Source organism: Ahaetulla prasina, chromosome 3 (assembly GCF_028640845.1).
Source record: "Ahaetulla prasina isolate Xishuangbanna chromosome 3, ASM2864084v1, whole genome shotgun sequence".
Lineage (NCBI taxonomy): Eukaryota > Metazoa > Chordata > Lepidosauria > Squamata > Colubridae > Ahaetulla > Ahaetulla prasina.
The window spans coordinates 188,632,135-189,186,579 of NC_080541.1; the positions used below are offsets into that span (position 1 = coordinate 188,632,135).

Here is a 554,445-nt window from a genome sequence, read left to right on the forward strand (position 1 = left end):
TAACCATGATTACGTATCCCTGAGGAAAACATGGTAATGAATATTTTTTTGCCAAATCAATGGGGCCCAATCATCTTGTTTAAGCCCAGCCACCAGAGAAACTCTTCGATATGACCATGGATAGTAAGTTGTTATCTGGAGCAGGGGTCTCCAACCTTGGCAACTTTAAGACTTGTGGACTTCAACTCCCAGAATTCCTCAGCTAGCTTTGCTGGCTGAGGAACTCTGGGAGTTGAAGTCCACAAGTCTTAAAGTTGCCAAGGTTGGAGACCCCTGATCTGGTGTATACTGGTCAGAGTGCCTGCTAAAGTCTAAGGAAAAGGGAAAAGGTTCAGTAATGCTTGATCCCTGGAATAAAAGAGGGGATGAATTACAGTTGAATTCAATAAGATTTAAATGTTGGTGGGGAGGCACTATTAAATGCCTTAGCTTTGTTGTAGGAAAATGAGAAAAGGCAACAACTGCACACACACAGCATTCCAAATAAAATCAATTCAGTCATTCTAGGTAATTATTAGCACCGTAAATAAGGTTTTGTGTTTCAGGTGTGTACATTGCAAGAAGAGATTGACAAGACATTATGTCTTGTGCTTGAATATCTATAAGCAGACCGTTCTTAATCCTTGTTCTTCCTGCCTTGTTGCTTTCTGTTGCTTATCTCCAACTTTATAGAATGTAGATTGGACTACTTTTACTGGCTTTGTCCAATCAAGGATAATATAGCATCTATGATGTCCTGAGCCCAGCCAGCAAATTGAACATTATCTAGAGACTAAGTCTATCTTCCAAAAAATGCTGATAGAATTAAATGATCACATGGAATGATCTCTGTCTCTCTCTTTCTCCCTTCTTTCTTCTCTCTCTCTGTTCGTGTGTGTGTTTATTATGCCATTTCCAGGTCTGTATTGTGGGAATCAAAGCACTTTGAGACCAGTACAATCTTTTGCCTCCTGAAAGAAATCATGCAAGGGACCAAAAAAAAAAATCCATCGATTGCTCTATACACTACACAGCAAGAAGGAACAGAATTTGAAAAATTCATGTCTGTCTATTCTATTCACAGCACTTTTGTCCAGCCTGTTGCATTTCAAATCTGTCACATAAAAACTCAGATCAGGCAATAGCAACATTAGTTGGAATGACAAGAACTATAATTTAATGCAGAAAATTGGTTCATCCGCAAGCTGTGAGAAATTCCAGTGATTCAACTGGAAAACCACACTTACATTATTTCTGGTTGCACAACAGCTGTGCTGAAAACACACTGGTTCAGCTGCCAAATACAACAATATTAGGGGATCACAATGCAAAATTCAAATTTTTCTTGGTGTGGTTCTTTAAGAAGCAAGCAATTTAAACAAAATAGGAAAATGTTTAGCATACAATTCAGTTTTAAAATATGGAGCATATTGACTGGATACAGAACATAGATGACATTTCTTGAAGCAAAATGACAAAAGGAGAAATGAAAATGCCATATTGATGTAAATAGTTTCTTAAGACATCTAGAAAGTCTTAAAGTTGCCAAGGTTGGAGACCCCTGATCTGGTGTATACTGGTCAGAGTGCCTGCTAAAGTCTAAGGAAAAGGGAAAAGGTTCAGTAATGCTTGATCCCTGGAATAAAAGAGGGGATGAATTACAGTTGAATTCAATAAGATTTAAATGTTGATGGGGAGGCACTATTAAATGCCTTATTGCGACAGAGTGAGAGCTCATTGTCTCTACCATATCTCGATCTTTCCTCAGCCCAATTAGATAGGCATCTCAATTGCGTTTCGATCGTTTAGCTATACTATCATATGTAAAGCTGAGAGAGAAACCCATATAATACCAAGCAAAGGAGGCTGATATTTTTTTATGTGTGGATTTATAGCTCACCTTTTCACCATCAGTTCCATATTTGCTTCTCCAATGTTATCCACAAAGTAAGTATCTGGGTTGTTAAAATGGTGGCCTGTGGGCTGGACGCGCAGGCCACACCCTCCCCCAGCTTTGCAAATGGGAAAAACATCATGAAACATCACATGACAGTAACATGACACCACGAGTTTGACACCCGTGACTTAGGCTGTCAGATAGCGATTGAACCTATCCAGGGACAGAATTCAGTTCTCATGGCAGCATCAGGATATAAACCAGAGTCATTCTCAATCTTAATCAAATTGTAATTGCTACATTACTTTGAAAGGAAAGTAATGTAAGAAAAACTGAAGGTCCAACATTGTGAAAAAGTGACAGGGTAGAATGCTGTACACAAAGTAAATATTCTTAGAACATGTGGCTTAAGGACAAGTTTTCTAAAGATTCTTTGATTCACTCAGCCAACAGTCCAGTGGTGGGTTTCAAAATTTTTTTACTACCGGTTCTGTGGGTGTGGCTTGGTGGGCGTGGCATGGCTTGGTGGGTGTGGCTTGGTGGGCATGGCAGGGGAAAGATACTGTAAAATCTCCATTCCCACCCCAATCCAGGGGAAGGTTACTGCAAAATCACCATTTCCTCCCCATCAGCTGGGACCTGGAAGGCAGAGAATAGATGGGGGCAGGGGCAGTCAGAATTTTTACTACTGGTTCTACGAACTACTTAAAAGTTCTGCTACCGGTTCTCCAGAACTGGTCAGAACCTGCTGAAACCCACCTCTGCAACAGTCCTGGCAGGTCTGCTTGATTTCCTGAAATGTTCCCACACAGACATGAGTGTCTCTTTTATTTTGTCCTTGTTTCAAAGCATCTTTCTAGGATCTCCATAAAAACCTATAAATTGACTTTAGAAGTTACCATGTGGATTTCCTTAGAGTTTGGCCACAAGGAAATATTTCAGTGAGAGGCTGCTGATTCTTTCTGATATACACCCTCTTTACTGCAAAAGCAAATATGCAAAACAAAAACCAAATAGAATTGTCTGCACAAAGGTCTATATGGCTAAAGCAGGTGGTTTCTTTCCACGGTTCTTTCCCTGGCTCAAGGCCTGTGAGGCTTTTGATCCTTTCACAGGAGCTGGTAGGCATTGTAGCTTGGCCACCAGGGGGCCTGTGGTCCAACAAAAGGGGATTGAAATGAATTACTGATTTTTTTTCCCCTTTTTTAATTCTGCCCAGAGATCTGAGGGAATAAACAGCAGCAGTGAGCTGGCAAAGCAGACCAAAGTGTCTCTCTGTCGTCGCTCAAGCTGGACTGAAACTCCAATCTCCTCGTTTACTCTCATTCATGCCCCCAGCCCTATTTTAAGACCACAAGTCAAAGTGAAGAAACTTTTTCCTTTTTGTACCGAGGGCAGTGACATCTCTGTTCATTCGGTGAATTGCTTTCTCTGCATCTCTTCTCTTTACCTCTGTTTTGCAGAAGGAAGGATGTCTTTCCCTTGGACAGGTATGCTTTTGCTTGGTTTTCTGCAGCCACTGGAAACCCTGATGAAAGAAGGAGCTGTCTCGTATATTGAAGAAAACTATGCACCCTTCAGAATGGAGGCAAAGGCTGGAGAGGATCATTTAAAAAGAAACATCAACTCCCAAGGCGTCCTGATGGAGTTACTTGGAGAACTGGGCAGGATGAGAGACTCAGGACTAACTGGCAACCATGAAGAGCAACAGTTCTCAGAAGAACAGCTGAGGTGGAGGAGAAGAACGCGTAGAGGAACAAAAGACGATGGGCAGTCAGTTCAGCAATATGTTCCAGGAGTCAAAGTAGAATTTCCTCGGCCTGCGAACCCAGCCACTTTACAGCCAACGAAGCCTCCAGCACCATCCAGCACAGATCCTTTGGAACCCCACCAACAGAGCCCGGCAGTCTACGGTGATAGAGAGGCCCAGGTTAATAGAACTGCGGCACTAGGAAAGCGTTTTCAGATACAGAACCCTCTCTATCCAGTGACAGAAAGCTCCTATAGCGCTTATGCTGTCATGTTCCTGTCCCTCATTGTCTTTGCTGTGGGCATCGTTGGGAACCTCTCGGTCATGTGCATTGTCTGGCATAACTACTATATGAAAAGTGCCTGGAATTCCATTTTGGCCAGTCTTGCTTTCTGGGATTTCCTTATCCTCTTCTTCTGCCTACCTGTGGTCATCTTCAATGAAATTACCAAGACGAGGCTGCTGGGAAACTTTTCCTGTCGCCTTGTGCCCTTCATGGAGGTAAGAGTTTCCTCTGCTAACCTCTAGTATGTATCATCAACAACTTTGTGTCTTCAGTTGGGGAAGAGAGGGATAATGTTAGTTGTCCTTCGCCAGCTTTATGTTTTGAATTTGACTTAATCTCATGTTATTTGGCCTTACTAATAAACAATAAGATGAGGTCTCCTAACATCAAGTTTAAGGATTGATTGATTGATTGATTGATTGATTGATTGATTGATTGAAGAGCTATAGAAAATACCATCTCTGTTTCAAAGAGGATGACAAAAATGCCTTTGGGAAAAATGGAACCAAGCACAGTTATGCTTACTTCAATGCCAATTATTTGATGAAAAGAATGTTTCTGTGTCAACCCCAGAGATACAAAGTGGAAGCTATGCCTTATATTTCCAGGAGATAATCATGTGCAATTTTTTATGCAATCATCAATAATTAATATTAATGATTCAACCATTAATATTAATGTTCTAACTATTAATAAACTGTCCAGAAGCTTGATATTGTTCATGTAGATAGGACTAACATATAGAGAACAACAGGTTAGGGAATGCTTTATTAAGAAATGAAAACTAGATACGTCTCACATCAAGATTATAAAAGTGGGGCTTTAAAATTACCTCAAGAAAGAAAACCTTAATCAAGAAGAGTAAGTGCATCTAATGCTTGTACTGAATCTATAATTAGCAGATATAGGCCTCCTGTAGCCTGACATTTCAAGACCTAGACTCAAGTCATCAGTCTTTAGACATCATGTACATTTAATTAGACTGGGTAAAAATTCTTCTTTAATTCAAGCCTGAGAATTCTGAAGGGAAACCAGACTAAGAGAAATTCTTGCCCAATGGATACAATGCATTTCAGATTATACCTGCTCACCACAGGCACAGGCAGGAGGTGGACAGGAACCCAGGATGAAGAAGGAAACAAGTCAAGCTTTTTTCCTAGAAGTCAAAGATTATCACTTGTAATTGGTTGAAGAAGGCAATTTAACTGTGAAAGGATGGTCTTCCTTAAATTATTCTCCCTGAGAATTTTACTTTTAATAGGACAAAATGATAGCAAGTAAAGGCTTTGCTATCATTGAATCATTGCCTGAAAATGCTGAATTTCTTCTGAGGACACAACAATAGTTATTATTCTATTTTTTTTAAATCTCAAGGGCTGTTTAAATTAATAAAGAGTTACCAACTACCTTAATCAAGGTAAATGACAAATATTTGGAAGACATATAACCAGGGTGAAGAATTTATGGGTCTCTGAATATTGCTGAGCTACAGCTATCAGCATCTCTGGTTATATCCAGCAATACCCAATGAGAGAGAGTTTGGGGTATATATCATAGTCTTGAACTTAGTCTCATAAAGACAGGCTGAGAGAAGGAGATGTTGAACAGAGTGACCTTTACAACTGATCATAAATCTGTTGTAAAACCTGCTGTAGTGTAAAACTTCAGCTTTGCGACTCATGAAGGTTACATGTCTTCCGTCATGAATTCCCTAGGAGTAGGGCTTCGCCTAAGATGAAAAGGAGACGAAAGGAGGAGTTGTGTTTTGAATGATGTGAAGTTTCCATGGAAAATCTATTTGGCTGAAATGTATTACCATGCAGTCTTCATTAATAAGGGCAGGATAAAAGCCATTTTAATTTTCTTTCAATGGTGCCATAGGATTGTTGGATAATATTTTCCGAAATACTCTCAGAACAGCTTCAGTGTTCTTAAACAAAGGAGCATCTTATGGCAAGGTTAGATTATTCTGCAACCAAGATGCTAACTTTAAAATCAGTGTATTTTATTTTATTTAAAAGGTATCAGGCACACTGCTTCTTCTCTTGGTTCTTCCTCACTTCTCTGAACTAGGGATTTGCAAAAACACAATTAACTAGATATGATTGCAACAGCCTTACTTCCATAAATCCAAATCTCACCATATCATTTAGGAAAGGATTGCAAGGATGGAGACATTGAATTCAGCCTTCCACAATCTTGTCATTAGATGCTATTTGTATTTTATCTGTTTTTTATTTATTTATTGCTTATTCATTTATTTCTTATATAAATTCATTAGTCATTCTTCCAATAGACTTACATTTCTATGGTATCACCTGGCTGCCAAACCAAAAGTGAGGATCACTGGAGTAAAACCTAGGCAGAGATCAGCACCAATAAAAACCTGCTGAAGTGGTTCGGCCTGCAACTAATTTACAGACTCTGTGCTACCATCAGACTTATCCTCAAGCCTTTGATCAGGTTGTAACCTTTACTTGGAAATATCTATTTAGTTTAGGCCAGGGGCTTGCAAACGTGGCTCTTTTAAGACTTGTGGACTTAAACTCTGGGAGTTGAAGTCCACAAGTCTTAAAAGAGCCAAGTTTGCAAACCCCTGGTTTAGGCTATATTGGATAATGTCTTGGGCCTGTCATACACAATTAAAAAATTGGAAGGGATCTCAGAAATCATCTAGCTCAGTATCATAGATCCAGTAGACTAGAGCATCACTGAGAGATCACCACTATCCATACTCTGTCTGGACATCAAACAAAGGAGAATACACCAGTGACAGTTCTATTCCACTGGTTTACTGCATATCATACAGAGTCAGAAAATTCCAGCCTGATACCTAGCCTAAATCTACATCCTTACAGCTTTAACTAATTGATTATGGTCCCATCCTCTAGGGAAATAGAGAATAGGTTCAATACTCTATTAGACAGGAAAGAAAATATTGTGTAGTGGATGTGGGACAACAGAAGATAGAAGTGGTCTGCTTATATAGTAGTATCTAACCATTCCATCTAACTGATTGTCATGGAGAAAAATCTATCCATGGTTGTTTACTCAATAAAGTTGACTGTGGGTTGGCATTTTCTGTGAACACAGCAACACAAGGTCCTATGCCATACTGTAATTAGAGTACAATTGTGTTCAAGGACATGCATTGGATTTACATGTTGTTTTTAACCTGATTATTGATTTAATAAATTTTCTGAGTTTTACATTGAATTATCAGCTAGCCAATAGTTTAAAACCCCCAAACCAAAATTAACTAACCAAAACCAAGTTTAGAATGCTTTAACTAATCTGGCTAAGTGTGCTATATGAAAATAAATATTGCTAATTTTAATGACTATTTTAAAAGTTTTTTTTAATATTTAATATTATATAAGCCATCTTGGGAAAATCAAAAAGCAGCATACATATTTAATAAAATAAAATAGAAACAATTATCTACTCCTTTCATTATCATTTATATCTTTGATTCATTCCACTCATTTTCTGTTGAATCTTCTCAATGAATTTTGAACTGTGAGTTTTTTAAAAGATACTATAAGATAGTGCCATCCTATTAATGTGCAAACCTGGAACATTTACAAAGCAAGAAACAATGTGGTGTGCATTTGTATTTCTATCATACCTAAGATATAATTTCAAAAGACCAGGTTCCTTCTCAGGGGTGGGTTCTACTTACTTCTGCTACCATTTTGCAACGGGAGCACGCCTACGTGCTTCTGCACATGTGCAGATTGGCTATGAGGACGTCCGGCTGGGTAGGCAGAACCTCCTGCCACCATTACTACTGGTTCGCAAGAACTGGACTGAACCGGGAGCAACCCACCACTGTTCCTTCTGTCTTCAAGAAAACAGTTGGAAGAAAGAAGCTGGAATGAGGTAGGATTAGACATGCTGAAAATAAAGTTTGTTTAGACTGAAAATGGACTGTAATGGTATATATCTGATATGAACATACAGATGTGATCCTTTGCACACAAGTTATTTTCTATCAAACATAATGAATAGATTGTCCATGCTTAGAAACTGCAATATTTCAACATAATTTCTATAGCTTCCCTGCTCAGTGCAGGAGGATATGAGAGCAAAGCAGGTGATGGACATCTGTGAATGATTCAGAGCTTTACTAAGGGGACAGCAGAGTACATGAAGGAGGCAGGGAAGACAATGAGTCTTTGATGTAATATGACAAGGGCACTAACAGTTGGACACATCAAAAGCCCATTGCAAAATAAGAATACACAATCATAGGTTAAGTACTTATTCTTGCAATCAACACATCCTATCACTGCCAAAAACCATGTTAACTGTGAAAAATCTAGGCAGATTTAGGTTTTCTATGCAGTTTTCTGTCATTCTATCAGGTTGAAAGTTAAATTGGAGTTACAAGATCTAGACTGCAAAAAAGTAGATGACAGTAGATGGTGGCAAAGAGAAGTGAATAACCTAATGCTTTGCTGCCATCTAGTGACCTTAAGGGTTTTGCAGTCTAGACATATTAACATTAAGCACTGACCATCTTCACATTTATTCATTCAGATGGTTTTCCTGTTAGGGCATTAGGATATTTGATTTTGTTTCTATGAAAGGTTGAAGAGCATTATTTTATTTAAACTACCATATTCTGATATTCACTGGTGTATTGGTTATTTATTTATTTTGGAAAGTTTTTATCTTCTAGGGGGAAAGGTCATCTGCAATTCTGCATGAACCAATAACTGCAATTCTATATGAACCAATAGCTTCTCTTTTGCAAAAACTGTTCTGTATCATTGTGTTTGGTTTTGCATTTAAGAGACATGCAGCTATCCATATCGTAAAATAGCAAAGGTGTCTTGAAAGGGATAATTTGCAGTGGAAAAAATGGCAAAACCAGAGATGTACTGTACTCCCTTCAAACTATGAGCTGCTTGAGAATTCATAGTTTCATAGAATTCACAGAAAATTGCCTTAGCAATATCAATAGCACTTAGACTTATATACCGCTTCATAGTGCTTTACAGCCCTCTCTAAGCAGTTTACAGAATCAGCCTATTGCCTCCAACAATCTGGGTCCTCATAACCTCGGAAGGATAGAAGGCTGAGTCAACCTTAAGTCAGTGAGAATCGACTGAAAATTCTTGGCAATGGAGTGCAGAGTTAGCTTGCAATACTGCATTCTAATCACTGCGCCACCACGGCTCTTAAGTAAACATTACTGACTTCCCCTTATCTCACTGAATATTTGTCTTTATTTATGCACCTGTTTTATTTATCTCAGAATAACTAGATTCATATTAGTTATATTCAAAGTTCATAGCTTCATAACAAAATATTGTCTAAAATTAACACTAGATAATTCTATCCATATCAGTGGAGTCACAGTAAACATTTAGGTCATATAGGAATAACTGTTCACTGACTTTTGTCCTTGGTTAATTAAATATACAAATTTGCAGACCTGCATAGAAATATCACCCAAATTCTCCTGATGACATCAAACCAGATGTCTATATTTGCACTACAATATTGATAGTTGAATTGTTAATTCAAGAACTGCAATAAAGGCTCTAATATTTTCCTGATATGCCAATAACTTTATGGCTGTGATTCTAAGCGCAGTTATATAAAAAGCTTCCTACCAAAGCAGCAATTACCACATGCTGCATTTCCTTTTTCCTCAGGGACTTGTTCAGGTTGTAGATGAAAGATTGTAGGTCTGGATTATTCTTCATAAAAGAAACCCCATAGGAATATTTTGTAAAATGTGATAAAATGTAGAGCTCTACTTTAAGAGATTTGGATAGCATCTATTTATGGACAGTTATTTTAAATGGAACTAGAATTTGTTGCAGCTGCTTTGCTAATGCCAGCCCTTTCTGCTCTCTGCCACATCAATAACCCTGCTGCAAATTTGCAATTCCATTATCGATCAATTCTCTGAATCTTACACAGCTTTGTATTTTTTCCACAAAGATTTTCACACCCTAATTTTACTGCAGATGCCTCTTAATTTCAACCAAGCATGAACTTGTCCTGCTTTTTCTTTTTCTTTATGGTGCCTAAGCAAGCAATGGCAAACCACTTCTGGAAAACCTTGTCAAGAAAACTGTAAGGACTAGTCCAGGTATTCATCAGAAGTCAACTCTTCCTCAAAGGCAGCTACACACACACACACACACACACACACACACACACACACACAGTGTTATAGTAGATCATAGTATTATACTAAAGCAGCAGAACTCAAGTTTCAAATGACAATTCACATCTTAATGAATGTATTCATTTTGAAAACATCCTTAAATTAAATTATTAAATTTAAATTATTAAATTATTATCCTTCTGTTTTGGCTGCATTATGCTAACCTGGGTATTCATTTTGAAATCTTTCCCAAAGGTGCTTTTTCAAGAGGCAACTGGACTTTCTGGTTTTTCTTTGAAGACGTTCTGCTTCTCATCCAAGAAGCTTCTTCGGCTCTGACTGGATGGTGGGGAATCTTGAAAAAGCACCTTTGGGACAACCATGACCTGGATGACAGAGAATCTCCATAGACATCTTGAAATCTCTTAACTTATATTTTAGAAAGTTGATGGTACAACTTAACTGGATATTCATCCTGCCAAGCAACCTCCGAAGTAATCAACAAAGTCCTTCAAATCATATAAGTGTAACTGCTTGGAACATCACATTCTTTATTTGGGTTGGCTTTTCAAACAAGCTCTCCATAAACCCCATCTTTCTTTAGCATTCATCAGTATGATGGCCACAAATATGAACATGGCCTTGCCTCAAGTCTTTTAAGCATCCATTGAAAGCTCATAGTTTAATAAACACCATGAGGGATTGTACCCTGGAATTGCTCTGTTTTGTGCTGGTTTGGCTGCAGTTCAAAGGACATGGGACAGGGAAAGAGGGGGAAGGGGAGGAAGAATAAAGAAAGCAAGCCTCTTTGCTTAATTTCCAAAGCTTCCGGTGTTAAATGAATGTCCCTTTTTCCTCTGAGAAATGAGCGGGTGCCTGCAATTAGGGCCCAGAGCTCTTCAGCAGTCTATGAACAACTGTCCAAATGAGGCGTAGTATTTCCTGAACCGAAGGAAAGCACAGCATTTGTAATGGAGAGTGTTGTGCAAGGAGGCAAGCCCTTCCTCCACCCCCTGGCTGATATTTATTCATGTTCTACATTGTCTGTCCAACCCACCCAGTGTTTGGCATTTTCTCCTCCACGCTTTGCCATCTTCCCTTTTGGCAGACAAGGATGTTTTCCTGGGATTCTGAATGCAGCGGAAATTAACAAAAGCTACTTTGGGACATCAGCAAACTTACTTAACTCATTTGATGCTCAGAAAGTAGATGCATTTTGACTCAGTGAATTTTCTGGAAAGGACCAAAGGTTGCTTAAGGAGTACTAAGTAATGACCTAAGAATCTCTCTTGACCTTCTAAGGTGTTTCTCCCATTGGTTATCATCTATTGTAATGTCCTTCCTGTTAAAGACTACTTCAGCTTTAATTGCAATAATACAAGAGCAACCAATAGATTTAAACTTAATGTCAACCGCTTTAATCTAGATTGCAGAAAATATGACTTCTGTAACAGAATCATCAGTGCTTGGAATACTTTACCTGACTCTGTGGTCTCTTCCCATAATCCTAAAAGCTTTATCCTAAAACTTTCTACTATTGACCTCACCCCATTCCTAAGAGGACCATAAGGGGCGTGCATAAGCGCACAAACGTGCCTACCGTTCCTGTCCTATTGTTTTTCTTTTCTTCTTCATATATATATATATATATATATATATATATATATATATATATATATATATATATATATATATATATATATATGTTTTCTGAGGTTTTCGGGTGTTTGTATGTAGGTCTTTGGTTATTGGGTTTTCTCAGCGTAAAATTGGAAGTGTCTTGGCGACGTTTGTGAAGTCTCATTCGTCATCTTCAGGCTTCAGCTTTGCAGCTCTCCATAAACCATAAATTGTTGATTTGCTCCCCATAATCCTAAAAGCTTTATCCTAAAACTTTCTACTATTGACCTCACCCCATTCCTAAGAGGACCATAAGGCGTGCATAAGCGCACAAACGTGCCTACCGTTCCTGTCCTATTGTTTTCTTTTCTTCTTCATATATATATATATATATATATATATATATATATATATATATATATATATATATATATATATATATATATATATATATATATATATATATATATATATATATATGCTTATACCTCCTAATATTTACTCATATATATGTTTATATACTATATAACCTTTCTGTATGATACTTACATATATTGTTGTGACAAAATAAAATAAATATTAATTGCCCTGTGTAAAAAGAAGCATGTAGATCAGGGAAGCATGATATACAAGGAACAGAATAAAGGGATGGAGATAAAAGGCTTTTAGAAAACACATCCACTTGGGTAGAATGATTATTTTTTTAGTGGTAGAGAATAACATGCAAACTATAAGGGAAAAATTCTAATCTATTCTTTCACTTCCATATACATTTTCTGCAATATTTACACAGATGGCCAAAAGTTTTTTAAGCAAGGGTGCATTTTCAATTTGACTTTGTCCTTCTACAGTGTATTCAACTATACATATAATTCTTGGGAAGAGAGAGAGAGAGGGAGGGAGGGAGAAAGAGAATATTACTCCTTTTTAATTACATTTGTTAGTAAAGGTGTCCCAATCCTCTTGATTTTTGTGTCACTCAACAGTAACATAGTATTTATCCTGTAATTATTTAGGGATAGTGTCTTTGAGTCAGTTCAACTCCCAACAACCACGTGGATATATCTAGGAAGTTTTCTTGACAGTAATATGGAACTGTTTGCCATAGCTTTCCTCCTGGGATTTTTAAAAACTTTCTATTGACAAGTGGTTTCCCATCCAAGAACGAACCAGGCTTGACACTGCTTAGCTTCTGAGCCATGTGCTGGCACCTGCTGAGACGGGATACTGAAGAAAGTGAAAGAGTGATGTCATAGTCAGCAGAAATTAACTCCATATTCACATTCTAGTTTTTAAAATTGAATGTTTGCAAAGAGGTGCATCCCTTCTGCATTTGTTGATTAAAATTAAAATAGAAGTGCTAACAGTGCTGACAGTGCCAAAACTGTTTTTAAGTCTGCAAGATCTATTTTCATGTGAACCAAATGAAGGCAGCTGCAAAACAGGAGTTATGGGGTGTAGAAACAGAAATGAGTATAAAGCAATCTGAAAATGTACCAGCTCCCAAAATGGTTTCTGTTTTCACAGTGAAATTCTCACACGCTTCTCTTTCCTAACAAGCCCACCCTTGATTTTAGGACTCTAATTGAGGTGGAGAATGGGCTTTCTGCTGTTAGCATTGCTTTATCGTTAGGAGTTAGTAACTTTCATGATCTACTGCCAATTATTCAAAGGTCCACCAAGGAGCTAAGTCTCCTGCTCAGTTTGAATGTAAGGAATAAAAATAGGATGAAAATATAAAAGAGGGGAAACCAATTGGAATAAATGGAGCAGGGAAGCAAGATTGTGTCTTAGATATTTAATAATTTAATATCAAATAAAGAATTAGAAAATCAACCACATATCTATGTCCATACATTTGGTTTTGTTTAATGATGTAGGATACAAAATGTCCTCATATATTGCAAAGAACTAGGAAGTAACTAAGGAAAGATAGTAAACAGAGAGTTAGAAACTTCCCCCCCCCCATATCCTCATGGTTAAGGAAAGTCAATATGCTTGTTTTAAAATGGTACAAAACAATCTTTACTAAGCTGCAGCTCCCAAACTGATGTTTGTAGTTACTAAAAAAATGTAGGGAAACATTTTGAGAAACATGGCGTATGATACAACTTCAGCATCAACTCCACATGGAAATACTCAAGGATAAAAGCTGATATATCAGAAAGTCACACTCATTCCTTAGTAGAGCTGATCCCCCAAATGTGATTTATTCTGTTCATGGTTACAGAATTAAATGGAATCATTAGTCTCATAACAGACACTAATATTTAAATATGCATCTTTTCATTTGGGAGTATTTGCCATCTCCCATATTGCTATCTCAATTCTAGAGAATTATTGCACAAACGTTTAAAAGCTTGAAGCATTTTAAAAGTGCTGGGGACTGGAAAGATTTTTCCTGTTTTGTACATCCCATTTTATTTTGGCATAATTTGGGATCTGCATTATTCTGCGTGGTAAATGAATTTTCTATGCTAAAGACAGGGTTTATTTTTTCTTTGAAATCCTTTTGCACAAAATTGAAAAACGTCTGAATTTCCTTACTAACTTAAAAGTTAAGGAGAGGCAAATGTTTTATTTCTCTCTTTGGCCATCTCAGTTCAACCACTTCTCTTTGTTATGCTCCTAGGTGACTTCTCTGGGAATCACCACCTTCAGCCTCTGTGCCTTGGGCATTGACAGATTCCATGCGGCTACCAGCCCTCAAGCCAAGCTCCGCCCGATTGAACATTGCCACTCCATCATTGCCAAGCTGGCTGTCATTTGGGTGGGTTCCATGACCCTTTCAATCCCAGAGCTCCTTCTTTGGCAGCTGGCGCAGGATACCTCACCAGTCTCTGGTGTAGTGACTGACTACTGCACAATGAAACCTTTTCAGGAGCTGCCCGAGTCCATTTACTCTCTGGTTCTCACTTATCAGAATGCTAGGATGTGGTGGTATTTTGGATGCTACTTCTGCCTGCCGATCCTCTTTACCGTCAGCTGCCAGCTGGTCACCAGAAGGATCAGCAGCACAGAGAAGACTGAATGCCGTGGCAATAAGCATGGGCAGTGTGAGAGCCAACTCAACTGCACAGTGATTGGCCTGACAGTAATCTATGGTCTCTGCACCATTCCTGAAAATGTCAGTAATATTGTTGTGGCCTATCTGTCTCCTGACATGACAAAACAGACCCTGGACCTATTAAGCTTGGTCAACCAGTTCTTCCTGTTCTTCAAATGCTCAGTTACTCCCGTGCTTCTACTATGCCTTTGCAAACCCCTGGGGCAGGCCTTCATGGACTGCTGCTGCTGCTGCTGTGATGAATGTGGGCAAGAAACTGCTTCCAGTGATGGTGGTTCTGAAAGCAAAATCAAAACCGAGATGTCCTCAAATATTTTCTTTGACAAGACCCGAGAGTCACCTCCCCCGGTAGGGGCCATTGGCACTCCATGCTAAGTTCAATCATCCTAGTGGTAGACCAACAGCAGTTCTTCCGCTACCTTTTCCCAAGACCAAAAGTTGTGATTTTCTTTTAGTATTAATTGGTGAAATAGCTGGACACTGTAGGTGGGAGCTGGTGTCTATTATCTGCTTGTTCCAGCGCTGTCTTGTAAGAACAACTTATGAACAAGGCATCATCAATAGCTATCTCTTCTCTGCTGAACAGTTATCAAGGGTGCCCTTGACTCCCCTGATCTACCACGATAAGAAAGGCTGCTGTTCTGAATGCGAAAGATGCTGTGGAAACGCCCACTTGCAACCCTTTCAAGAACGGAGAAATCACCTGTTTTAAAAGAGTTCATAGTACACACTAACCTATTCTGCACTGATGCAGGACCTTACTGTCCTCTTCTTCATGTCTGCTCCAGAGACAGCCTTGTATACAAAGTCAGCACTATCCCTAGCCTCAATAAACCAGTAGACTAAGTAGAAAAAGGTTCCAGTCACTTTATTCAAAATGTGGTAGGACAATTGATCATTCTGTCAGTATTTCTCAAAAAAATGAATCTGTCCACATTGTACGAACTAGAATTCTTGTCTAACCAGGGAATCAGGATTTTCCACCAGGTTTCACTGTACCTTGTATTGTATTTGTTGTGGGGGGGGGGAGTAGAGGGATTTTTTAAAAACTTCACACTAGAGGCCCCAGATTGGGGTATTTTGATCTATCGATACTTTCAGGTGACTATCAACACATGCTGTACTTTAGTGTAGATCAATTAAGTCGTTGTGGCATCAATGGCAGCTTTCTTGGCAATTTTCTCTGTTCTGTCAGGCATCCAGCTTTTTTTCTTCCATTTCTTAACCTTTGACAGTCTTTTCACGTTCATTTTTACCAAGTTTTTTATTTCATTCTACAATTCCTCTGGTTCCTATTAATGAGGCTCAGAATTTTGAAGTGAAGGCTGATGTTTTCCTTCAAAATGATTGGGTCAAGTTTGTACCGCTAGGAACTGTGTGGCTTTGTTCTTCTGCTTTAGTTCTTTCATTTGGCACATGCACATGATCTGTTCCACAGTTATCTCCTGGCTCTTTCCTGTTGTAATTGAGATTTTCCAGCTCCTTTTGACAATACTGTAAAGGTAGTCCTGACTTATAACCAAAATTGGGATTGGAATGTCTGTCACTAAGCAATGTGATTTTTGTTAAGTAAGTTACGCCAAATTCTGTGACATTTTTCTGCCATACTAGTTAAGAAAATCAACACAACTGTTAAGTAAATCCAGTTTCCCCCACTGACTTTGATTTTTGGAAACCCTCTTCCCCCGAGAAGGGTGATTATGTGATTCTGGGATCCTACAACTGTCATAAATACATGTTGGTTTAATCATGTGACCATGAAGATGCTGCAACGGTCATAAGTGCAATAAGTGTAAGTCAATTTTCTCAGTGCTATCATAACTTCAAATGGTTGTAAATCAAGTCAATTTGATTTCTGTAACTCTATCTGGTGATGTCTACATAGATGCATGTTGTTCTGGTTGCTGCAAAACTGTTAGCGGTGAAGAAATAGCAATGAAGAAATCATTAGATTGGGAGAAACAGGTATAGGCAGTCCTAATTTTACTACAATAATTGGAATCGGAAACTATTAAGTAATGCAATTGTAAGTTGAAAAACCGTATGATTGTGCCATTCATTAATCAATGACTTCACATCACCATGACTTCCTACTTCCTGCCAGCTTCTCCACTGACTGTTGTGGGAATCTGACAGGAAGGTCATATGACTCCAGGATGCAGGGATGGTCAAAAGTATGAGATTCATTCATACAGTAACTACCGCTTGTTCAGTGTCATTGTAAGTTTGAATGGTTGCTGAAAGAATGATCACTAAAAGAGGACCTATATGTCATTCTGCTTCATTTGTTTCCTAGGCTATGTAGCCCAGTTATGTTTCTCCACCTCATTCCAACTATTACAAGTGACTTGTCAATATTGAGCCAATTTCAACAGCATTGCAAAGATCTTCTTCCAGTTTAAAGTTTCACTTTAAGCTAGCAGTAAGTCAAGAGATCCTTAAGAGGCCCAAGACACATATTCAAAATTATGATATGTGGGGCATTTTGTATCTAAAAGTCTTTTACACTCCCTGCCCCCAACCTCTTTATGTAGTTCTCAGGGATTTATTTTTATTTTTTTCTTAGATTTTAATTATCTTCTTTTAGAGCATTGAGTAACTTTATGAATAAATCAGACCAACAGCCCTGATGTCCAAAGTAGATGATTTTTGATTAATAGTAGTGGATATATGGTTTCCAGTTCTCATGTACACTGGGATATTCAGGTGGGATTAAAAATGTAGAATTTATCCTATTGGAAAGCCTTGTTGGCATTCAGTTGCAGGTCTGATACGTAGTATTTCTTGTAGCACATGAAATGTTTACAGAATGATGAATTTTTGTCACTATATGGTACTGCACAGCTTTTTGTGGGTGACTGACAGTCAGTCAGAGACTTTGAGTTCAATAGTGACAACTCTCTATGCCAGTGGTTCCCAACCTTTTCTTGTTTGAGGCACAACCTTTTCTTGTTTGAGGCACCCTTGGAAAGCCTTTCAAAAGTTCCCGGCACCCTTATAAGGAAATAGATATTTAAAATCTCCATAGCTCAAAAGTTCCCGGCACCCTCAAAAGATCTCACGGCACCCCTTAGTGCCGCGGCACACTGGTTGGGAACCACTGCTCTATGCCTTTCCCCTCCTTGCACCAGCACCACATGAAAAGGATTTGGACACTGAGAATCTCGCTGAAATTTTTTGTACTTTCAGGAAACAGCTGGGGAATATTATGTGTGTGTAAACCAAGCATTTTCTAATACAAAAGATGGAAAGCAGCAATTTATTTATCAGAGGGGAAGCATAAGTAACGTCAAAAGGCAGCAAGCTTGAATTAAGCAACGTGAGATGCCGCTGTCAAGCAATTTTCTAGTCTTCTCTATTAATCTAGCCTCTCCAAATACAGTCCCCTGCAAGCATATTGGACTACAATATGTGGCCCAAGTGCTCTGCCAGGAAAAAAGGAGCTTTTGCTGGCAGAGGCACCACAGACAGGTCCTTCCCTGTTTCCAAGGCAGGCCCGCAGGCTAGATCTAAGCACCCTACGGGCCAGATCCGACTCGTGGGCCTTCAGTTTGACACCTCTGACCGAAACCATCATTCCCCTGCAAGAATGCAATAAATGCAGCCCCACAAATAAATAAGGAACACCTAATGGAGTAGCATCTGCTGCTGTGCAGCCTCTTACTATTTTGCCTTTCTCTTGATCAGCCCTTCAGCAGAGTATACAATACTTAACACATTAAAGGAAAAAGCCATTTCTGTGTTTTAAACTACAGGGGCAGTAAACAACATAGGGCCTTCCAGTGTTCCGAGCTCTACTTCCTTTTAGACTAGCCAGCACCATTTTGGACTGTGAACACTGGAATTCAACTATATACAGAGACCCATGTATTATTCTTTACCTAATAAGCAAGTGGGCTGTTTATTACATTTGATTCAAGGGGGAGCAATTTTTTCTTCCCACTGAGGGCATCAGTTTCAGATCACTTCGTGAACAGGTCTGAAGGAAACAGTGAGATATCAATTCTGGTATATATATATAACAATTAGACCAAAGATTGATCATCCCTGCATTAGTGACCCCTCCCACTAGATAGCAGTGCATCAACCTCCTGTTCCTTCTAAGAACACAGATTTCCCATATTTTAGGCTGCTGTTTAAAATTTATTTCATTGATTTCCTGAGATTTAATATTGTTAACTCAGACTAGTAACACTGGTATCCAAAAGAAAAGAAGTCTAACTCCAGGCATACAATCAAATAATGTTATACAATTGAGCAATTCAATCTAAACTAAATTTTAGCTCTGGACTATCTTGTGACTTTAACATTTAGAGAAATAGTAGGTGAAATTGTTCTTGCCATGGAGATGAAGAAATGGGAAATACTCAACGTCCTTGAATGTTATGCAGCTCTTAAAGGTAGAGAACTTTTCAGATAGTACTAAACCACAATACCCAATCAATCCAATCATTATTATGGGGCTGATGGAAATTAAGTGTCTAATATTTGAAAAACGAATGTATTTCACCCTGTCTTAAAGGTACAGTCATATGTCCAGGAGGAAACACTATTGGTTTCTTCCAATCCAGTATCTGAAAGCAAAGCTTTCACATCAGAATTCCTGATAGTTGCTATAATTTTTATGCTATAAAGTCCGCATTTTGCACACATATGAATTGGAAGAGCTATGCAGGGATATAGTGTAATATTTAATGCTCTGTCAGAAGCAGGAAGTGATTATCCAGACTTTAAGAACTTACGTGCTCGAGGATCCATTTTAGTGATGTTCTTACTATCAGCAGCTGTCTTTGCAAGACAAGCTTTTTAATGGTTACTTAACCAGTCAACAACATTGTGACTCTACAATACTGAAGCATAAACTAATCACATAGCTTGGGTTGCTTTCAACTCACTGAAATAAAGCATGGCTAGTTTGGGTACGCTCCAGTATTACTGGATTTGTAATTATTCCAAAGTTGATTGGAATCACTGTCTACCATCATGTGTATTTGTGTAATATTTAAACAGATCATAATATGATTTTTCCCAAACTGCATTTTTATCCAGGCAAAAACTATACTTGTTGAAACTGACATAGTGGACTAGTCTTGAGGAAACTTGTGTTCAAGGTTCATTCAACCATGTGGTAAAGTGGGCTCCATTAGTATATCTCAAAGTAGCCTAGTTCACAGAGTTGTGAGGATAAAAGGGAGGAATAGGCACACCATCATGAGTTTTTAAGAGGAATAAAGGCAGATAAATCTAAGCCATAATATTAATGTGACAGTATTACAACTATAGCTTACACATGAACAGAATATCTCTCTTAGAAGGATAAAATTTACTTCATTTTTAGACATAAGTAGTGAGTATAAATAATAGCAATTAGTTATGATGAGTGAGTTAGTTCAGAATGTTTTGTTATGGGTTTTGTTTGTATGTAGTTCTTACTCATAGATGTCAACTACTTAGTGATGGGAAATACCTCTGTCAACAACATGAGGAATGTGGGAAGGGAAAACAAATCTAATATTCACTGTGCATTTCTGAATTTAAGCGGTTCCTTCCATTGTGCTAAAGGACTCATTTGAAAAGCTGTTCAAGTAGTCATGGTCTAGTGGCTTGATTTTTTGATAGGGTACTTACTTTACATTTTATCAGATTTTGCTTAACATAGTTAATAAAACCACTAAGCTTTAAAACAGGGTAGATTTACAAAGCAAAACAGCTACCAAATATCTACCTACACCACCAGCACACTATGATGTTCTGATGTGTGAATGAGACCAACATTAAAGGGATCATTATCCAAATTCCATCCCAAGAAAAGGAGCTGCCATCCCTGTGCTGGTTTGTTGCAGAATAGCTAAACTCCTTCAAACAAGCAAGCAGGGAGAGGTTCAGATTTTCATAAAGCTTCAATATTCCTGCTTGGTCCAGATGTTTCTCTCTGTTCAGGGATTGTTGCAGAATAAAGCAAGCATCTTCTCAGGAGCGTTCGCTTGGCCTGCAGCTCTTTTTGCTTTTTGGGGGGGGGGGCGGTGCTCCTCCCCTAATTTCCCTGTGAAGAGAGACTCCCAGCTCAGTTTGCTGAGGGTTGAAACTCCCTGTATTCTGCTTTCTTTGGATTGCACCCTCAGAAGGAAGAAACGCCCAGAGAGAGGGAGGCAGTTACTAAGGGATGGGCTGCAACTGCCACAAGGGGATCAGTAAGGGCTTTGTATAGGGAATGACACCCACAGCCCTTTCATGAGCCTGCTGCCATGGAGACAAAGCCTCTGTCTATGTACAAAGAAAGTGATGTTTGGACTGCTGCCCCCATTAGCAAACAGGAGAATGCTTTCTGTCTCTTGAGGAATCATCTCTTCTTGGCCAACCAGATTTTTCTCCCTTTCTAGCTCCCGATTCCCCTCTCCTGAAAAACAGGGAAAAACCCCTTTGCTCGTCTAGACCAGGGGTCTCCAATCTGGGCAACTTTAAGCCTGGCAGACTTCAACTCCCAGAATTCCTCAGCTACCTGGGGAATTCTGGGAGTTGAAGTCTGCCAGGCTTAAAGTTGCCCAGGTTGGAGACCCCTGGTCTAGACCATGAATTTTTTTTTGGATGAGCCATAGTAAACATCTGTTTCAAGAAAGCCTGGAAATTTCCAAAATTGTGAGAATACAATGACAAGATGCCACACATGAACAAAAAAAAAAAAAAAACACCTGCCCCTTGCATGTCTCTCAACTTGGCTAACTACAATCTCAGCTTGATTTTCCCAATATTTCTCTTGTGAGCCTCCTGCATCCTCCTAAAGCTGCTAGAACCTTGTCCCACAATGTATTAATTTATTGCACTATCCTCTTTGGCTTATGCTCAAAAGCCAAGGAATGGGAGGGAAGGAAGAAATTGTTCACATAAATGGGCTGTTTATTTAATTTATTTATGTACATCAAACTCCACCCACTTTGACAAAGTCTACGGGGCTAGAGTTGATGAAGCAGCACCAGCAGCTGTACATAAATCACAGAAGACAGTGAAACAGCAATGGTTTGATAATTCTGCACTTCTCCAAATTTTGGTCATAACATCAATACAACCATAGACACATCCTTTCTGATCTCCACATAGCCTTCACATAAAAGTATGTCAGGAAAAAAATATGACTCAATCATTTTTATTTGCATCACTTTGTAGTTCAGTGGTAGAGATGATGCTGGGATGATAGGAATGACAGCCCCTCCAGTTTTAAGAACAAACTCAGGAAACTACATACATGTAAGCTAACATATAATTGTTACCAACATAGAAGCTGATAATGTGTTGGAATCTCAAGTGACTGAAGCCAGACCGAACAATTATGACACAGTTACAGACTGAGAGGAGGCTGCTGTCTTGATTCATGACTCTTGATCCAAGCCCTACCAGGATGGTTGAAGGGTGTGCAGCCAAAGCACTAGTGTGACCTGAATATCTAGCAGTATAACAGGGGAATGGATGGGAGCTGCTATTCATACTATGCTCTCCCTGCTGGCTTCTTCTGAGCCAGGGCCAAGCAAGAACAATGCTAGGCTTGTTGTCACAGCTCCTGGTTGGTCAGAACACTGGGGGTGGGGAATGGAGGGTGGAAAAAAAAAGAGACCAATCAAGCCTTCCTGGAATATTGCAGAACTGGGGGAGAGCAAGAAAAGAAAGGAAAGGTTGAGAATTTCAAAGAAGTTGAAATCAGGAAGGGTAAACTTCATTCAATTCAACTGCCCCCTGCCCCCACCCCCAAAGCATGCAAGTACATAGGGCAACTATTTCCAAGACAATTGGTCAGACTTGTTACTTTGTAAAAAGAATCTCTAATGTTCCTAGTATACAAGGATGAAATGGCAGAAAACGTTTCATGATTTGCATAGTTGCTGATGTAAGGTTTTAAAAAAGCAGACATATTCCTATAGTTCGCAAGATCTGGGAAAGTATCTGAGGTACTGTCATTTTGCCCCAGCCTGTACAATGTGTAAGGGTAAGAATACAGCAGTAGAGCAGTTTTAACTATGGACCTGTATGGAAGACATGAGCAGTTGCTAGCCGAAGATTGTAACAAGACCAAGTATAGAAGAGGGTTCCATAATCAAGGTATCATCACGGAAAGAGAAATTGTTTCTACTGGCAGTCCTACAACTCAACTGATAGATGGCTTCAAAACTTTATTTTGCAATGCACGGTTCGGCAAAAATGGCACTGCAGGAGAGGACATGAGCTAGAATATACTTAGGCAATATTATGAGAAGGCAGTGAATTCTGACAACTATGCAGACAGAATTTAGAGTCAAATATTTCCCATTATCCACCACAGAAAGCAGGGTTTCCATGGCAAGTTGTAGGAGTTTCCTCAACAAGCCAATTTGGAGATTTCTTGGAGGTTTAACTTAAAAATGCAAACAGATCATGCACTGGGATTTTCAGTAGCTATTAGCATACTAGACTGGGGGATTAATCCAAATTCAAAGCAGCTAATCATGCTCAACTCAAATCAAAATTTACTTACGGCCCAAGAGGAAACATGCCAATCATGCTGACAGAAGATTTACAGAAATCCAAAACAATTGGAAAGCATTATGTTTGGGGGTGGGGGGAACAGACCTAGGATATGGAGAATCTGGAGCCCTCCAGATTCTTGTTTTACACAAAAATTCTCATAATGACTTGGCCAGACTTAGTTGAGCTGATGGTTTTGGCACTTGCTCAGACCATTCCTGTTTTTATTCCAGAGACACCCAATCAGTTATACAATATAGCTTCTTGGATTGATCCTTAACCAGATTCTAAAATAATGCTGAAGTTACCATGGATCAGAAATTGGGGGGAAAAACATTTAAATTAAAGTCAAAATGTTGAGTTTTATTAGTGTGTTCCAGTCAGTTTGGTATAAGAGAAAAATTATGTTACATTCTAGAAATGGAGCTACATTACTGTGTTGTCTAAATTTCTGGCAAAATGGCTAAAACACCCTAGACAATAGCAATGCCTCATCGTCAATCTGTCTCTGCTAAACATCTGTTTCTTAACACCAGATTTATTCCCTTTATTGAACTACTATTTCCATGACCAGTGAGAATGTTAGCTGAGAATATTGGGAATTGTAGTCTGAGCAACCTGAAGAATATGCTGCTGCAGAAATCTCACTGAAGCTATCCCACAAAGAGCCTCACATCTTTACCAGAAGAATAATACTGGGAGAGATTTAGCTTGGTTCCTTCCTAGCCTTTCTAGAATGACATTTGTAATATCTCAAGAACAAACTCCTTTATTTATAATTGTGGTCTCTGTTTCCAAGGCAATGGAGAGGTTTTTGCTCTTCCACAATAGGAAAAAAACCCTCGGAAGAATCAAATCTTCGGATACAGCATGGAAAAGAATGTATGAACAAACCACCTGAAGAAAAAAGGTAACAGTGCAACCACCACCAACATAAAATTGTTAATTTATTGTTATTTTGAGCCAAAAAAAGTACTGTTACAAGATTTGTTTTCCAGAGAAGGTCAAAGTATGAGCCAAAAATGTATTTTTTAAAAAAGGAATAAATGACACTATACAATTGATTAAATTAAAAAAGTAAAATGCTTCCTTGTGCAGTTCTGTGAAAATGAGGAGAAAAGAAAAAAATGGAATTAGAAAGCACCCTCCCCCTCTTGAGGGAAGCAGCTCATGGCAGGATGGGCCCTGCGACTGTACACCTGTCAATAGCTTACATGGGACAGAAAGAGATATAGCTACCCAGCAGCATCAACTATCTTTACAAGAAACAGTATTAGCTTATCGCATCTTTAAATATTTTTCATAGCTTCACTTCCTGAGCATCTTCTGCAGCTGCTTTAAGTTCCAGAGTGAGTCAAAAGGAGACATAGAAGCAGTAGCCTAGACTGACTTCCCTTAGCCAGGAATATCATGGCCTTTGCCAGAAACTCAAGCACGCTATAATCTAAGGGGTTTCTTATACAAACCCACAGAATGAAATTTCCTCTTCAACTCGATTATCCTAAAACTTCACCCTTGAGTTTGAGAAGCAAAGTTTCCATAGCTCTCCATACATTGGTGGAAGGAGGAGGAGGGATTTAAGTTTAAAGGACACTGAGAACAGAATCCTGGGTCTTACAGCTTCATCCTGAACTCTGGGCAAAGACAGCCTCTCCTGCATTCCTTCCCTGCTCTAGAATTCAAACAAGGTCTGTGCTTTGAGTGAACCATTCTATGAACTCTAAGTCTTGCTCAAAAGGCTTTTGAATGGAACCTTTGCATAAGTCATTCTGTTCCTCAACAATCCACAAATGTCTGAGGGAGGAGACAGGCTAAAACATGGACTCAGTGAACGCTGGCGATCCAAACCTAGTCACTTTGGCAGTGCACCAAAATTCTAAGTCATCTGCACTACCTGCTTCCATTCAGGGAAATATCGTGATCCTTGCAAAGAAAGCTGCCTTACAGGTTTTCAAAGAGAAGGAGCGCATCCAGCATATATCAGGTATGGTTCTGAAACACAGCAGCAGCAAGAGATGTTGTTCTGTATCTTCAAGTGCAAAGTGAATGAGATTTAAAGCTCAGATCGAAGGGCTTCACTCCTGCCTGCTGGAAAACAACCAAACTGACCATTGTTTCTAAGGATTTCATGGCAAAGAAAAAAAAACCTGCATTGGCTCTTCCCTAAAGTCTTGCACAGGCGATTAAATGCAAATACTGCTCTAGGAGGCTCTCCTGGGGATGCCTTCCCCCGCCCCCAATAATCATGCCATATACAGAAGGAGAAAAGAGGTGCTAAAGATGGAAGGAGAGAGTTATCTTGCAGGCAGAGTATCACCCAAAGTTATGCTCTGTACCCAGCAAGATCCCACTTGTTCTGTGGCTGCTTGTGACATCCCCAATACTGCATTTGTTACTTTCCCACCCCATCCATTAGCTGCTGCCCCCTTGACAGCTGACAGGCCCCATTTAGTAACAGTATAATTGCTTAAATTAAAAAATTAAAATATATATACATATATTTATATATATATATATACTGTACACACACTGACAACAACAGAACAGTGCCAAAATCAGAGTAAGGAGCAAAAGAGAGGAGGGAGCAGACAATTTCTTTATAATAAAAACAGGAGTTCAATCTCAGCTGAAGAGGGTTCTTGTGTCCCCTAAAAATACCCATCTAGGGAAAAAGAGGTGGGCAAGAGGGATGGAAAGAGCAGGAGATGGGGAAAGAGAAAGGAGGAGGTGCGCCTGGCTTTTACAATCGCATCTTCCCGATCCAAAACTTGGACAAAGAGCTCTCAGCTTCGCCGGGACTTTGAATGCTGAATAAGCCACTGTAGGGTGATATCTGTCAAAGAGAAGGTAACAATTTATGACCATCGAGAAGAAAAAGAAGATTTGCTAAACTTTCTTCTGCTTACCTGGAGATGAAATAAAATGTGCAGAGGTCTGCCCAGCTAAAAGCCAGATCTTTTCTCAAATGCTGGCTGATTCAGTCTTGCAACCCACCAGAATTGATAGAGGGCAAAGGGTGATGTGACCAAAATGTTCCCTCTTCCAACTATGAAATGAATGGAAACCCCAAAGACATACAGAACCAGGGCTGTCTTAACACATGGGCCTGATGGGCATTTGCCTGTGGACCCCACGAGCATAGGGGCCCCATACTAATCTGTGTATGTTAACCCTTCAATGCACCTTGTATCGTATGTGTGTGTATATATATATATATATATATATATATATATATACAGCAACATATTTATTACATTTTACTGCATTTTTTATTAATATTAACATGCATTAATAGAAATTAACACTGCTTTTTTTCTGTAGATGATGAGACAAACCTGTGCGTTTTTAATGTTTCAACACCGATTTTGTGGAAAGTTCCAATAAAATAAATATATGTTTAATTTTATTGACTATTTACATTTTTATTCCTGTGAGTAGTTGTCATAGGGGCCCCAGTACACTGCTTTGCTCGGGGCCCATCATGCTGTTAAGACAGCCCTGTACAGAACCTCATAATAAAGTTGACTATAGAGCTCAGCTGACTTGGCTGAACCTATCCACATTATGGGCAAATCCAGCAACTGGATGTCTCATCAAAGGAACTCTAAGATTTTGCTGCAGATTCAACCCCCATCAGGACCTTTTGAGTTGTTACATACTCTAACCTTTTAATCTTTCCCAGCCTTTTCTCTTCCAGCTTACCAATGTTGTCTTTTTCTTTGCAAGAGATTGAATAGCAACAGATCTCTCGGTCCTGGATGGCAGACAAGTTCCTGAAAAAGAAATAACAGCATGAAAGATCAGAGGTCTTAGAAAAGAAAAGGACAATTCACATAAAATGATCATTGCCAGCCAAAAAGAGTGATAAAACGTGTCCCAGCAACCTGCATCTTCAAAAATAATGACAAGAGGATGAGTTCAGAACATCTCCTTTTGAATGATGATCTCACTACTCATGAGAGCCTGCTGTCCTCATTTATCGTCTCTATTCACTCTGGGTCTCCTATAAGTTTGGGAATATTATCCCACAGCCAACTGATTTAAGTATTATTCACATAGGCTTCACGCAAGCATTTACAAGAACCCGCCACCTTTAAGAATAAAAGCCATTTTAACTTGATTTCCAGGATAAAGTATGATAAAAATAAATAATAAAAATAAATATAATTTTCCATTACTAAAGTGCAATAAATGGATAACAATGTATAACAATAATAGGAAAGCTCTTAAATGTTGAAGATTGACAAATTCAAACTGGCAATGTGTTCCAGAGGCAGACAAGTGAGAAAGTTTTCATATCTGCACACTGTTGGTATGGTTAAAAAATCTTTATTTTTAATCTCATTACTGTATGCATATGGAACAGATTCCTAAATTAGTTATGACAGCCATATCTGATTAAAAAAATTTTTATTTATTTTTTATTTATTTTATTTATTTATTTATTAAATTTTTATACCGCCCTTCTCCCGAAGGACTCAGGGCGGTGTACAGCCAGCGATAAAACAAAATATATACAATTAAAACAACATTTAAAACAAAGCAAATTATAAAGGCCAATAAATTAAAATTTAGATTTTAAAATTTTAAAATATTAATAAACCCCAAATTTAAAATTCTACATTATTATGCCAGTCCCGCTTGAATAAATAGGTGTGTTTTAAGCTCACGACGGAAGGTCCGAAGATCAGGCACTTGACGTAGGCCAGGGGGAAGTTCATTCCAGAGCGTCGCTGCCCCCACAGAGAAGGCCCTACTCCTGGGGGCCGCCAGCCGACACTGTTTGGCGGATGGCACCCTGAGAAGACCCTCTCTGTGAGAGCGTACGGGTCGGTGGGAGGCAAAGGGTAACAGCAGGTGGTCCCGTAAGTACCCGGGTCCTAAGCCATGGAGCGCTTTAAAGGTGGTAACCAAAATCTTGAAGCGCACCCGAAAAACCACAGGAAGCCAGTGCAGACTACGGAGTAGTGATGTCACGTGGGAGCCACGAGCGGCTCCCGTTACTACTCGCGCAGCCGCATTCTGGACTAACTGTAGCCTCCGGGTGCACCTCAAGGGCAGCCCCATGTAGAGAGCGTTGCAGTAATCCAACCTAGATGTAACCAGAGCGTGAGTGACCGTGCATAAGGCATCCCGGTCAAGGAAGGGACGCAACTGGCGGACCAAGCGAACTTGGTAAAAGGCCCTCCTGGAGACGGCCGCCAGATGTTCATCAAAGGACAGCCATCCATCCAGGAGGACGCCCAAGTTGCGAACCACCTCCTTTGGGGCCACTAACTCGCCCCCAACAGTCAGCTGCGGATGCAGCTGACTGTACCGGGGTGCCGGCATCCACAGCCACTCCGTCTTGGAGGGATTGAGCTTGAGTCTGTTTCTCCCCATCCAGACCCGTACAGCCTCCAAACACCGGGACAGCACTTCGACCGCTTCGTTGGGGTGGTCCGGGGTGGAAAAGTACAGTTGAGTGTCATCAGCGTACAGATGATAACTCACCCCGAAACCACTGATGACCTCGCCCAGCGGCTTCATATAGATGTTGAACAGGGTAGGCGAGAGAATCGACCCCTGGGGCACCCCACAAGTGAGGCGCCTCGAGGACGACCTCTGCCCCCCTGTCAACACCGTCTGCGACCGGTCAGATAGGAGGAGAACCACCGATAAACAGTGCCCCCCACTCCCAATCCCTCCAACCGGCGCAGCAGGATACCATGGTCGATGGTATCAAAAGCCGCTGAAAGATCTAATAGGACCAAGGCAGAGGAACAGCCCCTGTCCCTGGCCCTCCAGAGGTCATCCACCAACGCGACCAAAGCCGTCTCCGTGCTATAACCGGGTCAGAAGCCGGACTGGAACGGGTCTAGATAGACAGCTTCCTCCAGGTGCCGGGGGAGCTGCCATGCAACCACACTCTCTACAACCTTCGCCACAAAGCGAAGGTTGGAGACAGGACGATAGTTTCCCAAAATAGCTGGGTCCAGGGAAGGCTTCTTGAGGAGAGGTCTCACCACCGCCTCTTTCAAGGCGGCGGGGAAAACCCCCTCCACCAAAGAAGCATTTATAATCCCCTGTAGCCAGCCTCGTGTCACTTCCTGAGCAGCCAGCACTAACCAGGAAGGACACGGGTCCAGTAAACATGTAGTTGCATGTAACCTCCCCAGCAACCTGTCCACGTCCTCGAGAGCCACAGAATCAAACTCATCCCAAATAACCTCAACAAGACGCGACTCTGTCATCTCGGTCGGATCATCGCAATCTTGGTCCAAACTATCCCGAAGTTGAACGATTTTATCGTATAGATAACCGTTAAACTCCTCAGCTCGTCCCTGTAAGGGGTCATCCCGTCCCCCTTGATGAAGAAGGGAGCGGGTCACCCGAAACAAGGCGGCCGGGCGGTTATCTGCCGATGCAATGAGGGTGGAAACGTAGGAACGTTTCGCCTCCCTCATTGCCACTAGGTAGGTCTTAGTAAAAGACCTCACTAGTGTCCGATCAGCCTTGGAACGGCTAGACCTCCAAATACTCTCTAGGCGTCTTCTCCGGCGTTTCATCTCTCTCAGCTCCTCGGAAAACCAGGAAGCCAATTGAGATCTACGCCGGGTCAGAGGCCGCAAAGGTCCAAAGCCCCAGCCACGGCCCGTTCCCAGGCTGCAACCAGTTCTTCAGTCGTGCCGTGGGTAAGATCCTCAGGAAACGGCCCAAGCTCCGTCAGGAACCTCTCCGGGTCCATCAGGTGCCTGGGACGGAACCAACGCATTGGTTCCGTCTCCCTGCGGTGGTGAGCAGCGGTCTGAAAGTCTAGGCGAAGAAGAAAATGATCTGACCATGACACCGGTATCTTCACTATATCTCCTAAAACCAGATCATTAACCCACTGACCAGAGATAAAAATCAGGTCTAGCGCGCCTCCCCCAATGTGTGTAGGGCCATCAGTTACTTGAATCAGGTCCAAGGCCGTCATGGAGGCCTGGAACTCCTGAACCACCATTGATGACAAGCCAGCCGATGGCAAGTTGAAATCCCCCAAGACCAAAAGTCTGGGAATCTCAACCGCCATGCCAGCAAGTACCTCTAGTAGCTCAGGTAGGGCTGTAGTCACGCAGCAAGGAGCCAGGTACGTGATCAACAGCCCCATCTGATTCCGGTGGCCCCACTTCACAAGGAGGGATTCACAGCCAGCTATCTGAGGAACAGTGGACTCCCTCGGCTCCAGACTTTCGTTAATCACAACCGCCACCCCCCCCACCCCTACCTTGGGCCCTCGGCTGATGGAATGCCCGGAAACCCGGAGGGCACAGTTCAACCAGGGGTACACCCCCTTCTGTGCCCAGCCAGGTCTCCGTAATGCCCATAAAGTCCGCGGACTCCCTCTGAATAAGGTCACAAATCAGGGGAGCCTTGTTGACCACGGACTGGGCATTGCAAAGCATCAGCCGAAGACCCAAACTCTGAGGGTCTTGACCATCCAGGGAACGAGTAAGGACTGGGGGGCCGGAGCACATGATCGCCCTTAAACATCGAACACATGCTCCCGAAGAGCGATACGGCCCCCTGCCTCCGCCATATCTGCCTCTCCCACTTACCGTACAGATGGAAAGACATTCTCTGCTCTGCACAATCCCCTCCCCCCTTGTCTTCGGACCAACTAAAAAACTGTCGTAAGCGCGCGCTGGGACTGGACATACCCTCCCCCCCAACCCTTAAAATCCCCACTAAAACTCCCCTTAAAAAAATCTATTAAAACAACTAATTAAAAAACCCCTAAGCCTCCTATTTTTCGCATGCCACCTCTCGGGGCTCCAAAGCCCGTCCTCAAGGTGGGCCCTTGATAATCTGGAGGGCCAAACCCGCGAGAGAGGGGCATCTCGCAGGGCAAGTAGGTCAGCCGCGGTAAATGTTCGCATCACAGAGAAAGTCTGGCAAAAGGCCCATCCTGGGCTGGTCAAGATGGTAGCAGATGATAAAGCAGATGATAAAGTGACCACGACCAGTCTATCCTGATGGGAAACAGTTAGTGGTAATCCTTATGCAGTAGATGACCAAACCGCTAACTCAGTCAATTCACCACCCCATACAAACAACCAGGGGTGGACTATGGAAGAAGGGGGGAGGAACGATGATAAAGATGTTATTTAACGATGTTAAATAATGGAAGGGGCATCCGCTGGGCCCGTGGGCCTTCCTCAAGGCACCACCAGGTACCCACGCCACCCGCTAGGACAAGGCCCCAACCACGTTGGGCCTATCGGGCCATCCGCCGCCTCAAAGCACCGGGGCAGGCCGCCGCCGCCTGCCACTTCCGCCTGGCCATCGCCGCCGGAAAAGCCCCATCGCCACCGCATGAAGGCCACCGAAATCCCCACCATCCAGGAAGGGACACCAGTCGCCAAATCCTGCCAGCAGTCCCGGGGTTCCACCGGCGCCAACGCCCAACGAAGGAAAACCAGGCCGCCGCCACCAGGAAGTCAAAAAGGCCGACGGAAGCCCAGGAGGCCCTCCAGATCTCCACTGGAGCGCAGCCCCTCCGGGGCTCCTCCCATCACCCCCGAAGACGCCCAGCTCCAAGTCACCCATCTTCCAGGTGACTGAGTCTTCCACCATCAAGGCAGGAGTCCAGGGGGGTCCACGGTGTCAAAAGCCCCCCACCGCCACCGCCACTGCCGCCAAAACGCCAAAAAGGCTGGCGGCGGCTCGGCAGGCCGCCAGGATCACCACCAAACCGCCGCAACTCCGGGGCTCCTCCCACGCCCCCCGAAGTCGCACAACGCCAAATCACCCTTTTTCTGGGTGACTAGATCTTCTTCCATCAGGGCGGGGGCCTAGGATGTTATCAAGGCCCCCCCCAGACCCGGACAGAGCCCGAAAAGGCCCGTTGCCGCTCCCCGATCAGCAGTGCGACGCCATCTTGGACATGCATACATACAGCTAGTAGAATATGCTGTAGAAAAGTCCACCCATCAATTAGATAGGACTAACATGAACTCTGCTATTCCAGAAAAGTCTATGAGCTTGAGTGTGTAAGCAACATGACAGTTTCTTCTTATAAATAAGCATCCATAGATTTTGAATAGCAGAACAAGTATGAGAACTGCCTTCTAGTGAGAGGTCAACCCTCTCTTAACTTTGAAGCTGCAAAGTTGGGTGAAAGCTGGCAGTTAACAAGTGCAGCCTATGTTCAAAGCTTGAGAAAGGCTGGGATCTGTTGGCATCTGTAAGATCAAGATGCCCCCAGAATCCAGGCTATTCAAACCCAGATGGGTAACTTTGCTGGATGAGCAGACTTGGACATCATTCACAGAAAGCACACCAAATACCCTGAAATAGCAAAATAAAATGTGTTATACATGTTAGCCTCTCTCAACTCAGCATCTTCTGAAGAGCTGAAAGGAAAATGGTTGCTACTAATGGCACTGGCACACGATAATGCTCATCATTCACTGCCCAAACTCACTTGCCAAGAGAGGGAAACAAAACAACTAGGGAAGATTTGGTAACTCCAGTGTCTCACTTGCCTAAGAAGGTCTGCATAAGATTATCGCAGGGGTGAAATCTAAAAATTTTCCCTACCGGTTCTGTGGGCGTGGCTTAATTGGTGGGCGTGGCTTGGTGGTCAGTTGACTGGGTGGGCATGGCCAATAACAATAAATAATAAAAATAATAAACAAAGTATAAAAAACAATAAGAGGTATCTAAAACCAACTTTCACACTTTACACACACACAACACAACTGACTCACACACAATGTAAAAGCAGCTGCACTTCACACTTCACACAGCCACAAAAAGTTCAAAAACCAACTTTCACACTTTACACACACACAACTCACACACACACACACACACACAAAATGTCACATATAGCTTTCTGAGATTTTGTGTTTGTATAGTTAGAGTGAAACACTACAGAAACACACCAAATCTCAGAAAACTGCACAAATATTTTATCATTTTATTTTATTTTATTTTATTAATTATATTATATTATATTATATTATATTATATTAATTATATTATATTATATTATATTATATTATATTATATTATATTATATTTTTTATTTTATTTTATTTTATTTTATTTTATTATTTTATTATTTTATTTTATTTTATTATTTTATTTTGGACTTCAAATCCCAGAGTTCCTCAGCCAGCAAAGCAGGAAATCAAAGCAAGCTTTTTTTTTTCTTCAGTAGCTGAAGAAAGCATGCAGTTGCCAGCCCAAAAGAGCAGTAATTATAGGTAAATGAGGAGGAGGAATTGGCTGGGCATGGGTGGGGGCTCTTGTAAGTGGGGGCTGTTAAAAAGTGAGTTTAAAAGCCTGTGAGGATCAGGAAACTCCTCTGGAATCGCCAGAGGAGGCTTTTAAAACCTCGTTTTTTTCTTGGTTTTTTTTCCCTTTGGCTGAAGAGGGTTTTTTTAAAAAAACTTTTAAAGGGTTTTGATGATCTCTGCTCAGCCCCACGATCATCAGATGGTGTTTTTTTACTTTTAAAGGCATGTTTCAGCTGAAGAAAAACTTTTAAAAGTAAAAAAAAAACCTCTGCTGATGGTGCGGCTCAGCAGAGGCAGGGGGGGCGGGGCCAGGGATTTTTGCTACCGGTCCTACGAACCAGCAGCTGCCATCGCTACCTAATCGGGAGAGCCGGTGCGAACCGGGAGCATTTCACCCCTGGATTATCAGCTCCTGTATCGGATACAATCATTTTAGCTTAGACCACCTTTACAGAAAAATATTAGTTTCTTATTGCAGAGTGTTAAAAGTGCCAAGAAACAAGTTTTAAAATCTTAATCTTACAAAGAAAGTGGAATCTAATAAGGATTGCAGAATCCCTCATAGGCTCTTTCATAAGCAGAACTTGGCCAAGGATATTTCTTTTCCTCTCCCAATTCTCTTCTATTATTTAAGCTGCCTACTTTGAATGAGTCCTTGCTTTCTTGAGTCTTCTCCTTATTTTAGCAGAAAGTATTACTATAAAAACAATTCCTCAAATATGTGAACCCTGCCAACAATTAATTGTTCAGCCTAACTGGGGAAAAAGGATAAAAGAGAAATACTTGCCTGCCTATGGTGCCACCATGTGGCAAAGGAAGCGAAAAACTCAAAAGAGTATGTTGTTTTCTTTCAGCAAATATCTGTGACCCAATATGGGTTCACAGTGCTTTTATTTCCAGGACTATCCCTGGACTGTAATTTTCTCAGTAAGTGGTATCTCTGTTTTGTTCTATCACAATAGAACATACAATCTAAGGAAGGAGCTTCATGGCCAGAAACCCTACTATCAGTGTTCAAACAATGGGATATCCAGTTGCATTTTGATTTTGAAGATGGATTTTAGTCCCGTAGGGGTTGTGAAACCATCTGTTGAAAATAAAAATTGTGGACGGCTCTAGCCCTATAATTTGTCTTAAAATATGCTAAGGACTAAAGAGAAATTTTCTGAGAGTAAAAAAAAAATTAAGCAATAGAACAGCTTGTTTCCTGGAGTTGTGAGTGCTCCATTGCTGGTGGTTTTCAACAGAAGATTGAACATCCATTGGGCCGAGTTGGTACAAGGTCTCCTGCCATAGGCAGGGGGTTGGGCTAGAAAACCTCCAAGGACCCTTTCAGCCCTATGATTCTATGTACTCTATGCTTTCTAAATGCTTAAAACCATGTAGTGTGCAATCTGTTTTGTCATTGTGCCTTTTCCAATTATTTCAATTCTGAAGCAAATAGCTGATACAGAGCAAAGCCTGGGCTTCTCCCCAAAGCCTTTTGCTCTTCCTGAGTTTCATTACCACCACCACCATCATCATATGCATTCATGGGATAGTATCTCCGAAGACTGCTACCTGCTTTCCTGGCTTGAAAAAACCTATAATGTATTATCAACAAACTATACCATATTTGAACATAGTATTCTTCAAGGCCTCTGATGATTTGCAAACTCATATAACTTCACTAAAACAGAATTATTACACAATTTACTCATTACTACTACCAAATGCAAATGACAATATTATATCAAATACAATTGGCAAATGCCACCAAATTCTATGCTGCCTTTTCTACAGCAAATTAAAATGATTCCTCTTTGGACTTCTATTATGAGATGTAATATGTAATGAATTAAGTTTTATTTTATAACCAAGATTCTCAACAATGAGGGACATTAATTCACAGCAGCTCTGGAAAGGCAAATAAATCTAAAAAGCAAATGTACATCTGAAAAAAATACAGTCCATAAATCAAGTTAGTTAGACTTGTACAAGTTCAGGAATGAATGCCTTGGCAAGCTTCAGTATCATACTTCAGAGGTTCAACTAGGTAGAAGTCTACAGAAATACTGCCTGGATATTAGGCCTGAATATCCTTAGAAGCAGATTTCCTTCTTTCAGAAATCTCAGGAGTCATTGTTCAGGAAGTTTCTGGCAGTGAAAATAATTCCTTTCCAGGTGGGGGAACATTGATGGTAAAGAGAAAACTAGGAGTAGAAGAAAAAGAAGATACTGCAATTGTGTGGGAAAAGAAGCATGCGCACTGATTAATCTGAAACTCAAAGCAAATGCTGCTTAATAAATTCCTCTGGTGTGAGAAAAGGAAGAAACATGCAGCAATAAAATGCACAAGACTGCAGCAATAAAATACACAGGCAATTTATGGTATGCTCCACATTTCTTCAAAAATCCCACCAGTAAAAGTGAAGCTTGAAGAGATTTGGGGCTTTGTTTTTTTATTAAGGAGATTTATATGTCTACCCAACACACAGTGACTCCGGGTGGCCTACTTTAGTTGTCCTGATTTAAGGCTGATACTCAAACTGTTGTTAAAATGATTGGTGAACATAAAAAAATTAAAGAAACTGATATATTGAAAACTTGGAATTTATTAGCTTATGAAGAACTTTGGATTTATCAAGCTTAAAGTAGAGTCATAAACATGATTTTGCTCTGTTGGAAAGAAACTGCTACTAGAGACTTAAAATCTGGACTGAAGACATGGCTCACTTTCGGTCTTTGAACTGGTTTGTTATTTACCCAATGGAGATACTGATTGATCAAAATGATTCTGTAAAGACAAGATTTGATTTGTTGTTTAAAATCTATTACATGTGCATGTGTGGACGCATGCAATTTATTTATTTATTTGTTTGTTTGTTTGTTTATATTTCTATACCGCCCTTCTCCCGAAGGACTCAGGGCGGTTTACAGCCATATTAAAACAATTTTTAAAAACACTAAAATAATTTAAAATGAAATATTTAAATTTAGGCTGATTCCTTAAAACCCATTTAAAATTCCCAATTAAAACTATCAGGCCAGTCCTGCACGATGAAACAGACATGTTTTCAGCTCGCGTCGGAAAGTCCGGAGATCAGGGAGTTAGCAAATACCGGTGGTAATTCGTTCCAGAGGGTTGGGGCCCCCACAGAGAAGGCCCTCCCCCTGGGGGTCGCCAGCTGACATTGTCTAGCCGACGGCACCCCGAGGAGGCCCACTCTGTGGGAGCGCACTGGTCACTGGGAGGCCGTCGGTCGCAGTAGGCGGTCCCGTAAATAGCCGGGTCCCATGCCATGAAGCGCTTTAAAGGTGGTAACTAGTACCTTGAATTGCACCCGGAAGATCACCGGAAGCCAGTGCAGCCTACGCAGGAGTGGTGTTATATGGGAGCCTCGATTTGCTCCCTCTATCACCCGCGCGGCTGCATTCTGGACCAGCTGAAGCCTCTGGGTGCTCTTCAAGGGGAGCCCCATGTAGAGAGTGTTACAGTAGTCCAGACAGGAGGTGACAAGGGCATGGGTGACCGTGCATAGGGCATCCCGGTCTAAGAAGGGACGCAACTGGCGAATCAGGCGGACCTGATAGAAAGCTCCTCTGGCGACGGCTGTCATTTGTTCTTCCAACGACAGCCGTGCATCCAGAAGAACGCCCAGATTGCGGACCTTCGTTGTGGGGGCCAATGACTCGCCTCCCACAGTCAGCGATGGAGTCAGCTGATTATACCAGGATGCCGGCATCCATAGCCACTCGGTCTTGGAAGGGTTGAGCCGGAGCCTGTTTCTCCCCATCCAGACCCGCACGGCCTCCAGACACCGGGACATCACTCCGACGGCTTCGTTGGGGTGGTTTGGGGTGGAAATGTACAGCTGCGTATCATCAGCGTACAGATGACACTGCACCCCAAAACCACGAATGATCTCGCCCAGCGGCTTCATATAGATGTTGAACAAGAGGGGCGAGAGGACCGACCCCTGTGGCACCCCACATAGGAGGTGCCTTGTGGTCGACCTCTGCCCCCCCGCCAACACCATCTGCGATCGTCCCAAGAGAAAGGAGGAGAACCACCGAAAAACGGTGCCTCACACCCCTAACCCCTCTAGCCGCAGCAGCAGGATACCATGGTCGATGGTATCAAAAGCCGCCGAGAGATCCAATAGGACCAGGGCAGAGGAACAACCTCTGTCCCGGGCCCTCCAGAGATCATCCACCAACACAACCAAAGCCACCTCTGTGCTGTACCCAGGTCAGAAACCGGACTGGAACGGGTCCAGATAGACGGTTTCATCCAGGTACTGAGGGAGCTGGTATGCAACCACACTCTCAACAACCTTTGCCAAAAAGCGAAGGTTGGAGACCGGACGGTAGTTCGCTAAAACAGCCAGGTCCAGGGAAGGCTTCTTGAGGAGGGGTCTCACCACCGCCTCTTTCAAGGCAGTCGGAAAGACACCCTCTCTCAAAGAAGCGTTAATAATTCCCTGAAGCCAGCCTCGTGTAACCTCCTGTGTGGCCAGTACCAGCCAGGAGGGACACGGGTCCAGTAAACATGTGGTTGCTCTCAACCTCCTCAGTATCCTGTCCATGTCCTCGGAAGCCACAGGATCAAACTCCTCCCAGCTGACAACCTCAAGACCTGCCCCCGTCCTCCCGCCTGAATCTACCCAGTCTGTGTCCAGCCCCTCCCGAATCTGAGCAATTTTATCGTGCAGATACTGTCCAAAATCCTCAGCACGACCTTGCAAGGGGTCCTCCCTAGACTACTGAGAGAGAAGGGAGCGGGTCACCCTAAACTAGGCGGCTGGGCGATTATCTGCCGATGCGATGAGAGCGGCAAAATATTCCCGTTTTGCCGCCCTTATCGCCACTAGATAGGTCTGAATATGAGACCTTACTAGTGTTCGATCCGAGTCGGAACAGCTGGCTCTCCAGCCACTCTCCAGGCGTCTTTTCCGGCGCTTCATCTCTCTCAGCTCCTCAGAAAACCAAGGAGCCGGTCGAGAACAGCGCCGGGTCAGAGGCCGCAAAGGCCCCCGGTCCAAGGCCCCCGCCGCCGCCCTTTCCCAGGCGGCAATGAGTTTCTCAGCCGAGTCGTGGGCCAGGGCCTCAGGAATAGGCCCAAGGTCCGTCAGGAACCTCTCCGGGTCCATCAGGCGCCTGGGACGGAACCAACGTATTGGTTCCGACTCCCTGCGATGGGGATAGGCGGTTCGAAGGTCCAGTCGAAGAAGAGAGTGATCTGACCATGACAAGGGTTGAACGACTAATTCCCTTACATCTAAATCACTCAGCCACTGTCCAGAGACAAAAATTAAGTCCAGCGTGTTTCCTCCAATGTGAGTGGGACCCTCAACTAATTGGATCAGGTCCAAGGCCATCGTGGAGGCTCTCAACTCCTGAGCTGCTGCTGATGCCTCGCCGAGCAATGGCAGGTTGAAATCCCCCATAACAATAAGTCTGGGGGTATCAACCGCCAGCCCGGCTATCACCTCCAGCAGTTCAGGCAGGGCCGCTGTCACGCCGCAAGGAGCCAGATACGTGATCAGCAGGCCCACCTGTATCCCTCGACCCCACTTCACAAAGAGGGATTCACAGTCGGCTATCTGTGGTACAGTGGCCTCCCTTGGCCGCAGACCCTCGTTAATAACAACCGGCACCCCCCCACCCCTACCCTGGGTCCTCGGCTGATGGAACGCACAGAAAGCCGATGGGCACATTTCTATAAGGGGTACCCCCCCTTCCGTGCCCAACCAGGTCTCTGAAATGCCAATAAGGTCCGTACCCCCCTCCTGTATGAGATCGTGAATGAGGAGGGCTTTATTTACAATGGACCTGGCATTGCATAGCATCAGCCGGAGATCCAGGCTCTGAGGCTCCTGGCCACCTGGGATACGGGAAAAGTCAGATAACGATCCCACACTCCCCAAACATGATACAGTCCCCTGCTTCCGCCATATCTGCCCCTCCCAGTTACAGTGCTGATGGAAAGGCCCTCTGGTGTACGAGCACCCTCCTCTATTGTGTGTATGTATAATTTTTGCCTGAGAATATGTTTCTCTCATATCTGAAAGAGGCAGTAATCAGACTCGTCAGAAATCTTTACTCAATCCAATGTTGGATAGTTATAAACCTGTTTCCTCTCTTCCCCCCAAATATTGTAGAAAAAATAGTGATCCTACAGCTGCAAAGGATCCTAGAGTCAATAGATATGGACTCTTTATTTGTCAAGCCAGAATACAGCATGGAAACTTTGGGCTTGTGGATGACTTTTGGATAGACCAGGATCTGGACTTTATAATCCTCCTTGAATTCTCAGCACCTTTTGATACCACTGACAATGATAGCCTTCTGAATCATCTCTGTTCTGCAGTGCTTCCTCCTCCTGAAGGACTGGTTCCATTTGGTAGCAGGGGAGATATCTACCTATAGAACTCTTTGTGGAGTGTCTCAAGGATGTCTCCTCTATCCACTCCTTTTTTACATCTCTATGAAATTGCTAAAGGAAGTCATCTCCTGTCATGGGGTTTGGAATCAATATTATGCTGAAGATATCAAGTTCTATATTTTGTCCCTAGGCCAAACGATGGAAATTGCCTATACAACCAGATAAAATCGGGTCTTTCCTTCAAATCCTGTCTACAGGGGATTGTCACATAATGGAGACTCTCAGTAGTTAGCTCCACACTTTGCAACTCCCTCTTGATGGGAATTTCATCAGCCTCATCCATCCTAGACTTCAGGAAAACTTTAAAGATCTACTTATTCATTCTTGCAGAAGAGGAGGGTGCTCTCTGACCAGAACATGGGATTGTTGGCATCTATCTGTCGTTATTTTTAATTTTATGCTATTTACTTACTTAAATTGATTTAAAGAACACCTGACTCCAGACATGTAACAAAAAATATAAAGTCCAAAGCCTGGTCTATCCAAAAGAACAATGAAAAGAAATAAGATTCAGTACCCTGTCCCAATATGTACAAAAAGTCAAGTTTTCATTGATGTCATGGAATATCATCGAAGCAGGAGCCGTACAGATTTCTGGGAAATACTATTCCAGAGCACAGGCACAACAATGCAGAAGGCAGGCTTCCCAACAGATGTTATCCCAACAGATAACATTGTTTAATCAAGGGAACTCGAAGCATACCCATTCTACTGGAGCTTAATGGATGGGCAGAAACAATTGAAGATAGGTAGCCCTTCATGTAATCTGGCATGGTTCCATGAAGGGCTTTGCTAGGGTAACCTGAATAGCAATAGCACTTAGACTTATATCCCGCTTCACAGTGCTTTACAGCCCTCTCTAAGCGGTTTACAGAGTCAGCATATTGTCCCAAACAATTTGGGTCCCCATTTTACCCACCTCGGAAGGATGGAAGGCTGAGTCAACCTTGAGCTTGTGAGATTTGAACTGCCAAATTGCAGGCAAGCCGGCAGGCAGCAGAAATAGCCTGCAGTACTGCACTCTAACCACTGCGCCACGTGGCTCAATCTTGGATGTATTAAATATTTTTATTATTATTAAAGTTTTAATTTCTGCCTTTATTATTTTTATAAATACCTCAAGGTGGCAAATGTATCTAGTACTATATGGATATTCTCAGTCATCCAAGCCATGGTTGTGCCAAAGGTACTTTTTCAAAAGGCAACTGGACTTTCTTGTTTTCCTTCTTCAGTCAGAACTGAAGCTTCTTGGATGAGAAGCGAAATGTCTTCAAGGAAAACAAGAAAGTCCATTTGCCTTTTGAAAAAGCACTTTTGGGATATCTAATACTCCTCCCTTCTTCCTATTTTTACTCACAACAGCAGTTCTTTGAGGTGAGTTGGGCTGAGAGAGAGTGCCTGGCCCAAAGTCATAAATTATGTTTATATTGTTTATATCTTTTAGACTGGTGAGACTGTGTGGCATATAAGCAGTGCAATTTTATAATACCATAATAACTAGCATTTATTATTATTATATTTTTATTCTGCCCTTTAGTATATTGCATAATCATGCTGAATATATCCAGATGTGATTTCCAAGAAACTAAACTCAAGTTATTGATGCAACTTTAGCTAAACTGGAGATACTGAAGACAGCAATAAACACTTACATTTTTTCAATGAGCTCTTTCTCATCCAAGGCACCAGCCAGATCTCGCTTGTTCCCAAGAACTAAGACCTGCAAAAGAGAATACGGCAGTGCTCTTAGTCTGATACGTGCAAGCTACAAAGAGCTATGGAACAGTCTGAAGTGACTCCATTGTTCAAACAAGATATATCTTGTGCACCAGTGTTTTCAATAAACTTTCTGAATTCAAGAATTTCCTTTATAATCCAGGGAAAGTCTGCCAAGCATAAAGTTGGAAAAAACACAACTTGGCTTGAAAGAGAAACAGATAATAGGAAAGCTGTCTCAAGAAATATTTAAAATACCAATTTGTACAATGCTACTTTATAAAGCCATATATAAAAGAAGCAAAACATTGCATTACTTTAAGGCTAAATGTAGATATGAATAACAATATTAGCCATGCAAAATAATTTAAGTGGTTCACTTGGAAAGACATTCATGGGAAAAATCAAATGCACATGGAGGGCATTTGATTAACCTTTAAATGTATTCTCTGGGGGCAGCCAATACATCTTTTGTAACCAATAAACAGAAAGTTGTCTAGTGTCCAGATATGCTATTAAAACCTAGCTACCCAAAAGAGTATCTGCTTCTTTTCTCTGCAATTACTTCACCCTTGGCAATGCTCCTTATGGGCCAGTTCAAATGGCAGCATCCTGATTGATAGCTGTTTTTTCTTTTAAAATATTATCTGTACCATACACAATTCTTGACTTCCTAATTTTCAGCAGCTAGTCTCATTAAGATTTAGACTATGAAACTCTCCTAAAGACATTTACTTCCCATTTATTTTGCTAAAGACCATATTTCCACTGGTGTAAAAGTTGAAGGATCTGGCAAGAAATGGAAATTACAGATCTTTAAAAAGGCAACATAGTGCATTTCTGTGTAGCAGCTGGTTTAAAGAAGATATATTTAGTATAATTGCAAATATGTGTTACATATTTACATTTTTTGCCTCAAATAAGCTATTTCATTGTCTAACTAAAAAAAATGAAAACCCTGAGGAAAGGAGGGTTCATAGACGGTAGAAACACTCAGAGTTGCACTTAGATTTACATATATCTTTACAGTGTGTGCAATAATACAGTGTGTTATTTCTATCTTCTATTTTCTATCTGAACAGTAGCCAGTGGGAGCACCTACGGAACTCTGGCTCTGTGTCAGGTTCTGTTAGTACTTGGATGGGAGACCATCAGAACATTCCAGAGCTATAGACTAAAGTGGAAAAAATAAAAACAGTCTGGAAGAAGAGGATAGCAAGTTCCTTCCTTACTATTGCCAAGAAAACTACACAATTTTATATCTATGCAGTCATCAGAAGCTGAGAAAATATTTAACTATGGATGCCCTAAAAAACTACGTATTATTTACATTAGTAAACTTCAGCCTTACTTTCTTGAAGTTACCAATAATTGTGTGATATTTTTCTTTTTTGCATTCCAAACAAGAGGGCCACAATATCTCCTGCAATGTTGTAAAAGTAGATTCTGCCCTTTACTTACTTTTCCAATACAATCCTTCCATAAAAGTTACACATCCTAGAAAGAAATATCTCAGCACCATGTGGAATAGTCATGAAAATGAGTAGTAGTTGATTACAAAATCTAGACTGTAGTTTTTGAAAATAAATTACATTGAGATGAATTTTTTTTTACTCAATCCATCATATAGATTAATTTGTACATATTTTAGCCTTTCCAGAACTGGATCAACTTACAGGAATGCCTTGGAGTTGTGGTTTATCAAGCAGGTTGTGTAGTTCATTCTTTGAAGCTTCGATCTTCTCCTGATCTGCAGCATCTACCATGTATCTAGAATGAAACAACACATTACTACTGAGCTGGAAATGTGATAGAAGCAGTTGCAGGTGGCAGCCTAAGATACTATATAGGAGCTTAATACAACTGCAGCTAACCAGTCTCCACCAAACAAGATGGATTATTCTGAAATTTTATTAGAGTCTCATTAACGGACTGGTACTTAATCTCCTAATGACACTGGGATTCTAGTGCTACAAATATGTGTGTAGAAGTGCTTAGGCAGGGCTGAACATATTTTGAAAATAATGTATTAGACATGCTTGAGACCTCACACAACACCTCTCTGCTATTTATCAAAGCAGGCAGTCTCCATCACAGCTTTAAGAAGCCCATTCTTAAAAGCAGCACCACAGGAAAAAAAATAGAACTTGCTGAATGAATAATAGAGAAGTGTTGTACTCGCTCAAGATCAGAAAACACTTCCTTCTCAATCTTTTCTAAAGTATGCACAATTCTACTTGTACAAACTACATTCATATTCATTTGAAGATTACTTTCATTAAAAAGTACAAATGACACAGAAGAGCTGTATAGGGTAGACAAGATGTTTGTCATATATTCTGAAACACATCTTAGTAAGAAGTTACTAAAGATGTTAAAGTTCTTAAGGGTTAGGAAAAAAGATAACAGCAAAGAATGAAGGCAGTATTTTAAACTATTGATTCTGTTTACAGACACATTCAATATAGATGATATTTTGGATTCTAAGAATCATTTATTATCAGCTTCTTAAACTTCTAAGAAAACAGAACCTTTGCCATTATTTAGGCTTTTACTCTTACTTCATCTTAACAGTTTCCTGAATTTGTCCATCTTTCTACCTTCATTGGACCATCCTGATTCACAACCCTTTTCACAGCTGCAACCACCAACAACCACCCCAAAGGAAACTGATAAGGTATTGGGTAATTCAACAGTCAGTTAATCTAACTGTTGGTTGCACACAGCAATTTGATTCACCACAGGCGAACTTACATCTACCGGTATGTTCAATTATTCACTAGACAAAATGTGCTAGGCTGGTTCTATTTAAAAAAAAAAACAGCAGGAAGCAAATATAGGACAATGTTTGCACATTTTCTAGATTCACTTTTTATGTTATAGAAAAACATGAAAACATTACTTTATAGAGTGTTCAAGGAGAATTCAATAAATAAAAATCCAACTGGAATACAGTATACAGCACAACATTTTCAACAAAGCTGAATTCAACTGGGTTTGATCTTCACAAATCCAGTTGAGAAGTAGCCCAAAATCTGGACTACAGGAAATAGAAACCAAGACATTTTCAGAAATAAAGAAATACAAACGATCAGTCTATTAATATCAAAGAATATGCTAGATGCCAGATATATCTCCAGACTTAGCCTTATAATTTTTATGCTATTTTATACAGTGCCACATACTGTATACTAATATCCATTGCATCAGGGACCAAAACAATTTGGCCCAGAATCCAGATTCAGCTCATTTACTTGACAGCAAGACAGGGGTGAAATGTAAAATTTGTTACTACCGGTTCTGTGGGCATGGCTTGGGGGGTAATGTGACTAGGTGGGCATGGCAAACTTTTTTTTTTTACCTTTAAAAGCATTTTTTCTACAACTTCTTCGGCCGAAGAGGTTGTAAAAAAATGCTTTTAAAAGGCTCCTTTGACGATCCCAGCTGAGTTGCCTGATCATCAGAGGCTTTTCTTTTCTTTTAAAAGCATTTTTTTTGCCGAAGAAAAATGCTTTTAAAAGTTTAAAAAAAAAACCAACCTCTTATGATTGTGCAGCTCAGCTGGGCATGGAGGGTGGGGGGCAGGGATTTTTGCTACCGGTTCTCCGAACCACCTGTTGCCATCGCTACTGGATCAGGCGATCCAGTCCCAGGAGTTATCCCAAGAATTAGGAAACAAGCATCTAAATTATATGTCTTTGGAGCTGAGGTTGCTGAGTATAAGGATAATTTTTCAAAAATGCAAACTCTAATAGCATCTACCTCTCAAGCACATATTCTGTCTTTTTAAATCTACTTATATTATTGAACTGGGGATACATCTGTGCGAACAATTCCCCTTTTCTAATAATGTGATGTAGAAACTAGAGCAAAGTATACCTTCTGAAAATATAATCTGGAGAAGAATCACAACTCCATGACACAGTGTTTCTAGTTAAAGGCATTGGGTAACAGGTCACAGGTCAGATCTATTTATTCTGTCCTACAGTTTTTGATTATTACAATACAGTGCTGGTGTTGATGGAAATTCTAGCTTCGTTAAAAAAAAGTAGGCTGGAAAGACTTCCAGAAATGCTTGAGTGGTCTGAAGTGGAGAATTTGAGAAGCTTTGATTGTTCTGAATCTCAGAAAGGAGAACATTAGCTACTTACTCCAAAAAAGCAGAATAGATTAAAGTGATTCTGCCCACATACCATAAGAATCAATGAGGTTTTACAAAAAGTAGCATTAAAAGGAACAAAACGAAAGAACTTTTCTGAAATGGTAAAATCTGCAGTGGCCTGTAAGAACTTGGCCCTATAACCTACTATCAGATCTTGAATTAAATGGGAGCCTGAAGAATTTTCTCTTCTGCAGCATTGAGTATATAGGCAACTCTTTGTGTCAAAGTAGTCCAATACAAAAGTGGTTTCTTTATGCATGACACATGAGAACAGTAAAGATGAGAAATATATCCAATGGTTACAAGAATATTTTGAATTATGGGTACTTAAGAGTTCAATATTACGATTCCATAAAAAATATTGTCCTATAAAGAACACAAATCATCCCTTTGTATTGGTGTGTCAGAGTATCCATGAAGTAGAGGAAGTCATGTCAAAAATATTACTGGGAAATGATGCACATTATTCACTATATGTGATATATGTCACCATAACATGAACAATGTTATAATGTTACGTCTTTATTCTACTTCTTCTTGATACCTCTGTGGTGTGTCAATAGATATCACTATGAATATAAATGAGAAAAATTCAGCAAATAGTTTTATCAGAATGAGACTTGAAAGATTTAAGGACAGACTCTTATATTATTCCAAAGTCTATTATTACTAAGCATGCAACTAGTGCAAAGAACAGAGGGACATTTTCAACATTAGTATCATCTAATTCACTCAAAATATCTCAACATTAACAAACAGAATTTACTTGCAGAAAAGACATTTAAAAATAGTTGATATGGGAGGTGGAATGTAAGGAGTTCTCACTTAATGATCACTCATTCAGCAACCATTTGAAGTTATGATGGTGCTTGACAAATAGTAGTTATATCTTGTCCTGTACAGTTTGACGGGAGGGGGAGTTCCCTCATCACATGACCAAACTTCAGGCATTTGGCAGTCCATCCACATTCAGAACCACTGTGTGTGCTTCAACTCCCCCTCTTGCCTACCTTCTCCCATCTCTGGCCTTCTGGTTACCCTCCACTCAGCCACCCACCCACTCCTGGCAGTGTCCCTGAAGAGTCATGATGCCTCCACAGAACAGTCCTCTAGAAATGCTGGGCCAAAAGTGAGCAAAGGGCTTTTCAGTGCTGGGTTTGCTCTATCCAGGGCCGCGGTGTGGCTCAGGCTGTAAAACAGCCTGTTATTAAACACAGCTGCCTGCAATTACTGCAGGCTCGAGTCCCACCAGGCCCAAGGTTGACTCAGCCTTCCATCCTTTATAAGGTAGGTAAAATGAGGACCCAGATTGTTGGGGGGCAATAAGTTTAGGGGCCGGTTTAGCTCAGGCTGGTAAGGCCTGTTATTAAGAACACAAAGCCTGCAATTACTGCAGGTTCGAGCCCGGCCCAAGGTTGACTCAGCCTTCCATCCTTTATAAGGTAGGTAAAATGAGGACCCAGATTGTTGGGGGGGCAATAAGTTGACTTTGTAAAAAATATACAAATAGAATGAGACTATTGCCTTATACACTGTAAGCCGCCCTGAGTCTTCGGAGAAGGGCGGGGTATAAATGTAAACAAAAAAAAACAAAAAAAGTTGACTTTGTATATAAATATGCAAATAGGATGAGACTATTGCCTTACACAATGTAAGCCGCCCTGAGTCTTCGGAGAAGGGCGGGATATAAATGTAAATAAATTTTAAAAAATCCCTCACTGAAACCTGTAAGCTGGTCCTCTAGAAGCTCTTACAAAAAAAAAAAAACTGCAGAGGGCACACTGTGACTCCTGGAAGTCATCATCCCTTCACTACCACAACTCCAAATAGAATCTCCTGCCCAGCCATCACCTTCAGCTGGGGGGCCACTGCCACTTTTCCTGCCTCAGCCATTTTGACAGATAGTGCCACACTTTTATGTCCCCATACTTTGATCACAGGATCGCAGGAGTGCTGCAATGACAAGAACTATTGAGGGTCAGTTAAAACTAGTATTCATTAAGCACCATTGTAAGTTTGAATGGTAGCTGAATGAATGGTTTCACCTGAGAACTACCTGTATATGTGAAGTCTGAATCAAGTTTTTGTATTCTTCAGAAAAATAATCATCTGAATTTCTGGATGAATGGACAGGACAGCCAATGTAACTTAGTTTCACAAATATATGCAACACAATAAGTAATGTTTAAAATAATTAAAGACAAAGATTAAATTATTTTGGATGACTATTGCGGGTCAATCAAGCACTTGTAGCATTAGAAAACACCTTGCATCAAGAAATGAGCCCTGGTTATTGATCTCATGCTATAACTGTGAAACACAGCAGAAGATAAATGACAAGCTGACAAATTTTGCTTCTGAACAGGGTTTCTGATTTATGTATTCATTTATTAATCAGATTTCTAGGTTACTTAACTCATAGCAACTCTATACAACATATTACAAAAAAGCAATTAATACAATACAAACAGAATATGACAATCCATGGATTAACTTAACAATACATTAAATTCCCACAATAGATATCTTTCCTGAACTAGTACTTAGAAGAAAGGCCAGATCTCCAAGGGCTGTTTAAACAATTGCATGGTTGAGGTGATTTAAACCTGAATGGAGGTAACTCTTCCACAGGCAGGTGCCACAACAGAGAAGGCGTGATGCCTAAGTCCATTTAAGACATTATTTTAACTACGGGACTTGCAGCATGCCTATTTTGTCAGATCTTCCTGAACAGGCTGAAGCAATCTGTCATTCATGCCCTTTATAGGTACCCTGAATTGTATCCAGAAGCTTCCTGGTAACCAGTGAAGTCTGTGCAGCAAAGGTATTACACAGATATAGAAAAATGCCTCCATAACTATCTGCACCACCATATTCGGCAGCTGCAGTTTCCAAGCTGTCTTCCAGGGTGGTCCCATATTGAGTGCATTGCAATTGTTTACATGTGAGGTGACTCTAGAACCTGAGAGACTGTCTATGGCGATTCTCAGTCATCCAGGTCATGGCTGTTCCAAAGGTGCTTTTCAAGATGTAACTAGACTTTTTGGTTTTTCTTTCAAGACATTTCGCTTCTCATCCAAGAAGCGTCTTCAGCTCACTTCTTGGATGAAGAAGCAAAACATCTTCAAAAAAACCCCAGAAAGTCCAGTTGTCTCTTGAAAAAGCATCTTTGGGACAATCTGAGTGGCTATGAGAAGAGATGCATGGTCCAGGAAAGGGCACAACTAGCATATTGAACAAATCAGGAAAAAGTCCCTATCCACAGCTGTGAAAAGGGGTAGGAAAAAGTCTGCTATGATGTCTAACTTGCACTTAGCCATACTATAGTTAAATTGCAGGTTTCCATCCTTCTTTGTATATTATTCCTGCCCCTCAGTAGGGAAGCATCAAGGACATCTTACTTACCATACTCTTAGTATGCAGACAAGAATTACTTACACTATTGCACTGACCCCACGGCAATACCTCTCCCACATGCTACGAAAACGGGGTTGACCTCCAATGTCCCAGAGCTATATACGGAGAGAGAAGTGAAAAAGAGGAGAAAAGAGGAGGATATGAGGCCTTACAAATAGATTTATCCATAACTTGCATATGCCATACTCTACATACATGTTCTATTCTCCTAAGTGCATTTATATGATACAATTCTCCCCACTTACTTCATGGATCGTATTCATTTATAGCTAAGTAAAATAAAGCTGGAGGATTATCATGATAGCCCAAAAAACAGATTCTTCAGCTGCAATTCTAGATCCTACCAAGAAACATTCTCACATTCATAAAACATGTGAAACTCTTCATACTTCAAACTATTAATATGCATTAAATATATTTCCAAAAAGATTGAAATGACGGGAGATATGTGCACTAAATTATCACACTCATATTTTTCCCCTCATCATTGTAATACATCTATACCAACTATTGATATGTTGCTGGCATCCTTTTCAAATTCCCATTGAAGTTCCCTTTTTTCCTAAAAAGCTGGATAATTAATCATTTACATAATCTACAGAAAAATTTGCCTTAATTAATAAATGTCAATCAATCTGCCCTTATTGTTTTAGCTGAGTTATACCTCCCTGTACTCTAGAGTTGGCAACCCATGACTCAGAAACAGGATACAGCACTCATGTTGCAGTCTCTGAGATTAATATGGACCATAAATAATCTGTAGCAAGTACTAAAACCATCGTGTTCTGAAAACCCACTTCCTCCAACTGAAAGTAGCTCAACATTTTACTAACATGCCCTCCTATGGTCCTGTCCTGCTTTAAGAAGTCACCCTGCCTTCATCTACAGAAAGGTTCCTGTTTTATAGTCCTCTAAAAAGTGTGGCTTAGTCTTCATAATACTCCTCCCAATCTCCTCCGAATCAATTTTCATCAACATATATCACAGCAGTCTAAGGCAAGAGGGTCATCTTAGTTTAGTGTGATTTTACATGTGAAAGCAGCAGATAAATTTAATTCCTGTTAATTCAATTTAATTTCTTAATCTAGAGCAGGGCTGTCAAACTCCCGGCCCACGGGCCAGATGCATAACACACTAGCCATGCCCATGCGCGGTTTAGCGAAGGAGAAAACAGTCCCGATACGTCACGTGATAACGCCATGATGATGTAAATTTGACATCCCTGATCTAGATCCCAACCACTATATCTGAAATTTAGTCAAGATATTTTGTATCTTACCTTTATAGTTACATTTCCCTTGGTGATTTTTCTCATGTTGAAGCCCACTGTTGGGATCATATCTTCATTGAACTGTCCAGACTAAATAAAATAAAATAAATAAAAAGATCAGTCATTCGTTAGAAATGTCTTTCTGTTTACCTACAGCAGCCTCATCCTTATAATGGGGGAGATATAATAGAAATCAGAGCACTGAAGGGATCTTAATTCCTAGATAGCGTAAGAATGACTGCTACATTTTTTTTCAGATAATCAACCATCTTGAACAACATATCAAACAACAATCCCATCCAGGAAATAAAGTAATGGGGAGGAGAAAGAGGAGAAGAAGCAGTCTCAAAGACCTGAAGTAAAAGCTACACCACCTATCTATAAGCATAATAATAATAATAATAATAATATTTTAATTTGTATACCGCCCTTCTCCCGAAGGACTCAGGGCGGTGAACAGGCAGATAAAATATAGATACACACAGTAATTTAAAAACAACCCTTAAAAAACTAATTTAAATGCCCAAAACGTTAAAAAACATACTCCCCTGTAAAATAACACAATTTTAAAAACCCATCCAATAAAAATAAAAATCAGGCTAGTCCAGCCATATGAAATAAATAAGTTTTAAGTTCGCGGCGAAAGGTCCTAAGGTCAGGTAATTGTCGAAGTCCGAGGGGAAGTTCGTTCCACAGGGTCGGAGCTCCCACAGAGAAGGCCCTTCCCCTGGGGGCCGCCAGGCGACATTGTTTGGCTGACGGCACCCTGAGGAGTCCCTCTCTGTGGGAGCGTACCGGACGATGGGAGATAGAAACCGGCAGTAGGCGGTCCCGTAGATAGCCCGGTGCTAAGCCATGGAGCGCTTTAAAGGTGGTAACCAATACCTTGAAGCGCACCCGGAAAACAACAGCATAGACCATAGATGATTCTCAAGTATATTGAGTGAATCCCATTGGCACCCAAGGTGTTCGCTGTACTATCTAGTATGCAGCACTGTTATGTTATTGCTGCTATACAGTCTAGTTAGCATACAACTATAATTAAAATTGCAACTAATACTCATAAGATATATAGGAATGTAAACTTATCTTTCATTTCCATGTTGGATAATAGAAAGTGTAAAAAATACAATCAGTATCAGACTGCAGCCTGTTTGAAAATGACAACTGGAAGTATTTTATGGATCTCAATTGTTTATCCGATAGAAATCAGCTGAACAAATCCACAGATAAAATATAGCATACAACATAGTACCTTAGTAAGAGTAAATTGTCATTTGTTAAGTAGAATAGAATTTATTACAATCTGCTTATTATTTATCTGCTTATTTATTATTGTGATTTTATCTTCACAAAAGGGAAAAAAGTGTATAAACATGTATTATGTACACTGGAATCCCCAAAGTATAAAACTGAACAATTTCAGATGAAAGATAAGGGTTTTTCGCTTATTGTATATGATTCAGTTCTCCTGGATTTGTTGTGTTCCATATACCTTGCAACATTTGTCTCAGAACAATCTTAGAAATTAATTTTCTCTATCCACGGCTCTTTTTTTCAATAATTTACCATTTTAAAATGACCAGAATTTAAACATTTATCATTTTATATTTGGCAGCAGAGATGTAAGAATCTTGTGAGTATATCAAAGTGTCAGCAATGAATTTATCTAATTCTGATTTTTAAAATGGAGAGCTTTTAGCCTCTGGCTTTTAAAGATTTGGCACATTAGCAAATCTTCCATGATTCTCAATCTCTGTGTTTTCTCCCTCAGCATTTCATTTTAAAAGGCATATCCTGATCTTGCCAGAGAGATAATAATAGACTGCTCAAAAACTACATGCTTCAATAGGCCAACCAGCTCACACTGCACTGGGATTTAATGCAACATGCTACTCTAGACCTTGTTTTTCCAACAACGGTAAGATCTTACTTAAGCAATAGACCCACATATCCTCGGTTTCTGTCCAATGGTTTTTTCTAAAATAGAACACTGCACACTAGAGAATTTTTATTATGATGTTATTCCTAACAGAGGAGATAAGCAAGTGTTCAAAAGATATTTGAAAGACACTAAGTGAAAATTTAAGGCTATCTTCCCCAAACCAGTGTGCTACAATGGTTAAAATGCTAAATTAGGAAGATGGAAGACCCAAATTTCAGACAATTTAGCTAGAGAAGGTTACTGGATGACTTTGAACCAGTCACTGTCTCTCAACCCACACTATCTCCTCATAGGTTTACTGCTTTGTGGTAAAACTGGAAGAAGCTCAGCAGTATATTGCCTTGAGCCCCTGAATGAAAACAGGGATAGCAATCTAATAAATAAACCTGGCTGTAGAGCTGGGAGCAAATCTTAGGATGTTTAAAGTAGAGCAGGGCTCTTAAACTGTTTTTAAGAGAAGCTACTAGGTCTTTACAACACTATTAACCCTATTTCTTGGAGGAACAATAGATGTGATAAGCAAGAATGGCTCTTTAAAATCTAAGACTTAATAATAAAAAGATCCATAGTCTCATCAGAGACTTGAATGTTGCCTCAACATAATCTGATTTCCTTCAGCATCAGCAACATGTACACAATTAGACTAGGTACAGTAGCCGACTACTGAAGTCTTTAACACAAGACTATTACCACTTGTATTCCTATCTTTTGGTGTATCCAAAAAGTTGCCTTTCAGTACATTGTTCCAGTATAGAATATGATGGACAAGTTCTCACATTCACTAAGTCATAAAGTAGTGTGCATTTTTTTTGGGTTAGCATAATATGTGAATTCAGACTCTCTAGTTTATAAGCTATAATTCATTGTTTAGTATTATATATGAATTATATAATTATGATTGAAAATAGTTATTTAACCCAGTCAGTTAAGAGTTCAGTGACTGAATTTACTGTAACACATAGGACACCTTCACAGCTCCGAGTTCAAAAAGTGATTGTACCAATCAAGCAATAGTGACAAAGTCACCACTGAAATCCACACATCCTTGACATGTATTTATGATAGTTGGTTTCCCAACTATCATAATGCAAAAGGCCTTGAGCCAGAATTCATGGGGCTTCCATAAATCAGAAGAACAAAAAAAAAATGACACTAACATTTGTTTTGCAATAGCTCAGAAACACTTCACTGTATTGGAAAAAGTACCTGACAATTTTTCTTATCATTAAATAATTATGTAAGTACTGAGAATTTACCTGACAACAAAAAGGAAATTAGAGATTAAGAATATGATTAGATGACAGATAACCACTGGGATCTGAACTTACAGAAATGTGCATCTCCATTATTTAAATGTACTATTGTTCAAAACTTCAGCCAACCTCAAAGAAGAGCCCCAACAGAGGAAAGATAAGAGATGGAGAAATGTTTAAGGAAAAAATTAGACACTATTCCTCTTGAGATCTTGAGTTCTTAGTATGTGTGGGGGGTGTATGAAAACACACAAACAGAGAGAGAGAGATACAATTAGCACTGGAGGACTACGGTGGAATACCCATCCTGAACCAAGACATTTTATATATTTTAGATCATGTATTATTTCAATGTGTGAGTATATTCCATGTAACATTGTCTATCATACATTTGGGAGTAGAGATTTAAGAACCTTAGCATCCTATTGTAAAGAGGAACAATTGGCCATTAATTACAATAAATTCAAACTTCTAGTTTTTTTCCCAATAAAAGACAAAAATACAAGTGCATAATTGACTCCCATGAACTAGAAAAAATTAAATGTTTTAAATATTTTGGCATAGTTTCAGGCTTTTAGAAAATTAATAGTCCAGGTTAATTCAGTGACTTCTGTTGCCCAAAGGCAACAGCATTATGCATTAGCTATAACAAAATTTTATACCAGCAAGGGGCAAATTACATTCCAGTAGCAATTCAACTGTTTATGACTGTTCATGATTAAAATAGCTGCCTAACTATTGTATCATATACAGTTTAGCCCATTTAGAAACCTATTCATTTGAACCATTTATTTGTAATTCTAGCCAAAGACCATTTTAAAGAAACTTTAAAATGTATGATGAATATATGTTGTTTAATTTTTATAGCCCAATACAATGGTTCAAAGCACACAGAAAATAAAAGGAAGAAATATAAAACCAAATGTCAAAATGCCACAGCAGTTAAATCAGGGCACAAGAGAAAATGAAAACATTATATTGTATACTGTCTTTCAGCACTAGAAAGAGTCAAGACACCTGTGCCCTGTCTTTTGGATTACAATTTTCACAGTCCTTTTTCATTCATCAAGACTGCTAGGGTTATGGGAATTGGAAGCCAAAGGACTAGTCTGCCTTCCTTGCATGAGTTACCTCGCCCAAGGATGAGGTCCAAAGCAGGATATCATTTTGCCCAATCATTGGGAAAAGAGCACCAGTGGTGCCCTTCTGAGTCATTTGACCTGCCTTACTGTGGTACAAATGCTGGATAAACTTTCTCAGGAGAGGAAGACCTGACAGGTCTGAGTGTTGATACTTGCTCCCAGATGGACCAGGTAGGTGGAGGGTGCCATGTGGCTCTTCTCCCAGTTCACGGAAAACCCATGGTCCTGGAGGGTTTGGTCCATGTCCTGGAGATCTAGTCTCACTTGCTGAGGAGAGGACAACTGGACCAATATATCGTCCAGGTAGCATTGTAGTCGGATAGATCTCACCCTTAGGTGAGCCACCACTACTTCCAGCAGTTTTGTGAATGTTCTGGGGGCAAAAGAGAACCTGAAGGGCAGAGATCTGTATTGGAAGTGGGCCCCCGCATAGCAGAACCTGAGGAACCTCCTGTGAGACGGCCTGATAGGGACGTGGAGTTAGGCTTCTCAGAGATCTATTGATGCTAATAGATCTCCCTGTCTGATGCAACCCAAGATAAGCAGGGATTGTATTTTGAAGCACCTGTATTTTATATGCACATTGTCATCTCTGCCTATTTCTCTCTGTTTAGCAGCTAAGATTTTCAAGCCCTTGATATCGCCTAGGACTCATATCTCTCCTTTAATAATATTTACCTCTTAAAGTGATATCTTTTACAGTGTTGTTTTCATACATAGTTTTATCCATTTGTTATGTACTGGCCAGGAAAATTTGTCCCATTTTTTACATGTCCCCAAAATGATAGGAATTTATAAACACTGTTAGCTGGAAAATTCAGGCACTTAGATTATATCAGGCACTAGTTGGTAGTATTGTAATCTTATCTTTAGTAATCTTAAAGATACAAAGTATCTGTTTAACATATTAGCAATATACACTTAGGATATCTATGGTACTAGTTTAAATTACAGGGAGCCAATATTATTTATCTGTGCAATTAAAAACAGAATGGCACTGAAATGTCACTGAACAATAAATGTCTAATTAATGCTTAATTAATAGCACAGCCATGATAATTCTACTGTTTTGATCCTACACAGCAGTCGGCTGAGGACAAGCATGTGAGAGAGGAACATATACCGAAAAGGCTGCTCTGTTAGTCTCTCAGACTACTGCAGGCAGGGGAAAGACTGCAGGAAATTAATTGTTTTTCATATCAACTCAAACTGCAAAACAGCTTCAGATATAATTCTGCAATTAATCAAATTTATGGAAATAGAAGCAAGGCACTATTCCAACTGATCTTTAAAGGAAGAGATGGACTTATTATAAAACTATATGCCACACTTGACCTGCAATTTAACATCATACAGAACACTCTAGAACATGGAAACTTTGTATTGATTTGCAGTCTGCAGAAAAACAGTCGATCTGCTGTGTAGCCTTCCTACATGGAAGCCGCATGGTGCCATCTCAGATGTGGGCACCAGTTTGGAAGCGGGTACAATCCTTGGAGAGTGTTGTGGGGAACCCAACAGAGTGGAATGGAGAGAAGATGGGGTACAGTATTCCTTTGGTTGTTTATAAAGGCGGGTGGATTACAAGTGCCCAAATTTTGTTCACGATTGTGGTGGTGCTATAGCGGCCATAACTTCAGTTACACATTGTAAGTCCCTTCATTCAATGCTGTTGTAATTTCAATCAGTCTCTGAACGAACAATCTTAAATTGAGAACTACCTGTATTTCTTGTTAATTTTTCTTTCCAATTTGTTAGTTAATAAAAATACATTTAAAAAACAATTATTTAATTTCTGCCATATTAAAACTTCCTGGTCATATCAAAGAAGAAAAGCTTAACTATTCTTGGTCCACTATTCAAAATGATATTCTGTCATTTGTACCACGATAGTTGCAAACCATAATCCAAATCATGAATTAACTCTGACAAAGCAAGATTTCTGCTATGTAAGTTGATGTCTAAATCTGTCTAAATGTCTAATCTGTGTATCCAGTGCTAAAAGTTAGGATACAAGCAACAACAACCACCTAGCAATAAATATCATTTGGCAGTGTCAGGATTAATTTATTAAATATTTCCTTGTGTTTTCAGTGTGCATTCCATATATTTTTCCAAAGTACTGTATATGGAATTTCACTCCAATTTTTGGGTTGCCAAAATTTATATAGAAAAATTAAAGTTGGGAACAAAAAGCAGCTATAGGGCACACCCACACTTTATTTACAGATAGTCATTGACTAAGACCATTTGTTCAGCAAAAAACTTACAACAGCAGTGAGCAAAGGGACTTATGACCTGTACCCGAAGTTACAGACACTGCAATACCCCTGCAGTCATGTGATCACAATTAGGGTGCTTTGCAATCCCCCCACCCTTACAACTAGCTGCAAGGATGCCCCATCTGCCAATCTTCCACCTCCATCACACCACACTGGATCCTTTGGCCTCCTTTCCATCTTTCAGGGTTAGGGTTAGGGTTTCAGCCACTCCCAAAATGGCACCTACTCCCAGGATGGGACAAATCAGCTTCTGTAAAAGGCCATATAATGCATTAGCTAATTTTCTCTCAGAAAGGTTATCTTTGGAAAGTGCCTTTCTGAAAAAGAATCTGTTGATGTAGTGAGCAGCCTTACTATACAAAAACTACTTCTTGCCATCCTAGAAGCAGGATCTATTGCAGCCATTCCCAAAATGGAGTAGATAGAATGAGGTGACTGCATGGTGTATCAGTTGATTTTCTTTCGGACAGGTAATTTCCGAAGATCACTATTCTGAAAGAGAATCAACAAAAGAATCAATACAGCCTTTTAGAGAGGCCACCTTGCAACTGCCATTCTCATGATTTCTCAGAATCGCTCTTGCAAGAGATCACACCAATGGTGCCAGCCTCCTAAATGGTGCAAAGTTACCTCTCCAGGCAAGTCACGCATTGCATTGGCCATGCACTCTTTAGAAAGATGACCTTCAGAAGAGAAGTGGAATGAGGCACAATGGGGATGATGTAGTAAGTCAAGGACTACCTCCATTTATTTAGTTAATGAATTTATAAGCTCAGCTATAAATTTCCATCTCAGCTACAAGACTCTCAGCTCACAATTAAAACAGAATATAAACTATAAAAACAAGAAGTTATAAACAACAAAAATGATATAAAAGCAGCAGCCAAGTAGACTTGCAACCACCCTAACAAACCATGACACGAGTGTTCTGATGCTATCAGAGCCCTAGGCTCAAGGACAAAGCCTTTGAATGCCTTGTGAAAGGCCAGCAATGTCAGGGCAAGTTCAAATTCTGAAGGGATGATGTTCCAGAAAGTGGCAGAAAAAGCTCTCTTCCTGGGTCCTGACAAATGACATTCCTTTACAGACAGAGCACCTGGATCATGCCCTTCCTGCCAGATCTGAGACAGTACCAGAAGTAACTCATAATTTTCCTGTCAATGTAGAGTTAAAATGCCTTGCTAACCATTTGTTAAGAACTTGCCCTTCATGATGCAGCCTTCTTCTCATTCCCCACCAATAGCTGTGACTGTCTATATGTTAAAACAATATTTTCTATATCCTTAGTAACATACTAGTTGGTCCTGCCTGCTAAAATTACAGTTTCAAAAGCAACCTTTTAAGTTTCGCAGGCAAGGCCAACAAATGATTGCAGTTATTTTATTTGGCTAAAGAACACTCCTTTGTATTTTCTAAGAATTACTGAAAGCAACTATCTTGGTTATTTACTATCTTACCTTACTCCATTTTATTGAGGGGTGTTTGTGTGAGAGTTTACAAACGTTGTGTGGAATAATTTAGAATTTTTGTCCACTTTAATTTCCTCACTGAAAAAGAAATCCTCTTTCCTTTGGTAGCTATAGCACTGTTGGGGAAGAGGTCTTTACATAAATAATAGCTTCATGAATAAATTACTTGGGAGATCATATATGTGCAGAGTTCAATTGAAATTACTGTAAAGATATGGCAGATTTTCAAGCTGCTGCTTCTGTAGTCCTGTGTGCAGTTTCCTGTTGATCATTAAAACAGCTTTGTCAGTATCTAGGTTGACTGAGCATAACCACTCTTTTCCTACCCCTACACCTCTTCCCCTGTCTGCTTACATTTGCTATCTTCATCTTTGGTTTTTGATTTTTCCTTCTGTAAAAAGATTGATGGCTTTAGACTGAGTCAGCATAGAAAATGCTCTGAGACATGTTCCTGCATGCAGGTTTTCCTAGGCTGAAATACCTCTTATCCACAGCTATCCTAGAAGAACTTGGGATGGTCCCACATGGCCTTGCCTCTATGTAAAAAAAAATGGTTTTATAAGATAAAATGCTACATTTCCTTATCTTAAAGGGCCAGAGGTGTAATTATTCTGCCAATACTGCTCTACGCTTGAGGTAAAAGAGAGTGGCAAGGTTGATTGTCTTGTTTAGCAACTATGTATAGTGATGACAGTGATGAAGTAACTTTATGACCAATCCCCTCATTTACAAACTCTGCAGGTTTCTAAAACAAAGGAAAGCTGAAGTAAGATCATAAGCACAGTTGTAGTTTTACTTTGCAACTGCTTTACTTAATGACCACATTGTGGATTCCAACAGTGGTTGCTAAATGAGGACTATCTGTAATGCAAGAGAGAGGAGTCAAGTTTGTGATCATCCATCTCAATATGTACAACTTATTCAAATGACCAGGCAAGCAAGAGACTCCTCTACAAGAAAATGAAAGCGTGACCATAAATTAGAATTTTAAAAACATGGAAACTTTTTATTTATCCCTGATGCTATATTATATATATATTTGTTATTTAAAATGTGATCATTTTGGATGAAGCTAAATTGTATTTGCTTCCATTCCAAAGAATCAATTTAAATACTGGAAAATATTGAAAAAAGCAGCAAGAATCTGTTGCCTGTCAGTTAAAGCAAATAAACTGTGACATCTTGCATAATGATGTTGAAATCATTTCATAATGCGGAACATCCTGACACAAACTCCTGCTTGAATTGTTGTAGTGATAATACAAGGACCTGAAAATTCTTTAAAATAATGAAAACTTGAAAGAAAACATGAAAAACAACTATTACTGTACTATATCAAAGCAACACTTACATATATTTTTTCTCTTCACATCATTCTTTTCTTTAAGGCCCCTCTGCCTGAACTACATAGACAGAATTTCATATTTATCTTGAAATGTAATTCTAAAAGTTCCATTTAATTTTTAAAAAGTAATCCACGTAGTCCTCAATATTTAAAAAATATGCATACAAGAGTGACTGCTGCTGATTTTTTTTTGTCATGCATAGACTTGGATTTCATGCTGAGCTCCCATTACTATATTTTTCATATGCTAACTGGTCATTTATATGTAAAATAGAATAATTTTCCATTCCATTCAAGCATATTTATTTAAAATCTAGATCAGGCGTTCTTCCATGAGCACATTAGCAATACTAATTTTGCTCCTTTTTCAGACACTTACATTAATCAAAAGGCAACATTATATGCCAGTATGACACCAATGTCACTGAGAAAAGTGCATGTTTTTGCTATTTACATCCATCCCAAGTTACATATTACAATTACAGAACATGATCTAAAACAGAGATAGATTAAATTAAAACTATTTAATACCAATTTTTTTCTCCTTTCAGCAACTGATCACAATTACCAGAGATAAAAGAGCCAGTTTTCTCAAATGCTTTAGGAGTAAAACATCCTAAAGCTTAACATTCTTTGTTTGAGCCTGTATCTTTTTTTTATTATTTGCGTTTATATCCCCCACTTCTCCGAAGACTCAGGGCGGCTTACACTATGTCAAGCAATAGTCTTCATCCATTTGTATATTATATACAAAGTCAACTTATTGCCCCCAACAATCTGGGTCCTCATTTTACCTACCTTATAAAGGATGGAAGGCTGAGTCAACCTTGGGCCTGGTGGGACTTGAACCTGCAGTAATTGCAAGCAGCTGCTGTTAATAACAGACTGTCTTACCAGTCTGAGCCACCAGAGGCCCTTCTTCTACAACAAGTTCTGATCTTGGGATTTAGATTTTACAAATCTTATTTTGTCCAATGCTATCCTATTGGCATCCTTCAGTCTCAAAAGACTAGGGTATCTTGCTCTGGAAACAGCATCTAGTGTGCTAAAAAGGCCAATTCAAGAGTGGCAATCCCTTCCATGCTGAGGGCAGATACATTCTGTCCCCAGCCCAGCCCCCAGATTTCGCTGGTTCTGGGACTGCCTCTTTGCCGCAGCCTGCCGAACAAATGTCTCTTCAAATTGGAGAAGGCCATGCTGCGTCTTTAGCCTCCAAGCTGAATGATTGGAGATCAAGGTTTCCCAGTTGTTAATGTCCATTTCCAGGGCCTTTAGGTCCCTTTTGCAGATATCCTTATATCGCAGCTGTGGTCTCCCTCAGAGGCGCTTTCCCTGCACTAATTCTCCATACAATGCAAGTCACCTAAAATGTTACTATACGTCAGGTGTCTATGGCTGTTTCTTCAACAAGGTTATAGAGTTGTACTAGGTTTGTTGTGTGCAGATTAGCAGATATCCCCACTACAGCAAATCTGTTTTTAGAGACATAATGGTGATTTCAACATCATTATGCAATACTGTATCATTTGCATCCCAACAATTTGTCCAGTGAACCTTAGCAACATAAAGGGGATGGAACATTTCCACTTTAACTTCATGCCAATCTCTGTTGAAGACCCTATGATTTCAAGTCCATGTAGGAATTTAAACCATCTTTCAATTTCCTTCAAATTTCATTCCAATTCACAAGACACAACATCCGTAGTAGATCATGCACTGACTTAAATTGTATCATGGCTGTGCTGACACCATGGTACAGAGGAGAAATTACATGATACAAAACAGTGTTTTTCAGTCAAACTGGGATTCACTTTCCCCTTATCCCTGCTTTATTTTGATTTCTTATCCCAGCTTTATCATATTTATAAGTAACTCATGGTGGTAAATATATCCAGCAATATTCACTCATCTTTGTCTCTTATCTCCCTTCTTCTCTCCATACCCTGACAATTAGTCCCATTTTCTCAAAACTGAATCTTTCCCCTATTTCATACTTTCATCATTTCCAAATTGCCTTTTTCTATATGAGAAAAATCCTGGGAGCCGGGGCAAAGAGGTGCTGTCTAGGGAAGAGTCAGGTAAGAGACAGCACAGCCCACAGCTGGATAGTGGGCAGGGCAAAAGGCTCAGAAGGGATCCTCCTTAGTTTCTGAGGCTATAAAGGAGATTGACAGAACTGTACTTTTCGGATTTGCAAGATTCTGTTGATGTAACTTTACAATAAAGTAGAATTAGGCTATCTGGTCATGTTTCCTGTCCAGCCTACTTGATAAGACTGATACTGTGCAAAGCTCATTTTCAGTCTTCCATACCTACACAGGCCTTTCATGAGGTAAAATCTACACAGCTCCTCCTACCTCAAATAAAGCTCTAATTCAAAGAAAAACAAATTTGTGAGCTTCTATCCATTCTTGGATGGTACTTCTATCTCTTCCTCTTTACATCAGAGAGGAAATAAAATAAAAAAGCAAAATGGGTGTAGCCAATGATTTTTTACCTGACACTGAAATAGCAACAATGACCAAAAGAGATTTCCCTTATTCCTTATTCCTTTTTACCCCCAATCTGCAGCTGAGTCTTCAGAAATGGAGGAGCACAAAAGCTGAAATAAATAAGCAGATTGCTCCCACTGGTTGAAGGGTCTTCCAGGTTTCAGCGAAACTATAAGACAAAGTAATCATTCATGAGCGGGGAAAAAAACCTGTTCACATGAAATTAAACTTCACTTGAGGGATGCCTCTGACAAAAGGCATCTTAAAATTTTAGGAACTTAAAGTTACTCCTTGGTTCTCAGGCAATTCTGAAAAATTACAGCCAATGTACAGTATAACAAGCCAGGCCAATCAATTCAATTTAATTTACCTCCAAGGATTATGAGGATAAAGCATTTATTTATAAAATTTGCATAACATTCTATCTCAAGATTCTCAATGGCACAGATGCTTTAGTTACTTTTTAAGGTAACATAGGATACAAATGTGATAAATAAAATATTTATTTTATTTGTATCCTGACATTATTTTTACAAATAACTCAAGGTGGTGAACATATCCAATACAACTTCCTTCTCCTATTTTTACCATAACAACAACCCTGTGAGGCAGCTGGGACTGAGAGAGAGTGACTGGCCGAAAGTCACCTTTCATGGCTAAGGCGTTACTGGAACTCTTCTGTTTTACCCTAACTAAAATTGACTCTCCAGTTTGTTACACCTATTCCCCAAAAATAGCCATGAAGAAAGGGGTTATAATTATGAAAAGCTCCACCATCTACTTCCCACCACAAGCTTTTAGCCCCTATATGGTATTATGGATGTTGACTACTCTAAGGCCTATTTGATATTGCCTTAGCTCAGCGGTTCTCAACCTGTGGGTCGGGACCCCGTTGGGGGTCGAATGATGATTTGCCAGGGGTCGCCTAAGACCATCAGAAATATGGGAAGTATACTTGCAAGTCGAAGAATCGCGCTCCAATGGTTGACTCCACAAGCCACCTACAGGCTCTTCAAATCGCTAGCCGAATTCGGCTTCAGGCGCGATGAATTCAAAAAGAGAAATCTTTGCTCTGATGTCTCCCTCTCAAGCCAGCTGCAATCACTCCCAATCGCTAACCTAATCTGGCTTCAGGCGCGATAAATTTAATAGGGGAAGAGTCTCTGCTTTAATGCCTCCGTCCTCAAGGCAATCGCAAGCAGTTCAGATTGCTAGCAAATACGGCTTCAGGCGCGATAAATTCAAAACAAAAATAATTTTATGGTTGGGGTCGCCACATCGTGGGGAATTGTATTAAAGGGGTCGCAGCACTATAAAGGTTGAGAACCACTGCCTTAGCTGAACATTTGTCAGGCTCCTACTCTGTCCTAGGTCCAGGATGCATTGCTTCAAAAAAAAAGGGGGGGGATTTCTTTACACTGGTGCTTCCAGATGTGACTATTTCTAAGATTAGCCTAAAAATTAGCCTATAATTTTTCCCCTCTACTAATGAGCATCCTGCTCATTCGATATTCAAGACATGTTCAGTCTGTTTTCCTGGAAAACTTTGAACATACAGAGAGCAAACATAATGACATCAGATGTTCAAAGAACAAAACCTGACTTGCTGAAAATGAAGGTTTTTTTATTTGTAAAAATAATTTATTTGCTACTTTTTAAAAGATAGAACAAGTTTGCTTAAAATACACTTATAAATGCCTTACTAATATCATAATTAACATTTTAAAATTCTATTCAAAATTCTCATGTCCTACTTGTAGCATTTTTTAAAAAATCTACAATACACAGCCTAAAGACTGTTTTCTAGCCACAAAAATATGTTCACAAATAACATGCTTTCAGTTACATTTCCATGGAATATAAAACACTCTCAGAAACAACTTCCTTTTTCCCCAAACAAACCTCTAACCCTAACTGCCCCCCTTATACAAGTATATAGAGAGCAATTGTATACATTGAAAGGAAAATTCTGTATAACATCACTTAAGAGTCTGCAGCTCTCAAGTGTCTGTTACTATTGCGATAAAGACTTTGAGAGATCATGGGTCCAAGGATAGTCAGCCTGATTTGCAAAATGGCTATTGTATTGGTGTTGATGTTTAGAAAAATCAGGCTACTCTAAGATGCAAATGTGCTCTAGCTTGCCTGATAAGATGATGATGATAGTAGTAGTAGTAGTAGTAGTAGTAGTAGTAATTCTAACCAAAATTAACACCACTATACCTATGACATACAATGCAACAGTCTGTTATTTTTCTTACCTGCTTGCAAGGAAGAAAATTATTGGACAACAAATATTTTAAGCATTTAGTATACATTCTCTTTATAATCTGTACAATAAATCTGTAAGGTGGATCAGTATCATAACATTGGTACAATATGGGTGGAGACATAGTCAGACTAATGTGTCTAAGGCCACATTATGCAATACATTAATGGAGGAGTGCCTTGAATCAAGGATTTCTCAATCCACACTTTCACATATGGAATGAACAAGTTCCCTCTTACAAAGACATGAAATTTCACGTTACACCACATCAGATTTGGATATGCATTCCAATCAAATTATTACTAGTTACGTATTAAACAAAAGTTAAAATACCAGAGGTTCTAGTGTATATATTAGAGATCTTGTCTGATAAGTCACTCTCTTAGCCCAAGCTATCTCACAGAATTATCATATGGGGAAATAGAAGGCAGGAGTATTAAATATGTTCACTGCCTTAAATTGTATATTAAAAAGGGGGTAATAAAATAGGTTGGAATTGAAAAATAATCAAATGATTCAAGGTGCAGATTATGCAAAGAAGCAGAAGAAACAATAGATCATAAACTCAGTTCATGCAAGACGATTATACAAATTGAGTGTAATGAACAAAATAAAACAGTCAAAATGATTCACTGGAATATATGTAAAACATATGTAAAGTATCATGTGCTAGTAATGAGAAATTGGTGGGAACACAGAATTGAAAAACTGGTTAAAAATGAGAAAGTTAAAAAAATGTAGGATTTCAGAATACAAACTGATAAAGTCTTGGTTGATAATAACCAGATTTAACTGTGGTTGAAAAGAAGAAAGTGTTTTGGGGAAATATTAAGAATTGACTTTGATATAACTGGGCAAAATATTAAAAATTGACAAGTTGCAGGAACTGGTTAGAAAGGATTTATCTTGACAGCAAAAAACTTTGCTCAAACCTATCTCAAACAAGGCCTGGAAATATGCTTCACTAAATCAAACTACTAATGGGCAGAGAAATTCACTTGGTTGCACCAAGAATAATCACTAAGATTATTCTAAGATCCACTAAAATGCTCAACTAACAACCACAATCGGGACTGGAAAGTTGTTTTGCAGTCCTAAATTGAGACAATCATATTGGGCAATTGTTAAACAAATAACAACAGTTGTTAACATGGTCATTAAGTGAACAGTGTGATTGTTAAGCAAATCCATTGTCTTGAATGGGTGGGGTTGGTTTTTTTTGGCCAGAAATTGCCAAAAATCGCAGTCAGATGTAAAGATGAGCCAAGTGCCAAGTGCCAAAAATCTGGTCATATGATTGTGCATGTAGGTATGTGACATTTTATGAAGGACAGAAGTGCTTTACAAGCCGTAAAGTACCTATTCCAGGGCCTTCATAACTCTGAATAGTCATAAAACAATGTGTCATAAGTCAAGGACTACTTGTCTCTTTCTCTTCATTATCTTAGAGATAAAAGGAAATGAGTATTTTACTTATCCTTATCCTAAGGTGTCAGCTATATAGTATTACTTATCCAACTTGATATCCAAAATACTTGGATGGTACATTATCAGAAAATCCCAGAGCTGCAGGATAGATTGGATAATGAAGAAACTTCCTCAATAAAGTATTGTAATGGCAAGCCATCTCTATATGATTAACAAGAAAACTACATGGACATATTCATGAAGTCACCAAGAATCAAAACTTCAGGTTCAAAGAAAATAAGACTTTTAATGCCTGGGACAGTGTAGGAAAGAAAATAAATATCAAGCACATTAGAAAATACAGGTACAAGTTTTTATCTTCAAAACAAGCAACGGCAGGGACCTGCACTAATTATTTGCAATATCCATGGTTTGTCCAGTAGCCAGTGCTGAATCAATGAGCTGTAACAAAGCACATCATGTTTTGCAGAATTTCCTATTTAGCATATTATCAATTTATTCACTCAGGTCTCCAGTATTCAGAAAACAACATCACACATCTTGGGAAATTATGTATCAATAACTACAAATTCTTCCACAACAAACAAAATAGTAACAAAAGAGAGAAATCCCAGTTAGCATAAACTCTAGAGCACAGATTTTATTCAAAATAAAGTATCTGAAAATATGACTTTTAATTTAGAAACATGTTAAATCTGAGTTTCCAGTATTAGCTACAATAAATTATTTACAACTTAAAATATTCTGCCCCAAAACACAAAAATGCCAGTCATGTTTTTTTTTTAAATAAAGAAAGCGTGATGAGCTTATCTCTACTACTGCATCTTAAAATGGCTCCATTAAAATTACAGTAATTTATTTATTCGTACTTTCGTACTTATTCGCACTTATTTATTCGTACGTATTTTATACGTACTTTTCGTAATGGGAAAATATAGTAGGAACATATACTAGTGCAATATTCATGTCTACTGTCTTCTACCAACTAAAATGCTGTTTTCAGAGAAGCTGCCACGTGAATCTGATCTGATCCATGCTTTAGTTTTCTTCCCAGGAAGAGGATAAGATCAAAGAAGTTTAGTTTTACAATTGACAAACAACAGTATAAATGTGCAAAAATAAATATGCAGGGCCAACTAAGTGTGAGGCCCTGAGGACGGAAAGCTTTGGATTGCTATCAGTATTCCCAATGGTCAATGTTCTCCATTCCATATGCTCTCTAATGTCTTCCTTGGCCCTTTCCATAAATGCATACTCTGAAGCCATTACTGCAGATGCATAGAAGGGAAGCAGGAGGGAAAAAAACTGCAAGGCAGACTAAGTCAAAATATCCAGAGTAAGGATATTTTCTGCAGCTGTACAGTTATCATTCCTCAAAGCAGCTTCTTAAAATGTATTCCTCCAAGATGTTTCAACAGCGAATCCTACTGTAATGTTAAATTCACTTAAAATAAAACATCACTCACGCACAGATGCATGCACATACATAGTGTTAACTGACATATTGATTTGGAAAGATGGAGATAAAATTACCCGTTCACCCCAGAAGATGAAACAGCATCCTTCTGCCGCTGCCACCACCACCCCTCCGGGACCTACTCAAACATACATTTCAGGCACCACAAAAGCAGAAGACTATAGAACAGATCAAATGCAGAGAGAACATTCAGAACTGAGGTATTAGGATACAAGGATCATTTAAAAACAAAGCACAATTTTTTTTTCTTTTTGTGATCTCTTTCCCATTTCAGGACCACCACCTATGTGAACGGCGGGTGGGGTGGTGGATAATGGGACCTGAAAGGCTTTGCTCATGTTGAATACGTTATTTCCATTGATATCGTTGGAAGGACAGAATAGCAAAAGGAGAGCAACTACCCATTTTTCGCAGGAAGAGAAAAAGGGAGGATTTCATCATTGGGAAGAGGAAAGGAAAGCAGTCATGTCCCCTTATTAGAGAAGTGGGTAGATCGCTTTCCTTGAAAGAATACGATGGAAGGGGGAGGGTTTTTTTCTCTTTCCCTGGGCGGAGGAAGGCCGCCCAGGGAAACTAAGACTGAGACATGGCCAAGCATGAGAAGGTGGCAGCGCCTTCATCGGGGCTGACGTTCCCCAACGTGGTGCCCACCCGATACTCCACCAGTCCTGTTAGCCAAGGCATCCGAAGGCCTAACTGGCAATCTTGGGAGTTGTAGTCCCTTTACACCTATGCACATCTGGATGGCACCGGCCCGGGGAAGAATGCTCGGTGCTACCCCCACCCCGCCCCACCCCGGGCCCCGCCGTGATGCTCGTCACCCGGCATCTTACCGCGATCACGTTGACGAAGGTGGTCTTGCCCGAGTACTGCAGCCCCACCAGGGTCAGCTCCATCTCCTCCTTCCAGAAGAGCGCCCGGAACCAGTCCAGCAGCTTCGTGAAGAGCGCCAGCATCCTGCCTTCGACTCCCGGCCCCGATCGTTCAGCGCAGCCAGGCCCAGCGCCTTTATTCTTCCCCCGGGAACGATCCGGCCTTGCCGCTACAGCCGCCGGGGTCTAGCTCGCCTCGCTCCAGTCGCTCAGCAGCGCTGATGGGTGGGGTCAGTCAGCAGCTCTCCTGCCGGGGTGGAGCCGCTGATCTCGACGGTCTCGGGCGCCCAACCCAGCAGTGGCCTCTAGAGAAGCGGAGGACTCCGCGCCGAGGCGAGGACCTCGATTCCTTCTGCCGAGGCCTAGGACGCAGTCGGACGTCAGATCTACTTTGCTTTGCAGTAGAAGCTCAAGATCCGCCCGAGCCAATGGCTGAGGCAGGCTGGCGTTCGTCTGACACACGCCAGCGAGTCACGTTTCAGAGGGTTGTGTGAAGCCGACCGTGTGATTAATTTATGGTTTACCCGGCGTAGGGGGACCCTTCGGAAATTAGGTTAATTGAATAAATCACGGTTAAATTAATCAAGGTAAATAAATCTGTTGTGCAAAAACACAGCCATTCGGCCAGCACTCGCTAAGGCTCGAAATTGTTGCACAAAAATCCATTTCTGATTCAGAGAAATGTTCCTGTTGTAACCATGAGAGTAAAAAGAAAAAAAAATTGCAGATGCCACTTGGAGCTTCGTTTGTGTCCCACTTGGTAAGTACAGGCTACTGATGAGGCAAAGAACTAGGGCGTTGAAACAGTCATTGCAGGACAGAAATCCCAGCTGTCTTGGAGAAGGTACCGGTTCAGCCCTTACTTCTCAAGGACTCAACAGTTTGGGATTCTTGTTGCCCTATCATCAACCTTCTTTTTTGCAGGAAGATAGTAGAGAAGCTAGTGGGATGGTAATTATAAAGAACCTTGGGAAAAGCAGATTGTCTGGATACACATACAGATACAACATGCAGATTGTCTGGATACGGGACCGCCTGCTGTTACCTTATGCCTCCCACCGACCCGTACGCTCACACAGAGAGGGCCTTCTCCGGGTGCCGTCCGCCAAGCAATGTCGGTTGGCGGCCCCCAGGGGAAGATCCTTCTCTGTGGGGGCTCCTACGCTTTGGAATGAACTTCCCCCTGGCGTACGTCAAGTGCCTGATCTTCGGACCTTTTGCCGTGAGCTGAAAACGCACCTATTTATTCAAGCGGGACTGGACTGAAATTTTACTGGGGTTATTTATATTTTAAGATTTAAATTTGTTTTAAAATTTGGGCCACATTATAATATGCTTTTTAACTTTCTCTTAATGTTTATATATTGAATTTTACTTGGCTGTACACCGCCCTGAGTCCTTCGGGAGAAGGGCGGTATAAAAATCGAAATAAATAAATAAATAAATAAATAAATAAATAAATAAATAAATAAATAAATAAATAAATAAATAAATAAATAAATAAATAAATAAATAAATAAATAAATAAATACACATCCAGATCCGGATCTAGATACAGCACTAATACTGCGTTCATTGCTCTCCTGAATGATACGTGGTGGGATTTAAATATGGGAAATGTGACCATCCCTGTCCTCTAGATCTCTCAAAAGTCTTTACTGCTATACTCTCAAGGGCGAAGTGGCTTATTAGTTAGAATGCTAGACTTAACTGTAATGTATCTTTAAAAGTTTTGGCGGGAAAAAAGCACGTTGCTGATTGGTTGAAGCCTCCGGCTAAACTGTATATAAGGAGAGGTTTTCCCTAGCACTGGCTGCTGGGTTCACCATATAGTAAAGAGCTGTTGTCACTATCCTGGTCTCCTGCCTCGTTATTGCCCGAATCTAACACTGGCGACGAAGGTGGGATCTCGAGGCTAAGAGCGCCAGGAAAAGAGCTGAATTCACCAGGAAGACGCGAACCCAGCAAACAAGGGGCGGAAAGCAGCGATGTCCAGCTACACACCGCCAGCGCCATTCGACCCAGCTAAGGAGAAATGGGGGTCATACATGGCTCGCTTCGAGTGTTTCCTCGAGGCGAACGAACTTCAAGGAGTCTCAGACAACAGGAAGCGAGCGTATTTCCTGAGCCACTGCGGTCCAAAGGTTTTCGACACCGCAGAGTCGTTGGCGGAGCCAACGCCGTACAGTCGGTACCGTGGCAAACTCTGCAGACTTTATTGAAAGCCCATTTTGCACCAACGCCATCCAAGTATGTGCAACGGTTCGAATTCGGGAGCGCAGACAGCAAGAGGCGAGTCCATCAGCGCATACATGGCGCCCTGAGGAAAGCCTCAAAACATTGCGAGTACCGAGACTTGGATGAGGCATTGCTGGAGCAACTCATCCGTGGGGTCAGGGACATCCGTTATGGAGGCGGCTGCTGTCTAAAAGCAACCTAACGCTGGCAAACGCCTGGACGAAGCCAGGGCTCACGAGATGTCTACCCAAGCGGCGGAAACCCTACAAAAGCAGGTCACACCAACGGCTGGTGCGAAATCAACCCCGTCCACAATGAAGAGGTCCAGGCCGAATCGGACGGTGAGGAGGAGGAAGGAGTCTTCCACACCGGGAGGCCGGAGAAAGAAGACCGGGTGACTGCGCGAGTTGCGGAGGGCAACACCAACGACAACAATGCAGATTTAAGGATGCAACTTGTCGGCGGTGCGAAAGGAAGGGCACCTAGCACAGGTCTGTCGAGCTCCCCAACCTTCCCGCCAAAATTCAAACCGACCAATCAGAGCGCTGGAACGCGAAGCGGCCCGTGAGTGGTCAGTTTAAAAAGGCGCGGTTGAATCAGACTGTCGTGAGAGTGGGTCACGATCAACACGCCTAGAGAAAAAATCTTTACAAAGGCAAAGATTGAGGGGTGCCGTGCCGATTGGAGGTGGACACCGGCTCATCGATCACGATCATGTCCTGGGACACTCGTGAGAGCCTTACCCGCCATCGCAAAGCGCAAGCTGCAACCACAGAAATTAAAGGTACAAGACTACCAAGGGAATCGCATCCCTGTTCGAGGGTAACGTCCGTCCACGCCGAGTATGGACAGTACAAGAAAACTCTGCCCATCACCATCGTCGATGGGACCCTGCCAAGCTTGTTGGGACTGGACTGGTTCCGAGCATTGGGCATGGGAGTGACTGGAATCTTCAGAAACGAAGTCAACCTCAAAGACGCACTCGTGAAAGAATTTGGGGACGTTTTCAGAGACTGCCTGGGCAAGTACACGGGGACCCCTATCTCTTTTACATTAGACCCCCAAGGTGCCCCTATCCGGCTAAAGGCTAGAGGGTCCCGTCACCTAAAGCCCAGGATTGACCGAACTGGACAAGCTAGTAAACCAGGGAATTCTAGTGCCAGTTGACCATGCTAAGTGGGAGACCCCTATAGTCACCCCAGTCAAACCGGACGGGTCGGTCCGGATTTGCGCTGACTACAAGGCAACGCTTAACAAAGCGTTGCAAAAGAGTGCTTACCTGCCCGTGGTACAGCACTTACTGCACTCAATGGGGCAAGGGCAAGTTTTTGCCAAGCTAGACTTGGCCCAAGCCTATCAACAGCTGCCCGTAGATAGCAGCACAGCCGAAGCGCAGACAATTGTGACTCACAGAGGGGCTTTTAAGTGTACCCTGTTACAGTTTGGGGTTAGTGTGGCTCCAGGGTTATTTCAGAACCTAATGGAGCGGCTATTGCAGGGCCTACCAGGGGTGGTACCATACTTTGACGATGTACTGGTATCCGCTGAGAATCTAGAGGAATTAGGGGTAAGGCTGCGAAAAGTTTTGGGCATTTTCCGGTCTGCCGGTCTCACGGTTAAACTGAACAAATGCCAGATCGGGGTTGAGTCTGTGGAATTCCTGGGCTACCGGATAGACAGGGAAGGGATTCACCCCACTGAGAGCAAGGTACGGGCCATCAGGAAGGCCCCGGTTCCAAAGAACAAAACGGAGTTACAGGCATTCTTAGGTCTGGTCAACTTCTACACGGTATTCTTAAGGAATAAGGCAACAGTAGCCGAGCCGCTGCATAAATTACTAGCAAAGACGGCTGCATGGTCTTGGGGAAAGGCGGAAGCTAGGGCATTCGAAGGGGTAAAGAATCTCCTATCGAGTGATAGCCTCCTTATCCAATACAATGGCACGCTGCCATTAGTGTTAAGCTGCGATGCATCTCCCTATGGGGTGGGGGCTGTGCTCAGCCACAGGTTACCAAATGGCACAGAAGCCCCTATTGCATATTACTCCCGAACCATGTCATCAACTGAAAGGAATTATAGCCAGCTTGATAAGGAAGCCTTGGCTATAGTCTCAGGAGTAAAGAAATTCCATGAATATGTATTTGGTCGTGATTTTGAAATCATCACGGACCATAGACCTTGCTAGGTCTGCTGGCAGGCGATCGCCCAACGCCCGTGGCACTTTCGCCAAGACTGACCCGATGGACTATCTTCCTGGCAGCGTATTCTTAAGGAATAAGGCAACAGTAGCCGAGCCGCTGCATAAATTACTAGCAAAGACGGCTGCATGGTCTTGGGGAAAGGCGGAAGCTAGGGCATTCGAAGGGGTAAAGAATCTCCTATCGAGTGATAGCCTCCTTATCCAATACAATGGCACGCTGCCATTAGTGTTAAGCTGCGATGCATCTCCCTATGGGGTGGGGGCTGTGCTCAGCCACAGGTTACCAAATGGCACAGAAGCCCCTATTGCATATTACTCCCGAACCATGTCATCAACTGAAAGGAATTATAGCCAGCTTGATAAGGAAGCCTTGGCTATAGTCTCAGGAGTAAAGAAATTCCATGAATATGTATTTGGTCGTGATTTTGAAATCATCACGGACCATAGACCTTGCTAGGTCTGCTGGCAGGCGATCGCCCAACGCCCGTGGCACTTTCGCCAAGACTGACCCGATGGACTATCTTCCTGGCAGCGATTCTTACAAATTACTACACCGGCCAGGAAAGGAATTAGGCATGCAGACGCCCTGAGCAGATGCCCGCTACCAGAGACTATCAAGACCCCACTCCGGGGATACCAGTTCTGCTAATTGACTCTTTGGACTCTGGCCCAGTCACATCCAAAGAGGTGGCTCGGCTTCAGATAAGGACATTACAATAAGAACTGTAATTGGTTGGGTACAAAGAGGTTGGCCCGCGCCGGGCGAGCGCTTTAAAGAGTTTGTAAAAACGTGGGAACTCTCGGCTCAAGGGGTGCCTGCTATGGGGGATCAGTGGTGATCCCGGAGAAATTGAGGAAAAGGTATTGGATCTCCTTCACGAAGGTCACCCAGGGATCGTGAGAATGAAGGGTCTAGCGAGAAGCTATGTGTGGTGGCCCTTAATGGACTCGGAAATTGCTGAAAGGGTAGGGAAATGCCAGGCCTGCCAGGAGTCCAGACCGCTACCCCAACGGCCCCGATTCGGGAATGGGAGAGACCCCAGGGCCCTGGTCTAGGATCCATATCGATTTTGCCGGCCCCTTCCACGGCCAAACCTTTCTGGTAGTAGTCGATGCCTACTCCAAATGGCTGGAAATCATTCTCATGAGATCCATGACAGCCGAGGCCGTGATTTCAGTCCTACGGCACCTATTTGTAACCCACGGGTTGCCCGACACTTTAGTCTCCGATAACGGCCCGCAATTCACGGCAACCCAGTTTGAGGGGTACTTGGCAGAGGAGGGCATCCGACATGTCCTCTCGGCGCCTTTCCACCCTGCGACGAACGGCCTTGCAGAACGCTTCGTTCGGAGCGCAAAGGAAGCATTGTCCAGAATCAGGCCAGGCGATTGGCAAACAAAAATCGATACATTCCTAGCAGTCCAACACAGAACCCCCTGTGTAACAACTGGCCGCAGCCCGGCAGAACTATTAATGGGTCGAAAGCTTAGGTGCCCACTAGACCGTTTAAACCCAAACTACACACCAGACGGGTACAAGGGGGCACACGGAAAAACAAGAGGGATGGCAGTAGGCGACCTAGTGTGGGCACACAACTACAGCGAGGGCCCGGCCTGGTTAAAAGGGAAAATCCTAGAAATAACAGGACCAAAATCATATCTAATAGAGATAGAGGATGGCCGGGTATGGAAGCGCCACATAGACCAGATAAGGAATCGCATAACCGATAAAACAGACCCTGACTATTCAATGTATGAATACACAGCTGACTCAAACCCGGGGCAAACGCGGGACTTATCTGAGTTCCAGGAGGTCCAGCGACGCCAACCGGTTCCTCCTGAAAACAGCAGGGACGACTCTGCTAATAATCCAGGGCCGGATGGCCTAGAGGAGGAGCTGAGAGGAACGAACAGTCCCTCCGGTCAGCTCGACTCACTCCCAGAAAATGCATTGCGCAGGTCCGAAAGAGTCAGGAGACGCCCAGTCTACTTGCGTGATTACGTCGAAAAATAAGATGTAAATTTTATGTAAATATTGGTAAAGTGTTTTCTGGGAGGGAAGGAGTGTAATGTATCTTTAAAAGTTTTGGCGGGAAAAAAGCACGTTGCTGATTGGTTGAAGCCACCGGCTAAACTGTATATAAGGAGAGGTTTTTCCGGGCACTGATTGCTGGGTTCACCATATAGTAAAGAGCTGTTGTCACTATCCTGGTCTCCTGCCTCGTTATTGCCCGAATCTAACATTAACGATCGGCAGCCTTGAGTTCGAGACCTGTTTCTGCTGCGGGGTGGGGTGAGCTCCCGTCACACGCTCCAGCTACTGCCAACCTAGCAGTTCGAAAGCGGGTGACCGCAAGCAGATAAATGGTTGTTAGTTGTGAAGTTGTGTCCAATCCATTGCGACGCCATGGACAATGTTCCTCCAGGCCTTCCTGTCCTCTACCATCTTCTGGAGTCCATTTAAGCTCACCTACTGTTTCAGTGACTCCATCCAGCCACCTCATTCTCTGTCGTCCATTTCTTCTTTTGCCCTCAATCGTTCCCAGCATTAGCTCTTCTCCAGTGAGTTCTTCCTTCTCATTAGGTGGCCAAAATATTTGAGTTTCATCTTCAGGATCTGGCCTTCTAAAGAGCAGTCAGGGTTGATCTCCTCTAGGACTGGCTGGTTTGATCGTTTTGCAGTCCAAGGGACTCACAGGAGTCTTCTCCAGCACCATAGTTCAAAGGCCTCAATTCTTTGGCACTCAGCCTTTCTTATGGCCCAACTTTCACAGCCATACATTGCAACTGGGAAAACCATAGCCTTGACTATATGCACTTTTGCTGGCAGGGTGATGTCTCTGCTTTTTAGTATGCTATCTAGAGTTTCCATAGCTTTCCTCCCCAGGGGCAAGCATCTTTTAATTTCTTGGCTGCAGTCTCCATCTGCAGTGATCTTCAAGCAGATAAATAGGTACCACTTCGGTGGACAATTTCATGGGAACACAAAAGGCACCCCCAACTGGGCGTCCCCTGGGCAACTGGTAAATCCTTTTACCATAGAAGCATTCCAACACAGAAGCATTACTACGCCCTTAACCACAATATCCTTACTAACTACTTACAACTGTTGAAAGATTCTACAGGTAGTCTTTCACTTACAATCATTTGTTTAGGGACCATTACAATGGCGCTGTAAAAGTGACTTATGACCAGTTCTCACACTTATGACTGTTGTAGTATCTCCATGGTCACCTGATCAAAATTTGAGTGCTTGGCAACTGGCATGTATTTATAATAGTTGCACTATCCCATGGATTTAGTTCTACCTATTTGAAGCTATTTTCTCCATGCTAAAAATCAGGAACTTCAGTCTTCCTCAAAAGAGTTATTATGTTGAGTCTGTTGGAATATACAAGAGGAAGAATACTTCTTGGTGGAATTTCCTCTCCCTTGAAATGCAGGTCAGTTCTCCTCATCTCTGCTTCAAGAAGAGACTAAACACTTATTTTTATACTCAAATGACTTCTGTTAGGATTATGGTTTTATGATTGGTGCTTTTGTATTTTTTTCTTGCTGTTGTTTTATTATAGTTGCTTATGGATTTTATATTTTATGGAGAACTGTATTTTTGTAATTGTCAGATTTTATTGCTCAAGTTGTCTTACAAGGTTAACTATAGAAGCCTGGTTTTACTGAGAGAAATCAGGGTTTATATATGGTAAACAAATAAATATGAATACTTACTGGATCAAGTGATCTAAAATTCAGATATTGCTAGGATTAACTCATGAATTTAACAAGCAGTTTTTGAAAAATATGTGTGACATGTTTGTGCAGGTGTGACAATTTGATGATTTCAACTGGCTGTCTTAGAGAAATGGCAAAGAAAGACAAATAGAAGCTACTAAATAAAGTGGAGTCAATCAGTTTAAATTTTATGGTTCATTTGCCATCTGAAAGATTGCTTTAATCAGGTTTGATTCTCCAATTCGGTAGTGTAATTGCATGTCTTCCTTCAAATTATGCTTTTTCAAAAGCCTTTAATTTCTGCTTCCACCTATAACTCTTGTTTTCTTCACTCTTGCCAATCAGGGTCAAAAGACACTTCAATTCTAAACTATGGAAAAATGCAAGGTACAATTTATCTTTTGAACTATAGAGCAGAATCCACTTTTATGGGATCTTTGTTTTTTGTTTTTAAAAAGCTAAGATCCATCAACCAGATAAAGTAAAAGGTAGTGGCTTAAAAGATAAAGCCAGCTCTTTTCTGCACTCCTTAAACTAAATCCTGAATGATCTGCAAAGTATATAAAAATTCAAATCTGTATCTGAATTAGCACAAATGAGGAGTGTTATGCTTTAATTATAGGAGGAGCAAACAGCTATTTTGTTCCCACTGGAAAAAAATTGAGATCATTGCCTCTTCCAAATCCTTCAAAAAACTATAGGAAGGCTGTAATTTAGTTTCAACCAATCTGTACCTTAGATAGTTAGACAAAATAGCATTGTCTCTCGTATATTAAGGTAAAGGTTCCCCTCGCACATACGTGCTAGTCGTTGCCGACTCTAGGGGGCGGTGCTCATCTCCGTTTCAAAGCCGAAGAGCCAGTGCTGTCCGAAGACGTCTCCGTGGTCATGTGGCCGGCATTACTCAACACCAAGGCGCACGGAACGCTGTTACCTTCTCACCAAAGGTGGTCCTTTGTATATTATAACTGCATATATCTCTCTATATATATATCTCAACTCTGTTTATCATATTTATATAGCTTCCCATCTCACAAATGTAATCCTGGGGAATCTACAATAAAATAAATGGTTAAAAACAAGTATAAAAAACCTCTAGAAGCAATTAAATATACATAAAATTGTGAGAGAATGGACCCACATCCTATACAGATAGTCCTTACTTACCTACCGTGTTTAGGACTGTCAGCTCCATTGCTTAAATAACATGGTCAAAGTGAAATGCCATGTGGTGTGCTGACTTTCATCAGTTCCACCTGCTATCATTAAGCAACTCACTTGCAGTTGCTGAGCACGTTACATAACTGCAACTTTGCAATTCTTTTGTCCTTCCCAATTGAGTTTATTTTTTTAATTAATTTTTTTTAATTGAATTTATATTGCCGCCTATTCGCACATGGCAACTCAAGGCAGCTTACAGAATATAAAACATCATTTAAAACAAACTAATAAAAAGGATGAAATGAATTAATATAATATAATCACACACACACCCGCCGTGGCGACAGCAGATCACACAAGCCATTTAATGGGCTCCATCCCGCTCTGGGTTCCCCAGGCCCGCTGGCAGAACCAGCGCCTTCTTTTGCTTGTTGGAAGCTGGCTGACAAGGTTGCAAAAGGCAATTATGTGACTGTGACTGTGAGATGCTGCAAACATTATAAATGTACACCAGTTGCTAAGTGTCTAAATGTGATTGCATGGGGACCCTACAACAGCTTCAAATTTGAGGACCTAGCATAAATCACCATTGTAACTTTGAATAGTTACTGAATGAGTGATCAACAGGTGAGGACCACCTGAATTCAATATAGCCATCTTGTAGGCTCCCTGTCTCCATGCAATTGCCCAGACTACTGGAGAAACCTTCCTTTAAGAGATTTCCAGAAATTGAATATGGTTGGAACTAAACATTTCCAGACAACTTCTATGACTGAAAAAGCTCGTCCCCTGGATCCCATCAGATGGATTTTTTTAGCAGACAGGACCCATAACCTATCCTTCCTGACAGATCTGATGGGACAGGTAGATGATATAACGGGGGGGAGTTGGTCCAGCAAACAACCTGGTCCCTTTCATGTAATTTTAAAGCTCTAAAGATTCTAGCCAGATGGAAGATCAATGCTCTTTCGTGATTTTATTATATAATGACATTATCCATACTGCTATGAATAAAACTCCTGTGATATTTAAAATCTTAAGAATAAGGATTATCCTTCCACAATATTTATACAGTAATAATGCTGGTTTGATTTACAGAACAAAGTAACCTTTCCACTAAGTCTACTGAATTGGAAACTTGTTATTTTTAAGAAGTATATCTGCCATAAATCTATGGTACTACCAAATAGTGTAGCATTATGGCTGAAATAAAAAAGAATGTATTTTTAGAACGTCTTCTGTGAATGTGACAGAAATCAGGTCCACTTTCTCCATTTGCATAATCCTATCATATCTAAGGAAACTATTCCATTTTCAGAACTTGGCTCCTAATCCTTTTCTTGCCTGAAAGAAAGAAATACAGATAATCCTCATTTAGTGCCTGCCTCAGATAGCAACTATTACTATTCCCATTTACAATGATGATGATGAATGTCTGCATTTAAGATCTTTGCAGCCTTTTTTGTTTCTCAGTCAGGTATTTGCCAATACAGTCAGTTAATATGCATTAGCCAGTGCCTGATCTGTATTTTTTCCCCTCCAGCCTTGAAGAATAGAGAGATCGGCTAAACAAGTGATCTCATTTCTCCCTAGCAGTGTACAGTATTCCTAAAAAAGTATTAACCAGCATCTCACAGCTGTGACCTCAATTGTTAATTAGAATAGAAGGCTTAGTAGATTTTCAGCTGGTGCCTGAAATTGACAAGACCCTGATCAGTTTCATACAGGTTTTGTTTGCCTCCTAAGCAGCTTGTACTTACAGCTGTGAGATGCTGTACAAAAAAAAAAACAGCACTAGCACATTACTTTTGATCTATACTTCCGATTGTGTGCCTGCTTATTCTCTTTGCTTCCTCTGCAATAAATACAAATGCAAACATCAATTGTCTTCTTGCTAATGATCCCAGCCCTGGGGTGGAAAAGTGGGGAAAAGAGCTATGAGATTTCCCCATCTGCCTGGCTTTCTCATAGTTGAGTTTGTATCCCTCTGGGAAGAAAAAAAAAAGACTAATGCAAAGGAGAAAATAAATAAATACTTGCCCCTTTATACAAGTGTAAACAATGTTAGTTTAAAATACAGTGTGTACCGTAATATCTTCTTCCATATCCCATCTGTAAACAAAATTTTAAGGCTTCATCATTTCAGTACTGATATCAGCAAAAGTCCATTAAAGGTATCAGAGATAACAATGTATCTATTTTAACCTTGATCAAAAAACCAGCTTCAAAATCTTTTTGTGTGCTCTCCCCACTTCTCTTCTCTCTGTATACCAATGACTGCATCTCCAATGATCCATTTGTTAAGCTACTGAAGTTCGCAGATGACACAACAGTGATTGGTCTCATTCGAGACAATGACGAATCCGCATATAGACGAGAGGTCGAACGACTAGCCTTGTGGTGCAACCAAAACAATCTGGAACTGAACACACTCAAAACCGTAGAAATGGTGGTAGACTTTAGGAAAAACCCTTCCATACTTCCACCTCTCACAATACTTGACAACACAGTATCAACAATAGAAACCTTCAAATTTCTGGGTTCTATCATATCGCAAGATCTCAAATGGACAGCTAACATCAAAAACATCATTAAAAAAGGACAACAAAGAATGTTCTTTCTGCGCCAACTCAGTAAGCTCAAACTGCCCAAGGAGCTGCTGATCCAATTCTACAGAGGAATTATTGAGTCTGTCATTTGCACCTCTATAACTGTCTGGTTCGGTTCTGCAACCCAACAAGAAAAACACAGACTTCAGAGGATAATTAGAACTGCAGAAAAAATAATTGCTACCAACTTGCCTTCCATTGAGGACCTGTATACTGCACGAATCAAGAAGAGCGGGGTGAAAATATTTGCAGATCCTCGCATCCTGGACATAAACTGTTTCAACTCCTACCCTCAAAACGACGCTATAGAGCACTGCACACCAGAACAACTAGACACAAGAACAGTTTTTTCCCGAAGGCCATCACTCTGCTAAACAAATAATTCCCTCAACACTGTCAGACTATTTACTGAATCTGCACTACTATTAATCGTTTCATAGCTCCCATCATCAATCTCTTTCCACTTATGACTGTATGACTATAACTTGTTGCTGGCAATCCTTATGATTTATATTGATATATTGATCATCAATTGTGTTGTAAATGTTGTACCTTGATGAACGTATCTTTTCTTTTATGTACACTGAGAGCATATGCACCAAGACAAATTCCTTGTGTGTCCAATCACACTTGGCCAATAAAATTCTATTCTATTCTATTTACTTTTACTTCTAATAGTCTTGATCTTTAGTCCCTTTAGGGATTGGACTGGAGTGATTTCCTTATAATTGGATAGAACTTCAGAGAAAATATTAGAATCAACCAAGATTTAAGCATGGTAAAGGTTTTGGGAAGCTCATCCTTTGCGTGCAGATGGCTGGATGCCCCAAAGCATACCAACAAGAGTCAAGTGAGGTTTACAATCTCTCAATAGCCAGCTGATTAGAGCAGAGGCCCAGCTTCAGGGGTGAAATGCTCCCGGTTCGGACTAAATCAGCCAATCCGGTAGTAATGGCGGCGGGTGGTTCAGAGAACCGGTAGCAAAAATCTCTGCCCACCCCCCATGCCCAGCTGAGCTATGCGATCGTCAGAGCCTTTTTTTTTTACTTTTGAAAGCATTTTTTTAACAACTCTTTGGCTGAAGAGGTTTTAAAAAAATGCTTTTAAAGGGTTAAAACAAGGCTCTGACAATCCCAGCTGAGGTGCTAGATCGTCAGAGGCTTTTTTTTACTTTTAAAAGCATTTTTTAAAAGGTAAAAAAGCTGAAGCCTACTAGGCAAAAAATGGGGGGTGTAGGCAAAAATGGGGGGTAGGGGTTCATTTGAGAGAGAGAGATGGGGGGAGGGAGGGAGGGAAGGAAGGAGGGAGGGAGGAAGAAGGAAGAAGGAGAGGAAGGAAGGACTACAAACCTGGCACTAGATGCAGCTTCAGAGGATAATCCAGGGCTGGAAGGGACCTGGAGGTCATCTAGTCCAACCCTGCTCCAGCAGGACATTGTTAGTGAGTTTCTGTCTTTTGATCCCCCAGTCACATAGCCATACCCACCCAGTCATATGACACCCTCCACCAAGCCACGCCAACCAAGTCATGCCCACAGAACCAGTAGGAAAGAAATTTAGATTTCACCACTGCCCAGCTCCCACCAAAGCTTGTTTGGAAGCTTCTCTGGCATTGGAACGTGGTGTTGGGCCCTAATCTAGGCTCTTCTTTTCTGCTGCTCTTTTTGGCTTTTTGCTGCTTGTCTGCCTCCTTTATGGACCCTGCTGGGTCCTGGCATTCCTGGGGCCGCCTCCCCCCTTGATCTACCTTATGCTTGCTTAATGACCTGCACATTCATTTAATGTGACTTCAGGGAGAGCAGGGGGCGGGGGTATTAAGTGAAGCTATCTCACTTAAATGGTTGTCACCATTTGTGAACATAATGGGCAAGCTCCATTACAGTCATAGATTGAGGACTACCTGTATACATACACACAAACAGTCCTATGTGCTACTGATTCCAGGAGACCTTGTCCATTATTCTTTGAAATACTTCCAAGGGGATTCAGGCTAGTTGGTCTGGAAAATCCACTAATCTGTAGGGTCAGGAAGAACTGAACTGCTCTCCTTTTAAAATGACAAATGTCCCTTCATTTCAGAGTTTCAGGATGCAAAACCAAGGACATTCATCTGCTCTCCAGAATCAAAAAGAGCATCACACTGGTTTTGTATTGACAATAAACTGTGGAGTTGAAAGTTAATATTTTTTAAAAAGTAAATTTTATTAATTAGGACTTTGATTTTTATTTTTAAATCATGTGTCCTGGGTCGATGGCATAGAATCAAAACGGTTGGGATTTATGATGCCCTTTGATACTGTAATTCGGTTTAAAGTGATCCAGAGTAAGAAACCATAAAATAAAAAGGAATGTAGATCAGGATTGATGACAAGATCAAGGCGCCAGCTACAAGACTGAAGCTGATTGATTACTTATTGCTGATACAGACTTGGGGGCTTTTCTTATCTATGTAATGTCATTAATTATTCATGACTGTTGATGCACCTTTTTAACTAGTATAATAATACTATATAATCTGTTGTTGGGGCTCTTGGTCCATTTGGCCAGAAGCTCAGTGATTATTACTATAATAGGGTATTTTAATAAAGAAAATTGGTTTCAGTTCTCCATTGCTTTGGTTCATTTTTCAGTAGATTTCGTTTTTTCCACAACAATGTGGACTATTCATAGATAGTAAGCAGCCTGCAACAGCAGCAAAGGCGGGCCAGACATAGATTGCATTCACAGTTCACTCTAAGTCATGGTTCTTTTAGTTATAGCATGTGAAAAGGTCACAATGTATGGATTCAGACACATAATGCTTATAAGCCATGACTATGTTTATACCATGCTAAAATCAAGCAATATTCATAATATATTTCAAAGAAACCTATGAATGTTTTTTCTTGTTTACCCACTTATTCTTTCATCATTCTTTCCACTTGTTACTTCCCCTCAACCCATTTTTAAATGGAAAACTCTTGGGATCTATCCCCTTCTCATCTGTAATAAAGTAGATGGATTATATAAATGACAAATAACATTAGAAAGTATGATGTACCTTCTAGTCTTCAGAGCGATGAGAGATTTGAGATTGCTAGTATAATTTTTCCACTCTGCACAGGAGAAACATGTGTTCCAAATTTGTACATGTTCATACCAATAAAATGAGTTTATTACTGTGCCAGAATTTATTCTGAAGAAGGAAATTTTGGCTTTTTGTGAAATGCTTGTTCCAGTATTTTCCTCCTGCTCTTCCACCTCCTTCCTCTTTCTCTTCTTGTTTCAGCTTCACTGAATACTTTAACAAAGCATTTATGTATAAACCTTAGCAACTTTATGCTATATAAATAATATCTTCTAATACTCTAAGCTGTAGGCTATATAGAAATGTCCTGCTTTTATGCGCAATTAACATGAGATAACCACTGTTTTGGGTAACTGCTCCTAAATTCAAAAATAAGATTAAAAATACATTTCCAAAGGCATATGAATTCTTACTGTCAAAAACACAGCTTCATTTTAGGATACGTTCAGGAAAACACATGCAAAAGTGGTAAAGTATTTCTATCCCAATTAACTAAGATTTCTTTTTTGATTACTCTCCAGTTTGATGAGGTTAGAGGATAATTTCCTTAGTAATTTCTTCAGATAAAGATTATAGTAGAAATAAAGAGAAGACAGTGACTACATTTTTATGCTTTAAATTGGAATGTTAAAGACTCATACATGCAAATTATTTATTATATTGAGGTCACTAGTGTAATGTATCTTTAAAAGTTTTGGCGGGAAAATAGCACGTTGCTGATTGGTTGAAGCCCCCGGTTAAACTGTATATAAGGAGAGGTTTTTCCCAGCACTGGCTGCTGGGTTCACCATATAGTAAAGAGCTGTTGTCACTATCCTGGTCTCCTGCCTCGTTATTGCCCGAATCTAACACTGGCGATGAAGGTGGGATCTCGAGGCTAAGAGCGCCAGGAAAAGAGCTGAACTCACCAGGAAGACGCGAACCCAGCAAAACAAGGGCGGAAAGCAGCGATGTCCGGCTACACACCGCCAGCGCCATTCGACCCAGCCAAAGAGAAATGGGGGTCATACATGGCTCGTTTGAGTGTTTCCTCGAAGCAAACGAACTGCAAGGAGTTTCAGACAACAGGAAACGAGCCTATTTCCTGAGCCACTGCGGTCCAGAAGTTTTCGACACCGCAGAATCCTGGCTGAGCCAACGCCGGTACAGTCGGTACCGTGGCAAACTCTGCAGACTTTATTGAAAGCCATTTTGCACCGATGCCATCCAAGTATGTGCAACGGTTTGAATTGGGAGCGAGACAGCAAGAAGGCGAGTCCATCAGCGCATACATGGCCGCCCTGAGAAAAGCCTCAAAACATTGTGAATATCGAGACTTGACGAGGCATTGCTGGAGCAACTCATCCGAGGGGTCAGGGACATCCGTTTGCGGAGGCGGCTGCTGGCTAAAAGCAACCTAACGCTGGCAAACGCCTGGACGAAGCCAGGGCTCACGAGATGTCACCCAAGCGGCGGAAACCTACAAAAGCAGGTCACACCAGCGGCTGGTGCGAAATCAACCCGGTCCACAATGAAGAGGTCCAGGCCGAATCGGACGGTGAGGAGGAAGGAGTCTTCCACACGGGAGGCCGGAGAAAGAAGACCGGGCGACTGCGCGAGTTGCGGAGGGCAACACCAACGACAACAATGCAGATTTAAAGATGCAACATGTCGGCGATGCGAAAGGAAGGGCACCTAGCACAGGTCTGTCGAGCTCCCCAACCTTCCGCCAAAAATTCAAACCAGCCAATCAGGCGGAACGCGGCGGCCCGCGAGTGGTCAGTTTAAAAAGGCGAAGTTGAATCAGACTGTCGTGGAGTGGGTCACGCATCAACACGCCTAGAAAAAAATCTTTCACAAAAGGCAAAGATTGAGGGGTGCCGTGCCGATTGGAGGTGGACACGGCTCATCGATCACGATCATGTCCTGGGACAACCTCGTGAGAGCCTTACCCGCCATCGCAGCGCAAGCTGCAACCACAGAAATTAAAGGTACAAGACTACCAGGGAATCGCATCCCTGTTCGAGGTAACGTCCGTCCACGCCGAGTATGGACACTACAAGAAAACTCTGCCCATCACCATCGTCGATGGGACCCTGCCAAGCTTGTTGGGACTGGACTGGTTCGAGCATTGGGCATGGGAGTGACTGGAATCTTCAGAAACGAAGTCGACCTCAAAGACGCACTCACGAAGGAGTTTGGGGACGTTTTCAGAGACTGCCTGGGCAAGTACAAGGGGACCCCTATATCCTTTAACTTAGACCCCCAAGTTGCCCCTATCCGTCTAAAGGCTAGGAGGGTCCCGTTCGCCCTAAAGCCCAGGATTGACCGGGAACTGGACAAGCTAGTAAACCAGGGAATTCTAGTGCCAGTTGACCATGCTAAGTGGGAGACCCTATAGTCACCCCAGTCAAACCGGACGGATCGGTCCGGATTTGCGCTGACTACAAGGCAGCAGCTTAACAAAGCGTTGCAAAGAGTCTTACCCGTTCGGTGGTACAGCACTTACTGCACTCAATGGGGCAAGGGCAAGTTTTGCCAAGCTAGACTTGGCCCAAGCCTATCAACAGCTGCCCGTAGATAGCAGCACAGCCAAGCGCAGACAATTGTGACTCACAGAGGGGCTTTTAAGTGTACCCGGTTACAGTTTGGGGTTAGTGTGGCTCCAGGGTTATTTCAGAACCTGATGGAGCGGCTATTGCAGGGCTACCAGGGTGGTACCATACTTTGACGATGTACTGGTATCCGCTGAAAACCTAGAGGAATTAGGGGTAAGGCTGCGAAAAGTTTTGGGCATTTTCCGGTCTGCGGTCTCACGGTTAAACTAAACAAATGCCAGATCGGGGTTGAGTCTGTGGAATTCCTGGGCTACGGATAGACAGGAAGGATTCACCCACTGAGAGCAAGTGCGGGCCATCAGGAAGGCCCCGGTTCCAAGAACAAAAGCGGAGTTACAGGCATTCTTGGGTCTGGTCAACTTCTCGCAGTATTCTTAAGGAATAAGGCAACAGTAGCGAAGCTGCATAAATTATTAGCTAAGGCGGCTGCATGGTCTTGGGGAAAGGCGGAAGCTAGGGCATTCGAAGGGGTAAAGAATCTCCTAACGAGTGATTGCCTCCTTATCCAATACAATGGCACGCTGCCATTAGGGTTAAGCTGTGATGCATCTCCCTATGGGGTGGGGCTGTGCTCAGCCACAGGTTACCAAATGGCACAGAAGCCCCTATTGCATACTACTCCCGAACCTTGTCATCAACTGAAAGGAATTATAGCCAGCTTGATAAGGAAGCCTTGGCTATAGTCTCAGGAGTAAAGAAATTTCATGAGTATGTATTTGGTCGTGATTTTGAAATCATCACGGACCATAGACCTTTGCTAGGTCTGCTGGCAGGCGACCGCCCAACGCCCGTGGCACTTTCGCCAAGACTGACCCGATGGACTATCTTCCTGGCAGTGTATTCTTACAAACTACTACACCGCCAGGAAAGGAATTAGGGCATGCAGGCGCCCTGAGCAGATGCCCGTTACCAGAGACTATCGAAGACCCCACTCCGGGATACCAGTTCTGCTAATTGACTCTTTGGACTCTGGCCCAGTCACATCAAAGAGGTGGCTCGGGCTTATATAAGGACATTACAATAAGAACTGTAATTGGTTGGGTACAAAGAGGTTGGCCGCTGCGCGGCGTTTTAAAGAGTTTGTAAAAAGCGTGGGGAACTCTCGGCTCAAGGGGTGCCTGCTATGGGGGATCAGTGGTGATCCCGGAGAAATTGAGGAAAAGGTATTGGATCTCCTTCACGAAGGTCACCCAGGGATCGTGAGGATGAAGGGTCTAGCGAGAAGCTATGTGTGGTGGCCCTTAATGGACTCGGAAATTGCTGAAAGGGTAGGGAAATGCCAGGCCTGCCAGGAGTCAGACCGCTACCCCAACGGCCCCGATTCGGGAATGGGAGAGACCCCAGGGCCCTGGTCTAGGATCCATATCGATTTTGCGGCCCTTCCACGGCCAAACCTTTCTGGTAGTAGTCGATGCCTACTCCAAATGGCTGGAAATCATTCTCATGAGATCCATGACAGCCGAGGCCGTGATCTCAGTCCTCGGCACCTATTTGTAACCCATGGGTTGCCCGACACTTTAGTCTCCGATAACGGCCCGCAATTCACGGCAACCCAGTTTGAGGGTACTTGGCAGAGGAGGGCATCCGGCATGTCCTCTCGGCGCCTTTCCACCCTGCGACGAATGGCCTTGCAGAGCGTTCGTTCGGGCGCAAAGAAGCATTGTCAGAATCAAGCCAGGCGACTGGCAAACAAAATCGATACCTTCCTGGCAGTCCAACACAGAACCCCTGTGTCACAACTGGCAGAAGCCCAGCAGAGTTATTAATGGGTCGGAAGCTCAGGTGCCCACTAGACCGTTTAAACCCAAACTACACACCAGACGGTTACAAGGGGACTCGGTAAAACAAGAGGATGGCAATAGGCGACCTAGTGTGGGCACACAACTACAGCGAGGCCCGACCTGGTTAGCAGGAAAATCCTAGAAATAACAGGACCAAATCATATCTAGTAGAGATAAAGGATGGCGGGTATGGAAGCGCCACATAGACCAAATAAGAAAGCATAACGAACAATCAGAATTAGGCGAAACAGGCCCTGACTATACAATGTTTGAATCCACAGCTGACTCAAACCCGGGGCAAGCGGGACTTATCTGAATTCCAGGAGGTCCAGCGACGCCAACAGGTTCCATCAGAAAACAGCAGGGACGACTCTGCAAATAATCCAGGGCCGGATGGCCTAGAGGAGGAGCTGAGAGGAACAGACAGTCCCTCCGGTCAGCTCGACTCACTCCCAGAGAATGAATTGCGCAGGTCCGAAAGAGTCAGGAGACGCCCAGTCTACTTGCGTGATTACGTTGAAAAATAATATGTAAATTTTTATGTAAATAGTGGTAAAGTGTTTTCTGGGAGGGAAGGAGTGTAATGTATCTTTAAAAGTTTTGGCGGGAAAATAGCACGTTGCTGATTGGTTGAAGCCCCTGGTTAAACTGTATATAAGGAGAGGTTTTTCCCAGCACTGGCTGCTGGGTTCACCATATAGTAAAGAGCTGTTGTCACTATCCTGGTCTCCTGCCTCGTTATTGCCCGAATCTAACAACTAGCCTTGGTGGGAAAAATTACAGCACAACTTTAGTCTTTTAACAAACATGCTTTACTTTTTTCTACAGTGAGAGAAAACATAATTAAAAAATACACAATTCAGAGGTAGAACATTTATTCTGTATGCCTCCAGATATGGCTAGGCTTGACAATGAGTACAAGTGGTATTATTCTCATACGATACTGCTATGCAAATGACACAGACTACATACAGTACTTTAACCTGTGACATCTACGTGACAATATGACCTGTAATATGTTATTGTGGATTTTACCAGACACCTGAAAATATGGCTGGGAAAGTTGGTATCCACATTTCAGATAATATCACCAATGCTGAGCAAAGCGGAGTAGCGCTTTGGCTTACTTTAAGGCAGTGCTTCTCAAATAGTGGGGCGCGCCCCCCAGGGGGGGCGCGAGGCTCCGTAAAGGGGGGCGCGTTTGACCTCGGCAAACACTGTCATAACAAGCTAAGCCCCGTGTTCATGTCTATTTACAGTCGCGCGGGGGGCGCGAAAAATGTTTTCTTCTTCCTAGGGGGGCATGACAGAAAATAATTGAGAAGCACTGCTTTAAGGCAACTTCCTATGTATTTTAGCCCTAATTGGTTTGTTACAGAGCGTCTAACTTACTGTATAAAAAACGGGGTGGAAAGAAATATCTTACAATATGTTTTCCAATTTTATTTAAGTATATAAAATATGCTTATTTTATATACTCATCCATCTGAACACAACACTAGCAAGCCAATAATACATTCAGCTAACCTATTGTGTGTTAATGCTTACAGACTGATTGAATATTTTGTAAGTTAACCATATATTTAAATGTGATCGCCTCTGCATGGAAGACTCGCTTTCTCATTTAAAGTACCTTGTTTAAATCAGACTGTATTTCATGACTGAATACAAACCAATTAATAGTGCTTCTTAACTCCATAGCAATTCTGGACATCATGTATTAATGAAATAATTATAAAAAATAAAAGTAAAATCACAAGAATCTGAAGAAAGGAAAACTGTTCATTTTAAATTAATAAAATCCACAGGTCCTGCAATACAATCTAACCCAAGGCCTGGGGAAACAGTCAGATTTTAAGGGTTTCTTTCAACTCAGATGGGGTAAGAGCCAAACAAGTCTCAGGGGAAATGTTCCAGAGAGCAAGTGCTGTGACCAAGAAGCCATATTTTTTAAGTTCATTACATGACACTTCTTAATTGACCTGGAACATACCAGGATAAGCAACACACTGAATTGTGATATGATTTCACAACCATCATGTGACCCATCCATAATTGCCCATAGTGGTACATTCTGGACCAGTTGCAACTTCTGAGTATTTTTCAAGGGCAGCCCTATATAGACTGCATTACAAGACTCATATGTGAGGATGATAAAGAGTGACTAACTGAACAACTATCTGGTTCAGGTAGGATTATAACTGGCACACAAGATAGATTTGTGCAAAGGCCTTCTTAGCCATAGCTGCTACCTGCTTCTTAAGTAGGAGATGTGAGTTTAAGAATACCTCCATATTGTATATCAGTTCTGAAGGGAAAACTGCAAGCTTATTCATGACTCAAGATGGATGGCACTGGTCTCAATCAATCCAAAACCATAACCACTCATCACTGTCAGAATCAAGCTTGAGCCTTTTGTTTCCCATCCAGAATTTCCACAGCCTCCAGACATTGGGAAAAGACCTTAACAACATAACCTGGTCAGTCCAGGATTGAGATGTGCAGCTGTTTGTGTGTGTGTGTGTGTGTGTATTTAACACAACAGCATTTTTAATGAACTTGAATATTATGTTTACAAAACTTACACAGGAAGTTCAAAACATTAAAAAATGAAATTAAAACTCTACATCCAGCTAAATTCCTTTTATATAAAACCAACAACCTAACAGTTCTTGTTTGAGCTATCTCCAAGCAAAGTGTCAAGATATAAACAATTCCTCTTGCTACCACAGTATGATGGATTAGTTGTCTGTAAACTTGGAAAGCTGTGAGGCATACATAGCAAGTATATGATGGACAAACTGGTACTGTTCACTGGTTTGTATCATTCCACCTCTGCAAGCAAAGAAAATCTATTTAAATATACAGGCACTGGGAAGGAGAATACATTTGTTTTGCAAACAGTGACAATCTTAGTTAGATCATTTACAACCTTTGCAGACCATAGCTTACAAAGCAGGTTGAGAACTACATACACTTTGCAAAACAATTCAATCGCAAATGCCTATTCAAGAAATTGCAAAAAATATTATAAAATAAAACATGTACAGATAAATAATGAGGACTGAAACTATGACCTTCTTAACTTTTTAAATCAAACTAAAATGGCATTATTAAATACTGGGAAGAGTCATTCAATTAATTGCTGAGAATTTTTATCAGGTCAAAATCATCTTTCACTCAAAGCTTATGAACAGGCTATGAGTGGCACTTAGATATTCAGATAGCTTTTAATAATCCCTGGAAGAGCAAACTGAAGAGTTGACATGATCCATTTATATTATATATAAGACATTAGGAACTATCTTTAAAAATCTTACCTGACAGACAATATTCTCTGTATTGCTTGTAAAGTCATATTGCTCCAGGCTATTTGTAATACCGTTTATAGTTGTTATAGTTTTTCTATTGTTTTTTGTATGTACTTTATTCATACCATAGACAACACTTACTTAGATACTAAAGTTGATAAATAACACAAACACTTGTGCTCTTAACCTCTAGACATGTCCCAATATAGAACTAAAGAGAGCACTGCAGGATCCAATCTGAGTTGGTCATTAGGACCAGAGGTTTTGTCTTCCGAGCTTTTGAACTCGTGCTAGAGCCCATCTTCAAGGAACTTCTGAGAGAGGTTCCCTGAAGATGGGCTCTAGCACGAGTCCAAAAGCTCGGAAGACAAAACCTCTGGTCCCAATGACCAACCCAGATTGGATCCTGCAACGTTATCCTGAGACATGTATATTCACCTTCATTCATAAAGAATGCATTATTTAATATATTTGATATCCTGAAGCACAGTACAAGTAACACCAATAAAGTACGTCAGATTGTCATATATTCTTGTATCTCATTTACAGATACAACATTTTACCACAAGTGTTACATTGAAATAATTTTAACGAGGCTTGGTAGGTTCCTTGATTTATCACAAGTCTATATAGAATTGGAGACTAAATCTAATGTAACAATACAGAAATCAGTCTATTACTGGGTATAATTTGGTTGGTGCCTTTGCAGAATAAGACAAATACAAATCTTAAATTGAGTGGGTCTGATTTGTTTAGGAATCAAACTTACTCATTTCTATGTATCTACTGAAAAGATGCCATTGGCAGTACCAAATCGTGAATCTTATTATGTTTACTACGAACATGTCTAGGATCCAAGTTTCACCATAAACTGGCTTGTTACCAAACCATTAATGACTGCTGTGATTTTGCTTGAATACTGAACCAACTAATTTAATCACTTTCATATCAAATTATCAGCATTTAGGAAATTATATTTATCAAGATGCTTCCAGGCAGCTTCAAAGTTCATACTATAGTATGATGTAGAAGTTTCAATACATTTAACTTGATTAGAGAATATTGTTAAGTGGATAATATATGTACAAAACAAAAAGACAAGCTAACTAGCGACCCCTTCAGTTTTTCATGAAATAGTCTCAGAACTTGGCCTATATACTGCTTTTCATCCATACCTGTCTATGCGTAGCTGGCAGACAATTCCCAAAATATCTACTTCTCCTTTGTCTTTTAGTTGCTGGCATCCAATATGAGTAGCAATGAAACAGCCTGTCCGTCCAATGCCTGCACTAAATAGAACAACTTCATGTCAGATTGCATCTTTGGGGATATGAAGGAGAAAGGTGTAGAAATATATCTGTCCATCCCCTTCCAATCAAGTAGGTTTGCTGAATTCCATCTCTTATACACTGAAACCTAGAAGCTTCTGGAAAAAACAGTAAGCCAGTTTCACCACTGTCTATAAGTAAAGAATTTTACAGAGAGAAGTATTTTCTAGATCTGTAGCTGCATCCTTTCAGACTGGAGATTTCAAATATAAGTTCAAAACCAGCATCTTTGGAAATCCTTCAACACTACGGAGCTACAAGAAGAATTCTCACCTACAGTGCACAACAATTGGTCCCTTGTTTTGGGCAGCCTTCAGAATTTTCTCCACCTCAAGAATCAAATGCAAGAGCATCTTGGCTGATTCTGGTGTCCTCTGGTCTGGCCAGGATGAGAAGACAATGTGTTTCACAGTGCGACATTCATCTTTGAACTAAAAATCATGATAAAATGCAAGATAGCATTACTTTTACTCTTTCAAGTATTCATATATATGTGGTTGCATCTATCCAAGAGAGAAAGTATCGAGGTGCTTATTGGAATTCCAAAACTTAAAGCTATACAAATATCTTTAAGGAGGCAAAAGTCCTGAGGAGAAAACACTTCCCTTCCTCACAATAGCCTTATGACAACTAAGTGATATAATGAAATGCTCAATGAAATGGTCATTAATATTTATAGATAGAATAAAAATTAAGTGGGAAATTAAATGAAAGGGAATATTCTGTCTACAAGCAGAAAATAAAATAAAAATAATCCAGATTGAAAAGTTTTGTGCCCAGTCCATTCATATAGACTAATAAGTATGAGAAAGGAATTTCTTATACAGCCAAAATGGTACCATCATTTTGATACCATATATACATACATGTATATATGTATGTGTGTGTGCACGCGCACACACACACACACACACACACACACACACACATAAAGGGATGCAGTGGCTCAGTGGCTAAGACGGTGAGCTTGTTAGTCAAAAGGTCGGCAGTTCGAATCCCTAGGGCCACAAAATGGGGTGAGCTCCTGTTACTTGTCTCAGCTTCTGCCAAGCCTAGCAGTTCGAAAGCAGATAAAAATGCAAGTCAAAAAATAGGGACCACCTTTGGTGGGAAGGTAACAGCGTTCCGTGTGCCTTTGGCATTTAATCATGCTGGCCACATGACCTCGGAGACGTCTTCGGACAGCATTGGCACTTCGGCTTTGAAACGGAGATGAGCACCACTCCTCAGAGTCAGGAACAACTAGCACATATGTGCAAGGGGAACCTTTACCTTATATACACATACATACATACATATACATATACATATGTACATATGTAATAAAAAATATAATTAAAGGAACAAAACCCAAAACAAGAATCATGAAAAATAATTCAAAATTCATTAAGAAAAACAAAATGTATAGCAGTTTAACTTAAGGTACAGGTTTTGACAGTACTTGCATAGAGATTTGGAGGGAAGGGTGAACTGTGCAGGAAAATAATCTTGCCAAAGCTCTTGTCTTCCTCAATAAAAAAAAAATATAATACCTGCAGGGAAAAGCTACGAATGGTGTAGTCATCGCATTCCCAAATGTCTTGGACTTGAATTCTAAATGGTCCATAGGATGCTTCTCTTTCAGGCCAGTAACAGATACATTTCTGAAATTATAAAGATAGGGATCCTCATCCGTAAAGATGTCAACCAAGTGGCTGACTCTAAATCCCCAAAGAAAAGAGGAAATTAGAACTAACATTCACAGACCTATTCCCCCATAGCAAATGAGCTGCAGGAGTGGTTCTACAAAGCAAACAATAGCAAGCTTCCTGAGGCTCAGAAACCCCACATGTGAGTTTTTAATGTATTTTCTAAAGCTTCCCTATGGAAAGAAAAGGTTTAGGAAAATCTTAAGAGTTAAAAAAAAAATACACTTGAGATGTAGCTATTAATACTCCCTTGCCACCACATTTGTATTCATTAAGTCTGCAAAGATTTGTGCTGGCTAACAAAGCTTCCAGAAATAATAAAGCCACAATCTCTGCACATTTGCCAGATGATAAATTCCTTCGTTGTTTTTTTTTATTTCTAAACGAGCATACGCAGGGCCCTTGTTTAGCAATATGTTAAGCAATAAGCAATAGGTTTACCAATAAGCAACCTTCCTGCACATCAGCAGGTGATACCAAAACTCCTTCCCGAAGTCTCACCCAACACCTTTCAAAACTTTGTGTAGAGGTATCATCCATCTGCAAAGGAGAAACCACTATAAAATGCCCAGAGTACTTTGTAGCAGTTCTGCTCTGGAAGTCATTGGTAGAAAATTAAGAGAATGCAAACCTTGTATCTGAATGGTCTAAAACTTGGCAACTCCAAATCTCAACCAGCAAATGTTCAGTCTTACATATTGGAAAAAAGAACCTAAACACAAGCTTGATGGACATTACTTTACAGATGACCCCCACCCTGTTAAAGGCCTTGGAGTTTTCATATCAAATAATCTAAGTGCCAAAGCCCACTGCAACTACATCGCCAAAAAAAGCTTTAAGAGTTGTAAACTTAATCTTGCGTAGCTTCTTCTCCAAAAACACTACACTACTAACCAGAGCATATAAAACATTTGTTAGACCAATTCTTGAATACAGCTCAACTGTCTGGAACCCATACCACATTTCTGACATCAATACAATTGAACGTGTCCAGAAATATTTTACAAGAGTTCTCCACTCCTCTGAATACAACAAAATACCTTATGCTACCAGACTTGAAATCCTGGGTTTAGAAAATTTAGAACTACACCGTCTTTGGCATGACTTGAGCTTAACTCATAGAATCATCTATTACAATGTCCTTCCTGTCAAAGACTACTTCAGCTTCAATTGCAACAATACACGAGCACACAACAGATTTAAGCTTAATGTTAACTGCATTCTTGACTGCAGAAAATACGACTTCAGTAACAGAGTTGTTAATGCTTGGAGTACACTACCTTACTCTGTGGTCTCTTCCCAAAATCCCCAAAGCTTCAACCAAAAACTGTCTACCATTGACCTCACCCCATTCCTAAGAGGTCTGTAAGGGGCGTGCATAAAAGCACAAGAGTGCCTACCATTCCTGTCCTATTGTTTTCTTTCGCTATATCCAATTAATATAGTTATTACATACTCATGCTTATATATATGCTTATATATTATATACTTATTTCGTGCTTACGCTTATATATACTGTGTATTTCATGCTTATGCTTATATATACTGTGTGATAAAATAAATAAATAAATAAAAATAAATAAATAAATAAAGCACCAGGAACTGGGAAAGAAACAAACAGTAGGAAAGCAGCTTCAAAATATGACCAAAACTTTGAAATGGCAGTTTATCTATGAGGGTTTGCAAAGAGTGGAGCTTTAGAGTGTCAGGAGGACTGCTTTATAAGTTCATAGACCAGAAGGGGACATTTAGTGAAGCAAATTTGGCCTGAAACTGGAGTTTTAGGATCTCTTGAGTTAATAGACAGTGCATAAGCATTCATTCAATTCATTTAAATTCATAAAGATAGCCTCATTACTCCATGAGAATAATCCAGATTATCACAAATTTTGAAACTGAAATTTTACAGAAAATATAATAGCATTATGTGTTCCTCTAGAATAGCCACAGTATGCCACAATATTACTATGGCTATAGGTAGCTGTCCTTTATTAGATTTCTGAATATTTTGCTGACTTACATATGACTATACAGTATATAGATCATGGTAGGTTTCAAATTTTCTTACTACCGGTTCTGTGGGTTATGGCTTGGTGGGTGTGGCATTGCTTGGTGGGCGTGGCTTGGTGGGCGTGGCAGGGGAAGGATACTATAAAATCTTCATCCCCACTCCACTCTAGGGGAAGGTTACTGCAAATCTCCATTTCCTCCCAATCAGCTGGGACTTGGGAGGCAGAGAATAGATGGGGGCGGAGCCAATCAGAATTTTTACTACCGGTTCTCCAGAACTGGTCAGAACCTGCTGAAACACACTTCTGATATAAATGTTATACTATAGCAATGGCACTGATCTCCAGAAATCTCTTCCAAAGGACACAGAATCCAGGCTAAACAGAGGAAACTTTGAAACTTCTCATTTATCAGAATTGATATACATCTCTACAACAATACCTCTTTCCTTTCTTTGAGTTTGGTGAGCATAACTATGAGTGGAGTTTCCTCTTGCCACACCATTGTCCAGAAGTCATTGACTGTATTTAGCATGGGTCCCTGTGTGGCAATATAGGCCTTCTTCTGGTTAGCATAACCCTAGACAATAGGAGAGAAATAACAGCTATGAACAAAAGACACCAGAACCACCAGCTTTGTTATCTCACCTCTAGATAATTCTCTGGCTCACCCGGATGTAATTTGCATTTATGTAAGACTCCTCTTCTTGGCTGTTGACTCTCTTGAGACAGACACGGCTCTGGGGATCTAGAGGAACATTTTAGTTAGATGAGATAGCTAAAGGCTTAATATAGCATTTACTATCAGTTGGGCCAAACTATTCCACAGAAAAATGGTTTTGAAATCTTTTTGGTTTCATATCAGTTTGGTTTGGGGCCCTTATTTCACCCACTTTTCATTAGAAATATACAGTTATAATCTCAAAATAGGAATATAAAAGGGATTTCAAAACCCTATATTTTAAAACAAGGGTGACAAAAATAAATGCCTGGCTGAACCAATGTTTTTTTTCCCCTGATGCCTTGAGTTTCTATAGTTCTCCTCAGAAGTAAACAAATATATTATTTTATTTCTCCTAAACCTGGAAGAATGTGCATCCTGCAACTAAGTGGCCCAACTGGGAATTTTATTCATCTTATATCGCATTAAATTATATTCTCCTTTACAGTCTTGTGCAAGAATTATAGCATCAGCAAGAAATTCTTATGTACGTGTAGGAATTTTTGCATTTTATCACATCACAGCTTTAAAAGCAGCCTTCCTCAACCATCCAGTAACTTGGACTTTATTTCACATAATTTCCATCCAGCCAAGCCTGGAGATAATGGGAGCAGAAGTTCAAAATTTCTGGAGTGGATTGGCTGTTCTACAATTTACAAGAGTTTCAGCATTCAGTGCTTCTCAGAGCAATAATTAATTTTGATTCCCTGTAACTGAAAGGAAAGAAGCTACAACATGGTCAAAAATAGTACACAAGGCTCAAAAATGTCCAAATATGAAAGCTATTTTATTATACCTATATTTCAATTTTTACCATTCAACTGAAGAATTCAAGGCATCCTTTTCTTTCCTTTTTTTTTCACTGAGATATCCCACTAGTGAGAAATTGGGCTTCCAATTTCCAATGAAATGTTTATTGCACAATCATTCTGTCTCATTCATGGAATTTTACTGGAGCTCTTGAATATATTGCCTTCTATTACTTAGAACCATTCCATGTTTCCCCAACATTTATTTGACATTTCATACCCAAGGAATAGATGATTCAGTTAATTGGTAGCTCTAAGAGTCCTCCATCCAGAAGTACCCTTTGTAACTATTTCATGTTCTACAGTGATGTTCCATGTGTGGCAAGTTTCTCCAGTTCAGTACTCTACATTCCATTTGTCCAACCAAGCATTCTTCAGAACTGTTTGGACTAACATTCCAGACTTCCCACCCAGTATGATACATTGACCCCCTCAGGGATCTCCAAATGCTTATCCTGCTGAAGATAAGCTTTTTGTCATTTTATTCAGCGGATTGGAAACTACTTTCTGAAATCTAAAATAGGAATTTTATCACCTGGTATAGAAACATTGGCTGACAGCTATATCCCCTGCTGATATTAATGACAGCTTCAGACTCTGAGCCATGCATCCTCAAGGGACTTGACAGGAGAGCCTACTGAAAACAGGGATCTGCCAGTGTTGCAGAAACCACGCTCTGCAGTACGTTATGCAATATCAATCTGGAGTCAAAACTCAACATTCTTTGTTTTTCTTTCCCAATCCCAGTTTCTTCCTGTTCAAATATGATTTCAGAGTAAACATACTTGGTAGGATGGATTTGTATCTATCCTTCGCTGCCCGGCCAAGAATTTTGAGTTCTTCCGGAGTGATGAAGTTTGAGGGGATTTTCTGTTAAGGAGAAATTGCTGAATTAATTAATTTCCTTTTTTAATGATACTCAGAGAGTTGAAAACAATATCATCAGTGCCTTTTATCTTGTCAAGCAGGCAATTTCCCAATCCTCCCTTTCCACAAGGAGAGCTCGGCAGAAAGGAGGTGGGGAAAAAATTATAACTCAGAATTACTGCTCTGCTCAGATGCTGTTGTCTAAGACCCATGACCAACCAGATCCTATACTAATTCAGCCTCAGTCTAAATCAGGACAGTGATATTCAAAGTCAAACTTGGCATCTGAACGGCATGCCAGAGTTCCACTGGAAAAAGTAGGCAGGCATCAAAAAACCTGCTCAGATTCTCAGCTCAGATAGCAATTTTTACTGTCTACTTTAAGCAGCTGATTCTCCTCTGTGATTTTTTTTATATCCATTGCAGTTCAATCCAGTATTTTTTTTCCTACAATTCCCTCATCTTAAAGACACTTCGCTTTATATTACTTAAGCTTGGTACTAAGTGGTAATTGGTTTTTGACATAATTAGTATTCCTGCCCTGGGAAACTATCTGCCCTACATGCATTACTTGATGTTCAAACCACATTTCGAGGGCCCAGCAAAGCATAGTTGGGGTGTGTGTGTGTGTGAGAGAGAGAGAAAGAGAGAGAGAGAGAGAGAAACAGTGTGTGTGTCAGAATGACAAAAGCACCATTGCACCATTATGCTGCAAGTTCTGCCCCTTTTGTATGTGCATCAGGACTGCACACATTGCTCTAACTAAAGGTGCTTTAATTATTTTGACAAAAGCAGGACACTTTTTCAGATGCCTGAAAGAGACCTATTGATCTCATACCTCTCTACCAGCTATTTCCAGCCTAGGAAAAAGGCTATTTGATCCTGCCACTCATACAGAAATGACATAAGAGGAGTAGGAAGGAATTGAGGTACTGGAGGAGCTTAAACTGGAATCAAATCAGGCAGTTGGTAGGCAGTTTTGAGAATCTCACCGCAAACTCCTCTTGAAGCTCTTCCAGATTGCAGCTCCATTCCTGGAGCGTCTTCTGTGTGAGGACATGACTGGCAGTGTTCAAAAACTGCACTGTGACATCTCTAGGAGTGGAGATTTGCACAATGGGTTCAGTATTGCTCAGAGAACTCATGTCCAACACCAATGACACATTGGAGCCCCTTCTGCAAGACAAAAAAGCCTGAATTTGCAAACCATCAAACTAGAGAAAGCGGCCTATGCTATACCAGCAGAGCGCCTCTGCTGACAAAATGAGGTTGTCGTGCTGAATATCACAAAAAAAAAAGTTATCAGAATAATTTGGCCTGAATCAATATTCATCCCTGTCTCTATTAACCACACCCATTTACTTTCCTCCTAAGCCAGGAAGAAAGTATTTCAGTATGAGAAGCACTGCCCCCACATCCCTTACCATGACTCAGCAATGGGGCAGGTTAGGGATGCTGCCTGCATACACTGTAATGACAGGTAGTTTCAGAGCAACAGTTGGCAGAAACCCTGCTATCCTTTCCCTTCCCATCCTACATCACCTATCAGTTGGAAAGCAAACTCCAGTTGCCACCACAGGACTTCTGCTCTGGCTGGCCTTAGTGCTTTGCCAGAAGAGCCATTCCAAGTCTCACTTTCAGATAAATTATTTGCAGAAGGTGTGTGTTGGAATACATCTTCTGGTCTTTCTGTGCCAATTCTGGGAGATGCAATTACTTTAAGATGTCTTTGATTTCTCTTATCTCATTGAATCTCCACTAGGTAAGACTCTCTTCTGACCAACAGAACCTGGAATCTAAGTCATTCATCTACCTCAGAGATGAAAGAGAAATTCTACCTTGGTCATATTGCTACTTTAGCAATGTTGCAATGATCCTAAGCAAGAATATCATTCCTTTGGAATCTCAGGGGTGGGGGGTACAACAATCTTGGAGCAGCAAAAAGGAACCCCTATCATTACTGTTTCCTCAAGTGAAGTAATGCAATGTGTGTATCAGTACTATCTAGGAGAGCTTTTTTTTTTTGGTATTATTTTCACTATCTAGATTATTTTTCATTCTGGCCCATTGGACTGGAATAAGTAGTACTAGAATGTTGTCCTCAAAGCCCCATTTGTGTATAAATTCCTTGCTTGATTTGCAAAAGAGGCATGGTTACAAGCAAGGTTAATCCCATATCATGCAAATGAAGAGTTTACCTTGGCAATAATTCTAGCAGAGAACGAATCCTCCAAGTCTAATATTTCTGGATACTGGTTGTTGCTGTTTTGTGGCTTTTAAATAATAATAATGCACCACAAATGAAACATCTTATCTCAAAGATCTTTAGCAACTTCAAGATAATTCAGAATTTCATGCAGAAATTCTGCTGCATTGTTATGCTGGAGGAGCTGACATTGTGGACTGCTATTAACTACTCAGCCCACTTCTTCAAGCCTGGATAATATATAACAAATTAAACATGTGCTTTTGATGTGCCAGATGATGACATGATTATAGTTCTGATTTAATATATGCTGCATCAGCCACTACACGCTCACCAAAAGATGTTTCCTTGATATCAGCCTTGGCACTAATTTTGTGATGTGTTGAGGAAGAACATCTATATACCACTAATGCTCTCATATCTGTTTGATTGATTGATTGTAATCTTCAATTGGGCAAACAGTGCATCATAAGGTAAAAATTTTTGAATCAACATAGTTAAGTTAAGAATCCATCCAAAAACCAGGACCCATGATTGCCATGGGATTGAAATTTGGTAGTGTTTTGGCCATTTTAGTGCTGCTGTACTGCTTCTCTGCCACACTCAGCCACAATCATACAATTGCCATTTTCAATGCTCCCTGGCAGCTTCTAACAAAGAAAGTCAGAAGTAAATTGGAAGTCACTCTATCTCCCACTGCTTTTTTGCTCCCCTTTCTCTGTTTCTAGTAAGCAATTATCTCTGAAATGATGATCCAACAGGTCATAGGCTGTCTAACTACAATTATACTAACATGCAGCAGATGGTTCAATTTCTTTAGCATATCTAATATTTGAATATAATGACCCCACAGATAATATGTTTATATCTTTTTCTCTACTGACTGGGTTTTGCTTTACTACACACGCTTTTGCAAAATGATTTTTGCCAGAATATCTCTAACATACTTTGCTAAGAATTTCTTTTTTTTTTAATAAAAAAGTTTTATTTTAACATTCATATCCAATAACATATTTAATGTACCATCATATCCAAGTAATCGGACCTGCCCGGTCACCACCCCCTTCCTTTAACTCTCTTCCCTTCTCTACCTTCTTCTACTTTCCACAACCATCCTCCCCCTCTCTTATTATTATTATTATTTATTGAATTTTTATACCACCCTTCTCCTACATCCTCTCCTCCTTCCTCCCTACTCCTCCCACTTCTATCCCTCTTCCTTCCTTTCCTCTTCCTCCTCTTCTCTTTCCTACCTCTTTCTCTCTTCTACTTCCTTCTTTCCCATCATTCTGAAATGGTAGCCAGGCAGCTCCGATCTTACATTAATTATACATCTTCAATCATCTTTGTACATTAACTATCAATCCATTTTCAACCTCATCCCCCCTCCCCCTCCCTTCCCCTTCCTCCCCCCACCCCCCGGGACTTCCCAGAACCGAATACAGGGTATAAAACAAACAACAAAAATTAAAATATAACACAAATCATAATCCATAGTCACTCCTTAAAACCTCAACTCCCCTTCCAGAAACAAAGAAAATACATTTCTTCCAATCCATTATATATCAGACCATTCCACTCCTAGAGTTGTCAGAAATTTCCGATTGAGTTAGTGTTTGTTCTTGAATAAAGTACATAGTTTTTAATATCCAACCTTCATCAATCAATATCAAAACAACGTTCCATCTTCCAATATTCACCAAGGGTTCTTCTAAAATGTCTTTCTTCCTTAAGCAGTCTCTCAAGAATAGTTCATATTTCCAACTTAATTTCTTAAATTTTTCTGTCCAACCTTCAAGGGTAAACAATAGTCCATCTTTTCATATCTTTGACATTTATATACATCAAATCATATTACAAATATCCAATATATCAATTGTAATAATTAAAATCTTCACTTTACCTTGCTTATATCAAATAACATTATTAAAATTACACCTATAACTTATCCAAAATATATCTATTATAACAATTAAATTCTAGTTAGCCATATAACAACATTACATCCATCTCTTAAATATAATATTTAATCCAAATTCCTAAATTTTACTATCTATCCTCCAAAGTTAAACAATATTTCATCTTTTTATTCCTTTATACCTCAAATATATCAAATAGTACCCCTAAAATTACACATTTATATCCAAAATAAATCATTAACAAAAATTAACCATAATCATATATAATAGAATTAAACATTCTCCCTCCCCTTCTTCTGTCTTACACATTTTCCACCATCTATTCACCATTCAACTTAACATCTATTAATAAAGGGTTCCCAATATTTAATACATTAGTGTAGAAATCTCGTGCTTTAAAAACTGTATTGAGAAAATACTTTCTTCCTTTATAATTCACTGTTAAACCAGCTGGAACCTCCCATCTAAAATATATCTGATGTTTCTTAAGCTCATCCACTAAAAAAGCAAATTCTTTTCTCTTTCTTAACATTTTAGGAGGAATTTCCTTCATCATTATTATATCTTGTCCTAATATCTGAAATTTATTTTTATAAAATGCTTGCAAAATTCCATACCTAATCTTCTTATTTGTAAAATAAATAACCACATCTCTCGGTAAACACTTCTGCCTTGCCAACTAAGAATTAACACAATAAATTTTTTCAATATTAACTTCAAAATCTTCTGGTTCCACTCCTCTATCTGAGCAAAGGCCTGAATAAAATCTCTTTCAAATTTTCCTCTTTACATTCTCTTAAACCCCTTACCCTTATAGCATATTCCATTAATTTATATTGTAATATAACCCTTTCTTCATCTGCCCTATCTACCTTAATCTGAATATCATCTATTTTATTTTCTAAATTCAAATTAATTTGAACTTCATCTATTTTCCTTTGCAAATCTAAATTAATTTGGTTAAGTTCATCCAGTCTTTCTTCTGTCTGAATACTAGATAACAATAATGGGGTAATTGATTCCTTTAATTTTTTCATCTCCCTCCTCTGCTCTTCCACCATATCTTTAAAATCCAGTATTTCTTTCTCCATTTCATTAAATTTTTGATCTATTTCTGAAAGATGAGCCTCCATAAGCTCCTGTAAAAAATTCCTTAGACTTTCTTTAATATCTTCTTTCAATTTCCGTATCTGAACTGAAGAAATTTCCAATATTTTAGAAGTGGTTAAATCTCTTTGCTTGAAGGCCATTTTTAAACTAAGTAATACCAAGAAGAAGAAAAAAAGAAAAAAAATAGGAAAAAAAATTCAGTAAGCTTTTCTTCTTAAACACTGTAAGAAAAAGATAATAAAAAAAAGAGATTTTTTAAAAAATTCCATTTTTAAAAAAAATATCTTGTTATATTCTTCTTAGAGGTTCCACGCCAGCAATTGTAATAAGCATTTCCTTAGCTTTCGCTCAGCTTAGCTTTCACTTCCAATACACAAAACGCCATCTTTCATCATCTCCACTCTTGAATACGAATACCTTCTCTGTCAGGGAGTTAAAATCATCTTACAATCAAATGCCAACGCTCCTGTTTTCAGCTCTGTCCGCGTTAGCAATCCTTCAGTAATCCATTTCAGTCACGGAGATTGACGCTGCGTTTGTTCTGCCATTTGGCAGAAGCGTTCTGGATTCTGGAGCTTTTTTCGGGCTATAGAAGGAGCGTTCCCAACAAACCACCAGAAATCTTCCTGGGGCTTTGCTTGGGGGCTCTACTTCAGCCCGAATGGCTAAGAATTTCTTGGGGCATGAACTTTCCCCTAATATTTGCATGCAAACTGTCACTTTTACTGGATATCTATTGGCTGTTGAATTAGCTAGAACATCTGCAGATTTCTGCAGCCTAGAAACTCCCCTAAGGTATCTGCTCCAAAGCTATGCTACCTTGCAAAATATGTCTCTCACTCCTGGAGGCCTTCAATATTTCCAGGGTTGTGTCATGTTCTCTCAACAGCCTTTTTCCAGGGTGGCTGAATATATAAAGGACAGGATTGAGTGTCCTTTATAAGTGATTCAGAGAGTTCTACAAATCCACACAGTTAGATCTTTTTAACTTCATAACATTGGTTATATATGCAAACAAGTTGACGTTTTCTCCTATACTCTTTGAGCTTTGGTTAAAAAAAGAAAAGAAAAGAAAACTATGTCTCTCCAATTAATGTTCCTCACAGGAGCAAAATATGCAGCAAACATTTCTATTTTGATTTGAAAGTTTATTTATTTGCCTCCAGTGTGTAAAATGGAAACATGTTTTAAAGCTTCTGTCCCTCTTTGCTGGCAAAACTGCAAGAACACAGAAGCTATTCTTCAAACCTGCTAGTAATTGGATGTATCTATACTGTAATGCCTAAAGCCAGTTGCGCAAATTCTCTGCAATAATTCCATCTATTAGAAGGACAGTGGGGCTCAGAGATGAGGCCAGTGAGAATTCTCTTGTTATGAGATGTCTTAAACTGCTGGCTCACCTTAAAAGCAAAGTCCTTTGGTCTTTGATTTGTATCTCAGTGGAAAGACCAACCTTCTGGCAGATCTGAAAGCAATCTTCCAGAAAGTCAGTATTTTACAGTATGTCAGAACAACCTTGCTCAGTGACAGTCAAGTATCTGGTGCTTCTGGCAACTATACAAAAATGGCCAAAGAGACTCAGGAGTTCACCAATCAGACAGTAACAGGGAGACTTGCAATAACCAAGCGTAGTTTAATAAATCATTAAAACCTCCAAGGCAATGGTGAAATCCAAATTTTTTTATTACCGGTTCTGTGGGCGTGGCAGGGGAAGGATACCGCAAAATCTCCATTCCCACCCCACTCTGGGACCAGCCAGAGTGTTGTGCCTCGTCCTCCCTCCTCTCCTCAGCCGGGCCCCTCCCGCCTCCTCCCGGGCCTATCAGATTCAGAGTCTGATAATGAAGAGGAACGGCCTGGCATGCCTCCAGCCCCCAGTCCTGGCACCAAGCCCGGAGAGAATGTCAGGAATGAATAAACAAACCTCACTCCTACAGCGTGTGAGCATGGAGCCAGCCACGTGCTGGAATTACCGGCAGCAGATCCAGAGGAAGAGAATTCACAGTGGACAGATCCCCACTTCCGGAGATCTGAGAGGTGACGTCAGCAGAAGGAAGGGAGGGGCAGGCCTGAATAAGTGCTGAGTCATGGAGCCACACCCCACAGCTTGATCAGCTTGAGTCAAGCAACTTTGAGTCAAGCAAAGTCTCATCTGGTTTGCTGAAGTCACAACTTGGATTCCTGCCTGCCCTGAGAAATCTGAAAGGAATTTGGCAAAGCTGCAGAGGCTTCGTGGCCACGCTTGATACAGACTTCCTAGACCCGGTCGTCAGAGTGGGAGGGGGACACGACACAGAAGTGGTATTTGCCGGTTCTCTGAACTACTCAAAATTTCTGCTACCGGTTCTCCAGAACCTGTCAGAACCTGTTGGATTTCACCCCTGCTCCAAGGGTTTCTTCCTCACTCAAACCTAGAATGTCTGCATGGGAGGTTTTACATTAGCAAAGGATGGAAAAAATTACTTTAAACAAAAAGATGCAGTTTTGACATTTTCTGAACATTAAAAGAGTGGAGGTTAAATGCAATACCATAAAGAGGACATTGCACAGTTAGGAGCCATGAAAGAGAAGGTTTTCTCCCACTTATCAGATAGACCTTGTGGCAGCAGAAGCATTTTGAAAAGACCACTGCTGCTGATTGAAATAACTAGTCCTATTCATCATGACAGATCCTAAGGTGATTAGTATTTTAATTGTCAACACCAATTTAAAATATATCCAGATTTTTCAGTATACAGGCATCATATAATTCCCATAGTTAACAATACAACAGCACATTTTGCACCAGCTGCAATTTCTGGACAATTTTCCAGGGAGCCCTCTGTAGAAAGTGTAGTTAAATAGCCAAAGCATGGATATCTGCTAACAGGTCTGCTCAGGAATTTTATTTTATTTTTATTTATTAGGTTTTTTTTCTATGTCCTTTATTATCTTTTATAAGAAACTCAGCATGCATAATATATAATTCCTTCCTCCTTCTATTTTCCACACACCAACAGGCCTGTGAAATGGGTTCGGCTGAGAAAGAATAACTGGCCCAAAGTCACCCAGCTGGCTTTCCTAAAGTGGGGCTAGAAGAACTCAGTCTCCTGTTTTTTATTCCAGCACCTAAACCACTACACAAAACTGGTTTAGCAGCCCATCAGTTGCAGTTGTGCTAACGTGCTCTGAACATCAAATACAGTAATAGTTAGGCAGTTGAAGAAAACTCTCAAATCTTAAATCTGCTGTGTCTGAGGAGTACAGTCTTATCCAGAACAGGCTTCACTTCCATTCGCCAAACAATTTTCTCCTTACCAATAGCTTCTCACTTCTAGCATATCTGGATGTAATTTTAGCTTCTACTCACTCATTCAACTTAATAACAACATTAGAAAGCCTTCAAAGATTATAGTTGCTTCCTTACTAGAACTGGGTGTCACCAGTACCCAGATATTCATGCTTTTGTCCTTCAGAATTATTAGCTACCCCACCTAATCAGATGGGTTGCCAGGAATGAAGTTTCAACTACTGCCTTCATTAATGATCAACAATATTTCATCTAATATTTAATGGAAGATTGTCATCGACTTCACTGGGAAGAAGAGAAGCTAAATCAATCACAACATTGAAGTGATACTTAAATATGCAGCTGGTTCCCAGGACTTATACCTCCTACAGAGGTATTAGGACCACAGACCTGAAGAACCAACATCAAGCCACTTTATGCCAACACAGTGATAGATTAAAGTAAAGTAAAACAAAAACTCTACCTCACCACAAATAGAAATACATACTGTTGAATGCCACCTGGTCTTGATTAAACTGCTTATGGAAACTGGTTTTAATATGTTAATTTACATTCATGTGTATACTAGCCACTACAGTTGGCATGCTTAGCATGTATGAAACTAGCTAACTGAGACCTATTCAACAAACCATAGTGAAGCATATGGTTTGTTAGCATAACTTTGTGCTTTGTGAATGAACTCTATAACAGTCTTCTTCCCTAACTGTTCAGGTAGTTCTCGATTTGTAAGTATAATTGAGCCCACAATTTTGGTCATGGGTCATGACAGTCGTAAAGCAAGTCACCATTTGACAAAATCAGACACATGACCTTTTTTGCGGCAATCATTAAGTGAGCACTGTGGTTGTAAAGTGAACACTACAATCATTAAGCAAACCCATTGTTCACTATAGGGCCAGTTTTGACAGAAACCGAAAGTAAATGCCGTCAAACACATCATAAATCAATGCAGGCTAGTTGCCAAGTGTCCAAAATGTGGTCATGTGACTGTGATGGGGAAACGTGGATGTTGGAACTTCAAAACTGGGTTGTAAGTCTGATTTTCAGGCTCGGAAGTCCGCCAGGCTTAAAGTGGCCAAGGTTGGAGACCCCTGCGCTAAGTGACTGGTCCTAAATTGATCCATTTTAATTTATTTAATCAGTATTCCCAGCTTTATGCTCTCTGTTACAATTCCTATAATTCCCAGCTATTATAACCAGATTCAGCAAAACTATGCAGAGTGTCGGAGAACTTTAATTTTGTCTAACAGAACCAGCAGAGTACTGAACTTGCATCTAGAATCTCAGAGTCTATGCATGGAATTTGGAGTACTACTGACTCACCGATCTTGCAGGCGCACATGTTTCTTAACTTCCTGATTGCTGTGGGTAGCCTTTTCCATTCTCAGCCTCGCTTGCTTTCTGCAGCATGCAGAAACTATGATTTCTCAGACATGCTGAACAGGCCAGGACTGGGCTCTGCTAGCAAGGATTCGTTGAACTTAGGTAAAAGAGGCCAGGAAGCACAGGAAGAACACAGCTCAATGAACCCATGTCCCCGGGAAAGCACCTAGAAAACATTCAAGAAAATTGATCGTTACGAAGAACCTCACCGTCTTTCTATCATCCGATGCACAAACCCCAGGTACAGCTAGCCCCATTTAAATCAGACACATCAGAGCCTTGTTCAGAAAAAACTTGGTGTTCTTGAAAAAAATGTGTAAAAAGCCAAAGGGAGAGAAACATTTGCAACTCAGTCCAACAAACTTGTCCAACAAAATAAAATAAAATAGGTACTCCTTGTTTGAGGCTATTGCAGATTCAGCGAACAGAAGACACACTTCACTGATTCTTTGCTCCAGCTATAAGAGGGCTGGGGGAGTACTACGCAGTTTGTTCATTGCCCTGTATTTTGCCGCTTTGTTCCCCATCTTCATATACCCAAGAAATGATTCGCTTAAACTGAGATTTTCTTCCCTGCCTGTCCTTTCCCATAAATTCCTCTCTCACCTCATGCTGCCAGTAACTTCATCATCTCTAAGGCTTCAGCCAGAGTCTGTGGTTCTAAGAGATGTACATGCAGAGTGAAAAGAAAGTGAATACAGGAAATTCCTTATCTCTGAGGCTGGTGGTTGCTCTTTGACACTTCCTCCTCCTCTTGCTCCACCCTTACAGCCACCCACACACATTCTGGCCACAACTTCACAGTTCCTTCCACAGATACCTTCAGCTTCTTGGTGAACTTTTGTAAGGCTGCCCTGGACGGTTAGACCCTACCTGTTTTTGTTTTAGGATTATCAGATATTTCTGTTATTTTTATGACCAAGAATGTAGTAATTCACTTTGTATACTTATTGCATTCTAGAGTATAATGCCACTCTATCGACAAAAATATGAATCCCTGACTATGAGCGATTGAGCTTTGTGATATAATAGGAAGCAGCATTTTTTGTGTGTTGGCTTGAATCCTAATCACATGGAAGCTAGCTGAATTTAAAGGAAATGCATTTTAAATTATGGAATAGTAAATTTACTTACAGTACATATCTTATTTTGGAAGACTATTTTGGTTCTTTAGTTTTTCATAATAAAAGTTAAGGTTTTTTTTCAATATGGGCATTCTTTTTTACAATGTGTTACTAAGTAGTCTTGACAAACTTCAGTTTCCGGCATATTTCAATATTTCAACTGGTTATTGAACAGTTCAACAAAATGCCACATTGGAGAAGGCTGAGCTAGATAACCTAAAAATGCAAAGGAAGTCCATGTACAATATTACGCAGTAATGCAATTGGGCAACACAGTTTCAGTTGAAAAATACCACAATGCACATCTGTTGCAGATGATTATTAGTAGGCCTCTTTCTATTCTAAGCAATGAAGCATAGGCATTTCAACAAGCTCTAGCTCCTTAAAAAGGACATTGGCAAAAATATTAAACTGACAAATGTGCTGGAAAATATATCAAACAATATATATTTAAAGCAGTGGTGAAATGTAAAATTTGTTACTACTGGTTCTGTGGGGGTGGCTTGGTGGTGGGAGTAATGTGACTGGGTGGCTGTGGCCAACTTTTTTTTTTTTTTTTTTACTTTTAAAAGCATTTTTTCAGCTGAAGAGGTTGTAGAAAAAATGCTTTTAAAAGCCTCTGCCTGTCAGTTTTGGAAGCCATACTAGGCCGAAGACTTCCATACGCTGCCACAATTCTCCTCTGTGGGAAAGGAGGGGAGGGAGGATGATTAGACATAACAACATTTTTCTGGCGGTCAAGGTCAGGCTGGGTTCGCATCTGAGAAGGAGTGGCTGGAGTGATGCTTCGGCATGGTGCGGTTGAGGATTGGAGCATGTGACCGGCAGAGGGGTCATGAGGGTGGAGATTTTGGGGTTTGTATTACCGGAACTGGAATCCCCAGTTTCGATTTTCATCCAACTGTGCCAGTTTACCTATGCTAGTAAAAGAACTTTGAAAGATGTTGGTTTCAGAGTCTTTTCTGCAGGAGAGGTTTTCTGGAACGTTGACACTGACTATCCCAGCTGAGCCGCGCGATCATCAGAGGCTTTTATTTTCTTTTAAAAGCATTTTTTTGCCATTAAAAGAAAAAAAGCCTCTGATGGTCAGGCAACTCAGCTGGGATTGAAACAGGTGAATAGTGAAAAAACCCTTCCTTAACTGTGACTTGAGAAAAAAAGGAAAACTTTTTGTTTTGTAAATTTAAAATGTGAAAAGACTATTCTGTTTTTTTTTAAATTGTGTTTTATTTTGTGGGTGTTATGGACCATAACATGTTTAAAATTATGGGAAGATCCTCTTTGTCCTCTTATAATTTGAATTTAAAAAAACACTGGTTGAACAAAGATTCTTTTTTAAAGTCAATTCACGAATCTTTGGCTTTGTAGTTCGTATGAAGAGATTTTGCATGTATAAAAAATGATATTGTATTCCCTGGGTGAAACTCCTTTATATACAACTAAGTGACACAGTGAAGTGGGTTTCAGTCTGCATATGTACTTTTTACAGAAATAAAAAATGACAGTTTTTAATTCCAAAATGTCAGTTTATAACCAGATTAACAAATTACATGCTGTGTAATATAATTTAATTTGTAATGGTGATTGAAATGGGCATATTTAATCATATAGTGATCACATATTAAGTCTTTGGGCAGGAATCATTTAACCGATTACTGATGGCAAAACTGTTCCTTGACAACCTTCCCTTACATATCTGAATAGAGACTGGAAATATCTAACTCATAGCTAGTAATTATCAAAATGCTACTTGGTAAAATAAAAATCTTATGTTTTACCTAACAATGAAAAGCGCTAACTGGAAAAAAAATAGTTTTCCGAATTTTGGAATTTTTTTATATATGCACTGAACACTATTTAAAAAAAAGATCTGTTAAGAGAAGTCAGTATCCATGCATCCCTAATGAGTAGTTTTGCTTGACACTCATACCAGAGCTATTAGCAATTAAAGCCAGAAATATATTAAGATTAAGAATATAATAAGATTTTCTTCCATGCTAAACAATGAGGAGGATGAAAAAGAGGAGCTTTCTACAACTGCTGCTGCTAGTCCTCTTGTTTTTTGTTTTCTTGCATTTTAATTGATGGTTTTCTGCTGAGTCAACAAATACAATATTTCATGTATTTGCTGTTTTAAAATTCATCCAATGATATGCCACAAACTCAGTCCTTGAAAGGGTTTAATAATAGTCCATTTGAAAAAGCGTATACAAATTATGTTTGCATCGCTACTTACAATATTGGCTGAATACTGGATATTCTTGCATAAATATGTTGCAAACTCTCAGGTATGGTGGCAATTCTTTATTATGTATTTATCAACAAACAAACCTCACATATATACTCCAATGTAATTTGTTCTCACAAAGGATGAATTTATGTTTGGGGCTTTTAAACATTAATTCTTTGCCTTCTTGTTTGGTTATATAGGGTTTTTTTAAAAACACATTTATTTTTAAAAAACTATATCCCAAAGTGATTGTTTTTGAAAACTCAGAACTCAACTTTTCCTGAAACAATGACTGGGATGTCAAAAAAAGTAAAGATGGCAGTTGCAACCACATCACTAAGCTCCATCTTTTTTATATACCTCACACATGACATATATTAAAATGGGTAAGGCTTTGATTACACAGTTGCTATCTTGACTTTTTTGACACCCGCTGCAGAAAATCTCACAATAATCCTGGTGTGAGTGTTCTTAATTATATACCGTCCAGAATCTGAATGATGGTCTAAATTGTTAGATTGGGTAAAGAGGAGACTCGAGACCAGACTAGTGACAACAGCTCTTTTATTTAGTGTGAGACTTCAGCAAAGACACAGGCAGGATGCTTTCCTTTTATACACACCTGGATCAGTTGACAACCAATAGGATTCAAATGTTTTCCCGCTGAAATTCCCCTCCAATGGGAGCATACACAACATAAATCAGTGGTGGGATTCAGCCAGTTCGCACCACTTTTGTTAACTTTCTGAGCAGTTTGGCAAACTGGTTGTTGGAAGAAATAATTAGAGCAGAGAACTGGTTGTTAAATTACTTGAATCCCACCACTGGTCTACATTGATCCCAATGTATTTTCTACACAGAATAAAACTGCTTCTCCTAACCTTACATTCTCCAAGCACATTGCACTACAACTCCTATTATCCCCTATATCAGTATATATCTAAGGAAACTGCTGTGCAGTGATGAACCATCATACACTGGACTAAGATCAATTTTGCACTGCAGTCTAAACTGCATGAACATATTGATTTTAAAATGTTTTTTTCTGCAAATAAAATTGTATTGTTTGGATTAAAGTGTGAGAAGAATAAGGAGCATTATTTTTCACCAAAGTGATGATTCATGAAAAATAAAAAAAACAAAGTGATGATTCATGAAAACTAAAAATAAGCTCTTGAAGAACCTCTTATTTCTTTTGGGAATGCTGCATGGAGCATAAACCAGCACTTTAACATTGTGGGAACTACTCTCGAATCTCTTAGAATTTTTACTTTTAAGAAATAGCTGAGCATTTTAACATTGTGGGAACTGCTCTTGAATCTCTTAGAATTTTTACTTTTAAGAAATAGCTGAGCATTTCTAATATTACTTAATGCATTAAGTAATATTTGACTTCCCAATTATCTTAGCATTAAACAAATGAGTCACATTTAAACTGCCTGCCGATTTGATTTAAAAAGAGCTTTATTCTAAAATTCAAATGCTGCAAGATAGAAATTGATTAGTTCACAATGTTTCTATACCATTAACCAACAGTGCAATAATCAAATACAGTGTGCACACACACATTTATAGACTCAAGTTTCTTTCTAAGGGATGGAGGGAAAGAGAAACCTAACCTCCCTTTGAGTTTGGATTATAATTACCAGTAACAGGAAGTGAAATTTGCATTATGGTTGAAAAAGACAGAAAGAGCAGAGGAGACGGAAAAGGAAGTGGCTGAAAAATGTTTGTTTTGTCTGCTGCTAGCCTTTGCACGCTCTTCGAGAAAGAAAACCTTTGCAAGACCTGTCTTGGGACTTTTATTGCTCCTAGGATCATTTCTGAGTTTGGTCGATCAAAACAGAAGCTCCTTATTTCAGCTTGCTTTAAAGAAAAGAAAAAATCAAGGGAATGAATTTCAGGGTAGGAACTGCACAAATGTGGATTGCTTAATGAATGTATGGAATCAAACCAGAAAATTTAAGTCAAATGCAATATTGGATCGCTTGTGCTTACTTGCATGGGAGTTAATTGCACAAAAGAAAAACTCTATCTCTCTATCTGGACCAGAAAAGAGACATTTAGAGATGGAGTGGGATCAATGTAGAAGAAGTCTGCCAAACCACGAAAGGGATAGTTGTAACTTATACCTCAATATTTTCCTAGATTTGCAGAAAAGGGGAAAGGAAGGACTATTAGAAACTTCTCCTTACAAGAACTAGTGAGAGGTTTAAGTTCTGACTGAACAGCAAATTCCCAGACACCAAGTCTTGAAGAGCTTTATAGATTAACACCGGCATTTTAAACTATACCCAGAAACCAACTGTCAACCAATGCAGAGCCCACAGAATCCATTATATATTACATACTTCCAACACCAAGAGTCAGTAAATATACAGGTTGTCATATTCTGGACCTGTCATAGTTTCCAAGTAGTCTTTAAAGAAAACCCCATGTAAAGTGCACTGCAATAGACCAACCAGGAGGTAATGAGGGTGAGAGTTGCTATAGCAATGTCCTCATACTCCAGAAAATGTTGTAATTGGAGTATCAGCTAGAGCCAGGCAAATATTCTCCTTGTATACATGGTCTCCACTTGCAGTTCAAGTAGGAGCCATTATTTCTAGACGGATTCTCAAATCAGGCGCCTCCTGCTTCATGGGTGGCTTGCCCATTCAGAGGTATTAGCAAAGATACCCAATATACAAATAACAACTCTATCTTATTCAGCTTCAGTTTTTTCTTTCCCCTCAAGACTGCTTTGAGGGCTCTTCTAGAGGTAGTTGATTAGTTAAGAATTAACCTCACTTCCCACCCCCGGGCAATGTTGTACCTTGATGAACGTATCTTTTCTTTTATGTACACTGAGAGCATATGCACCAAGACAAATTCCTTGTGTGTCCAATCACACTTGGCCAATAAAATTCTATTCTATTCTATTCTATTCTATTCACTCCCTCCTTCTCCATCTTGTGACAATGATTTGTTTGTATTGTCATTTTATTGGCTTGGGATATTTATACTTGACTAATCTAATATTTTTTTTGCTGTAAGCCACCTAGAGTCACTCTGACATGAGATGGGGGGCAAATAAATTTAATAAATAAATAATCAAGATTGCTATAAGTTCCAAAACCCAAAATAGGATATTGATAACATATCTCCTCCAGCTGGGAGTGATTATATGAAGTTGAGTATCATCATCATACCAATGATAGTTTCCCCCAAAGTATTAGATGAGCTCTCCCAAGAATTTCATAGAAATGTTAAAGAACAGGGACAAGCCCCTATAGCAGGGGTCCCCAACTCCCGGGCCACGGGCCACTATTGGCCTTGAGCTGTTCAGAACTGGATTGTGGAAGTGGTGGGCAAGCACACAAGTGCACATCCCCACTTGTGTGAACAGCGGGTGAGCACATGTGCGCACACTCCCTTTCTGTGAGCAGTGTGTGTGTGTGTGTGTGTCTAATACTTGTGCAAATGGAGCTGCATGTGTGCGCTTGTTTGCTGCAAGGTGGAAAGGTTGGGGAACCCTGCCCTACAGCACTCAACATAGCATTGAGTCAACCTTTCATTTCCACCATCACAAGCTAAAACTGTCCAGTGATGGAGGTAGCCCACTGCCAAGCAATGCCTCCAATCACCAGTAGTTGGTCCGGTAAGATACCATGTTGATAATACTAAAAAAATATTTGTTTACTAATTTTACCTATTTCCCACCTTTATTATTTTTATAAACATCTCAAGGCAACAAACATATCTAATATTCCTTCCTCCTTCTATTTTCCCCACAATAGCCTTGTGAGGTGAGTTGGGCTGAGAGAGAGAGTGCCTGGCTCAAAATCACATAGCCAGCTTTTGTGTCTGAGGCAGGACTAGAACTCACAGTCTCCTGGCTTTTAGCCTGATGCCTAAACCAGATCAGGACTGATCTGGCTGTATAGATTGGCCTCCTCCCTAAAAATTTCATGTGCAACCTGAAGCATCTTTATCTCAATTTTTTCTTCTATTTTCACAGTGTATTTATAATGCTTTGAATATCTTGAAAATCAGTTATATTCTACCCTATTTATATTTTTCTATATTTGTACTGACATGCTAATACGATGAACAGATTCTTTGAAGGTAGATCTGCTTGCCGGTGTTTCAGAAAGAAGGAATAAAAATAAAGGGTGAAAATTACAGAAAAGTATATTTTGTCTAAACTTTAGAAGAAATGTCTTAAAGGGTAAAATCTTTCAACAGCCAAAGAGCTTAAAAGCATGCTTTCAAACCAGAGACTAGTTGTGAATGTGGTGGTTACATTTCAGCAATCAGTAATGGTGAGGGAAGAGGTGGGACTAAATGATACTTCCAAGTCTTCTAAAACTTCTCTGCAAAATCTTTACCAAGCTAAATTTGCCTGTAGAACAAAGTCTATTTTTACATGAACTTTTTGTAATCCCATCTTTGATTTTAGGCATGTATTCAAAGACCTTTCTGATCATCTCAGGAACTATATGTCCACATGACCAAAGCACATATGCAGTGTCTTCCATGCTATTGTTCTTCAGTCGCTCAGGCATTCTTAAATACTATATTATATCTTGTAGGCATAGTTCACTTGCAAGTATTGTATATTGGGTTTTCAAGTACTTCTTCCAGCTTTTCGTCACACCCATATCCATACAGACAGACACACACACATACAGAGAGGGAGGGAGGGAGGGAGGGAGAGAGAGATAGTAGAATAATTGCAATCTATTTATTTAGTAACATCAGGACTCTTCATTTAGAAGCATCCCAATTTGTTAATAATACGTTGATCAACATAACCAAAGAACATAATTGCATAGAAACATTCAGACCAGGGTTTCCAACCTTGGCAACTTCAAGACTTGTGGACTTCAACTCCCAGAATTCCTTAGCCAGCAAAGCTGGCTGAGGAATTCTGGGAGTTGAAGTTCACAAGTCTTAAAGTTGTCAAGGTTGGAGACCCCTGATTCAGACTGTTCACCTTTGGTTTTGAATGGCTGTAATAACTTTTGAACACTTATCACTAGAGGGCATCATTTCCCCAGATCTAACAGACCTATTTCTCTTTTTTGAGGACTGCATTTTTTTTCTTATGTATTGTAGGGGGAAAAAAACATAATCTTTCTATAATCTGACAGTATCTATTATGTTCTACTTTCTGGTATTCTTTCACTACATTTGGGGCTATAAGTAAAATATGTCTTGAAATAAGTCATCAAATCTGGCTTATTGAGGGCAGCTCCGACTGATCTCTTGGCAATCTCATTTAGCTTTCATGTTCCAGAGCAGGGGTCTCCAACCTTGTCAACTTTAAGACTTGTGGACTTCGATGGACGACTTCCGGTGTCCAGAGGCAACGGTCGTCTGGAGGCTTCTCCTGCCCCCAGCGCCCGAATCCGGCCGCCGCCGAGGCCCCTAGGGGCCAGGTGTTCCGAAAAGGACACCTGCCGCACGGACGGCTCGCCAGGGGTCTCCCAGCCGACATACAGGACTGGGGGGACCGATGCTGGCGCGTCCTAGGCTCGGCGGGGTTTGGAGGCCACGGGCCACGGCCATTACTATGGTCGTCGTCTGGGCCGCTGTGCCCGGTGACACCGGGGCTTTGGATTTATAACTGCAGCAGCCTGGTGGTGAACAGGGAACGGAGAAGAATTGAGGAATGGAGAAGGGAAGGGGATATCGGTAAACGCGAGTGGAGTGCTCCGGAGTGCGGGGGGGTTTTTCTCCCCTGCGGCTGGAAGGAGCACGAGTCATTCTGGAGAGAGGAGAACTTAAAATAAGAAGATTACTGGTTTTGTGGAGCTCTGGAGAGAAGAGGTGATGGAGAAATTTAGGAGGGAGGGTTTGAGGCCCCCCCTCCCTCTGGGGAACAGTGGTGGCGTCCAGCTTCCGCCTTCACTATGAGAATCTTGATGACATCACTTCCCTTCGGCTTCCTGGTTGACTAACTGTACTCTGGACTCGTTGCTCCTGTGAGTGCCCCCTGGTGGATCCGGAGGAAATTACAAGGATACTGTGCTTGCCTGAGGATTTTGAATTTTTTTTTCTAAATGGCAAAAGGTCAGAGACCAACTGCTGGAGAGATGGAGAGAATTCTGGAAAAGTTATCCAATATGGACAAGAAACTGGATGATTTGCAAAGAGGCCAAACGGAAATAAGAGCAGAAATTGTGACTATCCAAAAGGATTTAAAGGATACTCAACAAGTCTCAGCAGAAAACAAGCAGAAAGTGGAAGGTCTGGAGGGTGAGATGCGGGCAGTGCAGAAAAGAGAGGAGACGACAGGCAATGCTGTGCTTGGACTACAGATGGATAAAATGTCTTATTTCCTTAGGTTTCAAAATTTGGAAGAAGTGGACCAAGAAGATTTGAGAGATGTTGTGACTAAATTGTTGGGAGAATTTCTTGGGAGAGGTGTTGATTTCATGAATTGGGATGTGGATCGAGTTTATAGAGTTAATTCACAATATGCACGCACGCATGCAGTTCCCAGAGAGGTTCATGTCAAATTTGTGAGAAGAGAGACGAGAGATGAAATTCTTAGAAAACATAGGAGTGGGGCACTGACTTACAGGGGCAGGGAGATAGCCATTCTGAGGCAGATTCCCAGACAGGTACGTGAAATGAGAAAGAAATATTACTTTTTGTCAAGCAAATTGTACCAGAAGGGAGTAGGCTTCAGATGGCTGATGCCAGAGGGATTGATGATTTTCCGGGAGGGCATTATGAAAAAAATTAGTACAATTGCGGAGGCTACGGCCTACGTGGAGGAACACAAAGCCCTCCTGGAATCAGATGACCCAGGAATTGAAGAAGGGGAGGTTATAGACCATGGGGCGGTGGCGGCTGCCGCTGTTGCGGCCCTGGAGTTGGGTCAGGCTGAACCCAGAGTTCTGAGATCCAAAACTAGGAAGTGATAAAGATATTTGGTATTGTGTTGGTTTTCCTTATTCTCTTTTGTATGATATTCTGTTTATTCTTGACCCTTCTTTATTGCGTATGTAAGATTTGTAAACTTAGCTACTTCATGTCACCTGCTTGCCATATGGCTGTTGTATGTGTTAAAAAATTTGAGTAAAATTCTTATCTTGGATGAGAAAAATGAAAATTTACCATACCTGATATGTATTTGTATAAACCTTTTTTTACCAATAAAAACTTTTTGAACAAAAAAAAAGACTTGTGGACTTCAACTCCCAGAATTCCTCAGCCAGCTCTGGGAGTTGAAGTCCACAAGTCTTAAAGCTGACAAGGTTGGAGACCCCTGCCCTAGAGCATTTCTTCAGCCTCTCTTGTAAATGCAAGAAAAATTCCTGATACCTATTTTACCTGCCACTCATTTTTAAATTTCAGTTCTGAGCAGAATCCAAAACATGCTTCTGTACCAGCTTGTAACTTCTGCCATCCAAAAATTGCTATCCAGTAGTAAATTGAAGATTGGTGACTCTTAAATCTTGTGATCATTGTTATAGATTTACTTTATCTTGGCTGATGTTGCTTTCTGCTGTCTTTTGTCACCAGATAATTTGCAACCTGAAATCCTCAGGGCAGGAGAGAGTTGAATAGGATACTGCTTTTTTTTAGTTGCTGGACATTTGTATATCTTTGTGAATGATATAGTTGTATACTTCTCTTGGCAGCCTTGAATCTTCCACTATTCCGGTTCTTTGGGTGATATTTATTTATTTATTTATTATTTCTATCTATCATCTATAGTTATCAAATTTATTGACCAACCATCAAATTTATCACAGGGTAACCCTGGGTGGCCAACAACACTTCTAGCATTATATTAGAGAAAATAGATAGATAGATGATAGATAGATGATAGGTAGGTAGGTAGGTAGGTAGGTAGGTAGGTAGATAGAAGATAGATAGATAGATAGATAGATAGATAGATAGATAGATAGATAGATAGATAGATAGATAGATAGATAGATAGATAGATAGATAGATAGATAGATAGATAGATAGGCAGGCAGACCGACCGACCGACCGACCGACGGACAGCGATAGATAGGACATCAGTCACTTTTTAATCTGAACTAAAAAGCTGTGTGCATTGTATACCTTATTATACAAAGATATAAATATTCCACATAAATATTCCACATATTTTTCTTTTGCTGAGTTGAAAAATGGACTTGCATAATATTGCTTATCCCTAACAAATAGCATAATAAGTATGTATTTGTAATGTTTTGTTTAAAATCTGATCATTTATTCATCAGACTCAATGTTGTTTACACCAGTGTTTCTCAACTTCGGGAACTTTAAGAAGCATGAACTTCAACTCCCAACATGCTGGCTGGGGGATTCTGGAAACTGAAGTCTACACATCTTAAAATCGCCAAGGCTGAGACAATACTAATCTACATTAATAGGCAGCAATTTTCTGTGGTTCCAACTATTCCCAGCTCTGATCTGAAAGGGCTGGAAAATGAATTTGGGATGCTCTTGTTGTAACAGATCTTGTTCTATTGGCAGAATGTAGTAAAATTACTCACTAAGTACCTATGGTGTTTCTTGTCTACTTAAGAGGGCCTCTCTTACATACTGTATATGGTCTGGGTTACCAGCCGCAACAGTACAATCTCAAATTCCAGGGACACTGCTGCCCGAACTGCTTCCCTTGTGCAGTTAAAGAGATGATTGTTCCATGTTTATTTGTGAAACATATCTCCTCTGAAGGACAGAAAAGAGAAAAAGAGATATGAGGACGGATCATCATACATTGATGGAGAAAAGGAAGAGACAGGAAACAGTTCTTAATAAAATTATCAAAGTTTTTTTGACATTGAATTCTGGGGAAGAAGTGGCAAACTGAAGATGGTTTTGTAGAAAGCATAGCTGAAGAACTGTAGTGAAATGAACAGGCAGCAAGTAAGCCAACACTTTGGAAATTACTTGTTATTTTTCAACTATTAGGAACCTTTGAATTGACAAGTTTTACAGCACTTGGTAAATTTCCTGCAATCCTTCTGTAACAGAGTTGTTAATGCTTGGAACACACTACCTGACTCTGTAGTCTCTTCTCAAAATCCCCAAAGCTTTAACCAAAAACTCTCTACTATTGACCTCACCCCATTTCTAAGGGGCGTGCATAAGAGCACAAGTGTGCCTACCGTTCCTGTCCTATTGTTTCCTTTCATTATATCCAATTAATATAGTTATTACATACTTATGCTTATATATATATGCTTATATATTATATAGTTACTTTCATGCTTATGCTTATATATACTGTTGTGACAAAATAAATAAAAATAAATAAATAAATAAATAAATAAATAAATTCATAGAAGTTTTAAGTACAAGCTTAAGGACCTATTTTTTTTCCTGGAATAAACAGCAAAAGGGTGATTAAAATTTTGATTTTAGAAACTTACAGACTAAGGGTTCATATAAATTTAAAATAAGATTTTGGAACTAATTAAGAAGAATCCTTCCCATTGGAAAATACTTTCTTTTTGAATTGTTTTTTTAAAAGAATAATACTTTAAAAACTAGACACTAGAGAGAACTAGAAGGAACTAAAGATTACAATTAACAAAGAAGAACACTCATACTCAATTTATTAATTCAGAATAATGCAAAATATTTTAACATTGGACAAATTGAAGGATAGTTTTGAACAATTGGCCCAGAAGTTAACTTTAATAGTATCTGCCTCTATAGATAAACTTGTTGAAAAAGTGCTATGGAAGAGGAACAGATATTTCCTGCCATGACTGAGACTGATCTGAAAATGGATTTAAAAGTGGCAGGTGACAGGACTGACATGGAAAAAGATTTGTACTGGACAAACAAAAGAAAACACCTGATGTCTTAATAATTAAAAAAGGGATATAAAACCGAGCCCTGAAGTACCCCACTGCATACCTCCCTCCATGTAGATGCAGTTCCATTGAGGACTACATGCTGAGCCAGTTATGAATCCATCTGGTGGTGACCAACATTTTTCTGTTTTATCAAGTAGTAGATTATGGTCTACTTTGTCAAATGCCTTACTGAAGTCTAAGTAAATTAAATTGACAGTATTCCTCTGGTCCACTAGTGTTGTCACTTTGTCAAAGAATGCAATAATATTAGTCTGGCATGAGCTGTTTTTGATAAACCCATGTTGGCTTTTGGTTATTACTTTGTTTGCTTCTAGGTGTTCACTGATTCATTGCTTGATTATTTTTTCCAGAATCTTCCCTGGTATTGAGGTCAGGCTGATGGGTCTATAGTTTCCTGGATCTATTTTTTTTTCCTTTTTTGAATATGGAAACTACATCAGCTCTTTTCCAATTCTCTGGCACTTCCCTGGTGCTCCAGGATCTTTGAAAGATATCGTTCAGTGGTTCTGAGATCACATCTGCCAGTTCTTCCAGAACCTTGGGGTGTAATTCATCTGGTCCTGGTGATTTGAACTTGTCAAGGCTAAACAGGTGCTCACTTACTATTTTCTTCCCTATTTTAACTTGTGTTCCTAATCTATTTTTTATGGTACTGTTTTTGATAGGTTGAACTGGTTTTTCCCTTTGTGTAAAGACGAATGCAAAAAATGAGTTAAGTAGTTCTGCTTTCTCTCAGTTGCTTGTCATCTTCTTGCCACTTTCTCCCAGCAATAGACCAAAACCTTGACTTTTTTCTTGTTTTTAACATATAGGAAGAAGCTCTTCTTTTTTTTTGGTTATTTTTTACTTTTGTCACAAGCCTTTGTTCGTTATGTGCCTTAGCTTTCCCCACTTCATCTTTGCAGGCTCAGGCTATTTGCTGATATTTTGCCTTAGTTATGTGCCCCTCTTTCCACTTTCTATACTTGTCCTTTTTGTTATTCAATTTGTCAGAAAGTTCTTTATGCAGCCATGCTGGTTTCTTTTGAGAGCTGTTATTTTTCTTCTTCATTGGTATTGTGCTAGACTGGGCTTTTATAATCTCACTTTTCAAAATTTCCCAAGCTTCTTAAATTGTTTTCCCATTGAAGATTATAATCCATGGAATCCTTCCCAAGCTCTTTTTAAGTTTATTGAAATTAGCTCTCTTAAAGTCCAAAACTCTAGTTTGACTTTGTTCTATTGCTTGTGCTTGCATAATGTTGAATTATAATATTGCATGATCACTCCCCCACCAAGGTTCCTGTAGATTCAACACCTTCTATCATTTTATACCTGTTAGTGAGAATTAAGTCCAATATGGCTGATCCCCTTGTTCCCTTCTCTAATTTTGGAGAAACAAAGTTTTCTGCTAGGTTTGTCAGGAACCTGTTTGAATCTTCCACTTGGTGCAGAGTTTGTCTCCCGGTTGATGTCAGGGTAGTTAAAATCCCCCATTTCTATTGTGATGTGCTTCCTACATACCTTAGTTAACTGACTAGCAAAAAGTTCATCTATTTCCTTTGGTTGAGTGGACTATAGTATACACCTATGGCAATGTCATTTCCCCCCCTTTTACATTGACTCAAATGCATTGCAGGCAGTTTTCATCATTGTGCTCTATTTCTGTAGAGTTGTAGTTATTTCTAATATATAGTGCAACTCCACCTCCTCTTTTATTTGGTCTATTTCTTTTAAATAATTTAAATCCCTCTAGCTGTACATTCCATTTGTGGGTTTCCTCCCACAAGTATTATAATTGATTAAACTTGTAATGAACAAGAAATCATTATATAGAGCTTTTCTATTCTGGTTTTTCTTTCTTTTGTTTTCTGTTTCTTCTTTTTTCCAGCACCTTTTATTTTTTATTTTTATAGTTTGCATTAGTTTTGATTGTTGTAAACTGTAATCATTATTAAAATTACAATTTAAAAAAATTATAATCCATGAAAACTGTGTCAGTTTTATGGCAAATCCAAAGCCAAGTGATATCATGGGAAAATTGAATAACCTCAAGGAACAAGAGAAACAGATGCCACCAAGACAACAGTCAGATAAAAGAAATGGGAGTCCTGGGCAGAATTGTAATCTAAGTAAGTGCCTTAGATAAGATCATCCCTAGTTCTCTCAAAGACAAAGGGAAGGGGAAAATATTTAAATATGCAAGATTCTGTTACTATAATCTTTTTATAAATGTAATATTATTCTGCTTTGAGTTTGGCACAGTCTAGTCTAAGGTTTGGCAAGAGACAAGACTGGCAAGAATAGAAAGCAGGCCTAGAATGGGAATTGACTGAGGTGTTGAGAAAAAGGCAGAATGAAGCCAGAAGGTGAAAGAAGATGCTTTCCACTCCAGAGATATGTGACTGGGAAGCAAAGCAGAAATACATGCCAGCAAGAGTTGGTATAGAGCAGACCATTTTAGAGCAGGCTTTTGATTCCCCCCAGTGCTTTCTCTCTTTTGGTTTGGGACAAGCCCAAGCAAGCTATCCAAATGGCCAGCTGGGACTTGTTAGCTATGTTGTGCAACTGTAGAAGAGAGATGGGAGGCCAACAGCATTCTTTGTTCACTGTACAGTCAAGAAAGATTTTGCTGCGTAGATATTGGAATAAAGAGCAAAACAGGTAGGCGCTCCCAAAACAGAAATTTCCAGGAGAAAATTTGTTCCAGTTTGGGGTGGCTGGGTGGTGAGAAAAATATAAATGGTGAATTAATGTTTGTCATCTTTAACCTATGCCTATAGGTATAGGGAGTGACATTATACCTGCATCCCTACCATACTGGAAAATTACTTTCCCTTTTAAGATAGCTCATTTGGAAGTTAGCTTGCAACACTGCTGGAAAAACATTTGGCATTTGGAATTCTTTTGATGCCTCCCTGGTTTGTGCATGTATTATAATGCATATGAGATTTTTTTGAATAAATATAGCCAATGTGGTTTCTAAATTTATGGCTTGACATGTCTGAATAAACAACAATGGTTAAATGTGACATGTTGTAGGGTGTATAGAGGAGGGCCTCGAAGGACAGAGGAAAGATCCATTACCAAGGCAACATCAGATAAACATGGCTTGAGCTCAGGCCAATAAAGTGGTTTTACAAAAATGCCTCAGTCAGGCCCCTTTTAATTCTCATGAAGCTAACAGGAGGACAAGAAGTTGTTTCAGACTTGCTTGCAAGATTTTGTTACTATAGCTGTTTTAATAAAAGTAGCTTTAGGCCCACATGGTGTCCATGTCTGGTCTACTCTAAAGGGTTGATACAGGTGAACCCAAACCCTGAAAACTGTGATCTGTGAGGATTGGCACAAGGTAAGTTTACTTATCACGCAGAGCTTCCGATGGGGAAATATTGTCCAGGAAAATGATTTTAAAAATGGAAACATAGTTCTCAGGTTCCAGTTTTCAAAAATGGAAACAAATGTGAAGGAAAACTACAGATTCCTATTCTGTAGAGAAAGAGGGACAAAGTGCAACTTTCTGCTGAGATAATTTAATATTCTTGGAATAGAAAATGCAGAAGGAAAAAATGTATATACTTCTTCAACATGGCTACCTTCAACTTCTTCATTCCTGATGAATCTCCATCATTCCCAGCCAGCATAATTGGGGGATGGGGGGGGGAGAGAGATTTGAGAAAAATGACTTGCTGATTTTAGAACATTTCACCATTGGTGGCTTTTACAATCCTGTGGACTTTGGCAGGAAATGGACTAAGGGTTCTCTATAGGCTAACAGAATCCAAACTCTAATTGTAATGGCTGAACTTGGGCATGTGGTTCTGCACAATAGCTGCCATTTGGCTTGGATAGAAACTTGATTCCAATGGGGCTGAGCTCACAGGTCACAGCCAATAACAGATTTATCTGGTATTCTCCAACCTCCTGAAAACTGGTGTAACCCATTCCATCTATATAGAGCAGGTGCTGAGAATCAAAAATTGAGAAAAGCTAAATAGACTGGCTAACTTTTCTGTATTGATATAATGCTGGCTATTGCCTTGGGACAGGAATTAGGAGCGGTCAGTCTGACAGGTTTTTAAAAGTGGCGACTAGTGCAAAATGGACAAGGTCACTGTTAAAGAGGAAGAATTTCAGCAAATTGCAGATTTTCTTTCCTGAGTCATCATTAATTTTCTTGGCATTTGGTCACTAGTCATTCTGGAGAATTTCAAAATGTAGAGCTAATTTCCCCTTTTCTCTATTACATACTATTACATGCTGCTCTTCCCTTATTCTCTTTTGATAATTCTGGCCAGGAAATATGAATCCAGCACATTTAGGGGTGACAAAGTTTGGGAACATATCATGAATTACACCCTCCATATGCTCTCCAGTTCTAGCAAATATGCACAGTGCTCTTCTTCCCACTCCCCGCCCCCCCATCAAACAACTCACAACAATTTCTGCAATGAAAATTTGCAGGTCCCTAAAAAAGATTGCAGGGTTCCAATTTCTCTGCCGGTCTGCCTTCTGGCTGTTCTGTTTTTAATTACAGTATGTCTTAATGTTATGTCTTCACCTCCCATTCCCAATCCACCCCTGTGCACATAACCTAATCCCAGCAGTGGCTCCCACTGCTTGATGGAAAATGTGATGACTCAACAACCTTGTTCCAGCCAGCCTCTTGCTTGAGTCCAGCTCTATCTGATGTCAAAGGTAGAGGGCAGAAGGAGAAGAGCTGGGCTTCTCCAGCTCTTTAATTGCCCCTCCATTGTTTTGTTACCCTTTCTCCAGGGATTAAAGCAGAAGCTCTGTACAAGGAATTTAAGCAACTAAGGTGTTGCTGCTCCAGGTTGACTGAGCTCTCCTTATATCGGAGAGATTGACAAGACATGCTTGCAGAATTTGCATAGGAAATGTTCCACAGACATTATATACCTTGCCTCCTTGCAAGTTAAGAGGGTGCTAGTATTCTCATATTTTCTAATGAGTGGCTGAAGTGAAGGGATTTGGATGTGTTATGAATTAAACTTATTAACATGAGTTAGCAGTTGTAGTAAGTCAACAAAGGTCAAGAGGGATATTTCAGGTATAGAGCAAGCATTTTGACAGTGTCTCCTTCCAAGCTCAAAGACAGCAATATGTGGGTGAAATGAGAGCAGATAGGCAAAATAATACAAAAAAAGGAGGGAAGAGAGGGATAAATCTGATGTGATACTGAAGTTTCCATGGTCAAGAGTTTTAAGATGAAAAGTGAGAGAAGATTGATGGAGAAATCAGCAGATTTTAAACACTTGCACATAGTATGGATTTTAGTAGTTTTATGGCCATTACATGGATATTCTTTAACTGTTTTTCCCTGGAGTATATTGAAATACTACAGTATATTAATATATATGTATACTTCATGGTCTCATTTGTTGCACTTCAGATGTATTGATGTTCTTCTGCAAGGTGCTTTTTCCCTTTTTTTGTGGCAGTAGATATTGCAATTAATCTTTCCATCACTTTAATATTTCTCACATTGCAAGTCACTGACAATATTTCCCTCAAGACCTCCCTTTCCTCAGTTAGAAAGCTCTTTATAATTTATAATTATTCTTCTGACAATCTTCAAGAAGCCTCACTCTTTATTTTTTTAACTTTCTGCTAAACAGAGGCCATTTCATGAAATTCCATCTTATCTGGGTAAGCTACTTTAGATGATGAGTATTAAAATGGAAGAAGTCCAAGTTTTAGTGCTCAGTTGGCACACCAAACTGTTTCATTCAAACAATTCTGTCATACTCTGTAAGAATAGATGCTTTGGTTGTTTTAAAATTATAAGTAATTTGTTTGACATGATATGAATATTTTTTTAGATATTTATATGTAACAATTGACTTTTCAAAAATAAGTTGCTGCATATTCAAAGCTTTGGACAATATTTATTGCTGCAAAAATCTTGCATTGTACAGCTCAGCTTTTTCCAGTACAGCATCCTCCTCCATATATCCCTAATATATGACCTTATCCAGGGGGGCGCTGCGGACCTTATAGGCGTTACGGAAACCTGGCTGGGCACGGAAGGGGGTGTGCCCCTTGTGGAGATGTGCCCGCCGGGTTTCCGTGCATTCCATCAGCCGAGGGCTCAGGGTAGGGGTGGCGGGGTGGCGGTTGTGATTAGAGAGAGTCTAGAGCCGAGGGAGACCACTGTACCTCAGATTGCCGGGTGCGAATCCCTCTTTGTGAGATGGGGTCATAGGTGCCAGATGGGTTTGCTGATCACGTACCTGGCTCCTTGCTGCGTGACAGCTGCCCTGCCCGAGCTCCTGGAGGTGGTGGCTGGGGTGGCAGTTGAAACCCCCAGACTTTTAGTCATGGGGACTTTAACTGCCATCGTCCGCCTGCCATCGACGGCAGCTCGGGAGATCATGGCTTCCATGACGGCCTTGGACCTGACCCAAGTAGTTGATGGCCCTACTCACATTGGGGGTGGCACTCTGGACCTGATTTTTGTCTCTGGTCAGTGGTTGAGAGATCTGGACTTAAAGGAAATAGTCACTGAACCTTTGTCATGGTCAGATCACTCTCTCCTTCGTCTGGACTTTCTGACCGCCATTCACCACCGCAGGGAGACGGAGCCGATACGTTGGTTCCGTCCCAGGCGCCTGATGGACCCGGAGGGGTTCCGGACGGAGCTTGGGCCATTTCCTGAGGGTCTGGCTCACGGCTCGGCTGAGGAACTTGTTGCGGCCTGGGAACGGGCCGCGGCGGGGGCCTTAGACCGTGTCGTGCCTTTGCGGCCTCTGCCCCGGCGCAGGCCCCACCCGGCTCCTTGGTTCTCCGAGGAGCTGAGAGGGATGAAACGCCGGAGAAGACGCCTAGAGAGTTCCTGGAGGTCCAGCCGTTCAGAAGCTGATCGGACACTAGTGAAGTCCTATACTAGGACTTACCTAGTGGCATTGAGGGAAGCGAGGCGTAGCTACGCCTCCTCCCTCATTGCATCGGCAGATAACCGCCCAGCCGCCCTGTTTCGGGTGAGCCGCTCCCCCCCACACCACGGGGGGGGGGATGGCCCGCTGCAGGACGTGCTGAGGAGTTTAACGGTTATCTATACGATAAAATCGCTCAGCTTCGGGATGGTTTGGACCAAGATTGCGTGATACGGGTGAGACAGCTGAGGGTGGTCTTGGTGACATTTTATGGGATGAGTTTGACCCTGTCGCTCCCGAGGACATGGACAGGTTGTTGGGGAGGCTGAATGCCACCACGTGTTTACTGGACCCGTGCCCCTCCTGGCTGGTGCTGGCCACTCAGGAGGTGACACGAGGCTGGCTCCAGGCGATTACGAGCGCTTCCTTGGTGGAGGGTGTCTTTCCGGCCGCCTTGAAAGAGGCGGTGGTGAGGCCCCTCCTCAAGAAGCCTTCCCTGGACCCCGCTGTTTTAGGTAATTATCGTCCGGTCTCCAACCTTCGGTTCGCGGCGAAGGTTGTAGAGAGTATGGTGGCATATCAGTTTCCCTTGCACCTGGATGAAACTGTCTATCTAGACCCGTTCCAGTCCGGTTTCCGGCCCGGTTACAGCACGGAGACGGCTTTGGTCGCGTTGGTGGATGATCTCTGGAGGGCCAGGGATAGGGGTTGTTCCTCTGCCCTGGTCCTATTAGACCTCTCAGCGGCTTTTGATACCATCGACCATGGTATCCTGCTGCGCCGGTTGGAGGGATTGGGAGTGGGAGGCACCGTTTATCGGTGGTTCTCCTCCTATCTCTCCGACCGGTCGCAGTCGGTGTTGACAGGGGGGCAGAGGTCGGCCCCGAGGCGCCTCACTTGTGGGGTGCCGCAGGGTCGATCTCTCGCCTTCTGTTCAACATCTACATGAAGCCGCTGGGTGAGATCATCAGTGGGTTCGTGTGAGGTACCAGCTGTATGCGGATGACACCCAGCTGTACTTTTCCACACCGACCACCCCAACGGTTATCAAGTGCTGTCCCGTGTCTGGAGGCCGACGGGTCTGGATGGGGAGAAACAGGCTCAAGCTCAATCCTCCAAGACAGTGTGGCTGTGGATGCCGGCACCCCGGTACAGTCAGCTAAATCCGCGGCAGACCATCGGTGGCGAGTCATTGGCCCCGATGGAGAGGGTGCGCAACTTAGGCGCCCTCCTGGATGAACGGCTGTCTCTAGAAGATCATTTGACGGCCGCCTCCAGGAGAGCGTTCTACCAGGTTCGCCTGGTGCGCCAGTTGCGCCCCTTTCTGGACCGGGAGGCCCTATGCACGGTCACCACGCCTCGTGACGCCTCGCCTGGATTACTGCAACGCCTCTACATGGGGCTCCCTTGAAGGGCATCCGAGGCTGCAGTTAGTCCAGAATGCGGCTGCGCTGGTGATAGATGGAGCCCTCGTGGCTCCCGTGATAACACCCATCCTGCGCAGGCTGCACTGGCTACCTGTGGCCTTCCGGTGCGCTTCAAGGTTTTGGTGACCACCTTTAAAGCGCCCATGGCATAGGGCCGGGTTATTTACGGGACCGCCTACTGCGACCAGATACCTCTCACCGACCTGCGCCTCACAGGAGGGACTCTCAGGGTGCCGTCAGCTAGGCAGTGTCGTCTGGCGACGCCCAGGGGAAGGGCCTTCTCTGTGGGGGCTCCCACCCTCTGGAACGAACTCCCCCCAGGACTCCGTCAACTTCCAGATCTTCGGACCTTCCCTCGCGAGCTCAAGACTCATTTATTCATCTGCAGGACTGGCTTAGATTTTTAAATTTAGAGGGTTTTAAATTGATTTTAATATTTATATTTCTATTTTTAACAATTGGTATTATTAACCATTGGCATTAGAATAAGTCTTTTAATGATTATTTTAATTTGTATATTGATGTTTTTATATGCCTGTAAACCGCCCTGAGTCCTTTGGGAGATAGGGCGGTATATAAGTTTAAATAATAAATAAATAAATAAATAAATAAATAAATAAATAAATGTGTTGTCATCCTCCTGGCAGTTATGAAAATTGAAATTCCAACACATTATACTCATAGTTAAAATTTAAAAAGATTGACATCATCTGCACAGAATCCAATTTTGGTTTGTGTTCGTGGAACTAGGCTGGAGCATCTTGGAGCCCAACAGGTTCCCCTCTTTTTTCATAAGCACATGAAACCCTGAGAAGAAGAATTCTTATTCTAACTACACGCTAATTAATACTTTCTACATTTTCCTCTATTCTTTTGCTAGCAGTGTCTGTTAAAAAAACACCTTTGGGTCCTACTATTTAGCTCTGCTGCAGAAGATATCTTATTATATACTGTGCTGGCTGAGATCTGCCTAGTTGAGGGATTAAAGCTGGCAGGAATTCCAGTTCCAAGAGCAAAGCCTGAGCTGGGTTTTTTGCAACCACAGACTCCTGGAAATCAGCCTTTCCAAACAGCTTCCCATCCGGAAGCCAGCTGGCTCCTCTTCTGCTTTGGCAAGAAGCTCCACCCGCTCCCCTTCCCTCACTTTTTCCCATTATCCCGCAGAAAAAGCCACCTAAATGTGGAGGGGAAACCCAATGCAAAGCCATCCACAGCCCCCAGGTCCTTTGTCAATTGCCCCGGAGCGTCATCTTACAAAGAGTCCTTTTGAGATGTAGCCAAATAGATATAATCATTTGTCTGTCTGTGTGTGTGTGAAAGCCTAATAGAGATGAAATGTCTGTGTACTATTGCTGCATAATATCTACCCAAATAATGAGAGCCCTTTTAAGATATACTCAGATATGGATTTAGGTATGGTAGTTTTGCTATGATTAAGACCTAACAGGATGATTCATAGTTTCTTTCTAAGCTGCTTGGTACCTGTCATCAACATGGAATCCTCCATATAGGTTTAAGTGGATGCCGCATCCCGCACAGTCAGCTAAATCCGCGGCTGACCATCGGTGGCGAGTCATTGGCCCCGATGGAGAGGGTGCGCAACTTAGGCGCCCTCCTGGATGAACGGCTGTCTCTAGAAGATCACTTGACGGCCGCCTCCAGGAGAGCGTTCTACCAGGTTCGCCTGGTGCGCCAGTTGCGCCTTTCTGGACCGGGAGGCCCTATGCACGGTCACCACGCCTCGTGACGCCTCGCCTGGATTACTGCAACGCCTCTACATGGGGCTCCCTTGAAGGGCATCCGAGGCTGCAGTTAGTCCAGAATGCGGCTGCGCTGGTGATAGATGGAGCCCTCGTGGCTCCCGTGATAACACCCATCCTGCGCAGGCTGCACTGGCTACCTGTGGCCTTCCGGTGCGCTTCAAGGTTTTGGTGACCACCTTTAAAGCGCCCATGGCATAGGGCCGGGTTATTTACGGGACCGCCTACTGCGACCAGATACCTCTCACCGACCTGCGCCTCACAGGAGGGACTCTCAGGGTGCCGTCAGCTAGGCAGTGTCGTCTGGCGACGCCCAGGGGAAGGGCCTTCTCTGTGGGGGCTCCCACCCTCTGGAACGAACTCCCCCCCGGACTCCGCCAACTTCCAGATCTTCGGACCTTCCGTCGCGTGCTCAAGACTCATTTATTCATCTGCAGGACTGGCTTAGATTTTTAAATTTAGAGGGTTTTAAATTGATTTTAATATTTATATTTCTATTTTTAACAATTGGTATTATTAACTATTGGCATTAGAATAAGTCTTTTAATGATTATTTTAATTTGTATATTGATGTTTTTTATATGCCTGTAAACCGCCCTGAGTCCTTTGGGAGATAGGGCGGTATATAAGTTTAAATAATAAATAAATAAATAAAAATAAATAAATAAATAAATAAATGTGTTGTCATCCTCCTGGCAGTTATGAAAATTGAAATTCCAACACATTATACTCATAGTTAAAATTTAAAAAGATTGACATCATCTGCACAGAATCCAATTTTGCTTTGTGTTCGTGGAACTAGGCTGGAGCATCTTGGAGCCCAACAGGTTCCCCTCTTTTTTCATAAGCACATGAAACCCTGAGAAGAAGAATTCTTATTCTAACTACATGCTAGTTAATACTTTCTACATTTTCCTCTATTCTTTTGCTAGCAGTGTCTGTTAAAAAAACACCTTTGGGTCCTACTATTTAGCTCTGCTGCAGAAGATATCTTATTATATACTGTGCTGGCTGAGATCTGCCTAGTTGAGGGATTAAAGCTGGCAGGAATTCCAGTTCCAAGAGCAAAGCCTGAGCTGGGTTTTTTGCAACCACAGACTCCTGGAAATCAGCCTTTCCAAACAGCTTCCCATCCGGAAGCCAGCTGGCTCCTCTTCTGCTTTGGCAAGAAGCTCCACCCGCTCCCCTTCCCTCACTTTTTCCCATTATCCCGCAGAAAAAGCCACCTAAATGTGGAGGGGAAACCCAATGCAAAGCCATCCACAGCCCCCAGGTCCTTTGTCAATTGCCCCGGAGCGTCATCTTACAAAGAGTCCTTTTGAGATGTAGCCAAATAGATATAATCATTTGTCTGTCTGTGTGTGTGTGAAAGCCTAATAGAGATGAAATGTCTGTGTACTATTGCTGCATAATATCTACCCAAATAATGAGAGCCCTTTTAAGATATACTCAGATATGGATTTAGGTATGGTAGTTTTGCTATGATTAAGACCTAACAGGATGATTCATAGTTTCTTTCTAAGCTGCTTGGTACCTGTCATCAACATGGAATCCTCCATATAGGTTTAAGTAAAAGATCTATAATATGAATTATTTATTTAAATATTTAATTTATAGGCTATCAAAATCCAAATTATTCTGAGAATGTTCATGAAATTAAAAGAACAATTCCATAAAAATAAGAACATCCATAGAACAAAGCCGTCCTTTAAAAGTGACAACACATGGAATTACACCCAGGACAGTGCTAATCAATGAAGCTCATCCAAGAGTTGCTATAGTATATGGGCTTAATGAGCCCAATACTGCTTATACTGCTGCATTTTGGACCATTTGTAGCTTCCAAGTGGGTCTTCAAGAACTCGTGTAGAGCACATTGCAAGAGTTTACATTGCAAGGACTATAATACCCATTAAACATACTGGTATATAACATGATAATTATGGGAGATGCCCAACACATTGTAGGGTATTTTAGGAAAATTGCTTTTAGGTGTTACAAACCTTCCCCTTCTCTTGTGAGACTAAACCTTTTGTTTTCCAGTGAAGCTGTTTTGCTGTAGGCTTATGCCCAGATAAAGTAAATACTTGGAGTAAATGTTTGAAGTTATTTTATTATCAGGTATGCCGTTAGTCCATATAATTGAATACCTCTCTTGAATCTAGAAAGTTCTTTCCCAACCTTTTGCATCTGACAATTTATGGAATTTATAATCACAGATTAGAAGTAATTCAGGCTTCGATAGCTTTGACTATTGAAAATATTTATATGCTATCGATCATACTGCCTTTTGGCTCTGGTGGCTTTTATATTTAACTACCGGTAGTAAGTCTCTTCCCAATCACTCTAGAATGACATCAGAGATTCTGTTTCAGGTTCTCCCCACCCCCAGGTGTAGTGCATTATTATGGGCTGCATTTCCTGAAGAAATTTTAGTGACATGATTATAAAGTTATAGCCAGTCAAATTAAATTGTGGGAAAGTTGGGAAGGCAAACGAGATTGTATAATGCTATAAAATTTAAACTTTATAAAGTTTTAAAAACTAATCTAGCAGAGTTAACCATAATTTTTTTTGCCTTCAAATATAACACAGATTATCAATTTTGCTAGATCAGACCAAAGTTCTATATCACCTCACAATCGGTAGTCAAAAATATGCCCTCAAACAAGACAGAATGCAATAGAACAATTCCACTCGTATTCTCCAGGAACTAACATTCAGAAGCAATACTTCCTCTCATCCTGGAAGTGAGTTACAGCCATCATTTCTAGAAGCTATTTTATCCTCTAGTTTCCAGAAGAATCTGATGGACCATAGTTAGAAACAGAACACAGATTTAATAGAATATTGGCCTCTTCCAACAGAGCTCTTTATGGTTTTAAGGAAATTTCTACAATTCCATCAGGAACATTTGCACTTCTAAATAAGGTAGGCATTTCAGTTCCTCCTTTATTAAATAATCAAAATAATGGAAAGCAGACCAGTAATTCACAAAGGGACTGCTTCCGCTTCCTACTCAGTGCAAAATGTTTCTAAAAGCCATTACTGATTTAAAATAGCTCACTAAACCTGTAATTATTGTCAGCCTATGGAACTAGCATAACATCAGAAGAGCTACTGCGTGCAAGAGGCTGATCTTTTTTAACCAAGAGAATTACATTTTAACCAAGAAAATTACAAAGAATAGGAAGCTGCTTTGTTATGAGTCCAACCATTGTTCTGTTTATATTCTTTATAGATTGGGTTTATACATTTATACAAATGACTGATAAGAACTATAACTGTTGGGTTGCAGTCTAACTTGAAGGAAATTCCCAAAAATGTGGTCACAGAAAGATCAGCTAGTGATTTTTGATTGCCAAGTAGGATTTTAAAAAATTAACCTGGAAGTTAACCTAAATTCCATCATTGGGGAACAGCTGATTCCATGGTGATTTGGAACAAACTCTTCATAACTTGAACATAAACACTTAATGACCATCTCAGAATTTGCATGTTAGGCAGGTAATTATGTTTTGTAAATAGAAGTAAGAGAGAAGTATGGTTTTAGGTTATATAATTTTAGCCTCAGCAACCTTTAACGCCCTACTCCAACATAAGGACATTGGGAATCATCCATGATCACATTTGGGTATGCAGGTCTGAGCAGTTCCTTTAGCAAAGTAAACCCTAGGTCCTCCATTGCAGACCAAAGATTTCATCAATAAAATGACTACTTTTTATCTTGTTTATGACGGCAAACATAGGACCTCTCAAATTGGGTAAAGTAAATTCTCTTTGTTAAGCACACAACAGAGAGCAAGGGAGTCATTTAGAACATGTTCTATGCAGCCAATATTTTTGCCCATTGAAAATTTCCTTTCCCTAGGCTGTTCTTATTGACAAGGGGTTGACACAAGATACACAAGATACGCTCTCACAGAGAGGGACTTCTCAGGGTGCCGTCCGCCAAGCAATGTCGGCTGGCGGCCCCCAGGGGAAGGTCCTTCTCTGTGGGGGCTCCCACACTCTGGAACAAACTTCCCCCGGGTTTACGCCAAATACCTGACCTTCGGACATTCCGTCGCGAACTGAAGACATATCTTTTTATTCGCGCAGGGCTGGCTTAAATTGAATTTTATTAAATTTTAATTTCTTATTAACTAATTTTAAATGGGGTTTTTAGTTCATTGTATACTTTTCAGGCCAATTTTAAAATAAGTTTTTTAATTGCATTTTAAATTGTATATTGTACTATCTGTTTTATTTTGCCTGTACACCGCCCTGAGTCCTTCGGGAGAAGGGCGGTATAAAAATAAATAAATGAAATAAATAAATAAATAAATAAATACATCTAATCTACTGAGATGTAATAAAATTTAAACAAAACAATTCCAAACTATAGAGGACAGATTCCATATCTAAAAAAAAAGTTTAATATTTTTGCAACAATTTTTCAAAAATTTTTATTAGTCCTCGTTTTCAAAGCAGGATAGTTTCTTGCAAAATAAGTAATTCACTTCTGAGGGACCATCACCTCCTAAATCGTATTAATATGTCTATTAATAATAAGACAAATGCTTGTGTTCCTGTCTCTTCAAGTTGAGGCATATTAACGTATTTCTTCATCTCAGATTCTTTCCTGTCACAGAAGCTTTCTTTCCCATAAAATCTAATGCATAATGTATGCCGGTTAATCTCTCATTGTCCCAGGAAACTATAAATAGGAATTAGATTTCAGTCAGGCATGAATGGAGAAACACACAGGTTCCTTACAGGCATGTTCTCCACCTCTGGCAAGCAGACCTTCCCTTCCTCCGAATCAGAAGTATAACCAAGAGGCTTAAAACACTCCAGAAATACTTTGCAAAGACAAAATCAATGGAAAATGATGGCATCAGTTGTCTGAGAAGATCTGGAATCAGTGCCTAGGACTGGAAAGGTTTTGTATTCCTTTTTCTTGACTGGTTTCTGGCATGTTTCTGGGAGAAAATAACTACAGATCAGAGGTGGGTTTGAGCAGGTTCTGACCAATTCTGGAGAACCAGTAGCAGAAATTTTGAGTAGTTCGGAGAACCGGTAGTAAAAATTCTGAGTGGCCCCGCCCACATCTATTCTCTGCTTCCAAAGTCCCAGCTGATCAGGAGGAAATGGGGATTTTGCAGTATCCTTCTCCTGGAGTAGGGTAGGAATGGAGATTTTACAGTATCCTTCCCCTGCCATGCCCAAACCATGCCATGCCCACCAAGCCACGCCCACAGAACCGGTAGTAAAAAAATTTGAAACCCACCACTACTACAGATATTCTTCAACATACGACCACAATTGAGCCCAAAATGTATGTTGCTAAGTGAGAGATTCGTTAAGTGAGTTTTGCCTCTTTTTATGACTTTTCTTGCCACATTTGTTAAATTAGAAACAAGGTTGTTAAGTGAATCTGGCTTCCACACTGACTTTGCTTGTCAGAAGGTCGCAAAAGGGACACTGCAACCGTCATAAATGGAGGTCAGTTGTCAAGCTTCTGAACGTAAATCATGTGACCATAGGGATGCTGCAATAGTCATAAGCATGAAAAATGGTCATAAGTCACTTTTTTCAGGACCATTGTAACTTTGGTCACTAAGCGAACTGTTGTAAGCCAAGGATTACCTATAGTTGCCTCTTCTCCTGCTCTGTTTCTTCCTCTTAACTTGTATGTTTCTCTAGTTCCGCCCTTTATTTGGCCAGCCAAGATGGCACATCTACTTGAGGTGAGCAGCTTTTATCTGGAATCTTTCCCTGTCAGGTGGATTAGCTTCTCTAAGCTCAAACTGGTCCAGTTACCTTTCCTCTAATGGGGAATGGCAGGGTGGAGTGGGTAGGCAGTATCAGATAGTTGACACAATTTCCTATAATAGCAACTTGTTTCTGGGGTTCCCCAATTGCTTTCCAGGGATTAACAGGGCAGTTTGAACTTCTATGCGGTTTATAACCATAGTGGGAAAAGAGATGGATATTACAGATGGCTGATTGGGATGCTGAAACCCAGATTAGGAAAATCTTCTTTTATATAGTGTGTGTGCACGTACGTGTGTGTGTGTGTGTGTATGTTTTCAGGCATTCTCTCAAGCAAACAAGTTGTGAAAGCTAATTATTAGCGTGCATGATTCAGAGTTTAGAGCAACACATCTATACTAAGTGGATGCAATGTTGATTCATAGATTTCAAATCTTAGTAATGCTTACACTTTCCCAAAGTGTCTACCATAATTCATTCATCTTTAAGATGTTGTATTTTTTTTAAATTTTCTCAGCTTATCCAATTAAACATAAGCTTGTTTGAAGGGCAAAGCTTGCCAGCCAGCAGGTTAACCTGACAGTGAAAACAGGTGGGAAAGCCTTCAAGTGACCTAATAATTCAGGTCCAGAAAATGACCCGTGGCTGCAAGTCGTCCTATGAAATTCTCTATGGGGTGGGGTAAAAAGAAAAAAAACTACACGGACTGCAATTTACTTTCCACTTAGGTTTTGAGATATGACCAGTTGTTTCTATTACAGGTTCCAGCTTAGGTTTGGCTATCCTCGAAACTCGGCTCAAACGTGCTTTCCTTTTCCACTTCGGCGTTTCCGGGAGAAGAGCAAAAACGCCTGGTGGCGGCTCAGGCTTCGTCCCTGCGGAGGAAGAGAAAAGGCGAGGAAGGAGCACATTTTAGTCGGGCGCCACACCGACAACTCCCTCGGGAGGTTAAACGCATTGGTCCGGCATTCGGCCTAAAAGAAGAACCGAGCCCCCCGCGATCCACTCCCCCGCCTCCCTTCCCCAGAAATTCTCCTCCGCTTTCACCGCCTCGTTCTTTTACACCGGCTCTGAGCGACCAGGACCCAAAGGCTGCCTCTCCGAGGAACTCGCACCCAAAGAAGAGGCAGGCAGGCACGCCCACACCGAGGAACGCCGCCGCCGGCTAGGCTCGCAGCCGTTCTTTCTTTCTCGTGGACGGGAGCGCGCCGGCGCGCACGCAGAGAGAGGCGTATATAAGACCCAGGGAGTAGCCGATCCTCCCCCACCGCCCCACCTCCACCCGGAGAGAGAGTGAGAGAGAGAAGCGTTTCCGTGTCTGCTCCGGCACGGATACTCGCCACTCGCGAGGAAGCCTTGCCCTAAACCCGCCGGTCGCAGGCAGCGGCTTTGAAGGCGATCGTTGGCATCCTGCATGCCAAAGCTTTGAGGTCACCCTTGTATGTGGGAAGCCTGTTGCCGCAGAGGCAGCTACTACAGCTGGAGAGCCTCCGGGAAAAGGGACCTGAGGGGTCCCGCGGTGCCTCTTCCTCTCGGGAGCTTGTCCGGGCACCCAATGCTGCTGCTGCTGGTGGTGGTGGGGGTCCTGCCCTTCGTTTGGGCCCCCGCACTGGCCCACGTCTGGGAGGTAAGCACATCCCTCGACTGAGGCTTTCCTCGCGGGAGCGGGTGGGCTTACTCCGCGTGGGGCGGGGCGGGGTGAGTAGCGGCAAGGAATTAATTTCTGCCAAAACCAAACGAGACCAAAGGAGTCGGATGCGTGCAGCTCTAAGACGGTATTGACCTGGTTAAATGCGTGGTGCAAATGCAACCATTCGGTGTTAACGCAAGGCTGCGAAAAGAGACGGGGAAGGCAGGCTGTACTCAAGTTCCTGAACAAGCCTTCCCCAACGTGGTGCCCGCCAAAGAAGTGGATGGTAATATTAATCCAGCTGATCCAGCTGCTGGACATTCTGTTTGGGTGGGGGGGTGGCGGGAAGTGAGAACTGCAAACCACCATCCTCTAGAAATATCTAAATTGTTGAAGGGAGCTGGTATAAACTTCTGCATTCTCCTTGCTCACAATTTTCCTCAGAAAACTTGCTTTTCTTATTCAAAGATTCACAGGGCTGCTTTGGTATGGCTTGAATTGAAAACTGTGGTTTATAATTTAGCACACTGCAGTGTGTGAGCTCAGATATTTTGGTCAAAACTATGGTGAGCTGCCTGCTGGATTTTAGGAAGATACTACCATGAGTTATATTATATTAACCCTTCTTACCTTCATCTGAGAATCTTCTTGCCACCTTGCGTAGCTTTCTTAATGTTTCTATCTAAAGTTGATAAACTGTAAACCATAGAGGCACAACTCTGTGACTTTGTTGCAGAAAGGACTTCTGGTGCTGTTTTCTTTTGGGGTAAACACCTTATGCAGAGTCCAAGAAAAGAGTAAGACAAAGAGAATACACTAATAAGATTAGAAAATAAAAGCAAGCATAAAAAACTAGGCCAACACTATTTTCTTCCCATGCACTTTTTTCTGTTTTTAGAAATTATCCTTGTTTCTGCCACATCATTATGTTTGATACAATGCTGTTTTTCTTTAAGCTTCTCTTTCTGTTTCTGAAAATCTCAATACTTCATCCAACTGTGACTTTCTTCGTTTTTTTCTTTATCTCAACCTACTTACTTTATCTTCATATATTTGTTTTGCGATTCAGTCATAATTCCCGCTCTATATGACCAAACCACTTCAATACTTAGTGTTTAATCCATATTTACTTAGCATTCATTTCTTCTTGTTTTACTACACACACTAATCTCCCATGCCTGCTCCATTTAACTATGTAGCTTTTAACACACCCAGTTCTCACTTCCATATATCAAAATAGGTAGAAGCACATCTTTAAACACAATTTTCACTTCTTTCAACAGATTCCTTATAACGGACCACTACTGCCTTTGTAGCATTATTTGGGCATGTTAAAATGTCTGCATTCATGATCCTATGTTAAATGTACTACCAAGGTACACAAATTCATCTGCTTGCTCTAGTTCACGGGTGTCAAACTTGTGACGTCAGGTTGCCATCATGTGACATTTCACGACGTTTTTTCCTTTTGCAGAGCTGGGGTGGGCATGGCCTGTGGGCCATCAATTTGACATCCCTGTTCTACTTTATACAATTAATGTATGACTTGCAATCATTTACTCCAATTTCCTTGTGAAGTATGACCCTATGTCTTTGATGCATTATTTTTCAGACCCATTTTCAGATCCCTGGTGCATCATTCAATTTATCTAAACATTCTGTGCAAATTATTTAGTTTCTCAGTCAACAACATGCATTATCTGTACAGAAAAATATCTATGCATTTACATCCTTAGCCAACATATTTCTATAGTCAACCTATGGATTTCTATTTTCTTACGCACTCACATGAGAACTTCATTCTTCTATAATATTTATTGAATGTATTTATTTATAAATGTATTATTAATAAATGTATTTATTATTTATAAAATTAATACATTTTATCCTTTTCATTCATAAATACTTTCATTTCCCTGCACGTATTTGTCGTATCTTGTTCATACAATCAGGCCATCTTTATTAGGCTCCATGATATCCTTCCCTTTCTCTTACTTTAAGAAACATACAACTTTCCTTTCCTTTCTCATACTTTTTATCATACAAATCTCTTACATTCTAAGGAGCAATCTCCTATATCCATGTTGGCGAACCTATGGCATGCATGCCAGAGGTGGCACGCAGTTCCCTGTCTGATGGCATGTGAGCCATCGCCCCAGTTCGTTCCACATATGTTTGCGCCTTCCGCCAGCCAGCTGGTTTTTGGGTCTCTGCCATGCATGCATGAGAGTGCGGGGTACGTCCAGGAGGAATCACGCAAATGTGTGGGGATGGGGTGCATGCGCGGGGATGTGTGCATTGCATTTTGGGGGTTCAGCCACTTATGCGCACTTTGGGCACTCAGTCCGGAAAAGGTTAGCCATCACTGTCCTATATGCAGTGGTCCTAACAATATGGCACATAGATACTGACTTCTATCCCAATTGTGTTTTGGTCAATTAAGTTTTACCATAATAATTTTTAGTAAGATAACTTAAACTAGATCACCCATTTTAGTCTGCAGTATTCCTTGTTGATAATGGTTAGGACATAGTTGGCGCAATTTGACCAGTAGGATATTATTGGAGGCAACAACTAAATATATGTCTGTGGCGATTCTCAAACATCCAGATCATAGTTGTTCCAAAGATGCTTTTCAAGTGGCAACTGGAATTTCTTGGGTTTTTTTCCTTGAAGATTTCTTGGATGAGTAGTGAAGTGTCTTCAAGGGAAAAACCAAGAAAGTCCAGTTGCCTTTTGAAAAGCAACTTTGGAATGACTATATATAGAAATAGATTATACATATGTATAGTATCTGGGCTTCCTTATCATAGTTTAAAAGTAAAAGCAAATGCAGAAGGTTACAGATATTACTGAAAAAATGGGGAATGGGATGAGGGGTTGATTCTTTCTTTGCCATCCATTTTTTATTCAGAATTATGGTCTTTTCTCTTTTCCTTCTATTGGTAGCTTTCCCACAGATGATAGAAATAAAGAACAAGTATAACAAGCCTTCCTACCACTATTTTGATACTTAAATTTCCATGTTGTACATCAACCACAAACGCTTAAAGGGGGTTGCATTTAATATCTGGCTTGACCCTATGTTCTCCTACTCTCAGACAAAACCCTTTCCTGGGCACCAAACAAATTTTATGTAAGGGAATCCCTACAGCTGTAGTGTAATAATTTGACCTTTGAACCAAAGGAGTTCAAGTGAACTCTGCAGCACACTACAGAATAAAGCAAATTCAGTTCCTTTGAACAAAAAACAGTATCTACTGATGAGTTTGGTTTCCCAGAAAGCACAACTTGGATGCAGGTGATGAGACCTTGGCATTGTGTGCTCAGCCTAGCTAGAGTCAAAACAATGATAGTAGCTTTCTACTAAAAAGGAAGGAGTATCTGTCCTTTAAATAGTTCTGTGATTATGGAGATGTTCAATAGAATTCTTTCTGATCAGCAAAGGATAATACTAGGCTGTGAGAAGTTTCTGTTCAACCCAAAATATGAGGCAGGCATAACTCTGATAACTGCAAGTTGTGCTTTAGTAAGTTATGTGGTTTGAAACACCAAACCAGAATTTCACAGGCAAGTACAGACAAAAAGAAAAGAAAAATGAGTAGCTCTTGTGCATAAATCTTGTGCAGTTTGGTATCACACTATTAATCTTCTCATCGCCTGACCCGGCGTAGGTCTCAACCAGCTCCTTGGTTCTCTGAGGAGCTGAGGGAGATGAAACGCCGGAGAAGACGCCTAGAGAGTATTTGGAGATCCAGCCGTTCGGAGGCTGATCGGACACTAGTTAGGTCTTTTAGTAGGACCTACCTGGTGGCACTGAGGGAAGCGAGACGTTCCTTCGTCTCCTCCCTCATTGCGTCGGCAGATAACCGCCCGGCCGCCCTGTTTCGGGTGACCCGCTCCCTCCTTCAACAGAGGGTGTGGGATGACCTGTTACAAGGGCGAGCCGAGGAGTTTAACGGTTATCTATACGATAAAATCGCTCAGCTTCGGGATGGTCTGGATCAAAATTGCGTGGATCCAGGTGAGATGTCAGAGACCCGTCTTGTCGAGACTGTTTGGGATGGATTTGATCCTGTGGCTCCCGAGGACATGGACAGGTTGCTGGGGAAGTTGAACGCCACCACATGTTTACTGGACCCGTGCCCCTCCTGGTTGGTGCTGGCCACACAGGAGGTGACACGAGGCTGGCTCCGGGAGATTATAAATGCTTCTTTGTTGGAGGGGGTCGTCCCCGCCGCCTTGAAAGAAGCGGTGGTGAGACCCCTCCTGAAGAAGCCCTCCCTGGATCCGGCTGTTTTAGGTAATTATCGTCCAGTCTCCAACCTTCGCTTTACGGCGAAGGTTGTAGAGAGTGTGGTGGCATGTCAACTACCCCAGTACCTGGATGAATCTGTCTATCTAGACCTGTTCCAGTCTGGCTTCCGGCCCGGTTATAACACGGAGACGGCTTTGGTCGTGTTGGTTGATGATCTCTAGAGGGCCAGGGATAGGGGTTTTTCCTCTGCCCTGGTTCTATTAGACCTCTCAGCGACTTTTGATACCATCGACCATGGTATCCTGCTGCACCGGTTGGAGGGATTGGGAGTGGGAGGCACCGTTTATCGGTGGTTCTCCTCCTATCTCTCCGACCGGTCGCAGATGGTGTTGACAGGGGGGCAGAGGTCGTCTCCGAGGTACCTCACTTGTGGGGTGCCGCAGGGGTCGATTCTCTCACCCCTTCTGTTCAACATCTATATGAAGCCGCTGGGTGAGATCATCAGTGGCTTTGGGGTGAGATATCATCTGTACGCTGATGATACTCAGTTGTACTTCTCCACCCCGGGCCACCCCAATGAAGCTATCGACGTGCTGTCCCGGTGCCTGGAAGCCGTACGGGTCTGGATGGGGAGAAACAGGCTCAAACTCAATCCCTCCAAGACGGAGTGGCTGTGGATGCCGGCACCTTGGTACAGTCAGCTGCAGCCGCAACTGACTGTTGGGGGCGAGTTATTGGCCCCAATGGAAAGGGTCCGCAACTTGGGTGTCCTCCTGGATGGACGGCTGTCTTTCGAAGATCATTTGACGGCCGTCTCCAGGAGAGCTTTTTACCAGGTTCGCCAGTTGCGCCCCTTTCTAGACCGGGGTGCCCTATGCACAGTCACTCACGCGCTCGTTACATCTCGCTTGGATTACTGCAATGCTCTCTACATGGGGCTCCCCTTGAAGAGCATCCGGAGGCTTCAGTTAGTTCAGAACGCAGCTGTGCGGGTAATAGAGGGAGCCCCTCGTGGCTCCCACGTGACACCTCTCCTGCGCAGACTGCACTGGCTACCTGTGGCCTCTCGGGTGTGCTTCAAGGTTTTGGTGACCATCTTCAAAGCGCTCCATGGCATAGGGCCGGGTTATTTACGGGACCACCTGCTGCCACCGACTACCTCCCACCGACCCATATGCTCTCACAGGGAGGGACTCTCAGGGTGCCGTCCGCCAGGCAGTGCCGACTGGAGACACCCAGGGGAAGGACCTTCTCTGTGGGGGCTCCCACCCTCTGGAACGAGCTCCCCCCAGGATCACGTCAACTTCCCGACCTCCGAACCTTTCGCCGCGAGCTTAAGACACATCTATTTATCCGTGCAGGGCTAGCCTAGGGTTTGATTTTTTATAAATTTAATTTTAATGGGGTTTTGTATTTTAACAATAGTTTTAAATTTGGCCTAATGGAATAAGTTTTTTAAATGTTGTTTTAACATGTATTTATATTATATTTTATGTTTTATAAGGCTGTAAACCGCCCTGAGTCCTTCGGGAGATAGGGCGGTATAAAAGTTTGAATAATAAATAAATAAAAATAAATAATAAATAAATAAATAAATCGTTCCCATTACCAATCTCTTTCCATTTATGACTGTATGACTATAACTTTGTTGCTGGTAATCCTTATGATTTATATTGATATATTGACCATCATTTGTGTTGTAAATGTTGTACCTTGATGAAGGTATCTTTTCTTTTATGTACACTAAAAGCATATGCACCAAGACAAATTCCTTGTGTGTCCAATCATACTTGGCCAATAAAAAATTCTATTCTATTCTATTCTATTCTATTCTATTCTATTCCCCTTGTTACATTTGTATTTATGTTTAGTCGCTAAGTCGTGTCTGACTGTATGTAAGCCCATGGGCCATAGCACGCCAGGCCCTCCATTGTCTCCCAGAGTTTGCCTTCATGGTCATTGCCTTGATACCATCTAATCATCTTATCCTCTACTGAGCCCCTTCTCCTTTTGCATTCAATATTTCCCAACATCAGGGTCTTTTCCAATGAGTCCTCTCTTCTCATTTGGTGGCTAAAGCATTTGAGCTTCAGCTTCAGTATCTGTCCTCCCAAAGAACAGTCAGGGTTGATTTCCTTTATGATTGACTGATCCTTGATCTCCTTGCAATCCAAGGAACTCTCAAGAGTCTTCTCCTACACCACAATTTGAAAGCATTATTTATTTATATATTGTCTTTATTATTTTTAGGCAGCAAACATAACCAGCACACCTTCCTTCTCCTATTTTCTGCAGTGAGACTTCAGAGTGCCAGAGTTCTCCGTAATATGTCAGCCAGGAATTGGCAACATCTTACATTAGATATAGGAAAAAATAATGATGGAGAAAAGATTTCATTAAGTTAGAAATTTCTCACTGCAATACAGATGCAGTTTTGATAGTGTGGGGCTTCCTTCATCAAGAAGCCTTTGAGTATTTCTTATTGTTTGTATTTATTCATTTTGCCACTCTGAATCATGAAATTAAGTTAAAAAGTGAGGAAATAATTGTATGTGTTCTAATCATACAGGATGACAGATGCAATCAAACAGAATGGCAAAAACCTTTAGAGGGAGGAGTATCAAACGAAAAAGGTAAGGCCTTTTTACCCATTTCACTGTCAAGAGACTCGGGGTAGCTTTTTACCCATTATCACTGGGAATTGCCAGAACATTTCAGGAATAATCACTTTGTACCCTGGGCCATCAAAATTATAATGTGTCCACACGTTTTTAAAGCCACAGTAATTTCCCTGGAGACCGCTCCAAGGAAGAATGGGTTAGAGATTGAAGAGAGTCAGCAAGGTTTTTCTCGTCTTTCTTGCCTTAATTTCCCAGGGAGATGCGGAGAAAGGGCTTGACTTTGGGGAATGTAAGATTTCCTCTCCTTCCACTCAGTTCAGCATCTGTGGAAACCTAAATTTGAAAAAAAAAATCTTTTTAAGTTACAGATTCACAAACATGGTTGCGAAATACACTAGATTATGGTTAACTGAACTATGGTTTACTGAATTAATTTGATTGCCTGGGTTTACACAACAAACTGAAGCCTAAAATAAATACAGAGGCTGGATTCACACAACATACCAAAGTAAGCTATAGCTATCTAATTTGAAACGTACTGTGTCATTCAGTAATAGTTAAAATGATCCTGGCATTAGAGTACATCAAATTTCAAGTTTGTGCTTGTGGAATATATTTATGCCTATTGGCCTAAAGCAAATCATGGAACTTCCTCTAGTTCTTCATGTAAAAAATAACGTTCTGTTTTGCTTTGATTCATATAAAGTTTTATGTCAATCTTTTTTAATGGATTCTTCAGAATTTGAGAGCATGTTATCAATAATCACAATAAATATTTTCCACTATGGGTATATCCAGTGGTGGGATTCAGCCAGTTCACACCACTTTGGGAGAACCGGTTGTTAACTTTGTGAGCAGTTTGGCAAACTGGTTGTTGGAAGAAATCATTAGGGCAGAGAACCGGTTGTTAAATTACTTGAATCCCACCACTGGGTATATCCAGTCAAAAAACTACAGTTGAGAAGGCTAGTCTGGGAATCTTCTCTATTATTTTAGGTTATTTTCATTTTTTTTCCTGAGCAGGCTTCAAAATAAAGCACTGGGCCTCAGTCACTCACAATTATGTTCTAGAAATGCCTCTGGGGTAGGGGTGGGGAGCAAAGGCTTTGTTGGAAATACAGGTTATGCTTAGAAGTTTGTGCTTTCCTTTGTAGTACTTTGTATTAATTAAGTTTTTTTAAAAAAAAATATACTAGGTGAGACACAAAGAAGGTGTCCATGCACATTGGCATCATGTTGTACACACATTGAGTCATTAAGTCATTACGGTTACAGATCTCAATATCTGTTTTTTCAAACTATATTAAGCTAAAATGAAGTATATCATAATAGGATTTAGGGCAATCAATGGCTGTAACCAGTTTTCAGAGAATCTTCCAATCCTCAGATTCAGCTTTTCTAGAAGCATTCTGTGCTGCAGTGGATACTGCACTCAGCAAACCCTGGGTGCCCTTTTCTGAACAAGCAAAAACGTATTTTGCTAGCACTAAGATGCAATGTTGCATATATATTCGAGAGAAGCAATAGCAGGCCATTAATTTTAAAACTTGAGTTCATTCTTTCTTTTCCAATAGCAATGAAATCAAATACAGATTGTAGAGAGCTGACATTTTCTTGAGGTTTTTTTTCCTCAGTGTTAATTAAATCAGGCCACATGCTTGCTCAACCATTAATTGTAGCATGCAGGAATTTCAAATAGGTCAGTTCAGCACATGCCACATACATAGCAATTACCAGAGGAAATTGTCAAGGATAAGACTAGCATAGATTTTGCAAGCAAACAGATTTGTACTTTTTTTTTAATGTTAGGAACCAAATACAGTATTTCTACTCTAAAACAAACACAAATCTTTCTAATTATAAATGCTTAAAAGTATTTCTTACCATGGATTAGTAACAAAGTTCTTCCTTGAACTGTTAATAAAGCCACTCCATACAAACAAATAATTCCCTCAACGCTGTCAAACTATTTACTAAATCTGCACTACTATTAATCTTCTCATCATTCCCATCATCCATCTCCTTCCACTTATGATTGTATGACTGTAACTTAGTTGCTTGTATCCTTATGATTTATATTGATATTGATTGGTTCCTGATTGCTTATTTGTAGCCTATGACTATCATTAAGTGTTGTATCATTAAGTGTAAAATTTGTACCCTATGACCATCATTAAGTGTTGTAAGTGTTGTACCTGGATGAAGGTATCTTTTATGTACACTGAGAGCATATGCACCAAATTCCTTGTGTGTCCAATCACACTTGGCCAATAAAAAATTATATTCTTATCTATTCATATGCTGAATTTTAATCACCCAAGATGCCTCCATATCTTTTTTTCTGCAGATTTAGTATAGGATAAATTGTCATTGATTAGAGAGCTCTTATTCAGAAGTGTGAAATATTAATTTCAGTTATGAGATATAGGTAGATATAAAAGTAGAAAATGGTGAACAGTAATAGTATGAGTGATGTTATAAGGCAGCAGTGTCAAACTCAAGGCCCGGGAGCCAGATCCCTTGTGCAGGGGAGCACCAGAAACTGGAAGAGCAGTTTCCCGGCATGCATATGCATGCCAGGAAGCTGACCTTCCGGTTTCTGGCATGCACATGCATGTCGGGCGCCTAGTTTTCCAGTTTCTGGTGCGCATGCGCCCACAAAGACCAGTATGCGCACCGGAAACCAGAAACTCAGCTTCCCGGCATGCGCATGTGCACCAGGGAGCTGCTCCTCCGGTTTCTGGCACTCCCACATGCATGAAGACCAGCATGCACGCTGGAACCCAGAAGAGCAATGGGCGACGGCTGGTGTGCCTGGAGAGATGGGTCTGTGTGCCACTTCCGGCACGCATGCCATAGGTTCACCATCACGGGTCTAGTATATTGCAGCAAGTGAGCTGACATGAAGATAAAGCAGGTATCCAGATTTGTTGAACATTTTAACTTTTGTGATTTTGTCTATAAATGCACAAGTTTTATCTGAGAGTTGTAGATGACAGGAAGTTACTTTTTCACTTTTTAAAATCTGTAGGTGGCCACACCTGGAAATGTGGAAACCTGTTTTACATTTCCTAATTTAAGAATGTGAATTTAAATGCATGTGCAGCATGAAGATCCAGAAAAAATGTGGCTCAATTATGATGTTCATCTTTAGTCTTTTAATTATAGGCTGAGCTTTGCATCTATATTCAGATACAGTGATCAGACCATTTCTTGTATAAGATGTTGTCTGTCAATTACATGGACCTAGTATATAAACTACAGTTCAGACCCTGAACTGTAGTACATCGTAATTGAGTTAGGAATTACGGTTGTAAGTCATGATAGTTGTTAAACAGGTCACCATAGTTTTATTTTATTTGTCAAACGTGTAAGATAACAGATATAATTATAAACATTAAGAATACAGGAAATGGATACAAATAAATGGGGATAGTAGGACAGGGATGGTAGGCACATTGGTGCGCTTATGCACGCCCCTGGGGTGAGGTCAACAGTAGACAGTCTAAAGTTAAAGTTATGGGGGTTTGGGGATGTAACCACAGAGTCTGGTAGTGTATTCCAGGCATTGACCACTCTGTTGCTGAAGTCGTATTTTCTGCAGTCAAGATTGGAGCAGTTTACCTTAAGTTTGTATTTATTGTGTGCTCCTATATTATTATTATTATTTATTTCCATTTATATCCCGCCCTTCTCCGAAGACTCAGGGCGGCTTACACTATGTCAAGCAATAGTCTTCATCCATTTGTATATTATATACAAAGTCAACTTATTGCCCCCAACAATCTGGATCCTCATTTTACCTACCTTATAAAGGATGGAAGGCTGAGTCAACCTTGGGCCTGGTGGGGCTTGAACCTGCAGTAATTGCAAGCAGCTGCTGTTAATAACAGACTGCATTAGTCTGTTGAGCCACCAGAGGCCCACAACTTTTATTGTGGTTGAAGCTGAAGTAGTCATTGATAGGTAAGATGTAGCAGATAATTTTGTGTACTACGCTTAGATCAGACCAAAGGCAGCGTGGTTCTAAATTGTCTAAGCCCAAAATTTCAAGCCTGGTGGCATAAGGTATTCTGTTGTGAGCAGAGGAGTGGAGTACTCTTCTTGTGAAATACCTCTGGATTCGTTCAATTGTATTAATGTCCGATATACAGTTCAGATTCCAGGCAGATGAGCTGTATTCGAAAATTGGTCTAGCAAAGGTTTTGTATGACTTTTTTTATATCACTGGACTATTTTTATAATCTTATTTGCAGTGATTGTTAAGAGATCATGGCAATCATAAAGGGAACAGGATGGTTATTAAGTGAACATGGTGATCATTAAGCAAATTCATGGTCTGCAATGGGCATTTTTTTGCCGGAAATCATTTCCAGCAAAAACTGTAAATTGTGAGATGCTGCAAACAGCCATAAATGCAAGCTGGTTGCCAAGCACTCAAAATGTGATTGGGTGGCTTCAAAACTTTGAGTCTGGGTCCTAAGTAGCTCTGAGGAGTTCCATCATAACTTCAAATTATATGTGCTGTTCATGTTGATACTGAAGTAGATAATGATGATGTCTTGGTGAAATTTTTCAAATTCCTCAGTTCAACTGATTAAGTGCCACTGGTATATGTCATGTAGACAAGAAGCATTGGGAATAAAATTAAAAGCACCAAATGCTCGAAAGCAATACATTTGCTAAGCACCATATGTTCTATCTTCTGCAGGATACCCACTGAATGTGACCATCAGCAATTGGGGTTATTCAAATGCTCTCTTTCTAACCTGGGAATATCCCTTGGGAGGTGCCCAGAGCTTCTCATTAGCTCTTTATGACTTGGACACAAATACTCTACTGCAGAATGGATCATCTACAGTCAATACCACCAGCTTCAGCTTCCAAGGTTTGCTTCCTGGGACACAATATATGATTGAAATCACTGCATTGCTTGCATGTGCACAGAATTCCAGTAGAAGAATCACTGGGCAGACAGGTAAGAGGCAAGTTTATAGCTTGGTATCATTTTCAGCAAATTTGTATTTTGATATATGGTGATTGTCCTCTTCCACTTTGATTCATACATTCAATGTTTTGTCATGTCTTCAAGCCACAATGTCCAAAACTAATCTCACAATATAAAACCATACAAGTTCAGGGCACATTCTTGCATGAGTAGTAATATCTAAGTCAACTGATAACAATATACTTTCTAGCAGATGGCCTAGAAAAGTCATCACAGCTATTTAAACAGTAGTTCAAAACTTCAAAACATACAGTATGTGTAAAGGAAAGGTCATTATTCCATAATCCATTATCAGCTGTTATGTTTCATTTAAAAAAATTGAATTTGGAAGACAAAAATGATAGGTTGTTTTGGGTTATGACACTAATGACACTTTTCATTAAGACTTCATTCTGTTTTTTAAATACTGTATTTCAAAACAGTTATATACATTGGAATAAATGTCATATTCAAGTTCATTTATTTCTTTTTACTGCCTGTTACATGATTTTTCATGTAGGTGATAATGAACACATTCCTCCAAATCTGAATAGATTGGCATCTTATTCAACAAAATGCTAGTTGCTTTCTCTTTCTAGCCTGTAATTTGTATTTTCAAGTGCATATGGAAATAAACAAAGGCACTCTGATATGTAGTCTATCCATGTGACTTGCACAGAAGACAGATGTAATTGTTGACGATAATGCCAGAATCTGCAGTATGTTGGCAGTAATGTCAGCTCAGCATTATTTTGCAACAGGCTGTTCTTACTATGGCACTACCATAAGCACTGCAACATTCTGACATTGTCTTTGTTAACATAGGAACCTCAGAAGCCACTCATTGTAGAAGTAGTTTATAATTTTCTGTTGGCCCATCTGAAGTGGGTGATTGTGTTCAACTACATGCAACTTTTTTTTAAAGGCTTTTCAGGCTTATAATAATCTTAGAAAGGTGGATGTGCTCATCAGCAGAAACCTGCTCAGTGGGGGGAGGGGGGCTTGGGTGGGATAAATCCTATTTTAGTACAATTCAGAACTATCATTGTCAAATTGCAGTTAGTTTTGAGAAAGTGGCAACAAAATGCAAAATAAGCTGCCTACTTGCGTATAGATTTCTTGCACCTGACTATTTGCATATCGGTTGAGAATTTCCTTGTCCAATCCTGAATGCACCAAAAGAATCACCTTTCTCAATAATTATGCTTAAACTTTCATTGTCCACCTTTTTTATTTATTACCAAACTGCAAAATCAACACTGCAGTAACATTTGGGAGTATGTTAACATGAGGGCTTCAGGTATGATAAGTGAAAGTGTAACACCTTGGTATGGATGCCTTTTCTCATTGACAACTATTTTTTTTAACTTGTGTTTTATTTAAGAACCATTACCTGTGCGGGATGTTATCTTGAGTCATGAAAGTCCTTCAGTATTATTGGCCTCCTGGAGTGAACCCCCAGGTGGGAAAGATGTCTACCAGTTGCTTCTCTACCACATAGATTCACAGGCTCTTGTCAAGAATACAACCATTGCTAGAGGAACCACCACTTTCCGCTTTGAGAAGCTTTTACCGGGCAGTGAATACGCCCTCCGTATCACCACATGGGCTGGATATTACAAAGCAAGCACCAATTCACGAGAATGGACAGGTATTTGGAAATGGGTAGATTAACCAGAGAATAAAATCAATTATGTGCAAGTATTAGCAGAATCCATCCAGTTGTACCAATAGGCCCATGTCCCTGATTGTTTATGTATGCTTCATAAATAGTTTGTGCGGTACGGCTATAGAAAGTAAGTCAGCATTATTTAGCCAGATTTGATAAAACCGTAAGAAGCTCCTGTAATAGACAAATATCTATATCATCTTCAGGACAGAAGATGATATACCATGAAGACAGAATTTCTTTTCTTTTGAAGCAAAGCAGCACAGTTTGAAATGTATTTGAAAGATGTGAGTGCAGAACCCCTCCAAAAGTTATTTCAAATTGTAATATTAAATGGTACAAGAGAGAAACAATTCCCTCTAATGAAATATAAGTGAAATATATTTCATTTCATTAATTTTAATAGTTTAGATGTCAACATAATTAAGCCAATTTTCATATTTGTTCAAGTCAAACAAACCAGTCAAAGGCCATTTTGGCCTAGAAAGGGTATATGTCAGTAGGCTGAATTTTTTAAAAAACCTTCCAGATCCAGGTAGTTTATGAACGTATTTATAAGGTAGTTGCAGTTCCATGTTCCTAAGGCTAATTTATCAGTGCAGGCTGCTTGTTTTCATAGATTTGTGAGAAAGATGAATTCCTCCTTAGAGTGATGACTCTCTATGGACCTCTTTTGTCCCAACAGCTCCCAGTCCTCCCAGGGCCCTGACATTTCAGAACGACAATTCCAGCTTTAGTTTGACTGCCTCATGGACTAACTCAGAGGGAGCAGAATGGCTGTATTTCACTCTGCAGAACCTGCACAGCCCTGCTGACAGCAGGACAGTGTCACTTAAGAGAGGCCTAACTAACTACACCTTCCAGCACTTGGAGCCTGGAACACCCTATCACCTGGAGGTTAAAGCTTTGTCTGGGCCTTACCTGGTTAAGGGTCCCAATATCACCGTTTATACATGTAAGTATGCAGCAATCTATTTGCTTACGATACTTGGAAGTGGGCAGACCTTATGAATCAGATGAATTTCAGAAGAGGTTTACCTGTGTGAGAATAGAAAGTTTCTGTTCTAAGAGACCGAAAGCTTTATTATTGCTTTATAAGGATAGCAAATACTCTCTGTATGAATAGATGGAATTTTTAAGGCTGGTACGGTGTTTGTTCTCTACTTATGTTTCCCTAGTGTAGGAGTTCCTCCAGAATTGTCCTTTTGAATAGGTAAACTATCTTTTATTTATGTAGTCACAAGTTTAGGATTTCAAAAAGCTAACTGGATGTACTTTCACTCAACTTACCTGCTGCAAATGATGCTTAATTTTTAAAGCAGGTGGTCCCTTCGGATCCCTTTGCCTATCATTAAGCTATCTCTGTGTTCTAATACTAATATTTTCTTCCAGAATTTGCAAACCCTGATATTTCGTTAACTTTTTCTATTCGTTTTTCATCAGTATGCCTATCTCCTGGTGTTGCTACATCTATGAACCACAGTTTTTTTCCTTTTCAATAATTATTGTCTGATATGTTGTGTTTCAGGTACTGTATCTGTATTTTTTCAGTTAGTCTGTACTTTTTCACTTTACTGAAATTATTTGTGAATTCTTTCATAGTTTTTTGTTTGCATTAATGGACATTGGAGATGTCTGCCTTCTCAGCTGATATCTGGCAGTTTGTTTGAAGCTTCTGATAGCAAGGCAGTTGCCCTTATAGCTTTCAGCCTCACTGAAGAGAGAGAATTTGCTCCAAGGGGAAATTATTATTGTTACTGTTATGACAGTTATTATTATTGTTTTACTTTCTGGAATTCAGTTCTTTCTGGAAATCAACATGATACAAATTGAGTCTTTTATACTCCTTTCACTCTTTATATTCAAAAGGACTGTGTTCTGTTCCTTCTTTGAAGCCTGTGTTTCCCCTAGAGCCATTATATTTTAATTAAAGCTATATCTCATTTTCCTGCATATTGAATTCATGTTCTAAATATATCCTTATCTATTTGAGCAATCCAGAGCAGTAAAGATCCATTCTGATTGAGTATTCAGTTGGATGTGGTCTGGAAAAATATGCCTGTTTTGATACTTCTGTGTCCCATTATAGTGTCTATCTTAGTCTATATTCAAGGATGAAACATAGAACCAGGAAGTACGTGAGCAGTTGAGAATTTGAAGAGCTATGATTGATTGAGTGATAGATCTTTATTTAAAAGTAGTTTCTTCTTTGTGTGAAATAAGGGAGATGAATTGTGTGAAATAAAGGAGATGCATTCTACTCAAGAGTTGCCCTATTTAATGATCTCCAGATCTATTGAATTGAATATGTTATCTAACCAAGTGTGATTATAAACATGAGGAAATTGCCTCTGGTGCAGAAACTCTCGGTGTACATGCAAAGCAACAGAATAGTGATACTAATACTAATAATAATACTAATAATGTGGAGTAAGAAAAATAATGATAATTTATTACAGTCATACTACATGGTAAATATACATAGACATTAGACAGCACTGTGAGAATTAGGTGTTCAGTAGATTGATGACCCAAGAGAAAAAACTGTCCCTGAATCTAGTTGTTTTGGCCTGCAATGGCCTTTAGCACCATCCCAAGGGGAGGAGTTGAAACAATTTATGTCCAGGATATGAGGGATCTGAAGATACCTTCTCAGCCCTCCTTCTGACCCAGCGCAATATACAGGACTTCTATAGAAGGCAGGTTGATTGCAATTGTTCTTTCTGTAGTCTTAAGTATCAGTTGGAGCAGTGGTGAAATCTAAATTTCACTGGTTCTGTGGGCATGGCTTGGTGGGAGTGGCTTGGTGGGGGGTGTCTTGTGACTGTGTGGGCGTGGCTATATGGCTGGGGGATCAAAAGACAGAAACTCACTAACATGTCCTGCTGGAGCAGGGTTGGACTAGATGACCTCCAGGTCCCTTTCAGCCCTCTGAAGCTGTGTCTAGTGCCAGGTTTGTAGTCCTTCCTTCCTCTCCTTTTCCCTCCTCTCCCTCCCTCCCTCCCTCTTTTCTTTCTTTCTTTCTTTCTTTCTTTCTTTCTTTCTTTCTTTCTTTCTTTCTTTCTCTCTTTCTCTCTCTCTCCCCCCCTCTCTCACACACACATACACATACATGAATCCCCCCACCTCCCATTTTTTGCGTACACCCCCCATTTTTTGCCTAGCAGACTTCAGCTTTTTTACCTTTTAAAAAAATGGTTTTAAAAGTTTTTTAAAAAGAGGCTCTGACGATCAGCTGGGCGGGGGGGGGCAGGGATTTTTGCTACCGGTTCTCCGAACCACCCACCACCATTGCTACTGGATTGGCCGATCCAGTCTGAACCGGGAGCATTTCAGTCTGAGTTGGAGTCTGTATCTGTCCTGTCTGAAACCAGACAGTTATAGAAGTATAAATAACAGAGTCAATAATTTCTCTGTAAAACTTTATCAACAGTTCCTCAGAAGTTCTTGAGTTCACTCAGGAAGAACATTCTTTGTTGTGCCTTTTTAATGATGGTTTAATGTTAAGTGTCCATTTCAAGTCCTGGGAGATTAATAGAACCCCAAAATTTGAAGGATTCTGCTGCTGTTATGCTATTGAATATGTGCTATTCAATATATGTGCAATATATTGTGCTATTCAATATGGTAAGAGGTGGTAAAATAGAAGAGCTCCTCCTAAAATCCACTCTCATCTCTACAATTTTAAGCGTGTTCAATTCCAGATTGTTACAGCTGCACCACAGGGCCAGTTGTTCAGCCTCCCATCTATATTCAGACTCTTCATCGTCTCGAATGAGGCAATGACCGTTGTATCATCTGAAAACTTCAGAACATTAACAGAAGGTTTTCTTGAGATGCAATCATTGGTATATAAAGAAAAGAGCAATGGAGAGAGCACCCAGTCCTGAAAGACAGTTCTAAAAATTACACAGTCCTGAAAATTACTAGATGTTGCCTGCAGAAGTTGTAAATGCTCCAACACTGGAAATTTTTAAGAAAATGTTGGATAGCCATTTGTCTGAAATGGTGTAGGGTTTGTTGCCTGGGCAGGGAGTTGGACTAGAAGACCTCCAAGGTCCCTTCCAACTCTGATATTGTTGTTATTATTATTATTATTATTATTTTTCCTAATGTCACCTGTTGCTTCCTATCTGTCATAAAACTGATTAGCCACCTACAAGTATGAGTAGGTACAGTGAGCTGGATCAATTTAGAGTAGAGAAGTTCTGGAATGATGGTATTGAACATTGAGCTGGACCATGAAAGGGACCAGTGCATAAATTCAAGATGTTGCCGAATGTGGTGTAATGACATATTGACAGCATCATCTGCTGATCTATTGGCTCAGTACGCAAACTGCTACTGGGGTCTAACACATGACTTATATTAAAGTACAACATATCTTTTATCAGTACCAACCATTAATTGTATTGATTCTTCCTCTCATCTTCTTATAGACCCCCTGAAACCAGACAATGTAAATTTGATCAACTATGGCAGAGGCATTTTGAAAGCTTCATGGAACTCAGCAGCTGGTGAAAGAGAATCCTATTTGGTGATTCTGCAGAAAGGAGACAGCAACATTATGGTCAGAAATGTATCTGTGGGAGGGAACAGCACATATGTCATCTTTACTGACCTGCCCCCTGGAACCCACTATACTGCTTGGGTTACAGCTATTGCTGGGCCCCATAAAGCAACAGCAAAAAGCATCTCTGCCTGGACTTGTAAGTGAGAGCTGAATTTCAGATGTTAGAGGGAAAAAATAGATGGGAGGGTTGCAAAGTAACGTCTGAAATACCTGCCTGCAAATGTTTGATTTGAGTGGGATACTGACTGAGAAAAGTAAAGATACATTATCTTCCACTCAGAGATTGTCCTCCAGGAATGTGAGGGGTGGGTTTGGGTATGTTTGCATTTGGTTCCTGGGGGCAGCATTTAGGCCATTGTGAAATGGGAGGCAAAAGCCAGCAAAAGCAGGTACATAAAGATACATAGATTTAAAAAAAAATCTTGAATTTAAAAGAAATAATGTTTGTCCATTGTAGAGAATATTCTACAATTTTGTTGTGTTTTCAAAATCAAAATGGAAAAAATGTGATCTTGATTTTTGGCAGTTAAAGGAGAAGAAAGCATAAGAGATTGCAACCAAAGGTGATCCATCCCTGCTAGATTAGAGTCCAATCAGTTGCTATGACGACAGTGGACACAATGTGCCTGATAACCTCTGTCTAGTTTGAAATTACAATTCAGTATGGGACCAAATAACTTCTCCTGGATTCTAGTAAGGAGAAGGAGAATGCACATGTGATTTGAATAGCAGGATGCATTCAAACAACCATTAAAGGCTTTGTCAGGAGGCCTTTTCTTTTTTTATTGTTGTTCTACTCTGCCATTTCTCAGATCATAGTTTCCCATCTTGGATTGTTCCAGGTCTTTTATAAGAAAGCCTGCTCACAATATTCTGGGTGTTTTTTTTTCTCCTTTTCAGATCCCAAAGCTCCATCTAGTGGGAATTTATTGAATCAAGGCAGTGCCTACATGCTTCAGGCTCATTGGCAAGCAGCAGCTGGAACTGGTTATGTGACAACGTTATATACCATGAAGCCCCTCATAATGTTGCAAAACAGTTCATTGCCTAAGCAGTCCTCCAGCCAACTTTATGAAGGGTTAACACCAGGCACTCAATATGCCTTGGAGATCTGCACCATTGCAGGCCCCCATATTTCTTCACCCCTGCATCTCAGCAACTGGACATGTGAGTGTCAACATTGGTCTGTTATGTTGTGTCCCAAAAGGGGCACAAAAAGTATAAACAATGGGGAGGGGGGATACATCAGGGATGCAAAAAATGAAGTTATCCAGTATCCTTTTTTATTGCAAAGTTTTGTGCGTTCTGAACTTGGTTGTTTGCTTGCAGACATTCCTTTATCCAAATTAAGTAGCAACACAGGTTACCTGGCTAGGTAATGAAATTAATATAGTATTGGTAGTTTAGCTTTACAGTCTTTCTTCCAAACAACATCAGAAAAATATGTATTTGTGTATATGTATCTACACAATAAAATTATGTAACCTAGTTGGCTTGAATAGGAAAGTTAAAATCGGCATAACTTCTCAACCTTAACTCTTATGCAAGAGCTTGCAACCATAATAGCCTTAGTGTGAAAGGGTGGAAATTCTAAAAAAGAGCAATAGGACCACCAAAGGTACTGGGCATAGCTCATGCACAACTGTCCTGTGGACTAAGAGAAGCTTATCTTGTGCCTTTGCCTTTGAGAATGGAGCCTCTCTGATTAAGAGCAAGCTACCATTTTACAAAACATGAGGGAGCTTCCCACCATTCCATCCCCAAGTGGGAAAGGCCAAAATATTTGGTGTTTCATTTTTTAAAGTAAGGATTGTGGGTGAGGCAAAAATAATATGTCAACTCTCACAGACAGTTCTCCTTCATCCCTTTAAATAGTCCAGAGTAAAATGTGTCCCTTGACTTCACTTTTGCTGAGAGAATTGTGCATTTTTGTTCTAACAGTTAAGGTCTTTGCTAACATTGCAACACAAAAGCTGATTTTTTGATTTTAATGAGCATAGGAGCCCACATAAGTTTGGCATTCCTTGCTGTACATGATGTTATAGGGGATGAAGAAAATGCATATAATTCCATAAGCATTATGCCTGGTAGACTTTAGGCATGGATTATTTCAGAAGTTATGGGTAGGCCATCACTGGAGACTGGACAGCCACTTGTCTGGAAAGGCATAGGGTCTCCTGCTTGAATGCAGGGGGGTCCTTTCCAACTTTTATTTTGTTATTCTCTTATTAATTTTAGATTAGATAACTAAAGCAACTATAGGGAGAACATGCAACTATTAGCAGGTTGTTTTTATGCACAGTCTGTTCCAATGACAAGTAGGATCCAACTGTTCAGAGCCTTGTGATCAAGACTTGCCTGAGAATCAACTAGTCTGGATTTAGAATTCCATGTTTCCTTCAGGACAGATGTTACTAGGCAACTGTCTAAGAAATAACTATGGTTAATTGTAAGTATTTGCTTATAGTATCTGATATTGGTTCCTTTCTCCTTCCTTCAGATCCTTTGCCTCCAGAGCACCTGAAACTTAGCAATGATGGTCATAGAATGAGGTCGCTCCATGCTTCTTGGCAGAATCCCTTCAAAAGCAGAGGCTTATATGTAGGAGCTCTTCTGGAAACCAAGTCCCAATTAGTGATAAAAAATTTGACACTGGCAGAGGCTAATATCACCTTTGAAATGCTAATCCCAGGACGTCAGTATACTCTGAAACTGGCAAGAGTGGCTGGACCATTTCAGTCTCATGTTCAAATAGTTAGTGACTGGACATGTGAGTATGCCGCCATTCTCAGTAGTATGTGAACCAAGCATCCTTCTCCAATGTGACACTTTTCAGCTATGGTCAACTACAATCCCAAACCCACCCACCCTTATCATACTGGGAGATGCAGTCCCACACATCAAATTATTGCACTGATGAAAAGTTGCAGCAGAGGATTTCTCCTGTTCTTGTTTGACTTTCAGTGAGTTATATATCCACAAGTAGAAAAGGTATTAGCAAACATAAATATCTCATTGCAAATAAAGGCAGGAAGAGGAAAAGCAGAGGTAGAAATGAGAGAATATTTGTGAGTTTGAATTTTGTAAGGACTTGGCCTGATTTTTGCCGAGGTAAGAGCTCAATATGATTTAGAAAGGTAACTGTATTTCATCCAAATTCCACTGATTGCCCAAGATTTCAGATATCATATCTGAGTTTTGTTTTTGTAATTTGTTCAAAAAGTAATTATATCACCATAATTCATATTATTAGGTTAATTGTATCTTAATTCACATCAGTAGTTTAAAATTAATAGTTTACAAGGCAAGTCCTAAAGGTGCTTTTTCAGGAGGCAACTGGATTTTCTGGATGGTAGGGAAGGATTTATATCATCCAGTCAGATCTGAAGAAGCTTCCTGGATGAGAAGCAAAACATCCAGAAAAGTCCAGTTGCCTCTTTAAAAAGCGTCTTTGGGACAACCATGACTTGGATGACTGAGAATCTCCATAGATATTTACTAGACAAGAATAAATCTAGGGATCCTGTATCTGGATGAGTTTTTATATCTCTTTTCTGTTATCTAGTGGTATCTGGATGTTTATAGCCCAGAAACAATATATTGATTAAATGACATTTGTATATGTGATCTTTACTACTTTTATTGAGTATTCCAAGTTAAGTCACTTTTTTTACTTAGAAATCTTTCCTTCCAAATAAACTTCTGTTCATCGTCTGAATTCTCCATCCTGGAATTGTACAGCTTTGTTGTTGTTGGTTGCGAAGTCATGTCCAACCCATTGCAACCCTATGGACAACATTCCTCCAGGCCTTCCTGTCCTCTAGTGTCCATTTAAGCTCACCTACTGTTTCAGTGACTCCATCCAGCCACCTCATTCTCTGTCATCCCCTTCTTCTTTTGCCCTCAATCTTTCCCAGCATTAGGCTCTTCTCCAATGAGTCCTTCCTTCTCATTAGGTGACCAAAGTATTTGAGTTTCATCTTCAGGATCTGGCCTTCTAAAGATCAGTCAGGGTTGATCTCCTCTAGGACTGACCGGTTTGATCGCCTTGCAGTTCAAGGGACTCGCAGTAGTCATCTCCAGCACCATAGTTCAAAGGCCTCGATTCTTTGGTGCTCAGCCTTTCAGGTACAGCTTAGTAACAGATAAATCTCTTTCTTTCAGATCCTTTGGTGCCATCAGGAGTGATGCTGGCCAGTAGCAGGTGGGCCAGCAGCCTTTTTGCTTCTTGGGACCAGCCTCTAGGTGATAGAGACCAGTTCTTCCTGCGTTTCTACAGTCTGGAACATCCTTTGCAGAGGAACATCACAATTGGGCCAAGCATGCTAAATTTTACATTTGAAGGTCTTCAACCTGGTAGTCAGTATTTACTGGAGGTTACAGCAATGGCAGGACCTTACCGAGCTTCATCTCAGGTGGTTTCTGCATGGACATGTGAGTATTCAATGTGTTTCTATAAATAATGAGACTTTACTGAATTATCAATTCAGAAGGCTTAAAAACTAGATATAATGTCTACATAAATATGGCAAATAACAGAAGAGGAATCAATAAAATTCAAACCCTGACAACAAATTTATAGAAGAGCACAGTGGTCAGCATATTGGAAAAGGTCAGTCTGCATACCCATACTAAAGAAAACTGAGTGTGCAAACTCTCACATAATATCCTTAATTTCACATATTAGGAAAATAATGCTTAGGATCATCCAATACAGATTAGTGTTGCATGGAAAAGGAGATTGCAAGTGTTTAAATTGATTTTCATTATGATTGATAAATTTTAGAAAAAGCCAAAGAATAAGATACTATTTGCTGGTCCCAGATAATGAGAAATTTAAAAAATACTTTAAAAAATCACTATATGCTTTAATAATTATGGAAGTTTTTGATCTGTTGATGATGTCAACCTGTGGAATATCTTTAAGAAAATGGGAATCCCAGAACATCTCGTTGTCCTCAAGATAACACATCAGATAGGAAGCTACAATCCAAACAGAACAGGGAAATAAAACAGGCTAGCTCCAGATAAAGGTGTAAGACAAAGCTACCTGTACATATTCCATTTATTCATCCTCTGTGCTTAACTACTCATTTAACAACCATTCACAAACATGACAGATATAATTTTTAAAAACCCATTGTTCATTTGCAACCACATTTCCTGCCTTTGATAACAAAATTCTTTAGTACGAAACTGATTAAGATCTGGTCAGTTTCAGGCAGCATTCCCCCCCCCCCCTTGTAATAAACTAATTAAGGTCACAGTGCTTGGCTTGTTAACTTGCAGTATGCTGCCAGGAACAGCAGCCCCCCCCCCCTGTCTCTGTCCTTCGCTCCCTCCCTCTCTCCTCCCCCCTCCCTCTCCAATAAAGAGTGTTTGCAGTAGTGAATGCCTTTTAGGCAAATAGGCAAATGTGTACTTGGCAGGACAGCAATGAAGGCCTTACAAAATATATGCAAATGTATTTTGTATAAATACAAAATACTAGAATTGTGCAGATAATGGTGTTCCTTGTGAAACATGGACTTTGAAGAAGCAGGGTAAAAAAGAGTATTGGGTCTTTTAAAGTTTTATTTTGGAGAAGACCCTTGAGAATACCACGGATAGCCAAAACCCCAAAATAATGGGTCATAAAAGAAATCAATCCAGAATTCTCATTTAAGGCACAAATGAAGATCTAACTCATTTTAGAAGTTTATAATGCAGCAAGTTGGTAATGAGTCCAATCTTGGGAGACCTGAGTGGCCAGATTGGACAAAGATCCAATTGAAGAAGGTCTATCTATCTGTTCACTAAGAGTTGATACCAAGTTGATGACACATAACAATCAATTACTGTGATTGATTGGATGGTGATTTTAATTTCCCCCCTTTATAATAACTCCATGAAGGCCTCATCTAAGAGTACAATCTAAGGCTAATACATATATTTTTGATACAAGATACAGAATTTATATCCTGTCATTCTGACCATCCTCATGCTTTATGCTTATGATATTTTGGGCTTCGGTTCCTATACTAGTGTTTGTAGCTACAGCCCCTATGAGACTCAGTCAATATTCTGATTGCTGTGGATGGCAGACAACTAATCTAACATTAATCTTGTATTATTCCTGGAATTTTATTAGGGCCATATTTCTATTTGCTACCAGCTCACAAACATGTTTTATGATGCTGGCAGCAACCTGTATCAACCATTAGTGCCAGTCAATATTATTTGTGATACATTTTTAAATGTTCAGTTGACTGAGTTTCATGTTTAATGAATAAAAAAGATAACAACAATAACCAACAGATCGTCATTTGGAACACAAAATGCCAGATATCACAGTTGTCAAAAACTGAAGCATGCAATTTATTGACATCGCTGTATCAGGAGACACCAAAGTCAAAGAAAAAGAACTGAAAAAAATCACAAAATATTGCGACCTGGCCATCAAAACTATGTGATTATGGATAAAACATGTTACAGTGGTACCCATTGTCATTGGGGCACTTGGTACCATGTCCAAGAATTTTATAAAATACATCAAGAAATTGCAGCTCCCTGCAATAACACCAGCAGAACTGCAAAAAATTGTGCTAAGAGACTCTAGTTAGCTCATCCCTCCTCTGCTTTCTTAGTTGCCTGTCAATAGTTTATGGCCGGTATCTTTTCATGTTCATATGTTATTTCATTAAGATAATATTTAATTCATATTATGAAAGTCTGCTGGAATATATCCAGCTTTGCAAATCCTTGAAAAGAAGAATGAATCCAAGATGATTTAAGAGCTGGTGAATATGTTCTGTGAATCAGCTGTTGTGAGGTTAATTATCATGCCTGCCTTTTTGTAAAATCTGACTCTGATATGCCAACCTTTTTATCACTATAGATCCTCTATCTCTGGCAAATGTTAGTGTGAAAGGCAGCCAAAATCCCCAGCAACTGATTGTGAGCTGGATTGAATCAGGAAGAGGACGAGGATATTGGGTACAGCTCTATTCAGAGGAATCCCTGTCCATTATACAGAATGTGTCTGTACCACATGGAACCACACAGGTGACTTTGGATAATCTGGTGCCAGGGACTCGGTATCGTATTGAAATTGTCTCCAGAGCTGGACCTCACTACATTTCTTCCCAAACAGCCATTGGCTACACAGGTATAATGTAGGGCTTCTTCTGCCTTTGTTCCCATTCTGTTTATTCTGCCTGAAATAGGTTGGCACTGCAAATTTTTTTAGAGGTCTATCTCCAATTGCTGGTTTTGACAGAAGGAGCACAGCTGCTATTGTTTCTTATCAGTACCATATGTTGGTGGGTTATGAGTGAGATATTAAGAGCTAGATAATCATTAGGTTTTTTTGTTGTTTTTAAAATTTACATTTATATCCCGCCCTTCTCCGAAGACTCAGGGCGGCTTACAGTGTGTCTCATTCTATTTGTATATTTACAAAGTCAACTTATTGCCTCCCAATCTGGGTCCTCATTTTACCTATCTTATAAAGGATGGAAGGCTGAGTCAACCTTGGGCCTGGTGGGACTCGAGCCTGCAGTAATTGCAAACAGCTGTGTTTTAATAACAGGCTATCTTACAGCCTGAGCCACCACGGCCCTATATTCTATATATAGTTCTATATTTTCTCTCCCCTACCTTTTGAATTTGCACCAAACAATACTGGAAGAGGAATTGGCCTTTAGTTCCACTAAGCCAATAAATGAGAAGTTTACCTATTCTAGTTTCATACTGTATTCCATATTGTATTCATTACTATCCAATACTTCCTTTTTCTTGCACTATAATTGTATCTTATTTATTCTAATGGGACAATAAAAAACCAATTTGACTTTGCACTTGTCTAATTATTTTTGTTCAGCAAACATTTTCTGATATCACCTGTGCTGCTTCTTTTAGTGCCCCTGTTGCCACTTTCTCTGAAGGTGATCAGTCACAGTTCTTCAGTGTTATCTGTGCAATGGAAGCCCCCAGCTGGGCAGAGAGACGGTTATATGGTTTCTGTATCGAAAGAGGGATCTACAGATACCAGTAATCACATGTTTGTGGGGAAAACCAGCACCAACGTTACAATTGTGGGACTAGCCCCTGGGACCTGCTATCTGATTGCAGTGTGGTCACTGGCTGGACCCTACAGCTCTGCTTCCCGGAACAGCTCAGCTTGCACAGGTAAGTGTAATATCTTGATTATTGATCTCTGAATTTGTTAATATGGTGCAGTGAATGAATTCTGATGCAAAAAGATTTCTGTAGTCGTACGTTTCTCATATTGATGGATCCTAGATTGCATGGACTTGCCTACTCTTCAGTTCAGTCTTGTTCACATTGGAAGGTAATGATTAAATGTTATAGTGTCACCATGTATATTACTATGTACTATGAAGAGAGTTTCTGACTGAAACTTCTTTCTGACTGCAGCTCCTGCTGCTCCTGTGAACCTGACTCTGAACAATATGAGCAATTCATCTGTGCTTTACACATCTTGGACTGAGCCTCCAGGAGGACGGGACCACTACAGAATGATCCTGTATAGCCTGGATCCTCCAGGCATGAAGAGAGTTCGTGTCATTGGCCCAGGTGTCCAGGATTTCCTTTGGACAGATTTGCCAGCAGGAAGCCATTTTGCTGTGCAGGTTATTTCAGTGAAAGGACATGCTGAGGCCTCCTCCACCATTGCTGCTGAGTGGACATGTGAGTCTGACAATCTAGGCTGTACTGTTACCCATAGATATGACACTATAACATTAATTGAACAACTCTATTCTCAAGATCATTTTCTTTATCCAACTCTTCCTCTGTGTTTTTTCCATTTTCTTTATCCAACTCTTCCATATGTTTGACCACTGATCATTAAGTCTCATTTCCTTTCCTGAAGTCTACTAAATCAATTGGATATATCCCCAAGTTGACAAAGTTTTTATTATTCTTGATTGATTTGGTCCCTCTTCTTTATGTAATTAGAGGAAAGGAAATGCAGGACTTAATAACAGGAAGTAATCTGTAAATATGCTTACTCCATTAGATTAAAAAAACCTATCAGCATTGATATACATTAAATCCTCATGTGCATTCTGTCAGAGACAAGATAGGCAAGGTTACGTATTAACATATTGATGTGACCAACACCCTTTCAACTGTTTGCAGTGATGGAAATAAGATTGTGATTTATTCACATAGAATGATACCTACAGCAGGTTCTTATTTCTTTCAGTTGTTAAGTTAATTTTACTTTCACTTTCTCAGTTTGGTACCTTGTATTGGACTTCAACTCCCATAACCTTCAGCCAGCATGTTTGGTAAATATAAGTGTTGATGTTTAACATATCCGGGAGATACCAGTTTAAGAAAAGCAGGGTGATTTTTCTTTGGGAAAAAAGAAAATGAACTCTTAAGAAGAAGAATGAATAAAGCTTAGTAAATGTATTTACAGTATGCGTTCAAGATTAAGTCTACCTGATTCAGGTTAAAGCTAGAGAGCTGCTGACAGTAAAATAGTGAGTAGGAAGGTTCAGAAGATTTAGTGTAGATCAATTTTCTGATGATGACTTTAACCAGTCTTCTTATCAATAAACCAAACAAATTAATAATGTGTTTGTTTATTGATAATTGAGTACAGTAAGCAGGATTTATGCCTATCCTTCTCAAATTTGTAGTTCTGCCCATTGTTCAAGACTCTCCTGTTTGTTCAGGATAAGAGTGCTAGTTATGTTTGTTATTTGGTAGATTTAAGGTATTGCTCTTGACTGCTTGTTTAAATCTTTATAATTTTGTGTTTTTTATTTTGTTTTGAAAACTGTTCTGTTTTATGCAAGGTACAACTTATACATCTAATAAATATTTTTATTTATATATATACAAACATAATTAGTAGTAGTATATACCATATAGAATCCATTGTATAGTTACCATCTTCCCATGCCCTGTAGCTACTATGTGCTGCCATTTATGTCAATTACTGTTACTCACTTAATCAGACAAATTCTTAATTACTTTACAGCTCCTCTGCCAGTTTCCTCTGTGCAAATCTGGAATGGAGGACACCCAAACAGGCTGCATGTGGCTTGGGCACCAGCTTCTGGAAGACTGGATGGCTATGAACTGAAACTGTACTATGCAGGATCCAGCACTTTAGCAACACAAGCACAACTTGGAAGGGATGCTACTAATTTTACCTATTCGGGTCTGACACCTGGAATCAATTACTTATCTGAGATTCTCTCAAAGGCTGGACCTCATAGGACTTCGGCAGGGAATTTCAGTGCTTGGACAAGTGAGTAAATGATGACAAGATCATGCCCCTCTATTACTGCCATATATGATTCTAAAATACTGCCCCTTGTTATAATGATTGGCTTCTCATATGTGTAACTTCAGTTGTAGACATTAGGATTTGCCCAAAGCAATTTATACTCTAACATGAAAATAAAATGATTTTATAAAATAAAAGAAATAAGTCAGTTAGACAAATAGCCACAACTTGGATTACCATTGTCCTCATCCTAATGAGAAAATAAGTTATCCTAATATTTTTCCTTAGTTCAATCTTGAGTGTTTGATAATCTCTATACTCTTCAGTAATACCCAACTATAATTTTTCTTCTGAGGCTGGTCATGTAAGCTTCCACTTCAGTAAACTCCCTCCCAAAAACCCATTTCTTCTTCCACCATAATAAATTACTAGATAAATAATGTAAAAAATTTCCTTCATCAGAAAAGAAATAGTTAAATCAGAGTCATCAAACAGTGTCTTTGCCATATATTCCAAACAAAGCAGAATTGTTATGAATAAAGGGAGCCAGCACAAATGAATTCCTGATTTTTCAATTGCTCTTGTAATTTTGAAAATGATAAATCCCCTTACTACTCTTGGTCTTGTGATCCAGAACAAACACAGGGTTCAGAAACTGATCTAAACATAGACCAAAATATGTACATGTGGCAAAGAACTTTTTAATTTAATAAACAAGTTTTATTTGCAGTTTCATTCCAAGCAACACAGTATGCTGTCATTCTGAAACTAAGAGAAATACTGGTCCTGAATTTCATTTGAAGTGGCTGACACTTCCCATACTTAGGTCAAATCAGGAATAATATTGATCTCCATAGCTTGCATAGTTTCATAGGAAATTGTTTGCATCAGTAAATATTAGAATCAATGAGGCCAAATATATCTCAGATTTAATAAACCCAGTAGCAATTTTAATACAGAAGATTAGCATCTGTTCCCAAATTAGTCCATGGTCAATTGACTAAATTGGTCAATTTAGAAATGGGAGCCTCGAAATTCTACTTGGTTTTAACTAGCAAACGTCTGATCCTATTCTTCTGGCAATGTGGGATGATCCTGAAATAAGGCCTCACGAGACACAGTCGCTTCAAATAAAGGCTGAACCATAATCCATTTTTCTAGGCACAAGGGAAATATTTAAATCTTGTTGTTCAGTCACTAAGTTGTGTCTGACTCTTTATGGACCATAGAATGCCAGGCTCCACTTTCCTCCACTGTCTCCAGTGTTTGCCCAAAATCATGCTCATTGCATTGGTGACACTATCTAACCTTCTCATCCTCTGCCATCCCCTTCTTTTGCGTTCAGTCTTTCCAAATAGGGTCTTTCTCAATGAAATTTAAATCTATTCCATCAATAATCATAGAACTTTACAATACAATCAATAATTAATCACTACATCTAAGAACAGGTGTTTGGAATCCAGTAGTTCACTGGCAAATACATTTGACTTGTCCAAAAAAATACTGTGTCTGACTCTGCATCTGAGATCTCAGCTGCTGCTAATGTTATACTAGAAAGAAGATCTAATACTTAACTAATAGTGTCAGTAATTCTTTGTTGGCAATATCCATCATGTAAAAGATATAAATTCATACTGATTTGTTTGTTAAATTAGTATCTCCTATTGATACACATAACTTCCATTTGTCTTTCTCTTCTGCCTAGGTCCTCTACCTCCTCGCATGGTGCTTCTGTCAAATAAAGGACATACTGACAAGCTGAGTGCTACCTGGAAACCACCTGCAGGAGATCAAAGTGGCTATGTACTTACACTCTATAATGCTGCATTGGGCATTGTGGTAGCCAAGGTATCTGTAGAAAAGGACATTACTAATTTCACCTTTGGAAGCCTCATCCCAGGAAGTAAATACTTGCTGGAAGTTGCTTCCATAGCAGGGCCGTATCGGATATCATCAGGGAACACCAGTGACTGGACATGTGAGTCTTGAGTTTCTTCATTGTCCACATATGGACATTTCCAGATAGGAACTTGAAACCAATTCAAAATCTACTTCAGAGTGCCTGAATCTCCCAATGTCAGTTGTATCTGAAGCTCAGTCAATTTATTACTGGCTTTGCTGTGGAATATTTCAAATTTTAGCAACGCAGGGCTCTCCGATGCCCAAGCATCATGTCTCTATAATTTACAGGCAAGCCAGATTTTTTCACCCTCCTCTCCTGCAATTCCTCCCTCACTGTCATCTGTCCTCCATTTTGAAGGTAGAAGAAAGAAGATAATCAGCCCTAAAGTGCTTTTGAAGAATGAGGAATGGAAACCCTAAGATGATGGAAGTGTCTTAACTCTTCTTGGCAATTTACATTGGTTCTAAATTTGGTCTAGTTTTCCTATTACAAAATTATTAGCTCCCCCACAGAAAATTGGTATTTAGTAGTGAGTGATTAGGACAAAGGAGGGATTTTTTTAACTTTCTTTATCCGTTTTAATTAGAAATTCTGTTCAAAATTGCTTGAGAGATCAGGATGGAATAAGACAAAAGAGATAGACATGAATATATGAATGATGGAGGTGTGTGAGCCCCTAACTCACAACATACCAATATGTATGATCCTGAAAGCCAAAATGATTGCCCATCTATGCTGTAACGATGGTTGATTATCAGCTGAAGTTAAATTTGGCTCTAGTAATTTATAGCATGGATATCAATCAGTGAACCCAAAACGATCTGGAAAAAATTGGGCAGCCATTGAGTATCTCAGTCTTTTTTTTCCTGGCTTCTGCACAAGATGGGGAAGAGAACTTTTTGAAAGAACAGCCATAACCATTTCTGCAAAGAGAGATTTAAACTGAATAACATTTTTAAAGAATAGATTTAGATTTGTAAAAATAGATTTAATCAAACAGATTTTTGCTGAATGTAATATTGTTTAAAACAGAACCATGTCCCATTGTTTTTCATGAAATTCTCATTAAATTAAGTCAAAAGAACTGATTTAAGTCTTTAAAGATGGTGTGAACATATTTGTAAAAAAAAAAGCCTGATATCTTTAAAATGGTAAAATGCTTGTTTTAAAAATAGCAACAGCAATAACAATAGCACTTAGACTTCATCGGGTTTTACAGACCTCTCTAAGTAGTTTATAGAGTCAGCATCTTGCCCTCCAACAACCTGGGTCCTTATTTTTCTGACCTCAGAAGGATGGAAGCTGAGTCAATCTAGAGTCGGTCAGAATCGAACTCCCGACAGTAAGCAGTGAGTTAGCCTGCAGTACTGCATTCTAGCCACTGCGCCACCATGGTTCTTCTTTTAACCTGTTGGACTGAATAGTTTCTGAACAGTCTTTCATGGACAAACTATTCTTGGGCAATGTTCTCATTATAGGTTTGGAGATGATACAGTTCAACTGAGCTTTGTGTGTAATTACAGAACAATGATTGTGCATCATGGCAGCCAGAGCAATCTCAGTTACAAACAAGTAGGAGATTATTGATTGTTCAGGGCTTCATTGTAGAATGTTACATCGGCATTATTATTTTTGCAGCTTGTTCACTCTTTATTCCTTTTTTTATATATATACATACCAGACCCATTGGTTCCCAGGAAGCTCTCTATAAAGGCTGAGAAGGGAAATCCTGCATTGACTGTGGCTTGGGCAAAACCTGTCAGCAAACCTGAGCGCTGCCAGCTGCAGCTGTGGCATCCAGAAAGTAGCACCTTGTTACAGCATCACACCTTGACTCAGTGGCAAGTCCGGCATATTTTTCAGGGACTAGTTCCAGGAAGAAATTATTCCATATCCCTCACCTGTGTTGCTGGACCATATAAGAACAGTTCTGAAATGATAGTAATGCCAATAGGTGGGTATGTGCTCATCTTTCCAGGACATTCATCTTTCTATCTTCATCCCCAGACTTATCCTTTCAGTTGGATTATCCTGTTCTAGGACATCATAAAATTGACTGAGGCTCAAAAAGCAGAAGAGAACATTGGGCCAAATTGTCAAGCACAGTATGCTAAGTAATAAAATTCAAATCCATAAGAATTCAAGAGACACTTTCTTCATTCTATACTTTGAAATAGAATGAAGAAAGTTTTCTGGCATTTGTATGGGTATAAGAAGCTTCCATCAAATTGTGCAAGTATTATAGAATCTTTTACAGCTGATCCTTGCTCAGATGGATCAGCATAAGAGTTTTAACAAGCAAGCCTGTGAATGCTCCAAATTCCAATGATCAGAATCAGGATTTTCATACATTTGTGGTACAAAGCATCTGTGATTTCGGTGGCTTTTTGTTTCCACTAAAGTTGTGAACAAAATAGTGTGAATTAGGCAGAATTTGTTCTATCCCATTTTTTCCTGAATTGCAAATATTTATTAACTGTCATAGAGACAGATAGGTTTGGACTTGCTCAGTCGATTATGTCCTTTCTCTCTAGAACCCAGTCATGTGAAAAACCTGCAATGTCTACCTGACACCACCAGTATGTTTCTAAACTGGACGATCATTGAGGATGACATTAAATCTTACGAGCTGACTGTGAATACATTTCCAAAGAGAATCCTCCAACAACCAATACTAGCTTTGGTTGTTTCCCAAACTAATATTACTCTGGTAGAGCTGACTACAAATACCTCCTATCAAATCCAAATTAATGCTGTTGGCAGGAATGACATAAAGGGTCCACCTGTGACAATAGTGTGCAACACATCTGTGGAAGGTATTGATTCTAATCTCACCATTGATTCTACCGAGGGTGCTGCATCTATCAGTTCCAGGCAACATTTCTTATTTTCTGCTGCAGTTCTTCCACCTCCTGTGAGAATGGACCTCCCACAGTTTGATGCCAGTTCCAGAATCGTCATTTCTCCAGATATGTTCAGTGAAGAAAATGGTCTCATAGAGTATTATGGAATTGTAGTCACCACCAATGAGTCTTGTAAGTATCTATCTCTCCATGTGCTTTGCTTGGTAGGAGAGGTTTCCTAATTTACCTATGACCTTAATGCTGCAATGCTTGTTTCTATCTTTCCAGTACTAAGGCCTACACAAGAAATCATTTCCCACACATGGTATGACCACTATTATGGGCAGGAAGACTCATATTTGGCTACGCTGCTGCCAAACCCATTTCATCTTAATGAGAGCACCAACCTCAAGGCTTGGCCAGTGTCTGTGGGTGGAGAAGATTGCAGCCACTCCCGAGCAACTTGCAATGGAAAGCTGAAAACAAATACACAGTACAGGTAGGAATGTAAGAAAAATCATGTTGTAAAATACTAGAGGTTCATTTAATTTTCATTAGTCATCACCTAGGAACAGTGGTGAAATCCAAATTTTTTTACTACCGATTCTGTGGGCGTGGCTTGGTGGGCGTGGCAGGGGAAGGATACTGCAGAATCTCCCTTCCCACTCCACTCCAGGGAAAGGATACTGCAAAATCCGCATTCCCTCCCCACTCCTGGGGGAATGATATTGCAAAATCTCCCTTCCCACCCCACTCTGGGGCCAGCCAGAGATAGAATTTGCCAGTTCTCCAAACTGCTCAAAATTTCCGTTACCGGTTCTCCAGAACCTGTCAGAACCTGCTTGATTTCACCGCCTAGGAACCTTGAGGGAGTTTGCAACTAGCCCCTGATATTTCCTTATTGAAAGTATTTAACAATCATACTAGTCCCATCCATCTCCTAGAGTAAAAGAATGGATATGAGAGAAGCATGTCCAATGGCTGAACTCTTAGGAGAACTGGGGATGATATAAATGCAACAAATTACTGAAAGTCTAAGTCAGTACATAGAATCATCAGAAGTTTTATTTCAATGTTCCTATAGGTTCAGCATTGCTGCATTTACTAGATACAGCCGACAAACTCCAAAAGTGTCCTTCACAGCATTCTCAGGTAAGTTGTATTTTTTGTTTAGATTCTGGAGTCTATCTAATTTCATTAGATAGATGAATATCCAAATATTGAAAGGAATATATTAAATTATTTCATTAAATTATCAATTGTCCAATCTTTTGCATGTCAATCCCAAAATAAGTTTCCATCTTACTGCCATGTAGGACATATAGTATCAGGTGCAAGTAATCAGGAACAGGAATTGAGTTCAAAGCACTAAAGGTTTATTATATGCTACCTATACACAAGAATCTGATCTACTAATGGTCAAACCAAATTAATGCTAGACAAGGGTGAACAAAATTCATGGGGGCTGGACTTGGGTCTCTTGTGGGAGTACAAGTCCAAAATTTGATTCCACTCTCAGGCTCAACCTACTCATCTCCTACATATAGACGGTATGTACACTGGAGCTGCCATTAACCAAATAAAGCTTGCTTCCATCACTTCACCTTGGAGCTGAGGTGGCGCAGTATAAAGTACTGCAGGCTACTTCAGCTAACTGCTAGTTGCAGTTCGGCAGTTTGAATCTCATCAGCTCAAGGTTGACTGAGCCTTCCATCCTTCCGAGGTGGGTAAAATGAGGACCCAGATTGTTGGGGGCAATATGCTGACTGTAAACCACTTAGAGAGGGCTGTAAAGCACTATGAAGCGGTATATAAGTCTAAGTGCTATTGCTATTCAACAGGACTTGCCCAGTCAGAGTCCAATTCCAAGTGAATCCAGGTGACTTTATCTGCCAAATGCCTAAAATATTCCTCACAGCAGTTATCCAGATGATTGTATGGATCATCCCTCCAGCACGGAATAATATATTTATTCTTGCTGGAGGGCTGCTAGGTGGCTATCTATGGGTGTGATAAGACTGGAGAAATAACAGTGTTTTTCAACCCTGATACAATCCCCAATATGGGGCTCTTACCAGGGGTGAAATGCTCCTGATTCGGACCGGATTGCCTGATCCGGTAGTAATGGCAGTGGGTGATTCAGAGAACTGGTAGCAAAAATCCCTATGCCCCCCCATACCCAGCTGAGCCATGTGATCATCAGAGGTTTTTTTTTTTTTTTACTTTTAAAAGCATTTTTTCTTTGGCCGAAAAAATGCTTTTAAAAATAAAAATAAAAAAATCTGATGATCGCGCAGCTCAGCTGGGATTGTCAGAACCCTTTAGAAGCATTTTTTCTGTAGCCTCTTCGGCCAAAGAGGCTGTAAAAAAAATTGCTTTTAAAGGGTTCTGGCGATCCCAGATGAGTAGCCTGATCCCTTTAAAAGCAATTTGTTTTACAGCCTCTTCGGCCAACGAGGTTGTAAAAAAAATGTTTTTAAAAGTAAACAAAAAAAAGTTGGCTACGCCCACCCAGTCATATTACCCCACACACACCAAGCCATGCCCACAGAACCGGTAGTAACAAATTTTACATTTCACCCTGGCTGTTACTTGTCTTGAATGTTGTTGTAGATATCTCTTCTGAACTGGCCTTGTAGGAACAATATTGCTGGAAAATCTTTTGGCTCTGTGGGCCACACAATTCACTCGGTGACATTTCCAGACTATATCTGTGCATGGGCATATACAACCCACCACTTCTTCTCTGTACCCATCCTGTACCAAGTACGCATTGTTCTCACAGTATCTTCCAGTATCCTGTCTTCCCATACAATCAAACTGTATCAGAGTACTCCCTGTTGGTCTCTGATCATCATAATGGTTGATTGATTGTTTGATATCTGAATATTACTGTTATTCTATTCTACCATATGGGGTATGGAATTGTTCTTATGTCCAATCATTTGTCTTTGCTGGCTGAGGGACTCTGGGAATTGAAGTCCATAAGTCTTAAAAGGACCAAGGTTGGAGACCCCTGCCTTATAGGACTGTACTGTAATAATGCTATATTAGTGCTTTCTAAACAAATTATACTACACATTATTTTGACAGTATTTTTTTTTCTGGGCCTGAGAGAAAATTACCTTATACAAATGTAATTTTTCCTTGTTTTGATATCTAGCAGCAGCTGCTTCAGCAGATTCTGCAACTCTGCCTGCCCCAGTTGTGGCTGGAATCATTATGGGATTCCTTGTGACAGTCACAGCCATTTCTGTATGGGTTTATTGGAAACATTTAAGAACAAGAAGGTAATAAAATAAAACAATAAAATAAAATATAAGATTGTCTGCTTTGGAGCTGGGCATGGGAAGTGAGTGGAATTAGTATAAAAACGATCTTAGCTTAGATTTATTTAGATAGCTGATTTAGCTAAATGTGCATGTTCTGTTCCATGATATATGAGATAGTTGAATGGCACCACAAGGTAAGAAAAACGCTCACCAAGAGTATCAAAATGCAGTTATGAAATGTTGCAGAAAGAAAGGGAGAAAGGGAGGGAGGGAAGGGGTGGGGGGAGAGTTGAAGTACATTTGGAAAGACATACCTCCTCACCAAAACAATAGTAATGTCCATGTTTTGATTTCAGAATAGAAAAGGGTAATATACCTCAAGAAATGACTATCTACAGTCTCAGGTAGGTGAAGCAATGCTCATTTTTGTATTCACTTAAGCCAGATATTTGATGTGGTAGAATAGATAGTCCAGTGTTTTTATGAAATAAATTATTGTGACATTCTCAGAGCTCAGCTCATAAGTTCAATTTGCTATGAAAAATTATCTCCAGGTCAACTTCAGGAAGTTTAGAAACAGCATTTGACTTTCTTTTGGTATCTTATCCCACGAGACGATTCCTAAACTATATCCTTAAAACAGGGATAAGCAATCAATACCTAACCGTTTTTTTCTAGCATAGCCAAAGCTTTAAGTTAAGAGACATAGTATCATAAAAAGTATAACTGGTTATTGAAATCCATAGCTGTAGTAAATTCCAAGTAAAACAACTTGTGAGCATCTAGGGAACTAAACTCTCTAGCATTGCAATAAGATCCAGTTGATTTTGCTTCAATTGCAAAACAAGTAGCATATATTGCTATCTTAGGACTTAACTAAAAGAAACATGAATTCTTTCTAGTTTATTGTATATATTGGTTATGTCAGCCTTGTGACAGCTAAGATGTCTGCTTAGCACGTGTCCTGTTTCATTGCTCTCTCTCAGCACTTTTTAATTCCTTGCAGGAATACTCATCGGCCAATCCCTCTGCAAAGTTTTAGACAATATTATGAGACAAGGACAGCAAACTCAAATAATGGGTTCTTTCAGGATTTTGAGGTAACTATGGCCATAATTAAACAACAGCTTTATTCTTTCTAGCTTATATAATGCTAGAATAGAGGAAGGAATTAACCAAACTGCACTATTCACTTCATCTTCTTCAATTTGATGCTCTCTGGGCTATTTTTTTTTTCAAATAACCCTTCCCTGTTAGCTTTTTAAAAGTCCGTTAAAAGATAAGGCCATGGGCCCGTTGGCCTTACAAGCAAGAAATTCTAGAAATTGAAGTTCTAACATGTCTAAAAGATAGTAGATTGGAGAAGGCTGGTCCATTACAGGCAAGCCAGATAATTAATACAAGCTACTGCTTGTATTAATCTATATACACTGTCTCCTTTCTTCGTGCTACTCATAGTTGGTATTTTAATCTGTAAGGAATGTCCTTTCTTTGATAATCACTAACTGCCACAATCTATTAATTGCAATCTATCATTGTACAGGAGCTGAAAGAAGTTGGAAAGGAACAACCAAAGACAGAAGCTGAAGTTCCAGCCAATGCCATCAAGAATCGATATCCTCATGTTCTACCATGTAAGATTGCAACAGAATCATATTTTTAACCTTTGTTTTTGTTTTTTTATAAGTTTTTAAAATTGTAAGTACAAAAAAAAAAAAGAAAGCCAGATAACTGTAAACAAACTGTGAATAAGGGTGACAAAAGAACATAACACACAAAACAAGGAAAATAGGGAGAAAAAGATTATGAAATATCTGAGCATATCAGCTATATAGTAAATAAATATTAAATATATAAGACAATTTCAAATCAAAACAAAAAAAAAACTTGACGGTATACTATCATGAAATCTGCACCAAAAGCAATATATTACATCCATTTTTGCAGAAAATGCCTTTTTGAGAATGAATAAATTACACACGTCTTGAATCAAATAGACATCTTTAATGTCTATAATAATAATGCATTTCCATTTTCTACAAATGATTTGCTTAGTAGTTTTCCCACAATTCTCAAAAGCAAATTCTATATTTTTAAAACATAATTTAAGATAACATTAACATCCTTTTCCCATAAATTTACATACATACATGCGCGCGCGCGCACACACACACACACACACACACACACACACACACACACAGTTCCAAAAGGAAGATAGTAATTCATAGGAACCCTGAAATGTTTTACATTGCTGACAAAGAAAATCTATCACCCATGCTTTCACATTTTCTTTGAAGTGTCCACTAACCTTAAAACATAATCTTAAAAATATAAGCATCCCAGTGGTGGGTTTCAAAGTTTTTTACTACCGGTAAAAAAGGGTGTGGGTGTGGCTTGGTGGGTGTGGCAGGGCTTGGTGGGTGTGGCTTGGTGGGCGTGGCAGGGGAAGGATCCTGTAAAATCTCCATTCCCATCACTCCAGGGGAAGGATACTGTAAAATCTCCATTCCCACCCCACTCCAGGGAAGGATACAATATACAATCTCCATTCCCTCCCCCAATCCAGGGGAAGGTTACTGCAAAATCCCCATTTCCTCCCGATCAACTTGGGAGGCAGAGAATAGATGGAAGCGGGGCCAGTCAGAATTTTTACTTCTGGTTCTCCAAACTACTCAAAATTTCCGCTACTGGTTCTCCAGAACTGGTCAGAACCTGCTGAAACCCATCTCTGAAGCATCCCTGTGGTTATGTGATCAACATTCAGATACTTGTCAACTGGTTCATATTTATGACAGTTGCATGTCCTGCAGCCACATGATCACCTTCTATGACCTTCTGACAAGCAAAATCAATGAGGAAGCCAGATTTATTTAACAACCATATTGCTAATTTAACAATTTCAGAAATTCACTTAACAACTGTGGCAAGAAAAGTCATAAAAAGGGGGAAAACTTACTTAACAAATGTTTCACTTAACAACAGTAATGTTGGGCTCAGTTGTGACTATAAGTTGAGGACTACCTGTATTTTGATGCTGCTCTTAAGTAAAAATCTGATTTTTTAAAAAAGAGGCACAAGATCATATAGTAGAAAATAGATTAGTTAAATTTTACATGTAACTATGGCAGCAAGGCTAGCATATGCACAGAACTAGAAAAATAATAATTCAGCAACTGAGGAAGAACTGATAAGAAAAATTCTGGACTGTGCTGAGATGGACAAATTACTGAAGGAGATAAAAGAAAAGGAGGATACAGAATACTATGCAGTATGGAACAAATAGTATAACTGGCTGGAGATTAGAAATAATAAATAAGAACAAATGGGAAAATGTCACAAAATGAAAAATGTTTGTAAAATAATATATAGATATAATATTATGTGTGAAAGGTTATATACAGAAATAAGGAATAAAAGGTCTATAAAGACAAGAATAGTTAAAGAAGAGCAGGGGGGAAAATGTAAATAATAGAAGAATACCATTATGAAACTGTTGGAAAAAGGAAATATTTGTTTTATGTTTGTGTTTGTCATGTTTTGTTCTTTAAAAAATAATAAAAAGACTTTTTAAAAAATAAAGAAAATAGATTAGTTAGTGGTTTAAGGTATTGGACTAGGATTGAAGACATCCATGTTAAGTCCCTCTTCAGCCATATAGGTTCCCTGAATGGGAGGCTCACTGTCAGTCAGTGTCTCTTGGCCAACCCACCTTACAGGGTTGTTTCTGTGGAAGTTTGGGAAAAGAGCTTTATATATTGCTTTAGGATCCTAGGGGAAAGAATATAGCTTGCATACATACATACATACATATGGCATTTCCAGGTTTTGAACTTGGGTTTCATTGTTTTAATAACTTTATTATGTGGGTTCTTATATTTTTACAGTTGTGCACATAAATCTGAAAAGAGCTATATTTCTGCATCTGTCTATGTTGTATATTGTGTAGCTCTTCTAAAGCAACTCTTAACTCTGTTTTTTATTACAGATGACTATTCTCGAGTAAAGCTGAGCCTGCTGGATGGACAACCGCATTCTGATTATATCAATGCCAACTTTGTGCCAGTGAGTTCCTGTACATTAACTTTGCCCCACATTTTATATTAGGAACATTATGTTAGTGTCCCTTTAATAAGAACTTCATGTGAAATTTTACAAATGAATGTAACCATTTATTAGAGTTGGCTATCGGATAGAAAGCCCCAGGGAGCAGGATATATGACTAGTAATTGCATTAGAACTGAGTAGATTATATTTACAGAAGAAAATTGAGAGAGATGTGGCTGACAAGCAGTAGGACAGTAGAAAATTGGGAAGCAGAATCATATACAATTCATTAAGACAGCTGTGGTGCCCATGTCTGTATAATGTGTATTATATAATAATATAATTATATATATATAATTATATATAATTATTATATAATATAATAATGGCAATAAGCAAAGAGTAAAAGAAGGGATTTAACTAAAATTAGAGAGCATACTTATCACATACCGTATTTTTCAAACTATATATATAACTATATTTTTCAAACTAAAAAAAAAAAGTGGGTGGAAATGTCTGTGCATCTTATAGAGCAAATATTGTGGCAGAGGGAGGGGATTGTTGTGGCTGTTCTAGGCTGCGGGGATCACCGCCATCCATTCGCCAGTGGCAACTGGACCATGGTGGCTGTGAATGGGCCGCAGCAATCCCCCCGCCTAGAACAGCTGATCGGTGGTATTCCGGGAGGCTGATCCAACTGCCAATTACCTGTTGGACAGCGAATGCTCCAGCATTCCCCAACGGAGGCAGCAGCTCAGCTAGTTGACTGGTGGTGGGAGCAATGGAGCAGAGCCCTGACGAGCCACATGCTGGGGCTGCAATAATATGCTGAAACTGACCAGGCTGTTTGCTGACGGAGGCTAGCCAGATGAATACCAGAAGGATGCTGGGAGGCAGAGGCAGATTTTTTTTCTTGTTTTCCTCCTCTAAAGCTAATGTGCTTTTTATAGTCTGGAGTGTCTTATAGTCTGAAAAATATGGTAGTTCAAAACTAGTTAGTTTTATTCTAATTCTAATTACATCCCTGTTGTTGAATATCTTTATCCTTTATATAGTTATAGAAGATCCAGTATTCCTCTTCAGTAAGATAAGTAGAAAAATTATACCAAGCCGAACAAGGCAAAATAAAAGAAAGGGAGCCTAGAAAAGGAAGATAAAGTTTTGTGTGCCAGATATTCTGTTCATAATTTGCTGAGAAGACAGCTCCAGCTATAAACATTCTTTCCTGGATAGATTTTTCTCTTTAATTTGTCCTTAAGTTAAAAAAAAGTTTGAAGATTAAATACAATCTCAAATATGTCATCTACTGGCTTTGTAACAAAGAAAGATTCTTACGTTTGAGCTTTCAAGTAACAAATGAATGCTTACATTTTTCTTATCTTTTTTTTTTATTTAAAAGTATAAAGCTTCTGTTGTAAGAGGGATGGGGGTGGTGTGACATCACACACCCAGGCAATAAGAATCATGTAAAATCATTTTTTTTCTTAAACATGCAGAAATTGGATTTTTCCACCAGAGGTTAATCCCAGAGAAGAATAGGTGTGTTTGGATTTAATGCAGCAAGGGCTCTCCTGGAGCAGCCCTGTTGCTCTAAACATGTTACTTCTCTCTTCTCTTTTTCCTGCTAATTACAGCTGTATGTTAAAAAGCTTGGATGTATCCTCATGCCTCTCTAGTGATCTATCCAGGTAAAGGCTACCACCCCGCCCCCACATTTATGTGTGTGCATGCAGTAATTTATATTTGCATGCACATGCCTGTCTAGTTATACATGGACAGTGTGTTTATTTGCACAGCAGTCATGTTTGCATGCCTGTGTTAGAATAACTGTGCTTAACTTGCACATTACCTTTGTCATGTAGGATCAAACTTCCCTAGCAGAAGTAAAGCTGAATCTCCTTTACATTCTGCATTGGCTTAAAGCAATCGGCTAGCCACTGCTGGAAAGAAGCTATGAGATGAAAATGATCCTGTCATCTCCTACAGATCCTTGGTCTTTCCTGTCCACCCAAACATTTCTTACGCTTCACTATTCTAGGCAGTGGGAGGCATGGTAGAAATAACAACTCCCCCCCCCCATATTGTCCATGCAATTTTACATTCTTGGCCACCAGACTTTTGACCAGCGTTTCTCCACCTCAGCAACTTTAAGATATATGGACTTCAATTCCTTCTGGGGAATTCCAGGAGTTGAAGTCCATACATCTTAAAGTTGTTAAAATTAAAAAAAAAAATATCCAGCATAACTAGAGATGAGATGAGATGAGATGAGATGAAAGGAATGGAAGACTAAGAAATCAGATTATGCAATTGTACGGTACTTCTGTTTGAACGTGTGGTTGAATTATCTTAGTTTTAATGCAACGTACAAAGCGTATAGAATAATGAGACCTGGGACTTCAGAGGGATGAATTAATGGCATGATGGTTTTTTGTTCCCTAAAAGCAGCCATGGAACAAAAGGGGAGTTTGGTTAGGAGTGAGAGAGGAACAATACATTGACTTAACAATTTTCTACAATGGACATAGAGCATCACGTAGTGGGTATAGCAACAGCAATAGCACTTAGACTTATATACTGCTTCATAATGCTTTATAGCCCTCTCTAAGCAGTTTACAGAGTTGGCATATTGCCCCCAATAATCTGGGTCCTCATTTTACTGGATGGAAGGCTGAGTCAATCTTGAGCTGCTCAGAATCAAACTCCTGGAATGAGCAGTGAGTTAGCCTGCAGTAAAGCATTCTAACCACTATGCCACCAGAGCTCTTACTTCCCTTTGCTGGACTAAGATTAGTTCTGATGCTCATTTTGTGGGAGGGTTTGACTTGATCTCCTACCCTTTGAGAAGGTAAGGAATATGAAGAGAAATGACAACTATAAACAGTAAGCTGAAATGGGTGATCTAAATGTCCAGTCTCTGCTACAGAAAATGAACTTTCATTGTAAGTCTAGAGTGGTGACAGAGCATTCTAGTAGTACATATTAAGTATCCGTACAGGTGGGATCATACATCTAGTAACTATATAACTACTACTTGCTAGACTATTTTCTGCAGAACTTTCCAGCCATTTGGGCAAGAAGGTTCTGCTTTCTGATAGTTCCTAAGTGGCATAGATGTCCAGAACTTTATGCCAATGTGTATCATCACTTCTAGAGCTTGAAGCACCACTTGACAGCTTTTCATTGAGATCTACCAGCATTTTTGGAATATTTGAACTTTGTCAATGTCTCTTAGTAGACCTGTTAGTCATACAGTAATCACTCTGGATGAGAATGGGACATTATTCAGATTAGCAACTACCATAAAAATGAAGGTGTGGCTAGATTATTTAACCCTGCCTGACCTATCTTTGCTCTGGAGGATGAGTTGACACAGCTGTTTGGCCCCTAGCAAAGATGGATGCAACAAAGGAGGCTCTTACGACTGAGGCCAAAGTCTTGTGCATTGTCACTAAAACAAAATCCCTTGAGCTGTTCCTCAGGGGTTTCGAGATGTGCTCCATAACTTTACTGTCTGTCCCAAAACCAAAGCTGTCATTGAAATTACTGGAGGGGTCTTGAGGAGGTCTAGAGTGCTTATGGAGAATGCCACCCTAGAGCCTCTATTGTTCTTAAGGATTTTATTAACGATCATGAGAAATAGAAAACATGTGATGTTAGCTACTGAGAATACCTCTCCCAGAGAAAGAAATGAAACTGCCAAAGCGGAATTCACAGTTTTAATGTTAGGAAGAACCTTTAGTCAAGATAGGCAGTCCATTGATTTGCAAAAAGGGGAATTTAAACTTAGACCATAGTCCCAATCATATGAGTTGATTCCTTTGTACTGTCATATGTGGCTTCATACATAAATAAACTAATGAAATTTGTGAGCTTTCTGCCACAAGTTAGTTATACTAGTTCCTATGTAATGTAATATTGGGAGAGTTGAGATTTTCAACTTTATCTCTGGCAGTTCCATGAGGAAACCCATCAGGCAGGGAAGGAGGGTATTGCATAGTTTTCAAAATGGTAGGAATAATAGTGCTTTTTGGGGGAAAAAACTGTAGGATTTAGCAAAAGGCTATTGGTTTCCTTCCCACTCGGGGACAACTCCCTTCCTCCCCATCCAGTGTCCTGGAGGAAGGCAACTGATTAACATGCAATATAAAATAGTTAGAGTGTTTCTGCTTTATTTTAATGGCCTAGGTTGAAAAATGGGCTGCCGAGCTCTGTTTTCGGCTGTGACAGCCTCCTGCAACCCTCTGCCAGCCAGTAAAAACTGAGCCCCCATGAGCTCCGTTTTTGGCTGTGATGGCCTCCTGCAACCCTCTGCCAGCAAAAATGGTGCTCCATGTTTGGCTGCGACAGCCTCCAGAGGCACCGTGGCCCAGTCCTTTTGCTGTTTCTAGGGCAGCCCCGGGGCCCAGATCTAAGCACCCCCCGGGCCAGATCCGGCCCCCAGGCCTTGAATTTGATACCCCTGGTCTAGATTAAGTCTGTTGTGAAACCTGACATGTTGTGGAGAAAGGACTGTGCTGTTCCCTCTTTCAGGAAGCAATGCGAAATCTAGTCCAGATCTGCCTCTTGCCTTAGGATGACCCAGCTCCATGCACTTATGCATACATAACTAGGGACACATATAGATTCCTGTCTAGGTTGGACAGAAGAAAATTCTTTTAGCAGAATTTTAGTAGATAGGTTGTACTAAAGGTTGAACCTACTATACTCTGTTCTACTATAGGTTCAGAGTTCCTTCAGCTGAAGCATTCTGTAGTTCTGGAAAACTCCAGTGATAAAAGTTGCAAAGAAATTGATTAATAAATAAAGGTGGAGCATCTTCTTTTCCAAATAACATTGGATTAGTTCCATTCAGTTTATCTTGCCAGTCAATCATTCTTTCATCATGGGAACTATTATTAGAAAGGATCATTTTCCCTTTCTCTACTTGCTATACTGTACATTAAATCATTTCTATAGAATATGGCATATGAAGGAATGATGGATTTTAAGCTGTTTAGTTATGTTGCTCCGCAAATGTTAAATATTTTCAAAGAATGTTCAGTAATTGTCGATTAATTGGAAAGTTGATTCTTTAGGACTAGGATTTTAAAGAATTAGGAAGTCAATTATAAAACTTTAGTTAGAAGATCATTTGAAGGGGGATGATTATATCAAGATTCTACTTAAGCATTTAAAAGACTTCCTATGCATAATGCACAAAAAATTGAGAGTGAGATATAGCAAATATTTGCTAGTTCCTATCCATATTTACATTAAGATTTAAAGTTACAATGGGAGAGAAAGAGAGTCTTCGTCAAAATGAGGAGAAGGAGGATTGCTTTCTAATGTTTCTGTCTCCAATAAAAATACTCAGTTGTATTATTGAAATCTCTTTCTGTTGTTGCAGGGTTATAGCTCCCCACAGGAATTCATTGCTACCCAGGGGCCTTTGAAAAAAACTCTGGATGATTTTTGGAGACTGGTATGGGAGCAGAACATTTGTACTATTGTGATGTTGACAGTGGGCATGGAGAATGGACGGGTAGGTCTACAGAGGAAATTATTATTCCTCACTCTGACACATCAATGCTTCTAAATAATGAGTGGTCCTGAATGAATATGAGGGAGAGAGACTTATTTTCATGGATATTGTCAAAACCCTGTTTTTCTAGATCTAGTGGAAGGTTAGACTAGACCTTGTTTGCAAATACTTGAATTGATTGAATTGGATTGAATTGAATTGAATTGAATTTTTTTATTGGCCAAGTGTGATTGGACACACAAGGATTTGTCTTGATACATATGCTCTTCAGTGTACATAAAAGAAAAGATACATTCATCAAGAATTCTAAGGTACAACACTTAAATGATAGTCATAGGGTACATATAAAAATATTTGATACATATTCCTAAAATTTCTGTTGGATTGTAACTTTGTGAAATTATGATATTGAGTTAGTTGAGTGAGCAAGTTATTTCAAGAGACATTTGTTGTAGAAAAATACTTTTTCAAATAAATAATTTGAATTACTGTATATTGCAATGTGTTACATACTGCAGCTGGTCACAAAGTATATTGGGATTTACATATAGATTTCTGGGAAATATGTGGTAGATGAGCAAGAGTTTTCATTGCCCAGTTATTTACTTGTCTTATATTATTGTTTCATTTTCAGTCTCTGTAATTCTGATCAGTAAAATATGAATATAATTGATCTATTAAGGTCTCAGGTGTATATTTGTGTTAATTGCAGTGTGGTTCATAAGGTGCAACAGGTAGCTGTTTCTGATCTCATACCCTGTTTTCCATCTGTTTTAATTAGTGGAATAATCAGCCTATCCCTACTATGTGGTATATACATTACACAAAGCATCTTGAGCAAGGACAGCCACCAACAATATGCTTTAGTGTTGGCGTGGCTATTTTTTACTAATATTGTTTAAACTACTCTATCTTCTAAACCAAGGGTCTGCAAACTTGGCTCTTTTAAGACTTGTGGACTTCAACTCCCAGAGTCCCTCAGCCAGCAAAGCTGGCTGAGTAACTGGGAGTTGAAGTCCAAAAGTCTTAAAAGAGCCAAGTTTGCAGACTCCTGTTCTAAACTTATGAAAATGTGCTAACAGTACTTTTTTTTTTTTAATAGGTATTATGTGAATACTACTGGCCAACAGACATCTCTCCTGTCTCATCTGGAGAAATTAGCATTCATCTGCTTGCTCAGAATTTTGCTGATGAGTGGACAACACGGGAGTTTAAACTGCAGCATGTAAGTGGAAGCCCTGCAAAGTACTTCCAAATCTTCCCAAATCAAAACAGCAAATAGGTTCTGTTAATCATTGTGCTGTGATATTGATACTTAGTAGTAGGGCCTCTTCCTGGATCAGCTTTCTTCATGGCAATAGTTGAAATCCACCAAAATTATCTCACGTAGTACCAGGGCAAGGCTCTGTCACCTGCAATTTTAACAGTAGGACCTAGTCTGTGATAATAACAAGTGATAACACAGTCATTTGATTCTGCCAGACTGTTATTCTCTTTGTTGGCTGAGACAGTTACCTGATCTCTTGTCATAGACAATAACATAGTCCTTTCCTATTACAGAAAGGACTAAATATGGAACGAAGATTGAGTCACTTACACTACACAGCATGGCCTAATCATGGTATTCCTGAGTCTACCAACTCCATGATTGCTTTCATAGAGCTGGTACGAGCACATATGCAGAGTGTAAATGAATGTGGACCTATCCTGGTACATGGTAGGTAAGTTGTAACCAACCTACATGAATGCTCTTGTTTTTAACTGAAATATTCTAAAAAAAAAAAAGAACTAAATTTCTGAAATCTCTCAAAGTCATTCTTGTTCAATAAAAAGATGTGTCTCTTTACTTAAGATCCTCAGGCCCCAGAAATGTTAAGTATAACTCTTGGCTATGAAAATATTGCCCATGCTAAAAAAAAAATGCCAAAGGCGCACAGAACACTGTTACCTTCCCACCAAAGGTGGTCCATATTTTTCTACTTGCATTTTTTACATGCTTTCGAACTGCTAGGTTGGCAGAAGCTGGGACAAGTAACAGGAGCTCACCCTGTTATGCAGCACTAGGGATTCAAACCGCTGAACTGCCGACCTTTTGATCGACAAGCTCAGCAACTTAGCCACTGAGCCACTGCGCCCCCTAACTATGGTGACAAAGAAAGTCTCAGTTACAAGAACTGTATTACATCTTCCTCATCTTCTGAAGGAACAGGAGTTACTTCTTGTCCAATTCCCTTGTATGTTGGATTTTGAAAGAATGGAGGCGAGAATGGGTAAAATGAACAAAAACGTGAAACTTTTCACTGAGAGAATCAATCCCTGGTTTCCCTTCTATTGCAGTGCAGGAGTGGGCCGCACAGGCACCTTCATTGCCCTTGATCGGCTCCTACAGCAGTTAAAGCATGAGAAGCTGGTTGATATCTTCAATACCATTTACAGTCTTCGAATGAATCGGCATTGTATGATAGAGACGCTGGTGAGAAAACCTGGACCTCTCTCTTAGATATGCAACTATCCAATTATTTAAGGATACGAGAAAGTTTTTCCCTTCCCATGAAATATTTGTCACCAGTGGAGATGGTGAAACTATAGTGGAAAGGAATCCTTCAGTATAAAGAGAAACTTAAAATCTCAGTAATGAGAACTGATGATTACCAACCTAAAATAGATGAAATAATTATTACACTGGAATGAGTAACATAACATAACATAACATAACATAACATAACATAACATAACATAACATAACATAACATAACATAACATAACATAACATAACATAACATAACATAATAACAGAGTTTGAAGGGACCTTGGAGGTCTTCTAGTCCAACCCCCTGCCCAGGCAGGAAACTCTGCACCATTTCAGACAAATGGCTATCCAACATTTTCTTAAAAAATTCCAGTGTTGGAGCATTCACAACTTCTGCAGGCAAGTTGTTCCACTTATTGATTGTTCTAACTGTCAGGAAATTTCTCCTTAGTTCTAAGTTGCTTCTTTCCTTGATCAGTTTCCACCCATTGCTTCTTGTTCTACCCTCAGATGCTTTGGAGAATAGTTTGACTCCCTCTTCTTTGTGGCAGCCCCTGAGATATTGGAACACTGCTATCATGTCTCCCCTAGTCCTTCTTCTCATTAAACTAGACATGCTGAGTTCCTGCAACCGTTCTTCATATGTTTTAACCTCCAGTCCCCTAATAATCTTTGTTGCTCTTCTCTGCACTCTTTCTAGAGTCTCAACATCTTTTTTACATCGTGGCGACCAAAACTGAATGCAATATTCCAAGTGTGGCCTTACCAAGGCATTATAAAGTGGTATTAACACTTCACATGATCTTGATTCTATCCCTCTGTTTATGCAGCCCAGAATTGTGTTGGCTTTTTTGGCAGCTGCTGCACACTGCTGGCTCATATCTAAATGGTTGTCCACTAGGACTCCAAGATCCCTCTCACAGTTATTACTATTGAGCAAGGTATCACATATACGGTACCTGTGCATTTTGGGGTTTTTTGCCTAAATGTAGAACCTTACTTTTTTCACTGTTGAATTTCATTTTGTTAGTTAGCGCCCAATGTTCAAGTCTGTCAAGATCCTTCTGTATCTTGAGCCTATCTTAAGGAGTGTTGGCTATTCCTGCCAGCTTGGTGTCATCTGCAAATTTGATGAGTTCCCCATCTATCCCCTTGTCCAAGTCATTGATGAAGATGTTGAAGAGTACTGGGCCTAAAACAGAGCCTTGGGGTACTCCACTGCATACTTCCCTCCATGTGGATGTAGTTCCATTGAGGACTACACATTGAGTGCGGTTGGTCAGCCAGTTGCGAATCCATCTGGTGGTGGTGCTGTCTAACCCACATTTTTCTACTTTATCTAGTAGTAGATTATGGTCTACTTTATCAAATAAAGTATGGTCTACTTTATAAAAAAAAATAAAGTTATGGTCTACTTTATCAAGAGTAGACTATGACCCATATACAACTTTCTGTCCTTTTTGTGTGGCTGTTTGCGGCCCCTGAGATGGCGTTAAAGATCAGTTGCAAAACTGCGTCCCACGAATTTTCAGCAGGAAACTAATGGAAATATTGTTAGAGATCAGAGACATTTTCCAGATGTTATAAGAAGCAGGTATTTCAAAGTGAAGGCTCAAGTAGGAAATTGTGCTACATAGGAAATGTGAAAGATATGATGTGGGAGATCCTATCAGATTTAAACTTTAAAGTAAAGTTTAAATCATTCTTGACTTGACTGTAAAAATATGATTTCTATAATAGAATTGTCAAAATCTGGAATGCTCTGCCTGATTCAGTTGTTTCAGCTACAAATTTTCAGTTTCAGTCACAAACTGACTTCCGTGGACCTTACATAATACTTAAGTGGTCAGTAGAGGGGGTGTGCATAAGTGCACTAATGTGCCTATTGTCCCTGTCATTGTATTTTTATTCTTTTATTCTTGTTTGACAAATTCTAATAAATAAATTAATTTAGAGATCGTTCACAGTATCACCAACTAGATTACAGTTTTTCAAACTTGTCCTGCTTATCTTTGTCTTCTACTTAAATCCCCAGGGCTAAACTTTTCTGTAATTTTGATAATCCACACGGGATAAAAAAAACCTCTCTGTTTTGCACCTTAGTAGCATTAGATGTAGCATTTCTATTTCAAAATGGTTGTATGGATAAACCGTATATTCTGCTTCCCAGGGGCAATACATTTTCCTGCATAGCTGCATCCTAGAGAAGATCTCTGAAGATCCGCTCATTGGCCTGTCAGAAATGTAAGTTTCTTTCCACACCTGCAATCCTTGTTAGGTTCCCCATCATATCTATCATTCTTAGCCTAATAGTGTTTGCCCTACAAAAGTTTTCAACCATGGAAACTTTCGTATGTCTTATCTTCAAGCAGATCAGCACTCTGTTGTGCCTGATCAGAGCTTGTACAAGTATACGGCTAAGGGGTACAAATCTAGGGACTTTTATTTCACATTGAGAAAGACCTTTGGAAATCAGATGTCCATGCAACATACTTACAGCAAACATTTTTGTCTTGCCCTGCATTACAATAACATCAGTTTCCTTCCAGTACAATTATAGAATTATCCACTTTTATTCTTAATCTTCATTAGTACTTTGCCCAGCATACTAATGTCTGCTCTTCTTACCTATACAGTAATATCAACCAACAGTAGCGGATCTTTATAAGTGCTGATTTTTCTGTGTTAAATTGTCAGCTGATATTAAATTACTGCAATCAGCAGCTAACTAAATTCATTTATTGTCTTTTCAAGCTCCCATCCAGTCTCTCTCAAAAGTTTCATTCAGCACCATGCAAAAAACTGTTCTCAGTCCAATGCTGGCTTCCTAAAGGAATATGAGGTAAGATTTTGGCATAAGGATGTTGACTTTAGGAAAATTCTTCCTGTGTATAAATCCATAGCAGAGGCCCAAGTTCAGTAACAACTTGACTAGACAGGGCTGAGAAGTATCCTTTCTGAAGTCCTTAGAACTCCAGTTAATCAGTATCTGAAGTACTGGGTTAAATAAAACCTCAGTGTATAATGCAGTTTTCTATATTTACTTTCCTATGTTGTTCTATGTATTGATTAAAGTAGAGTTTTTCTCCCTCGACAGTTTTCATTTAAAACATAAGGTGTGGAACGCATGTAAGCTGCACATTCCAATCAATATGGCCTTTATTGTTGTTGTTGTTTGTTATAAATTATAGGCTGCCAACTCCCAGTAACTTACAGACCTTATCCATTTGACTGAATGTTTGGAAAGACTGCGGAGCATAGTTATTGTATTAATCCTTCCCACACCCACAGGGACAGGATCTTGCCAAGCTCTTGGTGAATAAAAAGTATGACAGTTAAGCCAGAACTAACAATTTTCCAGTTGAAAGTTTTCTACTGTATTTGTCTTCAGCAGATGCTCTTGGAAGTTGCAAAAGAGGAAATAAATTCTGCCATCCCACCCTCTGTCAATCAGCAAATCAACCTCAGCTCCAGCAAGATTCCATGTGAGTGATAAAGAGTTTTGCAGCCAATAAAAACATGTCTTAGTTTTATACTTAAGGAGAATAAAGGACTCATCTACATAGCCACTCGGCTGTGATTTCCTATGGAACCAGAGTCCCATGTAATCATATCAGCATAAATTGTGCTGTCCCCACAACATGCCTTTCATATGCATCCAAACTGGGATCATGCTGAGCTGCTGCCCTATAACCTTTCCATATGATACTATAAGGGCAGTAATACCAAGTTTTCTCTGATTGAAGTTTGCCATTAATTTCATAAGCAAGTCTGATGGGGTGCTTATAAGATCTGGACTTTCCAACCAACAAAACCAATACTTTTGTTCTATTATTTGTACTTCAAAGAACTTTCACCTTTATCAACCTAGCAACTATTAAATGGTGGGCCACATTGTCTTTCTTAATTACAGTATATCCATTGTCTGGATTTATGCAGCTGAGATTAGTTATTTGATAAGGCAGATTGGAAAGTTTGAGAAATCAGTTTACCGATCACCGTGTCAAATTAAAGTATCCATCTGAAATATCCCCAGATCAGGGTAGCCCAAATACCCAGGGTAGCCCAAATATTCAGTCTTGGTAGGATTGAGTCAGAGACAGTTTCTCCCCATCCAGAGTTGCCCAGCCGCCAGGTACTGGAACTCTTGGCCATCGAAAAATATAATTGAGTATCATCAGCATACTAGCAATGCCAAATCCCAAACCTGTTGATAACCTTGGCCAGTGGTCCTATAAATATTGAAAAAAAGAGGGGGAAGAGTAGAACTGTGTGGCAACCCACAAAGGGGGAGCCTAGGATCAATCCATCTCCAGATAACACTGATTAGAACTAAGGGAAGAAAGGAGACACATTGTAAAAGATGGCCCCATTCTCCAACCCACAGAGCTTTCTCAGAAGGATACCATGGTCAATAGTATGATAGTCCAGCAATTTGTAGGAAGTCATTGCTTTAGTTGTGACTCTCTCCTGGAGGTCAAGCTTCTTCAGAAAAAAGTTACAGCCTAAGATGGGCACAGCAAAATCCCTGACATAAAAAGGCTAATTGCTCTGAGACTTGTAGAGTTCATAGCAAGAACTATAACAAGGCTGAGATAAAAGAAATGTGATGATAGGTGTGGTGCTGTACGCACGCAACTGAACATGGTACATGTCTTCCAACCATTGTCCTTCACACTAAGTCTCTTTTCCAGATGATCGCTCTAAAGTAAAGTTTTTACCACTGGATCGAGATCCATTCTCAGATCTTCCACATGTCTGGTTTATCCCTGTGAGTCCACCATACTTTATATTCTCTTATTTCTGCTTTCTGTTATTGCAAAAGTATTTCTTTGCTCCTTGTTTTATTTATAAAAGGAATCATTCACATGCAGGTAGATTTTTTTTTCTATAGTGCTTCTATTAATTTAAAAGGCATATATTAATATATACTTTTAAAATCCGATTCTCACCCCTATGAATGGTAGGTGACTTCCCCAATCTTGGGTCCTTTACCAGAGGTCTGGGAGTTTGAAGGTTCTGTGCAGTATCTTACTTGTTCCTCTTCTGGGCAGAGAGCTCTGATGTTGTAAGTGGGATCCATTGGAGCCGCTCACCCAGTTTAGGAGTCACAGTCATGAGTGCTCTTACCACTACTAGGACCACTTTGGCTTTATTGTCTGTCTGTGTACACACACACACACACACACTGTATAAAGGTATTGTCACAGGATGTGAGGTGTTCCAAGTAAAGCTGCCTTTTGCAATTATTATTATTACACAGTATAGTTCTTGCAAAATGGGAACAGATAATGGATTATGCAGAAAATCTTAGCTCAATATGTCTATTAATAACAAAGATATTGATGAAGAAAATTCAATATCAAAGCATGCAGATTAACATAAATCAGGAATCATTTGCAAATGCTTTTGAGGGGATATTTAGAAATCCAAAGTCTTAATAATCTAGAGTAAGGGTGTGAGGTTGGATCTAGAGACTTGAACCAAAACAGGTGTAAAAATATATTAATGTATAAACTGTAAAAGGTAAGGATATCTTATGTCCAACAATATACTATTTTTGCCAAATTGTTAAATGCGTTAGTTGCGTTGGTAGTAAAGTACTCAAAGCAAAAGAACGTTCAGCATTCCAAAAAGGCTACCAAAAGAATCTATAATTGAATCAACTTCTCTGTGAGGACATTTATTATGTATACTTTAGGTAAAAGCAAGCAAAGGGGATATGATAAAAGTTTATAAAATTATGCTTGGTGTGGAAAAAGCTTTTTCCCCTCATTTTGCATTTTCCCCTTGAAGAGCACCAGGAGGCTCCAGCTAGTCCAGAATGCAGCTGCGCGTGTAATAGAGGGAGCACCACGTTGCTCCCATATAACACCTATCCTGCGTTGCCTGCACTGGCTGCCGGTAGCCTTCCGGGTGCAATTCAAGGTGTTAGTGACCACCTTCAAAGTGCTCCATGGCTTAGGACCGGGCTATTTACGAGATCGCCTACTGCCACCGCTGGCCTCCCAACGACCTGTGCTCCCACAGAGTGGGCCTGCTCAGGGTGCCATCGACCAAACAATGTCGGTTGGCGGCCCCCAGGGGGAGCCTTCTCTGTGGCAGCACCGGCCCTTTGGAACGAGTTACCTATGGGGGTTATGCCAACTCCCCGACCTCCGAACCTTCAAGTGGGAACTGAAGACCTTACTATTTAATCGTGGGGGACTAGCCTGAGTGTATTTTAATTTTAATTTTAAATTTTAAGGGTTTTTACGTTGGTCTATGACCTTTTAGTTAATTAGGCCTATTTAATATTTGTTTTAAATTCGTTTTAAATTTGTTATTTATATTATGTATTATTTGTGTTTTTAATAAGGCTGTAAACCGCCCTGAGTCCTTCGGGAGAAGGGTGGTATAGAAATTAAACTATAAATAAATAAATAAATAAATAAAATTTTCCATGATACTTTTTTGCTACCATTGACAAAGGATAAAATGATGCCCTTCTCCCTTACAATTTCTATTTCAGTGTGGAAACTAAATCTTATGTCATCACTGACATAACTTCTTTCATTTGTCTGCAGAGTAGTACTGTACAATAACTTACGGATTAACTGGGAAAAACTGAATGCCGCATACATAGAACCTTATCCTTCTGTTTTCCTGTTGCTGACACATCCTGCCCAACCATAAGGCTACTTATATTGGAGGCAGAAGATTTTGGTTCTAGTACTAGTTTCAGCAACTCCTGGCCCCCCATCCCTGAGCATCTGTCATGTTGCATGGGAGAAGAGGCAGGTGCAGATATTGTATATTTACAACTCATTTGTGTAACTCACCTGTAGTTTTATAATACCATCTTAAAACTTAGATCAGACTTAGATGAGGTTTACCTTGTTATCCCAATATTAGACCAAACCTGCCTAGTGTCCTTTGCTTCCATAATTTTCTGCACTTTTTCTATAAGCAAATTATATAAATACAACTCTTATGTTGTTAATTAGTTTATGTCTTTTTAATATGATAGGGCTGCAATTCAACCAAGGACTATATTGCTATAGAAGGACCTGACAAGCTGGCCCTGGAGGAGTTCTGGGGACTAATCTGGGAACGTGGTGTCCACACTATCATCACTTTGCTACCTAGGCAGGTGAATAGTCCGGTAAGATAGTCATCATATAAGTTCACAGAATCCTAAAGAGAGGCCATTCTGGGATAATGGTATTAAATGATTCAGCAATGCAGAATAATATGAGGAGTTTATACTTAAGATTGAGGTAAATGCCACTAAGATACTGACCTACCTGCATAACAGTCGTTCTTCCATGAAAGTGGGAATTGTGATATTCCTTCATGAAAAGGGCCAAAAGCTTGAGACATTCCTGTATAGGTAATACCATCCTTCTCAGTGATGACTCAAGAGAAAAATTCCTGCTCACGGTCACTCATGACTTAGTCATCTCCTGCCTAAGTAACACCAAAGCTGCCTTTGAAAAGCACTAGGAAGCTACAGCTGTTTCAGAATGCAGTGGCCTAGATTGTGATGATATATCTCACTTCTCTGGGAACTGCAATGGCTGTCAGACAACTTTGGATGCTATTTATTTATTTATTTGTCAAACGTACAAAATATGAACATGGACATGAATGAAGGAAATGAATACAAATAAATGGGGAGAGTAGGACAAGGGATGGTAGGTGCGCTTATATCTTCAAGGCCATATATGGTTTGGGTTATTTGTGCAAGCATCTCCATTATTTATCTGCCCATATGAGCCAATTGAATAGCGCCAACTCTATTACCACCAGATGTTACCTCTGATGAGAATACCACCAGATGTTACCTCAGAAATGGCCATTTTCAGTTGCACTCCTACATTGGGATTCCTTCCCTACAGAAATCTAGTTTGTTCCGTCCTTCTGGGTTCCAGGAGAGCACTTAAGGCCTGACTCTTCCAAACTAGGATTCCAGACTATGACTTCGTATATTTTCTCTTGTTTGTATTATGTTGATGTTGTATTTATTTTATGAGAGGGTTCATTTATTTTTCTTTAAGGACAAAGAAAGTTTTTTCCTTTTTTTTAATATTAGCTGCCTCAAATTGGCAACATGCAAATTATGTAATTAAATAACTATCCCTGCTGCCATGTTTATGAATCCTTCTGTAGGATTCCAGTATGGTGAAGGCTACCTTGTTTATTAGCATCACTGTAAAAACAAAAGGACAGCTGCTTTTTTTAAATGAATGGGAGTGGGTTTTGAACAAGCCCAAAATATTCATGTATTTTCAAGAAGCATTACTTCAGTAACAACCAACTACAATTATTTGGCTGTGTATGCTAGTGTTATGAATTTTATGTGGTGAATAGGAAGTTGATCGTATGGATCTTTTCTTGGCTCAAAGACTTTGAATAACCAGCAATAACTATGCTATTAGCTATTGGAAACACAATTGTATTTGTAACTGCAGTGACTCTTTTTCTATTTTATTTTTATTTTTTTTGCATAGGCTCCAGATAAGTCATGCTGGCCATCGGAGGGTGAACCTGTCTGCACAGAGATGCTCACCATACAGCAAGGGCCTGAAAAGATTATTTCAGGATGGCCTTGTGTTCAGCTCAGACTAAAATATGTACGTGAGTTGGTCAGGGAACTGTCGTGGAAACAGGAACACTAATGCACAGGGATGGTTTTCTGGCACAGCGCATAGATGTTTAAATGAGCTTGACTAGAGATGCTTGTGAATGAAGGAAATTTCAGAGACTGAAGATGTCAACTTCCCTCTTTTCAGTTTGTGGCTCATGGTGGCAGATGGACCTTTTTTTAAAATTAATTCTTCAGACAGCACTTTATTGTATCTGGAATTGGCAGTCAATGCAAAGCTAGGAAGATAATGTGGGAGATGTTATATTTTCTTTGGAGGAACTCCAGAACTCCAATTTTAGATTTCTTGGAGGAATTAAATGAATCTGCTCATACTTAGAAACTAATTACTATGTTCTAAGTGAAGAACACTCCTTCACCAAGATCCAGTAACATTCTGGATTTGGGATTCTTTTTATACATGCTTATATTCTTGAAATTTGGTTTTATTGTATGTGATTTTTATATATTTATCTTGTGAATATATAGGCATATGCACACACACACACAAATATATATACACAACAGACAGAACTACAAGGTCTGATTATATTTAATGCTGGTTGGAGATAGGGAGGTAGAAGCTCCAGTAGCAGCTGTTTCCATCTGAAGTGAAAGTGAAAGTAATTGGAATCCTGTAGAGCGGTGGCTCAGTGGCTAAGATGTTGAGTTTGTCAGTCGAAAGATCGGCAGTTCAGCAGTTCGAATCCCTAGTGCCATGTAATGGGGTGAGGTCCCATTACTTTTTCCAGCTTCTGCCAACCTAGCAGTTCGAAAGCACGTAAAATAATGCAAGTAGAAAAATAGGGACCACCTTTGGTGGGAAGGTAACATGTTCCGTGCACCTTTGGTGTTTAATCATGCCGGCCACATGACCACAGAGGCATCTTCGGACAGTGCTGGCTCTTCAGCTTTGAAACAGAGATGTGCACTGCCCCCTAGAGTCGGGAAGGACTAGCACATATGTGTGAGAGGAACCTTTAGAGGAGGGGTTTTCAATCTTGACAACTTTAAGACTTGTAGAGTTCAACTCCTACAATTCCTCAGCCAGCTTTGCTCCACAAGTCTTAAAATTGCACAAGTCTTAAAGTTGCCAAGATTGGAGACCCCTGCTGTCGAGTTAATCAAACTCCCTGTTTGCTGTTCCTGATTATGGTAGAGGATGAACATGTACTGTCTTGATTTCTTTGCTTTTGAACTCACAATGTGCTGATAGCTTACTCCTTCTCAATGTACCTAAGCTTCTGAGTTACACTGAATTTTTAATTTGCATACTGTGCTTAACACTGATGATGTCTTCATTGCTTTGTCAGGAGAAAAAGGCAAAGGAAAGAGTGTTGCAACAGTTCCGATTTCCTTTGGGGGAAGGAGAAGAGTTGCCAGAGCCTGAGGTTCTGGTGGGCTTTCTCACTGTTGTCAGGCAGCTAGTGCCATACCGGAAGAGGACCAGCCCTATAGTTCTGCATTGCAGGTAAGAGCCCAAATCCCATCCTGGGTCAAAGGTATCTTCCTTGGGTGTCAGTCTTGGAATGGTAAATACTAAATACTCCCTGTTGTCTAGATTGGATGTCAGTATACGACAATTATATGGCAACCCCTACTAATTCTTATTTCTTTCCCAGTTCGGGAGGCGTAGGTCAGATGGGCATACTCATTGCCTTAGATACTCTGCTGCAGCAGCTGAAAGGAGAGAAAAATGTGGATGTGTATGGTGTTGTTTTGAGGCTGGTGAGGAGCTGTTGTCTCATGACTCCATCATTGGTAAGTAAAGTAGAGAGCTGGAACAGCAAAAGAAGGTTCCAACTTCTAGACCAGGGGTGTCAACCCAGATCCGGCCCATGGGGTGTTTAGATCTGGCCCGCAGAGCCACCCTGGAAACAGCGAAGGACTGGCCCACAGTGCCTCTGCCAGTGAAAATGGAGCTTGGGAGGGCTGCGTGTGGTACCCCGAGCTCTGTTTTTATTTGCAGAGGATTGCAGGAAGCTGTCGCAGCCAAAAACGGAGCTCAGGAGCCCATTTTCGCTGGCAGAGTGTTTGGGCCTCCACAGGTGCCCCTGATATGAGTGACACTGAGCTGGCCATGCCCACCCTGGCCACGCCCACCTTGGCCCCCCAAGGTCAAACCCAACCCTGATGCAGCCCTCAATGAAATCAAGTTTAACACCCGTCCTCTAGACTCATCATGATTGCTATGTCCTTAAAGACTGTCCCTGTGCAGGCCATTGTCCCCTTTAACTGTGCAGATATCTTTTCTGATGACCAAATATGCTTGTTTTTAAATAAAGCTAAAAGAAGCAAAAATGTATTAGATATGCTCCAGAACATTCTTATTGGGAACATTTGAGATGCATTTTTGGCTTGTTCATCACCACAGCAGGAACAGGTCGTTGTTCTAGGTCAGCCTTATCCAATTGATGCCTTCCAGATATATTGGACTACACTCCAGCCATTGGTGGTTCATGTCGAGTCCACATTCAGTGCAGAAGGAAATATACAATCTGCAGAAGAATTGCAGCTTCTCAAATCAAAATGTTGCAGTTAGAACTAGGAAAATATATGGACCATACTGTGAATAAAACACAGGCTTTTTATTGTGAAGACAAGACAAATGTATATTTATTGTATTGAAGGATATGCTGTAAACACTTTCAGTCATGTATTTTCAAATGTCAGTTCATTATATTTATGCTCTACTACCTTGAGCTTCTACAAAAGTAAATTTTTCAGGGAGTTGAATGACGATATTGTGCCACCAGAGGGCAATGCATACAACCTGTTCCCAGACTGAAAATTAAAATACTGATGTAAAGTATGTATTGCATAGATTTTATACTTAGCTCTGTGACACTTATGCAAGTTTATTTAATCAAAGAACTCCCTGGTTCTGCCTTGTAGAATACAACATGGAGGAGATAAGGGCAAAAATGACCATGATGTTTAGCCTTGGAAATGTTCACATATGTAGCAAAGTGGTCAGTCTGTGGTTTATTTATGTTTTTTTTTCCTGCAACCATAAAACAGTAGCAGATGCTAGGGCTCATGCTGATAATATATGAAGCTCTTCATGCTACATTAGCAGTTCTAGCCTAAACCTGTACTTCCTAGTGTGGTGTGATGGCCTTCAGTAATATGCTTCTTCCTCCCTCCCTCCCTCTCTTTTTATAGTATCAATACAATTTTAAAAAAAACCTTGCTTATCTGCATCATCTCATGTATTATGTGTCTCTTTCTCTCTCTCTGCCACCCCACCTTCATTCTTCTAGGATAAATATATTTATCTATATGAATGCATTCGTGATGTCATCACCCAGAAACAAGTTTAGGCTCTGGTCTCTGCTCCTGGTTAGATGATGGATAGAACTTCAGTGTGCAGCAGAATTGTGGACATAGACTGAACTGGTGCTTTCCTGTGCTGAGATGAGCAGCTACCCCAGGGCTCTGACCTTGATCTGTGCAGAAGGTGAAATAATGAATCTGTAAAAATGCTGGCTGTGATGTTCCACTCTTCCAGTTGTAGGAAGTTAATTTCTGCTGACAGCAGACTTCTGCTCCTCAAGGCAGGGTTCTGCATGCCATAACAACTCATTCTTCATTCTGGATACACCGTTTGCTGAAGGGAAAAAATAGAAAAACCACCTCCTGAGCCTTCCCAGGTTTTGTTCAGTCCTTTGTTCAGACCATGTTTTGGGATATGGATGGACTTGGTAGGTTCAAGATGTCTCCTGATGTCATTGTACAAATTTACAGTAAGTAAATTTCAGATAATAATGGCTTTGTGACAAAAACAAAGCTGGACAAGTTGCAAGAAAGGATAATGGAATTAAGATCCAGTGATTCTCTTTCTCTCTCTCTCTCTCTCTCTCTCTCTCTCTCTCTCTCTCTTTCTCACACACACACATACACACACACACATTTCTGATGTTGCGTGTTGGACCCTTATAGCAACAGAGCTACCAAGTTATGGCAGTTAAGTCCATCATACGGAATGGCATGGTCTGGATACCAGCATTTCCCCCCCTCCCTTATTTTGACATTTTCCAATACAAAAGGCTGAGTAAAATACTTTATTAACAGTAGGATAATCCTAAATCAGTGATGTATCTTCTTTCCACATTCACAACCAAATTATGCAGAAAGATACTTTTCCATATATAAAATTATTCATATTTTTTAAAACCAGCCTAAATCTGGCTTTCTTACAAAGTAACACTAGAGGTAAATAAAAGAATGGATTAAAAGTTTACCAGGTGAATTTCTCAAAAAGGATATCCTTGAAGAGACTATGAATAACTTATTGAATTTGGTATGAAAGAGATTTGCCTCAGTTGAAAGTTTTGGAGACACCAGCTTGAAAGTTGGGTTTTTCCCCTTGTAAGTTCTAATCTGTGATCCTGTGCTCATTTACATGAAAATAACTCATTGTACTAAACTTAATTTAATTATTGAAATTAATATTCACAGGATTCCATGACAGGCTTTTCTTATCCTAAAGCATTGCTTGAGAAATTTATTTTGAGTTTCATGAAATCCAGTTTTGCTTTTCTTTGACTTACCCCTAATTCCATTTCTTAAAGTTGTAATTTTAATTTTGAAATGGGATTGAACTATCCATTGGGAAAAGTGCATTTTTACAGATAGGTATGAGTTACCCCAATTTCCTGGGGAAAATTGTTTTATAATAATAAATTATTCTATGAAAAATGAAATGTTTTGCATTCAGTTTTGTCTACTTTCTTGTTTAATGTTTATGCTAAGAAAAAGAAATTATACTTTGCAATATGCATCGTGTTTCACTAGAAGACAAAGTTATGGTCAAATTTATCGTTAGTAGTCTTCTTCCAAACGGCAAAGAAAAGACAGTCGGTGAGTTTTAGAAACAACGAATTCATAAAACTAGGAAATGTAGGCTAGCATAAACCAGTAATCACTATGTATATGGATTGAATGGTTCAGCAGGAAGTTAAATTGACAGTGTATTGTAGATCATAGCTTTGGTGGGCCATAGTTTCTAGAGCAACTTTTTCTAATGCAAGCTGTGGATTTTGAGTTTCAAACACTTCTGGGTCTGTCAATTTGGAAAAGGATGCCTGGAGTTTACAATCTTAAAAATAGACATAGTAAAACAATAGGAGAGAGATGGAGGAGGAGGAGGTAGGATTGAACATCAGTATTCTTTCAGCTATATATAATTCAGCTTAGATCAAATACAGGTTGTCTTTGACTTATGACTCAATGACCATTTGAAATCATGGATCTCTCATAGAACCCAGTTCCAAAGTTTTGGCAACAAACCCCCATCTCTATAGTCACATGACAGCATTTTATGACAGTTTTCTCCCCCAAAAACAGCATTTATTTCTGGTTTTTGGCAAAACTGGCCTATAGTGAACAATCGGTTTACTTAACAATCACTGCAAAAAAGATGGTAAAATTGGTAAGTCATGGTGACCTGTATTTAGGCAAAACAAAACAATGTATAGATGTATAGGTGGTACCTGTCTCATAGTAATACCTGCGAGAGGGATCTCTGAGTCCTGGTGGATAATCACTTACAAATGAGCCACCTTTGTGCTTGCAGCTGCCAAAAAAGAACTTGAAGTATTAATACCACCTTATAAATGCTTTGGTAAGACCACACTTGAAACATTGCATCCAGTTTTGTTTGCACCAATATAAAAAAAAGATGTCGAGACTCTAGAACAGAGGTGTCAAACTGACGGCTCGCAGGCCAGATGTGTCATATGCAGGTCATGCCCACCCAGCTCCACAGAAGGAAAAAACACTGCGAAACGTCATGTGACGGCAACGTGACACAGCGAGTTAGGCACCCATGCTCTAGAACAGGGGTCTCCAACCTTGGTCTCTTTAAGACTTGTGGACTTCAACTTTCAGAGCTTTGCTGGCTGAGGCACTCTGGGAATTGAAGTCCACAAGTCTTAAAGGGACCAAGGTTGGAGACCCCCTGCTCTAGAAAGTGCAGAGAAGATTAGGGGAGGCTAAAACTTGAAAAGAACAGTTGTTGAATTGGGTATGTCTAGTTTAATGAAAAGGATGGCTTGGGATGACATGATATATAAGGGGTTGCCACAAAGAAGAGGGAGAACCTATTCTCCAAAGGACCTGAATTCAGGACAAGAAGCAATGGAGAGAAAACTCCTCAAGGAGAGAACCAACCTAGAACTAAGGAGAATTTTCCTGACAGAACAATTAATCAGTGGAACAACTTGCCTCCAGAACTTGTGAATGCTCCAATACTGGAAGTTTTTAAGAAGAGATTGGACAGCTATTTGTCTGAAATGGTACAGGGTTTTCTGTCTGAGCAAGGGGTTGGACTAGAAGACCTCCAAGGGGGTTGGACTAGAAGACCTCCAAGGTCCCTTCCAACTTTTTTTTTTGTCATGACTTGCAACCATAATAAGCAGGCTTCATTACTGTTATAAGTCTTAACTATTGTAAGTGGTCTTTCCAAATCTGTTGCACTTGATATATTGATTAACTGCTTGCTTGCTTGATTATGTGTCATCAAGTCAATGTTGATTGTTAGCAACCACATAGATAAACCTCCAGAATGAGCATTCAAGATAAATTGGATTATAATTTATTGTCTCAAGAGATGAAAGCACGTAACTGATCCTGCTGCACTCAAAAGGTAAACTGAGTTATATCTGTATATCACTTCAATTAATGGGAAATCAAGAAAATATCTCAGATAAAAGATAACTGCTTACTGTTGCCAAGAAAACAACATGGAAGTTAAGCCTGAGTAAAAAAAAAAAACACAGTCTCAGTCTCTTTTTTTCTCACGATAGGATCATAATCAGCAAATATTGAGGGAACACATTACAGAAGAGTACAAGGTGGTATTTTGACTAGAGGGGAACTTTCTGTTGACTGCCTGGAACAAGTTGTGAGAGAGATTTGGAGGAAGATCACATTAGCATTCTGAGAAGCATAAGGGATTTAAGAGTAGGCAAATGGTAGAATTGGATGGGAAGTAAGAAAAGTATAAAAAACGAAATATTTAAAAATTGACTCTCTGATAACAATTCTGAGAAACCCTAAATATCCTAATCTAGTTGTGTAAATTGATTTTGGAAATGACACTGAAAATAGCAGAAAATTTTCTGTAAATTTCTGTAACTTGTAAATTTCTTCTAAATCAGTCTGCTACCTGATTACGCATCACATTTATTTATATATTGTCTGGCTAGCATATTTTTAAAACATACAATGCAGTCATCAGAATGAAAATATTGAAAAACCTGAACACCTGAAATGCAAGACAGATGAGCCAGCGGATGAAAAAAATTAATGATCTAGCATTTATTTATGTGGTTTACTTTCTTATTTTTAAACATTATTTTATATAATTCTTTTATTGTCCAACTTCCCATATCTCAAATCTTAGTGCTCCGTTTGACTATGAGAGAATAATGGGGTGTATATATTGAGCTATGTCATGATTTCTTTTAAGATTTACAATTTGTTTCTGTTAATTAAATCACAATTAAGTCCAATTATTGCAATTAAGCCCGAACAAGCAAACTATATTAAGGCTTTTATGCAGTGTGAGAACCCAGCCAGTCAACCAACTCCTTGGAAAGTTCCTATGAAAAGCCCAATTTGTCTTAGTGACACCTTCAGGCCACAAAACTCATTTTGGAGAAGGCACCTTGCAATCTATGATCAAGAATGTACCACGGGGGCACATCTATCAAGAATATACGCCATGCTTCCCTGCTACCGCCACCCAGACACACACCTTAGCTTCTGGGGAAGCTTTGCAGACAGAACAGGTGGGCGGAAGACTCACTGCTCAGAGTGAGTCTTAGATTTCTGGCATTGCTGGGTTTCATTCCTGGAGAATGGCCTTAAGAAAAGGAGGCCCTGAAATGGAGATCAAAGCTAGGGAGTTTGCTCTAAGCAAGTAACAAAGGCCCCAGATAGTGTCTGGCTCCCAGGAGCATCACAATTAAAGAGAAGGGAAGAAAAGACAAGAAGCAATTGAAGTCTACAATGGGAAAGGCACAAGCAACCTGAGCTGGGGGGTGTTGCCAGGAAATGGGAGATAGAATTGCTCCTAAAGGAGTTGGGCAATGTTCAGCCTTTCCCTCTCTCTCCAGCCTATATTTGCAGCTCTCATCCTGGCCTTGCATGGCAACTGGGAATGTTGCTAGCATCTTGGCTGTTGTGTTCTTTGCCAAGAGTCTGGCATAGCCAATGGAGCTTTAAAAAAAATTGGGAAGCCCTGACCGGTTTGCTTCTTAAGGCAAGCCACAGACACACAGGTAAATGATTTGTAATCAATTTGCCAACCAATATTGCCAATCTAGTGAATAAACTGCCTCATGCTTCCCCCATTGCTTTTCATTATAAAGGGAAATTGTCAGTTTGGGATATAGACATTTTGTGACCCTTCCCAAATTCATCATTCTTATACTAGAATAAAGAAAATTTATTATTTGCTAGTTATATTTGTTGATGAGACAAATTTATATGGCTGCCCAACTCTCACACAGGTGTTTACAACTTTAAAAATCCACAACATAAAAACTGTACTCCTTCCAAGATAGCAACAATTTTTTTTTAATCATATGGTACAACAAATTTATATAGTTTTAACCTATGGTTTTCTGTAGGAATTCAAGGCAAATTATAGAATCACAGGACTGAAAGAGACCTTGAAGGTCTTCTAATCTAACCCCCTGCTCAAGGTAGGAGCCTTACCCAACCAAATGGTTGCCCAGTCTTTTTTTTTTTAAACCTCCAGTGATGAAGCACCCACAACCACAGAAAACATGCTATTCCATTGAGAACAATTAATGAAATAGGGAATTCTTTTCAGTTTATTCTCACCCAAAAAAAATATGATGAGGCGGATTTATGCTGACAAAGTGTGTGGCTCATGTCTGTAAGTGGACTTTAATTTGGATCTCCCCAGTCTTAATCCAACAAAATGGTGCATGGTCTTGCTACTAGCCTTAATACCTGTCTAAATGTATTTTTATTTAAAACAATTTAAAATTTGATACTAATATTGCAGTGTATACATTTAAAACATCTGCCAACTGAAATGAGAGAAAGTCAGAAATGCTAGAGTAAAGAAATGAATTTTAATCTGAAAGAAATGGACAAAGGTATCTACTTGCTTATGGAAGGTGCTAAGCCAAAACCAGTCTCATGATATCTTACTATCTTGAGTTAACATTGCAAAAGTGGTTTTAAACTATGGTTTAGGGCTTAGCATATTGTGCAACTTTAGCATAGCAAAGTCTTAACATAGCAAAATGCATGGCCTCATCACATATTTAGATTTTTTTTCTTACCCACAAACTTTAAAATCATGCAGTCTCTCATTCTAATACATTTTTATATATTTGCATCATGCATATAGTTGCACACACATGTACATACCATAAATAGGATGATTTATGATTGTGTCATAAGGTGGCCATCTTTAGTTGGCCAAAAAAGAGAAGAGGACAAAGCCAGACTAATTATAGTTGCTGCCACATTTGAAAACAAACAAAGTACAGGAGCAATGGGTTGTTGAGTGTAGTCTAGAGTTAGATCACAGGACCAGCTCCTGCCTAAATTAATAGCTAGAATTTCCTCTTAAGAAAACACGAATTAGTACTGAAAGCAGTTATACAGCAATACTTTATGGGCTTTATGCAACTAGGTCTCCAATAGAGCACTGAAAGCTGCTATTATGCCTGGAAATAACTTGGCAATTCTTGTTATCTGTCCCAAAGTTGCGACTCACAAGATTCCATGTCCATGTAGGGGTTTTGTTTTTCCCCCGGCAATAGCATGGAAGTGGGTTATTGTTGTCTTCTGGGATGTTGCTTCTTCTGGGACATTGTTTCTTCTTTCCAGTCTAGCCTAATTGAAGTAGGCTGACCTTGGAAAGCTAAATGGGGTCAGACCTTGTAATAACTTGAATTGATTTTGTATTATCAATTTGTGTTTTTATTTTCCTCTTATTTCTACCACTTTATGTTTTTATGGTTGCAAACTGCCAGGAGTCCTTGGAATGAGAGAGAATGAAAGAGGGGTGATAGATTGCCATGAAGGTCCAGAGGCTGCAGGTTATACTGGGTATGTAAACTCATAAATAGTAAAGACTCTCTTGAGTAAATATCATTTTCATTTCTGATAGTGCCTTTAGACTCCCATGGACTCCAGAAACATTCTCAGAAAAATAAAAATGATGTGTGATTGCATTCCTCCCTCCAGTCTCAAAATAGGTTAAAAGAAAGATCTGGTAGGAAACAGCCTGCAATGGTGCAGAAGCAGAAGAGTGTCTCGTAGTCTTTTAACTATGAGCCATGGTGGCACAGTGGTTAGAGTGCAGGCTACTTCTGCCTGCAAATTGGCAGTTCAAATCTCACCAGGTTTAAGAAGCCTTCCATCCTTCTGAGGTGGGTAAAATGAGGACCCAAATTGCTGGGGTCAATATACTGACTCTGTAAACCACTTAAGAGAGGGCAGTATATAAATCTATGTGCTATTGCTATTTGCAACCTCTATGACAATCACTTCGCGAAAGCATCTACAATACAGGTAGTCCTTGACTTATGACCACAACTGAGCCCAAAACTTTGGTTGCTGAGTGAAACATTTGTTAAGTGAATTTTGCCCCATTTTATGACCTTTCTTGCCACCATACTCTCTACAACCTTCGCAGCGGGTTGGAGACGACGATAATTACCTAAAACAGCGGGTCAGGAAGGCTTCTTGAGGAGGGCCTCACCACCGCCTCTTTCAAGGCGGCGGAAGACTCCTCCAACAAGGAAGCACTCGTAATCCCTGGAGCCAGCCTCGTGTCACCTCCTGAGTGGCCAGCACCAGCCAGGAGGGCACAGGTCCAATAAACACGTGGTGGCATTCAATCTACCCAGCAACCTGTCCATGTCCTCGGAGTCACAGGGTCAAACTCATCCCACACAACATCACCAAGACCGCCTCAGATACCCCCTGAATCGCCACAATTTTGGTCCAGACCGTCCCTAAGCTGAGCGATTTTATCGTATAGATAACCGTTAAAACTCCTCAGCACGTCCCATAGCGGGTCATCCCGCTCCCCTGGTGAAGGAGGGGCGGGTCACCAAACAGGGCAGCTGGGCGGTTATCTGCCGACGCAATGAGGAGGCGTGGGCGCCTCGCTTCCCTCAGTGCCACTAGGTAGGTCCTGGTATAGGATCTAACTAGTGTCCGATCAGCCTCTGAGCGGCTGGACCTCCAGGAACTCTCTAGGCGTCTTCTCCGGCGTTTCATCCCCTCAGCTCCTCGGAGAACCAAGGGCGGTTGGGATCTGCGCCGGGTCAGAGGCCGCAAAGGCCTGACAGGGTCTAAAGCCCCAGCCGCAGCCCGTTCCCAGGCTGCAGCTAGTTCCTCTGCCGTGCCGTGAGCCAGACCCTCAGGAAGTGGCCCAAGCTCCGTCCGAAACCTCTCTGGGTCCATCAGGCGCCTGGGACGGTACCACCGTAATGGTTCCGTCTCCCTGCGGTGTTGGGTAGCGGTCAGAAAGTCCAGGCGAAGGAGAGTGATCTGACCATGACAAAGGTTCAATGACTATTTCCTTTAAGTCCAGATCTCTCAACCACTGACCAGAGACAAAAATCAGGTCCAGTGGGCCTCCCCCGGTGTGAGTGGGGCCATCCACTACTTGAGTCAGGTCCAAGGCCGTCATGGAGGCCAGAACTCCCGAGCTACCGTCGATGACGAGCCGGCAGATGGCAAGTTAAAGTCCCCATGACTAAAAGTCTGGGGTCTCCACTACCACCCGGCAAGCACCTCCAGGAGCTCGGGCAGGGCAGCTGTCACGCAGCAAGGAGCCAGGTACGCGACCAGCAAGCCCATCTGACATCTATGACCCCACCTCACAAGAGGATTCACACCCGGCAATCTGAGGTACAGTGGTCTCCCTCGGCTCTAGACTCTCTTTAATAGCAACCGCCACCCTCCACCCCTACCCTGGGCCTCGGCTGATGGAATGCGGAAACCGGTGGGCACATCTCGACCAGGGCACACCTTCAGTGCCCAACCAGGTCTCCGTAACGCCTATAATATCCGCGGCACCCCTGAATCAGATCATGTATTAGGGGGCCTTATTACCACGGACCGTGCGTTGCATAACATCAGACGAAGGCCCAGGCTCTGAGGGTCTTGGCCATCCGGGGAACGGGAGAAGTCAGGGGGATCGGGGCACGCGATCGCCTGCAAACATCGAACGCGTGACCCCCTATGTCGATACCGTCCCCCCCCCCCGCCATCTCTGCCTCCCACTTACCGTGCAAATAGACTCACCCTCACACAAAGGAACACACTCCCCCCCCATAACCTCCGAACCCAATTGATAGTCGCCACGAGCATGCGCTGGAACTGGTTTCCCTCCCGACGGGCTACCCCCCTCACCCACCCTAACCCTCCCACCCCCACCCAACACTACCCTCCCCCCCCCTTCCAACCCAGACCCGTCAGTTCCCACCCTCCCCTTAAAAGTCCCATTAAAATTCCCCTTAAAAACCCTATTAAAATAATTAATTAAAAATCCCCTGAGTCTCCTATTTTGGCATGCCATCTCTCGGGGTTCCAAAACCCGTCCTCAAGATGGGCCCTCGATAATGTGGGGGCCAGACCCGAGAGAGGGAGTCTCGCAGGGCAAGAAGGTCAGCCGCTGTAAATGTCCGCATGATAAAAGTCCGCAAACAGACCCATCCTGGACCTGTCAAGATGGAAATTGACGCCAGTAGTTCCGAGTAGAAGACAGCGGGATATAGGTCTTGGGCGGTAGATGAACAAACCGCCATGATTCAGTCAGAGCTCCAACCCCTCATCTCCAGTCCCGAGGGTGGTCTATGGGCGGGGGAGAGAGGATATAGTCCTACAATAGACAGGCTAGGATTGTCCAGGACCATCCTCAATTCCCCCTGTTGGGGACCAAAGGTCTTCAAAAGATCCCCTACCGACGAGGCATCTCTCTCCAAAAATCCGGGGGGGGGGCAAAGGACTCAAAAAAGCCCCCATAGACGGTCCATAGACGTCCTCTAGATGGTAGCGAGGGCGTCCCCTGGACCCGTGGACAGCCTTCAAGATGACAAAGAAGGCGACCATCGGGCCTCTTCGTGGCCGCCAAGCCAGGCCTCCAGCTGGAATAGGCCACTCACCCGTCGGGTTTGCTGGGTCATGCCACAGTTCGCCGGACCCAGTCAACCACCAACAGGCTAGGCCCTGGCCAAGCCGGTCCAGCCAGGCCGCCACCGCCGCCACCGCCACCGCCACTGCCGCTGCCGGGCGGAAAGAGCCTCAGGCCAGCCCGCCGCCGCCACTGAAGAACTCGGCCGCCGCCAGTGTAGGAAGAGCCCAGGCTGCACCCCCCACCGACACCAGACACGAGGGGTAACAAAGGGGAGAGAGGATCTAAGCCCCTCCCGAAGGAGGGGCAGGCCAGGCCGCGGACCACCGCCGCCGGAAAACCGCCGGAAAAACCGGCTGCCACCGCCGCCGCCGCTGGAAAAGCCGGGCCGCTGCCGCCCAGCCAGGCCGCTGCCGCCCGGCCTGGAGAAGGCCGGACCGCTGGCGCCGCTGGAAAAGGCCCGCTGGAAAAGGCCGCCGCCGCCGCCGCCGCTGGAAAAGGCCCGCCGCTGGAAAAGGCCGGGCCGCCGCCGCCGCCGCCATCGCCGCCGCACCGCCGGAGGGAGAGCGCTCCGGGACTCCTCCTAAGGGAACCCGGAGACGCCCCGCCTCAGTTTGCCCATCCTCCAACTCACCGCACTCTCCTCTACCCGGGCGGGGGGTCCAAGCTGTCAAAAAGACCCCCCCCACCCGGTCTGGCCCGAAATAGGCCCGTCGCCGCATCAGCTGTTCAGCGGTGCGGCCGCCATCTTGGACATGCGCAGTTAAGCCATGTCTGTAGGAATTCAAGGCAAATTATAGAATCACAGGACTGAAAGAGACCTTGAAGGTCTTCTAATCTAACCCCCTGCTCAAGGTAGGAGCCTTACCCAACCAAATGGTTGCCCAGTCTTTTTTTTTTAAAAACCTCCAGTGATGAAGCACCCACAACCACAGAAAACATGCTATTCCATTGAGAACAATTAATGAAATAGGGAATTCTTTTCAGTTTATTCTCACCCAAAAAAAATATGATGAGGCGGATTTATGCTGACAAAGTGTGTGGCTCATGTCTGTAAGTGGACTTTAATTTGGATCTCCCCAGTCTTAATCCAACAAAATGGTGCATGGTCTTGTTACTAGCCTTAATACCTGTCTAAATGTATTTTTATTTAAAACAATTTAAAATTTGATATTAATATTGCAGTGTATACATTTAAAACATCTGCCAACTGAAATGAGAGAAAGTCAGAAATGCTAGAGTAAAGAAATGAATTTTAATCTGAAAGAAATGGACAAAGGTATCTACTTGCTTATGGAAGGTGCTAAGCCAAAACCAGTCTCATGATATCTTACTATCTTGAGTTAACATTGCAAAAGTGGTTTTAAACTATGGTTTAGGGCTTAGCATATTGTGCAACTTTAGCATAGCAAAGTCTTAACATAGCAAAATGCATGGCCTCATCACATATTTAGATTTTTTTTCTTACCCACAAACTTTAAAATCATGCAGTCTCTCATTCTAATACATTTTTATATATTTGCATCATGCATATAGTTGCACACACATGTACATACCATAAATAGGATGATTTATGATTGTGTCATAAGGTGGCCATCTTAAGTTGGCCAAAAAAGAGAAGAGGACAAAGCCAGACTAATTATAGTTGCTGCCACATTTGAAAACAAACAAAATACAGGAGCAATGGGTTGTTGAGTGTAGTCTAGAGTTAGATCACAGGACCAGCTCCTGCCTAAATTAATAGCTAGAATTTCCTCTTAAGAAAACACGAATTAGTACTGAAAGCAGTTATACAGCAATACTTTATGGGCTTTATGCAACTAGGTCTCCAATAGAGCACTGAAAGCTGCTATTATGCCTGGAAATAACTTGGCAATTCTTGTTATCTGTCCCGAAGTTGCGACTCACAAGATTCCGTGTCCATGTAGGGGTTTTGTTTTTTCCCCGGCAATAGCATGGAAGTGGGTTATTGTTGTCTTCTGGGATGTTGCTTCTTCTGGGACATTGTTTCTTCTTTCCGGTCTAGCCTAATTGAAGTAGGCTGACCTTGGAAAGCTAAATGGGGTCAGACCTTGTAATAACTTGAATTGATTTTGTATTATCAATTTGTATTTTTATTTTGCTCTTATTTCTACCACTTTATGTTTTTATGGTTGCAAACTGCCAGGAGTCCTTGGAATGAGAGAGAATGAAAGAGGGGTAATAGATTGCCATGAAGGTCCAGAGGCTGCACGTTATACTGAGTATGTAAACTCATAAATAGTAAAGACTCTCTTGAGTAAATATCATTTTCATTTCTGATAGTGCCTTTAGACTCCCATGGACTCCAGAAACATTCTCAGAAAAATAAAAATGATGTGCATTCCTCCCTCCAGTCTCAAAATAGGTTAAAAGAAAGATCTGGTAGGAAACAGCCTGCAATGGTGCAGAAGCAGAAGAGTGTCTCGTAGTCTTTTAACTATGAGCCATGGTGGCACAGTGGTTAGAGTGCAGGCTACTTCTGCCTGCAAATTGGCAGTTCAAATCTCACCAGGTTTAAGAAGCCTTCCATCCTTCTGAGGTGGGTAAAATGAGGACCCAAATTGCTGGGGTCAATATACTGACTCTGTAAACCACTTAAGAGAGGGCAGTATATAAATCTATGTGCTATTGCTATTTGCAACCTCTATGACAATCACTTCGCGAAAGCATCTACAATACAGGTAGTCCTTGACTTATGACCACAACTGAGCCCAAAATTTCTGTTGCTGGGTGAAACATTTGTTAAGTGAGTTTTGCTCTATTTTATGACCTTTCTTGCCACAGTTGTTAAATGAACCACTGCAGTTGCTAAGCTAGTAACATGATTGTTAAGTGAATCTGGTTTCCCCATTTATTTTGCTTGTCACAAGGTCACAAAAGGGGATCACATGACCCCAGAACACTGCAACCATCATAAATATGAGTCGGTAGCCAAGCATCTGAATTTTCCTCACATGATCCTGGGAATGCTGCAACACTCGTAAGTGTGAAAAACGGTCGTAAGTCACTTTTTGCAGTGCTGTTGTTACTTCAAACCGTCTCTAAATGAGCTGTGGTAAGTGAAAGACTACTTCAGAAGTGGGTTTCAGCAGGTTCTGACCAATTCTGGAGAACCGGTAGTAAAAATTCTGACTGGCCCCGCCCCCATCTATTCTCTGCCTCCAGAGTCCCAGCTGATCAGGAGGAAATGGGGATTTTGCAGTATCCTTCCCCTGGAGTGGGGAGGGAATGGAGATTTTAAAGTATCCTTCCCCTGCCACGCCCATCAAGCCATGCCCACAGAACCGGTAGTAAAAAAATTTGAAACCCACCACTGGACTACTTGTATGTTCTCAAAATGCCCATCAGTTCAAAATGTCAGGGAATACAACAGACCATTTACGAGGTTAAAAAGGTGCCTTTGAAAGCATTTTGCAGAAATCAGCTATTATCATCTCCCAATGCTTACGCATCAAACTGTTGGTTAATTAAATACTAATTACATCACTGCATCATCTGCTATGAAGAAAGACAGGATTGCTGGGGCTACTGTTACCATCAAGCCCATTTCTACTAAGCAGCATGTGAAGTAAGTGTGTATGTGTATATGTATATGCATGCACACACACACACACACACACACACACTTTATATCAGTGTTCTTTGATGAGCAGTAATGACTAAATATGAGAATCAGAGGCAACTGATTAAAGATTGGAGAGCCCAATACCAAATTCCACTCTAGTCGTTAAAACTCCCTGTTTCTCTAAATAAGTAAGACACAAATCTTTAGAAGAATATCATTACCAGAAAAAGTATGGAAGGATTCATGCAGTAGGCTAAGCCATAATGTGATTTTTATTTGTATGTCCTGTCAACCCAGCTATTGTGGTTAGTAAATTATGAATATATCTTCATGAATCCAGCCAACTGTGATTTATTCAATAAATATGGGATAAGCATATTCTCTGCCTGCCTAGCATTCTAGGCTTGTTGACATACGATATGATTTCTCGTACAGCTTTTTTCATTTGCTCTACTTATCAGCAGAGTAACTGAAGATTTATTTCCCCCCCACTCTCCTATTTCCCCCTTACCCCTCTTTTAGTCTTTTTCCACAGAAAAATACACATACTGAGTTTGTTGCACTTCTATTTTATGAAGAGGCATTTATGAAACATTTCTTTAACTTTAATACAGCTGAAGGAGGGGGAGGAAAATGTGTGATCTAGGCCACCATTCACCCATGATCTTTCAAACCATCTTGGACTGTGTATGTGCCTGCTGTGTTCTCACATTGATATGGGCTTGTGTTTATATCTTGGAAAGCCTCCAAGAAACATGGTCTGAGATTGCCTGTGGCACTTGAAACCCTGGATGGCCCTGCTGGGAGCAGTGGGTCAGGGATGCTTTCCATCCCTCTTTGGTCCTGCAAATGACTCTCTGGTGGTTTCCTCCAAGCCACCAACAGTGCAGCCACACAAAAATCAAAACCTTTTGTTCCCATCCTCCATCTCTGCCGCCTATCTAAGATTTGCTATGGAACCTGAGGGCAGGATTCATAAAATAGGAAGGAAAAGTCACTAGTGCTTTCTCCCTGTGGTGTCTGAGACAGACAATTCACAGCATCCAGCCAAACCACAAGAATGCCAAAGCATTTATGACAAGTACCCACAGAAAACAAGGAGGAGTCAGAAATATTTAGAGGAGGAGGAGGAGGAGGCGGCAGCATAGCTTATGCTTAGGAAGAACATCCAAAATGTTTGTGACTTGGGCATAATTAAAGAAGGTAGCTGAGGATGGCAGGTCTCAAAAAGAATATTACCAATACTCAAAATCCTGAGTGGGGTCACAACTCAAACATATTGGCAAGTATTTGTACAATCTATCAAGGTATTTCTTTTCACCTGAGAGAGTTGTGCATGAGAAAAAAGATAGAACCTTGATCACACTCTCATGGCGACCATCTTGACTTGTTTGACTATACCCTGTGGAGTCCCTTCCTAACATCAGTGGCAGCTTTCTTTTCAGCATGGAACCAAACCAATGGTGTGAAGGGAAGACATAATAGTCCCAAGTGCTCTAAGTTGAACAAGGGAAGAGGAAAACAAGAAGTTATGCTTATAAAAACCTCACTGTGTACTGGCTAGTTAACTGACGTCTCCGGAGAAAAGATCACAGAGGTGCTCAGGAAGAAGATTAAACATTTCAACAGCAAAGAGGTTAATCCTTTGAAATCAGTAAAAGGTCAGAACATAGTCGATGAACTGCAGCTGGCTATAGTGAGTATCTCACCATGAATACCCTGTTAGTGAGTTGTAATAAGGAAGATAGGATGGGCTTTTTTTCTCCTCTCTGAGGAGAGAATCAGTTGAGAGCTGAATGTTGCAGTTCTGAAGTAGCAATAGTGATAGCATTGAGACTTACAGTATAGTTCACAGTGCATTACAGCTCTCTCTAAACAGTTTACAGAGTCAGCATATTTCTCCCAACAATCTGGGTTCTCATTTTACCCACCTCAGAAAGATCATGAAAGGCTGAGATAATCTTGAGCCTGGTGAGATTTGATCTGCCAAACTGCTGGCAGCCGGTGATCAGCAGAACTAGCCTGCAGTACTGAACTCTAACCACTGCCCCACTGCGGCTCTCAAGCATCAGATGGAGCCCAAGTGGGTGGTGATATCTATTCCCCTTTCTCTTGTCTTTCTGACACCCTCTTCCTTTCTTAAGCTGGAAGAATGACTGAGAGCTTTTATTGTATTCAGCACTTAAATTTGTCTGCCCTCGGTTCTAGGGTTGCAAGTTGCCCACATATGTCCTCTTTTTTGAATTGGGTTCACAATCTAGGGATGCTATTAGATGCAGTTTGATCAATGTACTTTTGTGGTACAAAGCATCAACTGAATTCTATAAGCAAGTTATAGACCTCCTGGGTAGTGCACAGGTATAAGTACTCAGGTAACACCCTACCACAGGGGTGTCAAACTGGTGGCCTGTGGGCTAGATACGTCACATGCAGGCCGTGCCCATCCCAGTTCTGCGAAGGGGGAAAACATCGTCATGTGACGGCAATGTGACGCTGAGAGTTTGACACCCGTACCCTACCACATTCTATATGTAGTTGACATTAAAGGCAACTTGGAAAGCATGGTTCAAAATGTAATGATTAGATTACTTAGCCCAAGAATATAGACGCAGGGGAATCAAACTGGCGGGCCGGATGGGTCATGTGCAGGCCACGCCCACCCCAGCTCCGTGAATGGGAAAAATGTCACGAAATGTCCCATGACGGCAACATGACATCTTGAGTTTGACACCGGTGATAAAGAGCATTTCTTGCCATTTTCACAGCAGGCACATGAAATCCTATAGTCTTTATTTTTATAAAGAAAATGGGATAGTTTTCAACATATAGTCTTTAAATATTTTTCTGTCAGGCCTGACATCATCACTATTTGTATTCCAATAGTCCAGTTTCAGCCATATTCACTGTAATCTTAATTGCCCAATGAATGCTTCCTTCCCAAATAGCTTTGTTAACTTCTCCATCTGATTTCCTTTATTTAAGCCGGTTGCAAATTTTCCTACTTTGAGCCCATGCAAAGTTAATCAGTGCGTTTCTAAAGTTTTCATGGTACTTTGATTTTCTTTTTCCATCCCATTAAATTAAGAAAGGATTTAGCCCATTCCATATTTTGTAATGTAAAGTAAGGAATATTACTTGCTTTCAATAATTATGTCTATGGCAAACTTAAAGGAGATTTGAAATGCTACTTCCTAGTTCTGTTTGTTTTAGCATTCATCCATGTCTGTGCATGCTTTATTGCCTATTGTGATTTGATATATTCTTTTTGAAAGCCATTATGAGAAACATATTGGCTAGAAACAAAGGTAACCAAGGTACACTGTATGAATGGCTAATTCTTCTACAGACTATGATTAGCCAGTCTTCCAAAGTTGAATAAATATAATTTTTAATGATTGTCCAACAATGTAGGGCACATTTTCTATACTTTATCCTTTTTTCTTCACAGTTACAAAATTTATGAGAAGTTAGGATAATTATTTTGGTGTCAAACTGATATAGTATATTGTAGACAATGTCTACCACCATCTGAAACAAATTCCTTGGACTGTGCAGTCCAGAAAATACCAGAAAATACCAAGAACATATAGACTTGATATATTGTGCTTACTCAATATATTGCTCTGCTGTTGTTAGCTGCAAAGTCATGTCCAACCCATCGCAACCCCATGGACAACTTTCCTCCAAGTCTTCCCGTCCGCTACCATCCCCCAGAGATCATTTAAGCTCAAAGATTTGCTTAATGGTGATTTATTCTATCAATCACAATTGTCAGGGTCCAAATTCACGTTAACCTATAAAGTATTCATTACACACCGCAATGGTTGCCCCATTGCACCACATTATGCCTTAGCACAGGGTCAGCAACCCATGGCTCTGGAGCCGCATGTGGCTCTTTCATCCCTCTGCTGTTGCTAGTTGGCTCCACAATTGATAGGGCTTTCAGTTACGACAGGTAGAGGAAAAAAGGATGCTGCGCTAGGAGGAGACTCTATGGTGAGGGAACCAGACTTCCGGTCGGCTCCAGAAGTGAACGGGGGCTTCCAGTTAGGACCTTTGTGGCTCTTTGAGTGGTTAAGGTTGCTGAGCCCTGCCTTAGCACAAGAGTTGAATCTAGTTATAGATAGGTCTTCCACATTTTTTTATTATGGTTCCCTGTATATCGCCAATCACACTATATACATATCAGCATTTACACATCTCAAGGAACAATTAGCTATGGTATCTTGATATAGTCATGAAAATCCTAGTAGCAGAATTTTTATAAAAGCTACTAAATATGCTTGACTATGGCAACACAGCTCAACCAGACCTAACTCAAATGAACAGAGGGATTCTACTAATGCAGCTTTCTCCATCATGGCATCTCCAGGCTATATGAAGGTTGAAAGGCTGGGGGAGGTTATTCTAGAGCAGGGGCGTCAAACTCATGTTGTCATGACGGGGAGGTGGGGGGGAACGATGGTTTAAAAAATTGTTCTTTGTAAAACTTTTCAATAAAGAAAATGGATAGTTTTCAACATATAGTCTTTAAATATTTTTCTGTCAGGCCTGACATCGTCACTATTTGTATTCCAATAGTCCAGTTTCAGCCATATTCACTGTAATCTTAATTGCCCAATGAATGCTTCCTTCCCAAATAGCTTTGTTAACTTCTCCATCTGATTTCCTTTATTTAAGCCGGTTGCAAATTTTCCTACTTTGAGCCCATGCAAAGTTAATCAGTGCGTTTCTAAAGTTTTCATGGTACTTTGATTTTCTTTTCCATCCCAGTTCTGCAAAGGGGGAAAACATCGTCATGTGACAGCAATGTGACGCTGCGAGTTTGACACCCGTACCCTACCACATTCTATATGTAGTTGACATTAAAGGCAACTTGGAAAGTATGGTTCAAAATGTAATGATTAGATTACTTAGCCCAAGAATATAGATGCAGGGGAATCAAACTGGCGGGCCAGATGGGTCATGTGCAGGCCACACCCACCCCAGCTCCGTGAATGGGAAAAATGTCATGAAATGTCCCATGACGGCAACATGACATCTTGAGTTTGACACCCGTACCCTACCACATTCTATATGTAGTTGACATTAAAGGCAACTTGGAAAGTATGGTTCAAAATGTAATGATTAGATTACTTAGCCCAAGAATATAGATGCAGGGGAATCAAACTGGCGGGCCAGATGGGTCATGTGCAGGCCACACCCACCCCAGCTCCGTGAATGGGAAAAATGTCATGAAATGTCCCATGACGGCAACATGACATCTTGAGTTTGACACCGGTGATAAAGAGCATTTCTTGCCATGTTCACAGCAGGCACATGAAATCCTATAGACTTTAAATATTTTTCTGTCAGGCCTGACATCGTCACTATTTGTATTCCAATAGTCCAGTTTCAGCCATATTCACTGTAATCTTAATTGCCCAATGAATGCTTCCTTCCCAAATAGCTTTGTTAACTTCTCCATCTGATTTCCTTTATTTAAGCCGGTTGCAAATTTTCCTACTTTGAGCCCATGCAAAGTTAATCAGTGCGTTTCTAAAGTTTTCATGGTACTTTGATTTTCTTTTTCCATCCCATTAAATTAAGAAAGGATTTAGCCCATTCCATATTTTGTAATGTAAAGTAAGGAATATTACTTGCTTTCAATAATTATATCTATGGCAAACTTAAAGGAGATTTGAAATGCTACTTCCTAGTTCTGTTTGTTTTAGCATTCATCCATGTCTGTGCATGCTTTATTGCCTATTGTGATTTGATATATTCTTTTTGAAAGCCATTATGAGAAACATATTGGCTAGAAACAAAGGTAACCAAGGTACATTGTATGAATGGCTAATTCTTCTACAGACTATGATTAGCCAGTCTTCCAAAGTTGAATAAATATAATTTTTAATGATTGTCCAACAATGTAGGGCACATTTTCTATACTTTATCCTTTTTTCTTCACAGTTACAAAATTTATGAGAAGTTAGGATAATTATTTTGGTGTCAAATTGATATAGTATATTGTAGACAATGTCTACCACCATCTGAAACAAATTCCTTGGACTGTGCAGTCCAGAAAATACCAAGAACATATAGACTTGATATATTGTGCTAACTCAATATATTGCTCTGCTGTTGTTAGCTGCAAAGTCATGTCCAACCCATCGCAACCCCATGGACAACTTTCCTCCAAGTCTTCCCGTCCGCTACCATCCCCCAGAGATCATTTAAGCTCAAAGATTTGCTTAATGATGATTTATTCTATCAATCACAATTGTCAGGGTCCAAATTCACGTTAACCTATAAAGTATTCATTACACACCGCAATGGTTGCCCCATTGCACCACATTATGCCTTAGCACAGGGGTCAGCAACCCATGGCTCTGGAGCCACATGTGGCTCTTTGAGTGGTTAAGGTTGCTGAGCCCTGCCTTAGCACAAGAGTTGAATCTAGTTATAGATAGGTCTTCCACATTTTTTTATTATGGTTCCCTGTATATCGCCAATCACACTATATACATATCAGCATTTACACATCTCAAGGAACAATTAGCTATGGTATCTTGATATAGTCATGAAAATCCTAGTAGCAGAATTTTTATAAAAGCTACTAAATATGCTTGACTATGGCAACACAGCTCAACCAGACCTAACTCAAATGAACAGAGGGATTCTACTAATGCAGCTTTCTCCATCATGGCATCTCCAGGCTATATGAAGGTTGAAAGGCTGGGGGAGGTTATTCTAGAGCAGGGGCGTCAAACTCATGTTGTCATGACGGGGAGGTGGGGGGGAACGATGGTTTAAAAAATTGTTCTTTGTAAAACTTTTTCAATAAAGAAAAAAAAAAAGAGAATTTGTCCAAAAGTTCAGATAATTTCCTAGTCAAGCCTTTCCTTAATCTGACATTTATTCTGGAGAAACCCAGTCTATGTGGTTGCTAACTGACTTGATGGGACAATCTTCACAATCTGCATCCTTCAGGCATCAACCAGTAGAAGCTCGTGGTAGTAGCTATGCAGTGGCTACTCAGCTAATCAGATGTTACTCATGCCCAGAATTATGTCTTGAGTGAGAGGAATTACATTTTTGCAAAAACAATGCAAATGAGACTTCCCAGTAACAGGTACACAAAACCACATTGTCTGCAAAAAAAGATCAGTGACTATAAGAATAAGACTCTTTGTTGGTCTTACTTGAGCAGACTAAAACTGCCTATCTGGAAAACAACAAGCAAGTGTGAGCTACTTCTGATTCACTCCAGCACAGGGGGTCTCCAACCTTGGCAACTGTCAGACTTGTGGCTGAGGAACTCTGGGAGTTGAAGTCCACAAGCCTGAAAGTTGCCAAAGTTGGAGATCCCTGTTCCAGCAAATCCTTCAGCCTTGCAAAATCCAGCCATAACAATAGCCCTACATACCGTAAGCCCTAATAACTTACACATGTGAGGGCACAGAGGCAAAACAAATTCCAACATCTCTGGGGACCTATATAATGCACTGCACATTTGTGGGTAAGGATCAGCATGTACACTGAACCTGTTTAGACACTTTATGACTAGTCAGAAAGAAATAGTACCAGTGAGAACAGGCTGCACAGGCTCAAATGCTCCTTCCAGTTCAATGATTTTACAATTCAGTGATACTAAATAGGTTTGAACTGGGTAAGCAGAGTTGCAGGTGTTTATTTGAGCAGCAACTCAATGTATGAAGAAAGAAGAATATCAAGAATGAAAAGGTGAAGCATTGGAAGTAACTTCTGTGAAATGCACGCAGATAAATCTCTTGGCTGGGTGCCTTTGTTACTTTGCTGACTGAACTTTTCTAGCCATTACGTGTTTATGTTTTTCTTTCTATTTAGAGAGGCTGTATTACTTTTTGTCACCTAATCTGAATCTCTGCTTAATAGATCTCTTTAAGTCTCAGTATGCTTTTAAATTAAATTTTCCAGGCACACCTGTCACTGGATTGTCTCTTCCCTGAAGGAAGAGCCTAAATGGACTAAATTGACTGTCTAGGAATCTTTATATTAAATTGCACCAGTAAAATTAGGATTGATTCAATGGGCCAATGGAACAATCTAAGGGTCAGCATAGGGAGCCTTTTGACAGTTTCCCCAAAAAATCTGAGTGGAAAAAAATCTTCTAACAATCATTTAAGAATATAAGTCACCCTTAATGCTAACAAAAATATAGTTACTGCAGCAGTCCAGTGGAAAGAGTTCTCTAGGGATTTAATGGAAGTGTAGGGAGCCAGGAAGGCTGCAAACATTGGACAGAGGATTGCACATAAAAATAGGACATCTACCCCTACCCATGGCAACCTCATTAAAAAAATGTAGGAATACCCCATTTTAGCTATGAAATACTGTTCTCCACAGTTTCGTTTTTTGAATGAACATAGATAGGAAGAAAAAAAGTAGTTAGAGAAATTCTGAGCCCAGCACTGTAGCCATCTATATTTACTTGACCTTAACAGAGAGAGTCCTGAGTGTGCAAAGGAAAACTCCTTCTGGAATAACACGTGCTTTTACAAACAAGCATTCTCTTTGAAGTGACAAGCGCACCTCTATAGAATAGTGGGCAGGAGGAAAAGGACACCTGGCCAAAAGTCCTTGTATCAGAATGACATTGTCCTAGGCCCATTCTGTTACAAGGACTTTTGGCCTGGTGTCCTTTTCCTCCTGCCCAGTACATAGGCAACTACAACTCTCTTTGAATCCAGAATAGAATAGAATAGAATAGAATAGAATAGAATAGAATAGAATAGAATAGAATAGAATAGAATTCTTTATTGGCCAAGTGTGACTGGACACACAAGGAATTTGTCTTAGGTGTATATGCTCTCAGTGTACATAAGGAGAATAGAAAACATTCATCAATAGTAAAAAGATACAACACTTAGTGATAGTCAAGATAAGCCATCAAATCGTACTAGGAAACAAAAACAATATTATTATTATTATTATTATTTATTTGATTTTTATACCGCCCTGCTCCCAAAGGACTCAGGGCAGTGTACAGGCAACAATAAAATACAGACACTACAGTATACAATTTAAAATGCAAGTTAAAAAACTTATTATAATTAGCCTAGAACTTTAAAAATTTATAAAAACCAAAACCCCATTTAAAATTAGTAAAAAATTTAAAATCGATAAAATTTATGTAATTTAAAATTTAAAATTTAAGCCAGCCCCGCGCGAATGAAAAGATGTGTCTTCAGTTCGCGGCAGAAGGTCCGAAGGTCAGGTATTTGGCGTAAGTCCGGGGGAAGTTCGTTCCAAAGTGTGGGAGCCCCCACAGAGAAGGACCTTCCCCTGGGGGCCGCCAGCCGACATTGCTTGGCGGACGGCACCCTGAGAAGTCCCTCTCTGTGAGAGCGTACGGGTATATAATGGAAAGATACAAGAAACATGGTTATAGTAATAAGTGGGGAGAGATAGATACTAGTAAGGAAAAGAATAATAATAATAATATAGAATAGAATAGAATAGAATTTTTTATTGGCCAAGTGTGATTGGACACACATGGAATTTGTCTTGGTGCATATGCTCTCAGTGTACATAAAAGAAAGGATACCTTCATCAAGGTACAATACTTACAACACTTAATGATAGTCATAGGGTACAAATTTAACACTTAATGATACAACACTTAATGATAGTCATGGGGTACAAATAAGCAATCAGGAAACAATATCAATATAAATCGTAAGAATACAAACAACAAAGTTACAGTCATACAGTCGTAAGTGGAAGGAGATGGGTGATGGGAACGATGAGAAGATTAATAGTAGTGCAGATTTAGTAAATAGTTTGACAGTGTTGAGGGGATTATTTGTTTAGCAGAGTGATGGTGTTCAGGGAAAAAACTGTTCTTGTGTCTAGTTGTTTTGGTGTGCAGTGCTCTATAGCGTCGTTTTGAGGGTAGGAGTTGAAAGAGTTTATTTCCAGGATGTGAGGGGTCTGTAGATATTTTCACAGCCCTCTTTTTGACTCTTCTGAGTCGAGATAAGAAACTTTTCTGCATTTGTAGCTAGGGCTGGCAAGAACTGATGACCAAAACGTCTTGAGATGCCTAGAGCAGATGCTACACTTTCCTCAGAAGGAGTTCGTTCGTTCGTTCATTCATTCATTCATATTCATTCATTCATTCAGCCTATTCCCTCCCCCCCGCACCTTTCTCTCTCATTCTCTCTCTCTCTCTCTGTGTCTTTTCCCGCGTTTTGTGAGCCTGGGTGCAAAGCAATTATTGCTGGGCTCCTGGTAGGTCTCTTCTCCGCGTCTTCTCTTTGAATGAAATGCCTGCGCAAAGGAGGCAGAGGGATCGAGGCGCCCGGTCTCTAACTCCTCCCCGCGAGTCTTTACCTCCCAGCCCAGCCCAGCCCAGCCCGTGTGAAACCCAATAACCGCGACCATCCAGCCATGCCTCCCCTTCCCGGCGGCGCCGAGGAAGACGAGCACAGGAGCTTCGTAAGGTGCAGCCGGCCGCGGTAGCAGTTTTGGCGTCTTCCCGCGCACCGCTCGGACAGAGGGAGACGGCCAAGCGGCGCCCAGCATGCTGGCTGCGGGAGGTCCGCTCGCCGCCCGGCTGGACAGCCTCTTGCCTTGCTGGCTCGTCCTGGCGCTCTCCGGCACCCTGGCATCGGCGCAGCCGCCGGGGGTCGCGGTCCTCTGCCCGGCGCTCTGCCACTGCGAGGAGGACGGCATCGCGCTCTCCGCCGACTGCTCAGAACTGGCGCTCGCCTCCGTGCCCGGCGGCCTCAGCCCCTTAACTGCCTACCTGTAAGCACAGACCTGTCAGGCGCTTTGCTTTGCTTTTCCCGGGGAAGCGGGGGGAGGGGGCAGAGCTGGTTGCCTGGCTGCCGTGAAATCCAAAGGCGACTCTAGCCGTATCCCGAAAGAAACGGAGGAGGCAGCCCTCCTCCCTCTCCCTCTCTCTCCCCCTCTCCTTTCCTCTCTCCCTCCTCCCTCTCCCTCTCTCTCCCTCTCCCCCCTGTCCTTCCCTCTCTCCCTCTCCCTCCTTCTCCCTCCCTCTCCCTCCCTCTCCTTCTCTCTCCCTCTCCCCCCTGTCCTTCCCTCTCTCCCTCCTCCCTCTCCCTCCTTCTCCCTCCCTCTCCTTCCCTCTCTCCCTCCTCCTTCTCCCTCCCTCTCCCTTCCTCTCCCTCTCTCTCTCTCTCTCTCTCTCACACTCTCTTTCTCCCTCTCCCTCCTCCTCCCCCCCCCTCCTCAGCAAAGCCTGTTTATACTGTGATGTTCTGCTTGCGTTACTTCTTGATTGCTACGGATCAGCGGAAACAGAGCTTGTTTGCAGGGCAGACTCTGGCTGTTTAAGAGTATATTTATCTTGAGTAATTAGGGCAAACTGCGACGGGGAACCCATTTCTCTCTTCCGTAGTTCTCAAGTCAAGGGGCGGATGATTTGGGGATTTGCCGGCTTGGGGAGAGTCAACATCCAGCTTGTCCCCAGCGGCTTGGAAACTGAAGGGGTCGGGGATGGGAGTGGGGAGGAGCAAGTTCTTCTGGTCCGGTGAACCTGAACCATGTTAGTCGAGAAGAAGAACCGTCTGAAGTTTCTCTTCCACGGGTCCCAGCCACGTCTATTCTGTTCTTTGGGGAGTTGTTTGCTCGTCTATCTGTAGCGTAGCTGAATGAGAGGGTAGCAAAACTGGGCAATCCTTGCCTCCCTGCGTGCTTCGTGGCTGTTTTCTCCAAGCGGCGCTTTCGCTTTGAAATCAGACAGTCCCCCGCTTATGAAAGAGAGTTTGCATATTTAGGCAGAGAAGGTTTAGTTAAGCTTCCCTGCGCTAACGAAGGGAATGAAAGAATCTGGCTTTGCTTTAAGAAATCATACAAAGAGACAATGCAAAAAAAAGAAAACACGTTTGGGAAAGGCTGTCCGGAAATCTGTGGGAAAGGTTTTGTGGGATACCTGACAGAGTGAGTTCCTGTCTGTTTCTTCACACTATATCAATGCTTTTCAAATTTAGCAACTTTAAGATGTGCAGACTTCATCTTCCCAGAATTTCCCAGTCAGCATTCTGAGAGTTAAAATCCACACACCTCAAAAGTTGCCAAATGTGAAAAACATTGCACTAAATAATCTGTAGTGTAAACAGCATTGCCTAGAGGTCGAGGCAAAGAGTTGGTGGGAGCCTTGCCTTTGGGTCTTGCTGCATTTCTGACTTCTTTGTCGGAGAATACTCACACCTGGTATCTCCTGCCAAGCCAGTTTTTCTCCTTTAAGAGGAATATACTTATAGCCATTTCAAGAAGAAAACTGGATTAAAACTCAGGAGGTAATGCAATTGTCTTATCTCCCAGACTCTGGCTTTCTGATTGTTATTTGAACGTATTTCTCCTTTACACCTAGCTGGGAGGGAGAGAGAGAGATTTAAGAGGGGAAGTTTTCTAGATAATTGAGGATTTTATCTGTGCAAGATATCTAACATGGTAAGCTATATTTAACCAAGATATTAACTTGGGTGTCCAAAGTTCTATATCCAGAGTCCTTCTGCAAAGAAAGGGGGGGGGACATGAATTAGTGAAAATCTTTGGCTTCAGCAATGAAGCCTTAGTGGGAGACTGAAAGAATAGAATTGATCAAGTCAAAGTAAGTTCTCATAATAGTCAACCTAGTGGCACCATAAGCAATCCTATTAAATAACTGAGATCAGCTCTGCGCCCAAAGATATTATTTACTACATATAATACTTTTCATGGCTGGGAGACTCTCTCCTTTAAAATGCAACTTTTCCAGTCCAAGGCATTATTTTTGCACAATACATGTGAACAACTGATCTCTACAGAACACACTTAGGAATCTAACAAAGTGAAATAAGGATGGCCTAATTTGGAGCTCACAGTGCAGCATTACATGGTGCTAATGTTAAAATGTTCTTAAGGGACCCTGTACACCCCTTAATTCATCCAAACCGGCTTTGTCTTCAAGGCCTTGGGGAAAAACTTTCCCTTCAGTTTGCCCAAGGCCAGCCTAGAGATACCCTGATCAAGGCTCCTGATTACTTACAGAAGTAATTTACTAATGGAAAGCCCTGCTTACACCTTTGTGTAATTACTTTACAAGTCTTTGAGCTACAGCAGCAGCAGCAACTGTTGATGGTGCTTCCCCTCTCCTTGTACAGCCTATTTTGACTTCCTATGGCTGAAAGTGCTAGCAGGACTGAAAGCTATGCTGCAAATCAGCACCCCTTTTAAGGCCAGCGACAAATGCTCTATTTGTTTGGTGCTGAACTAGCCCTGGGTTTGATACAGCGATCTTAGCCACAAGGTCAACACAACCAGTCTCTCATCTCAAAGCTGGAATGCGTACCATACATATCAACTCTGTGAGGAAGACTCTTCATCTTTCAGGCATGAGAACAAGAATATAAAAGGGGCACCAAAGATCCTTTTCAGCTGTAGCTATGAATTTAGAATTATGCTATGTTAGGAAGAAAGGTGAACATGTATTTAATATCTTTCAAGGAAAAGGTCTTTGAGAAACTTTGGAGAAAGAGAAATAGTGAGGAAAAAGCTTAAACTACCTCCCTCTCTTTTAAATTCTGTCTTGACACATCTTTGCTTTTGTGGTTTGTTAACATGTGCATTCTTGCACTTATTAATATATCCTGGATAATTTGATCCTTAGTAGTCATAGTTCTATTGAGATTGCCAGATCACATATGATAAACTTCTGCAATCAGGAGCTTTTCAGGGATTTTTGACTACAACTCCCATCTTTGACATAGCTGACTGAAAATCGAGTTCTACTCCAACACAAGCAGCAGATTCGAGGAATATACTAAAAAGCTTATTCTGGCTATGGAAGCTCAAAGATCATGTCTGGGTGTTAAAACTATAATGTCTTGGGCAGAAGGTATTTTTTGATCCAACTAGAAAGCTCTGAATTTAAGGCATCTGCAAATATTAATTGCTTTCAATTCATCTATCATTTTTTATGAGCAAGTTTAGCGTAAATCTAAAGGACCGATATTAATACATACAAGAATTGTAAGCTAGAGCTGGGAGTTTAAAAAATATCTGGACAAAGCACTTCTAAATGTTTGCCAAGAAAATGGCATTGTCTTCTCTATATAGTTACCTAGAAGTCTAGCTAAGCTCAAAGGAGTCTTTAATCATATTTACAACTCTTCTAGGAGCATCCCTCTAGGAGACAATAATTCAGTTTCAGCATGTGGTGGCGCCATTGACAGTTCTTTATGGAACCTTACACTGTAAAATATAGTCTCCAAAATGCATCCTTAAATAGAGTTCCTCCAACTTTTTAATTTCTGAATAACAATTCCTTTGAAACTTTTCCTTTGCATTTCACAGAAGCATTAGGTCTCTTGCAAATTCTCTAAAAGACAAATGAAGTCTATTCTGCAAATGTATTGTATTTGGAAAATATTTAATATAGAACAGTAAAAATAACTAGATCTCCCACATCATTACTTAGAAGTCTTTTGATCATGGTTATTTATTTTTTTATTATTATTTTTTTATTTATTCGAATTTTTATACCGCCCTATCTCCCGAAGGACTCAGGGTGGTGTACAGCCAAATAAAAACATAAGAATAATACAAATAAAAACAACAATTAAAAAACTTATTAATTAGGCCAAAATTAAAATATTACTAAAATAGTATAAAACCCCATTAAAACTAAATTTAAAACTAAAAACCCTAGGCTAGCCCTGCGCAAATAAATAGATGTGTCTTAAGCTCACGGCGGAAGGTTCGGAGGTCGGGAAGTTGGCGCAGCCCTGGGGGAAGCTCGTTCCAGAGGGTGGGAGCCCCCACAGAGAAAGCCCTTCCTCTGGGTGTCGCCAGTCGGCACTGCCTGGCGGATGGCACCCTAAGGAGTCCCTCTCTGTGAGAGTGTACGGGTCGGTGGGAGGCAATCGGTGGCAGTAGGCAGTCCCGTAAGTAACCCAGCCCTATGCCATGGAGCGCTTTAAAGATAGTGACCAAAACCTTGAAGCGCACCCGAAAGGCCACAGGTAGCCAGTGCAGTCTGCGCAGGATAGGTGTAACATGGGAGCCACGAGGGGCTCCCTCTATCACCTGCGCAGCTGCATTCTGAACCAACTGCAGCCTCCGGATGCCCTTCAAGGGGAGCCCCATGTAGAGAGCATTACAGTAATCCAAGCGAGATGTCACGAGCGCATGAGTGACCGTGCATAAGGCATCCCGGTCTAGAAAGGGACGCAACTGGCAGATCAGGCGAACCTGATAGAATGCTCTCCTGGAGACGGTCGCCAAATGGTCTTCAAAAGACAGCCGTCCATCCAGGAGAACGCCCAAGTTGCGCACCCTTTCCATCGGGGCCAATAACTCACCCCCAACAGTCAGCTGCAGTTGCAGCTGACTGTACCGGGGTGCCGGCATCCACAGCCACTCCGTCTTGGAGGGATTGAGCTTGAGCCTGTTTCTCCCCATCCAGATCCGTACGGCTTCCAAACACCGGGACAGCACTTCGACAGGTTGCATTCACACAAATTTAACTTAACCAGAGTTTATTCAGGTCAATTTTCTGGCTTGCAGAACACATTAAACCATGCATTAGCAATATGAATTGGATTCAACATACCAGGCAAAATCTGGTTTTGCAACCTACACCTGCAAATATATTTTTGTAGAAAGTAGACAGGGTATTTCTATACAAAAGTAAATGAAGTGAGTTTAGTTACATTAGTTTTATTGCCAGGACTAAAACTATTCCAGTGTGATATAATAAAGCAATAAAAAACAACAACCATTATCTATTGAATACAGTAGCTCAAGAGAAAAGGAATCCTTTAGAACTTGATTTAGAATAGTTATTTTTAAAATAGATTTATCTACAATCACTGAGTATTTTATTCTGCCATGGCTGATTTCAGCCCAGTCCAGCTACCTACACACTTTAGATTATAATTCTTTTTCAATAGTCACATGACCATGAGACAAAGGTGGTAATATAAGATTAAAGCAACATATTCATTTAAGGAAATTTTCCATCCCAGTTCATGATGTGCTGTGCTGTAATATTAATTGTAGCAATAAATAGCAATCTCTCTAGTTATCTCAGCTTTGTTCTCTCTTCTCTGCTGCTGAACTTGTGCAAGCTGAAATTCAAGTCAATAGATGTTCACTGAGTTTCCCATTCTCTTCAACATTCTTCACCCGTGTTTGGAATTTCACACCCTGTGTATGAATTTGAAATTCAAGTGCCATCTTTCCCCTGTCTCTTCTAAATTTCTTGCTGAATGCAAACAGGATAGATAGCCAGTGAAAAGTTGCACAATCTGGACCTTATCCTAGGCAAAAAGCTGTCCCTGGTTAACTTGAGCTTAGTCTATCTTTCCGTCCTTCTGGGTACTGAGGAAAAGGTGTTAGAATTTAGTATTTGAAATTACCAAAAAGCTTCTATCTCCAGTGCTAGCATTAGAATGTGGGCGAGCACGGGATAATAACTGTATTGATTCAAAAGAAGATGTAGAAATGTTATTGCTACATTTAAGAAATTGCTTACTGGTTGGATTGAGGCAGAAGTGGAAAATCTGGACATTGTAGATATTTGTTGAACTACAACTCCCAACAGGCAAGGCCAATGATTAGAGTTCCTTACTCTTAAATAGGGTCCAAATGATGTTAGAGTTTAGGACAACTACATCTGTTTTGAAATTTCCTCTGAATTTCAACTGTTTTGCTTAATTCAGTCCATTCACAGATTTTTCTTGCAACATGATTTTGAATGTCTCTTTAGTAAAATGCTTCTTACTACTACAACTTGAAGTTTCTGAATATACTTAAGAAGGAGCCAACTCTATGCCATGGAAAACACAGAATGTATAATATTGGTGTTATTCCCACACAGAGGTTTCTAAATAAAGTATCAAACTGGGCATTTAGGCTACTAACAAAGTTGGTGGCAAAATACACTGTCCTAATTAGTATACTAAGAAATACACAAAAATACACAGAGCCCTAAGGAGCTTCAATTTTATGATTTTTATCTGTTCAACTTCACCTTCCAAATATCTTGTGTCTTCAAGTTATTTATTTTGCAGCATAGCAGTCCATGAATCTGCTTTCATTTGCATGGTAGTGGACAATGAATGTAATTATGCCTTCTGCTGAAACAGGTTGTACTGAGCTATTTTTATTGGCCAGAAAGCAAATGCTGCAAAAGAGAATGCTAATTGTAGAGAGAACAAGTATTACCTATTTTAGTTATGTACTAATCATGGCAGATTTTACATTCTGAAATCCAAATTAAGTATTCTTGTTCATCTTACATTCAAATTTAGAATAGGAAGATTAAGAAGAGGTTCCCCAGCAAGGGAGATTCCAATTTTTAATTCAAAAAACTCAAAATAACAAAGGCTCTATTCTCATTCACATTCTGCTTCAAACTAGATAGCAGAATATATAGACAGAGGCTGTACTTGTAATAATAATAATAATAATAATAATAATAATAATAATAATAATAATAATAATAATAATAATAATAATAATAATAATAATAATAATATTATTTTAATTTGTATACCGCCCTTCTCCCGAAGGACTCAGGGCGGTGAATAGGCAGATAAAATATAAATACACACAATAATTAAAAACATCCCTTAAAAAACTAATTTAAATGCCCAAAAAGTTAAAAAACGTACTCCCCCATAAAATAACACAATTTTAAAAACCCATCCAATAAAAATAAAAATCAGGCTAGTCCAGCCATATGAAATAAATAAGTTTTAAGTTCGCGGCGAAAGGTCCTAAGGTCAGGTAATTGTTGAAGTCCGAGGGGAAGTTCGTTCCACAGGGTCGGAGCTCCCACAGAGAAGGCCCTCCCCCTGGGGGCCGCCAGTCGACACTGTTTGGCTGACGGCACCCTGAGGAGTCCCTCTCTGTGGGAGCGTACCGGACGATGGGAGATAGAAGCCGGCAGTAGGCGGTCCCGTAGATAGCCCGGTCCTAAGCCATGGAGCGCTTTAAAGGTGGTAACCAATACCTTGAAGCGCACCCGGAAAACAACAGGTAGCCAGTGCAGTCTGCGCAGGATAGGTGTTATGTGGGAGCTCCGAGACGCTCCCTCAATAACCCGCGCAGCCGCGTTCTGAACTAGCTGAAGTCTCCGGGTGCTCTTCAAGGGGAGCCCCATGTAGAGAGCATTGCAGTAGTCCAGGCGAGAGGTAACGAGAGCATGAGTGACTGTGCATAAGGCATCCCGGTCCAGGAAGGGACGCAACTGGCGGATCAGGCGAACCTGATAAAATGCTCTCCTGGAGACGGTCGCCAAATGGTCTTCAAAGGACAACCGACCATCCAGGAGCACGCCCAAGTTGCGTACCTTCTCCATCGGAGCCAATGATTCACCCCGACAGACAGCCGCATCTGCAGCTGACTGTACCGAGGTGCCGGCATCCACAGCCACTCCGCCTTGGAGGGATTAAGTTTGAGCCTGTTCCTCCCCATCCAGACCCGCACGGCTTCCAGACACCGGGACAGCACTGACAGCTTCACTGGGGTGGCCCGGGGTGGAAAAGTACAGCTGGGTGTCATCAACGTACAGTTGGTATCTCACCCCAAAGCCACTGATGATCTCACCCAGCGGCTTCATATAGATGTTGAACAGGAGGGTGAGAGAATCGACCCCGCGGCACCCCACATGAGGCACCTTGAGTCGATCTCTGCCCCCTGTCAACACCGTCTGCGTCCGATCAGAGAGGTAGGAGGAGAACCACCGATAAACGGTGCCTCCCACTCCCAACCCCTCCAACCGGCGCAGCAGGATACCATGGTCGATGGTATCAAAAGCCGCTGAGAGGTCTAATAGGACCAGGGCAGAGGAGTAACCCCTATCCCTGGCCCTCCAGAGATCATCCACCAGTGCGACCAAAGCTGTCTCCGTACTGTATCCGGGCCGGAAGCCGGACTGGAACGGGTCTAGATAGACAGCTTCATCCAGGTACTGGGGTAGCTGACATGCCACCACACTCTCTACAACCTTCGCCGTAAAGCAAAGATTGGAGACTGGCCGGTAGTTCCCTAAAACAGCTGGGTCCAGGGAAGGCTTCTTGAGGAGGGGTCTCACCACAGCCTCTTTCAAGGCCGAGGGAAAGACCCCCTCCCGCAAAGAAGCATTTGTAATCCCCTGGAGCCAGCCTCGTGTCACCTCCTGAGTAGCCAGTACTAACCAGGAAGGGCACGGATCCAGTAAACATGTGGTGGCGTTCAGCCTACCCAGCAACCTGTCCATGTCCTCGGGAGTCACAGGATCAAAGTCATCCCAAACCACCTCAACAAGATGGGCCTCGGAACCCTCGCCTGGATCTACCCAATTTTGATCCAATCCGTCCCGAAGCTGAACGATTTTGTCATATAGATAACCGTTAAACTCCTCGGCATGCCCTTGTAGGGGCCCTCCCGCCCCTCCTGTTGAAGGAGCGAGCGGGTCACCCGAAACAGGGCGGCCAGGCGGTTATCTGCCGACGCAATGAGGGAGGAACGAGGAACGCTCAGAACCCTCATTGCCACTAGGTAGGTCCTACTATAGGACCTAACTAGTGTCCGTCAGCCTCAGAGCGGCTGGATCTCCAGGCACTCTCTAGGCATCTTCTCCGCGCTTCATCTCCCTCAGCTCCTCGGAGAACCAAGGAGCTGGTTGAGACCGACGCCGGGTCAGAGGCCGCAAAGGCACGACACGGTCCAAAGCTCCAGCCGCGCCCGTTCCCAGGCCGCAACTAGCTCTTCAGTCGAGTCGTGGGCCAGGTGTTCGGAAACGCCCAAGCTCCGTCAGGAACCTCTCCGGGTCCATCAGGCGCCTGGGACGGAACCAACGCATTGGTTCCGTCTCCCTGCGATGGTCGGTAGCGGTCAGAAAGTCTAGACGAAGGAGAAAATGATCTGACCATGACAAAGGTTCCACAACTAAATCATTTAAAACCAGATCATTAGACCACTGGCCAGAGATAAAAATCAGGTCTAGGGTACCTCCCCCGACGTGGGTAGGGCCGTCAATTAACTGAATCAGGTCCATGGCCGTCATGGAAGCCATGAACTCCTGAGCTGTCGAGGATGCTACGCCGGCTGATGGCAAATTGAAATCCCCCATGACCAACAGTCTGGGGGTTTCAACTGCCAACCCGGCCAGCAACTCCAACAGCTCAGGCAGGGCTGTAGTCACGCAGCAAGGAGCCAGGTACGTGATCAACAAGCCCACCTGAGTTCTACGACCCCACTTCACGAAGAGGGATTCACACCCAGCTATCTGAGGCACAGTGGTTTCCCTCGGCTCAAGACTCTCCTTAATGATAACCGCCACCCCTCCACCCCTACCCTGGGCCCTCGGCTGATGGAATGCTCGGAAGCCTGGTGGGCACATCTCCACTAGGGGGACCCCCCCTTCGGTGCCCAGCCAGGTCTCCGTAATGCCCATAACGTCCGCGGTCCCTTCCTGAATAAGATCTGAAATCAGGGGGGCTTTATTAACCGCGGACCTGGCATTACATAACATCAGCCGGAGGCCCAGGTCCCGATTATCCTGGCCACTCGGGTCACGGGAAATTTCTGGGGGGCCGGAGCACGCAATCGCTCGTAAACAGCGAGGGTGAGCCCCCAAAACCTGATGTGGCCCCCCCCTTCATTCATATCTGCCTCTCCCACTTACCGTAGTAATAGCTCGACCCTGACAAACTGGAACGACACCCCTCGCCATAACCCCAGGACCTATTAAGTTACCGCCGCGAACACATGGTGGACCAAGCCCCCTCCCTGACGGGCCCATCCACCCCCCATGTGGGTGGCATCTGGTCCTAAACCATTTGTTAAAACCAGCACCATGAAGTCACAAATAGGTCAGAACTAGTGAAGGTGCTGTAAAGTTACTAGTATATGTGTCATACACTAGTTCCCATACAGTAGATACACGCTTTTATATTGTCTATGGCTTTTGGACTCTCTTCAGTCCAGCCATTGCCTATGGCTTTTGGACACTCCTTTGGAGTGTATCGTGTAGGAATCTTGGAAGAATAAGTAAAATATAAATTTTGCTTTATTTTTGTTTGTTGATTTGTTTATCAAATTTATATGGCTACATCAATTTATAAGGACAATCATTATTAAAATGATAAAACAATCATAGAGGGACTCTGGACAGTATACAATTAAATGCTAACAAATACAATATTATTTTATTTATTTACTTATTTTGTCAAACACAACAATATCTATAAGTATAAGCATGAAATAACCACACAAAGTGAATACAACCAAAACGAACATTAGGACAGGAACGGTAGGCACGCTGGTGCTCTTATGCACGCCCCTTACAGACCGCTTAGGAATGGGGTGAGGTCAACAGTAGATAGTGTTAGGTTAAAGTTTTGGGGATTTTGGGATGAGACCACAGAATCAGGTAGTGCATTCCAGGCATTAACAACTCTGTTACTGAAGTCATATTTTCTACAACAAGATTGGAGTGATTCACTTTAAGTTTGAATCTATTGTGTGCTTGTGTATTGTTGTGGTTGAAGCTGAAGTAGTCATTGTCAGGAAGGACATTGTAGCAGGTGATTTTATGAGTTACGCTCAGGTCATGCCGAAGGCGGCATAGTTCTAAATTTTCTAAATCCAGAATTTCAAGTCTGGTGGCATAAGGTGTTTTGTTGCGATCAGAGGAGTGGAGGACTCTTCTTGTAAAATATCTCTGGACACGCTCAATCATATTAATGTCCGGAATATAGTGTGGGTTTCAGACAGATAAGCTATAATCGAGAATTGGCCTAGCAAATGTTTTGTATGCTCTGGTTAGTAGTGTAATCTTTCCAGAGAAGAAGCTAGCAAGATTAGGTTTACAACTCTTAATGCCTTTTTGGTGATGTAGTTGCAGTGGGCTTTGGCACTTAGATCATTTGATATGAGAACTCCAAGTCTTTGACAGAGTAAGGGTCATCTACAAGGTCATGTCCATCAAGCTTCTATTTAGTGTTCTGATTCTTTTTTCCAATGTGTAAGATGGAGCATTTGTTGGTTGAGATTTGGAGTTGCCAAATTTTTGACCATTCTGACACAAAGTCAAGGTCTTTTTGAAGGGTAGCAGCATTGTTGGTAGTGTTAAATAGTTTAACATCATCGGCAAAGAGAACACAGTTACTTATAATATGGTCACAGAGGTCGTTTATGTATAATACAAAGAGTGTTGGTCCTAGAATGCTGCCTTGGGGGACACCACTATTAACAGGAGAAGGATTTGATAGGGCGCTGCCTATTTTGACCACTTGGTGCCTGTTTGATAGGAACGCAGTTATCCAATTATGGAGGGGTCCAGAGATGCCGTAGGATTTTAATTTTAGAAGAAGTTTGTTGTGTACCACTGAGTTAAAGGCTTTACAGAAGTCTATGTAAATTGCATCTATTGCTTTGCCCTGATCAAAATTTGTAGTCCATATGTTTTTGCAGTGGAGAAGTTGTAGATTACAGGATAATTTTTTTCTGAAATTAAACACATTCATTGACTCATCTCAGAATTTCACCAGTCCCTGGGGATCCCAGGATCTGGTGGCATAGCTAGATCTTGAGGACTTCCTGAACATTAACACGGATGGCACTAACCTCACTTCAGGAGGCTGAGGGAGAAGAATATTTTATAAGACAGGGACCATAGTATAGAAGACACATCTTCTGGGACCCATCAGTTGGGACCCTGCAGTATGTCTTTGCTACCATATCTTATGGGACAGGCAGCTACATTTGGGGAGAAGCAGTCTCTTGGATAATCCAATGCCATGCCATGAGGGGGACTAAAACACTTTGAATTGGACCTGGAAGCAAAATGGCAATCAATGCATCTTATGGAGCAGGGATATAATCTGTGCCACTTTAGTGCCACATATAACGAACTCCCTGGTTGCTGCATCCTGCATCAGTTGAAGTTTACAGGTACCTTTCAAGAGCAGCCTAGGACTCCTAATGAAAAAAAAATGAAGCAATTCCCTTCTATATTCATGCCTTGAAGAATGACGATCAAGTAGGATTGCTAAAATTATTGGATTGTTAAGTGTAATACTTGTATAGGCAGGATTATATGAATGAAGTAACCTGGCCCTACAACATCATGATCAATATTTAGAAATATTTAAGACAACACTAGACCTCCAAGTCATCCTATGAAGGAAAATCACATGCACCATGATGATACAATGGAATTAAACCTAATAATGTTAAAGCTAGCAATTAAATGTCTTATGGAAATATGGAAAAACATGAGATAAGTCATTCCAGATGCCATATTGCATTTTGTCTCTGGCAATTGAGGAAGTTGGAAAGCCAACTGATTGGTTTGTTTATAGCAAAATATTGCCGTAATTAAACAGCAGTACGTTACATGCACATGTTTGTAAGGAACTGGAAATGTCCTTATGTGTGTACATTCATGTACATGTGTACATTCATGCACTCAATCTTTTTCAACCTTGGTGCCCTCCAAGTGCATGGATTTCAGTTTCCACAATTGTTAGCCCTGGCCATGCTGACCAGAAGAGTCTGAGAATTGACATGTTTGGATTAGAGGAGAGGGAATGAGCTACATATAATCAGAACCAGCGGAATCTAATGATGAGCACAAAATCATATTGTCTAAATGCACTTTATTTTGGTATTCTTTTGTATTTCTATAGTATAGGCTTACAGCTGGATTCACACATTGTTCTAAACTGTAATAGGGATGGCTTATTATGGCTTAGCCGCGTGTTCTATGAATGCTGTCAACAATCCAGTCGAACTGTTTAGTCAACAAATCAAGTAGAGCACAGCACCATTTTTGCACAAATAGTCAGTGCTAGCCATTTTCCCCCCAAAAAACACTTAGTTCCATTTTCATTCTTACTCAGTGTTCAGCTATGCTTTCCCACCTCTTCTTAATTGTCCACAGTATTGTATAATCAGATCTCTGATTATACAATAAGTACCTACTAACCATATTTTTGGATTTTTCATCCTAAAGATTATTTGTACTCCAGCGTACTTCAGTTCCCTTTCAGCCTCGTACTTTTGGACAGTTAATGCCATCTAAACTATATAAGAACTGTCTCTCCTGCCTAAACATCAAAAAGTAGAAATAATATACTATTAATTATATGGCATAATTATGGTATAATATAATTAACATTTAATTCTATTCCAACAGAATCATTGTAGGGATTATGATAAGCAAAGCAATTTAAACATTCAGAACTGCTATTGAAGTGCCAACTAATATTATAAATCAAAATTAATTAAGCAGCTAAATTTACTGCAGAGACGAGCCTTTTCATGGCTCCTAACCATTTATGAGGCTATTGATAAAAGCCATAATGTCAGCAAGATGGAACAGTTTTTAATTTTTCTAAGCAGGAAGTTTCCAATTTAGGGAAATTCATCTGATCCTTGCAAAGGGCCGTGGTGGCTCAGGCTGTAAGATAGCCTGTTATTAAAACACAGCAGCCTGCAATTACTGCAGGTTCAAATCCCACCAGGCCCAAGGTTGACTCAGCCTTCCATCCTTTATAAGGTAGGTAAAATGAGGACCCAGATTGTTGGGGGGGGCAATAAGTTGACTTTGTAAATATACAAATAGAATGAGACTATTGCCTTACACACTGTCTTCGGAGAAGGGCGGGATATAAATGTAAAAAAAATAAAAAATGAAGCACTGGAATATCCCTTGTGATTACAAAGATGAGGAAACTGTATATCTCCAGCTGTCCCTGAATACCAATTCCTGCTGTCCTTGTTAGCATGATCAATAATGGGGCATTCTGGGAGATGTAGTCTTGCAATATCTGGAAGGCTTCTGAGGTATCTCTACAAGACCAGCACATTATAACGGTGTTGATGAAAAACACTAAGATGGATAAGCTTACCCAAACATTAAATAACACAAAAAGACTCTGCTTCTCTCTTCGGGAGCTCATGGCCTATTGTCGTTGCGCCAAGGCAATATTTCCAGGGAATTCAAGAGAAAATGGTGGAATAGCAAAAGAGAAATAAGTCATGCCTCCCTGACTCCCTCCTGTCTCATCCCTCCTCCTCCTGGAGAAACAATTTATAAATCTGCCAGGACAGTGCAAGAATTGAGCTCATACCTTTAAATCTGTATGTTAGGAGATCTAACTAGTGATTATGGGAATTTAGGACTTCCTTTGAACAGCCTTTAAAAAAAAAATCTGGCAGGGCTGGGATTGCCAAAGGGTGAATGAGGGGAGTGTAGGGAAGCCATGTCACATACTTCAATTCCCTTTTTTGCTGCACCTGCTGAGGTTCAGGAACCAAGCAAAGAGAGTGATGAGAGCTTCATATTTCCAAACACATTTAAGATTAGAAACGTTTTTTGGTAACTTCTCTTTTAGCTCATTTTATTCCTTTTCTGATGACTGGCAAGCAATAATGAACACTCAAACAAAAACAAATTCTATTTTATAAAGTCGTTTGTAAGCAAATATCTAGTGTCAGACAAGGACAGTATTGAGTAGTTTCCCCCAACCAACTTGGCAATGTGCTTTGAGGATACTTACTCTTCTTCAAACTTTGTTAGGTTACCATTTCCAATATCTCCAGACAGTATTAAGTAGAAAGGATTGCAGTTCAACTCTCTAGTCCACATTTTAGAAAGGATGTTATCTTAGGGAAAGATGCAAGTTGTAGGAACCAGTGAATAAATACTATCTACAAGTTTTAGCTAAGAGTAAAAATGCCACTATGATGGCAGCATGATCCATGTAGCACACATATGGTGCCAAACAAAAGGATGGGACAAGGGAACAATTAAGAAACAGTGGGTGGAACGGGAGTGTCAAATTCTTCATTGCCTTTAGTTTCCCTCCTGAAATGCATCTTCATATTTGTTATTCTTCCAATATGATTTACTTCCAGTCTTGGAGTCTGGCCAACAGTTGGGTGGTACATACCAAAATAGTTTCAGCTTTATATGCCATGCAGCTTAAAAACAGCTGGTGACTAACATGGGCAGGCTGAAGATAAATACAACAAAGGCATATAGAAGGAACAAGAACAGTCCTAGAAACTACCTAACATTAGATACCAATGCTTCAAGTAGTTTCCCCTGTTTTGGGAGGATGACAACTGAAGTAGAACGGTATGTAAAAAGTAAGGAAAACCATAACGATGCTGCCATCCTTGATATTGAATGAGCATGAGCAACCAAAGGATTTTGGTTGCAAACTCCTCTAAGTCAGTACTTCTCAGCCTTAACATCTTTAAGTTTCATGGACTTCATCTCCCAGAATTCTCCAGACAGTACTGAAACACTGATCTAGATTGCAAATATTCTAAGGATATTTTGAATGGCATGATTTTGATTCAGTGGCAGAAGAATCAGCAGAAAAATAAGATAGGATGTCATCAGGGTTTTTCTTTTTAATTTTTCATTAATTGAACAAACAAAACTTCAAATCAAAAGATTCCACCTTTTTTAAAAAAAGTAAACGAAGTCATAAAAACAAACAAGCATACTTTCTGTTTTTAGATCCCATTTAGTAATCTGGATCTATTTATAAAATTAACTAATACAAATGAAGTGAAACTCAGACTCAAAGACAAATTTTTAAAGCTTTTAAAGTCATCTCTGTAATTCTAGGGGCACTGCAAACTGCAAACTATCAATCATTAGCCTATTTGCCATGGAACAGGAGCTGTTTTAGAATGGCATTGTAAGCTTTTTCTGCAGAGCCTTTCAAGAAAGATTTAAAGCTACACACAAACTGTCTTGCTTGCCCTTCCTCCCACCTCCTTCCAAGTACTGTGTGGAGGGTAGCAGTCTAGCATAGGTTTGAAGGGAGACGTTTCCCCTCATAAAATGACCCCCTTTTTCAGGGGGGAATGAGTCAGCCACACCTGTATTTGTGGGAGCCATTCCTGGAACCTCTTGGCTCCCGGCAGCCGGAGGTCCCACTACAAAGGCACCCCAGGGAGACAAAATAGTTTCCAACCGAAAACGTCCCCCCAGGGCGGCAATTAATAACATTCCCTGTGTTCAAAGGGAAGGCGAGGCCCAGGCACTGCAGCATCTTGTCGGGACCCGGCCTGCTGCAAACAAGAGAACCACAACTCAGAGGAAATGCCTTCTCTTGAGGGGGATGGGCATGGGACTGGGAGATGGGAGCTGCAGAGAATATGCCACAATTTCTGCCCCTGGGGCACTACACGGTCATCTCCTCAAGGGGATATGCCCATTCTAAAGAGGAAAGCTCTAGTGGATGGCCTTGGGACCTACGATATAGAGTGGCCTCACTGGTCCTTTCTTTAAAATGTCTGTACAAAGACAGTAAAGTTATATTTCTATTGGGGGGTGGGGTGTCAACCAGTAAACATATACCTCTATTAGGCTAAGTGCATGATCTGGGTTGATCAGAACTCTTCTTTAGGATAGGAGATAAAAAAGAAGGAAGGATGGGGAGAGAAAAATGAAGAGGCCAGGATATCCTTGGCAAAAACCTTAATTTTGCAGGCTTATTTTACTGATTGAGGCTGCCATCTCATATCGAGTTCCCAAATAAACTGCACTGAACCCAGCAGAATTTAGTTCAGACCTGACAGGAATGCAATTCAAATGTTCATGTCTCTCAATAAACTATTACTTATTACCAACTGGAGCTTCATGATAAGTTGGTTTCCCCTCTGTATGTAGCCGAGTAGGGTGGGGTGGGAATTCCCCCCCTCCCCGTAACATAAAACCTTAGCTTTCCTGGCTGAGGAATTCTGGGAGTTGAAGTCTGCAAGTCTTAAAGTTGCCAAGGTTGGAGACCCCTACCTTAGGGAGCATTTTGGGTCTATTCAAAGCTTCCTTGTGATTTTTGGTTGATTCTCTATCTCTCTGTATGTTGTTATGAAGGAAACATTTGTATTTGCCCAAAGAATCAAGCCTTCAGTTTCAAAGCCTTGAATTTGTGAAGGGACTTTAGGGAGAGAATTAAAACTAGTAACAAACATGTGTTGAAGAATAATAATGAAGAGTTCTGTGCAGATTGACAAAGAAATATTCCCTTGCAAAATTCAGAGAGGCTTAATTTCCATTAAGGCTGCTTTTGCTGGCCAATATTTACAGAACCCTCACATCCTGGAAAGAAGCTGTTTCAACTCCTACCATCAAAACGATGCTATAGAGCATTGCATATCAGAACAACTAGACACAAGAACAGTTTTTTTCCCGAAGGCCATCATTCTGCTAAACAAATAATTCCCTCAACACTGTCAAACTGTTTATTAAATCTACACTACTATTAATCTTCTCATCGTTTTCATCACCGATCTCTTTCCACTTATGGAAAGAGACTTCCATAAGTGTATGACTGTGACTTTTTGTTGCTATCATTAAGGGTTAAATTGAAACCTATGACCATCATTTGTGTTGTAAATGTTGTACCTTTGATGAAGGGGTTTTTTTTTCCTTCTTTTATGTACACTGAGAGCATATGCACCAAAGCAAATTCCTTGTGTGTCCAATCACACTTGGCCAATAAATTCTATTCTATTCTATTCTATTCTATTCTATTCTATTCTATTCTATTCTATTCTATTCTATTCTATTCTATTCTGAAAATTAAACACTATGACAGAAGGGGATATAGGAAGCCAGGCACAGAAACAATAGACAGTGTACTGCAGTCAGAACTACCCACTTCTACGGGATGAATGGCAGATAGTGAGTGATATGGTAAACAGGGAAGCAAGAAATCTAGTGCAATCAATCAAGCGCTTTTGATTGACAGCAGCATTCAAGGTTACTCAGAAAAACAGAGGCAGGGTAGAGATCAGCCCAGGCCAATAATTGCAGGCCAATACAGTTTTCTGTTGCTTCAGGATGGGGGAACAACACTTCAACTCTGTAGAGAAGAAAAATCTGTAATAACACACTATGCAAAACCACTACTGGGGAAATGGGTCTTTGTTTAATACATTTGTTACTCTGTTCAGTCATATCCAATGGTGATATTTATTTTTTGTCCATTAAATTAAAAATAACTGAAACAGTCCCATGCTCTGTGAATGTAAGTATCTTTCAAGAAATATTTCATGTCTGTAAGTGTTGTACAAAAAAATAGATGTGACCACGTTAATCTTCTGGCCATCATGGATGATCTTTGACCAAGCTAAAAAACAGTTTTTTCACCCTTGTTTCCTCTCAATTTTGAGTTTAGGCCTCTCTGGTTTTCCCACTGGCAAGAACATTTGTCTCATCCACTTCCTGGCTTCGGAAATTAACGCAACTATTACTGCTTCTACCTACTTCTCCTTAGATATAGTCGGCTTAGAACATATTTCCTTTTCAAGGCTATTAGATGGAGACAATTCACACAACAGTCTGAATCTTCCTCACAGAAGAGAAATAAATAAATAAAGAGAGCTAATAAACTTTTGTCAGTTTTATCCAGTATTTGAGGGGCTGCCACAAAGAAGAGGGGGTCAAATTGTTCTCCAAAGGACCAGAGGGCAGGACAAGAAACAATGGTTGGAAACTAATCAAAAAGAGAAGCAACCTGGAATTAAGGAAAAACTTCCTAATAGTGAGAACAATTAACTAATGGAACAGCTTGCCATCAGAAGTTGTGGGAGCTTCATCACTGGAGGTTTTTAAGAACAGACTGGACAGTCACTTGTCTGAAATGGTATAGATTCTCCTGCTCGAGCAAGGGTCTGGACTATAAGACCTCCAAGGTCCCTTCCAGTTCTATTCTACTCTGATTCCTTCTCACTCCGTCTGGGTTATTGTATATCCAGAAGGAGTTTCAAGGACTGGCAAATAGTCAGAATAGTTTGGACCCATCCCAGCTTTGTTCCCCAGCTTCAAATGATACAACAATAAACCATGACTAAAGCTATTGTGAGAAGTTCCTTGTTGCAAAAAAGCTGAACATGTTCCCACCATATATCTTCTGTTGGAAGATAAATTAAATCGAATGACAACTCCCACCCCCCATGCACACTATTTACATGGATACCAAGTACTTCAGATCTAAAGCTTTGGAATGGGTGTGACATGCACTGCATACTCCAAACTGTGGATGCCTCCTTAAAGTAGCTGTGCCTTTTTCTATGCTCCCATAGCAGTTATGCAATCCCAGGAAAATAGACTTTTGAATTAAGGAGATGCTGACATTGTGTTATTGCTTGCTCCAAAAGACTTCTTGCACCATCTTGAAACTTAAAAACACATTTTCCTAGAATCATGTACTTATTGAGCAAACTCAGGAAAAGATGCCAATTATTAAAGGGGGCACTGTGCACATCCATGCTCATCCAAAGCAATTTTGGAGAGTTGGTTCTGAAGTACTCTACATCTTAAAGTGAAGCAAAAAATGTCAATTTTAATTGGGTCTCCAATGTTAAATGAGAGGGTGTTGTTTTTTTAAAAATAAAACTTTGTGGACTTCTATCTCCAAAACTGTTGTTTATTTTAAATAGTAAAATGGAGAGATATTGTATGAACAAGAACAAAAACAAAAGAAATATTAGTAGTACTGTAAATAAATGAGTGAATTAGGTGTTATAATGTAAATTACAGGAAAGGAGAGAAGAGGATTCAAGTTTGGGATATATTTTTCCCAACCTCTAATCAATTACTCTGTTCAGCTGTAAAATGTTGAAGGTTAACACCAAGCTCTTGGTTTTATAAAAAGAATTTAACACCAAAGTGGCATGAAAATATAGAACAGGTGGTATATTAAATTAGCTAACCCTGGCAGCCAATGTGAACATTCCTGGACCAAAGCATTTTCAGTTGTCTGAGAATAACAAAGATGAAGTATTACAGGTAAATACATATCTGCATTGATCTATTTTTGTGTAGATCAAGGCTGCTAAACTTTTCCTGGGTCACACTTTGCTTTTGAATATCCTGGAAGTAATGGGCAAAACTTACACTGGCTTTCCATTTGATCTAATTAAAAATTGGTAATACGGTCACTTCTTTTTTAAAAATCATGCTAAAAATGCAATTTTGCAGACCTTGTGGGGCAATAACCAAGGCCTTTAAAGATCCAGTATGATTTTGGGGTCTGGGACTGTGCAATTCTGATGTAAATGACTGAGTTCTCAAACAGTTTCAATACATGAGACATTGATCATTGGAACAGAGTGCTATAGATCAAACTCAGTGGAGTGGAACTAAAAATAATACCCTGTACTTTCTTTCTCAGAGGAAATATAGCAGACAAAATATAGCAGACTATTCTCTTCAAGGTTTCTGTAACTTCCCAATTTCTATTTGCCAGTTCTCATTTTCCAACCTTAGGTGGATTCAGGATATTGCAGCTGACATCCCAATTTGTGTCACTGATCATATCCTTCTCTCAGTCCAGAAGCCGGGCATCCTGAGAACTGAGAAGATGGTAATTAATGTTGGCTTTCTTTCCTGATAATCAACAGGGCATGTGGCACTACAAAGACCTTGCCACTCAGTCTAAATGAATTTTCCTTCATCTTATTCTGCATTCATATCCTATTAGTCCTGGAAGACTTAAGTTAAAACAGGCACCGGGCATGGCTGTCACCCAGTTATGACAGCATCAGTGTTGATTGAGTCAGACTCCATAAGCATTGCAAAGCCTTGGAAGAACCAAGTTCAGGTTTCACTCCAGTGCCCATATTGGACTGTCCTTCCTGTAATGATTTGGAATTAAGTTCTTTCGTTTTCTGTGGCACAGTGTCTGAAACTTAGATGACATTTTAATGTCTCTTTACAGCAATGCTTCTCAAATAGTGGGGCGCGTTTGACCTCGTTTTTTTTAATAATAATACTATTTACAGTTGCGCGGGGGGCGCGAAAAATGTTTTCTTCTTCCTAGGGGGGCATGACAGAAAATAATTGAGAAGCACTGCTTTACAGTAAGCTTCCAAGTCCTACAAAGGCTACATGATTTTGGACAGTAACCTCATGGAATTTTGGGTTCCAGATCAGTGGCTTACCAGCAGAGCCGAGAATGAAAGTATAGAAAAGTCAGTTTGCCTAGTTCTAATTGTGCTGGCAAACAGATAAGGACTAGTTCTGCTCGCTTTGTTCTTAAATAATTTTACTATGCACTGTTGAAGTCTGCCATACTCCACTGTAGATGTGGTTCTCAAAATGTAGGTACAAAATTTTTTCATACAATTTTCCTATATAATTAAATTATGGTACAGAATCAAATATTTTAATTGATCTAATATTCATTGCTTCAACCCAGAGAATCTTGGAAACTATATAATCTACACTAAAAAATCTCAGGTAAAACAAATCAGTGCATCCTTACCAGAAGTCATTTCCTATAATTGACAGTTATAGCTCATTCCAAACAGGTACTTACTCAGTTTACGGGATTATTGCTGAATGTAGAAAAATATATGGGCATTCCACAATGTTTTTTTTTTTTTAGAACAAGTCCAATGCTATAGAGAAAAGGAAAGTAGGATGATAATCTGACAACAATTGGCCTAAAAAATGTGGGACAAAGTAGTATCATAAGCCTTCCCTGTCTGATGTTATTGCAATTATATTTTAAATTATTCCTACCTATTAGTTTCCTTTAAGCATTTTCCCCATTACATAACTAAAATTGTATGAGAAAGTGCAATGTCATGCTGTTCCCTCTGTATGTCCCCTTTTCATGGTTTGCATGCCCTTATATGTACAGGAAAACAAACAGTTGAAGTGGAGAACCTGCTGTATTTATGAAGGTTGTGATTTTTGAGTCAGCAAAATGTTTTGGAGTGACACAATGGACCACTTTGTCCTTTTCGTAGATTGGGAACCTCTGAAGGAGAGAGTGTTCCATTAATGAAGATGCCTTGTTTGGATCTTCATTATGCAGGAATAAAAATTATTATAATTTATTTATTTATTTATTCATTCATTCATTCATTTAATATTTACTTACTTACTTACTTATTTAATTACTTACTTACATCACCTGTAGCCAAAATGTTATACCTCTGTGTCTATAGGTAGAACAAGCTACTCTTTAAAGTTGCCTCCCCAATTTTATGGACATTAACAATTGCAAGAAAGTGATTGCAAGAGACAGGATTGAGACTTTCTAGCCTGCCACATGAGTTATTTTTAATCAGATGGACAAATAAAACCCATGGTAGACCTTAGAAATAGCAGGCTTTAGACACTCTGTCCCTTTCAACAGCGATTTAGGGCATGCATATTTCACTCCGCTCTTTGCAGTTTGTATGGGCCATTACGTTATTAGTTATGACTAGACTTTGCTGGATGAACATGCTGAAATATTGTAGCAAGCTCCATTTTCACAACCAATTGGACAGAATAATACTTGACATCATATGACATTCACTGCTTCAGGGAATAGACATTTGCAGTTCATTTTCTTTCACGTATTGCTTAAACTGGAACCAGTGATGGAGCATATGTTGAGGAGGATAGATAGTTTTACCTCAGCCTTTCTCCAAACTGTGCAGGCTATCTGCCTCCTTTTCAGTCTCACAAAATGAGGTGAATGTGAGGTAGTAAAGGTTCTCAGCACACTTCAGGACTAAGTAAACATCTGAACCTGAGTCATCCTTGTCAGAGTCCCAATATTTTACACTACAGTCATTCTCCTATAAATTCTGCCCTAAAGGTAAGCCTCATGCTGTTTACTTGCAGACTAAATGCAATCAGCTTGTTTACTTTTACTAATGTGCTGCCAAGAACATTGCCATCTGTCTGTTGCTGCTCTTAATGGCTCCAGAGGCATCACTGACCTAGAATGGAAACTGAAAGCTTGAAAGGTTCTATTTCAGAATCTTCTGGGGAATGTTGTCTTTTAAACATTCCACTGAAGAGAAATTTGCTCCTACTTAAAGCTTTGTGTGTAAAAAACCAACCATAGTAAAAAAACAAAACAAAAAAAACCCTACTATTTTTTTTGATAACATCCCAGTACACTTTATTATATTGCTGAAAAATGAAGTTTATGCAATAGTAGATTAAATTAGTCTTCCTTTCTCTCCTATGATTTAATAAATAAGAAAGGGAAAGGGAGGGAATGTCAATTGAAACCACCCTAAATTCTAAACGTTGTTTCTACAAAGGTAAGTACACTTTCTCAGAAACCAGAACATACTATAGGTAGTCCTGTACTTACAACGGTTCATTTAGCCACCATTCAAAGTTAAAACAGCACTGAAAAAGTGATTTAGGATCGTTTTTCATACTTACAACTTTTGTAGCAGAATCATAATCATGTGGTCAAAATTCATATGCTTGACAGCTGGTTTATACTTATTACCGTTGCAGTTTCCCAAGGTCATGTGATTACCTGTTGCAAACTTTTGACAGGCAAAATCAATGGACAAGCCTAACTTATCAGCTGCAGTGATTCACTTAATTGTGGCAAGAAAAATCATAATATGGGACAAAACTCATTTAACAAATGTCTTACTTAACAACAGAAATTTTGGACTCAGTTGTCATACCTGTACAGTTGTTCAATGGGATTTACTCCTAGCAAGGCTTTTAAGCTATGTTTAACTCCACATGTGGCTCTGGAAATTACTACAATCGGCAAAATAAGGATTGTGATAGAGATCACCCTTTAGTAACTTGTTTAGCATTCACCAGATGTTTAAACATTTTTCCTGCTGAGGATCATTGTTCACATAAATTACAGATTATAGACTTCTTGTGCTTTTTTGCTTCTTTACTGTTGAGCATTTTCAGAAGTTCTTAGTATACTCATATGTATATTACCTGTGGGTTAGCTACTAGTAAAATAAATAGTTATAAAATTTCAGCAAAGCAGATATACAGAGAAACATTACCTTTAGAATATAATTGGACATAAATTCTTTGTTTTGTGTATGCTTATGTGAAAGGAGGAAATAGAATATGAGACATAGTAAAAATTCAACAAGTTGTGGCTTAGGAGAGCCTTTGCACAGCTGTGTCTTGTGTGCCAGTTGTGCCCATCCCTGGATTGGTAGGTCCTATTTACAGTCACTCCTGCCCCAAATTGGATTACTTTTATGTGCACTATGTAGGGCTGCCCTTGAAGATATCTAGATGCTTCAGCTGGTGTGGTATGCAGCAGCGTAGGCAGTTAAATGCTCTTCTAGAACAACACATACTAGATGCCTGCTCCATGAGCTGCATCGTTTGCCAATTTGCTTCCAGGTCCAACTCAAAGAGCTGGTTTTAACCACTGGGAGCCCTTCATGGCCTAGAACCACCTTTATCTGAGGTGTCCCCGGTTACATCAGCCTGCCCCATTAGATCTGGCAGTGATGGCATTTTTGTGGGTACCATCAACTACAAACCTGCATTTGGTAGGTGCCAGATAATGTGTCTTCTATGCTGTAATGTCTTCCTTATGGAACACTCTTTTTCTCAAGATAAGATTAACAATAGAATAGAATTCTTTATAGAATTCTTTATTGGCCAAGTGTGATTGGACACACAAGGAATTTGTCTTTGGTGCATAAGCTCTCAGTGTACATAAAAAATACATTCATCAAAAACCATAAGATACAAACACTTAGTGATAGCCATGGAATATTAAATCAGCAATCAAATCATACTAGGGAACTAAATAAAACAATATAAATCGGAAAGATACAAGCAACAAGGTAGTTTTAAATAGGAGGAGAGAGGTAATAGGAAAGATAAGAATAGAATAGAATAGAATAGAATAGAATAGAATAGAATAGAATAGAATAGAATAGAATAGAATAGAATTCTTTATTGGCCAAGTGTGATGGGACACACAAGGAATTTGTCTTTGGTGCATGTACTCTCAGTGTACATAAAAGAAAAGATACATAGCAATAGCACTTAGACTTATACTGCCCCACAGTGCTTTATAGCACTCTGAACAGTTTACAAATGTCAGCATATTGCCCTCAATAATCTGGGTCCTCATTTTACTGACCTCAGAAGGATGGAAGGCTGAGGATCAAACTCCTGGCTGTGGGCAAAATTATCCTGCAATACTGCATTCTAATTACTGCACCACCATGGCTCCATCCCTTTTGATATTCAGAAGTCTTTCAAGACCTGGTTATATTATCAGGTCTGGGGCTTCCAGGGAATTGGGAACATTCTGCATTGGCTCCATTGCTAAGGTGGCCATATTTACTCTCTCTTTGCTTAGGACTGAGTATTTGTTTTGAAAATACTTATCTTTTAATGTGGATTTTTATAATTTTATATCTGTTGTTTTTATATTCATTGTTTTATTCAATTGTTGTACACTGCTCAGAATCGCTTTTTGTGAGATAGGCCACTATACAAATTTGATAAATGAATTAACCCATTTGATTTTATCTTTGAAAGTTATGGCACTTACGTTTTTGCAAGTCACAGTCCACTTTAGTAAATGGATAATATTTTTGGTAGACCGAAATTTGGTAGCCCTATATCAGAGGTCTTCAAACTTGGCAGATTTAAGACTTGTGGACTTCAACTCCCAGAATTCTCCACCCGGCTATGCTGAGAATTCTGGGAGTTGAAGTCCACAAGTCTTAAAGCTGCCAAGTTTGAAGACCTCTGCCCTATATTTTTGATAGGGCTACCAGATCTGAGCTATAAAATTCTGGGTGACCTATAGATGGTTCCAAAGACCAGTGTTTCACAACTAGTGGTCCAGGGGTGAAATCCAGCAGGTTCTGACAGGTTCTGGAGAACCGGTAGTGAAAATTTTGAGCAGTTCAGAGAACCAGTAGCGGAAATTTTGAGTAGTTTGGAGAACCGGCAAATACCACCTCTGGCTGGCCCGAGAGTGGGGTGGGAATGGAGATTTTGCAATATCTTTCCCCCAGGAGTGGGGTGGGAATGGAGATTTTGCAGTATCCTTCCCCTGGACTAAGGTGGGAATGGAGATTTTGCAGTATCCTTTCCCTGCCACGCCCACCAAGCCACACCATGCTCATCAAGCCATGCCCACAGAACCGGTAGTAAAAAAAATTGAATTTTATCTCTGTAGTGGCCATCCAGCTTCTTGTTGCCCTGATCAGATAGTCCTACTCTTGAGGAAAGAGCTTTTCACGTTACTGTAGTCAAGAGAGTGAACACATATGCAATGGGTTTGGGGGGGGGGGAAGACTGCTACATTCAACACCACACTTTCTATGAGCATTAACTGAAAACTCAACCCAGTCACAGTATTTAGTAATAGAGACAAATTCAGCATGGCAGGGACTAAATGAGTTGGGGTTTTTTTTCCATTTCTTTGAGCTGATGATTCTCAATGACTTATTACCGTATATACTCGAGTATAAGCCGACCCGAATATAAGCCGAGGTACCTAATTTTACCACAAAAACTGGGAAAAACTATTGACTCGAGTATAAGCCGAGGGTGGGAAATGAGGCAGCTACTGGTCAATGTAAAAAATAAAGATAGAGCCAAGTAAAATAACATGAATATTTATTTGAACGAAAAACAATAAAAGTGCAAAAGGGGGAAGGAGGATTCCCAGCTTTAGAAAATTTAGAACTACGCCGCCTTTGGTATGACCTGAGCATAGCTCATAAAATTATCTGCTACAATGTACTTCCTATCAATGACTACTTCAGCTTCAACCACAACAATACACGAGAACACAATAGATTCAAACTTAAAGTGAACCTCTCCAATCTAGATTGCAGAAAATGTGACTTCAGTAACAGAGTTGTTAATGCCTGGAATGTGCTACCTGACTCTGTGGTCTCTTCCCAAAATCCCCAAAGCCTTAACCAAAGACTATCTAGTATTGACCTCACCCCATTCCTAAGAGGTCTGTAAGGGGCGTGCATAAGAGCACCAGCGTGCCTACCGTCCCTGTCCTAATGTTCCCTTTAGTTGTATTCCTTTTATGTATTCAATTCATGCTTATATTTATATAATTATTTAATATGTATTTGACAAAATAAAATGAATAGAATAGAATAGAATAGAATAGAATAGAATAGAATAGAATAGAATAGAATAGAATAGAATAGAATTTTTATTGGCCAAGTGTGATTGGACACACAAGGAATGAATGAATGAATGAATGAGTGAGTGAATAGAATAGAATAGAATAGAATAGAATAGAATAGAATAGAATAGAATTTTTATTGGCCAAGTGTGATTGGACACACAAGGAATGAATGAATGAATGAATGAGTGAATAGAATAGAATAGAATAGAATAGAATAGAATAGAATAGAATAGAATAGAATAGAATAGAATAGAATTTTTATTGGCTAAGTGTGATTGGACACACAAGGATCTACCACTTCTTTGGATGCCCTTCCCAAATTGAACACTGCAAGCATGAAAATGAGTCCTCCTTTAGCTTCCAAGGGACCAGGGTGCCTCTGAAGGTCAGTGCTCTAAGTACTAAGAACCCAGCACAAATCTAAGCCTGTATGCACACCAACAGTGAAAATACCCTGCACAGTGTCTCTTGGAAGAGAAGGTTAATTTTCATAGACGTTGGGGTGGCTCTTTTTTTTTTTTTTTGGCAGGGCAATAAGGGTCTCTAATATCATTAAACCCACTTTAGAAGTCTCTGTGTGTGTGTGTGTGTGTGAGAGAGAGAGAGAGAGAGAGAGAGGGAGGCTCCGGCTGAGCAAAGCGGCGGCGGGGAGGCCGCGGGGGAAACGCGGGAAGTAGTCGGAGATCTGCTTGATGGGGCGGATGGGACCTGGGCAGACGCCGATGGCCATGTGCTCCTGGATGCTGATGGGCGGCTTGTCGCTCCCTCCTTCATCAGGGGAGCGGGATGACCCGTTGCAGGGACGGGCTGAGGAGTTTAACGGTTATCTATACGATAAAATCGTTCAGCTTCGGGATGGTCTGGACCAAGATTGCGGTGATGCGGGTGAGACGCTCGAGGGTGGTCTTGGCGACATTATTTGGGATGAGTTTGACCCTGTGGCTCCCGAGGACATGGACAGGTTGCTGGGTAGGTTGAATGCCACCACGTGTTTACTGGACCCGTGCCCCTCCTGGCTGGTGCTGGCCACTCGGGAGGTGACACGAGGCTGGCTCCAGGCGATTACGATCGCTTCTTTGGTGGAGGGTGTCTTCCCGGCCGCCTTGAAAGAGGCGGTGGTGAGGCCCCTCCTTAAGAAGCCTTCCTGACCCGCTGTTTTAGGTAATTATCGTCTGTCTCCAACCTTCGCTGCGCGAAGGTTGTAGAGAGTATAGTGGCATATCAGCTTCCCTTGCACCTGGATGAAACTGTCTATCTAGACCTGTTCCAGTCCGGTTTCCGACCCGGTTACAGCACGGAGACGGCTTTGGTCGCGTTGGTAGATGATCTCTGGAGGGCCAGGGATAGGGGTTGTTCCTCTGCCCTGGTCCTATTAGACCTCTCAGCGGCTTTCGATACCATCGACCATGGTATCCTGCTGCGCCGGTTGGGGGGATTGGGAGTGGGAGGCACCGTTTATCGGTGGTTCTCCTCCTATCTCTCCGACCGGCCGCAGTCGGTGTTGACAGGGGGCAGAGGTCGCCCCGAGGCGCCTCACTTGTGGGTGCCGCAGGGTCGATTCTCTCGCCTTCTGTTTAACATCTACATGAAACCGCTGGGTGAGATCATCAGTGGTTTCGTGTGAAGTATCAGCTGTATGCGGATGATACTCAGCTGTACTTTTCACACCGAACCACCCCAACGGTTATCAAGTGCTGTCCCGGTGTCTGGAGGCCGACGGGTCTGGATGGGGAGAAACAGGCTCAAGCTCAATCCCGCCAAGACAGAGTGGCTGTGGATGCCGCATCCCGCACAGTCAGCTAAATCCGCGGCTGAACATCGGTGGCGAGTCATTGGCCCGATGGAGAGGGTCCGCAACTTAGGCGCCCTCCTGGATGAACGGCTGTCTCTAGAAGAGCATTTGACGGCCGCTCCAGGAGAGCGTTCACCAGGTTCGCCTGGTACGCCAGTTGCGCCTTTCTGGACCGGGATGCCCTATCCACGGTTACTCACGCACTCGTGACGCCTCGCCTGGATTACTGCAATGCTCTCTACATGGGGCTCCCTTGAGGGGCATCCGGAGGCTACAGTTAGTCCAGAATGCAGCTGCGCTGGTGATAGATGGAGCCCTCGTGGCTCCCATATGACACCTATCCTGCGCAGACTGCACTGGCTTCCTGTGGCCTTCCGGTGCGCTTCAAGGTTTTGGTGACCACCTTTAAAGCGCCCATGGCATTGGGCCGGGTTATTTACGGGACCGCCTACTGCGACCGAATACCTCCCACCGTCCGTGCGCTCTCACAGAGAGGGTCTCCTCAGGGTGCCGCCAGCGAGGCAATGTCGCCTGGCGACGCCCAGGAAGGGCCTTCTCTGTGGGGCTCCCACCCTCTGGAACGATCTACCCCCCGGACTTCGTCAGCTTTCGGACCTTCGCACCTTCCGCCGCGGGCTTAAAACATACTTATTTAATTGTGCAGGACTGAGCTAGATTTTAAATTTTGGGTTTTAAATTGGGTTTTATTTCTATTTTTAATTGGACGGGCTTTAGAATAAGTTTTTTAAATGTTTTATATTGTATTTATATTCTATTTATCTGTTTTTAGTGCCTGTAAACCGCCCTGAGTCCCTTGGGAGATAGGGCGGTATATAAATATGATTAAATAAATAAATAAATAAATAAATAAAATTTATAATAAACCTGACTAAATGTTAGAAATATGGATTTAAACACTAGGTAATTTTTGATTTGCTAGCTAGAGTCAGGATATTAGAAGGGGAACAATTTTCTTGATTGGGCAAAGAAATAGCCCCTAGTAAAAATTTTGAAACCCACCACTGGACTATTCCTTTATCATTCAAACTGGGCATTGGTATTTATGTATTTATAATAAACCTGACTAAATGTTAGAAATATGGATTTAAACACTAGGTAATTTTTGATTTGCTAGCTAGAGTCAGGATATTAGAAGGGGAACAATTTTCTTGATTGGGCAAAGAAATAGCCCCTGCAAAGAAGCTGCTTTCCATAAAAAAATATAAGACCATATGAACAGTCCTGATAAATCAAGCTGAGGCCCATTTTTATCTAAAATTTGTTTCTCAGAATAACCATCCATATGCCTCTGAGGTACTTCCAAGTTGGAAGTAACATGAATTCTCAAATTAATAGCTCTTGACAGGGTTATTTATCCTATGAATTTCTCCAATCTGCTTTTAAAGCCATCCAAGTTTTTATTTTTATTTATTTATTTTGTCACACAGTATATATAAGCATAAGCATGAAATAACTAAATATATAAGCATATATATAAGCATGAGTATGTAATAACTATATTAATTGGATATAATGAAAGGAAACAATAGGACAGGAATGGTAGGCACGCTTGTGCTCTTATGCAAGCCCCTTACAGACCTCTTAGGAATGGGGTGAGCTCAATAGTAGACAGTTTTTGGTTGAAGCTTTGGAGATTTTGGGAAGAGACACAGAGTCAGGTAGTGTATTCCAAATATTAACAACTCTGTTACTGAAGTCATATTTTCTGCAATCAAGATTGGAGTGGTTAACATTAAGCTTAAATCTATTGTGTGCTCGTGTATTGTTGCAATTGAAGCTGAAGTAGTCTTCGACAGGAAGGACATTGTAATAGATGATTCTATGAGTTAAACTCAGGTCATGTCGAAGGCGGCGTAGTTCTAAATTTTCTAAACTCAGGATTTCAAGTCTGGTGGCATAAGGTATTTTGTTATATTCAGAGGAGTGGAGAACTCTTCTTGTAAAACATTTCTGGACACGTTCAATTGTATTGATGTCAGAAATGTGGTGAGGGTTCTAGACAGTAGAGCTATATTCAAGAATTGGTCTAGCAAATGTTTTATATGCTCTGGTTAGTAGTGTAGTGTTTTTGGAGAAGAAGCTACGCAAGATTAGGTTTACAACTCTTAAAGCTTTTTTTGCGATGTAGTTGGGCTTTGGCACTTAGATCATTTGATATGGAAACTCCAAGTTCTTTAATGGGGTGAGGGTCATCTATAAGGTAATGTCCATCAAGCTTGTACTTAATGTTTGGGTTCTTTTTTCCAATATGTAAGACAGAGCATTTGCTGGTTGAGATTTGGAGTTGCCAAGTTTTAGACCAATCGGATACAAAGTCAAGGTCTTTTTGAAGGGTAGCTGTATAGTTGGTGGTGTTAAATAGTTTGACATCGTCAGCAAAGAGAATACAATAACTTGTAATATGGTCACAGAGATCATTAATGTATAATATGAAGAGTGTTGGTCCAAGAACACTGCCTTCAGGAACGCCACTTTTGACAGGAACAGGATTTGATAGACCATTGCCAATTTTGACCACTTGTTGTCTGTTTGACAGGAAAGCTGTTATCCAATTGTGGAGGGGTCCTGAGATGCCATAGGATTTTAGTTTTAGGAGAAGTTTATCATGTACTACTGAATCAAAAGTTTTACAGAAGTCTATGTAAATTGCATCTATTGCTTTGCCTTGATCCAGATTTGTAGTCCATATGTTTTTGCAGTGGAGAATATGTAAATTACATGACAATTTTTTTCTGAAACCAAATTGTTTATTAGAGAGTAGGTTGTTTGTTTCTAGGTGGAGGGTAATGGATTGGTTGATGATAGATTCCATTACTTTGCAGGTGACGCAACATAGAGAGATTGGTCTGTAATTTTCGACTAGGCTGGGGTCTCCTTTTTGGAAGACTGGGATGACCGTGGCTAGTGACCAATGTTTGGGAAAGGAACTGGTCGTGAAAGCTTTTTCAAAGATTATGCTTGGGGTTCTGCTATATTAGTGGAAAGCTTTTTTAAGAAATATGCACATAGTCCATCAGGTCCAATAGATATGGATGGTTTCAGTTTGCGAAGAGCTTTTTCAACATTATCTTCTGTGAAATCTATTTGTGTTAGGTCGTTGTACTCATTGTTGGTACGATTGGGGAATGTCGGGTATAAACTATTACTGTTAACAAAGACTGAGCCAAAGAATGTGTTAAAGATGTTTGCTTTAGCTGTTTCATCATTAGAATAGAATAGAATTTTTTTTTTATTGGCCAAGTGTGATTGGACACACAAGGAATTTGTCTTGGTGCATATGCTCTCAGTGTACATGTATACATGTATATACATGTATATTCAGTGTACATGTATATTCTTTGCCGTTAGATTCTTTTAGTGGTGGGATGGATCTCGAGTCTTTAAGTTTGTTGTTTACAAAATTATAAAAAGCACGATTGGAATTTGTGCACAGAAGGTCTTCTTGCTTGGTGTGGTAATTGGTGCATTCATTTTTTATTTGGTTGCATATATTTCTGTAGCGGTTTTTGAAATTTGCAACATAGCCCTTTTTTTTTCTTCTCCAGAGGGATTTTTTTTTTTTTGGGGATTGGAGCTTTTTTATTGATATGGGTAGATTATTTTTTCTGATTTTGGTGGTGATTTGTGGTATGTACAGTTTAATGACTCTATTGATTTCAAGTAGGAAAACTCTGTAGTGGTCTTCAGTAGTGATACAGGTTGAGAATAGATTTTGCCAGTCAAGAGATGAGAGTGGTTAGTGGTTATCATTCCATTTGTGGTAATGGGTTGATTGTGTTTCATCAGGTGTGTGTTGATCATCATAACCACACAGACAAGCCTTCTCCTGAATCTGTCCCCAACCTGTAATCAATCCTATCCAATTTCTTCTGGGCATTCTCTTCTCTTCCCTTTTCCCTTTTTAATATTATGGACTTCTCAAGGGATCTGGGTCTTCACATAATGTGTCTAATATATTGTAATTTGAGGATGGTAATGTGTGCCTTGAGTGAAAATTCTGGAATAAGTTATTCTAGGATCCATTTGTTTGTTTTCTTGGCAGTCCATGGTATTCTCGGGAGTTTTCACCAACATCAACAATCAAACACATCAATACTTTCTCTATCTTGCTTCTTCAATGTCCAACTTTTGTATCTATAGAATGTCAACCCCCCTCCCCAAAATTATTGCCTGAAGGATTCTAATCTTTGCATTCTAATGTTGCCTTAATATCTTTCCTAAGACCTTCATTGCTACCCTCCCATGTACTAGTCCAGGGGTCTGCAAACTTGGCTCTTTTAAGACTTGTGGACTTCAACTCTCAGAGTTGAAGTCCAGAAGTCTTAAAAGAGCCAAGTTTGCAGACCCCAGGACTAGACTGTAACGTATTTCTTGATTGCTCATTCTTTACAGTTGCTAGTCAATTCTAAAAAGCAGAAGCTATCCAGAACTTCAATAAAAGCACTGTCATTTTAAAGCTAATTGCTATATTTGTTATTATTCGTTTGGACTTCTTTATATTTATTTTTAATGCCATTTTTTCACTGTGTTCCTTAATTTTCATTACTAGAGCTTGTTCAGCTATTATAATAATGGCATCCGTATAATGCAGATTATTGATATTTTTTCCTCAGATTTTGAAACCATCTTCTTCCAATCCATCCTCCATCTTAATTATATGTGAATCTTGTGTGAAACGTTTGCTTTTGTTGTTTTCCTTCCAATGTGTTTCATACAGTAATTACCAGTTCTAAAGTTTTGAGACTTTTTCATGTTGTGCAAGATTTTATCTGCCTTGATTAAATCTCCCCCTCAATTGTATTTTTGCTAAACTTTGCTTAGTCTGATTTCTTCAAGTCAGCTTTGAGTGACTGCCTGAACTAGTTCCTGCCATTTTCTTGGCAAGATTTTCAAAAATAGTTTGTGACTGCCTCCTTCCTAGGATTAAGAGAAAGACCCAAGATCACAGAACTATTTTCATGCCTAGGGTAGGACTAAAACTCATGGGCTTCAAGTTTCTAGCCTGATGCCTTAACTTCAACAGCAAGCTGGCTCCCTTATTTCTAAACTAAAGCGTTCCAAACATTCCTCCTATAGGGAAGATGTTTGATCCTGTGTTCATTTTAGTTAATCTCTTTTATATTTTCAGTTATTCTTTGCCTTCCATGAAGTGCTCATTGAAGGATGGGTGGAAGGGAGGGAGGGAGGGAGGGAGGGAGGGAGGGAGGAAGGAAGGAAGGAAGGAAGGAAGGAAGGAAGGAAGGAAGGAAGGAAGGAAGGAAGGAAGGAAGGAAGGAAGGAGCTTGAGAAGCTGCTAACTAATATCTACAGATGAGACCCAAAGGATTTCCCTTTAACCATCCTCCAAGAATTTAATTTTAAATATATGCTGAAATCTGGGGACTCATTTAAGGAAATAATAAGTAATCAGCTTAGCTCAGTTGAGTTATATTGATTTTATTTGAAATTCTAGTCATTTTCCCTAATTTTTCTTAACTTTTCTTTTTTACAATAAGTTCATTTTTATGTCTAGAAATTCGAATTTATTGGTTTAATAAATTTAATAAATAAGTTTTGGGAATCAAACATTTTTTAAAAAAATTATGTATCAGTCATAGTGATAACTTTGGAACAAAGAGTCTGTCAGTAAGATTTTAAATTACCCTGCCCAATATTTTTGTAACACACATCAATGTTGAAAGTGAGATTATTTTTATTCTTTCTGTTACAAGTTACTGATGAACTGGAAGAAGTTATTGTGCTTGACGAAACTAAAAGAGGTATTGGAGGGCAAGTTATAAAATGGATGAGTGGGATCAAAGAGATTATTGGAATAAACTTGGAAGAGCTGCATGCTATTACTAAAGACTGATTAAAATAGCATTGAATGCAACTTGACAGCACTTCAGTATCAAACTTAATCCAATCGTCCTTTCAGGATGGACTTTTCTCATTTGTATCTTCCACAGAATCCTGTTTGGCAAAGTGATTGATTTAACAATTAAAAATCAAACAATTAACTTATAGACTTGGTGGTAATTTGAACAAGGTCCTTAAGTAATCTTAAACAGTTCTTTGCACTATACTGGTTCACTTACTTTTGGCTAGTGGTTGGGAGATGTTGTATGACCCAGAAAGGACCTTCAGGCATGTGATTTGAGCCCTTTATCTTGCTCAGAGAGATAATCTCAGCAGAGCCAATATTTGTAAGTACAGTGGAAAGCGCCAAATTAAATCAAGCAGAAGGATTGTGTACCAACAAAGAAATTAATTTCAAAGACCATGCCAAGAAAGTTCCAACAGAAATGGTAAACAGTCTGGTAAAAATATAAACTGATTTTGACTAGAGAATGACCATATCTTGCCCACCAAGATGAAGTTACCAAGTCCTGTAACTGAAAACAAATGGTTATCCTATAATGGCTGGAAATTCTGGGAGTTGCAGTCCCAGCACTTGTTTGGGATGCTTCTTTATATGGTTCATTTGAACTGTGATTAATGGATGACGTGGCTGGAGAAGCATGCCAGCAGTCATGAATAAGGGCCAGACTTGGTGCAATGTGGGAAATTCATTCATTACAAGAAGCTTTACTTTAAAAAAAAAACACTTGTTAGTATGGCATGAATATATAGTTAATATACACATATTAACAATAGATCGTAACAAAATTCCTGGGATGGGTTTTTAACTGGGAGTCATTGTTAGAAAAGGCAGATATGCACTTTCTGCTTGGCCCATTGCCACTATAGGCCATTAACTGCTTCCTGATTGCAAAAACGGATGAATTGCTCTCCTCTGACTCCCAGCCCATTGCGAATGCACTTGCACCTGCGTTTTCCAGCTACGGTTCAAAGCTGCTGTTTTCTGAGTTGAGCTGTTTTAAGCCCTTCGATGCACTTGGTCCCCAGGTCTTCACTCCTTCTAGTGACTCCAGCTTCAATTGGCTGCTGCATCTGACAGGCCCTCGAGGGCCTTTCCCTCTCTTGGGCAACCATTTTGGTTTGGGGTGTTCGGTGGCTGTTCTCTGCTAGTTGGCAGCCACTATTTCTTTGTTTATTTGTAGGTTTTAATAAATATGTGGTTGACCCAACAACGGCCCATTAAACTCAACACACTACCCTTAACCCGAGAAGCTGCTGTTCCACTCAACCTTACATCTCCCTTACTGAGAAGCTCCCTTATCCTTCTCTTCATTTTTTGTTTTATCTTTGTGTTGCAAAGTAAGAATAGCCTTGCTTTGCTGCTAGGAAACTCAGTTCTTCCTCACTATAATTCCATGGATCTGCAGAATGAAAGACCAGCTTCTTCCCCTGATGCTTTGATTGTTGTGGCGTCAGAGCATCAATGTTGCAACAAGGGGGAAAGGGAAAAGGAAGGGTCTCCTTTGCTGTCAACTTGGTTGCTGTGAGAAGGACATGTGTCAGTATGTAGAAAGCCAAAACAAGGCATTGGGTGAGAAACTCCTCCAAAGGGTGAAAGCAAGGCCCAGAGAAGCCAGAGGAGAAAGCCTCCTTTGCATAGGCAGAAAGAACAAGAAACAGGGGTTAAACCAGTCAGGTCTCGTGGCAGCTGCAGTCTGGACGAATCACCAGCCTGTCCCAGTTTCCAACTTCCTGCAATCTGGATTGGAATTTTTGAAGTTGGCTTAAGAAACAGACAGGAGGCTCTTGAGAGGCAAACAATTGAGGCCACAGTAAGGATGGCCCACAGAGACAACTTCTCCCCAGTTCCATGATCTAAAGTGAGTGGAGATAGTTGTCTCCATTAATACATACACACTCATACGCATATTCCCTTTCTTACTTGAAGATAAGATTAGCACCATACCATGAAGAAAAAAATCGAGGCAATAATCATTTTAAAATAGCCTTAAAAGGCCAAGAATGCCATCCATATCTGACCGTTATGTCTGAATAACGCTGGAGTAGGCTTACAAAATATTGCATTAAACAGTGATAAGCCCCTGCATGTTTCTAAGTGTTAACATCAGGCTGAGCAGATCCAGAACAGGATTTAATAAATAAGGGATGGTGTCTTATTAGTGTTGCCTATATAGTCCTTAGTGGTTAAAGTGAAGCTAGATGAATTATAAATAAAATTTGAAAGTTCACTATCTGGTGGGTTTTGAATGAACAGAACAGAACATAAAGAAATTTATTGGCTTTTCAGACTACCACTGCTGTCTTACTAAAGAATTGTATACTGGCTTTATTCCAAGACCTTATCTGACTTTTATATAATTATCTTGGGATTCCTAAGATAACTATAAAAATGTTATCTTAGGTTAAAGAAGGTAGATACCATCTGTTCTAGTGACACCATCCAGAAAGGTTGTGGACTTGATTAAATTTCCTTGCTCTAGAACTTTGAAATATGTACCAAAGATGTTTCGCTTCTTATCCAAGAAGCTGGAGAGGTGAAGAAGCTTCTTGGATAAGAAGTGAAATGTCTTCAAAGAAAAAAACAGAAAGTCCAGTTGTCTCTTGAAAAAGCACCTTTGGGACAACCATGACTTGGATGACTGAGAATCTCCATAGACATTTAAAATATGTAAGCTACAGTTCTTGGGAATGGCTTGATCATTTTAATGAAAGTATTAAAAACCTGGTATTCTCCAAATATGTTGAGACTGAAATTACAGCATGTCTAAAGAACATGAGGATGGGGAGGACCTCATGGTAAACCATTATTTGTTTAAACAAACCACAATTGTTTCAGTTGCATACAATTAAAAATAATAACCATGATTTCTATATTCACTGAATTCATACTTTATATTGAATTATCCTCCTGCAGCCCCCGCAAAAACACATTATGACTTAGTGTGATGTGAACCTCTGTGAATACTTATACAATAAGTGCCATTATCATTTATTATTGCCAACCTGGTAAATCCAAAATTTTCTACATTGAAAGACTTTTGGTGACAAACATTTCATGAGACAAGAAAGATAAGTATAAAAACTTACTGAGTAAGGTTTTTTTATATATACTTGTTTTTTTTATACTTGGTCCAGAACACTTAATTAGAGACAATACTTTTGGCTAGATAAGCTGTTGGTTTGACTCATTAGTATGGACGTTGTTGTGTTCTGGTAGTTAAAAGAGAACAAACTGAAGAGAAATGTATAAACTTTGTCTGTAAATTCCCTATTGGGGAAATATTTCTGAAGTCTGGGTGTCATATGTTCAGATTTATCCACAATGGGAACAATGTAGTTAGCACCATTTCCAATTAACTCTCATTATAGAGATTTTTGACATTAGTGATGGCTAATATGTTCAGACTTCTAGAAGCTCAATGTGACATAAAAGTTGTCATTAAGGAATAATATCTCTTCTCTATTTTTATCGTTAAAATGTCTGCAAAAAAAATGTTCTATAAAAAATCTTTTTTGTGCCTATCAGACGTACGAGATGCCCATTTTGATTGTGTGCAAGCAGAATTTCCTTCCTTCCAGAGAATGAAGGGAACTGCGAACCTTCAAGTTCAGAAGAGTAGGGCAACAGGTAGAGTTTTATAAACTTAAAGGTGAAGAAGGAGGTAAACAAAGACATTTGTTACATAAAAGACTAAAATTTAGAACTAGAATTTGTTCTGTTCTTGATTTGTTACTTTGCTCATATAATTCTCATTAGGCAGCTCAGCTGATGCATTTCTCATTCACATGTGTATGTATATCAGGAACTGTGTTCAAGGGTGTGTATTTTCCAGCATTACTTATCTTACAATTTTTATAATCGTTTATGGAGATTCTCAGTCATCTAGGTCATAGTTGTCTCAAAGGTACTTTTTCAAAAGGCAACTGGACTATTTTTTTTCCTTGAGGAAGAAAAAGAAGATGTTTTGCTTCTCATCCAAGAAGCTTCGTCAGTTGTGACTGGATGGTGGGGGGCATGGAACCTATCATAACCTAGATAACCTATCATAACCTAGGTCAGGAGTCTCCAACTTTGGTCCCTTTAAGACTTGTGGACTTCAACTCCCAGAGTTCCTCAGCCAGCTTTGCTGGCTGAGGAACTCTGGGAGTTGAAGTCCACAAGTCTTAAAGGGACCAAGGTTGGAGACCCCTGACCTAGATAACCTATCATAACCTAGATGGTTATGAACCTATCCTTCCATATTCTACCATCTAGTCTCAACTGATGAAGTCAGAGGCTAACCTTCCATCTCCCAATCAACTCATCACAACTAATGAAGCTTCTTGGATAAGAAGTGAAATGCCTTCTTCTTCCTCAAAGGAAAAAAACCCAGTCCCGTTGCCTTTTGAAAAAACACCTTTGAAACAATTTTCATAATTCCACGTAATCTGAATTTTTAGAGTGGTGTATGATGGATGAAAAACAAGAACATAACGGTAATTACCACCGCCTCAAGTTGAATGCCCATAAGCAATTAACTAGGGTTAAAAACACCGTGGAGCAGAACTAATGTTGCTCTGCAGAACTTGGTCACTGGGTTCGTTATTTCATTGTTTTGGGCAACTACATCATGCTGCCATCATATAACCCCAAATCAAGGCTAAGCCACAGGACTTTCATGTTAGCTTCTCACATCTGTTTTTAAGATGATCAGAAGACCAGTTTTGCTGCTCCTCCCTATTACAAATATTCAGATTTGTTTCTAGGCAGAAAATAACATGTAAAACGTTGTTGGGGAATGGAGAACTCCATGGGTGTTGTTTCCCATTAATCAGTTTTATGTGCACTGATGGAAATTCTCTGTAATATATGACCCAAGTCAGCAGAGATAAAAAAAATAACAAAGCTGACAAAAGTAGCAATGCAATGAATAGCTCATTATAACATTACCATCATTTATAATTCCGGGATTGCTCACCAAACCACAATGTGCAACAGATGAGCACTGTAATAAGGCAAAATTCCTAATTAGCCACTCACATTGCAAAACCCACAATTTTTTAAATCTTAGTTTGCTTATGTAGGCATGATGGCTGGATTCATCAATAGTTTTCAATTCACAAGTGTTCGATTCACAGATTGCCATAACAGGCAAACCACATATTGATTTAGTTCAGTGTTTGAATACAGTGCAATACAGCTATTTTCTTAGCAAACACAAGGTTGCAACATTGCAATTGTTAACATTCTGTGAAGAAAAGAGAAGAATTGCGAGGAAGACTAATTAATCTCCTACCAATTCTCACTTGAGAAAATTCCACAGTGTTCTCTTATACCTTTCCATCCATTAGAATAATACAATAGAATTCACAAGCCTTCCTCTATTCCCTTTAATTTAACATGTGAATTTTAACTGTAATTATGATGTCTAAAAAACAACTCAGAAGAAGTCACTAACAATATGCCAAGGTGGTGCAGTGGTTAGATTATAGTACTGCAGGCTACTTCAGCTGACGGCTAGCTGCAGTTCAGCAGTTCATATCTCACCGGCTCAAGGTTGACTCAGCCTTCCTTCCTACCGAGGTGGGTAAAATGAGGATCCAAATTGTTGGGGGCAATATGCTGACTACTTGCTGATTACAAACTACTTAGAGAGGGCTGTAAAAGCCCTATGAAGCAGTATATAAGTCTAAGTGCTATTGCTATATATCAATTGGATTTCCTCAAGGTCAATAGATTCTTTATTGCAGAGCCTTTTCAAAGAGTGAGTATGCCTTGCCAGGATCCTCAAAGAACGAGTTTTTAACTATGCAAAAGACTAGGACTATAAAATCATGTGAGAGCAATTAGAAAGTCCAGTTATATCATCTGGAACTGACCACAGTGTAGATTCTGCCAAATGATAGCAAGTTTTAATAGGCTTTAGACAGTTTCAGAGGGATAGGGATTACAGACTCAGTTTTGCTTTGCCTTAAAACTGATGAAGAAGAAGAAGTAAGGGCACTGTTTTCCTAATAGGTAACAACGTCACTCTTGGAGAAGCTCAATGTCCAATCTCATGTTGCCCCTTTGCCAAAAGACCACTGTGCTTAGTGCCCTCTTCATGTAAAGATCCCTACTGTGCCTTGTGTTTCATTTCTCCTGGGAGCCTCAGGTTCAGAACTGGACCTTTCGAAATCATGGGGAAAGGGAGTATTTTAAAATCTGCCAGAAGGGACCTAGTTTCCCACCCCTTGCAAAACAGGCCTCAAAAATATTTAAACTACTAAATATATTTGCAAATTATTAGCCTGTCACCTGTATACTATACTGACTAAATAATTAACAAGAAGAACAATATTAATAAAGAAGGCAAGATTAAATTTCAAACCCCTCTGTTAACAAATGGTTATTGTAATCAGCTTGGAGAAAATTTACCATGTTTAAAAGTTTAAAAGTTATTTTGACAAGGCAAATTAAACCATAGAAACTATTTAGCAAGTTCAGAAGAAACCGTTTGCTGCAGAATCTTCAACTTTTCTCTGTTAAGAAGCTTCATCTTAGAGTTTTGCAACGCTCTTTATATCATGTTTGATGCTGGTCTTTGGCCACGATAAACTTTTAAGTTTAAAAAATAAAGATTAGTTTCAGTCATTCACTGGGACTGGAGCCAGAAAACTACCTACAGATCCAAAATACAGGAGTTACCTTTTATGGAGTTACAGAAACCACGACTAGAGAATTCTTTCCTTTATTCTAGTGCTCTGCCCTATCCTTTATGGGAGAAACTACTGCTCTGATTAATTTGCATACTCGAGGACCCAAGTGCAGTTTCTGGCATTTGCAGATTGAGAAAATCAGGTAGTATAAATCAGATACCATGTAGCTGTCTTGCCATCAGCAGCAGCTGGCTTATCAGATCTGGGCTGTTAAGATCTAGACTACAGCAGGATAGCAGTGAAAAAGTGAGTTTTGGTGTGCCTTTGTTGCCATCTACTAGTCATCTGAATAACCCTCTTCTGCTGTCATTCGCATCAATTTGTATTTAATACTGTGTTTCCCCGAAAATAAGACCCTGTCTTATATTTTTTTGAACCCTGAAATAAGCATTTGACCTTATTGCTCAATAGCTCAAAAGCCCAATTGGGCTTATTATCAGGGGATGTTTTATTTTGGGGAAAACAGGGCACATTTTTAAATTCAGAAATATTTTATGAGTAGCTACTAAGGTCTTTGGCCACATCTTTTAGCAGTGATTTTTTTAAAGAAAAAATATTATTATGTGGCAAATTACATTAGCTGAAAGAGCAACTTGAATAATTTTTCAATTATTGACAGTTTTCTTCAAATTGTTTGGAGCAGGGGTCTCCAATCTTGGCAACTTTAAGACTTGTGGACTTCAACTTCCAGAATTCCTCAGCCAGCTTTGCTGAGTGAGCTTTGCTGGCTGAGGAACTCTGGGAGTTGAAGTCCACAAGTTTTAAAGTTGCCAAGGTTGGAGACCCCTGGTTTGGAGGGTTACCCTTTGTTAAAACAGGATTTTTTGACAGATTACCTTAATCTAAAGAAAAGCCTTCTGCAGTTTTTTTCTATTGAATTTGGATGCCCAATAGCCTTTTCTCCTTAAAAGACATATTTTATTAGTAATCTCATTTTTATTTTTGTTCTCCCTTTCCCCTTTATAAATTCTTATTATTAATATGGTATTTTAATTACATCTTAAGGAGATATGTGTTTTATTTCCGAATCTCCTTGCATTAAGTTTGTTCACCGACCCTAGTTCTAATATTTCAAGAAACAACATAAACCCTTCCCAGTGGGAGAAGAATGCCTGACAATGATATAGAATAAAATATACTTCTATTCTATTTTCATGTATGTTGTATCAGTCCTTTGATGTGACATCCTAAAGAAATAGTTCAAATCAAATTATGTGTGCCATTAGTGAGACCACAGTGTATCTGAGGTTGACACATTCTGGCAAGTTGCATACATGGATATATTTTGTTGCCTTTCCTAAATATGACTCTATGATAAATTTAGAAAGGTATTTGTCAAGCAAAGCAGGTTTGCAGCAGCACAGCTGAGCACTTAGAATAAGAGATCAGAGGTCTCTAATCTCCTTTCCCAGAATCTTTTATTTTTGTTTTAAATACTTTTTATTCAAGGTTTTACAAAGAACATAAAACTAAAAACAGCGAGAGAGAACAAAGAAAAACAAAAATGCAGAAAGAGAATGAAAAGAAATAGGAAAAAAATTTCTAATTTCTTCTGCAGAAAATAGAAGTATATTTAAAATATTAACTCTTGTTTTATGATTACAAAAAAAAAGAACTCACTTTTTTTCTATTGCCCTTTTTTTTTTTCTAATCATCAAAATCAAAAATCCAGAGGGCATTTTTTTCTGTTTCTTTCTCAGAATTCTTTGGGTTGATACACTTTGGCCCTGTCTATCTGCCTTGAAAAGTGGCTGGAAGTTATTGCTGCTATCACCCATCTTCCTAGAGATGCCTTTACCTGGCGTCCTCCCTGTTAACTCTGCCCTGTGATAGGATTCCCACAGCTGTGTAACTTAGGGCAAGTAAAAGAAGAAAAAGATGGAAATAATTAAATTCGTTCTATGGCGCCACCTCCTGGCCTTCTTCAGGTGTGGTAATTAGAACAATCATCCACTCCTTTGTGGGGGGGAAATCAATCACCCAGAGAATTCAATTCAATTCAATTCAAACCTTTATTGTCAATGCACAACATGTGTATAATGAGCCTCCCTTAGTGCAGCCCCCCAACACAAAATACATCTCAATAACTCACAAGTGAAGAAAACCCTAACCCAATTAATCACACTAACAGACACACAATCCTATATACATATCAATGCTGGGTTGCTACCGGTTTGCTCCGGATCTTGTGAACCAGTAGTAACGGTGGCAGGAGGCTACGCCCACCCACCCAGATGTCATCACGGATGCTCTGTGCATGCGCAAAAGTGCTGTACACGAGCGAAGTGAGCACACACACATTCCCATTGTGAACCGGTAGCAAAGGTAAGTGGAACCCACCCAATACATATATGTGCATAACATAACATTACATTATATACATAAATTTATTTATTTATTTATTTATTTTATTAAATTTCTATACCGCCCTTCTCCCGAAGGACTCAGGGCGGTGTACATTCTGTTAAATGTGCATTACATTACATTATATTATATTGCACCAGTATAGACATGTTTTGCACGTTTTGCTGGCCCTGCTAGTCTATCATACTAAATAGTTATGGTGTTATGTTGCATTCAGAAGTCTGACAGCCCACGGATAGAAACTATTTTTCAGCCTATTCATTTGACTGGCTATGCTTCTATATCTCCTGCCCAATGGTAGGAAGGTAAAGAAATGCTGACTTAATTATTCTTATTCTCTTCACCTCCTGTAATAAGACCCAGTGCGGTGGTATCATCTGCAAACTTGATACTCACATTAGATGGGTCAGAAGATACACAATCGTATGTATACAATGAGTACAGGTAGGAACTGAGCATACAGCCCTGAGGACAGCCAGTGCTGAGCTTCAGGGAGCAGGATATGAAAGGCCCAGCTCTCACTGTTTAGAATAATTAAGAATAATTAATCATCCCTAAGGATTTTCCTCACCCTGCTAAGACATCGAGTCCTAGCAATTTCATCTAGTGAGGTCAGGGGACAGCCCCATGATATTTTGTGCTGCACTCATTACCCTTTGTAATGTCTTTCGATCCACAGCTGTCAAGCCAGCATACCATACCATAACACAATATGTGAGGACACTTTCTATCATAGACTGGTAAAAGGAGGTCATCAGTTGTTGTTCCACCTTTTTTTCCCACAAGATCCTGAGGAAATGGAGTCTCTGTTGAGCTTTCATGACCACCTGGATCATATTATTTTTCCAGGTGAGATCTTCACTAAGATGGACTCCTAGGAATTTGAAAGAGGAGACCCTCTCCACAAAACCCCTCTTGATGTAAAATGGGGCAGTTTCCTCTCTCTTCTTCTGGAAGTCTAGCACCATCTCCTTAGTCTTGCTGATATTTAGGTGTAAGTTGTTTCCTGAGCACCATGTGGATAACTTCTGGACCTCTTCCCTGTATGCTGGTCCATCACCTCCTGTAATAAGACCCAGTGCGGTGGTATCATCTGCAAACTTGATACTCACATTAGATGGGTCAGAAGATACACAATCGTATGTATACAATGAGTACAGGTAGGAACTGAGCATACAGCCCTGAGGACAGCCAGTGCTGAGCTTCATGGAGCAGGATATGAAAGGCCCAGCTCTCACTGTTTAGAATAATTAAGAAGGTCAAATTTATTAAAAGAAAGAAAAGAAAAAATGTAAAAAAAATATTTTTTAACTTTAGCCACATGCAAAACAATCAGCGGTAGAGGAGATAGAAATAAAGAACTGTTCAAACAGTGTTTTATCCAATATACAGTAAATAAAAATATAGAAGATTGTGATCAGATCATCAGATGACTTTAATCTGCTTCTAAAAATATCTGAGTAACTATTTCAGTATATAACTTTTGTACTTTAATGAGCTATTGGTGGTGGTGGGAGGAGGGGAGAGATGCAAACAGGGCCAGATAACCTGTCTGCTACCTGTGCTGAATAAATACCTGATTGAAAGGGAGCGGATGTTGCTGCAGGACTACAAAGTAACTGACTCTTGGTATCTGCCTCCACCCTCCTTGCCTCCTTTGATGCTTTCTCTCTTCTAGTTCAATAGATGCCACCCAGACCTGCTGTTTGTTTTCCCATTTGTGCCGGGGCAGGAAGCTGAGTTGCCAAACAATGGGCAGGCTTGCCGATGACTGAAAAAAGAAAGGGGAAAAGATTTATTGCTGTGGGTGGGTTGGCCAAGGGACATGTGTTCATTGCTTTAGAAGCTGCCACCATTGTCATGACTTTTCAACAGCCATGAAGACAAGTACAGGCAAAGTGGTGGTCAGGCTGGGGTGGGGAAATTGCCCTCATGATAGATGGTGGGGGGGGGAGGTTTGTGGACTGGAGGAAGAGAACAAAACAAAGATGTTCAGGCTCTCATACTGTTCTGTCACTAAGATTTCCTGTCACTTAAAAAATGCCCATTAACGAAAGAACCTTAATTGGGTTCTTCTGTTAACGGGCATTTTGACATATTTATTTATTTTATTTATTTATTTTGTCACAACAATATATGTAGGTATCATACAAAAAAGATTATATAGTATATAAACATATATATGAGTAAATATAAGCATATATATAGGAAGGAGAAAAGAAAAACAATAGGACAGGAATGGTAGGCACGTTTGTGCGCTTATGCACGCCCCTTAATTGGCGTATTTTGGGAAGTACTGCAGGACACTGTGTGAACAAAGAACATGACCCTCAAACAGCATTTTAACTGACAGCACTTTTCTTTAAGGCAACTGAAGAAATGGAGGGGTTACATTTTCTAGCTCAGTGAACAGATAATCTTATTTCACATTCATTTATGTTCACAAAATGTTGGAACATTCCTGGATGGAACAGAATATTGCTGCTACTAACCTGAATATTTTTACTGGCTACCTGGATAAATTAAATCATTCTTCAGTGGCCAATGTTCTCGTTCGATTACCCCAGTTATATTTTAAAGCAAATGCAGTTTAGGCTATGCTGTGAAATAACTTTAAGTTATGGCTACAACTGGGACCAGAATTTCTGCCATTAAGTGAGATGGTTGTTAAGTGAGTTACACCTGATTTTGCAGTCTTTTTTTTTGCCATGGTTAAGCAAATTACTGCCATTGTAATGTGAAACATGCAATTGTTAAGTGAATCCAGCTTCACCAATTGGCTTTAGTCTTTGAAAGTTGGTGGGGAAGATCGCAAATGGTGATCACATGATTCTGGGAAGCTGCAACCCCTACATGCATACATGCCGGTTACCAAGTACCTGAATTTTGATCTGTGACCACTGGGATACTAGTATGATGGTCATAAATGTGAGAATAGGTTGTAAATCACTTTTTTCACCATTGTTGTAAGGTTGAACAGTTGCTAAACGAATGGTTGTAAGTTGAGGAGTCTGTATTTTATGAAACAAAATACCAAAATCCCTTTTCAGTGAGATAGTTGCCAGACCTTTTCTCAATATAAATCATTCTGGAATGTTTTGATCTGGGCTATTTTACATCTCTGGGTGAGTAATTGACTTCTACTCCTACTAGAATTAGATATGCATGCTTTTTAATGCTTGAGCAAGCAGAGGCGGGGGGAGAACCTCCTTTTATTTTAGCAACATCTGGGGGAAAGATGATGTTTAAAAGGCCAGGCTCTGGTCCTGTCTCACTGTTGAAGCAGGTGTCAGATGATGACATTTATTTATTTATTTATTTATTTATTTATTTATTTATTTATTTATTTATTTATTTATTTATTTATCACATTTGTATACCGCCCTATCTCCCTAGGGACTCAGGGCGGTTCACAGGCAAATAAAAAGGTACATATAAATACAAAATAAAATAACAATTAAAAAACTTATTCTACATAGCCGAATTAATTAAAAAGAACAATATAAATAATAAAACCCATTAAAACCAATATAAATTTAAAATCTAGTCCAGTCCTGCGCAGATGAATAGATGTGTTTTAAGCTCGCGGCGGAAGGTTCGGAGGTCCGGAAGTTGACGAAGTCCTGGGGGGAGTTCGTTCCAGAGGGTGGGAGCCCCCACAGAGAAGGCCCTTCCCTTGGGTGTCGCCAAACAGCACTGCCTGGCCGATGGCACCCTAAGGAGTCCCTCTCTGTGAGAGCGCATGGGTCGGTGAGAGGTATTCGGTAGCAGCAGGCGGGCCCGTAAGTAACCCGGCCCTATGCCATGGAGCGCTTTAAAGATAGTTACCAAAACCTTGAAGCGCCCCCGGAAGGCCACAGGTAGCCAGTGCAGTCTGCGCAGGAGAGGTGTCACATGGGAGCCACGAGGGGCTCCCTCTATCACCCGCGCAACCGCATTCTGAACTAATTGAAGCCTCTGGGTGCCCCTCAAGGGGAGCCCCATGTAGAGAGCATTGCAGTAATCCAGTAACATGGTTTTCCCTCTTCATGTCAATTGCTTTGCTATAATGCCTTCTTCAGTGGAGTCACTGAAGCAGTAGGTATGAGCTTGAATGGACTCCAGAGGATGGTAGAGGATAGGAAGGCCTGGAGGAACCAGGCCTTCCATGGGGTCGCGATAGGTCGGACACGACTTCGCAACTAACAACAACAATGCCTTCTTACAAGACTGAATGGTCTGGAAATCATTTTCATGAACGTTTTAGGCTACAGCCAGCCTTGTTCTTGAGAATGACTTCCCATTTGCCTCAGTTTTCATATGTACTTGGTACCCCCTTTCTACCCTGAAACTCATCACAAAGGAGAAAAAGCTCTGACTTCCAGCATGCAATGCTTGTGGGCAGTAGCTCCTTTCAAGATGTTGCTACTTCTTGTTGCAAGGGTTTTTGCAAACTGCTGCACATAACCATAAGGCTCTGGAAGAACTTGAGGGAATTCTGTGAAAGATCAAGGAGGGAAGAAAAGTCATTTGAATGCAATCAATTTTCTGTCACTAGAGCAGGGGTCTTCAACCTTGGCAACTTTAACCTTGGCAACTTCAAACTTGGTAGAATTCTGGGAGTTGAAGTCCACAAGTCTTAAAGTTGCCAAGGTTGGAGACCCCTGCACTAGAGCAGCATTTTTCAGCCTCAGCTGCTTTAAGATGTGTGGATTAACTCCCAGAATTCCCCAGTTATTATCTTAGTAAAGCATATTAAAAGATAAATCTTCCCACAGGAAAGTTTACTGTTCAAATAGCATTATGAGGAAAAAATTAAGTTATTTAATGATGTAAATTTGAGAGATGAGATGAACTGAAAGGACTACTGGATTTTTGCAGCTTTTAAAAAAGTATTTAGATGTTTATCTAAAAAAGCGAAGATCATTATATATAAGCAATATCAATACAGAAAATAGAAACAGTCAATGATAGTATGGTAACTATTGCATACCGTTGGAGTTTGCTTAACTAACTAACCAACTAACTTTGCATACATTTTTCTGCTGATTTCAATTATTATTTTTACGGGCATAACTTGCAAAAGTTCAGCATAAGAATTCTTTTTTGTGGTATAGAGGTGAATGTGCAAAGTTTTTACTAATAAATTCTGCCATTGTTAAGTGTCTGGATTCCTCCATCTGGAATCTATTCATCTGTACAACCTACTAGATGATGTTGGAAAACCTTAGCTGACAAGTTGGACATGAAACCCAAATACCATCTGGGGTTTCTTCTATTTATTTTGATCCACATGAAAATCATATAATGTAGTGTTTCCAGAAATTTTCAAGTTATCTCATAATACTCCAAAGCCAGATCAAATTTTAGAAAGAAACTCATTCCTTATACAACCACAACTCCAGAGTTTGAAATGGGTTTAAAATGAATTGGATATCCCAACTTCCACCACTTCTGATATGTCATTGCCCTACTAAAAAAAAAAAGGGGGGGGGTTAAAATTGCCCACTCTTGGCCAAGATTGAGTTCTCTATGGTTCCATGAAGGAAAGCAACGTAACAAGTAGTTGGGGTGGGTGATATTTGATTGATTGATTGATTATATGCCACCAAGTTATTTTTGATTTCTGGCATCCACAAAGATTGGAGTAAGACAATATAATTGGGGCCAGAAACATCAAAGAGAGTAACTGACTTGTGCCCCTTAAAAATAAATATTGCTCCAGGCCATACCCTGTCATGCAACCTTTACAATCATATCGAAGTTGAAAGGCAATGTCCATAATTGCTACTGCAGGAGAAAATGTGTAAGCTTTATACCTTATACCTCTAGTTTTCAATTATATGCCTTCTGAGAATGGATTCCACATTGACTCATCTTCCACATTGACTAATCCACAGATGCCATTGCAATATACCATGATGAGTCTTGTTATCACCTGTTAAGCTTGCAGAGTTGTAAACATCTGCAAAAATTTCCTGCAGCTTCTTTACTCTCTATTTTGGTTATGTATTAAAGGCATGAAACTTGAAGGCAGTTATAACTGTTTGAAAGCTATCATCGCCATCACTGTGGGCTCTGCCAATAAATACTGGGGTTATTGCTGTTTTCACCAGACTGCTCTTTGCCAATCTACCTCAAGGGTTGGCAAGGGATTAAAGGTATAGCCCTGCCAAACTCTGGGGAATGGACAATTTACTTCTGTACTGTACATTTCTATGAAGTTCCAGAAACCATTTTAGGAGCCTCATATCTCAGGTTTTTAGAAATAGTTTTCTTCAAGAGCCAATCAAAGCTTGCTTTTCTGCAATTGTTAAAATGCCCTCAAATAACTTTTCTTGATGTTCCTTAGTTATTTGGCAATTGGAGCTTCATGGAAAAGCTGGTATTCCAGATCTACTGAGTTCTGCATGACCATAACAACCTGTAATTGTTCGTAATAATCACAAACTGAGCCAACTGTGATATACTGAATTCATCTTGGGCTGAAAGAACTGAATAGCCAGGTTTATGCAATAAGTATGCAAACAGGATCACAAGATGAAACATCTAATGAACACCACAAGGTCACTCTGGCATCAGGCAGATAAGCAGAGAGAGGAGCTTGGGCCAATTAACAACCATGAGGCAGTGGCAATGTATTCCAGATTAATGATTCTATTTTATAATCTCCAATCTACCTAGCTGTCAACCCTTTGATGTAGTCTAAACAGAAAGCACCAAGCAAGCGAAGTTCTAAACCAGGGGTAGTCAACCTTTTTATACCTACCGCCTACTTTTATATCTCTGTTAGTAGTAAAATTTTCTAACTGCCCACCGGTTCCACAGTAATGTGCCATGTATTGTCGTCTGTGCATGCCTCTTGCGCATCGTGGATTGGGGTTTGGGGGGGCACCGGCTATCAGCTCCGCTTGTCTGTTACAGCTGGGTGGTGTGGGAGAGATGCGCGAGTTATTCTGGGATGAGGCTCTTTTGTTTGCAGTCGCAGTATAGCGCCATTTAGTTTCACTTACGTAATGTGAACTAAACTTATGTGCGGGCGATACAAGTAGTGTATTTTCAGAAATTTAAATTGTCACGGGAATTTTATGAAAACTTAATGAAAATGTTTTTAAATAATGCTATGAATTTTTTTTAAAAAAGTAAATTAAATTTAAAAAAAGGAAAGTGCTTCAGTATTGGACAAAACCCCTACCGCCCACCATGAAAGCTGGAACACCCACTAGTGGGCGGTAGGGACCAGGTTGACTACCACTGTTCTAAACCAAAGCGGAAACAACTATACGAGCTAATTTTACTTTATTATAAGGTCATGTTAACATAATCTTGTAAATTGTAAGGTTTGAATCTCCTTCCACTACTAGAGACCTGGTTGTAGAATTTTAACTTTAACTTTAACTTGGAATACTTTGGGCAAAATAAAGCTTCATTATAGATTTACAACACATTTTTGCATTTCATAACAAGTCAATATAACCAGATTCAGTTGTAAATAGGAAATTTAGTCAAATAATTCAAAAGCTAAGAACAGAGGTGTCAACCTTTGAAAACTTTAAGATTTGTGGTCTTCAAATCCCAAAATTCCCTAGGCAACTGTTGGGGTCCATAAGTGTTAAAATTTCCAAGGTTGGATATCTCTTTTGTTTAAAAAAATAAATCATTAAAAAACTGTTACTGAAGACAAGTTATAATTCTACTAAATCTACTGTAGATGGTACATCACAGAGTATTTGAAAACAGATTAAATGGAGGATTCAGGGTATACCATTTATAGACATAGTGGAAAGTTATCATCTCTTAATTCCCAATGTATGTACATACAGAATTTTGTACTCATTGGTTCTTTGCCTTATACATATTATTACAAACATAGCTGCTAAATTTGTGATGGCCCGTATTTTGGAAATGTGTTGTTTAATTTGTAAAACGTTTTTATTGATATGATAAATTCTGAGGTTGGATTTGCAGTAGTGAAAAAAAAAATCAAGGGAAAAATAGGAGTTTTTGTGAGGGACTATTTTTGTGGGTTCCTTTGGGATCCACAATTTTTTTGAATTTTTTTAGGAAAAAAACACCTCTAGTGATATGATGCAGGACTTGTGTGCACCCAGTAAGGAACTTAGATATTTGTCTAGGGTATTTTGCCTGGTAAGTGGAGGCAGAAAAACAGGTGGAAAAAGGCTGCGTGGTAGGCAGCTTCAGTACTACTGAGAAGTGATCATTAGATGGCAGAAGTGTGATATAGAAAATGTTTACTCTTGGCTGCCATCTAATGGTAGATTATGTCTGTATAGGTAATCTGCAAACCAGATTGGGTGGTCACCACTTCTAATGCAACCTACTGGTGCTATCCAGATACCCTGAGCCACCACCGCTGCCATTCTCTCCTGAATGCACCAAAACATGTCTGTTCCCATAAAGCTAGCCACTATTTCTTCAAATGATGACTGATATTAAGATGGGAATCCCAGTTTGAAAATTTTGCCTTGGGACCCCTGAATCAAATAAAGCTTATATTACATCATTGCCTGGCCTAATTCATGGAATTTATCTTGGGTTCAGATGATTCTCCATTTGGATACTTCCTTCTTTTTACCATTTTCTTATCATTTGTGTTTTCAAAGAATATCCATTAGGAAGAAATCATCATCATCATCATCATCATCATCATCCTGTACCTTTTAAGTGATGTTGCTTGAAACTTTTCATTTGGAAGCACCTAGCAGCCATTTCTCCAAAACCAACATACTTCCTTCATTCATTCACTTTTCCAGGAAATGCAGATAATATTGAGAGAGTAAAACAGTAAAACAGAGTTTTACATCATCTTTTTTTTTTCTCAGCCTAATTTATAAAGTCTGTGACTTTTGCATATTTATTTATTTTATTTATTTATTTATCAAACACAACAGTATATAGAAGTATATGCATGAAATAACCATACAAATTGGTTACAATCAAAGGGAACATTAGGACAGGAACAGTAGGCACACTGGTGCTCTTATGCACGCCCCTTACAGACCTCTTAGGAATGAGGTGAGATCAACAGTAGATAGTCTTTGGTTAAAGTTTTGGGGATTTTGGGAAGAGACCACAGAGTCAGGTAGGGCATTCCAGGTATTAACAACTCTGTTAGTGAAGTCATATTTTCTACAATCAAGATTGGAGCAGTTCACTTTAAGTTTAAATCTATTGTGTGCTCATGTATTGTTGCGATTGAAGCTGAAGTAGTCTTCGACAGGAAGGACATTGTAGCAGATGATTTTATGAGTTATATTCAGGCCATGCTGAAGGCGGCGGAGTTCTACATTTTCTAAACCCAGGATTTCAATATCCTGCAAGAGAGTCCCAACCTTACTTAACAAGGAAAGTTGAGGTGTCTGTTCCTTGGATTGGGACAGGAATATATTCTTTCTATTATAAGGAAGGATGTCTGAATGGAGACCAAAGAAGGAAAGTGAGAAACATCCCTAAAATCTTCTCAGCTGGAGATTTCTCTGTCTCACAGGACTATTAGGAGCAGCAGGAGCAGAAGTAGAAAGAATTGTAGATTTTATTTCATGTGCTTTAAAATAATATTGTAGTACTTTTGCTTGCAGTGGCTTATATTGCTTGTAAACCATTCCAAATCACGCACAGTGGGACAGATCTGTCATCAGTTTTCTGATTTCTTTCTTTGTTTCAAACCAATTATTATTTATTTTTTAACCACACCATGCTTCCAACTTATGCTCAATATTCCAAGACAAAAGTTAGAGAGACTTTTGATACATAGGAGTCATAGAACATAACTTTTTCATTTTTGCCTCAGTTATAATGGGAGTGAGAAACCTGTTGATTTCTAGACACCATTCAAACATATTTTTTATCAGTTCCAGCCAATATCCTCGTTTTTGATTCATTATCAGAAGAAAATAGAATTCTCATTCTTGTTTTAGGAAAGTTTAGATAGAAACACCATCAGTTGTTACAAGGTCTCTTATTTTAGATCTTTCTTATGATGGAAAAAAAAACAGGTTCAAATTTATCCCCTAAGAAGAAAAGTTCTGAAGGCATTATCACACGTGAAATTTAAATCAGTCAGAAATAAAAAAAACCCAATATGACTAATATTGACTGGAATACTTGTTCTGTTTTCCTTTCATTGTCACACTAATAATGTTAGGCATGTGGGTATGCTGAAGTGCTATGAGTGCACATGACTGTAGTTGTTATTTAGAATGTTATATTTGTTTATGAGCGTCTACCAAAAAAACCCCATGGCTTTTGATGCAGGAAATGAACATTGAGCGGTAACTGTAGCATAGCTCCTGCTAACCTAAGAAAAACATATTTCTTAATATGAAGTAGAAAATTGTCAGAGGACTTTACAAACCAGTGAGAGAATGCACTTTTGGCAAAGAAGAAAAAAAGTAATTATAACTAAAAGCAGAGATAAAACAGTGTGTTTATGAGAGGCGGATGACTTCAAAGCCCTTGAATTAAGGAGCCCCTTGAGGGACAAGTGGATTATGAGGTCTGACTCTGAATCACACGATTCAGATTTCCAAGATCTTTGTCTTACTTTCCAGTGTATACAAGTTGGGAATTTGTGCTTTCTCTGTGGCCACCCATGCCCTCCTGGAAGTCCATAGAGACCTGAACCTGCTGCCTTCCTTCCTGAATTGACTTTTTCAGAAGGCCACAGGGCAGAGGGATTTGTAACTCCACTTAATATTTTTTTAATGGAATTGTTCCCCAAGGAAGCCTGGTATATCTGTTTTTATGTTATAGTACAGTGATGGTTAATCTTTTTGCCGTCATGTGCCAAAAACAGGGGGAGCACGGGGGGAGTCATGCACACGAGTGCCCACACCCATAATTCAATGTGCCCTGTCCCCCACACATGTGTGTGACCCCCTCCGTCAATGCGTGCACGACCCCACCCCATGCCCCATTTGGGCCTAGCAGGCCTCTCTAAAGCTTCAGAGGCCAGAAATGACCCATTTCCAGACTTCTGGTAGGCCTGTTTTTCACCCTCCACAGGCTCCAGAGGCTTTCTTGGAACTTGGGAAGGGCAAAAACAGCCTCCTCCACACCGCTAGAAGCCGAAAACACCCTCCCAGAGCCTCTGTGTGAGCCCTGTATTTACCTGGCATTCAAAACAGACCATGTGGAGACTCCTGGGAGGAGAGGGCATGGGCAGGGCCAGCCAAAAATCAGCTGGCCAGCATGCTGGAGCTGAGCTAGGGCAACAGTTCACATGCTCGCAAATATGGCTACGTGTGCCACCTGTGGCATGCGTGCCATAGGTTCGCCATCATGGTTATAGTATTTCTCTTTTAATCCACATTTTGATCCTACAGTTATTTGGCCCAAAGAGTGACTAGCAAACTAATTAAATTAATCATTAAAGCAGGTAGATGGATGACTTCAGAAGTACTGATCTTCAGATGTGTCTCATTTTCTTCTTACTGATGCACCAGTAATAGATGAAGTCCAAAGAAGTAGAGATTCCATAATCCTTTCTAGGTTCCAAACTTGTAATGGAACATGGATTAGGAGCATTTGTAGGCCAAATTTAAACCATGGATCCAAGATTTCCCACAGTTGACTAAGATTGACTGAAGGGTGTGATACAGTTGATTTGGATCAATCAGCCCACTAATTCAGTTTTTATTACTGTACATTACTGTGATGGTGAAATCAATGGAATGATTTTGCTACAGTGAAGAATCATAACATTCCATTTATTTTTTATTTATTTATTTATTTATTAATCAAATTTTTATACCGCCCTTCTCCCGAAGGACTCAGGGCGGTTTACAGCCAAATAAAATAGCAAAAAAAATAAATACAGAATAAAATACGACTTAAAAAACTGATTCAATTTGGCCCAAATTAAAATATCACTAAAAGAATAAAACCCACTATAATTAAAACCAAACGATATCTAAAACCCTATGCCAGACCTGCGCGGATAAACAAATATGCCTTCAGCTCACGGCGGAAGGTTCGAAGGTCCGGAAGTTGACGAAGTCCTGGGGGAAGTTCATTCCAGAAGGTGGGAGCCCCCACAGAGAAAGCCCTACTTCTGGGGGCCGCCAGCTGACATTGTTTGGCGGACGGCACCCTGAGGAGTCCCTCTCTGTGAGAGCGCACGAGTCGGTGAGAGGCAGTCGGTGGCAGTAGGCGGTCCTGTAAGTAACCCGGCCCTAAGCCATGGAGCGCTTTAAAGGTAGTAATCAACACCTTGAAGTGCACCCGGAAGACCACAGGTAGCCAGTGCAGCCTGCGCAGGAGTGGTGTCACATGGGAGCCACGAGAGGCTCCCTCTATCACCCACGCAGCTGCATTCTGAACCAACTGGAGCCTCCGGGTGCTCTTCAAGGGAAGCCCCATGTAGAGAGCATTGCACTAATCCAAGCAAGAGGTAACAAGAGCATGAGTGACCGTGCATAAGGCATCCCGGTCAAGGAAGGGGCGCAACTGGCGAATCAGGGAAACCTGATAAAAAGCTCTCCTGGATACGGTCGTCAAATGGTCTTCGAAAGACAACCGTCCATCCAGGAGAACGCCCAAGTTGCGCACCCTTTCCATCGGGGCCAGTGACTCACCCCCAACAGTCAGCCGCAATTGCAGCTGACTGTACCGGGGTGCCGGCATCCACAGCCACTCCGTCTTGGAGGGATTGAGCTTGAGCCTGTTTCTCCCCATCCAGACCCGTACAGCTTCCAGACACCGGGACAGTACATCGATAGCTTCGTTGGGGTGGCCTGGGGTGGAAAAGTACAGCTGCGTATCGTCAGCGTACAGTTGGTACCTCACCCCAAAACCACTGATGATCTCACCCAATGGCTTCATATAGATGTTGAACAGGAGGGGCGAGAGAATCGACCCCTGTGGCACCCCACACAAGTGAGGCGCCTTGGGGTCGATCTCTGCCCCCCTGTCAACACCGTCTGCGACCAGTGAGAGAGATAGGAGGAGAACCACCGATAAACGGTGCCTCCCACTCCCAAACTCTCCAACCGGTGCAGCAGGATACCATGGTCGATGGTATCAAAAGCCGCTGAGAAGTCTAATAGGACCAGGGCAGAGGAATAACCCCTATCCCTGGCACTCCAGAGATCATCCACCAACGCGACCAAAGCCGTCTCCGTACTGTATCCGGGCCGAAAGCCGGACTGGAACGGGTCTAGATAGACAGTTTCATCCAGGTATTGGGGTAATTGACGTGCCACCATACTCTCTACAACCTTCGCCACAAAGCGAAGGTTGGAGACCGGATGATAATTAAAAACAGCTGGGTCCAGGGAAGGCTTCTTGAGGAGGGGTCTCACTACCCCCTCTTTCAAGGCGGCCGGAAAGACCCCCTCCAACAACGAAGCGTTAGTAATCCCCCGGAGCCAGCCTCGTGTCACCTCTTGCCTGGCCAGTACCAGCCAGGAGGGGCACGGGTCCAGTAAACATGTGGTGGCATTCAACCTCCCCAATAACCTGTCCATGTCCTCGGGAGCCACAGGGTCAAATTCATCCCAAACAGTCTCAACAAGACGGCTCTCCGACCTCTCACCTGGATCCACCCAATTTTGATCCAATCCGTCCTGAAGCTGAACGATTTTATCGTATAGATAACCACTAAACTCCTCGGCACATCCCTGTAATGGGTCATCCCGCTCTCCCTGTTGAAGAAGAGAGCGGGTCACCTGAAACAGGGCGGCCGGGTGGTTATCTGCCGATGCAATGAGGGAGGAGACGTAACAATGTCTCGCTTCCCTCAATGCCACTAGGTAGGTCCTACTATATGACCTAACTAGTGTCCGATCAGCCTCCAAACGACTGGACCTCCAGGAACTCTCTAGGCGTCTTCTCCGGCATTTCATCTCCCTCAGCTCCTCGGAGAACCAAGGAGCTGGTTGAGACCTACGCCGGGTCAGAGGCTGCAAAGGCACAACACGGTCTAGAGTCCCAGCCGCGGCCAGTTCCCAGGCTAGTTCTTCAGCTGTGTCGTGAGCCAGACCCTCAGGAAACGGCCCAAGCTCCATCCGGAACCCTCTGGTTCTATCAGGCGCCTGGGACGGAACCAACGTATTGGTCCCGTCTCCCTGCGGCGTTGAGTGGCAGTCTGAAAGTCCATCACAATATATTCAAATCCAGATTTATTCTGCAATTGGTTTCACTGATTTTAAGGGTTATGTATTATTGGCTGTTTTAGCATTGTTGTTCAGCATTCTGGATTATATCTATGAAAGAAACAATATGGACAAAGCAGTTTATTACTTTCTTCTTCATCATGTATATAGATTGGCTCCAGCCTCTCTATGCTGGAGATTATAATCTCAGCATCCACATTGCATTCTATCCTAATTTAGCCCAACAGAACATATTTAAGAGACTTTGGAGGCTTATTACTATATTTGGAAGACCTTTGGATAAAAACATTTGTATCTCCTGCAAAGTTGAGGCCATAGATTCTATTATCTATTTTATGTACATAGAATGTCCTATGGAAGGATTTTTACGTTTTACTATGTAGTAGATAATGTCTTTTGAGGAGTACAACCTATCATATATGTACCTCTATCTATAATTGCTGATAAATATGCAGAAGGAAGAGTATCCTCTTCTACTCTTGACTGCTTTCTACAAGAGGATAATTAATGCTTTCTACAAGAAGGGCACCTTGAAACAATGTCTACAAAAAAGAAGTACTCCTCAAATTGTAATCTACTGAATAAAATATCTCTTGTTTAAGTGAAATGCTGAAGTAAACCAGCAATTTTAGGCATTCATAGACTAATTAGCCAGAACTGACCATAGGAAATTGCCTTGGGTTCTGATAGGTAAATAACACCAGGAGAAAGATGGAAAGCATAATTTTATTATTAATAGCATCCAGTTCTTTGCCTATGATATCTTTCTGAATGAACCATGAGTTAATAGGCATGATGCTTTAGTCATAGCTCCTCTATTTGACTGGCTACTTATAAAAATCGTAAGTCCTATGGCTACAAAGCAGTTGGATCTTGCAGGCTCTCTTTTGTCCTTAGTAATCTTTTTTGTCTAAACCAAACAGTTGGGGGTGGTTTTATAGGTTTGAGGTTGCTGTTATCAGTCTATGCATGGCCCCACTATATATTCACCAGTACATAAATGCTACTTATCCTCATTTAAGATAGATGAGTTGGTGGAAGTTCAGAGACTGGTAGTGATAATATGAGTACTCTTAATTGTGACAAGGGAGAGGCCCCCTGAGTAGAAAATCTATCTGCTCAGAAAGATAGGGGTCAGGTTGTTACAGGTGTCATGTCTACCTTATATGCAGCTCTATCATTCCTCTCTATTGTAGTTTTTTCCTGTATCACATTGCCACTCTAGGATTCATCTCTAGTGTTCCTGTGATGCATTTCCTGTTCCAGAGCTTTCATCCGATTGTCAGTAAATTCTGTGGTATGACGGATTTCACTTGCTGCTTGTAAACTTAAATTGTGTTCCCTCAAAAGGCGGTGGCTTGTGCTTTCATTACCCAGAACTATTTTATCACAAATAAGTTCATCTCTCAGAGAGCCATACTCACAGCTTGCAGCTTTTTCTCTTAGCTGTGTGACCAAACTGTGTATTGCTTCGCTTTCTTTTTGCTTACAGCTGCCAAATATATATCTTTCATATATGACATTTTACCAGGTCTGAAAAAGACTAGGGATGGCTTTAGTATCACATTTTTGCTCCTCTATAAGGGTTAAATTGTGCTTGTAAACATGGAGGCATTCGCTGCCCATCAGCCTCCGCAGTGTCACTGCTTGCACTGCTGCTGGCTTGTCATTTAAGCCAATGGCTAGGGAATAATCCTCCAACTCTGCTCTGAAGTTGTCCCAGTTACTGCTGCAACCTCCACCTACCCTCATGGCTTCTGGTGGTGGTATGTTGTTAGTGGCTGCTATGATGCTGCTTTTCTTGCTTCAAATGCATGGCTTCCAGGACAGGACCGCAAGTGCTAGATTGGTATGCATTAAATGTGTAGACACAGTGAAGATTCAGTTGCTTCTGACACCATATTTCATGTAGAGTAAGTAAGCACACTACAAGCCATCACTGTGCAGAAACCATTTTACTAGAGAGTGAGTAATACAACAGGAACAGGAAATGCATCACAGGAACAATAGAGATGAATCCTAGAGTAGCAATGTGAAAAAGGAAACAACTACAATAGAGAGGAACGGTAGAGCTGCATATAAGGTAGACATAATACCTGTAACACAGGTTTACTTGAATCAGATGAAAAAACTGGATGGTCTGACCATTTTTACAATCGTATGTTCTGACCTAGGCTTCTTTAGAAATTAAACGGCACAAACTTAGTCCCGGCAAACCTCTTTAATTCATAGGGCTGTAAATTATGTTCATTTACAGTTCACAAGGCTTGATAAACAGTCTTTCAGAGGAAGGTTATCAACAACCACCTATCTCATGTGGAACACTGCCAATGCCCTGCTAATTTCCAGACGCAGGGCAAGGCCAAACTTGGCGCAGAGTCACAAACAGAAGTTTCAGTTCTTGAATTGGCCAGATGAACTAATTGCTTCCTGCAAAAGATCATGTCCCGTTCGCTTCTCTTTTACGTCTTATGGGAGGGGCCAATCATCTCCAAGCCTTACTCCCAAGTCGACCCTGTTTCCTTAAGTGTTCCTGTCTCCTGGCAGCTCTGTGCATGCGCATACTGGGAACAGGCTCACGCTGTTCTTCTGCCTCGCTGATGTCAGACTCCGGAGATTCTGGAAGCAGCAAAGAACAACCAGATGGCCTTGGCCCCCTCTCTGCCTCCGACTCAGAGCCATCGTCCAAGCCTTACCCAGATCCCAATCTCCTCATTGTCAGAATCTGCTGCCAGCTCTGCTGACTGCTGGAGAGCCACAACAGCCACAAGTCCTGTCAATGACTTTTTTAGTTTCAATAACAATATCACAAGAGCTACAAACAGATTCAAACTCAATGTCAACCGTTCCAGTTTAGATTGCAGAAAACACGATTTCTGTAACAGAATTGTATATACTTGGAATGCATTACCTGACTCTGTGGTTTCTTCTCATAACCCCAAAGGTTTCACTCAAAAACTGTCCACGGTTGACCTCACTACTTTCCTAAGAGGACTCTAAAGGGGCGTGCATAAGAGCACAAACGTGCCTACCGTTCCTGTCCTACTGTTTCTTTCCCTATGTATATACACGTTTTTAGTACCTCATTTCTCCTCATATATACGTTCATATATTTATAACCTTTTATGTAACGCTTGTATATATTGTTATGACAAATAAATAAATAAATAAATAAATAAATAAATAAATAAACATGGTGCCTGGAAGAAGTTGGTTTTCTGGACCCATTTCAGTTGGGTTTCAAATTATGGTTTTGTATTGATCATGCTCTTCAGTGACCTGGGATACAGCTGGTGTGGGGTTGGTGGGCCCATTTTGTGCTCCTTGATCTATCAGAAGTTTCTGATACTGTTGATTATGGCATTCTTTTGGTTCAGCTCCAAAGATTAGAAATGGTATTCATCATTTTGCAGTGGTTCTCCTTTCTTTCTCTGTGGCCAATTTAAATCAGGCAGAAGAAATTGAGCCCATGTCCCGTTATTTGTGCAGACTGCAGGCTTCTACCTTCCCACTCTTTCTATTTAATTTCCATATGAAACTGCTGGGTCAGATTATCTGTTGGCATGAGGTCAGCTGTCACCATTACACCAATAATACCCAGTGGTACATCTGGACCTCAGGCTGTTTTCTACCTATTATAAGTACAGTATTATTTTTATTGCAAGATTTACTGTGATGGATTTGTCTTGCAGCCCTTTTTGTTTAAATTGATGTATTTAGCTATGACTTGTTGTTTGGCTGAAGGGTATTATATAAATATATTAAATGAGTAATATGTTTTGTCTGTCCTGTTCCATTATTCCTAACTTTTATACATGATAGAAACAGAACTGGAGATCAATTTTTATGCTTCATTATTTAATATACTGCTCATGTAATCTCATCTTAAAACTACTTCGTGGTTTCTTTAAAGTTTCCCTCCTTTTTTTGCCTCACACTAAGTCAAATGTTTTGTGAACAGTGTAATATAGACTGTTTTATAACAGTCAAATGTCCTATGAAACAAAATAAACATTTGATGTACTGTTTATTTAGAAGCCCAGATTAAAATGTGTAGTTCCTAAAGAGGCTGTATCTATGTACAGAAAATGTAGGAAAATTATTTCAAGGTTAAATGATTAATGGGGATTTCCTGAAGATAACACATATTTTAGTTTTATTTATTTCATATGTTATCTTACCACTCAAAACCTTCAGATTGATTTTATAATAACATTTTAAAAATGATAAAACAGAATTCCTTCAGTTTGAGAGCGTATAAAGCATAGAAAAAGCCAAAAATAACAATGTATAATGGCTCTAGAAATTATGGCTTTTGTTTAGGCATGTATCAGGCTACTGTAGTTTATTCCAGTTAGTAGGATTTCTCTTATTTAACAAGCTCTGGATTACAAAATTTTGGCTTCACATGGTATATGACTCCAGCTTGTATTCAGATTAATAAGTACAGCCCACAAACTAGGGATGATTTTTTAATACTGTATAAGATCTAAGAGTGTGTGTGTGTGTGTGTGTGTGTGTGTGTGTGCCTTCAAGTCAGTGTTGATTTCTGGTGACTAACTGCCGTTTTCTTGGCAAGGTTTTTTTAGAAGTAGTTTGCCATTGCCTCCTCTCAGGACTGAGAGAGACAGAGGGAGGGAGAGAGGGGGAGGGAGGGGGGGGGAGGGAGGGAGGGAGAGGGTTGTATCACCCTCTGGCTTCCTGCCCAAAGCAAAACTAGAACTTACAATCTCTCAGTTTTTAGCCATGTGTTTTAATCATCACCCCAAACTGGTTATCAAAGTTGAACTGTGGTTTACACTAAAACTGTTCCAAATTCTTTTTTTATTTTATATTTTTCAGTGATCTAAGTATGAACAATATCAGTGAACTGCTGCCTGGAGATTTCCATCACTTACATTTTCTGGAAGAACTGTAAGTATTACTAAACATATATTGCCTTGACATCTTTTAAAAGATTACCTAAATAATACCCAAGACTGAACAAGTTATATTTGAATGTGAGGCAGAAAAATCTCAAGACCATTCATATTGTTAACAGCAGTAAACACACACACTCACACACACACTAGCAACTCAGTAAGTTATTGTATTAGGGGCGTGCATAAGTGCACAAACGTGCCTACCGTTCCTGTCCTATTGTTTTTCTTTTCTTCTTCCTATATATGTTTATATGTTTATATACTATATAATCTTTTTGTATGATGTTGTGACAAAATAAATAAATAAATAAATAAATATTATTATTTAGGTGGTAAAAACTATGTTTCCCTTCCTGACACTCAAACTGTAGCAAATGATAATATACTGCTTCATGTAATCTTCATGGTTTCTTTAAAGTTTTCTTCCTTTTTTTTTACTTATCTGCATAAAGGTAGACTTTTCCACATGTTTACAGCAGGGGTAACTTTAAAGTTGCTAATCTTGGCAACTTTAAGATTTGTGGACTTCAACTCCCAGAATTCCCCAATCACTTTAGGAATATTGTGTGTACATTCTGATTGCCACTTCTCATATATGATTTTCCAAAACAGGGAAAATACAAACGTAAAACGAAACAAAAAACATGATATTGGCTTTTATTTAGACAATGTGAACAAGGAGGTATATATAATATGACTTTGTGGAAAGCCATTAAATGCAATTTGCTCTTTGGCTGAAGCAGGCATGGTAATTCATAAATCATAGGTTGTAATAAGCCATGAAAATAAGATACATTTTGACAGAAATATTAATTCCAGTTATACAGAAATACAGGTAGAAGTAATTTCTTGTTACTTCTAATCAAACGTTTCAAAATTATTATTTGTAACACAAGTAACAATTGATTTTGTTGAAAGATAGTGTTTGAAATTAAGGACCTCAATCGTACCATTAACTTTTTTGTGGTAAATTCAGGCAGATCATCACAACATTATGTTTATTAGATAACAAAGAACCATCTGACCATTCCTAACTCTTTCAAAAGAATCAAAAGAAGTTGTGATGAAATTGATCTTGAACTGATTAATCTAACTGGTCACAATATTTAGCTCATCACTGGTTAAATACATACATTAAAAACTGGCATGTTTAATGCTAATTCATAATGGATTCACCATTCATTCCTATATAGGATAAATAGCAATCTTAGTATATGCAGTTACAAAAATGAAATCTGCTAATTTATCCTAGCAATATGTTGAGATCCCTGATCACTAGGTCTTCTGGCGCTTGCAAAATCTAAGGCTACCATCAGATGGTAGCAAAGAAATACTTACAACCCTAATTCTTTGTTGCCATCTAGTGGATGTCTGGCTTTTTGCAGCTTATATATGGTAAGTCTGATCTTCAGCTACAAGAGTTGTCTTTAACAGCAGCAGTAAAAGAAGATAGTGTACACAGTAAAAATTGCTTTTCTAATCTCTAAATCAGGATACTGAACAAAGCTATTGTTTATAGGTTGTAATGAAAATGCATAAATTACTTGAATGATTATGTAGCTTGCACAGGAATGATTATGTAGCTTACACAGGAGGGCTATTACAAGCAGGTAGGCTAGTTGTATGCTATACAAATGCATCTTGACATGGAGTGGCACCAAGTTATGGGAACAGTAATAGCCCAATGTGGCACTGTAAGGTGCCAGTTTGGAAGGAGAAGCCTTACTACTCTGGCGTTGTTTGGACTCACACTTAACAATTAATCCATAAAGTTCTTTGTTTTTGATTTGGAGTGGTGTGTGAACCTATCCATTATGATTTGTCATTATGGCCAATTCAACAAATGATGTTTAATATTATATTTTTCACCATTCAGCTGGCTGTAATTGAAATGTAGTAGGAGAATTTCTTCTTAATATTTTCATATGGAAAACCCATATTGTGTCCATTGTCCGTAGGAGATTTTGTGATGCTGTATGTCACAAAGGGATCTTGGAATCTTAGTGGACAATCATTTAGATGTGAGCCAGCAGTGTGCAGCAGCTGCCAAAAAAGCCAACATAGTTCTGGGCTGCATAAACAGAGGGATAGAATCAAGATCACGTGAAGTGTTAATACCACTTTATAATGCCTTGGTAAGGCCACACTTGGAATATTGCATTCAGTTTTGGTCGCCACGATGTAAAAAAGATGACAAAACTCTAGAAAGAATGCAGAGAAGAGCAACAAAGATGATTAGGGGACTGGAGGCTAAAACATATGAAGAAGGTTGCAGGAACTTGGTATGTCTAGTTTAATGAAAAGAAGGACTAGGGGAGACATGATAGCAGTGTTCCAATATCTCAGGGGTTGCCACAAAGAAGGGAAGTCAAACTATTCTCCAAAGCACCTGAGGGTAGAACAAGACCCAATGGGTGGAAACTAATCAAGGAGAGAAGCAACTTAGAACTAAGGAGAAATTTCCTGACAGTTAGAACAATTAATAAATGGAACAACTTGACTGCAGAAGTTGTGAATGCTCCAACACTGGAAATTTTTAAGAAAATGTTGGATAGCCATTTGTCTGAAATGATGTAGGGTCTCCTGCCTGGGCAAGGGGTTGGACTAGAAGGCCTCCAAGGTCTCTTCCAACTCTGTTGTTGTTGTTGTTGTTGTTGTTATTATTATTATTAAATACTTTATGCAGCTTCTTTGGAAAGCTGATCATAGAAAAGGTGGCACAATATCCAGGGCATGCCTACTCCTGACTAAGCCTCACTGAGGTCTATGAGACTTCATGCCTAATGAGGCAAGCGCTTAAAGAAAAGTTGAGACTGTGAAAGCTGACAGTAGTGCTGAACTGTAGAAATCCATTTGTTTCTTATATCAAAAGAAAATAATTTTATCAGTATGATTTTGTTTTTTCCCCATCTAATTAGAAACATCAGCCCAAAGGAAGTTTGTTAGAATATTGAAGAGACTTAAGAATTAGGCAGATGAAGATTTTGCTGACTGACAAGAAGGACTGGGAATGCAATGGGTGGGGTGGGGGGGAGAAGGAAAGAACACTGCTGTGCCAAAATACACAAGGCTAAACAGTCAGTGATTCATGATAGTGAACGGAAACCAGTGTTGACAGCTTCATCTGCTCCATTTTGTTGGCTTGGGTTTCAAGCATATACATAAAGCACACATCTCAAGCTCCACGCCACAAAATAGCTAACTGGAGTTCTGGGAGTTGAAGTCCACACATCTTAAAGTTGCTAAGATTGAGAATTCCTATACTACAGGCTAAAAGAGCAACAACCATTCCTTGTAAGAATTCATTATATATGAAATTATTCCCTCTTGATTCAAAAGGTGTTCTTTTCCTATTAAGGGAGACTTCCTTGAAAACTAAACTTCTTCCCTGTTTTCTCTTTATGTACGTACACATTTAAATATCGTTTCCTGGGATGTTTCTGCTTATATTTGCTCTTGTAAATAAATGCATTTTTGTGAAAAATTGTCTCTCTTGTTTTCTAAGTATCTTCATACATATAGGTAAACATATGCTTGTGTTCTGCTACAAATGCTATTTACAGGTGTCACATTTCATTTCCTAATTGGTAATTTCCTTCATAGAATAGCAAAATTTCCATTCTTCCAATATCTATACCAGAATGATAGAATTTCCTGCATTGCTATTTGGCTTCCCATGAGGCATGGGGTGGGGAGCATTCAAATATTTCTTCTGAGCTATTATCCTAGTTCTTCCCCATAGGAGCTCTCACTGGATTATTTAAAATGTACAATTTCTACCACTGCATCCATGCATTGTATCCACACAGCTCATTTATTTTCAATGCCTGTTGAAGAAGTTAAATGTAAAGTACCTTGTAATCCTAAAACTTAAATTCACTGTAACCAATTTTAAACAATCTTAAGATTATTTGTCCACTGAAGGGGCGTGCATAAGAGCACAAGCGTGCCTACCGTTCCTGTCCTATTGTTTCCTTTCGTTATATCCAATTAATATAGTTATTACATACTCATGCTTATATATATGCTTATATATTGTACAGTTATTTCATGCTTATGCTTATATATTCCGTGTGACAAAATAAATAAATAAATAAAAATAAAAATGAAATTGATAAAACATATACAACTTTATAATTAAAAACAATCTATTTCCCAATTTGGGAAGAAGAGGCAATATATACATGTATGTACAAGAATAAATACAAATATAGTTAAACCACAAAAATGAAGTGCAATAAGCACCAATTTGGACACCGTTTCTGTGTTATCAATGTTTATTGACTCTTCCAGGATACAGAAATTAAATAAAATGCAGTGATATCAATGAGTTGCCCTCTTAAAAATCCATCAAATTCTAATTGATAATTTTCTACAAAATCCATGTGCCATAGTCTGCTTTTTTGTGTTAAACAGACAATCTTATGCTGTTTACACTATTAAAGACACAATGATTCTAAACTCCAGAGAAAAATAGAAATCTACATAACAAATAGGATTTATATTTTTGTATGCAGGAATAGTGACCAGCATAACACATTTGTAATTGTCTTCGGGGGAATCCAGAGAGTGTATAAATATCAATGAATGTAACAGGAATGCAAAAGACTCACCTGACCCAAAAACAATTTCTAAGGGACCTCTTAAAAGAGAAGAAGAGATCAACCCTGTCCTTATGTTGGTCCTGGACACTGAGTCTGAAGATGGATGATCTCCTTAATAAACCATCTATAATAATCTCCTTGGAAAAAAATGGTTTGTGATAATGAAATTTTCCTAATCTTACAAATATTATCATAGAGATTTCCCATTTGTCACAATAAGATCTGGACTATAAATTTTCTCTTATTAGTAGGAGGGAGGGAGGGAGGGAGGGAGGGAAGGAAGGAAGGAAGGAAGGAAGGAAGCAACTTTTATTGTACAGAAAACCCTTTCTCCTATAATGACCTCTGGTTCCCCTCATAATGGCTCTATCTTGCCGAAAAGTATAGGAAGGCACTTCACTTCAAGCTATCATTATATTTCGTAACAAAAGACACTGTTAAACATTTGGCTGTATTATCTTGACCTTGTATGTTCTGTTTATTACAGGCGCCTATCTGGAAACCAACTCTCTAAAATTCCAGAAGGAGCATTTTCCAGCCTCTACAATTTAAAAATTTTGTAAGTCACAATTTCTTCTAACTGCTACTGCTTTACTGGTCTTTAAATTTTATTTGGACCCCTAGTTTTACTTCCCAAAAGCTTTTTATGTATATGTGAGTCATGTGATTGTGCTTTCTCTAACTATATACTGTATGTCTGAACTTCTGAGAAATTCAGGCACTTATAACACAATTGTGTTACTTGTTAAATATTATTGATATGAGGAACAGGGTTTGAACTTTCATCAAACTTTTTCAGGTGGTGCTCATGGGAGAATCCCATATGAACAGGATGTTCAGAGCTTATAAGTGTGCCACCCCCTTCATAAAAATTCTTAAATGGATCTGGAATTTTATGATTGTCACTATCACAAGCTTCATCATCTCCCTGTACTTACAACAATATATTGATTTTCTTTTTTTTAATATATAAATAATTTTTATTGTAGTTTTTCTTTTCCATAACTCTAATACATAGTCAAACAGACAGTGTCATTTTTATATGCTTTGGATTAACAGTTTAAGTAAAATCTACATTATGTACATATATATATACATCCTCAACTTCCTTATAAATATTACCTATTTTTGTTTCTGTTGTCTATCCTCCTACACCATTTTTCCCAAACTGCATAATATTCCGAATCATCTTTTTCTTTTAATTCTAAGGTTAGTTTATTCATTTCAGCACATTCAAATATTTTCTGGATAATCAATCCCTCTGGTGGTAAGTTATGTTCCTTCCAATATTGCACGAACACAGTTCTTGCTGCTGTTAGTATATGTAGGATCAGATATCTTATTTTTTTTATCAAATTTAGTTTTTAATATTCCCAGGAGAAATGTTTCCGGATTTAACTCAATATATTTATTTTCTTTGACTGGATAGGTTATGTTATGTGGAGAGTAAATAATTATCTGTAGGCCTTTAGGGCAATGGTCCCCAACCTTTGCTGTTCAGTGGTTCGGCTGGGTGGGGGGAGAAGGAACTGGGTCGCAGGAGTGGGCCAGTGTGCACATGCATGCATACACAGTTGAACTTTCACAAATTGAGCTGCACATGCGTGTGCATGCATGCTGGCCTGCCGCTCATGCAAGTTGAACTGTGTGCGCATTGGCCCGCCATTCGTCCTGCCCAGTTCTGAATAGGCCATGCCCGGTAGTGGGCTGTGGCCCAGAGGTTGGGGACCCCTGCCTTAGAGTTCTTCCTTACTCTAGAATCAAAACAGCAGCACTGGCTTATAATTGCATTGCTGCCACTCTCTCATTCTCTCATTTAACACCTTCCCTAGTACTGGGAATACTGGGATTGAGTTTAAGGGGCTTAAGTAGCAATTCGCCCAATCTCCTTATTGGAACCAGAGACCTTATTCCTCTGATTATTTTTAGATTCTTTTGTAACCAATCTGTTATCAAACAGTAAGACAGGTGGCTGTTTTTTTTTCCAAGTAGTGTTCCAACAGTCTGGTTCTAGTGAATGATTTATGCTCTCAGTGGTTCAACTTCTATTTTTCAAAAAAATTTTTTACAATCTCTTCTTTTGCAATAAACATTTTAGTTCATGGGCATGTTTGGAACCCGACCACAATTCAAAATCACCATAGCTGACAATGTTTACATGAAACATACAGGTATCAACCTGCTCCTCGGATTAGAGAGTGCAGGGCTGTTCACGAGGCCTTCTAAAAATCCTACTCTAAATCCCTGGGTTTAGAGATGAGTTGCTTCTTTATCCATAGCCTGCATTAGGCACTGAATCAAAGAAACCAAGAAAACCACAGAAAACCCACCCTGTCTCAACAAGGGCAACATTATACGCAGGAAAGTTGCTTTTCATCGGTGTACATTGGAGCACTTCCCAGCGAAATGGTTAAACGTGTTAGTCTCTCTGAAACTAAAACAGTTTTAGCAGTAGCAAAGTTGCCCATGGGCTTCAAGAGAAAAAAAAATACTGTGTGGTTCTCCTGAGGCTGAAAGTGTATTAGTCAGGGAGCGCTGGCAGTTTGAGACAAATGGCAATGCTTGCCCGAATATCCTGCAGTGCATCGAAAGCAATCTTGTGATAGAGTCATAAATAACCTTCATCCTTCCTTGACAGCAGACAAATTGGGCACCCATTTTAACAAAAGGATTACCATCTTAGCTTTGATTTTAAAGTGGGAGACTTACTATCTGAAGAAATATGAGCAAAAATATCTCCAGGTGGCCCTCATACTGAGTTTAGGGTAGGTTAAGACCCCTATCTCAGGCCAAATGTGCTTCATTTTGCTTTAATCTTCTACTAATCTATGTGGCGGATCAGAAGGAATGTTTCCCATAATGACTGTTAAAGGGTCTACTAGGTGTCCAGCTGTGAGAATAAGCTTTGTATAACAGCTGCCACCCAAGATCTACACAACATGAAGAGGCTACCACTGCAGCTGCCCTGTTTGTTTATTATTATTTATACTTTCATACTGCCCAATAATATAAGTTCTTGTTGGTGTACAGTCAATTAATATACTTTCTAAACAAGTAGAAGTACATCAAAATAAGAACTCTAAAAAGAATATCGAACAAATACCAAGATAAGCACAAAGGACCAGATAAAAAGTTGAGGACAACAATTGTAAATGGCAATAGATAAAGCATAAATTATCTTCAGATGAAAGTTGTTTAACCTTTTTAAAAGTATTTTTCTTACTTTTATTATTATATTTGAAATTACTCAACCCAAAGTCTCCTATATAAACCATCTCAAAATAAATGCCCTAAAACACTGAATGCTTAAAAAATGCCATTGTCCATTGTCCCACATTAGGTTAGCTATTTTGCTTTTATCTATATTGATTGTATTTCTTGTATTTTTGATGTTGTTCTCAGATTTTGGATTTTATGAAATCAATCTGAAAACATTTATTTATTAAATTTATTTATTTATAAAATTATATAAACTATATAAAACCTAATATAAATGCAATACTATAAAAAAAGTCAGCCTTGCTAAAACGATGGGGATGGAGGGAGTATGATGAGAAGGGAAGGAAGTGATACCTGTTAATCTACTAAGCACCCCCAGTGTGAAACCCATCCATTGAAGCCCCAGTCTAACTGTACAACGGAAGGTAAGGAGGGTTGAAACCAGGGGTGAAATCCAATTTTTTTTTTTATTAAAAAGTTTTATAAAGTTTTTACAAATATTTCCCCTCCTTCTCCCTCCACCACCCCAACCTCTCCTCCCTTCCCCCCAAATCCAATTTTTTTTACTACCAGTTCTGTGGGCGTGGCTTGGTGGGTGTAGTGTGGCTTGGTGGGCATGGCAGGAGAAGAGTACTGCAAAATCCCCATTCCGTCCCCATTCCTGGGGAAGGATACTGCAAAATCCCCATTCCCTTCCCACTCCTGGGGAAAGATATTGCAAAATCTCCATTCCCAACCCACTCTGGGGCCAGCCAAAGGTGGTATTCACCAGTTCTCCGAACTGCTCAAAATTTCCGCTACTGGTTCTCCAGAATCTGTCAGAACCTGCTGGATTTCACCCCTGGTTGAACTTCACTTGGGGGTGGAGGAAGGGATAAGATGTTCCAAAGGGCAGGCCCAACAGCTCTTCTTCTGGATCCCACCGGTTACTAAATGAATTAAATCTATAATAAATAATTAAGCTATATTTTAAAACAATAAATACTCAAATGAAAGTTCGTCCTTAACAGGATTTCTTTCACTTATTTTTTAATGAGCCTTTGCTGTTTGCCATGGTAGGACTCTACCATTTGCCTGTTTGCTGTTTGCCATGGACGTTTTTTCCACTTGAAGCACAAAATGAAAACAGTAATAAAAAAATGATGCAGTGTTCTAGAAGCCTGGGACATGTTTCTGCAATGAAATGGAAACTGAGAAATTAGTGCCCCTTTTGAACAAGCTGCCTGAAGCAAAGTTCTTCTATATTGCTTCATAGTGAGACTGGCCTTGTTGAAGGCAAGGCGTATGTTATGCTTGCAGCCATGCGTGTTAATTTAGTGTCTCTGGTTCCCGCTGTGAATCTGGTGAGAGGCTTTCCTGTAATGGCCCACTGGTGCTCTGTGAGTCAGCTTGTTACCAGGCAAGTGGGTGTTGTACAATTTCTAGACTGTACAACCTTTCTCAGTTTCTACAAGGACCCATGCATCCATCTATGCTCAATTCATTCTTTCCTGGAGTGACACAACAGCAAATGGAAGAGGCTGTAGGGCACAGAGGCAAAGCTCTCAGGGGACTTTTTGGGATGGGGCTTGGGGGAAAAAACCACCAATTAAATCTTTATGGAAAACTTTTGCTTTCATCAGAACCAAAATGCTCCAGGCAAAGAATGTAGCTTAAGCACCCAGTTCCAGCATGCCATAATTTCTGAGAGAATTCTTTTTATAGGGTTGTCCTGAGTTTTGGTGTCCTACCCTCAGCTGCCACACCAATGCAGTACAAAGAAGGATCCCAAGGGCTCAAATACAGAAAATCTCTTATAGTGCTAGAGCTCAGCTCTGAAAAACAGGCTTTGAGTCAGGATGCAATATTTACTTTAGTCAGGATGCAATCTTGCCTAAGAGTCAGCCATGGTAGCTACTCTGAAAGTCCACTCCCTTGTTTTCTGATCTCTGTTATTTAATGTTGAAAGAAAGGCACATTGCCTATGCTTAAAGGTATTTATCTGGCATAATTCATTTATTACTGTAAAAAAGCTGAAAGCTGTACTATATTTATATTAGTAAACGCAAGAGCTATAAGTCATATTTTTAAAAAATATATAAAATCATACACACACAACCACACCCCTCTGGGTTAAGCCTCATTACTTAAAAGAATGTTTAGTCAGCTAATTTATCCTAGGACTTGAAATAGATTCTGATACTTATTATTTGTTTTCTTTGTGACAAGATTTATCTCCTGCTTCTATCACAAGATTTTAACAGGCTCTGAAATAGATTAATCAATGTCAAGTCTTTGTGGTATAAAATTCTCACTAAACGATTTCAGAATGTTTAGCACCAGCTTAAAATGGTCCCGTTGTTTCAAAATCCCAATATCTAATGCATAAAACCAATGATGGCCAGCATTTCTTTGTCTCACTTAATAATTATAAGAGTGCTAATAGATGATAATATTAGCTCCAGTTCACTTGATCAGACTGAGAATTTGGAATGAACAGGTCAATACAAAGTTTAATTCATGGGGAATATTATCACCAATGTATAATCCATCTTTTGGCCTACTTATGGATAGTCTGCCCTGTATGTTCAGATTTTCAGTGAGCACCTTTGCTGATTGCACCACATAGCTCTCTTTTTCCATGCCAATGGCTGCATTAAGAAATGGGTCTTGGTTAAAATTGAGGCTGGCCCCCTCCTCCTTAAAATTTAAAACGTAGGGCCTTGATTTAGTTTACAATCTTTCATGATGTCTGTTTTATTTCAATTTTAATTTTTAAATTGCCTTCTAGATAAATTATTTAGAATCAAAACATGGGTGTGGGCAGCATAGATTTTTTTAAAAAAATAAATAAATACATTCTATTTACATGGTGTCATGTCAACACACTACACAGATCTGGTTTCTAAGCCAATTTGATGAAGAAACGAAGTCCTCAGTGGAGCTTATTTCTGTTTCAAATTGACCTGTGAACATGACAATTTGAAGAAGCTACAGTGGGAATGTGATTTGAACCAAAGGAAAATAACTTCAAGAATTGTGAGCTCACCTCCTCAAATATTCAACAGTGACATATAAAATCCATCTTATAAAAATCATTATAGCAGTGGGGTGGGAGAATGCCGTTGCTTCCTTCTAACTTCAGAGAAGCAGGGCAGAGGAACAGTCTTGGAAACAGAAGGCTGATTTGATGTATGGCAAGTTAGAGAAGCATGGCACTTCTCGTCATGCCGAGAGAATGTTTTTATTGCAGAAAACATGCATGGAGCCATCAAGATTGGATTCACAAAGTGTCAGTCAATTAGGCAGGAGACTAGAGGCTGCTTCAGATGTGAGGGCTGACTGTGTGGGAAAACATTCCTATGACTAAATGAATAGCTTTCCCCAGAAGGCATGGAGAAGCACATGAATCAGTGTTGTCTCTTGAAATCCTTCCCTGGAGTGGTAGATGAGCAGCCCTTGATCTATAGTTCTTTCTCTTTCATCTTCTCCAATCATTAAAACTAAACAGAGTGAATAAAGACACAGAAGAAGGGGAACAGCCTCAGAGATCTGCACTGCATTTGTTACAGTGCAAGTGTACATGTTAGCTGAAGAAGGTAAATGCAAGCAGTCCATTCATTCTGATTAATTCATATCCTACAAACAGCATAAATGCGAGCCATGGTTTGCACTGGCAGTCTCTAATTTCTGAATGTTTATCAGCCCTCATAAACAGAGTCTACATACATATGACTTGGGAACAATATCTGAAACCATATGGGAGGACTAAAAGCAAGAGCAGTAGGCTCCTACATTCTCCACGGTTCATTCTGTGTTATGTGCCATCTGAAATAGATTGTATAAAATCCAAATTCACATAGATTTTATTTTTTATCTTGTTTGGGTATACCATCAGAACGGCGATGTAGTCTTTCAATCCAGAGAAAAGGAACTTAATTTATGGATGACTTTTTAAAGAAAATATATCTTTGCCCTCTTCAAATCATAGGAAGTGAAGAACAAGGGAGATGCCAATAGGTGCTGGTTTTTTCCCATCACATGAACTGGCAAACATGGTAACCAACAGGGGAGAACTGAATTCAGCATTGGGAAACTTACCTGACACTGTCAAACTGCTGCAGAGACAGTAGATTGGCAAGGACAGTGACTATGTGGAAGTGCTTCAACATTAATTATGTAAAGTAAATGTAGCATAGTTTTATTAAGATTAACAAATAAGCAAAAGCAAGATAAAACAATGATATAATTAGGGTCCGTAATCCTATGTCAGTAATATCAGCCCAGGAGCACTGAAAAGCTGCAAGTGAGTGCTGTACTAGATGTGCCTCACAAATACTTTCCAACAGAGAAGGGGGAAAGGGTTAGTAGAAAGGCCCTGTCTTATTTAGCCATTCTCTGGCTTGCTAAGGGAGAATTCATTATTCCTGATCCCAGTTACTAACAGAAAACTCTACAGTGTTTTCAGAGGCAGTCCCATGTACAAAATTAGACTAATCCAAATGGGAGTTAATTAGTCCACGGCTGGAATTTTGCACATCTAGACAGAATGAGAATTGGATTAGCAGCTTCAATTGACAAAACATGCTTCTTGCCACCAAAACCACTCAATTGTTTAATAATAGCATTGGAGTAACAGCATACATACACTGCAAGGGAATCATATTTTGTCTTTGTCTGGGGTGAGTATTAGATTTTTGGATCCTACCACTATATCTAACAGATCTTCAGGTTCTGCTGGATTAGGAGGGGTTAAAAAAATATTTTATTATGGAGTCTCCTAATCCAAAACGAAGTTTGGAATGGTGCTTCCATAGTGCCAACATTTCCATTTCCCAATCCCTCAAAAGTACTTAAAGTGTGATCCATGACCATCATCTCTTCTGCTGAGCTCTCAATGCTAAGAAAAATCACCAGTTTGCCCAGTTACAATCCTGGTAAAATTTAAAAAACTGTTTTGATGCAGAAAATATAATAATTGTTTGCTCACACAGCACTCTAATACAAGACCGTCCTTTTTTTTAAAAGTTAATAAAAGTCCAGCTGGTGTTATCTTGGAATCAATAATTGGAAAATTTTACACCATCTTCTCAAACAATTTGTGTCTTTATAAGTAGCAACTTTAAACTTCTGAAGCATTGGTGGGATTCAAATAATTTAACAACTGGTTTTCTGCCCTAATGACCAGCTGGGTAGGTATGGCTCGGTGGTCATGTGACCATGTGAGCATAGCCAACTGAATGTCATGTCAATGGGTGCTTCGCCTTAGCTGTTACAATGTAATAAGGGAGAGGCAGTTTCTGTAAGCAGAGTAATAAAGATTAGGCTAGAAACACCACCAGAATGTTTTCCTCCTGCCTTCTTTACAGGATTAGCTCTGTAAAGTGGGAAAAAAACAAAATAAGATTTCTTCCAAAAACCGGTTCTCTGAACTGCTTAGAAAGTTAACAACCGGTTCTCCCGAATAGGTGCGTACTGGCTGAATCCCACCACTGTTCTGAAGTTTCTGTTGTGTCTTGCCCGCTCTCACAGCAGCCGGGGCCTTCTTATCTGCTCCCGAACACGGAGGAATGTATGCCTCCTGGCCCCAGTCCTGGCTCCATGCCCAGACAAGCTGAAGAGGAGGGGGCACCTCCCGGTCCCAGCCCTGGCTCCATGCCCAAGCAGGCTGCAGAGGAGGGAGCATCCCCCGGCCCCAGCCCTGGCTCCATGCCCAGGCAAACGGAGCAGCTAGACCCCTCCCCCTCCTCCACAGCATGTGAGCCTGAGGAAAGTTTATTTCCAACAGCTGCTGATTGGAGTGACCCTCGCATCAGAAGACTGGATAGGCGGAGGCAACAGAAGGAAGGGAGGGGCAGGCCTTAATGAGTGCTGAGTCATGGAGCCACACCCCATGGCCTATATAAAGGATCTGCTTTCTGGCAGTCTCTGAGTCAGGCAAAGTCGAACTTATCTTGCTGAAGTCACTTTCTGGTCTCCTGCCTGCTCTGAGGTCTTTGCTAGGACTTTGGGCAGAGCTGCAGAGGCAAGCCTGATTCGGATTTCCCTGACCCGGCCGTCAGCGGAGGAGTGGGACACGACAGTCTCTTTCCGCAATAAGGTAGGCTCTATACTTTCATTTTCAAGTTATTATAGCTTGGCTTAGCAAAAGATACTTTTGATCACAGAATTCCAATTCTAATTCTCCAGTATTCAGTTGGCTGATATAAAACTGTCCTGACTCTCTCTGACATCAGAGCAATAAAAGCCAATGGCAGCTAAAAAGACCATCCTGCTTCTGCTTTCAAAAATCTGCTGTGATAATAGGGCAGATCAAGTGAAGGCTGTGGTTTCACTGTAATAGACTGTGGTTTCATTATAATAATTAGTGGCATTTATAATGCTCATCACCTGTAGCTCACAGTACTTCTTTGTGAAGCAATGATCTCCGGATGTGTGGTTAATGGATCCAGTTGGGTTACCGTACTACATAGTAATTTTTTCATCCCACCAGAATGTGGGCTATACTGACTCTTGTTATAGTCAGTAAAGTTGCTGCTGAAATCTCTGTTTCCTAGCATGGAAATGCAAATTTAGTAATATTCAATAATTACTGAAAACATGGTGCAAGCATGATGAACCCAAAAGTTACTATCTAGCTCACGGATATAAAACTCATGGCGTCATGTGACATATTGCTATTTTTTTTTGCCTTCACGGAACTGAGGTGGGCGTGGCCTGCACGTGACACAGCAGACCCCCGTGGGCTGCCAGTTTGACACTCCTGATCTACCTCTTCCCAGTCATATTAGCATAAACTCCTTCTTCCAATAACAGATGTGGTGGTGAAAGAAGCCTTCCCTCTCCCTCCCAGCTTCTATTCCTTATATAATGCTCCTACAAAAGTAAATGTCTCAATGTTTTTGTGGATTGGCATGCTGCCATACCAGTATGAGAAGATGAGGGTAAAAACAATCTGCCTTTTCTTTTTCCTTTCCATTGTTAACAGCCAGAGCTGCAGTAGTGGGTTTCAAATCCTGTCGCTTCCAGTTCACTCATGGATGTGTACGCATGATGCTTCTGCATATGCACAGAAGCTTCTGCGCATGCACAGAGACGTCCGGGTGGGTGGGCGGAGCCTCCCGCCACCGCAGCTACCAGTTCGCCTGATCTGGGGCAAACCGGTAGCAACCCACCACTGCAGAGTTGTATACCAAGTAAGGAGGTTGCTAGCTGGACATTTATAATGAAAATACAGAGAAATCAAAGCTGTTATCTTCACTGTTATCTTTACTGATGAACCGAGGTGGCACAGTGGTTAGCGTGTTGGAGGCAATATGCTGACTCTGTAAACCACTTAGAGAGGTCTGTAAAAGCATTATGAAGCAGTATATAAGTCTAAGTGCTATTGTTATTACTATTCACAATGATATTAGCAAATCCTTGCTCCAAGTAGATGTGAACTTCATGGAACTCTGCTTGGGTTGAACTGAGCTGTATTTTTTTCGCAGTCTGAAGGAAGAACTCACCCTATTTCCGTTTTTCTCAGGTTCACTTGCAAATTAGCTACTTAACTGCACTAGCAGTTACGAGAAGTGTTTATTGCAAGATGATTGAGCAGGCAGGAGCTTATGTTTTCCATGTGAGACTTACTTGAATGGCTTTGTCCCCCTTCAAAACAAAATTGATCTTTAACCAAGAGGGTTACCGTATTGTTCCAAACCACCATTTTTGTCTCCTTTTGATTTTTGTACCAAAAACACAAAATGATGCAGCCAAGAGATGAGCATGGTCCACGTTGTGCTTCTGTTGTTTATTTGAGTAAATGCAAATGTCTATCATTAGCTAGAGATGTTTACTAAAAACTATGCGGCTGGTAGGCCACTCCCAGTAGAAACGACACAGTGTCCATGAAACCCTGTGATTAAAGTCATTGTTCCATAGACAAAAACAAGCTACATGGCCCCCCACAGCGTAGCTTCTTTCCTCATTTATCTACATTTGTCATTTACCTCTGGTGGTTCATCAGATGCTCAGCCATCATACTCTAATGATGCAACAAGGAAAATGGGAGAAAGTGAAAGATTGTAGCTTCCTCCTTCCCTCTTCAGTTACTAAACTAAGCCTTTGTTTCACTAACAAACTTTCAAATTTCTTAAGTGATAACAAAATATGTGAGGTTCCGTTCCTTCTCTTTGTCCATGTCTCATATTTTCCCCATGCAGCTATGGAGCAGATGACTGGGAATATAGATGGAATGATAGTTTAATTACAGGTAATACATAGAGCTTCAAAAAGACCTCTATCAGGAACACAAGATTTATTTTCATCACTTTAACTTACATATCAGCTCTAAATATCTGAAAGGTATATTTTCTGATAGAAAATAAATGCAACGTAGTCAGATAATTTCAACATAATTTTATTATTAATTTTACATTGCCTAATTTGCAGGTGCCAAATTGCCTGCATCTTTGAACCCGGAATAGTGGACGATGCAATCCTACAGTGAGAGCCAAATTGATGGAGTGGTTAGACTAGAAACTGGGAAATGAGTTTAGTTCAGCTCTGGGCAAGAAAACCATTGGGTCAGTTTGGTCCAGTCATTCTCAGCCTTAGGAAGAAGCCAACAAGAAACTACTTCACAAAACATTACTAACAAAACTGTAGGGACTTGTCCAGACAATTGAAAAGTGTCAAATTAAACTTTGCAGGATAAAGTGAATGAAAAACTTCAAAGAAGCAATCAAGGTAGAACAATGTAAAGAAAAAAAAATCTATGAAATGTAATCTAAGCTATAATTTCAGGGGAAATTGATGTAAAATGTTTTGCAGATGGTATATAACATTGTCAGTGATCACCAAAGTAGACAAATCATATAGCAACAAATGTGGAAAATGCTATATAAAAAAGGAACATTTTACATGTAGTAGTCATGCAAAAAATAAATAAATTCAAAGTATTGGAAAGAAATACATCAAAACATTCAGAATTCTTAAACCTAAAATCTGAACTGAAACCACAGATATTTTTATTAAGAGTAACTCTAGAAAACATATATATGAAATGCATCACAATTAACGCACTACTCTGCACTACATCCTACAACATCTTGAGTCTCCAAAGACCTATGCAAGGATCCTTTTTGTAGACTTTAGTTCAGCATTCAATACCATCATTCCAGACATTCTCCTAACTAAGCTAAACCATCTACAGGTACCGGAACAGGCTTGTAAGTGGATCACAAGCTTCCTAACAAACAGGAAGCAGCAGGTGAAGCTAAGCAAGATCACATCAAATACCTGTACAATTAGCACAGGGGCCCCCCAAGGCTGTGTGCTCTCCCCACTTCTCTTCTCTCTGTATACCAATGACTGCATCTCCAACGATCCATCTGTTAAGCTACTGAAGTTCGCAGATGACACAACAGTGATTGGTCTCATTCGAGACAATGACGAATCCGCATATAGACGAGAGGTCGAACGACTAGCCTTGTGGTGCAACCAAAACAATCTGGAACTGAACACACTCAAAACCGTAGAAATGGTGGTAGACTTTAGGAAAAACCCTTCCATACTTCCACCTCTCACAATACTTGACAACACAGTATCAACAGTAGAAACCTTCAAATTTCTGGGTTCTACCATATCGCAAGATCTCAAATGGACAGCTAACATCAAAACATCATTAAAAGGACAACAAAGAATGTTCTTTCTGCGCCAACTCAGTAAGCTCAAACTGCCCAAGGAGCTGCTGATCCAATTCTACAGAGGAATTATTGAGTCTGTCATTTGCACCTCTATAACTGTCTGGTTCGGTTCTGCAACCCAACAAGAAAAACACAGACTTCAGAGGATAATTAGAACTGCAGAAAAAATAATTGCTACCAACTTGCCTTCCATTGAGGACCTGTATACTGCACGAATCAAGAAGAGGGCCGTGAAAATATTTGCAGATCCCTCGCATCCTGGACATAAACTGTTTCAACTCCTATCCTCAAAACGACGCTATAGAGCACTGCACACCAGAACAACTAGACACAAGAACAGTTTTTTCCCGAAGGCCATCACTCTGCTAAACAAATAATTCCCTCAACACTGTCAGACTATTTACTGAATCTGCACTACTATTAATCGTTTCATAGTTCCGATCACCAATCTCTTTCCACTTATGACTGTATGACTATAATTTGTTGCTGGCAATCCTTATGATTTATATTGATATATTGATCATCAATTGTGTTGTAAATGTTGTACCTTGATGAACGTATCTTTTCTTTTATGTACACTGAGAGCATATGCACCAAGAAAAATTCCTTGTGTGTCCAATCACACTTGGCCAATAAAAAATTCTATTCTATTCTATTCTATTCTAATTAAGAAATTTATTGTTGGTTGCAAGAACAATTTTGGTACAATATTGAAAAAGTGAGATTTAGCTGATAATACAAGATTGGAAGCCCAAAATTGCAGAATATACAGCAATGGTAAAACTGTCCATATATATTCATAATAAAATTCTAAATAAATTCAGATAAGATTGACTCACTTATATGTGATAAATTACATATAGCAAGGCAAATATTGGAATATAGTTTTTAAGAACAGAGGTAAGAGACCAACCCAAAATAATAGATGAAATTAATTTAAATAAATCCTAGCAATAACTTCAAATGTTTAATTTTCAAAGTACAGTATTTGAGTAGTGGTTAGCAGCTAGGGAAATAAATGGAAAGGAAGGAGAGAATGCACTACCAAAAGTATTTTTGGTTTTTTGCACAATGTTTTTATTTCTGTTTTGTTAGTAATTGGTGCCTTCTGGTTTTCTTTTTGTATCTTTATTATTGTGCAGCTCCTGTTTAAATAATCTGTCAAAGTTCATGCAATTTAGAATTAGAATTAGAATTTTATTGGCCAAGTGTGATTGGACACACAAGGAATTTGTCTTGGTGCATATGCTCTCAGTGTACATAAAAGAAAAGATACGTTCATCAAGGTACAACATTTACAACACAATTGATGATCAATATATCAATATAAATCATAAGGATTGCCAGCAACAAGTTATAGTCATACAGTCATAAGTGGAAAGAGATTGGTGATGGGAACTATGAAACGATTAATAGTAGTGCAGATTCAGTAAATAGTCTGACAGTGTTGAGGGAATTATTTGTTTAGCAGAGGGATGGCCTTCGGGAAAAAACTGTTCTTGTGTCTAGTTGTTCTGGTGTGCAGTGCTCTATAGCGTCGTTTTGAGGATAGGAGTTGAAACAGTTTATGTCCAGGATGCGAGGGATCTGCAAATATTTTCACGGCCCTCTTCTTGATTCGTGCAGTATACAGGTCCTCAATGGAAGGCAGGTTGGTAGCAATTATTTTTTCTGCAGTTCTAATTATCCTCTGAAGTCTGTGTTTTTCTTGTTGGTTGCAGAACCGAACCAGACAGTTATAGAGGTGCAAATGACAGACTCAATAATTCCTCTGTAGAATTGGATCAGCAGCTCCTTGGGCAGTTTGAGCTTACTGAGTTGGCGCAGAAAGAACATTCTTTGTTGTCCTTTTTTAATGATGTTTTGATGTTAGCTGTCCATTTGAGACCTTGCGATATGATAGAACCCAGAAATTTGAAGGTTTCTACTGTTGATACTGTGTTGTCAAGTATTGTGAGAGGTGGAAGTATGGAAGGGTTTTTCCTAAAGTCTACCACCATTTCTACGGTTTTGAGTGTGTTCAGTTCCAGATTGTTTTGGTTGCACCACAAGGCTAGTCGTTCGACCTCTCGCCTATATGCGGATTCGTCATTGTCTCGAATGAGACCGATCACTGTTGTGTCATCTGCGAACTTCAGTAGCTTAACAGATGGATCATTGGAGATGCAGTCATTGGTATACAGAGAGAAGAGAAGTGGGGAGAGCACACAGCCTTGGGGCGCCCTGTGCTAATTGTACAGGTATTTGATGTGATCTTGCTTAGCTTCACCTGCTGCTTCCTGTTTGTTAGGAAGCTTGTGATCCACTTACAAGTCTGTTCCGGTACCTGTAGCTGGTTTAGCTTAGTTAGAAGAATGTCTGGAATGATGGTATTGAATGCTGAACTAAAGTCTACAAAAAGGACCCTTGCATAGGTCTTTGGAGACTCAAGATGTTGTAGGATGTAGTGCAGAGCCATATTAACAGCATCATCTGTTGATCTATTTGCTCGGTATGCAAATTGCAAGGGGTCTAACAGCGGATCCGTGATGGTTTTCAAGTAGGAAAGCACTAGCCTTTCAAAGGTTTTCATGACTACAGATGTTAAAGCAACTGGTCTGTAGTCATTCAGTTCCTTGATGGTGGGCTTCTTCGGCACTGGGATGATGGTAGAGCGTTTGAAGCAAGAAGGAACATAACACATCTCTAATGATTTATTGAAAATATGGGTGAAGATGGGGGCCAATTGGTAAGCACAGACTTTTAAGCAAGAAGGATCTTTAAAAAAAAGATCAGTGAAAGATTCACACAAAAACACTCAAACATTGTATCAAAATCCAATTTTTTAGCCATTGTATTGCCATGTACCCACAAAATAAATATATAACTTCTCTTTCAACACCATCTTATCTTTATCACTTTGGTTCCCTGAAAACTTTCCTCAAGACCCACTTTTTACTTGGAACTGCTGTTTCAATCTCCTAATCCTCATTATAACTTATTACATGGTTTCTAACTATCTCAAAGCAATGTTAGCTGGAGATATCCAGTTCATCCTTGCCTTAACTTTCTTCTCATTTGTCATTTCCTTCATGATATATTTTATACTGTAAACTCTTTGGGGGTTGGACCTAAGGACCTCTCTTTCAAATCCATGTCCAATGATGGAACAAATGAATAAATACCAACAATAAAAACTTCATTTTGTAAGTTGTAGATAGCTAAAGTAAATACATGCATTAAATGGTGCTGGATTGTAAAACTGTAAAAACATTAGTCCTGGACTAAACGTTACAGTACTTATCCTATCAATTTGTGTAAACCCTGGGCTTTTTCCCCACATATTCTTCAATCTTCTGCTTATTAAGTAAGAAGTTTGTTTCTCAGATGGTGACTTTTGTCTGAAATCTTGCTTAGAAAAAGAAATGGGTATATTTCATTATATGGAAGTTATCCATATTATTTTAAAAGTTATATGCTTAAAAGTTATCTTTCTATCTTTGTAATTATAGGATGTTACAGAATAATCAGCTCACTCGAATTCCAGCAGAGGCTCTATGGGATCTTCCTAATCTTCAATCACTGTAAGTCTTTGTGGATTGTCATTCTGAACTTTGGAAACTTTTAACTAAGGATGTTTTTTTCCCCCTGATGTTGGCTTGAAACAATATTATACAATCTATCAGAAAAGTTTGAAGTTGATTTTGATAGAAACAGCTTTAAAAGTTTTTGAAGGTTTTGTTTTGCACAATTCTGCAGCCTGAGCTCCATATTAATCTTTATGCAACATGTCAGGATATCATATTCTCCAAATGAATGGAGCCAAGAGCAAGTAAATAATACAAACAAGGGCCAATATTTTTGACTTAGCGCAAGCTGAGAAGCTCTACAAATGCAGATTGCATGCTACTCTCAGAGAGTATATGACAATTTGCCATGGCCAACTTGCCATAGCCAACTCAACACAGCCAATTTGCCATGGCCAACTCTCTGTGGGGCAAGAGTTACACTAATAGCAAAGAAATGGTGGAATAGAATCAATAAAAAAAGGATGCAAAAGGAGGGACAGAATGAAATGTGAATGGCAAAAATTAAAATAATTTTTATTTATTTTAAATAATTAAATAGAATTGTTAAAATGTCCCACAGCAAGTTGTCCCACAGCGAGTTGGCTGCGGCGAATTGTCCCATAGTGAGTTGGCCATGATGAGTTGGCCGTGGCAAGTTAGCCATGGTGAATTGGCCATAGTGAGTTGTTCACAGCAAGTTGGTTGTGGCAAGTTGTTCCATTCCCACTCTCAGACCACATTCTCCTGTCTTGTGCTCTAACAATTCCCTGCATTGTCACTTCTGACTGCCTGATTATGTCCTAACTCTCTCTCCAGGTTTCCACTGCATCAGTGGTGGGTTGCTACAGGTTTGCCCTGGATCAGGCGAACCAGTACCAGCGGTGGGAGGCTCTGTCCACCAGCATGGATGCCTTTGCGCATGCGCAGAAGCTTCTGCACATGGGCAAAAGCATTGTGCGCGCAAGCACGCACACGTCCACAAGCAAACCAGTAGTGACGGGATTTGAAAACCACTGCTGCATTGCGTGTCTTCCTTTGAAGACAATATCAGCTGCTGATTTGGAATTGAAAGGAACTGAAAAATTTTGACAGCATATAAGCCAAATGACTTTGGTTAGCAAAACTCCTCTCACATTTCTATGTACAGAAGTAAGAAAATATGATCCCATTCTTAGCAGTTGTAATATATTTTATTGGGTCCTTTCCCTATAGGGTAATCATATTTTAATGAATTTTCCTTGGTTTGATTTTTAAATGCCCTAATTAATTCTTTAATGTCCTGTTCCTGTTTTGACTTTACTGTACTCTACCCAGTATCTGTTTGGATTGGGGAATGGCTGTAAATATTTACAATAAATAACGAAGTCTAATAATAATTGTAGCAGAATAATTAGCACTATCCAGTTGCTCTTGCTGTCAGGAAGGTGCTTCTTTTTAACATTCAGCTGTCTGGTGCCTCATAGCATGCTTCTTCCTGATACCTGTACAGACTTAAGCATACTCATCATTCCAGTTAGCAGAAAATGCCAGCCCTGTTTTCTCTTCCTGTCCTCCATTTGTTAAGGATGGCCAAAGTGAGGCCAAATGTTTTTTCTCTCACCTGATTTAAATCAGGCTCAGTTGTCTTTTTAGAAGATCTAGAAATATACTAGCCTTGCAACTGATATGCCTTTCTATTTCTGGAGTTTTTGAATGGCTTACAGTATTACTGAAAAGATTAAAAACAAAAATCATTTGATGCAATTCTGATCAATAATCTGATGTGTCACCATTTGGACAGCATGATTTTGTAGCAAAGTACTAAGGTAGCTCCACTGTTCAAGTCTGCTGTCGTCCTAGCCTTTGTGATTCTGAATTTTTTAAAACAATAATTTATATATTATTTATAAATTTATATATTAACTTCTTATAGTTTTATTATACACAACCCAGAGTCATTTTTGACAAGATGGACAGATATCTAAATTTAATAAATAATATTTTTCTATAAGCATGGTTAAAATGTACTTCTGATAGTCCATCAGAGGCTTTTATTTAATATTGGCAAATTTAAGTTGAAACGCCTCTGGCTGTGAATTGGAGATCAAAACCTCTCAAAATATGTTGAAACACTTACTATTATTAGATAGTAACTCTGTCCATTTCAGATCAAGCTGATAATTCTGCTTAATCCTTTTATGATTTTACTATCTGTCTAGAAATAACCTGTAACAACCATAACAAGCATAAAATACTCTTTAAAATATTTCTCTTCAATTTTTTAATATTTTTTTTTGTCTTCAGTAGAGGTTAATTAAGCATCATATAGACATTTATCTTTGGGGTGAATAAGCAATCTTTAGAGAGTTGAAAATTATTTTCCTCATGACAGATGCCTTACATTGTTAAGTCATTATGCAGTGCCACTCATTATACAATCCCTCCATTATCCTATTTCAAAATAGGTCACTTCATAATTTTTTTTGCATACCTTACATGATTAAAACCACCAATCCAGATTTTGTAATTTAAATTTTTTTATTCTCTGTAATTTTTAATCCTCTGTAAGTTTTTTGCTCTAAGGAAGGCAAGGTTATGAGGAAATGGGGAGGATTACTTTCTCAAGCACTTTGATTCTGAAAGAAGAATAGAGTGGGATTTCTTTGCAAGCACAGTCTTCTCAAAGTAAAATAAGGGATATCCCTACAGTTGAAATCCCATTCAGATTTATGTACAATTACTTTGAAAACAACTATGTTTTCATACAAAAGAGATGATTTGAGCTTACTTCCACAAACATTCTGGATGGCATCCAAGTAAATGAATTTACTTTCTCTCTCAACAATGAGCTACAATGTGTTAGCTGAATTTGAATCTTTAATATTTGTAGTGAGAAGATGGCTTAATTTTATCTGTCAATATGAACCCGTATATGGAAAGAAAAATGACTCAGAGCCAGCACCCAAACAAACTATGGGTGGCATTCATCTGTGCTTCCACTTCATCTGCCATTCTAGGAAAAAATGCTGAAAATAGCAGCGTAGCTTTGGAAAGACAAAAATAAAGATAAAACTACATACTATATGTATTAAAATTACTTGCAGTGAGAGACAAAAGAGGGGTTTAATTTTTATTTACAAAGAATTAGATTATCCTGATTTTCTGTTGTACTGTACTAGAAAGCAGCATATCCCTTTAAGTAAAAACAGTGCACCCTTATCTAGATTGAGAATCTCTTGACAAGCCTCTTTCCTGATTTCTTCAGTAGAAGAATCAGGTGTCAAATACAGTAATCCTTGACTTACAAGAATTATTTAGTGACTGTTCAAAGTTACAAAGCACTGAAAAAAGTGATTTATGACCATTTTCCACACTTATGACCATTGCAGTATCGCAGTGGTCACATGATCAAAATTCAGCCACTTGGCAACTGACTCATATTTATGATGGTTGCAGTGTCCCAGGGTCATGTGATCACCTTTTGTGACCTTCTGACAAACAAAGTCAATGGGGAAGCCAGATTCACTTAACAAACATTTCATCAACTTAACAACTTCACTTAACAACTATGGCAAGAAAGGTTGTAAAATGGGGCAAAATTCACTTAGCAAATGTTTCACTTAGCAACAGAAATTTTGGGCTCAATCGTGGTCATAAGTCAAGGACTACCTGTACCAAGTCTGGCTGAAGCTAATCTATCTACTGCAAATAACACTGGAACTCCATGCCCCTTTTTGTGAGATCAGTGCACTCTTTGAATAACGAATGGGGTTTATTTTGAATTTTCTCTTGTATGTTATGTCAGAAATGGGGAAAAACATATTAATAAACATCATTTTTATAACATCTTCTTTGTAACATCTGGAGAACCTAGGGTCACATTTAGCTTCATTATCTGGCCTGTCTGGCTTGATCTGTGAACTCATGGGGACCTACTTTGGGGTATCTCTAGACCAGGGGTCTCCAACCTTGACAACTTTAAGACTTGTGGACTTCAACTCCCAGAGTTCCTCAGCCAGCTGTGGGAGTTGAAGTCCACAAGTCTTAAAGTTGTCAAGATTGGAGACCCCTGCTCTAGACAACTACAGTTCTCTCTGTCATCACTCAAATGATTCAAGCCACCATGCTAAGGAGTACCATTGCCAAAGTTACAGTGGCTGCAGCTACTAATGACCTATATTACATACTCTTCCACTTTCATCCCTAGTAGACATTTGGAGGCAAAGTGGTAGCAATTTTAATACAAACCAGCCTCATATCTATTTCATTTGATAAAAATGAACCAGATACGCCTCTTTCCTTTTGTACTCTGACATAAAGTAAGAACTACTGCATTCTTGAGCTTCCTTCAACGGTGACAATTTTCTTCCTAAAGCCAGATTTAATAAGGGAAAAAAACTCTCTCTTTAGAGTGTTCCCGGCCCTTATTAAGTCCTATTAGACCAATGCTTATTAGGATAAATTAGGTTTGATGTGAAAGAGATGAAAAGTTGTTGAGTAAATGGTTTTCCTTTTAGCAGACTGCTTTGTGAATTAAGGCATATCTCAAGCCAGGCTGATTTCCTCAGATTTCATGGGGGCTGCCAAATAGCTTTTTATTCAGAATTGGTCTTATGCCAAATATCTGTCTGTTGTTTCTATCTCTTTCTCTTGAGGATGGTCATTCATTGCAAAAAAATCAGATCTGAATTAAAGACTTTTCTTCTTTTAGTATTTATGAGTTCCACAAGTCTCTCACATACATACAGCCTCTCTATCTTCAATATGGAACTTTCATATATCATATATAACTGTAAAGCGGCTTTCAAATATTATATGTCCAATTTTTACTTTCCTGAAGTTAGGACCCTGGTGTCATAGAATACTATCCAAAAACCAGGAAATACACCAGAAAGCATTCAACACTAAATGCTGGAATGGAAGCTTTACAGATTGAGTGCAGGGCAGGCTGAACATATTGTCCTTATAGCATGTTTCCATGATATTCGTATGTCTATAATTTGGAGGAAGAAAACACCTTCTGAAAAACATATTATGATACCATTATTACATGGCATCATTACATTACAATAATGTCAGAACTCTCAAACAATAAAACTTTTTATGACCCTGTTATCCCTGTTATCCTGTTAATTTGCGGTAGAATTGGGACGACTGAATGGAGCTGAGTGTTCAGACAATCAAGACTGAAAATAAAGGAGGAGCAGTCTTTCTGGGTTCCGGATTAATAAGATTTATTAAGACAAAGGTCAAGATGATCCCACAAGAATTCCAATGGGTACATGCAGTATGCTTTCAAGTATGAGCTTCATATAAATAGGCAATTCAAAACTGTTCCTTTTTTTTTTTTGCTTGCTTTCTTCCACCCCTTTCTGAGTAGAGCTTGTCTTTTCAGAAAAGGTCGGTTAGCCTGGCCTGCACCTGGGCATTGTTTACACACCTGCTACTGGCCTTCTTATCGGGGTAAGGATCTACACTAACATCCAGAAGACCAGCAATAAAGCAATAAAATCTGCTACACATTTGAGGCATGACAATTGCACACAACTTGTCCACAATCCAAGGTTATAGTTTACATATTTTAGTTTGGACGTACAATGTATAACAAATTAGATTGTCTTGATTCAAAATAGGGCAACTGTACTGGGTTTGTGATTAGGAATATAATAAAAGAAGCACTTTGTACATAGCAAAGTACATTTAAATGCAATAATTTTTAAAAGTATTTTAGTTTCTGTTGAAGAATTTCATTTTTTTAGAATAGCATGTTAATGTTAGACCAGAATTACGAAGAATCCTGTAGCATGTTAAATATATTATAATTTTTGTGTCTTCCAGAAATTTTATGCTTTAATACATTTGCTTGTGACTCACAAAATCAACTGGAATCATCCAACTGTCATTATGTCAATATAAAATTAATGAAGGCCGGTTCTATATTGTGTCAATAATGGCTTGTGACACTAGAAATACTACAAATCAATGAGGAACAGTGAGGTGCCACAAATGTTTTTCACTGCAAGAAACCAAGAGGTCACATGTCTGAAAAATTAGCAGTCATTAGCTATACAGATTCTCTTAATATTTCTTTGGCTTTATGTCAAAACAGTTCACCAGATCAGGACTGTCTAAGACAATTATTTCTTACTCCATTGTTGCAAACACAATGGTTTCAATTGTTTTGTGAGAGTATTTATGGTCATGGACATTTCTTCATCAAATATGAAGAAGAGCCTCTTGTGGCTCAACAGGCTAATGCAGTCTGTTATTAACACAGCTGCCTGTAATTACAATTACTGCAGGTTCGAGTCCCACTAGGCCCAAGGTTGACTCAGCCTTCCATCCTTTATAAGGTAGGTAAAATGAGGACCCAGATTGTTGGGGGAGCAATACAAGTTGACTTTGTATATAATATACAAATGGATGAGACTATTGCCTTACACAATGTAAGCTGCCCGGAGTCTTCGGAGAAGGGCGGGATATAAATTCAAATTAAAAAAAAAAAGAAAAAAAAAAGAAAAAAAGAAAATAATGGCAGTTGTGGCTTAATAAAAACTAAATAAAAAAATCCTATAGGGTACCTAGTATTAATATACTTCAAACAGTTCTGTTACTAATACTACACCTATCTCAATAACAGATGAGATTATAAGCTTTAAGCTGCATTTTAGCATCCAGAATTTAATGGCTATGCTAGCTTAGTGTTACAGAATGGAAGTCTAATACATTTGGAGGACACCAGGTTTGGAAGATCATTTTAGATGCAGTAAGTGCTCTTTAGCAATAATATAACTCTCTTCTGAAGGTACCTGTGGCAAAATTGACATCTGTGGAAAAATTTAGCAACAGCCTCCCACTACTAATATTAATATTACCACTAATAATATAATAATAAAATAATAATAATAATAATAACAACAACAATAATAACAACAATAATAACAATAATAATATAACCACTAATATTAAGCTTAATGTTAACCGCTCCAATCTTGATTGCAGAAAATATGACTTCAGTAACAGAGTTGTTAATACTTGGAATACACTATCTGACTCTGTGGTCTCTTCCCAAAATCCCCAAAGCTTCAATCAAAAACTATCTACTATTTATTTATTTTATTTATTTATTTATTCGATTTTTATACCGCCCTTCTCCCGAAGGACTCAGGGCAGTGTACAGCCAAAAATAAAAACAAACAATACAATATACAATTTAAAATACAAATTAAGAAACTTATTTTATAATTGGCCTAAAAAACTTTAAAATATATAAAACTAAAACCCCATTAAAATTAATAATAGATAATTTAAAATCAATAAAATTTAAGCCAGCCCTGCGCGAATGAAAAGATGTGTCTTCAATTCGCGGCGGAAGGTCCGAAGGTCAGGTATTTGGCGTAAACCCGGGGGAAGCTCGTTCCAGAGTGTGGGAGCCCCCACAGAGAAGGACCTTCCCCTGGGGGCCGCCAGCCAACATTGCTTGGCGGACGGCACCCTGAGAAGTCCCTCTCTGTGAGAGCGTACGGGTCGGTGGGAGCATGCGGTAACTATTGACCTCATCCCATTCCTAAGAGGTCTGTAAGGGGCGTGCATAAGAGCACAAGCGTGCCTACCGTTCCTGTCCTATTGTTTCCTTTCGTTATATCCAATTATTATAGTTATTACATACTCTTACTTATATATATGCTTATATATTGTATAGTTATTTCATGCTTATGCTTATATATACTGTGTGACTAAATAAATAAATAAATAAATAAATACTGCAATGTCATCTCAGGTGAGAAAGATTGGAAATCGCTCAAAGTCAATAAAATGGGATGGAGGACCATAGACAAACTTTTACTTTACACTTTCTATTTTCTTACATATTTCTCTTATATATATATTTGTACTGAATGGAAGGAACTGAAGAAGAATATCAAAAATTACCACCTAATGGTAATTTTTTAGTTACATGTTAGATAAGACCCTTTATTTACTGCAGGATCAACTTGTGATTCCCTGGTAGAGCATCTGTCTATCAGCAGTTTTCTAGGCATGGTAACAACATGAATATCCTGTGAGAGTCGTGTGTCAGGCTAATTAACAACTTTGTGGTTATAAGTTCTTACTTAAAGCAGATGTGTACATTGCCTGTTTTTCTACCAGCTTAACATCAAGCGAAAGATTTTCAAAGCAAGCAGGTGCTATAAGTTATAATTACGGTATTTGCAGTAAGAATGAGAAAAATAAGAGAGCTGACTGGATTAAAAGATCAGACAAACTCCTGGGGGTTATCTTTCAAATGAAAATAAAAGAAAGTAACTTGAATTTACTGAAGCATCTCCTAGAATGGTCATTTTCTTGAAACAACACTATTATTTTACACAGCAAAAAAATTAGCATTTAAAATACGTAATCTGAAAATATACTGAGGATATACTGATGTAAGCCCCTTTATTATACATGTCTGTAATGTAAGTTCTGTTTTAAAAAATAACACAAACACTACTATTTATTCATATTTCTTAATGGCACATAGCACATCTATTTTCAGATCCTTTTTTTAATTGAATTTTTAGTAGAGAAGGGCAAATTCATTTATTTATTTTATTTATTTATTTATTTTGTCACAACAATATATATAAGCATCACATAAAAAGATTATATAGTATATAAACATATATATGAGGTAATATAAGGAAGTATAAGTATATATATTCTAGCTGAACTTTAATGTTAGTCTAGAAAAAAATCAATGGGAGCAGAGCAGAATGTCCAAATCTTTTCCCAGGGGAATTTTGTGGCAAAATTATTTTACATCCCTTCTTGTCGTGGAAGATTTCTTAGTAGCAAAAATTATAAGATCAAGGAAGGAAACTGGTATAAAAGGACAATTGTGTCAAGGGGAAATCCAAGTGGGAATCCAGTCTTAATTTGAAGACTTTATTACTTTATAGTCTAAGAATTATCTGACCACTTAAATCCAGAGCTGAATAAGGTACTTTTGCCTAGATTGTTTCACTCTATAGTCATGGACAAGAATTTTTTTCACTAGTTAGAAAGAAATACATTTTATCCAAATGGGAGCATAGTAACCTGTTCTGACCCAGTAATGATAAGATGTTTACTCACGAGTAAAACAAAACCTTTTTCAAAACAGGCCAGGAACAGTCTTTTATTCACATGGATAAACAAAAACCAAACTTAATTAGTCCCAACAAACCTGGTTTTGGCCAAGGAATGTGAATTGCTTGCTGTATACTAGAAAAGGAACAGTTGTCCAGTTATCTTCAAACCCCTGCTATTTATTTCCCAGCCAGGGAGGGGCTGGCTAGTGTCTACATCTACTTTTCCCTGAGAGCTCGCTTATTGCTTTCCTTTGCTCTCCTTTCTTTTCCTCTCTACATATAAATGCATCTGTGATGGGCCCCATCTGTTCTCCCCACTCACTCAGCTCAGGCTCTGAAGGCAGCTGCCTCTCCAACTGGGGGATGATGGAAGGCCCCAGCTCTGCCTCTGCCTCTGCCTCTGTGCTGTTTCCTTATCAGAGCCTTCCAAAGGCTCTGAAGCTGGCCCAGGTTCTCCCTCAACCTCTTCCTTGTCTGACTCTGTTGCTAGCTCTGCTGGTAGCCGATGGGCCACAACACTGCCATCCTGAAGATTAATTATGGCAAAAGATTTCTCACAGGGCTGTCTATCTATTTCTTAAACTAGTAACAGAGACTAAAAACATAATCATCATACCAACTTGCATACTATGATTTGATACACAATATATTTGCAATGTGTATGCATGCTTTCTGAAACAAAGTTCCACATTTTACTGACAAACATTTTAAATAGATTGACATCTAACTTGTTCTTCTTGACTAAACTTTTGGATTACACATCTGCAAAAAATATACTACAATGTTTAGCTATTGTAAAGAAGTTCTATCTGGATGATGTATTTGAAAGATTGTCTTACTGTTGAAAACAATGGTTTATAGACACTTTCAGTCACAGTTTTCTATATAGCTAACACATATTTTTGCCGTCTGTTAGTCTAAGGCTTTTTCCCATCTCTTTGCATGCAGGCAGTCTTACAAAGGTTATAAATCCTGCATTTTTTTCATTGCAATATTTCTAAATACTATTCTGGCACAATCTATGGAAACTTTGCTAACCTCACATTATCATAATTTGTGGCCAAAGCAGCATCTTTAACATTTAAATATATTTTAATAACATAATAAGATTCAGCATGGTGTAGAGATAAAAATATTGGACTACAACAGGAAAGATCCAGCTTCTAGTCTACTGTCAGTAAGAGAAGATTACTAGGTGACCAAACTTGTCATTTTCTTTCAGATCAACTTAACATGCAATGTTCCTGTTGCTCAGTGCTGAGTATTCTATTTTAAACCCCTGAATGAAAAACAGGCTCTAAATAAAAATTAATAATTATGTAGCTTTTATTTTGCTTTGTGGAGCAGAGATGGCCCATTACAAGTTTAACTTTTAATAAGATGTATTCATTGGTTTGATTATTTACCTTGCACAGCTGATCATAGGGAAAGATTGAAGGCAAAGGAGGTCCAGGCAGAAGAAGAACATCATGGCTTCAAAACCTAAGGAACTGGTTTGGACAAAACTCAGCAGCACTTTTTCATGCGGCTGTTGACAAAAATAGGATTGCCAAGGTGTTCACCAACGTCCAATGACAGCTATGGCACAAGAAGAAGAATAGCTGATCTTACTATTTTTTTCTAATGCTTTTTTTAATACTTAGGTCATGCTATTCCATACCTTTGGTATCTTATACAGAGTGATTTATAGTGTTGTTAAGACAAACTAACTATGCATAATCCTTTTTAAAGTTCTAATACATTATAAGCTTTCATAAAAATGTGTCTATTCTGATGGAACATGAGATATAGTACACCATGGGCAGGGGGGTGTTCCACTTACCTTTACTACCGGTTCGCAGTGGGAGCACGCATGCACATACTTCTGGGCATGCAAAGAAGCTTCTGCGCATGTGCAGATCATTCATGATGACGTCCGGGCGGGTGGGTGGAGCCTCCCACCGCCATTACTACCAGTTCACAAGAACCAGACCAAACCAGGAGCAACCCACCATTGACCATGGGTGTCAAACTCGATCGCATCACATGACATATTGTGACGTATCATGAAATTTCTTGCTTTAAAAACTGTATTAAGACAATATTTCACTCCCTTATAATTTACTGTTATTCCAGCTGGTACATTCCATCTATACTGTATCTGGAGATTTTTAAGCTGGTCCACCAAAAATGTATATTCTTTTCTATTTCTTAACATTTTAAAAGGAATTTCCTTCAATACCAATACCTTTTTTCCCAATATTTCGATTCCATTTTTATAAGAAACTTGTGAAATTTCATTCCTAATCTTCCTAGATGTAAAATAAATTACTATATCTCTTGATAAATGCCTCTGCTTTGCTACCCATGAATTAACACGATAAATTTTTTCGATTTGAATTTCAATATCCACTGGGCTCTGTACCATCAGCTGTGCGAAGGCCTCTGCAAAAATCTTCTTTAAAGCCTCTCGTTTATGTTCTTTCAAACCTCTTACTCTTAATGCATATTCCATAACTCTGTATTGCAATAAAACCCGTTCATCCTCTGCTCTTTCCGCCTTGATCTGGAGCTCCTCTATTTTGTTTTTAAAGTCCAAATTTACTTGATTAATTTCTTCAAATCTATCATCCAACTGCTTTATATCCTCCACCTTGATTTGAAATTCCTCTATTTTACTTTTTAAGTTCAAATTAGCTTGATCAATCCCTTTCACTTTTCCCTCCAATTTTGTTGTGTATTCAGCCACAGCTTTAATTGCTGACACCAGATCTTCTCCTATATCTTCATTCTCAGCTTCAACAGTGTCTTTAATTTGCAATATTTTGTCCTCAATTTCTTTAATTTTTTTATCCCGAGCCAACATTTGAGCCTTGAGAAGTTCCTTCAACTCGTCTTGTACTTTATAAAGTTGGACTAACGAAGTTCCAGCTTCCTTAAAAACTTTCACAGAAGCCATTTTACTTTTATTTTATATTCAACCAAAGTCAAATCTTTTATTAAATCAATTATAAATCTTCCCAGTTTCCACTTTATTTCTCCATATAAGAATCAAATCCAGCAAGTAGCAAAGTTCTAGGCAAAGCAATATTAAAAAACAACTTTTTAACTTTCGCTTTCTTCACTTACAGTTTCCACTTAAAGGGAAGGGGAAAAAAATCTTGTTTCTTCTCCTCTTGAATTATATTTTTAAAAAAAATCAAATCCTTATTCTTTTAACATAATCTCTTCAATTAACATCAACGCCGACAACTAACAGGCATTTCCTTAACTTTCGCTTTCAATCCACAAACGCCATTTTCTTTTCTTCGTCTCTATTTTTTCAAACTAAATCCTCTAATTAGTGAGTTTAAATTGATACATACATGCCTGTACTCCTGTTTTTGCTCCGCCTGCCTTAAAATCCAATCATTGATCCATATCGATGGCAGGAGTGGATGCTGCTTTTAGCTCTGCTCATTGGAACAGAGGCGCCTCCGGATCTGGAGCTTGTTTTGGGATTTAGAAGGAGCTTCACCCTCAAGCCTCCAGAATCATTTCTGGGGCTTTCCGGCGGGGACTCAACTTCAGCCCAAATGCTCTGCTTCCCCTCTTCGCCCGAGGGGAAGATTTCAAGCCACCAGACAGCTGATCTCCGCTGTCTGGACGGCTCTACGAGATCACGGAGCTGGCGGTCTAAAACAAGACCACCATCAGAGCAGCGGAGCCACTGGAAGTCCGTCCAAATACATATTGAAGACATCAGTTTTGCAGAAAGCTAGTTTGCTTAATCATTTTGTTGCTTTGACCATTCAGTCGTGTCCAACTCTTAGTGGTTTTATAGGCAAGTGCTCTCCATGCTACCCTATTGAGAAAGCTTCTTTCAGATATTGGATGTTCATTTTTGTACAGTTTTGATGTTATCAAGCCAGCATGTTCTTTCCTTGCCCTTCTTCTTGTTCCACTAATCATTCCTAACATCACTGACTTCTCCAATGAATTTGCACACATGACACGGCTAAATTTTGGCTTCTAGTGATGTGTCTGGTTTTATATGATCTGAATCATATAAACCAGACATGTCACTAAGTGCTTCATCACAGTTTGTTGAATAAGCCACAAATTATTTCGTTAACACATGCTGCATATGATTTCCAGATTAACAAGTCTGGGTCATGCTACATACTAAGCCAAAACTGAACAAGCCGTACTACTTGTTGGCTAATGTATGAATAAGTCTTCCACTCTCATGCACATGGAAACATTGCTGAATATATGTTTTCTGTGAAATATTCCTTTTGATTTAAAACTATAGTGCTGTATTAGTCCCATGTTTTTCTAAGTTGTTTTGTATTGTTGAACTGGAAAGCAGAAGATATTAAAGAGCTGCAGAATATAACAAAATAAAAATAGAAAATTGCTTCTCTCCTTTTTCTCATTTCTTGTATGCTTTCTAACAAGACTTAAGTAGCAAGCAAAAATGTAGTTGGAAGAGATTATGAGAAAGATGATGAGGGAATTGCCTGGAAGAAGATCAGCTGATCAATGTATCCTTATATTGCAAAACACTGATTTAAAAGTATGAAAGACTAAATGAATGGTTCAGGTAAATACCCTTCATCTCTGTTTCTGCAGCATATGTAAAAAAGTATTGACACTTTTCTCTGCATTATCCACCTCCTCCTTCATGTCTTTAGGAGAAATACTTTGGAAACAGATGGAAATAGAGTAATGGCCTCTTAAGTTATTTTTAAATCTATGAATAGGATAATTATCATTATCATTATTATTATTTTTGAAGATTAAAATACAAGAAGTGACTCCTTGGAAGTTGCAGGACAAGGGCTTTGATGTTGACAAAGGAGGAACTTTCCCCACCAGACAGGGCTCTTATAAGTATGTATATTCTGATGAGTGATGGAAGGAAGGAAAAGAATCACTTTGGAATTAACATAGCCTGAGAGCATGTTCCTGCTTTCATAGATCACCTTTGATCTGCTTGAAATGTGACAGCTCATTGTAAGGGCAATATTGCTTCATATAAATCATGTTTGATAGAATGTGTTTTTAGCCTTTAAAAGAAACTTTCCATCGAGCATAAAAAAAGAAGCAGAAGAAAAAGATTGGGGTAATTTAAGATGAACCTATAATTTATTGCATGGGCCTGATTTTGTGCAAAGTTATGTTAAGTTTTGTTAATGTAATTTATGAGCTTTAAGCCTTTCCTGGAGCATAAGAAAAGCATGTTTTCTGGTTCATTGAAAAGTATTGTGAGTTGCCAAAAACAAATAAATCAGCCACGAGCCCAAAGGTCATGTGATAAGTAAGGAACTGGCCTTCACCGAAAGGTTTTAGGAAAAACTGACCCATAATTCCAAATGTTTAGGGTGGGGCCATTATTTATTTTGGTTTCTAAGATAAAGCATTACTATAGCCTCTCCATTTTTTTCTCTTGGTTGAACTTTGATCTAATGGAGATATGCAGTATATATACAATCTGAATATGTATAGCAGAAAGCAGCCTTTTATCTTGATCAGGTCCTAACTGATCCATGATTGACTAAATAAATCAAATTCTATGACTATTTACCAGCTAAATTGGCTGGGTTTGAACAACACAGACACACAAATTACTTGCATATTTGACAAACCTAGCCTGATATTTTAGGTGTTGAATATTTACCACTGTCCAGAGTCACTGGCAGTTGGGCAGCATATAAATTTAATAAATAAATAAAACCTGACTTCCACAGGTGATATAGTATTTTTCTGATATTATGTTGGTTAACTCCAAAATGGAGTTAAATATTTATGTAATTATTTATGTAAGTAAAGATCCATAATACAACATGTATCACCTCTATCCCATTAAATGATGCCTGTGTGATCTAATGACATTTTGCAAGCATAATAATAGGTGTCTCAAAAGAGAAAAAAACTAGTAATCAATCATAAATTAAATCTTCTAAAAATTACATTACCTGTTAAAATAGAGCAGAATTAATATTATGGAAAATTGTTTCTTCAAAACATCATATTCCCCAACTGTTAACACAAACTGCTGTAGCCTCTACTGTAGTAGAAAAAAGGACCCAAATTAGGAATGATATTATTTATAAAATATATTTGTGTTTGGGACACATTTGAGACAGTACCACTTGAAGGTGAAGACAAATGAGATACTGTATGTAGGCTATCATGCTCAATACCCGCCTTTTTATTTATTGTTAAATCCTTGTCCCAGGTAGTATATTTGCAATAGAATCAGCACCTTTTCTCCCTTAGGGCAAATAACTTCACAACACAGGGGACCCGGGAAAGAAAAATACAGTAACTGGTTTCCTTGAATTAGTTGCAGATAGAAAATATGAGTATCTGGGCTTTAGAGGTAAAATCAACATTTTCCCCATTGCAAAATATATTTAATAGGACTATGCATCATTTCATAAATATGAAGCACACATCGCTGATACATAATATTATAATGTTATAATGTTGGGAATAATGACTAATTTATTCAGCTTTTTGAACTATATTGACAATTCAGATAATCAGGGATTTGGCTCATATTTTTTCTGTCTTCTTTAGCCAAATAATATTTTTGACAAGCAGAAAAGAGAAGCCACTACTTCCTCAAATGCCCCAAATGGAGCACAAATGACAACTATTGACAGTTATGGATTTCTCTTATAATTTGTTAGAACAATGCTTTGTCTAGAATATTTCATGAATATAAAATAGTGGCCATTATAAAAACTGGCAGTTAAAATGGCCAGAGCAAAAACAACGTAGATCCCTTTAACGTGGGACCTTCCAATTTCACTGAATGCATAAATTGGTTCAAAATAATCAGATGGTAAGACAAAAGAATTCTCCAGTAATGTATTTTACTGAACTCTACACTGTGGTCTTCTCTGTTGTAATCATCCTATGGCAACCATTGTCAGTCTTCCTGCTGCACTGATACATCTACTTTATTTAACATCTGGGACCTATCAGTCTGCTGCAAAGGCACATCTACTATATGGAACATCTGGAACTAATCACCCATCTTCACTGTTCTTTGGCTTCTTATTAAGGGAAATTTAACAAGTCATGTACTTAAGTGATGGGGTTCAGGGTCATATATCTCCCTAATCGAGGTCAATAAGAAGCACATTTAAGACTTTATCATGCTGTTCGTATTTATCAGCATATACCCTCATATTTTATGTACTTGAGGACTTACAGGTCTTCCTTCCATAATCTGGTGCCCTTTGAACATTGAACCATAGCTCCTAAAATTCACCCATCAGTAGGCCCTATTAATAACAAATTTAAATTGATGGCAACCTGGAAGCTCTGAAGATAGAGAACAAATGAAATGTGGTTGAGTTCTGCTGGTTTGTATAAAGGAGGTATTGTTTAAATTTTGTAGTGTGGTAATTTGTTTTTTCCTTATTTAGTTATTTTGCTTTTCAAGCTAAAAAGCATGTATACCATGAAAGAGACCAGGAATAAACTACTTATTAGAAGCGGAAAATTACAACATTTCAAAGATACAAATTTATACTCAGTAGTACTGATGTCTAAACATGTAAACCCTTAGACATAATAACATTAAACCATAGTTTAACATAAAGGTTTTAGCAGGTTTTGCTCCCTTTCTCTTTCCTTCTCTACTTGGGCTAGAAACTTTAAGCTGCAGTGAATGTTAGTAATAGTTCAACAGGTCAGATTCATACGTTTCGTTTAAGTTGGCTTGTATCAACTAGCCATAGTAAGCAGCTTGTCCAGCCTTAGCTACTGTGACAAGTTGCTGTTGATCTATAAGTGCATTGCCTAGCCACATTGAGCTCAAGACTGTGCATAAATCCCGGAGTCTTATCTCAGTTCCTTTATGTGGCCTTAAACATCCCACCGCAGGGTTAATGTTTTTCATACAAACCAACCAACCCATTAACTGTGGCATGATCTGAGGAACTCGGTAGCAGCAAAAAATTAAACCTCTATGTGGAAATGAAGCAAGCTGGCACTGGCCTATTCTGTCTCCTAATCTGTCCAATTATCCTAGGTAGAAACCAGAATAGAAAGTGCTTAAGAAGCCATAATCACACCGTGCAGAAAGAAGAGAGCGTATGGTTGCTTTTTTGTTTTGTTTAATGATATAATTAGTAGCTTGTTGGTGCCAAGGAAGTAGAGTTTTTATATTCTGTAAGAGAAGCTGCATTTGCAAGACATCATAATTTGGGAGTTTAAACTCTCCTACATATTTTTAGGACAGTGGGCAAGCAGCAAGGACATCAAGCTGTTTTTGGTTCTGGAAGCAAGGTTGCAGGTTATTTAAGTCTGATGGTATTATTGTTTACACTCTTTATTTCCTTTGTGGTAAAGGCTTCGGGGCAGCTTTTCAGGATCAGTTTCCTGAAAAAACAGAAGGCTGAAAAACTGTGCTGAGTCCTTCAATAACTATTTCATTACAAATACTAAGACTAAATAGGTAGTAAGATAATAGAAACATTCAGGTGTAAAGCTTGTTTTTAAAAAGTATTATTTTAAAATTATTTTAAAATTTCAGGCTTAATTTTCCATCCAATCTCTAAAACACTGGATTATTTTTTCTAGTTGGCAAACTGTTCATATAACAGTAATCCTCAGTTTGCTTAATGAATTCTTACAATTGGCTAAGGTTGGACATATTAAATCAAAATCAAACAAACCACATTATTGCTTACTGCAGGCTTCTCTAATTTTCCTACTTCCCAGATCTGTGGACCAACTTCCAGAATTCTCATAAATATTACGCCAACTGGAATTTTGGGAAATAAAGTCTCCATATGTCTGGTTTAGTGTGACTATAAACCTCGTCTCAGACAAAGCAACGTAGTTTTAGTCTTTTTTCCTCTTCTTTAGGTTGATCATCCAAGCATTTTAATCTTCTGCTTTGGTTTGTTCCGTTGTTATTAGTTGCCAGAGTCATACCACAACAAAAATATTTTGAAAACTAAAAGGCAGCAGAGCTATTACTATTAGTTCCTAAATGTGCTGCGTATATCAGATCAGAATTTGAGTTGATGGTGTATAATATAGATTATGTGTCATCAAGTCAGGGTTGACTCTTAGCAACCACATAGATTTTCTGTCTGACAATCTGTCCCTAAGGTGGGCTTTCAGGTCTTCCAATGAGGTACTGATTGCTACTGTAACTGAATCAATCCCCCTTACTGCTGGTCATCTTCTCCTTCTTTTCACCATTCCCACCACCAGCTCCTTCTCCAGAGAACTAGATCCTCACATAATGTATTCAAATTGGGTTTGGACTCCTTCCAAAATGTCTAGAAATCTTCTCAATTTAAAAATTCCAGATTTGATGCCGAAGTAGTCTAACTGTGCTATATAAAGTAGTCTAATTGTGCTATATAAAATTGCCCTGAATCAAGTCTTAGATACTTTAGCAAGCCAGTTGGATATTTGAATGTGAGTTCTACACAGGAGAAAATAGATTCTGCTTAAGTATTAAAAGTGAAGTACAAACCTTTCAGTGCAAACATTTCATCTTAATCTGGATTGGATTTGGACTATTGCAGAATTGTTCTACTTAATTTGTAGCAGTCAATTGGAATTAAGTCAGCCATGTAATGTGATTTTTATGGGTTATTGCACCAAACCAGGTTTCTTTGGTTAGAAAAAGCAAAATTTCTTCTAAGTTTGTTTTGTTAATAAATAAATACAGTATAAAATTTCACTGTAACCATCCCTAAATGAAAATTTAGAATTCTTGTACTGATGTATTGTCTCCTTTATGAGTTCTTTTTCTCTCATTTGACTCTCATTTTATTTATTCGGAGAACTAGTTGTTTATAAGCAATTATAACTTTAACAATAACATTAATTGAACAGATAATATGGTATATAAATTGTTCATGTTTACTCTTTTCTTATTTTCAGCATGATTGCTTTTTCACAAGAACTACCAATGTGTCTTACTATATATATATATATTGATCAATTTTGTTTCTCCTCTCCTCTCCATCAATTGCCTCTTTATTTTATTGCCATCTTCAATCTCTTTTTAATCTTTTTGTCCTATTATTGCAAGAAAATGCCCAGATCAGCTTTATTTATTGTAGTAGAATGTACATAATAAATAATATAATAGTGGTTATCACCATTAGAAGATTTTAAAAGTAATCAAAAGAAATTATATGCCATCCTATTTCTGAGGCCTACAGTCCTATTTCCTATCAAAGCAAATGACATAGGAAAAATTAAAACTATCCAATGTTTAGTCCATGGCCTCTTGAAGCTCTGAGCAAAATATTCCTTCTGAGGTGATTTTTTTCAAGTTTTTAACTAACAGAACATAAGAACATATCTGTCTTTGTATCTGATTTGCTATCCACTTTTCTCTTGTAGACGCCTAGATGCCAATCTGATCTCTCTTGTACCTGAAAAGAGCTTTGAAGGGTTGCCTGCCTTACGTCATCTCTGGTTGGATGATAATGCCCTGACAGAGATCCCTATCAAAGCACTCAATAATCTGCCAGCTCTACAAGCAATGACATTGGCGCTCAACCGAATCTGGCACATTCCTGACTATGCCTTCCAGAACCTGACTAGCCTTGTGGTATTGTAAGTATTTCCTTTTTCTTCCATCTATTATTTGTAGGGGTTTTTTGGTTTATCATCAGCTACTGAAATAACTCTAGTCTAGACAGTTTACTTAACAATGGCATAAGAAGGCCACAGAAGTAAGTAAATTCTCCTCGCCATTGTGTTTGCCCACCTTTTCTACCAGCATTATTCCATTCCATTTCTACATCTCCCCATGGGCTCTCTTTTATTTTCTGCCCATGTAGGTGTCGTTGTCTTCCCACTTTGAGTACAGTATTGCAATAAGTCTCCTTCTCTTTAAAAAATGATGAATTTGCAATGTAGAAATCTTAGAACAGAATTTCAGAAAAGCTATTACTTTGTTTCTATGGATTTCCAGAATCACTATTTCCAACAAAGTCTATAGAGCTCCAGAGTGAATCACTAGAATGAAGAAACAATATGTTCCTTTTGTTTTCATCACTGTAGTAACAAAGTAATGGCACTAACTTCTGTATATGGAGAGAAAAAAAAAGAAAGAACAGCTTTCAGGACATGCATCTAGAAATGTGAAGAACCTGCTGTCCACCTCAGGCTTCTGTAAATCTTGTAGCAACCCAAATCCCCTCAACCTCAAGCCATTGAAAAGAGAAGAAAATCAATAAACGCAATCGACTTGACATTTTGAATGAGGATCATACTCCATCAAAAAGAAAAGAGCATGTGGCAGAATACTATAAATTCTGTATATAAGTCTACTATAAAACTTGAAATTTCAAATTCAGTTGAAAGAGCCAACACCATCAAGCCAACATTCCCCTTACGGTGCCTACCAGGGTTCTATAACTTACTGCAGGAACATTTCCAAGCAGGGTCTAAGAATTGGACATGATTAGCAGAAAGGGAAAAGAAGGGCGCTGAGGCCCAGAAGGTGAGAGAAAAAGTGAAGAAAGGATTCCTGAAGTCTTTGCAGAGTGCTGGCATTTCCAGCTGAAAACCAGTTTCAAGGCAGGCTTTCTTGTATGGTAAGTGAGCTATAAATAAATGGATACAGCAGCTACAAAAGGATGATATCATGGGAATGCAGGCACGAGAGTTGATCAGAGAAAAATGCATATGCTTTGGGTAGAAATGCTTTCTGTGATCCCAGTGGAAATCTGTCAACCTAGCAAAGTAATATCTATCTTCTCATACTCAGAATGAGCTAAGGAAAAAAGCTTGTGATGAGCTTCTTATCACCGTAAACGTAAGTACTACCCTCACCAGAAAGTTATTGAAATAGCCATTTCTGAAAAGAGACCAAAGAACAGCTGCAGAGATGTTCTAGGAAATATGTTGTTTACAGCTTGATTAATCCTCCTGGATGTCCCTCATCTGCATTTCATTGCTGAGGATATGATCTTTCCAGGTGCAGTAACATGCTTTTCTGCTCTGCACACCTTAGTCCAAAGGGAACTACATGCCTGTTCATCCGCCAATACTGGAAAGAGACAACTTCAAAATATACACTTTCCAATCTGGAACAAGTTAGGGGCATAAACTGTGCTAATAAATTATATTCTCATTAAGGGAATGTATACCAGTTCCATCTGCTCCTTCCGTAGGACTGTAATAGCCACACAGGATATTTTCTAAACCAGGGAACTCTCGTAAGAGGAGGTAGCGGAATCAACTTTCATTATTCCATGTATGGCATGTGCAGCTTTCTGCAGAGTGAAATTTTGTACATCCTCACTTTAAAGGAAGATTGTATTTAACTGCGTGGTTTGGAAAACATATTGAGACCCATTAAAGTATTTAAAACCTGTCTGAAGATGAAAAGGACAGAAAATATCTCAGAATTGTCATAGAAAACTTTATGAATTCTGAGAAATTTTTGAAAAGAACTAAGTATTTAATGTCCCAGCAGAAGTAAGCTTAAAACTAATTAATGAGAAAGTCAGTGACTTGTCTGATGAGCAAGTAATGGGACAGTTAATTCTGAATAGTTAATATACTCTATCCCTTGTTTATTGTTTAAGCTTTGGATTGGTACACATTATTATAATAAAAGAGCTGGATATTTTCATTCCAAATGAAATAGGAACTCAAATAAGAATTTGTGCTCTTTCTGTCTGTAATTGGGCTCTGATCCATGCAAAACTTAGGTTTTAAAAGGGTACTAAATATTCATTTCTTTTGTTGCATCAGATGATAGGCAGCAGAAAAGATCTCTGGTGCTGAAATGATATTGTCACTGGGAGCTTTTTGGTGCAAGTGATTCTAGTTCATTGGTTTCCTTAAATCAATGATTTCCTTACTTATTTGGAAGCTCTAAATGGGGAAGGGAACAAATGGTACTTTCCCAAACTTCACAGTGATGCCCACAGCCAGATGCTTTGCTCCTGGGAACAACCACTACAACAACCTGGTCATTGGAGGGACGGTGACAGAAGCTGGGAATTGCATTCTACAACATTTGGAGGGCATTGGGGTAGAATTATGTGATAAAAGGGGAATAGGTATATGATTATCTAATATCTGTTGCTCTCAAAAAAAAAAAAAAGGAGAAGGGGATGAAATAGGTTTGTATGAAGCCAGAGTCTAATACTAGGATTGAATCGGAAGCAGCAAGCTTAATCAGAAACAGATGGTTTGCTATTTAGGAAATCATATGATTCCAGGTCTCTTGGGAAACCCAGTGCAGAATTCAAATTGATTAAACTGTAACTAAAGTGAACCTCTTATTTTATGATCTGTATGTATGTGTGAGTTTAAGCCCCATATCAGAGAAATGCATTAAGTCTTCAGTGTCCTCCTCCAAAGGAAACAGACCTTTATGTAACTACTGGAATCCCTAAAATTTCTTATAACTTGAAAGAGAAATTCTAGTGGAAATACTAGTGAAGACGTCCTTTAAATACCTTCCAGACATCCTTTAAATCTTCATATACATGGTATCATGTATTTCCATGGGGCATCTGGCTTGACAACTGCTCTCTTAACCCAGGCCTGGTTTGTCTATATTCGTGTCAGAAGCACCTACAAAGCAAACTGATGGGTGCTTCTGGATTGAAAGGATTTGCCAGTGACAACACTGTTGCCCAGGTGTGTGAGAAAGATATAAGTGTCATATTCTATACTGCTTTTCTGGTGGTTAAAAAATAAAAATGAGAAACCCCCTGTTGTTGATCTAGCACTTTAAAATGTGGTTAGACATTTCAGCCCTTTTATGGGAGAGAGACCAATCTCACAAGAAATAAATACAATCAAACTTTTATAAAAAGAAAAGACAAGAAGAACTTTAATAGCTCATTTTAACTTTAGATGTTCAATGCCAACATTCCCTATTGAAGAAGGTAAATTCAGTACCGTAAGCAAATGACAGGATAGAACTACCAATAAATAGATAGAATAGGATCTAAAATTGTAAAGAGAAATTATTTACTCATGAGCAAAATACAAGCATAAAAGGCTGAAATACTATATAGACATCTACTGAGTGTCCACACAGAATTAAAAGATAGAATAGAATAGAATAGAATAGAATAGAATAGAATAGAATAGAATAGAATAGAATAGAATAGAATTTTTTTATTGGCCAAGTGTGATTGGACACACAAGGAATTTGTCTTGGTGCATATGCTCTCAGTGTACATAAAAGAAAAGATACGTTCATCAAGGTACAACATTTACAACACAAATGATGGTCAATATATCAATATAAATCATAAGGATTGCCAGCAACAAAGTTACAGTCATACAGTCATAAGTGGAAAGAGATTGGTGATGGGAACTATGAGAAGATTAATAGTAGTGCAGATTTAGTAAATAGTTTGACAGTGTTGAGGGAATTATTTGTTTAGCAGAGTGATGGCCTTCGGGAAAAAACTGTTCTTGTGTCTAGTTGTTCTGGTGTGCAGTGCTCTATAACGTTCTTTTGAGGGTAGGAGTTGAAACAGTTTATGTCCTGGATATGAGGGATCTGTAAATATTTTCACGGCCCCTCTTCTTGATTCATGCAGTATACAGGTCCTCAATGGAAGGCAGGTTGGTAGCAATTATTTTTTCTGCAGTTCTAATTATCCTCTGAAGTCTGTGTCTTTCTTGTTGGGTTGCAGAACACTTAGGAGCACTTAGTAACACACATTAACATTCTAATACAAATTCTTTCCTAGATATATAAACTATTCCTTCAGAAATAGGACCTGAAGCATCTGTTACTCTGCTTCAATTTTCTTGGACTTCCTTTTTTCTGGATGTTCTAAAATTTAATTTGGGGAAACACTATTAATTTCTGCTTTTCTTGGCCTCTATCTAGCAACTTCAGTTTTGGTGTTAAAGTGCTTCAATTTTTATATTCTAGAGTTGGGGTATCTTTCTGTGTACATGAAAAGAGCCATATCTTGTAAAAATGTGCATTGGGAATGGTAAATTTGTATTGTGAACAATTGTCTGCACCTTGTAGGCTTGCCAGGAAGCTGGCATTCACTGTCGAGATATGTCTATATAATAAAAGATTATAATGCTGTGTAACATTTTTCATCTTCCTAGAATGTTTGTGTACATTCAAAACATGGATGAGATAGATGAAATAAAAACATTTGCAAGATATGTAAGATTTTATGTTCTGCTAAACAAATAAGAAATTGCTGTTCTGAAAGTGGTTTCCATTTAGAATAATCCTAAATGTTGTCTTTTCTGCTATTCTAATATGTTATACTTATTATATACTCTATCCCGTTTGCCACTGGTTTAATGTAGGAAATATGGATGTGAAGGATGATAAAAGTCCATGCATCCAAGGACCACTTCTGAAATGGTCAAATCATCTGTAACATAACCAACAAACTTGGCAAGGATTACTACAACAATTATTTTATTTGTTAAGATTATTTAATATAGAGAAGAAGATGGAAGGATGGAAGATAAGTCCCTCTTCTCAAATATTTACTGTCTCAACTTAGATTATGAGTCAAACATCTTTTGTTTGTGTTGTTGCAGAGCTGGTGGCAAAGATGGGTGTTCCATTTTCCATGAAAGTTCCAGTCTTTCAGATGCTTGTAAGATTATAAAATGTTTCTTGGGGGACTGGAATGTTCATGGTTTGCTTCATTTCAAAACAGAACAAAACAAAACATTCCAAGCCAAATTTAAGCCAGAAACAGCTCAACCTTTGTATCTTTCTGTTTCTCTTATACAGTCATGATTATGTTTGTGTGATAGAGCAATGCTGACATTCTCGTCTCAATGTAAACACAAATTAATTCTGATATCAAGAAGAATCATCTGAATATTTTCTCCCAAATTTAGGATAAAGTGCATAGCAATTGCTAGTATAAGATCTCTTGTATAAAGGCACAGAGCAGTGTTCAGAGTTTAAATATGAACTACAGAATAGATATTGGTCCAGAATGCAGCTGCGCGGGTGATAGAGGGAGTCTCACGTAGCTCCCATGTGACACCTCTCCTGCGCAGACTGCAGTGGCTTCCTGTTGCCTTTCGGGTGCATTTCAAGGTTCTGGTTACCACCTTTAAATCGCTCCATGGCTTGGGACCTGGGTACTTACGGGACTGCCTTCTGTTACCTCATGCCTCCCACCGACCCGTACGCTCGCACAGAGAGGGCCTTCTCAGGGTGCCGTCTGCCAGACAATGTCGGCTGGCGGCCCCCAGGGGAAGATCCTTCTCTGTGGGGGCCCCCACTCTTTGGAATGAACTTCCCCCTGGTTTACATCAAATATCTGACCTTCGGACTTTTCGCCGCGAACTGAAAACATATCTGTTTGTTCGTGTGGGGCTTTCTTAAATTGTTTAGTTTTAAATTTTAAATTTCTTTCTGGTTTTAATTGGGGTTTTTTAGTTTTTAAACTATTTTAATTTCGGCCACACTGTATAATAAGTTTTTTAAATTTTATTTTAACTGTACATTGTTTCTTTTTACTTTGGCTGTACACCGCCCTGAGTCCTTCGGGAGAAGGGCGGTTTATAAATCTAATTAAATAAATAAATAAATAAATAAATAAATAAATAAATAAATAAATAAATAAATAAATAAATATGTTATTCCATTCAGGGTACATCTGCTGGATGTACTGAAGCCTCTAAGCCTCTTAGCATTAACTTACAGCTGCAAATCAAAGCTTGTTGAGTTGCCTGTGTGCAAGTCTTATCATATTCTTCTCATATGTCCACATGCCATGTGTTACTATTATAATATATCCAAACTCTGGATTTTCAGCAAGGGATCCAACTTTCTGTGATATTTAAATAAAGATATGATCTTTATGTAAAAATTCACAGTAATGTCAGGGCACTCTGATCTAACTATGCCCCATAAAATTCGATAGAGGAAAACATCTGGGTTTGGTGTGTATTGTTTTTCTATTGTTAGTGAAGAATCATTACTTTATATTCAAATGTTCTGATTTAGCTTTTGAATGAAATTAATCTCCTATATTACAAGTTAGAGTGATCCAAGTTTTTTCTCTTGGGCAAATCCTTTTTCTGCCTCTGCTAACCTTAAAGAGCAAGAAGAACTTGTGACCAGGAATATTTAAGGATGTCACAGGCTTCTATTTCTCAACCACATGCTTACTCTCATCCTCATAAATTAAGGCTGCCTGAAATTCACACTGAAACCTTTGGACTTTCAGACCAAGTGGGTTGGGATTTAAGTTTTTTTCTCATAATGCTAATTTAGACTAAACACAAGTAATTATAATTCCATTGACTCACCTGCTGATGGTTAGAATCTCCCTCGAGGCATGGCAAATCCAATTGCACTAGGAAACTGTACTTCTATTCTATCACTGTACTATCAGCTGATACATGTATTCCTTGAGCTCACTGTGAAGCACTGTTTTTCTCTCTGGATTTTGCATCGCAGAACCAGTGGCAATATCAGGGTCACCAAAGGCACTGCCTAGAAGGCACAAAAGATTGGAATGACTTGCTTTCTCTCCTACAAAATAGTGCCATGATTCTCCCCAAGACTAGAGACTACTTGGATGACCAGATTAATTGTTCATATACTATATTTTCATTTTAGAAGGTTTATTTTTGTCTGATTCAAGATATAAACCATAATATTTGCAAAGGAAGCATTATTTTCCTTTGCTCCAATCCGGTGATTTCAAACCTGGCAACTTGTGGATATCTGGATTTCTGGCATGTGGACTGGGGAATTCTGGGAACTGAAGTCTGCCAGGCTTAAAGTTGCCAAGGTTAGAGACCCCTGTTCAGTGGTTGGATTCAGCCAGTTCGCACCACTTCGGGAGAACCGGTTGTTAACTGTCTGAGCAGTTTGGCAAACTGGTTGTTGGAAGAAATCATTAGGGCAGAGAATCTAGAACCTAAATTACTTGAATCCCACCACTGCCCCTGTTCTAACCCATCAAATCAGCTTTGTAAGCCCCAGTCAAAGTAAGAGAGCATTGACCTGGTTGCCTCAGCAATAGGAATGCTTCCCTTTTTCTCTCAATGTTCATTACTCTAGCAAAGCCTCCAATTCTCTGTTTCCAATCATGGCCAAACAAAGGGGTATTTTTTAATAAACAGAAATAAACAAGACAGGGCATTGCATGCCAAAACAACTAGACACAAACAAAAACAGTCATCCCCCCCCCATGCCATCACTCTGCTAAATATCTAATTCCCACAGCACTGTCTTATGCCTAAAGATATCTAACCATGTTAGATGTTGATTGTTTCCTGATTTATTTATTTTATTTATTTATTTATTTTATTTATTTATTTAGATTTTTATACCGCCCTTCTCCCGAAGGACTCAGGGCGGTGTACAGCCAAAGTATAAAAACAACACAATGTACAATTAAAACAAAACCTTAAAACAAACATAATCCATAAATGGCCGAAATTAAAACAATCAAACTTAAAAACCCTTAAAATTTATAAATAATAACCCCGATTAAAATTGTTTAGAATTAAAAGTTTAGAATTAAAAATTTAAGCCAGTCCCGCTTGAATAAACAAATGCGTTTTCAGCTCACGGCGAAAGGTCCAAAGGTTGGGTAATTGGCGCAAACCAGGGGGAAGTTCGTTCCAAAGGGTAGGAGCTCCTACAGAGAAGGCCCTTCCCCTGGGGGCCGCCAGCCGACATTGCTTGGCGGACGGTGTGTGAGAAAGATATAAGTGTCATATTCTATACTGCTTTTCTGGTGGTTAAAAAATAAAAATGAGAAACCCCCTGTTGTTGATCTAGCACTTTAAAATGTGGTTAGACATTTCAGCCCTTTTATGGGAGAGAGACCAATCTCACAAGAAATAAATACAATCAAACTTTTATAAAAAGAAAAGACAAGAAGAACTTTAATAGCTCATTTTAACTTTAGATGTTCAATGCCAACATTCCCTATTGAAGAAGGTAAATTCAGTACCGTAAGCAAATGACAGGATAGAACTACCAATAAATAGATAGAATAGGATCTAAAATTGTAGAGAGAAATTATTTACTCATGAGCAAAATACAAGCATAAAAGGCTGAAATACTATATAGACATCTACTGAGTGTCCACACAGAATTAAAAGATAGAATAGAATAGAATAGAATAGAATAGAATAGAATAGAATAGAATAGAATAGAATAGAATAGAATAGAATAGAATTTTTTTATTGGCCAAGTGTGATTGGACACACAAGGAATTTGTCTTGGTGCATATGCTCTCAGTGTACATAAAAGAAAAGATACGTTCATCAAGGTACAACATTTACAACACAAATGATGGTCAATATATCAATATAAATCATAAGGATTGCCAGCAACAAAGTTACATTCATACAGTCATAAGTGGAAAGAGATTGGTGATGGGAACTATGAGAAGATTAATAGTAGTGCAGATTTAGTAAATAGTTTGACAGTGTTGATGGAATTATTTGTTTAGCAGAGTGATGGCCTTCGGGAAAAAACTGTTCTTGTGTCTAGTTGTTCTGGTGTGCAGTGCTCTATAGCGTCGTTTTGAGGGTAGGAGTTGAAACAGTTTATGTCCTGGATGTGAGGGATCTGTAAATATTTTCACGGCCCTCTTCTTGATTCGTGCAGTATACAGGTCCTCAATGGAAGGCAGGTTGGTACCAATTATTTTTTCTGCAGTTCTAATTATCCTCTGAAGTCTGTGTCTTTCTTGTTGGGTTGCAGAACACTTAGGAGCACTTAGTAACACACATTAACATTCTAATACAAATTCTTTCCTAGATATATAAACTATTCCTTCAGAAATAGGACCTGAAGCATCTGTTACTCTGCTTCAATTTTCTTGGACTTCCTTTTTTCTGGATGTTCTAAAATTTAATTTGGGGAAACACTATTAATTTCTGCTTTTCTTGGCCTCTATCTAGCAACTTCAGTTTTGGTGTTAAAGTGCTTCAATTTTTATATTCTAGAGTTGGGGTATCTTTCTGTGTACATGAAAAGAGCCATATCTTGTAAAAATGTGCATTGGGAATGGTAAATTTGTATTGTGAACAATTGTCTGCACCTTGTAGGCTTGCCAGGAAGCTGGCATTCACTGTCGAGATATGTCTATATAATAAAAGATTATAATGCTGTGTAACATTTTTCATCTTCCTAGAATGTTTGTGTACATTCAAAACATGGATGAGATAGATGAAATAAAAACATTTGCAAGATATGTAAGATTTTATGTTCTGCTAAACAAATAAGAAATTGCTGTTCTGAAAGTGGTTTCCATTTAGAATAATCCTAAATGTTGTCTTTTCTGCTATTCTAATATGTTATACTTATTATATACTCTATCCCGTTTGCCACTGGTTTAATGTAGGAAATATGGATGTGAAGGATGATAAAAGTCCATGCATCCAAGGACCACTTCTGAAATGGTCAAATCATCTGTAACATAACAACAAACTTGGCAAGGATTACTACAACAATTATTTTATTTGTTAAGATTATTTAATATAGAGAAGAAGATGGAAGGATGGAAGATAAGTCCCTCTTCTCAAATATTTACTGTCTCAACTTAGATTATGAGTCAAACATCTTTTGTTTGTGTTGTTGCAGAGCTGGTGGCAAAGATGGGTGTTCCATTTTCCATGAAAGTTCCAGTCTTTCAGATGCTTGTAAGATTATAAAATGTTTCTTGGGGGACTGGAATGTTCATGGTTTGCTTCATTTCAAAACAGAACAAAACAAAACATTCCAAGCCAAATTTAAGCCAGAAACAGCTCAACCTTTGTATCTTTCTGTTTCTCTTATACAGTCATGATTATGTTTGTGTGATAGAGCAATGCTGACATTCTCGTCTCAATGTAAACACAAATTAATTCTGATATCAAGAAGAATCATCTGAATATTTTCTCCCAAATTTAGGATAAAGTGCATAGCAATTGCTAGTATAAGATCTCTTGTATAAAGGCACAGAGCAGTGTTCAGAGTTTAAATATGAACTACAGAATAGATATTGGTCCAGAATGCAGCTGCGCGGGTGATAGAGGGAGTCTCACGTAGCTCCCATGTGACACCTCTCCTGCGCAGACTGCACTGGCTTCCTGTTGCCTTTCAGGTGCATTTCAAGGTTCTGGTTACCACCTTTAAAGCGCTCCATGGCTTGGGACCTGGGTACTTACGGGACCACCTTCTGTTACCTCATGCCTCCCACCGACCCGTACGCTCGCACAGAGAGGGCCTTCTCAGGGTGCCGTCCGCCAGACAATGTCGGCTGGCGGCCCCCAGGGGAAGATCCTTCTCTGTGGGGGCCCCCACTCTTTGGAATGAACTTCCCCCTGGTTTACATCAAATACCTGACCTTCAGACTTTTCGCCGCGAACTGAAAACATATCTGTTTGTTCGTGCGGGGCTTTCTTAAATTGTTTAGTTTCAAATTTTAAATTTTTCTCTGGTTTTAATTGGGGTTTTTTAGATTTTTTAACTATTTTAATTTCGGCCACACTGTATAATAAGTTTTTTAATTTATTTTAACTGTACATTGTTTCTTTTTATTTTGGCTGTACAGCGCCCTGAGTCCTTCGGGAGAAGGGCGGTTTATAAATCTAATAAATAAATAAATAAATAAATAAATAAATAAATAAATAAATAAATAAATAAATAAATAAATATGTTATTCCATTCAGGGTACATCTGCTGGATGTACTGAAGCCTCTAAGCCTCTTAGCATTAACTTACAGCTGCAAATCAAAGCTTGTTGAGTTGCCTGTGTGCAAGTCTTATCATATTCTTCTCATATGTCCACATGCCATGTGTTACTATTATAATATATCCAAACTCTGGATTTTCAACAAGGGATCCAACTTTCTGTGATATTTAAATAAAGATATGATCTTTATGTAAAAGTTCACAGTAATGTCAGGGCACTCTGATCTAACTATGCCCCATAAAATTCGATAGAGGAAAACATCTGGGTTTGGTGTGTATTGTTTTTCTATTGTTAGTGAAGAATCATTACTTTATATTCAAATGTTCTGATTTAGCTTTTGAATGAAATTAATCTCCTATATTACAAGTTAGAGTGATCCAAGTTTTTTCTCTTGGGCAAATCCTTTTTCTGCCTCTGCTAACCTTAAAGAGCAAGAAGAACTTGTGACCAGGAATATTTAAGGATGTCACAGGCTTCTATTTCTCAACCACATGCTTACTCTCATCCTCATAAATTAAGGCTGCCTGAAATTCACACTGAAACCTTTGGACTTTCAGACCAAGTGGGTTGGGATTTAAGTTTTTTTCTCATAATGCTAATTTAGACTAAACACAAGTAATTATAATTCCATTGACTCACCTGCTGATGGTTAGAATCTCCCTCGAGGCATGGCAAATCCAATTGCACTAGGAAACTGTACTTCTATTCTATCACTGTACTATCAGCTGATACATGTATTCCTTGAGCACACTGTGAAGCACTGTTTTTCTCTCTTCTGGATTTTGCATTGCAGAACCAGTGGCAATATCAGGGTCACCAAAGGCACTGCCTAGAAGGCACAAAAGATTGGAATGACTTGCTTTCTCTCCTACAAAATAGTGCCATGATTCTCCCCAAGACTAGAGACTACTTGGATGACCAGATTAATTGTTCATATACTATATTTCATTTTAGAAGGTTTATTTTTGTCTGATTCAAGATATAAACCATAATATTTGCAAAGGAAGCATTATTTTCCTTTGCTCCAATCCGGTGATTTCAAACCTGGCAACTTGTGGATATCTGGATTTCTGGCATGTGGACTGGGGAATTCTGGGAACTGAAGTCTGCCAGGCTTAAAGTTGCCAAGGTTAGAGACCCCTGTTCAGTGGTTGGATTCAGCCAGTTCGCACCACTTCGGGAGAACCGGTTGTTAACTGTCTGAGCAGTTTGGCAAACTGGTTGTTGGAAGAAATCATTAGGGCAGAGAACCTAGAACCTAAATTACTTGAATCCCACCACTGCCCCTGTTCTAACCCATCAAATCAGCTTTGTAAGCCCCAGTCAAAGTAAGAGAGCATTGACCTGGTTGCCTCAGCAATAGGAATGCTTCCCTTTTTCTCTCAATGTTCATTACTCTAGCAAAGCCTCCAATTCTCTGTTTCCAATCATGGCCAAACAAAGGGGTATTTTTTAATAAACAGAAATAAACAAGACAGGGCATTGCATGCCAAAACATCTAGACACAAACAAAAACAGTCATCCCCCCCCCATGCCATCACTCTGCTAAATATCTAATTCCCACAGCACTGTCTTATGCCTAAAGATATCTAACCATGTTAGATGTTGATTGTTTCCTGATTTATTTATTTTATTTTATTTTATTTTATTTATTTTATTTTATTTAGATTTTATACCGCCTTCTCCCGAAGGACTCAGGCGGTGTACAGCCAAAGTATAAAACAACACAATGTACAATTAAAACAAAACCTTAAAACAAACATAATCCATAAATGGCGAAATTAAAACAAAAACTTAAAACAAACATAATCCATAAATGGCCGAAATTAAAACAATCAAATTTAAAAACCCTTAAAATTTATAAATAATAACCCCGATTAAAATTGTTTAGAATTAAAAGTTTAGAATTAAAAATTTAAGCCAGTCCCGCTTGAATAAACAAATGCGTTTTCAGCTCACGGCGAAAGGTCCGAAGGTCGGGTAATTGGCGCAAACCAGGGGGAAGTTCGTTCCAAAGGGTAGGAGCTCCTACAGAGAAGGCCCTTCCCCTGGGGGCCGCCAGCCGACATTGCTTGGCGGACGGCACCCTGAGAAGACCCTCTCTGTGTGAGCGTACAGGTCGGTGGGAGGCATAAGGTAACAGCAGGCGGTCCCGTAAGTACCCGGTCCCAAGCCATGGAGCGCTTTAAAGGTGGTAACCAAAACCTTAAAGCGCACCCAAAAGACCACAGGAAGCCAATGCAGACTGCGCAGGAGCGGTGTTACGTGGGAGCAGCGTGGGGCTCCCTCAATCACCCGCGCAGCTGCATTCTGAACTAACTGAAGCCTCCAGGTGCACTTCAGGGGAAGCCCCATGTAGAGACAATTGCAATAATCCAAACGAGAAGTGACAAGAGCGTGAGTGACCGTGCATAAGGCATCCCGGTCAAGGAAGGGGCGCAACTGGCGGACCAGGCGCACCTGGTAAAAAGCTCTCCTGGAGACGGCCGCCAAATGGTCTTCAAACGACAGCCGTCCATCCAGGAGAACACCCAAGTTGCACACCCTTTCCATTGGGGCCAATGACTCGCCCCCAACAGTCAGCTGCAGTTGCAGCTGACTGTACCGGGGTGCCGGCATCCATAGCCACTCCATCTTGGAGGGATTGAGCTTGAGCCTGTTTCTCCCCATCCAGACCCGTACGGCTTCCAGGCACCGGGACAGCACTTCGACAGCTTCGTTGGGGTGGCCCGGGGTGGAAAAGTACAGCTGCGTGTCATCAGCATACAGATGGTAACTCACCCTGATTGCTTATTTGTACCCTATGACTATATTAAGTGTTGTACCTTATGATTCTTGATGAACGTATCTTTTCTTTTATGTACACTGAGAGCACATGCACCAAGGCAAATTCCTTGTGTGTCCAATCACACAATAAAAAATTCTATCTATCTCTCTATCTATGTGGTAAGGCTGTATTGCTATTATCCTTCTCATCTTCTTATCTTCCTCATCTTCTCATTTTTCCTACTTCCTTCTTCTATGAGTATCTTATGATTTATCACTTATCACTTGATGTTTGTATCTTATGATTTATGTTTGTATCTTATGATTTATGATCTATGACTTTCCACTTTGTTGCTTGTATGTACACTGACAGCTTATGCACCGGAGACAAATTCATTGTGTGTCCAGTCACACTTGGCCAATAAAGAATATTCCTATTTATATTCCTATTCCTATTCCTGCAATTACTACCTATTACTACCTCATCATTCCAGCTTTGCACTAATAAAGCCAGTCAGGACAAGAAATGTGATCTGAAGGCATAATGAGGCATATTAAAGAACACATTGATCCAGCTGTGTTTCTCCCTCTTCTTGGTGATGTCTGCATGACATCACTGTGATAAACTTTCTCCCTTCTCTGCCATTGTCTTTGGATTTTGAAGATTAAAAAAAATGTATCATGTAGGCTTGATAAAGCAGACACAGAGAAAAATGTCTGTGGCTTCATTTCTTTGAAAACGTTCTGTGTCAGGACAGTAAGAGAATAGTTTAATTGATAAATATGTGTTTTGTGACCCTTTTAGCTATTTTTGTCAGACAATTTATGATCTGCTCAAAATGGTATATATATCTAGGAAACGCAAACTGGTATTTTTGGCTATTTCAGGCCATAGTGAAAGTTTTCAGTGCTAGTAGTATTTTTGATTATATCAACAGGAATACAAGAAATCCTGGAGTTTTAAATGGAATAAGCTTGAAAATTGGTTAATTCAGATAGCCCATATCTATTTATGGCAGTGTGCGTGTGTGTGTGTGTGTCTATATATATGTCTATATGTATGTATATGTGTGTGTGTATACACACATACATGACATATGGATATGTTCCCTTTCACACTCATATCCAAATTTCTCAGAATTTTTAATATACTCCTTCTACATTTATTATTATTTTAAAAACTCTCCAAAAATATGAGCATTCTTGACCTTCAGTGTTCAGTTTACAGTTTCTCTTCAAACAAAAAGGGGGGAAAAAGTGTTTGATGTTCAGAATTTAAGTCTCTCCTTTCTCTCTGCAGACACCTGCATAATAATCAGATCCAGCACTTGGGAATACATGGTTTTGAAGGACTCCATAATCTGGAAACTCTGTGAGTTACTGGATTTTCTTTGTGCTTTTACTATTTTTTTACAGGATTTTGTGTTTCCTATGCTATTTATTTATTTTTGAATGATTGCTTGATTATGTGCCATTAAATTAGTGTTGATTCTTGGAGACCACATACATTTTCTCCAGGACAATCTGAGCCCAGCCTGGCCTTCAGATATTCCATAAGGATACCTATCACTTCAGTAACTGAGTCTATTAATTTTGCTGGTTGTCATGCCCTTTATTCTTCTTTTCATATTTCCCAGTGTTGCAGATTTCTCAGGGAAAAGAATGTGTCTAAACTTTGATAATTTGTGCCTTGAGTGAGAACCCTGGATTCATTCGTTCTATGATGCATATTTGTGTTTGCTTCCTGATATTCTTAGCAATCCTTTTCAACAAAGAATAAACATGTCAATACAGTTCCTATCCTGCTTCTTCAAAGTCCAATTTTAACTTCCATAGAGTCACGTGGAAAATCATTGCTTGCATGATTCTGATCCTTGTAGGAATAAACACGTCACAGCATCTGAACATCTATTTCAAGACCTTGGTGGCTCTCCATCAAATGTTAGTCTGCAGCATATTTCTGGTTCCTTTATTCATGCAAAATCTTTATACAAAACAGGAAGCCATAATCTAATCAACAAGGGCAAAACAGACTGATTCTAGGTTGGCAAATGAGTTAAACATAACTATACACTCTTTCCTTATGTTGTTCAATATAAATATTGAATATGTATATCAAGGGAGGCTGAATTGAAAGAAACTGAGCATACTTTTAAATTGCAAGCCTAAAAGAAAATTGGGGAAAAAGAGATACGTCAATGGGCTTGGAACTCTTATGACGGTCATCTGTCTGTTAACATGATAACACTTCAGAAACAGAACAGACTAGGATACATCTGGAGTGGCAGGAGAAGCTGGCAAAAGAGAGATGGAATTTTTTTAAAAAGTCAAAGCTCTGCAGAGAAAAACCATCCAGAAAAAAATTCCCCCATGGGTCCCTATAGAATAAGCAGTTGGGCACCCATCCACAATGTTGCCAGCTGTTCCAGTCTAAGCCCATTCCCTCTTCTTGTTGCATGACTCAGGGTGGAGCTGCAATTAAGGGGTTGGAAAGAATTTCAGAAATGTTCTGCAGGCTTTGTATATCTTCTTTTACTATTGCTACCTAACAATTCTATCATCAGGAGGTTAATAAAGCTGGTTGCTCTTATTGAATCTCATATAATAAAATAATCACTCATTCTGTGTACTTCCAGAAATATCTCCCCAAATTTTGTACCTTATCTGGTTACGAACTCCTGTGGAGCAAATTATGCTGCAATCATATAGAACTTTGAGGGGCAACTCAGGAGACATAGCATCTTATTTTCCCCATCAAGGATGGAAAAGGAGGTCTCCATCTGTAGGGGGAGAGACGCCCCATTTTGAATATTCTCAACCTGCAGAAGAGTCTATCCTATCTTCCTCAATATCAGAATGTCAATCTGAGGACAGGCAACAATGGAATGGAATGTAATTTTTCCTCGGGGTGTTGGGAAAGCCCCTGAATCTACAGGATCTCCAGTCATCTTAGACTTCAAAAAAATCTGGAATTAGCTCCTGATCCACTCTGGGTCTAGAGTTGCTTTAAGTTTAAACATTTCAAAAAGAGGGAATGCATCACAACAAAACCCCGAGGAATGGAAAGGGGGGAATGTGGAAAAGCCACACTTTTCCTTCTTCCTTCCTGCTAGATTTGTCCTGCCAGAAACTCTAGCTTTGGAGTTCTTCCTTCAGGGATTATTTTTATAGTGTACTAATCCCTGCAGTAAAGACACTCAGTTTCAGGCATACTTGTTATACTCAACCTGAAAGTACATACTTTGGCTTTGTTTCTTTTTTTAAAAATGGGATCATGTCCTAATAAGTTACAGAAGGAAACAGATGCTGGAAGGTAAAGCAGTAGTGCCAGATTGCAATGAGGTCCCTCTCCCACCAGGCATTGCTCTTGTGCAATTAAATAGCAAGGTATTTCCCCTGTTGCAATCTTTGCCATCAAATCATCTTCTTTCATAGGAGACAACAGGAAGAAAGAAGGGAACCTCCGTACCTTTTCGCTTTCTTGTGGTTTGGCACCTTTTCTCTGGAAGTCATTAGGGAGCCTAGCCAGTTCATCTAGGGAAAGAAGACAATACGTGCAAAGAAGAAAGTGCATTGCCCAAGGGTATAATGGTCACAGAGCTAAGCTTGATTCTGGGAAGTTGATTGATTTAAACATGTTTTTGAAATTACCTGCCACAATTTCTACCAAAATTGACATTAAACCACAGCGTTGAAGCTATCAGGTGAAATGGTGCGGAAACAACAAAGCAGAGGAAGAGAGAAACCAAATCTATTGGTGTAGTAATGATGATTGTGTGGCATGCAGAAAATGAGAAATAGGTGTTCTAGGAACAGAAGAGCATCTGTTAAAAGAAATGGAAGAGAGAACTGTAAAAATACCAAGAAGAGAAAATTTGAGCAAAAGAGAGAGAGAAAAATGCATTAAGAATTAAAACAGCAAATAAGATACAACAAATGTAGAAACTGCCCTTCAACTGATTATAAATTGGTGCACAAATATATTGAAACAGCTGCACTTCTAAACGCAATTCTCTACGGAAAGAAAACAACATAGGAGGCTGCTCCCTTTTATGGAGTCAAACATTAATCCATTAGACAAGGGTTGCTGATAAAATTGGTAAACTGCAGAGATTTACCAGCCGCTATCTGGAGACTACAGAGATTGAATCTGGAATCTTCTACATATCAGACATTGCTCTGTCTGCTCTATCAAAAAGCTATAGTCCCTCACAATAACATCTACTATTTTTTTGCACATGAACATCCTAAAGTAACTGGTTTAAAAAAACCTGAAAAATATTGCATAGTTGTTTTTTCAAATTGCCTGCTCGCATTTTATAGCTATGAGTATGTAAACTCTAATCCACTATTTTAAATTAATCCACTATTTTAAATTAAATTTTAAAAGCACTATGAAGCGGTATATAAATCTAAGTGCTATTAAATTGCAGTTCAGACAGTGTGTTATCTTCTTCTCCTTCTCAAAGTTCTCAGTGAAGAGGCAGAGAAATAAGACAAAATGAATTATGAATTATGAATAAGTTACCAATTCCTAATTTACGGAAGTTCTAGTTCAGACTTGGTACCCTGCCAGCTATCTAGTGCATCATAAGACTTGGAGTTTAATACAGCCGAAGAAAAGGAAAATAGGAAAGCCTATTTTAATCCATTCTTCTAAAATCAAGCGTGTGATAACAAGTTGTAGTCCCCATTAAGTCAGATACACACTGAAAAGCAATAATAATAATAATAATAATAATAATAATGATGATGATGATGATGATGATGATGATGATGATGATGTGGGTGCTGCCTTTATCACTCAAAGCTAATAAAATTTCAGAATGATACGACAAAGCAAAAGCCTTATGTATTCTGACAAACCCATTAAACTGATAATTTGATTTTAATTTTATTGCATGCCACAGGCAATAAAGGAAAGTTTTCTTCTCTCTTTTATTACACTGGAATCTGAGATCATCCAATTAAGTGAACAACTGAAAGTCATGACAGACTCAAAGGAAATATTTCTTCATATTGCATATAATTAACTATGATATTATGTTGCTACCACAACATAATGTTACATTCACCAATATGAATGGCTTTTTAAAAAAACCTTTAAAACTTTAAGCTCATGTCAATCAATGAGCAATAATCATATTGACTATATTTACCCCAGGTTCAGAAGCAAACTGTCTCCAAATGCTAAATGATGAAAAACAAGAACAAAAGTCTATATTGCTGTCCACTGGGCACTTCCCATAAGTGTCCAGTTTGGGGGCATTTGGCCTCATCAAAAGAGGCATTTAAATTATTTATTTTCTATCCAGGAAAGAACAAGGGCCTTTCTCGGATAATTGGAATACTTTAAACATGTGTCTATACATGTATCTTAATGCAACTACATTCCTATACATATTTATTTGAGAAGGTCTCACTGAATATGGTACAATTTGTTTCTTATTTAAAATGTATAGAGCTATGTGGTTAGCATATAACATTACATGAATTGCTAAAGAAAATATGTTAACAGTAAGAGAAGAACATACAATATCAATGTAAATTGGAGCTATTGGACTGTGAGGATCAGAAATAAGTAATGAACAAATATAGTAAGCTTAACTCAGTTTAAAGACAATGGTGATTTCAAGATTTTTGTGTAGAAACAAGATAAATATTTTAGCAGAGAAAAAACAAGGTAAAAATTCTTGTAAGTAATTAAGAAATAGCAATATTGGGATAAGCAAACGTGGACAGTGAAAAAGCCAACTGAATCCAAGCATAAATTTATATCCCCCCTCTGCCCTAGTCAGTAATACAATTTAGAAAATTGTTTCTCTAATCAGCAAACATATTTATTTTTTCCCTTTATTTATTAAACATTTTAATCAAACAAGACTCTCAATGGTTTACATAGAATAAATACTACAGTTAAAACATCCATGGTGCCGTCTAAAAACTTGACAATCATAAATAAGAAAAGTAACAGTCAGCAATGTTAAGCAAAAGCGACAGAAATTACACAAAAGTAGACAACAGACAACAGAAAATAAACAGGGGCAACAGGGGAAAGCCCTCCACAGCAGCTTGCTTTTCAAGTTTTCAAAGAATTAACAAAAAAGGACACCTCCAGACGGAGCCTTTGCATAATGCCCAACTCTGACACAGAAAAGCAACCCTTCTTACTTCAGCATACACACACTTTACACAAACACACACATACACTTTGCAGAAGTGAAAGAATTATAGCAGCCTCTGCCAAACAGTTCTAACCAGACAGGCTGATACTGGCTAGAATAAATGATCCTGCAAGATATCCAGGTGCCAAGCTATAAAGGGCTTTATAGGCCCAAACCATCACCAAATTTGGTTTGGTACATATTTGCAGAATCTTTAACTTGTTATTCTGACCTCTTTTTTTTAATAAAAGTTTTTTTTTTTTTCAAACACATACAAACAAACAGTACATTTTTTCTGAAAAGAGTGTTGGCCAAGTCAAAATTTGTACCGCTTTTAGTTTTCTCCAACACTATTTTATATATTTCACTTTACGTCATAAAATTTCCATTCAACCTAATCTCTAATCTAGAGGTGGTTTCAGCAGGTTCTGTATAGTTCTGGAGAACCGGTAGTGGAAATTTTGAGTAGTTCAGAGAACCGGTAATAAAAATTCTGACTGGCCCCGCCCCCATCTATTCTCTGCCTCCTGAGTCCCAACTGATTGGGAGGAAATGGGGATTTTACAGTAACCTTCCCGTGGATTGGGGAGAGAATGGAGATTTTACAGTATCTTTCCCCTGCCCCGCCCACCATGCTACACCCACCAATCCATGCCGTACCCACCAAGCCACACCCACAGAACCAGTAGTAAAAAATTTTGAAACCCACCACTGCTCTAATCATAATCAATTTTTCTTTTTGCAGCCCTCTCTTTACTTTTTTCAAATTGAAACCCTTTAAATTAAAATCAGTCATTTTTTCTAAAATCTAAACCTAGTTCTAAATTATCTTATTCAAATGTTCTCCCATTACTCCCTTTTTACAATATAATATAATTCCAGTTATATTATATTGTGAAAATATAATATAATTCTATTGTATTATAATAGAATTATATTTTATAATATAATTATACAATTATATTATATTATATTATACTATATTCCATTATTCCAATTATAAATATTTAGTATTTAGCAGTTTTACATCTCCTCATATTACATTTCCTTCCCTCTTTTCCATTTCTTTTTTCCAACTTAACCATAATATAATTTCAAATATTTTCCCTAAATTCCATTATTCCAATTATAAATATTTAATATTCATACAATTATACATATATAACCCATTTCCTCCCCCTTTTCCATTTCTTTTTTATCAGATTAACCAAATAATAGAATACTACAATTTACTTAAGTATATAAACCCAATTTTCCATTCCTTTTTTATATATTTTCACATATTTTCCCTAAATACCAATATTCCAAATCTTGATATTCATACCTCTTTACATACATAACCCATTTCCTTCCCTCTTTTCCGTTTCTTTTTTTCCCCATTTTTACTGCATTCAAATATATTACTACAATTCACTTTAAAGTCATTCATTTCTATGTCATCCCTCTAATAATTAATTTCAATTATTACTAACAGCGTCTTAATCTCTTCATACACTACACAAATTCAATTTTCATTCTATTACAATTTTAAAAATTCCTAGTATTATAATCACATCTATTAAACTTACTACCATTCATTTATAGTTATAAATCTTACTATCTTTTATCCCATCCTCTTATTTTCTTCTTTTTCTCTTCCCCCCCCCCTAATTTTAAAGTTCCTTGCTCTCCTAGTTTGCCCTGTATTTCCAACTGCTCTCCTTTTTCCCCTAGTCACCTTTCTTGTTTTACCACTGTTAATCCCAGTGTAATTATTTGAATTTTTTATATTTTGTCTCTTTCTCTCTTCTTTCTCTCCTTGTCTCTTTCCAACCCTTCTATTTTTGTCATTGTTAATCCCAATGTAATCTTTAAAGTTCATCTTCATTTCTAATTTTTTCACCTTTCCTTTTCTTCCCTTTTTTGTTTCCTTTTTCTCATTAATTTTCTCCTAAATCCTCTCTTTTTTTCATTGTTACTCCCACCATAATCATTTAATTTTTCCTAATCAGTGTCTTTATTTTTAATACTACTTTCTTGCTTCTCGTTCTCGTTCTTCCACTTGGGTATGTTCCAGCACAATCTCTAGTTCATCCGGTTTAGGTTTTCCATGCATCATTGTAATCATTTCATTTATTTCCAATTTGAATGATATGTGCATCGTTTTAATCATTTCAATTAGTTCCTGTGTCATTTTGTTGTTTCTGAGTTGTCTTTATTCCAATTTTAAGTTTTATTATGTTCCAGTTTCTTTGAATGTCAAGATCAAACAGCTTAAACAAAAACAAATCCTCCTCAAAAGTTCCCACTGCTCTTATCACTTTAAGAATTTTTTCCCCAAAATACAAGTTAACCTTTGTAATGTTTCTTTCCGCCTGTAGATGTCTCTCTCCAATCCACACTTCCAATCAACACATTAAACAAAATTATTTATTAAATCCACGTTGCCAATATTTGCCAGTTTTGATTTTCTTTTATTATTGTAATGTTCCTCAAGTTCCAATTTTAAAATCCAGATCCAAATCCAGTTTTTTTAAAAAATCTGTTGCAGGATTTTTAATTTTAAAATTTTCTTTGTTCTTCCTTCAATGTTCAAAAGTTTTAAAGTTATTTCCAATCCTCTTCACATCTATTTCAGGTTTCTTCTTCTAATAATTTAAATATCTCCAGACAAATTCTAAATCAAAACTTAAGTTCCGTTTCAGGCTTTGATATTTTAAACTTCTGCTTTGTTCTTTTCTTTCCTTTAACATTCTCCACTGCCCATTAGCTGCTGTTTCTTCATTGGGGCATCTTTTAGCAATTAAAAAAAAATTTTTTTTTACCTGTGAGCTGGCCAAACATTCACCTGGTACCAGTACTCCGTCCAAATCACTACTGCTGCTCAAAACTTTAGTCCGGTTGCCCCAGCTTAGTAACAGCTTTAATGGCCGCTGCCCCCGCTGCTGAGTCAAAGAGTTTCCTCCAACTCCGAGGAACTTGCCTGTTCCCCTTGGTCATCCGGGGTGTCTCTCCTTCTTCTCCATCCCTAGAGGACAGATCTGGTCTGAAGACCCCCCGACAGCGGTTTGTCAGCCTGGGTTTTCGCAAGGCTCATTAGAGCCCACTATTCCCCGACTGTAATACCACGACGTTTTAGGTTGAATCGTTATTCTGACCTCTAACTACACTCTTTGAGGCTTGTTCCAAATAATCTTAATCTTTTTCTTGATTCTGAGTGTGCAATTTCAAACTTTTTTTAATATGATGAAGATATTAAAAACATGAGAAAGAGTAACATGAAATATTTTGACTGTTTGTCACTCGCAAAATGCAAGTACAGTTTCCCAATATTTAGATGTGTATATTTATTTTGAGTAAATCTTACATTTGTACTGTAATCTGAATATTGTGTTATTTGCATTGTGGACTTCATTTGCAACTTCTTGTAATAAAAACACGCTACTAAATGTTACCAAAATATCTTCAAATAATTGCTACAGATGCTTCCCCACTTGAATCCAACTACAATACAAATATAGTCAGGCAACATGTTTCTCCTGTGATATTTATTTATTAGTTTGTTTATCAATTTATAAGTCACTTCCACTCCATGTGAAGTACAATAAATTAAAAAATAGATTAAAATAGAAAATAAAAGGCCAGTAAACTAGTAATAAGAGCAAAACAACATTAAACACTTTGTCAAGAAACACCATAAATTCAAAAAACATGAAATCCTTTTGTTAAATGATTGTTCTTTGTCTTTATCTCATCCGTTGTCTTAAATCATCCTTTAAATTTGCTCGAGTTAAGCAGTATTTTCCTCCTTATACTGATACTTTCCCAAATAGCTTAAATCTAAATAAAATCTGTTAGGCTTTCTCAGCCATTATTTTGGAAAAAAGTTAGTCAACTGCCCTGATTTGAAGCAGACACATGTAATGAAAGCAGGATCAGTACTGGCAATGGGGATAGGCCAAATGTGATGCCTAAGTGGGAATGAGGTGGAAATTGTAACAATATGTGGGAATGACCTTGAGGGATGGGGCGAAAAGATGCTGCCTAAGGAAAGATTAGATAAGACCCTCAACCCTCAAATCTAGCACAACCCTCAGCTAGATAATGGGCAAGAAAAGAGGGCCAGAAGGGACCCTCCCTAGTTTCTCAGAATGTAAAGGAGATGGCAAGTGAACCGTGCTTTCAGATTTTCAAAATTTTGTTAATAACAAAACATGAAGTAACATGAAGAAAAGGTGCATCTGTCCCGTGCAGTATACAAAACCAGTTTTGAGAAATGGCAGACCCTCTACTGCTTCCACCCCACCCCACCAAGGATTGCTGTTCAAATGAGACACACACCAACATACCTGAGAATAAATTACATAATAGGTTTGTCATAGGTTGGTTATGTCTTCTATTACAATTATGGTGTTAGCACTATGTGATTTGGTGCTATTACACAAATAAGCTGTGGGGAAAGCTGGCTGTGAAGACAAAGAGAACATTTTGTTTTTGAACAATTAATCTATTTCTAAAAAGTTGCATACTTGAGGTATTTTATGCCTGGAGCCCTGGCATGTGTGCAGTTTGAAGACCATTTACGTAAGCAGTCCTAAAGCAAATAATGAAATATAAAAGTGGGTGGTATGGCAGGATTCCCTACTGATTTCTTGATCGGGGTTTTTATTGCTTAAGAATTGACTTTTGGTTGGAGCCAGAGGTATCATATATGCAAGGTTCTTGCCAGGAAGCCTCCGGCAAGATGCTTTCTGGGAGGAGCCATAGAGATGTCTCGATTCTCCTTCTCCCAATTATTTCTCTTCCCATTTTCAGCATCTTTGTGTTTGCCCTTTCTTCCTTTCGTTCTTTCCACATTTACAGTGGCATGCCACGTTTTACTTTTCTTTCCTTTAACTTTCAGTACAGATATATGGTATAAGCCGAGTTTTCAGCACGCTTTTGTGCTGAAAACGTCCTCTTATACCGAGTATATACGGCTTATACTGAGTTTTTTTTTCTTCTTTTTCACATTATACCGGATGGTGCAAACTTGGCTTTTGCATTAGCTGGGAAGCCCTGCCGGTGCAGGAGAGGGCGGGCGGGAGCCGCCAGCCTCGGCTGAGGAGGGAGGCTTTCCTGACCGGTAGCTGCCTCATTTCCCTCCCTCGGCTTATACTTGAGTCCCCAGTTTACCCCAGTTTTTTGGGGTAAAATTGGGGACCTCGGCTTATACTCGGATCGGCTTATATTCGAGTATATACGGTAATCTATTGGAAGCAGAGGAGAGAAAAAGAAAGGGGAAGAACAATACCACTGCTGATTTTGTTCAGAGGAAATAATTGTGATGGTATAGATTTGTAGGGGCTTTGAATTTTAGAGCCAAAGCCTGACCAGGTTATCCAGTCTTAGCAGCACTATAGGTGATCTCCTGATCTCTACTTACCTTTAACTGGAACAGAAAATATATGACCATGCTTGTATTCATAAATGACGTTTGTGTTACAAATGAAGAGCGGGTTCTAGTCCACCGGTGTCTTAAAGATCCTGTCTGCTTGTCTTTTAATGAAATGAAATGGGTGCAATATTACTGCTCAGACAGTGGTTTAACATTAGGGGAAAATTCTGGAGGTACAGATATATGCGATAAAAATAGAAATCTGCAAAAGAAAGAATGGCAACATGGGCAAATCAAGGAAGACTAGATGGGGTAGAATTTTCAAAAGCAAAACCCCCTTTGTAAAACAGATGTAGAAGTCATTAAAAGTTGATTCAGCTCTGAAATTGCCCACCCTATGCCATTTCTCCAATTTTTGAAAGGATTGGCTGTTTGGATTAAGTAATCCACTGAAGTTATAACCCGAGCACCAAACAGGCTTTCTACAAGCCATAACTTCAAGCACTGAAGTGCCAGCTGTTGAATGTGAATCCAATTGTGTTTTTTTTTTACTAGCTTATGACTTTGGATATAAACAATGAAGATATATATTTGTTGCCTGATAACTGATGAAAAATGACAGGATGATTTCAGTTTAAAGTCTAAAAAAATTAACCATTCCTTGATGGTTAATCATTTACATTCTTTTATCAACTCTGACTGTTTTTTGGAAGAACAGATACTAAAGATGAAACTCAAATACTTTGGCTACAAATGAGAAGAAAGAACTCATTGGAAAAGACCTTGAAGTTGGAAAAGATTGAAGGCAAAAGGAGGAGGGGACAGGAGGATGAGATGGTTAGAATCATTGTTGCAGTGGGCATGGATTTGGGTGAGCTTCAAGAGACAATGGAAGACGGGGGGACTGGCATGCTGTGATCCATGGAGTTGTAAACAGTTGAACATGATTTAGCAACTGAACAACAACATTATTGGAGATGATCAGACTGAGCGCGAAGGAGGGGTCAAGCATGTCATCAGTCTAAGTCCCTTCACACCCACAAGATCCCACCTTGAATTTGACCTCACCCCTTTCCTAAGAGGTCTGTAAGGGGCGTGCATAAGAGCACAAGCGTGTCTACCATTCCTGTCCTAATGTTTCCTTTCATTATATACAATTAATATAGTTATTACATACTTAGGCTTATATATATGATTATATATCGTATAGTTATTTCATGCTTATGCTTATATATACTGTTGTGACAAATAAATAAAATAAAATAAATAAAATAAATTCCACTTACTCTTATCTATACCAATTTGTTTTGACCATTCTTGTAGAGAGTGTTAGCATGCAATAAATTTGTATTCATTTGAACCGCCTTGACTCCTGATTTCCTGTTGTGGCTCCAGCCCCCGAACCTGGCCCCATGCCCGAAAGTGACTCTAAGAGTGAGGGGGAAGGGCCGGTAAGGCTTACCTCAGGAGCACCGATTCCTTTGGCCTGGCTCCAGGAGTCAGAACCAGGCCAGTCGGAGGACGTAATGAGGCTGACATCCCCTGATTCCTCTCTTCCTCAGGCTATGTCTTCAGACGCAGCTGATAACCATACTAATCAAGCCTGGACCGACCCGCACTTCAGAAGATTAGAGAGACGGCGTCATCAAAGGGAAGGGTGGGGCAGGAGCCCCACCCCACAGGATATATAAGGAGCTTTGGGACTGCTCTCACTTCTACGGGAAGCAAATTAGCTGAATCATGTCGAAGTGAGCTGAAGTCTTAATCTGTTTGAACTTTTTGGCAGGCAGCTGCGTTTTCTCGGCCAGGACTGATAGGAGCCGTGTAACCACAGACTGTAGGCCAGCTCGTTACTCCAAAGTGAGGACGGAGACAGAACATTTCCTGAGCATGACATATTAATAGCTATGAACTCTCACTAGCAATAAATGAATTTAAAATTGCCTTCACTATTCACATGAAATATTCAAGATTTCATATAATCATTCTGAGCTTTTCTGTCCCAACCAAAAAAAATTCTAATTAATCTATCATCAAAGAACAACATAAAGTCAACTTGATAGCATAAGGGTGGGAAGTGGCTCAGGCTGCTAATGCAGCCTGTTATTAACACACAGCTGCCTGCAATTACAACTACTGCAGGCTCGAGTCCCACCAGGCCCAAGTCAGCCTTCCATCCTTTATAAGGTAGGTAAAATGAGGACCCAGATTGTTGGGGGGGCAATAAGTTGACTTTGTATATAAATATACAAATAGGATGAGACTATTGCTTTACACAATGTAAGCCGCCCTGAGTCTTCGGAGAAGGGCGGGATATAAATTCAAATTTAAAAAAAAATAGCATGGTTTCATTAAGGATTTGACCAACAATGACCTCTTGAACACCAAAAAAAGACAACAAAATGATATAAGTTATTTATGAAATAAGTTCTATGATTCATGCAAAACCATTCTGCATATATAATTCTGTCACTTCATCCCATATAATTTCATAGTTGTTTTCTGAATAACTATAAATCTGCTTGTTCAGAGCCTTCTTTTAGAATCTTGCATCTGTATAGTGAAGGACCTCCCAAGAGAGTCCGGCTCCCTGAGGTTTACTTTCAACTTGTTAAATAAATTCAACCAAATTGAAAACACGTGGAATTCAGAAGCTTCCTTAGTTGAGAACAAATACTCCAAGGAAGTATTGTAGAACAGAGCTTAGTGTGAGGGAATGCCTGGAGAAACAGACAGAGGAGACAGCTTTGATCCTGTGAAATGATATAACACCTTTTTGGGAACCGTGTAGGTTTGTTCAAGATCTGACTCAAATGTGAACAGATAGAACAAGCCCTACTTAGTCAAAGCTGCAGAGGTTACCCTTAGAAAAACAATTGACATCTACAGGATGTAGTCAACCATCAATGGTTGACATCTATAAGATGCCATCAGACTTTTGGGGGCTAAATATTACTATTGTAGAAAACCTATCTCTCTTGTTCTAATTCAACAGCCAAAATCATATATATGCCTCTCAAATAGTTTGATGATATTATTATTATTATTATTATTATTATTATTATTATTATTATTATTATTATTATTATTATTATTATTATTATTATTATTATTATTATTATTATTATTATTCTCCAAGACTCAGGGCGGCTTACAGTGTATAAGGCAATAGTCTCATTCTATTTGTATATTTTTACAAAGTCAACTTATTGCCCCCCTAACAATCTGGGTCCTCATTTTACCTACCTTATAAAGGATGGAAGGCTGAGTCAACCTTGGGCCGGGCTCGAACCTGCAGTAATTGCAGGCTACTGTGTTCTTAATAACAGGCTTTACCAGCGTGAGCTAAACTGGCCCAAGTTTATGGCCTATTTCACAGGTAAATCCTTCTGAATTGTGGTCAGTAAAATACAGTATGCTCATCTTTCACTTGGCTTCTTTGACTAGCAGACAACACTAAGCGAAACAGGAGGATTTGCCATGATTTGTTGAACATAACAGATTAAGATAGGGATGTCTGCCTGGCTGGATTTCTCCTAACAGTCCAGTATGATATGTTGTGCCTGGATTACAGTTATGTTTTATTAGTAGAAAATACATCACTAAATTAAAAATTGAACAGAGAATATTTCCACCCAATAATTCTTTGCCACTTTGAAACCAGTTCTAGACTTTTGTATTCCTATAACACTGAATATGTTCTGGAGCTGTAAAACAAACCCTTTCTTTGAAACTCCATGGCTCTCTGGTTCTTGCACATTATTATCCTGAAGTTTTATAAGATCTCTGGCCCCTCCAAAGCTTCAGCCAGTTCTTTCAAGGGGAAAAAAATCTTTGCAATTCTCTTTCACAGCAGCTGCTTGATGTGTTTCATTTCATTTTTCTTATGTACAGCTTGATAAATGTGCACAACATGTTGCAAGGAAGTCATGGGATACATGATATTCATTTTATTTTTACTGTTGGTGGAATGGAGGTGTGGTAAACAGTGGTTCTTTCTTCCTTGTTCTCAGCACTGCAATCTTAATAAAAGACAAGATGCTAATGGATCATCTTTAGGCTACTTTTAAGGGACTGGGGAATGGAAAGGGTGGTAGTGATTAATATTCCTGTTAAAGTAGGAATAGGCACTTGTTCAATCACAATGACAAAATTCTGACTTATTGTGATGTGCAAATTTGTCATTCCTACCATTTGTCATACCCACCATCCCTACCATAGTTTGCAAAGTCTTACAAAATTGAGTTTGATTTTGTCTATAGTATTTCCCTCCATAAAGCTGATGTTCCATTCTCAGTTTTGTTGTTTATTGTTTACTTTAGGTATACGGTATTGTACTCTCTCTTATTGTTTGCAATATTTGAAAGTTGACCATTTTAGCACTTCGCAAAAAGCATACTGTACACTTAATATTTCCAGCAAGACTCAGGAAAGCAGTCAAAATATTTAGTAGCTTTAGGGGGAAAATAGTCAACAGAACTAAAATAATGCTGTGTGAAAAAGTCTGGAAGTACTAGGGGACCCCCCCTTTTTTTTGGTCTGGAACAGTCACAGAGTGACAATGACAGCTTAAATTCCTGAAAGGAACTTAGAACAGGATTAAAAAAAAAAACCAGACTGGTTCCAGGCCTAGTGTCTGATCTCGTGTCATCAGATGGTTTATTAGCTGCAATGTGTGGTGTTCTATGGAAGAAGTGATGATTCCATTCCATGCAGTTTCATCTTGGCTTCCTATGCAGAACCACTAGCTTCTAATAGGCCAAACACTAAGCTGAAGCTTTCACCATCTCTTGCTCCCTTTCTGATTTCTTATTTTATTTTCCCTTTTTCTGCCCCCTCACAAGTTATTATTAGACTCTAGCTGTGTGTTGTTGGTTCAAGGTAATAACTCTAGAAGCCTAAACCAGCAATCATAATTTTGCTACTGCCAATTTACTTTTACTCTTAAATAAACACAGATTCATGTTCTAAATATGAGTCCATGGAGGTTTTCCAGAGCAATAACAACTTCAGTTGGCCTATTACTTTTCCAGGAGAAAGAGAGAAATGTTAAAAGGTTCCAACTTTAAAATACTAGGTGTGAAACCTAACTGGACAGCTGTAAATTTGCATAGTAGTTTATGATCTTTCCTCTCACACCCATTCCTCATTATTTTTGGCAGTATCACTGAGCTCCAGAAGGCTGTTAGTATGGATAATAATAATCTCTTTTCATATATATTTTTTATTTCTAGTTTGTGTTGTCTGGATAAGGGGAAAGTAAAATTTTCTTTTGGTGGCTTGGGGCAGAATTCCAAATTCTTCAGTTTTCTCTTCTTGTTTTATTTTAGTCAATGATTTTGCTAATAAAAACGGCCTGTGTATTCAACACAAGAAACAGGGAGACTCTGACTTGATGAAGAGAATATTTGTAGCTCATGGTTGAAATGTGGGTCTTTGGTGTTCTCTGAGCTTGGCTGTATTTATGCAGATGTTTCATTATTATATATATTATATTATATTTCATTAGGCATGAAAGCCAGCTGGGTGATTTTGTCCTATTCAGTCAAAGTCTCAGTCTTGGGAGATATTGCTGTAGGGAAAATAGTAGGAGGAAGTAGTATCGGGCAAGATGGCCACCTTGAGTTATTTATTTAAAAAATTTTTTTTAAAAAGCAGTCAGGTGACAATTATTGAACAAAATTCAGAATTTGATAATTTGATATCCTATTTGTATAAATTGGATCTTAATTCCCATAATTCCTAGATAACTAACATAAATAATACTCCAGATATTGTCTAGTTGATACCTATGATAATCAATCAGTCACCTTCCAAACTGAAGTGAGCTCTGGCCAGCGACCAAATTGTATTTTCCTAGGAACAACATACTATGGATCTGAAGAAACGGTACCTGCAGAATAGAAATGTTAGTCTGAAATGTAGAGCTGCTAGCATTTTAAAAAATGCAGAGCAGCTAATAAGGAGCCTATTTTGATATAAATGAAATTTTGAAATGATGATGTGGCTAAGTTCCCAACCCTATCTAAAAATCTCCCATAGTGGATTTCTTAATTGCTTATTTACGTCTCACCTTTGGATGTTCATGGGTCAGGAAAAGGCTAATCAGTTCAAGGATTATTGGAATATCTCTTAATAATTTGTTGTAGAAAATGAGAATTTTTTCCAATTGTTAAATAATATCAACAGTAAGATAGCTTTCTCTACCTTTACTTCCACTATTAAACTACTGAAACAAAGAAAATGTCATCAGAAAAACTGGACTTGATTTTTCTAGAAAAAATATATAAATGTAACTATGCGTTCTTGGCTGGGTTTCAACTTAGACAAGCTCTCTTCTTTTGCTTGAATTATCTGTGTCTTACCTGTGAACTCTGGGTTTTAATTTGCTGCCATTGAATGGACCTAGGGGTTGTAGTAAAAAAGCAAATGAGATCTCACAGTTTGAAACAGTCTACTTGCACAGCCTGAAGGAATTAGCAAACCTAGAACAGTGTCTCTTTCAGAAATATTATGAAATATGGGGAATAACCTGCCAAAGTTAACATCCTGAATGTTGCATGGTATTACATTGCTGCCATAGGTAATATATTTCAGTTTAAACACTTATTTAATAGCCTAAGGTATCTTTATTTCAGCCCATAAATAATTCAATATTGTTGCTATTGTTATTGCACACAATGCCCTTGTGAAGTCATCAGTTCCACAGTAGTACTACAGAAAAATGTCCCTGGCACAGTTTTTAGTGGCAAGGTTTACTGTGAGTAGCTTCCCATAAAATTATCTTCTCCATATGTTTCTTGAGTATTCTCAGATTGGTAATCCAATAATCTGGAAGACAAAAATTTGGGGATGGCTGACAGAGAGAATCCTAAAGACCTGAGGATAGTCAAAGTATTATAAAACTGAGGAAATTGTTTCATTCATATTTGTGCTATTATAATTCTTTTTTTCCTAGAAATTATCTTGAGAAAAGGAAAAAAATGCAAAAATTCTTAAATGTAGCCAACTACTATAACAATAAATAATATCATCATCACCAGAAAGTGAATATGGGAGAAATGCACGCTTTGGTTCCTCATTAGTGAAAGAAACGCTGTCTATGGTAGTTATTTTTCAGATTCTGTTTTACATATGTTGAAATACATTCTCTACCTAAGTCTTGGCAAGTACTCAAATTAATGGTTTTTTTCCTGTCTAAATGTATTCTCTCTCCTGGTCTCTGTTGTACCTATGCCATTTTCTTTCATATTTTTAATGGCATATGTTGATCTTCTCTGTCAATATTCCTCCAGCACTAACATTTATTTCTTCCATTTTTCAGTTGTATCAATTCAATTTTATCTATCCTTAAAGTACAAAGGCTTCATAAATAGCTTTCTTATTTTGCACTTGCTAAAATTGTAAGAATAATCTATGAAAAAGTTATTTCACTGTACAGATTGTTTGTGTCTGATATAATTTATTTTTTTCAAGAAATGTATTTGCAGACTAAATTCAGTGACAGCTCCTCTTTTTACAGAGATCTGCTTAAAATGCCATGTATACTATCTCAGCCAAGCAGAGGCTTTATTCATATTTGCTCTCAACATTACAAAGAATGTCAGTACTCATGGAGGAAGAACTATTCCTGTAGGTACATGTAGTCGGCTAGAAAGACAAGCCAAAAATGCTTGCCTTTCTAGCCGACTGACTACATTTTAAAAAAATGGTGTTGAATCAGAGCACTTTAAAAGGAAGTATAAAAACAAGAGGCATTGCTGCTAACTGTATTCATTGTCAAGTAATGTGCTGTTTTGTCTACCATTTCTACAATAGATCATAGGGCTGCCAGTTTCCTTAGATTCACAGAAGACTCTGCTTAGCATTATTTTCATTATAGAGCTTAGATATATGGATATCTTATTTACTATATGTCAACACTCAGTGCTATTGAATGTGGGATTTATATACAATAATTCACCTTCCATAATTGATGGGGGTATGATTCTCTACTTAAGGGGGAATACTGAAGAAAAAATCCACTGGCAAGCTACTGTATATAAACAGAGAACAAACTAGTTATGAATCAACTTATTTATTTCACACCTGTCTGCCTGCCTGCCTGTCTACCTGTCTATCTGTCTATTATCTTGTGATCTTTTAACATGGCATCAGGTATACTGTCTGTAACAAAACAATTTTTTCATGCTTTGATTACTTACAAGTAATTATAAAAACTTTATCTGAAATGGCACTAATCTAACAATGTCAAAAACCTTTGGGATTTGCTAACTTTGTACCAACTTTTCATTCTTAAGTAAAGGAAATAACTTATATCATAGGAAAGAAATACTTGGAATTGAAATGGTAGATGTCAAGGAAATTGTAATTATGTGGTTTTTATGGATACATTCATTTCCATCTATCCATCAAAGCCCAAAGATAAAAATATTATTATGACTGCTTTTATACTACTGGAAACAATATTTTCATTAAACCACTATTTTAACAATAGAAATCTGGGGAACCCTCTCTACAAAAATCTGGATTAATTCAAATCCACAAATGAAGATACGGATGACACATTTTGACCATAGAAAAGAAGTGTTAATATTGAGGACCTTATCACACAAAGATCATGTATAATCTCACTTTCTCCTTAAATGTTGAATGATGCTCATTCATGTGATAATATCTGATACTCCAGCATCACCATCCTTAGAACATCATTTGGGCAATTTTACAAGCTCATGTAGTAACTATTAAAGGTAGGACTGTATGAAAAAATACTTATCAGAGTTTGGGTATTCTGCCCTTTTTCTAAGATCCATAAACTAATTCATACATGATATGTCTAATGAGGGAACAACACATTTTTAGACTTTTATCTCTTTTGGAAAATGTGTCAAATACCTGTCTGTCAACCAGGTAAGTAAATGATGGGCTATTAGAATGGCAGGTGCATTCTTTACATGTATTTGAAGTTGTCATACATCACTTGTCTTGGCAGCAAATACTGAGGCTGCTTGTATTAGCTTCAAGGGTGCTCTTGCTGCTGTCGGAGTGAGCTTCAAAGAAGGTGTAACATTTAAACATATGCTAAAGCAGCCTTTACTGGCCTGGGATCCACCAAATGCGTTGAACTACTGTTCCAAGAATCCTCAGCCAGATGTGTTTTCAACAAACTTGGAGGCTGTCAGATGGAGAAAATTTTTTTTTCCTATATTCCCAATTTTTTAGGATAATAAAGGGAATAGGGCAGGACGCTAAAATATTAGGTTAAACTAAAATGGCAGTCTGGACATATCTAAGGGAAGACACCAGGAACAATTGTTATAGAGCCAAAAAAAAAAAACACCCCACAATTTCCCCATGAGATTCTAGGCTACTTGGGCCCAGACCAAATGATTCTTATGACATCTCTTTGAAATATCATGTTTTTTTAAAGTCATGTGAAAGAATGATTCTGGAAAACTCATTTCCTAGTAACTGTTCCTAATCCTTTGCAATATGTTACGCTCTGATGAGTGTTTCCAAAATTCTTAATGTTGATTTTGACTTTTATTTTTCCTCCCAGGGACCTAAATTATAATGAGCTGGTGGAATTCCCAATGGCGATTAAGTCACTCAATAGACTTCAAGAGCTGTAAGACTTTTATTTTCTTTCTGTAAGAATAATGTTCAGACAGATCATTTGGGCTCAACTCTAATGTGGGCGAACTACCATCCCAAACCCTAATGGGCATTCTTTCACCATTTCTCCATAATTCTGCTTGATCATATCCAGCATGACAGTAAATGTTTCACAGATATCATTAGTGTATTTTAAAACTTTCATACTGTTAATTACCAGCATGGAATCTGCTATGAGCTTTATTAACAATGGCTTTAACCCCAGTGATGACATATGTACACACTTATAGGTCTGGATAGAGCCATTAAAAGCACACAGAATTGACAGGGATATACTTTTCTTTTTTCTTGACTAATTTTTGCTACTCCTGCTGTTTCTCTGCTCCCAGAAAAAGTTTTGGGCTTCTAATTATTACTTTTGGTAGAATTCTCTTTTCCACCTCACTGAAGTCCATTCATTCTTTTATGACATGGACGATTTGTGACATCTCAAGCAAGATTCATGCATTATGAGTAAATTTCCCAGGCATTAAGGAATATCCGCATGCTCCTAATTGTGTGGCTGATGCTTCCAGTTTCTGCATTCCACTCAACTGGAACACTTTAGTTGCCTTGGTGACATGAAATTACGTGGTTCCCAGGATACAGATGTAGAATCTCAAGTTTACATTGTTGACTTCTTTGAGCAAAGAGGATGTCTCTTGTACTTAATAATCCATACTCTAATGATAGAACTCCTGATTGCCATATGATACTAGACAATTGCCTTAATTAAGATTTACTAAAAAGTTAGTTATGGTATTTGGTTTTAGTTATGGTATATGGTATTTCGTTCCATATTTCCTTCCCATAAAACTATACACACAAACACACTTATATCATGGAGTACCTGGAGGATTCAAACACATTTTTTGTTTTCATGCAGGATAATGAATTGCTTATTTGACAAATAAAATAATTAATATGTTTGCATGTTCATGCAGCTGGGAAGCATGATTTATGTCAGCTTCCAGCCATGTGGATTCAGCAAAAGAAAAATCTGTCTATTTGTCCCATTCAATCATTATTCATACAGCTGTGCAGTAAATTTTACTTTTCCTGCTCTGTTTCTTTTAACCATCCTAGCATTTTTTGTTTGTTTGTTTGTTTAAAGGGGCTTCCATAACAACAACATCCAGGCTATTCCAGAGAAAGCCTTTGCTGGAAATCCTGTACTTCAAATTATGTAAGAAACAGCACCATAAAATTCAGAACCATTTCTTGATCCTCAGTCTTCCAATTATATTTACAAGTAATATTATAAGCATTCATACTAATCCTGATGATGGCAGAATGGCGAAATAGTATTGTGATATAAATAACCTAAGGTCTGTTCTTTCATACTGAGATAGTGTACATAAAGGTGGCATTTATGTCATGACATTGCAGTACCTTCATCATTTGCTTTCCCCTCCTGTGGACATCTCTGTGTGTGAGAGCCCCAGAGAGAGGAAGGAAGGAGGAAAAAGATAAAACCTATGTGACAATACCCTCATGCAATTGCTGCCAGTTGTGAGATTCACATTAGACATCAGGATGCAACTATTTATTTGCATAATGCAAATAAAATTCGTACTGTCCTTTTGGCATCATTGTGCTTTGCTGTGGATGCTGTTATACGTGTGAATGTGTTATCTCACTGATTTCTAAGGCAGAAAGATACTGCCAATGTCGTCATTTCTGACCCAAAATGCATATTTTGCCTCCTCAAATTTCTGTCATGCTCAAGAAGCAGCCTAATTGCTCCCATTTGGTATCAGATGCTAACTCAGCACACATTGCCTTCCAATGTTGCTCTATTGCATCTCCCAGCATTCCCTACCTCAGTGATGAAGACTGGGACAGCTGTGATTTTTAGTTATACAACATCTGGAGAACCATAGTTTTCCGATCCCTGTTCCAAAAAACATAATCTTTCAGGAAAGTGAAAAACTGAAAAAGCATGTTTGCACATCATTTTTATCAATGCCACCTCACATAAATCTTTGTATCTTCCTATATCTGGAAAAGTACCATTATTCTGCCTTGTTTTACCTAAGAACAGCTGTTGAACCAATTATATATCCATTTCCCTGTTTCATTTTTCTACTGGATAACAGAGGATTATGTATGTTTAGAAACTGGGGCGGGGGGGAATCTAAGGAAAACTTTCCAACTCATCCCTGTGTTGTTTTCTTAATTTCCTTCAAATAAATGAGTACATTATAGTCTTGGAAATTATGCCACAATGCCAAGGAAATGTTCACATGCTATGTGGTAAATATCTTTTCATGTAACACCAATCATTCACTGAACAGTCTATCCACTGACTATCCTGGTTTGGGCTATCCTGAGCCCTTGAAGAAGTAAAGGATGGTGTGAAGTATGTTTTCCCCCCTTCTCCTGCAGGACTTTAACCCAGGCTGGAATCCATTTGCTTCCTGGAGGAATGTGTCAGCAGTTGGCCAGCCTAAGAGTTCTGTGAGTTATAAGTGCATTTTGCTTTCTTCAGGCTTTGGGGAATTGCCTTTATTACCAATACACCATTCATAGGTCTTTTGCTGAACAATCAGATATAAGAGCTGCAGTGGCACAGTGGTTAGAATGCAGTACTGCAGGTTATTTCTGCTGGCTGCTTATAATTTGCTAGTCTGAATCTCACCAGGCTCAAGGTTGACTCAGCCATCCATCCTTCTGAGGTCAGTAAAATGAGGATCGAGATTGTTGGGGACAATATGCTGACTCTGTAAACCGCTTAGAGAGGGCTGTAAAGCATTGTGAAGTGGTATATAAGTCTAAGTGCTATTGCTATAAGGGTTCTTTTGTACAGTCGTGACAAGTGTTTCATTTGTTATGTCACTGATTTCTAAGGCAGAAAGATACTGCCAATGTCGTCATTTCTGACCCAAATGTCGTCATTTCCTTTCTCCATTCCAGAAACCAATAATAAGGGAATTGTATGATTATATCTGTGTCCTTTTTTAGATTTCTTGCATAAATTGAGAGCCCTGATTGCAAAAAAACAAGGGTGGGGGTAGAGAGAAAAAAATTCATACCTGAAATAAAAAATGCTTTAGTGCAAGTTGATGGAAACCCTGCAGCAATTAAGATGGGGGAGGGATGGTGCTGTAGAATAAGAATTGAGCACTTGAACATTCCCAGCACACAAACAAAGCTGTTTAAAGTGATGTAATGGCATCACATTTATTAATATTTGGGATGTGTCTCTGCTGAACATTTTTTATTTATTCTATTCTTTTCAAGTTATGTTATTTTGAACATCGCTCAAAAATACCTTACATAAATAGAAGCAGAATGAAAGCATATGTTATGTTGCTCTAACATGTGAGGACAATGTGTGTTTGTCATCTTCTAAAGCAGTGATGGAGAACTTGCAGCAGCTTTCCACTTGTTGCTGGACTGTCCCTTAATATTTGGGCTATTATTGAAGGGCTTCAAAGCCCTCTATTGTCTTGGAGAAACACTAAATAAAAGTTGTTTATAGCACTGGTTTTTTTTTTATTAAATTGGGTGTAATAGACAAGTTAATAAGAAATGGATTGTGGTAATCAAAGAATAATACCAGAAACCAGATAATGAAATGAATAAAAAGGAACAGTGCCAAGCATCGGTTGGGTACAAGAAGATTTACCTGTCTATGGGGTTTCCTGCTTCCCCAGCTGCATAGCCTGAGGTCATGCACTCCCTTCCTGTGTACCATATGCATGCCAAGAGGGCCTTTAAGAAGACTGACTTTGTTCTAACCTTTGGTATTTTCCACACAGTGAGCTTGCGCACAATCACATTGAGAAACTGCCCAGTTTTCACCAGTGCCAGAAGCTGGAAGAAATGTAAGTGTAAGCTTTGCTGTGAAATCCCCAAATCCAAGTAACTTACCTAGCATCTGGCGGGTATGTGTGAACAGCTGAGAGGTTAAACCTTGTATACAGTGACCTAGTATGGACTCCTCTGAAAATTTTATATCTCAGAGATTGGTGGGGGGAATGTTCTTCCTCTCTTTCTATCACTCTCTACCCTCCCACCTTTGAGATGAGGTGGACTGGTTGCTTTCGTGGTGTGGAGACAATAACTTGGTCCTTAACACCAATAAGACCAAGGAGCTTATAGTGGACCATAGAAGGAATAGATCAGACATCCAGCCCTTGCTTATCAACGGAGACCAAGTTGAGCAAGTGACTAGTTTTAAGTTTCTGAGTGTTATCATAAAAGGGGACCTGACCTGGAGCGCTCACATTGCAGCACTGGGCAAAAGGGTCCAGCAGAGATTATGCTACTGAGACTTCTCAGGAAACAATAACTGAATGAAAAACTGCTGGTGACCTTCTACCATTGCACCATAGAGAATATTTTAACTTACTGCATCTGTGTATGATTTGCCAATTGCACAGTGGCAGATAGGACAGCGCTCAGAGGGGTAACCTCATTGCCCAGAGCAGGGGTCTCCAACCTTGACCACTTTAAGCTTTAAAGTGGCTTTAAGGCTTAAAGTGGCCTTAAACTTTAAGGCTAAAGTGGCCAAGGTTGGAGACCCCCAGCCCAGAGGATCATTGATTGCCCTCTCCCCTCTTTGGAAGAGCTTTATAGCTCCCGCTGCCTTAAGAAAGTTCAAAACATTCTTAAAGATCCATCGCATCCTGGGCACCCTGTTTCTGAAATATTACCATGTGGCAGACGATACAGGATAAAAAAAACAAGGACAAATAGGCTGAAAAACAGCTTCTATCCCACAGCAGCAACTATATTGAATTCTACTGTATAGTGCAATACTAATGCAATATCAGGGGTTTTCAATTCAATTGCATAGAATACGAAGGATGTGTGCTTGTGTTTTATTTTTATAATAATGTACACTGAAAATGGCATTTAATTTCTATGTACGAGGTAGAATGACAATAAAGTAAAGTAAAGTAAACCTTCCTCTCTTATTGTGCCCAGTAGATAACATAAAAGCTTGAGTTAATCTTTGTATTGTTCTGGTGCTGAGAATAACGGGAGTCTCCAAAATATTTTATAACTGAGTTTGAGTTACAAAGGTTATAGTGAAAGTAAGACATGAAAGCACAGAGTCCCCAGTGTTTTCTGCCTGTTCCCTTTAGATATGGTATTCTTGTGGCTGAGAATATCATCTGGTGTCATGGAGCTCTCCAAGCTCCATAGCAGGAGCAGATGTAGAAGAGGCCTGGGAACTCTTGGTAAAAAGAAACGTTATTACTTGCACGCTTTTGATTTGAATGGTGCGCTGCCCCAAGCCTGAGGCTCTTCAAGAGGAAAAGGGTGGGAGAGGATTGGGTGGGTATGTTCCTTGACCCACTTTCCCCTTGAAATTTGAATCCCATGCAATCCTTAATAGATGTAACCTTCTTTGCAGAAGTGCTTTCTTCTGTTGCCAGTGAAGCAAGTTTTTCTCTCTCATTGCAGCCTTTCTGTCTTTGCAGTGGCCTTCAGCACAACTGTATCCACGAAATTGGAGCAGAAACCTTTGGGCAGCTCACAGCCCTCCGCTCCCTGTAAGTACAGCCAGGAGGGAGTTCTCAGGGCCTTCTTTGATAGAAGGAAAGAGTCAGGAGATTGTGAACTGAGTAAGGCTTTGTGCTCTTGAAAAGATTACAGGCTCAATTATATAAAGAATTCTTCAAACAAGTTGGCCTGTTAGCCCATGGTCACCCAACATTTGATCCCAATACAGTTAAGCATAGACTCAGGCCTACAAAAGCACTCTACAAAATGAGTTTAAAATAGTAACACAAAATAAATCTCTCCCACTTGGTTCTCTCCAGAAATGTTATAATGTTGGATTATAATATATGTCCTCTGACTCTGCAATCACTAGCCAGGTAGGGATTTGGGGAATGAAAATTCTACTCATCAGGAAGACATCATATCAGGGAAAGTGGCCTTCGTGATGTCATCTCTCTCACACACACACTTGAAAAAACTACGATGTTATCTTCTTCAAAATCACAAACAGGAGGAGAAACTGATGCACATTCCAAAATATTTCCGATTTTTTATCTACAAAATATTTAATTCGCCATTAATTTGCCTTGCTAGGCCTGTCAACTATTTTAACTGCTCTGCAAAAAGTAATTATAAGCCGATTCTTTTAACCTCAAAGCCCCAAGTGTTGATTTCTGTCCCTTTTCCTATACCAGATTCTTGACTAATGGTTTTGGAATATAAGTTAGAAACAGTGGTGGGTTTCAATTTTTTTTACTACCAGTTCTGTGGGTGTGGCTTGGTGGGCCTGGCAGAGGAAGGATACTCTAAAATCTCCATTCCTTCCCCAATCCAGGGGAAGGTTACTGCAAAATCCCCATTTCCTCCCAATCAGCTGAGACTTGGGAGGCAGAGAATAGATGGGGGCGGGAGTGGTCAGAATTTTTACTACCAGTTCCTCAAACTACTCAAAATTTTCGCTACTAGTTCTCCAGAACTATTCAGAACCTGCTGAAACCCACCTCTGGTTAGAAGATATTTTAATAGCACTACATAACTTATTCAAATGTGCACAGAGGCACACAATCTCTCTCTCTCACACACACACAAAAGAAGTTTAAAGTTTAGGAAAAGACAAACCAGGAAAAACACTCCAGTTTCTAAGAGCTTTTTCCAAATGGATAATAGTAGAAGAAAAAGAGCCGACAGTAGACAACTTGTGTGGAGAATTACTTGCATGTTCATTGCTCCTTATGCTTCTGTATTATTGTGTTTGGGCTGAAAATATTTGGATGCCATATTGCTAGATGACAGTAAATAATCTATCAGTCACCAAATTTTTGAAGACTATTTGTGGTAGCCCTGAGTTAGGTACTATACATGAAAGGCAATGACACATGGAAAGGAATTACTAGAGATAAAGGTAAAGGTTCCCCTCCCACAGATGTGCTAGTCATTCCCGACTCTAGGGGGCGGTGCTCATCTCCGTTTCAAAGCCGAAGATCCAGCGCTGTCTGAAGACGCCTCCATGGTCATGTGGCCGGCATGACTAAACGCCAAAGGTAAAGGGAACACTGTTACCTTCCCACCAAAGGTGATCCCTATTTTTCTACTTGCATTTTTTAAAGTATTTTTGAACTGCTAAGTTGGCAGAAGCTAGGACAAGTAACCGGAGCTCACCCCGTTACGCGACACTAGGGAGTCGAACCGCTGAACTGCTGACCTTTCAACTGACAAGCTCAGCGTCTTAGCCACTGAGCCACCGCATCCGTGCTAATAACTATAGAGATGGCATCAAATAATTAGGCCACTTTGACAGTTCCTGAGTTTTCTTTCATTCATCAAATGTGGGTCACTTCCAGGTATAATGAGAGATGGGGATGGAAAAGAAAATCTGTTTTATCTCCTCACTGAGAGAGAGGTCTAACATTAATTATCCATTAATTTATTTTGACCTGGAAATCATTTTGCATGCAAAGGGCACAATTGGGAATAAGAAGTCTTTGGAATTTCTGAAAGCAACTTTGTTATAGAAAGGGTTTTTTCCCCCCAGAAATTATTTGGCCACCTCAAATAGCTTGTTATGTTACCAGATACTTTATATTTTTAAATTTATTATTTTTAAATAATTCCCTGGTACATCTAAAACCCAGGCAATTTTGCCACTGCTCATACCAGCACAAGCTGAAAGAGATTGTCATCTAAAGTTTAGATGGTACTGTGTTGCCTTCCTCTAATTAATGTCCTTCACAGCAGATTGCAAGTATTATGATTACCAACTGTATAACATGTGTTTATGTATAAAAAATGGAATGTAGACAAAGTCAGGTAAGAAAATATGGCTGCTAAAAATAGGTTTCCAATACAGTTGCAATAAATACATGTGTGGTTAATAAAAACAGATGTTCTGCAAAAGAGAAGTTATCTATAAGTCTTCATGCAAACATGAATTTCTCTGAGCACAATCCAAGAATTCTCAGAAATTTGCTTTGACTTTCAAGAAGTTGGCATCCCAATAATTAAATGAAATTTGATTATAATGGGCAATTGTGCAAAGCAACAGGATCAGCATCTATAGTCTTACATTTGACTTCTCTAATGCCTTCTAAATATGTTGGATTATAATTCTGATAATTCCCAGACAACAAAATTGATTAAATATATATAAATCAATTATTATAAATTAAATTGCTACCTAGAGAGTAGCAAGTTGGAAAAAACTAATATTTTCCATCACAATATGTATTTTGCTTTGCAGAGACCTGAGTTGGAATTACATTCAGTTTATCCACTCTGAAGCTTTTCTGACGCTTCATTCCCTCATCAAGCTGTAAGTAATATTGCATAGGACAGATATATTGTATATTATAATATACAATTATATACAATATAATTGTATATTATATTGTTTGTTTTACTTGGCTGTACACCGCCCTGAGTCCTTCGGGAGAAGGGCAGTATAAAAATTGAATAAATAATAATAATAATAATAATATGCTCTCCATAGACATTTAAGCCTCATGGTGATTGGGAAATGTCCCAGAAGAAGGCCATGGCAAACCACTTTGGTTTTATTGCTGAGTAAATTATATGGACATATCAATTATTGTAGTGACCTGGTGATTAACTTGGCTTAAGGGTGCCTTCCCCTTTTTTCATTGCTTAAACACAAATGGATGAGATATGGCAAAGATATAAAATGCATGAACAGAAGGAGAAAAAAGAAAAATCTGTTCGGTTTCTTTAAAGATGATGGCTGAAAATAGAAGATCAGGTACACAAACTGAGTTCCCTATCTTCAAGGAATCATGACAAATTTAGGTAGCCTGCATAGAAATAGCAAACTATTAAGCTTCATCATCTAAGCTGGAAATATTTGGATATTGATACCTTATTGATTGCAATAAGGTATTCAAGGCTGGTGACACTGCCACCATAAGTAGAAGTATCAGAGCCTGTAATAGGGAAGAAGCAAGGCAGAACTGTCAAAAAGATGGACAAAGCATAACACTGCATTTTCCTATATTTGACATAATCACAGATATAAGAATATATGTGTGTGTTTGTGTTTTACAGAAAATGTCTATGTTCTTTCCTGAGAGTTCATTGTTATGTCTTAATTGTGTTTTGTTGTATGGGTCTTTGTGTTTTAGCCATCTTAGTATTGCATTTTGTAGAAAACTGAAATATAAAGATGCTAATGTAAGCCAAACATGTTATGGTGCCACTAGCTCTATAAAAACTGTGGTTGTAATATGAGTGGCCAGCAGAGACTAATAAAAATGGTCTGCAAAGTATAACGGATCATTATACTGATGTTTACCATGTTCTGCAAGTTAATATGCTACAACCATGTATGAGACTAAAAGAAACTCAGTAAATCTGTTTATAGAGCCAAGCTTTCATATTGCATTTCTAAGATATCAAAACTATGTCACATGAGAGAAGCTATTTTAATCTCCCCTTCTTTTATTGATTGGCACTCATAACTGCTTCTTTCCAGGGCCAAACCACTGATCAGACGTTTCCTGCCTGTCCCCATACAGTACAAGCACAGCATAGTCCCAACTCATCACTGCTATTAATTTATTACCAGGTGTAGCCCTGGTTCTAAAAAGCATAGGTATCAATTTACTCTTAATCCTGATAGAGACACATGCTTCTTTTTTGGTTTATTCACAGCAATAGCCCATCAACTCATCCCAAAAATACTTATCTGCACTACTATTAATTGTCTCATAGTTCCCATCACCAATCTCTTTCCACTTATGACTGTATGACTATAACTTGTTGCTGGCAATCCTTATGATTTATATTGATATATTGATCATCAATTGTGTTGTAAATGTTGTACCTTGATGAACGTATCTTTTCTTTTATGTACACTGAGAGCATATGCACCAAGACAAATTCCTTGTGTGTCCAATCACACTTGGCCAATAAAAATTCTAATTCTAATTCTAATTATTAGCTTTAAAATAATCAAGAACTGAACGCAAAACTTAATTGAATCAGCAACTATATAAATGCTAAATCAAATGTGTTCTGAGATGCTGCTGCACTGAATCCCCCATGCCTCTTTCTGTCTATTCCAATGGGTCCTGTGCTTTTGTTTGTGACAGGGATTTGACTGACAATCAACTGGTGATGCTTCCTTTGGCTGGCTTGGGTGGACTGACTCATCTGAAGCTCAAAGGCAATCCTGCACTGTCTGAAGCATTCACTAAAGAAAGTTTCCCCAAGATACGGTGAACTTCATTTTTAATTTCTGGCTTCTCAAGGCCAAAACTTAATTTACTTTGATCTGCCTTTTGTTGTCTATGACTTTACTAGGCAGTTCCATATAATTCAGTTCAGCTAAAGGTTTGAGCAGCTCTTGCTTGCAATCTGTGTGACTTGAGAAATTGATGAGCCATTGAATGGTTTGTCATGGGCATCATCCAAACTCACACACACAAAGCAATCGGCATGGTAACCTATCCATCTGACACAAGGAAAGCACCCATTTGGTTATAATACAGGCAGCTAACACAAGATTATTTTGTTTATATAAAGAGATTAAATGATCTTTGTATTTGCAGGAATATAACGTAATAAACTATGCAAATAGGGTGCAGAATTTCCATGTTCTATATTCCTTTAAACACAGAGAATACTAAGAAGGACAAACATATGATACAAGCCTATACTTATTTATGCCCATTTAATTGTTTTATCTTTCCCAAGCATTCTTGGGAAATACAGTTCTATGAAAATGGCACTAGAAATTATCTATCAGGAATTCTTAACCATATTTACAAAATTAGTTTCCAGAAAGAGGGAGCAATGATTAAATTAATCAAGATTTATACATACATGCATGCATTTATGCATACATATCCAGAATCAAAAGAAGCAGTTTGGACATCATAACAATTAGTTTTGAATCTTCCATTTACAATATAACAACATGCAAACTCATAACAAAGCAAAACTAAAAAAGTAAACCTGACAATGTAAGATAAAAGGACTATAAAATACTGATGATGAATAATTACATTTGAGTGGCTATCCAGAAATGTTCATTCTTCACTAACTTCCAAAAGGCTGTCATTTTTTATACTCTTGGCAAAGGTATCCTAAACAAGTTTATTTCTGGACTTCCTGCTTCTTGCTCATTGCCCTTTTTCTGTGTGCTAGTTGGACTGACATGCACAGCATAATCGTACTCTTCAATGTTACTAAACTATGTGATATACTGAGAATCAGTGATGGGATTCAGCCAGTTCGCACCACTTCGGGAGAACTGGTTGTTAAGTTTCTGAGCAGTTTGGTAAACTGGTTGTTGGAAGAAATCATTAGGGCAGAGAACCGGTTGTTAAATTATTTGAATCCCACCACTGCTGAGAATGCAATAAACTTGACTATTGTGCTGGGTGTCCATTACATGCAAAGTAATAGACATTGGTCTCTTGCTATATTTAGAATGATGGTCCCCTGTACCTTTAGTAGTTGTGTGAAAGGAGGGTTATTGATTGTTTACAAGGCTGCTTGAAAAATACTCATGGAAAATGCCCTTCTACTGTGAGAGTGTTAAAAGGTCAAGATCTTTGATCTGGGAATTCTGCAGTGTAACTTTATCCCTTCCCATGTACAATGTGCAAACAAAGTAAAACAGAAAAAGCCACCTTAGTTCCAACCTCTGTTTCTATGCCCATATGGGTGCAGAATGGCAGTATCCCATAACTGATAATCCTATGTTCTTCTTCCTAGGATCTTGGAGGTTCCCTATGCCTACCAGTGCTGTGCCTACGGAGCATGTGGCAACTTCTTCAAAATCTCCAGTCAGTGGGACTCAGAGGACATGAGTCCTGAGGATGATGATGGCTACAAGAGGATCCTGGGACTTGATCATTGTAAGATCAAGTTTTGTTTTAGGCTGCTTCTGGCTTTTAAGTTTGCAAAATTTAAGTCTGCAAAATCTGAGGTATAGCTTACAATAATAAATGCAGGAATACTATTGGAAAGGAAAGTCAACCCAAGCTCTTTTCACATGTAGTCCTCGACTTAAGACTTATCACTTAGTGACCATTTGAAGTTATAATGCCCACCCCCCAAGCTACTTATGATCAAATTTTGAAACTATGGTAGCTGCACATGCACACCCTTGAGGTCACGTGATCACATTTTGGGACCAGCTCACTTTTACGGCTATTTGAAGCATCCCTCAGTTATGTGATTGCAATTTTTTTAAGTTTTTTGCCAGTTTCCAGCAAAAAAACCAAACCCAAACCCATAGATTTGTTTAATGACCTTAACATTTGCTTAATGACTGCCACAAAAAATATCACAAAATTGGGTCCAGTCACACAGGGACCGCTTACTGACTGCAACAACTTACAGCCATAATTCTGGGCTCAACTACTGTCATAGGTTGAGGACTATCTGTATTTGGGGTATTTATTTATTATTAGAAAGCCAGTCCTCAACCTATGACAGTAGTTTAAAGGACCAGACTAGATACCAGGAGAGCATGAGTTGAATGAAGCCAGTTGGGTGACTTTGGGCTTGTCATTCTCTCTCAGGATTAGGAAGAAAGCAGTGACAAACTACTTCCAAAACTCTTGCCAAGAAAACTGCAGGGATTTGTCCAGGTAATTACCAGGAGTCAGTGAAGACTGTGTACGTGCACACACATGCACGTGCATGCACACATGCAGACACACGCATGCACAGACACACAGGAATTGAATGGGCCAGTGCTTAGAGGGAAAGATAGTCTTTAAGACAGCTTAAAGCTTCAGAGGTCAGCCTCAGCACCTTAGGTGGTGGACAATTGGTAGCCAGCACACCTTGTCCCTCTACCTGGTTCCTATTAGAAATCTGGCTTTTAGACCACATTTTAGACCACTTGTGGTTTTTTTAGATGCTTTTTAAAAATAGCCCCTGTGCATTCATCAATATGAGTTGTACCCAGGGTTATGATGATTGTTGCTAAATCAGGTCAGTTCAAGAAGGGTTATAGTTGGTACTAGAGCCATATGTGTGCAAATTTTCTCCTAATAATAGCTATTACCTGCAAATCCAGTGGCAGCAGAGTTCAAAGTGTTCTCTCCAGTTGCCAATGTGTCTGTAGAGAACCACAACCCCAGAATAAGCTTTCCCCTTAACAACAATACGTCCGCCTTATTTAGATGTCTTTTCAGCACAACCTTCTAGGCAGGCTCCCTGACAAACAGGACCAATACAGTATACAAGAAGTCCTTGACCTACAATCACAATCGAGATCAAAATTTCTGTTGTTAAGTGAGGTGGTTGTTGAGTGAGTTGTGCTCAGTTTTATGAGCAATTGGTTTTTTGGGGGCACAGTTGTTAAGAGACTCACCACAGTTGTTCAATGAGTCCTACAATCATTAACTGAATCCGGCTTTTGCAAAGATTGTGATTGGTAATCCTATGACCCCAAGGAAGCTGCAACTGTTGTAAATATATGCTGGTTGCCAAGCACCCAGATGTTGATCACATGACCATAGGAAGCTGTGTGTATGTTGTAAGTGCAAGGACTGGTTATAACTCACTTTTTTCCATTATGGCAATAGCACTTGCACTAGCTATAGCACTTAGACTTACATATCATTTCACAGTGCTTACATTCCTCTCTAAGCAGTTTACAGAGCCAGCATATTGCCCCAACAATCTGGGTCCTCATTTTACCAGCCGCAGAAGGATGGAAGGCTGAGTCAGCCTTGAGCCTGGTGAGATTCGAATTGCCAAATTGCAGGCAGCCGGCAGTCAGCAGAAGTAGCCTGCAGTACTGCATTCTAACCACTGCACCACCGTGGCTCCTATAACTTTGAATGGTCACTAAAACAATGGTTGTAAGCCAAGGATTACCTGTAAATGGTGATCACTCCATTTGTATACTTCCACTGCTTCTGTAATGTTTATGACTAGTCTCAGTCTTTTATCACAGCTTCTGTTCATGTACTTCAAAAGAAAGACTTAGATTCATTTCAAAAAAAAGGTCTATATAATTAGATGCCTTGTGGCTACTAGGTGGAAAATTTGTCTAGTCCACAAATCTTTCTGTGGTAGTAGGGGATTTCTATGAAGTTGCAAGAGACATGCAAAAACATTGATGGAAGTATATGAATTCTCAAACCACCACATTGATTGTTCGCTTGCTGCATGACATGATTGCATAAACATGCAACCCACATACACACACACACACACACATACAGTAACTAGACTGAGAGTGGACTTGAAATGAGAAACTTATTTGATGCAGGCTACTGGGGAGAGAGAACTTGCTAACCCTCGCTCCTTTTAGATCCTGTTTTTGAATCATGGCCTAAAAGTTTAACGGTCTTATCATACTGTACTATATTAATATATTATATTATAGCTATATGGAAACAGTTCCTCAAATTTGGTCAGATATGGTTCCAAGATTGAAGGGATACGTCTCTGCTTGCAATCTGGTTAATGGTTTCTGGGTTTTATTAGAATATATGTTTAATTGATCATCTTGTATTATCATAAACTTCCCCCATCTAGCCCCTTACTCTACATTTTTTGAGATAAAGGAATAATAGGAGCTCTGGTGGTACAGTAGTTAGAATGCAGTATTCCAGGCTGACTCTACCCACTGTCAGGAGTTTGATCAAGGCTGGCTCAAGGTTGACTCAGCCTTCCATCCTTCTGAGTTCAGTAAAATGAGGACCCAGATTATTAAGGGCAATAAGCTGACTCTGTAAACCACTTAGAGAGTGCTATAAAGCACTATGAAGCAGTAAATAGCCATTGCTATTTTTTAAAATAGGATATCTAGATATCTGCTCCAATTACTATTTTTCTCTACTGTAGGTTGATTTACTATATAGGAATGCCTTATACCCATTCCTCACTCAATTCCTATGTCACCTCCTGCTTTCAGGTACAAAGAACATAGTTATTGCAGATAGTTAGTTACCTGATGGTTTGTGTAATCATGAACCTGTTAATGTAGGAATTAATTTCCACTCTTTGGGAAGCAGAACACCCACTTTGACTATTCCAGCATGAGTATAATCACTTTTTCTTTTGTCACCTTCCAGCATTACCAGTAACTTTGTGGTATCAAGGAGCACATTAGTTTATCATCTACAATGGAGTCTTGTGGTTCTGCTTCTGTTTGCCAATGATTGGGAAGAAGGGTTTGCTCTCTTCTCTTCCTGGAAAATCTTTAGTTCAGCCACAGTCAGAACTAGAAAACAGAGTCGATTCAAGCCAGTAAAAGAGGGGGTCTTACATATAGTGTGCATCAGACCATTGAGTCTTGCTATGCATTCAATAGCATACAAGGTCATTTTTTGCTTGCAAGTTCAATGGGACCTCTGTATGGCTCCCTTTGTATAACTAGGCTGCTTTTCTGGCAGGATGTTTGTGGGAAAAGAATATGCACCTTTTCTAAAACTGCCCCAAATCATGTTCTCAACACCTTCAAGAAAATAAACAGCAAAGTCTAGACTACTGGGCAACAGGTCCTTCTCTAGGTGCCAACATCTTCTTAGTTCAGCTGAGGTGGATCTGGGTTTACCTTTGTAAGGAAGTAGCAGTGACTTGAAACTGTGTGTGTGTGTGTGTGTGATAAACTTCCTTGGAAATATTCATCATATTATGTGTTATGTGAGTTTTCTCTTGAAGACACAAAACTAACTTCACTGGAGAGAAAAATACTTAATGGTAGGATTTACATCATTTTTATTGACAAAAGTAGAAAATCTACAGAGAAAGCTTTTCATTCATTCCCAAATAAGGAAAGAAAGTTGCATCTGATGAAAGTCTGTACCTGGACTAGCACTGATGCATCCAGTTTTGGTCGCCACGATGTAAAAAAGATGTTGAGATTCTAGAAAGAGTGCAGAGAAGAGCAACAAAGATGATTAGGGGACTGGAGGATAAAACATGAAGAACGGTTGCAGGAACTGGGTATGTCTAGTTTAACAAAAAGAAGGACTAGGGGAGACATGATAGCTGTGTTCGAATATCTTAGGGGCTGCCACAAAGAAGAGGGAGTCAGGCTGTTCTCCAAAGCACCTGAGGGTAGAACAAGAAGCAATGGGTGGAAACTGGTCAAGGAAAGAAGCAACTTAGAACTAAGGAGAAATTTCCTGACAGTTAGAACAATTAATAAGTGGAACGACTTGCCTTCAGAAGTTGTGAATGCTCCAACACTGGAAATTTTTAAGAAAATGTTGGATAACCATCTGACTGAGATGGTGTAGGGTTTCCTGCCTGGGCAGGGGGTTGGACTAGAAGGCCTCCAAGGTCCCTTCCAACTCTGATGTTATGTTATGTTATGATGATGTACCCTAGTTTGGGTAATGAAATGTCTGCAAGAAAACAACCAAGCTCAGAGAGCACCAAGGATATCTCATTTCAACCCTGAACTATAAATATTCTCTTTATTGGAGTCTATACCTGTGAACTACACAGTTCATTTGCTAGCCTGTCACAAGAGTCACCTCTAGAATTGGACCCAAATTGTTAATGATTCAGGACTAGTGGTTAAAACCCTACATTAAGAAAACTTTCCAGAAGTGATATGCTACTATAGAATTGCCCAATGTCCTTATCATAAAATCTAAAATTAAAGATTAGAAAAAGTTCACAAGGCAATCTAGAAAATTAAATATGACATGCATAAAAATACTTTTTTTAATTAAAGAGCAAGATATGGTTCTAGATTTCCTAGGGTTTATTTAAAGAATTCTGAAAGTACTTCCTCTTCTCTTCTGACTTGGAATTCTTCTAACATGCCCCTTTAGAACATAGCAACAATATTTCAGGGGGGGAAACACAGAAATATCCTTTGATTCCTGCCAATTTGGTATTAAGGGACATACTGTAGCTATATCTCCTTGGAGACTGCAACCTTTTAATGCTCTGCAGAGTAGTTATTTTATGGATGTAACTCAGAACTAATTTTCAATCAAAGATAATTTCCTAGTCTAGAAATGTGTTTTTGTCCTTTTGTTTTTAACAATTATTATATACGTTTGGTTTATTTTCAGTTTCCTAGCATGTTAAGTCACAAACATATTTTTTTCCAAGATGAGCTGCATGAGAGTCAGTAAAGTAATATAATACAGCAGAGTTGATATTTATGTCACTTCAACAGCCATAGCTTTAATAAAAATGTTTTATTCTCAGTATAAAACAAGTTAAGTATTAATATGCTTATAATTCTTCCTTTCTTGATTACTGTTTAGATGACTTAGACATGGATGAGTTCCAGGCAGACTCTGATGATTCAAAACTACTTACCAACATCCAATGTACACCCAGCCCTGGTAAGAACATTACTAAAATACATATAATATAATTTACAACAATGACAACGTGACGACACGAGTTTGACACCCCTGATGTCAAATTGATGTCACATAAACCCACAATAACCTGGAAATAAAAGTGGCATGAAAAAGTGCTATGGTGAAGAATAAGAAATGTATTTGTCACTGTGTTAGGAATAATGCAATGGTAATGAATGCAACAATTTGATTACTTTTTTTATATACTTTACATACTTTAGAAATCACACGATACACTAATCCAAAACGAAACCACACTTTGACATAGCACGAAGTGTAAACACAGCATCTGTTGAAATCACAGATGAAAATAAGCAGATTTTTCAGTAATCTAGAAGAGTTTTTATACTTCTATTTATTTGTTTCTTCCTACAATTAGTGGAAGGCAAATATAATATCCCAAATGAACCGTTTTTCTCTGAAAGGTCAGCTGCAAAACTTTGATTGCAGCATTGACCTTAAAATGGTGAATTAAGACAATTTACCATGGCTCTGCTTTATGCCTTTGGCCTCAGAACAGCTGGTCTCTATTTTGGTAACCTTCTGTTGGCATCATCATCATCATCTGTAAAAGCAAGTGAGGCGATATGGATAAGACATTTTTGAATGGGTGCTCAGCAGTTTTTCTGCCACTTATTGTTGCAGTGAACTTTCCTTCCTTTTAGTAATTTGGCTCCTTCTTTCTTTCCAGGTCCTTTCAAGCCCTGCAATCATCTGTTTGAAAGCTGGGTCATTCGCCTGGGTGTTTGGTTGATCATGCTGGTTTCTGTGCTATGCAATGGACTGGTTGCAGTGGTTGTCTTTGCCTCGCCAGGCTATCTGTCCCCGATCAAGTTTATCATTGGATCCATTGCTGGAGCCAATATGTTGACAGGGTTATACTGTGCTATTCTAGCGTTTGTGGATGCAGTTACCTTTGGTCATTTTGCAAAATACGGGGCCAGGTGGGAGATGGGTGCAGGATGCCAAGTGACTGGATTCCTGTCTGTTTTTGCTTCAGAAGCTTCCATTCTTCTCTTAACCCTTGCTGCAGTGCAGTGCAGCTTTTCAGTATCATGCATGCGGACGTACGGAAAGGCTCCTTCCTTTGGCACTGTCAAGGCAGGTGCCCTAAGTTGTCTGCTCCTCTCTTCAGTGGCTGCAATGTTGCCCCTCTTCTCCATTGGGGAGTATGGGGCGTCCCCTCTCTGTCTGCCCCACCTGCTTCCTGATGGGAAACCTTCCATGTTAGGTTTCATGGTAGCTTTGGTGCTAATGAATACGCTTTGCTTTCTCATTATCACTGGGACGTACATCCGCCTCTATTGCAACCTGCTGAAAGGTGAATTTGACTCTGTCTGGGACTGTGCTATGATCAAACACGTTGCTTGGCTCATTTTCACCAACTGCCTTCTTTACTGCCCGGTGGCTTTTCTCACCTTCTCTTCCATGCTTAGCCTCATTCTCATCACACCCGAAGTCATCAAGTCTGTGCTTTTGGTGGTGCTACCCCTGCCAGCCTGCGTGAATCCCTTGCTTTATTTACTCTTTAACCCCCATTTTAGAGATGATCTGCGCCTTTTAAAGCAGAAGAGTCAAGTCCAGGAAAGCTGTGCCCAGTCCTGTATTTCTGACGATACAGAGAAGAGCTCATGCGACTCTACCCAAGCTCTTGTTCCTTTCTCCAATATGGATCATATATTTGAAGCACCAGATCTCTTTAGAGTGCCTCCTAGGTGTTCCTCAGTTCTAGATGCCTACAGCTTCTCTTCAGTGACTTTGATCCCTTGCCAGCAAAAAGCAGGTGCCAGAGGACATGTCAGTGGCTTCTCCACCCAACCTTCCTATCTTGCCGAAGATGAGCTGCTAATTGCATCAGAAGGCAGAGAACAGGCGAAGAGCAACCTTTGGATTGCCTTGTTCCCTAAGCCACCTTCAGCAGCCTTCACATCTCATTTATAAGAGCCAATCCACATTTGCTCAGTAAATAAATGAATCGTACAAGATCCTCTCCTGGAGCCACCACCAGCTTGAGCAAGTGGCTCTTCTGGGAGGAATTTCTTCTTCTCAAAACAAGGTCAGCAAAAATGGCAGCAATTCCTCTGCACCCTAGCCTGCTGGGGTCTGCCTCCTCCTCTCTTGCTGCAGCAATGTGAAACCTGATAAGGATATACCTAGCTGCCTAAGAAATTAAGGCACCCCAAATAAAAGTTCATAATTATTGTATATCTATCTGTAGGTCCAAGAAAAATAACAAACTCAGGATAACAAGAACTCTGGCAATTCTGCCCTTTTAGGAATTATACCATTCTATAGCTCTTAGTTTTTATGATAGGTGGATTACTTTAGTCAATAAATATCAACTAAAAAGGACTGAATTGGGAAGAAACATTAATAAAACAATGTGATTTCAACTCTATTCCCATGTTTTTTAACTAAAAAGCAATATTTACATAGCAATGTCTCTGTTTCATAACAATCTTGTCATTTTTTAGAATTGTTGTCAAAAAAGCACATGAATCATAAACAGATTACCCATTCATATTTATTCAATGCACATGTATCCACATGTAGAGACAGGAAAAATTTCCACATAATAATAATAATACAAGGAGACATAGCCACTTTAATCAGTCAAAAACAATCCTACATGTATTTAAAAGTGTTTATTCAGAACCACTAGGAATCAAACTGCAATGATAAAATCAAATAAATAAATGATTCAACAAATAAAGCAGTGATGGTGCAGTGGTTGAATGCAGTATTGCAGGCTAACTCTGCCCACTGCCAGGAGTTCGATACTGATCGGTTGACTCAGCCTTCCATTCTTCTCTTAACCCTTGCTGCAGTGCAGTGCAGCTTTTCAGTATCATGCATGCGGACGTACGGAAAGGCTCCTTCCTTTGGCACTGTCAAGGCAGGTGCCCTAAGTTGTCTGCTCCTCTCTTCAGTGGCTGCAATGTTGCCCCTCTTCTCCATTGGGGAGTATGGGGCGTCCCCTCTCTGTCTGCCCCACCTGCTTCCTGATGGGAAACCTTCCATGTTAGGTTTCATGGTAGCTTTGGTGCTAATGAATACGCTTTGTTTTCTCATTATCACTGGGACGTACATCCGCCTCTATTGCAACCTGCTGAAAGGTGAATTTGACTCTGTCTGGGACTGTGCTATGATCAAACACGTTGCTTGGCTCATTTTCACCAACTGCCTTCTTTACTGCCCGGTGGCTTTTCTCACCTTCTCTTCCATGCTTAGCCTCATTCTCATCACACCCGAAGTCATCAAGTCTGTGCTTTTGGTGGTGCTACCCCTGCCAGCCTGCGTGAATCCCTTGCTTTATTTACTCTTTAACCCCCATTTTAGAGATGATCTGCGCCTTTTAAAGCAGAAGAGTCAGGTCCAGGAAAGCTGTGCCCAGTCCTGTATTTCTGACGATACAGAGAAGAGCTCATGCGACTCTACCCAAGCTCTTGTTCCTTTCTCCAATATGGATCATATATTTGAAGCACCAGATCTCTTTAGAGTGCCTCCTAGGTGTTCCTCAGTTCTAGATGCCTACAGCTTCTCTTCAGTGACTTTGATCCCTTGCCAGCGAAAAGCAGGTGCCAGAGGACATGTCAGTGGCTTCTCCACCCAACCTTCCTATCTTGCCGAAGATGAGCTGCTAATTGCATCAGAAGGCAGAGAACAGGCGAAGAGCAACCTTTGGATTGCCTTGTTCCCTAAGCCACCTTCAGCAGCCTTCACATCTCATTTATAAGAGCCAATCCACATTTGCTCAGTAAATAAATGAATCGTACAAGATCCTCTCCTGGAGCCACCACCAGCTTGAGCAAGTGGCTCTTCTGGGAGGAATTTCTTCTTCTCAAAACAAGGTCAGCAAAAATGGCAGCAATTCCTCTGCACCCTAGCCTGCTGGGGTCTGCCTCCTCCTCTCTTGCTGCAGCAATGTGAAACCTGATAAGGATATACCTAGCTGCCTAAGAAATTAAGGCACCCCAAATAAAAGTTCATAATTATTGTATATCTATCTGTAGGTCCAAGAAAAATAACAAACTCAGGATAACAAGAACTCTGGCAATTCTGCCCTTTTAGGAATTATACCATTCTATAGCTCTTAGTTTTTATGATAGGTGGATTACTTTAGTCAATAAATATCAACTAAAAAGGACTGAATTGGGAAGAAACATTAATAAAACAATGTGATTTCAACTCTATTCCCATGTTTTTTAACTAAAAAGCAATATTTACATAGCAATGTCTCTGTTTCATAACAATCTTGTCATTTTTTAGAATTGTTGTCAAAAAAGCACATGAATCATAAACAGATTACCCATTCATATTTATTCAATGCACATGTATCCACATGTAGAGACAGGAAAAATTTCCACATAATAATAATAATACAAGGAGACATAGCCACTTTAATCAGTCAAAAACAATCCTACATGTATTTAAAAGTGTTTATTCAGAACCACTAGGAATCAAACTGCAATGATAAAATCAAATAAATAAATGATTCAACAAATAAAGCAGTGATGGTGCAGTGGTTGAATGCAGTATTGCAGGCTAACTCTGCCCACTGCCAGGAGTTCGATACTGATCGGTTGACTCATCCTTCCATCCTTCCAAGGTCAATAAAATGAGGATCCAGATTGTTAGGGGCAATATGCTGATTCTGTAAGCTGCTGTAAAGAGTGCTATAAAGCACTATGAAGTGATATACGTATAAGTCTGAAAGTTTGGTACTACCGGTATTGCTAGTGCAGTGACCATTCATAAAAAATTCAACTAGCCTGAGGTTTAAGCTTGAACATAGTGCTATAAAAATTTGGTTTAGAAAATTTAATTTTTTAATTGCTTTTTTTTCAGTGTAAGACTAGAAAAGTCATACAGCTTGTCTTCCCAAAGATAAATCATTCATTATGAGAGCAACATAGGATAATCTAGACCTAGATCCCATTGTATTCAATCGAAGCATCTAGAGGGTTTATGTACAAATAATTTTGTCTAGCACTATTGCTAAATTCATTCTTAGAAGGTACTTTAAATGTTCTCAGGCACTTAAAAGCTACAGGTTGATGGTATATCCCCAGATTAACTACTCATTCTTTTTTTCTAAGAAAGATAGATATCAATACTAATTAATAATGTAGGTAGAATATAGGACGTGAGGTTTTTTTCATGGAATTCTTATTAACATTTTAGAGTTCTGAAGGGCTTTACAGACTATAGTGGTAAGTCTGTTTTCATAAAGGAGAGAAAACTGAAAATATGGAAGGTAAACTGGGGAATGTTACATACAGTCCTGGTGTTTTTTCCTTCTATCTCCTCAAAACTGATCTTATTAAAATAATAATCCTGGTTACTGCAGTTGTGATGTTTTGTGAAGAATCCTGGTTTCCACAATTTCACTTTCATAAAAGGATAAAAATGAAAACAGGCTGTTTGGCTGGGAATTATATAGTACAGTCCCAAATATGATTATTTAGAAAACTGTCCCACTGAATTCAGTGAAATCCCTTTCTAGAGAAAAATTATTAACTGTTGCTTAATAATTACTGATCTCCAAAAATAGGCAATAACACAAATGTTATTGTATTGTATAATATTCTCAACACACTAAACCCAGTTCAAAATTTTGAAGTTTGGCTGAATTACCATCACAATAGAAAATGGTTATATTTAATAAATTTTGGCTACAATTATATACACATTAACCAAATGGATTTCTGTGTAGACAGAGTCCACATCCTAATTATTTTTTGAAATTTATATGTATGTGTAGTCAACTTATGACCACAATTGAGCCTGGAAGTTTGGTTGTAAGTTGCAATCATTAGGTGGGTCTCCATGTCACCTTGCTCAATTTTATGATCATTTTTACAACCATAAATTACTATGGTTGTTAAGAGAATCACATGGTTGTTAAATGTCTTTAAGCAAATCCAGTGTATCCAAAGGGTGTTTTTTGTCATTTTCTACTATAACATCAGGTTCAGCCAGCAACCAATGAATCAAAATTTGGTTCATCTGAAAAACCAGACCCTGCATTGATGGGAAAACACTAGAGTATTTTACACACGCGCACACACATTTCTTGAGTCTTTTGTTAATCGTTCAATATCTTGATCTCTGCTGTCTTCCTGACAAATAAATGCACTTATTAAAAATACGAAACATGTAGCCAAATTATTCCAGGTTCTTTGGGTTTGGATATCATTTGAATTATTTTGATTTTGTATCTCATGACAGAACATTTATTTTCATCTTCTATCAAATAAGATTAAACCAGACAATATTTAGAATAATTATCCTCTTAGTTGCTGCTAAGTCAGGATCAAATAACTCATCAAAATGATTTCATCAAAATGATTTTAAATGTCGTGTGTGCTTTTATCTGTACATACACTGTGCCATAAATGCAATATCCAGCATGTTTGTATATTATGTGTATATTTATATATAGATATATAGATATATATATAGCTACCTTCCCTCTTATAACCCTTATATAAACTCCTAATTTTCTTTTTTGTATATTAATTTGTAAAACATTCTTTATTGAAGACCACATAGAAAAATAAAAATAACAAATTTTATACTATTTTTGACTTTGATTACAAAACTGCAACTTATCTATTATACAATGTTAATATATGAACTAACATTGCATATGTCCCTCATAAGACATGTATTTGTTGGTCTTATAGAAAAGGAAAAGCATGTTTATTGTTTTTATATAAGGGGCTAATCTCCAGTATTACCTGTATCTGTCTCCCTGCTTATGGTTTATGTAATCTTTCTAAAAAGGCTGTTATGTTTTTGGCTGCATTAACCCATGTTGCAAGTCTTATCGTGTTCTCTTCCCCCTGAATCCCCAAAAAACGGTCTGATACAACGTATTTACCTGGTTTCAGATGATTGGATTATTCCAAAAAGGAAATTACATTCTAGGAACTGTCTTTTTGGGGATTATTAAATAGGAAGTGGAATTTGAAGACAGTGAAATAAATAAGATTTAATAAATAAATAAATAAAATTGATGGTAACAAATAAGATTGACCAAAGGATATCCATGATCTGGTCATGTGTGTGTGCATGCACATGTATGTATATGCTGAGAACTACTAAATGGCCAGATATATTGAAGTATGCTAGGCAAGGAGAAAATGAAAATTCCTCAAGTAAAATGTTTGTCATACAGAAAGATAAAAAATAGACTACACCTTAAACAAAAATAGCAAATTTTTGCTATTCCTTACTTTAATAAGGAACTTTATCTTGACAGCAGATAGATAAACTATCTAGCTAAACTAAACTTGAGGCATCACACATATCCTCTCAGAAAACTCCCTCTCCCCTCCCCCCAAAAAAATTATCTCAGCTTTTACTATTCATGTATATAGTTCAATGAAGATGAATAAATGAGCACTCTTCCTTTAATGTCACTTGGGTTTAAAGAGGGCTTAAGTGCAGTATTAATAGTCTGTGATTTCAGATAACTGAAAAAATAAACATGTAGATCAATCAATATAATTAAATCTATAGGAACTGGAATGTTAAGTAAGCTCATCATTTTTTTCAACACTTCTCTTTTTAAAACATTTAAATAATACTGCAATCAAGAACATGAAATACTGAAAACTACAAATGTACATAAAATAATTGGAAATATCAAAGTAAGTACTTAGAACATGGTGGGAAATAATAAAATCACAAATCTACAATTGGGAAGCATAAAAATATTTAGAATATGGTAGGGGATAATAAATCCACAGGTTACATGGGCTTTGTCAAGGAAGCGTCTAAAAATCAGAGTAAGAAACTGAAGACATGTATAATGGTCTGTGGGAATACTTTTGAGAGACAGGAGGAGGAAGAGCCCAGCTAAAGCAATAGCCAGGTTAGACACATTTCAGTCCACTGAAGAAATGGTGGTATGGAAAGCACCTCAGAAGGGACCCTTCCTAGTTCCCTGGACAGTAAAGGCAAAGGTGGGGGGGGGAGAGAAATGTGCTTTCCGATTTGCAAGATTTTGTTACTGTACTCTTACAATAAACGTAGTGTTAATACTCGTGGTTGGGTTCTTGTTTGGACTAGCTCACAGGGCTGACTGCACAAGCCAAAAAGTGGATTAATAAGCAGACTTAAGAAATTGGGGGAAGACAAAGTTTAATGTTTGCTTAAAAAAAAGTCTTTGTTCTATGCAAGGGAAAAGATAGACACATGGCACACAACTGGGACTTTAGCAGAAACTGGAATTTTTTTCCCCCAAACAAAATCATAGGGAAAAGGGAGAAAAATTATCAGAGCTGTAAAGCTCTTCATTCAATTTACATAGCTGCCCAACTCACATATGACTCTGGGCATCTTAAACAGTTAAAACACAAAAAAACAATACAAAAATACAGGTAGTCTTGAACTTACAACCATTCATTTGGTTACCATTCAGTTACAATGGCACTGAAAAAGTGACTTACGACTAGTTGCCACACTTACAACCACTGCATGGTCACATGATCAAAATTCGGGTGCTTGGCAAATGACATGTATCCTGTCCCAGGGTCATGTAAGCACCAGTTATAACCTTCCTACTGGCTCCCGACAAGCAAAATTGATGGGGGAAGCCAGATTCATTTAACTACAGCGATTTTTTTTAAAGGAAGCATATAATAAGAAACATCCCTTAAGATTAAGTAGCCGCAAAGATACTTAAGATAAAATTCTTCTAGCACCTTATCTATATCTAAACATCTGACGATTCTAAAAGAGGTATATAGCTGAAATTAAACATTTGGATTCCCAAATTATATAAAATGAGAAATGATAGGAATTTCTCTAATGTAGTCTGTATAACAGCAGCTTTTCTGCAGTGTAATTTCATATCACATAAAAATATACCGTAGATCTGCTAGAAAGAAAGCTAAAAGTCAGGTGGGAAAAATCCCCAAGCCCAAATGAGGTAAATGTCAAGCATTCATATGGATTTGACAGTTCCTCTCTCCATCTAATCAACTCTTCTACAACAATTTTTCCTACTAATGAAAATATGCTTATAGGTCAAATACTGTATGTGTATGTATGTATTCACCTTGAGTTTGAAATGTTCAGATGAATATGCAGCTTGCCAAAAATAGAGTATGACTTACAAGATAGCTGAAGAACAGCAAAATATATACATTTTTATATTTATTCATACTGTAGCAAGCAAAGATGAAGAAACCACACAGTCTTTTAACTATCAAAAGAAACTGTTTACAATCCATTCATAACTTCAGCCATAACAAATTCAAATTATTATGTATTCTTGCTTTCATTCTAAATATACGTAAAGTGCAGTGGAACATACTCTTTATAGAAAGATTTAAAGTACGTTACAGAAATAATGTAAGATTTTATTTTAAAAAAACAGACATATGCCACACTGAACATCATGACACTGATACAGTAAGACTACCATTTCATAATCAGTAAACAGTACATCAGTTACATTAAGCCTATTTAAAAGATGGAAAATTAGACAAAGAACGAACAGTGATAACCAGTGAAATACTATAGCAGGAAATCATTACGTTTCTAAGCGACATTTTTTGGACAATCCACTGATATTGCTTCCTTTCCTCTTCTGGGAAATACTGGAATCTTTTGGCAACTCAGCCTGGCTTTTGTGATTCTCTTCATTGGTGATTTCTAAAGACTGAAAGAGTATCAAAGAAAAACAATGAGATGGGAAAGAGTGTTTCATTCTCTATCCCCAGTTATTCAAAGAATGAATAACTTTATTCATATCTTGCAAGAATGTAAGCTTCACAGATTAGAATTTCAGAATCAATTTTCTGCTCTTTAAATATATGGACACTATATTTTTGCAACTCACTACAGATTCTTTAGGCACTCTATTTTACAATTATCAATTTTAGTAGCACAAACAGCAGGGGGGGAAATTTTCCTTCATTGTTTCCTATCACAGAATTATATTTGTGTCCTGAATGAATAAATTATTTTCTGACACTCCTGCATATGAAATCCATAATACTTTGCAAATCATAAAAGTTTTTATATACTTTCTGTACATCTTTATTACAATGACTGAAATTTTCACAAAGGCCAGTCAGGGAGAAATTCTGGAAAGAAATATCACTATAAAAGAAATACAAACAGAAAGTCCCTTTTACAATTTTGAAATACAAAAAATAAATTTTTAATTTCTGAGTTTTCTTTAGTTACAAGAAAAAAGCACTACTACAATATTATATTTTTTAAGGACCAGGTGCCTCCTGGTGTTTCAACTGAGTAACTACAATACTTTTTTCTCCCTAGTAATTGTGTACAAACTAGTAAGTTTGTACACAAATAAAACACATTGTTATTTAATAAAAGCTACTTTATACTCTTTGCAAAACAGGCATTCTCTTAAATTAAAAGTCCACACTGACTATCATATCCAAATATGAATATACATATTTAGATATTCAAACATATATACACGTGTACCAGTGTATTATTTCTACACTGTTGTCTTACTCTCAGGTCCATGTACTCTAATTCACTTTTTTCTCAAACAGACACACACTTTCAATGTTTCTCCCATTATGACTGCTGTAAGCAGAGTAGGAAGCCTAGTCTATCAACTCTCCAACTGTCACTCCTGAATCCTTCCTTTGTTGGGAAAAGCAAAAGGAGTCAACGTACAGCAGGTTGCTTTTACTTCCTTGGAAGAAAAGTTAAACTACTAAAACTGGTCCCTTCTGCCCATTGACCTGGAACCTGGATCATGCAGAACCAACATGTAGCTGAGGGGCTGCATACGCTTGTTTATTGGAACAGAGAAAATATTTTTGCTACAGATGTTCACAGTTGTTCGTTATAATTCAGCTCCAATCTTCTCTAAAGTATAATTCAAAAGTTTCCTGTTATCCAAATCCTACTATACTGCCTCAAGTGAGGAAATGTACTGGAAAGATGAATGAAGAATATCAGGATTGTATGCCAAGACATGACAATCATTTAGTGCAAAAAGCAGACACCTATATCAGAAAGCAGAGTTCATCCATCTATCGATTCATTCAATTAAAATTAAAATTAAAATATTAAAAGTTAAATATTAAAACCAAGATGATGGCAGCCTCAGGATGGGAATCTTCCTGTCAGTCACCCCCAATGTAGCAAGCCTCTGTCGGGGCCGTAGGCCAAGCAGCGCAGCAGGCTTTAGAAGGCCAAGAGTGTATTAATTACTGCTCAGATCCACCTATAATCCACCAGATCATCCTGGTGGTATTTACTACCAGAAAAGGCAAGTATCGAATAAACAACTAGCTGCCCTAATAGTCTCAAGGACCCTGTCCACTTCCTCAGGTCCAACTGGATCAAACTGTTCTCAGATAACTGGTTAAATATACTCCCTAAAATAAAGAATTTCAGAGAACTGTTAAGAGTTAAGAAGCAGCTTTAAAGTTATATTTATAAACTGTAATTTCTAACAGTTGCTGAACCAATGGTCATAAGTCAAGAACTACCTATATTTTCCTCATATATTAAGCATGTAACTGAATCACATACCTAATAGAATTCCAAATAAAATATGGTTGTAATAGAATAAATTCAAAATTCTTCTTACCCAAGGCATGTTTTACAAGATCAGGCACTAATACAATAAGCTGTCAGTTGAAAAAACTCTGGATTTTTCCTTGACATTTTGAATTATACTAACCTGGCCAGGAACCCAAACTCCTCTTCTACTGCCATCCCAGGAAACACTTTTGTTTTCCTGGCAAAGATAAATTCCAGGATATGTACACCATGGCACATTCAGGACACTACAACTACACAAACTCATTTACAGGAAGATAGGCAATTATGCAATTGAGATTTCACTCACAGCAAGACTGCACATGTGAAAATTAACCAACACCCCATTCCTTTGTAACAGAAGTAATGTATTTCTTACCATTGTTGTCTGGCTTGCATATTTTTCTGTCCATTGTCTGGCATTTTTGAGAAATGCTTGCTTGTTGTATTTATACTCCGAAGACTAGACATAATAAAAAAGGGCGAGAAAAGGATAATTATGGCCTTTCATCTCAACATATAGTTATATTTAATGGCAGATTTATCTGACAACATGGAAGACTTCACCTTATAGATATATACATAAAGGCTAAACTTTTAAAGAGGCCTTAATAGTTTATATACTGCATATAACATGTGTGAATTTTGTAGCATGAACATTGAAAAATTCTATTAGCATGTTTTATTATGCCATAAATTATATTCACTGACTTTCTATCTGAAGAGTATTGTGCAAATAAATAAGAAAAAAATCACAAAGTATCTCCTTGTAAACCAGGCAATTTAAATTTCTAAAGTATAGTATATTTCAATTAAATATAATATAATATAATATAATATAATATAATATAATATAATATAATATAATATAATATAATATAATATAATATAATATAATATAATATAATATAATATAATATAATATAAATAAAAGAATGAAACCTACTATATCAGCCATTAGAGGGTCATCAGGATTAGGTTCATTCATGAGGATCTGGATGGAAGTTAGCAAAGTAGCAATGTTCAGGGATGGCCTCCAAGCACCCTTACATGCAAGAATAGAAGACAAAATATATTGGAGACAAGTAAGTTACCCTCCAAGATTTTTCAAATATTATTGCAGACTGAATGTTTTAATTGCCTCCCAAGTTATAGAAGTATGTTCCACAGTAAAAAGTTGCAGAGTAATCTCGCCTCTTAATGAACATTCATTTCTTTACCTTCTAACCAGTTAGGCATATATTTTTTCTAAGGCAGCCCTAAGTTACTCAGTTTTTTTTGTTTTTTTTATTTGAATTTATATCCCGCCCTTCTCCGAAGACTCAGGGCAGCTTACATTGTGTTAAGCAATAGTCTTCATCCATTTGTATATTATATACAAAGTCAACTTTATTGCCTCCAACAATCTGGGTCCTCATTTTACCTAACTTATAAAGGATGGAAGGCTGAGTCAACCTTGGGCCTGGTGGGACTTGAACTTGAAGTAATTGCAAGCAGCTGTTAATAACAGACAGACTTAGTCTGCTGAGCCACCAGAGGCCCCACCAGAGTTAAGTTTAGGTACTCATTAGTTTTCTTTTCCAATATTCAATGGCTCCTAGAAATCATGTAATATGCTTAATATAGATTGAGCTTAATAGGTGGATGGAAGGAAGCAAATTCTGTACACTCTGATGTATTTTTTTAAAAAGGCAACATTGATAACTTTCTAGTTTGTAGGTTTATGGTTCCGGCTGTAGTTTATAGCTTTATGGATGCTATATCCATGAATAGTAATTCATGTGTACGGTAAAATAAACATATTGTAAAAATATCACTTCACACATAAGGCTCCTAAGTTTCTCAACAAAATTACTTCAGGACAAACCCAGCAAGTGATCTCTTTGTAGCAATATGCATGCCAGAGACTGCATCCTGCACAGATAAAGCCATTTATATCAGTAATCATAGGAGCTGTCATAGATCTCCATGTTAGTGTAATTTTATCTAAAATGATAAAGCATCAGTCCCCCCAGATAGAGTAGGCTTGGAAATCAGAGGAGCTAATGCTAGTTTTATTAGAATGTTATAGTAGCAGAATCTCAAAAGTTTAAATGTGATTTCCTTCCCTTTATCTTCATGAAAACTAAGCTACCCAAAGTCATTGGAAATGAGATGGGCAGCAAATAAATTTTATAAATAAATAAAATAAAAACCAAGGAGAGTCATGACTGAGACTCCTTCTCAAATTACATTTCTGCCCCAGGCCAGATTTTAACTGACCATTATCTTGGTTGAGGTTCTTCCTCCTGTTCCTCAAGGTTATTTCTTCTGCCTATTTCAGATAATAAAGCTACAGATAAAATTAAAGTCCTGTTGTCACAGGACTTTAGAAGAAAAGAATGCAATCCCTGCTATTCATTATTCCAGAGTGTTATAAATTTCATCCCAGTAAAACCATCCTTGGAGAATTAGATTTTTAAACTAATGTTTCTGGGCGATTCTCTTAAGGATAATAGAACTGCAACTTACAATACTGTAGAAGCGATGCAATGCATTACCTTGGGTGGTAATCTAAGAACATCCAGGCAAATTCTTCCAGCTGAATCAATGTTGGGATGGTAAATGGGAGTAAGAAAGCGCATTTTTGGAGGTTCAAATGGATACCTATTTCAGAAATAGTTCTCATTATTAGAAAAGGAAGATTTTTTTAACGGGTTACAATCTGTTCTTTATTCCCAAGTCATTTTTCAACTTATAAATCCCAATTACTTGTTACTGAATTTACTAGAGTTTATTGACAACTTTCTGGTTCCTAGTCCAATCTTTTGAAGATTCATAGATAATATGTCCCTTTTATATGGCTATTTGTTTTAAATTTCAAAAACTCAGAATCAACATTATACCTTTCAGGAACAATTACTTCCAAGGCAAAAACTCCTTTTTCATATGGGGTATTTGTACATCCTAGTATTTCTAAAAGAAAGATATAAATTGTGTTAACATTGACCTCTTTAAGTAACTGTTGCGCTTACTGTAAAAACAGAGTTAGATTTAAGAAGTATAGTCTAGTAATCTCTTTAACATCTATTCTATTCAAGAAATTCAGCTGAAAAGGAACAAAGAAGAGCACCAAAGAGTCTGATAATTACTGATTATTCAAAGTTGGAAAGTAAAGTAGGATACATTCAACAGTGAATTTCAACAATTTCAAGTACAGGGTTTCTGGCTAAGGAAAAAAAAACACAATAGGAACTACAGCAATTACTTGAAAAGGGAGCAACTTTTCTATTTCCTGTTATAAAATGATCAATTATTTTTCTATTTTTTGCATATATACACAGAAACACACAGACACATCTTTCTTCTACATTAGCAAAATAGGTTTCTTTATTTTGAAGATAAATGTGTTGGGGGGCGGGGGGGTGGAGCCAGAATAGGAAAAAATCATATGGACTCAAATTTATTAAGTATCAATACATCCAGGATAAACAGATTAATGAGAATGTTCTTATTTAAAAAGGATTGAAACCTATAGAAAATGAAATCTCGGAAAACAGACATGTGCGACTGTTTTAATTATTAATGTTTAACTACTTTCTGAAATTATAAGTAAATTATGACAGCTGTTACTTTTTCAGTTTTAAGATTGAGTTAATTCTTAAATACATTTTAAGTTGTTTATACACTTTGTAAATACACTATTGTTATAGTATATTATTAGCTATTGCTAAATAGAGACATCTGATGTGCCTTAGATTCAGTTGCAAAGATTCTTCATAGAACATAATGGCACACACAACATGCAACGGCTTTATAAAACAATCAGACTCTGATTTTGCCGTATGTTTTATAGTACCCTTTTGGAGTCAAATCCAAAGAGGGCCTCTGTGGCTCAGGCTGCTAATGCAGTCTGTTATTAACAGCAGCTGCCTGCAATTACTGCAGGTTCTAGTCCCACCAGGCCCAAGGTTGACTCAGCCTTCCATCCTTTATAAGGTAGGTAAAATGAGGACCCAGATTGTTGGGGGCAATAAGTTGACTTTGTATATAAATATATAAATAGAATGAAGACTATTGCTAACATAGTGTAAGCCGCCCTGAGTCTTCGGAGAAGGGCGGGATATAAATGCAAATAAATAAAAAAAAGACCTAACAAGCTTTCCAGTAAAGCAGGCCCTGAAAGTTATTCAAGGGAAGAAAAGAATAAATTATGCAAAATAAGTGAATATCTATAAAAAATATAATTAACTGCATAATTCAAGATCATACAATTAATTTGTAAAATTCATTTAGTCACATTTATAAATCCTCTAAATGACTGATACCAAGCAATCAGCAATGTCAATTGATAATCATCATCATTCAAAACAAACTCAATCATCAGAACACAGAATGAGGGCTTGTTTAGCCTCATCTATTAAGAACTCTATGATGTGCTCACTTTAAATTACAGATATGTATTATTTTATCAAAGTACAAATTCTTTCATTTCAAGAAAAAAATTATTTTGTCCAATAATTATTCCCATTTGGTCCTGGAATCGCTAGATATTTCCATCCTATGATGTTAAAATATATTCAGTGAAATCTACTCTCAAAGAAATTTAGGTTTAATTTGAAATAAATAAGACATGCACGTATGGATACTGAAACCAGATAATTGATTTCAAATTTTAATTTAATAACAAAAAATATAGAGATTGTATGTCTTAACAATTGTAATGTTTGACATAGGTTATATGAGGCCCTATTTTCTTGCAAAGTAATTTGCTATAATAATTAGTACATTTGTTCGAGGGATAAACACTGAGAAGTTCAGTTAACTCAGGTGGTACCAAAGGGGGAACAAGCATACACAAGTGACAAGGATAAGGGTTGTAAAATATGCTTATCAATTTCACAGATGACCGAGAGATTAGAAGGATAGCACATGTTTTATAGGGCAGGATTGCAGTTCAAAAGGATTTTAACAGCTGAAACAGATAGAAACTATTAAGATGAATTTCAGTAGAGATAATGCAAACTTCTACATTTAGATTAAAAAATCAAAGTTATAGGTTATACTGAGCAGCATTATATGAACAAAAGAATTTGAATGTGTTAGTGCAGTGTTGGCAAACCTTTTCAGCACCAAGTGCCGAAACTGGAGTGTGTGCATGTAGGGGAGCGCCAGAAACTGGAAGAGCTCCCTGAAGCACACACACCAGAAACCTGGTCTTCTGGTTTCTGACGTGCATGCGCATGCAAAGACCAACTGTCCAGCGTTCCCATGCACACAAAGACGACCTGACCAGAAGAGCAACAGGCAATGCTGGCGTGCCCAGAGAGATGGCTCTGCGTGCCACTTCTGGTTCACCATCACGGTCTTAGTGCATCACAAATTGAGCCTCAGTGAACAATGTGATGCACTGCAAAAAAGCAAAAGTATTCATAGGCCACAGAAACATAAACGTAAGATCAAGAGAAGTTATGGTTCCACATCTACAATATTGCATCTAGTTGTGGCACTGGACATTGGGCAGATCAGTGACAAAGTACTTTGAGTCAGAGTACAGTGGACAGTCACCAAGATGATAAGAATTCAGGAAGAAAACACTTATGGGGAAAATTGGCAGGTTTTAGGTGGCCTGGAAAAATTATGAAGAAACATAACAGCTGTTTTCAAATGTCTGAAGGGCTGTCATTTAGAAGGTAGGACAGAATTATCCAGAGTTGTTGCAAAAGACATGACATGAAACAGTAAGTTGAAATTACACAGGCTTCATTTGAGCATTTAAAAAGTCCTAATGGTAAAAGCTATTTAACAATGGAACAGACTGCTCTACAAAATGATGGACTCTCTTGCTGAAGACTAGATGGTCATCCATCCATTGGGGATGCCCATTGTAATAGATTCTGCACTGGACAGAGTGTTTGACCACATTATCTTCAAGGTCCCTTTCAATTCTTGCATTCTACGCTATATGAGTCTAAAAAGCCTGAAAGGAAATTTATATTTACAGTGAAGCTAGAACTGTAAAAAATAAGACTTCTAAGCAACATACATTAAAAAGATGATTCAACAGCAACCTAAAAATAAATAGAATCTAATATATTTGTATTTGCAGTATATACATACGGGCTTGAAGATCATTTATGTGATTTCCATTCTGCCAGCAGGTAATTCCTGGTGGTGGCTCTGTGGCCAATAACTGCAGCTCTCTCTTCAGCCGTGAAGCCCTTTGCATTGCACTGCAATGACATAAGCAAAAACATTACATCATTTAGTTCCTTTCTTTTCAGTTCCCTTATATCTTCCTCAAATCATAAATTTTAGTATAAGGAATAAACTTTCATGAGCAGCAGTTCACTTATTCAGTAATTGCATCTCACAAAAGCTTAAACACCTTACAATAAAATGCATCAGTCTTGAAAGTACTATCAGGATCTTTCTGATTTTTAGCTACTATTGACTAACCTAACTCACAACTACAATATCACAAATCTTGCAATAATCCTTAATATTATAATATAAGTAGTTTATTTAAAAGGAGACGCAGGATGTACAGAACAATTAAAGCATTTTTTTATCTGAAACTACTAATTCAGACTTCATAATAACTAGTCATTGATAAATTATCAAAGTAATTTCTTAACTGGCCTTAGATAGGACACCGAAAAGTGGATGTTTCAGATGTGAAACTGTGGCACCTTTCCTCCTGCCCAGTCTCTTCTGTTAGGCAAATTATTAAAATGGTAAAACGAATAAATCTAAGTGAAATAACCCAAAGATGCTTACTCCATGGCTTTGAAGTTTTGAAATTATGGAACCTGTAACCCTATACTTATCAACAGCATCATATTAAGGAAGTCTTTTCATTGATCAAGTATTCAAGGTTGGGGCTGGTGCCCTCCCTTTTCTTATTTCCCCAGTGTGTCTGCCCAAGGAAATGAGGGACCAGAAGAGTTTGCCCCAAGGAGTAACCCCAGTTTAATGAGATTACCATCCTCCCCAACACTTAGACTTTATTAATGCACACCAATTAGTATACATTAAAAGGAAACTTCGTTGCATACAGCTGTCAAAAGGACACCACTTCCAATATACACTACATAAAAACGACAAAATAAATACCAAATTATGCATATACTCAATTATATTATATTATATATTATATTATATAATATTATATTATATTATATTATATTATATTATATTACACACACGAAGAGAGGCAATTTAATAGTAACGTGAAGGTTTTAACATACACACCTTAAACTATGGTCGTCTTCCTCCCCACCTCCCTCCACCACGAACCCTCTCGGGACCCAGCGCACTCAAGTCTTTGCTCGGAGCAACGGGACTACGATCCTGGAGAGTAAAGCTGCCTCCTACGAAGGGAAGGAGTTGGCCTCGCTCGTTTTTCGCCTCTGGAAGACGGCAGGAGTCCAAGAACAGAAGACAGGAGTCTGAATGCGTTCCCCCCTCTAACAGCTCCGAAAAGGCCCCGCTGAGCTCAGAAGCCAAGCTGAGGGAAAACTTCGGAAAAGCGCGCCACAAATTCCCAACCAGCAAGAGCCAAGATGTCGTAACGGCCGGCAATGTGACCGGCTGAAAAAAATGCCCTTCAAGATCTGACTCTATGCCGATTGGCTATTACAAAAAATGGTTCCCGCCTCAGGAATTTAAATCAGCGGACAGGAGGATTTTTAAGAGGAACTTGTCACTTGGTTAAGGCTTCCGGTTCGGGGCTGTAGGGAGGGTATAACGAATAAATTCATATATCCTTGCCTAATGCTTTACAGCTGCAACTATCCTCACACAACCATAACTCTGTGAATTTAAACGCCTGTCTTAATTGCTATTATATTCGCACAGCGATGGTTGAATGGCAATCGGCGCTCTATTGTGAATCGCTAGGAAGAAGAAATGGTGTGTGTTTTTTTAATTTCATTTTGTCACAACGGTATACACAAACATTGTCGTAAGTAAAAAAAACATATCATGAAGAATATATATATGTTTTCTGAGGTTTGGATTCCAGAGAAATAAGATTACCAAACTAATCCAAAAAGAACCCCCCACTAAAATCGAAGACAGAGAACAAGAAAACGGCACAGCCCTCTTTCCATATATAAAAGGCACCACAGACAGAATCAGCAAGATCCTCCACAAACATAACATCAAGACAGCATTCTGCACAAACCAAAAAATATCCACCATCCTAAGAAACCCCAAAGACAAAATTGAGTTAGAAAATCAAGGAGTATATGAAATCCCATGCACCGCCTGCCCCACCACATACATTGGACAAACCAGAAGAATAAGTGCACGCATTGAAGAACACAAGAACTCAGTCAAAAAAGAGGAACCAACTTCTTCCCTGGTCCAACACCTTAAAGCCACAGGACACGATATTGACTTTAAAAAGACCAGAACTATCGCCAAAACTGAACACTTTAACAACAGAATAATCAGAGAAGCCATCGAGATAGAAAGACGCCCACACAGCATGAACAAACGAGATGATACCTCCCGCCTACCAGCCATTTGGAAACCCGCCCTTATTGACAAACGAGTCCCTAACACGAGGAATGACACCAGACCCACACTCACGAGGTCCACACAGGATGTCACCACCACACATCCACCCAGAAAGCAGACCCAAACCCACACTGATCAGGAAGCACGACCAAGGACCAGAAGCCAGACCGCAGCTGCAACATTAGCCATTTCAAACCCCTCCAATCCATACATGCAGCAGACAGACACCCACTATGAAGATGTAGCACGACCACAAACACGAAGCCAAACAACAGCAATGCAGCTCACCAGCTCAAATCCCCCTGCAACTCAGACTAATCTGAGCACAACCAAGCGCCCACCCAAACAGGACACATCCCCAGCCAATCAGAGCACAAAAAAAACCCCATCCAATCAGAGCACAGCCAAGCTCCCACCCAATCAGTTCAAACCCCCACTAGCAGTTAAAAAGGAAGAAACAGCTGCAACCACACATTGCTCCCAGAAGCACAAAGCTGAAGCCTGAAGATGACGAATGAGACTTCGTCGAAACGTCGCCAAGACACTTCCAATTTTACGCGGGAGAAAACCCGAATAACCAAAGACCTACATATATATATGTAAAGAATATGCATCAGCTATATTAATTTGATGTAATGAAGGGAACAATATAAAAATTTGAAAAATAAATAAATAAATAAATAAATAAATAAATAAATAAATAAATAAATAAATAAATAAATAAATAAATAAATATGACAGGAATGGTAGGCATTTTTGTGTTCTTATGCACGTCCCTTGTAGTCTTATAACCCTTATAAACCCTTATATATAAACCCTTATAGGCTTATATGTTTGTGGTTATAGAATAGAATATAATTTTTTATTGGCCAAGTGTGATTGGACACACAAGGAATTTGTCTTGGTGCATATGCTCTCAGTGTACATTATTTATTTATTTTCACCATAAAGGTGGAGCAACAGATACTGGCAACTTTTAATTCAAGAATTTATCTTATAGTACTAATTCAATTCATTCATAGTACTAATTCAATTCATGGGATCATGAGCCCAACCAAATAAAATGTATTCTCTAAACTAGACTTTTGGACCTTGTGAAAGCACTGCCAGATATTCTATGCACACCCACATCAGTTACTATATTCTCTTTTTGCTATGAGACACTGCATAAATAAATAGGATTTAGTTGGTTAGATTTTTATCCTGTCTTTTCTTATACAGGATATAAATCTAGTTTACTTATAAAGGTAGATTGTAAGAAAGTTCAAAAAGGTTTCATTTTGTAATTTAATTGTCACTACTGGGCAGAATTTTGGTAATTAGGATGAACATTTTATCAAGGGTGTTATTTTCATTTCATCATCAATACTGGTGAACAAACAAAAGCAAAAAGATATCTCTTAAATTTGCATGGCAAAAAAAAAAAGTCATACATTAGGGTTTGGAATAGAGTAGACAGTAAGACTCCTAAAATTTCTCTTTGGCTTTCACCGGATTAAGCCTTTTTAGAAGAGAAATGATAGCTACACAAAGTTGATTAACATATACTGACTTACTGACATTAAAAACCTGAGAACAATTTGAGAAGGGTTATATTGGTCAAGGTTTGCTTGTGAACAGTTATTGGTTTTAAACCGAATAAGAATTTTGCTGTTATAAATGTGAAATCTGACTTTAAAATGGATTAATGTACTAACAATGACCATGCTATTGGTAAGATATATAAACTATTATTGAAAATAAACATGGAAGATGGCATAATTAAGTGGGCAAAAAAATTGACTATAATGTAATACTTTGCGACTGGGAGAATATGTAGAGTAAAAGATTAAAATTTACACTGAATTGTAACTTGAAAAAGAATTTTTATAAGACAACGTATCATTAGTCTTTAACACCTGATAAATTGTCAAATATGTATAAGGATATGCAAAATATAGGCTGGAAATGTAATCAATTTTTATCATATTTGACGGAAAGCTAAGAAATATTGGGGTAGTTAAGAGTATTTTTAAACTAAATGTACAACTGAAACCAGATGGATTTTAGATTTGATGGATAAACAGATGCAAAAAAGCATGGAACTCTGTTTTTATCTATGATAACAGTAGCAAGACTTCTTTATGTGTAGACATGAAAAGACTGACAGATTCCTGCAATGTAAGAATGGATGATGAAGCTAAATAGAGTTGGAAAAGATGGTGTAATTGATTGTTTTGATTAAAGAAATACTTTGTCTAACTTCATTTATATAATCAAATATGTATTGATTTATAAAGTATTTTGAAATGCAATAAAGATTGTTTTTGTCAGGGTAAGCTTATCTTTAGTAATTATTTGTAATGCTTTGTTTTTAACTACTCAGTGACTTTATTAAAATACATTGAAGTTGTATTTCTTTTAAACTTTTACTATTACATTTCATTAATAAACATGCATTATTATGTTTAATTTTTTATCTGTTTTCATCAAGCTGCAGCCAGTTGCCTTATTTTTTACAGAAATATCACTTCAAATAGTGTGACTTTGAATAATGTGACTATTTCATGAGATTCATTATCAGCACTAATCGAAACCTACTTGTATGTTAATATCTTTCCTATTATTCTGACAACCTTGGGTGGCAATAAATTAGTAAGAGCTCATCCAAATATTTTCTTATTCTTGCATGATGCTTCACTATTGGCTAAGGAAAAGTCCTCATGGCATTGCCTTTGTTTCATCAGTCTGCTGCTAAAGTAGTCGAAAATATTAGATAATTCAATGTGAAAGTGGTGAGAAATGTTCTATAAGGACAAGATAAAGTTGATGGAGGTGACCAGAGATGTAGTTGAGATTGGCAGTCTGCCTGGTTCCTTAGTTCTAGATTGCTTCTCTCCTTGGTTAGTTTCCAAACGTTTCTTGTCTTGGCTTTTGGTGCTTTGAAAAATAGTTTGACATACACCCCCATCTTTGTAGGATCCCCTCAAATATTGGAACTGTGCTATCATGGACCCTCCCCCCAGTACTTATCATTAGACTAGACATAGCTACACAGTGGCTAAGAGGCTAAGCTTATCTATCAAAAAGTTGGCAGTTCAGCGATTCGAATCCCTAGTGCCATGTAATGGGGTGAGCTCCCATTACTTGTCCCAGCTTCTGCCAACCTAGCAGTTCAAAAGCACGTAAAAAATGCAAGTAGAAAAACAGGGGCCACCTTTGGTAGGAAGGTAACAATGTTCTGTGCACCTTTGGTGTTTAGTCATGATGGCCACATAACCATGGAGATGTCTTCAGACAATGCTGGCTCTTCGGCTTTGAAATAGAGATGAGCACCATCCCCTAGAAAGGCTAGCATATACCAGTATGTGCGAGGGGGACCTTTACCTTTACTTCTACCCACTTCATGTAACCATTCTTTATACATTTTAGCTTCTAGCCCCCTAATCATTTTTGTTGTTTTTCTCTGCACTCTTTCTAGAGCAGGGGTGTCCAAACTTGGTCCCTTTAAGACTTGTGGACTTCAACTCCCAGAGTTCCTCAGCCAGCTTTGCTGGCTGAGGGACTCTGGGAGTTGAAGTCCACAAGTCTTAAAGGGACCAAGTTTGGACACCCCTGTTCTAGAGTCTCAACATCTATCTATCAACAACCGTGTGACTTGGGTTGGGCTAAGAGAGAACCACTGGCTAAAAGTCACCCAGCTGGATTTCATACTTAAGGGGTGCATGTAGATGTAGAATGTAAATTCTAATGACTTTTGGCCTGCTAAAGCTAAAATTGATGTATTTATTTTTAGAATGTATAGCGGTATTTAATTCCTACTGTGACATAATATGTAATTTGTCCAAAAGTTAAGGATTTATTCTTTCAGTTGAATTAAAAACTATTAATAGAAATGTATATGTAAATGTTCTTTTTTAAGGCGACAATAAATTAATCTGCCAAAAAGTAGCAACATGATCAAAACCAGGCAAGACTTCTAATTTCCCCCTTTTTTTTAATCAGACAGGAAGTACTCATGTCAACCCGGATATCCTTCTTGCTAACTCCCGGAAGGTAAAGCTTCCTTCCTTCCAAATGGCTATAAAAGTAGCAAAATGGCGCTCCTTTATTAAGAAACGGAAGTAGGACGCGATGGACGGAAGTGTACAGGAAGTGGCTGTTTATGGCTGCACAGCGAAGACAAGAGAGTAGGTTTATTAGGCTTTCTCCACGGCCATTAGAGATCCCTTGGCAAAGGAGTGATTGTCGTCTCGGAGTAACTCTTGCGGGATCCTGGAGTTCCCCAGTTGCGATGTCCGAGATGGCGCTGGGGGTCGTAGCTACGATTGGAAACGGGGAGGGAGGACTCTGCAGTTGACACCCTATCGTAGTGAGTTTTGAGGGACATTTTCCTCCCCAACTCTTCCGCTTGCGCAGGGAAAGGGGCGGGGGGCGACGTAGTACCCGACCACATCTACTATCCCGGTTGGTTGCGAAGACAGAGGGCTCCGCCTCTTTAAATTGGAGGAAAGCAGCTCCGCTCAACTGCCAGGGCGCCCCGTAGTTGCTACAGGTGTACCCGCTGCTCCCTCGCAGGCCTGTACTGTAGGGTCTCCTCGCTGATTCTTGAGAAACATGGCGAAAGCCATCCCTGTCTCTTCTTTTTCCTGTCAAATGGTGTCCCCTTAGATAGTCATTGAGCGGTGAAGTGGTTGGGGGAAAGGCTGCGATCTTTATCTTCCTGAATCCTTAGTGGGCAAAGTGTGGCAAAAGCAACGTGGTTTCAGCAGATCTGAGGGGACTGATGGGATCCTCCTTAAGTAGATCTGCAGAGTTTGGAATGTCAAATGTTTAACAACAGCCATCAGGGAAATATATATAAATTATAAATGAATTGTTGAAAAGAAGAAAGCTTGAGGTAATTTGAAGCAGGTACTTGTAGAAAAAGGCTGAATTTCTGATCTGAAGTAAAATGTTTAGGTCCAAAACATGCTTACAATTTGTGCCTAATCCCAGTTTCTGGATCTCAAAGAATGAAGGAAGACAGTGAAAATAATACTCTAAAATTTGAAAACATTTCTATTGCATTGGAGGCAAATAGCTCTAGACTTTCTATCCGCCTGATTGATTGATTGATTGATTGATCGATCAATTGGTTCCATTGCATGTATATCACACTGCATTCAAATTATCCCACCTTTATTATACTATCTAGAACAGGTATTTATTTTATTTATTTTATTTATTTTGTCACAACAATATATATAGGTATCATACAAAAGATTATATAGTATATAAACATATATATAAGTAAATATTAGGAGGTATAAGCATATATATATATATAAGAAGAAGAAAAAGAAAAACAATAGGACAGGAACAGTAGGCACGTTTGTGCTCTTATGCATGCCCCTTATGGTCCTCTTAGGAATGGGGTGAGGTCAATATTAGAAAGTTTTTGGTTAAAACTTTTGGGATTATGGGAAGAGACCACAGAGTCAGGTAAAGTGTTCCAAGCACTGATGATTTTGTTGCAGAAGTCATATTTTCTGCAATCTAGATTAAAGCGGTTAACATTAAGTTTAAATCTATTGGTTGCTCTTGTATTATTATTATAAAGTAGTCTTTAACATGAAGGACATTACATTAGATGATTCTATGGGTTAAACTTAGGTCTTGTCGAAGGCGACGGAGTTCTGGAGGTAGGTTCTGTTTCTCTTCTACCTTCTAGTTAAAAAAATATTTTAATTCAATTGTTCAAAGAATATGATAAAATCTTAGGACCTATTTAAAAAGCAAAAAAGGGTAACAATTTAACATAACAGCTATTGGCTGGAGGAATGGAGAAGTGATATAATCACCAGTGGGAGTGTGCCTTCATTTTTTCTTCAGTATTTGTGTTCAAATTACATTTTAGTGCTTAAGTTGCATTAAATTACATTTTTATACAACTAACAGTAGATGGAATTATTTTTTTTCTGTAAATAGTCATTAATAGGCTGTTGATGGTACTCTAAATTTTGGAATTTAGACAAAATACCACTTAAAGTAGAATAATATTGATTAAACTCACAAAATCAAAATATTTATTTGAAACCTAATAGCGTGTTATAAGAGTAATGGATTATATATATTTTTCTCTTTAAGTATTACAGATTGTGTATATCGACTAGTTGTAATGACTCTGGATGGAAAAAAAGTTTTGAAATTGCTTCCAGCTTCTAAACCTTTAAATAACTTGAAGCCTCTGGTTCAGTCTCCAGTTGTGTCTCATGCTGTTAAAGGAAATGTTTCACTATCTGTTCATGATTATGCGAAGACTTCATTTGCAAGTAGTATTACATCTGCAGCTGCTAAAATCTCTAAATTAAAGACCGTTGCAGCCAGGCGTTTAATTTTACCGAAGCCTTTAAATCAACTAGAACAAGTTAATGTAACTTTTTTTGTAAAACAGAATCCAATTACATTAACCGTTTCTGGCATTCAGAGTAGTTATTCAGCTGATAGATCATCCTTGCAGAAATCTTTTGCTCCAATTTGTTTGGACACAAGCACAACAGTTGTGAAAATAGAAAATACTCCACTTTCCATGAAACTGCCAATATTACCTTCTGACCACCACCTTCAAATACCTGCTCATACTAAAGTTAAAACTCTTCCACTTTCTGTTTTGCCACCAGTAATTCAGGACAAAATCCTGTCTACAGGTACAGCCTCAAATACTTCAGGGACAGGTGAAAATATCAATGCACCAATTTTTGTATCACCAGTAAATACAGTGAAAATGCCTGCTTCTGAATCATTGGAAACAAAACCAGTGGGAGAAGTATCCAGTTCTTTAATACTGACAACACCACAGAAGTTTGTCAATAGCTCTGCTATAGAAGTATCAACCTCTGGTAGTATGGAAAATAAGATGAGTCCTATCAAATGGGTTGTTCATGAAAATCCACAGTCATCAACATCTTACCTTGTCCCTGTAAAATCATCTAACAAGGTGGCATCTAAGCTCTTAGAAACATTGACTGGTACGAAAAATATCAGAAACAATTCTACCAGTATTTCGCCTATTTGTTCTAGCAACCTCCATGAAAGTCATGCAAAAATGCCTTCTATAAAAGACAATACTCTAATAATGTGCAACGGTGTTGCAAAGTTGTATTTACTGGCTAAAAAGGAGGCTAATGTTTTATCAACACTCAAGCTTAGCAAGCAAGAAAACACAAATGTCAGAAAACAAACATCAGAATTAATTAGTTCAGTTATAGATAATACCATAATTAATCAGGTTATCAATCTTGTATTATCAAAAAATAAAAGGATTGCATCTAATGTGAAAGAATCTAAATTCAGTGACAATACAATACCGTATCTAGAATCTGAAGTAAATAAGAATTTTAAAACAGAATCAACACTTTCTGCCTCACCACATGACAGTCTTCAGATAAGCAGCATCAGCCAACATAAAGCAGTGTCCTCAAGGAGAAGTGGGATAAATGTTGCTCAGAAATATGTCACAAAAGAAAACACATATGATAGTACACATAAAGATCTTTCTTCTAAAGCAGCTACTGATCCTACATCACCACCTGTGGTACATCATGCAGTCAAAGAGGAAGAACAACAGGTAATTCTTCATATCAAATTGTATTTATATTGGATATTTATATCATTGGGATCGTGCTCATATCTGCCAATATGATTAGTGGAAATGGAAATGAAATATTTTTTTCTGTAGCCACTTCTTCCTTGAGGAATAATTTGCTGAAGGACGTTGGCATGGGTTTCTTTCATTTTTTATAGGCCTCACAATTTTAGATCATCAGGTGATCTTTTTTGATAAATAGCTGCTTATATTTCTAAGATACATTTTTATATTCATTATTTACACATTTATTGTCTTGTAAATTACTTTAAGGAATAAAATGATTGAAATGAGTAATGTTTACTATTTTAGGCTAAAATAACTTCAGGAATGCCAATTTGGATGAAGCATATCCAAGAACAACAGAAAAAACAGTATCTTCAGTTGAGAAAAAAATTTGGTCTCTTTAAAGAAGAGAGAGTTTATCTTAGGAGAGTTTCATCAGTTCCATCTAAAAATTCAGAAGCATCTGTATTTTCTGACAGTGTACAAATGAATGACATTGATAATTTGATGTTTACACCTATAAAAAGTGAATCTGAAAAAGAAGAAAGGGTACGTAGAATATTACATTTATGATTAATATTATTTGATACTTACACCTAATAATAACTATTATGAATAATGAAGCCTGTCATAATGATTGGCTGGATTGTGATATCATTAAATGTTTATAGATTCATTTTATTACAAAATATGTGTTTTTCAAGAAAAGTATGGAAGTATTAAAGTAACATCAAAGTATATGCCCTATTATTTTTATTGCTTTTGATATTTTTATGCTATTCCTAGTGTTTTGTAACATTCAAAAAGGAGGAGATACAGTAAGAGAAGCAATTTGAGTACTTTAATTTTTGAACGTGAAATAATGTCCCGCTACTTGTTTTTCCTTCATGAAAAGTGATGTATTAAATTTACTGTGAAACTGTTAAACAGGGCAGTTCTCAGTTTTATAGACCAATATAGTGATGCCTTAAAAGAAGAACAATTTTAGGGGGTCACGTGCTTATCCCTTCCATCCCTAATAGGTTCCTTTCAAGGACTTCCTCCCAATACAAGCTGTAGTGGCAGTAAATCTAAACTAGTGGACTTGTTGAAGTTGCATGTTGGTTTAGGAAGGGTGTTTCAGAAGGCTTTGAATTCAATAGAATCAAAGCTTTTCCTGATATGTTTTCTAGCCCAGTCTGTATTACACCTCCTTTTGACCCCTTCTAAAACTGGACTTTCTAACATTAGAACATATTCAAAGTAGAAGAAAAATTGGGTTTTCAACCATAGGAAGAAAAAGGGAGACATTCTTGGGACATTGTCTGCAAGACATTGAGCTACATTCAGAATAACTGTAGAGGGGGTTGTTTAATTTATATTGTCACAATAGTATACTACTCTTTTTATTCTTTATTTACAGATAATTGGGGAAGAAGGAGGAAAGTTGAATATAAAGAGGAAGATAAAAGCAGTACCAGTTTTAGAAAATCCAAAGAAGAGAAAAAATGATGCTACAACAATGCAGAACTCTGACTTTGAGTGTAACAGCTCTTATACAGTAATGGAAAACTTGAATAATTCTTGCACACAGAACTTATCAGAACAAGAGCATTCTAGTTTTCTTCAGTGTCCTCATAACGTCTCAAATCCTTGGGTTTGTAACAACTCTGAAGAGGACAGAGTTTTGAAGTCTACTTCGAATTGCCATGAAAATGAAACTGCTCTCGGTGAAAGTTCCTTCAAAAAGGATATTTTTCCTTTCAGCCCCCCAGACTTGGAAGAAACAATAAAAGATGAGAAAATAACAAGGCTTAAACTATTGCTGAGGGAACAAGAGGCAGCCTTGGAAGCACTTCGGAAAAAAATGCATCAATGTTAACAAAGTTAATTTGCAAATTGCTGAAATGTTACCTGATATTGTTCATTTAACATATAATAAATCAAATTTTCCTAATGTTTACATGGCATTAATAGGTACAAGTATGAATGAATGGACTCCAGTTCCAAGACAAGAAGTATGCAAATCTAGAATCTTATTGACAAGACTATAACTTGCTCAGAAATTTATTTAATTCGTTATAATTTTTATAGTAAATACAATTTGTATTCATGCTGATCAGTCTCCAGACTCTGGTTTCACAAGTGGAACTGCTGCAGATACTGTACATGTTTTGCTGCTTCCTGGCCAAGATGCTTGCTGTAATTCCAGGGCCCCTGGTAGTTGGACACCTACAATGGCAATGTGATCTGGAATTGGGGGAGCTTTCACTGTCCCCCTTGTCATGGTCAGGTCATGCCTGATAGCCATGGGATTCTCTGGTGTAATTAATCACTGCAGGAAGATAGGGCCTATTATACTGGAATGAAAAGCCATCAGGTGAGATCACCCATCACCATGATAATGCTGATGGTATCCAATTATATTTCATATACCGTATTTTTTGGACTATAAGACGCACCAAGATTTCGAAGATGTTAGGTTCGGGAAGTAATGAGGCTGGAGACCAGGGTAGTGACAACAGCTCTTTAATATAGGGTGAACCCAGCAACGGGCTGGGCGAAAACCCTCTCCTTTTATACAGTTCTGTTGGAGGTTTTGACCAATCAGCAACGTGCTGATTTCCCGCTCAAATATTTAAAGGTACAACACTAATACATAACACTCCTCCCCTCCCAGAAAACACTTTGCCTCTATTTACATAAATATTTACATGTTATTTTTCGACGTAGTCACGCAAATAACCTGGGCGTCTCCTAGTCCTTTCTGACCTGCGCGGTTCAGTTCTGGGTGGTGTTTTGAGCTGGTCGGAGGGGCTGTTTTCTCCTCCCAGCACTTTCTCTGGGCCAACGGGCTCCGGATTATTGGCCGACTCTTTTTCTTGGCCATCGGGCCTTGGATTACTTTTTTCAATTTCCCTGCCGCTTCCCTCGGGAACCTGATGGCGTCGCTGGAACTCTGGGATCTCAGCTAAGTCTTGCGCCTCCCCCGGGTCATTGTTGGCTGTGGAATCAAATTGGTATTGATCATGATATGTTTCGTTTGGTTCAGTTTGGTCGGTTATTCGTTTCCTTAACTGATCTATGTGGCGCCTCCACACTCTGTTGTCGGGTAGCTCTACCACGTATGATTTTGGGCCAGTTACTTTAATTATTTGTCCTGTGAGCCAACTAGGGCCGTCCCCATAGTTTCGAGCCCACACCGGTCGCCTATGCTCATTTCCTGGTCTTTTCTAGTTTTCCTTGTAACCCTCTGGTGTGTAATGGGATTCAAACGGTCCAGTGGGTTAATTAGTTCAGTTATAGATAATACCATAATTAATCAGGTTATCAATCTTGTATTATCAAAAAATAAAAGGATTGCATCTAATGTGAAAGAATCTAAATTCAGTGACAATACAATACCGTATCTAGAATCTGAAGTAAATAAGAATTTTAAAACAGAATCAACACTTTCTGCCTCACCACATGACAGTCTTCAGATAAGCAGCATCAGCCAACATAAAGCAGTGTCCTCAAGGAGAAGTGGGATAAATGTTGCTCAGAAATATGTCACAAAAGAAAACACATATGATAGTACACATAAAGATCTTTCTTCTAAAGCAGCTACTGATCCTACATCACCACCTGTGGTACATCATGCAGTCAAAGAGGAAGATAAAAGCAGTACCAGTTTTAGAAAATCCAAAGAAGAGAAAAATGATGCTACAACAATGCAGAACTCTGACTTTGAGTGTAACAGCTCTTATACAGTAATGGAAAACTTGAATAATTCTTGCACACAGAACTTATCAGAACAAGAGCATTCTAGTTTTCTTCAGTGTCCTCAAGGAGAAGTGGGATAAATGTTGCTCAGAAATATGTCACAAAAGAAAACACATATGATAGTACACATAAAGATCTTTCTTCTAAAGCAGCTACTGATCCTACATCACCACCTGTGGTACATCATGCAGTCAAAGAGGAAGAACAACAGGTAATTCTTCATATCAAATTGTATTTATATTGGATATTTATATCATTGGGATCGTGCTCATATCTGCCAATATGATTAGTGGAAATGGAAATGAAATATTTTTTTCTGTAGCCACTTCTTCCTTGAGGAATAATTTGCTGAAGGACGTTGGCATGGGTTTCTTTCATTTTTTATAGGCCTCACAATTTTAGATCATCAGGTGATCTTTTTTGATAAATAGCTGCTTATATTTCTAAGATACATTTTAATTCATTATTTCTTTTCAGAAAATCGGTATGTTTCTCTTTTTCTATAATAAATATATGAACAGGGAAATCTCACTGGCTTATTTTTTAACAGTATTGTTTTGATTGGAATGTAATCCATGCTGATCTACTAACCCTAACTAACTCAAGTTTTTTTGTTGGTTTCTGTATGTTGTTGCTGAAGCTAAGTGTAGTTGGTATCTACCTGGACCTTTTTGAGATACAGTGCTAAAGAATAGGGTTGTCCTATTTTCAGTTGTGTTGGATCCTAACTTGACCAACTAGATTGTGTGTAATGGGATTCAAACGGTCCAGTGGGCACCGGAGTTTCCGTCCCATTAGCAATTCGGCTGGGGCTTTTCCGGTGGCCGTGCTTGGGGTTCTGTGCTGGATGGCTAGGAAAGTCTATTTTGTTTGCCAGTCACCTGGCTTTAGCCTGGACAATGCCTCCTTAGCGCTCCGGACGGAACGCCTGCAAGGCCATTCGACGCAGGGTGAAAGGCGCAGAGAGGGCATGTCGGATGCCTTCCTCTGCCAGGTATTCTTCAAACTGGGCTGCCGTGAATTGGGGCCCATTGTCGGACACCAGAGTGTCCGCAACCGTGAGTTGCGAATAGGTGGCGCAGGGTTGCGATTACTGCTTCGGCCGTAGTGGATTTCATGAGTATGACCTCCAACCATTTAGAAAATGCATCCACAACTATTAGGAATGTTTGGCCGTGAAAGGGGCCAGCAAAATCAATGTGGATTCTTGACCAGGGCCCTTGGGGCTTTTCCCATTCTCTGACTGGGGCCGTTGGGGGTAGAGGCCTGGATTCTTGGCAGGCCTGACATTTCCCTACCCTCTCAGCAATCTCTGCGTCCATGAGTGGCCACCATACATAGCTTCTGGCTAACCCCTTCATCCTTACGATCCCTGGGTGACCCTCGTGGAGGAGGTCCAATACCTTTCCCCTTAACTTTTCAGGAATTATTACACGATCACCCCATAACAGACACCCCCCTTGAGCTGAGAGCTCATCTCGTTTTTTGACAAATTCTTTGAACCTTTCGCCCGGCGCAGCGGGCCACCCTCTCTGTACCCAACCGAGTACAGTCCTTAACACAATGTCCCGGTATGATGCCCGAGCCACTTCCTTAGATGTGACTGGGCCAGAGTCCAATGAGTCAATAAGTAGGATGGGTGTCCCTGGAGTGGGGTCTTCGGTCGCCCCAGGTAGTGGGCATCGGCTTAACGCGTCTGCATGCCCCACTTCTTTTCCTGGTCGATGTTGCAGCTTGTACGAATAAGCGGCTAAGAATATAGTCCATCGGGTCAATCGCGGCGAAAGTGCCACAGGCGTTGGGCGGTCGCCAGCCAGTATCCCTAGTAGCGGTCTGTGGTCAGTCACGATTTCGAAATTCCGCCCAAATACATACTCGTGGAATTTCTTGACCCCTGACACAATGGCTAGTGCTTCTTTGTCTAGCTGGCTGTAGTTCCTCTCTGGGGAGGACATCGTTCTCGAATAGAACGCTATAGGGGCTTCTGTGCCGTTTGGAAGTCTATGGCTGAGTACAGCCCCGACCCCATGAGGGGAGGCGACGCATACCAACACTAGGGGTAATGAGTCGTGATATTGGATGAGCAGCCTATCACTTGAGAGCAGGTTCTTTACTGCTTCAAAAGCCCTATTTTCTGACTTTCCCAAGACCAAACAGTATTTTTCCTAAGAGCCTATGCAGCGGTTCCAAGAACGGTTGCTTTGTTCTTTAAAAGACCGTAAAAATTAACCAATCCCAGGAATGCCTGCAGCTCTGCTTTGTTTTTGGGCGCTGGAGCCTTTCTAATTGCCTTAACCTTGCTCTCAGTAGGGTGAATTCCTTTCTTGTCTATCCGGTAGCCCAAGAAGTCGACGGATTCGACCCCGATCTGGCATTTGTTTGTCTTGACTTTTAACCCGCTGTCCGGAAAATGCTCAAGACCTTTCTTAACCGCTCCCCCAGTTCCTCCATGTTTTCCCCTGAAATTAGGACATCATCGAAGTAAGGAACTACCCCTGGGAGCCCCTGCAGTAGTCGTTCCATCAGGTTTTGGAACAGCCCTGGTGCCACACTGACCCCAAATTGTAATCGGGTGCACTTGAAGGCACCCCTGTGCGTCACAATCGTTTGGGCTTCGCTGTGCGGGCGTCTACTGGCAGTTGTTGGTAGGCTTGGGCCAAGTCTAACTTTGCAAAGACTTGCCCTTGCCCCAACGAGTGCAATAAGTGCTGCACCACGGAACCCGGTAAGCGCTTTTCTGTAAGGCTTTGTTAAGCGTCGCCTTGTAGTCAGCGCAAATTCTAATTGACCCGTCCGGTTTTATGGGGGTGACGATTGGCGTCTCCCACCTTGCGTGATCGACTGGCACCAAGATCCCTTGATTAATGAGCTTATCCAGCTCCTTATCAATTTTTGGTTTTAGGGCAAAAGGACTCTCCTCGCCTTAAGCCTAATGGGGGCTACCTGGGGTCTAAGTTGAAGGAAATAGGGGTCCCTTGTACTTGCCCAGGCAGTCCTTGAAGACATCTTGAACTCGTTAAAGAGAATGTCTTTCAGGTTACAGTCACTTGTAGATGCCAGTCACTCCCATGCCCAGGGCACGAAACCAGTCTAGTCCCAACAGACTGGGCAGAGTCCCTTCAACGATCGTGATGGGCAGGGTCTTTTTATGTGGACCATACTCGACTCGGACGGAGGTGGTCCCTCGCACAGGGATGCGATTTCCCTGGTAGTCGTGCACTCGCAGCCGTTGTGCTTGCAGGTGGCGCGACGGACGGCAGCGACTCGCCAGAGTGTCCCAGGACATGATGGTGATCGCTGATCCCGTGTCTACTTCAAGCCTGCACCGTACTCCTCTATCTTGGGCTTTGTGAAGATCTTCTTTCCACTTTGGTTGAGGCGCGGCCTATAATGACAGTCGTTTGGTTAGACTTCGCGCCTTTCTTGTTTGAACCAATCGCGGGCCGCCTTTCCGGTTCCGCGTTCTGATTGGCCGATTTGAATTTTCGGCGGGAAGGTTGGGCCGCCTGCAGACCTGAGCTAAGTGCCCTTTCTTCCCACACCGGCATGTTGCGCCTTTAAACCTGCAGCGTTGGCGCTGGTGCTGCCCTCCGCAGCTTCCGCACTCGCCACGGTCCTCAATGTCGCGTTTCGGTCCGGCAGACCCTTCCTCATCCTCGCCTCACCGCCGGATTCGGACTGAATCTCCTCCTGGTGTACTGGCTGGCTTTGGCGCCGCCTTGGATTGAAGAGGCTTTTGCAGGGTCTCTGCTGCTTTAGTAGACATTTCGTGTGCTCTGGCTTCGCCCAGAGCGTTGGCTAGTGTCAGGTTGCTCTTGGCTAGCAGCCGCCGAGACGGATGTCCTTGACCCTCGGACGAGTTGCTCGAGTAGCACCTCGTCTAGGTCTCGGTATCCGCAGTCCTTGGACGCCTTCTTAAAGCGCCATGTAGTCACCGATGGACTCGCCTCCATCTGTCTCGTTCTCAATTCAAACCGCTGCACGATTTGGACGGCGCGCGAAATGGTTCTTCAGCAAAGTCTGCAGAGTCGGCCACGATACCGATTGTATCGGCGTTGGCTCTGCCAGGGCTTCCGCAATCTCGATGACCTCCGCCCACAATGGCTTAAGAAGTAAGCCCGTTTGCGGTTATCAGGGATCCCTGTAGTTCGTTGGCTTCTAGAAAGCTTTCGAAACGGGTCATATACGTTCCCCATTTCTCCTTGACCGGGTTGTACGGTGCGGGTGGCGTGTTTGCCATTTCCGCGTTTCTGCCCTGAGTTTGCTGGGTTCGGAACTATCGCGCTTCAGCTCGGTTCTGGTTCTCCTTAGCCTCGAAATCCCACCTTCGTCGCCAATGTTAGGTTCGGGAAGTAATGAGGCTGGAGACCAGGGTAGTGACAACAGCTCTTTAATATAGGGTGAACCCAGCAACGGGCTGGGCGAAAACCCTCTCCTTTTATACAGTTCTGTTGGAGGTTTTGACCAATCAGCAACGTGCTGATTTCCCGCTCAAATATTTAAAGGTACAACACTAATACATAACAGAAGAGGTAAGGAAGAAAAAAAGTTTTTCCCCTCCCCGGCACCCAGGAGCACTCAGCAGGCTTCCCAGATCCTCTGTGTCCCATTTTTCACAAAAATGGAGCACGTAGAGGGTTTGGAAGGCCTGCATAGTGCCCCTGAGGGCTGGGGAGGGCAAAAACATGATGCAGGGGGGGGGGGGGTCTGGGAGGCCAAAAATGGGCCCGTTTTTCGGAAAAACAGTGTTTTTTCATTCCCCAGCCCCCAGGATCACTGTGCAGGCCTCCCAAAGCCTCTGCATGCCCTGTTTTCACAAAATGGGGCACGAGAGGGTTTTGGGAGGCCTGCAGAGTGCTCCTGGGACTGGGAGGCAAAACAACACGTGGGGGTTTTGGGAGGCCAAAAATGGGCTGTTTTTGCAAAAAGTGCATTTTTGTCCTCCCCAGCCCACAGGAGCACTCTGCAGGCCTCCCAAAGCCTCTGCATGCCCCATTTTTGCAAAAAATGGGCCTGTTTTTCACAAAAACGGGGGTGTATTTGCCTTCCCTGGCCCACTGGAGCATTCTGCAGGCCTCCCAAAGCCTCTGCATGCCGTTTTTGTGAAAAACGGGCCCATTTTTTGCAAAAACAGGATGCGCAGGGTGGGGCTTCGGGAGGCCAAAAATGGCTGTATTTGGTGTATTAAGATGCACCAACATTTCCACCCTCTTTTAGAGGGGAAAAAGTCCGTCTTATATTCCAAAAAGTATGGTAATTATCCCCCGGCAAATTAAATGATGCTGTTGATATCCTGTCCCAGTTTCTGAAGGCCTTGGGAGCCTGAATGGGAAACAAGAAGCATCGACTGAACCCTGGCAAAACTGAATGGGTTGGGGGCCTTCTGGTTCTAGCATTTTGCCATCTTTGGTACTGGATGGGGTTATACTGCCCCAAGCAGACCCAGTATGCAAAGTAGGGAGGGGGAGTTCTAGACTCATGATACCTGCTTAAGGAACAGGTACCAATTGTGACTAGGACGGCCTTTGTACAGCTTCATGGTGTGTGCCAGTTATGCCCGTCACTGGATTAGGGAGGCTCTGGTCATGGTCACTCATGCCCTACTCATCTTCCAGGTGTACTATGATAATGCACTTTATATAGGCTGCCCCTGAAGACTATTCAGAAACTTCATCTGGTGGAAAACATGTTTGGTGTAGCCACTTAGGTGTGCTCCTAGAAGCTACATCTCTGCTCTGTAAGCTGCATTGGTTGCCAATTTGCTTCCAAATCCGAGATGCTGGTTTTGACCTTTAAAATCTTTATGCTTCAGCAGGTTGAGGGATTGCTTCTTCACAATTACATCTGCCCATGCCATGAAATCTGGCATATGTATACTGCAGGTCCATCTGTTAAGGAGTTACATTTGGCATGACCTAGGAGACAGGCCTTTTTTGTCATGGTACCTTCTCCGTGGAACATTATTCTCTCCACAATGAGACTGGTTGGAAACCTTCTCCAAGTCCCTCAATATGTGGCTACATCAACAGGCTTGGGGATCTCAGGGAAATGGAGAATCGGTCAGATGGTTATACTGCAATATCAAAGATGCTTATTTCTAATTTTTTAATAATATTGATAATTTTGTAAAATTATTGCTTTTAAATGTTTTTTTATGGTTTGTTTCTTACAGTACTGTATGCCACTCAGTCATTTGTGAGATGGTTAACTATATAAATGTGAATGAATGAATGGATGGATGGATGGATTGCTTCTTGTAAAGAATAAGTATACTCTTAAAGTGCCAGAAATAAGAGAAATGAGATGTAGAGAATTTACTGAAATATTGAATGCGAGTCAAATTTTATCCAACTGTCCATATAAAGTTACCCCAGATTGTATATTCTTATAATGTTGAGTGAGAATCATTCCATGTGTTACTATTTATGTTATCTAAAATATGTAGCCTAATTCTTCACTTGGTCAATTTAAAGGATGGTGATGTCATATGACTCTAGCTTTCCAAGCCCATTTATACAACATATATACTGGCTGTCACTTAGTTTTACAGAGGCAGCTACCAATATTTTTAATATTTATATGACTACCAATATAAAGTAAATGTGTATTTGTTTTGATTCTACTAAAATACCTTCTTGTGTTTCCAAACATTTTCATTGTACCACCACTATTTGATATATTCAATACAAATGAGTGTTTATTCTGTCAATTATTGTATGGATTAAAATTAAGACTAATGTATATAATAGTATTTGAGATCAGTTTAGATAATTTAGAACTGCTCTATTCCCAGTTTCCAGTAATATTTTAATATAAATTAAATGGGGAAGCTTGGGAATTTCAAGAAGCAAAAATACCCAGACCATGCTTTTTTTCCCTGAATTTCTTTTTCTGAAGATATGCTCCTACCTCTACCCACATTTATCCCACTATTAAACTTCATTAATCTAGCTAGTCACAGATTATTTGTTCATTTTGAGAATATTCTTTAGGAAAGCAATTGTGGTCTGAAAAACTTACAATGGGACACATTCTGAGAATATTCGCAACAATTTTATGAGGCATAGAAAAAAAACTTTTGCCAGCAAACTTTAATCTGCAAAATTCTTATTTTATAAAAATCTGTAAAGATATATTCATCATTTTTTATATTACATAGTACAATATTTTGTGAGGTACTTGAAAACTTTTTCTATAAATAAGTGGCAAAAGTCAGTAAAAACTTCATTAATAGTAGTATTTTCATATAAAATGACATTCTTATATATTGCATTGAATATTATATAAGCGTATGTACAGTACTGTGCAAAAGTTTTCAGCAATTGTGCAAAAATGCTGTAAATTAAGAATGGCTTTCAGAAATAGGTTATTAATAGTTTATTTTTTTATCAATTAATAAAATGGAAAGTAAATGAATAGAAGAAGAATCGAAATCATTGGGGTGATCACCCTTTGCCTTCAAAACTGCATCAATTCTTGTAGATATACTTGCACATAGTTTCTGAAGGAATTTGGCAAGGTTCCTCCAAGTTGTTCCAAACATGTTGGAGAACCACAGAACTTCTGTTTTGTGACTGGCTGCCTCAAATCCTTTTGTCCCTTCATATAATCCCAAACAGACTTGACTTGATGTTGAGATCAGGGCTCTACGAGGGCCAAACTATCACTTCCAGGACTTCTTGTTTATACTGACGATAGTTAATGACATTGGCTGTGTTTAGGGTCATTGTCCTGCTGAGGAATAAATTTGGGGCTAATCACAGACCTCCCTGATAGAATGGTATGATATATAAGTATCAGCCTGTATTTCTCAACACTGAGGACACCATTGACCCTGACCAAATCTTGAATTCCATTTGCAGAAATGTAGCCCAAACTTATAAGGAATCTCCACCATGCTTCACTGTTGCCTGCAGACACTCATTATGGTATGCTCTCCAGCCCTTTGGTGAACAAACTGTCTCCTGTTACAGCCAAATGTCACATTTTGATTCATCATTTCAGAGTACCTGCTGCCATTTTTCTACACCCCAGTTCCAATGTTTTTGTGCATAGTTGAGTCACTTGGCCTTGTTTCTATATCAGAATTATTGCTTTTTGGGCACAATTCTTCCATGAAGACCACTTCTGGCCAGACTTCTCCAGACAGTAGATTGATGTACCTGGGCCCCACCTATTTCTGCCAGTTCTGGGCTGATGGCACTGCTAAACATCTTCCAGTGTCAAAGGGAAGTGAGCATGATGTGCCTGTCATCTGCTTAATTAAATTTCCTTGGCTGACCACTGCATCCTCAGTTTTGCCCAATTCTTTGTGCTTCTTTAGAAGTGCCTGAACAGCATATCTTGAAACTCCAGTCTGCTTTGCAATCTTTGCCTTGCTGATGCAGTATAATTTGCCTTTTGTCTTGTTCCTGTTCTTGGGTTTGCCATAGTGTATGACCTGTGATATGAAATTGTCTTCCACAACCTCACCTTAATAGCAGAGTTTGGCTTCGTCTCACCCAGTTTTAAGCTGTTTCTGTTTCAATTAGTGACTGTGTTTCAACCTACTTATGAAATTGATGTTCATTAGCCTCTGGTTGGTATAAATTAGTTAATCAAATATCTGACTTTAATCCTACAAAATCCCTGACTTGTGCAAGTGTAAGAACTGATGCTGTTTTGAAGGCAAAAGGTGGTCACCCTAAATATTGATTTGATTTGGATTTCTCTTTGTTCATTTACTTTCCATTTTCTTAATTGATAAAAAAAATAAGCTATTAAATTTATATTTCTAAAAGCATTCTTAATGTACCGCATTTTTGCACAACTGCCTAAAACCTTTGCACAGGACTGAACTTATATCCATGTATATGGGCTGATGCCAGTGGAACTAATAGACATCATGATTTTTGCATATTAAAAAAATGGAAGTACTATATGTGAACCAAAGCTTTCTTTCCCGAGAAGTTCTAATTTATGTCATTTTCTCTGTTTTCTTTTCATATGCTTCCTGTGATTGGTATTCCTTGCTCATCTTCTAGGAGCTGCTCTTGAGTGTGATAAAGATTAGGGCCAAATAGTCTTGTTTCCGTATGCAATGAGATTTTCTACAATAAATGGTGGGAAAAATGGAATTTATTAGTAAATTTGGTTCTGTTATGATAAAACAACTTGATTCTACTTTATAAAAAATAAGTAAGGAATCTCATGGATAACGTTACTGTCTTAATAATTTTATCAACATTCAAAAATTGCACACAGTCATCTTAAATCATTCCATCTCTGAGACTTTGTTCTCTTCTTTGTCTACCCCTTAAAGAGAGTACCTGAAGTCCCTGGAAGTCACTACTTCTAAATGCTGAATGGGACTATTTCCAGAGTTTTCCTTCCTTTCCCAACAGGTGGAAGGTCTTCCTGGCTCCCCATGAGATGTTGCTCTCAGGTGCTCACTATGTTCTTGGAGCCCTTTCCTTTGAAAGCTGTTATGATGCAAGTGAGTTGGACTTTGGAGAATCAGAATGTTTCTAGGCCCAACCACTGATGTCACTGGCCTTGGAGGACCTCGGGTAAAAATGAGTCTCCAGATTTCAATACTAAACAGACATTCAAATCCATCACTGATTTGAACATGTACAGCACTACATAAATCCTAGCCCAAAAATGGATAATTGGGAGAGAAGGAGAGAAATATTTTGCAGCACACTACTTTTAATCTTTCCCCCGTTACTGAGGTAAAGTACATATGTTTGTATTTCTTAGGCTTATAGGCTGCTTCAACTGTACCCAATTTTAAACAATTATTCTGAAAAATATAATATTTCAGGATCAGCTTCTAAAAATAAAATATTCATATATCTCTATTTAGCTTTAAGCTCAGAAAATCAAGAAATAAAACATGATATATTTTTGAATAATCACCTATTTTGCTTATAATTAATATCAAAGGCTAATTTCTATAGCAGAATTCATACTACATTTTAATAAAGTAATTTCCTAATGTCCTATAGGTATGGAAAATTGTTTTGATGGTTTCTACTCCACCTCAATTTCAGATAGGTTTAACTTCAAAATTTCCAAATATAAGATAGTTGGTAAAATAGAAACAAAACATCTGTCTCTATGACCTAACTCCTATTTGTGTTTCTCATACAATGTTCACTCCAAAATGGCAAATGCCTCATATGTAATTTGATTCCAACTACTTTCTCTGATTGCTAAATCCAATGCCATTCGTAGCCAGATTAAGGACACTTCCTGTCTACCAGAGGTTTGTCCACCCTTGCAGTAGGGAAACTTACCTGGAAGTCACGGATGAAAGTCAGGAAAAAACTGAGAATAGTGAAAGCCAAAGACCATTCAGAGACTGTGGCAATGATATGGAAGGTATATCCCTGTAGAAGATATTTTTAAAAAATGTATTATCAGAGTACTTTTTAATGGTAGAATATCATCAGTCCTAATGGTGAACTCAAGTAATGAAAATCAATAATAAGCACAACAGAGTTTTAACAATTAAAAACCTGGAATTTATGTTTCAAGGCTTTTTTAAAAGCAGTCAAAAGGCCTTAGACAACAATAGGAGAATGATTAAAGGTTAAAGATAGCATCACACTTTTTATTCCATTCTGTATGTTTATGTACATTTTAAAAAATTCCTCGTATCTTCCAGACAGATAATGCTTATGGAACTTGCCAGTGATGATGCTGTCTAGCCTCGAGAATATGAGAGCTGAAATTTGGAAAGGCCTTAACAATACCAAAATATAACAGACCTACCCTGAATCTCTTTTTAAATTGCAGTAATGAAGCCAACTGTAGACTTATGTTTGTGTGTATTAGCAGAAGTAAGTATGGTATTTTGGGGAAACAATATATAAACACTACAATGCATTAAGAATATTTTGGAATATTTTCTGCAATGCACTTGACACATTTCATTTGTGTCTTCTCTCTGTTGCCTTTTTAAAAAAATCAAACTTACTTTCTCCTGGGGATTCCAATGCAGCCTCCGTAGGGAATCTATTCCACTTAAGCTGAGTAAAATTAATGAAGAAATAGCCACTTTAATCATTAAGGAATATCTTTGAAATAGAGAGGAAATAGGCTTACTCTCCATCCATTCTTGTTTAACCCCATTTGCTTTTTTTTATTTAAAGGGTGTACACCCAAGGTGTTTTGAGAAGGGATAGTGTAATCTTCAGTTTAAATGATTTTTTAAATTTATTTCTAGTTTGCCCCATCCTTTTGAAATTTGCCAGTAATGCAGCAAATGTCCCATCTGAAGATCAGTCAGTACCAAATACAATCATGGCATCATCCAGAAAATTGTTAAGAATCAGGGGATTCTCATAAACCCATGAGATGTGGTTTAAGAGGATGCAGTTGAGAAGAGAATCAAAAGAAATCAGGGATTCTAACAGTAATACAAATCCTAAAACTTAATATATATCATTTTATATATATAATGATATATAAATTACAGGTAAAGTTTTACCTATTCTTGTAAAAAACTATATTATGAAATCCTTTTCACAATCAATACATGTAACATGAATGAAATAAATATCAACACAATGAATGCTAATAAATGATTATGCCATAAACTTTTTAAAGATTCAAATACATGTAATCAAGTGCATGAAATATTATCCAGAGATAAAATGCATTCACAAGGGCAATAAATAATGAAAAAAAACTCATGATAGTGATAAAAAATTGCTGCCAGAATCATGTTGGATATTGAGATAGGCAGTTTATACATTTATTTATATAAATATTTTTAAAATTATCATACTATGCAGTATGCATTAGTTTAGCAATATAAAATTATGTATACATCAGGCCTGTCAAAGTGGCAGCCCGCAGGCTGATGCATCATGCGCAGGCCATGCCTACCCCAGCTCTGCAAAGGCAAAGAATGTCACATGACACGATCGAGTTTGACATTCGTGTTATACACATATACAGTATGTGTGTGTGTGTGTATGCATATATACATACATCAGGAGTGAAATCCGACCGGTTTGCGCAAACTGGTAGTGGACATTTGGCCTGGGTCACAGAACCAGTAGGGACCACTGGCTGGCCACGCCCCCAAACTGGTCGCCCGGTCGCTGCTCGCTCGCCCCGCCCCACGCAGTCTCTGCTCTGCAGCTTGCCTGCCTGAAGCGCTGTGCCCCAACTGAGTGGCCCTGGTCTGCCTGCCAGGTAAGCCTGCGAGTCGCGGCCTAGCTAGCTGCCCCTGCCCTCCCCCATCGTCCCAGCCTGCCTCACCTACTCCATTCCCCACGGCCAGTGGCCCCAAAACATTTGCCTGCCTTCTGCACAGCATTTTCAGCGTCCTCATGGTCATCTTGCAAAGGCAGGCAAGCAGGCCTGGCCACGGGGACTGCCGGGAAGTCCACGTGAAAGGCAGGCAAGCATGGCAGGGCTGCCCTGCCACGGGGAAGGAAGCTAGCAGCCTACTCCTTTCCCTGCAGACCTCCTGGTGGTCCCCCGTGCCCGCTTGCCTTCCGAGGTTGGCATCCAGCCTGTGACAGGAGATGTATTGCTTCTAGCCTGGCCCAGCCAGTGGGTGGGCGGCTGACCCTTGGGGGAAATGGGTGCCGGCGCCGGAAAGGAGTGGGCTTAACAAAAAGGGGCCAGACATGTCAGTGGCAGACAAATAAATAAGGGGAGGGGGGCCCCACAACAATACGGGTCTATTAGAGACTTTTTAATGAGAAAGAAGGACTCACTGGAGAAGAGCCTAATGCTGGGAAAGATTGAGGGCAAAAGAAGAAGGGGACGACAGAGAACGAGGTGGCTGGATGGAGTCACTGAAGCAGTAGGCATGAGTTTAAATGGACTCCAGACGATGGTAGAGGACAGGAAGGCCTGGAGGAATGTTGTCCATGGGGTCGCGATGGGTCGGACACGACTTCGCAACTAACAACAATTCTCCTACTGAAAAAACTCCCCACAATACCTTTGCCCGAAATGCCTCTCACGTCTTTCGGAAGCAATTGGGGGGAGCAGGAAGGGGAGCCGACCCAGCAAAGGCCAGGAAGACCCAGCTTTCCCCTCTGTCCTTCCCCCCACTTTCTTTTGTTTTGCAAGCTCGCCCAAGGTTTGCATGGTATTTGGGGTTTTTGTGCAGCAAGCCCCCCTCTTCCTCCTCCACAGCTCTAAAGTATGCAAAAGCAGGAAGAACTGTTGGGCTGCCCCCCATCCCCCAACTTTGAACCCACCATCATGGGTTTTTAATTCACGAGGAAGGAAGAGAAACCCTCTCCATTTCACCCAAGGACCAATTAGATTTTATTGTCACTTGTGGTGGGAATCCAGCCTTTACGTCAGAAAGTTGCTTCCCACTGGCCGGGTAGCCCTTGGGGGAGATGCAGCCGTTGCATTGGGGCTGAGAGGGCCACTTGCTTTCTTCCTTCTCCTGCTGCCACTGGTCAGACCAGGTGTATGTGTGTGTGTGTGTGTGTGTGTGTGTGTGCGCGCGTGAGAGAGAGGGGGGGGGGAAGAAAGGAAGAAAGAGAAAGGAAGGAAGGAAGGAAGGAAGGAAGGAAGGAAGGAAGGAAGGAAGGAAGGAAGGAAGGAAGGAAGGAAGGAAAAACAAAGAAAGAGGGAGAGAGAGAGTGGGTAGAAAGAAAGAGAAAGAAAGATGGAGGGAGGGAGAGAAAGACAAGGAAGTAAAAGAAAGAAAGAGAGAGAGAGAGAGAAACAAGAAAGAAAAAGAGACAAAGAGAGAGAAAGAAAGAAAGACGAAGGAAGGTAGAGAGAGACAGAAGAGGAAGGAAGCACCACAAACCCTGGCACTAGACATGGCTTCAGAAGACTCTTTGAAACAGCACAGCAATCTAGATCTCTGGAAGGGATCTCAGAGGTCATTTAGTCCAACCCCCTGCTGCAGCAGGAAACCTTACATTGTCTGGATTATTTTGGTGCCTCTAACAGAGGAGAAAATTGCCAGAAAGGAGAAGGAGTTTACTAGGACAAGGCTGCCATGCAGAGGAAGGCAGACATACTTCTTGACTTATGACCACAATTGAGCCCAAAATTTTGGTTGCTATACAAGAGCGTTGTTAAGTGAGTTACATATTTTACTCTATCCATGACATCTCCTGGCTCTAACAGTGAGTGATGTCAAGTTGACCATGACCACCTGGTCACATGACCACCAAGCCACGCCTACCCTGGTCACATGACCAAGCCGTGCAAACCTGGTCACATAACCACCAAGCCATAGAACCGGTAGGGCAAATTTTTGGATTTCACCACTGACATACATATATATGTATGATGTATGTATACGTGTGTGTGTGTGATGTATATGAAGGGAGGGAGGGAGGGAGGGAGGGAGGGAGGGAGAAAGAGAGAGAAAGGGAGAGGGAGAGGGAGAGAGAGAGAGAAGATACTTTACTGTTTTTGTTCCATTGTGTAGCTTCCTTGCTGGAAATAAAAAATAAAGCTTCTAAGGTTTATATATTTTGTGATCTTTTCCAGCACTGTTATAACAAGTAGTCATTTTAGCCACCTCAAGATAAAGCATGTTTCATTTAAAATAGATTTTTAAGAAATACCCCTCATTCATCACTTGTACTGTTTTACCACAAAGGATACTACTCACTATGCTTACTGCGCACCATAGCAGTATTGTAAATCTGATCCAGAAAATATCCTTCCCATGAATTTGTGGTTGCATCTTATAGGAAATAATTGTCTGAACCAGAATATATATGACTCCAATTCCAAATGCGAGGAAAGATCCAAATGTATGTATGAAAAATATAGCACTTTTCTACAGGAAAATAATATAATTCAATGGTTTTTAGAGAACGCTGGAGTAACAGTTGAAAGGATCAAACAATATAACGAAACTGAATCTTTGAATAGACTCTCTCAAATGGTTCAATAACAAATACCGCTATCTGCAAACCACTATAAAAACCTAGAGATCTAGCATTATTGGAAGTTAATTATTTCTAATTAAGAGCAAAATTGTAATAGTATATATCTTAAGACAGCGATTTTGCTCAAAGAAGGCAACTTTATTTAATGAATCTTTTGTCCAAACAACAATACCCACCCAACTAAACAATTAGTTTAAGAAAATATTTTCCCCTTTTTCTTTTGCCAGGTTATAGAATTCTGTGAAAAAAATAATTGGCTTTTTAAATCATAGATAAAGAAAAAAGGGACAACATCCAAGGATTTGCAGGCTTCTTTTGTGTGTGCTAAAATTGTTTATGATTCCAAGATAAGATCACTGGGTAAAATGGGATTTGTGTAAAAGAAAGGTTCTTTACTCACTTTTCTGAAGTTTGCCAAAAAAACAAAACCCAACAACTAAATAATCAACTAGATTTCAGGAGGATGCATAAATCAATGGGGAGCTTTATAGGTCACCTAATTGCTATCTGGAGAAAACTATACACTGAATTTGATAATAAGAACCATCTGTCAAGCATGAAGATGGCAATATCACAGTTGAGGATATCTTTATTACTTCAGGACAATGGCCATCACTGAAGACAGAATGAATTTTGTTCATACTACATCAGTTTATAGGTAATCAGCCCATAAACTGAAATGCAAATGGGTTATAGATCAAAGCAATAATCCCAAATTTACAATTAAGTCTACAACAGAATGAATGGAACAGAATAAAATGAGTCAAAATATTTCTGAATGGTTCAGTGAGTGTCTATAACTCCATAGAAATTCACCAGGGCTTAAAAGAAAGCAGTTTTACTGGAGAATCTGAATTATGACTGGGTTTAAACAAATTACCAGAAAATGGAAAAAACTGCCTGGGCAGAATTATAAAAGACTCATAATTATGATTATTATATATTGTTATAATAGATTCCAGAGTGGATGAAACCAGTTACAGTACTGACTTGATGGAGGTAATTGCTTTTTCACAAATAAAATATGAAATATAAAATAAACAAGCACTAAATGTTGCACTAATCCACTCACTTAGATTTTAAATATCAGTATGAACTAATATTCAGTGGAAAATTATATGCAAAAATTCAGAAAAAAAAATCAAAGGGGCCAATATTTTTCACAGAATTATAGATACAAAAAGTATTTTCCTCTGCTGATGGTATGTATTTATTTGAAACTCTCTAAATCTAACCCTTCCTTTGCATTTTAGTTTATTATAATAGTAATTAAAAATGCTGACTCTATTCTATAGCCAAAAGAAGATTTATGATTGCAATCCCACAGTGACCCTGGTGTATAATAAATTTTACAAATAAAGAAATAAAAGGTGGTGTTTATATTCTGTTTTCCTTCAGTGAGATCAGCATAATTATGTGCCATTTCTAAGTAGTTCATCAAGCAAGAACACTTAACTTCTAACAGTTTACTACATTAGACATTTACAGACATGTCTCACAATGACTACTCCTAAGAGATATATTGTGATATCTCTTAGCAATCTCTTATTGTGATACTCAGCAAGTATTTTTCATTTTAAGACCAAAATGTGAGATCTCGACAGCAAACCACTGAACTGCCGAACTTTCGATCGACAAGCTCAGCGTCTTACCCACTGAGCCACCACTCAGTGAATAAATAGTTATTAGTAATTCATTTGTTCTTCATGAAGTATTGTGGTGAAGGAATTAAGAATGGAATGTTGAGAATAAAGAGGCTGAGATTTAAATTCATAAAGGTAAAGGTAAAGGTTCCCCTCGCATATACGTGCTAGTCGTTGCCGACTCTAGGGGGCGGTGCTCATCTCCGTTTCAAAGCTGAACAGCCAGCGCTGTCCGAAGACGTCTCCGTGGTCATGTGGCTGGCATGACTCAACGCCAAAGGCGCACGGAATGCTGTTACCTTCCCACCAAAGGTTGTCCCTATTTTTTCTACTTGCATTTTTTACGTGCTTTCGAAACTTCTAGGTTGGCAGAAGCTGGGACAAGTAACAGGAGCTCACCCCGTTACACGGCAGCACTAGGGATTCGAACCACTGAGCTGCCGACCTTTTGATCGACAAACTCAATGTCCTAGCCCCTGAGCCACCACGTCCCTTTAAATTCATACTTGGCCACACAACAACCTAATAAATTACCTTGCCCTGTTGCCATTTCTCTGTTTTAACATACTCCATTGGACTCTATAGAATAACACTTAGAGGAAAGAAGGAGTACAAATGTAATAAATATACTTACAAAGTATTTTTAAACATACTTTTTGTGTTTCAAACCTAATTAATGTATGAGGAATGAGAGATTTGGAATTAACTTTGATATTTAGCATCAACAATCTGTTTACTTTATGGAAAGAAGGGCATCTCTTCAAGCAGAATTTTGATAAGAAACATAATGTCTTGAAAACAAAATCAATTATTTTCCACAAAATAAAATCTTCAGACAGCTGTTAACCACTTACAATCTAGTTACGTTTAGTTAGTCATAGTATTTATTCAATAGGAAAAGATTTTAAATTTGCAGTAACTTAACTATACGCTTCTTAATCACTGTGAGATTTTTTTTTCATTCTTCTCATTATTTTCATTCTACAGTGACATCTAGTGTTCATGACACAAACTATATTTGATCTATTTAAGCTATATTTGGTTGGAAAAATTATATATAGACCAAATAAGCAATAAAGAACATTACCAGCAAATGGTCCTGACCACACTGTTTTAAGAGAAATGTAAAAAAAAATAATGATGTTTATTCCAGCAATGCCAAATACTATATTGTATTTGCTACACTTTCTCAAAGTATAGCTTGCTAGTTGATTTATTCTGCTAAATTGTTATTTCTGAGATTTATTTGTACTGAAATAGATCCTTTTTATTTAACTTAATTCTATTAATAAGGTAGTATTTTGCTTACAAATATATTCATTTTAAAAATATTATCCGGCCTAAATAAAATAAAACCATTCCAAATATCAGCAGTTTGTCCTGGAAACTTAAACATAACTTACATTTATTTGATTTATATCTTGTTGCTTATGGTAAATAAAATTAAGAAATAGCTATAGAAATATTCTCAGTATCCAACTATATTGTAAAAACCAATCAATACCAATTAAGGTGCTTCCAAGTAGACATATACTATTCAAAATATATTGTGCATCTTGTGCTGTCCTTTTTTGGAAGCATGGAAGAAATGGTGGGAAAAAATAATGTTCCCAATGTCAAATAGTATAACACATACCTTTCTTATCAAACTTCATTTGGGCATATCCTTAGAATAGGCTATTATGATGAAGATATGTAACTTTAGTAATTCAATCATCACAGACAAAACACAAACCTGGAAGTTTGCAATGATGCAAACTCCAAAACAGCTAACCATTCCTATCACTAAGCCAGCCTTATTGAGTCTGAGCATCTTGGGTTCTTCAGGGTTCAAAGCACTGACTTGTTTGTACCGAACATACATGGTGGCAATACCTGTGAATGAACAATTGAAGCAGAATAAGAATAAAGAAGCACGATATCAAATGCAATGAAGACTAAGTAACAATTATAGCCACATGAATATTGTGGTCTTTTATGCAAGACATAACAAAAGAATTGTAGAAGTAAATTAACTGTCTGAGGACTCCTTTCATGCTAAGTATAAGGGGTTTGGAGAAACCTGCCAACCATGATTTTTAATCCAGCCATTCAATAATTCCAGTTAAGTAACTATATCTTATATTCTCTGAATGTAAAGTGGTGAGTGATATGTGCTTTAGCTATCCCTGAAATAGCTTAACATCCTGTGCTCTCCTACTCTGCCCAGGTGTTATTGGAATAGATTTTCAGACTATTTCATTAGAGTAGATGCAACTCTGTATAACCGTTTCAACCTTTAAAGTCTGTAAAAATTGTAGTGTTTTTGTCTCAATTGCACATACCAACTGCATTGCCCCAAACATCTTTCAGTGAATGTTCTTTTCTTTTAGTTAAGATTTATTCATCTCTGTAGTCTCATTAAAGCCCACATCTAAGTAATCTCAGGAGATCAGTATTATTTTTACTGTACTTACCCAAGAAGGAAGCAAAGGATAACAGTATTCCAAACAAGCATCTTTCTGGAGGTGTTGTCCCTGTGTCACTGAAAGATAAGAAACTTATGACACTAAACATCCTGCAATGCAATTGGAATGACAAAACCTATGAAATACACAATTAACAACCATTATTAATGTTGACACTAATGATAAGTGATGTAGTATGAGTAAAGATAAAGATTTCTTTAATAATTACATAGATTCTTGCAGGATAGTGGTTTGCCAATACCTATCTCCATGATGTATTTTTAAATCCCATATGAAGCCTACAGACCTGGGACTTCCTGGAGACTTTTCATCCAACTACTCCCATATCAGAGCCTGATAAATATCTTAGAATCAGCTAAGGTCAGCAATGTATCAAATTATTTTTCTCTCCTTTCAAAAAAATATGTGTAATGATATGTGGGACTGACGATAGAAGACCGGGGATGCTTCCCAGGAAATGATCAGATAAGAGCAGGTGTAGCACACAGGTGCATAATGAGCAGAGAAAAAAAACTCAGAAAAGAATTTCCCTAGCTTGTCAGGCAGTAAAATAGATGCAGTCAAACTGTATTGATCATACAGTAAACTAAGCATAATTATACTTACCAAAGCACAACAGCCCGGGGGTGTTGAGGTGGGTTTGGGGCGGCCCGGGGCGGTCTCCCATCGCGGCGGCGGCGGCGGCGGCGGCGGCGGCGGCGGCGGCGGCGGCGGCGGCGGCGGCGGCCTGGCCTGGCGGTGGCCTGGCCTGGCCTGGCCTGGCCTGGCGGGGCCTGGCCTGGCCTGGCCTGGCCTGGCCTGGCCTGGTTCGGTGGCGGCGGCGGCGGCGGCGGCGGCGGCGGCGGCGGCGGCGGCGGCGGCGGCGGCGGCGGCGGCAGCGGCAGGCAGCAGGCCTTTTAGGCTGGCTTGGGGGACCCTTGGAGATCTTGGGTCCCCCGCCGGGGCCTCGGGGAGCGTGACCAGAGTGTTCTCTGGTGGCGTTTTCTCCGTGGCGCCTCTTTCCGACGGCGGCGGCGGCCTGGCCTGGCCTGGCCTGGCCTGGCCTGGCCTGGCGGCGGCCTGGCCTGGCGGTGGCCTGGCCTGGCGGTGGCCTGGCCTGGCGGTGGCCTGGCCTGGTTCGGTGGGCGGCGGGGGCGGTGGCGGCGGCGTTGGCGGCTCGAGCCAGGGGTGGGGACCCTGTGGAGATCTTGGGTCCCCCACTTTGGGTGAGAACGCCCAGCCTGGAGAGTAAGGAGGATTCTGGACGGCCTCGTCGGGGGGCCAACTAGAGCGTTTCTGTTCCGGCGGTGCCCTGGCTTGGTTAGGTGGCGCCGGCGTTGACGGCCCTGACATTGGCCTTGACGGTGTTGACGGCCCTGACATCGGTCGTGGATGAAGATGACGCTCGGACGTTGGCAGTGGAGTTTCCCCCAGGTGGAGCCGAGATGGAGCCCATGGAGTCCGTGAAATTGGAGGACTCGCCCTTTCCTCCCCCCCCCGACCACCCTTGGACTGTCCATAGAACATCATCGAGCCTCAGTTTGTTACCATCGGCAGCCAAATCGGGCTGCAATTTCCGAGATTCGATGGACGGGGGTGAGCCGTTGCGGTGCTGAGTGATTGTATAAGGCGGTGACTATTTCATCTACTGCCCGAGACTGAGACTGAGACTGAGATGGATTTCCATCGACTTTTCCCACCCGGAGATATCCTGACCGACCAGGATGGGTCTGCTTGCCGTGTTTTTCATCATGCGGACATTTTCAGCGGCGGACCTTCTTGCCCTATGAGATTCCCCTCTCTCGTGGGTCTGGCCCTCTACGTTATCGAGGGCCTATCTTGAGGACGGGTTTTGGAACCCCGAGAGATGGCATGCCAAGAATAGGAGACTTAGGGGATTTTTAATTAATTGTTTTAACCGATTTTTTAAGGGGAGTTTTAATGGGACTTTTACGGGGAGGGTGGAAATCGACGGGCTTGGGTTGGTGGGGGGAGGGTGGGGTGGGGTGGGAGGTTAGGGCGGATGAGGGGTAGCCCGTCGAGGGAAACCAGTTCCAGCGCATGCTCGTGGCGACTATCAAATGGGTTCGGAGGTTATGGGGAGTGTGTTCCTTTGTGTGAGGGTGAGTCTATTTGCACGGTAAGTGGGAGGGGCAGATATGGCGGAAGGGGGATCGATCGACATAGGGGTCACGCTCGATGTCTGCAGGCGATCGCGTGCCCGATCCCCTGACTTCTCCCGTTCCCCGGATGGTCAAGACCCTCAGAGCCTGGGCCTTCGCCTGATGTTATGCAACGCACGGTCCGTGGCCAATAAGGCCCCCCTAATACATGATCTGATACAGGGGGGCCACGGATATTATAGGCGCACGGAGACCTGGTTGGGCACTGAAGGGGGTGTGCCCCTGGTCGAGATGTGCCCACCGGGTTTCCGTGCATTCCATCAGCCGAGGGCCCAGGGTAGGGGTGGAGGGGTGGCGGTTGCTATTAAAGAGAGTCTAGAGCCGAGGGAGACCACTGTACCTCAGATTGCCGGGTGTGAATCCCTCTTGTGAGGTGGGGTCATAGATGTCAGATGGGCTTGCTGGTCGCGTACCTGGCTCCTTGCTGCGTGACAGCTGCCCTGCCCGAGCTCCTGGAGGTGCTTGCCGGGGTGGCAGTGGAGACCCCCAGACTTTTAGTCATGGGGGACTTTAACTTGCCATCTGCCGGCTCGTCGTCGACGGTAGCTCGGGAGTTCCTGGCCTCCATGACGGCCTTGGACCTGACTCAAGTAGTGGATGGCCCCACTCACATCGGGGGAGGCACACTGGACCTGATTTTTGTCTCTGGTCAGTGGTTGAGAGATCTGGACTTAAAGGAAATAGTCACTGAACCTTTGTCATGGTCAGATCACTCTCTTCTTCGCCTGGACTTTCTGACCGCTACCCAACACCGCAGGGAGACGGAACCATTACGGTGGTACCGCCCCAGGCGCCTGATGGACCCAGAGAGGTTTCGGACGGAGCTTGGGCCACTTCCTGAGGGTCTGGCTCACGGCACGGCAGAGGAACTAGCTGCAGCCTGGGAACGGGCTGCGGCTGGGGCTTTAGACCGTGTCGTGCCTTTGCGGCCTCTGACCCGGCGCAGATCCCAACCGGCTCCTTGGTTCTCCGAGGAGCTGAGGGGGATGAAACGCCGGAGAAGACGCCTAGAGAGTTCCTGGAGGTCCAGCCGTTCAGAGGCTGATCGGACACTAGTTAGATCCTATACCAGGACCTACCTAGTGGCACTGAGGGAAGCGAGGCGTTCCTACGCCTCCTCCCTCATTGCGTCGGCAGATAACCGCCCAGCTGCCCTGTTTCGGGTGACCCGCTCCCTCCTTCACCAGGGGGAGCGGGATGACCCGTTGCGGGGACGTGCTGAGGAGTTTAACGGTTATCTATACGATAAAATCGTTCAGCTTAGGGACGGTCTGGACCAAAATTGTGGCGATTCAGACGGGGTATCTGAGGGCGGTCTTGGTGATGTTGTGTGGGATGAGTTTGACCCTGTGACTCCCGAGGACATGGACAGGTTGCTGGGTAGATTGAATGCCACCACGTGTTTACTGGACCCGTGCCCCTCCTGGCTGGTGCTGGCCACTCAGGAGGTGACACGAGGCTGGCTCCAGGGGATTACGAGTGCTTCCTTGTTGGAGGGAGTCTTCCGCCGCCTTGAAAGAGGCGGTGGTGAGGCCCTCCTCAAGAAGCCTTCCTGGACCCGCTGTTTTAGGTAATTATCGTCCGGTCTCAACCTTGCCCGGCGGCGAAGGTTGTAGAGAGTATGGTGGCATATCAGTTTCCCCTGCACCTGGAGGAAACTGTCTATCTGGACCCGTTCCAGTCCGGCTTCCGACCCGGTTACAGCACTGAGACGGCTTTGGTCGCGTTGGTGGATGATCTCTGGAGGGCCAGGGATAGGGGTTATTCCTCTGCCCTGGTCCTATTAGACCTCTCAGCGGCTTTTGATACCATCGACCATGGTATCCTGCTGCGCCGGTTGGAGGGATTGGGAGTGGGAGACACCGGTTACTGGTGGTTCTCCTCCTATCTCTCCGACCGGTCGCAGACGGTGTTGACGGGGCAGAGGTCACCCCGCGCCTCACTTGTGGGTGCCGCAGGGTCGATTCTCTCGCCTTCTGTTCAACATCTATATGAAGCCGCTGGGTGAGATCATCAGTGGCTTCGGTGTGAGGTACCAGCTGTACGCTGATGACACCCAGCTGTACTTTTCCACACCGGGCCACCCCAATGAAGCTATCGGAGTGCTGTCCCGGTGTCTGGAAGCCGGACGGGGCTGGCTGGGGAGAAACAGGCTCAAGCTCAATCCTCCAAGACGGAGTGGCTGTGGATGCCGGCATCCCGGTACAGTCAGCTGAGTCCGCGGCAGACTGTCGGGAGCGAGTCATTGGCCCCGCCGGAAAGGGTGCGTAATTTGGGCGTTCTCCTGGATGCACGGCTGTCTTTTGAAGATCATTTGACGGCCGCCTCCAGGAGAGCTTTCCACCAGGTTCGCCTGGTGCGCCAGTTGCGCCTTTCTAGGCCGGGATGCCTTGTGCACAGTCACTCACGCCCTTGTGACGCCTCGCCTGACTACTGCAATGCTCTCTACATGGGGCTCCCTTGAAGGGCATCCGGAGGCTGCAGTTGGTCCAGAATGCAGCTGCGCTGGTGATAGAGGAGCCCTCGTGGCTCCCGAGTGACACCTATCCTGCGCAGGCTGCACTGGCTACCTGTGGCCTTCCGGGTGCGCTTCAAGGTGTTGGTGAACGTCTTTAAAGCGCCCCATGGCATAGGGCCGGGTTACTTACGGGACCGCCTGCTGCTACCGAATACCTCTCACCGACCCGTGCGCTCTCACAGAGAGGGACTCTCAGGGTGCCGTCGGTGCGACAGTGTCGCCTGGCGACACCCAGGGAAGGGCCTTCTCTGTGGGGCTCCGCCCTCTGGAACGAGCTCCCCAGGACTTCGTCAACTTCCGGACCTCCGAACCTTTCGCCGCGAGCTCAAAACGTGCTTATTTATCTGCGCTGGACTGGGTTAGTTTTTTAAGTTATGGGTTTTTAATGGTGATTTTATAGTTTAGGGTTTTATATCGGTCGTCTGACCGTTTTTAGTTTTAAATTGGCCGGTTAAATATTTCATTTTAAATGTATTTTAAATTTATTGTGTACCTATGTGTTTTAATAAGGCTGTACACCGCCCTGAGTCCTTCGGGAGAAGGGCGGTCTAGAAATCTAATAAATAAATAAATAAATAAATAAATATACATTTAAAAACAGAAAATACGTATTTGTAAATAATGGTTAATATTTACATAGCATAAGTAACGCATGTTTTACATAAGTCAGTTCAGGGTGACTTAAGACTTTTAAGACAAATCTGAGTCTTAATATTTCTTCTCAGTTTCATTTAAGATCAGAAGCCAAGGATGCCATTGAAGCCCCTAAGTAGTAATTGATGTCAAACATTGATAACATCAATAATAATGAATTTATACTTTAATAAATTAAATAACAGCTCAAGGAACTGCAGTCACTGCTATTTTGGAGAGAAAAGCATTGCAGAGATATATTATTTCCAGCTTCAATTATACAATACTTAGAAAATATTATCTATAACCCAGGCCTAGGCTATTGCTTCCTATTTATATACCATGGCTCCCCAAAAATAAGACAGGGTCTTATTTTCTTTTTACCCCCCGAAATATGGCCTTGGCATCATAAATACCAATTTCTGAAGAGCCGTATGTCAAACTGGTTTAGAACCAAGGCTTGTTTTAAAACAGAAGCAGCAGCTTGAACTAGGAGGAAGAGAAAGAAAATACTGTACCTTGTTTAACATTGTACAATTGTACATGCAAATCCTCAAATCTCTTTATGCTTTATGCTCTAATAATAAAGTACAATGAACTTCAGCTGACTTGCTTTAGAACTAAAAATTGGTCTACTAAAGATGTCAAGAGTTTCAGATTACATCTTGGCCTCCATGACTCAAAGCAACTACACCCCTATTACAAGGGACCAGCCAAAGAGAATATTTAGTTCTGCAATCAAAATCTACACCAAATGTCTGTCCTTCACATCTCAAAATAGTAAAAATTATTTTCATAGTTGCCGCATTGGGAATGACCTGTCTGAAGTTCTACTAATTAGCTAGAGCAGGCATGTCCAACCTACCGTCCATGGGTCACATGGACATTTAGTCACGTGGCCTCACAAAATATAATGAAAATATTTTTAATAACTAGAGGCTTTAAGAATATGGAAAATATATAAGATTTAAATATAAGAATTTAAATTTATAGCAAAATTGGATGTGGTGGAAAGAGAAGGAAAAGAATAGGTTTTTATAAAGTATTTCCAGAAGTAAATGAAAGTTCAGATATATATCCATCATAATTATAGAGTTGTAATATACGCCAAAGGAACCAAGATGATAAAACTTGACATTATTTGAAATTAAATTCATTGGGCCTATGAACACCTTGGGAATAATCCAATAAGCATTTTTGGAGACAGTTTTTGACTTATGACCATAATGCAGACCACCCATTCCAGCTGTAGTTTGTGATAGCCACAAAATGGGTCAAGCTTTTTTTTTTTTTTACAGAAGTCATTAAACAAATCCACAGTCATTAAGTAAACACCACAATCATTAAGTGAACCCGTTGTTTGCTACCAAATGTTTTTGAGAAAATTGGAAGTATATGCCAATTTTCAGTAAAATTTGTAAATCCTGGTCACATGACCACGGGATGCTGCAAATGGCCATAAGTGTAGACTAAGTGCCTGAAATGCTGTCATGTGACTGTGAGGGAGCTGACTCATAAGTACCTTTAATGGGGTCCATTATAACTTCAACTCTGGTCATTAAGTTCAGAAATACTTGTATTGTGACGTTCCACAATGAATGGGAACATACAAAACCACCAGTGTGTTCCTGTACTTTCTTCATTCCAATTCAGTTCAATGAGCTTTGAAAGGAGATAACATAACATAATAACAGAGTTGGAAGGGACCTTGGAGGTCTTCTAGTCCAACCCCCTGCCCAGGCAGGAAACTCTACACCATTTCAGACAAATTCTAATTCAAATTTCTAATTCAAATTTCTAAACACACTCAGCCTTGTTTCTTATATTATATATTTGGTCTGATACCGGTATTTTTTAACAGACAAGCCATTTTGGAAAACATTATATGAATGAAAAAATATATTTAAAGTAAGCAAATAAATATGGAAATACATTTGATATCCTGCCACCTTGGTAACCTTTTGCAATTCTACTTAAAAGAGCAAGGGAAAGAGGGAAGAATCACTTCAATATGTGTGTATATATGGTGTGTGTGTGTGTATGTAGTGGCTGTGGTTAGAATGCAGTATTGCAGGCTAATACTGCCAACTGCCAGAGTTTGATTCTGTCCAGCTCAAGGTTGACTCAGCCTTCCAGCCTTCCAAGGTCAGTAAAATGAGGACCCAGATTGTTCGGGGCAATATGCTAACTCTGTAAACCACCTAGAGAGGGGCCGTAAAGCATGATGAAGTGGTATAAGTCTAAGCTGTAAGTGCTATTTCTATTGTTATATATAAGTGCATGTCTGTCTATCTATCTTATGAATATATTATGAAATAAACTTCATCCATTTTGATATGGAGAGGTAAACCTAACAATGTTTATTAAAAGCAAAATGACAATAAAGAAAAAAAATCCATTACTGCTATTAAGTCTTTCAAATTCAAGGAATGTTAATGTATTTTAAGTTTGTGATTTCGTTTTATAACAAACTCAAATTATTAAATGCTGTGGCTTTTTACCTAACTCCATTTTTAAAAACTTTTAGAGCAAAAATCAGGAGAGTAAGAAAAATTTCATAAATGTAACATTAGAACATAAATTGCAGTGCAAAAATATAAAGTACACTGACCTGATATAGGGTACCAAAGGGTCAACATGGTATAAGAGTACTCCAACAACATATGGAAACACAAAAGCAGCAGACGAGCAAATAACCAGGGAAGAAGGCAAGAAACTCAGTCCTTGCTGAAACCACCACATTTCAGAATGATCTACAGGGTCAAATACTGAAACAAACAAACAAACAAACAAACAAACTTTTTCTTTCTTCTTGCTTTGAAAGCAAATAAATTTTATATATTTATTTAAAACAACATTTCTACATCATCCCATTTCTTCCAATTCATTAATAGACTATCCTGCTCTGTATTTGAAAATATTTTCAGTCTAATCTTTTCATTGAATTATTGAATCAGGACATCATTCGAAACAGTATTTGCAGCTTCCTTATTTAAGTTATGTTCTAATTCTAGCTCAAACCATGATAAAGCAAACAAACTATTTGGAGAGTGTTTTTAAGAATAGGAAATGGGGGAATGAAAAATCAAATCAAAATGTTGATAACTTTTATCTTTTAGTCTAAAAATAAGTGGAACCCAATGCTGTACAATTTAGCTTTTAATATATACAATTATATATTTAGTAATAGAAAGTACAAACAACCACATTCATCCCACCCTCATCTTCCATTCCAACTCCACAGGATTGCCTTTAAAGACCATGTAGAAACTGCAGGTAATGCAAAACACATCTAAAGGAAATAATCTGATATGTCACGTAATACCAGCACAGAATGAGATGCTGATGAGATTGGATTTCACGCTTTTGTCCATCGAGTCTTTCCCAAGGATAGGCAGATATTGTTTGATAGTCTTAAAGGTACTGTCACAGGATGTAAGCTATTCCAAATAAAGATGTCTTTTGCAATTGACTGATGTTGATGTTGTCAATGCCAGCTGTGTTCAAGTGGTGTTCCAATTGTTTTGGGACTGCATTCAGGAATTTATTATGTCAGCCAGATGTTTAGACTGGATTTGGCATTTTTGTCAAGAAACTGGCATGAGGGAACCCAGATGACTTCAACCCAGGGACTAGAACTCATTCTCCCAGTTTTTAGCATGATGCCTACAACTACAATCAATAGGCTATATAAAGTCTACATGGCTGAGGACCTGATTATCTCTGAGATTGCTTACTTCAAATAGAATCTCCCCAAAAGATATTTGCAGGGAATATATGCTAAGAGTTTCATCTTCCATGAGAGCTCAGAAGCAATCTCTCAATGTGGAAGTTGCCTTCTTGAAGAATAATTTATCTCTGAAATAAAATATGCATACTCACTTTTTGTTAATTGAAAGGCTAGTTAAGTTTCACCTTAATATAACAAAATATAGAACCATATTTAAAAACAGAACACAATTCATAGCCATGTTATTCCAAAATCCATTATCAACAATAATTAACATAATTAACATAATTATGGCACAGGTTCTATCATACATTGAGATCCCCACATCCAATGGCAAAACCAAGTCTTTAAGACCTTATGAAAAGCTGATAGGTTCAGGAGTAATCTGATCTCCTGGTGTGTGTGAGTGAGAGAAGGGGGGGAGGGAGGGAAGGAGAGAGAGAGAGACAGAGAGAGACAGAGAGAGAAAATGAAGGATATCGCCTATTATGGACTGTTATAATATTATAATATGCATGTTTCTATTGTTATATTTTAATGTAATCTTTACTTTATAAGCCACATTGATTCAACAACAGAGAAAGTATAAAAGTCTCTGTAATAATTAAGATGACATAAGGTACACACTCACACAAGCTAATTCTGGAGCAAAGCCTGATTCTGCAAGTATTTTATTTTGTTGCACAATGTGCCATTGAAATTGCAACCAACAAAATAAAATAGCCTTACATAATCAACTACTGCACTTTAACATTGGTAATAGTGAGACATTAATTGCCCACTGAGATGAAATAATATGAAAACAGATTAATAGAAGAAAGAAAACTGAATTGTTGAAGATCTGAAAGGTCTTAAAAGGAAATGGGTAGAATGAGAAGAAATTTGTTTTTTTCTGTCTTCCGTTTTTCAAGATTTTAAAAAGGGCTGCCTTAACCAGTGAACCAGTGGAACCCTTACCACATCTCTGACATTAATACTATCGAACGCGTCCAGAAATATTTTACTAGAAGAGTTCTTCACTCCTCCGCAAACAACAAAATACCTTATACCACCAGGCTTGAAATCCTGGGTTTAGAAAACTTAGAACTCCACCGACTCCGACATGATCTGTGTTTAACACACAGAATCATCTATTGTAATATCCTTCCTGTAAAAGACTACTTCAGCTTCAATCGCAACAATACAAGAGCAAACAATAGATTTAAACTTAATGTCAACCGCTTCAAACTTGATTGTAGAAAATATGACTTTTGTAACAGAGTTAACGCTTGGAACTCACTACCTGACTCTATAGTCTCTACTCCAAACCCCAAAATCTTCAACCAAAAACTGTCTACTATTGACCTCACCCCATTCCTAAGAGGACTATAAGGGGCGTGCATAAGAGTACAATAGTGCCTACCGTTCCTGTCCTATTGTTCTCTTCATTATAGTATTATATGCATACTTTTACTTATACTTTTACTTATATATACTTTTTCTCTCATGACGAATTATTGTTTATGTTGATGATTGTATATACTGTTGTGACAAAATAAAATAAAAAGTCTGGCTGATTTTGCTTCTGCAATAATTTAGAAATATTATGAGTTGTAGAGGAGAATAAAAGTCCACCTTGACTTCTAAGTCATCTTTATTACATACTGTGCCTTGATAAATGCCTACAATCTGATCCATTGTGACTTCTATGGAATTGGGGTGATGGATGCCAATGAAATTCTATAACTAGCCAAAGTAAACCCCATGCAATCAATATTTTCTGCAGCCCATTTTGAAACTCAGTTGGTCCTTTTCAACGAAATATTTACTCTGTCCCAAGACAAATCTCAGCCAGTTATCAATCAATCTTATCCATCAATCTCTGTCTCCCTGTAATGCAATTCAAAATTCAAAACCTCTATATAAATAATTTGGATCAATTGGAGGAGAGAACTGAGCACAGCAAACAACTTGCATCTTTAAACTACGCTATCAATAATACTCTTTATTAAGAAAAATGAAGTTTTAAACTCTTTGTTCTCCATACTGTAGTATGGAGAAGTAGCCATTGCAGTTTCACATTTAGGACCTGCCCATATTTCGTTTTTTCTTCTTTTTAACCAGAGAAAACAGGAAAGTGGGACAAAATAGCTGCCAAAGCCAACTATTATCACTAGCAACTGTCAGTCGTGAACACCTGAATCGGAGGGTCTCTGCTTCAGCCAAGTGGTCCAGCCAGATTGGGAAGAGGCTGGAGGAGGAAGCTATTTTCCTAAGGAAAGCTGTCTTTTTTCCTCTCCTCTCTCGGGCACCACCGTAACGAACACTATATAGTCTCTCTCTTCTCCCTGGTGGTTTGAAAAATACAAAATAAATAAGCAAAAGCTGCAACGATTACTTTTCTTGAGGTTTCATTTTATGACTTCGCCCTCACCCCGGATATATCCTCGAGAGAGACCCTAGAGTTTAAAAAGCTGCCTAATACGATATAAACTTAACCTCCGCCACCAGCAGCGCGTCGGCAGCCTTCTTCCTCCGGCCCGAGTGGCAGAAAAAGCAGCGCTCTCCCTTGCAGGGTGGCGCCTGACTGGATATAATCCCGTCGTCGTTTGTGCCGGCGAAGCGCGCTCTGACATTCGATCCTCCCAAATGAGGTTATTCCAGTTATTTACTACCTCACGCCCTCTTGCAACTGCCTCGTCTCAACCCCCCACCCACCCCAGGCGCCTCCGAGGGCGGGCCTGTACGAAGTGGACGGGAAACGACCGAAGCAATCAGAGCTCACGCCCTCCCTCCCTCCCAACCCCGCGTGTGGTGGCCGCCTCTTTGCCCATGCGCATCAAAGCACCCATCTCCGGGTGTCCCACGCACGCCCCCTGCTCCGTTAGTCGCCTGTTCCAGTTGCGCGCCCTTCCTAAGCAACCACGCAGCCGGCCTTGTTTACGGCAGGCGTAAAAAAAAGGACGTAAACGCGCCTCCTGGGCGAAGAGGCTGGTTAAGGTAAATGCCGGGTGTTCTTGGTGCGCTTCGGGATTGGCTCTGTTGGGCGGTAGAAGCTTGGCCTCTGGCCGCCGTCGGGTCTCCTTCAAGTTCAGCCAAAGAAGGTTGACTGAGATTGGGTCTTTCTGCCTCACCTGCCGGGAGGTGGGTGGGCAATGGTCGTCCTTCTTTTCTCTCTTGCTGAGCCTCGTAGGCTCCTGCGCAAGAGACAGGGAGGGTGTCGCTTGCGCTGCCTTGTTTTTTCCACTCGGAGAGAGGGCTGCTTGCCGTTGATGCCCGGACAGGCTGGCAATCAGTCAGTTCGCGGAGGGAGCGATGTCATCGGAGCGGGCGTTCTTCAAATGCCGGGGACAAGTCAAAACAACCCTCTCCCCCACATAGATATAAGCAGAGTGTTGGTATCAAATACAGGGGTGGCACCGCATAAAATAAAATGTGCTTCAGCCTTATATGGATTTTCAAGATTGAAATATATGGTTTGAGTTGTGTTCAGATTTTCGACTGCTGGTGTATTGGTAGCGTTTTGGGCAGAGTGCTAATTGTCATATCTGCTTTCCTTTAACGAAAAGCTTAAAATTGGAATCGTGTACATTGTATAAACTCGCCTTATTTGTAAAATCACAGTACTCTTTCCTCTCAGTCTTTTTGTCACTTAAATTATATTAAGAGTAAGTGTTTTTATATGCAACTCACTTCAGAGAGTTACATATAAAATTGCAAAAACTTCTTTTCATTGATTACATTTTCTTTTAGTTATTGTATTTACTGAGTGCCTTATTGACATAAGTGAATCTATTAACTAATTTGCTGCAAAAGATATATCAATTAGGTACTTAGTGATTATATAGAAAGCAATAAAATCTATATTAGTAAAGTTTTAAATACTCTTAATTGTTAAATGGAGAAGCTGATAACTTCAAACAATTTGGAATATGCAGTAGGTTACAAACGTATTCCGTTGTTTTGAATTTAGCTTACTATACATATCTCTGAACAGAAGCTTCTTAAAGAAAAATATTTATTAAAATTATTCAGACTAAATCATGTTCAAATTAATTCCAATACTTGCTGAAATCTTTCTTTATCCAGAAACAAAAGAACAGTACAAATTGGACCATAACGTACACTTTCCTGTATTAAATAGAGGAAATCTAGAATTCTCCATCTGCTGATAGTCTTATCATTACAATATAGAAATAGTCTTATCTTTACAATATAGAAATAGTCTTATCTTTACAATATAGAAATTATCTTATCATTACAATACAGAAATGTTCCTGATTGCAGCCCATAATACTCCTGACATCGCCCCTCCAGTCTCCTCCCTCTTTTGGAATGCATCTGTCATGACGGAAGTGCATCTTCAATGTAATCCCTAACTTAATGCATAAATAGTGTTTTCTAGGGAATAGCAAGAAGTTACTGGATGTGGGCAGCACACTTTATTTAAGTGGAGGACGAAGATTAAAACAAAGCAAAGCAAATAGGATTAAGAATTTAATGAACAGAAAGGCTTTATGAAAATTATTTTTAAAGTTTGATGACTCTGATCAGGAGATAGACATTTTACACATAGGAAGCATGCATTTGAATGTGTTTTCATTTCTAAACTAATCAGTATTACCTTAACTAGTAATAATCAGTAAGTACTTTTTGGAGATGACTTTCCATAATGTAATTATTTTTCATTTTTATTCTTTATTATTGTTGGTCGCACAGTCAACCAGAAGTTTAGACTGCATTTAGCATTTTTCTTTACCTATTTAGTACTTCCTAAGTACCTTGGATAGAGAGATATTATTGAATAATATTAAAGATACTATCATAGGATGTAAGCTGTTCCAAGTAAATCTCCTTTTTACAATTGACTGATGATGATTTTGTCAATGTCGAGGGTGTTCAAGTTAGGCTTTAGATATTTTGGAATTACACCCAAGGCACCTATTATTCTTACTTAGATTTATATCATAACTTTTCTCCAGGATCTCAAGACAGCTTGTTGTGGATGTCCTTTCATTTTATTCTCACAAGAAACCTGTAAAATTGGTTGGGCTGAAAGAAAATAAGTGTCTCATAGTTACTTTTGACTCACCATGACCATTCTTCAGTGTTCTCAGTAACAAGCCCCAAACTGTAGAGTATTCACTAGACCGTTGCATTTATTTTTTTAAAAAAGAATATTAAAGTTGGTGCAACTATAGCTTGGTTTAATGTATCTACAAATATTCTGGACTTTCAGCTATTGTACCTCTCACCATTAAACACGTCAAAATTTTACAATATTTTTCCTCCTATATTAATCTAAATACTTTCTGTTCCAGGATCTTATGTTTCTTTACAACAATTAAACTTTGTCAGATACAGACTTTAAAGTGAATAAATCCATGAGTGGGAATCGATCACTGAAGAAACGATGTGGGGAATTGCATCTGGAATCCCCTGCACGCTATGGTCACGTTCCTTCTACAGGATGTACATTGAGCAAATTCTTTCAGTTGCCAACACCGCCTTTATCAAAGCATCAGTTAAAACGATTAGAAGAACACAAATATCAAAGTGCTGGACGGTCCCTTCTTGAGCCACTTATGCAAGGTTACTGGGAGTGGTTAGTGCGAAGAGTACCAGCCTGGATTGCCCCTAATCTGATTACAATTGTTGGACTGATAATAAACATCTGCACAACCATAATATTAGTATTTTACTGTCCAACAGCTACTGAGCAGGTAAGTTAAGATCTCTAATACTTTTTGGGGACAAGGATTTATTTCCATTAATGGATCACTGTTAATTTTATTTGTTTTGTTAATATTCTGTGCAATTTGCAGATTTGTGAGAAAAAACGGTGAACCACTTCGTGTGCAAGATCTTGCTAGCTTGGGAATTGTAGCCCAACATATGTGAAAAACATCAATGTAGGGAAGGTTCAACTAAAATGTATTACAGCAGAATCAGTGTAAATTATGAGATACATACATTTAAGCTATCCAGAGCTTCTGTAATGAGCTGAGATAATCTTGAGGAAAAGGAGGAAGAACCAAAGTTAAGGCAATGATCAGATGAGAGAAATCTCAGCACAAAACAGATTGGGATGGATTTGAGAAAGCATCTCTCTCTTGATTCTTCCTATTCTCTTTAGAATAAAGGCAAGGAGAAATGAGTTAGACACATTCGGAGTTGCAAAATTCTGTTTCTGCAATCCTATAATAAAAGTAGTTTTGGTATTCATGACTTTGGCATTCAAGTCTGATTTATCTCAAAGGGCTGACATCTTCAGTTTCATCAAACAATTGTTTGGAATGTGTGAGGTTATATCTGTTTGCAGCTTCTTAAGGCAGCTGTGTAATGGTTGGTACTGAGCAGTTGCCGCCCAATCTCAGGATAAGGTTCAATATTTTAAAAAAGTTCCAGATACTTGTTAATATTTTTCCCTGCTTGCTATCAATAATTTTTTGCCTTCCAATCAAAACTCCTTAATATACTGTATATTATATAGCCTAAGTGAATCAGCGTTTAGCTAGTTTATGCTGAGATAGTTGTTCTACTGCTTTTATTCATGAACTATTTAACAGTTACTAAATAGGATTCCTAATTAAACCTTTCATGTGAAAGATGAATAGTTACTCGAATTTAAATTGCTATTTGATTAAACTAGAGAAAATTCGAAGGATTGCTAGTTGTTATCAAATTCACTTATCCTATCCTGAGAAAAGATAGTGTGTACCTTTAACATTTCCCTGGCTGATGCTTGTGCTGAATAATTTTTGTTAGCATCTCACAGCATTTTGCACTGATAGGAACCTGTTTTAAAAAATTATATGCCAACATTATTAGCTACAGATGGCTAATTCCTTTGGTTGCTTTTTTTCCAAAGTTACTTTTTTTAAAGGGCTATAATTTCCTGTTTTATCTTTTCAAGAGATTAGATCATTTTTATAGGTCTACAATGGATTTTTCAAAAAATTTTACCCTCTATGTACAGAGCTGACATTTTACTATTTATGATACTATAATTGGAGTTTAATACCTAATGAATATTGATGAGGATGTTTCAGTTAATCTGGGTCCTCATTTTACCCACCTTGGAAGGATGGAAGGATGAGTCAACCTTGAGCCTGGTGAGATTCGATCTGTCAAATTGCAGGCAGCCAGTAGGCAGCAGAAGTAGCCTGCAGTACTGCATTCTAACCACTGTGCCACCGCAGCTCTGTTAGGTACCCAAAATAAACCAAGGACTTTGGAATTCAAACTTATTTTCCTCTTTACATATTGAGCTCCAACTTCTATATAACAAAGTGAATAGAAGCATATTCTTAATGAATAATTTTTTTTTCTGGAATATCACACTTCCCCCACCACCCAAAAATGCATCTGGCCCCCAAATGGGCCTTGTTTAAAAGCTTTGAGTTAAAGTGATGACATGTTTGATTGCCTTTAATAATTGCTCTTCTTCTCACATTTGTGGCATTTGCATTTTGTTTCAATTGTATTGTTTTTACTATATGCTACCTAAAATTGTTATTGTATTTGGCCATAATATAGGCCATATCTAAAATAAATATATTATTTCTTTTTGCTTTACTTCAACAAACTTTTATTCTTCACATCACAAATTAGGCATTAACTTTGTATCATCATTTGCACATCCTGAAATTTTTCAGTTTCTTCATACTTACATGTATTTTTCCTTGATAAAATGCTTACTGTTTGCTTTACTTTTTGCCACTCATGTGTAACTTTCAATTGTCCATTCCATTTTTCCTGTTGAACACAACTATCTTGATGTTTGAGACATTAATATTCCAATCCATATTCATTGCTGCATCATGTAGTCCATCTGACAATTGCTGTAAATCATTGGAGTTTTTACCAAATATATGGTATCATTACCTGCATACAAAAACATATATAGATACATTTCTCCAACAAAATACCTCTATCACTATCATAAACATTTATACATTTAGAATAGAATAGAATTTTTCATTGGCCAAGTGTGATTGGACACACAAGGAATTTGTCTTGGTGCATATGCTCTCAGTATACATTTATCTATAGATGTAATTATATTAAACAACAAAAGTACATTATATATCCTTGATGGTGGTTCTACTAGGTTCTATTGATAGGCAAACTATGTTCAGCAACTTACCACTTTCTATTAAAAAGATCACTTGGTATTTTGGGGAAGTGCTGTATTATGGAGAAAAGCAACTCAGGAACAGATTCCTTATTTAGGCAATCTCTCTGTGAGGGTGGGCAGGCGTAGGGAAAAATGGGTCAGGCACAGGATGAGGTATATTAACTGAAAAAGTCATAAACGTTGAGCATTTGTCGTAAAGTTACCTTTTTTGTCACCGTTGTAACTTTGAACAGTTGCTGTCCGAGGCAGTTGCTAAGCAAGATCTACCTGTTATCTTCAAATAAGCAGCAGAGTTCAAAAGGAGTTTTAAAATCAAGGTGGAATGCTCAGAGACTTGCTCATATGTGGAAAAAATATAAGATAGCATCCAAAACCACCTTTTAGGCTTATTTACAAATTGTCACTGAAATGTGATTCAGAAACCAAATATATTTAAATATTTTACATTCAAATTCAACAGAACAATTGATGTGCAACAATGGGAATATCAATGGAAGACAAATAATAAATATACCACAAATATAGTGAACTGTGGAATAGATTTGTAGTCCAATGTGCTTAGTTCAGGACGTGATGATGATGACTGCAAATTTTACATTCGGTGAAAACTAGTGTAAGGTGTTTTATCTTTGGTATATTATTCAGTGCTGATAATCCAATTTCAAAAACTGCTGGAAATGCAATAATCAAGTTGGAACATTTTTTCATACTTGGTGAAGTGTTGGATTCCTGCTAATCCTGGATGATGATTTGTTATAGAATGAAACAGATCTTAAAGGTTAATTTTCTTTCCTGTCAGCTGTTTTTCTGCCAAACATCAAACTGTATATTCTTACAAAGTAGAGAGGGAGCTTTGGTTATGATAACAGGTGCCTGCATATCTTGTGCATCATAATTTCTTCTTTAGATGAAGGACAAATCAACTTGTGCAAGCATGCATCAATGTCAGAAACAAGGCCAATACAGAATTTAATTTAATTTGGAAACTGTTTATAGATTATGATTCCCCACGTGGATTTGTACCACAATCATAGTCTGCTTTCTATTAAGATAAGTTTTAAAAATTTAGATGTTCTCTGATTTAATGCAGTAAAGATACACTTTCTCAGATTAAAAAAAACTTATCTCCTTTTTTATCAACAGTTCCTATATTTGTTATTTTACTGATTTTTGAATAGTGATTTAATTTTAAAACTGGTTTGGAAGAGCTATGTAAAATCACCTTTACATTTTACCATACACACACATACACACAGAGCATGTACTCGTTAGTTAGTGTACCTGAATGCCCTCACATAACTGTCTGTATAAACATGTAAGTGGGGAAAAAGATTTATGTGTATTTTTAATAAAGTTTAAATGAAATGGGAAAAAAAAGTAAAGGTGGTAGACTATAATTGGAAATTATACTTTAAAGCAAAGTTTCACTGTTATACAAAATTGAATGAATTTTGTCTTTCTAAGAGGCTATAAAATATATTTTATCGTTTCTTTTAAACTAAGAACGATGATGTTCTTTTTGATTCTTGTTCCTTCCTCCGCTATTAGCAATAAAATCTCAGGTCCAGATTTTTTTCCAGTAACAGCTAAATTCACATTGGCAGATGCTGGAAGCTTATAGAATAGAATAGAATAGAATAGAATAGAATAGAATAGAATAGAATAGAATAGAATAGAATAGAATAGAATTTTTTATTGGCCAAGTGTGATTGGACACACAAGGAATTTGTCTTGGTGCATATGCTCTCAGTGTACATAAAAGAAAAGATACGTTCATCAAGGTACAACATTTACAACACAAATGATGGTCAATATATCAATATAAATCATAAGGATTGCCAGCAACAAAGTTACAGTCATACAGTCATAAGTGGAAAGAGATTGGTGATGGGAACGATGAGAAGATTAATAGTAGTGCAGATTTAGTAAATAGTTTGACAGTGTTGAGGGAATTATTTGTTTAGCAGAGGGATGGCCTTCGGGAAAAAACTGTTCTTGTGTCTAGTTGTTCTGGTGTGCAGTGCTCTATAGTGTCGTTTTGAGGGTAGGAGTTGAAACAGTTTATGTCCTAGATGTGAGGGATCTGTAAATATTTTCACGGCCCTCTTCTTGATTCGTTTATTATACAGGTCCTCAATGGAAGGCAGGTTGGAGCAATTATTTTTTCTGCAGTTCTAATTATCCTCTGAAATCTGTGTCTGTCTTGTTGGGTTGCAGAACCGAACCAGACAGTTATAGAGGTGCAAATGACAGACTCAATAATTCCTTTGTAGAACTGGATCAGCAGCTCCTTGGGCAGTTTGAGCTTTCTGAATTGGCGCAGAAAGAACATTCTTTACTGTCCTTTTTTGATGATGTTTTTGATGTTAGCTGTCCATTTTAGAACTTGCGATATGATAGAACCTAGAAATTTGAAGGTTTCTACTGTTGATATTGTGTTGTCTAGTATTGGGAGAGGTGGAAGTGTGGAAGGGTTTCTCCTAAAGTCTACCACCATTTCTACGGTTTTGAATGTGTTCAGTTCCAGATTGTTTCGGTCGCACCACAAGGCTAGTCGTTCGACCTCTCGTCTATATGCGGATTCGTCATTGTCTCGAATGAGACCAATCACTGTTGTGTCATCACCTTATGATTTATATTGATATATGATTTATATTGATATATTGACCATCAATTGTGTTGTAAATGTTGTACCTTGATGAACGTATCTTTTCTTTTATGTACACTGAGAGCATATGCACCAAGACAAATTCCTTGTGTGTCCAATCACACTTGGCCAATAAAATTCAATTCTATTCTATTCTATTCTATCTGCGAACTTCAGTAGTTTAACAGATGGATCGTTGGAGATGCAGTCATTGGTATACAGAGAGAAGAGAAGTGGGGAGAGCACACAGCCTTGGGGGACCCCTGTGCTAATTGTACAGGTATCTGAAGTGATCCTGCTTAGCTTCACCTGCTGCTTCCTGTTTGTTAGGAAGCTTGTGATCTACTTACAAGTCTGTTCAGGTACCTGTACCTGGTTTAGCTTAGTTAGAAGAGTGTCTGGAATGATGGTATTGAATGCTGAACTAAAATCTACAAAGAGAACCCTTGGATAGGTCCTTGGAGACTCAAGATGTTGTAGGATGTAGTGCAGAGCCATATTAACAGCATCATCTGTTGATCTATTTGCTCGGTATGCAAATTGCAAGGGGTCTAACAGTGGATCCGTGATGGTTTTCAAGTAGGAAAGCACTAGCCTTTCAAAGGTTTTCATGACTACAGATGTTAAAGCAACTGGTCTGTAGTCATTCAGTTCCTTGATGGTGGGCTTCTTCGGCACTGGGATGATGGTAGAGCGTTTGAAGCAAGAAGGAACATAGCACATCTCTAGTGATTTATTGAAAATATGGGTGAAGATGGGGGCCAATTGGTCAGCACAGACTTTTAAGCAAGAAGGAGTTATCTTGTCTGGGCCTGGAGCTTTTCCTGGCTTTTGTCTGTGAAATAGGTCCTGCACTTCCTTTTCTGTGATCACTAGGGGTTGTGAACCCAATGAAATGGGGTCAGTTGTAGGAGGCTTGGCTGTTGTTGGTGTGTCTGAGATGGGGGTTGTGGAGATAGGTGGCTGTAGTTTCCTTTCAAACCTGCAGTAAAACTCATTCAGGTCATCTGCCAGTTGTTGATTACCTTCAGCCTGGGAGGGAGGTTTGCCATAGCCGGTGATATTTTTAAGAGTTTTCCACATGTTTGCTGGTTCATTTGCTGAAAACTGATTCTTTAGCTTTTCAGAGTAGTTTCTTTTTGCTGCTCTGATCTCCCTTGTTAGTGCATTTCTGGCCTGATTGTACAGCATTTTATCGTAGCTGCTTAAGTTTAGGTGTGAACCAAGGTTTGTTGTTACTGTATATTTTATGAGTCAAGAACTCGGTTATATGAATATGCATAGATATATCTTGTAAACATATTTATCTTTGTGATTATAAAACTCATTTAAAAGGCAGAAAAAAAGCAACAAGGCATTCTTTTTTAAAAAACAGGAAAGGCTTAATCATGGAGCATTGAGACTAATTATGTTTAACCACAGAGCCTTTGAAATTTGGTTTTATCTTGGAAGTACTACAAAAAATGTATTTGGATACAGATTTGATCAAATTCAGCTCTGAAAATCCCCAGATTTTTATTATTGATTCTTCAATTTGGACACAGATGCACAATTTATATGCTTGGCATGTTTAGTACTCTACATCTGACATAAATGAAATACAACAGAGAGGAATTCCCACCCCTTTGCCCCCATTTCTGGTTTGGTTATTTGTGTTTGGTAATGATAAAGCATCAGAAAAGCTATCATATAGGAGAACAAATGAAACAAATACAGATAAATAATTTTAGGAATAAATACAATATATAATAATAATAATCCTTTATGTGGTCAACTAATTGGAAGACAGTCTAATCCTGAACAGTTTAAAAGCTTGAAAGATGTGGTCTTTAAATTTTCTATTGTGAACCCTAAGACTAGGGCAATTATACTGCAAATATATGCATGCTTGCACAAAAATATATTCCACTATAAGTGAGGTTATTCTGAGTGTTAGAACTATAGCCTATGCGGTAGTCCTCGACTTACAACAGTTTGTTTAGTGACCATTCAAAGTTATAGCAGCACTAAAAATATGACTTCTGACCGGTTTTCATAGTCACAACCTTTGCAGCATCCGCATGATCATGTGATCAAAATTCAGATGCTTGGCAAGTGGTTCATATTTATAACCTTTGTTGTATCTCAGGATCACATGATCCCCTTTTGGGACCTTCTGATAAGCAAAGTCAATGGGGAATTCAGATTCACTTAACAACCAGGTTACTAACTTATCAATTGCAGTGATTCACTTAACAACTGTCATAAAGAAAAGTCATAAAATGGGCAAAACTCACTTAACAAATGTCTCACTTAATAACAGAAATTTTGGGCTCAGTTGTGGTCGTAAGTCAGGGACTACCTGTATGTACAGTAGTTCCTCCCTATGGAGATTATCAGTCATCCAGGTCATAGTTGTCCCAAAGGTGCTTTTTTAGGAGGCAACTGGACTTTCATGTGGGGGTTCAGGTGGGAGGGTGTTTTTGTTTGTTTGTTTGTTTCTTTTTTTGCTTTTCCAAAGCAAAATGTCTTCAAAAAAAATAAAACAAAGTCCAGTTGCCTCTTGAAAAAGCACTTTTGGGACAATAGTTCCTGCCCTAAGAAATTGGCTAATATAATTATATTTAAAATAAGAATACCATTTCACCATATTAAAAGTTAAACGGATCCTATGCTATCAAGAAGTGACCTTTTGTCATCCAGATTAGAGAATGAGATGGAAATCAGGAAAAAGAATCAAGGCTACCTTCCAATTGTGAAGGCTGTTTCTGATTCCCCTAGATGCATTATATTTATTATTCAGAAATAGAAATAAATGTATTGGCTGTCATTGCTGAGTATTCTTAAACAACAACTGATTCATGTAAACACTGAGCTTTAACTTGTGAACTAACCAATCATGGCTGGATTCATCAGGTGACATGATAGCAGTATTCCAGTATTTGAGGGGCTGCTATAAAGAAGAGAGGGTCAACTTATTTTTTAAAGCACCAGAAGGCAAGATGAAGAAACAATGGATGGAAACTAATCAAGGAGAAAAGCAACCTGGAATTAAGGAGAAACTTCCTATCTGTGAGGACAATTAACCAGTGGAACAGCTTGTTGTCAGAAGTTTTGGGTGCTTTGTCACTGGAGGTTTTTAAAAAAGACTGGACAGCCACTTGTCTGGAATGGTATAAGGTCTGCTGCTTGAGCAGGGGGGGTGGACTAAAATACCTCCAAGGTCCCTTCCAACTCCATTCTGATTGATTAATAGATATAATGCTATGTTGTTGGCTAGTTTACAAATTACAGTGGCTGATTTCATTGTAAATGGTGACAGTAAATAGTATCTGTTACTTAGTATATGTAACACCAGTACTCCCTGAGCTGCATTAGTTGCTGGTGTCTTGCAGGTGCAATGCATGGTGCTGGTTGCCACACTAAAAGACCTCCATGGCTTGGGACCAGTTTACCTCAGGGATCGTTTTTTCCCCAGTTCTTTCTACCGTCCAGTCTGATCCAGCAGGATAGATATACTTCAGGTCCTATTAGCCAGGGAAGGCTAGTTGGCGGGATGTAGGAGGTATGCTTTTTGTGTCATAATGCCCACTATATGGAAAATCCTTCCTCTGGAGATTAGCCCAGACCCTGCTGACCTTTCATAAGGCCCTAAATATCTTCAATACTTGGGATGCATGGTCCCAAGTATTGAAGGATCCTGTCTCCTGATTGTGTTAACCACCATGGATTGTAACATTCTCCTTGGCTGTTTTTTACTTTCTCTGTTATGATGGAATTCATTTTTAATTTATTCATTGGCTAGAGTTACTTGTTAAGATGGTAGCCTTGCAGATTAAATAAATATGTTGAAAACAAAACAAATTAAGATTGTGCATGTTCACCAAACATGTGCAATAATCCTTTAAGTTACAAAACTTGCAGATGGTTTAGCTTTAATCTTAATACGCTTTGCTGTAATACTCTGTGTATGCAAGAAACTTCGGAACTGGATATGAATAAAAGAAGGAATATTACTTGCATTTTTTCATAACTAATCATGCAATAGAATAGATTGTCACTATATGAGATTCATGCCTGATTTAAGACCTACACATTTATTTACATGTTGCTGCTTTTTTACATACATTCTCTTTTAGGCACCACCTTGGGCATATATTGCATGTGCTTGTGGCCTTTTCATCTATCAGTCTTTGGATGCAATAGATGGCAAACAGGCAAGAAGAACCAATAGTAGTAGTCCTCTGGGAGAACTATTTGACCATGGCTGTGATTCATTGTCCACAGGTACTGCACTAGATAAGGGTCTATTAAGTAATTTATGAGGACAAAACCGTTTGGTGCTCTAACAAGATGAGAATAATTTACCTTGGTTGTATAATTCTCATGCCACAGGTCAGAACTTTGGTAATATATTTTATAAAGGTTCTACATTTGATTAGTTTCGTATTAGCAGGTTGTAGCCTCTGGTTGTCTTTGGAAAGCTAAGCACAACCCTGGTTAGTACTTCCATAGAGAACTCCATGGAATGCTAGAGCTCCAGGTTAGACTGGAGAATCATAAAGTTATCCTGTCAAGCTCAATGCAAAGGAATCCCATTTTTATTTCATACTAAGTAGTATAAATCTTAGTTTAAGACTGAAATGCTTGAAATACTTGTTTGAATATTTAAATTCCTTAAAAACTTTAAACCATTTCCAAAATTCTATAAAGAGAAAGAACAGCTGAACCAAAATTAAAATATTTGCAGACTGTGTGCTTTCAGTGGCTCTCTTGCTCTTTTAACAGTGTTCTGTGTAAAACATGGACACATATAAAACACATTCCGATGCCACCCTAAATTGCAGCCCTGGAGCCTTATGGCATAACCCAAGAAGTTTTCTGGTGAACAAAAACTAAAGTTAAAGTAATCACATGGATTTTGAAGGAGGGGAACTTACTGAATTTGTTCATGTGTGGGTGGGTGTGTTCAGATGTGCCTGCACGCACATATGGATATGTGTCAATGCAGACTTTGTGACAGACTCACCTTTGTTTTATTTATGTCCACTTTTGATCAGTTCATCTGTTTGCTCTCAGAGCTCAGATGCGCCTCCAAACTGTGCCCTGTCACTCAGGAATAGAACTGTTCATCACATTTCAACCCAGGCAGTCTTCATAGCGTATCTGTATTGTGATTCATGTGCTAGACCATGAAGAAGTGGCTCAGATACAATTTTTCTTTTCTGTTTGGACCATTTTGTCATTGTTGTTAGACATTCAGACTGACATGAAAATTGAAACATGATGCACTGTTGATAATCCAGGAATTAAATTCTTGCTAAAGATTATTTACCTTTTCTCATCACTGTATTAAGATACCATCAAGCTATCTCTACTAATTAAAGATGAGAGCCAATTTGGTATAGTGATTAAAGGCATGGCACTGTGAGTTCTAGTCCTGTTGTAGGCGGAAAGCCAGCTGGGTGATTTTGGGTCAGGTATTCACTCTCAGCTCTAGGATAAAAGCAAAGGCAAGTGATTTCTGAAAATGTTGCCAAGAAACCTGTGTGGATTTGTACAGGCAATCACAATTGTCAAGATTGACTCAAAATCACACACACGTGCAAAACCAAATAAAGTAAAATTATTACAAAAGCTGCTTATACCAAAACTTCATGCCACAGGTCAAAACTTTGGTAATATATTTGCAAAAAATAAAGACTATTCTAAAATCATCCTGTTGGAATATTGTTTTAATGGTTCATCTTAATTGTATGCTTGGCTGTACTATACTATGATAGAAAGAAATAAGCAAAGGCCTTTATATGTATTTCTTAGTAAGAATGCTGTTGTAGCTATTGCAGCATAAGCTGTTATTTGTCTATGAATAAACGATAACAAATTACACAGTTGCTATTTTTTGTGGTACTGTACATTTTCTAATTTCTCCTGCCTTTCTATGACTGGTACTTGTTTTTGGGTTGTGCTTTTAGTAGATATTAACTGTTATAACACAACCAGCAAAACTTCTGCAAGGTCACAACAATTATTGAGAATATTTATTTATAAAGTACTCCAAGGGGGGATACACAATATTTGAAAAAAACTGCACATCAGCAGCTTTTAGAATGCTTGCTTCAATGGCTAGGCTGTACCTAGATTGCACATAATATGTTCAAAATTCTGCAATATTTTCTATAATAATAGAAAAATAAGGAAAAAACTTTTCTCTGTTGCTTATTATAGAAATCAGTGTATGACTGTTTCAAAGTGTAGTACAACAATTGTGTGATCTAATTCTTGTTTTCTTTTCTATTTGGAATCATGTTGTTGAATTATGAAAATGAACCAAATAAAGACACTTTTTTCTTTTATCATAGTCAGACTTTCCATATTCCCCACCATGGTTATAGAATTATCAAGTGGGGAATACAGATCAAGAAAGTTCTCATTCAGTATTGAGGTTCAAGGGAAATAAAATTCAATTCAAATAAGATATTTGAAACTAGGTTTGATTTGAACCAAACTGATTTTAAAAAGAATCAAGCACTGTATTGGGAAAGATCCAAACTTTGCACCTAGCTTATTTTTATGGTTGAGTGGAACAAAATAATAGTGATGGGAGACCATTTAGAAATATTAGCTCCTGGCAGAAAGTTTCAAGGATTTCACTACAATAAATTTTTGCTATATTGTCTTGTGCCTCTAATGAGCTGCAAGTTGTCTTTAACAACAAATCTATAGAGAAAATTTAATACAGTCTGTTTTTTAAAAGCTTTCAAATGCTAATTACTACTAAAGAACAAACATTCTAGACTCCTTGACCACTTGTTTCTCTGAAATGGGACTCTGGAATTGGCATGGCTTATTAGTTAGCTACTCACCTTACAATCCGAAGGCCCAGTCAGTTTCAATTCCTCACCCACAGCTTTGATCATATGGAAGGAAAGCTGCACAGTATTTCTATAAACAGAAAGCATAGTAAATCCATAATACCTTTAAATCTCCTAAGCAGTTGAAACTGCTTTAGAAACTTGATTACTATTCAGACTGAATACTTCAAAGTTTTGGATAGTGCTGGCTCTAGGATAACGAAGGCAAGAGGTTGAAATTAGATTTCCTGTAAATAGTCAAATATTGCTAATGGTATAATTGTATGCATGTCTGAAAAGAAAACTCATTAAGTGGAATATTATTAAATTTTTATCCCCCTGTTACTTATTTATATTTAAATTTATATAAATACACACACACACATATTCATACAGGTATATAAGCCTCAAGGCGGCAAACATATCTAATGCTCCTACCTCTTATTTTTCCCACAACAGCAACCATGTGAGATGGATTAAACTGAGATAGAATAACTGGTCCCAAATCACCCAACTGGCTTACATGCTTAAGGAAGGCCTAGAAGTTACGGACTCTGGTTTCTAGACCAGCATCTTAACCACTATATCAAACTGTTCCCCAAAATGTACTTTAAGAAATTTTTAATTTATTTTCAAACTGAGTGAATTCACATGTGACTGAGCATCTAGTATCATTTCCAATGTAGTTAATTAAGAATTCTGAAATTCGTTGCCATGTATATTGTTTGTGTTTATTCATAGTGTCATCATGCTACCACAAAATATTAACCATTTGTGGAAATCTTATTTTTAATCTTGCACAAGTGTAAAATGTAATTGATAAAACTTATAAAAGTTGGAGACAATTTTGTATGCCTTTTGAAGAAAATGTTTGTTGTGAATCTTATACTTTCCAGAATCCATCAGAAATATAAGTGAGTAAGAGGACAATTTACATATTAGAAGTTATTAAACAGTCATAATGATCCATTAGCAAATATGTTTATTTTCTACCCTTAGTTTTAATTTATTTTATCTTCAGTCTTCGTGGTTTTGGGAACGTGTATCGCTGTGCAACTGGGGACAAATCCTGACTGGATGTTTTTCTGCTGTTTTGCTGGGACATTCATGTTTTACTGTGCACACTGGCAGACATATGTCTCTGGAACAATGCGCTTTGGAATGTAAGTAATGTAGCTGAGAAAAATATTTTGCTATCTTAACTATCTTTTTACAGTTGTAAAATGAAACTTAATATAAACAACTTTAATTGTTTAAGTCTGTTGTTTAAATTCAGTGCCAACAAGATGCAATAACAACTTAATTTTGCATATTTTAAAAAAGCATAGTAAATCCATAATACCTTTAAATCTCCTAAGCAGTTGAAACTGCTTTAGAAACTTGATTACTATTCAGACTGAATACTTCAAAGTTTTGGATAGTGCTGGCTCTAGGATAACGAAGGCAAGAGGTTGAAATTAGATTTCCTGTAAATAGTCAAATATTGCTAATGGTATAATTGTATGCATGTCTGAAAAGAAAACTCATTAAGTGGAATATTATTAAATTTTTATCCCCCTGTTACTTATTTATATTTAAATTTATATAAATACACACACACACATATTCATACAGGTATATAAGCCTCAAGGCGGCAAACATATCTAATGCTCCTACCTCTTATTTTTCCCACAACAGCAACCATGTGAGATGGATTAAACTGAGATAGAATAACTGGTCCCAAATCACCCAACTGGCTTACATGCTTAAGGAAGGCCTAGAAGTTACGGACTCTGGTTTCTAGACCAGCATCTTAACCACTATATCAAACTGTTCCCCAAAATGTACTTTAAGAAATTTTTAATTTATTTTCAAACTGAGTGAATTCACATGTGACTGAGCATCTAGTATCATTTCCAATGTAGTTAATTAAGAATTCTGAAATTCGTTGCCATGTATATTGTTTGTGTTTATTCATAGTGTCATCATGCTACCACAAAATATTAACCATTTGTGGAAATTTATTTTTAATCTTGCACAAGTGTAAAATGTAATTGATAAAACTTATAAAAGTTGGAGACAATTTTGTATGCCTTTTGAAGAAAATGTTTGTTGTGAATCTTATACTTTCCAGAATCCATCAGAAATATAAGTGAGTAAGAGGACAATTTACATATTAGAAGTTATTAAACAGTCATAATGATCCATTAGCAAATATGTTTATTTTCTACCCTTAGTTTTAATTTATTTTATCTTCAGTCTTCGTGGTTTTGGGAACGTGTATCGCTGTGCAACTGGGGACAAATCCTGACTGGATGTTTTTCTGCTGTTTTGCTGGGACATTCATGTTTTACTGTGCACACTGGCAGACATATGTCTCTGGAACAATGCGCTTTGGAATGTAAGTAATGTAGCTGAGAAAAATATTTTGCTATCTTAACTATCTTTTTACAGTTGTAAAATGAAACTTAATATAAACAACTTTAATTGTTTAAGTCTGTTGTTTAAATTCAGTGCCAACAAGATGCAATAACAACTTAATTTTGCATATTTTAAAAAAATCATTTTTAAAAAACATCTTTCTTTCCTTGAATGATAAGGTCTGGTTCGCGTATCACTTACTATGTAATTAACAGTGTCTGTCTGTATGATGAATAATTAATTAGGTCATAATAGCATGATAGATGCGTGAAAGTTAGATCTGGATTTCTTTTTTCAAAAGCTACAAAATCACTGCTTGATTGCATTGGTTCATGCTGCTAATTGCATAACTTTTTCATCCCAAAGGTAGGACTACTAATTTAGAAATAGTGTTCATACATTTTGTCTCTCATCTCTTCGCTGCATCATTTGTGTACCCAACACTTTTTAGCCTTACTGTAATTTGTTTTGTTTCAATTTAGTCTGTAGGAATCCAGCCACTGTTATTTTTGTAAAGGATAGTTTTATATTTTAATATATTAGATAAAGCAATAATCCAGTTGTCAACAACCCACACTTTATTAAGCAGTGGCATTGTGTGAACCAGCATTAAGATCATGGCTAACAAATTCCTAAAATGCAAGACATTTAAAATTCAGTTTAGGGCATTTTAAGTAATAAGGTAAAATAAGGCTATGTTCAAGTGCATGCCTTTGTATGATCCTTTTCACTTTCTGAAACAGTAAACTTCAATTGATTTCATGCGAGGTTTGAGTTCTGAGGAAAAATAAATCTACATATTCACTATGACCAACAGACTTTCACAGTTTGAAAATTGTTTTCCAGTAAATATTAAATTAAATATTAATATTAAATATTAAATTCTATTAAACATATTAAATTAAATATTAAATTCTATTAAACATAAGTCCTGAAATGTAACCTAAGATATAAAATGCTTATTCACTGAATTAAGAGATAGCAAGATCATGCAGATTTCAGGCAAATTTCATCATTTCAGTGTGTACTAATAAATATAAATTAAATGAAATATCAGATTTTTCTTGTGATTTATTGAACTATGTTTAATTTATTTTTTTTAATAAATAAATCAAGGCGTCAAACATACTTCCCTCCTCTTATTTTCTCTACATCAACAACCCTGTGATGTAAGTTGGGCTGAAAGAGAGTGACTGGCCCAAAGTCACCCAGCTGGTTTTTCATGTCTAAGGTGGGACTAGAACTCACAGTTTCTGGTTTCTAGCCTAGTGCCTTAACCCAAGTCTAAGACAAATATTTAAAGAATCTGATGTAACTAAAACTTTATTAAAATATGTCATTAAAATATATATTCAATTTCAAAGTACTTTATAACCTATTATTTTCTGTTCAGATATGATTTTATGTGAGTGTAACAGAGACAGTCATAACAGAGAAATTAAATTAAAAAACATTTTTTAATTCATTTATAGAGGTGATTATTTCTGCTCTCTTGGTGGTTTTTGTAAGCCAAGTTTGGAATTACTGCTATAGATTATCTAAACGATTACATGAGGCTAATATAAAGTTGGCCTTAAAATTTTAAACTGGATTTGTGTGAGATTTGTTTAGCAACTGTTAAAGGAATTATATATTGCTTTCAAAATATTTCTAGTCTCCCTCTTTTAAATTACTGATTGCAATTCATGACACTTAGGAATTTTGCTGTGGAGTTCAGCTAATGGGGATTACAATTGTTGTAATTTTAACCTTGTAACTTTTTAAAGATTTCCTATGATTTTGAATCCATTTCTTCATTTGTGAGTAAAAATTTGCAGTCACAGAACTTTCAAACTGAAATGTTTCCCCCCCTCATTCTTAGATTTGATGTTACTGAGTCTGAAGTCTGTATTATAATAATTCACCTCCTAACAGGAATTCTTGGATCTGAATTTTGGAATTATACGGTAAATGATAAAAATTGGTTTTGCCTGGGAAGCAATGATGTAAATTCTATGGAGGCAGCCCTTTTTTGTCATGCGCACTAAAACTGAAAAAAGGCAATTGTTTTAATAACTATATTTTCCAGATATTTGTTTCAATATAAAATGATTTATAATATCTGAATAGAAGACACAAATTCAGTCAGATTATAAAGTTTCTCTTCTGCCCTTATTTTAAAAAAGACTTTGTTTTGAAACATGGATGTTTTATTCCTTATTGGTTGTTGTAAAATATACAGAACTAACATAATCTTGAGAAAAAAGTGGTGGAATGTTGGAGCAATTCATTAAGTATAATCAGAATTAATTTTGTTCTTTTGTTTAGAAACCTTTCCACCAGGAAAAAGAATTATATGGATAGATACTTAGAAATATACACTCACTCTTTGATTAGCTACTACCTTCATTTATGACCATTTGCAAATCTGAGATTTATTTTAAAAAATCCAGCCCACTTGTATATATTTGTGATCAAATTTTGTGCACCTGACACTTAACACACACTGAAGTGTGAGTAATGCTGACATAGCAGTAAAAGAGAACTTTATCTAAATGAGATAGCAGCAACCAGTAATCTTCCCTGCAACTCTCTCCCTATTTGAGTTGTATAGTTCACATAGCGACCATTTTGCTTAATGACCTGTTTATTGAAACAAAACGTGGTCGCTAAATGAGGAATGGGCATATTTATGTTTATACAAATATTCTCATTCATCCTTTGCAGTTCTTTAACCTCAAGCTTAAGAAAGAGTCTACAATCTCCTTTTTAAAATATGTCATTAAAATATATATTCAATTTCAAAGTACTTTATAACCTATTATTTTCTGTTCAGATATGATTTTATGTGAGTGTAACAGAGACAGTCATAATAGAGAAATTAAATTAAATATTAAATTCTATTAAACATAAGTCCTGAAATGTAACCTAAGATATAAAATGCTTATTCACTGAATTAAGAGATAGCAAGATCATGCAGATTTCAGGCAAATTTCATCATTTCAGTGTGTACTAATAAATATAAATTAAATGAAATATCAGATTTTTCTTGTGATTTATTGAACTATGTTTAATTTATTTTTTTTAATAAATAAATCAAGGCGTCAAACATACTTCCCTCCTCTTATTTTCTCTACATCAACAACCCTGTGATGTAAGTTGGGCTGAAAGAGAGTGACTGGCCCAAAGTCACCCAGCTGGTTTTTCATGTCTAAGGTGGGACTAGAACTCACAGTTTCTGGTTTCTAGCCTAGTGCCTTAACCCAAGTCTAAGACAAATATTTAAAGAATCTGATGTAACTAAAACTTTATTAAAATATGTCATTAAAATATATATTCAATTTCAAAGTACTTTATAACCTATTATTTTCTGTTCAGATATGATTTTATGTGAGTGTAACAGAGACAGTCATAACAGAGAAATTAAATTAAAAAACATTTTTTAATTCATTTATAGAGGTGATTATTTCTGCTCTCTTGGTGGTTTTTGTAAGCCAAGTTTGGAATTACTGCTATAGATTATCTAAACGATTACATGAGGCTAATATAAAGTTGGCCTTAAAATTTTAAACTGGATTTGTGTGAGATTTGTTTAGCAACTGTTAAAGGAATTATATATTGCTTTCAAAATATTTCTAGTCTCCCTCTTTAAATTACTGATTGCAATTCATGACACTTAGGAATTTTGCTGTGGAGTTCAGCTAATGGGGATTACAATTGTTGTAATTTTAACCTTGTAACTTTTTAAAGATTTCCTATGATTTTGAATCCATTTCTTCATTTGTGAGTAAAAATTTGCAGTCACAGAACTTTCAAACTGAAATGTTTCCCCCCCTCATTCTTAGATTTGATGTTACTGAGTCTGAAGTCTGTATTATAATAATTCACCTCCTAACAGGAATTCTTGGATCTGAATTTTGGAATTACTGCTATAGATTATCTAAACGATTACATGAGGCTAATATAAAGTTGGCCTTAAAATTTTAAACTGGATTTGTGTGAGATTTGTTTAGCAACTGTTAAAGGAATTATATATTGCTTTCAAAATATTTCTAGTCTCCCTCTTTTAAATTACTGATTGCAATTCATGACACTTAGGAATTTTGCTGTGGAGTTCAGCTAATGGGGATTACAATTGTTGTAATTTTAACCTTGTAACTTTTTAAAGATTTCCTATGATTTTGAATCCATTTCTTCATTTGTGAGTAAAAATTTGCAGTCACAGAACTTTCAAACTGAAATGTTTCCCCCCCTCATTCTTAGATTTGATGTTACTGAGTCTGAAGTCTGTATTATAATAATTCACCTCTAACAGGAATTCTTGGATCTGAATTTTGGAATTATACGGTAAATGATAAAAATTGGTTTTGCCTGGGAAGCAATGATGTAAATTCTATGGAGGCAGCCCTTTTGTCATGCACTAAAACTGAAAAAGGCAATTGTTTTAATAACTATATTTTCCAGATATTTGTTTCAATTTAGTCTGTAGGAATCCAGCCACTGTTATTTTTGTAAAGGATAGTTTTATATTTTAATATATTAGATAAAGCAATAATCCAGTTGTCAACAACCCACACTTTATTAAGCAGTGGCATTGTGTGAACCAGCATTAAGATCATGGCTAACAAATTCCTAAAATGCAAGACATTTAAAATTCAGTTTAGGGCATTTTAAGTAATAAGGTAAAATAAGGCTATGTTCAAGTGCATGCCTTTGTATGATCCTTTTCACTTTCTGAAACAGTAAACTTCAATTGATTTCATGCGAGGTTTGAGTTCTGAGGAAAAATAAATCTACATATTCACTATGACCAACAGACTTTCACAGTTTGAAAATTGTTTTCCAGTAAATATTAAATTAAATATTAATATTAAATATTAATATTAAATATTAAATTAAATATTAATATTAAATATTAAATTTATTAAACATAAGTCCTGAAATGTAACCTAAGATATAAAATGCTTATTCACTGAATTAAGAGATAGCAAGATCATGCAGATTTCAGGCAAATTTCATCATTTCAGTGTGTACTAATAAATATAAATTAAATGAAATATCAGATTTTTCTTGTGATTTATTGAACTATGTTTAATTTATTTTATCTTCAGTCTTCGTGGTTTTGGGAACGTGTATCGCTGTGCAACTGGGGACAAATCCTGACTGGATGTTTTTCTGCTGTTTTGCTGGGACATTCATGTTTTACTGTTTTTAACAGTTCTAATGGGGCATGCATGCTGATATAAACATAATTTTATATAAGCAAGTGTATTTATTCCTTGAATTAATTTCTTTCTGACTGATGGATGCAAATGAGTTCCAGAGAGAACTGGAGGATATCCAGGGGGCCTTGCTGCATGTTCTAACCAAAGCTCTGGTTATATCCTGGAACCAAAGGGCAGCCAAAATTTTGAATAGAAATGTCTTTGATCCCAACACTCTCCATGGTTCACAGAAGAACTGCAAGTTCTGAAAAGGGCTAAATGACTAGTAGAGCATCTCTGGAGGAAAACAAGATATGAATCCGACTGTACACAAGTAAGAGCTGCTATTAAGGCATACATCATGGCAGTAAGAGTAGCAAAACTCCATTATTTCTTGTTCTTATTGTATCTGCAGAGTGTCACCTTGTTCAGAATAACCCAGTCTCTGTAGGAACAGGGGGACTCATATGTATGTCAGTTTCAGCGTTTCCTGAATTGGGAGTCCCTGCACTCAGTCATTCAAGCCCTGGTGATCTCTGATTTGGACTATTAAAATAGGCTCTATATTGGTCTTGAGTAAGAAGAGTATCCAGAAGCTTCTGCTGGTACAGAATGCAGCTATAGTTTTGAAGACCTAGGGTGGCCCATATTACACCGCTGTTCCATGAGCAGCACTGTTGCCAGTTTGCTTCTGGGTCCAATTCAAAGTGTTGGTTATCATCTATAAAGACCTTCATGGCATGGATCCAGGTTATCTGAGGAACTAGCTCATTCCAGTGGGATTATCCCACACTGGCAGAAGAGGCATGCTACAGATCCCATCAGTCAAGGAATTTCAGCTGGCAGGATCCAGGAGAAGAGCCTTTTCTGCTGTGGCACCCACCCTCTGGAACATTGTACCCCCCTCCAAGATGAGATCTTCACCCTCCCTTCTGATCTTCTGAAATGACTTGAAGACCTGGTTCTGTCAGCTGACCTGGGGCCCCAATGGGAGAGTGACATCTTGGAAGTCGTTAATGGATTAGTCAGACCTCACCCCTTTTCCACGCACACTTTGCTTCCTTCCTCCATCTTGATTAATTGAATTTTAACTGAATTTTAAATGTATAGTTCTCATTTATTGTTTAGATTTATTATATTGTATGACTGTTGCATCAACGAAATGGGCAGCATAATAAAGAAATAAATTTCTAAAGTAACATGATTGGTATGTTGACATCTAGAAATGTTAATCTTTTTAATGACAGATTAAAATGAGATATTTGCAATAGCTGCAATTCAGATACGATTTCTTGCAGTGCAAAATATGAATAAGAGCTTGTATATTTGGGGAAGAAGAGTTCAAATAAATCTTTCAGAGTATCATGCAGATACTTACTATTCCTATTCTATAGAGGGAAAAAGCAATATAATATGACATAAAATGTGGATCACTGATGAGAGGAATATGGGACATAAATCAAGGTGAAATATTGCAGAGCACAACATGAGGCCTACATGGAATTCCTCAATTCTTTTATGGCTCAAAAAGTAGCCAAAGTATTAAAAAGACTTTCAATTACCAGATGATTGGGATAATAATTAGAATGTATGAATTTTGTAAGTTTTACAACTATATTTAATCTTGGTTGTAATGTATCATCCCATGAAAATGTCAAATGCTAAAAGCAGTTTGCTAAGGCCCACAGCTCAAATGCAATTGAGGCAGTGAATTTTGTAGTTTGAACAATTTGTAAAACTTAATATTATCCAGCGCAATAAACAACATCTTAAATATTTTTCTCAAATTCTAAGGTCACAGTCTATGGACAGCTGACATATTTTTGCTATCGAAATATAATATCCTTTATCTTCTTAGATTTTTAAATAATAGGCAAATGTGAACTGTGAACACTAAATAAATTAGGTGCTTAGAATCAAACATATGGAATATGGCATTGCATTAAAATAACCAAGACAGTTTACAGAATTTTTAAAATAAACAAGGAAGGAAGACACTCAAATGGAGGCAATGTGAAATCATCAACATGTTATATAAAATTGAGGGGTAATTTGTATCTCCTCCTACAACCCTGGCATCCATATTTATGTGGCTCAAAGTAATTTTATCATTAAAACAAATGAACCCAGTCATATTTAAAGCAAATTCTGTTATAGCTTTAGTATTTTATTACCAGTCATTATTTCTTACATCATTTTTATTTATTTATAAGAAAATTTATATAGCCATCCACCTCACTCTCAGTGACTCTGGGCCATTAGAAAAACATCACCAAGCAGATATGTCTACCTACTGCATGTATGATGTCTAAAGGGTGTCTGTTACCATTTTGGATACAAGAGTATTTTTTGGCTGAACGGTATCTCAGTCATCAATCTAAGGTTTGGAAATATTGTAGCTGTTACCTAATTATCTAAAGTCATATATTTAGTATATAAATTGATGGAAAATGAAGATGTTTGTTGTTATTAGGAATATCAGGTTGCTCCATTTGTAATAATAGTATTTCACTAGACTTATAAATGTGAGTGCTCAAGTGTGATCTTCGGATGTTATTATAGAACTTCTTTTATATGGGACACGAATATATATATATACAGTTTTGAAAAATATCATGGAGTTTGACTTCATATGCAGTTTCATTATGGCCTTCTGGCATGCATACCATTCTTACAGTCTTACCTGGGATTTTTTTCCTCCTGAAATTCCTGTAACATCTTTTTTTTTTTTTTACTGTATGTGATCTATGCAAGATTACTTAATCTAATTCTGTGGTTTTCACATATGGATTGATATATATATATATATGCATGTCTTTTGATGTATGGATCTGTGTACCTGTCTCCATGGTTGAATATAGGTATAAAATATATGTAAGAATTCTTGCCAGGTTTCTATTTGAATTTTCTGAAACAATAATTGGATATTAGTGGATAATTCTCAAATAATCCATATTACCCACTATATCATAAACTAGATATTGTGCTACTAGTGGTCAAATATCAAATACATTTTTCAGAAATTATCAACTGCACATTTAAACATTTGCTTTCATTCTTTACATATGAAATGATCTACATTTATGTTAAATACAATATTTTCCTATGCAATTGTACTTGGGGGGCTTGAAACATTATAGAAAGTGGAAGATGTCTTTTTGTTGGTGCATTTATTAATTTATTAATCACATTTATATACCGCCCTATCTCCCGAAGGATTCAGGGCGGTTCACAGGCAAATAAAAAACATATAAATACAATTAAAATAACAATTAAAAAACTTATTCTAAAAGGCCGAATTATTAAAAACAGTATAAATAATAAAACCCATTTAAAACCAATAAATTTAAAATCTAATCCAGTCCTGCGCAGATAAATAAGTGTGTTTTAAGCTCGCGACGGAAGGTTCGGAGGTCCGGAAGTTGACGAAGTCCTGGGGGTAGATTGTTCCAGAGGGTGAGAGCCCCCACAGAGAAGGCCCTTCCCCTGGGCGTCGCCAGACGACACTGCCTCGCTGACGGCACCCTGAGGAGTCCCTCTCTGTGAGAGCGCACGGGTCAGTGAGAGGTATTCGGTAGCAGTAGGCGGTCCCGTAAATAACCCGGCCCTATGCCATGGAGCGCTTTAAAGGTGGTTACCAAGACCTTGAAGCGCACCCGGAAGGCCACAGGTAGCCAGTGCAGTCTGTGCAGGATAGGTGTCATACGGGAGCCACGAGGGGCTCCCTCTATCACCCGCGCAGCTGCATTCTGGACTAACTGCAGCCTCCGGATGCCCTTCAAGGGGAGCCCCATGCAGAGAGCATTGCAGTAATCCAGGCGAGACGTCACGAGGGCGTGAGTGCATGTCAAGATGTGCATTTTATCTGTACTACATTTATTTTTCTGAACATCACCGGTTGTCCTTCTGAGAAATGAGTGTTTTGTTGGGAGGAAGAAATGTGGCTTGGCATTTGCAGATCAAAGCCTTATCTTTGCCTTAAGCTCAAAAAAACTTGGAAGGAGGATGGTAGCCAGGAAGAATGGCATGTTTGGAATAAAAAAAATAAGAAAGCATAAATTAGCCTGAAGAGAGATGCCTTTGTAGTTTCCCTTGCCTTGAATTTCTATGAATGGGCAAAAGCATAGGCGGGCACTTATTGCCCTGGGCTGCATGCAGCCCCAATGCTTTTCATATATATCCAGGCTTTCTTCAAAAGTTGTTAATAAATTTAATATAACATTATACATCTGTATAATATTCAAGTTAACTGTACAAGAAGTCCTCAACTTACAACCATTCATTTAGTGATTGTTCAGATGGCCCTGAAAAAAATAACTTACGCATGGTTTTCACATTTACAACTATTGCAGCAACTCCCATGATCATGAAATTAAAATTTGGCCACGTGGCAAGTGGCATGTATTTATGACAGTTGCATTGTATTGGAGTTATGTAATCACCATTCGTATCGTTCCCAGCTGGCTTCTGATAAGCAAAGTCAATGGGAGAAGTCAGGTTCACTCAACAACCAGATGACTCATTTAACAACTGCAGTGATTTGCTTAACAACTCTAGTTGTACAATGGGATAAAACTCACTTAACTGCCTTGCTCTGCGATTGAAGTTTTGGGCTCAATTATAGTTGCAAGTCAAGGACTTCCTGTATTTAATTAATTTACATTAAATAAAATTGAATTTACTCTTTATACTACTTTTACTCATTCCATTATCTTGATTCTACCTATGTTTAAAGGACAGTTTCCAAAGGCCAAAGGCCAACTGTAGTTCTTGGCCTGAAAAAAATTGTACATCTTTGAGGAAGAGCTTTACGTGGAACACACAATATACTAGAAATAGACCAAGAGTATGATGTGATGATTCATACACAAACTTAAAACTATGATTTCAAGACTTATGGATTCATATAGTTAATCTTGATTTAACATAATCTGTTTATTTAAAGCATGAGTCAATTCACTGAAATCAGTAGTATAAAAAAATTAAATAAATTACTACAGAATGAAAGGAGAAAGATAGTTGAATCCATTATTTTTGTTAAAAGCCTTCTATCTAAATTCTTTTTACTAGTGGGCAAGTTTAAATTTCTACTGCTTGTCATTGTTTGAAATAAATAAAACTTTTAATATACCTAGCTGCACTTTATACAGCCAAAGGATTGGTCGGAAGGAAAATTCTGATAGTTTCTCTTGTAACCAATCATTCAATGAAATGAGAAAGTCACATTTATATTTTAAAACCAGCTTGAGTGTTGTAGAAATTTAAAGCATTGCTGGTTCTCTATTTATCAACTATGTGCTCTATGGCAATTTAGAGTTGTGATCTTGACCACTCTGACTGAATAAAACAGGAGAACATACTGTAAATAAACTACATAAAAATAAATAATAGCTCTATACTGTGAAGCCAATGAGCTACATGAGTTGTATATTTAAAATATATATTTTGCTTTATTTTTTCCCCTCGTTCCACTCATTCTTTTTCTCTCTCTCTCACCTTGTGCATGATAAACAAGAGCTGCTGTGCCTGAAAAACTATTTAAAATTGCTTTGAGTAATTCTGCTTTTTTGGCTTTTTTTTTGTACCTAATCAGAATTGATGTGACTGAGGTGCAAGTCTTCATAATAACCATGCATTTACTGGCAGCAATTGGAGGACCTACATTTTGGCAAACTATGGTAATTTTGTCCATCTCTGTATTTTATATCTTTTATTATATCTTTTATTCTAGAGAAATTCATTTCCTTATATATTTATATTATTCTTATTTTTGTTGGAAAGATTTTAATAAAATGCTCTGATTCAGTCAAAATCTCTTCCATAAGAAATAATTTTGACTGGTATCTAAACAGGTTACTAATATACGGGATAATTCTGTAGCAAAAAAAAAGTAGACTGCGCATGCATAAATTAAACATTGGTAGACTGGTAGAGCTATGCATCATTTGGAGGGATGCTTTGCATAGTACTAGGATTATGTAAGGAATGGAAAATAAGTTTTCTTCTAACCCAAAACAAGCCATTACATACTAGAAGTTCTGCTGAACCACTTCAGACAGCCATGTTTCAGTAGAAACAAAACTAGAATATTTCAATTGTTCTAGCTATTAGGTGAATCAAAATTTGGAGAGATCCCTGAATATTTGATGGGTGAATATAGCAAGGATGGCCGCCTTTCCCTCTTTCTTTTCAGTAGCTTCAGTGAATTATATCCTATCAGCTTCACCTCCAGTCTCTACCACCTGTGTTCAGACTCCTCGGCCACCACTAATGTTCTTGGTTTTTTTCTTAACTCCACTCTCAATCAATCACATTTTGATTTGTAACTAAAGCAAAAAAGGCCCATTTTGTTCCATATACAGACAAAAACTATTTGAAACATGTATATTTAGCTCAAGCATGGAACACCTGAAACCAGCTGTTCTGTTCTGTTTATGCATGGAATGTTATGTACATCCTTAGATAGCCCCTTTCCAAACTTGGTGTTCTGAATATTGAGGCAACGTGTGAGGCTCTTTCCCAGTCTTTGGTGGGAAAAGACCCACAAAGTAACCCTGTTAAGCCTTTGAGAGACATGCTTGTCTCGACTCTCAGCTATGGATTTAGAGGGAGAGTTTGCAAAGAAACTCCAATTGGCATGCATAAATCTATTAATGTAAGTCTTATACTATAAATGCAATTCAAACAATGGTAAAGAAATAACTAACAAGATACTTTGGCTGCCATAGATGCTTGAGCATGTTGTTTTATCTATAACAATTGTTAGTGTCATATGTTTGTTAGTAATCTAAATATTGAAAATGAATAATTGGTGGATCTTAAATAAATTACAGTAAAAGCAAATAAAACTAACAAATTATTTTAAAACTTGCATAAATGCTCATTTCAAACAATATTTCTTTCATTTGGTACCCTTAGCTACTTAAGTGTTTTTTTAATATTGGGTAAAAAAAGACATAGTGCTGTGTACTAAATAAAGGGAAATACTGTATATATCAGTATATATACTCAAACATTCTACTTTTCTTTCTGTATCACTTTATATTTACATGATAGTTGCACAAATGCGTTCTAATGGTATTATTGCAGTATTCTGTCCAAAAGTTAAAGAGAAACAAATCGAATGGGACAGAGAATGGGGATAGCAGCCTTCTTTACTACATTTCATGCTAGTGTAGTCCTAGAATATTCTGAAAGATGTTTACAATATATTGTTGTGGTCTCCCTTCAGTTTTGTTCATCTTAGCACATGTGTGATTCTGTACAAATAATGAAATGTCTGTAGTCTCTAAAAACCAAATGAATGAAGGCACAAATGTTTACAATATGATGAGGAAGAAGGTTTTTTTTTTTTACTTTGTATCACTCTTTGTAAGGGAAATGGATGCTGGAACTACGGTATGCTGCCATTCTACAATTTAAAATAGCTATCTGTTTCATGAGAAAAATGTATTAAATGCATGGAACAAATATTTATTATGCCATAAATAAGAAAATTATTTGAAAATTATGTTTATATTCAGAAATGGAAACATTTCTTCACATGACACCATTTAGTCTATAATGACTAAATGCCTCCTTTTGTGTGCAGAAGGGCATAGGTTCAGTTATCTTCAGTAGTCTAAAATTCCACAGAGCCATTGCAATGTTAGTCTACTGTGGTATAGAGCAATATTCTATGTTCTTATGAAATTAACAATAATTGGATAATGTAAACTATTGTAGGTGAAGCAATCATTATTATTATCCATTAATCATTGTTTACAAGTAGTGTAGTTCTGACTATCAGATGCTATCTATGTTCTTATGAAATTAACAATAATTGGATGATGTAAATTATTGTAGGTGAAATAATCATTATTATCCATTAATCATTGTTTACAAGTAGTATAGTTCTGACTATCAGATACTATACATGGAACCGTGAGTGCTAGCCCTCCATATCAATGCCATCTGCTTGGTTCTGTCCAGAGTACTGCAAAATGATCCATTATTGTATTCCCATGCAGCTTTTTTTTTCCCCTTTATGTCTCTGTGACATAGAATTTTGGAGTATATCCAAAGGTCCTGTCCTCATTCTTCTGAATTTTCAACCAGCTTTCTTCCCTGAACACATACAGTCAACTGTTTTCATTATGCCATTTCTTACTTCAAAGACAATATCTATTATAACTTAATTGAATCTTGTTTCCTGATTATGCCAAAATAGGCATTCAAATGTTTAGTCCTTCCATTCAGTTATTATTTGCTTTTTCTTAAGAAATAAATGGTCACATATAGGTCTAGCATTTCATTATAAATAAAAAAAAAATCTGAAAGGTAAGGTAATGTATTCCAAAGGTTTTTTTAAAGTCCTGTTCCAGAAAATTCCTGCATACAGATTTAGAAAAGTGGAATGTTTTGAGTTCATTTGAAATCTAAAATAAAATTAACATGAAATATTTAAACTGTTTTAATATTTTCCTTTCTTGTTAAGATTCCAGTGTTAAACATTCACATGAAAATACTTCCAGCTATTTGTACAGTAGCAGGAACCATATTCTCTTGTACAAACTACTTTGGTGTGATCTTCACAGGTGGAGTTGGCAAAAATGGATCAACCATAGCAGTAAGTTTTTTTCTATTTTGTTTTGTATTTTTAGTATACATTATTCTTCTATTTTCTCTTCTGTATAATCCTCCCTCCCTCTCTCTCCCACCTTCTTCTCCCTTCCTTCCTTTTTTTCCAAAGGCTCATAGGGGTTATAAAAAAAAAACCCTCAATAAAAATTATCATTAAAACAATAAATTCTCAACAGCATCATAACAGATTTTTAAAAATTCAAAGTTCTGTGTTCTCCAATGCATTTCAACATTCAAAGCATGTCCTTCTCCTGGATTAGATGAGAAGCCAAACTCAGGACAAAAGAGGTAGACTAGATCTCTATGGTCAGGCATAGAGTTTGTAATGAAAAATATCAGTTTCCTAGTTTCAAGTTCTCATCAGATGGCATTCTCAGCGACAAGATCTGAAGCAAAATTACTTCAGTCAATCTGATTCTATATGATTTAAAATAAAATAATCTTATTTTAAAATTTTTGCAAGTTAATAAGTTCCTCCATTACATTATTAGTAAAAGGAAAGAGTATATTATACAACATCTAAATAAAAATTCCAATAAAATACTTAATTACATCTGACTCTGGAGGTGCATCATTTTCTATTACAAATTTCAAACTGTCTTATGATAGATTGATTTTATACATTTTCATAAAACACATTCCAATCAAGATTAAAGAAAACAGCAGTTTTTGTTTGTCCACACTCCTTAGATTACTAGAGCACCACTGATGATCTCCTAAAAATAAACTAAGACCAGTTGTCTTTGGAGCAGATTTTGCATTGATTTAGATGAGTTTAATATTTACAGTGGTGCTTAAAAGTTTGTGAACTCTTTTAAATGTTCAGTATTTCTGCATGTATGACATAACATGTGATCTGTTCTCCACACAAATCCTGAAACTAGATTACCTAATTAAACAAATGAGTCAGAGATGTACATGTTCATTTAATTAGGAAGATGATTGAAAACTATATATTTGTGTTTGGCAAAATGAGTAAACCTCTAGGATTAGCAGTTCATTTGAAGGGGAAATGAGAGTCGGGCATTTCAGTCAATGGGATGATAATCAGGTTTGGGTGTAAGAAGTTCTGCCTTATTTAAAGAAAATAATTCTGGGTACCAGTATCAAAGTCTGATCTTCACAACATGTGAAAATGTGTCATGGCTCAAACAAAGGAGATTTCTGGGGATCTCTGAAAAACAATGTATAGTGCTCATCAGGCTGAAAAAGGCAACAAAATTATTCCCAAAGAATTTGGGTTCACCAGTCCATTGCCAGGTAGATTGAATAGAAGTAGAAGTAATAGTAATGAAGTGTTCATTACTCTTCTCAAGACTGGACAAACAACCAAGATCACACCAATAGCAAAGTGTTTAATAGTCTGGGAGGCTTCAAAGAAACCCAGAGTGACATCTAAGGAACTAAAGCCCTCCCTTGCATTGGTGAACATGAGACTACTAAACAATGGTGTACATAGCAGGATTGTAAGGACAAAGCTACTAGTCTCTAAAAAGAACATTGCTGTCCATCTAAAATTCGTGAAAGGCCACATTCAGAAGCCAGAAGGCTATTGGAACAATGTTCTGTGGACAGATGAGACCAAAATAGAACTTTTTGCCTTGAATGAAAAGCTTTATGTTCGACAAAAAGTAAAAGCTTTTATTCCAGTATAAAACCTTATCCTATCTGTGAAAGATGGTGGTGTTGTACCATGATTCAGCCCTGCTTTGCTGTCTCTGAACCAGGATGGCTACCATTATTTATGGAATTCTCAATTGTGCTAGCAAATTCTACAGGAAAATAAGGGTATTTATCCTTAAATTCATGACCAAGAGAAAGCTGGTCATGCAACAAGACAGGAATAGCACTTAGACTTATATACCACTTCACAGTACTTTACAGCCCTCTCTAAGTGGTTTAGAGAGTCAGCATATTGCCCCCAACAATCTGGGTCCTTATTTTACCAACCTTGGAAGGATGGGTGAGTCAATCTTAAGCCTGGTGAGGTTCGAACTGCAAATTGCAGGCAGTCAGCAGAAGTAGCCTGCAGTACTGCATTCTAACCACTGTGCCACTGCGGCTAATAATAATCCAAAACATAGAAATTGTACAATCAAAGAAGGAAGTGAATGTTTTGGCAGGAAGTCCAAAAGTCTGAGTTAACACTGTTCTGTGTGGAGGTAGGGGATAAAATACTCCCAAGCTGATGTGCAGGACTGATCAGTTATTGGAAACATTTACTTGCAGTTATTGTTGCCCAAGGAGGGCACACCAGTTACTTAAAGCAAAAGTTTATATAGTTTTATCATACACAAATATGTAGCTTTGAATCATTTTCATCAATAAATAAGTGAATAAGTATACCATTTTTGCTGATTTGTTCACTTGTGTACTCTTGTCTAAGTTTTGGGATTGGGTGGAAAATAGATCATGTTTTAGGCCATTTTGATGACAAAACATTAAAAATGCAAAAGGCCTCACAAACTTTAAACACCACTGTATATTGGGAATTACATGAAACATATAGATTACCCACCCTTCTACATATAAAGCATAGGAAGGTGATAAGCTATGAGTTTTATCAGTGCCTCCCACAATCTGCTTTGCAATCTCTGGGGTATGTACTGATTGCACTGTTGAAACTGGCAACAAAATCATCAATTCCATTGAATAGGGTTTTTTCCTCCTCAAACTTCTGAACAACTTAAGACATCCATTTTTGCTTTACTCCTCCATCTCCCACTCTATACTCATAGAAAAGCTGAACACAATTGTCCAATTTGGCTTGTAGCCCTTTAAAGTCCAAAATGTAATTTAAAAATTGTATTCCTATTATCTTTCTCTTCAAAATTAAAGTCAATGTTATTAACTCTTGAAGGTCCTCAAAGGATCTGTTGCCACCAGCCTCATTTTTTGTTTTTAATTTTTTTTGTCCTTTATATTTCCGAGATACTATATCTAGGTGGAATATAAAGAAAATACGATATAGTAACTTATTACTTAAGTAATTTAAAATTGGTTATGAGCAAGTTCACTTCATATTGGAACATATTTACCAAATCTTGCCATCCCTGATTCTAAATATATTCATAATTTTGCCTCTGGATAGATGGAATTAAGTTTCTCAGCCTCCTCAGACATGACCTTCCATTCACAACTCGCAAACTGAATTCTCGTCAGGACCCTTCTAGGGCAGGGGTGTCAAACTCAATTTCATTGAGGGCTGCATCAGGGTTGTGTTTTATCATGGGGGGCAGGGGGGGCGTGGGCGTGGCCAGCTTAACATCATTTGTGTCGGCACCTGTGGTTGCCCAAACGCTCTGCCAACGAAAACGGGCTCCCGAGCTCCGTTTCGGCTGCGATGGCCTCCTGCAACCCTTAGCCAGTGAAAATGGAACTCAGGAGGGCCACCTGATTAATAGCTTCTTATCCAACCATTATGACATTTTAGCTGCACGTTGTTCAATACATTCTTTTGGGGCTGATAATTTTTTTTCTTTTAATTCTTTTCGTTTTTCTTCAGTGTTATTCCTTTCAGAGTCTTTTTGAAACTGAGCAACTGCAATTTTAAATTGCAGAATTAAATAAATTAGATAAATGTATGCTTATTCATCCCTTGCATCTTAACTAAATATTGTAGGTCATATAGTTCTTATTAGTTCCCCATTGACTTTGAAAAAGTTCAATGAGATTTAGTTATAATTAAAAGGTATGTATGAATGTATTTTTGACCAAGGTATGTGTTCTGTCCCCCTTGCCTCAGTCCGAGCGATGACTTAATTAGCCGGCAACTATCAGCTCTGGCAGCAAACTAGCAAGCATCTGCCAAGTGTCTCTGTTATCTCGCTTGATGCCGATGAGTCAACCAGGAACAAACAGTACTTCAGTTCTAGTTAAGCAGTTGATTTGCTTGCCACGAAGTGGTATAGCAGCTCTTGCTGCTTTTATATCCTGTGGGTTGTGGCTCCATGACTCAGCACTTCCTAGGCCTGCCCCACCCTTGCATCTGTTGTTCCCACCTCTCCTGCCTACGAAACCTAGGGTCCAGCCAGGCCTGATTGCCATCAGCCAGGTCTGGAGGCGTGGCCTGGGGAGGGAAGAGTCAGGGGACAGAGGCCTGGTTATCTCCTCCACCTGGCCTGCCTCTGGCTCCTGGAGCTGAGCCAGGGAAGCCGGTGCTCCAGAGGTAAGACCTGATGGCCCTTCCCCCTCACTTTCTGAGTCACTTTCTGGCAGGGGCCCCGGCTCGGGGGGGCACAGACACAACAGTATGCTCTGGAATGCTGACAACTGCATTTATGTTATATGCCCAGCATTGTAAATTAATATTGAATCTCTTTCCTATGTAGGGAACAAGTGTCCTTTCACCATTTCTTCATATTGGAACTGTCATTACATTAGCTGCCATGATCTACAAGAAATCTGCTGTGGAACTTTTTGAAAAACATCCTTGCCTCTATATACTGACTTTTGGGTTTGTTTCTGCTAAGATAACTAACAAATTAGTGGTACGTATTTCCTTGTGCTTTTAACTCATTTTCTATGAAATGCTTCACTATTATAGCTTTATTATTTTTTTCTCCTAGTCCAGAACCATTAGTGTATATGGTGACACCTCAACAGGGTTTATCCTATGACTGGCCATAATCCAGTCCTTAAAGAGAAACATTTATCAAATGTATTAAATGTAGCTCCTTCCTCCATAGAAATTATTAATTCTGATTATAAATAACAAATGCTTGTTTTTTCTCTGTAGGTTGCTCATATGACCAAAAGCGAGATGCACCTTCACGACACAGCATTCATAGGTCCAGCACTTTTGTTCTTGGATCAATATTTTAATAGCTTTATTGATGAATACATTGTACTTTGGATTGCCTTGGTAAGTGGCAAGTGCATTTTAAGATACATGTATAGATCCTTGGTTTTCTATTGATAACTCTGGATTCATAATTATTCCTATATTATTTATAAATTTGCATGCCACCCATTCTCAACAACTCTGGACAGCTCACAACAGCAACAACAACAAAAATAAATTATAATAAAATCAATAATACATAAAAAATAAAGATAAAGGATGGCAAGCGCAATAAAGTGAAATGAAAAACCAGGTCTTCATGCTTCTTCTAACAGCAAAGTGGGAGCCTCCTGGATCTTAAGGGCAGTTGTGATCCTAAGGGCAGGCAGTGCTATACAGAAGGCATGCTTCTATGGTACTTTGACATTGTTTAATTGAAGGAATCCAGAATGCATCAACCCTGCAGATGTTAGGGAGACAGCCAAGCCCTTTTGGCATGTAGAGCTTTAAGGAAGCATCCAGAACCTTGAATCGCACCTAGAAACAAACCAGTATAATTTTCCACATCTCTGGAGCATGCTTACATAGATACTCACTCTCAGCAGAAAACAACAAGTACATTGGTGGGTTAGTACCAGTTTGCCCCAGATTGGGCAAATCAGTAGCGGCGGTGGTGGGAGGCTCCGCCCACCTGCCCGGATGTCTTTGTGCATGCACAGAAGCTTCTGTGCATGCGCAGAAGCATTGCACGTGCGCACAAGTGCGCACGCGCCGAGTGAACCGGGTGTAGCTAAAATTGAAACCAACTACTAGACAAGTAGTTTGATGTTTTAAATTGCACAATAAAATAATTTCATCTGTAGTTGAGAAAGGAGAATTTTTACAATAGAAACATGTTTTTTATAGTCTGCTGAACTTACAGTCTGAGAAAATTATACTGAGAAATCACATCTAAGTATCTTATTCTTAGACCAGACATCAATCTTTCCTTTGGCTATGTGCATTGGAAAAATAATCCATGTTTTTTATCTTTTATAAAAGTAAGCCAGTGTTTCTAAAGAAAGATAGCATTTTGCAGTTCCCTTCATATCCTCAATAAAATATTGGCGTTTAAGAAAATATAATTCATTTTAGCCATGTTATCAATTATGTTTTTAAAATGCTCTCTTTCCTTGTGGGTTTTAGTTTTTACAGATTTACAGAGTTGGAAGGGACCTTGTAGGTCTAGTCCCTCACCCAAGCAGGAGACCCTACACCCGCGATGGGGAACCTATGGCATGCATGTCGGAAGTGGCATGCAGCGCCATCTCTCCAGGCATGCCAGCCATCGCCCGTTGCTCTTCCAGGTTCCGGCGTACACATGCACACCGGTCAGCTGGTCTTTGCGCACGTGGGAGCGCTGGAAACTGGAAGAGCAAGACCAAGTGATCTGTGCGCACCGGGAAACTTTTCTTCCAATTTCTGTCACTCCCCTGCACGCACCCACCTGTTTCAGCACTCCGTGCCGAAAAAGTTTGCCAACGCTGTCCTACACCATCTCTGACAATATTGTTATAACCAAATCATGAAAGAATTATTCATTTGACTGATAAGGGATTTCAACATAAGGTTTGCAGCTCTGTCTTGTGAAACTATACAGCTTTCATAGACTCGTGCCCATGATTAAGAAAAGGTTAATGTTTTTGTATTGATGATGGAAATCCTCTAGCCTAGAATATTAAAGAATCCCATATCTCCAATAGAGGACATCAAATCATAGAGCCTAAGCTCTCCAGTTGCATTGGAGCAAGAACGTTGGGGATTTTCTCCTTTTGGGAAAATATAAGGCAGGTGAGATTGGGCAGAGACATTGCAAGCATTCCAGTTGCAAAAGGGCAAACTAAACTGGTTCACTCATACCAAGTTAGGCATTATTTTCTTTTGCATGAAATGACATCATGGGAGTACATCCTTTAAAAACATGCCTGCCCTGTCCTCTAGCTTAGGCTGCTGGGGGACTGGATCTTTCCCAGCTCCCACTTCTGCTTTAAAATGCAGGAAAAAAATATTTCTCCGATCTGGACAAGATCAAATCTTATTGAAAAAATTATCCTCATGTTTAAAATGATGGGTTCAAAACACAAAGAATACATTGTGTAAAAGTTTTTATGTCCAAATCTCATACATGTTTATATTATCCTTTCAGATTTTTTCTCTCTTTGATTTACTCCGATACTGTGTCAGTGTCTGCAATCAAATTGCTTCCCATCTTCACATCAGTGTCTTTAAGATCAAGACCTACAGTACGTATTCAAATCATCACTAGGTTGTTGCAATAACTAGTAGCTGTTTTCTACAAGAGAGAATGCGGTTATATTGAGGAGTCTACAGAAACTGCAGCAGATAGGAACAAATCTAATTTATAATAATGTTGTATAACTAATTTTGTTATGGATGACACCCCCTAGCTAGACAGTCCTCCAACAAAAGGAGAATCCCAAGTATTCTCCAAACGTCTATATTACCAGGTCCACGGGTGTGTACCTAGAGAAGCATGCAGAGAATAAGGCGTTATCATTGTAATTACCTTGACCAGATAAATGGATTCCCAACAACAGGAATTTCTAATACAGTGTATTTACAAGCTACAAGCCTATTTGCTTTTAATTTAATTATCCTTTAAAGTGCTCATTTAATATTGTCCCAAAAGTATAATTATTAATTGCCTTGCGAAACTCTGGCATCTCACTACCTTGGTGGCTGGAATACTTTGGACTTGAGCCTAGATTCATCACCAGTTGCTGATAACTGTGGTTAGTTTTTAAGAAAACAGATACTTCATGTTATTTGCATTGTCTTTGGAAGCTGGCATCTTGAAATGCTATCTTCGGAAGCAATCCACTGTGGCTGATCATTTTGTCATTGCACATTATACACAGCCACTGTGCGTGACATCTTTTGTCTTTAAAAAATTCTAACCCTAGTCCCCTAAAATGTGGGATGATTGTCAGCATGCAGTATAGTGTGTTATCTGTCAATTTATTTTTTAAAATAAACACTTTAAAATAAATTTTCAGGTGTTTTTTTTCAGTGGAAAGTCTATACAAAATTTGCAGTTACTTTTTGTATAAAATTTATGCAAAAATATTTCTGTTTAATAAATGAAAATTCTCATAACTATAATAATTCTTGTGCTGTTATGTTTTGATCAGTCAGCAAAATATTAATTTGAACTGTTAAAAGTATATTTGTGCAGTTGAACTATAATATATTAGCATTAAGGAATCAAAACCCCAGACCCAAAGCAAATAAGGCTCATTGCAGTGTTTCTTACATAAATAGTACATACACCATGGGACCCCATCAAAATAAAACTCATCCTGCAAGCAAAAGAGATGCACTGATAATTATACATTTCAGGAAAGGGAAACATTGATGTAGGCATATATATTAATAAGTAATAGATGATACACTATCCTATATATTCATAAGTATTTGATCTTGGGTTACTTCCTGCCCTTGTGCTGTCTGCTATCTTCAAAAGAGAACAATTGTCTTAGTGGGAAAAAACAATTCAAAATGAGCATCAAATCCCAAGAGGAAGAGATTCTTCATTGGCGTCTTGAGAACATATTTATATTTTATTTTCTGAAATAATTGCAACAGTGTAATATTATTAGGCACACTAAAATGAACTATATGAAGCTTCTGTCTCAAGAAATCAACTTGTTTTTAACTCTCTATTATGTAACATTGAGTCAAATGTAACCAAGGAAAAAATTAGTAAAAATTATATCTCTGAGAAATAATATATATCGGACAAATACCAAGTTTCATGCTCCACTATTACTGGAAGTTTATAATGATACCTTTTTACATAACATTTCTCTAGCCATACTAATGAGGTTTAGAAGATTTTGAAGGCTCTTTAAATACCTATCTTGGACAAGCTATTATCCAATAAATGTTGATGCAAAAATATTTACAGTGACTCTAGCATATAGATTATAGACACTATTTCTCAGATTTTTCAACCTGTAAAGACCAGTTTAATAAAAATATTGCTAAGCATTTGATATTATATTGCTGACATTCTGGATATGTATTCACAAAAAATGAATTAAATTAGTGGGGTTTTTTACCTTCAATAGTATATGTCTGCATACACTTCTGTGGCACTTTCTTTCTTGTATTCCATGATCATTTTTAGATGACTATTTTTTGCAATTTATTCATATGAGTAACTTCTCTAAACCACATACTGTACTTGAAACAGTCCTCTTTTCTTTTATATTAGCCAGCTATAATCTTTTACACTCATTAATTGGTTTTCTTAATGTCCAATAATCTGTAATGCATTTTCTTTATCTCCTTCCATCCATTCATGTGACCTAGTGGAATATTTTTCCCCCCGAAAATCTATTTGATTCAGAATATTGTGTATCAAAATGTCTAATGGATGCACTTTACCGCCTTTTTAAATTGGATGTTGAATCATTGGCTTATTTTATTAAACAAATTGAGAATATTTCAACGTAACAGCTAGAAATGAACACAAAACTTTTATTATATCCTAATAATATAGGTACATTTATATCCATTTTAGGATAAGGAGCACTATGTAGCGGGCAGAAAAGGAGTAAGATATAGTCAACAAAATGTAAAGGCACAAAATAAGGAAATATAAATATGAATAAGATTCTTAACAATTGATTTAGGTTCATTTGTAATTGAAACTAAAGCATAAATATATTGCACCCATAAATGAATATTCCCGTGGAATAACTATTCCCAGATATTTAAAAGAATTCAAGGGACAGTTAAAAACCCCAATTAAGTTTTGAAAACATTGAGTTGTTCCAAGAGAAATTTGAATTGTCTAAATTTGCAAAACAGCAGTACAGTAAAAAATTTTAAATATCATCATTTACTGCACTTCAGTTGATTAAGTAGCCTGGATGATTTACATATGTTTATATGTAGATATATAAGCATATGTTTACAGATGCATCTTTTGTGTAATGATGTAATTCCAATGGTATAATCAGGTCATTATTCAAATGAAATAAAATGACATAAATTGAAGCAGATTCAGATTTAACAAACATTTAGGAATAATAGACATTTTAATCTCCCAAATAGTGCTTTGAATTGAGATTTTATTGTGTATTCAATTAAATCTTCTTGGAATTTTGACAGTTTGACATGGGACATTAGCAATATTTAAATTCATAAGTTATTGTCAGTACTGGGATGTGTTTCAAATAATTCTAAATCAATAATATTCTTTAACAGTTAAGAGTACTTTATAATAAAGCTGGATAGCAGATTTTTTTTTTTTTAAAAAACCCTCTAACGAAGAATTGGAGCATCCCATATTAACAAAGCAATGGCTAAGGGTCAAAAAATATTAAGTGTATTTCTTATCTTAGGATCAGGCTAATTCAACAAACATTACATGTTTAGTGTACAACAAAGAGAAGGGGTTGAAACAGTTGGCCTGAGAAAAAGTTTATTTATATGATAAGATGCCGACTATTGCTTTGTTTTCGTTTAATATCCTTAAATGAATTAATAAATATTACAAAGATCACTGTGTCTAAAGATGTGAATATGACTCTGAATTATATACAAAAACTTTGAATTTTTCACTCTGGATTTACTAAGTATAGGAAGGACAGCCAGCCAAATGGTTACTCTTCAATACTGTATTGGAAAGATGATGGGATTCAAAGTTTGGGACTGTCAATATAATATGCCTTCCTATTTAGTAATTCATCCTCCATCAATGCAGTGGAAAGACTGATTATACTATTCTATGCAGTCAATTTAATGGCATGCTTGTGGCTAGAAAGAGATATGATTAGATAATTACGTTTTTTTTCACAGCTTGTATTTTTTTTTTATCTTAAAAAAAATCGAGTTATACATTAAATTGTCCTGTTGCACATGGCACAGTTTTTCTCCTGCCTAGAAAAGAATTTGAATATAGCTTCCTATATAATTATGAATAGAGCATTGTACTTCTTGGAAGCTCTAACATAGTTTGTTAGCTGAAGAACCTGAACACTTTATAAAAGACATTGCAATAGCATATTGAGCTAATTTTCCTGTAACTGTATAAGCCTGATAACTTGTTCTGTCAGAAGACTTGACTTGCACACTCTCATTAAATTAACTTATTAAAACATTCTAAAAAGTACACTTTGTTAAATTTGACATGACATTCGACTTTATATATACCACATTTGTTTTACTCAAGATAGCAATAATTGATATACAACAAAACCATGTGGCAAAACATGCCTACCAAGCACCAAGCCTCACATTCTCAAATCCTAAACTGTTGAACTTATGCAAGAGGGACATCTATTGTCCCCTCCCACTGCTTTTTTTTTTCCACCTCTTGCAAAGATATGGTACTTCTTATTTCATCTTGAGGCAAAGCATGTTGGGGAAATTGGAAGATAGCAGATTTGTTGATCCAGTCTTCTCCAAGCTAATCCTTACTTGCATTCTCTATTTCAGCAAAGTGACAGAATATTTCAGGGAGAATAAAGACAACCTTTCTATTTTTAGAAAAGGTATGCAAAATTTGCAGCTCCTGAGATAACTCTCTTATATATTAGATTTATATTCTTACATTGGAACCACCTTACTTGCTGTCTATATTAGTATTTGTAACATACAAAGAAAAACTTAAGGTAAACTAAGGCAACCTAACACTATTCAACTGTGTTAGATTTCAGTTCTTATCATCTGTAACTAATCTAGCTAACCATCAGACTGTTGAAGTCGCAAAAAATGAACCCTGAATATAGGAAATTGTTGATTTTTTTCCCTAGCTAAATGATAGCTTTGATTAATATTTTCCAAATTAGCACTGGAAATTCACCAAGATTTAGGCCCCTAAGAATTTCATTGTAAATAGGAACAAATATGTCTGATTAACTTTTCACTGGCTGTTACTTGTTCTAACTGTGACACCACAGTGTCTCTTATGATGCTAGGAACAGCAACAGTCCCTCAAAGATAGCATCCTCGGGTTTGCTTGTTCTCCTGGATCCCCCAATGTTCAGTGTAAGAATGTGTGTCTTCCAATTCATTGATATTTTATAGTGGTGGAATGGGTCAAATTGAGTGGACAACTTCCTTTACAAAGTTGATATGGTCACTAGGGATGGGTTTGTTTTTTCTATTTCTTTATTACTATGCACTTCAAGTCATTCTCTAATCCAATATTATGGTTCTACTTCCCTCGTTTAAACTGTTTAGTAGGAGAAATTTCATGTGATATTGGGACAAGCATTCCTGCTTAAAACATAGCAAACTATAGAATGCATGTAGAAATCTAATATCTATTTTATAATCCCATCAAGTACAAACATTCAATGTAAGATGTTTGGCCTGGAAACCAGTTTAAGGAAAATAAAAATGCTTCCAATGAATGTAATTGTCTCACTGTTTCCAGTACGTTCTCTGTCTTATGCATTATTTACTGCATCTGACAAAATTTCCAAAAAATGTAGAATCCTATTATCAAAATAGGATTGTTTGATAATGCAGTTTTTATGCTGCCATTCTTTCTGTGGAACTACAGCTTTGATTGTCAGTTGGACTACAAAATTTCAGGCACGTAAAGAGCAGCGTGTAATGCCAGCCACAAGAAAAAGGAAAACGTAGAAAACAGTACCCAAGGCTCCCCATGACTTTTCATGGTTTACAAACAAAGCACAGGTACTATCAGGACAGCTAACAATACCAACGGTATCTTTCACCTATGGACCTTATCCAGGTAGATGATTAGTTGTAGGCCTGCCTATTTCCTAGGGACCAATCTTCTTTTATGAGGCAAAGATTCAGGAGAGTCTCCTGTACTTCTTTTCTTCTTGATATTCATTTAATTTCTGCTGGAAATACCCTGCAATTAAAACAAAAGGTGCATTAGTTATTACGTCTGGAACATGTAAACATCCCTTACAATGATCTCCACACATGACTTTGAGAAAATCTTCCATGGGTCAATTTGATAAAAAAATATGACTTCTATAACAACTAGGAAGCAGTGGCTAATGCAGACTGCCTAGCCATGTGAATCCCTGCAGTAAGAACAATAAGATAGGAATAAATTTATAGAACATAGAGGGAAAAAGGGTTGGAATGGATCTCCTCATCCCATTCTTGGCACATCTAGTTTTGCTCACGTATCAAACACTTGCTATTTTCAACATTTTCCCATATGACTGAAGAGTTCAAAGCAGCATGTTGGCTCCGCGAGGTTGGCTCCGGGGAATTGTTAATGCTTCTTTGAGGGAGGGTGTTTTCCCTACCGCCCTGAAAGAGGCAGTGGTGAGGCCCCTCCTCAAGAAGCCTTCCCTGGACCCAACTGTTTTAGCAAATTATCATCCGGTCTCCAACCTTCGCTTTGTGGCAAAGGTTATTGAGAGTGTGGTGGCGTATCAGCTTCCTCGGTACCTGGATGAAATTGTCTATCTAGACCCATGCCAGTCCGGTTTCCGGCCTGGGTACAGCACGGAGACGGTGTTGGTCGTGCTGGTTGTTGATCTCTGGAGGGCCCAGGACAGGGGTTGTTCCTCTGCCCTGGTCCTATTAGATCTCTCAGCGGCTTTTGATACCATTGACCATGGTATCTTGCTGCGACGGCTGGAGGGGTTAGGAGTGGGGGCACCGTTTTTCGGTGGTTCTCCTCCTTCCTCTCCGACCGATCGCAGACGGTGTTGGCGGGCGGGGGGCAGAGATTGACTGCGAGGCGCCTCTTATGTGGGGTGCCACAGGGGTCGGTTCTCTCGCCCCTCTTGTTCAACATCTATATGAAGCCGCTGGGTGAGATCATCCGTGGTTTTGGGGTGAGTTGTCATCTGTATGCTGACGATATGCAGCTGTACATTTCCACCCCAAACCACCCCAGCGAAGCCGTTGAAGTGATGTCCCGGTGCCTGGAGGCCGTACGGGTCTGGATGGGGAAAAACAGGCTCCAGCTCAACCCAGCCAAGACCGAGTGGCTGTGGATGCCGGCATCCCGGTATAATCAGCTGAGGCCATCACTGACCGTGGGGGGCGAGTCTTTGGCCCCCACGGAGAAGGTTCGTAATCTAGGCGTCCTTCTGGATGCACGGCTGTCGTTAGAAGAACATATGACAGCCATCGCCAGAGGATCTTTTTATCAGGTTCGCCTGATACGCCAGTTACGTCCCTTCTTGGATCGGGATTCCCTTTGCACAGTCACTCACGCCCTCGTCACTTCCCGCCTGAATTACTGCAATGCTCTCTACATGGGGCTCCCCTTGAAGAGTACCCGGAGGCTTCAACTGGTCCAGAATGCGGCCGCGCGGGTGATTGAGGGAGCGGCTCGAAGCTCCCATATAACACCTATCCTGCGCAGGCTGCACTGGCTTCCGGTTGCCTTCCGGGTGCAATTCAAGGTGTTGGTTCTCACCTTTAAAGCGCTCCAAGGCTTAGGACCGGGTTACTTACGGGACTGCCTACTGTTACTGGTGTCCTCCCATCGATCAGTGCCCTTCCACAGAGAGGGTCTCCTCAGGGTGCCGTCGGCCAGACAATGTCGACTGGCGACCCCCAGGGGGAGGGCCTTCTCTGCGGGGGCTCCAGCCCTCTGGAGCAAGCTACCCCCAGGGATACGCCAACTCCCTGACCTCCGGGCCTTCCGGCGTGAGTTGAAGACTTTTATTTCATCGTGCAGGACTGGCCTAATAGTTTTTTAATGGGGTTTTTTAATAGTTTTTAGAATTTTCAGCCTATTTAAATTAATCTTTTAAATTTGTTTTTAATTTTTGTATTGGTTGTTCTTAGTTGGCTGTAAACCGCCCTGAGTCCTTCGGGAGAAGGGCGGTATAGAAATTGAAATAATAAATAAATAAATAAAATGTCAAATGATGCCAAGCTAGCATATGGTGGAAGATTACAGTATATTTTCAGCAAAAAAAAAGGAGGTGTTGGTATTCTAACGATCTATTTACCTTTAGAAGTTGGGTTAGGGCATGACTACTATCTTCAATCTATTCTGTGAAAAGTTTCTGCTAGCTAAGGAATCATCTCTTTGTGGTTGGAATGTAATGTCAAGGCAAAAAAATACATGGCCACTAGGGCCTAGGAATTTACCTTCTATGCACTTCTTGCTTTTTTCTGCTTCTTGAATAAATAATGAGAACATTTGAGTCTTAACAAATTTTTTCACAAATCTGCGGTTGGTCTTAGAGGTGATAGCCTTGCAAAATGATTGTTCTTGGAAGCTGCCTGTGCCATTTCTGCTCCATTTGATATGTGCCGGATAGTGACCAATCATCCTCACAAAGAATTGTATAAAGGTGTCCGAGACATGTGTATTGAATTCCTCAGATGCTTAAAAAAGAAGAGGAGAGAGTGCATGTCAACAGAAATACCTTCCCTATCTTAAAACTTGAAGTGCTACTTCAGAAAATTCTACAAATCACATTAACTGGGACATTGACACAGCTGTCACATGGAAGCCAATTTAGAATGCCCTCATATAGAATAGAATAGAATAGAATAGAATAGAATTTTATTGGCCAAGTGTGATTGGACACACAAGGAATTTGTCTTGGTGCATATGCTCTCAGTGTACATAAAAGAAAAGATACGTTCATCAAGGTACAACATTTACAACACAGATGCCATCAAATAAAAAATAGTGTATAATGCCTCAAATGAAGATTTGAGGTGCTTCCAGAATTGTGAAACTAGTCGGCCTTTCCTTTTCAATCAGATATAAGTCTTAAAATTTTAATCCGCACATTACACCCATTCATTAATAACAATCTAGTGATGCTAAAGTGCCTCAGAATGCCAGGATAGCTGTTGAGAATATGGATTATTCATAATCCATAAGGATTGAGGGGCCTGGATTTTGGAATGGGGCTGCCATTGGGGGAATAAAGGCAGGGAATATAGGCACCACTATAATGCCAAAGCATGGGCATTGGGAGATCTGGTAGGAGATAGGGAACAGGTCATTATCAGATTAAAAGCTATGAAAATACTAATATGAATAAGCACATGGCTGCAAAAGAAAGATTTTGCTAATTTCTGTAAAATGTAGAAAAATGATTTAGCTTAAAAAAATTAAAAGCCCTCCAATTTTATTAACCCCAGCCATGAAATTCTACAAATTCACTCTTTCTGTCTTGTTATTTCATGAAATACATTGCAACAAATCTTCCTGAAACCAAGGCTTAATTTTAAGCTACAAATCAAATCACCATCATTTAGTTATTTTAGCCAATAATTATTAAACAAAAAGCTGTTCTCATGATTTAACTTCTATGAATTGCACACTTTACTTATGGTAGATTGGTGATATCTTTATCATTCCCCTTATCTTAATATCACCGAGTAAATGGTAAATATGCAGCTGGAGAGTTGTATTCTATACTACATGTTACAAGTAACTTGTCCTGGATGGATTAGACTCAAGATGTTATCAGCTGGATGGATTAGACTCAAGATGTTATCAAAATGAATTTGAAAAACCAATGTCACAAATACATTCTATTTCGTGTTTGAATTTTTCTTCACTGAATGCGTCATTTATTGTGTTCTAAAAGTTCCTGGGCCTATAAGACACAGGGAAATGGCATGAACATTTATATTTTACATCACCCTCTTATTTAATGTCAGCCTCTAGGCAGCTGGCTAAAACTGAAAACTAGAGTTTCCTTTTAACAAAACTTATTGGAAAGGAATGGAACACAGTGACAGAAATCTGAACAGTGGCATTGTTTTCATGTCAGAATTTTTTTTCTCAGCTTGTTAATGTGGAGGCTTTTCCAAATGGATTTTTTAGTAATTGGCTGTCTATGAACATGCAAGATAATACTACAATTGTCTCCCTGATAGCTGAGAAATGTGTAGGTGAGTCAGGATGTAAAGTTTGCTTTAGCTGGTGTACCAGGCAGAATAAGGTTAACTTGTTAACTAAATTCCACATGAGTCAAATCAAATAGGCATATAATTTGGCCTTTCTTATCAACTGCAATTTCAGGCTGTACCTCTCAATCAGCTCTCTGCACCACTGTCTTTGCTTGAAGCAAACAATTTTATGTGATATACATGCAAATAATTCCCTTCAAAGTAGACATGACCCGGTACAGGAAGGGCTCATTTGGTATGCATCAAATACTTTTCAACCTCAAAAAATGAAACACAACAGCATATGGCAAGCTGCACATATACTATTCCACCCAACTTTTTAACATAACCTATTTATTTTGAAAGGCACCCTTTAACATATCAGAAACATACCACATATTTCCACTTTAATTATTCCCCATAAGGAAAGGTCAACATTACATTCTACATTAACTATATATTTACATATATTATTAAAATAGGATCAAAATATGCTTTAAATATTTTTAAACTATCTTAATTCTGGACAATGAACAGGACATTGAATTTGGCATCCACTCCTATGTTTAGCCTACCATTGTTACTTCCAATTCTGAGTTTGATGTTCTGGAACTTGTCCAAACCTTCACTTCTTTCGGCTTCTGGCAATTGTGAATTAGAGCTAACTGCTGAAACCATTGCTGTTGGAAGCCATATTCTACTTGCAGTTGTCTACTGCAGCTAAGTTTCAAATTCTGTTTGCCAATCCAAGATTTCTCTGATCTAAATTTGAGATTCTACAGTTGTCTCTCAGGGGTCCTCTGTCAATATTTATTTCCTTTTGAATTCTCAACATAATGCAATTGCTATGGTTTTATTGTTTTTTGTCAGGTGACAACTTTTTGCTATTTTCACGAAGACACAGTCTCATGCTTTAAAGTCTGTTAAAGCAACTTTGCTGTTGATCTTAACATTTTCTCTGCTTTCCCTGCAACCAGAACAGGTCCTGAAGAATCTTAGGTTGAAGAGTTATATGAACAGACAAATAGGTTGTCCTCAATATGTGGTCCATCAAAAACTACACCAGGGAGAACTCCACGCCAATCAATACTCTATTCCAAACTTCCACTAAAACTTAACAAACTTTCTTACCTGTTCCTTACAGTTTTATAAAATACTATTCATTTTTTATTGTTCAATTGCTTACTGTTCATTGTCCAGTCCCCATTCAATTTGGCTGAGGATATCTTAAACTGGACTGTGTTAATATTGTTCCAAGACCTTTTAAATTATGCTATTTTTCTATGGCAAAATGGAATATCTGTACATACAGCGTGATGTAGAATATATAACTAGCAAATTACATCTGCAATTTTAAAATACTTACTGACTTGACTTATCTGACAAATTCTTTTCTGAATTCACTGAAAGCAACTATGCCTACCAAATTAACAAATGCCATCAGCTATTTTACACCATGATACATCTAGAATTTCATGATAACAATGTTTTTTTGTTTGTTACTTGGCCTCTGGCTCTAGACAAAGCTTGCACTGTTCAGCACATTTTCTACATAGTGCGTCATCCTTGCTAAATGCATAGTTTCCCAATTACTGACACATAATGCAACTCTTGATGTATTTTATGAAAGCAACTAAGCATTTCTGTTTTCATATTACTACGGACTTTTACATATTACATATCTTACTCCCAGCCATCACTAGAAACCTTATACAGAAATTAAATCTTTCATAGACCAATGTAATTGTTGCAAAACAGGCTCTAGTTACTTTAAACATTTCTAAGCCATTCTGATGGTACTACCCAAGTAAAAGCCTTTAATTCCAAACATTGATTTGGGTGATGAAATCAACTAATCCACCCTTACATTTTTAAATAAATTTCTCAGAAGACTAAATACAAAGTGAGGTCAATGTTTTGTTTTGAATGTGAAACAAGCCACCACCTTCTCAACGGTCTGCAAAACCATTTTAGCTAGCCATGGCTTGACAGAATACAAATCAGGAACATTGATGATATATCTTAGAACAAATGGCATTTTTTTATATACCTAGGCATACTTTATTCCGCTTCAGTCAAAGTTCATGAGGGATCTTTTTTTAAAGAAAGCAAACATCTAATCAATCTTAGATGTAACTGAATAACTGATTTTCTAGGATCATAAAACTTTACTATATACAATATTGTTTTTATATCTTGCAACGCCCTATCTTAATCTACAAATCATTGCCATATAGTATTATTACATAGCTTTATTGAGATAGAGTTGTTTCTGCTTCATTGGGAATATATTGTGCAAGAAATCTGAGCATCCTACTATTGGCATATTAGTTCAATCTTAAGTTTTTAATTACTTCTGATGAAATGCTCATGTATCTCATTCACCTGAGACTGGATATTATTTAAGTTAAATTTATCACTCTCCTATTGGGTTCTTTCTATCACTACCTTCAATATGTCAAGATCTTCTCATATGGAGAAGATCATAATCATAATATTTAACATAAAATGAGCATCAGATATATCATCAAACATTTCATTATTTTTCTGCTGAAACATTTCAGTGGTACACTAAAAGAAAGTCTAAAATATTTACCTTATTACTTTAGTGAAATGTTATCTATTTATTTATAGTGCTTACAGTGCTACAACTGATTCCACATAGAATTTCTGAAGTTTACAAGTATACGCATAACATCCATCACCTAAAACAAACAAAAAAATTCAACATACCCTAATACTCAATAGTTTAATGATACCTAACCCTCAATAAAATTCACAGCATTACCCCTTAAATGCTCTACAGAAAAGTCTATTTTGATTGTCTCCATAGAGACAATTCACATATTGAGAAAAAGTGCTTTTACTATTGCTCACCTAATCACTATTATTGTCATGCAAGAGGTGGCTCTGTCAACATTACTTCGAAATAAATGGCCTGGATAGACCAGTTCTACCTGAATCTGATAGCCAAGGAAGTACCTATCAAGTATAAATGAACATGATGCAGATGATTAATCTAAATTAATTGCCAGCCCTTATCTTTTTAAATTTAGAATAATCACTATACTTTTGACTTTGGACCTCCACCAATGCAGGAACTGAAAAAAATACTACCCTGCTATACCTTCCATAAGGTATCTCAGAACAAACTCTGAGTGATGACTTTTCTTCAGTGATAACAATTAACCCAACAGATAGATCTATTTACTTTAACCACAACACTATTTTTTTCTAACTGCTGTATCTTTCAATTTCTCTGCACAATAAAAGGTGTGCTTTAGGGTACTGTTTAGTCAACAATGTTTTAGTTTCCATCATTCAAATTCTACATACTAACTAAAAATCATGTCTCCTTCTCAGCAATGGACTAGCAGATAATCGGGTAACACAAAAATGAAAAACGTCTTCAGTTTGGTTGCATTCACTCTTAAAACAAGCTCCTTCACATAGTCAAACCATGAACCATCACATGGAACCAGAACAATGTCAGAACAAGATAACATCACATCTCTTAACATCACAGCTCATTGCTTCCTTAAACCTAAAAGTCCTTTTTCAAGAGGCAACTGGACTTCCTTTGTTTTTCCTTTCTTTGTTTCACTTCTCATCCAAGAAGCTTCTTCAATTCTTTCTTAAATAAAAAGGTAATATATGAATTCATCTGTTCATTATCTACTACTGATTGAGACATTTTAATTATTCAAGCACAACATTTTTGTTAGAATTTTAATGAGATTTAAATAAAGCTAGGATCCTTTTTAAAAATAAGAGTCTGTAATTTCAGTTTATAATTTTCTGCAAGATTTCTTGAGAGAAATAAAGAAGGTATCCATTTACAAATAAGCTACATACTTCTTTTATGCAGCTAGTCTAAATACACGTTCATTTTCGCAGTGCCATTTTTTAAAAATTTCCTGAATTTAGGAATCTGCAGCCACTTCTGATAACATATAACATTTTTTCTTATATCAAGGAGATGCTGACTAACCATGCTTCAGAAACTTTTCATTATTCTTGGCAGGACATCCCTCAAAGTGAAACAATATAGCATACCTAAAACAAGTTACACATAAAATGTTCCGCTCCATATGAACTATTTATTCCAAGAGCATTTTTATGTTAGCAAACAAAGCACACAAATTTATTAAAACTCATTGTTTTCTATGCTTTAAGCATCTTCCTCCAGCCCGATGCCTTCAAATATGTTGCATTTCTTTCCACAGTTTCCAACCAATAGCCATACTAGAGGGGAATTAGGGGATCTGAGATCTAATGATGATGACAGACAGCTGGCTAGGCAAGGCTGGTACAGAGAATGACCTTACTCTGGATGTTGTTATTCATTGTTGGCAAAGACTGCAACATTTCACTTCTCAACTTCGGTGGCAAAATCTCCTCCTCATCTCCAACCTGTAGAATTATTAAAGAGGGAAGTTACATCAATAGCCAACTCTTGCAAATTAGCACTTGCAGCATAGTGAAAGATCCACAGTTCCTCACAACACCTGGAGACACTCAAGAAGAAACACTCAAGAAGAAAGTGGTCTTACTGTTAACTCACTAAAGCAGGGGTATCAAACTGGTGGCCCATGGCCAGATGCATCACATGCAGACCATGCCCACCCCATCTTCGCGAAAGGAAAAAACACTGCAATACATCACGTATTGCCTTATACATTGTAAGCCGCCCTGAGTCTTCGGAGAAGGGCGGGGTATAAATGTAAACAAAAAAAAATAATCACGTGATGGCAACGTGACGCAGCGAGTTTCACATCCATGCACTAAAGCTATTTTTAGCATGAGTTATAGATAGGCTGCCATCTGGACAGTTATCCCTTGACCCTGAAAGAACATCAAGAAGAATTCAGACAAGCTGGAATTTAGATAATAAAGAGGAAGAGCTTTCTCATATGTCATGGGAAACATCAGCAAACAGTGATAGATCGATGATACTGTAAGTAAAGGGAGGATAGCTAATTGAAATATTAATAGCCCGTTTTTCAAAGCAATCCAAGAATAGGAGACAACCATAACCTGAAATTGGGAAAGAACAGGAGCAAAGTAAAGTCAGCAAAATTAACCAAGAAATATTGAAGAGAGGGAGAGATGAAATAGATTTAAGAAAGAAGAAAATAGGTAATAAGGAAAAGATATCAAGAGAGTACAAATCAGGAGTAGACCACATTTATTTTGTGGAGGGTTGGTGCTCTCTGAGCTTGATTATCTGCTAGAAGATAATACATTACCTAATTTAGTAACTTCTTCAAGCACTGATGATATTACCTATTTGGATAATGAAATCTCTGCAAACAAACAACCAAGCCCAGACAGCATCAAGAACTTCATACTTCAATCCTGAACTATAGAAATTTTCATCTACTGAATATGCTTCTGGCTTCATTTTAATTACCCTAGGGCAGTGATGGCTAACCTTTTTCAAACTGAGTGCCCAAAGCGCGTGCATGCAAACCCCCAAAATGCAATGTGTGTGCGGCCCCCACACATGCGCCCACCCCACATGTGACCCCATCCCCCACAAGTGCCCTGCCTCCCACATGTACGTGCGGCCCGCACGTGTCCTGCCCCTGCACATGTCCCTCCCCTGCACGTGTGCACGGACCCCCACATGCACCCCATCCTGCACATCTGTGTGCAGCCCCCCCACATGCATCTGCCCTTCTGCACATGCACTGCAGAGACCCGAAAACCAGCTGGCTGGCGGAAGGCACACATGCATTCACGTTGGAGCTGATCTGGGTTGAAGGCTCACGTACCCACAGAGGGGGCACTGTGTGCCACCTCTGGCACATGTGCCATAGGTTCACCATCATTGCCCTAAGGAGCTCCAAAATAATGGTGCCCAAATTTAGTACCAAATCTACAAAATTAATCTGCCCATTTTGTATTTTTGAAGAACTAGCCCCTAAAAGGGGGACAAAATTTTATCTCGACCAGTTCTAGTAATATCACTGCATTTTTGCTAACTTGCCCTGTAGCTTTCAGTGGGTATTATAAATAGACAGGCATGGGTGGGGCGGGTAGGGAGAGAGAGAGGGAAGCTGTCAGAAGAAAAATGTTGTAAGCTGTTGCTGCTTAAAATGAGTGGCCACCAAGCAATTGAAGCAGAGCTACAATTCTGAGAAGAAACTGAACAGGATGGATTTTACATCATTGCCTAGAAGTGCAGATCTAAGTTCCACAAGTGGCTACAATATAGGACTTGGATGGAACTTACCATTTTTAAGAATACTCCTTGGGACAGATCTACAAGCAACACCTAAAAAAGAAACAGTACTTAGATTTGTGTATTTAAACAATTTGTAGGGCCACCCATGTTTAAACTGGGTGGCCCACAACTGTAAATCACAAAAACCATATGACAAAAACTAAAAGCCCAGTGTCTTAATCATCCTCCCAGAGTGCCCTAACACAGGGATTCCCAACCCCTGGGCTGTGACCCACTACCAGGCCATGGCCAGTTCACATGAGCGGTGGGCCAGCACACGCACGCACAGCTCAATTCGCACAAGTGGAGCCTTTTTACACTAGCCCACTGCTCATGAGTCGAGTTGCTTGCGTGGCATTCCGGCGACTCACTCGAGTGAAAGGCTGGTGCACACATACGCACTGGCCCACCTGTTGCATTGGTCAGCTTGCCTCTCCCCCCCCCCACCCACTCCCACTGGCCCGCCAAGCCATAAAGGTTGGTGCTGCCCTAACAACCAACTACAGGCTCCCACCACACTACTCCAATGCCTGAGTAAACAGCAGGTTTAAATGGGGCCTAAGGCTAAAACAAATGTAGTTGACTAAGTAATTGATAGGGATGATTAGGAACATTAAGAACATATAGAAATATCACCACTGCCAATCTTTGTGCTGGTGTTTGTCCCAGAGATATAGCAAATGTTTGGTCCATTCAACTATCTTTGGAAACATGCAAGACTGTACCTCTTCCATAGGCTGATCCAGAACCTCTGCCAGGTAGCGCTTTTGGATCCCAACCATAAATGGTGTAGGACAGCAGACTGTGCTGAGAAGTTTCTCTGGAACCACTGGGATGTATGTATGGGCCCAAGTAAATGGGTAAAGAAGAGCAGCAGCTGAGTGAATGCACGTGGAGAGGGAGCTGAAAGGAAGCCAACATTACAGAGTAAAATAGTAAATAATATTTTAAAGCTAAGGAGTGTATATCTAAATAATCAGTTTATTTGGTTCATAAATACCCTTTGCAGGTTTATTATTTCATTGTTTAAATACATTGCCACTGCTGTCTTAAAGGATTGATTACAATACTGTATTACTGATTTTAAAAATATACAAATCTAATTATGCTCCTAGTAGGGATGCGGTGGCTCAGGGGCTAGGACGTTTAGCTTGGCGATCGAAAGGTCGGCAGCTCAGCGGTTTGAATCCCTAGTGCTGCCGTGTAACGGGGTGAGCTCCCGTTACTTGTCCCAGCTTCTGCAACCTCGCAGTTTCGAAAGCACGTAAAAATGCAACTAGAAAAAATAGGGACCACCTTTGGTGGGAAGGTAATAGCATTCCGTGCGCCTTTGGCATTGAGTCATGCCGGCCACATGACCACGGAGATGTCTTCGGACAGCGCTGGCTCTTCGGCTTTGAAAAGGAGATGAGCACCGCCCCCTAGAGTCGGCAACGACTAGCACGTATGTGCGAGGGGAACCTTTACCTTTAATTATGCTCCTAACAGTGAAATATATTTCTGCCTCATTCTGCGATTATTCTTAGCAAGGACCGGGGAAGCTTGCAATCTCCAATAGCTCCAGAACAGTTTTTCCCCATGCCATCCCTCTGCTAAACACCTAATTCCCACAGCACTGTCTTATGCCTAAGGATATTTACCCATATAGTAGGGCTGTATTGCTATTATCCTTCTCATCTTTCCTTCTTCTGCTATTGGTATCTTACAATTTATCACCTTGTTGTTTGTATCTTACGATTTATCACTTTGTTATTTGTATCATGTTTCCCCAAAAATAAGACCCTGTCTTATATTTTTTTTTGAATCTTGAAATAAGCGCTTGGCCTTATAGCCATGCGCTCAAAAGCCTGATTGGGCTTATTATCAGGGGATGTCTTATTTTGGGGGAAACAGGGTATGTACATTAAGAGCTTATGCACCGGAGACAAATTCCTTGTGTGCTCAATCACACTTGGCCAATAAAGAATATGTCAATAAAGAATATTCTGTCTAACCTAACCTTCTAACCTTAAAATGTCCCAACCACCAGGTCATATCAAAATATTTATGTTATACATATAAAAAGGAAACCTATATATATTTATTCATCTGCCATAGGGACATTTCACAAATGAAAAAACCAAAATAACAGCAAGTTATAAAATGGAAACCTAATCCAGAGTAAATGCTATGCTCCGGTCCTACTGACTGGTGAAGTACAACTGACTTATTGATTTCAATGGGACAAGCACAAAATTGCTTCCTTAGGCTTAGCATTTACCTAAGCTCATCAGCCAGGAAGACTATCCGTCTTTCCAGAACTACAGAGGCAAATATCAGAAGTATCTTCTCAGGACTGAGGCACTTTAAAAGGGCCTGAAATTCCACATGCTCCAGGTGAGAATCCAATGGCCGGGTCAGCTCAATTTGCTAAAAACATGACAACAGGATAAAGTTAACATATTAATCATGGTTGAATACCATTTTCTAAAAAATAATAATTTTCACTGGGATTAAGATGCATTTTTCCCCAGTTCTGAATGAATGGTTATGACAGCTGTAATTACACCCTTAGTACCTAAAATAGGAGGCAATGCTAAAATATGGCTTAGCGCAATGAGGTAATTGTAACAAGTTGCAGGCTCTCATATTTGCCTGTGGTATGCCTGAGTTCTACATTATGTAGAAATTTGGAGGAACTCTGGTAAGTCTAAAATATTTTTTCATCTAAATCCGTATCAAATTAAAATGTGTTTATTCTGCTTGGCTCAAATAAGCCACTGTTTAAATTAATGAATGTTTTTCTAATTGTGACAAAAACCTGGAAGCACCTGAAAGCACCTTTGCAGACTAACGCTTTACTAAAAAGCATGTATTTTCATAAAATATCAAGAGTTACATCTCACTTCATCAGGTGCCTCAGTGAGTTGATGAAGAGAAATGTAGCTAACATTATGCAATTTAACACAATTCTGAGTTGGAAAAGATACTACTAACTAGACTCTTCTCATTTTTGACTATCGTATCATAAACAAACACAGCTCTCCTTCTCAATATCTGTCAGGCTATCCTGACCCGCAATAAGTCATGGATCTCTTGACATTTTGTGACTTAGCTCAACATTTCAGCCAAGCGTGACAGAAATTCAAAGGCAGCTCCACTAGACTGGAATGTTTATTGAGGGTAAGAATGAAGCTATGCTCATGAGTTGATTGCCTACTGCCAGTAAAAAGATATAAATGACTTTTATTGCGTTTGGATTTAATCTTCTTCTTGCCTTTATGAATAAATGTGTAGTTAGAACAGGCCTTAGTATTAATACTTAGTAATGATTACATACTTATATAATGTAATTTCCAGCTTGGCAATTAATGATTCTAGCCTCGGCTCTCACAAATTCAGCTGTAATCCAGATCGGTTAAGAAATAAGTATCAATCACCTCCTTGTAGCTATGCAAAAGAAGATGGGAGTGCAGATGCACACGTGGAAGAGGGACATCATTATATTCACACACTATAGCACAGAGGTGTCAAACTCAATTTCATTGAGTGCCACATCAGGGCTGTGTTTGACCTCGGGTGGCCGGTATGGGTGTGGCCAGAGGGGGCATGGTCAGCTCAACTTCACTCATGTTGGGTGGTGGTGGTGGCCCAAGCACTCTGCCAGTGAAAACAGACTCCCAAGCTCTGTTTTCATCTGCAACAGATTCCTGCAATGCTCTGCCAGTGAAAAGTCCCACCAGAAGTTGGCAAATGGGCCGTTTCTGGCCTCTGGAGGGGTGGGCAAGGCCGTTTTTGCCCTCCCCAAGCTCCTAGAAAGGCTCTGGAGCCTGGGGAGAGAGAAAAATGGGCCTTCCCCACCCCTCCAAGGCCCTCCGGAGGCAGGAAACAGCATGTTTCCCTACTTCTGGTGGGCCCAGAAGGCCCAAAAATCAGCTGGCTGGCACACGCTGAGTTGAACTCACGTGCCCATTGATATGCTACACATGCCATTTGTGGCACGTGTGCTATAGGTTCGCCATCACGGCCCTAAAGTATTGGAACACTACTATCATGTCACTCCTAGTCCTTCTTTTCACTAGACTAGATAAATTTGATTTGAAAAATGATTTGATTTACCAATCCATAACACTAAATTATGGGCTACAGTTTGCAAAAAACATAGTGACTAGGTTCATACTATTGAAACAAATCACACTGGTGTAGAGTCACTACTTATATTTGTTTTGGCCCAGGAAATAGCCATGCATTTATAAAATTAGTCATTCTATCAACTTTTTGATATAGGGAGAGATGCATATGTATAATTTGAAAAAAACTGGAAGAGGAGTTTTGCACTTTTTTTGTTTTTCTTTTGTTTGTTTGGGGGTTTTTTGTTTTTTTCCTTGAGTATGCCTTCTCCCCTCTCCACTATTCATTAAGACTTGCCCAAATTTTCAGGCTTTTGCTATTGTATTGGTGCAGTGGTTAAAATAATCTGTTTTCTCAGAAAGTCAGTTCAACACGAGGCTGGTACAAAGTCGTTTTCTATGCCCATATAAGGCTAATAGAAATATACAGATGCTTTTGAAGAATATGTTCTGCACCCCCCATCAAACTCCTCCAGTTGCATGAAGCACTGAGCAAGCCAGGAAACCAAATACCAAAATGTCATTGTTTGATAGTTGACAGAGAGAAAACTCTAATACCAAAACAGGAAGTCAGTAGAGCAAATCACACAGAAGACAATGCAACAGAGCAAGGAAAGTCTGTGTTTTGTGGTGGATTCGTGTGCTGTTGTGACAAGGAAGACAAAAACTGAATCTCTTCCTAAACAACTATTAATTACACAGGAACCTCACTTATGTCTGGAAATCATACTTGACAGTAAAACACATTCCAATTTCTTGAAAAGATTTGTCTGCATCAGTTACCAATCACCAATTACTAAATGCATCGCTCAGAGAACTGGAGAATCAGGACAAGCATAGACCATGATATTTCTTAAACAAAGTTCCTTAATGTACAATTGAAAACTGAATCTGCAAAATACCACCCAACTACAATTAGGATATAAGATTGATTTCCTATTATTGCACTCTGGTATTTTGTCATCAGCTGTGGATTCTAGAAAAACTTTTATGTGAAAAGGGCTTCTGTCTGTTTGGGAATACCGAATCACTGACTCATATTTGATTCTACTGTTCTCTTAGCAACTACTAACAACCCTCATTTCTTAGATGATTGAATGAGTTTTACATGAAGTTCCTCTTGGTTAACAAAAAACACAAAACAGTATGACCGTCACTAAGTTAGCAGTTGCATTCATGCATTGCTAAATATGGAGGTGATTATAAGTTATATTTTCACATTGTTCTTTTGCTGTGTTTTATTTTGTTGGGTGTAATAAAGAATAAGTTTTAAAGTAGCCACCAAATTAATATGACAGAAAATTATTAAATACTAATTAAATTAAATTCCATCAAATGCTATTTTATTTACATTTAAATTAAACAAAAATTTAGCTTGTATTCTAGTTTTCCACACAGACACTGAAAAAACAAAGATAGCCCATGGCCCAAAATGTGTATTGCTAAACCACACTGTGGTCCAACTAAATTCATATCTTGTGTTTTCCTTAGGAACTCAAAGTAGGTTACATAGGTGCTTCCTGTTTTAATTCCCATAAAAGCCCTTGTTAGGCTGGAAAGTCCACAGCCACCCAGTGAATTCTGTGATCAAGTGGGGATTTGAACCTGAATCTCCTGATTCAAGTCCAGCAATGTAGTCACTCTACTGCATGGCTTCTCCAAGCCAATGCACATAGAGCTCCAGGTATACAGGAAGCAAACCATAAAACAGTGCTTCTCATCTGCTCAATCCTCAATTAATTAAATATTTTCATATTTACTTCTAAATCTTTCATGCTGCAGCAGTTTCTTGACTCTCTGTTTTAATGAAACCAGTTTCAAAACATCAGTGGTCATTTCCTAATTTGTCAACCTCATTGAGGTTAAGCAGTGCCGCTAGTGGCAACTCCATTCTGTCTGAGATGGTGAAGGGAAATCAAGTGAAGGAGAAATTAATGAAATAGTTTGACCTAATAAAATGACTAAAGATGATGCTATGCTTTGCCGATAATGCTTGAAAATATAAAATGTGAATAACTTAACGAAGGGGTTGGAGCTCCAAATTCAATCCCTATGTACTGAAGTCAATCCACTGCTGATCCAGTGTTTGATCCTCAAGATTTGTTAACTAAACAAGTCAAGGTTTAAAATAACCTACTAGGCGAAACCAAGCCAGATTAATCTAGTAGTTAAGGCACCAAGCTAGAAGCCAGAAGACTGTGAGTTCTAGTCTTGTCTTAGGCATTGAAAGCCGGGCGAATGACTTTGGACCAGTTACTCTCTATCATCCCAACTCAACTCACAGGGTGCTTGTAGGGAAAATAGGAGGGGAAGGAGTATTGTGTGTGTTTGCTGCCTTGAGTTATTTATAAAAATAATAAATATGGGATTGGGTAGGTTCTGTCACTAAGAAGTCATAGCATCCTTTTTTTCCTTCAAACAAGACCATTATATCCCATCACCAATCTCTTTCCACTTATGACTGTATGACTATAACATTTTGCTGGCAATCCTTATGATTTATATTGATATATTGACCATCAATTGTGTTGTAAATGTTGTACCTTGATGAACGTATCTTTTCTTTTATGTACACTGAGAGCATATGCACCAAGACAAATTCCTTGTGTGTCCAATCACACTTGGCCAATAAAATTCTATTCTATTCTATATAAGCTTTGTCCCTTTTCTCTCTCTCAATGGGCATAATTTTGTAATCTATCTCTTGCACACCTGGCTCAAGATGACTAAATGGAACCAAATCAACAATTGGGGTGGGGTAAGTGGGATTTTCCTCTGTAATAGGTATCCAATTGGCATCCCTTTTTTCTCCCTATATCAATTACACAGGTCATATTTGGCAGGACTGAGGCAGTGCCATTAATATATCAATATTTAAAATGTGGGATTGGGAGGAGCAAGGGAATACAGCTAATTATCACTCTATATATTTGCTTACTATGATTAATAAACATTATGCCTTCCATCTGAATAGTAAATTACAAGTCTCATAGAGAAAGAATCAACTCTGGGCAAAGAACAAGCCAGTTTCCATCCCAGCTGTTCTATATTAAATCCTATAGCAGCTAATTGAAAAAATATAACTGCAAGACCAACAATTTATATAGCCTATATAGATTTCAAATCACTTTTTGATTCAAAATCACTTCAAAAACATTTGGTTTTTGGAATGTTTTGGAGAAGTTAAAGTAATACAATCATAGATAGGCATCTCCTGTTTTTAATTCGAACACTTTACAAAAATGACATTTTTCATATTTTTTGTAAAGAATTAGGAGAAATCCTTTAAGTATTTTGACTAATCCAATCTCCCTTTGAAAGAGAATTAGATAAAATTCTTTAGCCTCCACCTTTTTTAATCTCTATTTAAACTTCTTAGCAAGTAGATTGCCGAATTCAGGTTTCCACTCCCAAGTTTACAGGAATGGATATTCTGTTCTTCTGTATGCTAATAGTGTAGTTCTTTTACCCATTACCGTAAAAGCAGTAATGCTGGTAATTAATGACAGAAAACCAAGTGGTTGTTCTTGCCAGGAAACCTAAAAAATTTAAATGACTTATCAAGGAGATGAATTAAATAGAATGAAATGTTTTGAATATTCAGGGGTAGTGCTCCAGGCCACAATTGCTCCAAAGATGCATATGTTATTTTACAAGCACAAAAGAATGCAAGAGCCATAATGAAATTTATCCAGGTAAAAGGTAGGGACTGCACACAAGCAGCTCTGAAATTCTACATAGCAAAACCTATGACCCAAATACTTTCTGGTACTGACATTATTCATTATAAATTACTTTGAGCCACACAAAGTTTTTGCATAAAATCTTCTAAGTGCCCTGATGCATACTTAATGTGCCTCTTAAAATAGAAGCAGGACAAGCAAAACTGGAGCCGAGGACAATGTCGTTAATACTCTCTTATTGGCTTGAATGCCACTTTTTCCTGATTCCAATAGTCCTGGGAGACCAATTTCAACCCTTGGAACAACAGGCAATTTAGGTGAAACTGAGCACAATAGCTCCTTTTGGAATACATTCAGGCAAAAAGAATTAGAGAAATGGCCCTAGATATTTGTAAACAATTCATTATGGATTGGGCATGGGCAAACATACGAAGGTATGATATTACTGATAGATACTCTCTCATATAGAGGTCAGTCCTCTCAACTCACACTTTTTACAGATTATTCCTTGCTATCAATCAAATGAATCTTATTAATTCTATGGATGTTCAATTGTTTTTCTTAAAACCCATTGGGAGGTACTGGTTTATAATTTGCTTAACATAATTACAAGTCAGATTACAATCAGCCAAAGGTATTTCAAGTAGGCACACACCTCTGTCCCGGATTCAGGGATGAAGCTTTTAATGGTAACAGTTCTTCCTGGTGCTGGGAAGGGAGATTCACGTAGGCCCTGCATAAAGGGGTAGACGACTGCTGCAGAGATCTGTCGCCTCTTCTCTACTTCATCCAAAATCTATAAGAAGAAAAAGGATACCCATCATTTTACAGCTTCCCAACTCGGCTCTGATAGTGGTTTTCCTCCTCCTAAAATTATTCAAAACCAACAGAGTATTAAGCAAAGTAATGATGTGTGATAACAAGTCCTGATACCAAGGGTAAAATCTATTTACCTTCCTTACCGGTTTAGAAGTGCATGCGCCTCGCACGTAGACCCTCTGTGCATGTGCAAAACCTTTCTGTGAATGCGCAGAGGGTACAAAACACATTACTTCCTTTTTAAAAGTGGGCAGGTGGGTGGAGCCTCGCACCACGATTGCTACCGGTTCTCTGAACCATCTGTCACGATTGCTACCGGATCGGGTGATCCGGTCCGAACCGGGAGCATTTCACCCCTGCCTAATACCATCTCCTCCTGAATCATTTCTCCTTCAACCGCATTTCATCCTCAGAACCAAGGTGTAAGAAACAAAGGTAAAGAAATAGTAACAGTGATAGATAATGGTTAAGGTGAGCTTGAAGAACCTACAAGGATGCAGTCATTTTCATTCTCCTTTCACAAGAGGAAACTAATTGAGAAGGCATAGTTAATTTAGTTAGATCAGGTCTTAAAAACTATGACTGAGGTGAAATTTTAAATTTAGCTCAAAGCTCCTTGTATTATTCATTTGTATACCAAGTAATTCAAAATAGCTGAATTATCTGAACTGAGCTACTGTTTTCTGTATTCAAATTAAAATGCTATATTGTTTTTCATTCTAATAATGGTGAAAATTCTCTAAATGAACAAAATATATCTCTATGATTAGACACAGCCAATTCCTAAATATCTGGGATGAGGGACCTGATTTTCTTTCCTTTTTTCTGTGAAAGATCAGAAGAAGAAAAATATAGAAAGCTAATCTTATGATGAAGCAAGATTAGGAACAGCAGAACATTTATTTTTTCCTATGCTATGTAACAAAGAGTTTAATAAAGAAGAAAAACAGACTATTTAGAAAACATACCTTTGAAAATAGTCCAAAGCAACCGAGACAGCTTACAATGCAATAAACTTCAGGGAGACGAGCATCTCGTCCAGAAGGCTGAAAAGCAGTGTTATGTAGAAAAAAAGTCACCATTAAATTTCCTTTTTAAAATTAAAATTAAATGTCTCTATTAAAATACACATCTATATTATGAAAATATACAAAACTATTATAGCAGCAAATATATTTGCTTAACTAAGTTCCCAGGTTGTGATCTGGGGCAGGGGTCCCCAACCTTGGCAACTTTAAGCCTGGTGGACTTCAACTCCCAGAATTCCCCAGCAAGCAAAGCTGGCTGGGGTATTCTGGGAGTTGAAGTCCTCCAGGCTTAAAGTTGCCAAGGTTGGAGACCCATGATCTAGGGAACAATGGCATTCCAAAATAATGTTGATAAGTTTCTTTGTGCAAACCCATATGCATATGGTTAAAACTTGGGAAATCTGGGAAAATTTGGTTCTTTCACTTCAAATCTTGGAATCTTTCAGGCAAGTACATGGTGATGTTACCAGATTTTAAATGACTTTGACTTTCTCATTCAAAAGCACTCAGTTCCATTTTGGGATTCAATGGGCTATCAAAAAGGGTCACTTGCGCTATGGAATCTGCAGGCATTGCCTTTGCCTTGCTGACCTCTAGGTTATAAGATGGTCTTCCAAAGGTTTTAAAGATGACTGAGAGGGTTGCATAATATAAAGTTTGAGAACTACTGGCATAAATCACAGGCAAGTTTAAACATCCAAAACTTATTTTCTTGATTTCAGAGTGGCCAAATAAACAAGCTAGTTTATAAAATGGCCTTTGTGGAGTCAGGATTACATCTGTCCTTTACTACATGAGTCAGATTTTTATAAACCTATATATCATTCAGTATGAAAAACAAATAAACCAAGCTCCAGATCAGCGCCATGGTTATTGGAGTGCTCTGACTCACTCCCTTTCTTAGTATCTCATTAAATATAGAACATAAGAAAGAGACATTCCTGGATGATTTTCTTTTTCACAATCTTCCACAGAATGTGCAAATTAGATTTTAAAGCAGGAAGAAGCCCAATTTACCTACCATGAACAAAACAAAAAATGTTTATTTTTCACAAGCCGGTTCAACTAACTAGAGTTTCTTACTAAATACAGCTCAGACCTGAACAACCTGAACTGTATAGCTCTGTGCAATTTGAAGATGTTACCTAGCCGGATAATCAAATATCTTCATGAAAACAACCAAGCTCAAAGAGAACCAAAGACTCCACTCCACTGTGTATTTCTTCCAAGAAGAATTCTTATGACATAAAATTAGGCAAACAAAACTATATGTTCCATCCTACTATTACTTTGGAAATACGATCATTTTGATATGAGATTTTTAAATAGAAAAAGCCAGATATATCCTACCCCAAAGAATCTAAACTGCAACCTAGTATCATCTTATGAGGAAAGGAGTGTACTGCCTATTATTCTTCCCCTTTAAAGGAGGCACTGAATGAGGATATAAGCTGGTTCCAGCCACGTTACCATATGTGATAATAGCATATCTCAGTCCTGGCCATGCTAAATTCCTATCAAACATCAATCTTAAAGAATAACGGTTTCAGGAAGGAGGGAAATACCTTTCAATCTTACCCACTCAAGCATTTTATTAATATTTCTTTCTCTCAGTGAAAAAAATCGTGCCAAAAGGAGGAAAGACCGCATATGGGAAGAAGATCTTAAAGCTGCACCCTGTTCACTTACAGGAATGCCTGTTCAACCTAAGTAGATCCAAAGAGTGCTTATGCTTAGCTTGTCCCAGTTTTTTTTCTTGATCCCTTTCTTATAAACCCCTACAATTGAAATATTTATTACAAATGCCATTGGAGTTAAAGGATTGTGAGACCTTTTCCCCAGCTTAAGGTCAAAGCTTAAAAAATGTTCATCTTGATTCAGAAGCAGTTTCTGTTAATTATTACACAGCCCTTCAAGTGTGCAAACACCTTAATCCTTTCTGGATATTGTGCCCCACATAATTGCAGGACAAGGAGAGTAAAGTTCCACTTGTTGGCACTGACCCAGCAACTGTCTCACTGTTCCAACCATATATATAAGTGTGTGTGCGTGGGTGGGTGTGCCAACCCTAATTTATTATGTAGTTAAAGTCCCGAGTCATAGCAGCTAACTCATTAACAGACAGTTTTGCTCTATGGCTAAAACTGTTAATCATTATTTAATACATTACATTAATTGGAAGATACTTTGCAATTTGTCTTAGTTATGTTTATATCATGATATTCCATTCATTTGGTAAACTATTGCCTAAGAACACAAAAATAACTATTTCCCTTTAATTTTTTCATTGTGCAAGCTGGAGCTTCCCAGATTTACCTTTTTACCATTTCCAGCCAATAGATGCTGCAGCTGTGTCCTATGGGACAGAAGGATGGGCAGCTACTCAGAATGTTGCTGACTTCTCCATTCTAAGCTCCCCCTTCCTCTTCCTTCCTAATCATCTGAGCTAGAGGGAGCTTTTTAAAAGAGTTTGGGAAGTATCTCCAGAGTAATGCAAGCTTACCTTAACTTTTATTTTCTAATTACATCTCTAAAATTAATACATGGACACTAACCCAATCAATGCAAAATGACAGCTATAAAACAAAACAAAACATTTCTCTGATTTTGCCCAGAGAGATTGTTTCAAAATCTGTTTTCGTAAATATTTAAAGATTAAGCAAACTCCAAGAAGCAATAAAAGAAACATGTGAGAAACAGGTCTTCTTTATGACAAAAGCACTTAAAGATTGTGAGGGACTGAGGTGAAAAATAAGAAATGAAAGGAGAAACTAAGCTGGTGAAAGCAGGGTGGAGTGAGCTACTGACAGGAAAAGAAGAGGGAAATGGGCACTCAGCTGCCACCTGTGTTTTACACTGGCTTTTCTTAGTGAACTCTATAAGTCAGAGGTCTTCAAACTATGCTGGCTAAAGAATTCTGGCAGTTGAAGTCCAGAAGTCTTAAAGCTGCCAAGTTTAAAGACCTCTGCTGTAAGTCATAGGACATATGTTTTGTTTCATTTCAGACTACCTGTTAACAAATCCATTTATTAAAAAGGAAGCCACAACTGGCTTGTTTCTAAATTGTGGTAGTTGTAAAATGTTCTAAAGCTACCTCAGAGATCTCAATATAAAAACATATTGTTATGTACAAGGCAGGGACAAAAAAAAAGGAAAAGGATAAACCTGGATTACAAGTTTGTGTAATATATATATGCAAGCAATGGTAGTTTAATACTCTGACGATGTCAGCAGATGGCTGACGAAAGCTTAGTAGAATAAAATTTTAATTATTTCAGTTCCGGGGCTTGTAGAATGTCTGTTTTTTGTTTTACAAATATACCTGGAACTCAGATGCAAACAAAAACATATGATAGCATCAAGAGAGTAAAAGAAATGAAATGGAAATGGGCTGGTCACATTGCAAGAAGAACTGATGGCAGATGGACTAAGGCAGTTATAGAATGGATTCTACTTGATAAAAAGTGTCCCCAAAAGAGAGCTAAAACAAGATAGAGCTACGATGTCAGCAAGTATTACAGGCCCAATCGGCAAAAGAAAGCTCGAGACCATACTGGTTAGAAGCATGTGGAAGGCAACTTCATCCTGCAGTGAATAGACAATGGCTAAAATGAATGAACTCAGATGCTACTACTTGTCCCTAACTCTGCATATCTCTTCAGTGTCTTTCCCATACAGCCACTTTTGCTATTCTTTCCTCCTGACTAGGGGCCTGGAAGGACCTAACACACAAATGTTGCTGTTTCCATAATGCACCTTTACCACACATCTGAAATAGCCATACAGCTGAAGCACATCACATTATGAGATTTTCCAACATCACCAAATGTAGGAAAAAATTTCCCCAGCTGCCATGCAGAATATGTCAATGGTTCTTAGAAGGCCAGTACTTGGGCACTGCATCCAATAATTTCCCCCCCAAAGGACTTCCAATCATTGACTTAACGGTCACTAGATGGCAGCAAAAAAGTGCTTTCTTAAATTTCTATGGAGATTCTCAGTCATCCAGGCATGGTTATTCCAAAGAGAGGTGAAATGCTACCAGTTTGCACTGGTTCAGGTGAACCGATAATGATAAAAACTACGGATTCGGGAGAACCAAAAAAAAAGCTAACAGTTCCTCCGAACCAATATTTCCGACAATCTTCTGTGTCACACAATTTAAAATTGCTAGAAAGCATGAAATCCTGCTTTCTAGTGAATCTAAATCGCACAGCACAGCTGATCCCCCCCCCGCTGTTCTACTTACCTTCCCAAGCATCCTTTTGGATACGTACTGCACATGCGCGCAAGTTTGGTATGCACTGTGCATGTGCGCACATAGCACACGCTTGGCATGCGTGGCCAGCAAACCAGTGGCATGCGTGCATGCGTGGCCAGTGAACCAGTGACAAACCGGCTCAGAGTTCCAAAGGTGCTTTTTTCAAAAGGCAACTGGACTTTGTTTTACTTGAAGCAAAACAAAATTTTGCTTGGATGAGAAGTGAAATGTTTTAAAGCAAAACAAAGGAAGCCCAGTTGCCTTTTGAAAAAGCACCTTTGGGACTTTCTTAAATTGTTGATTGTTGGTAATCAATCTACCAACCAAGCAACTGTTTGACCACTAGATGGCAGAAAAGATTTAGTTGCATTTCTTTGCTGTCATCTGGTGGCGGAAAGTTGTCAACATTTGCCTACTTTACAGTATAAATATTAAGGAAGATCTGAGAAAGAGTTTTTGCTATATGTCATGGATAGATAAATTGTTCTGCATTTCAAAATTCAGCCTAAATTTCATGGAAGCCAGGAGGGGTTTCTGGTCTCCTGCAGAGCTAAAACAGCACTGCATCACAAGTGCTGAGCCCAGCAACCAGGTGGAGGGGTTGGTTCTCCAATGTGGTATCTTTCAGATTGTTGGACTAGAAATCCCATAACTGTGGATTATGGAAGGTTATGAAGCTTGTGTTAGGAAAGTGAAGCAAACTACGCTATTGCTGGGCCATGTGGTATGATCCTGGAAAAGATAGCAATTTTACAAGTGGCCGCAATTCAGTGCAGTCGCTGAAAAAATGGTGGCTACTTCCAGGATCACATCACAGGGCCCAACAATGGGATACCCTGTTTTCCTTCCCTAACTCAAGCCCTGGAGCTCCAGAGATCTTTGAAAGGTAAGTGTGCAATGAGTGACGCAGGGTGAGCAGGTGTGGGACCCGATGGGTAGGAAGCAGGCCTAAGGAATGTGGGACCCAGCAGGGGGATGGAAGGGAGATAGGCAGGAGCCTCTGAAGCAGCTGTAACTTCAGGATCAGGTTGTTAGTAGCTTGGGGGGGGGGGTTGGCTGCTGTAACTCGGAATGGTCACTAAACAACCAGTCATAAGGATTATTTATATTAAAGTTTTCTAATTTAGCAAGAACCAGGCCCTAGTACCATGACTCAAATAGACAATAATATTTTTTAACCATGATGAAACATATTCATTTTTCTGGCATTTTAAAGAATTATTTATTATATGGAAAGGTATGACTGCATAGAATGTATTGCCTCAATTGATCCAATATCTCAGCCAAGTAAACTCCAAGTAAAGTCAAACATTGTTTTTCAAAACCATAAAAATTAAAAGAGTAAAATATTCACCAACAGTCTCCTGCAGTAGCCAATTTTTCTACTCCCATCAATATTGGTAAGGACAAAAGAAAAAGTTTCACTGCAAAGAATAAAAGACATAGAATGTTACTAGTTTTATTTGTTCGTTTATCATATTTATATAGTTCCCCGTCTCACAGAACATGACTCTGAGCAGCGTACAATGAAAACTAAAAATTTTAAAAAATCTAAATTAAAAACACCAATCAAACTTACCAATGACAGAGTAGCAGACAGAGCTATCATGATAGGCAATATAGCCATTTCACTAATTTGCCACTTCTCAGAGATTCCCAAGCCTGATGACAAAACCAAGTTTTAAGGGACTTGTGGAACAATGTCAGGGCGGGGCCAGTCTCACCTCAAGGTAAATGGTGTTCACAACAGAAAAGGCCTGATTCCAAAGTCCTTTTCAGAGAGGACCTGTAGCATACCTCTTCTGCTGGGCTTAATGTGATGGGCAAATGTAATTGGGTGGAAGGGTCCCTCAATCAACTCGATCCCATGCCGTGAAGGGTTTTAAAGATCAAAACAGTAACTTGAATTGGATTCCAAAGAAACTGGCATCTAATGCAGCTCACAGAGCAGAGATATAACGTGCCATTCTAGAGGCACACATAACTTCCTGCACCACATTTTCAACCAGCTGATGCTTCAGAATACTCTTCAAAGTAGCCTCCTATAGTGTGTGTTGCAATAGGCTATCTGGGAAGTGACCAAGAAGACGGTGAGGAGAGCTTCCTGACCCGGGAATAGGCACAACTGGTAACAATACAAAGTTGTGCAAAGGCCTTCCTAGTCAGAACTGCCAGCTGTTCTTTGAGCAGGAATCATGACTCCAGAAGGCTGTCCATTCTGCACACCAAGTCTGTCTGGAACGGTACCATCCGATACCAAAGATGGTCCCTAAACCAGAGGGCTGCAAAACCCAGAGCCACTCAGCCTTGCCAGGGCTTCAGTTGAAACCTGTTGTTGCCCATTTAGGCCCTTATAACCCCTAGGTACCAGGATAGAATGTGAGCAGCAAAATAAGTATAAAATTTATAAATTTTATATAAGTATAAAATATAAAAATAGTCCAATATTTTATAATATTTATAAATAATTTGCAAAACACTGCATGGAAATTATACAAGAAAGGCTATTCAGTACAGCATTTATTTTAGCCAGGACTATTGAAATAAAAAAGAAAGGAAATCTGTTTTGAAATCCAAAATCTACTGGGACTACCATACCAAAATTTTCCAAGAAGGCCATTCTGATTAATTGTAAGGATTGATAACCTATCCACAGAGTCAGGAGATTGCCCAATCATGTAAAGTTAAAGCTCAGAAAAAGAAATCTCTAGGAACATTAACTTATTATAATTACCAATTCTAATTCCCTTTGTGGTGCCCAGAGCAATGTACAAAAAAGCATGAAAAACCATCTATTTATAAAACCCATCTAATCACCGAACTATTCAATAGAATTCATTTTAAAATGCTCCCTTGAAACAAAACAATAGAAATATGCCTACTTAAAATAAAATTCCATTAAAGCAGCCTATTTCCTCCTCGGTTGGCATCTTTGGGGGGTTGTAGATCATCTAAAGTGCTGCTCCTGAACATAAGATTGCAACCTTTTTCTCCTCCAAAGTGCCATTTGTGTGCGGGGATTCAGAACACTCTATTTACTACATTCAGGAAGCCCAAATTAATATTTGGCTGAAGATCTTCAAAAAGAAGAGTGGGAAAGTTGCCTTATTTGATTGCTGAATAACCTGTCAGGTAAATTTTCTCAAACAAGCTGTACTGGAAAACTCAACAATAATAATTCTTCCTAAAAAGGGGAAGGAAGAGATCCAAAGTACATACCGATTTAAACAAGTACCATTTATTTACTCAAGTATCATACATTTATTCCACTGAGTGGAATAATGGTATGATAATTCTGGACTGATTGTTATATAGAAATGAGGAAAATGTGAACTTTGTTTTTGTTTGCTTTTGTTTTCATGGCATTCAACATTAGGGTATACTTGGTCTCTTGTAAGACAATTCTACAACCTTGCTGTATATTATCCCAGGATAGTTACCTCTTATACTCCATGCGGGGTGCCCATTCATTACCATCTGGGAAGCAGAACAAGGGAATGGCCTGAAGCAACCTTTCCTCTTCTTCACGCTGTCCTCTCAGTAGATTCTCACGCTGAAACACAAAGCAGAAAGTAGATAGAATGAAGTTGTGAGAGAAACTTTTTTGCATTTGTATTTTTGACTCAGTGTTGACTCCTGACAAGTGCTTGGACAAGTCCCTGTAGTTTTGGCAAGATTTTGGAAATGGTTTGCCATCTCCTACTCACGAGACCATCTGCTAAAAATTAAGGAACATTTCTTTAAGGAGCAGCTTTCTTTAATCTCACCCCCGCCTGTCTTTACAAACACGGAGGAGATTCTAACACAGGAGGAGGCAATTCCCACGGAGCCATGGATTACTAAAAAAACCAAACGACGGAAACGAAGGAAACGAGGTAAAAGATCTGGGATCTTAATCAAGCTAAGAACTCGCACTAAAACTCCTCTGCCTTCAATTTTCCTAACAAATATACGCTCACTTGCAAATAAGATGGATGAAATACTCCTCTTAAACAAATACTATTCTGATTTTCGCAATTCAGCAGTCCTATGCTTCTCTGAAACCTGGTTAAATGAATCAATTGAAAATAGCAGCCTGAACATTCCAGGATTTCAAATTGAACGATCAGACAGGATTCCAGAAACATCTGGTAAAAGAAAGGAGGAGGCTTATGCCTATATATTAATTCAACCTGGTGTCAAGATTTTAACATAATTTACAAATTCTGTGACAACAATTTAGAGACTCTAATTATCAACTGCAAACCTTACTATTCGCCTCGTGAATTTTCCTCATTTCTTCTAATTGCTGTTTATGTCCCACCACAAGCCTGTGTAAACGAGGCATTACGAACTCTAGCTGACCAAATCATGGAGGCTGAAGCCAAACACCCTGATTCACTGGCCATTGTTTTGGGAGATCTAAACAAGGCAAACTTAAGGAAAGAACTACCAAAATACTTTCAGCATGTCAATTGTCCCACCAGAGGCAAGAATACTCTAGACCACTGCTACACAACACTAAAAGATGCCTATCGGTCTTTACCACGTGCAGCTGTAGGACACTCTGATCATTGCATGATTCACCTTGTACCTGCTTACAGGCAAAGACTTAAAGCCATAAAACCAATAATTAAATCAGTGAAAACCTGGACGGAGGAATCAGAATTAAAGCTACAGGCATGTTTTGACTGCACTGATTGGAATATTTTTAAAGATACCTCTGCAGACCTGGATGAACTCACAGATACTGTAACATCATATGTCAGCTTCTGTGAAGACCTATGTGTACCTACAAGGAACTTGCGAATACACAGTAATAACAAACCTTGGTTTACACCTAAACTTAAGCAGCTACGACATTCCAAAGAGGAAGCCTACAGAAAAGGTGATAAAATGCTGTACAATCAGGCCAGAAATGCACTAACAAGGGAGATAAGAGCAGCAAAAAGAAGCTACTCTGAAAAGCTAAAGAATCAATTTTCAGCAAATGAACCAGCAAACATGTGGAAAACTCTTAAAATATCACCGGCTATGGCAAACCTCCTTCCCAGGCTGAAGGTAATCAACAACTGGCAGATGACCTGAATGAGTTTTACTGCAGGTTTGAAAGGAAACTACAGCCACCTATCTCCACAACCCGCATCTCAGACACACCAACAACAGCCAAGCCTCCTACAACTGACCCCATTTCATTGGGTTCACAACCCCTAGTGATCACAGAAAAGGAAGTGCAGGACCTATTTCACAGACAAAAGCCAGGAAAAGCTCCAGGCCCAGACAAGATAACTCCTTCTTGCTTAAAAGTCTGTGCTGACCAATTGGCCCCATCTTCACCCATATTTTCAATAAATCACTAGAGATGTGCTATGTTCCTTCTTGCTTCAAACGCTCTACCATCATCCCAGTGCCAAGAAGCCCACCATCAAGGAACTGAATGACTCCAGACCAGTTGCTCTAACATCTGTAGTCATGAAAACCTTTGAAAGGCTAGTGCTTTCCTACCTGAAAACCATCACGAATCCGCTTTTAGACCCCTTGCAATTTGCATACCGAGCAAATAGATCAACAGATGATGCTGTTAATATGGGTCTGCACTACATCCTACAACATCTTGAGTCTCCAAAGACCTATGCAAGGGTCCTTTTGTAGACTTTAGTTCAGCATTCAATACCATCATTCCAGACATTCTTCTAACTAAGCTAAACCAGCTACAGGTACCGGAACAGACTTGTAAGTGGATCACAAGCTTCCTAACAAACAGGAAGCAGCAGGTGAAGCTAAGCAAGATCACATCAAATACCTGTACAATTAGCACAGGGCCCCCAAGGCTGTGTGCTCTCCCACTTCTCTTCTCTCTGTATACCAATGACTGCATCTCCAATGATCCATTTGTTAAGCTACTGAAGTTCGCAGATGACACAACAGTGATTGGTCTCATTCGAGACAATGACGAATCCGATATAGACGAGAGGTCGAACGACTAGCCTTGTGGTGCAACCAAAACAATCTGGAACTGAACACACTCAAAACCGTAGAAATGGTGGTAGACTTTAGGAAAACCCTTCCATACTTCCACCTCTCACAATACTTGACAACACAGTATCAACAGTAGAAACCTTCAAATTTCTGGGTTCTATCATATCGCAAGATCTCAAATGGACAGCTAACATCAAAACATCATTAAAAAGGACAACAAAGAATGTTCTTTCTGCGCCAACTCAGTAAGCTCAAACTGCCCAAGGAGCTGCTGATCCAATTCTACAGAGGAATTATTGAGTCTGTCATTTGCACCTCTATAACTGTCTGGTTCGGTTCTGCAACCCAACAAGAAAAACACAGACTTCAGAGGATAATTAGAACTGCAGAAAAATAATTGCTACCAACTTGCCTTCCATTGAGGACCTGTATACTGCACGAATCAAGAAGAGGGCCGTGAAAATATTTGCAGATCCCTCGCATCCTGGACATAAACTGTTTCAACTCCTACCCTCAAAACGACGCTATAGAGCACTGCACACCAGAACAACTAGACACAAGAACAGTTTTTTCCCGAAGGCCATCACTCTGCTAAACAAATAATTCCCTCAACACTGTCAGACTATTTACTGAATCTGCACTACTATTAATCGTTTCATAGTTCCCATCACCAATCTCTTTCCACTTATGACTGTATGACTATAACTTGTTGCTGGCAATCCTTATGATTTATATTGATATATTGATCATCAATTGTGTTGTAAATGTTGTACCTTGATGAACGTATCTTTTCTTTTATGTACACTGAGAGCATATGCACCAAGACAAATTCCTTGTGTGTCCAATCACACTTGGCCAATAAAATTCTATTCTATTCTATTCTATTGCCTGCTTTCTAGGACTGAGAGGAAGTGACTGACCAAAGGTGACCCAACTGGCTTTGTGCCTAAGGCAGAACTAGAATTCACAGTCTCCCGGTTTCATGCCTTAACCACTACACCAGACTAGTATTTTCCTTATGACTTAATCAAAAAAACCCAATGTCTGAGTTTGTTAGAGATGCAAAAGTGAAAAACGACAAGTAAAGAAATCTCCACTAATATCACTTACTTACAGACTTGTATTTAATTGTGTATGGTAGGTGTATTAATTTATGACTATTCCTGGAGACTTAAGGTTCAAGGTCATCCACTTTTGTCAAGACTAATCTCAGAAACAAAACTTTCAGTTCTTTTAAAGAGATAATTACATATATTGTACATAGAATTATTGTTCTCAAAATGATGCTTGCAAAATTCATAAAGCACTTTTTACATTCTCAAGTAACATTCAATAATCATTATTAGCAATATGTAGCCAAATATTTTTTACAACTTCTTTTCCAAATGCAGAGTTTGACAAGAAAATATTTTTAATCTCCATATAATGAATACTGCTCTGTCTTAAAAAAATACGATTGCCTTGAAGAAGAAACAAAAACTGGTATTATATTTTTAGATTCCTTACTAGTAAAGTAGATGATGAAAAAGATCCAATTCACACTCTGGCATTTCCAATAAATATAAAACATTAATTAAATACACTAATGTGATATTTTCCAGCTGTACATTTAATAACTTTCCCCTTCTGTCATGTTAAAAATTACAATTTGGTTTTAGTGTTTGGAAGCTCATGAAGGTCACTTCCAAATGATCTTCTGTAATCTACCTACATGTAATCCTGATGCTCAGGCAGTGGGCCTCTGATATAGAAGGTAATCAGGAAAGATCTGAAAGCTGCTTCTAGTCAGAAAAAACAGTACTATTTTGACAGTCTGATTCTGTATTCAGCTTCCTAGACCCCATACACATACAATTTGATTGTTACTCAACACTAAGCAGGATTTTACAAAAGGAAAAAAACCAGTAAAGGACTTACAGGAATTTAGATATGCTCCTACATACCTTTTCTTCTATGCACACACAATCATGAAGCAGAACTTCATTTAAAGAAACCTTCTCCTCATCAGAATGTAAACAGATCTAGGGATTTCCCCATTTGCCGCTAACCACAGCACAAAGATATCTAGCAATATCTTTTTCAGGCCCCCCCTAAATATTGCCATGTTTTTTACCTCAGCCCTTGATTGACACAGTCGTAAATCAGCGTTAGTTTATTTTACTTATTACTCCAACTTTGTCCAAGGACAGCTTTAAGATATATAAAATCCATTAGACTTTGTCACTCCTTACTTTGAAAAGAAATCAGATGACTGCAGCAATGCGAAAAGAAACAAAAGTAGCAGGGCAGGTTCAGCAATGTAAAAACTAAATGTCACCGTGTTATACTTTTTGCCAGTTGAAAGGTGGATGACTTGCATTTCAGCTCAATAATAGGGAAAGGCTTCTAAATGATTATTAATCTAAGCGAGAGATTATTTGATGCTGCATTTGATGTCTCCAAAGAACGCCTTAGGAGCAAAGTCATACCCATAGTAAGGCATTTAAGAGCACCTGCTCAGGAAAGAAAGAGCAGTGGAATAGCAGATTGCATCTTAAGCATCTTGTATTCACATCTGGTGGTTTTGGTGGCTTGTGTCATTTCTCAGCCAATTGCACAAAGGCAAGATAGACCTTTATGATTTTCTTAAGAATCAATCATATACTTCCCCTTGCTACATAGGCTGAATGATGAAAATATATACTCAAATAAAATGAAACTGCTGTGCTATGAAAAGGAACCATATGAAGCAAAGCCACAAAGCAAAAGAAGATGACGCCCAGATGATCAAAAATAGAAAATAAAGGACACAGATTCTAACTAAGGAGAGGCGTACTTTGGGGAAACACACAATTAGACCAACACAACCTAAGCTTTAGCAGACCTCCGTGCACTTTTTTTGTTAGGGGATATATTTCATGTAGTCTCAAATAAGACAAACTATCTGGCCATTGCAATCTTGGTGCCTTCTTTTTTATTTATTTATTTATTTATTTGTCACAACAATATATATATAGGCATCACACAAAAAGATTATACAGTATATAAGCATATATATGAGGAAATATAAGGAAGTATAAGCATATATATATAAGAAGAAAAAGAAAAGCAATAGGACAGGAACGGTAGGCATGTTTGTGCTCTTATGCACACCCCTTATGGTCCTCTTAGGAATGGGGTGAGGTCAATAGTAGAAAGTTTTTGGTTAAAGCTTTTGGGATTATGGGAAGAGACCACAGAGTCAGGTAATGTGTTCCAAGCACTGATGATTCTGTTTGTTGTTGTTGTTAGTTGCGAAGTCGTGTCCGACCCATCGTGACCCCATGGACAACATTCCTCCAGGCCTTCCTGTCCTCTACCATCCTCTGGAGTCCATTTAAACTCATGCCTACTGCTTCAGTGACTCCATCCAGCCACCTCATTCTCTGTCGTCCCTTCTTCTTTTGCCCTCAATCTTTCCCAGCATTAGGCTCTTCTCCAGTGAGTCCTTCTTTCTCATTAGGTGGCCAAGGTATTTCAGTTTCATCTTCAGGATCTGGCCTTCTAAAGAGCAGTCAGGGTTGATCTCCTCTAGAACTGACTTGTTTGTTCGTCTTGCAGTCCAAGGGATTCGCAGGAGTCTTGTCCAGCACCAGAGTTCAAAGGCCTCAATTCTTTGGCGCTCAGTCTTTCTTATGGTCCAATCTTCACAGCCATACATTGCAACTGGGAAATTCTGTTACAGAAGTCTTATTCTTCCCTATCTATGTCTGCTATAAGTTGTCCTGCAAAAGGCTTCTTGATTTTATCTATCTAGAAGCTCTGACATCAACCAACCACTCTCCCTTAATACCTTGAGGTAGGCCCTAATAGCAGGTGCTAATTTGGATTTACTCCATGTTGTCCTTCAGCACTGCTCTAGGCATCTCTTTAACCATTTCATCTCCTTCAACTCATTGGTAAACTCCAAAGCACAGCAAAAGGGTGGACAGCATCATTTACTGAGATGTACCACCAAGCATCATCCACATACTCATGATAGCTTATCTCATGGTGATGGATAATCTCACCCAGAAGCTTCACGTAGATGTTAACAAAGGAATGGAGAGAGAACACTGGATACACAGCCAGGCATGGTTGTTACTCCAGATTTTGCCACATATTTATCTCTGAGAATATCTGAAAGGGGCTCCTAGCAATGTTCTAGTTTCTACACATGATGAAATCATTATGTTCAATTCCTTACCTTTGGAAATTGGTAGGTAATCTTGGGCTCATAATTTCCCTTTGTGTCCTTTTTAAGTGAGACCACAACCAGGTATTCAAAAAACGGGTGTCCAGCTGAATAAGAAAAACTGCTTCTTTGCTTCAGCCTTACATCAGCACCAGATTTGCTTTCTGTAGGATTTGCATCCTGGGAATCACCTGTAATGCAAAACAACAGCAAGGTTATCGCTTATAGTTTGAGAAATGTAAAATGTAAAAATCTTGGCTAAGATCAGACAGACATTCCATGTCAAGGAAAGTGAATTATCTGTCTTGAAATAAATGCTTCTAAAGGTAGCAAATTGAAACCATTCCTCACCATTTTAGAACCTATCTGCTACCTGTAGACACTAGCCTTAACATGCAAGGCTTGCCTTCTTATGCATAAACATTTGCCCAAACTTCTTATTAGCAATGCATAGCTAACAAACATTTATAGCTATCAGGCACATTAACAGTGGCCTCATCTCCCATCCCTTATCATCTATTGCTACCACATCCTCAGTCTTTATATAAACTGTCCCCAAGAAAGCTTGGATGATCTGAAACATCTGCTCACATTTTTTGTCTTAGGGTTCCTGGCTTCAAAATAACCTGCTCTGAATGGAGAGCATTCTACATTCACCTCTACGCTGACACCTGCTCTCTTGATTGCCTTCACTGACATCTACTTGGCAGGTAGATACTAGGTAAAAATCTGTTGCTTCCTTCAGGCTTTCCTTGAATAGATATTGCTATTTCTATAGTGGCAATTTCTCATTAAAGTTTTCAACTTTGTTTAACTGCATTTATCTACCACTGTCTAGTAAGAATCAGAAAATCATTATAAATCTTTATCCATGGATCAGAAAGGAAGGAAGGAAAGAGCAGAACAGAACAAGAGTCATCTTGTGTGGGAGATGGGTGGCATAAAAGTTTAATAAACAAAAAAATAAATAATATGTATATATAAATGCAAAGAAGCTCTTCTGAGTTAGTCAAATAATAAATTACAGATAATGACTGCATGAGGCTGCATGACGCAATGTAACTTTTGCCAATAGGTGGACTCAATCGCCTGAAGGAAAAAAATCAAGTTTTAAGTATACAAGGAGTGTAGAGGAAAATCCCTTCTGTGTTTGCCTTAGACAGTCAGATTCTATAGATAAAGAAGTAAGGAACATCATTTCCAAAGCAGAAACAAATCTGGGAGAAGAAAGAACACATTTCCAAGCTGCCATGTAATCAAGTCAGCACCCAAGACCCTTGACCTCTTGTACATCAGCTGCAGTTGAAAAACACGCTAAAGCTATAAGCCACCCTTAATTAACTACTTTGGTTGTGGTTATTGGGCATGCTCAGCACAGACCAAGCAATTATATTATAGCTTTTAATAGCATGGCTTATTTCACACAACACTGTAATGGCTATTTTGCTCAAGACATTAGAAAAAAATATATATTAAACATATAAATATTATCTGAAAACTGTAATTTGAACCAAATGTGGCTGTAAGACTCAATTATTTAAACTGAATATAGAAACAAAATATAGTTGCCCACTTGCTCCTCTTTTCTATGTAATGTCAGTGAAGACTCTCCAATTGGAACTATAGAATAATTTAAATATTGACAGCATAGCCCCATAGATTGCCCACACTGATTTATGTTATCAAAACCAACCAAATATTTCCTTTTGGTTAGTGAGGAAATACTAAAATAAGAGGAAGGAAGGAGCAGAATTTACAATAAATTTTTAAAAGACGAAAGTTCTGTTCATCAAAATTGCATTCAAGATAGAATGAGTTTTTTAAAAACCTTGCTTTAGGATTTGTACTATAGACATAAAATATCTTGGAATGCTACTTCCAATATATTTCTAATGGTATGCTAAATTATAATTTGTAGTTTATAAAATTAAAGTCAAGCTTAGTTAGGCACTTATAAAACTTATTTTGGAGAACTGCACCTCTAAAAATGTTTATACTTCCCAAATTATTACAACTTTTTTAGATTTAACCCAGAAAAATCTTAATAGCATGTAAAAATTATTTGGAAAAAGTGTATTCCAAAAGAAAAGGTATGTGTAATAACTCAAAAGGGATGGAGATTTTCTAATATACTGTATGATTTAGTTGAAACCTCTATTATTTTGAAAAATAAGCTTAAAAATCACGGTGGGGGGGTGATGGAATCAGAAAAAATGTGATCTGAAGAATCACATTCCTATAGTTAAGATCAGGATATAACCTTATTTCACAAGAAAATAGACCTAAAATGTTACGAAGCAGGCTTGCAAAGTTCCTTCTTGAATTGCACAACTGAAATCTGCAAAAGTGGCACCAAATATGAATACCATCTTTTTGTCACTATTGGGCAACGTTCTTTTTCAGTTAATTTAAAGATAAAGCAGAAGAGAATTTCCTCTGTCCCCAGATCTACATCCAGCATTTTTTTCATCATGACTGGCTAGGGAAGAACGAGAGAAAATAGGGAGGGGGGATTTGATGGCTACTTTAGTATTAATTCTCAAATCCCCCTGGATATTCATTCCATGGTATCAGAGAGCAAAAGACACATCCATGTCCAAGAGATTTCTGGACTAAAACACCAGTAGACTCTTTTTTATACAATTTTGTTAATGTTTCCTCCTTTTGTGCTATAGATTAAAAAAAGACAAGATGTAGAACCAGCTCTGCAATTTTGAAAATCAGCAAGACTTGCAAAACACACATATGCAGACACACATTAAGCCCAGATTAATGGGCTCCTTACTTCAAAGATTTCCACTGAAGACTTGGTTTCTTGGAATCCTGTGAGCAATTTTGAAGTGCTATCCCATCCATCAAATGAAATGCCAGAGTCTCCTCTCCCTAATGAGGACAACAGACTCCTGTGACTTGCAGGAAACTGTTGCCTCTGGTAAGTGCACCACCCATTTTGAAGGTTGCATTTGTATTTATGTCTTTAATGATGCTCCAGCTGATAGACTAAATAACACCCTAACCATACACACATACCCATCAGATTGTTCCAGTAAAATATTGTCTTTTAGTTCTCTGACTGTAATAGCAAATAACAACTATTTCTGTAAAAATTGAGAATCCTTTGATGCCCATCCATGATTCTTTCAGAAAGCAAACTATCTCCAAGTGAGCTTCTGCGCTTGATACCATTCCATCTGGATACCATTCCATCTGGATGGATAAGTAGCCTGGAAAGAGTAACACTTGTGTTCCTTCAAGCCCGAGTAGCAAAAAGGATTCTATCAGTAGTGGGATTCAAGTAATTTAATAACCGGTTCTCTGCCCTAATGATTTCTTCCAACAACCAGTTTGCCAAACTGCTCAGAAAGTTAACAACTGGTTCTCCCGAAGTGGTGCGAACTGGTTGAATCCCACCACTGGATTCTATCCTCATGTATCAACATAAACAGTTGTTCTTAATAACACCATTAATGTGGGCAGATTGAGATCCAGAGACCTTGATCGTTTTTTCCTAAACCAACTACTTCATTGTCAGCTTCGTGCCGTTGTTCATATGAAATGCTTCCCAATCAAAAAAAGGATTCAATTGCTTTTCAGAAATAATACTATCAACACTTTTAATAATCAGGATCTTTTTAAGGACTATTTAGAATTACTTCCATTCGGGGAATTCTCTGATGACAACATGAGGCCTCTTCTAAACAACATTACATCAGCTTACTCATTCCAAAATGCTGTGTCTGTTTCCCCCTTCCTTTTCTGCTTATCTTGCTTTGAATAACTGGAGAAAGGGGTACGGGGAGAGAGTAGAGAAGTGGCATGCCTCCTTAGTTGTCAGTTCTCCTATCCCCTGGAGCAGAGGTCTCCAACCTTAGCAACTTTAAGCCTGGAGCAGGGGTCTCCAATCTTGGCAACTTTAAGACTTGTGGACTTCAATTGCCAGAGCTTTGCTGGCTGAGGAATTCTGGGAGTTTTTTTTTAAATTTGCATTTATATCCCACCCTTCTCCGAAGACTCAGGGCGGCTTACACTATGTCAAGCAATAACCACAAGTCTTAAAGTTGCCAAGGTTGGAGACCCCTGGACTGGAGGACTTCAACTCCCAGAATTGATGGGAGACCCCTGCCCTGGAATGATCACTCTGCAGCAAAAAAGGCCAGAAAGCAGAACACCTTCTTATCTTCTAGCACAAAAGGGGATGTTTTTCATCCACCGCTTTTTTTTCCCACCAACTCTGCCGTTACTTATTTCTGATACATCCCTTTTACATATCAGTAGCTCCACATAAAACTCTGAAAACATTAAGAGATAAAGATGTGTTCCAATTCAGAAAAATGGAAAGGGACAAACACTTTACAGGTAGCCTCAACTTATAACCATTCATTCCCTGACGATTTGAAGTTATGAGAGTTCTGAACTAAGGTTCTTATGACCCATACCTGCAGTTATGACTGTGGCAGCACCCCTGTGGTCAAGTGATCAAAATTTTGGGGTTTGGCAGCCCATCCAAATTTATAACAGTGGGGTGCTTTCATTCACCCCACTCATTTATTTCTCCATCATCTGTGCCCTTTTGGCCTCCTGCTGCCCTGCGCTCCACTGCCCAGCTGACCTTTGCCAATTACTTATTCCTTCCTGCTGATGAAGAATACATGGCCCGGTTCTTCCTGAGGCAGATGCTGGCATCTTGAGCCAGACTCCCCCAGGTCTTGGAAGAAAACCACTGCAGGGAAGAAAGCCTCACCTGGCCAGCAGCTGCCTCACAAAAAGCCAAGCTGGGCATTCCTCATCAGCAGTGGAGCAAGAAAATGAAGATCAGCTGGGGCTTTGGAGTGCAGGGTAGCGGAGGCTACTCTGGCTAGGCCAAGATAAGGCTAGGCTTCACACAGCACAAAGGGGCTTCCTGGTGCATCATGCCACTGGGGCTTTTTGCATCTCAGAGCTACACCACACCAGGAAGTCTCTTTGTGCCATACAAAACCCATCCTCATTCCAAGCCCAGTCCAACAGCACAGTGCAGAGGAGCTTTCTCATACGTTGGGAGTATTTTGCAGTCCCAGAGCCACAAAGCATCAAGAAGCACTTGAGCTGCAGTATATTCTTTCCCCAGCCTTCCTGAGCTCAGGCCACACCACCACACCACTCATGCCCCAACTTGTGCATAACCTGTGCTGGCCCTCCCAAGGCAGCAACCCCTTGCTCCTTGGGATTCCCTCCACTTCCTGCTTAACAGGAATTATGATGGCAACTGAGACTGCAGGGACTGCGGTCTCTAAGCAATGCAGGACATCTTGCTTTAGGACCACATCACTCAATGGTGGAAATTCCAGCTCCAACTGTGGTCATAAATCAAGGATTATCTGTACACAGAACTATAATCTTTGTTTGACTTTGGCTGTGACGTACATTACATTCAGTTTGCAGTGTTGCATTTAATCCAGCCACTGTGTTTTAGACAAGAAACATTTACTTTGTGAACAGAACAGAAAGGGGAGTTGTTAACCTGCCCCACATCTGTACTTCCTGGTTCCTGATACAAAGTTGTTACACATCTAAGTTTACTTCATATTTGACATAAAACAATCCTAGCCTTGATGCTGAATGAATCCATCTAGACTCCCCAATACACACTGCCATACACTTATACTTAATCCTTTTCAATACAATCATACACTTGTACTTAATGCTTTTCAATAATGGTAACTTGAGTTTCTCAGCAAGCAACTTTGTTGAATGGCCATTCAACATGGAAAAATCCACCAGTTGCCAGATCAGAGGTATTCTTAAAGGCCAGGTGTACATTATAGCACAGATAAAAGAGGCCAAGACGTTTTACACTGGTATAATAAAATAGAATAACCTTAATTATTTTGCTTTAACCAAACAAATAATCAGAATTAGGATCAATACTTTGCCCAAAAGCATATATGGGAGAGGAAGCTATAATCAATTTATTTGTTAAGGTCTCTTAGACCTCGTTGTTATATTCCCTCCAACTTGACTACATTCTGTCAAAAACGAGTATTTGGTTAAGCGGAAACTAAACTGCACAAAATAACCTTCGTTTCTGCATCCTGTCTCTTATTTTCTGAAAACTCAGAATCATTGTCTCAGAATCAGATTAGAATCAGAATCTAATCTCTAGCTGCAAAAACAACATGTTGTACCTTAAAAAGTCCGTCTAAGCAATTATCACAGAGACTTTTACGACCAGGTACAAAACCCAACCTGGCCGCTTCAGTGTATTTATTTATTACCAGGTCACTTCATTCATTCAGTCTCTTATTCCCAAAATTCCTCCTTCCAGTTATTCCAAACGTTTCCTTCCGATGTCGTCACATGAAGTACACAAGGGACTTTCCTACCGTGAATTTATCGGAAAAATTTCGGGGGTGGGGTGGGGGGGAGACACCGCTCAGCGTCTGACCAACCGGTGGGGGCAGAGAATAAGGGCAGACCCAGCACAAACTTGGCATGGTCCTTTACGTGCCGCCGCCCCCCCCCAAAAAAAACTTTTACAGGGACGCCACACTCCAAGGCGCGAATTCACTAACAGGATCGGCGAGCGCGTTGCTCTTCCCGAAGACTTCGAACGACAACAGAGCAGGGGAAGCAGGAGCGTGAAGACTGAAGGGAGGAAGGGAAGGAGACGAAGGCTGGGCTGGCGCCAGACTGACGGACAAGTGGGAGGAAGAGCGCTCGGCTGGTTCTGCCCCGCAGGCTCACCTCTCCTAGACGACCTCCGGTGTATCAGGCTATTTCGGAAGAAGCGGACGAACCTTTCTCCCGCCATGCCGTCAGCGGCTCGCTCTCCGCCGCACCCGGCTGCCGCCGTCTCGTCCGACTTAAAAACTTTTGCACCTGGGAAAAGTGAAAGCGGTGCCAGGAGCGGGAGGAGCCTTCGGGAGGCTGGGAAGAGGCGCGCTGCAGTTTCCGAGCAAGGCGATGGGCGGAGAGCAGAAGCCTCTGGAGGAACAACACCTGAAGGACGGCAGCCTGCCAAAAAAGCACCAGGCCGCCACGTGCGCACGCCTCACTTAAATTGAGACACCAGCCTGCCCGCATTGGCTGTGGGAGCGTCAGGCTTTCCGGGTCGGCGCAGCGTCATTCCAGACTCATATTTATATTTATTTTTAAAAAACTGCAAATTTCCTCGATGTCTCACATGGCTCCTGTGGGCTGAAATGACATTTGCCAAATTTTATTCTTTAAAATGTATTTCGTTAAAGGCACAAAATGTACTTCATTTATCACGTTCAAAGTTATAAAAAACTGAATTGAATTGAAACCCAGCATCCTGGAGAAGTGCAATGCCCATGCTAACATCTATTATTTTTCTAAATCCAAGCTTTTCTTAAATAGTAATTATTTCTTGCCTGTGCTTATATATACTGCGTGACAAAATAAAATAAATAAATAAATAAAAAATAAAGTAACTCCAGCCATACAGGGCAAAATGAAACAGCTCATGGGGGATCAACACACATGTGATTTCCCCATGTGTGAGCACCCCCACAAACACTACAGGTAGTCCTCAATTTAGGACCATAGTTCAGCCCAAAATTTACGCAGCTAAGTGAGAAATTTGTTAAGTCAGTTTTATCCCATTTTACAGCTTTTCTTGCACATTTGTTAAATGAATCACTGCAGTTGTTAAATTTGTAACATGGTTGTTAAGTGAATCTGGCTTCCCCATTGACTTTGCTTGTCGGAGTATTGCAAAAGATGATCATGTGACTTCAGGACAATGCAACCATCCTAAATGTGAGTCGATTGTCAAGCATCCAAATGTAAATCATATGACCATGGAGAGGCTGCAACAGTCGTAAGTGTGAAAAATGTCACACTAAGTCACTTTTTAGTGCCGTTGTAACTTCAAACAGTCACTAAGTGAACTGTTGTAAATCAAGGATTACCTGTATATACAACAGTATATAATATATTGTTCTGGCTGTGGAATATCTATGTGCTAAATCACAGGCTTAGTTTCAATGCAAGCTAAACTGAAATTTATTTAATAAACTAGTATTAAACAAACTCTACATTTGTCAAGAAAATGTATGCTCACATTAACCTGATCTCATTATATGACTAAGTAGCTTCCTTAATCGATTGTGGAAATACTGTAGCCATGACATTCTGATTAGCAAGTTAATAAACCTGATTAGCAAAATATATGGGCTGGGTGGCATTTCTGTTGTATGCACATCAGACAATCAAACTGAAAGAATAGTCACTTGGATTTTTGGAATGAAGTATTAAATAGTGTGCCACAATATTCAGTACTGAGTCCTATACGTGAAACATTTTTATTAAAGGGCTTGGGTGAAGAAGTGGGAAAATGCTTATAAAATTGGCTGGTTATGTAATCTGAGTGAAACAGCCAAATAAATAAAAAACTCAGATTGGTCTTAATAGGGTAGAGCAGTTTTTCTCCATCTGTGGTCCACGAAAGCTTGAAGAAATGTTATGATTTAAATCTTGAGTTAAGATTTGGGGGTTCATGGCCATGTTCCACCAAAGGATATTTAATGGGGTCAGTGGTAAAGTAAAGGTTGAGAAGCACTGGACTAGAGGAAAACTATTCAATTTATTCAATTTAAAATTGAATAGACGATGCAAAAGTCTTCATTTAGGAAATAGAATTCCAATAATTCTATTGCCCCTGTGAAAAAGTTCTTGGAAAAGTTGCTTTCAAACTGCATCTTGAGTCATCTTGCATCTTGAGTCAATAAAATGATATTTCTACAAAAAAAAAAAAAGATCCAGCATCAAAAGAGGTAGTTTCCAAATCAAAGGAAGCACATTTTGTAATTCAGTACATTGGTGTACTGTTTCCACAGCCCCTATGCCTTCGTTTACTCCCAACAGAGGTCAAGGGCCATGAAGTCATTTCCTTGTTTCTTACCAGTCAGACCTATAAAAGACAAGCACTGTGTTGCTCTTTTACCACAGGCATGCATAGGTTATCTTTCAAGAGAGTTTTTAGTTTGTTTAAGATTCAATCATTCTGTAGTTGGTTTGGCCTGCCCAGGTGGACAAGGATATTTATTGCTGGGGCAAAACAGTTTATCAGAACCATCTCAGGCATGTCCAGTTCAAGGCTTTACACCTTAGGAAGAATTCCTGTAAAGGGGGATTACAAATGATTTGGGAATATTAATTGTTAAGGTGACTTACCTGGAGATATGTTACTATTCTGAAAATACCTGAAGGTAATTTATTCTTCCATAAAATATTGGGACCTTATATTCACAGAAGGATAATTCTATTGTCTATTGTCTATTGTCTCAGATTGCAAGATACAAAATAGTGCCTTTAAGTTATAGAAAGACAGATACTAAATGAATTTTAGAAAAAATGTTTCAACGGTCACATTTGTTAATTGACATAGGATAGACAGCTCTCTGTTAGGAAAATTTCAATGTGGATTCCTAAGGATGTGTAGCTGGGATTATTTTGTAGCTGGCTGACAATTCGTACTCAATGTTTAGTCCTGAATGGAATTCATCAAATTTGCAGATGACACTAAGCTGGCAGGAATGGCCAACACTCCAGAAAACAAGCTCAAGATCCAAGGAGATGATGTCAGATTGAACATTGGGCCCAATCTAACAAAATGAAATTCAACGTAGATATGTTGGAAGAAATATCCATCTGGGTTCAGTTCCAAGTGGGGACAAAGACACTGGAAACATGGAGATTGCTTGGAAAGATGGTTTAATGGTGGTCAGGATCACATGGCTTGAGTTCCTGAACAGAAAAGGGGCTGAGATCCTGTGCGCTCCCTGGCTTTATGCTTTTTCTGAGCTTTGAACTTTCTGGGGCACAGGAAGAGTATCCTGATTGGCTGTCAGACTCCCATGTGGTCTAGGGGTCTTAGCTAACATTGTAGGTTGTCGCTCAAGCTTGCTTGAGCCTTGCCATGTGGTGAGTTTCTGTTGCTAGATGAGTCCTATTGTGTTGCAGATGATGATGGCCCATTGACAAAGGTGGGGGGAAATGAGTGAGCTTGGTTGAGGCTTTAATGGCCCATTGACAAAGGTGGGGGGGTGGCAGGAAGTTGCAGGGAGCTGCTTTGTCCTTAAAACATGTTTCTCCATTTCTCATCCAGGGAAATATATTCTGCCTTTTTAAATATTTTCTAAAATATTTCATTCTTCTAGGAGGGGGGTGGGTGCTAAATTCCTACAGATAAAAGTAAGGTTTTACACTTAGTCAAGAAAAACAACTGTATTGTTAGGTCCACTTAAGGAATTATTTAATCAGATACAAATAGGAGGGGGAATTCCCCCCTCATGGAGAACCTCTTTTATTTCATTGATACCAAAAGAGGAACAGGATTGTTCTAAACCTGGGAACTATAGGCCAATCTCGCTTTTAAATAATGATTATAAGATTTTTGTTAAAATAATAGCTAATAGATTAATGTTGATTTTGCAGCAAAGAATTCATAATGATCAATCTGGATTTATAAAAGGGAGACAGATGAGGAATAATGTTAGGCAGATTGTTAATTTACTGGAGTATTTAGAAAAGAAAAATTTTATTCCAGCAGCATTTATTTTTCTCGATGCAGAGAAAGCTTTTGATCGATTGCATTGGGATTTTTTATTTAAATTAATAGAAAAGATGCAATTTGGAGATGGTTTTTTAAGAATAATTAGGGCAATTTATGGAGAGCAAACAGCACAGATTATAATCAATGGTAGCTTAACAGAACCTTTTAAGATTGCGAAAGGAACAAGACAGGGATGTCCTTTATCACCATTATTGTTTATTTTAACTCTAGAACCATTATTGGATAAAATACGAGAAGTAAAGGAGATAGAGGGAATTAGAGTTAGACAACATGAATATAAGTTAAGAGCTTTTGCAGATGATTTGGTGATTACTTTAACAAACCCTATAAATTCTAGTAAATCTTTGTTGGAAATAATTGATCAATATGGGAAGGTTTCAGGGTTTAAGGTAAATCAGAAAAAGACAAAAGTGATAATAAAAAATATGGCCAGACAACAGAAAGAAAACTAGAGGAAATAACAGGATTTGAAATTGTAAAGAAGGTTAAATATTTAGGGGTTTATATTACATCATCAAATGTGAAACTGTATAAGAATAACTATGAGGTTTTATGGCAAAAAGTTCAGAAGGAGTTGATTGTTTGGAAAAAATTGCAATTATCTTTGCTGGGGAGAATTGCTGCTATTAAAATGAATGTTTTACCTAGATTTTTATTCCTCTTTCAGATGATACCAATAATTAAGAAAGATAAGAATCTTGAGGAATGGCAGAAGGGAATTAACAAATTTATATGGGAAGGTAAAAAAGCTAGGGTTAAAATGAAAATAATTCAAGATTCTCGGGAAGGGAGGTTTAAAATGCCTAATTTTAAATTATACTATGAAGCAGCTGCTCTCTCTGCAATAAGTGATTGGTTTAATTTAACGGAGGAAAGAATTTTGAATATAGAAGGTTATGACTTGCTATATGGATGGCATGCATATTTAATTTATGACAAAAAGGTGGATAAGGCCTTTAAAAATCATGTGCTAAGAACTGCTCTTCTGCGTGTTTGGAAAAAATACTTTTATAAACTAAATTATAAGGTTCCTATATGGGCAAGTCCTAGACATATAATAGAGAATATAAATATAAAACAGAATCAGGAAATGATTACATATAAAGATCTTTTGTATACTGAAAGAGGTAATTTGCAATTAAAATCTCTGCAAGTATTAAGAGAGGAAGGGAAAAATTATACTTGGTTTCAATATGAGCAACTACGTGCTAGATGGAAGGAAGATCAGAAAATTGGTATAGAGCAGAACGAGGGAAATTTGGTAAAGCAAATTAGAAATCAGTCTCAGGAGCATATAAAGAGATTGTATAATGTGTTACTTGAAATAGATTCTGAAAGGGACTTGGTAAAGGACTGTATGATAAAGTGGGCACAAAATTTTCAGGAGCCAATATTATTGGAAACTTGGGAAAAAATTTGGGTTAGAAATGTTAAATTCACGCAGGCACAGAATCTGAGGGAAAATTTTTATAAAATGTTTTATAGATGGCATCTAGATCCTAAAAAATTATCGTGTATGTATCCAGATATGCAAGCAAAATGTTGGAGATGTAATTGTGATGACGCTACATATTTTCACATTTGGTGGACTTGTAAGGACATAAAGGCCTTTTGGATAAAAATTTGGTGGATTTTACAAAATGTTTTCAAAAGGAAGATAAAGTTCCTGCCGCAATTTTTCTTGTTGGGAATTATTACGGATTGTACAGTAATTGAGACTAAATTGATTTTAAACCTAATAACAGCAGCAAGACTACTAATAGGACAATACTGGAAGAAAAAAGAAGTACCAACAATAGAAGAATGGATATTGAAAGTTGCCAATTTGGCTGAGATGGCTAAGATATCAGCCTTTTGAAAGACAATACGCAAGAAAGATACTTAAAGGAATGGAAAAATGGATTGACTATATTCAACGTAGATATCAGACTAAGAGTTATCAGACTGTTTTGAATGATTATGATGTATTATTTTGATTGTTTTGGGGAAGTTAGGAATTGATGATTGTAGGGTATAATTAAGTTGGGACGAAAATTTTTAGCATATGTTTGTTTTATTTTAACTATACCTTGTGCTCGTTCCGGGAAGTCGGGGAGGGGGTTGTGAAGGAGGGGAGGAGGTGGGGAAAGGGGAAAATTTTCTGTAAAACTTTTTGAATAAAAAATAAAAAAAAACAACTGTATTGGTATAGACTAGGCAAAACTTGGCTTAATACCAGTAAGTGTGAGAGAGATCTTGGATTCCTAGTGGACAATCATTTAAATATGAGCCAATAGTGTGCAGCCGCCGCCAAAAAAGCCAATGCAATTCTAGGGTGCATTAATAGAAGGATAGAATCAAGATCATGTGAAGTTCTAATACCGCTTTACAAAGCCTTAGCTTGTAAAGCCTTATTCCAAGACCACACTTGGAATATTGCATCCAGTTCTGGTCACCACAATACAAAAAAGATGTAGAGACCATGGAAAAAGTGCAGAGAAAAGCAACAAAAATTATTAGGGGGCTGAAGTCTAAAACATATGAAGAACGGGTGCAGGAATTGGGTATGTCTAGTCTAATGAAAAGAAGGACTAGACATGATAGCACTGTTCTGGTGTTTGAGGGGCTCCTACAAAGATGAGGATATGAAACTATTTTTCAAAGTACTATGGGAAGGCCCCCCCCTCCCACGAAGAATAAAATATTTTGGGAAATATTAAAAAGGCAGAATATTATATTTCCCTAAAGTAGAAATGGAGAAACATACCCTTAAAGTCAGAAAGCAGCCCCTAAGTCTTTCTTAATAGCCTACAGCAGATGCCAGCACTTAAGAGATAAAGACTTTATTGAAAGGGAAGACAAGAATCTAGATAGCTCTATTTATAAGCAAATACTGCAGGCAGAAATCCATTCAAGACAGGATATTTTGAAACTGCTTGCAGTACAGCTAACAAAGGCTGAATGATAGGATTAGAAAGCAGGCTCTCACCCAAGATCCAACACAGGACGAAAGCCATTAGCCACAATAGGAATTGCCCAACACCCTTTCAGAACACAAGCTCCTTCATTACACCACTCCAGAACAGTTAAAACTTCAAAGTCACAGAAACCTATAAAGATCCATCCACTCATTCAGTCATTTATTCAGCTGACCCAAAACTGTGTCTTTTTGGTTCTGTTCAATAAATTAACTTTCAAATCAGCCTCTGTGTTGTTTCCAGATTCTTTCTCCCAGTTTGGAACTGAACCAAATGGATATTTTTTCCAACCGTACCAAAAGGCAAGACAAGAAACAATGGTTGGGAACTAACCAAGGAGAGATCTAGAATCTAGAACTAAGGAGAAATTTCCTAACAGTGAGAGCAATCAACCAATAGAATTGCTTGCCTTCAGAAATTGTGGGTGCTCACCGAAGGCTTTCAAAAACAGATTGGACAACCATTTGTCTGAAATGATGTAGGGTCTCCTGCTCAAGCAGGAGATTGGACTAGAAGACTTTCAAGATCCCTTCCAACTTTATTGTTCTATGTTCTACTATAATCCCCTTTTAACAAAAGGTGCTTGCTGTTGTACAGATGTGCAATACTACATTCTATGCATGAGCAATTTAGTGCATGGAATAGATAATTTGAGTCTTTCATATCCAGACAAAGCTTACATATTTTGCTTGGTCATAGACACACAGGGCCGTGGTGGCTCAGGCTATAAGATAGCCTGTTATTAAAACACAGCTGCCTGCAATTACTGCAGGCTCGAGTCCCACCAGGTCCAAGGTTGACTCAGCCTTCCATCCTTTATAAGGTAGGTAAAATGAGGACCCAGATTGTTGGGGGGGCAATAAGTTGACTTTGTAAATATACAAATAGAATGAGACTATTGCCTTACACACTGTAAGCCCCCCTGAGTCTTCAGAGAAGGGCGGGATATAAATGTAAATTTAAAAAAAGTGTATATTTTAGGCAGAAATATTTGGGGTGGGAAGAGAAAAAGGAGTATCAGTTACAGAGTACAGTACAATACTCGACATACAACCACGATTGACCCCAGTTTTGTGTTGCTAAGTGAAACATATGTTAAGTGAGTTTTGCTCCATTTTATGACCTTTGTTGCCACAGCTGTTAAGTGAATCACTGCTGTTGCTAAGTTAGTAACACGGTTGGTATGTGAATCTGGCTTCCTCATTGACTTTGTTTGTCAGAAGATCGCAAAAGGTGATCACATGATCTCAGGACACTGCAACCATCGTACATATAAATCAGTTGCCAAGCATCTGAATCAGTGGAGAAATGTAAAATTTGATACTACTGGTTCTGTGGGCATGGCTTGGGGGGGTGGTAATGTGACTAGGTGGGCATGGGCAACTTTTTTTTTTTTTACTTTTAAAAGCATTTTTTCTACAACCTCTTTGGCCGAAGAGGTTGTAGAAAAAATACTTTGAAAAGGCTCTGACAATCCCAGCTGAGCTGCGCGATCATCAGAGGCTTTTTTTTTACTTTTAAAAGCATTTTTTCGGCTGAAGAAAAGATGCTTTTAAAAGTTAAAAAAAAAACCTTTGATGATCGGGCAGCTCAGCTGGGCATGGGGGGGGCAGGGATTTTTGCTATCAGTTCTCCGAACCACCACCATTGCTACTGGATCAGGTGATCTGTCTGAACCGGAAGCATTTCACCCCTGATCTGAATTTTGATCACGTGACCATGGGGATGCTGCAACGCTCGTAAATTTGAAAAATGGTCATAGGCCACTTTCTTCAGTGCTATTGTAATTTCGAACAGTCACTAAATGAACTGCTCTAAGTTGAGGACTACCTGAGTAGCAATGGCTAAGGAGTGATAGGAAAATGAAAGCCCTAGGAAGATAAGGGGAAAGATAGCTGGATGGTATCTAAGGTAGGTGAAGAAAGGATGACACTGGACAAATAGGGAGGGAGAGGAAGGTTATCAAACATTAATTCAAGCATAGTTTGAATATAGCATAATATCAAGCACAAGTGGCCCATCTTCTCATGTCTGCATTTGCTTAGAAGCTTCCTTTCCCCACTTTTTCTTAATCACAAACCATGTGTTACCATCATCAACCTTGGATTTACGTGCAGCATATGCAACAGGCTCATGCAGGCTGTTTGGATATGCTGTGCTTGAATTCAAGAATGGCAATAGCACACAACAACAACCAAGGTATAATCCATAAAGGAAGATGTTGAAAAACAGCAACTGGGTCAGCTGGGGCACATTTTATCAAAAGGCTGAGGGGAGAGGGGGTAGGAGCCCCCTTTCTGTACACAACTTGTGGCAATTGATGCACTGCTAGGAGACAGTGAAAGAACGGATTGGAGAAAATCTATGCAGTTGCTAGGAGTCAAAATTTGATGGTGCATAATTCAATCTGAAAGCAAACTATTCCAGGGTGTAGCTCAGTTGACTTGTGGCCTTCTTGCAATGGTTCAGGTGAACTTCCAAGCCACAATATGTTTGATTCATATTTTGATTTCATGCATACCCCTAAATCAAACCAGCCTTATCTTATTGGGATGTAATCCTGCATCCTCTTACCCGGGTGTAGAACGTGATGGCTTGCTACCTGTTCACCCCAGACTGGGCAAACCGGTAGCGGCGGCAGCAGGAGGCTCCGCCCACCCACCTGGACATTCCTGCGAGTGCGCAGAAGCATCGCTCATGCGCACACAGAAGCATCGTGCACACACAGAAGCAGCGCGCGCCTGTGTACCTACAAGCAAACCAGTAGCGAATAAAATTGAAACCCACTACTGGTGTAAAACCTACTGAATGTAACTGAACGTACTTCTTGGAAGGTATATCTTACAATATTCTGCGTTCACCTCCATAACACAAAGTACCTCACTATGGCAAAGAACAAACATATTGTATAGGATCAAATTATGAAATGCTCATATGTAAAGGCAGAAATTTTGAAAACATTAAAAACTAAGCAATTTATGCGTTAAGTGTTACTTACGTTACACTATGATCTATTTTTCATGATGTTTTATGGAGTGGTAGCCAATTCACTCCAAAACTGGACCTGCCCTGCTCAACCAAGACAACCCAGGCTAAATGAGTAGTTTTCACTGGTACTGAAATCATCTTCCACTTCTCTTCCCCAACCAAAAAAATAGGAACAAAGAAGGTAGGACAAGATCAGTTTAAGTCCCAAAACTGGTGGTCAGTTTGCAACAACTTAAACTATCTAAGGCAGCGGTTCTCAACCTGTGGGTCGCGACCCCATTGGGGGTCAAATGACAATTTGCCAGGAGTCGCCTAAGACCATCGGAAATATGGGAAGTATACTTGCGAGTCGAAGAATCGCGCTCCAATGGTTGACTCCACAAGCCAGCTGCAGGCTCTTCAAATCGCTAGCCGAATTCGGCTTCAGGCGCGATGAATTAAAAAAGAGAGAAATCTTTGCTCTGATGTCTCCCTCTCAAGCCAGATGCAATGCCTCCGTCCTCAAGGCAATCGCAAGCAGTTCAGATCGCTAGCCAATACGGCTTCAGGCGTGATAAATTCAAAACGAAAATAATTTTACGCTCGGGGTCACCACATCGTGGGGAATTGTATTAAAGGGGTCGCAGCACTATAAAGGTTGAGAACCACTGATCTAAGGCATGTTAACAGATTATAATCCCCCAGCACAGAAGCCAGCACTCCAAATACCTACTTAGTATATATTTCATTGAAAACACAACAGTACAGAGAAATCTAGAGTAGCGCCAAGCTTAGAGAAAAAGAATTAGATTTCCATAGCTGAATTAATCCAAAATGCCAATTAACCTCCAAGGAAAAGTAGTTATGAAATAAACCAGATGAAGTTTTGAGCTCATCTAAAAAGAAATCAAACTTTTGACATAGTCTGCACAATTGGCATAGTCTGCATAATTATTATTATTTGAATAATTGTATTCTATTACTGTATCTGTAATCCCAAATCCAAACCAAAATAGCAATAAATGCATTTCATTGCTTAAATAACCATTTCTTCCTGCATGATCTGATTTTGGGAATATATATTTATTTTCTTTACATCCTCCCTCTAAATTGGTTTGAAGAATGAAACACTTGCTCACAATTCTGTGACTTAGGAGTTAAATAAAAAATTATCCTAATACAGATTTTGATATTTTCTTACACCAATATAACAATTTTCAATGCCATATTGCTTAGTAAATGAGTATCTAACATCAAACTAGATATCTAAAGTTTCACTGGTATTTAAATATACAAACAAAATACTGATAGAACTGGGCTCTAATTAATGTAAAAACACAATTTTAGTGAATTTATTTGATGCATTATATTTTTCACCACATGATGTCAGGGTAACACAATGAAGCTACATGTTGGCAAGATGAACAAAAGTATACGTGTTTATTAAATATTATATAACATATGTGTATAAGGAATATACAGAAGTGTCTGCAGAATGTGGTAAAAAAAAGTCAAGATGGTATCCAATATGAAGCAATTGAAGCTTTGCCTGTGTGTGTGCCTGTGACACACATAAAAAAATTGGTGGAGCTTTTATTGCACTGTTTAGAATAGAATAGAATAGAATAGAATAGAATAGAATAGAATAGAATAGAATAGAATAGAATTCTTTATTGGCCAAGTGTGGATGGGCACACAAGGAATTTGTCTTTGGTGTACATGCTTTCAGTGTACATAAGGAGAATAAAATACATTCATCAAGAATAAAAAGATACAACACTTAGTGATAGTCAAGGTTATTAATAAGCTATCAAATTGTACTAGGAAACAATAAAATAAAAACAATATAAATTGAAAGATACAAGCAACGTGGTTATAGTAGTAAGCGGGAAGAGATAGATACTAGTAAGGAAGAGAAGAATAATAGTAATACAGTCTTAGTAAATTATTTGACAGTGTTGTGGGAATTAGTTGTTAAGCCGAGTGATGGTATTCAGGAAAAAACTGTCCTTGTGTCTAGTTGTTCTGTTGTGCAGTGCTCTATAGTGTCATTTTGAGGGTAGAAGTTGAAACAATTTATGTCCAGGATGTGAGGGGTCTGTAGATATTTTCACAGCCCTCTTTTTGACTTGTGCAATATACAGGTCCTCAATGGAAGGCAGGTTAGTAGCAACTGTTTTTTCTGCAGTTCTAATTATCCATTGAAATCTATGTTTTTCTTGTTTGGTTGCAGAGCCAAACCAGACAGTTATGGAGGTGCAGATGACAGACTCAATAATTCCTCTGTAGAACTGGATCAGCAGCTCTTTGGGCAGTTTGAGCTTTCTGAGTTGGCGCAGAAAGAACAGAAAGAAGTCTCCATCTTGCCTTTTTTTTTATACTGTTGCTGCTAACACCCCTGAATACATAAATGGAGCCCATGTTGCAATTATTCTGAACTTAAATATGCATCTGAAAATGTTTCATGCATGATGTGTAATTTTGCACAGTACAACATTCTAAGTCTTTATGGCATCTAGTGGTCACTCATATTTTTGCAGCCGAGGTCTAGAATCCCAATATATGGTACATTTTCATACCATAAATGTAAATTGCTGGAGGACAGAGCTGGGAAAATCTTATTTGCAAACGAAAGAAAATGGAATGGTTTGAATGGGCTCTGCAGTCTGACTGGATTAGGCTATTTTCCATTATATTCTGCCCAAATTTATCAAGGAATTTGCTGATTGTGTTTTGGATTAACTACAATTAACCATCAGTCAAAAAACCCCAAAAATTCTCAGTGTTTTCCTAAGCAAGTTCCTGAACTTTCACATTGCAATCAATCATAATTAAATCATGTCTGGTTAATAAATCACAACAAAATCAAAAATAAGCAAACCACATTATGGCTTAGTGTGCATTATAAGCCATTATGTATGATTTAATATGATGTAGGAACTAAGCTACTATACTTTCTTCAATGACCAGTTAAAACAAACCATGGCTTAGTGAAATATATGAACCTCATTGACACAGTATATTAAGTATAATTAGAATGCTTGTAGCTGTTACAGCTATTATAGGTGTAGAAAGTTAGCACCCACCCCTCACCTTGAAGAAAGAAATATTTTGAGAAATATTAAAAAGGCATAATATTATATTTCCCTGAATCAGAAATTGAGAAACATGCTCTTGGAGACCGAAAGCATGTTTCTTGATGGCCCTCAGCAGATGTCAGAATTTAAGAGATAAAGAACTCTAGATAGAGATCTAGATAGCTCTATTCGTAAGCAAATTCCCTGCAGCTAGGTCTGAGCAAAGGTAGGATCAGCCCTTAGCCACAATAGGAATTGCCCAACAAGCCCCTTCATTGCATCAGCAGACCAAGCTTCAACCAAGCTTGGCTCAGAGCTGGCTATGACCCCTAAACAGCCAATGGAATGCATGTTCTTGCACAGGAACAGGAAGCTCAAGTTCAAAACCCAAGAGAAGGTATAAATACCCCTCACTCTCAACTCCATGTGGTCAGCTTCTCAGAAACATGTGTTTCGTGGTTCTGCTTCATCAATAAATGCACCCTCTTTCCAGTCAGCCTCCAGCCTCCATTTTGTCTCCAATGGCTTTCTCTCAGCTTAGAAGTGAACCAGATGGATATTTCTTCCAACATAGGATTTCAGCAATGGGAGACAACGCAGGACTACCATATCGGGGCTGCACTAGATGGCAGCAGATTGAGTTTCCGCACCCCACTGCTTCCCTCTACTAGTTCCCTCTACATCCAGATTTTTGTAACCCAAAGCTTATAACCCTGAGACAAATCCTATTACATTTCCAGTGAGTTTGTGAAATTCTGTGTTCCTTCCATTTGTGGAATCATTTTCAAGGTAGGAAAATTGAGAGCCATTAGAAGACATTACTTCTGCTCCCAAGAGTCCCTAATCAAATTGCAGTGATGAAAAGGTAGATAAGCCTCCTGCTTAGATTTGCCAGGAAATAATGATTTAACTTGCTGGGAGGGGGAGCTTCTTGGCCAATCAGCTTGAAACTTTCTTTTGAACCTCTTAATGAGTGCTGATAATCCCTAAGTATTTGTTGGCATTTGAAACAGTAAATTACTCTGTGCCTCACGCCATGAAGTCCTTTCCAGAAAGCCAAGCTAAGTTTACTCTAGAGCATGTGAGATCAGATATCAGCTGGGGTGTCTCTATGTTATTGCTTTCTTCTTCCATTCTCTAGCTTTGCAGATCCAGGCCGATTTGTGTAGCTCACCTGGAGTCTCATAAACCACATACTGTGCAAGTTCTCTTCTGCATGAAGGAAAATGGATCAGAATGCAAAACAAACTCTTTGTTTTCCTACTGGTAGGGGAGAGACTGATGGAACTGTACAGACTGTTACTCATTTATACCTTGATGTACAAGAACAATCATAACAATCCCCAAAAATTGCCTTATGCTTTATAGATGTAGTTGCTGAAAATAACAGATGCCAAAATAAAGTTGGCAACAAACATGCTTGTGTCAATGTCAGGATCCAAGCATTCATAAATACAAGCAAAACTTAAGTATAAATAAAAGCAGCTGGAAACAATAGTCTTGTGTTTATATACACATTTTCTGCATTGCATTATTTTCTGTCCCATAGATTTTTAAAAGATTAGAAAATATGTTTAGCCTTTTGGTCTACTTGTTAGGGTTACACTACAGACAGTCCATGTCAGATGTTAAAATGTTTTAATATATATGCGAAGGAGGTTCCTCAGTGGGTTATAATGGGGATTAATTCTGTAGCATCTCAATGGAAAATATGAGTACCCCAGTAGTTCCTACCTAAATGTTAGTTCTCATAGAACAGTGATGGCTAACCTTTTTACCATTGCGTGCCAAAAGTGGGGGGAGCGTAGGGGGGCTCACACGTGCGCTTGCCCATACCCATAATTTAATGTGCCCCGCCCCCTGCTCATGCGCACATGATGCGCTCCCCCTGCTTTTACCACATGATGGAACGGTGGGCCCAGTAGGCCCATTTTTCGCCCTCCCCAGGCTCCAGAGGTTTTCTTGGAGCCTGAGGAGGATGAAAACAGCCTTCCCCACCCCCCAGGAGGCCCTCCAGAGGCTGGAAACAGCCCATTTCCTGACTTCCGGTGGGCCTGGAAGGCCCAAAAATAAGCTGGCTGGTGCACGCATGCACACTGGAGCTGAGCTAGGGCAACACTCACGTGGCCACAAATATGGCTCCATTGCCACCTGTGGCACACGTGCCAGAGGTTCACCATCACAGTCATAGAACATTTCTAGAAGGGAAGAAAGCAAAGAAAGCAGGGGAACTAACTCTGCATTTCCACACAAAAGCTAAACTTTTTTTTTTTTTAAAGTGGTGTAGTGGGGTGGGTGGGCAATCTAGGTACTTTACTGTGCTCATCAGCACTGGACCATCAACATGTTGGAAAGAAATAATAAACTGAATGTCTGACATCTAAACAAAGACTGCCATGAGAATTTAGCCTTGTGTTTCTTCATTAGGTACATCAGTTGCTTGGAAACCCAAGGATTTCTTTGTAAAATCAATCATGGCTGGCCAAGATGTCACAGTTAAAAGTAAACAGCAAGGAGGTTTATTTTCCCTCCTCCTCTTTAATAAAATTATAATCCAAATTTTCAAGCTGGGCTTCCAGTGACATACAGTAAGTAATAATGTGAATCCCTTGCATTCTTGCAGTTGTCACCCAACAGGATCTCAAAGGACTTTATAGACTGTGAAGTCTATAAATTCATCCCTGACATGCTTGCAGGCACATTCTTTGGCAGAGTCCCACAACATTTAAACTCTATAATAACTACTTCAGCTGACACTCTCTTACCTTTAGCAGGCTCTTAGTGAGTAGAATCTGAAAGGCAATATATCAGTCAATAGGCCAAGAGCTCTTAATATGCAATTGTCCTACATTCCCTCTGGAAAAGAAACGCTCTGAAGAGCCTAACCAACTTCTGTTAATAAAGAACTTCAGCAAAGATCAGTCTGGGTATGAGTAGTCTGAAGAACCAAACTTCTTACACTCCATTCTTCACTACAGCTTTTTTTTTTTTTAGGTAACAGACTTGAGGCAAAGTCCTGTCTCAAATGTCATTGTCTAAAACCTGTGATAAAAATACAATGGATAAATAGTTGGTAATAAGCCATACTGTATGTGCCTTTAGTATAACACCACCTTTGATATGTTCAGCTGAAACTAATAGAACCTCAAGGTTTTTTAAAGTACCTAAAACAAAAAATTCAAAGGATATCTACCAACAGCAATCATTACTGTATTTTTGGGAGTATAAGACACTCAGGAGTGTAAGACGCACATTAGTTTTGGGGAGGAAAACAAGAAAAAAAATTCTGCCTCTGCCTAGCAGCATCCATCAGTATTCATCTAGCTAGCATCCTTGCAGCAAAGAACAAAGGGCCTGGTCAGCTTCAGCACATTATTGCAGCCTGATTCAGCATGAGTAGCTGATTGGTAGTTGGATTGGCCTGCCAGAATACTGCCAATCAGCTGTTCTAGGCTGCAAGGATCACCAGAGCCTATTGCGCGTCGCATTTTTGGCTGCTGCACGTCACATTTTTGGCCTGATCCCTGCCGACTGGAACGGGCTGAAAATGTAACACGTGGAGGCCAAAAATGGGGTGTGTGGAGGCTGAAAACGTGATGCACAGAGGCCAAAAATGCAACACGTAGAGGGCAAAAATGTGAGGCACAGAGGCCAAAAATGCAATGCGCAGAGGCCAAAAATGTGATGCGTCGAGGCAGCGATCAGCGGCAATGTGCTGTGGCGATCTCCACAGCCTGGAACAGGTCTAAAATGGGGCATATGGAGGCTGAAAATGCAACACACAGAGGCCAAAAATGTGACGTGTGGAGGCAGTGATTAGTGGCAATGTGCTGTGGTGATCTCCGCAGCCTGGAACAGGTCTAAAACAGGGCATGTGAAGGCCAAAATCACAATGCATGGAGGCCAAAAATGCGATGCGCAGAGGCCAAAAACGCAACATGCAGAGATGGCGATCGGCGGCAATGTGCTGTGGCAATCCCTACAGCCTGGAGCAGGTCTAAAATGGGGCATGTGGAGGCCGAAAATGCAATGTGCGGAGCCTGAAAATGCGACGTGTGGAGCCTGAAAATAATGGAGGTGGCAATTGGCAGCGATGTGCTGTGGCAAACCCCACAGCCTGGAATGGGTCTAAAATGGGGCATGTGGAGACCAAAAACATGACACACTGAGGCCAAAAACAGCCAAAGGGTGGAGACCAGTGGGTGGGTAGGGCTTCAGCAACATTCGCTGTACAAGACGCACAGACATTTCCACCCACTTTTTTTGGGGGGGGGGAAGTGCATCTTATAATCCAAAAAATATGGTAACAGGATGCTTTTCATTCAATAAAGTTTACATAGAAAGTTTGCATAAAAAATCCTATGGATCAAATGATATTTTATGCATACATTAGTACGGAATTGTCCTTTTAGAAAATAAAAGTTATTAAACAATGCAGTTAGGAGCAAAGAATCTTTGGCTCTTTCCTCATTAATCATTTAAATCAACACTAGTCTCATATGAAAGTATGTCTGTTATGTCACAAAGAGGCTTTAAAATTTCTGTTACAAACATATGCAAATTTGGACCTAACTCACTGACGTTTTGACCTACATTTCCTCAAAAGCAGTTTTTCCACACTCTGGTGCTTGTCCTATGTATTTATGCATGAATGAATGAATGCATGCATGCATGAATTAACAGTATTTCTTCTTTATATCAAGTTAAGTTTTGAAAAAAAAAGTAAACCTAATACAATAATAAAATAATGAAGAAAAAAAAAAGGAACCAAAGAAAGCTAAAAATGCAAGAAAGAAATGAAAAAAATAAAAAATACAACCTTCTGGTCTTTACAGCAATTATAAAAACAATTATAAATTTATATTTTTCTATAAAGTTACATCATAGCTTTCTATAATATATCCTGTTCAATAATAAAAACTATAAATTATACATTTTCAGTCAGAATAAACATATTGTCTTTTTTTAATCAAAATAATCAATTTGGCCATGTCAGTATGCTTCACCAACCATTCATCCGTTGTATTCCATTCCATCTTTGTTCATGTGATATAATCTCACTATGATTATAATACATAAAAAACAAAGTTCCATATATTTTTTTCAACTCTTTGTCCAGCAATCCCAAGAAGTAGACTTCTGGTCTCAGTTATATATTGATCCTTGAAAATCCTTTGATTCCTTAAAATCCTTTGAATATATTTGAATCCAAAATTTTCTAGCTTTGTCCAAAATTGTCCAAGTATGACAAAGTATGATAAAATATCCCTTCTTGTTGTTCACATTTTCAACATGAAGTGCCTTTATACATTTTAGACCATTTTTTTCTGGTGACATATATCAATCGTACATCTTTTTATACAAATTCTCTTTTAAGGTTATAACACAAAATATTTCAATCCTTTCAACTACGTATTTTGCCTTTTTTTTCCCCATCTGCATGTTTTTTACTTCTGTTCTTGGGAATGTGAGGCCCTTTCCTCCCCACTCCACCCCTATTTTTAAGAGTTTCACAGTTTGTTTCTTATATTAATTGACCCAAATGAGATTATAGTTCAAGAAAGAGGTAAAATATTGCTTTGGAGCTCATTTATTTTACATGTGATATGAGCTATTGCTTGTCAATCAGCAATATCACTAGCCTTCATTCTCTTATTTCAGGACATTTTAAGAACATAAGAACATAATCCGAGCCCTTATCCTGATGGATCTGGTCAGCCTTTGGTTTCTTACAGGAATCAACCAAATGCCCTGGGATTTGCACAAGCTGGTGATGGAGACATACTCCTCTCTTGCTGTTGCTTCACTGCTACTGGTATTTGAAGACATGCTGCCCTCAACTTGAAGGTAACTTTTTTTTACAAATTAATAGTTTTTGATAGACCTTTCCTCCATGATTTATCCAACCCTTTTTAAAGCTGTGCCAATTAATGGCCATAAACACAATATATGGTGAATTCAGCAGGTTATGTATGGTGTGAACAAAGGTTCATTTTGGTTGGGTTGACTTTTAGCTCTTTTTTTCTTGTTGTCCTAATTTTCCTTTGAGGTTTTTTTGGATTATATTTTGTGTAAATATTCTGAGAGGGGAAGAAAAATGTGCTGCTGTCCACTTTTTCCATGATATCCACTGTTTTATACAGTTTGATCATGTCCCCCTTAATCATTTTTTTTCTGAGTGAAGCTATTCCAGATATTCTAACCTTTCCTCATAAGGATATGCAGTCGTTGAGATTCCTAATAATTTTGTTTGCTCTATTCTGAACTTTTTCCAGCTCTGTTTTATTCATTTTCAAATGCAGTCATTAGAACTACAGGGTAGTTCTACAGTTTTATTAGAACTATGCAGTATTCCAAATGTGGGCACATTATTGAAAATAAATATTCAAAATAAAACTCTGTAAAATATGATGACCTCTGTCTGAGGTCATCATAATTTACACCACTTTATTTTTAACCCATTTCCTGATGGATCTCCAGCCTTTAATGTTTACTGCTTTGCAATCCACTCAGCAGCATGTTTAAATGTTTAAGGAATGCGTTCCAGATGGTATTGCATTCAGAGATACATGGCCCTAATTTAATTTTTCCTTTGTCATTTGTCATTTAAGCTCTTACACTTTACTATTATTCGGCATTTACTGATATATTTGGCATCACAATTTGTTCTTGCAAAAACACTTGTACACAGACTAAATCCATGCTTACTGATTAAAAGTAGGAGCCACTGTGTTCAAGTGTGATTAAAATTGTTGCTATAAATAAACAATATTATATCATCAACCAGGTCAAAGGAATTAATGTTTGCAACTCAAGTACTGTGTCTGCAATGCAACTGATATAGTAGAATTTGATCTAGGTGACTGTCCACATTTGGATATGTTAAGCTGAAGCAAAGGTGGATATGTATTTTGAAAATGAACATTTGGCTGAAGCAACCCTCATTTACTCCACAGGCTGCTAAAAGGGGACAATTTTCCATCATTCCCCTAACAAAACAGGGAAACTATTCTGCAATACTATTAATTGCCATGGGTACTTAAAGCTAGGAAAATGCAGCACATCATCAACATGTATACTCTGGCTACGTTCTCAAACATAATTAGCTAGGGAAAAAAACTAAAGTGTGCATCAACATGATGTGTGATCTGAAAACTACCAAATCAATCATTTATATGCACATGCACACATCTACTCTAGATTTCCACACCAACACAAAAGTTGTCCAACGCCTTCATCTTTCTCATTGTTTCTGCATATTTTGAAAGTAATTAGAGCAAGGAGATCTTTCAATGCCCCTTAAAGTTGTGCCTCACAGGTGAGAAATTAAAACAAAGACTAGGAATTCCTAGCACATGGGATGAGATGATCTTTGAGTTTCTTCCCAATTCTGTGATTATGTGGTTGCTGCCTGTTCCATTACATCAAAAGTAAAGGATATTTCTATGGAGCTGGAAACACACCAGGGGTGAAATGCTACCTGTTCGCACCGGTTTGGGCGAACTAGTAGTAATAAAAGATACCAGTTTGGACGAACCAATAGTTAAAAAAAGCTACCAGTTGGACTGAACCAGTATTTCTGATGATCAGCTGTGCCGCATGATTTATATTCGCTAGAAAGCAGGAAACCCTGCTTTCCAGCGAATCTAAATTGCACGGCACAGCTGTTCCTCCCCCCCACTGTTCTACTTACCTTCAAAAGGCTCCTTTTTCCTTGTGAAGCACACATTTGGTGCACGCTGCGCGTGCCTCTACATGCAGCATGTGCTGGGCATGCACTGCATGTGTGTGCATGCAGCATGTGCTGGGCATGCACTGCATGTGTGCATGCAGCATGTGCTGGGCATGCACTGCATGTGTGTGCATGCAGCATGCATTTGGCACGCACTGTATATGTGTGTTCACGCAGCATGCATTTGGCATGCGCTGTGCATGCACATGCACAGAATGCATTTGGTGCGCACCGCACACAGGCAGCAAACCAGTGGCAACCCGCGGACGATTTCACCACTGGAACACACTATACTTCAAATCAGTGCCTTGTTGACTGTCCTCAGATGTAAGTCTCCTTTTTGTTCTTGGGATCCTGAAACGGAGAACAGAAATAGGAGGATTTGCATTCACCACTTTAAAAACAGAAAGTGATGTATTCTGTTGGTCAATGTATGTACCTCTGAGACAGAGGACAGAACTTGACCTGTTACACAAGTCACCTGACCAATTCCTCAAAAATAAAGTTTAGTTGCCTAGCAGCATTTCCATGCGTCAGACACTTATTAGAGCTCTCAGCTGTTGCCTCACACCAGGGGAGTGAGGTAGCTTGTGTGAGGACAAACAGGTGGATGGATACTGGCAATACCCGATATATGGCCTCTGTCACATATTACATCTACATATGGAAAGCCCAGACTAGGTTTCTCAATTAGAACCAACAGGCAGAATGAAGTATACAGTATATGTTGGAAGTTAGTTTGTTTATGCGTGCCATAAAGAAGATTTCCACAGTCTCACCTCCAAATTCAGATGTATTATGTATAATTTCTTGGTGAAGGAGCAGATATCCAAAAATTTCACAGAATAAGGATCTTCACTTAAAAATATTCATGTTGCTGGAGAAATTTAGCAGGTCATAGATATTCAGCCTGCATTGTTTAACTTAGTAAACATTGGTATGGGGCGCAGTAGAGACAGGAATTTTGAAGAATCAAACTCAGCCGAGCAGCCAGAAAAGGAGGATGATAAAAGAAAGATGTCCTGGGACTGGCACTGCTGACATGGACTTCTAAAAATTATACAATAGTCCAAAATTATATTTTGTAATTTTATATATTTTATATACATTTTACAATAAAATATGAAAAATAAAATAATAAAAATATTTTGTAATTTTATAAATATAATTATATTTATAAATATAAATAATTAAAATATATAATTATATTTTAAGATCATCAGAGTGGGAAAAGCTTACATTACAGTTACAAATTACCAGATTTTTCTAAAATACTCTAAGGTTTACATAGTAGCCTCAACCAGGAGTTTCCAAACATGGCAACTTTAAGATTTGTGGAATTCAATTTTGGGTGTCCACAAGTCTTAAAGTTGCCAAGGTTGGATACCCTGCTCCTAAACCATGAATTATGCTTGGTTTTAGCTTAGCAAATTCTGTAATTTATAAACAAGAGTTTGTAGTTTAGTACAATCTGTGAATTCAGTTACTGGTTGGATGCATTGTCAAATTTTGTTTGTTATATTAATAAAATTCTGTGGCAAGTGTTTTATTATCTCTCTGTCTCTGTCTATCTCTGTCTGTCTGTCTCTGTCTGTCTTTCTCTCTCTCTCTCTCTGTGTGTGTGTGTGTGTGTGCATGTATGCCTTCAAATATGTATTGATTCCTGCCAACTGCATAGACAGGTCCATGCAATTTTTTTGGCAACATTTTGGAAATGATTTATTTATTTATTTATTTGTCACAACAGTATATATAAGCATAAGCATGAAATAACTATACGATATATAAGCATATATATATATAAGCATAAGTATGTAATAACTATAAGAAATTGGATACAATCAAAGGGAACATTAGGATAGGAACGGTAGGCACGCTGGTGTTCTTATGCACGCCCCTTACAGACCTATTAGGAATGGGGTGAGGTTAATAGTAGATAGTTTTTAGTTAAAGCTTTGGGGATTTTGGGAAGAGACCACAGAGTCTGGTAGTGCATTCCAGGCATTAACAACTCTGTTACTGAAGTCATATTTTCTACAATCAAGATTGGAGCATTTCACATTAAGCTTAAATCTATTGTGTGCTCGTGTATTGTTGTGATTGAAGCTAAAGTAGTCTTCAACAGGAAGGACATTGTAACAGATGATTCTATGAGTTAAACTCAGGTCATGTTGAAGGCAGCGGAGTTCTAAATTTTCTAAACCCAGGATTTCAAGTCTGGTGGCATGAGGTATTTTGTTGTACTCAGAGGAGTGGAGAATTCTTCTTGTAAAATATTTCTGGACACGCTCAATTGTATTAATGTCCAAAATGAGGTATGGGTTCCAGACTGGCAAGCTGTATTCAAGAATTGGTCTAGCAAATGTTTTATATGCTCTGGTTAGTAGTGTAGTTTTTCTGGAGAAGAAGTTACGCAAGATTAAGTTTACAACTTTTAAAGCCTTTTTTGCGATGTAGTTGCAGTGGGCTTTGGCACTTAGATCATTCGATATGAAAACTCCAAGATCTTTAACGGGGTGGGGGTCATTTACAAGGTAATGTCCATCGACATTACCATTTGCTATGGCCTTCTTTCTAGAAGTGAGAAAGAGTGACTGGCTCAAAGTCACCCAGCTGACTTCATGCCTAAAATAGGACTAGAACTCATAGCCTCCTAGTTTCTGGTCTGGTATCTTAACACCTTCTAGGTTATATTCCAAAAAAGATTTTGGAAGTATAAAAGAAAAAAAATGAAGTAGAGATCAGATTCCATTTTAACCAATACCCCTAAATAATGATTGTCTTTGTTTTAAGGGTTCAAAATATATTATTTTTATTTCCCATCTTTCTTTTGGGGATCCAAGTTGGCTGATCTGGAGTTTCTTATTTTATCCTCACAACAACCCTGTGAGTTAGATGGGGGCTAAGAAATAGTCAAAATCTCAAAGATCCCCAAAACTTGACAAATACGTGAAGATTTCCACGACAGTTTCCCATTCTGATCAGATTTTTTAAAAATCACATTGAATTCATTGCCTTATACCTACTCCAACTGTTCAGATTTTCAATGAATGAAATTGTTAATAAGAGACTACATAAAGTACATTCCCAATTACTTAGAACAGACCAGAATACACTGTCTTACTGAAGTGACAATCTCATGAATGAGACATTTTTTATATTAATAAGGCTCACTCACAGCTGCTGTCATTTTTCAAAAGTGAGATAGATATACAATTGTGTGGCATGCACATACTGAAAAGCGGTCTGGTTTATTGTCCAATGACTCATCATTCTCTAAATGAATGATTCCAGGCATGGAAATGCTGCCTTGTTAGCCTAGAAATGTATAAAATAACATTCCTAACTATCAATAGCTAACAAGCTTTTATGAAAGAATGGTTGCCCATGTGATCTTCCACTGCATTATGTACTCATCAAGGAGTGTTCATTCAGTACATTCTTAGGCATATTCTCAGTGTCCGGATTTACGCATTGAGCTTAGCCATAGTTGACCCATGATTTGTAGAATAAAATTGGGTTCACTCCGTATACTATATGCTAAGTCACAGAAAGAGCAAACCACATGTATTGGCTAATTGTGAGAACCAAGCCAATCTCTGTGGGCAAACAACATAACTCACAAGGGCAAACAACATAGCAACATAACCCACAAGTGATGCATATTGAACAGGTGCATGACAGAGATGCAGGAACACAATAAACGTGGAAAAGATTTTCTAAAATAAAAAGTTTAAACTATACAAAATGGTTTGTTCCGATAAAGATAAGATTCCACACTTTATAGTAGGATTTAGATTTTGTAATATTGTTATATGAAATGGAAGACTCATAATACTTCAGGTGTTGAATGAAGACTATAATTTGCGTATATTAATCTTGTAAATTCAAATTACATTTGAGGCAGCTGTAAACTTTGAAACTAATCTTTTTTTTTCAAAGAAAGCAAAAATTTAGCAACATAAATCCAATTAGATTTACCCCATCATAGAAGTGAAGTTTGAACTTTTGATGTTTAATATCCATATCAATTGATGAGATTGGAGACTGTTTTTTGGAACTCTTCATTAAGTGTAAGATATTTTGATTCCAAAAAGAAAGAAAAAGGTTGCTTTGGCTGATTTTTGAGCCATTCACAGGTTCATCTTCACATCTCTAACTATGAGAGAAAGATGCCCCATAATTGTTTTCATTTATATAAACAATTCTAATCACCAGCCATCCCACAGTGACTCTAATGACCATGGAGGATTAAACTTAAAAAAAAAACCAAGTCAAATAAACATCCAAAACAATAATATAAACGCCCATCTAAAGTCTAAAAACCATTCCATTTCCAATTAATGAAGAAAAAAAACCAGATCAACCAACCAACAGGGCTCAAATGTCTAAGAGATCTTCCAGGTCTCTAATGCCTTATGAAAGGCCAACAGGTTCAGGACCATCTGGATCTCCAGGGAAACAATATTCCACAAGGCAGGTGCTGTGGCAGAGGAGGCTTGACTCAAGTCCCAAAAGATAACATTACCTAACAGAAAGAAAATGGTGCTTTAAAAAAAAGTTATTTTCCTTTTCTCATGCTGACTCTATTTCAGATTCATATTTACCTTGTCCATAAGGTAAAGTAGCATTTCTCTTTTCTCCCAACAATGGCATCATAGTACTGGAGGCTAAAGAGCTAACTCTCCCCCTCCGGTTAGCTAGCTCAAAAAAGAGCTGACAAGGGTTAGGGGCATAAGGGATGCTAGTGTTCACCACAATGGCTGCCCAATCCAATCAGGCTGTTTTCAGGCAACTTTTAAAGACAGGTTTGGAGCTCTTGTGGAAGAGTACATGTTTCACTCTCCATTTTTCCTGCCAGACTGAAAAATAGGTAATAGGCAAGAGGCTCGTCCACCTACCATCCTTGCCTGCTTAATTACACTTGCACTTTTCCAGAGGCATACTAAACCTGTGTTCAAAAATAACTTTGTAAACCACTGAGGATGGGGAAGAGGCCATAAACTACCCACTGTGCAACAACAATTGCTATGTTTAGAGCTATATTATCTCTTGCTTTAGTAGACTGTAAAAAGGTAAAGATTCCCCCGCACATGCATGCTAGTCATTTCTGGCTCTAGGGGTGGTGCTCATCTCTGTTTCTAAACTGAAGAGCCAGTGCTGTCTGAAGATGTCTCCATGGTCATGTGGCTGGCATCATTAAACGCCGAAGGCACATGGTGCACTGTTACCTTCCCACCAAAGTGGTCTTTATTTTTCTACTTGCATTTTTTACATGCTTTCGAACTGCTAGGTTGGCTGAAGCTGAGACAAGTAATGGGAGCTCCCTCCATTACACGGTACTAGGAGTCAAACTGCTGAACTGCCAACCTTCTGAGCAACAAGCTCAGCATCTTAGTCACTGAGCCACTGTGTCCCGCACACTAGACTGTGCTCACCCACAAATCTACAAGACCTGAACTGCAGAGTAGGCTAAGGCTTCACCACGTTCCATGGATGATTTGTTCAATGAATGTTGCCCTAAAAGCAGAACAATGGCAGCTCAGGACCATCAGGACCATATTTTGACAAATGATCTACTTGTCCATTAAATATTTCCTTGCCAGCAGGTGACACTAGAGGAATTCAACTGTTTCCTTAAATTATCCAGTATTGCATTTGCAAAGTATCACATCTGCAAAGACAACATCAGTTATTGGCCTCGTTACTGGCTCTGCAAAGTGGGTAACACACACTAGCATATTTTTGTACTACTTCTTGGACTGGAGGAAAGTACAATAGATAGAATATTTATTTATTTATTTGTCACAACAATATATATAAGCATCACACAAAAGATTATATAGTATATAAACATATATATGAAGAAATATGAGGAGGTATAAGCATATATATATATATATATATATATGTATATATGCTTATATATATATATATATATATATATATATATATGAAGAAGAAAAAAAAGAAAAACAATAGGACAGGAACAGTAGGCACGTTTGTGCTCTTATGCACGCCCCTTATGGTCCTCTTAGGAATGGGGTGAGGTCAATAGTAGAAAGTTTTTGGTTAAAGCTTTTGGGATTATGGGAAGAGACCACAGAGTCAGGTAAAGTGTTCCAAGCACTGATGATTCTGTTACAGAAGTCATATTTTCTGCAATCTACATTAAGTTTAAATCTATTGGTTGCTCTTGTATTATTGCAATTAAAGCTGAAGCAGTCTTTAACAGGAAGGACATTACAATAGATGATTCTATGAGTTAAACTTAGGTCTTGTCGAAGGTGACAGAGTTCTAAGTTTTCTAAGCCTAGGATTTCAAGTCTGGTGGGATAAGGTATTTTCAGAGGAGAACTCTTCTTGTAAAATATTTCTGGACATGTTCAATTGTATTGATGTCAGAAATGTGGTGAGGGTTCCAGACAGGCGAGCTGTATTCTAAAATTGGTCTAGCAAATGTTTAATATGCTCTGGTTAGTAGTGTAATGTTTTTGGAAAAGAAGCTATGCAAGATTAGGTTTACAACTCTTAGAGCCTTTTTTGCTATGTAGTTGCAGTGGGCTTTGGCACTTAGATCATTTGATATGAAAACGCCAAGGTCTTTAACAGGATGGAGGTCATCTGTAAGGTAATGTCCATCAAGTATGTACTTAGTGTTTGGGTTCTTTTTTCCAATATGTAAGACTGAGCATTTGCTGGTTGAGATTTGGAGTTGCCAAGTTTTAGACCAAGCGGTTAGATGATCAATGTCTTTTTGAATGGTAGATGTATTGTCGGTGGTGTTAAATAGTTTGACATCGTCAGCAAAGAGAACACAATTACTTGAGATATGGTCACAAAGATCATTTATGTATAGTATAAAGAGTGTTGGTCTAAGAACGCTGCCTTGAGTAACCCCACTCTTGTCAGGAACAGGATTTGATAGAGCATTGCCAATTTTGACCACTTGTTGTCTGTTAGACAGAAAAGCAGATATCCATTTGTGAAGTGGTCCTGAAATGCCATAGGATTTTAGTTTTAGGAGAAGTTTATCATGTACTACTGAGTCAAAAGCTTTGCAGAAGTCTATGTAGATTGCATCTATTGTTTTGCCTTGATCAAGATTTGTAGTCCATATGTTTTTACAGTGGAGAAGTTGTAAGTTACATGATAATTTTTTCCTGAAACCAAATTGTTTATTAGAGAGTAGGTTGTTTGTTTCTAGGTGGAGGGTAATAGATTGGTTGATGATTGATTCCATGACTTTGCAGGTGACGCAGCACAGAGAGATTGGTCTGTAATTTTCAACTAAGCTGGGGTCTCCTTTTTTGAAGATTGGGATGACTGTGGCTAGTGACCAAA

General features: G+C 39.1%; 11 protein-coding genes across 26 annotated transcripts; 6 read left to right on the top strand and 5 right to left on the bottom strand.

Moving 5' to 3' along the window:
• Positions 1 to 271: 271 nt before the first annotated feature.
• GPR37L1 (G protein-coupled receptor 37 like 1) lies at positions 272 to 21,185 on the top strand. Its single transcript, XM_058174933.1, has 2 exons — positions 272 to 4,127; positions 14,292 to 21,185. The coding sequence occupies exons 1-2, from the start codon at positions 3,348 to 3,350 to the stop codon at positions 15,099 to 15,101; spliced, it is 1,590 nt and encodes a 529-aa protein (XP_058030916.1). The 5' UTR covers positions 272 to 3,347; the 3' UTR covers positions 15,102 to 21,185.
• Positions 21,186 to 21,853: 668 nt separating this feature from the next.
• ARL8A (ADP ribosylation factor like GTPase 8A) lies at positions 21,854 to 68,801 on the bottom strand. 2 transcript variants are annotated; one of them, XM_058174934.1, is made up of 7 exons: positions 68,412 to 68,786; positions 50,486 to 50,566; positions 49,228 to 49,301; positions 43,304 to 43,397; positions 41,564 to 41,631; positions 26,919 to 26,989; positions 21,854 to 26,049 (listed from the first exon to the last, which is right to left on the bottom strand). In XM_058174934.1, exons 1-7 carry the CDS (start codon positions 68,532 to 68,534, stop codon positions 26,000 to 26,002), a joined length of 561 nt encoding a protein of 186 aa, XP_058030917.1. In that variant the 5' UTR covers positions 68,535 to 68,786; the 3' UTR covers positions 21,854 to 25,999. The 2 variants fall into 2 exon arrangements, with proteins under 2 accessions (XP_058030917.1, XP_058030918.1); XM_058174935.1 differs by lacking the exons at positions 21,854 to 26,049; positions 41,564 to 41,631 and having other exon boundaries at positions 26,900 to 26,989; positions 68,412 to 68,801.
• Positions 68,802 to 88,620: 19,819 nt separating this feature from the next.
• Positions 88,621 to 109,158, bottom strand: PTPN7 (protein tyrosine phosphatase non-receptor type 7). Its single transcript, XM_058178244.1, has 10 exons — positions 109,078 to 109,158; positions 108,412 to 108,637; positions 99,557 to 99,740; positions 98,483 to 98,567; positions 96,839 to 96,915; positions 96,610 to 96,747; positions 94,003 to 94,113; positions 92,744 to 92,901; positions 92,318 to 92,431; positions 88,621 to 90,666 (listed from the first exon to the last, which is right to left on the bottom strand). The coding sequence occupies exons 2-10, from the start codon at positions 108,468 to 108,470 to the stop codon at positions 90,573 to 90,575; spliced, it is 1,020 nt and encodes a 339-aa protein (XP_058034227.1). The 5' UTR covers positions 108,471 to 108,637; positions 109,078 to 109,158; the 3' UTR covers positions 88,621 to 90,572.
• Positions 109,159 to 124,222: 15,064 nt separating this feature from the next.
• LOC131194953 (receptor-type tyrosine-protein phosphatase V-like) lies at positions 124,223 to 200,939 on the top strand. Of its 6 annotated transcripts, none has more exons than XM_058176578.1 (38): positions 124,223 to 124,307; positions 138,245 to 139,110; positions 145,941 to 146,004; positions 150,704 to 150,970; positions 152,364 to 152,630; positions 153,334 to 153,603; positions 157,088 to 157,357; positions 158,122 to 158,388; positions 159,722 to 159,991; positions 161,386 to 161,655; positions 164,099 to 164,368; positions 165,121 to 165,390; positions 165,640 to 165,912; positions 167,219 to 167,491; positions 169,176 to 169,448; positions 171,055 to 171,327; positions 171,908 to 172,189; positions 172,274 to 172,408; positions 172,505 to 172,715; positions 173,301 to 173,368; positions 175,380 to 175,506; positions 175,845 to 175,892; positions 176,495 to 176,588; positions 177,032 to 177,122; positions 179,477 to 179,553; positions 184,925 to 185,059; positions 186,162 to 186,284; positions 186,620 to 186,780; positions 187,397 to 187,532; positions 189,760 to 189,833; positions 190,344 to 190,431; positions 190,981 to 191,074; positions 192,284 to 192,360; positions 194,599 to 194,733; positions 196,082 to 196,204; positions 197,529 to 197,686; positions 197,838 to 197,976; positions 199,479 to 200,939. In XM_058176578.1, the coding sequence occupies exons 2-38, from the start codon at positions 138,925 to 138,927 to the stop codon at positions 199,536 to 199,538; spliced, it is 6,399 nt and encodes a 2,132-aa protein (XP_058032561.1). In that variant the 5' UTR covers positions 124,223 to 124,307; positions 138,245 to 138,924; the 3' UTR covers positions 199,539 to 200,939. The 6 variants fall into 6 exon arrangements, 4 of the variants coding, with proteins under 4 accessions (XP_058032561.1, XP_058032564.1, XP_058032562.1 ...); XM_058176581.1 differs by having other exon boundaries at positions 194,599 to 194,721; XM_058176579.1 differs by having other exon boundaries at positions 190,984 to 191,074.
• Positions 200,940 to 212,259: 11,320 nt separating this feature from the next.
• Positions 212,260 to 382,392, top strand: LGR6 (leucine rich repeat containing G protein-coupled receptor 6). 2 transcript variants are annotated; one of them, XM_058175930.1, is made up of 16 exons: positions 212,260 to 212,357; positions 286,529 to 286,600; positions 291,700 to 291,771; positions 307,591 to 307,662; positions 327,093 to 327,308; positions 342,447 to 342,518; positions 362,226 to 362,294; positions 363,435 to 363,506; positions 364,709 to 364,780; positions 366,085 to 366,150; positions 367,756 to 367,827; positions 370,515 to 370,586; positions 372,379 to 372,504; positions 374,009 to 374,151; positions 379,492 to 379,572; positions 380,285 to 382,392. In XM_058175930.1, the coding sequence occupies exons 1-16, from the start codon at positions 212,266 to 212,268 to the stop codon at positions 381,532 to 381,534; spliced, it is 2,619 nt and encodes an 872-aa protein (XP_058031913.1). In that variant the 5' UTR covers positions 212,260 to 212,265; the 3' UTR covers positions 381,535 to 382,392. The 2 variants fall into 2 exon arrangements, with proteins under 2 accessions (XP_058031913.1, XP_058031912.1); XM_058175929.1 differs by lacking the exon at positions 212,260 to 212,357 and adding an exon at positions 223,340 to 223,715.
• Positions 382,131 to 385,699, top strand: LOC131195061 (leucine-rich repeat-containing G-protein coupled receptor 6-like). Its single transcript, XM_058176688.1, has 2 exons — positions 382,131 to 382,142; positions 382,391 to 385,699. The coding sequence occupies exons 1-2, from the start codon at positions 382,131 to 382,133 to the stop codon at positions 383,327 to 383,329; spliced, it is 951 nt and encodes a 316-aa protein (XP_058032671.1). The 3' UTR covers positions 383,330 to 385,699.
• Positions 385,700 to 387,615: 1,916 nt separating this feature from the next.
• UBE2T (ubiquitin conjugating enzyme E2 T) lies at positions 387,616 to 398,706 on the bottom strand. Its single transcript, XM_058175932.1, has 7 exons — positions 398,374 to 398,706; positions 397,240 to 397,352; positions 394,026 to 394,095; positions 393,681 to 393,786; positions 392,087 to 392,185; positions 391,520 to 391,603; positions 387,616 to 389,269 (listed from the first exon to the last, which is right to left on the bottom strand). Exons 2-7 carry the CDS (start codon positions 397,346 to 397,348, stop codon positions 389,141 to 389,143), a joined length of 597 nt encoding a protein of 198 aa, XP_058031915.1. The 5' UTR covers positions 397,349 to 397,352; positions 398,374 to 398,706; the 3' UTR covers positions 387,616 to 389,140.
• A 5,001-nt stretch (positions 398,707 to 403,707) lies between these two features.
• On the top strand, positions 403,708 to 409,193 carry LRIF1 (ligand dependent nuclear receptor interacting factor 1). Of its 4 annotated transcripts, XM_058178409.1 has the most exons (5): positions 403,744 to 403,814; positions 405,280 to 405,308; positions 406,287 to 407,233; positions 407,564 to 407,806; positions 408,660 to 409,193. In XM_058178409.1, the coding sequence occupies exons 1-5, from the start codon at positions 403,759 to 403,761 to the stop codon at positions 409,116 to 409,118; spliced, it is 1,734 nt and encodes a 577-aa protein (XP_058034392.1). In that variant the 5' UTR covers positions 403,744 to 403,758; the 3' UTR covers positions 409,119 to 409,193. The 4 variants fall into 4 exon arrangements, with proteins under 4 accessions (XP_058034389.1, XP_058034391.1, XP_058034393.1 ...); XM_058178406.1 differs by lacking the exon at positions 405,280 to 405,308 and having other exon boundaries at positions 403,708 to 403,814; positions 405,754 to 407,233; XM_058178410.1 differs by lacking the exon at positions 405,280 to 405,308 and having other exon boundaries at positions 403,709 to 403,814.
• Positions 409,194 to 416,499: 7,306 nt separating this feature from the next.
• DRAM2 (DNA damage regulated autophagy modulator 2) lies at positions 416,500 to 441,751 on the bottom strand. 6 transcript variants are annotated; one of them, XM_058178413.1, is made up of 10 exons: positions 441,516 to 441,751; positions 441,214 to 441,364; positions 439,045 to 439,165; positions 437,919 to 438,075; positions 429,983 to 430,050; positions 429,262 to 429,401; positions 425,594 to 425,771; positions 421,965 to 422,044; positions 421,282 to 421,374; positions 416,501 to 420,090 (listed from the first exon to the last, which is right to left on the bottom strand). In XM_058178413.1, exons 4-10 carry the CDS (start codon positions 438,047 to 438,049, stop codon positions 419,983 to 419,985), a joined length of 798 nt encoding a protein of 265 aa, XP_058034396.1. In that variant the 5' UTR covers positions 438,050 to 438,075; positions 439,045 to 439,165; positions 441,214 to 441,364; positions 441,516 to 441,751; the 3' UTR covers positions 416,501 to 419,982. The 6 variants fall into 6 exon arrangements, with proteins under 6 accessions (XP_058034400.1, XP_058034396.1, XP_058034399.1 ...); XM_058178416.1 differs by lacking the exon at positions 441,214 to 441,364; XM_058178412.1 differs by lacking the exon at positions 439,045 to 439,165 and having other exon boundaries at positions 441,516 to 441,750.
• A 2,618-nt stretch (positions 441,752 to 444,369) lies between these two features.
• CEPT1 (choline/ethanolamine phosphotransferase 1) lies at positions 444,370 to 480,720 on the top strand. The gene is made up of 8 exons (XM_058178418.1): positions 444,370 to 444,739; positions 453,922 to 454,069; positions 457,658 to 457,799; positions 469,813 to 469,897; positions 472,696 to 472,827; positions 477,173 to 477,331; positions 477,580 to 477,705; positions 479,810 to 480,720. Exons 1-8 carry the CDS (start codon positions 444,401 to 444,403, stop codon positions 479,927 to 479,929), a joined length of 1,251 nt encoding a protein of 416 aa, XP_058034401.1. The 5' UTR covers positions 444,370 to 444,400; the 3' UTR covers positions 479,930 to 480,720.
• Positions 480,721 to 482,197: 1,477 nt separating this feature from the next.
• DENND2D (DENN domain containing 2D) lies at positions 482,198 to 527,004 on the bottom strand. Its single transcript, XM_058178411.1, has 12 exons — positions 526,513 to 527,004; positions 519,802 to 519,980; positions 513,080 to 513,192; positions 510,994 to 511,063; positions 505,319 to 505,396; positions 504,187 to 504,327; positions 498,000 to 498,148; positions 496,465 to 496,642; positions 495,749 to 495,790; positions 493,839 to 493,923; positions 487,744 to 487,983; positions 482,198 to 485,524 (listed from the first exon to the last, which is right to left on the bottom strand). Exons 1-12 carry the CDS (start codon positions 526,577 to 526,579, stop codon positions 485,463 to 485,465), a joined length of 1,404 nt encoding a protein of 467 aa, XP_058034394.1. The 5' UTR covers positions 526,580 to 527,004; the 3' UTR covers positions 482,198 to 485,462.
• Between the last annotated feature and the right edge of the window lie 27,441 nt (positions 527,005 to 554,445).

What these genes read in the sequence shown, in the direction of transcription:
- GPR37L1 (XM_058174933.1), top strand. Translation starts at nt 3,348, where the DNA reads ATGTCTTTCCCTTGGACAGGTATGCTTTTGCTTGGTTTTCTGCAGCCA. An exon ending in GCCTTGTGCCCTTCATGGAG is followed by an intron (nt 4,128 to 14,291) that starts GTAAGAGTTTCC and finishes TTATGCTCCTAG; the next exon opens with GTGACTTCTCTGGGAATCAC.
- ARL8A (XM_058174934.1), bottom strand. Translation starts at nt 68,534, where the DNA reads ATGCTGGCGCTCTTCACGAAGCTGCTGGACTGGTTCCGGGCGCTCTTC. An exon ending in CCTTCGTCAACGTGATCGCG is followed by an intron (nt 50,567 to 68,411) that starts GTAAGATGCCGG and finishes TATTTTATTTAG; the next exon opens with TCTGGACAGTTCAATGAAGA. An exon ending in AAAGAGCTCATTGAAAAAAT is followed by an intron (nt 26,990 to 41,563) that starts GTAAGTGTTTAT and finishes TTTCTTTTTCAG; the next exon opens with GAACTTGTCTGCCATCCAGG.
- PTPN7 (XM_058178244.1), bottom strand. Translation starts at nt 108,470, where the DNA reads ATGGAAAAGGCTACCCACAGCAATCAGGAAGTTAAGAAACATGTGCGC. An exon ending in TAAATGCAAATTACATCCGG is followed by an intron (nt 96,748 to 96,838) that starts GTGAGCCAGAGA and finishes CCTATTGTCTAG; the next exon opens with GGTTATGCTAACCAGAAGAA. An exon ending in CCAATTGTTGTGCACTGTAG is followed by an intron (nt 92,432 to 92,743) that starts GTGAGAATTCTT and finishes TGTTCTATTTAG; the next exon opens with TGCAGGCATTGGACGGACAG.
- LOC131194953 (XM_058176578.1), top strand. Translation starts at nt 138,925, where the DNA reads ATGTGGGAAGCCTGTTGCCGCAGAGGCAGCTACTACAGCTGGAGAGCC. An exon ending in CAATTCACGAGAATGGACAG is followed by an intron (nt 152,631 to 153,333) that starts GTATTTGGAAAT and finishes TTGTCCCAACAG; the next exon opens with CTCCCAGTCCTCCCAGGGCC. An exon ending in GAACAGCTCAGCTTGCACAG is followed by an intron (nt 165,391 to 165,639) that starts GTAAGTGTAATA and finishes TTCTGACTGCAG; the next exon opens with CTCCTGCTGCTCCTGTGAAC.
- LGR6 (XM_058175929.1), top strand. Translation starts at nt 223,489, where the DNA reads ATGCTGGCTGCGGGAGGTCCGCTCGCCGCCCGGCTGGACAGCCTCTTG. An exon ending in AGCCCCTTAACTGCCTACCT is followed by an intron (nt 223,716 to 286,528) that starts GTAAGCACAGAC and finishes TATATTTTTCAG; the next exon opens with TGATCTAAGTATGAACAATA. An exon ending in CTCACAGCCCTCCGCTCCCT is followed by an intron (nt 367,828 to 370,514) that starts GTAAGTACAGCC and finishes TTTGCTTTGCAG; the next exon opens with AGACCTGAGTTGGAATTACA.
- UBE2T (XM_058175932.1), bottom strand. Translation starts at nt 397,348, where the DNA reads ATGCAAAGGGCTTCACGGCTGAAGAGAGAGCTGCAGTTATTGGCCACA. An exon ending in CATAAATGATCTTCAAGCCC is followed by an intron (nt 394,096 to 397,239) that starts GTATGTATATAC and finishes TCTTTCTTTTAG; the next exon opens with AAATACTAGGATGTACAAAT. An exon ending in GAAGTAATTGTTCCTGAAAG is followed by an intron (nt 393,787 to 394,025) that starts GTATAATGTTGA and finishes TTTCTGAAATAG; the next exon opens with GTATCCATTTGAACCTCCAA.
- LRIF1 (XM_058178406.1), top strand. Translation starts at nt 403,759, where the DNA reads ATGGACGGAAGTGTACAGGAAGTGGCTGTTTATGGCTGCACAGCGAAG. An exon ending in TGCACAGCGAAGACAAGAGA is followed by an intron (nt 403,815 to 405,753) that starts GTAGGTTTATTA and finishes TTTCTCTTTAAG; the next exon opens with TATTACAGATTGTGTATATC. An exon ending in AATCTGAAAAAGAAGAAAGG is followed by an intron (nt 407,807 to 408,659) that starts GTACGTAGAATA and finishes CTTTATTTACAG; the next exon opens with ATAATTGGGGAAGAAGGAGG.
- DRAM2 (XM_058178417.1), bottom strand. Translation starts at nt 438,049, where the DNA reads ATGTGGTGGTTTCAGCAAGGACTGAGTTTCTTGCCTTCTTCCCTGGTT. An exon ending in CCTTTGGTACCCTATATCAG is followed by an intron (nt 430,051 to 437,918) that starts GTCAGTGTACTT and finishes CTTATCTTTCAG; the next exon opens with TGACACAGGGACAACACCTC. An exon ending in CTTTCATCCGTGACTTCCAG is followed by an intron (nt 420,091 to 421,281) that starts GTAAGTTTCCCT and finishes CATTTATTGTAG; the next exon opens with AAAATCTCATTGCATACGGA.
- CEPT1 (XM_058178418.1), top strand. Translation starts at nt 444,401, where the DNA reads ATGAGTGGGAATCGATCACTGAAGAAACGATGTGGGGAATTGCATCTG. An exon ending in GTCCAACAGCTACTGAGCAG is followed by an intron (nt 444,740 to 453,921) that starts GTAAGTTAAGAT and finishes ATTCTCTTTTAG; the next exon opens with GCACCACCTTGGGCATATAT. An exon ending in GGAACAATGCGCTTTGGAAT is followed by an intron (nt 457,800 to 469,812) that starts GTAAGTAATGTA and finishes GTACCTAATCAG; the next exon opens with AATTGATGTGACTGAGGTGC.
- DENND2D (XM_058178411.1), bottom strand. Translation starts at nt 526,579, where the DNA reads ATGGCGGGAGAAAGGTTCGTCCGCTTCTTCCGAAATAGCCTGATACAC. An exon ending in CCCCGCATGGAGTATAAGAG is followed by an intron (nt 511,064 to 513,079) that starts GTAACTATCCTG and finishes TATTCTTTGCAG; the next exon opens with TGAAACTTTTTCTTTTGTCC. An exon ending in TGGATCAGCCTATGGAAGAG is followed by an intron (nt 495,791 to 496,464) that starts GTACAGTCTTGC and finishes TTTCTTTTTTAG; the next exon opens with GTGTTGCTTGTAGATCTGTC.